At 48.0% G+C, this 461,930-nt stretch overlaps 166 protein-coding genes across 166 annotated transcripts; 98 read left to right on the top strand and 68 right to left on the bottom strand.

Moving 5' to 3' along the window:
* Nucleotides 1-2,526: 2,526 nt before the first annotated feature.
* N7518_000228 (Zn(II)2Cys6 transcription factor) lies at nucleotides 2,527-5,538 on the top strand (the record flags this gene model as incomplete). Its single annotated transcript, XM_057181156.1, has 3 exons — nucleotides 2,527-3,445; nucleotides 3,487-4,442; nucleotides 4,501-5,538. 3 exons carry the CDS (start codon nucleotides 2,527-2,529, stop codon nucleotides 5,536-5,538), a joined length of 2,913 nt encoding a protein of 970 aa, XP_057046506.1.
* Nucleotides 5,539-6,719: 1,181 nt separating this feature from the next.
* N7518_000227 (J domain-containing protein) lies at nucleotides 6,720-9,218 on the top strand (the record flags this gene model as incomplete). The annotated part of the gene is made up of 4 exons (XM_057181155.1): nucleotides 6,720-7,223; nucleotides 7,302-7,628; nucleotides 7,680-8,999; nucleotides 9,069-9,218. 4 exons carry the CDS (start codon nucleotides 6,720-6,722, stop codon nucleotides 9,216-9,218), a joined length of 2,301 nt encoding a protein of 766 aa, XP_057046505.1.
* A 405-nt stretch (nucleotides 9,219-9,623) lies between these two features.
* N7518_000226 (SKIP/SNW domain-containing protein) lies at nucleotides 9,624-11,480 on the top strand (the record flags this gene model as incomplete). The annotated part of the gene is made up of 3 exons (XM_057181154.1): nucleotides 9,624-9,773; nucleotides 9,835-11,265; nucleotides 11,322-11,480. The coding sequence occupies 3 exons, from the start codon at nucleotides 9,624-9,626 to the stop codon at nucleotides 11,478-11,480; spliced, it is 1,740 nt and encodes a 579-aa protein (XP_057046504.1).
* Nucleotides 11,481-12,390: 910 nt separating this feature from the next.
* On the bottom strand, nucleotides 12,391-13,868 carry ayg1 (heptaketide hydrolyase ayg1; the record flags this gene model as incomplete). Its single annotated transcript, XM_057181153.1, has 5 exons — nucleotides 12,391-12,570; nucleotides 12,627-12,759; nucleotides 12,814-13,586; nucleotides 13,642-13,716; nucleotides 13,776-13,868. The coding sequence occupies 5 exons, from the start codon at nucleotides 13,866-13,868 to the stop codon at nucleotides 12,391-12,393; spliced, it is 1,254 nt and encodes a 417-aa protein (XP_057046503.1).
* A 601-nt stretch (nucleotides 13,869-14,469) lies between these two features.
* Nucleotides 14,470-15,329, bottom strand: arp2 (hydroxynaphthalene reductase arp2; the record flags this gene model as incomplete). The annotated part of the gene is made up of 2 exons (XM_057181152.1): nucleotides 14,470-14,507; nucleotides 14,561-15,329. The coding sequence occupies 2 exons, from the start codon at nucleotides 15,327-15,329 to the stop codon at nucleotides 14,470-14,472; spliced, it is 807 nt and encodes a 268-aa protein (XP_057046502.1).
* A 480-nt stretch (nucleotides 15,330-15,809) lies between these two features.
* arp1 (scytalone dehydratase arp1) lies at nucleotides 15,810-16,429 on the top strand (the record flags this gene model as incomplete). Its single annotated transcript, XM_057181151.1, has 3 exons — nucleotides 15,810-15,867; nucleotides 15,916-15,971; nucleotides 16,028-16,429. The coding sequence occupies 3 exons, from the start codon at nucleotides 15,810-15,812 to the stop codon at nucleotides 16,427-16,429; spliced, it is 516 nt and encodes a 171-aa protein (XP_057046501.1).
* A 227-nt stretch (nucleotides 16,430-16,656) lies between these two features.
* Nucleotides 16,657-17,786, bottom strand: N7518_000222 (uncharacterized protein; the record flags this gene model as incomplete). The annotated part of the gene is given in 2 exon segments (XM_057181150.1): nucleotides 16,657-17,359; nucleotides 17,377-17,786. 2 exon segments carry the CDS (start codon nucleotides 17,784-17,786, stop codon nucleotides 16,657-16,659), a joined length of 1,113 nt encoding a protein of 370 aa, XP_057046500.1.
* Nucleotides 17,787-20,400: 2,614 nt separating this feature from the next.
* N7518_000221 (uncharacterized protein) lies at nucleotides 20,401-20,829 on the top strand (the record flags this gene model as incomplete). The annotated part of the gene is made up of 1 exon (XM_057181149.1): nucleotides 20,401-20,829. The coding sequence occupies one exon, from the start codon at nucleotides 20,401-20,403 to the stop codon at nucleotides 20,827-20,829; it is 429 nt and encodes a 142-aa protein (XP_057046499.1).
* Nucleotides 20,830-21,284: 455 nt separating this feature from the next.
* Nucleotides 21,285-22,274, bottom strand: N7518_000220 (uncharacterized protein; the record flags this gene model as incomplete). The annotated part of the gene is made up of 2 exons (XM_057181148.1): nucleotides 21,285-21,915; nucleotides 21,988-22,274. The coding sequence occupies 2 exons, from the start codon at nucleotides 22,272-22,274 to the stop codon at nucleotides 21,285-21,287; spliced, it is 918 nt and encodes a 305-aa protein (XP_057046498.1).
* Nucleotides 22,275-22,658: 384 nt separating this feature from the next.
* abr1 (multicopper oxidase abr1) lies at nucleotides 22,659-24,712 on the bottom strand (the record flags this gene model as incomplete). Its single annotated transcript, XM_057181147.1, has 3 exons — nucleotides 22,659-22,698; nucleotides 22,749-24,331; nucleotides 24,380-24,712. 3 exons carry the CDS (start codon nucleotides 24,710-24,712, stop codon nucleotides 22,659-22,661), a joined length of 1,956 nt encoding a protein of 651 aa, XP_057046497.1.
* A 1-nt stretch (nucleotide 24,713) lies between these two features.
* Nucleotides 24,714-24,920, top strand: N7518_000218 (uncharacterized protein; the record flags this gene model as incomplete). Its single annotated transcript, XM_057181146.1, has 1 exon — nucleotides 24,714-24,920. One exon carries the CDS (start codon nucleotides 24,714-24,716, stop codon nucleotides 24,918-24,920), a length of 207 nt encoding a protein of 68 aa, XP_057046496.1.
* Nucleotides 24,921-26,376: 1,456 nt separating this feature from the next.
* Nucleotides 26,377-27,881, top strand: N7518_000217 (ACT domain-containing protein; the record flags this gene model as incomplete). Its single annotated transcript, XM_057181145.1, has 3 exons — nucleotides 26,377-26,421; nucleotides 26,469-26,863; nucleotides 26,924-27,881. The coding sequence occupies 3 exons, from the start codon at nucleotides 26,377-26,379 to the stop codon at nucleotides 27,879-27,881; spliced, it is 1,398 nt and encodes a 465-aa protein (XP_057046495.1).
* Nucleotides 27,882-28,595: 714 nt separating this feature from the next.
* N7518_000216 (WD40 repeat domain-containing protein) lies at nucleotides 28,596-29,804 on the bottom strand (the record flags this gene model as incomplete). Its single annotated transcript, XM_057181144.1, has 4 exons — nucleotides 28,596-28,618; nucleotides 28,677-29,258; nucleotides 29,337-29,678; nucleotides 29,750-29,804. 4 exons carry the CDS (start codon nucleotides 29,802-29,804, stop codon nucleotides 28,596-28,598), a joined length of 1,002 nt encoding a protein of 333 aa, XP_057046494.1.
* A 371-nt stretch (nucleotides 29,805-30,175) lies between these two features.
* Nucleotides 30,176-31,687, bottom strand: aspC (septin CDC12; the record flags this gene model as incomplete). Its single annotated transcript, XM_057181143.1, has 7 exons — nucleotides 30,176-30,245; nucleotides 30,295-30,803; nucleotides 30,855-31,165; nucleotides 31,240-31,402; nucleotides 31,461-31,503; nucleotides 31,564-31,577; nucleotides 31,646-31,687. 7 exons carry the CDS (start codon nucleotides 31,685-31,687, stop codon nucleotides 30,176-30,178), a joined length of 1,152 nt encoding a protein of 383 aa, XP_057046493.1.
* Nucleotides 31,688-32,048: 361 nt separating this feature from the next.
* Nucleotides 32,049-35,000, top strand: N7518_000214 (snoRNA-binding rRNA-processing protein PWP2; the record flags this gene model as incomplete). Its single annotated transcript, XM_057181142.1, has 5 exons — nucleotides 32,049-32,066; nucleotides 32,153-32,265; nucleotides 32,333-32,828; nucleotides 32,877-33,124; nucleotides 33,179-35,000. The coding sequence occupies 5 exons, from the start codon at nucleotides 32,049-32,051 to the stop codon at nucleotides 34,998-35,000; spliced, it is 2,697 nt and encodes an 898-aa protein (XP_057046492.1).
* Nucleotides 35,001-35,407: 407 nt separating this feature from the next.
* Nucleotides 35,408-37,329, top strand: N7518_000213 (cytochrome P450; the record flags this gene model as incomplete). The annotated part of the gene is made up of 5 exons (XM_057181141.1): nucleotides 35,408-35,596; nucleotides 35,657-35,782; nucleotides 35,846-35,930; nucleotides 35,996-36,742; nucleotides 36,833-37,329. The coding sequence occupies 5 exons, from the start codon at nucleotides 35,408-35,410 to the stop codon at nucleotides 37,327-37,329; spliced, it is 1,644 nt and encodes a 547-aa protein (XP_057046491.1).
* Nucleotides 37,330-37,614: 285 nt separating this feature from the next.
* Nucleotides 37,615-41,862, bottom strand: N7518_000212 (chromatin-binding exonuclease XRN1; the record flags this gene model as incomplete). Its single annotated transcript, XM_057181140.1, has 2 exons — nucleotides 37,615-40,112; nucleotides 40,176-41,862. The coding sequence occupies 2 exons, from the start codon at nucleotides 41,860-41,862 to the stop codon at nucleotides 37,615-37,617; spliced, it is 4,185 nt and encodes a 1,394-aa protein (XP_057046490.1).
* A 512-nt stretch (nucleotides 41,863-42,374) lies between these two features.
* On the top strand, nucleotides 42,375-44,018 carry N7518_000211 (WD repeat RBAP46/RBAP48/MSI1 family protein; the record flags this gene model as incomplete). The annotated part of the gene is made up of 6 exons (XM_057181139.1): nucleotides 42,375-42,399; nucleotides 42,456-42,533; nucleotides 42,598-42,703; nucleotides 42,768-43,229; nucleotides 43,293-43,778; nucleotides 43,844-44,018. 6 exons carry the CDS (start codon nucleotides 42,375-42,377, stop codon nucleotides 44,016-44,018), a joined length of 1,332 nt encoding a protein of 443 aa, XP_057046489.1.
* Nucleotides 44,019-45,677: 1,659 nt separating this feature from the next.
* On the top strand, nucleotides 45,678-46,861 carry N7518_000210 (uncharacterized protein; the record flags this gene model as incomplete). Its single annotated transcript, XM_057181138.1, has 5 exons — nucleotides 45,678-45,942; nucleotides 46,000-46,301; nucleotides 46,353-46,515; nucleotides 46,567-46,749; nucleotides 46,800-46,861. 5 exons carry the CDS (start codon nucleotides 45,678-45,680, stop codon nucleotides 46,859-46,861), a joined length of 975 nt encoding a protein of 324 aa, XP_057046488.1.
* Nucleotides 46,862-49,355: 2,494 nt separating this feature from the next.
* On the top strand, nucleotides 49,356-49,928 carry N7518_000209 (uncharacterized protein; the record flags this gene model as incomplete). Its single annotated transcript, XM_057181137.1, has 3 exons — nucleotides 49,356-49,413; nucleotides 49,476-49,844; nucleotides 49,888-49,928. The coding sequence occupies 3 exons, from the start codon at nucleotides 49,356-49,358 to the stop codon at nucleotides 49,926-49,928; spliced, it is 468 nt and encodes a 155-aa protein (XP_057046487.1).
* Nucleotides 49,929-50,657: 729 nt separating this feature from the next.
* Nucleotides 50,658-51,007, top strand: N7518_000208 (uncharacterized protein; the record flags this gene model as incomplete). Its single annotated transcript, XM_057181136.1, has 2 exons — nucleotides 50,658-50,756; nucleotides 50,855-51,007. The coding sequence occupies 2 exons, from the start codon at nucleotides 50,658-50,660 to the stop codon at nucleotides 51,005-51,007; spliced, it is 252 nt and encodes an 83-aa protein (XP_057046486.1).
* A 1,626-nt stretch (nucleotides 51,008-52,633) lies between these two features.
* N7518_000207 (GTP cyclohydrolase I) lies at nucleotides 52,634-53,857 on the top strand (the record flags this gene model as incomplete). The annotated part of the gene is made up of 4 exons (XM_057181135.1): nucleotides 52,634-52,926; nucleotides 52,994-53,127; nucleotides 53,196-53,500; nucleotides 53,555-53,857. 4 exons carry the CDS (start codon nucleotides 52,634-52,636, stop codon nucleotides 53,855-53,857), a joined length of 1,035 nt encoding a protein of 344 aa, XP_057046485.1.
* A 209-nt stretch (nucleotides 53,858-54,066) lies between these two features.
* N7518_000206 (uncharacterized protein) lies at nucleotides 54,067-54,332 on the top strand (the record flags this gene model as incomplete). The annotated part of the gene is made up of 2 exons (XM_057181134.1): nucleotides 54,067-54,127; nucleotides 54,208-54,332. Coding segments are annotated over 2 exons (186 nt in total), but the record flags the coding sequence as incomplete, so codon positions are not given.
* A 1,099-nt stretch (nucleotides 54,333-55,431) lies between these two features.
* N7518_000205 (uncharacterized protein) lies at nucleotides 55,432-58,065 on the top strand (the record flags this gene model as incomplete). Its single annotated transcript, XM_057181133.1, has 1 exon — nucleotides 55,432-58,065. The coding sequence occupies one exon, from the start codon at nucleotides 55,432-55,434 to the stop codon at nucleotides 58,063-58,065; it is 2,634 nt and encodes an 877-aa protein (XP_057046483.1).
* Nucleotides 58,066-60,326: 2,261 nt separating this feature from the next.
* Nucleotides 60,327-63,872, top strand: N7518_000204 (putative protein kinase; the record flags this gene model as incomplete). Its single annotated transcript, XM_057181132.1, has 3 exons — nucleotides 60,327-61,654; nucleotides 61,720-63,630; nucleotides 63,686-63,872. Coding segments are annotated over 3 exons (3,426 nt in total), but the record flags the coding sequence as incomplete, so codon positions are not given.
* A 1,114-nt stretch (nucleotides 63,873-64,986) lies between these two features.
* Nucleotides 64,987-66,167, top strand: N7518_000203 (eukaryotic translation initiation factor 4E; the record flags this gene model as incomplete). Its single annotated transcript, XM_057181131.1, has 3 exons — nucleotides 64,987-65,091; nucleotides 65,161-65,910; nucleotides 65,972-66,167. The coding sequence occupies exons 1-3, from the start codon at nucleotides 65,057-65,059 to the stop codon at nucleotides 66,165-66,167; spliced, it is 981 nt and encodes a 326-aa protein (XP_057046481.1). The 5' UTR covers nucleotides 64,987-65,056.
* Nucleotides 66,168-66,950: 783 nt separating this feature from the next.
* Nucleotides 66,951-70,933, top strand: N7518_000202 (uncharacterized protein; the record flags this gene model as incomplete). The annotated part of the gene is made up of 5 exons (XM_057181130.1): nucleotides 66,951-67,181; nucleotides 67,355-67,629; nucleotides 67,700-67,763; nucleotides 67,818-68,923; nucleotides 68,980-70,933. The coding sequence occupies 5 exons, from the start codon at nucleotides 66,951-66,953 to the stop codon at nucleotides 70,931-70,933; spliced, it is 3,630 nt and encodes a 1,209-aa protein (XP_057046480.1).
* Nucleotides 70,934-71,208: 275 nt separating this feature from the next.
* N7518_000201 (gamma-glutamylcyclotransferase family protein) lies at nucleotides 71,209-71,842 on the bottom strand (the record flags this gene model as incomplete). The annotated part of the gene is made up of 2 exons (XM_057181129.1): nucleotides 71,209-71,768; nucleotides 71,815-71,842. 2 exons carry the CDS (start codon nucleotides 71,840-71,842, stop codon nucleotides 71,209-71,211), a joined length of 588 nt encoding a protein of 195 aa, XP_057046479.1.
* A 279-nt stretch (nucleotides 71,843-72,121) lies between these two features.
* N7518_000200 (signal peptidase complex subunit SPC3) lies at nucleotides 72,122-73,036 on the top strand (the record flags this gene model as incomplete). Its single annotated transcript, XM_057181128.1, has 2 exons — nucleotides 72,122-72,267; nucleotides 72,349-73,036. The coding sequence occupies 2 exons, from the start codon at nucleotides 72,122-72,124 to the stop codon at nucleotides 73,034-73,036; spliced, it is 834 nt and encodes a 277-aa protein (XP_057046478.1).
* Nucleotides 73,037-73,354: 318 nt separating this feature from the next.
* On the bottom strand, nucleotides 73,355-73,846 carry N7518_000199 (YqaE/Pmp3 family membrane protein; the record flags this gene model as incomplete). The annotated part of the gene is made up of 3 exons (XM_057181127.1): nucleotides 73,355-73,532; nucleotides 73,594-73,669; nucleotides 73,798-73,846. The coding sequence occupies 3 exons, from the start codon at nucleotides 73,844-73,846 to the stop codon at nucleotides 73,355-73,357; spliced, it is 303 nt and encodes a 100-aa protein (XP_057046477.1).
* Nucleotides 73,847-73,872: 26 nt separating this feature from the next.
* Nucleotides 73,873-74,091, bottom strand: N7518_000198 (Branched-chain alpha-ketoacid dehydrogenase kinase/Pyruvate dehydrogenase kinase N-terminal; the record flags this gene model as incomplete). The annotated part of the gene is made up of 1 exon (XM_057181126.1): nucleotides 73,873-74,091. The coding sequence occupies one exon, from the start codon at nucleotides 74,089-74,091 to the stop codon at nucleotides 73,873-73,875; it is 219 nt and encodes a 72-aa protein (XP_057046476.1).
* A 174-nt stretch (nucleotides 74,092-74,265) lies between these two features.
* On the bottom strand, nucleotides 74,266-75,748 carry N7518_000197 (protein kinase PKP2; the record flags this gene model as incomplete). The annotated part of the gene is made up of 4 exons (XM_057181125.1): nucleotides 74,266-75,057; nucleotides 75,113-75,395; nucleotides 75,455-75,574; nucleotides 75,636-75,748. The coding sequence occupies 4 exons, from the start codon at nucleotides 75,746-75,748 to the stop codon at nucleotides 74,266-74,268; spliced, it is 1,308 nt and encodes a 435-aa protein (XP_057046475.1).
* Nucleotides 75,749-76,550: 802 nt separating this feature from the next.
* N7518_000196 (ubiquitin-specific protease UBP15) lies at nucleotides 76,551-80,516 on the top strand (the record flags this gene model as incomplete). Its single annotated transcript, XM_057181124.1, has 12 exons — nucleotides 76,551-76,559; nucleotides 76,624-76,744; nucleotides 76,809-76,845; nucleotides 76,892-77,053; nucleotides 77,128-77,285; nucleotides 77,342-77,531; nucleotides 77,585-77,693; nucleotides 77,752-78,090; nucleotides 78,126-78,678; nucleotides 78,737-79,863; nucleotides 79,920-80,355; nucleotides 80,407-80,516. 12 exons carry the CDS (start codon nucleotides 76,551-76,553, stop codon nucleotides 80,514-80,516), a joined length of 3,351 nt encoding a protein of 1,116 aa, XP_057046474.1.
* Nucleotides 80,517-80,882: 366 nt separating this feature from the next.
* On the top strand, nucleotides 80,883-81,876 carry N7518_000195 (p24 family protein; the record flags this gene model as incomplete). The annotated part of the gene is made up of 4 exons (XM_057181123.1): nucleotides 80,883-81,029; nucleotides 81,141-81,329; nucleotides 81,397-81,676; nucleotides 81,799-81,876. The coding sequence occupies 4 exons, from the start codon at nucleotides 80,883-80,885 to the stop codon at nucleotides 81,807-81,809; spliced, it is 627 nt and encodes a 208-aa protein (XP_057046473.1). The 3' UTR covers nucleotides 81,810-81,876.
* A 4,181-nt stretch (nucleotides 81,877-86,057) lies between these two features.
* N7518_000194 (uncharacterized protein) lies at nucleotides 86,058-86,435 on the top strand (the record flags this gene model as incomplete). Its single annotated transcript, XM_057181122.1, has 1 exon — nucleotides 86,058-86,435. One exon carries the CDS (start codon nucleotides 86,058-86,060, stop codon nucleotides 86,433-86,435), a length of 378 nt encoding a protein of 125 aa, XP_057046472.1.
* A 2,078-nt stretch (nucleotides 86,436-88,513) lies between these two features.
* N7518_000193 (uncharacterized protein) lies at nucleotides 88,514-89,291 on the top strand (the record flags this gene model as incomplete). Its single annotated transcript, XM_057181121.1, has 4 exons — nucleotides 88,514-88,530; nucleotides 88,820-88,977; nucleotides 89,035-89,102; nucleotides 89,166-89,291. 4 exons carry the CDS (start codon nucleotides 88,514-88,516, stop codon nucleotides 89,289-89,291), a joined length of 369 nt encoding a protein of 122 aa, XP_057046471.1.
* Nucleotides 89,292-93,328: 4,037 nt separating this feature from the next.
* Nucleotides 93,329-93,981, top strand: N7518_000192 (uncharacterized protein; the record flags this gene model as incomplete). Its single annotated transcript, XM_057181120.1, has 3 exons — nucleotides 93,329-93,635; nucleotides 93,709-93,791; nucleotides 93,865-93,981. The coding sequence occupies 3 exons, from the start codon at nucleotides 93,329-93,331 to the stop codon at nucleotides 93,979-93,981; spliced, it is 507 nt and encodes a 168-aa protein (XP_057046470.1).
* Nucleotides 93,982-94,599: 618 nt separating this feature from the next.
* Nucleotides 94,600-96,247, top strand: N7518_000191 (RNA polymerase II-binding domain-containing protein; the record flags this gene model as incomplete). The annotated part of the gene is made up of 2 exons (XM_057181119.1): nucleotides 94,600-94,749; nucleotides 94,808-96,247. 2 exons carry the CDS (start codon nucleotides 94,600-94,602, stop codon nucleotides 96,245-96,247), a joined length of 1,590 nt encoding a protein of 529 aa, XP_057046469.1.
* Nucleotides 96,248-96,905: 658 nt separating this feature from the next.
* N7518_000190 (uncharacterized protein) lies at nucleotides 96,906-97,205 on the top strand (the record flags this gene model as incomplete). Its single annotated transcript, XM_057181118.1, has 2 exons — nucleotides 96,906-97,099; nucleotides 97,175-97,205. The coding sequence occupies 2 exons, from the start codon at nucleotides 96,906-96,908 to the stop codon at nucleotides 97,203-97,205; spliced, it is 225 nt and encodes a 74-aa protein (XP_057046468.1).
* Nucleotides 97,206-97,657: 452 nt separating this feature from the next.
* N7518_000189 (uncharacterized protein) lies at nucleotides 97,658-98,278 on the bottom strand (the record flags this gene model as incomplete). The annotated part of the gene is made up of 4 exons (XM_057181117.1): nucleotides 97,658-98,013; nucleotides 98,099-98,124; nucleotides 98,204-98,217; nucleotides 98,270-98,278. The coding sequence occupies 4 exons, from the start codon at nucleotides 98,276-98,278 to the stop codon at nucleotides 97,658-97,660; spliced, it is 405 nt and encodes a 134-aa protein (XP_057046467.1).
* A 458-nt stretch (nucleotides 98,279-98,736) lies between these two features.
* Nucleotides 98,737-101,304, top strand: N7518_000188 (TFIIH/NER complex ATPase/helicase subunit SSL2; the record flags this gene model as incomplete). Its single annotated transcript, XM_057181116.1, has 3 exons — nucleotides 98,737-98,764; nucleotides 98,814-98,921; nucleotides 98,981-101,304. 3 exons carry the CDS (start codon nucleotides 98,737-98,739, stop codon nucleotides 101,302-101,304), a joined length of 2,460 nt encoding a protein of 819 aa, XP_057046466.1.
* Nucleotides 101,305-101,753: 449 nt separating this feature from the next.
* N7518_000187 (questin oxidase family protein) lies at nucleotides 101,754-103,568 on the top strand (the record flags this gene model as incomplete). The annotated part of the gene is made up of 5 exons (XM_057181115.1): nucleotides 101,754-102,150; nucleotides 102,206-102,508; nucleotides 102,576-102,935; nucleotides 103,016-103,420; nucleotides 103,474-103,568. The coding sequence occupies 5 exons, from the start codon at nucleotides 101,754-101,756 to the stop codon at nucleotides 103,566-103,568; spliced, it is 1,560 nt and encodes a 519-aa protein (XP_057046465.1).
* A 468-nt stretch (nucleotides 103,569-104,036) lies between these two features.
* On the top strand, nucleotides 104,037-105,479 carry N7518_000186 (uncharacterized protein; the record flags this gene model as incomplete). The annotated part of the gene is made up of 1 exon (XM_057181114.1): nucleotides 104,037-105,479. One exon carries the CDS (start codon nucleotides 104,037-104,039, stop codon nucleotides 105,477-105,479), a length of 1,443 nt encoding a protein of 480 aa, XP_057046464.1.
* A 294-nt stretch (nucleotides 105,480-105,773) lies between these two features.
* Nucleotides 105,774-108,545, bottom strand: N7518_000185 (glutamine-dependent NAD(+) synthetase; the record flags this gene model as incomplete). The annotated part of the gene is made up of 12 exons (XM_057181113.1): nucleotides 105,774-105,883; nucleotides 105,936-106,353; nucleotides 106,416-106,458; nucleotides 106,514-106,517; nucleotides 106,577-106,911; nucleotides 106,984-107,561; nucleotides 107,614-107,705; nucleotides 107,752-107,777; nucleotides 107,828-108,017; nucleotides 108,078-108,136; nucleotides 108,189-108,458; nucleotides 108,517-108,545. The coding sequence occupies 12 exons, from the start codon at nucleotides 108,543-108,545 to the stop codon at nucleotides 105,774-105,776; spliced, it is 2,154 nt and encodes a 717-aa protein (XP_057046463.1).
* Nucleotides 108,546-108,917: 372 nt separating this feature from the next.
* Nucleotides 108,918-110,281, top strand: N7518_000184 (NAD(+) diphosphatase; the record flags this gene model as incomplete). Its single annotated transcript, XM_057181112.1, has 3 exons — nucleotides 108,918-109,014; nucleotides 109,071-109,517; nucleotides 109,578-110,281. The coding sequence occupies 3 exons, from the start codon at nucleotides 108,918-108,920 to the stop codon at nucleotides 110,279-110,281; spliced, it is 1,248 nt and encodes a 415-aa protein (XP_057046462.1).
* Nucleotides 110,282-111,731: 1,450 nt separating this feature from the next.
* On the bottom strand, nucleotides 111,732-112,202 carry N7518_000183 (uncharacterized protein; the record flags this gene model as incomplete). Its single annotated transcript, XM_057181111.1, has 1 exon — nucleotides 111,732-112,202. The coding sequence occupies one exon, from the start codon at nucleotides 112,200-112,202 to the stop codon at nucleotides 111,732-111,734; it is 471 nt and encodes a 156-aa protein (XP_057046461.1).
* Nucleotides 112,203-113,024: 822 nt separating this feature from the next.
* On the bottom strand, nucleotides 113,025-117,179 carry N7518_000182 (uncharacterized protein; the record flags this gene model as incomplete). The annotated part of the gene is made up of 2 exons (XM_057181110.1): nucleotides 113,025-116,732; nucleotides 116,790-117,179. The coding sequence occupies 2 exons, from the start codon at nucleotides 117,177-117,179 to the stop codon at nucleotides 113,025-113,027; spliced, it is 4,098 nt and encodes a 1,365-aa protein (XP_057046460.1).
* A 541-nt stretch (nucleotides 117,180-117,720) lies between these two features.
* On the top strand, nucleotides 117,721-119,229 carry N7518_000181 (putative flavin dependent monooxygenase; the record flags this gene model as incomplete). Its single annotated transcript, XM_057181109.1, has 2 exons — nucleotides 117,721-117,791; nucleotides 117,843-119,229. The coding sequence occupies 2 exons, from the start codon at nucleotides 117,721-117,723 to the stop codon at nucleotides 119,227-119,229; spliced, it is 1,458 nt and encodes a 485-aa protein (XP_057046459.1).
* Nucleotides 119,230-119,634: 405 nt separating this feature from the next.
* On the top strand, nucleotides 119,635-123,281 carry N7518_000180 (uncharacterized protein; the record flags this gene model as incomplete). The annotated part of the gene is made up of 5 exons (XM_057181108.1): nucleotides 119,635-119,847; nucleotides 119,936-120,653; nucleotides 120,715-121,442; nucleotides 121,496-122,287; nucleotides 122,340-123,281. 5 exons carry the CDS (start codon nucleotides 119,635-119,637, stop codon nucleotides 123,279-123,281), a joined length of 3,393 nt encoding a protein of 1,130 aa, XP_057046458.1.
* Nucleotides 123,282-124,006: 725 nt separating this feature from the next.
* On the bottom strand, nucleotides 124,007-130,654 carry pksP (polyketide synthase alb1; the record flags this gene model as incomplete). The annotated part of the gene is made up of 5 exons (XM_057181107.1): nucleotides 124,007-125,662; nucleotides 125,721-126,476; nucleotides 126,529-129,948; nucleotides 130,009-130,300; nucleotides 130,368-130,654. The coding sequence occupies 5 exons, from the start codon at nucleotides 130,652-130,654 to the stop codon at nucleotides 124,007-124,009; spliced, it is 6,411 nt and encodes a 2,136-aa protein (XP_057046457.1).
* A 1,616-nt stretch (nucleotides 130,655-132,270) lies between these two features.
* N7518_000178 (Multicopper oxidase type 2) lies at nucleotides 132,271-132,612 on the bottom strand (the record flags this gene model as incomplete). The annotated part of the gene is made up of 1 exon (XM_057181106.1): nucleotides 132,271-132,612. The coding sequence occupies one exon, from the start codon at nucleotides 132,610-132,612 to the stop codon at nucleotides 132,271-132,273; it is 342 nt and encodes a 113-aa protein (XP_057046456.1).
* A 2,222-nt stretch (nucleotides 132,613-134,834) lies between these two features.
* Nucleotides 134,835-139,289, top strand: N7518_000177 (putative SH3 domain protein (Cyk3); the record flags this gene model as incomplete). Its single annotated transcript, XM_057181105.1, has 1 exon — nucleotides 134,835-139,289. One exon carries the CDS (start codon nucleotides 134,835-134,837, stop codon nucleotides 139,287-139,289), a length of 4,455 nt encoding a protein of 1,484 aa, XP_057046455.1.
* Nucleotides 139,290-139,665: 376 nt separating this feature from the next.
* On the bottom strand, nucleotides 139,666-141,072 carry N7518_000176 (putative exopolyphosphatase; the record flags this gene model as incomplete). The annotated part of the gene is made up of 1 exon (XM_057181104.1): nucleotides 139,666-141,072. The coding sequence occupies one exon, from the start codon at nucleotides 141,070-141,072 to the stop codon at nucleotides 139,666-139,668; it is 1,407 nt and encodes a 468-aa protein (XP_057046454.1).
* Nucleotides 141,073-141,246: 174 nt separating this feature from the next.
* Nucleotides 141,247-142,425, top strand: N7518_000175 (1-aminocyclopropane-1-carboxylate deaminase/D-cysteine desulfhydrase; the record flags this gene model as incomplete). The annotated part of the gene is made up of 1 exon (XM_057181103.1): nucleotides 141,247-142,425. One exon carries the CDS (start codon nucleotides 141,247-141,249, stop codon nucleotides 142,423-142,425), a length of 1,179 nt encoding a protein of 392 aa, XP_057046453.1.
* Nucleotides 142,426-142,792: 367 nt separating this feature from the next.
* On the bottom strand, nucleotides 142,793-148,218 carry N7518_000174 (uncharacterized protein; the record flags this gene model as incomplete). Its single annotated transcript, XM_057181102.1, has 6 exons — nucleotides 142,793-143,909; nucleotides 143,958-146,623; nucleotides 146,675-146,766; nucleotides 146,821-147,672; nucleotides 147,749-147,797; nucleotides 147,865-148,218. The coding sequence occupies 6 exons, from the start codon at nucleotides 148,216-148,218 to the stop codon at nucleotides 142,793-142,795; spliced, it is 5,130 nt and encodes a 1,709-aa protein (XP_057046452.1).
* A 1,139-nt stretch (nucleotides 148,219-149,357) lies between these two features.
* N7518_000173 (structure-specific endonuclease subunit SLX1) lies at nucleotides 149,358-150,617 on the top strand (the record flags this gene model as incomplete). The annotated part of the gene is made up of 2 exons (XM_057181101.1): nucleotides 149,358-149,599; nucleotides 149,657-150,617. The coding sequence occupies 2 exons, from the start codon at nucleotides 149,358-149,360 to the stop codon at nucleotides 150,615-150,617; spliced, it is 1,203 nt and encodes a 400-aa protein (XP_057046451.1).
* Nucleotides 150,618-150,648: 31 nt separating this feature from the next.
* On the bottom strand, nucleotides 150,649-151,371 carry N7518_000172 (bifunctional thymidylate/uridylate kinase; the record flags this gene model as incomplete). Its single annotated transcript, XM_057181100.1, has 2 exons — nucleotides 150,649-151,172; nucleotides 151,224-151,371. 2 exons carry the CDS (start codon nucleotides 151,369-151,371, stop codon nucleotides 150,649-150,651), a joined length of 672 nt encoding a protein of 223 aa, XP_057046450.1.
* Nucleotides 151,372-151,568: 197 nt separating this feature from the next.
* N7518_000171 (tRNA-ribosyltransferase family protein) lies at nucleotides 151,569-153,111 on the top strand (the record flags this gene model as incomplete). The annotated part of the gene is made up of 3 exons (XM_057181099.1): nucleotides 151,569-151,794; nucleotides 151,874-152,876; nucleotides 152,937-153,111. The coding sequence occupies 3 exons, from the start codon at nucleotides 151,569-151,571 to the stop codon at nucleotides 153,109-153,111; spliced, it is 1,404 nt and encodes a 467-aa protein (XP_057046449.1).
* A 508-nt stretch (nucleotides 153,112-153,619) lies between these two features.
* On the bottom strand, nucleotides 153,620-155,754 carry N7518_000170 (methylenetetrahydrofolate reductase (NAD(P)H) MET12; the record flags this gene model as incomplete). The annotated part of the gene is made up of 3 exons (XM_057181098.1): nucleotides 153,620-155,388; nucleotides 155,439-155,604; nucleotides 155,665-155,754. The coding sequence occupies 3 exons, from the start codon at nucleotides 155,752-155,754 to the stop codon at nucleotides 153,620-153,622; spliced, it is 2,025 nt and encodes a 674-aa protein (XP_057046448.1).
* Nucleotides 155,755-156,193: 439 nt separating this feature from the next.
* Nucleotides 156,194-156,826, top strand: N7518_000169 (uncharacterized protein; the record flags this gene model as incomplete). The annotated part of the gene is made up of 1 exon (XM_057181097.1): nucleotides 156,194-156,826. The coding sequence occupies one exon, from the start codon at nucleotides 156,194-156,196 to the stop codon at nucleotides 156,824-156,826; it is 633 nt and encodes a 210-aa protein (XP_057046447.1).
* A 174-nt stretch (nucleotides 156,827-157,000) lies between these two features.
* N7518_000168 (uncharacterized protein) lies at nucleotides 157,001-157,753 on the bottom strand (the record flags this gene model as incomplete). The annotated part of the gene is made up of 5 exons (XM_057181096.1): nucleotides 157,001-157,129; nucleotides 157,186-157,316; nucleotides 157,373-157,520; nucleotides 157,609-157,639; nucleotides 157,731-157,753. 5 exons carry the CDS (start codon nucleotides 157,751-157,753, stop codon nucleotides 157,001-157,003), a joined length of 462 nt encoding a protein of 153 aa, XP_057046446.1.
* Nucleotides 157,754-158,847: 1,094 nt separating this feature from the next.
* N7518_000167 (uncharacterized protein) lies at nucleotides 158,848-159,120 on the bottom strand (the record flags this gene model as incomplete). Its single annotated transcript, XM_057181095.1, has 1 exon — nucleotides 158,848-159,120. One exon carries the CDS (start codon nucleotides 159,118-159,120, stop codon nucleotides 158,848-158,850), a length of 273 nt encoding a protein of 90 aa, XP_057046445.1.
* A 1,497-nt stretch (nucleotides 159,121-160,617) lies between these two features.
* On the bottom strand, nucleotides 160,618-162,423 carry N7518_000166 (uncharacterized protein; the record flags this gene model as incomplete). The annotated part of the gene is made up of 5 exons (XM_057181094.1): nucleotides 160,618-161,502; nucleotides 161,557-161,773; nucleotides 161,848-161,919; nucleotides 162,074-162,220; nucleotides 162,296-162,423. 5 exons carry the CDS (start codon nucleotides 162,421-162,423, stop codon nucleotides 160,618-160,620), a joined length of 1,449 nt encoding a protein of 482 aa, XP_057046444.1.
* A 1,528-nt stretch (nucleotides 162,424-163,951) lies between these two features.
* Nucleotides 163,952-164,493, bottom strand: N7518_000165 (uncharacterized protein; the record flags this gene model as incomplete). Its single annotated transcript, XM_057181093.1, has 2 exons — nucleotides 163,952-164,145; nucleotides 164,406-164,493. The coding sequence occupies 2 exons, from the start codon at nucleotides 164,491-164,493 to the stop codon at nucleotides 163,952-163,954; spliced, it is 282 nt and encodes a 93-aa protein (XP_057046443.1).
* Nucleotides 164,494-165,386: 893 nt separating this feature from the next.
* Nucleotides 165,387-168,327, top strand: N7518_000164 (glucan 1,3-alpha-glucosidase ROT2; the record flags this gene model as incomplete). Its single annotated transcript, XM_057181092.1, has 2 exons — nucleotides 165,387-165,468; nucleotides 165,530-168,327. 2 exons carry the CDS (start codon nucleotides 165,387-165,389, stop codon nucleotides 168,325-168,327), a joined length of 2,880 nt encoding a protein of 959 aa, XP_057046442.1.
* A 606-nt stretch (nucleotides 168,328-168,933) lies between these two features.
* On the top strand, nucleotides 168,934-169,278 carry N7518_000163 (uncharacterized protein; the record flags this gene model as incomplete). Its single annotated transcript, XM_057181091.1, has 1 exon — nucleotides 168,934-169,278. One exon carries the CDS (start codon nucleotides 168,934-168,936, stop codon nucleotides 169,276-169,278), a length of 345 nt encoding a protein of 114 aa, XP_057046441.1.
* Nucleotides 169,279-169,743: 465 nt separating this feature from the next.
* Nucleotides 169,744-171,201, top strand: N7518_000162 (uncharacterized protein; the record flags this gene model as incomplete). The annotated part of the gene is made up of 4 exons (XM_057181090.1): nucleotides 169,744-169,804; nucleotides 169,865-170,042; nucleotides 170,095-170,531; nucleotides 170,588-171,201. 4 exons carry the CDS (start codon nucleotides 169,744-169,746, stop codon nucleotides 171,199-171,201), a joined length of 1,290 nt encoding a protein of 429 aa, XP_057046440.1.
* Nucleotides 171,202-171,471: 270 nt separating this feature from the next.
* On the top strand, nucleotides 171,472-172,013 carry N7518_000161 (uncharacterized protein; the record flags this gene model as incomplete). The annotated part of the gene is made up of 4 exons (XM_057181089.1): nucleotides 171,472-171,599; nucleotides 171,652-171,724; nucleotides 171,783-171,878; nucleotides 171,942-172,013. The coding sequence occupies 4 exons, from the start codon at nucleotides 171,472-171,474 to the stop codon at nucleotides 172,011-172,013; spliced, it is 369 nt and encodes a 122-aa protein (XP_057046439.1).
* A 545-nt stretch (nucleotides 172,014-172,558) lies between these two features.
* Nucleotides 172,559-173,833, bottom strand: N7518_000160 (uncharacterized protein; the record flags this gene model as incomplete). Its single annotated transcript, XM_057181088.1, has 1 exon — nucleotides 172,559-173,833. One exon carries the CDS (start codon nucleotides 173,831-173,833, stop codon nucleotides 172,559-172,561), a length of 1,275 nt encoding a protein of 424 aa, XP_057046438.1.
* Nucleotides 173,834-174,346: 513 nt separating this feature from the next.
* N7518_000159 (PQ-loop repeat-containing protein) lies at nucleotides 174,347-175,437 on the top strand (the record flags this gene model as incomplete). The annotated part of the gene is made up of 4 exons (XM_057181087.1): nucleotides 174,347-174,390; nucleotides 174,450-174,569; nucleotides 174,632-174,847; nucleotides 174,903-175,437. 4 exons carry the CDS (start codon nucleotides 174,347-174,349, stop codon nucleotides 175,435-175,437), a joined length of 915 nt encoding a protein of 304 aa, XP_057046437.1.
* Nucleotides 175,438-175,720: 283 nt separating this feature from the next.
* N7518_000158 (uncharacterized protein) lies at nucleotides 175,721-176,914 on the top strand (the record flags this gene model as incomplete). The annotated part of the gene is made up of 3 exons (XM_057181086.1): nucleotides 175,721-175,760; nucleotides 175,906-176,254; nucleotides 176,317-176,914. 3 exons carry the CDS (start codon nucleotides 175,721-175,723, stop codon nucleotides 176,912-176,914), a joined length of 987 nt encoding a protein of 328 aa, XP_057046436.1.
* Nucleotides 176,915-178,988: 2,074 nt separating this feature from the next.
* Nucleotides 178,989-180,811, top strand: N7518_000157 (glycoside hydrolase family 18 protein; the record flags this gene model as incomplete). Its single annotated transcript, XM_057181085.1, has 5 exons — nucleotides 178,989-179,097; nucleotides 179,153-179,215; nucleotides 179,270-179,283; nucleotides 179,341-179,468; nucleotides 179,521-180,811. 5 exons carry the CDS (start codon nucleotides 178,989-178,991, stop codon nucleotides 180,809-180,811), a joined length of 1,605 nt encoding a protein of 534 aa, XP_057046435.1.
* Nucleotides 180,812-181,482: 671 nt separating this feature from the next.
* Nucleotides 181,483-184,689, bottom strand: N7518_000156 (putative plasma membrane H(+)ATPase; the record flags this gene model as incomplete). Its single annotated transcript, XM_057181084.1, has 4 exons — nucleotides 181,483-183,189; nucleotides 183,237-183,953; nucleotides 184,014-184,237; nucleotides 184,287-184,689. The coding sequence occupies 4 exons, from the start codon at nucleotides 184,687-184,689 to the stop codon at nucleotides 181,483-181,485; spliced, it is 3,051 nt and encodes a 1,016-aa protein (XP_057046434.1).
* A 1,395-nt stretch (nucleotides 184,690-186,084) lies between these two features.
* Nucleotides 186,085-188,419, bottom strand: N7518_000155 (glutamate--tRNA ligase GUS1; the record flags this gene model as incomplete). The annotated part of the gene is made up of 4 exons (XM_057181083.1): nucleotides 186,085-187,492; nucleotides 187,549-187,635; nucleotides 187,698-188,083; nucleotides 188,159-188,419. 4 exons carry the CDS (start codon nucleotides 188,417-188,419, stop codon nucleotides 186,085-186,087), a joined length of 2,142 nt encoding a protein of 713 aa, XP_057046433.1.
* Nucleotides 188,420-188,576: 157 nt separating this feature from the next.
* Nucleotides 188,577-189,589, top strand: N7518_000154 (mitochondrial 54S ribosomal protein uL1m; the record flags this gene model as incomplete). Its single annotated transcript, XM_057181082.1, has 3 exons — nucleotides 188,577-188,815; nucleotides 188,880-189,444; nucleotides 189,497-189,589. 3 exons carry the CDS (start codon nucleotides 188,577-188,579, stop codon nucleotides 189,587-189,589), a joined length of 897 nt encoding a protein of 298 aa, XP_057046432.1.
* Nucleotides 189,590-189,760: 171 nt separating this feature from the next.
* N7518_000153 (COG2 family protein) lies at nucleotides 189,761-190,695 on the bottom strand (the record flags this gene model as incomplete). Its single annotated transcript, XM_057181081.1, has 2 exons — nucleotides 189,761-190,630; nucleotides 190,681-190,695. The coding sequence occupies 2 exons, from the start codon at nucleotides 190,693-190,695 to the stop codon at nucleotides 189,761-189,763; spliced, it is 885 nt and encodes a 294-aa protein (XP_057046431.1).
* Nucleotides 190,696-191,180: 485 nt separating this feature from the next.
* On the top strand, nucleotides 191,181-192,380 carry N7518_000152 (uncharacterized protein; the record flags this gene model as incomplete). Its single annotated transcript, XM_057181080.1, has 1 exon — nucleotides 191,181-192,380. The coding sequence occupies one exon, from the start codon at nucleotides 191,181-191,183 to the stop codon at nucleotides 192,378-192,380; it is 1,200 nt and encodes a 399-aa protein (XP_057046430.1).
* A 460-nt stretch (nucleotides 192,381-192,840) lies between these two features.
* N7518_000151 (NMT1/THI5 family protein) lies at nucleotides 192,841-194,071 on the bottom strand (the record flags this gene model as incomplete). The annotated part of the gene is made up of 4 exons (XM_057181079.1): nucleotides 192,841-193,512; nucleotides 193,569-193,718; nucleotides 193,775-193,946; nucleotides 194,037-194,071. The coding sequence occupies 4 exons, from the start codon at nucleotides 194,069-194,071 to the stop codon at nucleotides 192,841-192,843; spliced, it is 1,029 nt and encodes a 342-aa protein (XP_057046429.1).
* A 927-nt stretch (nucleotides 194,072-194,998) lies between these two features.
* N7518_000150 (glycogen [starch] synthase) lies at nucleotides 194,999-197,478 on the bottom strand (the record flags this gene model as incomplete). Its single annotated transcript, XM_057181078.1, has 4 exons — nucleotides 194,999-195,134; nucleotides 195,185-195,380; nucleotides 195,438-196,800; nucleotides 196,870-197,478. Coding segments are annotated over 4 exons (2,304 nt in total), but the record flags the coding sequence as incomplete, so codon positions are not given.
* A 1,343-nt stretch (nucleotides 197,479-198,821) lies between these two features.
* N7518_000149 (uncharacterized protein) lies at nucleotides 198,822-200,600 on the top strand (the record flags this gene model as incomplete). Its single annotated transcript, XM_057181077.1, has 1 exon — nucleotides 198,822-200,600. One exon carries the CDS (start codon nucleotides 198,822-198,824, stop codon nucleotides 200,598-200,600), a length of 1,779 nt encoding a protein of 592 aa, XP_057046427.1.
* A 632-nt stretch (nucleotides 200,601-201,232) lies between these two features.
* Nucleotides 201,233-201,537, top strand: N7518_000148 (uncharacterized protein; the record flags this gene model as incomplete). The annotated part of the gene is made up of 2 exons (XM_057181076.1): nucleotides 201,233-201,325; nucleotides 201,376-201,537. 2 exons carry the CDS (start codon nucleotides 201,233-201,235, stop codon nucleotides 201,535-201,537), a joined length of 255 nt encoding a protein of 84 aa, XP_057046426.1.
* Nucleotides 201,538-205,037: 3,500 nt separating this feature from the next.
* N7518_000147 (uncharacterized protein) lies at nucleotides 205,038-206,045 on the bottom strand (the record flags this gene model as incomplete). The annotated part of the gene is made up of 1 exon (XM_057181075.1): nucleotides 205,038-206,045. The coding sequence occupies one exon, from the start codon at nucleotides 206,043-206,045 to the stop codon at nucleotides 205,038-205,040; it is 1,008 nt and encodes a 335-aa protein (XP_057046425.1).
* A 5,016-nt stretch (nucleotides 206,046-211,061) lies between these two features.
* On the top strand, nucleotides 211,062-211,696 carry N7518_000146 (uncharacterized protein; the record flags this gene model as incomplete). The annotated part of the gene is made up of 2 exons (XM_057181074.1): nucleotides 211,062-211,431; nucleotides 211,635-211,696. The coding sequence occupies 2 exons, from the start codon at nucleotides 211,062-211,064 to the stop codon at nucleotides 211,694-211,696; spliced, it is 432 nt and encodes a 143-aa protein (XP_057046424.1).
* A 3,404-nt stretch (nucleotides 211,697-215,100) lies between these two features.
* Nucleotides 215,101-215,607, bottom strand: N7518_000145 (DUF1993 domain-containing protein; the record flags this gene model as incomplete). Its single annotated transcript, XM_057181073.1, has 1 exon — nucleotides 215,101-215,607. One exon carries the CDS (start codon nucleotides 215,605-215,607, stop codon nucleotides 215,101-215,103), a length of 507 nt encoding a protein of 168 aa, XP_057046423.1.
* Nucleotides 215,608-216,336: 729 nt separating this feature from the next.
* Nucleotides 216,337-219,724, bottom strand: N7518_000144 (vacuolar protein sorting-associated protein 54; the record flags this gene model as incomplete). The annotated part of the gene is made up of 3 exons (XM_057181072.1): nucleotides 216,337-216,526; nucleotides 216,578-219,437; nucleotides 219,496-219,724. 3 exons carry the CDS (start codon nucleotides 219,722-219,724, stop codon nucleotides 216,337-216,339), a joined length of 3,279 nt encoding a protein of 1,092 aa, XP_057046422.1.
* A 428-nt stretch (nucleotides 219,725-220,152) lies between these two features.
* N7518_000143 (MCM DNA helicase complex subunit MCM5) lies at nucleotides 220,153-222,471 on the top strand (the record flags this gene model as incomplete). Its single annotated transcript, XM_057181071.1, has 4 exons — nucleotides 220,153-220,289; nucleotides 220,344-220,470; nucleotides 220,518-221,913; nucleotides 222,011-222,471. The coding sequence occupies 4 exons, from the start codon at nucleotides 220,153-220,155 to the stop codon at nucleotides 222,469-222,471; spliced, it is 2,121 nt and encodes a 706-aa protein (XP_057046421.1).
* Nucleotides 222,472-222,971: 500 nt separating this feature from the next.
* N7518_000142 (uncharacterized protein) lies at nucleotides 222,972-224,780 on the top strand (the record flags this gene model as incomplete). The annotated part of the gene is made up of 2 exons (XM_057181070.1): nucleotides 222,972-224,422; nucleotides 224,669-224,780. 2 exons carry the CDS (start codon nucleotides 222,972-222,974, stop codon nucleotides 224,778-224,780), a joined length of 1,563 nt encoding a protein of 520 aa, XP_057046420.1.
* Nucleotides 224,781-226,877: 2,097 nt separating this feature from the next.
* N7518_000141 (CVNH domain-containing protein) lies at nucleotides 226,878-227,274 on the top strand (the record flags this gene model as incomplete). The annotated part of the gene is made up of 2 exons (XM_057181069.1): nucleotides 226,878-227,010; nucleotides 227,087-227,274. 2 exons carry the CDS (start codon nucleotides 226,878-226,880, stop codon nucleotides 227,272-227,274), a joined length of 321 nt encoding a protein of 106 aa, XP_057046419.1.
* A 2,532-nt stretch (nucleotides 227,275-229,806) lies between these two features.
* Nucleotides 229,807-230,686, top strand: N7518_000140 (uncharacterized protein; the record flags this gene model as incomplete). The annotated part of the gene is made up of 3 exons (XM_057181068.1): nucleotides 229,807-230,342; nucleotides 230,397-230,467; nucleotides 230,523-230,686. The coding sequence occupies 3 exons, from the start codon at nucleotides 229,807-229,809 to the stop codon at nucleotides 230,684-230,686; spliced, it is 771 nt and encodes a 256-aa protein (XP_057046418.1).
* Nucleotides 230,687-233,366: 2,680 nt separating this feature from the next.
* N7518_000139 (uncharacterized protein) lies at nucleotides 233,367-233,642 on the top strand (the record flags this gene model as incomplete). The annotated part of the gene is made up of 1 exon (XM_057181067.1): nucleotides 233,367-233,642. The coding sequence occupies one exon, from the start codon at nucleotides 233,367-233,369 to the stop codon at nucleotides 233,640-233,642; it is 276 nt and encodes a 91-aa protein (XP_057046417.1).
* Nucleotides 233,643-234,131: 489 nt separating this feature from the next.
* Nucleotides 234,132-235,274, top strand: N7518_000138 (ribokinase; the record flags this gene model as incomplete). Its single annotated transcript, XM_057181066.1, has 1 exon — nucleotides 234,132-235,274. One exon carries the CDS (start codon nucleotides 234,132-234,134, stop codon nucleotides 235,272-235,274), a length of 1,143 nt encoding a protein of 380 aa, XP_057046416.1.
* A 1,537-nt stretch (nucleotides 235,275-236,811) lies between these two features.
* On the top strand, nucleotides 236,812-237,869 carry N7518_000137 (uncharacterized protein; the record flags this gene model as incomplete). The annotated part of the gene is made up of 2 exons (XM_057181065.1): nucleotides 236,812-236,911; nucleotides 236,971-237,869. 2 exons carry the CDS (start codon nucleotides 236,812-236,814, stop codon nucleotides 237,867-237,869), a joined length of 999 nt encoding a protein of 332 aa, XP_057046415.1.
* Nucleotides 237,870-238,154: 285 nt separating this feature from the next.
* On the top strand, nucleotides 238,155-238,717 carry N7518_000136 (uncharacterized protein; the record flags this gene model as incomplete). Its single annotated transcript, XM_057181064.1, has 3 exons — nucleotides 238,155-238,280; nucleotides 238,348-238,461; nucleotides 238,505-238,717. The coding sequence occupies 3 exons, from the start codon at nucleotides 238,155-238,157 to the stop codon at nucleotides 238,715-238,717; spliced, it is 453 nt and encodes a 150-aa protein (XP_057046414.1).
* Nucleotides 238,718-239,822: 1,105 nt separating this feature from the next.
* On the top strand, nucleotides 239,823-241,159 carry cdpNPT (putative dimethylallyl tryptophan synthase; the record flags this gene model as incomplete). Its single annotated transcript, XM_057181063.1, has 2 exons — nucleotides 239,823-241,000; nucleotides 241,060-241,159. The coding sequence occupies 2 exons, from the start codon at nucleotides 239,823-239,825 to the stop codon at nucleotides 241,157-241,159; spliced, it is 1,278 nt and encodes a 425-aa protein (XP_057046413.1).
* A 1,108-nt stretch (nucleotides 241,160-242,267) lies between these two features.
* On the bottom strand, nucleotides 242,268-243,787 carry N7518_000134 (cytochrome P450; the record flags this gene model as incomplete). The annotated part of the gene is made up of 3 exons (XM_057181062.1): nucleotides 242,268-243,498; nucleotides 243,548-243,732; nucleotides 243,782-243,787. 3 exons carry the CDS (start codon nucleotides 243,785-243,787, stop codon nucleotides 242,268-242,270), a joined length of 1,422 nt encoding a protein of 473 aa, XP_057046412.1.
* Nucleotides 243,788-244,433: 646 nt separating this feature from the next.
* Nucleotides 244,434-251,636, top strand: N7518_000133 (non-ribosomal peptide synthetase; the record flags this gene model as incomplete). Its single annotated transcript, XM_057181061.1, has 3 exons — nucleotides 244,434-244,793; nucleotides 244,846-251,400; nucleotides 251,457-251,636. The coding sequence occupies 3 exons, from the start codon at nucleotides 244,434-244,436 to the stop codon at nucleotides 251,634-251,636; spliced, it is 7,095 nt and encodes a 2,364-aa protein (XP_057046411.1).
* A 599-nt stretch (nucleotides 251,637-252,235) lies between these two features.
* Nucleotides 252,236-254,904, bottom strand: N7518_000132 (protein phosphatase 2A regulatory subunit RTS1; the record flags this gene model as incomplete). Its single annotated transcript, XM_057181060.1, has 8 exons — nucleotides 252,236-252,541; nucleotides 252,585-252,726; nucleotides 252,786-252,920; nucleotides 252,972-253,270; nucleotides 253,326-253,679; nucleotides 253,734-254,333; nucleotides 254,393-254,743; nucleotides 254,881-254,904. 8 exons carry the CDS (start codon nucleotides 254,902-254,904, stop codon nucleotides 252,236-252,238), a joined length of 2,211 nt encoding a protein of 736 aa, XP_057046410.1.
* A 1,541-nt stretch (nucleotides 254,905-256,445) lies between these two features.
* Nucleotides 256,446-257,276, top strand: N7518_000131 (uncharacterized protein; the record flags this gene model as incomplete). The annotated part of the gene is made up of 3 exons (XM_057181059.1): nucleotides 256,446-256,692; nucleotides 256,768-256,997; nucleotides 257,250-257,276. 3 exons carry the CDS (start codon nucleotides 256,446-256,448, stop codon nucleotides 257,274-257,276), a joined length of 504 nt encoding a protein of 167 aa, XP_057046409.1.
* Nucleotides 257,277-257,582: 306 nt separating this feature from the next.
* Nucleotides 257,583-258,192, bottom strand: N7518_000130 (uncharacterized protein; the record flags this gene model as incomplete). The annotated part of the gene is made up of 2 exons (XM_057181058.1): nucleotides 257,583-257,899; nucleotides 257,973-258,192. Coding segments are annotated over 2 exons (537 nt in total), but the record flags the coding sequence as incomplete, so codon positions are not given.
* Nucleotides 258,193-259,119: 927 nt separating this feature from the next.
* Nucleotides 259,120-262,340, bottom strand: N7518_000129 (glycosyltransferase; the record flags this gene model as incomplete). The annotated part of the gene is made up of 7 exons (XM_057181057.1): nucleotides 259,120-259,376; nucleotides 259,439-259,577; nucleotides 259,634-260,315; nucleotides 260,376-261,137; nucleotides 261,187-261,423; nucleotides 261,492-262,122; nucleotides 262,184-262,340. 7 exons carry the CDS (start codon nucleotides 262,338-262,340, stop codon nucleotides 259,120-259,122), a joined length of 2,865 nt encoding a protein of 954 aa, XP_057046407.1.
* Nucleotides 262,341-263,613: 1,273 nt separating this feature from the next.
* Nucleotides 263,614-265,152, top strand: N7518_000128 (uncharacterized protein; the record flags this gene model as incomplete). The annotated part of the gene is made up of 1 exon (XM_057181056.1): nucleotides 263,614-265,152. The coding sequence occupies one exon, from the start codon at nucleotides 263,614-263,616 to the stop codon at nucleotides 265,150-265,152; it is 1,539 nt and encodes a 512-aa protein (XP_057046406.1).
* A 1,068-nt stretch (nucleotides 265,153-266,220) lies between these two features.
* Nucleotides 266,221-266,928, top strand: xanA (isonitrile hydratase-like protein xanA; the record flags this gene model as incomplete). Its single annotated transcript, XM_057181055.1, has 1 exon — nucleotides 266,221-266,928. The coding sequence occupies one exon, from the start codon at nucleotides 266,221-266,223 to the stop codon at nucleotides 266,926-266,928; it is 708 nt and encodes a 235-aa protein (XP_057046405.1).
* A 713-nt stretch (nucleotides 266,929-267,641) lies between these two features.
* xanB (isocyanide synthase xanB) lies at nucleotides 267,642-269,779 on the top strand (the record flags this gene model as incomplete). The annotated part of the gene is made up of 2 exons (XM_057181054.1): nucleotides 267,642-268,200; nucleotides 268,254-269,779. 2 exons carry the CDS (start codon nucleotides 267,642-267,644, stop codon nucleotides 269,777-269,779), a joined length of 2,085 nt encoding a protein of 694 aa, XP_057046404.1.
* Nucleotides 269,780-270,346: 567 nt separating this feature from the next.
* On the bottom strand, nucleotides 270,347-271,409 carry xanC (transcription factor xanC; the record flags this gene model as incomplete). The annotated part of the gene is made up of 3 exons (XM_057181053.1): nucleotides 270,347-270,699; nucleotides 270,763-271,248; nucleotides 271,301-271,409. 3 exons carry the CDS (start codon nucleotides 271,407-271,409, stop codon nucleotides 270,347-270,349), a joined length of 948 nt encoding a protein of 315 aa, XP_057046403.1.
* Nucleotides 271,410-273,203: 1,794 nt separating this feature from the next.
* Nucleotides 273,204-273,838, top strand: N7518_000124 (DUF4149 domain-containing protein; the record flags this gene model as incomplete). Its single annotated transcript, XM_057181052.1, has 3 exons — nucleotides 273,204-273,290; nucleotides 273,345-273,615; nucleotides 273,675-273,838. The coding sequence occupies 3 exons, from the start codon at nucleotides 273,204-273,206 to the stop codon at nucleotides 273,836-273,838; spliced, it is 522 nt and encodes a 173-aa protein (XP_057046402.1).
* Nucleotides 273,839-274,511: 673 nt separating this feature from the next.
* Nucleotides 274,512-276,188, top strand: xanG (cytochrome P450 monooxygenase xanG; the record flags this gene model as incomplete). The annotated part of the gene is made up of 3 exons (XM_057181051.1): nucleotides 274,512-275,120; nucleotides 275,211-276,080; nucleotides 276,129-276,188. 3 exons carry the CDS (start codon nucleotides 274,512-274,514, stop codon nucleotides 276,186-276,188), a joined length of 1,539 nt encoding a protein of 512 aa, XP_057046401.1.
* Nucleotides 276,189-276,951: 763 nt separating this feature from the next.
* On the bottom strand, nucleotides 276,952-278,410 carry N7518_000122 (uncharacterized protein; the record flags this gene model as incomplete). Its single annotated transcript, XM_057181050.1, has 2 exons — nucleotides 276,952-277,394; nucleotides 277,459-278,410. The coding sequence occupies 2 exons, from the start codon at nucleotides 278,408-278,410 to the stop codon at nucleotides 276,952-276,954; spliced, it is 1,395 nt and encodes a 464-aa protein (XP_057046400.1).
* A 790-nt stretch (nucleotides 278,411-279,200) lies between these two features.
* Nucleotides 279,201-281,550, bottom strand: N7518_000121 (anaphase promoting complex subunit CDC16; the record flags this gene model as incomplete). Its single annotated transcript, XM_057181049.1, has 2 exons — nucleotides 279,201-281,401; nucleotides 281,454-281,550. The coding sequence occupies 2 exons, from the start codon at nucleotides 281,548-281,550 to the stop codon at nucleotides 279,201-279,203; spliced, it is 2,298 nt and encodes a 765-aa protein (XP_057046399.1).
* Nucleotides 281,551-282,328: 778 nt separating this feature from the next.
* Nucleotides 282,329-283,209, top strand: N7518_000120 (Saf4/Yju2 family protein; the record flags this gene model as incomplete). Its single annotated transcript, XM_057181048.1, has 2 exons — nucleotides 282,329-282,626; nucleotides 282,686-283,209. 2 exons carry the CDS (start codon nucleotides 282,329-282,331, stop codon nucleotides 283,207-283,209), a joined length of 822 nt encoding a protein of 273 aa, XP_057046398.1.
* A 1,511-nt stretch (nucleotides 283,210-284,720) lies between these two features.
* Nucleotides 284,721-296,461, bottom strand: N7518_000119 (histone acetyltransferase TRA1; the record flags this gene model as incomplete). The annotated part of the gene is made up of 4 exons (XM_057181047.1): nucleotides 284,721-285,404; nucleotides 285,453-296,105; nucleotides 296,180-296,337; nucleotides 296,410-296,461. 4 exons carry the CDS (start codon nucleotides 296,459-296,461, stop codon nucleotides 284,721-284,723), a joined length of 11,547 nt encoding a protein of 3,848 aa, XP_057046397.1.
* A 1,563-nt stretch (nucleotides 296,462-298,024) lies between these two features.
* Nucleotides 298,025-298,858, bottom strand: N7518_000118 (uncharacterized protein; the record flags this gene model as incomplete). Its single annotated transcript, XM_057181046.1, has 2 exons — nucleotides 298,025-298,672; nucleotides 298,727-298,858. The coding sequence occupies 2 exons, from the start codon at nucleotides 298,856-298,858 to the stop codon at nucleotides 298,025-298,027; spliced, it is 780 nt and encodes a 259-aa protein (XP_057046396.1).
* Nucleotides 298,859-299,695: 837 nt separating this feature from the next.
* Nucleotides 299,696-301,771, bottom strand: N7518_000117 (transcription factor TFIIIC subunit TFC1; the record flags this gene model as incomplete). The annotated part of the gene is made up of 4 exons (XM_057181045.1): nucleotides 299,696-300,911; nucleotides 300,975-301,083; nucleotides 301,135-301,212; nucleotides 301,267-301,771. The coding sequence occupies 4 exons, from the start codon at nucleotides 301,769-301,771 to the stop codon at nucleotides 299,696-299,698; spliced, it is 1,908 nt and encodes a 635-aa protein (XP_057046395.1).
* Nucleotides 301,772-303,689: 1,918 nt separating this feature from the next.
* N7518_000116 (VIT1/CCC1 transporter family protein) lies at nucleotides 303,690-304,596 on the bottom strand (the record flags this gene model as incomplete). Its single annotated transcript, XM_057181044.1, has 3 exons — nucleotides 303,690-303,931; nucleotides 304,014-304,104; nucleotides 304,162-304,596. 3 exons carry the CDS (start codon nucleotides 304,594-304,596, stop codon nucleotides 303,690-303,692), a joined length of 768 nt encoding a protein of 255 aa, XP_057046394.1.
* Nucleotides 304,597-306,001: 1,405 nt separating this feature from the next.
* N7518_000115 (glycosyltransferase family 2 protein) lies at nucleotides 306,002-307,893 on the bottom strand (the record flags this gene model as incomplete). The annotated part of the gene is made up of 3 exons (XM_057181043.1): nucleotides 306,002-306,990; nucleotides 307,053-307,287; nucleotides 307,357-307,893. The coding sequence occupies 3 exons, from the start codon at nucleotides 307,891-307,893 to the stop codon at nucleotides 306,002-306,004; spliced, it is 1,761 nt and encodes a 586-aa protein (XP_057046393.1).
* A 3,317-nt stretch (nucleotides 307,894-311,210) lies between these two features.
* On the top strand, nucleotides 311,211-312,400 carry N7518_000114 (phosphatase PAP2 family protein; the record flags this gene model as incomplete). The annotated part of the gene is made up of 2 exons (XM_057181042.1): nucleotides 311,211-311,311; nucleotides 311,368-312,400. The coding sequence occupies 2 exons, from the start codon at nucleotides 311,211-311,213 to the stop codon at nucleotides 312,398-312,400; spliced, it is 1,134 nt and encodes a 377-aa protein (XP_057046392.1).
* Nucleotides 312,401-315,543: 3,143 nt separating this feature from the next.
* Nucleotides 315,544-318,144, bottom strand: N7518_000113 (putative C6 transcription factor; the record flags this gene model as incomplete). The annotated part of the gene is made up of 4 exons (XM_057181041.1): nucleotides 315,544-316,627; nucleotides 316,681-316,906; nucleotides 316,962-317,221; nucleotides 317,288-318,144. 4 exons carry the CDS (start codon nucleotides 318,142-318,144, stop codon nucleotides 315,544-315,546), a joined length of 2,427 nt encoding a protein of 808 aa, XP_057046391.1.
* Nucleotides 318,145-319,946: 1,802 nt separating this feature from the next.
* N7518_000112 (uncharacterized protein) lies at nucleotides 319,947-320,174 on the bottom strand (the record flags this gene model as incomplete). Its single annotated transcript, XM_057181040.1, has 1 exon — nucleotides 319,947-320,174. The coding sequence occupies one exon, from the start codon at nucleotides 320,172-320,174 to the stop codon at nucleotides 319,947-319,949; it is 228 nt and encodes a 75-aa protein (XP_057046390.1).
* A 1,860-nt stretch (nucleotides 320,175-322,034) lies between these two features.
* On the top strand, nucleotides 322,035-323,358 carry N7518_000111 (protein phosphatase regulator SHP1; the record flags this gene model as incomplete). The annotated part of the gene is made up of 3 exons (XM_057181039.1): nucleotides 322,035-322,109; nucleotides 322,172-322,575; nucleotides 322,635-323,358. 3 exons carry the CDS (start codon nucleotides 322,035-322,037, stop codon nucleotides 323,356-323,358), a joined length of 1,203 nt encoding a protein of 400 aa, XP_057046389.1.
* A 353-nt stretch (nucleotides 323,359-323,711) lies between these two features.
* On the top strand, nucleotides 323,712-324,845 carry N7518_000110 (Mrp/NBP35 family ATP-binding protein; the record flags this gene model as incomplete). The annotated part of the gene is made up of 2 exons (XM_057181038.1): nucleotides 323,712-323,744; nucleotides 323,904-324,845. The coding sequence occupies 2 exons, from the start codon at nucleotides 323,712-323,714 to the stop codon at nucleotides 324,843-324,845; spliced, it is 975 nt and encodes a 324-aa protein (XP_057046388.1).
* A 1,043-nt stretch (nucleotides 324,846-325,888) lies between these two features.
* Nucleotides 325,889-327,610, top strand: N7518_000109 (inorganic phosphate transporter; the record flags this gene model as incomplete). The annotated part of the gene is made up of 1 exon (XM_057181037.1): nucleotides 325,889-327,610. One exon carries the CDS (start codon nucleotides 325,889-325,891, stop codon nucleotides 327,608-327,610), a length of 1,722 nt encoding a protein of 573 aa, XP_057046387.1.
* A 234-nt stretch (nucleotides 327,611-327,844) lies between these two features.
* erg20 (bifunctional (2E,6E)-farnesyl diphosphate synthase/dimethylallyltranstransferase) lies at nucleotides 327,845-328,960 on the bottom strand (the record flags this gene model as incomplete). The annotated part of the gene is made up of 2 exons (XM_057181036.1): nucleotides 327,845-328,768; nucleotides 328,841-328,960. 2 exons carry the CDS (start codon nucleotides 328,958-328,960, stop codon nucleotides 327,845-327,847), a joined length of 1,044 nt encoding a protein of 347 aa, XP_057046386.1.
* A 532-nt stretch (nucleotides 328,961-329,492) lies between these two features.
* Nucleotides 329,493-331,773, top strand: N7518_000107 (anaphase promoting complex subunit CDC23; the record flags this gene model as incomplete). The annotated part of the gene is made up of 4 exons (XM_057181035.1): nucleotides 329,493-329,593; nucleotides 329,654-330,374; nucleotides 330,424-330,607; nucleotides 330,662-331,773. 4 exons carry the CDS (start codon nucleotides 329,493-329,495, stop codon nucleotides 331,771-331,773), a joined length of 2,118 nt encoding a protein of 705 aa, XP_057046385.1.
* A 157-nt stretch (nucleotides 331,774-331,930) lies between these two features.
* On the bottom strand, nucleotides 331,931-335,151 carry N7518_000106 (ATP dependent DNA ligase domain protein; the record flags this gene model as incomplete). The annotated part of the gene is made up of 2 exons (XM_057181034.1): nucleotides 331,931-333,950; nucleotides 334,001-335,151. 2 exons carry the CDS (start codon nucleotides 335,149-335,151, stop codon nucleotides 331,931-331,933), a joined length of 3,171 nt encoding a protein of 1,056 aa, XP_057046384.1.
* A 293-nt stretch (nucleotides 335,152-335,444) lies between these two features.
* Nucleotides 335,445-336,023, bottom strand: N7518_000105 (Aminoglycoside phosphotransferase; the record flags this gene model as incomplete). Its single annotated transcript, XM_057181033.1, is given in 4 exon segments — nucleotides 335,445-335,830; nucleotides 335,851-335,879; nucleotides 335,891-336,003; nucleotides 336,015-336,023. 4 exon segments carry the CDS (start codon nucleotides 336,021-336,023, stop codon nucleotides 335,445-335,447), a joined length of 537 nt encoding a protein of 178 aa, XP_057046383.1.
* Nucleotides 336,024-337,024: 1,001 nt separating this feature from the next.
* Nucleotides 337,025-337,490, top strand: N7518_000104 (uncharacterized protein; the record flags this gene model as incomplete). Its single annotated transcript, XM_057181032.1, is given in 2 exon segments — nucleotides 337,025-337,386; nucleotides 337,406-337,490. The coding sequence occupies 2 exon segments, from the start codon at nucleotides 337,025-337,027 to the stop codon at nucleotides 337,488-337,490; spliced, it is 447 nt and encodes a 148-aa protein (XP_057046382.1).
* A 544-nt stretch (nucleotides 337,491-338,034) lies between these two features.
* N7518_000103 (uncharacterized protein) lies at nucleotides 338,035-339,048 on the top strand (the record flags this gene model as incomplete). The annotated part of the gene is made up of 1 exon (XM_057181031.1): nucleotides 338,035-339,048. One exon carries the CDS (start codon nucleotides 338,035-338,037, stop codon nucleotides 339,046-339,048), a length of 1,014 nt encoding a protein of 337 aa, XP_057046381.1.
* Nucleotides 339,049-339,635: 587 nt separating this feature from the next.
* On the bottom strand, nucleotides 339,636-341,202 carry N7518_000102 (SF3a splicing factor complex subunit PRP9; the record flags this gene model as incomplete). Its single annotated transcript, XM_057181030.1, has 2 exons — nucleotides 339,636-341,057; nucleotides 341,113-341,202. The coding sequence occupies 2 exons, from the start codon at nucleotides 341,200-341,202 to the stop codon at nucleotides 339,636-339,638; spliced, it is 1,512 nt and encodes a 503-aa protein (XP_057046380.1).
* Nucleotides 341,203-341,444: 242 nt separating this feature from the next.
* N7518_000101 (ATP-dependent RNA helicase eIF4A) lies at nucleotides 341,445-342,809 on the top strand (the record flags this gene model as incomplete). The annotated part of the gene is made up of 4 exons (XM_057181029.1): nucleotides 341,445-341,475; nucleotides 341,526-341,780; nucleotides 341,843-342,736; nucleotides 342,790-342,809. The coding sequence occupies 4 exons, from the start codon at nucleotides 341,445-341,447 to the stop codon at nucleotides 342,807-342,809; spliced, it is 1,200 nt and encodes a 399-aa protein (XP_057046379.1).
* A 1,067-nt stretch (nucleotides 342,810-343,876) lies between these two features.
* On the bottom strand, nucleotides 343,877-345,947 carry N7518_000100 (WD40 repeat domain-containing protein; the record flags this gene model as incomplete). Its single annotated transcript, XM_057181028.1, has 6 exons — nucleotides 343,877-343,960; nucleotides 344,028-344,167; nucleotides 344,217-344,697; nucleotides 344,764-345,167; nucleotides 345,228-345,322; nucleotides 345,382-345,947. 6 exons carry the CDS (start codon nucleotides 345,945-345,947, stop codon nucleotides 343,877-343,879), a joined length of 1,770 nt encoding a protein of 589 aa, XP_057046378.1.
* A 2,152-nt stretch (nucleotides 345,948-348,099) lies between these two features.
* On the bottom strand, nucleotides 348,100-349,424 carry N7518_000099 (Auxin Efflux Carrier superfamily; the record flags this gene model as incomplete). The annotated part of the gene is made up of 3 exons (XM_057181027.1): nucleotides 348,100-348,186; nucleotides 348,234-349,192; nucleotides 349,262-349,424. 3 exons carry the CDS (start codon nucleotides 349,422-349,424, stop codon nucleotides 348,100-348,102), a joined length of 1,209 nt encoding a protein of 402 aa, XP_057046377.1.
* Nucleotides 349,425-350,044: 620 nt separating this feature from the next.
* Nucleotides 350,045-351,238, top strand: N7518_000098 (HpcH/HpaI aldolase family protein; the record flags this gene model as incomplete). The annotated part of the gene is made up of 6 exons (XM_057181026.1): nucleotides 350,045-350,109; nucleotides 350,228-350,351; nucleotides 350,407-350,535; nucleotides 350,630-350,852; nucleotides 350,911-351,027; nucleotides 351,084-351,238. 6 exons carry the CDS (start codon nucleotides 350,045-350,047, stop codon nucleotides 351,236-351,238), a joined length of 813 nt encoding a protein of 270 aa, XP_057046376.1.
* A 136-nt stretch (nucleotides 351,239-351,374) lies between these two features.
* N7518_000097 (serine hydrolase domain-containing protein) lies at nucleotides 351,375-353,180 on the bottom strand (the record flags this gene model as incomplete). Its single annotated transcript, XM_057181025.1, has 1 exon — nucleotides 351,375-353,180. The coding sequence occupies one exon, from the start codon at nucleotides 353,178-353,180 to the stop codon at nucleotides 351,375-351,377; it is 1,806 nt and encodes a 601-aa protein (XP_057046375.1).
* A 2,247-nt stretch (nucleotides 353,181-355,427) lies between these two features.
* N7518_000096 (uncharacterized protein) lies at nucleotides 355,428-355,931 on the top strand (the record flags this gene model as incomplete). The annotated part of the gene is made up of 1 exon (XM_057181024.1): nucleotides 355,428-355,931. One exon carries the CDS (start codon nucleotides 355,428-355,430, stop codon nucleotides 355,929-355,931), a length of 504 nt encoding a protein of 167 aa, XP_057046374.1.
* Nucleotides 355,932-356,372: 441 nt separating this feature from the next.
* N7518_000095 (H(+)-transporting V1 sector ATPase subunit A) lies at nucleotides 356,373-358,545 on the top strand (the record flags this gene model as incomplete). The annotated part of the gene is made up of 4 exons (XM_057181023.1): nucleotides 356,373-356,651; nucleotides 356,705-356,789; nucleotides 356,865-357,532; nucleotides 357,592-358,545. 4 exons carry the CDS (start codon nucleotides 356,373-356,375, stop codon nucleotides 358,543-358,545), a joined length of 1,986 nt encoding a protein of 661 aa, XP_057046373.1.
* A 468-nt stretch (nucleotides 358,546-359,013) lies between these two features.
* On the top strand, nucleotides 359,014-361,504 carry N7518_000094 (dynamin-like GTPase vpsA; the record flags this gene model as incomplete). Its single annotated transcript, XM_057181022.1, has 7 exons — nucleotides 359,014-359,039; nucleotides 359,091-359,160; nucleotides 359,241-359,335; nucleotides 359,439-360,174; nucleotides 360,234-361,137; nucleotides 361,193-361,277; nucleotides 361,336-361,504. 7 exons carry the CDS (start codon nucleotides 359,014-359,016, stop codon nucleotides 361,502-361,504), a joined length of 2,085 nt encoding a protein of 694 aa, XP_057046372.1.
* A 2,107-nt stretch (nucleotides 361,505-363,611) lies between these two features.
* On the top strand, nucleotides 363,612-363,845 carry N7518_000093 (uncharacterized protein; the record flags this gene model as incomplete). Its single annotated transcript, XM_057181021.1, has 1 exon — nucleotides 363,612-363,845. One exon carries the CDS (start codon nucleotides 363,612-363,614, stop codon nucleotides 363,843-363,845), a length of 234 nt encoding a protein of 77 aa, XP_057046371.1.
* A 2,686-nt stretch (nucleotides 363,846-366,531) lies between these two features.
* Nucleotides 366,532-367,625, bottom strand: N7518_000092 (carbon-nitrogen hydrolase family protein; the record flags this gene model as incomplete). Its single annotated transcript, XM_057181020.1, has 3 exons — nucleotides 366,532-366,863; nucleotides 366,919-367,322; nucleotides 367,408-367,625. 3 exons carry the CDS (start codon nucleotides 367,623-367,625, stop codon nucleotides 366,532-366,534), a joined length of 954 nt encoding a protein of 317 aa, XP_057046370.1.
* A 2,197-nt stretch (nucleotides 367,626-369,822) lies between these two features.
* Nucleotides 369,823-372,725, top strand: N7518_000091 (potassium ion transporter; the record flags this gene model as incomplete). Its single annotated transcript, XM_057181019.1, has 3 exons — nucleotides 369,823-370,034; nucleotides 370,087-371,842; nucleotides 371,898-372,725. 3 exons carry the CDS (start codon nucleotides 369,823-369,825, stop codon nucleotides 372,723-372,725), a joined length of 2,796 nt encoding a protein of 931 aa, XP_057046369.1.
* Nucleotides 372,726-373,218: 493 nt separating this feature from the next.
* Nucleotides 373,219-374,334, top strand: N7518_000090 (glycoside hydrolase family 16 protein; the record flags this gene model as incomplete). Its single annotated transcript, XM_057181018.1, has 1 exon — nucleotides 373,219-374,334. The coding sequence occupies one exon, from the start codon at nucleotides 373,219-373,221 to the stop codon at nucleotides 374,332-374,334; it is 1,116 nt and encodes a 371-aa protein (XP_057046368.1).
* A 391-nt stretch (nucleotides 374,335-374,725) lies between these two features.
* Nucleotides 374,726-375,139, bottom strand: N7518_000089 (uncharacterized protein; the record flags this gene model as incomplete). Its single annotated transcript, XM_057181017.1, has 1 exon — nucleotides 374,726-375,139. The coding sequence occupies one exon, from the start codon at nucleotides 375,137-375,139 to the stop codon at nucleotides 374,726-374,728; it is 414 nt and encodes a 137-aa protein (XP_057046367.1).
* Nucleotides 375,140-375,659: 520 nt separating this feature from the next.
* N7518_000088 (uncharacterized protein) lies at nucleotides 375,660-377,926 on the bottom strand (the record flags this gene model as incomplete). The annotated part of the gene is made up of 2 exons (XM_057181016.1): nucleotides 375,660-376,985; nucleotides 377,030-377,926. 2 exons carry the CDS (start codon nucleotides 377,924-377,926, stop codon nucleotides 375,660-375,662), a joined length of 2,223 nt encoding a protein of 740 aa, XP_057046366.1.
* Nucleotides 377,927-378,794: 868 nt separating this feature from the next.
* On the bottom strand, nucleotides 378,795-379,913 carry N7518_000087 (dTDP-4-dehydrorhamnose reductase family protein; the record flags this gene model as incomplete). Its single annotated transcript, XM_057181015.1, has 4 exons — nucleotides 378,795-378,825; nucleotides 378,886-379,597; nucleotides 379,652-379,671; nucleotides 379,732-379,913. The coding sequence occupies 4 exons, from the start codon at nucleotides 379,911-379,913 to the stop codon at nucleotides 378,795-378,797; spliced, it is 945 nt and encodes a 314-aa protein (XP_057046365.1).
* Nucleotides 379,914-382,432: 2,519 nt separating this feature from the next.
* On the top strand, nucleotides 382,433-383,596 carry N7518_000086 (uncharacterized protein; the record flags this gene model as incomplete). Its single annotated transcript, XM_057181014.1, has 1 exon — nucleotides 382,433-383,596. The coding sequence occupies one exon, from the start codon at nucleotides 382,433-382,435 to the stop codon at nucleotides 383,594-383,596; it is 1,164 nt and encodes a 387-aa protein (XP_057046364.1).
* An 876-nt stretch (nucleotides 383,597-384,472) lies between these two features.
* N7518_000085 (FAD-binding oxidoreductase) lies at nucleotides 384,473-386,150 on the top strand (the record flags this gene model as incomplete). The annotated part of the gene is made up of 2 exons (XM_057181013.1): nucleotides 384,473-386,065; nucleotides 386,118-386,150. The coding sequence occupies 2 exons, from the start codon at nucleotides 384,473-384,475 to the stop codon at nucleotides 386,148-386,150; spliced, it is 1,626 nt and encodes a 541-aa protein (XP_057046363.1).
* A 409-nt stretch (nucleotides 386,151-386,559) lies between these two features.
* N7518_000084 (STE20 family serine/threonine-protein kinase) lies at nucleotides 386,560-388,521 on the top strand (the record flags this gene model as incomplete). Its single annotated transcript, XM_057181012.1, has 4 exons — nucleotides 386,560-386,605; nucleotides 386,672-386,739; nucleotides 386,814-386,981; nucleotides 387,034-388,521. 4 exons carry the CDS (start codon nucleotides 386,560-386,562, stop codon nucleotides 388,519-388,521), a joined length of 1,770 nt encoding a protein of 589 aa, XP_057046362.1.
* Nucleotides 388,522-389,951: 1,430 nt separating this feature from the next.
* On the top strand, nucleotides 389,952-391,052 carry N7518_000083 (asparaginase ahrA; the record flags this gene model as incomplete). Its single annotated transcript, XM_057181011.1, has 1 exon — nucleotides 389,952-391,052. The coding sequence occupies one exon, from the start codon at nucleotides 389,952-389,954 to the stop codon at nucleotides 391,050-391,052; it is 1,101 nt and encodes a 366-aa protein (XP_057046361.1).
* Nucleotides 391,053-392,217: 1,165 nt separating this feature from the next.
* Nucleotides 392,218-393,073, bottom strand: N7518_000082 (uncharacterized protein; the record flags this gene model as incomplete). Its single annotated transcript, XM_057181010.1, has 2 exons — nucleotides 392,218-392,817; nucleotides 392,885-393,073. The coding sequence occupies 2 exons, from the start codon at nucleotides 393,071-393,073 to the stop codon at nucleotides 392,218-392,220; spliced, it is 789 nt and encodes a 262-aa protein (XP_057046360.1).
* A 631-nt stretch (nucleotides 393,074-393,704) lies between these two features.
* N7518_000081 (uncharacterized protein) lies at nucleotides 393,705-395,249 on the top strand (the record flags this gene model as incomplete). Its single annotated transcript, XM_057181009.1, has 1 exon — nucleotides 393,705-395,249. The coding sequence occupies one exon, from the start codon at nucleotides 393,705-393,707 to the stop codon at nucleotides 395,247-395,249; it is 1,545 nt and encodes a 514-aa protein (XP_057046359.1).
* A 3,232-nt stretch (nucleotides 395,250-398,481) lies between these two features.
* On the bottom strand, nucleotides 398,482-399,271 carry N7518_000080 (uncharacterized protein; the record flags this gene model as incomplete). The annotated part of the gene is made up of 2 exons (XM_057181008.1): nucleotides 398,482-398,982; nucleotides 399,050-399,271. The coding sequence occupies 2 exons, from the start codon at nucleotides 399,269-399,271 to the stop codon at nucleotides 398,482-398,484; spliced, it is 723 nt and encodes a 240-aa protein (XP_057046358.1).
* A 948-nt stretch (nucleotides 399,272-400,219) lies between these two features.
* Nucleotides 400,220-401,668, bottom strand: N7518_000079 (uncharacterized protein; the record flags this gene model as incomplete). Its single annotated transcript, XM_057181007.1, has 4 exons — nucleotides 400,220-400,618; nucleotides 400,670-400,902; nucleotides 400,954-401,252; nucleotides 401,307-401,668. 4 exons carry the CDS (start codon nucleotides 401,666-401,668, stop codon nucleotides 400,220-400,222), a joined length of 1,293 nt encoding a protein of 430 aa, XP_057046357.1.
* A 1,374-nt stretch (nucleotides 401,669-403,042) lies between these two features.
* Nucleotides 403,043-404,849, top strand: N7518_000078 (DUF4048 domain-containing protein; the record flags this gene model as incomplete). Its single annotated transcript, XM_057181006.1, is given in 3 exon segments — nucleotides 403,043-404,217; nucleotides 404,234-404,584; nucleotides 404,648-404,849. 3 exon segments carry the CDS (start codon nucleotides 403,043-403,045, stop codon nucleotides 404,847-404,849), a joined length of 1,728 nt encoding a protein of 575 aa, XP_057046356.1.
* Nucleotides 404,850-405,436: 587 nt separating this feature from the next.
* N7518_000077 (translocation channel protein TIM22) lies at nucleotides 405,437-406,086 on the top strand (the record flags this gene model as incomplete). The annotated part of the gene is made up of 3 exons (XM_057181005.1): nucleotides 405,437-405,541; nucleotides 405,597-405,692; nucleotides 405,751-406,086. The coding sequence occupies 3 exons, from the start codon at nucleotides 405,437-405,439 to the stop codon at nucleotides 406,084-406,086; spliced, it is 537 nt and encodes a 178-aa protein (XP_057046355.1).
* Nucleotides 406,087-406,690: 604 nt separating this feature from the next.
* On the bottom strand, nucleotides 406,691-407,865 carry N7518_000076 (cysteine synthase A; the record flags this gene model as incomplete). The annotated part of the gene is made up of 2 exons (XM_057181004.1): nucleotides 406,691-407,688; nucleotides 407,745-407,865. 2 exons carry the CDS (start codon nucleotides 407,863-407,865, stop codon nucleotides 406,691-406,693), a joined length of 1,119 nt encoding a protein of 372 aa, XP_057046354.1.
* Nucleotides 407,866-408,098: 233 nt separating this feature from the next.
* N7518_000075 (condensin subunit YCG1) lies at nucleotides 408,099-411,567 on the top strand (the record flags this gene model as incomplete). The annotated part of the gene is made up of 2 exons (XM_057181003.1): nucleotides 408,099-410,141; nucleotides 410,197-411,567. 2 exons carry the CDS (start codon nucleotides 408,099-408,101, stop codon nucleotides 411,565-411,567), a joined length of 3,414 nt encoding a protein of 1,137 aa, XP_057046353.1.
* A 769-nt stretch (nucleotides 411,568-412,336) lies between these two features.
* Nucleotides 412,337-414,594, top strand: N7518_000074 (putative RNA binding protein (Arp); the record flags this gene model as incomplete). Its single annotated transcript, XM_057181002.1, has 4 exons — nucleotides 412,337-412,633; nucleotides 412,721-412,778; nucleotides 412,858-413,564; nucleotides 413,656-414,594. The coding sequence occupies exons 1-4, from the start codon at nucleotides 412,478-412,480 to the stop codon at nucleotides 414,592-414,594; spliced, it is 1,860 nt and encodes a 619-aa protein (XP_057046352.1). The 5' UTR covers nucleotides 412,337-412,477.
* Nucleotides 414,595-414,612: 18 nt separating this feature from the next.
* Nucleotides 414,613-415,623, bottom strand: N7518_000073 (uncharacterized protein; the record flags this gene model as incomplete). Its single annotated transcript, XM_057181001.1, has 3 exons — nucleotides 414,613-414,827; nucleotides 415,044-415,271; nucleotides 415,524-415,623. 3 exons carry the CDS (start codon nucleotides 415,621-415,623, stop codon nucleotides 414,613-414,615), a joined length of 543 nt encoding a protein of 180 aa, XP_057046351.1.
* Nucleotides 415,624-415,749: 126 nt separating this feature from the next.
* pre6 (proteasome core particle subunit alpha 4) lies at nucleotides 415,750-416,855 on the top strand (the record flags this gene model as incomplete). The annotated part of the gene is made up of 5 exons (XM_057181000.1): nucleotides 415,750-415,777; nucleotides 415,853-415,859; nucleotides 415,918-415,970; nucleotides 416,081-416,468; nucleotides 416,531-416,855. The coding sequence occupies 5 exons, from the start codon at nucleotides 415,750-415,752 to the stop codon at nucleotides 416,853-416,855; spliced, it is 801 nt and encodes a 266-aa protein (XP_057046350.1).
* A 301-nt stretch (nucleotides 416,856-417,156) lies between these two features.
* N7518_000071 (CHY zinc finger protein) lies at nucleotides 417,157-417,731 on the bottom strand (the record flags this gene model as incomplete). Its single annotated transcript, XM_057180999.1, has 5 exons — nucleotides 417,157-417,238; nucleotides 417,287-417,388; nucleotides 417,442-417,503; nucleotides 417,560-417,633; nucleotides 417,689-417,731. Coding segments are annotated over 5 exons (363 nt in total), but the record flags the coding sequence as incomplete, so codon positions are not given.
* Nucleotides 417,732-418,226: 495 nt separating this feature from the next.
* N7518_000070 (putative inositol polyphosphate phosphatase) lies at nucleotides 418,227-422,038 on the top strand (the record flags this gene model as incomplete). Its single annotated transcript, XM_057180998.1, has 5 exons — nucleotides 418,227-418,286; nucleotides 418,339-420,676; nucleotides 420,729-420,938; nucleotides 420,990-421,249; nucleotides 421,298-422,038. 5 exons carry the CDS (start codon nucleotides 418,227-418,229, stop codon nucleotides 422,036-422,038), a joined length of 3,609 nt encoding a protein of 1,202 aa, XP_057046348.1.
* A 729-nt stretch (nucleotides 422,039-422,767) lies between these two features.
* Nucleotides 422,768-424,401, top strand: N7518_000069 (glycoside hydrolase family 27 protein; the record flags this gene model as incomplete). Its single annotated transcript, XM_057180997.1, has 7 exons — nucleotides 422,768-423,029; nucleotides 423,080-423,220; nucleotides 423,276-423,365; nucleotides 423,422-423,594; nucleotides 423,654-423,717; nucleotides 423,775-423,959; nucleotides 424,018-424,401. The coding sequence occupies 7 exons, from the start codon at nucleotides 422,768-422,770 to the stop codon at nucleotides 424,399-424,401; spliced, it is 1,299 nt and encodes a 432-aa protein (XP_057046347.1).
* Nucleotides 424,402-424,977: 576 nt separating this feature from the next.
* Nucleotides 424,978-426,945, top strand: N7518_000068 (uncharacterized protein; the record flags this gene model as incomplete). The annotated part of the gene is made up of 2 exons (XM_057180996.1): nucleotides 424,978-425,084; nucleotides 425,136-426,945. The coding sequence occupies 2 exons, from the start codon at nucleotides 424,978-424,980 to the stop codon at nucleotides 426,943-426,945; spliced, it is 1,917 nt and encodes a 638-aa protein (XP_057046346.1).
* A 1,262-nt stretch (nucleotides 426,946-428,207) lies between these two features.
* Nucleotides 428,208-429,326, top strand: N7518_000067 (DUF3431 domain-containing protein; the record flags this gene model as incomplete). Its single annotated transcript, XM_057180995.1, has 3 exons — nucleotides 428,208-428,596; nucleotides 428,651-429,105; nucleotides 429,163-429,326. 3 exons carry the CDS (start codon nucleotides 428,208-428,210, stop codon nucleotides 429,324-429,326), a joined length of 1,008 nt encoding a protein of 335 aa, XP_057046345.1.
* Nucleotides 429,327-429,501: 175 nt separating this feature from the next.
* On the bottom strand, nucleotides 429,502-431,180 carry N7518_000066 (F-box domain protein; the record flags this gene model as incomplete). Its single annotated transcript, XM_057180994.1, has 2 exons — nucleotides 429,502-430,828; nucleotides 430,885-431,180. 2 exons carry the CDS (start codon nucleotides 431,178-431,180, stop codon nucleotides 429,502-429,504), a joined length of 1,623 nt encoding a protein of 540 aa, XP_057046344.1.
* Nucleotides 431,181-431,599: 419 nt separating this feature from the next.
* On the top strand, nucleotides 431,600-432,281 carry N7518_000065 (GFA family protein; the record flags this gene model as incomplete). The annotated part of the gene is made up of 2 exons (XM_057180993.1): nucleotides 431,600-432,099; nucleotides 432,149-432,281. 2 exons carry the CDS (start codon nucleotides 431,600-431,602, stop codon nucleotides 432,279-432,281), a joined length of 633 nt encoding a protein of 210 aa, XP_057046343.1.
* A 73-nt stretch (nucleotides 432,282-432,354) lies between these two features.
* Nucleotides 432,355-433,340, bottom strand: N7518_000064 (uncharacterized protein; the record flags this gene model as incomplete). Its single annotated transcript, XM_057180992.1, has 3 exons — nucleotides 432,355-432,465; nucleotides 432,514-432,841; nucleotides 432,895-433,340. The coding sequence occupies 3 exons, from the start codon at nucleotides 433,338-433,340 to the stop codon at nucleotides 432,355-432,357; spliced, it is 885 nt and encodes a 294-aa protein (XP_057046342.1).
* A 667-nt stretch (nucleotides 433,341-434,007) lies between these two features.
* Nucleotides 434,008-434,505, top strand: N7518_000063 (uncharacterized protein; the record flags this gene model as incomplete). Its single annotated transcript, XM_057180991.1, has 1 exon — nucleotides 434,008-434,505. The coding sequence occupies one exon, from the start codon at nucleotides 434,008-434,010 to the stop codon at nucleotides 434,503-434,505; it is 498 nt and encodes a 165-aa protein (XP_057046341.1).
* Between the last annotated feature and the right edge of the window lie 27,425 nt (nucleotides 434,506-461,930).

Raw genomic sequence — 461,930 nt, 5'->3', positions numbered from 1 at the left:
TTTCCTATAAAACACTACATAATCTGCTCGTAAGAAAAAAATCTGCATAGATACCCATCCTAGGTAGTTCGCTCCGAAGAATTAGAATCCTAAGCCACAAAATAACCTCTTTAACTATAGAGTACTCCGTATATTAGTTCCAATTTGGAAACTTCGGGTGCACGACAGCCACTCCACTTGCGGACCTGCTTGCGGACCAAGTCGATTCTCACCATATCCAAACGTAAGATAAGCCCTGCGGCCCCGACACTGGGAGGAGATTTTCCCGTCTAGGCATCGAATCGGCCAAGCCACCATCCGACCGAAGCCCAAGGGACCCACTGTGAGGGTATTCGCGGTATTATCCGAGTCCAAGCTTACTGCGCTTTTTCCCCTTATAATTTAGTCCCTGCTCTGCAAATTCTAGGTTTAGGCGTATATAAATCTTACCGAGTATACATACATAGTACAGGGTACACCTATGTGCTTCTTTGTCTACCTGGGTGGATGCCCGTATCCATACCCTTGTGCATGTATCTTGCACATGCTGATTCCAAACCCCGAAATTCTCCCTTGTGCGCGTCTCATTTAAATGTTTACTAGGGCATGAAATTGGTCATGCTTAGAAGTACTCGCAGAGTGGGTATTCAAGACCTTGACGCCTAAAAGGCTAGAATGTATGGAGTACGAATATGTAATGTAGCATCCTTGATCCCTGTGGAGGATTCGCCATTAATATAAGGATGCGGCAGTAAAGCGGATGATATTCGGGGAGATTTCCACATTTCCCCTATGTTTTTCCTATAATTTCCCAGATATGGAGTATCTAGTACTACTCTTCCCCCACTTGAGAGAATCAATGGTCTATAATTGTCGTTCACGATCCCGCCGCTTCTATGTGATATGCCAAGTTTGAACACCCAATGCCGATGTCATATACCCACTTTCAATAATGATCCTTTAGAAATCTCTCCAATTATCTTCATTGGGCTTTCTAGACTAACCTTCTAAGAGACATTGTAGCGCCCTATTCCTAATGTGGCGTCTTTGGAGCCGCCTAAACCGAAAGGGCTCTGACTGTCTCATTTCAATTTCGTTTTGACGTGGAGAAGGCTGTAGATTGAGTTATATTCCGAGCAGCTAAATCTAATTTATATTAAGTAAAGGTCACCGTTAGTACTTTTGGTAATTTTGATGTACTCGGAATACTTGCAATACTTAGAATACTCTCTCTTCTTTGGCTCTTTTTCGAGTTCCATACCTGAATTCCCCTCCTTTCTCATCTTTGTCCATTTTGACACTTTCGTTCTGTTCGAGTCTCGATTTCTTTAGGCCATTTCGTTCCTTTTTCTGGGATCCTTGCTATAATCCTCTGAAGAAAAGATTGCTTGATCCTGCAGGAGGGGAAGGCTGAGGCTCGACGTCGGGAAAGGTTGACTTGCAGAGAACGTCAAATCCATTACCACTCTTAGTGGAAACTACGAGGCGCTACTCCTAGTGGTCTTTTCCCCTGTCAGGGTGCCACTAACTAGTGGGAGACGCTTCGAGGCTATTTTGTCCCATAAGCTGTGTGCCACCATCGGCCTACATCGATCGTTCCGGTTATCGCCTTTGCTATCGTGTCATATTGCTTCCTTTTTTGTCTTTCGCACATCTATTCGGGATTTGGGTATCGAAATCGCTTTCGGCGGTATTCTCTCCAATATCCTTGGTGGTATACCCACCCATTGCCGCCACTAATCCTTAGCTCTTCGAGGATCCGTAACCGAGATCTCGCTGCCATCTGATCTCCCCCGCTCCACCACATCCCAGCATTCAGGAGTGATCTACTGGGTTTCAAGCGGGCTTCCATTGTTGCCAATCTCCCGGCCCGGTTCTCCGTGATCCTGTAACTTTATAGACCCTCTTGTCAAGCCTGGCAAATCCCTGGACGTTGGCACAAACTACCGGGATACTGCAGACACCCTGGCACGAAAACCATGCACCTGAGACCGTGACTGCTCGGGACTAATGCGAGATGGTGGCCTTTTAAGCTAGCTTCAATTTCCTTCCCCGTCGCAGATTGGTGTGAGTGGACTATTTTCGAGCGCCAATATTTCCATCAAAACCCGCTGGAATCCTTTGTACAAATTCCTCTCCCTCATCTTCGCTTCGAGCTTGGAACGTACACGATCAATCCATCTCGCTTTGCTGCCGCCTGATCCACATTTGTCCGACCCTCTACTCAATTCTATCACTGTACCTTGAATATCGAAAATTAAATTGGTATGTGAAAAGCGCCTACGTCCCGATAGAAAGGAAGCTATTGCTAAGTCGCCTGGATCCTTTCAATAGATACCCCTTTCTGGGACCTTAACAATCCAACAGAAAGCCGAGATTCAGCCGAAGACGATCTCGTCGACTCGTTCCAGACCAAGTCATTTCCTTGAAACCATCCGCATTTAAGGACACAAAGCCACCGAGCACATCATCACACTGGTTGTTGTCTGGGTCTGTTATGTAGATGGTCAATTGTGTAAAACACTCTGACCCCACATATCATCCGCCATGCCAACCTCCCAAGCATCAAGAGGATCTGGCTCCGGTTCTGCCATAGGCCCACGTTGCTACGTTGGACCCTTCGGTCGTATGTTACCCATAGATGGCCCATCCTCGGAGCAGCAACCCGAGCTTCCAGCTAATTTACAAGAACCCGGGGAACACCTATACCAGCTTCCACCCCCGCGGGTACCGACTAGTTTACAATTTGGATCTGATCCCTTTCCACGGCAGAAAAACAGTCCCGAGCGCAAAGACAGTGGATCAGAGCCCCAGAAGCCGGAGCAACTTCCCTCCGTGAGGCAGATACTCACTCCAACACCGGGGACAAATGCATTGCAATACTCTCAACCATTTGCAAGTTCGACACCCAACACAGGGCGTCGTGGATCTGCATACCCTCACTATCACGATCCGACTTTCCAGGTTCCAGCATCTGCACCTGATAGAGGCCGTGCTGAATCTCTTCCGCAACTGCATGGTCTGCCTTCATTGTCACAAGTGGGTCTGCAGGGCCATAGAGGTATAAGAAGCCAGACACCGACAAGAAGTGATCCACCCGCTGCATCTTTTATACAGCTACCCTTTCACACATCCTCGCATGGTCAAGTACCAAGTGGGGAACTGTCATCACCGGAAAGTTTAAAGCGGTCAAATAACCAGCCCCTTCGCCCCCATGTGGTAGATGAGCGAGTCATTGACGGGGAACTCTGCTTCGTATATGCAGACGGATCGTCCTGTCCAAAATTCATTGACGGTACACCCGTCAACGCAAATTGGGGGATAACGAAGGCCGGCAGGCCGAGAAAACGCCTCGGACTTGCCTGCTTGACTTGCCGCGAGAAGAAGATCAAGTGTAACCCAAACCCAACTGCCGAGGCCGTATGTGATCAATGCCGGAAATCCGGACGGGAATGCAGGTTCGAAAGTGCGTAAGTGCGATCGTAATCTCCGAGAATATGCGTCCAGGGACTTTCCTCGTTGAACCATTGCTGATCCCTCAAAGCCCGCGGGGTAGCCGTCCTCCCATGAGAGGGCCAGCAGGGCCATCTGGCAGACCCGACTCTTACGCCCCCACCAACCACGGGGCTTTGGACGTTTCTCCGTCACTTTACGACATCACTCGAGCCTCGGACAGTGCGACCTCCCTTCCTGGAACTACCGGCCACTCACCGATGCCAGAGAGCTCGATGCTCACGCCGTCATCCCAAGAAGCCACTTATGAAACGATGACCGAGGCAGACAGAGGTTTGAGATCCCGATCCTACCAATTCCCATCGCCCTTATCCGGTACAGATGAAACTCTTGGACGACCATCGCCACATATCGAGTCTGTTCGTTCTCCCGAATACTCTGACATTCTGGGGAAACTCAAGGGCAGCAATTCGGACGACCCAATCGCGGCGTCCTGGAACCTGGACCCGTACGAAAGCGACCCAGAGTCTGTGGCTCACTACACCGAGTGTTATTTCTCGCACGTGAATGACGGTATGTGCCACATGTTCCCGCGTGGACGATTCAGCTCGTGGTTGAAGACCTGCCCCATCAAGTCTGCACACGACAAGATGCTCCTTTATTCTATGATGGCTCTTGGATCTGTGTTCTCCGACAGGCCAGAAAAAATGGCAGCTATGACGCTATATTCTCGTATAGCACGATTTGCTATCAACAGAAGCCAGCATACCCTCTCTTTGCAACTCGCTCAGAGCCATATCATAATGAGTCTGTGGTACTACGCTACGGGGTCGCTGGTCGGATCTTGGGACTCGATAGGCGCAGCGGGAAGAGCGGTCTTTGGGCTTCGCTACAATGTGGAATCTGGCGGCGTTGTTGTGGATCAAAGCCAAGTGTGTGAATACGGGTTACATCCACAGGCCTTGATTGAGTGCCGACGACGAACTTTCTGGATTGCCTTTGTACTTGATGTAAGAAATCGCGCATCCCCCGATCAGAAACTCAATCCTAGTTACTGACAACTACCAGCGCTTCTCGAGCCTCTATTCCGCTTCTTCGACTTTCATCTCGTCGGATGCAGCCATGCTGAGGCTCCCGTGCCGAGAAGAAATATACGAGACTCAGCAGTACGCGACAGTCCCCTATTTCCAATCATTTCTCAACCACACCCCAGCCTCCACAGGCGATGATCGCTCTACCCTAAGCCCAATGGCCTTTTTAATCGAGATCATGGCTATTTGGGGGGACATCTCGCTCCATATAACCCGGCTACCACACATCCCACTTGAAGCGTACAACCGACTTGCCGAAGAATTCAACACCACCATCGTCCAAAAATCCAACCAATGGATGACCCGACTTCCCGAATACCTGTCATTCTCGCCCACAAACCTAGAACGAAGCATTCATCAAAAAAATACAGACACCTTCATTTCAACCCATTTGTTCTACCACGCCAGTTTGATGAAACTGTACAGACACGCCCGCTACCAGAGCCTCCAACCCGAAACCCTAGGCCAATACATCCACCGCGCTCGATATCACGCCGTTGAAATCCTCCGCATCTCTCTTACCTTCGACCAGTGCGCCAAAAAACTCACACTTTCTCGACACAACACAGAGACATCCACATCCAAATTAACGCCCTTGAACCCCTTCCTCGGCTACGTGATCTTATCAGCCGTGGAAGTCCTCAGCTCCGCTGGTCTGGCGTCTCAGTTGCACGAGTGCATCTATTATATTAGAGGTGCGCTAGATGCCGTCCACGAACTCGGCCGTTACTGGGATAGCTCGTTGCAACTAGTCACCGTTCTCCACAGACGCCTGAGTCTGATGATGACCTGCCTGAATGAGCGCAGCGTCTTCGCTGAGAAACAGGGCTTTGCTCTTGATGGCCCGCCGCTCGAGACGAAGGTCCATGCTGGCGCTTTGCATTCCCATCCGCCTTCGACAACGGATGATGATCTTTTCACTGGTTCTATGCCTAGAGAGATGCTTTTGAATGCTCTGCGGCTTGATGAGACATTCATATCGGAGAGTGGTATTGCTTGGATTAGAGATCCATGAGAGGACTTTTTTCCTCTCGGCTCTATTTCCCTCCTCCTGTTGGTCCTCCTCTTTGGTCGAGTTCCGGAATTGGCGTGACGGCGTAATTGATCACCTCGATGGTTTTTCCAGTGGTAAGAAATCTTGTTCTCTCTTATCTTGTTACGAGGTGATGGATGCATTTCAATAATGATGGTGACTTCGCTGATTGATTTGAAAGTATCGTTGCTATGTATAGATGGGACTGTGACCTACATGACCTGACTTTGCCTCTTATCTGTATATTATAGTATGTCATTTAATTTCTGCTTTTTTCATGCCTTTGAGCGAGCGCTCTGCTACTCCTCATGTACTTATATCCTTTGGGAGACAAGAGAAGCTTAATTGAAGCCAATGGGATAAATAAAATAGTGATTTACTAAGGTTTCACCATTTTATTACAAAATCATCTAGAATCCTATGCTGCTATGATACTTTAGCTGGGAACTGCCCCGAATAAATAAACCTGTCTTCAACAGTATCCATCAGCACCGCGTAATGAGTATCTTCATTAACAATTGGGTTCGAGCAAACCCACCCAAGCACGAGTAACCGACAATTCAGACTCAGGATCGTCCTTCATATTCCGTTTCCACTTCAGATGAATTGACGGGGAAGAGTAGCATCCTTTAGACCTTGCTAGCAGATATCTTCAATGTACCAATCATTTTCGCAATTATCTATTAAAACAGACATTTCCACCCATCTATCTACGTAATATGAACCGCGAGACCCATGAGATCTATATCTATATGCAATACTCATAGTACTAATACTAATTAATGTCCGCGGGTGGTCACATCACTCCAATTGCCCTAAGCCAATAGGAATGGAGTCTCGGGTTGGCACCCGAGAACAAAGCCATTGTATTCAAATGGTCACCGGGTCAATGTTTCATATTCTATAGACTCGACATTTGAAACCAATATGGGATTATCTACTTGATAATAAGCTAAAATAGATCTGCAGTATATCATTTCCCCCAGTCAATGCTCCACCATAACACCTCCGAGCGGGGATTCCAACGGAGATGCGGAAGGTTTCTCCGGAATTTCGATTTCCCTCCTCACCTTGTTTCATTGCCCAATCGCATTTCATCCAACCACCCCAAAATGGGGATATAAATATAGATATCAAAAAAACCGAGTGCGTGAAAAGCTCTCATGTCCTCTTTCAAGCAGCCCGGGACGCACGAGTTCCCCGGCGCGGAGTTCCGCACGACGGTGGAAGATGACGGACTCGACGCCGACTATAGCATGATCGGCGACTACCCAGAGGAACCCGACTATTATGTCCAGCTGGGCCTTGCGCGCGATCCGCCCCCAACAGACGCCGAGATCCGTTCCGCCTACCGCAACTTAACCCTCAGCTTCCACCCCGACAAGCAGCCGCCGCATCTCCGCCATGCGGCCGAGAGTCAGTTCAGACATATCCAGGAGGCGTATGAGACCCTCATCGATCCAAATAAGCGCATTGTGTATGATATATCGGGTGCAGCGGGCGTGCGGCAGGAATGGGGTCAGCGCGGAGTCATGGGGATTGGTGGGGAGGCACAACGGCTGGATGTTGGTGTTAAGGCGATGTCGCCGGATCAGTTCCGGCGCTGGTTTTTGAAGACGATGAGAAAACGGGAGCGGAAAGCTGTCGAGAGTTTAGTTTCCAGCAAGGTATGCAATTTCTGTATTGATCTTCCTTGGGAAGTTGCGCGAATGAGCTGTTGCTAACATTTATTGGGTTTGGTTTAGGGCGGTATTACCCTGGGAATCAACGCGGCATCTATGGTTTCCGTCGACGAGGACGACGATGTGCAGTTCCATATACCTTCACCGAAAGTGACATCATATGGTGTTTCGTATAGTTTCAAGACGCCGGTGTCATTACCACAGCTTTGGGGCACGGCAGAGAATGAGGAAGACACCTCGGGTGTGGAACCGGATTCAGGGGAAGATGTGCCAGACGAGGAACAAGAGCACATGCATGTGATTTGGAATGCGGGTGTAACTGGAGGTTTGGCTCGCCCGATCAAGAAAGTCGCTGTTGAGTACCAGGATGGGACAGAAGGGGAAGAAAGGGTATGATGTGCTGCATGTTCGCATCTCGAAATTTCGCTAAACATTTTTCAGATCGAAATGCCACCGCTCCTGGCAAGTCAGAATTTCCAATTTGGGGCCACTGTGACTCCCAATTTCCAAAACCTGGTAGGCACCAAGGGAATCTGGGCCAAACATCCTTTCTCTCTCCTCAAGGATTCCCAAATCAGCTTCAATGCTCTTCTTCTCCCTGCCCCAACCTTGAAAGCAAACATCGCCCGGGCCTTCCAGCCAATCCCCGGCACCAAGCCGTTCCAGGTCAGCGTGACCAGTATACATACGCGCTCTTTGGGGGAAACGGCGCCTTCTTTTGAGATTCAAGTTTCCAGAGAAATTGCCAAGCAGAAGATCGGTACCATGACATGGAACAGTGGTGTCGTTCAGTGGCCCGAATTTCTTCTCAGCCAGTTCCCATCAATCGGAATGGGAGCTCAGAGTGCCATTGCATCTGCTAATGAGGTCAGTAACCTGCAGTTCGGTCTAATCTCGCTCCCCAAGCAGGGCCAAGCTGCAATCGATTTCGATGACGACGACGAGGAGAGTGGAGAAATGGACGAGGATGTCCGTCATCTGCTCAAGAAAAAACGCCAAATCGACCAATCTGCCGAGGCATGGCAGACCTATCTTCAGGTCACTCCCGGCGGAGGCGCTTTTGTCTTGAGTTATTCTCGAAACCTCTTCTCCGGGAAACCCGCTGATGATCCGGTCAAGACTGAATGGAGCTCTGAAGGATACTTCCCGATGCCGAGCATGGACCAGGCCCGTGCTGTGCGACTCGAGATCTCGAGTGTTCTTGGGTTAGACATGACTCTTAATTGGACCATTAAGGGTGTTCGTCGGGTTGGCGAGTACACGCGTGTTGGGCTCGGTATTGGCATCGCAGACAAGGGTATCATGATGACAGTTTCATGGCATCGACTCGGTCAGAATATTAATATTCCGATTATTGTTTGCCCGGCTAGTGAGGCAACAAGCGGAGCCGCAGCGCTGACCGCTATATTCCCTTGGCTGGCCTACTGCGCGATTGAGTTTGGCTATATTCGCCCACGCGATAGAAAACTCCGCCGGCAGGCAGCTGCTAAACGCCACCGTGAGCTCAAGAAGTTGATCCCTAAGAAACGTGAAGAGAGTCTCCAGGCCATCGAGCTCATGACCGATCAAGTGCAAAGGCGCCAAGCGCGAGAGGAAGCACAAGACGGTCTGGTCATTCAGAAGGCAGAGTATGGTTATATACCGCCAGTAAACAAGAAACCCAAAAATGGGTTCGCGGAGCCTCGGGTGATTGATGTCACGATCCCTGTGGCTGCGCTAGTTAACCGGGGTCAACTGGTGATTCCCGGAAAAACCATCAAGGTAAGTCAGGCCATAGACTTGAATTAGTCAATCTTCGCTAGAGCAGGATACTAATTTAGATGTGTCTAGTTTCAAATTTTGGGATTCCACGACCCTGCGCCATTGCTGCCCAAACGGTTGAAGATCTGGTATAGATTCCAGGGGCGCGATCATTTTGTCGAGGCAGGTGATAAAGAGGACATCGCATGCCCCATGCGTACGCACTTTATATCCGAATGAGTATAATTAGACTCATCAGAAGGTCGAAGAACCTCTACCATGTAATTTATAACATCCAGTCGTTCATTAGCGACTTATTATTTCAACCTCCATTCTGATGCTTTTACTCCCCTTTATGTTTGTACTAAATAGTTGCTCAGCTGCTCAGCTGCTATAAATGCAGGATTGTCATAATTTGAAGCCTTTCTCCCTGTAATTATTCTAATAATATCATTATCTTGTACAAATAAGCCAGCCCAGTGACCTCGAATTGTTGCTTAACGTCGGAAAGTCTTGGCATAATTCGATACGGCACTCCATAAAGGCCAGCCGTGCAGTTCGTCCCGAAAAGCTAAATGGAGCGTCACCCCGTGATATCTTCTCATCAACCACGAGTGCACAGCTCTTGAGTTGCTTACTCTTGAAATGTCGACCTCTATCGCTGCAGGGCTTTTCAAGTCCCTCCCCAAACCGAAATACTCTGGCGAGGAGGAGGAGTTGCCACAGCATGCGCAACCTCGTGGCCCGCGCGTGGTGGGCGCCGACCAGATTGATGAAACACAGGTGGTCCTACGGGTGAGTTTTGGATCATTATATTGACATACCAGTACAATAACTAATTGATTCTATCTTTCAGAGGACCGGACCCCCGCCCTACGGAAACCGTGCAGGATGGCGACCTCGCGCCCCCGAAGATTTCGGGGACGGCGGCGCGTTCCCCGAGATCCTAGTCGCCCAGTACCCCCTCGACATGGGCCGAAAGGGAAAGTCGTCCAAGTCAAATGCGCTTGCTCTTCAGGTCGATGCCGAAGGTAAGGTCAAGTACGACGCGATCGCCCGCCGCGGACACGCCGACAACCGCACCGTTCATGCCTCATTCAAGGATTTGATCCCGCTCCGACAGCGGGTGGATATGGGGGAGATTTCCCTGGAAAAGCCATCTGAGGAGGAGATCCAGGCTCAAATGGAGAGGACAAAGGCCGCGCTTACAACCTTGGTCGAAGGAGCTTCGTCGGCGCAGAAGCCGAAGAACGTCAAGGGCGGACAACGAGCTGAGCCGACTTTTGTTCGATACACCCCGGCCAACCAGATGGGCAACACCGGCCGCCAGAATGACCGCATTATGAAGATTGTCGAGAGGCAGCTGGATCCTATGGAACCGCCCAAGTTTAAGCACAAGAAGATTCCCCGTGGCCCGCCCTCCCCGCCGCCTCCCGTTATGCACTCGCCGCCTCGGAAGCTTACTGCGGAGGACCAAGAAGCTTGGAAGATCCCCCCACCTGTGTCGAACTGGAAGAACCCCAAGGGTTACACCGTGCCCTTGGACAAGCGTTTGGCTGCAGATGGTCGCGGGCTGCAGGATGTCTCCATCAACGACAAATTCGCACAGTTCGCAGAGGCTTTGTTCACGGCGGATCGACATGCGCGTGAAGAGGTGCAGCTCCGAGCTCAGATGCAGCAGAAGTTGGCAGAGAAGGAGAAGGCACAGAAGGAGGAGCATCTTCGGATGTTAGCACAAAAGGCTCGTGAGGACCGCGCTGGTCCCAGTGCTCGCGTGTCACGGGCTCGTTCCCGCTCTCGAAGTGCTAGCCGCAGCGTATCTGTATACTCCTCCAGGTCTGCTACCCCAAGCGAAGATGACGAAGCCGCCCGAGACCGCGCGGAGCAGCGCCGTGAGCGACGACGCGAAGATGAACGACAGCTGCGCCAGTCTCGCATGGGCACGGAGCGCCGCATTCAAACCATGGCCCGAGAACAAAACCGTGATATCTCCGAAAAGGTCGCGCTTGGTCTGGCCAAGCCTACACAGAGCTCTGAGTCCATGTGGGATTCGCGTTTGTTCAACCGGACCAGTGGCATGCAATCTGGTTTCAATGAAGATAACCCTTACGACAAGCCGCTGTTCGCCGCGCAGGACGCCATCAACAGCATTTATCGTCCCCGTGCACAAGCTGATGCCGATGACGAAGATGCAGGCGAAGGCGAGATGAGCAAGCTTGAGAAGACCAAGCGATTCGAGGTCCTGGGTCGCGCCAAGGAGGGATTCTGTGGCGCTGCTGAAGCCGAGGTAAGCTTCCGTCCAATATACATTTTTCTTTTCGTCGCTAATAAGTTATTCTATAGGAGCGCCAAGGTCCCGTTCAATTCGAGAAGGACACTGCCGATCCATTTGGTATTGACAATATGATTGCCGATGTGACTTCGGGTCAGAAGCGTTATGGGATTCAGGAAGCTGAAGATGACGACCGCAAGTCGAAACGCCCGAGGGTCGACGACGAATGAATCCCCTTTTGTTAATCTTTCTTCCATGTGTCTCTATGTTCTCTCCTTGTCTCTATGCAGGCATCGGAAAAATATCCCCAATGCATTGCGGGCGTTTCTGGCAGTGTGATCCTTACCATTATCTTGTTCACAAAGGGAAATCGTATCAAGCGAGCCACTTGGGCTCGCTTGCATTATATGGGATATGCCGTCTCATTTACAGCTACAATAAAAACATGTTGATCTACGTCTTCAAATCACTAGTAGTATGTTGTATTTCTAGTGAATGTGTACAACAGCTTTCGCACAGGTACGATGAAAGATGTGGGTTGAGGGAATGTATTTGGGTAACTAGCTACATGCACATAGGCAAAGGAGACCTCACAGCAAATGAGGGTTGTATTCCGTGGGACCGTCAATGGCTATGGAGTCCGGATACTCAGCCATGACTTTCTCAGAGAGCTCGCACGAGAACTGGACTTTGATCTGGTAAAACCTGCATAGACCTCAACAACTTGGTAATGTTGATATCCTTGTAGGTAAGGTACCCTGTCCTCTGCCTGCGCTGTCTCATGGGGCTACGGAGAGATGGCGGTCGAGAGGGATGAGGAGAAGAGAAGAAGAAGAGAAGAAGAAGAGAAGAAGAGGAAAGGTGGGAGGAGCCCTTTTATACCCCAAACCCACGTGCCTTCCCAAACTGTGCGGCCATTGTGTTTGCCTGGCTGCCCCCGCCTCCTCAATAGATAGCACTATGTCTTCTACAGGTACACAATACAGATATGTGTATGATTCTTGACTTAATGACATCTGTTTCGTCGCATTGATAACGGACGAGATTATCAATGCAAGTAGGATTAACATGCAGTTTCAATGACTGATGGTCTAAAGCAGCCCTGGAGGCAGCATAACATATTGACACCTCAGCACCCACTCAGTTCTTCACCTCCTTCTTATTGGGAGATAACACACTCTCCAACCACTTGTAAGCCACAGGCAGACTATCAGGGTATCCCATGTGCACTCGGTTCTCGAAGAACCTAGCTTCCTTAGGACCGCCATGCTTGAGAGGCTCCATACAGTCTTCAATCGGGACAACGCCGTCATCCACGCCCTAGAAACATATCAGCTTTGTTTTCTTTCTCGACACGGCTGAACAGGAATACATACGTTGAGCATAAGCAACCGGCAATTATCCTGGTCAAGAATGCCGGTCTCCACGAGCGAGAACTTCTTCTGAGCGTTCTTCACAAACTCCTCCTCATTGTCATAGCCATACTTCTCCGCCATAGCGGAAGTAAGCCTACATCATGGTTAGTATTCCACCACATAAAACCAAAACCCAGTCAGAACTCACACAAACGGATATTCATGATCATTCGCCTTAGCCAACCACTCAGGACTAAAAACAAAGTGCGATCCAGGTCCATGAGCAACAGCCCCGGCAAGACGCGCACGGTGTGTACAAGCCGCGCGGATAGCATAGAAGCCACCCGCACTAAGCCCCCAAGCCGCGACACGCGACATGTCAAACTCCGGCCGCCGATCCATGTAATCCAGAACGCTGGACCAGAGTCTATCGGGCGACTCGGGGTCGGCGGGATCCGCAGGCGAGTCCGCCGTCCCGGGAATCTCAACAATAACCGTCGCCCAGCCGCGATTGATGATCTCGTGGGAGCGCTGGCTGTTGTCAGGCCTATACCCATCAAGCCCGGTCATGAGCAGCACGACAGGGACGCGGTTGGTAGGGCTGGCTTCCTCCGGCAGCCGGATGTACAGCGGGATTGAGGCGCCGTCGCGGCCTGCGCGGTGCGTGTGCGAAATCACTTCCTCCGTGATGATAGGTTTCCATAGTGAGGCGGCTTTCAGGTACACTTGCTTCTGACGGTCGAAGGCGGCACGCTTGATAGATGTCTCGGGGCGTGTTGATGGGCTTACGTAGGGGAAGCGCGAGATGCGGAGGATGACTGCTGCGCGGCGGTACAGGTCTGCGGCGCGGTCGAGGTGGCCGTTGTTGAGGGCTGTGTCGGCTTCTTTCTTGAGGGCTGTGTCGGCTTCTTTCTCGAGGGCTGTTGCTGTTGGGAGGAAGGCTTCGGTGTAGGCATCTGTGTTTGCGTCGTTGATGTTATCCTGTTGTTGTCAGCCATGGGTTTGGGTTGTATTCAATATGTTTGGCGATGCTCACAGCGATCAGCTTTTGGAAAATGGGCTCGAAGTCTCCCACGGATCCATCGTGGAACGGGTAGACGGATTTAGTAGCCTGGTCAATTATCCGTGTTAGTTTCCTGTGTGTTTTCTGATTGTTGCGAAGAGACATACGCAGAATTTCCACTTTGACTCCCATAGGACCTTCATCGATCCCTGATGAGGGTAGACAGTGTCGAACTTGTCTCCGAGAATCCAATTCACCATTTTGAGCGGGATATAGACAAGGTAGATTGATGGGTTTCGTACTGCCTATGGCTTTTCTTTGATGAACTGCAAATTTGAGGCATCTTGTGCTTTTTTCATTGACTTGCCACCAACTGTATTCGCCGGTAGCAGCCATTACCAAGCAAGCCAAGGCAGAATGATGTCTATCGAGATGCAAACAGTAGGTGTATTTGCCGCAAGCCGTAGATGAGACCGGATCGGCAGAGATCTGATGAGGTTGCTTCGAAGACTTCCGGATGCGGGGAGGTGACAGCCAAGATGAGGTAAGGAATGCAGATCAGATCGTATCCTCAGATGTCTCATTACTCAAAATCCCGCTGTCAATTTCTCTTCGCGGCTTCTCGTGGCATTTCTGTCCGCTTTGTCATTATCTAGCCTTAGGTAAAGTGAAATGAACTTGTGTACTCAAATGGTAGAATAATTTCATTCTGATTCTATGGAAAACAACATAGAAACATATATCTAAACAAGGGCAACGTATGATTCAGATGGTAATCGGCCCTGATCCTATACATGGCCTCAAATACAAAACATATATCCGACATCTCCAATTCAATATGGCAATCCCACGAGACATCGATTAGATGTTTGCTCCACCGTTACAAGGCAAAATTTGACCTGCAAATAATTAGCAATATTCCCAGGGGTGAATTCAACATTCCAGTACTCACCGTTGATCCATTCTCCAGCAGGACTGGCCAAGAATGCCACGATGCGGCCAATATCCGCAGGCACACCACAGCGTCCAAGGGGACTACCATTAGCAAGCGCCGTCTCGATATCCTCGATAGAGGAGTTCTGATCACAGCCAGGCGCATAGCGCCACGCGTTGGTCAACCACATATCACTCTTGACACCAGCAGGAGCAATCGCATTAACCGTAGCCCTCTTCTTGCCAAAGTCAGCAGCAAAGCAGCGAGTAAAGCCCTCCACGGCACTCTTGCTGCCCGCATACAGCGAGTGGCCGGGCACACCCAGGCCCGCGGCAATGGACGACATCAGCACGACACGTCCGCCGGGCTGGATGTAGTCGTAGGCATTCTTCGCGACGAAGAACTGTGCCCGAGTGTTGAGGTCGAACACTGCGTTGAAGTCCTCCAGCGTAGTCTCGGACAACGGCACGAACTTCTCCGTTCCGGCGTTCGACACAACAATGTCCAGCTGTCCGAAGTGGGACACTACCTGGCGGAAGAGGTTGGCGATAGAGTCGACGTTTGTCAGGTCGGCTTGGAATGCGGCACCGTGGACACCTTGCGCTTGGATCTCCTGTACCACTGCGTCGGCGGTCTTTGAGCTGCTGGCGTAGTTGATCGCTACGCTTGCTCCCTTCTTGGCTAGCTCTAGCGCGATGCCGGCTCCGATGCCTCGACCACCGCCAGTCACTAAGGCGACTTTGCCGGCGAGCTCGGGCTGGGCAGCGTTGGGGTTTGCGACGACCATTTTGGTGGTTATTTTGATGTTGGAGGGTGTGGAGGATTGTAGATTACTGGGTGTGGAATCGTGTTGAGAGAGGGAACCGTAGTCTAATATTGAACCTGTTAGTAACACCAGGATCTTGGCAGGAATCAGCTGGATGGCTTGGTTCCATCATTCATACCTATTGCAGAGCTGGGCTTTGTTTCCGAATTTGTCGGTGACCTATTACAGTGCCAGTCATTGGGGCCCACAGCCAACATCAGGTCCTAAAACAGAGTAGCTGTTTGCGAACAAGGACCTTGTACCGCATGCGGAAGTCCATGAGGGGCTGTCTCCACCATCTGTCACATTATAATCCCTCGGTTGCATTGTTGTGTTTCCGTGCATGGGAAATATGCTGGCCAGATCCGGGGAATTTGTGGCAAGTGAATAATCACACGGCGCGCCTCGCAGCTATAACCACATCGCGAACTATCTGCAGAAATCAAAGATCGCCGAACAACCATGTCTCCTGCCGTAAAGAACATCACCGCTGAGCCCAACTTGGACATCAGCTTCCAGGGTTTGTTTCAATCCACCCTCATTCACCTGCTTGTGCTAACAGCAACAGACTACCTCATCCTCTCAAAGCTCGTCTTCGACTGGGCAGACAGCTACGATGCCAAGGTACACTTCCAATCGCATTAAAAGTCAATTCAACATTAATCCTGACACTATTCCAGGACTGGGACCGCCTGCGCAGCATCATTGCTCCAACTCTGACGGTGGACTACACCAAGATCGGTCTGAGAAGATGGGACAACATGTCCGCTGACGAATACATGGCCATGATCACCCATCCCGGCTTCCTCGGTGACAAAACCATCAAGACCCAGCATCTGCTTGGTCAGACATGGTGGGAGAAGATCTCCGACACCGAGGTTATTGGTCACCACCAGCTTCGCGCGGCGCACCAGGTCTACGAAACCGAAGAGTTGGAGACTGTCAAGCTTCGTGGTCACTCTCATGCTACGAATGAGCACTACTATCTCAAGATCAATGGTATCTGGAAATTTGCTGGGTTGAAGCCGAATGTGCGCTTTGATGAGTTACGCTTCGACGAGGTTTTCAAGGGTCTTGACTAGGGGTCAATGGGCTTTTGTGAAGGGAAACTGGTACAATTCTATATAGTATAAGAATTTATTTTACTTGGTTTCCATTTTCTGTGAAATTGTTGTGTGTTATGGTAGAGAAATGGGCGGGATCTGGCTTCATGCCTGAAAACCAAGGCCACTATTTGAGGATTCTGGGTTTCCCCACTGCAATATGCTATATTTAGCCACGAGGTACAGCAACATCATCTCTCCAAATCTCAGTCCGAAATAGACAAATCACAGTGATCATAGCCATCATCGCTCACTGATAGATACACCTTCTTCTCTGCCAGTCTAGCCTTCTCTTCTGTTTCAATATACCCCCGCACTTCTTTGAGGGCACAATTCACCAGTGAAGTCAAATTTTCATCATTCGGATGTTGCCGACGAATCTCTTCGAAAACTTCGATACCGTCAGGAGGGTTGCAATCTTGGGGTCCACGATGATTAAAGGCGAGGACTTGCACCGCATTAACCGCGATTGCAGTGGCTTTGAGTATCTTCGCTCTGTCATTTTCGGTATAGACGTTGGAAGGGCCGCAGCTCATCAAGAGCTTAGCAATTGGATATGATGTGGTCAATAGCATCCAAATGGATATATTCTGATCGACAGACTCTGTCAACTTGCGTAGATCATGGAGCAAATGCGTTTTGAGAATATCGGCTTCAGTGGCAAGGGAGACCTTGTTGAGTGGCATCGTATTTCTCGCCCGGTCAATCAAGTCAAGGACAAACTGGCCAGCAGGCATATTCGCCAATGAAGCGATATTCTCCATGCCATACTTAGCATCCGTACCAACTGGGCTTTGTGTGTGGTTTGTTTCTGCAGATGGCTTTGCGTTTGGTTCTCCCGCGACGTTGGTCGGTTCATTCATTGCTGTCGACGAGGAAGCGTCACCACGGCCATACTGATCGTGAAACCTAGTATTGGAGCTCACGCATGCTTGTGGAGATTGGGTTGGCGATTCGACACTTCTTTCAGATAATTTAACCCGAAAGGCCGCGCAATGAGCCCTGCACTGGTAATATGACGGTCTTTGAGGATAATCAGCCTTGAACTCGTAACACATTCTTCAGGGACATACTCATGTGATACCCATGGTGCCCCGAGCAATTCCCGATCGATCTCAGCAAATTCACCCCAGCTGGTCGGTACAAAGAGCCGGGTTAACCTAGGATACCTTTGAGTTACTTGGACGCAAAACGGGACATTGAGTCCTAGGTTGTCGTCTTTGGTTTGCAGTCTCTTTCCTGATTTTGCCCAGTAGATGAAGATTCCGAGTCGGTAATCTCCATCTTCGAAATCCCTAGGTCTGATATTATCGCAACAGAATGCATGTGAAGCCATTGTTTTGGGCGGAGGAGATGAGAGTGGACCCGACGATCTGGAGAGATGTGCAGATCGATACTGGCAGTTTAGGTACCGTTGATCTGTTGAGTTGATCATAATGTGTTCATTCCTTGCTGTATACTTTTAGAAGACCCAATATACAAGTTTGGTTTAGGGGAGAAGGATCCAGGGTACACTTAACCTTTTGTATATCAATCTCTAGTCACTGTATAGACTTCGGGAGTCAAAATCAGCGATACAATTCAGATGTGTCCTCGCACGTGTAGAGGTAAAACAGGCAAGAGCCCACGTTGGGGGTGCCTTCCTGATCAGGTGCCTTCCCTTTTGGTCAAAAATCGTCACCAACCCAATTCCCCCATTTACCTTAAGCCATTGGGGAGGTATAAATACCCCCTCCCCCCCCATTTTCTCTCTTCTTCTTTCTTTCTTCTTCAACACTCCGGGTCCGCACTGCAAATCGCGGGTCCCGTGACATGGGTTCTGTCTCCCGTTGATCTTGATGGCCTCAACATCCACATTCATTCATCATCCATCATGACCTTGCATCGTCCTTCATGATCATCGTCCTTCATGGTCTCAACATCCACAGTCATCATCATCCATCATGACCTTGGCCATTGTCTATCATGACCATCGTCCTTCATGGTCTCAACATCCACAGTCATCATCATCCATCATGACCTTGGCCATTGTCTATCATGATCATCGTCCACAGTCATCATCATCAACCATGACCTTGACCATCCATTATGTCCACCATTCATCATGAGCTTCGACTAGGATGACCCTCCGCCGTGCCCACCGTACCCACCATCACCACCAAGACAACAATATTGACCCAACCATCCACATTCAATCAACCATCCACATTCGACAATCCACAATGCTTCGACCTGAAAGAGGAGGAATGAAAAGAAACGGTCTTGATCGACTGAGTCTCCGCAGGAGTGTCTCTGAAGGAGACTTCTCGTCGGGAAGAGGTTACAGCGTGTACCCATTTAAAGGAGACTCTCGAGACCGTTTGCTGTGGTGGTAAAAAAAAGGTCGCATCGACAAGCAAGCATCGACATTCAAGTATCGACACCCAAGCATCCACTTTAATAACCTTCAAACAACCATCTACATTCGACCACCCACGATACTTCGACCTTGACACAATGCTTTGACCCAAAAGAGGAGGAATGAAAAGAAACGGTCTTGATCGACTGAGTCTCCGCAGGAGTGTCTCTGAAGGAGACTTCTCGTCGGGAAGAGGTTACAGCGTGTACCCAATTAAAGGAGACTCTCAAGACCGTTTGCTGTGGTGGTAAAAAAAAGGGTCGCCTCGACAAGCAAGCATCGACATCCAAGCTCCACTTCAACCTAAGCCACTTCAACTTCCATATTCAAGAACCACTCCGATCAATCTTCACTCAACTATCTACATTCAAGAAACCATCCACATTCGACCACCCACGATACTTCGACCTTGACATAATGCTTTGACCCAAAAGAGGAGGAATGAAAAGAAACGGTCTTGATCGACTGAGTCTCCGCAGGAGTGTCTCTGAAGGAGACTTCTCGTCGGGAAGAGGTTACAGCGTGTACCCAATTAAAGGAGACTCTCAAGACCGTTTGCTGTGGTGGTAAAAAAAAGGTCGCCTCGATAAGCAAGCATCAACATTCATACCATCTCAACCACTTTGACAACAACCTTGACAACCATCCACTTTGACAACCCATCTTGCCCACTTTGATAACAACCTTAACCATCCACTTTGACAACCATCTTGACCACTTTGACAATAACCTTGACAACCACTTTGACAACCATCTTGACCACTTTGACAATAACCTTGACAACCACTTTGACAACCAATCTTACCCACTTTGACAACAACCTTGACAACCATCCACTTTGACAACCCATCTTGCCCACTTTGATAACAACCTTAACCATCCACTTTGACTACCATCTTGACCACTTTGACAACAACCTTGACAACCACTTTGACAACCTATCTTGCCCACTTTGATAACAACCTTAACCATCCACTTTGACTACCATCTTGACCACTTTGACAACAACCTTGACAACCACTTTGACAACCTATCTTACCCACTTTGATAACAACCTTGACAACCATCCACTTTGACAACCCATCTTGCCCACTTTGATAACAACCTTAACCATCCACTTTGACTACCATCTTGACCACTTTGACAACAACCTTGACAACCACTTTGACAACCTATCTTGCCCACTTTGATAACAACCTTAACCATCCACTTTGACTACCATCTTGACCACTTTGACAACAACCTTGACAACCACTTTGACAACCTATCTTACCCACTTTGATAACAACCCTGACAACCATCCACTTTGACTATCGTCTTGATAACAATCTTGCCCACTTTGACAACCACTTTGACAACCTATCTTACCCACTTTGACAACAACCTTGACAACCATCCACTTTGACAACCCATCTTGCCCACTTTGATAACAACCTTAACCATCCACTTTGACAATAACCTTGACCTTTGACTACCATCTGACAATCATCCACTTTGACAACCAATTCATCTCGAGACTTTCGATCTACTATGACAGCTGTGACCACCCACCATGAGACATTCCACTTTGGCTATCCACCATGACCATCATCCACTACGGCCGCCATCCACTACGGCCACCATCCACTACGGCCACCATCCACTACGGCCACCATCCACTACGGCCGCCATCCACTACGGCCACCATCCACCATGGGTCTCCTATCTTGACTACTCCTATCTTGACTACCCACTACAACCACCACCAACCATGAGACTCTCCTACAAGAACCGCGACCATCATTTTGTCATATCACAGAGACACAAAGGTTTCCACGGCTTTCCAATCAACTCTTCTCTCTTTCTTGTCAGCATCAAGTCCCACGGCCAACCTGCAAAGAAGGCCTGCCTTGAGGAACTTCAACTTCTCGGTCAAACCAATATCCACTACAGACCAACCCATACAAGCCAGCAACTCGTGCAAAGCTTCCGGATCAGGTAGTCTCCACTGACTAAGTCACCTTCACCAACAAACACGGGTTGACATCCACAAATCAGAGCTTTCTGATGTCTCATATCATTGTCCAAAGTGGTTCTGTCTGTACGAACCAACGTTTTTATGTCATTGGAAATTAGTTAGAAGAAGAATCAATTTTTGCTATTTCATTTTATTCTTTCTGTAGATTAATATTCACTTTGTCCTAAACCAAATACAAAAGGCAAGATAAAAAGGCTAAGCCTCCAGGGATGTTGATACAAGGGTTTGTCTATTGTCTTCTATGCCTATTATTTACGTTTTCTACAGGAACGATACTCTGTGTGACCATCTTTTGAATATTCATTCCATGACAAGTTTATCCTTCTCTGTCTCCAACAGATAACACAGATTCCCATATAGCAAAAACATCAACTGAGACCAGACATTCAATAGTCACAACCTCCACAATCTCCACAATCTTAGTCAAACAACAAGTAATCGTACCCTCCATCGCAGTCATAGTTGCCATAGTCATAAGAAGACAGTCCCGAATAATAACACCCATGGTCCTCAATATGCAAGTAGCTCTGACTCCCACTGTCTTCATCATGGGAAGTATTTTGAGTCTCAAGTCGAAGCGAAGATGACACAGGCTGGTCTTTGTCGCTATTTTGGTTGGTATCTTCAGTCCCATCATCAGGAGCCACTTCAGGATCTTGGTCTTGGTCTTCTCCATCACAATCACAATCAGAATCCATAGACCCAGTCTCAACAATAATCGAAGACGGCACATGCTTGTCGGAACCCTCAGATCCCCAACTATGTCCACAGCCATATCCTAACTCAAATCCCCACTCAGAGTCGTATCCATGACCCGAGCTAGCTTTTTGTTCGAAACCAGATCCCAGCACAGGCTTTGGTCTTGATGCCGACCCCGGCCTCGTTCCAGATCCAGATGCAGATCCAGGCATTCTCTGCTTGACTGCATTCTCAAGCTGCTTGAGCGGTTTCGCTACACTTTCTCTCCAACGACGCGAGCTCCCCGTGCTCGGTTCGTATATATTAAGATCATAGACTCGACGATGCTCGTGGCATCGGAGGATCTTGCGTCTGTTTCATAATTAATATAAGGATATGATATGATAAAGGGGACGCTAATGGTTCAAGGATTAGTCAACTCACTCGTGAATCTTTTCGAAATTCGCATCCGCAATGTCGTATATGGATACTTCTTCGAAATTCCCGTCTGTATCACTTGGGACGAAGTACTGGATGGACTCTACCGGTCCTCTTTTGGCACGTTGTATGAGCTGCATGCAGACGCTTGATTCGGAGGGATCGATGGATCCTATTGAAGTTTCGGGTGTGCTCAGGGCCCATTTTGTGAATTCTGTGAAGGTTTGTTCGTGCTCTGGGTTTGGGAGCTTTTTTGGTTGGATGGCGCTGCAGCAGAATAGATGGTTTGACATTTTGACGGTTTGGTTTGAATGAGTTCTTATATAGATGATGGTTGGTAGGAGAGAGGATTTATTTCGTGGGGGACTCTGACTATAGGCTGTGTGAAGTCGTCAGGATGTGCTAATTCCCTAGTATTACTGGATTAGGAAACGGAGCTGTTATTCCCATGTCTAGACTTGCGGGTATTATCGGGATGGGAGGTACTATGCCACTTTCATATTTTAGTTTTGGATATCCATGGTAAAAAGTAGGAAGTAGGAAGTTGGAGAGGCATGTGAAGGTCATTCGTATACCGACCAAAAGGCTGGCATTAGATTAATTAGTAGAAAAAAAAGCTGATATACAAGCATTTATAACCTCTAAAAAGACGCAATATCATATCACAGGTGCTGGTATCACTCCCAATCCTTGATCTCAGCCAGGATATCATCATCACTGAAAAGAGTTAGTTGATGAGCACATTTGGGCCTTTAGAATTTACTCACTCAGAGTCTTTTATGGGAGAGCTGTGACCGTTATTAACAACATAGCCGCTATATGTATTCTGGTTCGGCCACGGGCCCTTGGTCGACTCCTCGTGGATAGTGATGTGGTGGTCGTGCGGTTTGTCGGGGCGCTCGACGTAGAAATCGGTGTGAGGGACTTTCCAGTAACCATCTGTGTTGGAGCTAGGAGACGGCTTCGGCACCGCTGCTTGAGACGATCCCTGAGGCTGATTCGCCTCAGCGGGAGCATTGGTGCCCTTGGTGGCAGTATACAGAGCGCCGTGATCGATGATGGGAGGCGTGGTGTCAAGCCCAGTCAGATCAAGGCCATTTTTACCAGCAGCATTTCCACTGACGCCTTGAGGGTAGGCAGCGCAGGTGTCGTAATGGCTCTGCGGGGGAGCGTGCAAGCTGTGCTGGAAGGTCTCGGGGGCCTCGATGATAGTGGCCATGAGACCAGTCTCGACGTGCCACTCGACGTGGCAGTGGAGCATCCAGACACCTGGGTTATCGGCGCGGAAGCGGATGACGGTGTGACCGTTGTTCTGGACCATGATGGTGTCGCGTCTGATCGGGGTGTGGGAGACGTTACTCGATAGACCCGTGTAGAAGCCGCCATCAACTGGGGTACGCTGCAGAACCTGGAATTGGTGACCGTGCAAGTGCCATGGGTGCAGGTTGTTGTGGTGGTTGTTGATGATGATTTCGACGACCTCGTTGTACTTCACGACGAAGGGGTTTACTTGGCCGTATACATCGGGGTTGGAGGAAAACTCGGGACCGACGGTGTTGGCAGTGTAGAGCGATGGCACCTTCGGGGCGATGTACGTCTTGCCGTTGACAGTGAAGCGCGGAACACCGTCTACCAGACCGGCGGCGGTATCCAGAATGATCTGGTGGTCCACGGGCTGCAGGATAGGCTCATGGTCTGCAGGTACCAATGTGACATCATCCACAAAGTCCGTTGCGGCGTCAATGTTATTGAAGACAGGAGGCGGAGGTAGGGGCTTGGCATCGTCGTACACCAACCAGGCGGTAGCATTGGGGTTGTAGTTCTCCGGGATGGTACGATTTTCGAAGATAAACATCATGTTGACATCCATGGTATCCCAAATAGCAAAGTTCTGACTGGCATCAGGTTTGGTTTTAATCAAAACACTCATACGCTGGCCAGTTGCAACGCGCAGGAACTTGTCTCCAGCAGGGTAGGGCTCGGTATAGACGCCGTCGACCTCTACGACAGTCATCTCATGGCCATCGAACACCCAGAAGTGGCCGGGCCAATTTCCAACGCAGATGATGTGAACCAGATACGTCTTGTTGGGCAGAACCTTGATCTTGGTGTTGGTTGAGTCGTTGATCAATGCCGCGTCAGGGAGGGGCTCTTGGCCATGGGAGGCCGCAGTGTTCGTACCGAGCAGCTCCGGCATCTCCTTGTGGTACCAGTCGCTCAGAGTGAGTGTGAATTCATCGTCATAGTGGAAAGGAGGGCTAGGGTCGTGGACAATCAGAGCACCACGGAATCCATCGGGGTACTGGCCCGCGTTGTGTGAGTGGTACCAGTATGTTCCAGTTTGGTTGACCTATCCTGCAGTTAGCATATGTTCATCTTTTCCACCGGGATTACCCACATCAAAGTGATATTGCATGTGTGCGCCGGGGGCAATTGGGCACTGAGTGACTCCAACAGCGCCATCCATAACTCCACTGCCATGCTGGCGCATGCCGTGCCAGTGGATAGCCGTGGACTCGTTTCCGAGACGGTTGTAGACATCGACGATCAGTTGGTCACCCACGTTCACGTCGATCTGCGGGCAGGGCCATTGGCCATTGACACCAATGACCGGGCGCTCAAACCCATCCGGGGCAGCATTCACCCAAGTAATGTCCCATTTCAGGTAAACGTCCTTGGCGGCGGCTAGACCAGCCCAGGTGGCCAGTGCAAACAAACTAAACTTGGCCATTATGGCAGTATTGAACGAGCGAAAGACGATTGGCCTGATTCAGGAGGATAGTAAAACCCGCCAAAAGAGTGCGGTCGAGGCCGAATCAAGAAAGCAAAAACGAATGTCGAAGAACGCGGTTGTCGAATGGGCGCAGGTCGGCCGCTGTGCTGGATGTCGAACGGAAGAAACTGGAAATGGGGCCTCTTTAATCATGGCGATAGAATAACAAAGTGGTCCTGTCGATCTGCAGGGGCCTGAGTATGCTGCTGAAGTCGGATCTCATTTCGACGTTCGCGGGGGTGTCATGTCATTGGCCGTGCCTTCATTCACGACTTGAAGGCTGGGATAATAAACACGCAGTAGAGCAGTATCAGGCTGGACCCTGGGTTTCCATTTTTTTCCTGTTGAAGAATGCCCTTAGGGGGCTGGAAGGGTGGAATGTAGATAGTTCACCGAACCGGAAGACGGTTTCTAACCGCCACGCAAGGGGGCATACTCGAGTCGCACTCGTACTCGACTCGAAGGCTTAGTTTAGAGTAAGCATGGCACGAACTTCCCGTTCTAATAATGTATAGAACTTACACAGCATGGATTGACACCTTTGTGACTTGACAGGTTTAATATTGTGGAGTATCATGATGAAGAAGAATAGTTGCCGCAAACGGATTATCTATCTAGTTGTAGTCTCTTAGTAGTCTCTTATATGTTTTCTCTGTAGAAATCTTCTCCTTGTTAAGTTGTAAGTTCTTTCTCTAAGGAAACTGCGGCAGAAGGCGGAATATGCTTCATACGGCCTTTCTATGTACAACCTTTGACGAATCGACGATATAAGTTTTAGCGAGTCATATAAACCCCGGGAATAAAGATAACTGGGGGTTTCTGATTAAATTATAATATACCTAACATATAGACTTTAGCTGGTTGATTTAAGTTGAAAATAACCTTAAGTCCAACATTATCCTCAGCGCAACTTAGGCAAATCGAATATAAAGCATCTAAAGTAGACATCAAGCGGAAGTTGTATGAACTCCTGACGCGATAAGGCGGAGGTTCCCAATCGGGCTGTGTGACGTTGCAGTGAAATCTCTTTCTTCTGTTAGAGCGGCAAAGAAAAAAAAAAAGGTCTATGGCTTCAGCGCATTTGCTATCGTGTATCCCCGGAAAAGCGGGAGATTGACTGGAGATGTTACCCTAGACAAATCAGATCCCTGTCTGGAGTCCTGGTTCCCATATATGATCCCAGGAGATCTACATCGTACTGTCTGATAGGAGAACAGCCGGGAAACATCGGCGTAGAAGGCCAAGGCCCACAAAAAACGCCCAGGCACGAGAGCGGCTCCCTAATTGAGAACAGTCTGATAAGCTGTGGAGTAAAAATGAAGAGAATTAGTGTTAGTCAAGCGCTGGCGATAACGTGGGAAAAAGTGGGAGGGGGAGAAGTTGAAGAGGAGGAGGGGTTGCCACTATCTTCACTTCTTTTTTCTTCAGAGTCTGAGTCAAAGTCTCTCAAAGAGACCGTCGGCCGATCTACAGTCCCAAATCTTATTCTCAATCTTGACTGCCACTGACGACATATCTGGATGGCGCTTGCTCACCCCAGATAGCATCATCGAGCCTCAATGGCGTAATAGCTGGTTCTTTATTCAAACATCTCTCTTTGCTTCACGACTTGACCTCTTGATATGGATCAATCAATCACCCTCATCGATGCACAAGTGCACTTCCTAGTGAGTCATTCATATTCTGCATACAACATCTACTAACCTAATGCTAGGAAGAATGTGTGGTGCTGGTGCACATCCCATTGGAGCTGTATCCTTACTTCTTAAAGTCTGTTCTAGGACTCATTTTCGATGAAGTCCCTCCACTGGAAGACGAGACAGACCATGCATTTGATTATGAAAATGCTTCTGAGGATGGCTCGTACAAACCACCTGCATTCATGAACGTGTCCATCACGCCAGTGGAAGTCTCCGTCATGTGTCCAAGACGCCTGCTCGACAAATATTTTGTCCCCGTCATGGACCAACTCGACCAGTTGGATGGGTCGCTCCGGTCCTGTCTGATCGTGAGCGAGAATGACTATATCCCCATGCAAGTCCTCGGCGAAGGCCTCGAGGCCGGAAAGCGAGTCTTGGAACTGACCAGTCCACTTGCCCTGGCCGGCATGTATGTGAAGCCTAATATATTCACACCCTATATAAAAAACACCCATACTAACCTCCCCAGATCCATCTTCTTCATCTCAACCTACTTCTCCGACTACATCGTAGTCCCCCAGCAAAGCAAAGCAAGCGTGATGTCCGCCCTGGAAAAAAGAGGCTTCCAATTCAACGACGCCTCAGCAGCCTTCATCACCAACCCGCTCAGTCCCACCATCGAAAGAAGACTCAGCGACCTCATCCCACCGGGCACACCCCCACCCTCAACTCTAGGCGAGCTCCAAACCCGCACCTTCAGCAACCTCCGCAAACACCAAATCACCCCATCCGTAGACAACTCCCTGCGCCTAGTCCAGTGCGCCGCCCACCACGAATACCACAGCCAAGAATCCTCCATGTCCATCCTGCGCGACGCCCTGACAACCGTCCTCCTCGTCGACGAACCCCGCTTCCTCTCCCTAACCCTCGCAGCCCTTGATCCCGCCGCCTCCCTCCTTCTCGAAAAGCGCCTCCTCCCCCGCTTCGCCCGCCACTCCACCTCCGAAACTGGATTCCGCGACTACGAAGACGGCTCCGGCCTCCTCCTCGGCTCCAAGGAAGACCACCTCATCCCCATCACCCTGGACCTACGCGACCTGCCGCTCGAAGCCTCAGGTATCGTTTGCGGCGTGGCGGGTCGTCTCGCAGACGCAGCTACCGTGAATCCAAGCGCCGTCGGCGGCCTCGGCTCCGCGAGAACGTTCGATTCGGTCGGTACTCGGCTCGCGAACGTCTCGCTCGATAAATCATCTCATGCGCTCCAGCCCTTGCCACCCTCGACGCACCATCTCCAGCCTGATGTGGATGTCGCCGATGCGGTCGAGATTAGTTTCTTGAGTACCGCGCGCGCTGGTACCATTATTGTTGGCGAGGATGAGCTGAGGAGGGCGATTGATGCGCTCGAGGAGGAGAAGATGCAGTCGCCTAGGCTTGATGGTCTTTGCTTGGAGTCTGAGACTCCGCCCGATAGTCCGCAGCAGGGTTGAGAGGCGGGTTTACTTGCGGTTTGTGGATGGCAGAGGATATGACTTATGTGTTCATGTGTTGATGTGGTGTATGGGTAGTAAAAGTTCGCTTGTTTTAATATTTGTATGAATAGTTCTTCTTGGTCATGGATTGCTTGAGTTTATTGGTCTGATGTTTACTTACGTCGGTTTGAGATGAAATTGTTGTAAAATGGTAGTCACGTCTGGCGATATATATCTCCAGAGTAGCACCATCATATGTTCAACCCAACAGCACAGCTTAAGATAAAAAGATCTCAAATAACAGAAATAGCAGAAATTGAGATTATTATCTTATTAATTTCATATCTCATTATTAATATAATAGTGCTGGACATACATACAGGTCAAATTTCTCCAACATCTCTCTACTATCCTCGCTGCAGGCGAAGACTTAGACCAACGTAGTAAATGTCTGGTGGTCTGCAGATGTACTTCTACCGATCTTCGCTCTGGCCTTGCTCAAAATAGCCGCATCGCCTGGATTGCAATTGAGAGGTGCTCATCACCAAGCCCATTGAAGCCTCAAATTGAACGAAAATGGTAGAGGGTATGGTAGTAAGACCGACACAGACCTGCTAGTCCATATCAGATTCCACCCTATCCTCGTTTCGGCAGTGGCATAATGCGGCGCGTACGCGGTTCGTGATATTAACGTCAACACGAGGATGACCCCGAGACCTGTCTGAGACAAGTTCATCCGTAGACCCTGACAGTACCTAAACAAACAGTCAGCACAAGTATCCCAACCCACCAAACACCAGTCAGTATCCTCACCATCAGAACACCCAGCAGCCCAATCCCCCACACCCTCATTCCACGCCACACAACTAACAGCTTTAACCTTCTCCCCAACCGGCACAGCAGCAATAACCTCCCCCTTAACAACATCCCAAGCAAACGCCGCCGCCCCCGCAACCCCCTCCTCACTCCCACTCAGCACGACCGCATCCCCCATCGCGAAAACCGAGCGCACGCGCAGCTCCGCATTCCGATACGAATACCGCGGCTTCCCAATCCCACCGACCACCGCCTTCTCGCCCCCAAACGCATTGAGCAACTTCCCATCCATGCGGTCCAGCAAGCGGATATACCCGTCCAGCGTCGACGCCAGCAGCGCGTTCCCGTCGCTCGAGCAGCGCACGCTCGTCACCGGGTGCGCGAGGACGTCGACGGTTGTCTTGCCCGTGCGGACGTCGTAGACCCGCGCGTGTCCGTCGTAGCTGCCGCTTGCTATCGAGTAGCTCGGCATGTGTACGTGTAGTGTGGAGACTGTGTCGCTGGCTTCCGTGAGCGTTTGGATGGGTTTGTAGCTTGTGGACCGGGTATCCCAGAGGTTGATTGTTGTGTCTGCGCTACCTGGAGGGAGGGAGGATGTTAGGTTAGGATGCTAGGTGGGATGGGAAGGGAAGAGTGTGGGGGTGAGGGGACTCTTACCGGTCACTACGACGGAGTCCCCATCGCCGCCAAATTGCACGGCTTCGACTCGGCTGTTGTGGCCGCTCCAGCGTTTCGTCGTGATGCCTTGCTCTACATCCCAGAGGAAGACTTGGCGATCGCCTCCTACGCTGGCGAAGCGCGCGTTATCGGCTGTGACGGCGATGTCGAGGACAGAGTAGCCATGTGCTTCGTATTTTTGGATCGGAGTCGTCGTCTCGACTACGGTCGGGCTATTGGTATTGTTTGGAACGGCGCGCGAAAGGTGTACTGCTCGGTCTGAGGAGCCTGTGAGGACATAAGTGCCGCCGGAGCTTGAGAAGGTTACCGCGTTGACGGGGCCTAGATGAATGTCAGTGCTTGTGCTTTGGAGGTGATTTGGTTGCAACAGCCCCTAGATAATAAGAGCTTACCATTGTGTGTTTTAAGAGTGTGGATATGCCTGGTTGGGAATATTGTCCGGGGCATGGCCGTTGAGTTGTTGGTGGAGAGAAGGAATCGGAGTTTAAAGATGCGGGAGCTCGGAGCTTCAACTTTCAAGTCTACTTAAAGAGTCCTATCGGAGGGGAAAAAATACTACTTTACTTCGAACGAGCTCACGAGTATTAATTCTGTCATACGGAATACAGAAGAAGTTATTATCAAAGTTGTAGACACACCATCGCTAGCTACCAGCGGTAAATGGATATAACAAACGAAACGAACCAAGCCAAAGAAAGGTGCTTCCAAGCGCGAACGGAAAGACATAGGGTACTCAAAAGAGAAGAAAAAACAAGAGCATGGTTCGACTACTCCCCTTTTGAACGATCCGGGTGGAATCCCGGTAAAATTGCAACATCTTAACGACGTCCGTGGCTGCGGGTGCCGGAACCCTGCAAACCCTCGATCTCCTGCTCCAGGGATTTGATACTGCGATAAGTCAGCAATGAATTCGACCAACCAACGCTCCGGAACATACGCTGCATGAGTAGCCTCGAGATCCTTGTTGAGGCGGTCGCGCTCTGAGATGAGCTTCTGCTCCCACTGGCGGAAACGCTGCTCCTCGACCTTGACCTGCTCGGTGAAGCGCTTGCGCAGAGTCTCCTCCTCCTCCTTGAACTTGGGGTTGTCGAGCTTGCGTGGCCGGGCCTCGCCAAACTTGCGGGTCTCCATCTGCTGGGCGCGGTATGCCTCGTAGTGCGATTCTTCCGTTGTGTGAATAAGGTCGAGCATGTGGGTGCGGATCAAGATCGAGCGGAGCTTCTTGAAATCGCAGTGCTCCTCGTTCTCCACCTCGGCAACACCCCAAGCGTACTGACGACCTTTGACGACACGACCATCGTTGGCCTTGACGTCCTTCTCGGAACCGATGACGGCGAAAGGCATGGCAGCCATGAGGCTGCGGGCGTGGGAAGCGGCGTGCTCGTCGTCCTCCTCCACGGGCGGGGTGTAAATCTTGATGCCCTGGGCCTCAATCACAGCGCGAATCTAATCAATGGTTAGTCCGGATTCTCCTCCTCGTGCACTCGTTCCACTCACTCTATCCTTGTAGCGCACCAGATCCGCGTGGCTCAGGGTATCGGCCTTGGCAACGACGGGGATCAGGTTGACGCGGGAGCTCAGACGTTTCATCACCTCGATATCGAGAGGCTTCAAGGTGTGTCCGGTGGGGCGGATGAAGTACAAGCAGGCGTGAACACGCATGTCAATCTTGTCGGTTCGGCGGGGCTGCTGCTCCTGGAGCATGTACGACTCGTGCTGGTCATCCAGGAACTCGATAATGGGTTGCCATGAATCACGGTTGTTCACGTAGTCTCCGAATCCAGGGGTATCAATGACGGTGAGGCGGACTAGAAAAGGACACCTCGTCAGCTATCGAAACGCGGAAGTCGTAGCCGCTCCAACACGAAGATCTGGGTCGCACCTTTGAAGAACTTCTCCTCAAGCTCAGCCTTGGTAATCTCAATCTCCACGGTTCGGTCGACCTGCTTCTGGTGGCGGCGCTTGTGATCGGCATAGTTCTTAATGGTGGTGGAGAAGAGGGTGTTGATGAAGGTTGTCTTTCCCAATCCTGACTCTCCGGCAACCTGATCGAAGCTTAGCATCAACACGGGCGGATCATTTCCCTCCGACGGTGGGACACACCATAATAGTGAAGGCTGCACCCCGCTTCGCGACAATCTTGTGACTATACAAGCTTGATTAGAACCTTTCCTCGTATCCACTGTAATCACTCTCAGGTACACACCGCTGGTTGGGGAGCTATATCAAAGAGGGCAAGTTAGCTTCAGCATATCACAAGGGAGACGCGGGCGTTCTGAATAGCTTACGTTGGCAATGCCAATCGGCGTGGCGGTCTCTGAGGTCGACATGGTGGGTTATAGGGGGATTAAAAACAATTCGGAATCAACACAAAGGAAGATGAAGAAGAAGGCCCTGGTGTAGAGTAAGACCCAAATTGAGAAGAGAAAATAAGTCGACTCCTGAGGAGAAAAAAAGGGAGAAGGAGGAACGAATGTGAAATCGGATCTCTCTCGAACTGCCCGTCGCTGCTTCCCCCTGAATCTCCTTTCGTTTTCTGGAGTATACCTCACCTTGCCTATCTGGGTTTAGCGTGATGGACTAGTACCGATTGGGTCCGGGTCCGGGTCATAGATGATCCGCTGGCCCTTATCACGGTAGCTGGTTGAATTATCTCTAATTTTTTGATCTGTGAGATCGCCGACAGCCAAAATGAAGACAGACTTCAAGGTAGGTACTACGCTTGGATTCTTGATCGCATGCAATTGCCAGCAAGCCTGGATTATTAAATCTCATACTAACATCCTCAATTCTAGTTCTCCAACCTTTTGGGGACGGTATATCGCAAAGGAAATCTTCTCTTTACTCCCGATGGCACATGCTTGCTTTCGCCAGTAGGCAATCGAGTCTCGGTCTTCGATCTGGTACAGTATGTGTCGCCCGACAGCCCTTCATTCGGTGATTTGGAACCAGGCCGCTCACAATTGCTTCTATAGAAATACTTCCTATACCTTGCCTTTTTCGCACCGTACCAACATCGACCGTCTCGATCTTACGCCCAAGGGTAATCTTCTGTTGACCGTGGATGAAAATGGTCGCGCAATTTTGACCAATTTCCACCGGCGCATCGCCATTCACCACTTTTCCTTCAAAGGACGAGTGTCCGCACTGAAGTTCTCCCCGTCCGGTCGACATTTCGCCGTTGGCGTAGGCAGACGCCTGCAGATCTGGCAGACGCCCTCCACCCCCGGTACCGAAACCAATGGCGAGATTGAATTTGCCCCGTTCGTTTTACACCGGGATCTTGCTGCCCACTTTGACAACATCGAAAGTGTCGAATGGTCCAGCGATTCGCGCTTCTTGCTCACTGCTGCCAAGGATTTGACAGCGCGAGTATGGAGCATGGATCCGGAGGAAGGTTTCGAGCCGACCACTTTGGCGGGACACAGACAGGGTGTAGTGGCTGCCTATTTCAATGCGACACAAGAAGTGGTAGGTGCTTACTGGGAATTGGTCTGGAATACACACTGACTTTTATAGATCTACACTGTCAGCCAAGATGGCGCACTCTTCCGCTGGGAGTATGTTTCAAAAAAAGACGAGGAAACGAATGAAGACATTTCCGACGCCCGATGGAGGATCGTCAAAAAAGATTTCTTCATGCAGAACGACGCCAAGGTCAACTGTGCTGCGTTCCATGCGCCGACCAACCTTCTGGTGGTAGGGTTCTCCAATGGTCTATTCGGGCTCTACGACCTTCCAGAGTTCAGCATGATCCATCAATTGAGGTACATCAGTCTGTGACACCCTCCCTTTCACAGTGGCTAATATATCCCCTCTAGTGTCTCCCAGAGCAATATCGATGTTGTGACAATTAACAAATCAGGCGAATGGCTAGCATTCGGATCGTCTAAGCACGGTCAATTGCTGGTGTGGGAATGGCAGTCGGAATCATATATCCTCAAACAACAAGGGCACCTCGATTCTATGAACGCCCTCGCATATTCACCGGACGGTCAGAGGATTGTCACGGCTGCCGATGACGGTAAAATCAAAGTTTGGGATGTCAAGTCAGGCTTCTGCATTGTCACCTTTACAGAACATACCAGTGGAGTGACCGCATGTCAGTTTGCGAAGAAGGGAAGTGTGTTGTTCACAGCGTCTTTGGACGGTTCTATCCGTGCATGGGATCTTATTCGATACCGTAACTTCCGAACCTTCACAGCACCATCCCGACTGTCGTTCTCCTCGTTGGCCGTGGACCCTAGTGGAGAGGTGATCTGTGCCGGTTCACCAGACTCCTTCGACATTCACGTATGGTCCGTGCAGACCGGTCAATTACTTGACCAGCTCTCCGGTCACGAGGGTCCGGTTTCCAGTCTTGCCTTCGCTGCCGATGGTAACCACCTTGTCAGTGGAAGTTGGGACCATACAGTTCGCATTTGGAGCATCTTCGGCCGGTCACAGACCAGTGAACCTCTGCAGCTCATGTCAGACATTCTCAGTGTGGCTTTCCGCCCAGATGGGCAACAAGTCGCCGCATCTACCCTAGACGGTCAGCTTTCATTCTGGTCTGTTGAAGATGCTGTGCAGCAAGGAGGAGTTGACGGTCGCCATGACGTCTCTGGAGGACGCCGAGTGGCCGACCGCCGTACTGCTGCCAATGCCGCAGGCACCAAATCCTTCAACCGAATCACATATAGCGCAGACGGTAGCTGCATTCTGGCCGGTGGCAACAGCAAGTATATCTGCTTGTATGATGTCGGAACAGGGTCCTTGATCAAGAAGTTCACCGTCTCCGTCAACACCTCTATCGATGGCACCCAGGAGTTCCTGAGCAGCCGTGACATGACCGAAGCTGGTCCCCGTGCGCTTATTGACGAAACCGGCGAAGCGTCTGATCACGACGATCGTGTTGATACCACTCTTCCTGGCGCGAAACGCGGTGATGCTGGTGCGCGCACCACACGCCCAGAAGTCCGCGTGACGTCTGTGGATTTCGCACCGACTGGACGAGCATTCTGCGCCGCCTCTACCGAAGGACTCCTTGTTTACAGCTTGGATACTGACTTCATCTTTGATCCGTATGATCTGGACATCACAATCACACCGTCAAGCATCCTTGCCACACTAGATGCTGCCAAGGAAGCCGCCATATCCAACACCGTGGATGAGGACAACACCTTCCTCAAAGCTCTTATCATGGCCTTCCGATTGAATGAACAAAAGCTACTCCGTGTCGTATATGAAGCGATCCCTCCGTCAGATATTCCCCATGTGGTTCGCTCCGTGCCCTCCGTCTATTTACCTCGCCTTCTCCGATTTGTTGCACATGCCGCCGAAGAAACTCCTCATCTTGAGTTCAACCTCATGTGGATTGAGTCTTTGTTCAGCAGCCATGGTCGCTATTTCAAGGATAACACAGGCACATTCGCAACCGAGCTTCGTGCCGTCCAGCGTGCTGTCGATGACATTCGCGAGAATCTAAAACGGTTGACGGAAAAGAACCTTTACGATCTCAACTACCTGCTCTCGAAGCCTGTTCTGGGAAACAAGAAAACTAGCAGTGCTTTGTTGGCCATGGAGACCGAGGATGCTGAGATTCCTGATGATCAGATGGTCGATGCTGACGAGGGAGAAGGTGACTGGGTTGGCTTTGAATGATTTCTATGGGGTTTTCTTCGTGTATGTCTACTTGCATCTGAGCCAGGCGTTTTGTATATTGGTTGCAAAGACCAAAAAAGGAAATAGACAGAGGTCTTTGCGGCCTTGTGTGAATAATATACTCCAAGTTCTGCTCTCTGAGACCTCAAACGGACCCTTTGTCCATCTGTTCGCCTTGAGCAAACGCCTTCCCGTTTTAAAATAAAAAGTCTTACCTTCTAATACTATCCGAATGTGTCCTGTGCCACCCTGTCTTTACCTTTCTTACTCTTCTTACCGCCGAACACCTTCCTTAATCTCTCCGCTTCCAATATTCCGGACAATCCAAGTCTCCGGAGAATCATTTATCTAGTACCTTTCCCCTTTCTGCTGTCAAGAGCAAGATCTCATCGTCAGCCAACCTCGATATGGCCGGCCTACCCTTCTGGCCCCTCATTGGGGTGTTGGTTGTAGTGCTCTATCTCCTTCGACGACCACCACCTTCCAGTTTGAGACATATCCCAACGGTCAAGTACAATGCCTGTCTACCAGATTTCATCAATCGACTCATGTACTACCCCAAAGCTGCCTCGATGATCAGTGAAGGATATGAAAAGGTACGCAGCATACTTGGAGTCACGCGTTCACCTCTATTGACATATGTCTGCAATCTCTAGTACAAGGATAGTCCATTTCGCCTGCTCACTGGCGATGGAGAAGTCATCGTCCTGCCAGTGAAATACCAGGATGAACTGAGACATCTTCCTCCTTCACGACTCAGTTCTCTACATGCCCAATATGAAGTACCATGAGCTTATTCGTACCACGTTACGTTGAGATACTGAAGCTAATATAATTTTTCACAGAACGCGTTGGGCCAGTACACCAACATCATCATCGACACCCTTCTACCTTCTATGACCGTGCGGAAAAAGTTGACGCCCAGTCTTGGTACCAACATCATTTAGCTCTCTTATCTTCAGCCTCGTGCCAGAGACCTAATATATATCGAATAGGCCGCGTCGTTCCCGGGATCATCGACGAGCTGCGAACAGCATTCGAAACTGCTCTCCCAGGATGCGAAGGTGGGACCAACCATGCTGATCAACACTCGGATACTGACAGAGAGGTACTAAAAACAGACACCTGGATTCAAATCAACCCAAACGAGATGTTCACCCGGCTAATCGCCCTCGCGACATCCCGCATGATGGCCGGCGACGCCCTCCGCGAAAACGAAGAATGGCTCAACGTCGCAAGCAACTACGCCGTGAACGTGGGAATCACCATTCTCCTGCTCCGCCCTGTCCCCAAATACCTCCGTCCCATCGTAGCGCACTTCCTCCCCAGCGTCCGTAAGATGAAGAAGCAGTTGCGCTTCGCGAAAGACCTCTTTATTCCGATGATCCACGAGCGCAGACTGGCACAACAGGCTAAAGACCCCAATTACACCAAGCCGGATGACTTCTTGCAGTGGATGATGGATCTGAGCGAGGAAAAGAAGGAGGACCTCAAACCGGATACACTGGCGCATCACATGCTGCTCTTGGTGACACTAGCTGTTACTCACACCAGCACGATGGCCTTGTGCCACTGTCTCTTCGATTTGGTTACCAGACCCGAATACATTGAGCCACTGCGGGAAGAAATCACACGGACTCTGCCTGATGGCTGGTATCGGGCGACTCAGGCTGCGCTTAAGGAGCAGTCCCGTCTGGACAGCTTCTTGCGCGAATCTCAACGCTTCGCTCCGCCTGGTGAATGTGAGTATCGAATCTTTTCTTATGGCTGCGCCGTATACCCAGTCAGGGTTAGTGTGTTAGTATCATGCTCTAATCACCTGCGTTGTCTAGTGAACTTCCACCGCATCGTCAAAGAACCAATCACGCTCCATGATGGCCTCGTTCTTCCAGTAGAGACACACGTCTGTTTCGCTGCCGGTCCGATTAGCAAAGACGCTGCCTTCGTCAAAGACCCAATCACCTTCGACGGCTTTCGCTGGTGTCATAACCCTCGGGATCGCTTTGTCCTGACCCCTGAGCTCGCAAAACTCGACGCTATGCTGAACGGTGCTGGTGAGATGCAGGCTGAAAAGTCCGCATCTTCCGCCTATTTCGTTTCGATCACTAACACCAACATGCATTTCGGCTTCGGGCTCCAGGCATGTCCCGGTCGGTTCTTCGCATCGAATACTTTGAAGGCAATCCTGAGTCGCCTCATCCTTGACTATGAATTCAAATTCGTTGAAGACCTGCAGGGGAAGAGACCCAGTAATCTTGTGGTTGGGGAGCATATTCTTCCGAGTATGACTACGGAGATGCTGTTCCGGAAAAGACCTATTGGGCTTTGAGTAGAAGGGGAGATGTTACTTTTCAGGGCTACCAGAGGTCGATGCCCGATGCCATACTTATTCTATCAAGATGTTGCGGTTCTTGCTTTACATCTAAAGATCTCGGACTAGGAAATAAGAATATTGAGTTTGATTTCAGTTCCATCGTACAGTCATCTGCAATAGATATAAGCACTGCCTCGACATACATGTCGAGACGGGGTGCAGATATCTAAAGCGTCCACATACATAGAGGGTTCGAATCCAATCGTTTCATCATATCTTCTCTCTCGAATATCACGTCGATCATTCACTAGGCAGTGGGCTGGGGGCACCTCCTCGCCCACGACCTCCTCTGCCGCGGAACCCATTACCACGACCGCGGCCACGGCCACGTCCTCGGTCCAATCCTTGCGGCGGCGGAACGCGAGAGTAGTTCTGCGGACGGAAGTTGGGGTTGTTTTGGATAATACCCTCGCTGGGATCGCTGTTGTCCATTGCGACATATCCCCCTCGCGCACCTCCCCGACCGGCACGGGGGCCACGGGGAATACCGCCACCATTGGGACGGAAAGGAAGAGTGGTCTGTTGGCCGTTGTTGAGACCCCCGCGACCTCCACGTCCAGCTCCATTGCCTTGTCCATTGCCTTGTCCGGCGACAGCTCCTCGGAAAGAGCCTCTCAGGGGCGGAGGGGCAGTTGCGTTCCTCAGTTGTCCCAGTCCGTGAGGACCGATGGGGGCGCCGTATCCGGCAACTGTCAAAGGAGTCTGGGTTTGCTGGGTTTGCTGGCTAGCTGTGGCACGGGAACTAGTGATAAGTTGTCGGTTGGAGATGTTGAGGAGGGAAGATGCCAAAACAGTTTGACCACGGAATGGTGAGCATCGACCACCTAGCGTAGTGCCGCTCATGAACGACACATCAAAGACAATATCAAGCAGAAGTGCTCGTGGGGTTCTGGTTAAACCGACAACAGTGCCACGAGTAGCGATTGGCACCTTACCAGAATCTTGGGCATACACAACCCGATCACCAAGCTGGAAGGTTTGGTTTCCGAGGCGGTGCTCGACATCGGCAGGCCGAAGGAGTGCACTACGGGGCACACCCCGAACCTTCTTCGGTTGCATATCTGGCTGGGACGCATTGAGATTATCGGCATCCTGCTCAATCAACATCACAATATCCGAGTCAAGTTGCTCAGCATCGAGGGGCACTCTCTCGAAGTTCTTAGCTTCAATAGATTTGAGCCAATCCTTAATCTCTTTCATCTTAAGGGCGGCGATTTCCTCTGGATAGAAATCAGTTGGAGAATAACGGTCGCTTTGAGGGTTGCGCTGGATTCCAGCGATGAATTCGGGGAATTTAATCATGTACTGTTGAAGCAGTTCCACTGCCTTTTGGCTAAATTCCCAGCCAGATTGTCCTCGACGGGAGTATCCAAGAACCTTCTGTTGCTTTGCCTGGAACTTCAGGTTAAGACCGAGGTTCGCACGTTGGCCTTCGATATCAACAGTAAAGGAAGATGTGATCTTGGCTAGGACCAAAGGATTGAGGCGAAGACTGCGCGCAACAGCGTACGAAGGCATGTAGGGGCAAAGTTGCTCAGATGCCCTCACACGCTCTCGACCGAATTCTGGCTCCCGACCCTTCACAGCCGCGACCAATCCATTCACCTTTCCGTCTTCGTGTCCCCCAACATAAACAGGTCTTCCGTAGTTGAAATCACCCAAGAAGAAGGCACGAGAACCCTCTGGGAATTCTTCTTGGATAGAGAGAGCTTCACGCTCAATAAAACGTTGATCAGGATTGATCACATCATCAACAACAACCTGTAGAGCATAATCCGTCTCTTGGCCGGGAATATCAGCGAATTCCTTGATTGTGGCTCCATCGTCTGTCTTGCTCATGCCCTTCAGAAGTTGAATGTGGACCAGAGATTCGACATCGCCAATGATAATTGCTAGACGCTTGCTGTAGGTGCCCTCAATCTTGTTGGCCTTCCTCTTCCACTGCTCAATTTGCTGAGGGGTATGAGGAATAGATAAAGGGTGTTGTTCGCCAGGAGGTAGAACATAATCAAATAATTCATCCGAAACGCGGACCACAAGAGCTTCTTGCAAGAATGGATAACCCACGTGAACACGCTTCCCAAGCTTCGTCTTAGCCAGTTCAATGCTCGACCGGCTTCCCGGATCAAGGAGTGTAATAACCTGGCTCTCGTTGCGGCTATCTTGATTGAACACGCAAACGCCATGGAAACCTAATTGACCATGGTGCGGGAGTGTCTTGATGCTAGGGAAGCCAGCAAGCGCTGCCTTGCCTAAGTGGACGCCGTCCATTAAGCCAGCGTAGGGCACCAATCCATCCATGACGGGGAGGTCAAAGAGGTTCTCAATGCAACGGCAGCTAGGAAGATCCGGGAATACGCCAGGCATTGAGGAGGGGTAAATGAAGTTCACTTCTGGGGAATAGGTGAATTTGAGACAGACCCCAAAGTCGTTCCTTGCTTTTTCATCCGCGGAAAGTAGGTTTTCTTTCGTTTTGAGGGCGTCCAAAAGCCGTTTTTCGTCGATGAATGGAATCTTGACAACGGCTTCCCATTCCATCTTTTTTCCGTTCATATCCAGATCGAAATCACGGGGGTAGAAATCGTAGATGGGGGAATCAGCCGAGGTCATCAGGTCCCAATACGCAGTAGGCACGATCTTCTTGCTGCGATCGGGCAAGACACCCATAAGCTGGTCGAACGGCCGGAAAGGCTGTCCCAATTTGAAGTTCATGTCTGCACCAAGACCATCATTCACATCTGTTCAACCGTTAGCAACCTAAATAATCCAAGAAAAAGAAAGGGGGATTTGGTACTACTAACCAGAAATCATAGGGGCATAGTGGTACTGGAAGAACCAAGGCCACGAAGCAATGCCACGGTAATAGTAGAACAAGACCCACTGCAATCCTTGCACGTAGTTTTGCGCCAACTTCTTCATCTCTTCTTTGTTATCGAGGCCCCAGCCGAACTTGGTCCGATAATAATTATCCTTCCACTCTAAAAACTTGGCATCATATTTCTCCTGCGCGGACTTCTGCGCTTCCTCGGGAGTCATCTCTTGAACTTTGGCCTTCTCGTACTTCCGAATAATACGCTGAACAGCCACCGATGCCTCCTCGTCCTCTTCGTCATCACTGTCACACTGGGTTGGAGGCAATGTGAGTCTCATGAATCGATCACCGTTCTCGTTGTCGATGGAGGACCAAGGCAACCGGAGCTCATCCGCAAGCTGTTCGACGAAAGTGCGGTCACGAGCTGGAAGTGTAGGAGGGAGGTCAAGGGGTTCACAAGTCTTATCAGACCGGTTCAGAACGTACTTCTTGACCGTCTTAAGTATCTCCTTCTGAGCAGGAGTGAGCGTAAGCTCTTTCTTCTGTTGCGAGGTCGAATAATCAATGCTTGGGTCTTTCTTCGATTTGATCCATTGGGCATCGGAGTTCTCAGCCTCAAAAAACCGGTATTCCACGGCACTAAGCGCAGTCACAAGCATGCCCAACCGTTTCACGTTGATAACACCCTGCTCGTTGATGTAGCCGCCCATTTTTGGCAGCACCTCCTTGTAGAGCTTGAACATAAGGGCAAGGGCACCCTCGTTGATATGTAAGTTTGGCAGGTTGGGCAAGAAATCGTTGCCAACGAAAAAGGCCATAAGAATGAAATCATCAATGACACGCTCCATATCGAATGGGAAATCCAGAACACCATCTTGTTCTAGCTCTTGGAATTCTAGTTCCAAATACTCCCGCACCACGCTCAGATGCAGGAGGTAAAAGTTTTGGTGTTCCAATTCTTTGGGCTTCTTGGATACTTGACGACCAAAGGTCACTTCCTCTCGAAGAAGACAGAAGTGAGGGTCATGGCTGAGAAGACCCAGCATGATCAGATCGGCATCCAGACCGTAAAGACAATGGCGAACGTTGGATTCATAGTCGGGCTGCGCTTTCGAGCAGCGAATGTATTCCATAATCTTGTGCTCGCCTTCTCCGGGAACCTCATGGCCAGAAAGCACAATTTCCACACCTTGCCAATCTGTGTCCTCCGAGATTTTCTTGTTGATGAAGTATTTGAGTTGTTTCGTCAATTTCTGCATGAACTCCGTACCCGGGGTGATGCAGTTGCTGTCAAAGGCATCTTCCTTTGGCATCTCCAGGCCCTGCTGGATAGCCTTCTCCTTCGCGTTCTCTGCATCCAGGGCCGTCCGGAATCGACGCGCACGTTGTTGATTCATCTTAGCGCGAGGCGCAACACCGTCTACCGCCATGTAGAACAGTTTCTTGGGCTTGATTTTGCCAAATAGATGTTCAATGTAATTGAAGATGGCAATGAACATTTGATCCTCCGTCATGCGAAACGTCGGGGAGTCGCTGTCACTATGTGTACAGTTGTGAATAATACCGTTCATGTCGAGGTATAGGCTATCGAATTCGGGTATCCGGCTCTCTGCGATCAGCATCGAGATTGACGGATACCGCTCACTCAGCCAACGGAAGAATTTCGGGACACCCATGGTGAAGATTGGGTCCGATTGAAGCGAAGGTCGCCAATAAAGAAATCGACAGGTGATGTATCGTAATAGTTTAAAGATCGTATGAGGGGTACTTGTAAAGGACTGAAGTAGAGTTACTTGCGACGAAAGGTGAAATCATCCAATGAACAGATCTTGGATGAGGTACTGCGTCAACGAAGTGGTGTCCAAAGAAGAATATAAAAGGACAAACGTAAACAAGCAAGAGAAAAAATATATAACGCCGGACTGACGCTTTTCGGTTGTCTATGATGCGATGCGAGACGTAGTCCCCGCGGCGATGCGATGTGAACATTGAAGAGTCAACCCCAAGCTCATTCACCGCCTACCAATCAGGTTTAGTGCCATTACGGGTCTCTCAGCACTCATTAACGCGCGAATGCGCGTAGCTTTCCTCCGCCTACCTATCTGCTTCACACACTCTTTCTAAGTGGCTGGAGTTCTGTTATCTCGTGATCTTACTATATTGCTTGATCCTATACCACCCCAAAGCCATGGATCCCTATGAAGACGATGCTGGTGAGCATCCATGACCTTGCGCACTACTTAAAAATCTCATTCTAATGAAGACCTAGGTGCTGGTGACGAGCACGAGAAAGACCAGGATCAGGACCAGGACCATGAACACAATGATGAGAAGGCGATCAATGAAGGTAGCTTTGCTCAATCTCTCCAGTTCTGCCAACCACGGTATCTAATTATATTCATTGGTCACAGAGTACAAAACATGGAAGAAGAATGCGCCCTTCCTCTATGATATGATCCTGAGCACAGCATTAGAATGGCCAACTCTTACAACCCAGTGGCTTCCAGATAAGCAAGAGTATGCCCCGAAACCCTACTAGTCCCACTGGTCCAATCATCAACCTAACCACGGCTATCTTCAGAGTCCCGGACAAGCCCTACTCAACCCACCGTCTCATCATTGGCACACATACCACTGGTGAAGCGCAGAATTACCTTCAGATCGCTCAAGTGCAACTCCCAAATCCTAATGCGCCAAACCCCGAAGACTATGATGAAGAAAAGGGAGAGATTGGAGGTTATGGTGGGGGCTCAAAGAAGGCACAGATGGAGATCAAGTTCAATATTGTGCAAAAGATCGACCACAAGGGCGAGGTCAACAAGGCCCGGTATCAGCCACAGAACCCAAACATCATTGCGACAATGTGCACGGATGGTCGGGTGATGATCTGGGATCGTTCTAAGCACCCTAGCTTGCCAACTGGCACAGTGAACCCTCAAATGGAGCTCCTAGGCCATGAAGCTGAAGGCTTCGGGCTTAGCTGGAACCCTCATGTAGCCGGTCACCTCGCGACAGGCAGTGAGGATAAGACTGTTCGACTTTGGTAGGGCACAGCATGAAAACCCAAGAATTTGGTGTGACTCGCAGCTAATGAAGGTCACCACAGGGATATTACTACGTACACCAAGGGCAACAAGGCAGTTCGGCCCAGCCGGACTTTCACACACCACTCCTCGATCGTCAACGACGTTCAATACCATCCTCTCCACTCCTCTCTCATCGGAACCGTCTCCGATGACATCACGCTTCAAATCCTTGATACCCGCCAAGAAGATTCCACTCGCGCGGCTGCTTCAGCGGAAGGCCAGCACCGCGATGCCATCAACTCAATTTCCTTCAACCCAGCTTCCGAGACGATTCTGGCCACGGGTTCCGCCGACAAGACTATCGGTATTTGGGATCTCCGTAACCTGAAATCAAAGCTCCACTCGCTTGAAGGCCACACCGATTCGGTGCAATCTATCTCGTGGCATCCATTTGAGGAGTCGGTCCTGGCAAGTTCCAGTTATGACCGCAAGATTATGTTCTGGGACCTCAGCCGGGCAGGTGAGGAGCAAACCCCTGAGGATGCTCAAGATGGGCCGCCAGAGCTGTAAGTGAACACGATTTGTTTTCTTCATGCAATGGTTTGTATTGTTCGCTGACCTTGCTCCTTAGTTTGTTTATGCACGGTGGACACACGAACCGAATCTCAGACTTCAGCTGGAACCTAAGTGACCCTTGGGTTCTCTGTTCCGCTGCCGAGGACAATCTACTACAGGTATGGAAGGTAGCAGATGCAATTGTGGGCAAAGACCTGGAGGATGTCCCAACAGAAGAAATTGAGGCGTAGATGTCATTTCTACCGGACTTGCAGTTGTCTCATCATTTTCCATATGGCTGCTTCTTTGGTATAGTTGAATCAAGACCATAGTGAGTAATCTTAAAAAACACTATTGCCTTTGAAATCTATATATATCCTTGTGCCTATAAGGGCATATTGTTACCCATGGTCACCACCAACCATGATAGTCTAAGTTACATGGCATTTATTATTCTTGTGGACTCGAGGACCGCTTAGTGATATCAGCATTCATTTCCAACATTAGTCATTAATTGCTATATTGAATAGTTATCTACATATAGAATAACGAAGGACCTTTAGAACAGCCGAAAATCGATCCCTAAAACATCCAAGCAGTCTTCCGTCGAACACATTGATTAACACACGTCTGATCAAGCTCCTTATCCTTCGAACGAGTCATATATATACGTTGGTGTACCCCTGAGCTAACCTAGGCTTCGTCAGTCCATAGGACTCGCTTCTAATCGTTAACCTTCTAGTAAGCATGCTCGAGCGCAAAGGCTATTCGTTTAGTACGGTTTCTTTCCGATAGCACGGGTTTTTGTGTAGTAATGTACCGGCGGATACCATGGTATTCCAGGAAGCGGCGTAGTGTTCGTGGAGAACAAGGCAGGTTCATTACAATGGTTACCTCTGCTATTGTCATCCTGCGGGCTGTGGTATCTTGTCGGATAAAGGCCGTGATTTTGTTCCATAACTACTGGCTTAGCTAGCCTAGTCGTACCAGTACGGCGGGGCCTTCCATTCAGATAAATAATACGCCAGACGGTATGCTTTTCGACATTAACCTGCCTCATAAGCTGCTGGTATGTTGAACCCATATTCCGAAGTACAGCTATGCTAGCTAGCACCATGCATGCCAACGGAAATCGAAGTAGGATGATACAGAGTATGTTTCTCACAGCCTCATTTTGGTAGAGAAGTGCATTCTCGCACGTTCCACTACATAAAGCTAACCCGAGAGTATGATCATAGAGCAAATAATATTCTCTATTACAACATAGCCAGGGATTCATATAGTAGTACAATATATCTACTTCCTCTATCGGTTCTTGGTTTTCCCTTTCCGTTTTAGTGCTCAGACCTTGCCGCTTTTTGATCTCTGAGTAAAATTGTGCACCCTTAAACACTAGTTAGTTAACTAACTAGATCATTACATAAGCTGGTTAGGCATCACCTGGATCATCTGACTTGTGGATCCCGAGCCCACATCCATCCATGGATGAGCAATCTGACCCACTCTTTGCTTACAGAGTACGATCACAGTGGAGGATCAAACGCATTTCAGCTCTAAACATCAACTATGTTTCGTCTAGGAGGCTTGAGAGGCCAGTTTCTTGCACGCTCTTTCTTCAAGCGTCCTTTCTTCCAGCGACCCCCTTCGCCCGTGCGGCAATTGACTCAATCGAATTTCCAACTGACTCATATTTTGTCAATATTGGTGAGATCTTTCAATCTAGATACCAAGTCATTGGAAAACTAGGGTTTGGGGCATCCTCGACGGTATGGCTTTGCAAAGATCTCATGTATGTTTGTTCTTTCCGATGCTATGGCACAATCGGTGCAAACACTAATCCCAATATTAGACAGCACAAATATGTCACATTGAAAGTGTTCAGACGAGGCTCGCCTGAAGCCAAAATAGAAATGGCAATCTATGATCGCATGAATGCGGTCAAAACCTCCCATGCTGGCGCCATGCTTGTTCGCACAGCGCTTGATTCCTTTCAAATCGACGATGCGAAAGGAAGTTATCAGGCTATTGTGCACCAGCCTCTCGGCATAAGGCTATCTGACATCAGACATCGATTCCCAGATAAAATACTACCCGAAGAATCAGTGAAATTGGTTTTAGTACATCTTCTATTTGCTCTTGACTACCTCCATACAAAGGCTGGCATCATCTATACCGGTATATAGCACCTACGTATCTCTTGCAACTGACTTCTCCTTCCTAACACGCTCTTAGACATACAGGAAAACAATATCCTGGTCGGGATTGAGGACGAATCAGTGTTGACTGAGTTTGAGGAAGGAGAGAAATATAATCCTAGTCCTCAGAAAGTCGTTGGAAATAGGGTGATTTATGCATCTCGCGAACTCAAGACGACAGATAACTATGGCCGACCTATTTTATGTGACTTTGGTCAAGCTCGTTTCGGTTCTACCCGTTACTATGGTGACATTCAACCTTATATATACCGAGCTCCAGAAGTTTTGCTACGTACGACTTGGGATGAAAAGGTTGATATTTGGAATCTCGCGGTTCTCGTAAGTTGGCCCCTCAAATCCATTTCTCGGCAATGCAACTAACTCATCCAGACATGGACCATTTTCCAACGGAAGCAACTATTTTATGCCAGAGATTCAAACAAGAAACAGGCAAACGCTTATCGTCTCTCTGAGATGATTGCGATTCTTGGACCGCCACCCAAAGAAATCTTACAGAACAACGACTATGCTGCAGAATTCTTTGATTCAGATGGTACGCTATCTCTAACATATACACGTCCTGGCACTAATCAAACAATTCAAGGCAATTGGAAGGGAGCGGCTCCCATTCCATCAACCACCTTGGAGCAGCGGGAGGAAATTTTGCAAGGTAAACAGCAACAACTCTTTCTTGCCTTCATGCGCAAAATGCTTCAGTGGCGGCCAGAGGAAAGAAGTTCTGCTAGTGAATTATTGGCGGACAAGTGGCTAGGCTTTTCGCCATTGTGTAACTAGTGCAATAGATACAAGATTGTTATTCTCGATCAACATAGTTAGTGACCGTCGACTCATACCAAGGAGAAGAGAACGACATCATCATCCTCTCGCTTGTTCGATGAATATGACCCTGAAATATCTTGTTCGTGGTGTATTGGTTGGCGTCATGTATCTTGAATTTGAAACATAAATACATAGATAGTCGAAGGAATATAATAAGGGTGTTGATATAGGAAGGCGGTATTGAAAATCCAGGGGGTGTGAGTAGACTTCTGCACGGACCCAGTAGGGCCCAAGCCCAGTTTATGCATAAATTACGGTCTTGGCGGTCATAAACCCATAGAATCAGCAGAATTATACACATAATTAGCGTGTTTGCATGGTTTGTAACCCAATTTGGGGTGGTGTTGGGTCCGGGTTCTAGCCCGGGTGCGAGCAACAATTTCCTAAAAATATAGTTCTCTCTACAAAAGGGGAGAGAGAGAAGTATAGCGAAAAACCAGCTTGGTTGTTAATTGAAAGCCGGGAAAAAACTAGCTAAAGGGCAGGGTTTGCAGGCCCAGATTCTTGAGGCATCTCTTAACAACCGACATGCCTTTGCTTAACGGCTATTGTGTTGTGCGTGCCATCTTCATGGAGGTGGGATTTATACAATACATTTCCAGCTTTATCCATGAAAGCGATTGAAATCACATCCTCTGTATCTGCCGGGTCGGTTTGTGACTTATGCGGCTTACTTCCACTATGTTCGACTATTAGCTTGACAGCGAAATGGAATGGAAGGTTTCTAAAACGAAAAAGTTGATATTGTTTGACTTTGTCATCCTGGTTCCATATATGTCAACGCCAGCAATTATGTAGTAGAAAGGGGCTTTTCACTCACGTCCTTTTCTTTGGTTTCAACTAATTTCTGCAAAGGTCCTGCCCAGGTTCCAGGAATATCATCAAGTGCGACTCTTCCTACCAGCATGGCAAGCCGTGCAGCTGTTGCAGTGAACATTGTTGCAAAATTTATGCAAAGATAGATAAATAAGGTAAAAGATAATTGCCCAAGATGAATGAAAATAACAGATCTGATGATGTTCTTGAACTGAACGTGGGAAATGGAGTGGTTTTATACACAGATTGATTCTTATAATCAAACTGTATGTCTCCGGCATCTGCACCGGGATCCTGGCCCTTGCAAGGGGTAGTATATTTGATATTAATACGGAAGTTATCATTTTCAACTTCCTAAATAGGAAACATTCACTACGAGCAGGTTCGATGTGGTTGCGAAGGTCCGCCTAGTACAAGAAGCGAAAAGTGTAATAATTCAGCCCCTTGTCGTAGTCCGTGCGGCCGATACGAGCGCTGGTCGATACCCTGTCTGTGGCTTTTACGAGACCAATCGATAAAGCACAATCGCCCAAAGGGAATCAGATGATTGGGCACGAATGCTGTAACCGGAACGGAAAGTATCGTCAGAAGTTGGATTCCCTAGGATCTATCATTATAATACCAAATGTGCATGCTGCATTGCACGTGGCGTGCCTGATTCCAGTCCCCCACCTGATTCCAATCTCCCGTCTGATTCCAGTCTCCCATCTGATTCTAATCACCCATCTGAATCCAATCACCCCTCCAACCTTCCACCTGAGTCTTTTGTCTTTTTCTCTCTGAGATGAGTACCCCAGACATCCCGATCAGGTTATATCTATACGGCAAGCCATTTGACTGGTCGGAAGATGGGCTATCTCTGAACCAGCTGATTGTGACCGAAAATTATTTGCGATTTGCACTTAAGTTTTTTGAGCAAAAGCGTTGGGACAGAAACAATGCTGAGAATCACAAAATCAACCTAAGATCTGGAGGCAGAGAAAAAAGCAATGCCGACGAGAAGGAGAAAAAAGGAAGAAGGAAGAAGAAGCCTATTGGAAAAACACTCGAAGATACCACTACTGGAATTAGGGAAAGTGGTCTGGACTTGTCTAGTTGGCTTCAGTCGGATTCTGGAAAACATCGCAGATTAAAAGCAAAGAGCGCTTTGCAAAAATCCTTCGAAGAAAACGTCCGAAACGGTACTTCCAACCTGAAACCGTTAACTCCAGCGAAAGGGGGAGAAGGGACTCGCAGCAGAAACGAAACCATGCTCTGATTGGTCTGGAGACAGGTCTCCTTAGCACATGCACTTCTTGTGTTTTACACCTTCTCTACAAATGACCTTGACGAATATACATTCGAGGAAATTATATACATTGTTGAGTACGTGTCACACAATCAGAAGTCGCTCTGCTGTGGAGCTCTTGAAGCAGAAGCCATTAGACTGATATCGTCCGGTGAGAACCAACCCCTTCTCGTCATCTCTATAAGACTCTGTTGCCACACCATGGCTGATGAGCTGACCAATCCCGATAGAAGCTCACCCGGATGATTTAATTGTTCAGCACGTGGTACAAAATCGAAGCAAGCTATTTTGCGAGCCGCTTGAAAATCAATTTCGCGACCTTTCGTCTGGTAAGGCCAACAATTGTTGCATCCAGTAAATATACTAAGTATGGCAGAGCTTGATCGATGCCAAAAAAAGCGAAAAAGTGCCGACTCCAACGTAGGTTAGATGTGCAAAAAAAGCACCCCATGCCCACATTAGTGCTCGCTAATACTGCCATTGAGAAGCTTTGCAGCGAATTCGATGGTAAGCACAATAGACTCGTAGGTGACTTAATTTCCTTGGCGCTGAACCGTGTCAAACTCCAGCAGCAGTGCCATATAAACAGCATATCACCAGCTCTCTTGAACAGGGACGAAATTTCCCCCCAAGTAATACGGAAACTGAAATGCATGAGAGCACTATGGAAGAGGACGAGAATGGCTTGGAAGAAAACAATAATTTGCGTCTGACCTACTTTCAACAGTCGAGGAATATCCATCAGGCGTTCGAACCTCAGGAGGGCATGGTGGTTGTTACAGAATATGATACGACACCCGCCACGCTGCAGCCCAACACCCTCCCAATGGACGAAGACAACCACCAGCTCCACGAGTTGCATGACCAACCGCAGCCAAACCCTTCATCGTTCTATATATCGGAATCAATTAGATCCCCACTTTTCACTTTCCCATGTGGTAAGTGCACCATCATCACTTTACATGAAGCATATTTGACAAGGTCAGATCCAGCAGCCGCCTTCTATACAGGTATCTCGATAGAGGACACGTTTAACCGAAATCCCACGTTGATTTACGAGAGGCCACATGAACCAGCAATATTTGGCGTAGTATAAGACGGAGATACACCAGCACTTACGGCTATCCCGAAAAGTGGGAACGCATCGATTCATGATGTAGACCTCTATGGTCTCAGGCTGCTCTACGTAAGACCTTTTCATTCCTTACATTTCAATCATCAATCTTTTGCTAATAAATTTGTCAGTATGCGTTATATATACTACGGCTGGAAAGCCCACAGTGCTAGCAGAGCTATTGATATGCACCGCCATGACAGGTGGTTCCGCGCTAGAATTTGGCAGCTTGTATGAGGAGATTGGGGTCTTTTTACATAATTTGACCCTTGGCGAATTTGGGACACAGTATTGAAATCCCCGGGGGTTTACAGAACCTCACCAAGTTCTACTACAGGACTATCTTCGCTTATTAAGACGAGATGATCTCGATACCCTCATTAATTGCACCATATGGGCAGTTTGGCTGGTGTAGTATGCAGATCCTATTAAATTATGGTGCCGATCCCTATCGAGCCACTGGGATGATCGTCATGTGAATATCAAGGTCACGGAATCAACTAACTTGAATAGGTTAGTGGCATTTATAGAAATCCAGACCAATCAGAAAGCTGTTTTGAGTAGTCTCGCGGCCTGGCCTGTTCATCTCGTTATCCTCACCTCACTTTGCCATCAAGTGGCACCAAAAACTATCATCATGATTACAGAGACAGCCCTGCTACCTGATACTTCCGCTTTGCAGCGCAATCAGGACCTTATGAGGGAATTTGAGAAGGCACTCGAGATAAATCCAGCAGTCAATTTGACCACTCTCATCCCTGATTCCTATTTTCAAAAATATATAGAAAACATATAGACACACAACCACAAAGTCTAGAAACAAAAACAGCCAAGCTCAATCAAAAAACCGTCAAGGAGCTCCAGGACGCCCTTAGCAATGATCCAGAGGTGGACTTGCTTTCGATTTTCCCCCTAAACTATGCTCGTCGTCGGCGATTCGTAAGCCAAACCAGCGAGAAAATAGTAAAGCCTGATATAATGGAATAACCGAAAGCTCCAGATTTTCGGACATACCTTGATAGTGTGGAGACAGCTGAGATCATTTTCCCACTTTCGAAAGATGTGACTACTATGCTGGTGCCCTTCTCGGATTTTTCTGATGGAAATATGAGTAAAGAGCAGCCGCTGCTCTTAGTACTGCGACGAATGCTTTGGAATTCCAAAAAGTTATGGGAAAATCCGATACGGGGCATTGTCGTTCAATATAATCGTAATATCATTGCAAAAGTTATCACGACAAACGGCGACTATATAGAGTATACGGCTTTGCGATACCTTGAAGAATATGTTCCGGAAATTCCTGCTCCTAGACCCCATAGATTTATCAAATTTAGACCTTTTTATATGATTTTCATGTCTTATATTCCGTCTATGACGTTAAGTGAGGCATGGCCGTATCTCGCACAAAGAGAAGATTTCTTAAAGTATCAGCTAGATGTCATCTTTAGGAAGTTGAGAACTGTTCGTAAGGGAGATAGTCACTGTCTAGGGGGGTTCGGTAGCGAAGGAGTAAAGGGACACGAAATCAATAGAATCGTCAGCACGGCTGCTGGGTTTGAGGACTCCGCCCCCCATCACAGCAGCACTATATACGCCACTTTCCTTCGTTCTTTTCTCACAGATTCTGCTAAAGGGTTGGTCTTGACTAATGGTGATATCAGACAAGATAATATCATGGTAAAGCTGAATGAAGACAATATCTGGGTTGTTACTGGGATCATTGACTGGGAAGACAGCGGATTCTATCCGGAGTACCATGAATGTACTCAACTGACGAGGACATTGAGTATAACGGAGGAAGATGACTGGTATCTCTACTTGCCGGCGAGTGTCTCGCCGCTGCAATTTCCGATACGTTGGCTTGTTGATCGACTTTGGGATATCCATATCAAAACCACCTAGTTAAGTCTCCGTATTGCACTTTGTTTATATGTGTGATCTCCCTCCTCTACATTATGGATAGACATTTGGAGTGGCATGTAGTATGAGATATATCTGCAGTCGGACCCATTGTTATAGGAATACATAAAAGATTAAACTAAGATTGATTTCCTCTCCGCGATCGCCTCACGTCACATCACGTGATATCGTGTTCGTACACTTAAGAAGGACAGTTACAGTTCGCTATATCGAACTTTGAGCACAATAATACGACTAAGCCCTTGTCTAATAGTGTTCGGTCCTGATAGTAGTGTTGTAGACATATAATGACTAGTATAATGACTATCCGCGTAGGGCTGGATCTGTCCTACTGTCTAGATAGTCAGCTGGCTAATGGCATATCGTCTAGCACTCAAGATCCGCGCGATTTGACTTCTTTTCAAGATTTTGACTCTTTGTATGCATAATGTATGTACAACATACTACTCGGCCCCGTAGTCCGATATCTGCCCGCGGGGAGCATGTCATCATCCTGGTCGATTTTGATTGGTGCTGATTGGTGGGGGGCGATGAGGGGACAAAAGAAAGTTAGTGTCGTTTGCTGAAAAAAAAAAAGTAAGTCTGATTTCAGATGCTCACCTCGTTTATTATTAATATCATCTTGCAAATCTGAGAAGGTGACATATTTCACCTTCTATCAACATCCAACTTCATCCTTGAAACGTCTCCATCATGGGTTCCGATTCTCCTACAAGCCCCAGGGCCTCAGCCATTCCGTCCCACATGTTGAACGGCAGCTCCCCGCTGCATCCAACGGGCAGCCGTCATTCTCGTGAGCGCGAGAGTCTCAATACATCCATTCGTTCCTCTTTTGAGCCCCGAATCCCCCTTGAATTTGAATCTCCTCAGACCAAGACCGATACCAAGACCGAGACCGAGGCCGAGGCCGGAACTGAGACTGGAGCCGCCCCCGCCCAGTCCGTCTCCAGTGCCTCCGTGCCAATTCGCAGCGTCGCGCCAGTGCGGTATGTATACAGCGATATAACCATTGATGATAATGGTGCTTTCGTTCCATTGCTAATCTCTGCCTAGTCCTACCTTGAATGACCCTCCCCGCGATCCCCGGGATGAGGCCGCCCCATTGACACCTGTAGCCACTGTCAGCCGGCCACAGAGCCCCTACACATTGACCCCGCCTATCGACTTTGACGGTCTCAGCTGGCCTTGTTAGTGATACCACCCCTCTCGGTGGACACCACTGTATTGGTATATTTCTCTAACCACTGTCACCTAGGCCCCGGAACAAGACAGCGGAAGGAGTCGACACCGGAGGAGACCGCGGAACGGCTTGAAAAGATGTCAGGAGCTGTCCGAACAATCCTGGAATGTATTGGCGAGGATCCGGAAAGAGAAGGACTTCGTGAGACCCCCATGCGATATGCCAAGGCCATGCTTTATTTCACCAAGGGCTACGAGGAGAATGTTCGCGATTTGGTCAACAACGCTGTTTTCCATGAGGATCACGATGAGTTGGTCATTGTCAAGGACATCGACGTCTTCTCGATGTGCGAACATCACATGGTACCATTCACCGGAAAGGTAAATTGCCGCATATATCGATACTGTGATTATATTCATTCTAACAACTTACAGATGCATATCGGATACATTCCTGACCGCCGTGTCCTTGGCCTGTCAAAGCTGGCTCGTCTGGCAGAGATGTTCTCTCGCAGACTGCAGGTTCAGGAGCGTCTCACCAAGCAAGTTGCGTTGGCGATTTCGGAGGTCCTCCAGCCCCGCGGCGTTGGTGTCGTTATGGAATCTTCCCACCTCTGCATGGTCATGCGCGGTGTGCAGAAGGTTAGCAGCACCACTACTACTAGCTGTATGCTGGGATGTATGCGGTCCAGCGCCAAGACTCGCGAAGAGTTCTTGACTCTGTTGAACCGGAGGTAATGCCCCATCTCGCCAACCAACCTAAATACAGGTTGTTGATTTTTGAATTTCTGGAGTTGGTGGTTACCTTTCAACAGGTTTTGGGTGGTTTGCTTTTTTACTTTACATCTTAAGCGTGGATTGGTGTTTCTCTTGTCTTCCCTTCTCTCGGTTCTTCTGCACATACTCAGGCAAATATTTGCCCTGGTATCTTGTCATGTTCCTCGTCCATGAAGCTCACAGCCTTCTTCTACGGGAAATGGCAAACACCCACTTTCTCGACCCATGATGGTCCGAGGAAGAAAATCAACCCCCCCTCATTCCCTATCCCATATGCCCTTTCCCCTACCATACTAAAACAATACCTCAAGAGGCCTTTGCTGTACAGTCTATTGAGATCTCACTCGATAGTACTAGCAAGGCTGTTTCAACACTTGATCTCATGCCGCTTACGAGCATCCCAGTAGGAATTCTGGGAGCTATCCACTTAGATACAATGTATGTATTAGAACCAATGTACGTATTAGAACCAATGTACAATCTCTTTCTAATTAATCTCTCTCTCGTTTCCTCGTTGAGAACAGAAAAGCAAAGCTCTGGTAATGGTGTGTTGATGTCCAGCATTGAAAAGTGTCGAGTTGGAAGGCCTACAACTGATTTTTATAGAGCTATCTGGTCTCTCTTAGGGCTTTTATAAGACTACTCAAGTTCTCTAATGCTTCATCAAGGACGAGGAGTAATGTCTACTACCTGCCTAGGTCTTGATGAGCTGATAGGTAGCTCTGGTCCCTGAGTGACCTCGTCCATTTGAAGATAGGTACTGCCAGAGGCCCCTTCAAACTACACTCCCCAGCGAGGACATAGTTGGCGGTGAATGACAACCAGTTGCACGTGCAAAGGCCTCTCACACGTGCACCCCAGGCTCGCTTGTTGTTTATATCTAGTCCTCTCGCACACACACTCTTCTTTTCCTTCCCATCCCTCTCGTCTCTACTATACCATCTCTCCATCCATCCATTGAAGTCTCCATCATTCCCAATCTTGCTCTATTCATCTTCATTTCGTCCTACGAACTATTGATTACTTCTACTTGCGCTTCTTGCGCCTTTTCTGCTACTTTTTCTACTTGACGCACTTGTGCATCATCTTTCCAATCCTACCTCTCAAGGTCTCTTACCACAACACACGACGCGTCTCCCACGGTCACTAAGGTGATATCAGTATCATCTATCTCTGTAAGTTGTCTGAGTCAATCCTGGTTCCTTGATGTGTGCTGTACACAACACTGGGTTCCTATGCATACCACAAGGTTTCTGAATGAAAGTGTGATGTGGCATTTGCTTGTCTATTGTTTACTATCATGATATTCTTCCTGCTATGATCTATGAATGATTATTTGGATGTATGAGGCGCGTCACTAATCAGTTTACTAAAAAAAGGTTCTCGCGTTCAAACCTATCGAACACCCTACACTGTACCTGAAGTGTTTGCCCTAACAACACTGAGCACTACAGGTATATGAAACGCGTCTGATTGAATCAAGCATGGGACTTACTAACATGGAAGTAAAGGGTCAAATAATTCATTTGAACACAATGGAGAACCACGCTCAGCGCTCGGCCAGTGATGACTCTTCGAGTTCCGGTCTCTCTTCCCAGGATGATGACCACGACCTCGCCCAACCCACTACCACCAATACTACTACCGACACTAGATCCTATTTGCCCTCTAATGTATCCCTTGAAATTCTCCAGGCGCACCTAGACGCTGACGGCTCTGACTCTTCCGATGCTTCTGGACCGCGGGTACACCCCGACTTCTTCGTCCATCTTGAAAATCTACGAAGGGTCAACGAAGCCAATCGAGTCAATGCACGTAGGGATGCTGAAGCCTGGTATGAAGCTGCGATGGGGCACCCGCCTCAGCATCAAGATCCTTTGATGTTCAACGGGTCCCAGCATGAAGCCCCTCAGATGCACGATCAGCCCCAGCATGATGCTCCTTTCATGTTCAACGAGTCCCAGCATCGATCTTCTCAGACGTACAGTCAGCCCCAGGATGGAACTCCTTTTATGTTCAACGGGTCCCAGCATGAAGCTTCTCAGACGTACAGTCAGCCCCAGGATGGAACTCCTTTTATGTTCAACGGGTCCCAGCATGAAGCCTCTCAGATGCACAATCAGCCTCGGCATGATACTCCTTCTATGTTCAACGGGCCCCAGCATCGATCTTCTCGGATGCACGATCAGCCTCAGCATGATGCTCCTTTCATGTTCAACGAGTCCCAGCATCGATCTTCTCAGACGTACAGTCAGCCTCAGCATGATGCTCCTTTCATGTTCAATGGATCTCAGCATCAAGCTTCTCAGACGTACAGCCAGCCCCAGGATGGAACTCCTTTTATGTTCAACGGGTCCCAGCATGAAGCCTCTCAGATGCACAATCAGCCTCGGCATGATACTCCTTCTATGTTCAACGGATCTCAGCATCAGGCTTCTCAGACTTACAGACAGCCCCGGAATGAAATTTCTTTCACGTTCAACGGGTCTCAGTATCAAGTTTCTCGGGCGTCCAACCAGCCCCAGAATGGAGCTTCTTCTTCAGTGCTTAACCAACCCCAGAACGGAAGTTTCCAATTTGCCAACGAAACAAACCAACCTTCGTACCACGCCGGTACCGGAAATGGATTGCAGCCATCGGCGATGGGCATGCGTGAGCGATATGAAACCCAAGATTCCACTGCAGCCGGGCCATCCGAGCCGTCGCTACATGTTCGTTTTGCGACACCTACTCACATTGGTCCTTCTCACCCTAGGGACAATCCTCATCAGCGTCGGCCTCCTTCTCCCTACCCTGTGGGGTTCCGTCGCCCATATGCTTCTGGTCCAAATTACATGTCAAATCCTCCCTTGCCACCGTATCCTTTGCCATCACCTCCTTTGCCAGCACCTCCTGTACCGGCACCTCCTGTGACAGCACCACTGCACCCGGATTATACCGAACACGGGAACCCTTACAGACTCGCATCTGAGCCAGAATTGCTTCCTGAGGATGCCATCACTCATGGTGAAGAACGCATTGTTCAATCATGGCTCATTCGGCAGCAGCTTATTGCCGGAATTCCTCCTCAGGAAATTCAGCCCATGGCACAAGCACGCGAAAGACAGCACCGAACCCCTCCTTACATCATGCTCAATGAGAGCGGTGCCCATATCATAAGAATTGAACCTGCCCGATTCGAGGGTGCCATGCTTCCTCTCACAGGTCTTCCTTGGCTGCCACAGCACGCAAATTCTAGCGCGCCTGCCTCATCGGATGCACCCGATGCTTCGGGTCTGCCCACTGGTCAAGAAATCGCGACTGGTTCAAGCTTATCTAGTACTCTGAACTCGCCGCTTGACCCAAACTTGTCGACTGCGCCAAACTCCCCGCGCGCCCCAGCTGCCGCCAACCCGCTGGCTGGCCTAAACTTGGCGACTGCACCAAACTCCCCGCGCGGCCTAGCTGCCGCCAACTCGCCGGTTGCTTCGCACCTTCCAGCTCCTGCAACCCCGCCAACTGTCCCAACTCTCCCGGTTAATTCACGCTTGGCTGCAACTCCAAACTCGCCAGTCACCCCGGACTTTCCGGCTAGTCGAAATGCACTAGCTACTACAACTCTGCTGGCTACTCTAACTCTGCGGCCTGACTCTACTGTTTCGGACCCAACTTCTGTGCCAGAACAAAGTTCGGCGGATCCAAATGAGCATGTCGCGGGAAGTCTGAACCCGGATCCGCGGATGGTGGCATTCTTCCAGCCTCTTAGGCTGCATGAACCGACCCATTCCGTCTTGGCTCCCGCCGATATGCGCGTAGAAGCACCAGGCACAACCCAGGTCGGCGCCAACGAGAACCGTCAAACTTCCGTGGCTACCCTGCAGTCGCCGTCGCAGGGCGGCATGCCCCTGACTGTGCAGAACTACACCGATGCTGACTCCATCGGTTCCCCGGGGGCTCCTGGGATGGTCGTGTCTCCCGCCCGCTCTCAGGGCCAAGGGTCCTCTACGGGGACCGACACCGACAACATGCCTTCCCCCGGGGCCCCCAGCTTGCGCTGGAGAACCGCGACGAGCCCCCCACTCGTCGTGTGCATCGGTTCGCAATCGATGGGGTGGATGAATCGGCCGAGGTGGGCCGATTCTCTGCGGAAGCAAAGGCTTCCGGTGATCAATCCTCCGGGGGAGGGTTGATCTAAATTTTCAACGTTTGTATGAGTGAGGCCTCTCTGAGGCGAATGGTGCTTACTTCGTGAGCACGAAGTGAACGGCGTGTGAGGGGGGTTGTCAATCTCTGAAAAATGAGATGGAGTATATGTAGAGTATTATTGAATAAACTTGTATGATTACAATTGTTTCCCATAGTAAAGCTACTACCAATGCACGTAGAAGCAATTTGTATGTCGTCGCTTGATCAATGTACCACGGCAGGTCACAGCTGCCTATACCAATAAGCCTGATACAGAAGATCAGACAAGTTTCCACGCGCGTCGCAGGCGTTTCCTTACCAATAGAGCGCTAGGCAGAAAATAATACTTTGCACTACTGTTACAGGGGCTAATCCCAAGTCCTGCAATAATAGTACTCTCCATCACATCGACCCTTATGCAGATGTGAACCGTCCTATACAGCTTACCTTGAAGGACTTTGACCCCCTCATACCGCTCCAGCTCGCCTGCCTCGACTTCTGTATCGAGCTCCTGAACCAAGATCGATGCGAGCGAATAGGAGTGCCCACTACTTACTGCTCTAGCTGTACAGGGCCTCGGACTGGGCCCAAATTGGGATTAGCCCCTGTAACAGTAGTGAAATCGCTGTGACAATAGTACTGACACAGATATTGTTGCGAAGTGCGGTCTATTTATGTACATATAGGGTCACGTGACCTACATGTGACCCCACGCCCAGTTCCGGCACAACTTCAACATGCCCATGACATCAACCTACCTCTTTGCCTTCTCGGTTCCTCGCTAAGCTGATTCGGCGTTGCGGGCATCCCTTTGTGCATACTCCGATAATATATTTTGTTGAAACTAATTCCCTAGTTTTTCTGGGGAATGTTCCTTTTTTCGGGTATGAATGGCCGGATGAGAATGGCCGGGGGTTTGTGTTCCAGCCCATCCCGCTCTATCTCGGGCTGACTTTTAGGCCACGCCCTTGAGTTCCCTGCAACCACATCCATATCATGAGATGTTGCTTTCTCTTAGATTACAAACTGTCGATTTTTGGTCCTGCAATTAATCTTGCTATTTAATATCGGAGGCGGGGTGGGCTGCGCGCAGGGCCTACCAACAGGCCGCACCTTTGGGGGCTTGCGCATTCTACTGCATTGTACTGAATTGGGGTGGAGGAACCATTGTTTTTAGGCTTTTTCTGCCTTGATCTTTCGTACATTGACCTCATTCGGTATGCTTCCCACATTGTCGCCGGCATTCTGTTTGGTCAACCGACTTGGAGACCTGGACATCACCAACATGAATTCGCACCCTTGTGTGGCAGGACCATGAAGATGCAGGGCTTGCAAATGTTGGCTTGAAACAACATGGCGAACAGATTTCCGCCCGTGTTCCATCTCTGTTCCGGTGGTATTTGTCCCCTGATAGTCAACCACAAGTCTATCTGTTGTAAATCACGACAAAGCTTCATTCCAACGCGCACTTTTTTCCTGGTTCATGATGACCCGGACTTCGACAACTGACCAATCTACACCTTACAAGACATCGAAGAACTGACTGGCTGGGTGTCATACAGAGCATCAAAGATGTTTGCGACAAAGAATCACAGCGTGTCAATTCGGTCCTTGAAATTGACAACAGCTCTATGGTCTTGGGAAAGAATGATAAGAGACTCCAGCCATTTATTTGATGGTGTGACCTGATAATCCAACGGGGATTGTCCTGGTGCCCCGGGAATGTTGGCCCATCTGGCCTTGTGCAATACGTAGATAGTTTCATTCGTGGGACAAGCCAACGCAGTCTCAGTTTGGCTTTGTCGAAAACAGGCTGCTGTACAAAAGGGCATGGCGAGCACAAAGCAGACAATATGCTAGCAAGCCTGGCTAGCATGTCTGTTTTATCCGACACCTGGGCACCACCTGATCAGATCATCACGTGCTGAGCAGACACAGACTGGACACATTCGGTATCCAAAAAGAAACTCGGAGAGAGCAAAGGAGAAGTACACGTTGCACTTATCTTCGACAACGGCACGCCATCCCCCAGCATCCAAGCGTCGAATCAAGTTGTAGAGCCGCAACACTGATCAGTCATCAATCCCGAGGTCCATGGGTTTCTGACCTTGAAAAGCCCACCCTCCACGGCCAAGTAGTGTTATTTCTTTACCTGAGAGGTTGAGACAGGTGTATATGATAAATCTGAACTGGTGCGTATGCCCCATTCAACCCTCCCCTTGCTTATGTTCTCGTTGTTCACCAGCGCTTGATAGTGTACACAGTTCGGATCTGGAAGAACTGTCGTTCCGAGTCCCCCAAACCCGAAAGACTTCCGCCTGCGATCGCAGACACGCTCGAACGCCATCGCTCGCTGCGCTTTCTCATCATTATCTCTACTTCAACGCCTCTTCCAACCACTGGCCGTGCTCACATTATCTATTTCGCCCTGATTGAACCAGATGCCGTTTGCGACGTCTACATGGCTGGGTCCCGTACGAGTCCGGTGTTAAGAGACCAGTGGAGCGCTGACCCAGACCGTGATCCCCGCGACATGGATAGACGGAGGGGTCGAGGGTCAGGCCGCGATCGAGGGAGAAACAGAGGTCGTGACCGAGGCCGCCCATATCGGCCCAATAACCGCAATTTCGATCGCCTGGGGCGGTCGCCACCACGCGCGTCCCGCTTTGGCCCTGACTCTTCTCACGACATGGGTGATTTCGCTCCAGATCGATCTCCTCCTCGAGGTTCTCCTCCACCTCGTAATTTTCACAACAACCGTCGACTAGATCCAACCCAACCAGTGACACCAGCCGGTGACTGGAATGCCCATACTTCTGGACCTTTCGACAGAGAAGACCCCGGTCTTCGAAGAGACGAGTCAGCAACCGGACCTCCACAGAAACGGCAAAGGACCCGAAGCCCATCACCGCGTGGCGGTCGTGGCCCTCTCCCTCCACCGCGTCCAAATTACTCCGATAATTGGGATATCCGGGATCGAAGCCCCTCATTCAAGAAACGAGGTGGCCGCAACCAAGGTCGTGGTGCTCCAAGGAGAAGATCACCACGCCGGGGCCGGGACCGTCGTGGAAAAGACCGTCGCCGTCCAGACATCCCACGCCCAGGAAGGTCTAGATCACCGGTTCATGAACGAGGGTTCCATCCTTCGCTTGATCGACGGTCTCGCACCCCTGGTGGTGACAATCACAGCGACCACGGATCTCACTATCGGTCGAACTCACGGCACTCAGTACGGTCTGCAACCTCGAGATACTCTGAATCTTCTCGCAGGTCGAGGCGTAACTCGGCGATGAACACAAACCGACCGACCCAATCTGTTGTGGACGATACTGCTCGGCCTGCATCTCCACCGCGCCCGATTCCAAGTTTTGACTCTGATAACCTCGGTCATCTCGGAGAACACCGAGATGAGTTGCCAATACATGCGATGCGCTCTGATGGGAATAATCAGTCTCGCCATCGGCCGTCTCGACCACATCTTGATAGCCGGCCCTATGCAGACGCTCAAAACGGAACAACAGGCTCGTACCCCGGTTCGCCTCAACCACCTTCACCTTACTCCTCAGGAAGAGGAGGATGGTCGGGCCCGCCTCCGTGAGTTTTTGGAATCGCTTTCACTTCCATGTTACATTCTGAATTATACTAATCCTCTCTTCAAGTCATGCCTCCCCTTACAGGAACGATGACTATTCATCGCAAAATGGAAACTATTATCACAACCAAGGTCAATTTAACGGCCCTGGCAATAATCGCCCGCAATCTCCCTATGGCGGGCCTCCCCACCGAGGTGGCCACTCTGGTGGCGGTCATCGAGGAAACTTTTCAAACCAGGGTCCCGATCGGCGATTTTCTGGCTCTGGCCCTCATCCATATCATAATGGACCCTCACAACGCGGCGCGAGAAGTCATTTCAACAACTTACAATGGACTGCTTCGGGATCACGAGGCCGTGGGGGACAACATAGTCCTCACCCGGCGCACATGGATGGGTCACAAACTCCCAGTCGACCGCAGTCTCACAATGAACCGCAATCACCCCGAGCCGGCGAAAGTGAACATCATTCCCGGCCCCCCACTAGGGATGAAGAGATGAACCAGGCACAACCTCAATCCGCCGGCGGGAATCCCCCATCCATGCCACCCCAAACTCACGAATCCAACGAAACAACGCCGGCAAACAAGGGCGGCAAATTTAGCTTTGCTTTCAAGTCAAAGGCTGCACCTTCTCCCGCCCCAAAGCCAGTACCTGACCTTGCCCAGAGGATGTTGCAGGTCCGCGAACCGGCCCCTCGTGCACCGGAACCACCCCAACAACCTCGCAATCGATTCACCAATGAGCCATTGCCCAGATTTAAACCAGATCCAAGGGCTGATCGCCGTGACCGAGATCGTGGACGAAATCGGGATCGAGACCGCAGAGATTTCCGAGAGCCACGAGAATTCCGTGATCCACGGGACCGCAGAGATGATCGCCGGTTCGATCAACGTCGTGATCGGCGGCAAGGCGAACGGCCACCGGACAGGCCCTCAGACTGGCCAGATCGTCGCCGTGACCCTTCTCCGGAACCGCCAAGAGAACCATCACCACCCAAGCAGAAGCGGATTCTTACCCGTCCTAAACCACGTCCCACAATTCCCGCTGAGTTCGCTAATGCCGAATCTGTGTACTACCGAAAGCCAGGAAATGAGTCTGTGATCGGCGCTGGGACATATGGAAAAGTGTTCAAAGGAATCCACGTCTATACCCAACGTAAAGTTGCACTGAAGAAGATCCGAATGGAAGGTGAGAAGGATGGCTTCCCTGTCACGGCTGTCAGAGAGATCAAGCTGCTTCAGCATCTTCGAAACCATAATGTCGTCAGCCTCCTGGAGGTCATGGTTGAGAAAAACGAATGTTTCATGGTCTTTGAATACCTCTCTCACGATTTGACCGGTCTGATCAATCATCCCACTTTCTCTCTAACTCTGTCACATAAGAAGGATCTGGCGAAGCAAATGTTCGAAGGTCTCAATTACCTTCACCATCGAGGGGTTCTACATCGCGACATTAAAGCAGCCAATATATTGATCAGCAACCGTGGATTGTTGAAGTTTGCCGACTTTGGCCTGGCCCGGTTCTTCTCCAAAAGTCGTCAACTTGACTACACCAACCGTGTCATCACCATCTGGTACCGGCCGCCGGAACTCCTCCTGGGTGAAACCCGATATGGCCCCGCTGTCGACGTGTGGAGCGCCGCTTGCGTTTGCATGGAGATGTTCACCAAAAAGGCTGTTTTCCCCGGTGAAGGTGGCGAATTGAGCCAGATAGACAAGATATACAATGCTTTGGGTACCCCTACCAAGACTGAGTGGCCGGACCTTGTGGAGATGCCCTGGTTCCACCTGATGCGACCCACAGAACGAAGGAAGCGTGTTTTTGAGGACGTATACTGCGATGTGCTGACAACCGGTGCGATGGATCTTATATCCTCGATCTTTCGCTACGACCCTTCAAAGCGGCCGAGTGCGGAGGATGTCCTTAAACATCCATACTTTGTATCGGAGGAACCAACCCCTCATCCGCCGATTGAGTACGTTTTCCCATGCCCCCGTTTGTATATGGCCCCTATTAACCTTTGTCTACAGATTGGAGCACGTTGAAGGCGACTGGCACGAGTTTGAATCTAAGGCGCTCCGTAAGGAAGCTCGGCGCGTCGAGTATCAGAACCAAAAGGATCGCGACAAGCGCAAGGCCGACACATCGGTGCCCAGCAGCGATCGGGATTCCAAACGAACCAAGCAGGATTCAAGTGATCGTGTCTCTGCGCAGTGATGACTCTTGCTTCGCAAATTATTTTATTATTTATTTTTTTGCTGTTTTAATGCATCGGACATGGTTGACATGGTTGGTAGACTGGGGATTTACTTTTCACGAGATTCACTACCCAAGGTTATTCGGGGTTCTTTCGGGCTTGTTTTTGTCACATATTGCCCATTGATCAATAAAATTTAGATCAAAGTTATTTGTATGGTCAACTATGGATATCGAGACTGTAGATTTCAACAGGTGGATATCATCTAGGTAAGCTAATGCATGTCGGTTCCAGTCCATCGGGCACTAAAAGAGACACTAAAGAGACACTAAGAGAGACACCGATATAGCATATCCCAAAATATATTTCAAGGCTCAGACTTTGCCTGTTGACCGCATGCTCGACCAGCCCGTGAGCCCGGAGGCCAAAGTAGTAGGGCGGTTGAGTCCTCGGATTACCAGAGAGCTCAAAAGAGTTTCTTCATTGCGTTGAAATATAGAAATGGAAATAGAGATCGAAATGGATTGCTATTGAATACACGTACCCTATAACTACATAGACAAAGAGACAAAGAAAAGGATGTGCCGTCAATCAGGTCATCAACGTTTCATGGGTGGCTCGTAAGCCCTCGTGATGATGGTTTTAGATGCGATCATTTTAATCTCGACACACACATCGGAAACGCCAGTGCTGTAAAAAGAATGAGTCGCCAGCGTTGATTTGAGTTGGTGGTCTTGATATAAAAAGAAAAGAAGAAGAAGAAGAAGACAAAAGCGAAAAACGAAAGAAAAAGGGAAAACTGGAAAAAAGACGGTGCGGGCTGCAGGCGAAAATGGGGCTGGCCGGGCGCTGATTGGCCAGGACAGCTGCTCCTCCAAACTGCAGTCGAGTCTCCGATTCATATCGACACTTTTCCCCTTCACCTGATTCCCCCTCTATACCTTTGTTTCTCTGTTTCTCTATTGCTTCTTTTTACTCAAGCCTCATTACCCCTATAGTTCGATTCTTCCCGCTTTCTTTGTTTTCTTCTTTACCTGCATTACTCCCGAATTTCTTCTTCTTCGGAATTTCCCATCGGCCACTATACTACGTCACTGACACAATAGCGCCGACGTCTCATTTCGCTGTGTAACGCTTCTTACGGATCCCTTTCTTTCCCCCCTGATGACCGCTCGTGTCTCGGGCAGTCTTCTCACCCGCCGCGATGGATAATGCAAACCTGTGGACCCGCCGGACAAAGTTAGTCGTGTGCCCCTCCTCACCCAGGTGACCATTGTAACTTATATGGCGGTTGTTTCTTTTCATTAGCTCGTCCAAGTTGTCCCTGTCAACGTCCGGAGCGGACGCGAAAGACGGTGCCCGTGTCGAACTGCCCCGCCTATCGAAGCGCTTCGGACCCGACAGCTCGCATGGCCGCTCGAATCCATTCAACGCAATATCCCCATTGTCCGGCGGAGTTTCTTCGCCATCCACCAACGCATCCTCCGCTTTTGGCCTGGGGTCCGGCGCATTCGCCTCATTCGGTGCGCCGAAGACTCCCGGTGGCTCCGAGTTGAAAACACCCGGACGGGAGTCGCACTTGGAACACGACGAGGCCACTCGCAAGGCCTTTGAGAACCACTCCGTTGCTGCTCCTGGTGAGCACCCGTTGAAGTCTACGTGGATCGTCTGGTACCGCCCTCCGACACCCAAATACTCCGACTACGAAAAGTCCACCGTGCCACTCGCTTCGATATCTTCCGTAGAGAGCTTCTGGGCGGTATACTCTCATCTTAAACGCCCTTCGCTTCTTCCCACGGTTTCCGACTACCACATCTTCAAGAAGGGGATTCGCCCCGTCTGGGAAGATGAGGCGAACAAACGGGGAGGTAAGTGGATCGTACGTTTCAAGAAGGGGGTTTCCGATCGTTACTGGGAGGATCTCCTCCTGGCGATGGTTGGGGACCAGTTTGCGGAGGCTGGGGATGAAGTCTGCGGCGCTGTGCTGAGCGTCCGAGGCGGCGAAGATGTTTTGAGTGTTTGGACGAGGATTGACGGGGGGCGCAACATCAAGATCAGGTATGTAAAAAAAAGTCTGTTTTAACTCATCATCCTACCGGTATATCTAACTTGGTTGCAGAGAAACGATCAAGCGCCTGCTTTCTTTCCCGGCAGACACTAACATCATCTGGAAGAGCCACGACGATAGCATTGCACAGCGCTCTGCCATTGATCAGGCTCGCCACGACAAGACTGCCACTGGCACGGGTCATCAAGAACGGCGGCGTACAGGTCAAGATGACTCGGATAAGGTCAAAGTGCCTGTGGCCCTATAAGAGGATCCAAGATTCCAGCTGGCCTTGGCCCCTGTATAGTAAACCCGAAAAAAAAACCTTCAATCACGAATCATTGGGACGCGTTTGGGTCTTAGGGCGGTGGGGCATCGAGGCGAACTAAGCGGTTTGGTTTGATTATTTATGTTCTGTGCTATGTGTTTTTCTTTTTTTTGTGTCTGCCGAGCTCATGCGTGATGTTTTCCTTTATGTACGCAACATGAATGCAGCACTGGCTGCTATTGGTTTTCTCGCCTGGTTTGTGTGGTGACTTGGTTCGTTTGATGTGAAGTAGAGCCCTTTTCACTTGGACTTGGCCGGCTCAGCGTCAGGGCTCTGACAGATACTCCGACTAGAACTATGTATGCACAAGTCAAACAAAGGTAATAGTGCATGGTCCGGGGATATGGTACAAGAACCAATGTGCAAGCCAGAAGCCCTGATAAGTACGTATTGGGTTGTATTCACGCTATTGGGTATTAGGGCATTGTGCTATTGTGTTGAATAGTATCAAGCCAAAAGGTATGAACAAAGTGAATCATTCAACAATACAACTGACTTATCTATTCATCTATTGATTGATCTATTGATCTATTCCAAGATATCAAGAATGAAACCTGCATGCCTAAAGCCTCAGGCGCCAATCAATGCTCACCGCCCTAGGACCAGATGACGATGCGGCGTGCTTGCTCCGATGAATGAGAAGAAAAAAAAAAGACAATAGACAAACAATCAATTGAATAGGATCTATGCAATGCATATTGTCATGACACTGTGGCTGCCTTCATGCCTGTGTTTAAAAACTTAGTCGAACTCTTCTCTAGCTTGTCACCACGACGCAAACGTGAGACCGAAGATCAACGATCTGCTCTTCAACGGGGACAACCACCGCTCTCGACCCCTCCTCGTTCTCGACCAGCTGGGTCTGGTCGTAATCCTTTTATCCTGGCACCTGACGAACCCGATCTGACCGAAGCCACATCTCCCCAGAACGCTGCGATCGCTCCTCTTTCAACGGTGTGTATCTCCCGCTATCTCGATTCTCCATGCGTCTTAGCCGTCTATGCTCCTTTCTGATAACTCGACCCTGCTCAATTTCCTCGCATTGGGCACTTATTTCTCGGCTCCGCATGTTTTCTTACTGCAGACTACCTTCGGATATTTGACTTGGGACTAATCTCTCTTATCAGGTTGTTCATAGTTATGTCGATTCTTTTTCGTCTCCAACTGGATCTACAACCGCAGACGAACCATTGCGCACACGTTTCTCCCACCCTTCTCTGAGTCCTATTACCCGGTTAGACATGTCCCGACGGAACCCACAGCATTCCCCTGCCGGCAGGCTAGAGCTGATGTCCTCACCCATTCCCAGGCCGGGTGATTCGTCGCAAATGTTGAACAAGGACCAGCAAAAGGATTCCCAGAATCGGAAAGATGAGGCTCGGTTGCTTGGAGGCAGATACCAGTATGTTCTAAGTGTATGTGTTGAGTTGTTCGAGATGTTGTTGCTAACCAGCTGGCTTTTTGCTTGGTAGTGACTCTAACGCTGTCAAGATAAAGCTCGGAGCATCCCTCAATGCTCGGAAAAAGATTCCAGGGGTAAGTGTCCGCCTTTATATGAATGGATATGACATGTCTAATTCTCGGTCATAGTCTACCTTCGCGTTCTCCCCCCGGGACAAAATTTCACAGAATCAAAATACCCGAAGCAGCGGGCCAGTCCGTTCTTACGGAGAACCAAATCAACAAACTTCCCGGAGAAAGTCGCCCCAATTCGAGGATGAGTTCGAAGAGTCGAATCGGCCTACCAAGATGCGGCGCCAGAGTGAAACCAACGAAACCGTCGACCTTACGGCCCCAACGAAATCAGCCAGAAATCGGTTGGAACAGGGACTCTACTGCCACCCAAATGCAATTCGTCGCAACCGACGTGAAGGTTTCAGGGACGCGGAGGATAGCGTCAAAGGAGCTGCGCAAAGCTCTAATCGTCCTCGACATGACCAATTATCTTCCGTTGACTCTCGGGATGAAATGTTTACCGAAACAGCAGCACAGCAGCGACGAAATCAGGCGGATTCCAGGTTGCCTAACGTAAATGGCAAATCAAACCAGGCTGCAGAGGCCGTTGTTATTGGGAGCATTGAGGTTGGACCAAAGAGAGCTGATCGGAACCGCACTGCAGTTCCTACGAACATACATCGTCCTGTCAACGGCAGAGAAAGTCCAGACGAGCTTCAGGGGGATATCACCACACATCCAGTACCGAGATCCTTATCGGGAACACAACTCCAAGCCACTCGCCCATCCAAATCCGGAATTAACACAGAAACACCGACTCGAAAACGCTCTCCATCCGATACCCGAAGTCCAGACTTTTCGCCGCCAACACCGGTCACGAAAAAGGCCAAGATCTTCCAAAAGAGTTCCGATAAGATACACCTAGTACGATATTTCCGAATCGGCACCTTCGGTAAATCTTGCGATTCGAGGCAATTCGTCCCAATTTATCTAACCAAGGATGGCTTTGAGCTTCGTGAGAATGCCCTCGGCCAGGGTAATACGATATCAATACCTTTTCACGAAATCCGTCAAATTGTCGTCGGCGAGACGCCCAGCCGGAAAGTGAGAATCAAAATGTTGCAGAGTGCCGTCAAAGAAGACGATCAGCTTGACGTTGAGTTCTGGACCACCGACGAAAAGAGAAATTTCCTGGAAGCGTTGAAACAGGCGAAACAGGCCCAGCGTCCCACCAAAGATATGTAAGTTTTGTGGGCTATCTCTTGGGTGAGTTCGCGATTCACTAACATTGCAATAGGAAATGGATGGACAAGGCGTTTTTGAAGTATGAAAAACAATTCCCACGGGAGAACAAGCGGCCTAAGAAGCGGCTACTTGATGACTTGGTGGACAATCCCGATCCAGCGCACTCTCCTCCTCCTTCGCGACGGCCCAAACTTTCAAAGTCCTTGAGAGATGACCATGGTGAAGTCAACAATGTCAGTTCACTTGAGATCAAATGCGCCGCTCAGGAAAAAGTAAAACACGGAAACGGCAATGTTGATTCTCGAACGTCTGCCAAAGAGCAACAGAATTCTCGACCTCTTGATACCGATACTGGAGCTGATAGTCGATCTACCGCTAACCCACTTGAACGCGAGACCCGGTCTTCTACCCGCCGTGGCGCTAAAAAGCTCGCAAATGGAGACAGTACATCTGAAGCAAAGTCGAACTCATTTCCCAGGGATGATTCTTTCAGGCAAAAGTGGAAGAAACCGTTGGTGTATCCGCGAAATGGAAAGAAGAAGGCTGAGGTGACACTTGTTGATCGAGAACGGCTATTGAGGGACGACTTCCTGAACGATAACCTCATTGCTCTCTACATGCGCTTCCTCCAGGATCATCTTGAACGCACCAACAAAGAGGCTGCCAAGAGGATCTACTTCTTCAATACCTACTTCTTTGCGACTCTCACGAATACCCCACGGGGGGGCCGTGGGATCAACTACAGTGGTGTGGAGAAGTGGACTCGGAACGTCGATCTCTTCAGTTATGATTATATCGTCGTTCCTATCAACGAGAATGCCCATTGGTACGTTGCAATCATTTGCAACTTGCCAAGCTTGTCCCTTGGTTCTGCCGACGCCGTAGAGTCGGTTCGAAGACCGGCTCTCCAAAAAGAATCATCCAATGCGTCTGAGAGTGAGATCCAGGAAATTGAGGAGACACCTGAGCCGGAACTAAGGTCAAAGTCAGAGCTCAACGGTTCTAGTGAGGCCAATCAGCCTCGTGAGATTCGAGAGGAATCTGAGACCAGGGGGCAGACTGAGGGAGATGAGCATGCGATGAAGCCAGAGGAGCAGTCCGCATCCGACAACCCACTTCCACCCCCAAATCTCTCCAAATTTGCAGGCCAAAAGCTCGCCCAGGACCAGGCCGCGGCGTCACAACCGACAACCAAATCCAAGAAGAAAAGAAGTGGGTTAAAGTTAGATCCGAACCAAACTACGATCGTCACATTCGATTCCCTTGATATGCCTCGCTCCCCCACTATCAAAATTCTCCGCGAATACATCTGCCGCGAAGCGGAGTCTAAACGCGGCGTCGAACTTGACCCGAACGACGTCAAGGGCATGCGAGCTCGTGATATCCCCCTTCAGCCTAATTTCTGGGACTGCGGTCTTTATCTCTTGGCATATCTGGAGAAGTTTGTTCAAAGCCCGGATTGGTTCATCACGAAGGTACTACAGCGGAGCATGAATTCTGTCGATGACTGGCCTCCACTAGGTTCTGGTCTCCTGCGATACCGCTTTGGCAAGTTTCTAGATGAGCTATACGAGGAACAGCGGCAAGCCGGTGAGCCTGTCATGGCAGTCAGACGGCCCATTTCATTCCTGCTTGGCCCGCCTCTTCCTTGTCAGGATGAAATTGCGGATGTTGATGTGGTACCTGAGTCTCAGCATGAGACAGATTCTTCAAAGGACATTGCGAAACCTGCCAATTCGAAGACCGAAGACTCGAGCGAAGATTCAACCGCGGAGCAAATGCATCTCTTACCTACCGGAAACCTCCCGAAACCAAAAGACCCGAAACCGAAAACATCACCCTCCAACCCACCTGCAGATGCGAAGTCGCAAAATGACTATGTTGCTCCAGCAAAGGGGAAACCCATCATCCAAGTACCCGGTAGCCAGGAAGAGCCCGAAGTGCCAGGCACACCGTCCCCTAAGAAAAAAGAACGAAGGAAACACGGCCATTCGCGAAAGAGATGAATCTGTTCATGCAAGTGATACAGTTATTGTCAAGACGATATCAACACAGTACCGGCTGGACCGGGACTGAGCATCATGAATCCAAATATGTTCACTATTGATTTAGCGTTTTAACCAATGTACGCGGCATGGCAAGCCCTGCGTCAGCGTTCGATGAAAGAAGGATGGTGTTTTTTTTCCTTCGTGTCTTTAACAGTCATAGCATAAGATACCATCACCTACATCGAAATGCAAATTTAATGTCTTTTCCGAGAAAATACCAATAATATATGTAACTACCACTCACTCTCATCCGCCTGAACCCACCACGCCATCTTATCCCTCTTAAACGACTCAAAGTCCCACTCCGAATCCTCAAGCATATCCTCCCCAGCAGTATAAACGTAAGTCATAGCCGAAACTTCCTCCCCCTCAGCCGCAACCTCAGCGCCAGTCGTCGCATTGAGCATTTCGCGCAGCTGGTTCTCAGCAGCACCCTCGCTAGCATTACCATGATCACCACCCACCACCGCCGCCAGCGTGCGCACAGTAACCCGTTTCTTCTCATACTCCGAGCCCTCGAATCTGTCCAGTCGGTGGATGTCGCCGTCTGTTAGTCCCGACACGAGTGTTCCTACGACAGACGTCTCAGCGCTGGTTTTCGGTGCAGATAAATCGGACTCGGTTTCTGTTTCTGGCACCGCCACGATCCCTGGGTAATCGGCGTTCTGCACGCGATGCCGTCGGTACCCTTGTAGAATGGCGGGTTGGAAGCGGAGCATGGCTTTTTGCCAGGGCTCTGGGTTCGCCTGGCCGTGGATTACTCTGTGGAGGATTTGGGGCGCCATTAGGGTTCCTGGGTAGTTTAGTTTTCGGTTTCTCTTGATTCAAAAAGGACTTACCGTAGAAGAAGAGGACGTGGTCGCCCATTGTGTATGGTGTGGGGTCGGGTTGGTTATTGCGTGAGGGTCGAGGGAGGTTCCAAGATAAGAAATTCTATAGAACGTGAGGTAAGATAATATGTATATTCGCAAATTCAGTAGAAGCTTAGAGCATAAAGAGAATCAAAAGACAAGAGAAGAGAGGAACGAAGCCATGAGAGTTGTGTTTATTGCGGAGATGACGAGTTTATAGATGCGCTTATCGATAAGACCCCAAGATCCAAAGGCCCAGCTGGCTTCATCTTCCCAATTCGTCCCCCAACACACCATGCATTCCTCCCTGAACCGCACCCAGGCCGTATTCGGCTTCTTCACTACAGTCGCGCTGGTAGTCAGCGCACTGGCAGCCGTCTCGGTCCTCTTCTTCCCAGCAGACGAGACCAATGCCTCCGTGCAGCTGAAGAACGTGCAGGTGTAAGTGGAAGTCGCGATTTGCAACCCTAAGCCTTCGCAAAAGCCCCCCATTTACTAAGATCCGATTTCGCGGTATAACAGCGTCAAAGGCCGACCACACTACTACTCCACCAAACGCGAAGAATACGCCCAGTTCCGCTTCGACCTTGACGCAGACCTCAGCCCGCTCTTCAACTGGAACACGAAACAGCTCTTCGTCTACGTCTACGCTACCTACTCCTCCTCCGAGAACCCCGACTCGCAGGTCCGCCTCTCGGAGTCTATCATCTGGGACACTATCATCCCTGCGGCCCCGTCGCCGTATTCATGGGAAATCCTCAAGGACAAGGTCATTGCGCTTCTCCCCGCGGCTGTTTTGTCGGATTCTGTCGCCGCTGCACAGAGGAACGCTAAGCGCCATGCTAAGCCGCCTAAGAAGGCGAAGAATAAGAAGGCGACCGGTGTCCTGAGGCTGCGTGGCCAGAAGGGTAAATACCAGGTCAGTGATATTACCGGTCGGCTGGCGGAGCGTCAGAATGTCACCCTTCATGTTGGGTGGAATGTTCAGCCGTGGGTTGGTGCTTTGTTCTGGGCGCCTGGTACGGGTGCTGTGCCCAGGACTGCTGGCACGATTGTCAGCAGTGAGCCTTTTGCTTTCCCTGAGGAGAAGACTGCTGCTGAGAAGAGGGCTAAGGAGGCGGCCGAGGAGGCGGAGAAGGTGAAGGTGGAGAGGGCGAAGGCAGAACAGGTGAAGGCAGAAGAGGTAAAGGCAGAGCAGGCCAGTGTATAGGCTTTGATTGGGTCTGTTGATATAGGGAGTTAGGATCTACCTTTTTTTGTTTACTTTTGGGAGCTTTGGCTCGCCTTATACGGTTGCATTTTGGGAATGATACATATGAAACGCATCATCATTGGATAGTGCAAACACAGCTTTCTCATTTCATTTTTTGTTTTAGGTGTCCGGTTACACTATGAAGAACAATGATCGACGCCATGGATACAGCAGAGGTAGAGACTCGATTAGGTTTAACGTCATAGAGAATGCCGACCGTGGACAGACTGAGACAAGCATCTCGAACAAGATAGTCCGGAGTTCGTCCAAAGAAAATCAAATGGTACCGTAATTAACGCCTGCGGGTGGTGCATGATGATGGCCTCCGTTCTGGATTCGATCGGAGTAGACGCCGGGTGCGGGTTGTTGAGAGGCACGAGTCAACGGATCCCGATTGCGACGATCATAATAAACGTATTCCAAATAGAAGGCATGGATGTGTCCGGGAAAGTAACTGGGAGATATCGCTGGTTAGTTGTGGAATGTAACGGGAAGTCTGGATGTATAGCACTCACCCGAGAAGTGTGAGCAGGAGGTTGATCCAGAAGTCAACTCCGCAGCCTGAAATCATAAAGACACCAAGAGGGGGAACTGTTTGGTTTGTTAGCAGATCATTCTGGTGGATAGGCTGGTAGACTGAGGGGCTGTGGATCACTGTGTGGGGGTGGGTTTTGTGGTGGTCTTTTGATGTTGTTCCAACAGCAGAGGTGTTTACTTACTGAATATGGTGATGATGATCAAACAAAGCATGGAGCAAGTGCCGGCCATGATTGCGGTGATGTTTGATGTAGGTGTTACTGTTCAGGTTTGGTAGATCGAGGCTTGAAATCGGTGGTGGCCAAAAAACTAAGAAGGAGAATTGCAAAGAGGAGGATGAAGATATAAATAGGGGTGTTGTCCTCGGCGGGAGAGTTGTTGCGTTTCATCTTGATCTTGGCCACGACGTCACAAGGTCTGAGAGGGAACTCGTAGGGCTGAGGCAGCCGTGAAGCTGATTTGCTGGCTGAGCACATCATGACGTCATCTATAGCTGGCACCTGGACACCGCCACATGCCACGAGTCAATACGTGGCTGGTGGCTGTACAGAGACGGCAAGTACAATTGACGGGCACGTACATTGAACGGACTTGGAGAAGATGTAGAGGTACTGGGAATATATTTCCTGTGATATCCCCAGTATCAGGTCCTACACCGCGTCAATCGCCGCCCGAGTTGTAACCTGCTCGTTCTTGTTGCCGAGCTTCGAGAACTGCAAAAATGCGTCCACTCCATACCCTTCCAGACTGTGCAGCTCTAAACTGCCTGCCCAATATTCAGCATAGACTCGGCTCATAGGGAGACCCATCCCTAGACGGAGATTGGGCGGTCGGGATGTCAATGTGTCCAGGGATCCCTCATGGTATGATTCTCGGTCGGTGTGTTTACGGTCGTGTGACACTTGCAGTTCTTGCATCGTCGCCGCCATTGCGGGCACCTGTCCGAGATTTTCCAGCCGTGTTTGCGTGCGAGGACCTTTGCTAAAAGACCACAGATACGGCAGAATCTCTCGAGGGATTCCTCCTCCTTGATCAGATATGCGCATGATCACATGCTGCGGGGTCTCGCACACGAGCACTTCGATAGGTGGTGGGGGTTCGGTTGAATTCTGATACCGCTCCATCACTGCCTGCACTGAGTTTCGGAGAAGTTCTCCGATGATATATTCCAAGTGGCTCAAGATATATGGGAAGGTCGCGTCGGCATGGCCCTTCACGACGATCGCGGGGATCTGGGTCGACCCCGATATCTTCTTCATCAGATCTTGTGCGACCTTTCCACAATCCTCGATTACCTCCTTCGCCTTGCACTTTAGGAACACTTCGCCGACAAATTCTGCATTGATGTCGGTTCGGTCGTGGGAATCGGGGAAATGCCATGGTGAGTTGAAAGTTTCGGTCAGAGCTAGGTGCTGCTCTGCGATGACTCGGCGAGAGATTCGCTACCGATGAGATACTTGTCAGCTAGGAGGCAGGCCAAAGGTCGGCCTTACATACCGCTCGCAGAAGTGTGTTCATTAACCGGTCCATTTCGTCCGCTGGGGCGAGATTTCGGCATTCCAGCACGCCTATGGCCAGGTTGGGAATTGCAACTAGATGTTCTCGTAGCATTTCCTTCAGGATGTCACAGAAACGGTCATTATCGTCAAGCGTCTTAATCTCAGGAACCACCCGAGCCCTCTCGAATGCTTTGTAGTACAGTTCGTATACAAGGGTGAGATGGGGGTTGGCAACTACCACATATGGCAGCTGCTGGATGTCTCGCAGACGATGCGCAAGGCTGTCGATGACCCTGATCAGCCTTTTATTTTCTAATTCTGCAATTGACTCTCAACTTACCGAGTAGGAAGCTCGGTCCGCACGTAGTTTGCGGAGCTGATAAGTCGTGGTTCGGTCAAAGTACGACCAAAGAAGGTCAACTGACGAAGACTGATAGGTCGAATAGCTCGCTCCACCCATCTGCCAGTATATCCCAATTAGTATCCCCAGTTCAAGCATCGGAAATGTGAGTCATCCATACTCATCTACTGCAGAAACTGGCCGCCATGGCGGCGGGCTGTGAGCTCCAGAATAGAAGCGTTTCGAGGGGGATTGGAGGAGCTGCCAGCGTCTAGCTGGATAAGACAATCTCATTGTGCTCCATGGACTTATTCAATAAGTAACAGACCATAGAAGTGCTCACTATCTTGTGCGTGCGCGTAGTTGGGACTCCAAGAGTTTGGGGGTGCCGGGCGGTGAGCCAAGCATGTGACACCGACACAAGGCTTGTTATGGCAAGATCTGTTTTTTGTTGTCTAGATGATATATCTCGATATATGGAACGTTCTAAGACTGCAAACCCAATGTCATACGATCTGGATTCTCGTCCGAAGATGCCTCGGGTATAAGGCACTCGCACGGACTGGGGCTAAGCTCGTGGGCCCTTTCCAAGGTTGGATCATCTGAGGGCCACGGCATATTTAGTGATTGAGAGCATATTTAAAGAAGTATATAGAGCTTGCAGAACTTAAACGTATTTAGGTCGCTATCTATATCACCGCTAAATCGGCCCGGTATAAAAATAGGGCTTTTCTTCACCGTATACTTCGCATCTAGTCACTCCCGCATACATTATTGCACACTGCCAACTAAGCAAACTCCTTTTAGTTCCAATTCAAGTGAGCGACAAGTTAGAGCTCAGTAAAAAAGCTGTCAACTGCAGAAATCAAGCATATCAAAGACTGTTTTCACAGACATCATCCACCAATATCACTGCCGAGCCCTCGAGGCTCCGCCACCGCTAGCTCCCGGCCCTTATTATTTTGCGGGTTCAGACAAATTTCCTCCACCACCAGCTCTACAGTGTATTTCTTGCCAACATTCCGTCTTCTTATTCACAAAACTTTCCTCAAATACAACCTCTGACGCCTTCCGGGACGGGAAGGCGCTTTCCGCGATGGAAAACGTAAGAGATTCCCCGACCGTGCCCCTCGCTAGTGTCGTCATTGGATCTAACCCTGTTCTAACAGCTCGCGGAGAACGACATGCTTGTCGATGAGTACGATCAATACCCTGCCGAAAAGACCGATGTCGTCGTCGTATCCCGCTCGGGGTCCGACGAGCCTGAGTCCGCGCCGACCGCAGATGACCGTATGTTCTTTGTTGCTTCTCCTTCCTTACCACAAGCAAGAGGGCTGTTTGACGGGTTAGCTAGGCAAAGCATGGCACCCGAATGAGATCGCCCTCAAGCTGTGCACTGCCTCTTTGCTTATTTGTGCTAAGCGGTCGCTAACCAAGAGCCCCGGTGGATATAGATGCGGCGATGATGGCAAAGGTCCTCCCCCACAACACGGACCTCGAAACTCTAGACGAGGTCTATAACACATGGCGCTTGTCAGACTGGCGCAAGATGGAGCGCAAGTCGCACGGACCTGTCTTCCGATGTGGTGGTTCACCTTGGTGAGTGCTTGAAAACTCTTTGCCTGGATTGGCTCCATGGCTCTATGCCGGCATTGAATCTGACTCGGAAATAGGCGCATCCTCTTCTTCCCCTACGGCAATCAGACCGAATTCGCCTCGTTTTACCTCGAGCATGCGTGGGAGAACGGACCCCCGGAGAACTGGTACGCTTGTGTGCAGTTTGCGCTGGTGTTGTCGAACGTGAACGATCCTTCCATTTATACACACCATAGTAAGATATTCAATTCCGGAGGAATCGCTTGATCAAAACGCTAAGTCGAATTCTAGTTGCAACACACCGTTTCACCGCCGAGGAAGGGGACTGGGGTTTCACTCGATTCTCCGACCTCAAGGGCCTGTTCAGCCATCCGTGGGAGGGAAAATCCGTCCCGTTGGTGCAGGATGACGAGGCAATTGTCACGGCCTACGTTCGTGTAGTGAAAGATCCCACGGGGGTCTTGTGGCACAGTTTCCAAAAGTGTGTTTTTTCCGCGAGGTTTGACCCGAGTGAAGCTAATTTTCTCTTTTTAGTTATGACTCGAAGAAGGAGACTGGAATGGTGGGATTGAGGAATCAGGGAGCCACATGCTACCTGAACTCACTGTTGCAGTCGCTCTATTTCACAAATGCTTTCCGCAAGGTATGAAAGGGAAAAGTTCGATTGCTCCCGAATTATGGAGACTAATGAAACTCGTTAGGCTGTGTATCAAATACCGACTGACCAGGAAGCTTCGCGTGAAAACAGCGCGTGGGCGCTCCAGAGACTATTTTACAACCTCCAGACCAATGATGTTGCTGTTTCCACAACCGAGCTAACCGCATCTTTCGGATGGCAATCGAGTCAGATCTTTGAGCAGCAAGATGTACAGGAGCTCTCGCGAAAACTCATGGAAAGATTGGAGCACAAGATGAAAGGTACGATTGCCGAAAAAGTTCTGCCGGATCTGTTTGTCGGGAAAACAAAAACGTACATTTCTTGCATCAATGTCGATTACGAGTCTTCTCGTGTGGAAGACTTCTGGGATATTCAACTCAACGTTCGAGGCAACAAGACCTTGGATGACAGCTTCAGGGATTACATTCAGGTCGAGACCCTGGAGGGGAGAACAAGTACGAAGCTGGGCAGCCATACGGTCTGCAAGACGCTAAGAAGGGCGTCATTTTCGAGAGCTTCCCTCCCGTTCTGCATCTTCATCTCAAACGTTTTGAGTACGACCTCAACCTCGACATGATGGCCAAGGTCAATGATTATCACACATTCCCTATGGAGTTCGATGCAGCTCCTTATCTTTCTGAGAGCGCCGACAAGTCGGAATCTTGGGTTTACCAATTGCACGGTGTTCTCGTCCACAGCGGTAACCTCGATGCCGGGCATTACTATGCCTTCCTCAAACCCACCAAGGATGGACACTGGTACCGCTTTGATGATGACCGAGTCAACCGAGCTACTGACAAAGAAGTCCTGGATGAGAACTACGGAGACTCCCAGCAGCGCACGAACGGAGCGACTGGAGGACGGTCCGCTATCCGCACAAACAACGCCTACATGTTGGTCTACATCCGGAAGACAAGACAGGATCAAGTATTATTACCGGTCACAAAAGATGATGTGCCCTCCCACATTGGTATGTTAAGAGATTTCCGTTCTTAGGGGAATTGGACGGCTGGCTAACTATGGAATAGAGAAGCGTATGTCAGAGGACCGGGCGGAGATGTTGCGTCGCAAGAAAGAGAGAGAAGAAGCCCACCTTTACATGAATGTCGGCGTCCTTGACGGGGATTCATTCCGAAACCATCACGGCTTCGATCTGACTAGCAATGACCTACCCGCGGAAGATCCGGCGCTTCCCACGCAATACAAGATTCTTCGGACAAAGAAAGTCAGCGAATTTGCACAGGAAATCGCCGAAGAACGAAAACTCAAACCGGAAGCCATTCGATTCTGGGTCATGGTCAACCGTCAGAACAAAACAACCCGACCCGATCAGGTGATCCGCGACCAGGAAATGACTGTTGAGGAGGCGTACAACAAATTCGGCACTAAAGGTCAGATCTTCCGCTTGTGGATGGAGGTGTCGCCGACCGGCGCAGACGGACAACCTACTCCATGGCCCGATAATGACTCGATTCTCATTTTCCTCAAAAACTTCGACATTACGACCCAGACCTTGACTGGTGTTTGCTCTGTCTACGTCCACAAGAGCCAGAAGGTGAGCGAACTGGCCCCGACAATCCTTTCCAAGATGGATTGGCCTGCCGGTACAGAGTTCATGCTCTTTGAAGAGATCAAACATACCATGATCGACCTTATGAAACCAAAGCAGACTTTCCAGCAATCTGAAATCCAGGACGGCGATATTATTACCTTCCAGCGCTCAATCAAGGAATCCAATCTGCCACCCTCGGTACTTTACACAGACGCTCGGCAATTTTACGATTACCTTTTGAACCGCATGGAAGTACAATTCGCCCCGGTCAAGACCAATGAGGGGGAAACTTTCTACTTGACTCTCAGCCGCAAAATGACCTATGACCAGTTCGCCAAGAAGGTTGGTGAGCATCTCAGGGTGGACGAGACTCATCTTCGATTTGCACCCGTTATGGCTAGTACTGGCAAGGCCAAACCTTTCCTGAAACGAAACGTCAATCAGAACCTCTCACAGATCCTTAACGGTCAATATGGTGCCTACGGCTACACCATGCACCGGGCAGATGCTTTGTACTACGAGATACTGGACATGAGTTTGACGGACTACGAGAGTAAGAAGTGCTTCAAAGTGACATGGCTCCCCGATGGCGTCACCAAAGAGGTTAGTGTTAAGCATTCCATATCCATGCCGCAGGGCTTTGGCTAATATTCATTTAGGAGATTGTTGAGATCTTGGTTTCCCGTAGCGGTACCGTCGCAGATCTTCTGGCTGCGTTGCAGCAGAAGTTGGAACTGGGCGATGAGCCGATCCGGATTGCCGAAACACACAGTGGAAAAGTCTACAAAGAACTTCGGAGCGACCAAAGCGTGGCTGCCATTAACGAGTACGCCACACTGTACGCCGAAAAGATCCCATCGGAAGAATTGAATATGAACGCCGACGAGCGCGTCATTAGCGTGTTCAGCTTCGATCGCGAACCCAGCCGGACTCACGGAATCCCCTTCAAATTTGTTGTGAAGCCTGGAGAACTTTTCGCAGAGACAAAGAAACGCCTTTCCGCCCGCACACAGATCAAGGGCAAGAACTTTGAGAAGATCAAGTTTGCCGTGGTCCCCCGTGCATCCTTCTCTAACGCCAAGTATCTTGAAGATGGTGAGTGCCTTTGCTTTGATTCCATTGGTCGGACTGACTAACTCCTCTCAGGTGACATCTTGTCAGATATAGCGGCTAGCGCCGATGACTTCCTAGGTCTTGATCATCCCAACAAGAGCCGGAGCTTCTGGGGCAAGAGTGATGGATTCTCCATTCGTTAAACAAGTGTTAAAGTCATGGCGCTGGGGGGTTACGAGTCGAGGGCTGTATGCTGCAATCCGGTACATGAGCAGCGACACCCTGATGCGATGATCATGCCTTTCTCTTTTTATTTGCGTATTTTTTTCATGTAACCAGTCGAAGTAGAAGACAATACCGTCTGCATGATGAGTGCAAATTGTTTATTTCCCATGTGTGTGGTGTATCCCTACAAAATAGACTCGTGAAGTAGTCAGAAGTCGACATATGCGGAAGTTTGTTTGGATGCAAACAAGTCAAACAGCCGAAGACAAAGTTGGTCCGAACGGACTCCTGACGCGGATATCATCCCCCAGTTCAACGGTCCCTCTCGGTATATCTGTCTCACAATGCGGTTCGCTCTTTTCGCCGGTCTGGCCTCCCTGGTCTCATCCGTCACCGCAACTGCCCTGACCTACAGGCTCGAGGCGAACGAGAAAGCATGCTTCTTCACAAACGTTGAGCAGAGCAACGCCAAGGTGGCCTTCTACTTCGCGGTACGTCCAATTGGTTATCCATCAAACACATTCATTCAGTGATATTTTGTTATGGTCGCGGAGCTTTGGATACACTTGGCGGGCGCCAAATGCTGATATTGTACAATGTAGGTCCAATCTGGCGGTTCCTTCGATGTCGACTACTCCGTTACCGCACCGGGCGGCAAGGTCGTTTTAGACGGTGCAAAAGAGCGACAGGGCGACTTTGTCTTCACTGCGCAGAGCATTGGCGAGTACACCTTCTGCTTCAACAATGAGATGTCCACCTTCGCCGAGAAGATGGTTGACTTCGAGATTGCGGTACGTTCCATATCCATCGACTTGACGAACCGGTCAACAAATGCTAATTGGGCCATTGAACCTACAGGTCGAGAATGAACAGCGCGCCCAATTGCCCTCCCGCCAGGGCGCTAGCCCCGAGCAAACCACCAGTCTGGAGGAGTCCATCTACAAGCTGTCCGCGCAACTCTCTACCGTCTCCCGCAACCAGAAGTACTTCCGCACTCGCGAGAACCGTAACTTCAGCACCGTGCGGAGTACCGAGCGCCGTATTTTCAACTTCAGTGTGATTGAGTCTTTGATGATGGTTTCCATGGCTGCGTTGCAGGTCTTTGTTGTGCGCTTCTTCTTCCAGGGCGCCCGGAAAGGTATGTTCACATGTTCCCCGTATTTGAGATTGGATATAGGCGCAAGTCATGGTCGTGTTTGGACTGTTGTCGCTGCTGTCTGTCCTACTTGGATGATTCGTAATAACGATTTTTTGAAACAGGTTACGTGTGATATGAGCATGAGCATGAACAATAATATGATGCATTTTACTACCTCTATGTCCGGCGTGTTGGCCTAGTTATTTCTGTTGCAAAATCTATGTTCTTGTCTGTCTAGATCAAAAATATACTAGTATGGTACGAAGTAGTTGGCTTCGAGTCATGGTGGTCCGTTGATCGTATGTCACACCAAAGGAAAGCCATTGAGGTGAATATTTGGTTTCCAAAAGAAACATGAGAAAGATGAATTCAAAGCTGATGGTCTACGATGTTTCATTAGGTAGGGGGACTTACAACTCACTAAGAGAAGATCGGTTGACATGTCAGTATGATCAAAGGACACTGTGATAGCGTATGCCCGGCACGCTCGAGATGCCCGATGTTATACGTCGTAAGCCCCAAGTCTCCAAACCATTCTTGCAGAGATATGAACGGTGTCCGTCGAAGAGATTGTCCAAAGAGGAGGTCGGGTGGTCTGCGAACGACATCGATGAGCACCGAATCATAGCGCAGTCGGGAAGGTGGGGGTGATCGTTGCTTCATGTTGGTATATGTTGGTATATGCTCGCAGGGATAGAAACTGTTTATGTTAGATGGTCTTTTGCTGACTCGAGGCCGATGAAAAAGTGTGTCGATGTTGTGCTGGACCCGTTCTCCATTCTCGCACCTCTCTCGGTGAACGCAGCCGGGGAATCAGGCACTCAATGCTCGCTGCTAGCAGGGACAGAGCCTGTTTCTAGACGAAGGAAATTTCGGTTAGAATGTGGAATTCAGTACGTGGAATGACTTACAACAAAACAACATGCGACCAGGGTCCAGACCGCAGAGCAAAGGCGTTTGGAAGCTCACATACTAATGAGTTTCTAACCGGTTTCATACGTCAGTCATACATTGGATGTCCTCCCCATATATCATGCCAAGTCCAATGCATTGATAAACCTTGGAACACTAGCGTGCTGAGTGTTGTCCCAGGTACGGGGCAATGTTGTACAAAGTACCATCGAGATCGATATCTGATCCAAAACAGGTTTTTGACTTTCAATATACGAGTGGCATGCAGCAAAGAGGATCGATAATAAATGTGTGGATATGGGGTTGTGTCTTGCCCAGGGGCATCCGGGGAAGGAGCTATGACGTGAGGCACTTCCGGTAGAATCAGCTAATAAGAATCGACTAGTGATATCATATGCTTGCTACGGTGTACAAGATACGCTGTACGCTAAGCTTTCGTCCTCTTTGGCCTACAATGCATCATAGCGATCGCCGTCAAGAGGCTGTGGTGAACCACATATGAACCCACAAGACCATTATGACGAGGCTCAGATCAGACTTTCCCGATTCGGAAAACAATACATACAACATACATTGTTGCTGTGCGCCGATCAATGTAAACGGTACTTGAGTCAGATACCGGGGTTTGACAATCCCCAGCGTATCTCAAATGATATCACAGGTCTTCAGACCAGGCACGAGATGGATCAGGATAATGAAGAAAGTGGATCGTGAAAAGTCATTAATTGGCATTCGATAAGCAGAGGAAGACCCGCAAGTGCACAATGCATAATCGCGCACGCTTGTTTTTGACACGCTCCGCTGTTGATACAATCCACGTACATTATCCGATGCCGTCATATCTATGATCAGCCCCTTGTGGTGGAGGAGCGGTATTATGGATCAAACTCTATTAGACTATATTGTGAAACTTACATTGTACTCCGCAAGTTTCTTTCGACTTGCGACATCGCATAGAATTTGAGTCAATCCTTATACACATTAGTATCATAGTTTCTCCACCAATTGTAACAATATCTCTCTGGATCTGCATATTGTAGCATGATAAGCTCAGTATATTACTTGCATTGGTCTAGACCGGTGCTAGCTGGATTAGACTGCTTCCTCAGAACAGGTCTAGTTTGAAAAGTCAGATGGCCGATCATGACTGTAACGGACAACATAGGTTGTGTGTCAAACGCTCGTCTGACGTTGCTGTATCTCTCGTACATGAAACATATCTCGGGGAAAGGAGATCTGATATGCTGGGTATAGGCCTCCGCTTGCCCTAATATGTCAGATATGTCAGTCTAGGTTTGTAGTAGTAGGTACTGTATAGTACGGCACCATCAAGCTGGGCAAAATGTACAACATGATGTTGAGGCAAATTATCGTATATCCGGTATCCGGTGTCAAGCTGATCTTGCAATAATTTGCCTCCCCCCTCCCGGCTGGCATCAACTTCCGTCCAGGGTTCATGGATGGCAAATCCGTACCCTCCTCCATCGTTCTTCGGTTACAGATGATCCTACCACTGGCTCCCACGTGTCGTACCGATCATTCATGCCAATATCCTATCCTTCTAGAACAATTTCAGACTCCAACAAGGTGGAACGACCCTGGTTTCCATATCGGAACACAGTCGGTCGCGAGTTTCGGCTCCGACTCTATTGATAATAGAATCTTTTGGTTCCAGTACCGTGCTTGAGATTCATCTGCCGGAAGTCAGACATATTTGCGATTACACACAATATAGAGTAGAGTTGTGGTCAATATACAAACATAATATCATTTGAAGATGAGGGCTCCCTGACGTCAGGTGCTATTCTGCCTCAGGCATCAACGCTAAAATTCTCAGATCACTAGCTCCTCTCCACACGCCCCCATTTCTCCCTGCTATTTTGTCCATTTCTGATGCTACCGCAGCGAATAAGACAGTCTGAGAACTAATTAAACCTTCATCTGCTGCAAACTATGTCTCCACTGTGGCTGACAGCCTCCATGCCTTTGATACGATGTACCAGACCGTTCCGGGTTCAAGCTCAGTTCCGCTTTTGATAATCGAAAACCAGCCTCGGGTCCTTTCGTTTGCCAATTCTACGACCGGCGAATCTCCGCCGGCCGAAATACAAACCTAAATCGATTGCTCGGGTCGCCCCGATGCCTGGGGGGTATGACGGCATAGCTCCGTTCGACCTGAGCCTTAGCTACGCAACGGCACGCCCCTTTTTCTCCTGCGGCCACCCGGGATTACTTGATCTATCGGTTTATTTTGAATCAATCGATGGTTCCAGGGCTCTCGCTACTCCGTACTAGAACTACACCCTGAATTGCGGCTTTTCAACCGCGTATTGACCACTTTACCACTCCTGCGCCGGGTCTCCACCAACGATGTCCACATTTTCCTTCACAAGAACACCCTATCCCGTAGCGAGACAGAATGCAAGATGGGCCTCGCCCCTCAAAAGCCCATGGGAATTCAATTATGATTCGTCCTGCGGACGTCAGGCAAAGATCTGCAGGGGACCGGACTGTAATTGTGCCGATCTCAAACCGCCTTCGCCTCTCACTGGTCATCCACATTCCCCAGTGACCTCATCGGAGAACGGTGACCAATCCATGGGTGGAACAGCTGATGATATCGCTCCCAAAGTGCACCAGTCTCTGTGCACATGTGGATATTAGTTAGTTCATAACGTCCTCTGATGATGATTCGACCCCACACCGTGCTCCTGGACGTACCCAATAATCGGTCGACGCGGTCACTTACCTCCAAAAAATAAGGGCTGGGGTTTATGGATGCTCGGTTTATGATGCTTCTTACGATGATGCGTGTGATGATGCTTCTTACATATGATGTCGCCTAGGAGAAATTATCCTCCCCCCTTTCACCCCCTCCCCCTTTTGGCCAATTATGTCACTGTACTCCGCTTGGTGTAATCGGTAGAGATCTCGTGCTTACCATGGATGAAGCAGAAATTAGGCACCCTATTGGCCTATCAGAGGCAAACATAGGTGCGTTTGCATCAACAATCCACCGATGTGATTTCATATATATAAACCTTGCTCGCAGATTGGATCCAATTGTTCTTCGTATATGCCCTAACTCCTGAATCTGCCCCATAGCACTTTCCCCTACTATTTTATGCGCTGGCCCGGACAACGTACCGTCGGACTTTCAATTTACCATCGCATTATCTTTCCTATTCGCAATCTTTAGGACCATTACTATTCAACTCAACTGCCAAAATTGGTTAGATCTTGAAATATTCCACAGGTGAGTGACCTTGAATTGACTGGTAAATACCATCCGGCTTCCCCACGGCACCCCTCCACGGGGATCGTCCCATACATCAGCCTTATCCCCATGCCGTCCTATATTATAGCACACAGACCGTCATGATGCCACTGATCAGCACTGTTAGCGCTGCCCTGATACTTTGTCTCAAAAACATAAGCTGACCCGTTCACTACTAGCGATTCTTCCACCATGACTCACTCCGCTCAAACGCAACAAGCAACCGAAGACATCCACTCCATGTTCCCAACTGCTGGCGTGGACAACATGGCCAGTGAGACTCTTGTCGAATCTTACCGGTCGCTTGATCCCTCTGCCGCCTCGCTGGAGGACTACAACCGCTCCATGCTGGAATACACCCAGCGCCAAATGTCTTCCTTCGTCGACACGGATAACTCTCGCCGTGATAGCCGGAGCAGCGGCAAGAGTGGCCGTAGCCTCGCCTCTAGCGGCAGCAACATGTCCCGACAGGCCAATGGGCCTCTCACGCCCATCAGCAATGCCGCCCCCTCCGCCGAGAACAAGATCGGTAGCCGTGACATGGCCGACGCTAAGTCTGTTGGATATTAGGGCTTTCCTCTATCAAGGTATGCATTTGCCCTCATCTTAATATCTTTGATTCGCAGGAATGCTAACGAATGTCTTTTCAGTGTCCTATTCCACCAAGACCGTGATCTAGGATCATAACGATACATGGCATTGGCGAGCTGTTGATGGCCTTATTGGGCCATCAGCGGCCACGTCTAATTTCCGTCAGTGCCTACCCAAATGCAGAATTTTCTGCGGAGTTTTATGAGATTCGCGCGGGAGAGCGTGCCTGCTTTTAAGCGATATATTGAATTGTTTTTTTTCTAGTTTGATTTCTATTTGGCCTCGGCTTGTCTGGGTCAACTATGAAAGCGCTTTTCATTCCCCCAACCCCTTTTTACCAACTTTTTACCAACTTTTTATTTCTGCTCGGCATTTTCAGGATATCCGTTGACTCTCAGCGTCGAAGATGTCTTGAATCCCTACCGTGACTTTTACCTTCTCATTCTTGTCACCTGTGACCGCTTTGGAGTTGCTCCTTGAACTGAAAAGCAGTTTACAAACGATATTTCATCCCCATTTCGAAAATTTCTCGAACGCTATCCATTCTCCTGGGGTCTGGGTATGTGATCAATGCTTGATATTCCTTCTGGAAAGGAATATTGGCCTGTACATTACTTGTACTTCATCCGAGCGATTCCGTGCTTTTCTTTCTTTTTGATTCGATGTGATGAACCAACTTTCAACTATACCCTGTTACGATACCACCTAGCCATGTTGGCCATTGATGACCTGTACAATTATGCGCAATCGAACCGGAGCAATCTTGTTTTTTTGCCATTTGGTGGTGTTTTATTTCCTTTCTCCTTTCTTCTTTTCATTGGCTGGATATAGCTCGTAATGTTGTAGCCCCGCGTAGTACGAATGGTTCGATTGGTATCAAAGAATACTGGCTCTAGTTCATTTACGTTATTTATCAAGTTATCGAATGGTGGCTGAACCAAGGCTTATGATCTGAGACAATTTGACGTCACCGCAACAATCCTATTGTGGCTTGAACGAAGGATGCGTTTATCGCGCCTGCTTTGTAATCTTCAATCTATTTTTGCACCTTTTTTCCGGGTTTGTTCGGTATCTTTTCTAGTTTTTTGTTGCAATACATATGTAAGCGGCAAGTCACCGGAATAGAATGCGAAGCAAGCAGAAGAAGGAGAATATATTTTGAAGGAGGTTTTGGACGAGATTGGTGTCGATCTGAATCAGGCAGTTCGTTACCCCAAACATTGCAAAGTGGATTTCATCCACAGTTTGGGGAAACACCCCAACAACCCTCATACTCCAGGGAATGCTTGACGGGTTAACATTTGCGGCTTGCAGGAAGCGTCTTGAGCGAGAAGCATTGTGGAATTGGTGGTACGCTTCGACCAGAGTAAAGAGCTTTGTAAGTTCTCGTTGACATCCACGAAGTACTACACCCAGCATCAATGAGAATATCATAACAAATGCACGTTGTGGTCAGAAACACAGGAACTGGGAATCCTTCTTCGCTCTGCTACTGAATATTTGTTCTTCATTTCCAAATCGACCTTGAACACAGGCTATTTTGCTCAGACTCGATAATCGCGGGGTGTGCTCTGACCCCACTTGGTCTGTTACCGAAATCACTGATGGGATGAAAGATGTCACTCGTCTTTATAACAGCAGCCTGGTACTATCAGATTTTCTAGGAAAGAATCGGCCCTTACTGACAATGAGAAGCTTTGTAGTGAATGCTTTATCAAAATTTGGCGCCAGCGTCTGATGTCACCCCTACTACCGGACGGTGCACATACTCAGTATCTCCTGGACCAGTATCATAATATTCAACGGAATTGCTCAACAACCTTGCCAGTCACTACCTATAGTACAACTCTTTTTGTTACAGCTACTACCACTGTGACTGCATCCACACCCGCGGGGACGGTCACCGCAACAGCGACTTCGACTACATGTATGGGTCAACTAGTGCAGCCGTTTGACACTTATCGACCCTGTTTCAACATATCTGACACTTACAATGTCAGCACCGGGGCTGTCGTCCGTGCGACTAATAACGAGTTCTGTGAATATGATTCTCCTATATGTCTGCCTCCCCCCTGTGAGATTGATACTGTGTGGTATAATCCTACTTGGTTAGTATGATTCTTACCCCCAAAAGAAAAAGACACTTGACGTGCATTTGCTGACGAAGGAGTCAGTGAGGAACTTGCGCAAAAATACTCAACGGCCAGCAATAATATCACCTTGACTCAGTTCCTTACTTGGAATGCCAACATTTTGGGATCCTGTGGATTCTTGAATGACGCGCAGAGAATTTGCAAAAGGTCTGGATTAAAGCAGATACCACCTTTCTTGCTTGGTTATGCTGACTGATAGATATGGTTTAGTCCGCCAGGAGGACACTTCTCTCCCACTGGAGCCACATCTGATTACTGCAGTGCAGGTAACTGTATTTCCGGTGCCTGTGAGACCACTGTCGCAACCACGAACGGTACCTGTGGTCCTTCTTGGGGGGTACTACTTGCACAAATCCAAGCTTTGGGTCGTAAGTCGCCCGCTATCCTAATTTCAAAATGCACCTCCCAGACTAACATATCTATAGCTGCTGCTCAATCTATGGCTATTGTGGAAGTGGGTCGGATTACTGCGGTCCAGGAAAATGCTACTCTGGTAAGTGCGATGGTGCAGACGGTGGATTGAGTATCAATGGAGAATGTGGCCCTAGCTTTGTAGGTAACAAGACCTGTGTTGGCACGCAATTTGGCGATTGCTGCTCTACTGCTGGTTATTGTGGAAGCACAGAGGATTACTGTGGTATCGGAAATTGCTATGCCGGTGCCTGTCTTTGAACCTTGTTAGTATTCATAGATCAATAAAGATTGATCTAAGAATGTAACAGCCTTCAGTAGGGGTCCTGAACCAGTTTTATTGCCATGGTAATTAATACTTAGAGCAAAAACTCGATTTATGTGCACTTGAAATACTCTAGATCTTCCATGCTCTTAAGCATTTCAGAATGGGCCCCCGTTGGTTGTTGTGTGATTGTTCGGACCCCTCCCTGTCCGATAGTACAGGCATCGACTGACCGTCTACTATAAAGGTTCACCGCTTTCCTAGCCGCTTTTCCTACGATTTGCATACTTGCTTGCTTATTGCTGTTTTGTAACTGTTTGCTAGATTGCTAAGTGAGAAGGTTCGATGTTTGCAATGTTTGCAAATGGTCAGCTATATCAACAGGCTGCTTCCCACTTTACAACTTGCTTCTTTCTTCATCCTCGTTATTTTGTATTGAATGTACTCTTCTATCATTGCAAGAAATCGCATGCCAAGCTGAGAGTATCTACCACGGGTGCAGTGAAATTCCAATTCCACACTTGGTGAAACATACCAATCAACAAGCTCCACGTTGGACCCTGCAATAAAACTCTACTTCCTGATACAGCTTAGCGTTATCCTTAGTCCAGGCCCCTTAAGACAGTCTTCGCTAGTTTGCAAAATCCCTCATTTCGGTGTCCGGGGTATTCTATCCTACTGCTAGCTGCACTAATGCCGGAGTCCCAATTTGACCCGGCACTTTCTGCCGAGTTTCACAACAAAATTTTGGAACATGCATGGACAGGGGCCGGAAATGACTTGGTTACATTGCCTTCCACTACTTGGTGGCAAAGTTCCGCTCCCGTAGAAATTGATTCCCGTCTGGTTCCGAATCTGGCATCGTTCCTACGCCTGGCGAAGGTAGTTAATTCTACCCCGCCGGGACCAGGCTCCGGTCTCTACTTCTTTTATTTTTTGCGCGGTTTACAGGAACAAACGCGTTTTTTTGATTCCTCAACCCTCAAAACATGGGGTGATCGTTTTGTTTGGTTATATCCGGCTACCGGGGCGGTCGATATTGAGGAAGTTGGTATCATGTTTGTGATTGACTTATCCTATTAATATTTTACTATTTTATTCTAACTATAAGTTAGCTTCGATCAGAGTACAGAGCTTGCAGCTTTTTTTCCCGACTGGGAAAGTCTGATTTGCGATTGCGAGAAATCATGGCAATGGAGACCTCTACAGGATATCCTTGCAGTATACCTTCAGATAATCGAAGATAGAAAGGTATATACGTCTTCAATACCTTCGAAATTCTTCCCATGGAATCTTCAAAATTTCACAAAGTGTGATATCGAAAAAGCAGTGGCCGCTTTTATTCGACATATCGACACTATTGAGCAAAAACTTCCTACATCGTCATCGCCCCAGACCCAGATAGATCTTTTATATCCTACCATAGTCCTCGATAAGGCTTATATAAAAGAGGATACTTTTCTCCGATCATTTCTTCTCGCTCTTCCGCGTCGATATCTTTCGTTCCGATATATCGCTCCTGGGATTCAACTCCAATCGCTGTCAGATATTATAGATCAGCCTTTTCCTAAGCTTTTCTCTGATTTAAGTGATAGGATCGACTATAACGAGAAGGATACAATTCCTCTACTTCTATTCAGGGGTGAGGGAGAGAGTATATCCCCTTGGGTTGGACCCTGGTTCCCTGACGGGGAACCAAGGTCTATCCCTACTGGCCTTTATATAGAAGATATTCATAAGGATATAGCGCAAGACTATGGCAATCAGTGTAAGCTACTTTTACCTTTTGGTATCGGTGCGAATGGCTATGCACGAAGTAGTAACGGCCTACTACTTGGTTATTCTTCGAATCCTCCTCTACTTACCGATGAAGCCGATCAGCTATATCAAATTATCTACTACTCTGGGCTTCTCCCTGGATGGAGTCATGGCCAGTTCTTGGATAAGATATTGACGAGCTGGGCAGAGCGTGTTGAGTTGGGTGATTGGGTAGTCACGGAGGATGGCGTTTCTGGAGGGATGGAAAAGTTTAAGGAGGCTGATACGTCTCTTCATTGGGAGAAGTACTATACTGCGATGTGTTGGTGATGGCATGTTGAAATGCAGGTTGGCTTTCCAACCGTTTTGGGCTCACTTTCTGCACTCTGTGACGATCTGCCGACTTGTGCCTGCCGACTTGCGTACCTGCCGCCACAACCTGGAACCTCGGCCCTCGCACCTGCCAAGTTCGCACCTTATGGTCGTTCTTTCCCGAATCGGAAGCGAGGTCGTGTTTTGCATGGTTTGCAACGAGGGACCGCACAAAACCGAGTCGAAGGGATCTGTAGATTGTTTTCCTTTCTCTTTCTTCCTTGTACTTAGAATCTTGAATGAATTGCACTTTTTTCGAACTGGCATGTAACACACTCAACTTATTGTTGTATACGGTCCAATATTATTGGAACCCTCACAACATAAGCGAGTTTCCCCTTTATGTATTTAAGGCCTGCGACCATTAACTTGTAGACCTTGAGACTTTTATACATTCCAATTGCATACCATACACTTGGCAAGTTGGATCATTCCCTTCTTATAATACTCTGGTTACATGCAGTATTCCCCTTTGACTAATGCGACCCCCCGGGCTGCCTGATTTTCATCTCACCTCACCGCCCTCCATACAATTTGTATAGGGGATTGGTAATATAACCCCCCCCTCCCTTGAAATAACCCTCCCTGCCTGAATTATCGGGCATTATTTATCACCGCCTTCCCAATCGGGTACCACATTTCCTACGCTCAGGTCTACCACTCTCTACACCGCCTTCTAATTTTGTACACCGCCTTCTTAGGAAACCCAGGTACCTGCACTTTGTATGTAAGCCCCTAACAAAATTAAGTCGCTCTAGATCAAAGAGATTAATTGTTATGTGCCAATTCAAATCAGAAGAAAGAGTGCATTTTGAATAAGATTCTAAACGTAGAGAAAGAAAGGAAAAGAGAATAAAATGCATGTTATTTTACTGTATACTACTCCATAAAGTTTAACCATATGGTAGTCTATTTTTTCTGCCGGTTGGATTATTCTGCCAAAGTTAGCCGATGACATTTCACCGCATTATTTCTATGATTTTGGAGCCCATAGGATAAAACCCCCTGGTCAGATATGCACTCACGAGGTTATGATTTAATTGCTTCGCTTCGCTCCGCAATCAAGGGATTAAAACATGTAGGTGTGAGATAAAATACACGTTTTTTTCGATCAAAATGTAGGGTTTTTAAAAGTGTAGAATTAAGTTTAGCAGAATTGAATTGATGAACGCACCCCCTTGCATACCTCCGAAGGAGAATCTGATACACTCACAAGAAGCTGTCCTCCCAACGAGTTGTGCCATTGAATGTAGAATGGGTTAGTTAAAGATGCTATCAATCATTGCCATGACTATGTTGTTGTATGTTCCAATTGACTCTGTGATATCGCAGCCAAAATAGATATATTTCCCATAATCAACAGAGTACCAGGACCCAAGCCCACATACCACAGCACGAACTCTCAGAAAGACCAATAGGAGGAATTGCCGAGCGTTCACATTCCACATGGTTCAGCTCGGCAGCGAATCAAGGCCATATCGTGCCTTTCTGAACAGAGGGATGAAACCCCTAGAATCTCGGATAGATTGTGAGCCAACCAAAACCGCCCAAGGGAGGAAGGCAGAAGAAACTGCAATGAGCCTATTGAGGCTGGCAGGACCGCCCAGAAGACCGAGCACTGCATATATTGAAGTTCAACATCGTGTTTTCCTGTTTCTTCCCCTCCGACACGCCTATCCGACAACATCTGCGACAACCAACCGGTCCAGCTCCAGCCATTCATTTTGGTCTTAATTTTGGAGACCAGTACACACTCTTTTAATCCACTGTCTCTAAAATCGACGTTCATTTCGGATATTCAAGTCTCATAACCCTACGCGACGTGGCCAGTCGTTCTACAGTACTATTCATCAACTCTATATTTTCCATACCTACACGGCACAACATATACGAAGAGCAAAAAAGCAGCAACAATGCGCCTCACAACTCTCCTCACGGGCCTTGTATCCCTTCTGTCCGTCACCACTGCCATCCCAATGGCAAGCGAGGCACCAACTTATACAACCTCCGTGGAAAAGTCTCTCATCTCGCCCTCGAGCTCTGCTTCGGCTTCACCCACCCCCTCGCCCAACCCTTACGAGGCTTACACATGTCCTCCGGGTAAGTTCAAGTCTTGCTGCATGTCTGTGCAGCAGACGGGCAAGGACATTGTCAAGTCGCTTGGCGAGTTAGTGCCAGTTCTCGGTGGGGTGCAAGTTAGCTCGGCTATAGCTTTCCAGTGTATGTTCCTCCCTGTCTCTTTAAATAGCCCGAAAGCTTGATCAATTTATACTAATCCAATGTGCCTTCGCAGGCAAGAACATGACTGAAAGAGAGGTTCCTGATACCTGCACCGGGAAAGGTTATAACCCCATGTGCTGCAATACCCAGAATGATGTATGTATCTCATCTTCCGTTTAATTTTTTTTTGTTCTATAAGAGAATGTATCTGACTATCCTTTTCTTTTAGGGTACCTCCTTCAACACCTGCAAGCCTTTCGAGGATGTGAAGAGGGCTTATTATTCGAACCAGATGAAGGATGTTCCAGAGTCACAGGCTGATATGATCATGGACATTCTCACTTAATGTCAACCATCTGGTTGGCCCGGAACTCTGTGGCATGGACTGAGTGCCGGATAAACTGTTGGGGTTGTATACTGCTAATCGAGGAGAGAGAATAATTGTGTCTGTTTGTTTCTTTTTACTTCTACTCGATATTATATGGTCACTTTCCTTTTGATAGTTTGGTTCATGGAGATTACAGTGTGTACTGTAGGCTGTTATTTTCTACGTTCTATTCATCCCCGCAGGCTCTGTATACATAACTTTAGATTGCTTCATCTAATAAGAGCCCGAATCTCACCAGGTTGGATTCCATAGCTGTTTATATATATTATCCTATCTCTACACAAAATCAGACATAGCCGAGATATCAAGTTTTCTCCTGGAGGTTTCTTCGTCTGACACATCTGACATATATGGTCGGCCCTCATCGCCATGGTATATCGTCCTGATATGTAGTTGTGTCAATTAAAATATGTATACATGTACTCTGTGGTACTCTGTGGTAGGTACTCTGCTTGGTACCTGGAGGAATAGCAAAAGTCACGTGCGATAAAGCTTCGATAAGCTCCTAACATGAAATTGGAGATCTGCCCACCTGGTTCTCTCCTCAACAGATCCATCGTGAGATCGCTGACCACGATGGCGACTCATGGTGCTGTTATCCTCAAGGCTGCATTTGCAGCTTGTCTCTTACGCCCGGATCCTACTTCGGTTCCTCGAGATGAGATAACCGCGTTCCACATCTCCCTTGAGCGCGCGTTGTCGCATTGCTCCCCAGCCAATATTCAGGTCTGAGCCGTTGTCACCGTTGTTAACTGTCAAGTCCCAGCTTACTAAATACCTACAGACCTGTAAAGCCTGGTTGCTTCGATTTGTCGCATTTTCATCTAATAGGGTCGGGGGTCTAGTCAATTACCTGGAAGCTCTTGCTGCGTCTTTCTCACCATCCCAGCCCACTGGATCCAAACTTTCACCCAAGCGCCAACGCCTCCACCTACTGTATTTGATCAATGATCTGTTACATCATTGCAAGTACCACCTGGACAGCCCTTCAACCTTCTCCACAGTGAGCGGGTCCCTGCAGCTACATCTCGTGAAATTGGTCGGCTACGCAGCGAGCTGTGATCGCCAAAAGAACCCACGGCACCATCGACGGCTAGATGAGCTGCTAGATATCTGGTCTGAGCAGGAATATTTTCATGCCGAGTTAGTCGACAAGCTTCGGGAAGTTGTGATTATGGGGTTGCCGATAAGTTCCAACGATGCGGCCAACGAACTAAACCCAGCCAAGAAGCCCGGCAAGAATGTGCCCTTTGTCATGCCATCTACACACGGAGATCCATCGACGCGCTGGCACGAAGTTCGTGCAGGCAACATTTATGCCCACATTATTCCCGACTCGATTATACCCATCCGACCTGATGACACGAAACCGATACAGTTACTAGCCGGTCCTGCCGATGCAAATTCGGTGGGAGCCCTCAAAGCCTTTCTCGGTGATGTGAACCAGCTCTTCGATCCGGAAACCTCTGGGGATGATAGACATGCAGACATCGACCAGCTGGGCCAGACAGTGATCCGGGGTGAGAACACAGGCGACATTCTCGACGGCGAACACTACCACGGATGGTCCCTGGAATTCTGTCAACCCGCAGATACAGACACCGAGCACTCGCGCGGCCGGAGTCGCAGCCATAGTGGATCACGAACTAATAACAAGCGCCGGCGCTACAGCTCCAGCTCTATCAGCCAGTCCGAGTCACAATCTCCGAGTGGATCACGACCATACAAACATGGTTTCCGTCGCCACGAGGCACGATCAAGAAGCCGTTCTCCACAGCGCTCACGAAGCCGCGAAAGCTCATACACACCTCGGGAGCCGTCCACTTCACACTTCCCGCCACCTCACCATCCTCAACATCCCCCACCCACCAACTTCTTTCCCTCTACCCATATCCCTGGACAGTATGCCCATCCCATGGGTCCCAACACCGGTTATCCCCAAGTACCTGCACCCAACTACGGTTCTTGGCCTCCGCCTCCTCCGCATATGCCGACCATGCCCTTCCCCCCACCTGGACCCGGGCCCTCTTCGTCAGCCTTCCCTCCTCCGTACTATCCTCCACCTTCTATGCCGCAGGGACAGAACCAAGGACAGAACCAGGGACAACAGCAGGGGTACGGGATATCTCCGGGTCAGTATCACTTCCCTCCTCCTTATTCTGGGGGTCAGCAGGGTGGACCCTGGGGAGGAGCTCCTCCCCAGGGCGGCCGTGGCTGGCAATAAACATGTGCACCCCTGAACATGCTCGAAATGCAATCGATTCCAATGAATTGAGTCGGTGGAAAGGCGACAGCCTTCCATGCTGTGGTTGTCACAATTACGGCCACACCGCAGTGGGTGTACTTATTAAAAACTAGATAATTGCTGCTGCATTTCGAGTATATAAGACCATATTTTACTGTTGAATATTAGCTAGGCTTAACAGTTGTCTATCAGTTTACCAGATTTCCGATCTTCAGAGTAGAGTCTCGGAAGTGAATTCCCGTCTATAGCCATTTTTCCGCAGTTAACGCGTGAAGTCTATTACGGCGACCTGCATGCCACACTAAAAAAGATTCCCCACACATTTTGCGACTTGAAACCCCGCGATGGCGTATTGCAATCCGATATGAGACGGCCATTCTATTCGGAGGTGCCGATCAGCCGTTGCCTAAAGCATCTGATCACGGATGAGGAATCCCATCGAGGATCAGGCCATAGTCCTGCCCCGCAGTGTCCGGATCATTTGCGCGGTTGTATGGCCTGACTGCTATGCTAATCTTCAGCGTTACTTTACATAAAGTCTCTTCTATCTTTAAACCTATTTTCTTTTCTTCATATCCTGTCTACATCCTGTCTACTCTCAAACCAAACCAAATCAAACCAAACTGAACCAACCACCATGTCTTCTATACTCGCCGCCCAAATTGTCCGCCCCTCCATCCGCCACTTCTCAGCCCACCGCCCTCGTCCCGATTCGCGCGCTGCCCGCGCTGTCGCCATGGGTTGCATTATCTCCGGCGTGGTACTTCCATTTGTGCCCCCTGCTTTGGAAAGTTCGCGTCAACGGAGCTTGGGCATGTCTACGAGCGCCAAGTAAGTCTCGAAATTCTGCCACGTACTTTTGCAGTCAATGCGAGTTTGGTGTGGAGAAACTAACCTGACATCCAGGAACCCCCCACTTTGCTTCCACGCGCGCTAGTCGCTGCACTTCTGACTCGCAACTTTGACGGGGACTGTCGGTGCAGGCGCTGATACAGGACACTGCCTCCGAGATTGCGAAAGTGATGCATTATGCCCCAGGAGTTTGGAATTGGCGTTTTGAATTTGCTTTTTGACTAGCACAAGGGATGGTGCTATTATTATACATTATCACTATTGAAGAGAGAGGGAGTGGAGATGGCTTGATTTCTCTCTATCGCTGCGACTAGCAAGGATCATTGCATAGCTAACTTTGCGCGAATGGATCCATTACTGAATTGACTCGAGCTCGAGTACGTAGTACGAGAAACGAACCAAATGTAGCCCAAAGTAGATCGAGTCCGAGGAACCCCCTCACCTCCTTATTATCTATCCACTTTGTTCCACACTCCTCTATTTTCAGTTGGCGACGGAGTGATCCGTGTCAAAATAGTATACAAGGCGGCCAGCCGATCAGCTAAACCGGTTCCCACTCGGAGGCCGATACGGCTGCTCCGTTTCGTATTTCCCCTTCTCCATGACGCGGTCGATCGCGGTCATGGGTTCATGCCGGGTAGGCGCTGGATCGTGAGAAGCTTCAGTACTTGGAGAGGCGGCATCGTCGGCGTCATCGGAATTCTTGAATCGTCCCTTACTCGCTCGCTTCGAGCTAGTGTCGTTGACCGGGGGCGGTGTCGACGCTTGTGCTTTGCGCTTATGCTCGTTCTCCATTTGCTTCATTTGGGCCTTGCGCTTGATTTCGGCTTCGAATCGGGATTGTCGGTCGGCGTTGATCGATTGCTTGGCGAAATAGTAGGCTCCGCCGCCGGCTACGGGGGATGGTTAGTTTTTTACATGTGAATCACTGGGATTGTCACTGGTTCTTGGCCAGAGATGGATCGATATGTCACATACCAAGGCAGAGGGTGCCCCAGCCCATCCTGTTTAAGTGAGATCATCAGTAATTACGTTCCGGTTTGTTTGGATTTTCTTCTTTCAGATAGTGAAATATTCGCTCACCAGGTAGATCGAACCTAGAGATGACAGATTAGTAAGGTTAAAGAAGCATTGGGCAGAGGTACTCACCGTATTCATGGCGAATAATTTGGTGGTGATATGTGAAGCAGCAGAAAAGGATCTCTACGTCAGGCCCGAGGTCGGGCGGCTACCCGTGGACGCCCGGACGAGCTCACCGCCCGGCCCGATGACTGTAACCGGTGCCTCAGGCCAAGGGTTATCAACCATCGCATCGTCTTTGGAGAACGCGATTAAAGACGACCTTTGTCTTGATCTTCTTCTCCGTCGTATATATACTGTCACTCTAGTTGATATCCCACTGTTTTTTACCCACTCCTTTCACCAACCCTATCCCGTTATTTTACAATAAACCGGAGAACCTCACTTCGCCGCCTGTTCATCCGGCGCAGTATCGTTCCATGCTGGCGTGAAATACCTTTTAACAGGGGCGTCGCTCCGCCTCACTGGTGACTCACTCCCTGAGCTACTATTGATCAGAATTTTCACGTTGTTTGTTTGCTGAACAAAGTCCAAACATGCCTCCCAAACGCAAAGCAGCCGACAGTAAGTCCTGGTACACATCTCCGAAGTATTGATGGCTGATTATATCCAGCTGGTCGGTCTAGCGGTGCTTCAAAGCGGGCTACGCCAGTCCCCGATATTTCCAGCGACGATGACTACTCGGACCAGGAAGAGTTGCCGGATGAAACCAACTTGAAAGGTACAGTGTGGCAGTCTGCTCACCTAAAGTGAACCAGAGACTAAAATTTGACCATAAAGCGGTTGTCAACAAGTTCTCTCTCGAGGCGTTCAGCAAGAAGAATCATGCGGAGAAGACGGACCCCCGATTTGGATACAAGGATCTTTCTTCGCTCCCACTGAAACGCGACCACTACAACCGGCCGTTATGGATCGAGCCTTTGAAAGGCACAATCACACTCGAGAGTTTCTCCCCGCTGGCACCCCAGGCTCAAGATTTCCTGACCACCATTGCGGAACCGCTTTCCCGTCCGACCCATCTCCACGAATATCGGTTGACCGGACACAGTTTGTATGCCGCGGTCTCGGTCGGTCTCAAACCGCAGGATATTGTTGAGTTCTTGGACCGTCTGTCGAAAACACCGCTGCCCGAAAGCATTCGGACGTTCATCATCGAGTTCACAAAGTCCTACGGAAAGATCAAGATGGTGTTGAGGCATAATCGATACTATGTGGAAACGACAGATCCTGAAATGCTTCAGCGGTTGCTGAAAGATGAAGTGATCGGTCCCCAGAGAATGGATAATACCGAAGGAATTATCGAACGGGCTGCTCCGAAAATGGGTGGTCTTGTCATTCCTGGAACGAAAGATGCAGCTGGTGTACGAGAGACCACTCAACAGGAGGCTGCCGCTGCCGTAGCTAGAGATGGGACCGAAGAAGGAGGGGCCGTGAACTATGGCATTGACGACATTGGCGAGGATGATACAGAAGAAGCAACTACATACAGTTTCGAAATTCCCGCTGCTGGTGTCGAAGTGGTCAAGGCTCGCTGCCAATCGATCGGATGTCCTGCCCTGGAAGAGTACGACTTCCAAGGAGACACAGTCAACCCAAATCTGGATATGGATTTGAAACCCGCGGCGCGGATTCGGTCCTACCAGGAGAAGAGTTTAAGTAAAATGTTCGGTAACGGACGAGCCAAGAGTGGTATCATTGTGCTTCCTTGTGGTGCCGGTAAAACCCTTGTGGGTATCACTGCTGCGGCGACCATCAAGAAAGGCACTATCGTCCTCTGCACCAGTTCCATGTCCGTGGTTCAGTGGCGAAACGAGTTCTTGCGGTGGACAACCATCGACCCGGGTGATATTGCCATTTTCACGTCAGACCATAAAGAAAAATTCAAGCGATCAACTGGTATTATTGTGTCCACATACTCAATGGTGTCGCAGACTCGTGCCCGGTCCTATGATGCCCAGAAGATGATGGACTGGCTTCAATCGAGAGAATGGGGTATGATGATTCTTGACGAGGTGCACGTCGTGCCGGCATCGATGTTCCGAAAGGTCACATCTGCAATCGCCGCACAGAGTAAGCTTGGTCTCACTGCAACATTGCTACGTGAGGACGACAAGATCAAGGATTTGAACTTCTTGATCGGACCGAAGCTCTACGAAGCAAACTGGATGGAACTGGCTGCACAGGGCCACATCGCCAAGGTCCAATGTGCCGAGGTGTGGTGCCCGATGACAACTGAGTTCTATTCTGAGTATCTGCGGGAAAGCTCCAGGAAACAAGCTCTTCTATACATCATGAATCCTCGCAAGTTCCAAGCGTGTCAGTTCCTGATCGATTTCCACGAGAAGCGCGGTGATAAGATCATCGTATTCTCTGACAATGTCTACGCTCTCGAGCGATATGCACTCAAGCTGAACAAGGCTTATATCTATGGCGGAACTCCTCAAAATGAGCGCATGCGTATTCTAGAGAACTTCCAACACAATGAGCAGGTCAACACCATCTTCTTGTCGAAGATTGGTGATACCTCCCTCGATCTACCCGAGGCCACTTGTCTGATCCAAATTTCGTCTCATTACGGTTCGCGTCGTCAGGAGGCACAGCGCCTGGGACGAATCCTGCGAGCCAAGCGCCGAAACGACGAGGGCTTCAATGCGTTCTTCTACTCGCTCGTGTCCAAGGACACTAATGAGATGGTCTACTCGGCCAAACGCCAGGCATTCCTGATCGATCAGGGTTATGCTTTCAAGGTCATCACCCATCTCCAAGGCATAGACAGTTATGAAGGACTCTCGTATTCGACGCCAGCGGAACGCCGCGAGCTCCTGCAAGAAGTCATGCTGCAGAACGAGTCATCCGCCGATGTCGAACAGGTCAATGATGATCTGTTCTCGATGCGCTCAGGCAAGCGAGTGACATCCAAGAAAGGCGGTGCTAAACGCAGCGCTGCCACTCTCAGTGGTCTGGCTGGTGGTGATGATATGGCCTATATCGAGTATAACAAGAGCAGGAACAAGCAGCTCAAGGATAAGGGACATCACCCGCTGTTCAAGAAGATGGAACGAGACCGACAACGCCGCAAGAAGGAGAGGGAGAACGAAGAATAAAAGCTGAAATGCGCTGCTGTTTTTGCTTTTTTTTTTCGGGCGCGTAGTCTTTGACCTTTCTTCTTGTATGCACCCAGAATGACAGATACCCCAAATAATCACCATCACCATATGTTAAAAAAATGAACAGTAAGTTAAAGGATTATTTGTGTTGTAGAACAACCTCGACCAGAAACTGTTGTAATCCTGAAATAAATGTCAGCACGACCGGTCTAGAAATCACCGCCAGGCCTGCTGACCGATTCCCATGACGTTGGTCGTCGCAACGGAAACCCCGAAACCGGGCAATTTCTCCGATTCTTGTGTTTGGAGTTAATAATTGTACGACCCTGATAGGCTCCATTGGTGACTTGGATTTTCTATAGCACTGTCTAGATCACCCTGACAGTTGTACAGCTCCAATCATCACTAGTATACACGGACCGGATGGTTTGAGCTATATAAATGACATGCTTCCCCGCGTTCTTCGGTGTCACAGACGTCATTTCTCCAAATCAAGACTTATAACTACAAACAAGTCTCGTCTTCTCTTGCGGAATAGTGTTCGTTGCTATTCCAGTCTGCGTCCACCGTTTCAAACAGCCTGCTCGACTTCGACATCTTCACCTACTCTACCCCTTCCGCGACTAGGCGCGCAGTACAGCTCGTATAGTCCCAACACCGGAAACTTTCCCCGCGTTACTCAATCCAGAATGGCCACTGCTACTAAGATCCATCTGTCGCCGGCGACAGACTCGGGAATCTACAGCTTTAATGTGAGGGAAGACACCGCGCGGACAGTGAGCGAGCTCTTGCAGGAAGACCTGGCCATCCACCATGTCTTCTTCAATAACGAACGGTTCCATAGTATGTATTTTCCAGGCAGAGTCCTCACCAAGAACCCTATCTAATGTAAGAACAGATCACATACCCCACGAGCTCCTTACTATCTATGCTCTTGGCGCCTCACCGGAGGAGGTCAAGACTTGCTATGACCGGAATAAGCGTTATCAGAGACCCGCCCTTCCGGCAAACCAAGATATCGTCCAGTCTATGCATGATGTCGCTAAATTCAAGGAGTGCTCTGGAAAGGAAGAAAATTACCCTCATTACCTAGCTTTCTTCCAGCAGGAGATTGACGCAAAGGGTGTCCCGGAGGTTCTGAATGAGTATTTATTCGCTGAGGATGAGCAAGCGGAGAGTATGATGTGTCGTGTGTTTGCCGGTAAGTATATCTTCCAGTTATACTAGGTTATGTTGATATTGTATGTTCCTCGGGCTAATTCATTCAGGCCTCATCCACCCGTTTATCCAACTCGGTTTCGGGATTGAGTTCAACCAACCTGCTATTGTAGCCCAAGGTCTTGCTCAGATAGCAGTGCACGATGACTGGCTGGGTCGTGCGTACTTCTTACCCGCAGAGAAGATGGCTGGCGGTATCGGAAAGCCGGGAAAAAAGTCGCTGTTCCAGCTCATAAATGAGATTCGGGCAGACAAGACTCTTGTTGAGAGTGTTCGATGGTCTGACAGTAATAAGATCAAAGATGGAGTGCTCCACAGAGCGCCTGAGCAGATGTTGAAGTATGCTTCTCAATTTACTGTGTCCAAGGATCAGGTGCATGAGCGGTTAGCGGATATGACCAATACAGTTGGTAAGTCCAGTCTTGGAAGCGCTTGCTTGTGTTATTTGAATGATGCGAGCGAGGAGCTATTGCTGAATTCATCTCGTCAGTCTACTATACCAGTGCCGCCCAGCGTCCGACCAAAGAGATGTGGCTTGATTTCTTCTTGATCCATTGTGTCAACTCCTCTATCTTCTTTTCTAAGATTATCGAGCTCCCTTTCATGACCCAGCGATCCAAACTGCGCATGCTGGAATGGAAGGGACGAATCGAGCTGCTGATGTATACTTCACGTGGAACGCCGGATCTCCTCCTTGATGAGGTGGCCAATTATCCTCCGAATGACAACTGGTCACGGCTATTCGCGCGCAGCATCGCCCATCCCGATGACGACGGACATCTAGCCAAGCTGGTGCGGGCTTTGGCGCACGGCCAGAAAGTCTGCCAGGTATATGAGAGAACACATCCCGAGATGCAGATCAAAGGAAATATGTGGCTTAGCGTTGGGAATATAGGTGAGTATTAAGATCTCCATTACATATTTGTCACCTTACTAACTGCTCGACAGCCGTTGACTCTACTGTCGAGGAGGGAGGTAGACCAATGTGGGTCCGTTCTACTGGATTCGATGAAGCATGGGAGTCTCAACGGGCGCATATCTGAGATGGGCAACACGCCTTCTTCATGAGGATATTTATTTCATTGTACTTTCCACCATGCCCCAGAATGTTAACATTTAACGCTAAATTGATATAGAACTTCCCCATACTTTAGAGGTTGAACTATGGTTCCCGGCTCTAGCTGCAGTGGGGCTCTAATCTTGGAATGACGCCAGCGGCTCAACGTGATTGTGCTTGTATAGGGTGCATATGTAGTATGTTTGAGCCGTTTTCAAGCTGAATTGAATCGGAATGGAAGAAGAACGGAGAGTATCATATATTGCAAAGGCCAGACACACAGGAATAGGGAGAATCGTGTGTAGAAAACGAAAGAACCAAGGCAAAAACATTGGGGATCACGTGGTGTCAAGTGGGGCTCCCCAACATGTATTCGATTCTGCATCTCCTCACTTTTCCCCCCATCAGTCTACCGAGGTAGAATCTATTGTTATTCTCCGATCTTAACATAATCATGGGCAACGAAGACAGCGAGGACGCATCAACCCAGAAGAACTGGACTGATGATGAGACCAACCCGTTCGTTGCCTTCCGGCGCTACGCTGATGAGCAGGTCTCCACCATGCTGCAATCTATCACGGGCCTCCCTTCGATGGTGACACAGCCTCATCACGGCCACTGGGATATATTTGAGGATAATCACGACTATAAGAGTCGGATGGCTCGTCAACGAAACAGTGATAATACGGGCAGCAACAACTATCCAACAGACCGAGACAGCGGAAGTGGTTATCCGGATGGAGATGATCCACGCAACTATGGAAAGAATGCACGACCACGCCAACCAGAGAACGATGATCTGTGGAAGAAATGGTCTAATGGACCATCCGAGCTGTTTGGCCTCGATTCTTTCTTCGACCGGTTCTTCGAGGACCGGTTCTTCCCTTTCGCGTCGCAACTCCTACACTCCGGCCAGAGCCTTCTCCTCCGGGATATGTTTGAGGACACCGAATCTCCAACCTGGCCGATTGGGTATATCCTGTTCAGCCCATACTCGCCTCTCCATCTAGAACGTCAAGCACAGTACCAAGCAAACCGCGAGAAGGGCGTTTTCTCTTCTATCATGTCGTCTTTGCATCTCAACTCCGACCGTGACCCCTCCGAACCACAGTGGCGAGAAGCCTTCGAGGATTTAATCCGACTCGAGAACGACAAATCGGTGCTCGATCGTAATGCCGTCACCGCACCAGAGTCTGGAAAGGATTGGCTACAAGGGCTTATTAAACGAGGCAGCTTGGGAGATAAGTGGAAGTATGTTCATGGCAGAGATGGCCAGCCTTGGTCGGGCATTACGTTCTCTAGCCGTGCAGGCCCAGAACAGGACCAGTCTCGGTCTCGGTCTCTACCGGAGAAAGAGAAAGAAGCCGTCGATACGAAGGAGGCTGACAGTGAGCTGGAGCTGTATGAGCGCTTCTTGCACGATATTGAAAATCGCGAACGCGAGTTCTTCCGCGGGGTTTCCGAAAGCCCTCTTCTGCGTCTCCTGCTCGAGGACCGACGGCGACAACAGGAGGAACTTGAGAAATACAGACGCAGCGCTCCAAAGGTCGAAGATGAGCACAGCAGTGACGATAATGAGAATTGGATCGATCTTGTGTCTGGCGGAAACAAGAAATCAGTTCCTGAAACACCCGAGGATTTGCCGACCGAGATCCAGACTAAGCCAACACCAACCGAAGCTGTCTCGGAACCAGCGCAGCCTCGTATCATCTCTACTATAACTCGAACGGAACGTGTACAGCTTGCTGATGGCTCGGTTCAGAGCAAGATCGTTAATACCAGGCGTTTTGCAGATGGCCGAGAGGAAAGTGACGAGTCTGTTGAGGTGTCTCATCCCCAGAAAGGTTCCAAGTCTGACTCTGACACACCGAAGAACGGTTGGTTCTGGAAAGACTAGGACTCTGTTTGGACAATATCTACGATTTTAAAATGACCTTCTCTCATGTCTTAACTCTTCAGCGTTCGTTCTCTCAATCTATTCTTTTTTATCTCTTTCAATTTGCTTCCCAACCTGCTTCTCGGCTATACATGGAAAAGTCAATCCCATCTAGTTTGATATCTCTTAGGAAATAATTCAGGCATGGCGGCTACCGTCGGTCGTAATTCAATTTCTCTATGAGACTAATATCAAGCAAATCTAAGCCAAGTACACTAAGCATCTTCAGAATTTTAAAACCCACTCGATCTACGTCTAATCAGCCTTGACACTCTTCTTTCCTCCCTTGCCAGTAGTCCACCCCCTAGATTCCCAGAGTTTGACGTTATCTTCCATCTTCTTGTACGCCCAAGTAAACGGCGGGTCTACACAACCAAAGTTAGCACCAGCCACAAAGCCAATAATGAGAAAACATACAAAGGAACTGTCTCAGATCATGACGATTATCCTCGGGGGAGTACTGCTCAGCGTGGTAGCTAGGCGTGAGAACAGTCATCTTATGTCTGTTGATGGAGTAGTAGTAGAAGAAGTGGCGGGTCTTCTCGTAGATCTCGCGCGGGCTGTACTCGTTGCCCCACATGCGAAGCAGCTTCTCGTACATAGAGTACGGGCCTAGCTTGGAGACCTTCCTCAAGTACCCGAAAACGCCCAGCTGCACGTACGTAACGCCCATGTCGGCTTCGTCGGATTGCACGTAGTCGTGCGAGATGGGTTCCAGCTCGGCTGTGGGCGTTGCGTGGATGAATTCTTCGAGGATCGGGAGGTCGAAGCTTTGGCCGGACCAGGCAATGAATTTCTTAAGGTCGACTTTGCTTATGGAGCCGATCGGGTTGAGCTGTTGTTTTGGTTAGTCTGGGATAAAGTGGTGCTGCTGGACTTGCGGAAATTGATGCTTACATCGGCGGAGCTGGCATCGTACTTGGTGAGATAGCCTCGCAAACTATATGGGTTGAGTCAGTCACCAGAAAGGAAATTAGTGTATTTATGTGGCGTACCATTCTGTAATAGCAGTTAGTGAAGATGATCAACAAGGTGCGATATTCGGGTGAGAGACTTACCATCAACGTTAGAGGATGCAAGAACGAGCAAGCCGCCACCTCCAGGGCGTTGACGCACAGTCGGCAATAACGAGGCAAACAGATATGAGAGAACCATTCTCATCCGAGCCTGCACATTCTGAAGCGCGGCATTCTCTGCGAAAGATCCACCGTGCATTTTGAAACGAGGCTGGAATTTAGTGATCACAGTAAAGAGATTCATGATAGAGGTGACCACAGTATCGAAATTGAAGTCAATGTGGTAAGACCCAATATCGGAGGCCAGCCGAGCCGCTCTGTCTCGTGTCTCCTTGCCTGAGTTTTGTGTGCCCATGTAGCTGGTATGGAAGATAGACCTAGAGAGATTGGTTAATGTTGCCCCAGGCTAGATAATTTTGGCCTAAAGACTGATCACTTGGAAAACTTACTTGCAAATTTCTTGGCTGGTGGTAGGAAGCCAATCTGAGTCTTCTGGCTTCGCACACAACCGGCGGACATCTTTGATGACCTGCTGGTTCCCTTGGCGCACTGCTTTGAGCACTTCGCGAGTCATGGAGTGCACAATGATTGCCGTGGCACAGCTGTCAATACCACCGCTCAGAGGGAGGAAGAAACCGGCGGCTCCAGATCTCCGAAGGTAATCCCATAGCCAGCAGGCAGGCCCCAGAGCAATCTCCTCCTCGGCAGGATGGTACCGCGGCTGGATAGGCAGAGCAGGCGCGAGGTTAGGTTCGGCATCTTCATCCCGGTGAGACAGTCTGATATCAAGATCAAGGCGGACAAAGGGAGATTGCTTGCTCGCTTGCATTCCACGGCTTGCGCTGCACCGGTAGGTGCGGACTTCTTCGATGTCGACCGTTGCAGTGACAACTTCCACATCGTTCAGAGAGAACTGTGAACCTTGGGCCACGATGTCACCGTTGACGACAATCATAGCACACCCGTCATAGTACAGACGATCGCCATCGCAGCCTTGCTGATTGGCGTAAAGATAGATTCCACCACTCTGTGAGCTGTAAGAAAAGTGTTATGCTATTAAAACGTTGTTTTTCACTCACCAGTTTGGTAGCCTGGGTGATCAGATTGAGCCGAGTGTTAAGCTTCTTCAGTTCGTGGTGGCTGCCCGAAGAATTCGAGATGATCTCAACACCTAATTTGGATTAGACATGAGCGCGGCCATGGATATTGATACTCACCAGCTAGGCCATACGGGATGTGAGGGCTAAAATCGATTGTTAGCATCCACAGCCACTTAGAGAGTTCAACACCTACCCATTAGGGGTAAACAGCTCCTCGCACGTCTCAAGACCCAGACACGTATCTCTTGTGCTGATAACGGCATCACCAAATGGAACCTTGTACTGGCCTGTGATATCTCCAACAATTGATTCTAAATAGTAGTCATCCACCTCCTGTGGACGCTGCCATGGCGTAAAGTGTCGGTGCTCGCGATAGTTGCCATCTAGATTAAGAATTGATATTAGAAACTATTTTCCTGAGCATAAAGAGTAATTGAACGAACCATTGGCAAGCCACATCTTCGGCCTAATCAGGATAATCTTCCGGTTGTGGAAAATGACACTTGAGAAAATATATCAGCTAATGCTATATCGGTCACATCGGGAATACTTACCGACAGTTGTAGCGCACATTGCGATGGCGAACCGGCAATCCCACATCAACCACAATATCCTGGCAATCGGGATGGTCGATGATGCGGGCGAACATTTCCCATGCGTGCATGAAGGTGTCGCCCTCAAGGAAACCATCCAGAACTCCATATCCGGTAATCTCGAGCTCTGGTCCAACACGCAAGGTAGCACCGGCAGCCTTGGCTTGCCTGATGCTCTCAATGATACGCTCCGCGTTGCCCTCGAAGTCGAGAGCCCACTGGTTAAGAGAGCTAGAACGGGTTAGCGCGGGACTTCCTAGTATCGAAATAGTAAATGTGTCAGCCTTACCATGTTGCTAGAGTGACTAGATGCCCCATGATTCCTAATATGACTGAGACGTCTGTGTCTTGTGCTTTGCACAGAGGCTCACCGGCGATAAGAGCCGAAAGAATGAGGTCACGTGTGGGGGGAGCTCAGATTCCCCCGCTTCTGTGGTAATGACATGACTATACATTACTGTAATCTATTCTTCCCTCGGCACTGTCGGCTTAACTCCGACCAAAAAAACATGTAATCAGTTTGTAAGCATCCCGAGGTCGGCTGCTGATTAATGCGATTTCTCCGCCTGTCGGTGCTGGATTCCACGTCTTGATATTTTAGATATAGACTCGTTATTGAGTGAGATTCTTCTTCTTGTTCATATACTTACCATTTTAGACATTCCTTGCTGGCGACTTGGCTCTTACAGAATGAGCACGACTGCCCTGATCCCCGCCCCGGCTCATACGCTCGCGGATTCAATGTTGTCCCGACACTTTGGCAAAGAGACGGTTAATTACTTCTCCAGTAAGGATGTCTTGAACTCTTGTATATGGGGCACAGTAGGGCTAAAGAATATTCAGGTTCTCCAATCAATCGTCTATCTTTCTTGCGCTCCGACCACCCGTTCCTGTCCAGTGCTCTAAAGCACCCTTCGACCCGATTTGTACTGTTGAACAACCTAGCGCCCTTGACTCCGTCACCGTCGCAGCTATACTATGCCAAGTATGACGATGTACGCAAGCTTGTTCCCCAGGATATCTTCGATAAATCCGAGGAAGACATGATCAAGAACTATGACTCGCGCAAGACACACCCGACCCTTATATTCCTCGGACTGGACGAGAGTCACAAAGAAGGGGGCCTGACGTACAAGATCTACTCTGGCACGCCATATTTTGCAGTCGATGTGACCCCCAAGGGACCTGAAGAGCAGCAGACTGCAGCGAAGGATATAATCGCTGCCATGGAGGCGAAGGGACTGTCATTCTTCCAAACACGAGTTGTCATGTCCTTCTCCGCAGATGAAGGTATGAAGATGCGATCGTGATGTCTGCATCGATAAGAGGAAACTAATCAACTCGGGATAGCTGCTATCTATGCACAGGCACGTGCGCTGATGGACTGGAACGCTCGCAACACCTTCTGTGGCACATGCGGCCACCGTACTTTGGCCGTGAATGCAGGAACCAAGCGTGCCTGCCCGCCGACGGATGTTGCACTAGGAATTGAGGGCAAGGTGGAAGAGCGGCCGGAGTGCAATACCCGTACTACGCTGTCAAACCTTTCCTTCCCCCGTACCGATCCGACTATCATTGTTGCGGTGGTCTCCGCCGATGGCAAGCGGGTCCTCCTCGGGCGCTCCAAGCGCTTCCCGCCAGGGTGGTATTCCACTTTGGCTGGATTTATCGAGCCAGCCGAGTCAATCGAGGATGCCGTGCGGAGAGAAGTGTGGGAGGAATCGGGCGTCACATTGTCCCGCGTTGTTATCCACTCCTCGCAGCCTTGGCCGTATCCGGCCAATTTGATGATTGGTGCTATTGCTCAGGTCAGTGACCCCGCTCACGAGACGATCTCCTTACTGCATGACCCTGAGTTGGAGGATGCGCGATGGTTTGAAATTGAGGAGGTGCAGGAGGCGCTGCGCATTGGTACAAGTGACTTGAGCGGTCCGGCTGGTCCAGAATACAAGGGCGGTTTGCGATTGCCCCCTCCTACGGCTATTGCCAATCAGTTGATCCAGGCTGCTGTCAGCGCAGAGTATTTTGCGGCAGAGAAGCAGTCTAAGATGTAAACTCATTGCGGAGCGAAGCGAAGCAATTATACATTATGACCGCCATATATAATAACATTGATGAATTTAGATCTTCACTATGTATGGACTGTTAGCGCACTTACTATGGCATCTTTGAATTCCATGACAATTGCTTCCTCCTCCTTGATAAGGTCTTCTTCTCGCGCGGTAATTTGATCTTTGTTGTATGTTTCCGCTCGATCAAAATCCAGCCAAACAACTCTCTCTGAACTATCCTTGACGATCATCATGTTCCGTGGTTTTGGATCTCGATGCCGCACTAGCGCTTTATGTATTTGGCGAATACCCTCTAGGAGATTGTTCACCCGCTGCGGCGTATAATTTTCCAAGGTGATCATCTCCAGGCCGGCGATGTACTCAAGAAAGATAGCGCTGGGTGGGTATTCGTCCTCTAGAAACTTGTTCAGGTGAGGCTGGCATAGAGTGGGGTCAAACTTCCTCATGGAACCTAAGAAGTCTGGCACAATTCCACGATCGCACAGTCCGTGTTCTTTCAGCCGAGTATAGGCAGTGGTTTCAAGTACGTGAATATCCAATTCACGACCTTCCTGTTCGTAGTAGCGCCGTGGCCCCCTCCCATGGTGCTACTTGTATTAGCAAGACTGTCTAGATACATAGTACTTGTTATTCGACTTACCACCTTCATGATGCATGTTTGTTGGCGGATCTCAACGAGAAATATGATCGAAAACTTAGAGGCAAAAAGCTTTTCTTTGAAAAGTAATTTCTGCTGGCTTGACATCATCGAGTTCCGGCATCGTCTCGGGTGAAAGAGGACGTGGTTTATGAGGCGGTGGTTTTTTTTTTTAGAAAGGGAGCGTCATAGGGAATTGTGAATGTTTTGAGTGAGCCGGGGTCCAAACTAATCAGAGGTTTGCAATGGCGCACGGATGGTGAATGACTACAACATAGTTAGGTAACTCGGTGGCTGGCAAGTTGTGATGACTAATCAGGTTAATTTCTTGGAAAGTTCCACTCTGAGAGAGTTAAGGTGTGCTCCACTAAATGTCTATATTGTGGATTCTCTACGGAGTAGGTACGCTCCGAGGATGATCATATTTAACTACGGAGTAGTATATGTCTCTTAGTTACAAATCCATTTACTCCAGCCAATCATGCAAGTTGTTACTCGACTGTGATTTTCGGAGTTTTTGGGATGATCCTAGTTATCAAAGGAAGGACACGGGGTTGGGCAGAGTTTCAAGGGAACCTTGGGAAGAGAGCACGTGAATCGTTGATCCCGCTACCCCACCAACAGTGGACCTTCCTAATTTATATTACATACAACATAGACAGTAGGTATGTCTCTTTGAAGTTTAGGCATCTGAACTGGTCTGGCGGGGAGGAGTCCTTAAAGATCATGCATCATGCATCTTGCACTGCTGTGATTACTCGACTCCACGTATGCAGAAACTGCCGTAATTTTGCTTCATGGGCCCGAGTTTCTGAGACTGCGTGGATTTGGATACACAGGCGGGCTCTCCAAGGTGTGATCTTCAATAAACGGCGGAGTACCCCCGAAGCCATTTGCATCATGGAAAAATGCCACATCTTTATTGATCCTTTCGCGTGTTCCCGGATGAGGTTTGTAAGCAACTTGCTTGCGGCTGAGATGGGCCACGATGACTGGCAGTTTGTTCTTTTCGGCAAGATGGCCCAGTGTGGGATCATAATCATTGTTGGAGATATCGAATATGAAAAGTGTGCGGACTCGCCATTTCTGTATCGCTAACAGCCTTGTATCTGGTGTATCATCTTCTTGCACATCGTATAATTTACTATCCTTGATGACTTGAATAGCAATTGGAATAAGGCCTTCTGGCGAGTCGCAGGCCTGTATCCAAAACGGACTCTGGTTTGAGACAATGACAAGCACACGGAGAGCGTTCTCTTGCCCCATTGTAACCTGCGTATTTTCGCTGCTTTTCTAGTGAGGATATAATGAAATAGAATGCAGAGGAAGTTTGAGAAATATATACCGACCGCTTTCGCTTCTCACACCGCTTTGGTAGTGGACGCATACATTTGACGACGCGGTGTAACAAACTTCCAAGAGCACATACAGTTGCCTGAAGGTTTCGAGTAGCCTACCAGGGTAGGTGTTCCGACTCTGCTGATTCTTGCAAAGTCTGAAGCAGGCCCCACTGTTCAGCCGCATTTCAACCCTCCCAGTTGAGCCTCATCCCGTACCAGCAAATGAACCTGTAGTGTCCGACACAGCAGATCAAGAAAACAAACTAAACAACAAGAAAACTATCTATATAGAAGTTTATCGTTTATCTAGGAGGTACTAGCCATGGCCTTTTGCGGGCTTCTAGTCGCGATCACAACAATAATGTCGCTGCTGCAATGTCAATGGCTATTCAGGATATGGCGTCATCTTCAGACCTCGCTACTACGACTGGCCAGGCAAGAACGAACAGAACACACGTTTCCATCTATTGGCAGTAAGTCATGATTATTCCGGTACTGGTAAGGCTATTGGGACTTGTCACATTATTAGAACCACTTGGAAAACCCACAAAGCTATGATTCCCCCTTTAAAGAATGAGATTTTGCCACATGATGATCAGAACGAGAAAGTCAAGAGATAGAGAACGGGAATGGAAGATTGCGAATCCCTTGATCACTCGTTCATATGTATTCTTTTGTTTTACTCGGTAGGTACAGGTGAATTGTAACAGAGACACCACACAAGAATCAAGATTTTAAGACGACCATTTCAAATATTGGCATACAACGTGCCATCCCGTAATTCGTGAACACTGCTGTTCCGACTGTTTGGGGACCCGACCTCCGTATAACGAGTGCCATCACGCAGCTCATGGATCGTGATTCTTCGAGTGCTCTTGCGCTTGCGCTGCGAGCCTCGCTTAGAATCTGGGGTCCCTGACTCACTTGGCACTTGGCTGCCTGGTGTCATATCGCGCTCCTCTCTGTCTCTCTCGATAGCTGCCTGGAGCAGATGGTCCGCGACCCTAGCCGAGCCAATTTCATCGTACCATCGACGTAAGCCAGAGGCGTACGCACGTTCCTGCGAGTCATATTCGACAGGAGGTCCGTTCGTCTCGGCATCGGGACCCGACCCGTCGAATACTGCCCACGCGCTAGTATCGGCACTGACAAGCATCATGGCGTGATCGAAACTCTGGACCTTGAAGTCGCGTAAGAGTATGGCGTTCCCTTCTGCCAATGTCGGCATCGAGGCCTTGTGGCGCCGGAAAATTTGAGCATGAAGAGTCATGCCAGCCATAGATGGATCGGTAAGTTCAATAGTCACGAACCAGTCTTTCGAACCAGATTTGGCCCGGGTTATCGGCGAAGCTTCATGCACGATTGAGATGGTATCGACTAGAGCATTGTAATGATCAATGAGTGTAGCAAGCGGTGCAAAGTAGGAAAGCTTGCTCCGCAGTCCAGAAGCATTACGGTCGGGAACTGAGGGCTGTGAAATGGGAACTGCCAATGTGTTCGGAGATTCAATCACAACATCCACAGAGCGGCCAGGTTCGGGCGTTGCTGGGGGTTCTGCGGCTTCAACGGATTCCGAAGGAGCTACGGCATCATCATGTCCGTCAACGTGGATCTTATGTGAGTTTTTTATGAGTTCTGCCCCGATACCATCGTCTTGGTCTGACTCTGGGGAGCCAGCCAGCTGCAAATTGTTATCAAGACCAGTAGGGGCTTCGGTTTCTTCGATCGTGGATGAAGCTTGAGGTTCAAAATCATGAACCAGTTCAAGCGCGGATGCATTTTCCTGGGTGGGGTCTGATGTTGAGGGTTGTCGCTTCAATGGAGACCCAGTGGACGGCGAGACTCGATCGCCAAGTGGCTCAGGTCCTTCGACAGTTGGCTCATGCTTCAACGGGAAATCGGCTATGGTATTTCTAGCAGACGAAGGAATATGCAAATCAAATTGTCCGTCCCCAGTGAGATACTGCCCAGCATGATTTTTGCCTTCCAAGGATGGGCCTTGATGATGAGATTCAGGCACATCAAGCAAGTTTGGATCAGCATTGCCTGATTGCCCCTCGTTAGAGTCTCGATCGACTGGCACTCCTATCTGTGCGTGAGGGTTGGCCACAGCATAATATCCGTCGTTGTCAGTTTCTTCGATGAGCTCCGCATGTTTAATTTGTTTATCTTCATCTTCCGCAAGGTTGGGTGATGCCACTTCAGATGGACGGTCCGTTTCATAGTGGTCTTGGGACGACTCGTCATCATCCATATCACTTTCGTAAACTCGGTCATATTGTTGATTGTATTCGTCTTCCCCCTCTTCCTCGTCTTCCCTGTCTTCCCTGTCTTCCCTCGCTTCCCTGTCTTCGCTTTCTCCACCGTATTCACTCCTTTCAATGTCTTCGCTCTCTTCACTGTCTTCACTTTGGCATTCATCAGTATCGGAATCGTCTTCCACTACTCCGTGATAGTCTTTTCCGTCGAGATACCACGGCTCTGGATATTCCTGTACACCACTTGCAAATTCGGCTGCAGCTGGAGGGACAGTGAGATGTTCGGATTCAGAGCGGTATGAGTGATCGTTTCGTTCTGCTGACTGCGAAGCTGAGGCTACCGGATGATTGGAGGCAAACTCATCATCACTGTCACTGTCCAGCACGATTACTTCATGGCTTCCCGCCTGCGAGGGCAGCTTTTGTTCCTGCTCAAGCTTTTCACCACTAGATTCAACGACACCGAAGTCATCTTCGTCCAATCGTGATTCCAAACGAGGATCACCATATAAATCCTCCTCGTCCTCTTCAGATTCACATTGAGAATCGTAATTTTCCACTGACTCCGCATAGTACACTTCTTCATCCTTTTCTTCACTGTATTCTTGACTGGGTGGACGATCGACATCCTTTTCGCTTTCTTTTTCCTCTTCTGTATCTTTCATCTTTTGGTGTTCCTCATCTCGAGCGGCTATCATTTTTCCGAGGGCATCGATCGCATCCTGATCAGACGTGAACCCTAGTTGTGGATAGTTGACTAACTGAGTCTCTGGCTCAGGATGTTCCTCATCACGAGATTCACCCGGATATTGAGGAGATCCCAAATTGTCGCTGGCAGTTTCGATGCCAAGATCATGTTGAGCAATATCTGATCCATCGATCTCTTCTGAGGATTCGAGTGATTCATCTTGCCCAGCCTCCTCCGAAGGTGAGGATGATCCTGAGTCATCGCGCCATAGGTGACTGGAATCAACGAGACGTTCTTGATCTGTTTCATCTGACGCCTGAGCTTCGTCGCCGGCATTTTCGGTAACAGCATCAGCTTGAGCGGCAGGTGATTCATCGTTGGTATTGGGGGAGTCATCCAATTTATCTTCCGAGTCCGAAAGTCGTGCTGGATGGTCGTGGGATAGGTTAGGATCATCAAAAGCAGGATACTGCTCTAGTTCATTTGACTTTTGAGCTTTGTCGCCAGTAGTATCAATGGTCATGTCAGCTTCAACGACATCTGACCTATCAATAGCTATGGAGTCGATTATCTCAACTCCCTGCTTCTCCGGTAAATCTTCTGAGCCTGGATATGATGCCGAATCATCGCGGACAAACCCAGCATCGAAGACATGTTCCTGCTGGATGGATTCAACATCCGGATCAACTGTTTCCACTAGATCTGCGTGGATGGAATCGATGGTGTCGGTATCATGGGTTTCGATGGAGGATGCTGCGGGCGTTGCTATGGTATCTATTCCCGCCTGAGCATATCCAATCTCTTGGGATTGTGTGGGCGCGGTCCATGGCAGGAAATAGCTAGTTGAGCCAGCATGATTTGATACGAGTGGCGAAGGAATCGGGAGCCCCGGAGAAGGGATAGGTCGAATCTGCGGCGTATCCGTTGGCAGATAGAAAGGTGTTTCATGATCATCAACTTGTCCATGAGACACAACATTTGACTCGGCGGCATGTCTTTCGAGGATACTCCCGGTCAATTCAAGAGAAGGCTTCGCAAACACTGGAAGTGGCTCTTGTGGTGCATCCTCTGCGTATGTTGGAGCTTGGACATCATCCGTCATTGAAGTCTCACTCGCCGAGTCTGCCTCGAGTTCTTGATCGATAGATTGATTCAAAGCCTGTTCCCAATCCACAGGAGCTTCTTGCTCGTGAGGGCTTTCGGGTTCATTGATAACACGCCAATCTTCCCTGTGCAAGCTGTACCTCGGCTTTTTTCTTCCTTTCCCTGGCACAAATCCATCTTCTTCCGTAAAAGGATCGAAAACGGAACGGATTGTTCCCCCAAGTGGGGTTCGAGTAGAATTGAGGAACATAGGTGATCCCCAGGGCCGTGCACTAGAAGGCAGGTCGAATTCGGGATTGATTGATTTGCCACTAGGGGTGGTAGGCGGTGCTGGTTCGGTTTCATGCGGTGCTGTCACTTGCGGCTCAACCGATATTATCAACGGAGGTTGGGAAGATCGGTAGATCTAGATAGGCAGCAGTTAGTCACCATAAGACACATATCGAGTTTGGGAGCAACATACCTCGAGAGATACGCCATTCTCAAAGTGCGCATCCCATGCGACAGACCTTCCCGGGGTTTTCTGGGCGTCTTCATTGCTGACAAACTTGATGTCTTTCAAGGCCAGACTAACGGTATCCCCAATTCCGACATGCGATTCCGCGACCCTTTCTGCGACGCGTCCGTGGAACGTGACCTTGATTTGTCCTCTGGCGCCCCTCAGGCGGAAATCCGGCTCCGCTAATAGAAGGCTCACAGTCTTGATCGAAGAGGAGTATGGCCACACAAGTGCTACAGCCGCAAGAAAAGACTTCTCGGCCAATTTCTCAAGGTCTGGGGAAAGCTGAGCTATCGGGACCCTGGTCAACTGCGCCAGCGCATTCGACGCGGGAGACTGCTCAATCGCGTTCATTGCACCGGTTTGCCCACGCCCGACTGACTGTTGTTTTATCAAGCTGGCCTCATATCAAACAGGAGTAATAGTCGATATAAAATAAGAAGGGTAAAAATGCGAGTATATAAAACTGGGCTGAAGGAAATGAAGATGAATATTTCGTGCAACAAAGAGGACCTTCGGCAGCTGCAGCTCTGTTGGGTAATGTTACAGTAAAAACAGCAGGAAAAGGGCGTAATTTCGGTATTGCGAGAACAAAAGTTACCCTCTTCGGTTGGATTGTCCATGTCCAATGAGACTTGCTGATTGGTCGATCTTATTATATAGTCACATACGGAGGATTATGCACTGCTTTTGAACATGAATATAGTGAAAACATTCTTGTAGTGTATTCTTCATATCGTTATGGGCCTACGCTATAAGACACCGGATATATAAAGCAGCTCCACTATGGCGAAAGCGCTTGGCATCCTCCAAGGTCACTTCTTTTATCTCGCAACTCACCTTCGCATTTCTGACTACATAGGTCACCAGGAATTCCCAAGAGCTCGTTGAAAGCATGTCAATCACAAATACTATTCGGCGAGTGGCTGTCATCGGCGCGGGGCCCTCCGGCCTTGCTGCAGTCAAGTAAGCGGGGTTGTTACACATCCGCCAACATGACAATGCTGACCGACTCAGATACCTGCTCGCCGAGAAATATTTCGACCAAATCGAAGTCTTCGAGCAGAGAAGCTCCGTAGGAGGAGTTTGGAACTACAGTCCGAGCTCCTCTAAAGAAGGGAGATCAACAGCTGTCCCACATTTAACCCCCCATGAGCCAGTCGAGAAGCCAGTGTGGATCGATCACAATGGGGGGCGTGAGGCAACATTCGTGTCTCCAGTATACGATCGACTGGAAACCAACATCCCTAAGGAGTTAATGCGCTACTCGGATATGGCCTTCCCATTGGAATCCCAGCTCTTCCCCAAGCATCGGACGGTGAAACAATACCTCGAAGAATATGGCGAAGACGTCAAAGGCCTCATTCACTTTGAGACACAAGTCTTAGAAGTGAAACTCAAGGATGAAAGTCTGAGCACCTGGAGTCTAACATCAAAGAGTCTTCAGACTGGCATAGACACAACCCACACATATGATGCTGTGGTGGTTGCAAGCGGTCATTTCACGGTCCCTTACATACCTGACATCCTAGGAATACAAGCCTGGGATGCATCATACCCAGGTGCTATCTCTCATTCCAAGTTTTACAACTCCCCAGAACCTTTCCAAGGACAGAAAGTTGTGGTGGTCGGAAGTTCTGCTTCGGGCCTGGACATTGGTTCCCAGATCAATGAAGTAAGCCAAGGCAAGCTGTTGGTCTCCCAACGATCTGAATCATACTTGGCTGCATCCGCAAATGACGATAAAATCATCTGCCCGGAGATAGTCGAGTTTCTTCCTCCGACAACCTATGACAGAGGTATAAAATTTGCGGATGGTCGCATCGAGGAACATGTTGACGCTGTTGTCTTCTGCACCGGCTATTTCTATTCATATCCTTTCCTATCTTCACTCAACCCACCGGTTGTGACCCACGGATGGCGAACAATGAATGTCTACCAGCAGTTGTTCTATATAGAGCACCCCACTCTCGTCTTCCCCGTGCTTTCGCAGCGGGTGATTCCATTCCCTATGGCTGAGAACCACGCTGCTGTCTTCTCTCGTGTATGGTCTGCGCGGCTTACGCTTCCACCAAAAGATGAGATGAAGGCATGGGAAGCTTCCGAAATTGAAGCCAAAGGAGATGGAAAGGATTTCCATTTGCTTCCATTTCCCATGGATGCTGACTACCTCAATTTTCTCTACGACTGGGCGAAGAAGGCCAACCCACGACCTGGCCTCTCTAGCAACGGACAAGGCAAACTTGGTACTCGGTGGGGTGAGCGGGAAAGATGGATGCGGGCCCATTTCCCAGAAATCAGACGTGCTTTCGTACAACGGGGTGACGCACGGAGCGAGATCAAGGATCTAGCGGAGCTCGGTTTCGACTTTGAAGAGTGGAAGAGGCAACAAGATGATCAGTGATGATTATGGTACAATGTCACATCTCAACCAGTACCTACAGCATTAACGGTGATCTAAATCAATTAGAAATCCAATATTTTTGCATCTTTTGAATTATTAAATAGATATATGAGCCTATAACCCTTGATCAGCATGTCACTATTCCCAAATATTGTAGATCTACCGATAAGCGTTATCACGTGAAGCGGGCTCACTATCCGTCCGCCCGTCGCGCCATGCGTTTACCCTCTTTCATATACCGTCACAGTGCTTTGGGGAAGTGGCAGATGTTGCCCAGAATTAAAAATTGTATGTGTCTCGGATCAATGCAGCTCATATGAGCTTATATTGAGTATTGAACCTACGCTCTCATTTCACCCCCGTCATGTTATCCAACATCTCCCCGACACCAATCGCCCGCACATGATGCTTCGGGAGCAGCTTCGCTCGCCGAAACTCCAAAGTCACCACAGAAAGAATACTGACCGGCCTTCAGCTACAATTGTGGTTATTAGCGACAGCAGTGAGAGCAGCGACGGTAGTGACTTGGACGACGAGGAGTGGCCTATCAAGTGTATCCTCCGTGAAACAGACACCGAGTATCTCATTGATTGGGAGGGTCCATACGATCCGACTTGGGTGAGTTCCGTGGCAATATTGGACATAAAAGGCATCAAAGAAATGATTGCCGAGCTTGAACTAACAAATGCGCGCTTTGCTTGTTTAGGAACCCAAAGAGAACGCAAGTGAGCTTGCTATACGGGTCTGGAACAAGCAAAAAGCTCGGCGATCAAGTGCGCTAGATCGGAAGTCGATAAGTGGGAGGATTACGCAATCGCCCAGCATCGTCGAAGTCTCTTCCTCATCATCAGAAGAAAATACAGGACAAGGGGACAGCTACCGTACTACCTTTGACGAGACTGAGGACACTGATTCTGATAATCATTCAAGAGCTTCCTCGTCGCTCTTTGTGCAACAAGACAACATCTCAGAGATAGTAGACTCTCTTCAATCTCAGTACATTGAAGTCTCGAGCTGCTTTTACGGGACCGCCTCTCTATCTCAACCTCCATCTACAAACCCTCGCCTGCAAGCCGACGAATACATCCCTGAGTCACCTAGTCCACCTGAATACCTGCAACGAGGTGAGTGGGACGACATCAACACGCAGCAGCCTGGTCCGGTTTGTGATCTAAAGGCCGATTTGATTAATAGATGCTCATCGCATCGACAGTACTCTGCGGAAATCAACAACGTTTCTGAATTATTATCACACCCGAACACGCCGGGTGTTGGACTGAGCTCCAACGTCTCCGAAATAGCCGAGACGCCTGTTCAGCCATCAAGTTCAGGAACTGACTTCTCGTGCCCCAGCTCCTATCCTTTTTATAATACCCCATCTCACAACAATTTGACTTTTTGCTTGTGTGGCCCCATCCTCAGAGGTAGTTTCACATGCAACATCAAGTTTTACATTTTGCTCACATTTTGCTCACATTCTCACAGACTGCGTGTTCGTCCGGTCAACTTATCTGAGCTCAATTCCGGAAACAGTCTGTCAAAACCTGTCACAGCACCCAGAAGAGCTCAGTGCTGAAGGTTTCACTCGACCAATGCCATCATTTTCTAATCTCGTACAAGAAGAACCATTTGGCGAAATCATGGAAAACAAAGAGCCCAAGCCATCGGATCCTTCTCTCTCCGCTGCCACTTTGGACCGATACGGACAATTGCCAGGGTCCACTCCCACAGAAATGATACGGAACGCCTGGGCCAAACTCGGCGAAGCGAATCAATCAGAGCTATCGCAACCAGCTAACGCTGTCCAAACTCCGTCTTCCGTGGGGGATATTGAGGCTTCGATGCCTGTGTCTATCCCCGAAACAACTGCTCTGCTTAGTGTCAGACCTGACACAGAGTCTTTTTCCAATTCCCATGCTGCAGTCCACCATGGTCATTCTGAACATTTACTACCACCCTCGGAACTAGCGCACGAAGCTCATATGAGCCAACCTTCACTTCAAACTATTCATCCCAGTGCGTTGACCGTCACCGACATGGATGAGGTGGTTGCGCCCGGTTCTGTCCACCTTGGGCCATCTGAATTTGCTGTCCCTCTTCCGATGAATGCACGTGTGAAGGATCACTACGAGCGAGTACTATCAGATGCAGCTACATGCATGCGCAAATTTTTTGATAGCTTTCAGTCGAATACTCAAGTTTCGGAGCCTGAGGTAAGTAGGATGTTTCTTGGATATGATTCGCATTGCTTACATTGTTTTCACAGCGAGAGATTCTGCATTTACATATGCGGGAGGTCATCGCCCGGCTGAGCAATGTTGCAACCTATCCAGACTTGAATTTCGCTAATCATTTGAAAAATACCGACCCTGACTTTGCGGAAGAGGCATCCTGGGCGGAAATGTCCAGTGCAAAGTTTTTCCTACTTGGTCATTTCATGAAGATTGTAGGTACGCACGAGCTCCATCTGATTCTCGCTGTTCAAGACGAGAAGAAACAGGGAGTTCTCGAGCGTTATCTCCAAGGGAAGGGTTTTACATACACCCGACCCCGTGCAGAGATGGGCAGCACCTTGGAGGTTTCCCTAGCCAAGGGGTCACTCAGCTTTGGAATTCATTCGAGTGAGACCGCCCGTGAACTCTACAAGCCGCCGTCTGCTATTTTTGCGCTGGATTCGTATTTCAAACCCAAAAGCCCGTTCATGCAGCATCTCCGAACGACTTATGCCCGAAACGGGAGCTTGCTCCCCGTCATTTGGTTTCTTGTCGCCAACACAAGTGAACATATTGAGCGTTGTTTGCCCGAGTCGCCGGATCCTGATCGATTGCGTTTACTTGTGCACTACATTGCCCGTTTCCATGACGAGGCCGGTGAACTCCAGGATGATGCTCTCGGCGCGTCTGAAGATGCCGAAGAGATTCTTGGATATCTCTTGGATAGTGTTGCTGGTTGGCCATTGCCTACCATTAAACCTTTGAACCTTGTATCCCTGGAGGAGTTAGAGTGCGACAGCTCTTCATCTGACGAGGCGATACCGCCGGCCCATAAACGCACACTGGTAATTATACCACATGTTGATGTTTCTGAATTCAGCTAACGCTTCGGAGCAGGATGAGGAACCCGATGAACACTCGTCGAAGCGCGCACGGATTGGTACCCAAGAGGACAGCCAGTTGACCGAGTCAACTAAGCCTCCCACTCAAACATTGGACCGTGATTTGATCTCACTGGAGAAGAATATTATCCAGATGAAACACATTCATGCAAGTGAAAAAGCCCAGCTGCAGGCTGAGCTTGCTCGGGCAAATTCTCGATTCCGAGAAATGGAGAGAGCTCTGGGTGTTCTACAACACCGTTACGAGAGTCGGACGAAGGAACTCCATGTAACTCGCCAAGAGCGTGATCGTGTGGTTGAGCACAAGCCGTCTCTAGAACAGCGCGTCGAGAAACAAAAAGAGACTATCTCTAGTTTGAAACAAGAACGGGCAGAGCTGAAGCGCGAGCTCGACGAAGCTAGACAAGCACTCAAAAATGGCGGTGGCAGTACTGCTGAACTGGAGATGGCACGGGAGGAAATCCGTCGTCTGACCAAAGAAAATTCGAACCTTGAGCGCAAAGCTGAGTTTGAGAAAAACCAATCCGAGTACACCCGAGAGCAATATCAAACTGCGTCTACCGCGGCCGCTCAGTCCGGCACAGAAAACCGCCATTTGGCCACCGAGAACGAGAGACTAAAGCGCAAGGCCGAAAGCAATGCCGTGCAACTTCGTGAGTTGCACATGAAGGATGAGTCGGTTCGCCATCTAGCTCGGATTGAAGAGCTAGAATTAACTCTGGCTTCGCGTGACGAATTCCTACGCAGGAAGGAAGAAGAGCTTCGTGAAATCCGGAAGAATCGTCCATCAACTCGCTCGACTAGCACTCAACCACGAAGCCCCAAGTGGGCGGGCAGCCGTCCGACTAGCCCCGGGGTTGGTCATAATGGTAACGGTAATGGCGGTCATGGGGGCAGGGGTAGTGCGCTACGATACAGCTCAGAGGTGCCTTTCTGAGGGTATTACACAATATCCCATAAAATTCCATGCCCCCTGCCATTGATCATGTTCTTGCCACTCATTTTTCCTACCCCAATCTATGACGTCTATACATGATACATAGACGGGGCATTTGCTCTTTGCGAAGCATTTCACCATCACATTAGCTAGATATTTATTCCTTTCATCCGCTCGTTACGACATTGCATCTTCCTGGCGTTTCATCCATTGCGACTCCACATTTACCCATGAGCGATTTTCGTTTCGCGAGAGAAAACCGGGTCTTGGATGCAACATTATCTGAGTCTGGTCATCTCCAAGCAAGTCCTACTGTTTCATTCGATTTTCATGGTAGCTCTTTTCGCCACAGATCCAATGACAGACATCTTAGTGCTTTAGTTTTTTTGAGGGAGCACCTCTTCCCGGCCTTCCAGGGCTGTTGGGTGTATTCAGTGTTGGGACTTTCTCTAGCCATTCAATTGATGCCTTTGAAAATAAAGACGATTCTTCGAAATGTAAAACATCAATCTGGATTTCGTATTCGTTAATTAAAATATAACCAAAAAGTAGCAAAGGGCCGCAAAATTATGGATTATGTATACACTGAGATAATAAGATAGGGGAGGAAAGAAATACTTGTCCTGGACAGCAGCATACAAAATGGACAGATAAGTAGAAGAGAAAAGAGCCCATGTCTAAATCTCCTGGAAATAGACCTGTCACAGTCCCCGAATGCAATGCGTTTACGCCGAAGCCATAGAGTTAGCAATGAATGTAGCCAGCTCCTTGGCCTTCTCGCCACGAGTCATAGTGAAATGATTGGCATCCTCCATAACGGTAATGCCGCCGACATGATTCGGGCCGACGAGGGTATCCCAACCATTTGGACCGAGATCAGTGCGGTTGTTCAACAACCAGAGCATCTCACGAGGGTCTGGGCTACCATCTGCAGCTGGCGCAGGGCGGGCATCACCTGGCTTGGAGCAGACACCATCCTTGGCCCAGACCATGAAGGTCTTGGGGAGCTTATCGGCTAGCTTGGGGTCTGTGTGAGGGAAGGGAACCGCCTTGTAAGCGTCCAGGGAATCGATGAAGGCCAGGAAGTGAGGGAGGAGCCATTTAGGTGGAGGTGCCTTGCCCTCTCCAAACAGTCCGATCGTATCAAAGAAGCTGTACAGACGGCGAGGCAGCTTCTCCAGTCCAACGGGGAAGGGCGAATCAAGAAGCAGCAGGCGCTCGACTCGCTCGCCTTCCTCGAAGATCAATTGGCGCGCGGCGTCGTAGGCACAAATACCACCGGCGGACCAGCCACCGAAGTTGTAAGGGCCAGTGGGCTGGCGGCGCCGAATCTCAGCAATGTAAGGAGCTGTGAGCTCGTCCAGTCTGGCCTTGAGGTTCTCGGGGGTGCGCATGTATGGGCAGTTCAGTCCATAGACACACACATCGGGAGAAATTCCAGGGATGGAAGCATAGGAGGTAGCAGAGCCAGAGCCATCAGGGAACAAAAACAAACTCTGAGTCGCTGTCTTTGGGTTTCCTTGCAGGAGGATTGAAGTGGCCGGCGGGTGCTGGGGGGCAGTGCTGGGAGCGACCACCGGGGCTCGAACAGGGATTTGTTCGGGGAATCTGATTGGCTCCGCGGGGGCGGGCTTAGGCTTTAGACCCAAGGTAGTCTCGATATCATCGAGTGTTTGATTCTCAATGAAGAACTCTCCCGAGAGATCAAGATCGAGATCTTCACGGATTTTACCGAGAACGGTGAGCGACATCAATGAGTCTAGGCCCATCTCAGCAAGGTTCGCATCCCCATTGAGCTCCTCGGGTTCCACACCGATCTCCTCAGCCAAGATTGAGGCAATCTGCCTCATGCTGTCATTTTGCTCCTGCGATCCGTGTGCCATCGGCTTCTCATTTGAAGGACTTGGCAGACCACTGCTGTTTGGAGACGACAAGTCGGTCGAAGATGTGGCCGACGACATGTCACCTTCACTGCTTGATCCGTCACTACTTTCACTAGGGCTCATTTGAGCTAGAAGATTTTTGAAGTCTTTGACAGTTGGATTATCCACGAAGATAGTGGAGTCAAGATCGAGCCCCATGTCCTCGCGGTATCGCCCAGTGACAGTCAGCGAGAGAAGGGAGTCAACTCCGTAATCAGCGAAGTTGAGGTCATCAGTCAGCTCAGATGCCGAAAGTCCGACCTCTTCAGCAAGGATTGCAAGAGCACGCATAGTCAGACTTGGCATTCCCGATCTTGGTGAAGGGGCAGCCTTTTTGGCAGAGCCAGTCTTTGCCTTCTCGATATTGACGGGAGCAGGAACACGCTTGGCGGCCGGCTTGGTTGCCGCTCCAGCGGGAGGAAGAGCCATGTCGAGAATTTTCCGTGCCAGAGCTTGGAACTATATCGCATTCTGTTAGTGTTTCATTCGAGAATACTAGGACGATTTTTCAACGTACCTTAACACCACCAAACACAGCAACGATGTCATCCCCATCAAACATATAGACATCTCCAGCCCAAATAGACTCTTTCCAGGGTTGCATCCTCACGTAAGTGCGGTAAGTGACGCTGGGATCGAATTTCTTCAAGCACCTCATCGAGTCCCATCCATGATTGACGAACACTTGGTTCTTCGAATCGGTGTTATCACTAGCGTTCATAATGAAGCCAGACAAGTGACCGATGCTGTCAATCCAGAATGGATTGCGATGGAAGTTGCCCGGAGGAGCCTCAAATTTGACCAGAGCGGTAGCTTCGTGTTGGTCACTGTCGAGAATGACTTCTCGAATGGATTTGTAGTTCTCGTCATAATCAACCAGAGAAGCAAAGAGCTTGTAGACCATTCCTCGTTTCATGCGGTGAGCCTGGCCGGATACCGTGCTCTCTTGGAGATGTTCAATACTTCGCTTGATGAGGTAAGAGCTGCGCTTCCACTCGACCTCGTAAGTACTGGGATCAAAGAACTTGATGTAGCAAGTGGCGTGGTCAAGGATCTTCTTCCCCTCTGGAGTCACAGACCACACCTGCATCTTGGCATTTTCTTCGGCCCAGTTTGCGGTCGCTGAAACGCGGAAGAGCTGCTTGCCTCCCTTTGCAATAAGCGGCTTAGGGACCACCATGTTGCAGACATCAAATCCGCGATCTTTCCATTCTGGCTTGTAGTTCTGAACTAGATATTCACCGAGCGTTTGTGCAATATCGGCGTACAGGGACTAAAAATCAATTAGCAAGCAAGACTGTTAAGTGAGAAAAGAATATGCATACCGATGGAGTAAGGCAGGCACCGTTCACCTTGTGACCTGCAATGACACGATTGAGGTCGGGATCAGCAATGTCATTCTCGATGACGATAGACGCCGACAAATTGTCACCACTCGTCTCCAAAACCTTTTGTGCTGCCGATGACAAGAAAACAGAAACTGGCGCAGCATCAGCCACTGATACCGGAGGTGCACCCTTGAGCAGACAGAAGTTATTAGTGTAAGGAATCCAGTAGTTCTTGAGATCCCACTTGTAGGAAGGAAGTGGGAGAACTTTGTGTCCAGTGAAGTCCTGGTGATATTCCTTCCATCGAATGTCAATTCCAGCCATATAAAGAGCTGAAACACTGGTTGAGAGAACCTTCCACGTGTCTTCCTGGCGACGGAGAGATGCCACAGTAGTTGCCTGAGGACCGAAAGTTGCCTTGACCATTCCGGAGCAGACCGGGTGAGACCCAATCTCAACCCAAATAGTCTTGTCATTTATTAAGTTGGAGTGCCGGGTAGCTTCCAGAGCACCCAGGAAGTTGACAGTCTCCCGGCAGTGACGGGTGAGGTAGTTGGTACCAAGCAACTCACTGTTGGTCTCATTGATGACGTCTCCAAGAAGGGCAGATACGAATGGAATAGTGGGCGCGTTGAAATTGACGCCCTTTCCAATTTCAGCCAGACTCTCAAGTATAGGTTCAACCTGAGCTGAATGGAAAGCAAAAGGTACATTTAACTTGGTAGCCTTGAACCCTTCGTTGGTAAGAGTTTGTGCAAGCTCGTCAATTTTCTCGCTTGCGCCACTGATAACAGTCTCGCTAGGCGCATTGATACAAGCCACCTCGGTAGCCTCATCAAGGAACTGCTTGACCTGTGCCACTGAAGACTTGACTGCAAGCATAGCGTGCGTTCCAACCTCGATTTGCTCAGTGAGAAGCTGGGCTCGTCGCCCGGCGAGGTAGATTGTGTCGCTAGTTGTCAAGACACCGGAAGCATTCAGCGCGGCAAACTCGCCGAGGCTATGGCCAATGACAAAGGTAGGTACAATACCCAGAGACATCCAGTACTTTGTCAATGCCATTTGCACACAGGTTGTTCCGAGCTGGGTAACGATCGGGCTATGCTCTTCAATTGGCACACTCCCGTCGACCAGAGACAGAATAGATGGGAAGCCCTGGCCCTCACAGAGACAATTCAAGTGCTCAATGTGAGCACGGAATTGGGAGCAACTATCAAACAATTGGCGTCCCATGCCTGTGTACTGAGCACCCTGTCCGGTGAAGATAAATCCGATGCCAGGTGCATTGGCAGGAGCCGGGCTGATGCTGTCTCGGTTGACGATAGGAGCCAATGCACTCCTGACTTCATCTAGAGTGGATCCAGTGACAGCGACTCTGAAGGGATGATGAATCCGTCTCGCTGTAGTCGTGTAAGACAGGTTGGCAAGGAGGCTTGCATCGTTGGAATTGAACGAGTTCTTGTTTGTGTCGATGTACTGCACGAGAGCAGAGATATTATTCTTCAGTGCAGACTGGGACCGAGCCGAAACAAGCACAGGATGCGCAGACCGGATATCTTCCACATTCTCCTCATTGAGCGGACCATCCTCGACCATCAAAGCAGTATTGCCTCCGGCGGCCGAGAAATTGTTGATGAAAGTCTTTCGCTTGCCACCATTTGGCCTGTTCCAGGGGACAGCTTCAGATGCAATGTGCACATTGCGCTGCGGGAAGTCTGTCGGGAAGTTGTGGTTGATCTTGGTCTTGATGCCACAGTGAGGGGGAATCATGTTCTTTCGCATCATCATCAAGACCTTGATCAGAGCTGTGACACCAGAGGCAGACTCTCCATGGCCAACGTTTGACTTTGCTGAACCGAGGTGAAGAGATTGAGTTGGCCCACGACGGTAGTCAGGAGCGAAGACATCGAGAACCGACTGCATCTCCACTGCATCACCTGCCTGGGTGCCGGTTCCGTGCATTTCGATATAACTAATCTCTTTTGGATCGCTGTTGGACTCGTTGAGAAGCTTGTCAAAGATGAAGGACTGTGCTCCCACATGAGGCCGAGTAATTGACACAGCCTCTGCTGAGTGGTTGGTATAAGCTCCTCCAATAATACCGTAGATTGGATCGTTGTCTGCCTGAGCATCCTCAAGTCTCTTAATGACAATGGAACCAACTCCATCTGCTCTGCAATAGCCATCAGCCCCATCATCAAAGGTGGTACAGTTTCCGGTCCTTGAGAGGAAGTGTCCACGATCAAGACCAGCATGATTGTCGGGATTTGCCAGGATGTTGACACCGCCCGTCACGGCAGAATCACATTCATTCCTCCACAAGGAATTGCAGGCGACATGAATTGCCGCAAGACTTGAGGAGCAAGCGGTATCCACGCTAACACTGGGGCCGCTGAACTTGAAATAGTAGTTGATGCGGCCGGGAGTAAAAGCACGGTTACCACCCGGGATAAAGTAGGTGTCAATATCCTGACCACTGTTGGTCTCACGGTAGTCATCACTGGTCATTCCATAGAAGACACCCACTCGGTTCTTCTGCGTAGAGGGCGTGCTGTCGGGGATGAAGCCTGCCATTTCCAAAGCCTCATAAGCAGTCAAGAGTGCCAGACGTTGAGCAGGATCTGCTTGAAGTGCTTCACGGGGAGACATATTGAAAAATCGAGGGTCAAACATGCCCGCGTCGTCATACCAGCATCCATATTGGACTTGGCTGGTATTTCTTTTCTTTCCTTCCATGTCAACGTGAGCCTTGACATCCCATCGCTCTGGGGGAACCTCGCGGTGAACGTCCAGTCCCTTTTTCAAAAGATCCCAGAAAGCTTCGGTGTCAGGCGAATCTGGAAATCTTCCTGAAAGACCAATAATTGCAATTTTGGACTGCTCAGCACGGCCGGTACGATTATCTCCACCAGCATCCTTCCGGACATCACCAAGTGTGCTGTCAACCTCGAGATTGGAGACTCCAGCCTTTTTCAATGAGTTAAATAGGCTCTGGGTTGCAGTGCTGGAAATTGGGAACAGAGTGCATGTTGTGGTGGATTCCAAGATTGACTGGCAAGATTGGATGACCTTGCCCCAGCATAGCTGTCTTTGTAGAATCTCCTGAAGAGAGAATCTCAAGAGCTGCTCAAGGCTCTCAGCTTGGAGCTCCTTGCCTGTCTCACTTGACAGCACAGGGATCTGAGGCACATACATCATGAAATTCTCTGTAGGCCACGATTCCAAAATTCGGTTAATGTCCCTGTCATCATATAGATGCGAGGCATGATAAGGGCCGTGAATTGGAACCATTATGGGCTTGTGCTCCTTTGAGAGACTGGACTCAATGAAACGGCCCAGGAAAGTCGGAGGACCACTGATCGTGAGTCCGTTGGGGCTAACTGCGCTGATATAAGGTCGAGAAACGCGGGGCAAGGCCTTGAAAATATTAACAATGATCCTCTTTTATTTTAAGCCGTTTTGGAGGAAAAGACTTACATTCTTCTTCGTGTACTGTTGAATCAAATCCTGAGCCTCGGGCTCGTGCATACCAGAAATTAGTACAGACCAGCTTGATGTTGCCGATTTGCTTGGTTCTATGAGCTCTTGTACTTTCAAAACGCACATTCCGAGTCTCAAGGAAACAAGGACGGTCTCAATGCCAGCTGCAATAAGCTCCCCGATGGTTTTCGAAGAGCTTACAGCTGCAGATGCGAGTTGACCGGTGCAAAGACCTATGATGCAGCTGTCATCACCCGACGGATAGGCATGGCCCAAATCACCATAGTAGCTTAAGGCATTGTCAGTAAGTTTGATTCCAAAATCTCATCTCGATATCAAGGCGGCAATATGCTTACTGGATGAAGCATCCTAGTTGGTAAATTGTTGTCAATGCACTCTCCAGAGCTGGGTTCGGCCCTGACTCTTTGAACCTCGCGAGAAGGTCAACGATGCTAGTAAAGCGAGGGAAGCCCTGACGTTCGGATGGCGGAAGCGATGTGATTTCCTTGCGCAACGCATAGTAGCACTTTTGGAAGAATGCTGCTACAAGCGAGTCATTCTTAGCATGCAACAGCCGACGAAGCCCCGAGTCAAAATCCGCAGTCTGATCTCCAAAGAGATACAAATGACTGGGGCCCTCCATAATCTTCCTTATGTCAGATTAATGGTTTCAAAGATATATGGAAAAAGAAGAAAGGTTCAGGTCCGGCGAAAACTTAAGGATATCATACTTTATAGAGTATTTTCCATTAGTGGGTCGTCAGTGGAAGATTGTAATAGACTGCCTTTCAATTTTCTTAGTAGTATCGAAATGGGAAACATAAGGTTTGGCACCCATACTTTTCCTCCTGAATCAGGATATAGCAGGATATACGGTATGGTAACTCGGCTGAACCCATTGGGAAATGTATGATCTTAGCCGCATATTCTCTAGTATTAGCGAGAATTCTTATTTTTGGTATTTTTGGTATTGCGATGTATACATCCTCAAAGAGACCAATGGTACCGTTACTGCAGTCGATTCCATAACGCCTTCAAATTTTCGGTATGTTTGTCTGAGCAGAGCCTATGTGGAGATGGGCTAGACCGAACTAGAATCTTGTTTCCTTGGATAATCCGATTGGATCCTGAATCATAAGTTTGAATTACTAAAGCAACCGGCAAACCGATGATAGTCTACGGATACCCGAGTGCTGTTTGCGGATAAAACGAGCAATGACCCCAGAGCAGAGATCAGGATTTTGGACGGGTATGTGAGCCGGGATGTCCGTGACAAATCTATCATATGATAGTAGAATCATAGACTATAGACCCGTGCTGGAGAAAAGTTACTATGAAGTTGCAATTAAGGAGATAATCTCGCTGCATTCGGAAGGTTACAGCCGCTGCTTCCACGTATCACGTGATTTTATTTGCCCTAGGATCTCCCAGTTTCTTAGACTAGAAATTTCAAATAATAAAATAATACATCAACGTTCAATTAAGATCTTAAAGAGGCTTGTTTGCCTAAAGTTCTCAAAACAACAGGGGATCACATAAGTATAAAAGACCCTTCTTCAGCATGAAATCATCAATATCTAGAATAGTGCATGGGATGTCTTAAATAAGTAAGAAAATGTAGATCATCTGCAGGCATCATCTGTAATGTTTTTTCATACGTCACGACTCCAGCTTCAAAACTTATCTTCTGAGACATTGAGTCTTGTTTCAGATGGTCGCGGCCTGGAAGTTTTCACTCTCATTCTTACGGTGCCATCTAGGCCATGAATAAGATATTCAAATAAAAAATGTTCAGCACCTTCGATATCAGATACTACTCAATTGGCATTCTAGAATAAACCATAGATTACACACGTGGCTCGTCGGACGATCCCCATGGCGATCCAGATGTTCTCAAGCAATCAAATCATTGATTGACGACGGACTAAGATCTGCCGATAAATGAACGCAAACGGACTGTCTTCTACAACAAACGGAGGAGAACGATATAAACAAATATAGTAAAACAAAAATGTATGGTATCCTAGCTAGTATTATATAACAAGATAAATGAAAATCAAAAAAGTATTAGTACAGTTAACCCAACGCTTGTCATCTTTAGCAGGAATGGGAGAAAAAGCATAGCCACGCCCTCGCGATGGAGCTCGTGCTACTGAGGCCGAACCGATCTGAGAAACATTCCCTCTGCAGCTAGTGTGGGGCACTCGTTGCCTAAGCAACGCGTCTACCACCAAGCCTATAGTTTGAGGTTGGAGGGATCTAGTCCTCACCCTCGGGGACCTGAGGCCACACATCAATACCGTCGAGTAGAGCAACAGCCATTCCATTGGCCATATGAGTCTGGATATGGCAGTGGAAGATGAAGGGTCCAGGGTTAACAACCTGGTACCGCACTATCATCCATGTTGGTCCGTTAGGTCCATTAGTAACGAAAGTATCTCTCATTTGGGGGTTCTCGAGTTGGAAGAGTTCAGGGCATTCAGCATAAGCTTCTTCGGTGCTGGACCAATTGAATATGCCAGGACTAACACTAAGAATGAAACCCTTGTTAGAGTGCTTGTGCATTACATGCGGGGCTTGGATGGCAGGACTGTTGGGCATTTCACCCAACTAGAGCAACAGATCGACCCAGGTCCCATTTTTGGTTTGAATGGTAACCTGCGGCTCTAGGTTGTTCTTCGCGTTGATACTTATAGAGAATCGGGTCGTCCCAGTTAGCCATCATGTCGTACAAACCACTACCTGAAGTAGTCCATGTGTAAGACGAGCCCAAACGGCCAATGGTGAGGTTCAAGTTGATTGGTGGCTTTAGGGATAGTGACAGCAGGGTAATTCTTGATAGCCTTGTTTTCCAGAGCAACGACAAAAGCGGGGGTGTTTCTTCCGCCGTAATCCACGTAAGGTTGAGACGCGGTTGTGTCCTGGGAACCCTTGTATTTCATTGTAGCAAACCCAGAAAATACCTGATCGGCTTGGGTATCTGGAATGGTGTATTCCTTCTAAGGCTTGTCAAGCTTGATCATCGCGGTGTAGCGCTCACCGCTGAAGATGTTAACACTCTCAGCAAACTGAGGTTAGATGTAGCTACCATTAGACGCGGCACTGATGAACTTAAGACTGACCCAGCATTAGGATCAACTTCAATAGTCTCGTGCAAACCGATGATGGTAGTACAGCCAGAATTTAGGCCAGCTGGAATCTTGTCTTGATACTAGCCGCAGATATGTTTGCATTTTTGACAAATTATTGTTTGTCGAATTTGCATAGTTTGGCAAAGATAGGCAGCCTGGGTGTTCACTAGGGAATGTTCAGGTGGCTGGGGAAGCTTTGACCTCAAACAACTTCCCCTTTTAACCCAGACTAGAAGGCCGAGGGATGCAAGCTCATTCCTAGTCAGGATCCAAGATAATTCAAGGGGTGTCTGGGTGATCCGAAACAGTAGACTGTTTGTGCGTGGCTAGAGATTCCGTGGCCGCGGTGAGAATGTGGCAATTCCCGATCCGGCAGCCTATTGTAGAATGACATGGGCTATCCAATTTCCCGATTTTTGGAGTTATGATGCATAATGTAAAGACTTCAATAGCTCAAATTGCTTGCTTGCAATTTTCGTTTTGTCTTTGATTTAGTTGCCTCAAGTGGGTAAGTGTGCGGACGGATTAAAGCGTCTATGCGTAGCCCCTTGGAGGATTAAAGCATAGCTATTCAACTCAAGACATAATACTGTGTGGGATTTTGTGTAATTCCGCGGCCGAAAGGAAGCTTGGAAGGAAGGAAAGAGGGGCAATCCAAAAGTACTAGTACTGAGCTTATATATATCGTCAGTTGTCTGAGATTCTGCACAATCAACAAGTCAACAAGTCATCGATCTTTCTGTTCTACCTGGATACTAAGAACATGCCTCCGCTGAGTATGGAGTAGTAAACTAGATTTCTTAGTTTCAGACTCGAACTAGGTGCAAATATCTATAAATAAAAATAAGAGTTAGTCCTCGACAGTTCTGTTCCGAGGTTCTCCTAGAGATCTAGATCTAACAATCCCCGAGTATCTCACCTTTCTAAGGCAGTCCTCAGGATTATTCATTCTAATACAGACCCAGCAAGTGAAAATAAAGATCCGCCAGGGATCCTCTGTTGTCGAGTGTACCAGGGTTGTTCAACACCGAACCATGGATCGGGTACGGCTCCGGCCTTTTCATAGAAGTCGCAACATCTGGGGGTATATATATATTGAGGTGCTCGAGTAATATGCCACTGCAGGGCTTGATTTAGAGAAATCCACACACATACATATAGGGAGATAACCTCCAGGAAGAGGAATGACCTTTGAACGATCGGGAAATAGGAGATATTACATAATCTGCATTAAGCTTATCGATAAGCCAGCCCTCCGCCGCTAGTCTCGATCGGGCCACAAACAAACAACCCCAGTCCCGGTTTACGCCCCAATTGTCGTCTTAGGCCTCACCGATTTGAATCGCTCTACCTTCTCACGTCTTAGCAACCGGTTCCTTGGCTCCATTTGGTGCAGTTCAATCTTTATTCGCTAATCCTTTTTATTTTGAATACCCAATTAAACTCCTTATTCCGACAATGCTGATTGATTGAGCGATCATTGCTATCCCTGCGGCCGTGCGGACCTTGTCACCTATCCGACCAAGCTGTGTTGTATCAGGTTCGAATCAACAACACAACCTCATCGATTGATACATCATTTTCCTACCTTCACTTGGACGTGGACTTGTCACAAGTGCGCCAGGTGTTGAAACAGCCTATTAGGTCGATCCCGTGGGTTGCGCTCGACGGAACCGTGTTCAAGTGATCATCATGGCTCAGCTGCCAATGCGGTTTCCATGCTGGTGCCGAGCAGTATATTCATGGGGTGGAGAGACTACACGAGATCTGGGATTTGTGGAGGGTGACTTGATCGAATGCTTGAACGCAGGCGATGGACAATGGTGGATGGGGCGGTTGCGCCGTGACAGGCGGGCGGTTGGACTGTTCCCGTCAAATTTTGTCGAGCTCCTGGGTGAAGACTTTGTGCCCGTAAGCCGCGATACTACTAGTCCAATGGTGCTAGCGGGATCTTCTCCGATCAATAATCCCACATCAGCTCCCAAGAAACAGAAGACCGTTTGGCGGAAACCCTTCCAGGCGCATAAGGAGGCCGTATCACCAGCATCTGTCGCTCGGCGCGCAACCGCAACCAGCCCGGCCGCACCTGCGATTCCTCAAACACCACCTCGGGCTGGCGGTATTTCACGAAGTACTAGGCCATTGCGCACGCATGCGACAGCAGTCAGGAACCAAGGCTCGCTAGCTCGACCCACATCATCCACATCGCGGCCCTCGTCACATAACGTCTCCCCTCGTTCGTCCGCAGAGCCTGAACGGTCACCATCAATGCTGCCGAGGGGAAGCGTCTCATCCTCTCGGCCTTCATCCCGCGACCAACCTCCATTACAATCGCAGGAACGTTCATATGCAAACACCTCAAATGGCAGCCTCTCATCTACCCGTCGCAGCCCATCCCCTTTGCCAATACGCGAATATTCGTCTGGAATCATCACACAAGGCAGTACTCCCCTTTATCGGGCTTCATCTCGTGAGCCGTCTCCGTTGCAAATGCAGGATTATGCGTCCCAGGCCATGCCACAGGGCATTACTTCATCTTACCGGGGCTCATCGCGTGAGCCATCTCCGTTGCAAATGCAAGAATATCCTCCTCCCACGATCCCCCCTGGGGGTATCTCATCCTATCAGGCACAGTCGCGTGAGCCAACGCCAATGTATATGGAGGATCATTCACCTGCGAGGATGCCATATGGTAGTATGCCATCTTATCGGGCTGCATCGCCATTACAAATTCAAGATAATTCGTCTGCAATGGTCCCATACGGGCGTTACACATCTTACCGGGCCCCATCGCGCGGGCCGTCCCCGCCGCCAATGCACGAGCATTCTACAATGAGTTCACATGGTGGTATGTACCGGGCTCCATCGCGTAGCCAATCGCCACTGTACATGGAGGATCATCCACCTGCACCAGTGCCGCATGGAAGTATGTCCTCCTACCGGGCTCCATCGCCATTACCAGCACGAGAACATCCATCTGCACTCGTCTCTGGCGGGGGTATGTCATCTTATCGGGTTCCGTCTCGTGAGCCGTCTCCGGTGCAAATGCACGAAGAGCGGGAAGACTCTCCCCCTCCCCCTCCGCCGCCGCCACACCGAGTCGTTGTCGGTCGTTCGGGCTCACACTCTCCTCAGCCTCCAATACATTCTCAAACACGAAGTCATTCGCCGCTCCCACCTATGCACTCATCTCAAGATCGCGCACACTCTCCTAACCCGCCATCACACTATCCAAACCCGTCACGATCCCCCACGCCACTAGTTATGAATGACCGTTACACGACACTCAATCGAACCCCATCTCCATCTGCGGCCTCAATGCACTCTGCTCTTTCTGCAACCTCGGGACAATCCGATATGCATGGAAATACGCCATCTCCGCTCCGAGATGCCATGGAAGATGTTATGACTTCACTGGAAGACATGGGTCTCCCACGCCAAGACCAGTCGCCCTCTCCGTCCCCGGTTTTCAACGAGCCCTGGTCCCCAGAAGAGTTTGATACCTCTCACGAAAGGACCCCCCAGGGGAACAGACGCCGGGATTTAACCTCAATGGGCTTCGAAGGAGACAAAGAGCAACCGCAGGGCGGACTCGTCCATCGCAACAGCGTTTATAGCCATGACCACATGGATGGTCCACCTCAACTGAACAATTATGTTCAAAGGATGGAGAGCCGCCTACGTCAGCTGGAAGATCAAAATCGATCGTCTGAGGATCGAACAGGCGGTCAGGATGACAACGGACCTCCTCCCCCTCCCCCAAAACATGCCACCTACCACCCGCGAAATAATTCTATACCAGGACAATACGCTCCCCTCAAGACCCGGCGTTCCGGCCATGATCTCCGCGGTGATATTCTCAACCGGACATTTACCAATAAGTCTAGTACCACCAATTCGTCCAGTGGAATGCAAAGCAATGGCACATCCATGACGACGAGCACAGACAAGACTGGTCAAAGTGTGATGAGTGGTTTCTCCGCAGGGGGATTCAGTGCGACGAGTGCGGGGAGCTTTGCTAGGCGAGGCGGGAGTGAGAGGCCGAATACAGCTATGGACACCGTCCGCTCCCGAGGATACAGTGATGCTCGCCCGGAAACGCCATTCACTGGTGTTTCCTATCATTCCAGTCATAACTCCTCTCGCCAAGGTGCATCATCGGCTATTCCGTGGACTTCCACCGGCCTGGACTCGACGGATCATAGCGGAGTTTTTGGCGGTCTTTCAACGCCAAAAAGCAAAAAGCAAGGCTTTTTCAAAAAGATATTTGAAACCGCCAAGACTGGTGCAGCCAGCGCAAGGAGTAGCATTTCGGTCGGGTCAAATTCTCCAACCAAGAGTAACAGAGGGATAGACGCCGTGTCACCGGCTCCGTCTCACTCGCATCGTAATAGTGGTCGTGACATGGGACTCGGAACTAACGCCATTGACTGGGTGCAGGTGCGCCGTGATGTTAACCGAGCATCGTCTCCTAGTCGAAATGAAAGGATTGATAGGGCAGAACGATGCCAGATGATGGACCACCCTGTTATCTACTCCGTGGAAGAGCTGTATGACACCGCAGAGGGCGATGAAAGCATTGATGGGCAGCCGATCACTGAGCCAACGAATTTCCACGCTGCCAATCTTACCCTCGTTGATAAGAGTGCACGCTTTATCAGCAGTCTACCTCCAATGACGAACCCTATGAGCCTCGCCCAAGCCTATATTTGTCGACCATACAAGAGTGATGTTCAGCGTCTCCGGGCCATCTTTACCTGGGTCAGCGAGAAAATATCGTGGGAGGAACCTCTCGACGGCGTCGAGGTTGACATGAAGAGACTTCTGCAGGCCAAACGAGGTACCCCAGAGGAAATCTCAGTATTGGTGCATGAGATGTGCACAGCCGTTGGCCTGCATACAGAAGTCATCCGAGGATTCCTTAAAAGCCCCGGCGACGCCCTTGACCTGGAAAGTCTCTCCCGCCCCAATCACTGGTGGAACTCTGTTCTGGTAGACGGCGAATGGCGCTTTATGGATTGCGCACTTGCAAATCCCACAAACCCTCAGCGCAGTAAATTCATTTCCAACAACTCCTCCATATCGGAGAGCTGGTACTTCCTCACACGCCCGCTTGATCTCTGCTACACTCATGTCCCACTCTATCCGGAAGAACAGCACATCTGCCCGCCAATTTCACCAGATGTTCTGCTCTCCCTGCCCACCGTGTGCCCGCCATTCTTCAAACTTAATATCCAGATGCCGGATTATGACACGAGTTTCCTCCGCATCGACGGATTGGAAGTCATGCAACTGCGCATGATAGTACCTCCGGATGTTGAATGTGCCGCCGAAGTCGAAGCCCCGGGATTCGCCCGCGACGTAGATGGCGACGTGTTCGAAAGCGGAGACATTGTGCGCAAGCGCGCCTTGGTCCAGCCGGATTGGATCCGCGGCCAAAAGCGCATCACAATCAAGGCTGTGCTGCCAGGCGACGAAGGCCAGGGTGTACTGAAAATTTATGCCGGCAAGAAAGGGCTAATGCACTCAAGCCGGGACATCCCTCATCCCCTGGCTTTAGCCCTACCAATGACCCACACGGGAGAGAATCCACCTTACGACTTTGTGCTGCGCCATCCCACACCCCACGCCCAACGACACGACTTGTACATCATGCAGCCACAGTGCTCTCGCCTGGCAGTTAACAATACGTTTGTGTTTGCTGTCCGCCAACACGCTTCCGCTCCAGCATCCGCCATGGACGAGAGCACCTCCATTGGTCGCGCCTCACCGTCCATCTTTAATCGTCCGGCCAGTGCGTTGAGCATGGTGTCCAGCACCACAGCGGGTGGCTCAACGGTATCGGGCGCCTCTAACGAGTTCTCGGCGTCAACTTCGGTCATTTCCTCGGGCAGATCCACTTCGGGGAGGGACAAGGCTGCGAAATTAGCGATCCAATCCCCGTCCGGCAAAATCCTTCGTCTCACCCGTAAAGCTGAACACATGATCAGCAGTGATAACGGCAACCAATCTATTAGCGATGCTGTCGCCGAGGGCAGTGTTTGGGAGACTGTCATCAAGATCGGTGAGCGTGGTATGTGGCGCGGTCTCGTGCTAGCTGACCGAGCTGCGCGCTGGTGTGTATTTTGCGAGTGGGAATGTGTTTGATTTTTTACTGTTACATATTATGGGCGTTTATCTTGAAGCCTTCTGATACACCGGATTCAGAAGCAGGTGGCTTTCTGTGTTTTTTTTTTTTTGCTTTTTTGCGTGGTCATATTGCGGGTTGCATATTTTTGGCATATTGTCCTCCTGGCATACTAGCATTTGCATGAGGTTAGCTTGGGGCATTGCATATTGCATCCTATCTCTCCAGAATCTATTTCAAAGATCTGGATTTCGGTGTTAGAGTCAGAATTAATAATACTTTGAGAAACCCAAGTCCGCATAAGTAATCTATAGTATAATTCAAAATGATATGGGAACTGGCTAACAGGCTAAATAGACATCTGGCATCTAGTCACAATTCTTCGACATATTTCATTTATAATTTAGCTACCGCCGCGCGCAGCAATGGAGCAACCTGCTTCCTACTGCCAGCCGCGTTGGTTTGCACCCACAGCTGCCTCCAGTGGAGTGAATCCTCGTCCACGTTCAATGTAGAAAGACAATCGCCCGTCAGTTCGGGGATATCCTCCCCATCGAGCGGAGACCATTCTACAAGCCCAAGGTGGTGAGAAGATTGCTCAATAAACCTCTCTACCCCCTTAACAGCCGCTTCATTGCCGCCCGTCACGATGACGAATAGCTCGCGACAAAACTTGTCTTCAGTGCCCGTGAACGCCGCCATAATAACAAGCACATCCAAGTCTTTCTCAGCAGAAGCGGCGAACGAGAGCGCAGCATCGAGGAATTTCTCCGGGCCACCTGCCTTCTGAACAAGCCATCGTATGGGCTTGACGGCAGAACAGAAGCCCATTTTCACAGTCTCCCCCGAGGACTGTGACGTCTCAATCCAGTCTTTATAATCGCGGTTCAATATTTCCTCCATCGTAAGAAGATCGAGACTATTCAGCTTTGCATGAAGAATGCTCTTGTAGAACGTTTCCAGCTCCCAATTGCCTTCTGAATTCGCTGCAGCTTGTGATTCTCCCTCGATTTGAGATCGCAGGAATTCGACCGCCTCACGATCTACATCGGTTACTTTGCCTTCCGCGGTGAGATTTAAAGTATCAATCAGCACCGCGGAAAGAGCAAGCTTCGCAACCTGTGTCATTTCCGGAGTCGTGTCCCAGAGTTTCCGTTGTCGCAACTCTCGCGTGACGAGCGATGCACATGACCCAGGTCCCGGTTGGATAATCATCGGCTGCCCTTCTGGTAAGCCGTCAATGCTTGGCATGTTGTGCTCGTCGATGTGGTGATCGATACATCCAACAGTCCGGAAGGAGACACCTGGCAACCCGGTTAGGAATCCAGAGCCCTTATCGGTCTTTGATGGCCGCGGGAACGCGTTCCAGTCCACCAGCGTTGCATCGGCGAGTATCTGGTGCCACACATGCTGGTCTTCGAGAGACTGCGCGAAGTCCGCGACGGTCATAACATACTCGGGTAGGAAATTGCCCGCAGACTGAAGGGTGTTCTCGAATTGCTCTTCACTCTTCAGAGCGGGGAAATTGGTTGATGACCATAATGCAGCCGAAAATTCCGGTCTTAGTCGATACAGCTCTGTCCCAGCGGGGAAATTGGACAAGTTTAGTAGTGGGATATGGGGTCGTGGGCTCTGGATCGGGAGCCGGTTGTTCGCGCAGTAAGAGTAGACGATCGCCGAGACGATAGAGTCAAGGTCGGCAGAGGGATTGCCGATCACATAGATTGGAGGCTCGGTTAGAGCACCCAAGAGGAAGTGAAGGTGCACTTGGCGGGCTTGGCGTAAGAACTGGAGGAGAGTCATGGTTGTTGAATCAATTGATCGTAGCCGATATCCCCGCGAACAGATATCCGACGTCATTCATTCAATTGCTGACACATCGGATATCGGATTGTTGCCTTAAACACAAGGCCAAACAATATCAATTGGAAATCGCGACATCCTAACTTGACAACACCAAAAACCATGCTTAGAACAATGTCTCTCCCGATACAGCTGCCAGAGGCGTTCGCCAATATCCCACGCTGTAACATCCTATATTCTACTCCCTCTCCCATCCACCCCTTATCCTCAATTGCACCCCCAAGACTCTCCCCGCACCACCCCCTCATCACCATCCACGCCAAACGAGAAGACCACTCCTCCCCACTAGCCTGCGCAGGCAACAAATATCGCAAACTAGAATACATAGTCCCAGACATCCTATCTCAAACACCCCTCCATCACAGCCATGAGAACAACCCAACACCCCCAGGCCCACGGCAAGACGGCGCAGCAACAACCCTCGTAACAGAGGGCGCAATCCAAAGCAACCACACTGTACAAGTCGTCGCTCTCGCACGGAAACTCGGCCTGAAGGCTGTAATTCTTCTGCACCGCGGCACAGGCGGCGGGCTTGCAGCAGCCAGCGACAAGGAAGCCTTCCAACGCAGCGGGAACGTGCAAATCAATCACCTTCTCGGTGCCGACGTTCGCGTCTGCGAAGAAGGGGATCCGCTAGCGCATGATGCGACGCCTCTTCTCGATGAGTTGAGGGCGTCCGGACAGAATCCGTATTGGATCCCTGGTGGCGCGAGCTTGCATCCGCTTGGTGGGCTGGGGTATGCGCGCGCGGCTTTTGAGATTGCTGCACAGGAGGAGGAGATGGGGCTTGGAGGTTCGGGGAGGTTTGATTACATCTTTGTTGCGTGTGGAAGTGGGAGTACGGTTGGTGGGTTGGTGGCTGGGTTTAAGCTGCTGGACAAGATTAGGGGATTAGATGTGTCGAGGAAGGTTGTCGGGATTCTTAATTCGCCAACTAAGCCGCGCGCATATCATGAAAAGCGCGTGCTTACTTTTGCGCGGAGGGCGGGAGAGTTGATTGGGCTTGATGGGGAGCGGGATATTGGGATTGAGGATGTGCGGCTTGATGATCGCTTTGTTGGGACTGCATACGGCGTGCTCGATGACAAGAGTAAAGAGGCTCTAGAGAATATGGCACGGATGGAGGGTATGGTGCTCGATCCTGTTTATACAGCCAAGGTTGCGAGAGGCATGATGCATTGGGTGAACGAGGGAGAAGTTGTGGATTCTGCTAAACCCTTAGAGCAGGTCAATATATTGTTCATTCATACAGGTGGACAGGCTGCTCTAGGGGCTTATGTGGATGTTAAATAATACATACCAATAAGATGTATAGTCCAGTCGGAAACGTGAATAAGAATGGCTGAATTCAACTAGTATTACACGGTGTCGGTAGCAGCAAAGAAAAGCAGTCATGACAGACATAGTCTTGTGGTATGGAAAAGCAGAAAAGCGTGAAATCGCTGGAAACACCCCCGGACTCGCCAGTCCCTTCTCTTGTACACCCTTTTTTGAAGATTGATCCGAGCAGAACGATAGAAGTATAGGAGAGGCAGGTAAACAAAGGACTAAAAGCGACGCAGTAAAGCAATCAGAATATAGTTAAAAAAGACCGAACAAGACGTGGTCAAGTTTTGAATAAGAACAAAAGATTCATTGGGAAAAAAGCAAGAAGAATCAGTCAAAGTTCCTCGTCCTCAAGGCCACCATTAGTGCCGTCGAGTTTGGGCCCACCCTGCGGACCACCGTTTTCGCCATTTTGAATCGATTCCTCTTGAACAGAGGCAGCACGACTACTGTCATTACTGACCACGAGGGCCTCCAGGGCCTCATTAGCATGAGTATTCTCCATGGGCTGGGTCTCAGCTTCAGGGTCAATCTCTTGGTTGGTCAGGTCTGCAAATACATCATCTAGGTTCTGACGAGGGCTGCTGCTCGCGAACTGGGGATCATGACCGAAGCGTGGAGGGCTGAATAGGGAGGGTTCCAGGTCAGGCTGAGGAGGAGGAGAGCGTGGTAGGAATGAGGGGGATTGAGAAGCGGCTGCATGGGGGAGGAAAGCCGAGGAGGAGGTAGGTGCAAAAGCAGGTGTGGAATCGCTCGCGGGTAAAGAATAGTTTGCGGAGAATGGGTATGGTGCAGCATTTGGATCTGCCATCTGAGCCAACGTTGGACCTGTGCCAGGAGGTTGTCCGCTACTAGAAGTCGGTGGTGGTGGTTGCATGGGTGCGGATTGACCAGGAGCTGCCTGTGATTGAGCATCAACAGATTTCCTTTTGGTAACGCCAATGTGCTTGGGGCGAAGATGCTCCGGGAGATCCTCTGGACGATTGACCCCAAGCTGAGCCATGATTTTCTGTTGCTTGGTCGGTCGCGGCTTTCGTGTTGAGAGAGATTGTTCCAGAATTGGAGGGGGCTCTGGTGCGACGGGTGCCCACTTGTGTATCTCCTGCCGGAAGAAATTCGTCTCAAAGGTGAGAAGAACCTCAGCGCCCTCGATTTTGCGGAGGTAGAATATTAGAGTGGGCACTTCCTCAGTCGTTGTGCAGGCAGCATTCGTGAAGCCATGCAGGAAATCACGAAAGGCTGTCGCTTGATTAATGATACTCTCAAGAACTTCTTCTTCCTCGGGCTGGAAAGGCAAAGTTGCGATCTCCGCGTGCCAATCTTGCAGATCTTCAAGCTTGGGACGAGCAGCATCACGCGGGATCTTTTGACGCCAGTCGCAGATTGGGCAAGTGTACTTGTCGAATTCCTTCACTTTACCCCTAGCAATCTTCAAACATTTCCCATGGTACCTACACAGGTCAGTAAATAAACCACAAGCTGGAAGTTTGTTGGCTTACCATTCGTGGCAGACTTCACATTCAATCATCATTCCTGCCTCGGAGTGCCTGCAAATACAGAACACATCTCGCTTTCGTGACTTTGGGCCCCACATGTTGTTGGGATTGCTCGGATTCTCAAGCAAACCTTCGGGAGAATTGTCTCGAGACGAAGGCTCCACAGGCGGTCGGTAACTGTCCTCTAGGTCGAAACAGTACGAGTTCCGCTTCGCGACGTATTCCATATGGGATCTTAGAATATGGAGAGGCGCGTTCGCCTTACCGAACAGCTTTTTCCCTTTTCTCATCCAGTCTTCATGGCGCTTTTGTTCACGTTCCAAGTCGATCGCCCCGATGGGTCGACTCGTCATGTGCTCAAGAGATTCCATGAGGTCGCGGATGTCCTTGTACTTGGGCCGATTCTTCATCTCCGGGTCCTTGCTCTTTTCATACAGAGTCTGTATCCGTTTTTGCGCCTCACGCTGCTTGGTCAATATAGCATCGACGGCCGCGAGGGTATCAGGTGAAACCGGAAAACGAGACGCCTGCGCAGAAAGAGCTTCTAATTGCTGATAGTGAACGGCCTCGACGGACATTAATTCCCTGGCCTTCATTTCCCACGCATCCCCGTGACGAGCAAGTTCCTTGAAATGAATTAAGTGTTCGTTGGTATCGGAGAGGCCGACCTGCTCAGCACCGCCGACAAGTTCCCGGCAATCGGTAAGGGTCATGTAGTGGTCTCGTTTGCGCACGGCTTGTTCAATCCATTTGATTTGGCGGGAGACTTGCTCTAGGTGTTCCAGTTCCGGGACTTCCACGTTGAAGTTTTTGCCGCGTTCGATGAGTCCTTCAATCTCCTGGAGGGGCCGGGTGTGCGGGTGCATGAGGGCATTATTAATATCCTGTTGGAATTTCTCGATTTCGCGGGTTTTCTCTTCCAACACCGCCATCTGTGGACAGTCGAACGAAAGTTTATCAGCCTCTGCCTGAAGGGCGTAGATATGTTCAATTCTGCGGACTTCGCGATCGCGATCGTCCAGCTGCGACGCCTTGGTACTGCCCCTGCGCCAAGCTTTCTCGTTTTTTTTCCGGTTCTGCTGCTTCCGGGTAATGTAGTTGTTGGCTTCTTCAACCCATTTATCGCAACGCTGGACGAAGGCCGCAAGATCTTGAAGGCCTGGCAAGTGGTATGGGATTTTCTCACCTTCATTTAGCAAGTTATGAAGGGCCTTAAGCTGGGGCTTCGGTTCATCCTCCAGGGTTTTGTCGAGCTTTTCGGACCATGCTTCGGGAATTCTGGCCCGTTCTTGGACTTTCTGCACGAGAGACTGCAATTCTTCATCACTCATGCGATATCGGACGGTGTGTCCTGAGCCACACAGCTTCTGAGCAAGAGTTTCGCCACAGCAGTCATAGGTGTCAACGTGCGATAAACAGACAGTCTTGCCTGATTTGTGACAACGGAACTGAGTGAGGTAAGCGTAGGCCTTGCAATGTTGGCACTGGTAATCATCCTCGGGAAGGTCTTCATTCTCAACTACAAATCTCGGCTGCACATCATCTGCCATGGAGTCAGGACCAAAGCCTGGCGTGCGAGCAGAAATTTCTTTTTGCCGGTATAAGAAAGCAGCCCGATCCCTCAGTTCACGGGCGCAGGTTCTTGCTAGTGCAGGCGCAAGCCACTTAGCAGTAGCAATAGTGGTATCACGTGCAGCAGCGGTGAGAAGTAATTCATCGTGGGAGAAACACGGGTGCCTGCGGAAGTTCTGAAGACGATCAACACCTGCTGCACCGTATGGTTCCCAGTCCGCAGGCGCGAAATTGACTGCTTCATTGAAATTAAAGCCGTGATTAAAGCCGGCATGGTATGCTTGAGGGAACGTGAGCACAAATTGACCAGCTCGCTGATCCAACGCATAAACGTTGACTCCGGCCTTGCGGAGCTTGTCTGGCGGCATCAGGGTGACGAGCTGGAAAAGAAGATCAGGCTGGCCTTCGAAAAGCTCCGGAACTGCATCCCGCATGGCCGCCTCAAAGGCCTCTGCATCGGCGCCTGGGATTCCGTACCAGGTCTTGGTAGCACCGAAGTGTTGGTAGTTGGCCGAATACGCGTAGTGATCCTCATTATGCCAGCAGAAAGTAGAGAAACACATCCCCACATAAACCCACGGAACGGTCATGCCAGAGATATCGGACTTGATGTAACGGAAGAGCGAGTCTCCATAGAATGGAAGGACATTTAGGTTCCAAGGATCTGACGAAAATGGATCAAGGGGGTTCCGCTCGATAGTTGGGAATCCACTACCATGCGTGGTCGAATGGATGTCGGCGCCGTACTCGACTTCGACGGTCTCATGTAGGTCAACGACAAGCTTCCAGAATTCGGCCTCCACGTCGTCCTCGGTTTCGCGGCGATGAGTGTTGAGAACTGGGTCGAAGGGCATTTTCGATGCGAAGTACTTCTTCTTGAACTCGTTTGCCTTCTCTTGGAACTGTTTGAGTGAGTAAACACCGCCGTCTTCAAATCCGAATTCTCCTGTGCCGACTAAACACTTGGGACAGTGCCAGTCATGTTCCGATGGTGTGGTAGTAGAGGGATCGAGACACGCTTTGTGGTATCCAAGCTCGCAGCCGTCGCATACTAGAATAATCCCTTGATCATCGGATTTGCCACATGTCTCGCATTTCTGTTCATGGATCAGTATATCATCAGAACCCTGACACGAACCCCCGCCTACCTCTCCAGCTGGCTGGGAGCCATCCTTGCGCGATTTAACCGGTGCTGGGCGAAGGAGCGACATATGAGAACCAGCAACGGTTGGAAGGGAATCTAGAAGGGTTAGACAAGGTTTGCTTCGAATATTAAAAGAGCAAAAAAGCGTACCTTTCTTGAGGCGCTTGCTGCGTCGACCGCTTCCATCATCGTCGTCGCCATTTTCACACTGAGAACTGGCCTCGCGGCTGATACCACGCTTCAGAGACTCCTCATCTTGACCATTTACAGGCGTTGAGACGAAACCATGCTCGGAAACGACTTTGGGTGTTAATGTGCCGTTCTCTCCCTCCCGCTTGATTGGCGGGCCGTTGTTCACGGGCGTGAAAGGAGAGTGATTGACGGCGGTAAAGCCACCGAGGCCGGAGTTGACGGGAGTGAAGCTCGTGGGTGCTGAGCGTGAAGCAGGGGGAGGAGTAGGTTCGGTAGGGGGTGTTGGCTTCTCTGGGGACTTTTCCATTGGAGTGTGTGCCATTGGAGAATGTGCCACTGGAGTAAATGCCATTGGGGTATGCGAAGCAGCCATTCGAGGCAAGCTAGGAGTGTCATCGCGAATTTTAGAAGGCGTGCCATTTTCATCCAACATTGGCTTGTGAGTCATGGGGGATTGTAGAGGCGAAGGGGTGTATGGACCACCATGTTCAAGCTCGAGCTGTTGTTGCACACCGGGCTTGGCCCGCGCCAGGTATTCCTCGTACGGCTGTAAGTACCGCTGGTATGAGTTCTTGAGCGAAGTGGACAAAGAAGACATTATCTTGCCGCTGTATCCAAGATCACGACCAATTTCGGCCCATTTTTTGGTCTTGCACACTGATTCAAACCCACCACGACTCTCTACTGCTTTTTTAAGTTTGTAGAGATCTAATGGTCGCTTGTCGACGCTGGGTAGCCGGCTATAGTTAGTCCCATGCTGTTTGTGAAACATGGCAAGTCCATCGACATAATTCATGTTCGCGCGGTTTCCTATGTTCGAATAAGGGTTAAAACCGCACTGCGGTGTGATCCTACCAGCTGGGGCAAGCTGGATGTGGGGCCTTACCTCCTTCGACCGAATTCAGCTCTTGTCGACGTGTCTTGAAGTGGAATCGCTATATCCATTGTCAGACGTGATCATGCGCGGAAAGCGACGGTGGGTCGGTGAAGGAGGGATCCTACCTCTGTATCGATTGCGAAAGTCGGTTGCCAGCCCTCTGGTGGAACCACTCGGCAAATTCCATACTTCTTCCCCTCCGGAGCGATCTTCTGAATATAGGCCACCGGGTCTTTGAATTCCTCCTCTGTCGGACGGAAGGTCGGGGCTTCTGGGATACCATGAGGACGAATGCGCTTGGATGGTTCTCTAGGGTTGTTGGGCTGTCCGCGCCGTTCCACAGTGGACAAATCGAGAGGTGTGGACCTGCGAGCGCTCAGGGGCACGTTGTGGGAGTGCGACGGATGGGTACTCGAGGACCGAGTCGGCTGGCTTGCCGCGGCCGTCGAGGTCGCCCCGGCAGAGGCCGGAGCTCCCATTGTTCGAAATGGGGCAGGCGATTATGGGATATGTTGGATTGAGCGCGTCTGTTTGAAGAAATTCGATTAACAATGACCGTAATGCGTCAACGGCAGGGCGTGATGATAGATATCAGGAAAGGCGGCTGCCGGCGTTCCTGTCAATATGACCGAAGGGTGAAGGATCGGTAACGAACCAAAGGATATGAGAGAATGGATATTGAGGACAAACGAAAGGAAAAGTTGACTCGGGGCGAAAGCAATAGAACAAGAAAAGAGAGGCCCAAGTCGCAGAGAGGAAAGAAGGATAGATGGGATAGAAACCTTAAGAGTGGAGGAATGAGATTATGTGCAGTAAAGATCGACTGGGGGTCGTACTCCGGAAGTACTGCCAGGTTCTTTTTGTGTGGCCAGCCAGTACGAAAGGAACCAATGAGTGACTCCGGGGGGACCTGCCACCCAGCCGCGATGGTACCGATCAGTACGGTAAAGGAGTTACTGTAAGAATGAGCTAATCCGAGCTCAGGAACCGCCTGTACCCTGAGTTTCACGTGAAATTTTAGTAATTATACTGTAATGCTGCAAACGGGGATCATACGGTGTCCCCTAAATAATTTCGTGTACGGGACCGCAGTATTTGGGAGCCCAATATTACGCCGTAGACCTATATGGTGTATGGTGGATATCCAAATATAGTGTCTTGTGACATATTAACTTGATAGAGGGATGTGCCTCGGATACTGGCGAAATATTACCTGCGTATAGACTTTGTTTCTATAATTGCGATGTTTCAATAATGGCTTAATATGTATTTTATTCCGGCTTATTGTCTTTTTGATATCTTCAAATGTTTATCAAATGGAGTTGTGACATAGTTATTTGTGAGACTTTCAGTAGGCATTCTTTGCATATCCCTTCAATACACATAACTATAGGTAAGAACTCCATTACATATTTAAGTCCCTATCATCCCTAGACAGCAATTCCATTTCCCCTTAGAGGGGAAAAAATACTTTATCATGTGATCTGTATATCACGGTACCGTTTGGACCCGCACGTATTCGATAGGCAGAGCTAATTTCAAGGACTCGACAAGCCAACAACATTGAATTGAACATTTCAATGTCAAAAACTTTAAAAATTTCTCCAAATCAAACAGCATGGAGGAGTCTGAAACCCCTAAACCAATCCCGGCATATTACTCCTGTTATCTCCTCCGGTCAACCGTTCGACACGCCTCACTATACATTGGCTCGACGCCAAACCCGATCAGACGACTCTCTCAGCACAACGGTGTCGCCAAAGGTGGGGCCAAGCGAACGGCCAGAGATAAATTACGCCCCTGGGAAATGACCCTGGTCGTAGAGGGTTTCACGAGCAGAGTCGGCGCTTTGCAATTCGAGTAAGTCGCATGTGAATTGTTTGTATATATCGCGTCTCAATTTCTCATTGCGCGTAGATGGGCTTGGCAACACCCGGAAAGGTCGCGGCACCTTGATTCCGAAGATGATCTAGACTCCAAGCCTCGGGCTAAGGCCAATACCGATGCGAAGACGGGCAAACCGAAACCGAAACCTAGAGCGCGGACTAGGAGATCCCTAACGGCGCATTTGGAGGATTTGCATTCCTTACTTCGGTCGACTTATTTCTCCTCTTGGCCGTTACGAGTCCGTTTCTTTTGTGTCGATGTCTATCGTGTATGGCGAGCTTGGAATGACCGTGTGGATGGTCGCTTACCCGACAACATCAAGGTTATTCTAGATGGAGACAATCTTACAAAACCGCCGGTTCCGAAGCAAGGCGACGAGTTCGCACCCGTTGGAAGCATTAACAACTTATCAATTGACTACACCAGGATAGAAGATTATCTCGAAAAGTCAACGTTCATGCTGGAAGACCCGGATGATCTGCAGTGCACGGTCTGTAAAGAGTCGATCTCTCCGGACGAACAACAAATAGTAGTGTGTCCACACCCGAATTGCCGCGGCACAAGTCATTTATTATGTCTATCTACCACATTCCTTGATGAGGCCAACGGACCAGACCTCCTAGTGCCTACTCATGGAACCTGCCCGGCGTGTAAAAACACCGTCCAGTGGGTGGCAATGATGCGCGAGCTAAGCTTTCGCAACAGAGCAGAGAAGGAAACGCGCGCAATTATCAGAAAGAAGGAGAAACGTGTTCGCAAAGAATCTGCCGCCATGGAGGTATCTTCAGGATCCCGGTCTGCTATTGAACCAAGGTCATTGCCGGACGAACCGACCCAAGACGACCTAGGGCCAAATTGGTTCGAGGAAGTCGATATAGAATCTGACTCAGATTTCGAGGGTCGACAAAAGCACCGCCCGACCCAACCTCCATCAAAGCTTGAGATCGTGATCGAAGACAGCGACTGGGATGACGCAGAAATCATTGAATGACCAAACCAAACCCAATTTTATTTCTAATTCCTTAATTCGCAAGAGGCTCTAATTTCCTCAACGCGCCCGTCTCGTCCAGACGTGCAATGCAACCTGCCACAGCACGCTGTATCTCCCATGACACCTCATCAATGGATTTCCCCGCATCGATAATAGACACATCCTGCTGCTTCTCGAAGATCGTCCGGAAAAGCTCCCGCACGCGGGTTTGCATTGCCTCATTTTCATATCGCTCGGCACCGAACCCACCGCGTTTTGCTGCTTCCTCGGGTGAAATGCTAAGGAATAAACATATATCCGGGCGCGGTAGACCGATTTCTGGCTGCCATGCCCAGTCCAGTGATAGTGTGAGGTTCGCTTTCGCGGCAGAGTAAACAACCCCGGAATATGAGTAGCGGTCTACAATGACGGTTGTTCCGTTTGTGATATCTTCTTCAATGCTCTTTGCAATTTCCCACCGGTTCGCTGAGAAAAGGAGGTGAATGGAATGGTCGTCTTGGTGGGATGTGCCGCGTAGATAGCTATCAATCAACTTCCCGATGGGCGTCGTTCTGTCTAGAGGAGATTATTAGACCAATGCACCCATAGTGAACGATTAATTAATACCTGGGAATCGAATGTATTTAACCACATGCCCCTGCTGCGAGAGATATTCCTGTAGCATCTCACACTGACTCGATTTGCCAGCGCGGTCGAGTCCTTCGACAACAATGAGCGCTCCGCGTCGCGTCGGCGGTGCTGATGGGCCTGTCATGATTGACTGGAGTACAGGGGTGTGATTAGATGTAAATATCTGAGAGTTGTAGGTCAAGATCCTCAATTCCTAGTGAAATGTGCGAAATAGCCCAAATGTTTCCGAAGGATAGCGAGTTCGATGTTTATCGGGAAATCCGATTTCTTCGATAAGAACACGATCCGCCCAAATATGGTCTCTCAATAACCACGAACGCCATGGACCAAGCGACGTCCGCGTCCCCAGCGATGACCTTCAGCATCCTGGCATCTACTGCTCCAATCCTTGCCCCGCGAGTAGGAAAATTAGCCATTCCAGGGCGCAAGACCCTCGCAACGCCGCACCATATCCCGCTCACTTCGCGGGGCACAGTCCCACATGTTGCGCACGATGTGATGCGCGACCACACTGAAATCAACAGCTTATATGCTGGATTAGAAGATTGTAAGAGGAGTACTCCGAGATGGCTACAAGTTTGTTCTCATCAATAGCTGACAGCGCATGCCCCTGGGGCATATAAAAGTCATCGCGAAAAAGGAACCCCCAGTTTACAGGACACCCGTCGCTGATCACGAGTCGCCCTTGAAGAAATTCATCTGTGTAGCTGAAGATATGCCTCTGATCCTAGGCCCGCGTCGATTCCCTCCGATCCCATGCCCGCCCGCGAACACAAACACTTCCATCGCGCTGCTAACATCGGTCGGGTTCACCCAGTTATCTGCGCATGATTATGTGAAGGCGATTCAAAAACTGAGACCAGACATTGCGGTCGGGATGGTGGACCTGGCTAATAAGCAGCCTGGGTCTAAGAGGCGAGGGAAGATGGTTGACCGGACGCATGCTTGGACACGCGATGCATTGGAGCAGCTCTACGGGGACGCTGTGGCAGAGAAAGACAAGTCAAAGAGCGCATACTTCGCACCGGTGCTGCCTCTTGATAATGCGCAGCAGTCTCTCTATCTGGATGATTTGGAGAGCGAGTTCCGCTGGGATATATCCGGCCTGGCGCTATATGAGTCTGCGTCACTGGGATTCGTCCCAGAGTCGCTGGCGGGCCTGCCTCGGTTGCTCTTCAGCGAGCCCGAGACTCCCCACACTATCCTGCGTGACATATCCCTTGGAGCAGATCTCCTGACTACACCTTTGCTGGGCGCGTCGTCAGACGGCGGTATCGCGATGGAATTCGTCTTCCCCGCTCCAGCTGCCCTGCAAGAGGGCAAGTCTAAGCCTCGGCCTTTGGGAATCGATATGTGGACCGCTGATCACGCTACCGATACATCTCCGCTGGGCGAGGGATGTGAATGCTATACCTGCAAGAATTACCATCGTGCTTATATTCACCATCTCCTCCTTGCTAAGGAGATGACCGCTTGGGCGCTCCTTCAAGTCCATAATTTCCACGTCATGGATACCTTCTTCGCAGGAGTGCGGGAGAGTATCCAACGTGGGTCCTTCGAGCAGGACGTGCAGACGTTTGCTCGTGTTTATGCCTCTTCGATGCCGGAGAGTAGTGGAGAAGGTCCTAGGTATGTCAATTGCCAATTGTCAATGTGTTTTTTATTTCAAATCACTAACGATCTTGCCAGATTACGCGGTTATCAACTCCCAGCCAACGGGCCTAACCAGCCCCGACGCATGCCCAAGATATATGGCGCTCTTGACGATGCTATACAGAAATTCGCCGATGCCCAGTCTGAAATCGCTACCCCGGACACCGACGCGAGCGGGCTCGAGGAACACGGATTTGCCGAGAAGTTGTGATGGCAGCAGGGAGGATCGCCTCCGGCAAACGCTTGCATGAGAAACGGTACGTATTTATGGAAGCATTTGCTTAGCAATTAGCGTATGATATCTATAGATCAACACAAAATATATATACTGGATTGTTACAGGGCCCCTCTTTGGCTAATTCGACCCCTCTGTCTTACACATAAGGCATCAATTTCAATTTGCCAGACTTAATTCTACACTTTTGAATTCTACTTTACATACGGGGTAGTCAAAAATCCCTTAATGATAGTTATGGCGGTAAGCTGAATCCTGAAAAACCAGACAGAGGGGGGGGGGTAACAATGCCCTATAAAAGCAGGAGTGCACGCATATTCATAATATTCATCTCAATAGGATGGGGTCAAGACTAGTGTACAGAAATCCAGATTTTGTGCCATTCTTAGTCTATATGTCCAGGCTTGCCCCCATTAAACCGCCAACCGTCAACCGTAAGAACACTAGGGTATATCTTTATCCTGATTTGTAGAAAGACGCATTCTTAAACCTCCTCGCCCGCCAAGACCCGCCACATCCACTTGACCTCGTCTTCCTCCTCCTTGGAGCCCTGCTTGGTACCGGCACCGAACTGCTGACCGACAACACACACAAGCCAAGCGTCGTTCTTGGTGGTGTCCAGGTAGGTTTCGGTGGGCGATCCGCGGGGATAGATGCGACGCCATTCGTCCCAGATTCGGAACGCCTCCTCACCCCACGCACGGAAACTCACCTCCTCGATGATGGTTGGGGTGACGATCTCCTTACCGCGGAATACACCCCAGGTAACAGCGTTGACACTCTCGGGGTTGGAGGCAAGGTCATCGAGTTCCATATCGGCAGGCTGGGTTGGGAGCGAGGACTCGAAATCGCCCTCGATGTTTGTGGCGAACCAGGTGAGCTTGTCGCGACCGTGCTTAGCGAACATTGGCTTCAGGATATTGGTGTAGTCGTCGTTCGAGCAGAAGAACTCCACGAATGGCTTCTGGAAGACGAAGCCTTCTCGTTGGGGACCCCAGCCGAAGATGGGGTGGTCATTGTGTACACCGTTCACAGCGGGCTGCGAGGCCAGTGTCCACCAGCCGCGGCCATCAATGAGCTTCAACAACTCCGGTCGAATCAGCTCAGTCTCTGCGTTCAAACCCTCACCATCTTCTTCGGCACCACCCTCTGACCACGGGACCATGTGTAGCTCTCCCGAGACGTGGCGACGGAAAAGGGTGCTCATGTCCTTGTTGTCCACCGGGTGGCCCCATAGCCTACGTGCGGAGTTGGCAGTGACATGGAGCGAGGGACCATAGCCGTCGATCTCACCAAAGGCAGGTGAGCGAGCATCGCCCCATCGTCCGTTGGGGAAGTCATCCCATGTTGCTTCTCTGCCAAGGGCACCGAGACCCTCGGAGATGAGAAGAGTAGTACTGCGGTTTGGCGGGGGTGCAGGCACGCCTGCGCTATCTGCGCGGGCCTCGTGGACGGAGTCCTGCGATGACCCGTGGACCGATAGCTTGTCGACAATGACGCGGTTGTGGGGTTGCGAGTTCATAGAGGACGCACGGCGTCTGCGCGAGGCACGTTCGGGGAAATCGAGCGGAATGGATGCAGGGCCATCCTCGATAGCATTGTCTCCAGCATCCGAGTACGACGGAATCAAATCGCATTGTTCTAGGATAAATGATACTGTCTTCTCCAAGTTCAAGGTGTAGAAATGGAATCCTCGCGGTCCCGGGGAGGGAAGCTGGCTCATACCACCCACAATCTCGCTAACGATATCCACACCCGCGCGCTTGACCGCGTCGTCGTCGTGCTTCAATTCTTCCATGCGTTTGGCAATGGGAGGTGGGATCGTGACATGGCTGAGCTTAGTCACACGGGTCAGAATCTTATAGCTGTGGATGGGCATCAAACCCGGAATGATGGGGATAGTCTTGAAAGCACCAGACTCATGGTTGCGAAGCATGTGTTCAAACTTCTGGTAAGCGTCGAGGTCGTAGGTCAGTTGGGTCATGATGAAATCCGCTCCAGCCAGTGTCTTCTCGACCAGGTAAGGTATATCTCTGGCCGGATCCTGGACGTCCTGGAACGTGTCGGCGGGATGGCCCTCCGGGTATGCGGCAACACCAATACAGAAGTAGTCGCCATGTCTCTGGCGAATGTATCGTACCAGATCAATGGCAAAAGTGAAATCCTTGTTGCTATCGTCCTCTCCGTGCATGTTATATTCCTCGCTGCGGGGGGATCTCCTCGTAGGGCCAGGATGTTGCGAATTCCGAGAACCTTGGCCTCATCGAGAGCCATATCCACCAATTTTCGGCTCATGTTCGTACATGTCAGATGCAGGACGGTGGTCAACTGCAGTTGGCGCTGGCATACTTCCGCCAGCTCGAGCGATCGTGCGGCAGTGCTACCACCGGCACCCCAGGTAACTGTGACGAAGAGAGGACGGAGTGCTTGTGCCATCCGCTCCAGACGCGCGGACAGGTTGGCGAAGCCCTATAGTAGGCCATATTAGCAAAATATCCACGACTGTTCAGCAGGCGGGGTAACCCCCACCATTCGGGTCTTTGGAGGGAAGAACTCCAAGGAAAAGTAGTTGGCATCTGGCGGCAGAGCCGCGATCTTCTCAGTGATCTTCTTCTCCATTGCGTCCTATAGGTGTATGGGTCGGCAATGGGAGGGGTTGAATGAAGAAGAGAGGATTCGGGGCAAAAGTGGACCATGTCACCATCTGCTCCAGTCGCATCGGGAACTATGATGTCTACAGCTGCCGACTGGCCATCGCGCATGAAAGGTCTACTGCAAATACACTACATGGATTTAAAGGCTTAAATACTGTTCCTATGCAAGGAGTAACTTTATCTTGATCCCGAAGAGCTAGAGAAAAAAAGTGACAGTGCAAGAGATGACTCAGCGAGACAATCGTCATTTTTCCCCGGGGCCCGAGGTCTCATCGGGATCGGCGAGCTTAACGCGAGCACTTGTTTTGCACTCATGTATTTTGGCGTCGGAGAAGGATTATCTTTTGAACATATGTAGTCTCTCTTTTTGAACTCCACAAGTTTGCCAATTCATTCACGAAAACATGGCCTCCCAACCACCCAACTTTCTCCGCTATCTCCGTCTCCAAACAGCTCGACACGCTAGATCGCATGCGTCGCGACGAACCATTTCCACTCCATCCCCTCCACAGCCACCGAAACCATCACAGCCGAGCCCTAATGACTCTCGCTCTCGCCTACGTCGGCTCAACGACTGCCTCCCTCGCTTTCTCCGCACATACACTACGCCCTTATTAGGGGCGCCGGTCACCCATATCACTTCATTCCTAATACTTCACGAAATAACCGCTATTCTTCCAATATTTGGATTGGTTGGTGCATTTCACTATGGTGTCTGGATGCCGGATCTTGCATCGCAAACAGGCGAGACCAATGCCTTCGACGAAGGAGCTGCGCGTTTCGGCCGCTGGCTGAAAAAGAAAGGTTGGGTGAATGAGTCCGACGTGAATACTGTTGCCGATCATGAAACCACTGCGGAGAAGACCGTGGATCGAGCAGGTGTTCGATTGGTACTGGAATTTGCTACAGCCTATGCGGTCACGAAAGCTTTGTTGCCAGTCCGGTTGGCAGTGAGTGTTTGGGCGACACCGTGGTTTGCAAGGTCGGTATTTACACCGATAGCAAAGCTAGCCGGGCGTCTCTTCGGCAGAGGATGAGCTAGTCGAGCACTACTATGATACCAGAGAGAAGTATATTCATAGGTCTATGAATTTGTATATTGTGTATTTTGTCAAGCCATTGGACTTCTTCCTCAGAACTGCTGCTTTATTCTATGCTACAAGTATCCGAACAAGAAGTCCGCCCGACTAGTCCACTTAAAGGCGAAGAATTTACTCGTAAACCCAAGCGGCCTGGGCGGAGGTGTACTTGAGGACCTCGGAGGCACCGAACCAGAGAGCAATCTCCTTCTTGGCGTTCTCGACGGAGTCGGAACCGTGGCAGACGTTGCGGCCGACATCCTAGTCAAATTGTTAGTATGAAATGACGCGATCTCAGAACATAGGGGGTTCCTTACGATGGCGAAGTCACCACGGATGGTACCGGGGGCGGAAGCCAAGGGGTTGGTGGCACCGAGGAGGACACGGCCAGTCTTGACGGCGTCCTTACCCTCCCAGACCATAGCGCAGATGGGGCCGCTCAGCATGTCTAGAGCTTTGTTAGTGTATCTGGATTTGCGGAACCGTTCGGACGAGGAAACTAACAGGCGACGAGACCCTTGAAGAAGGGCTTGGTGGCGAGATCAGCGTAGTGCTTCTCGAGGTGCTCCTGGCTAGGGGAGGTGAGCTTCATGGCAACGAGCTTGAAGCCACGGTTCTCGAAGCGAGAGATGATGGGTCCAATGAGGCCACGCTGGTTGATGCTGTCAGTAAATGTCGTTCAATTGCGAAGCTCTTCCGGGTCCGTTATGGATTCAAGTCGAAGGGGGGTGTGTCCGTACCTGGACACCATCGGGCTTGATGGCGATGAAACTAGAGCAATTGATTAGCTTTACCGGCAGCGAGGGGTAATAGCAATCGAAAAAGAAGGGGGATTAGGGAAGACCGGTTTTGAAGCACATACGTCTGTTCTTCGTTGGCGGACATTTTGAATGTATGAGGATGATAATCAAAGGGTATGGAGTAGGAAAAGAGAGCGGAAGAGGGAAAGATTAAATAGAGGCTTTTAAAAAACTCGGGCCTTCCCACTTGGGCCGTTGATTGGTGGCCGGAAAGGAGGGGTGTTGATTCGCGATGCCTGAATTGTAAGGCATGAAGTGGACTTTTGTAACTAACTATACTTTTTTCACTCTTTTGCTTCATAAACCCGACTACGAAGATAAAAACATCTATCAACTCGAAAATAACAGTTCAATCCAAGTAAAAGCATCTAAATTCAAGCCATGGTTCCTTCAAATAACAACTCGCGTCTAGCCCCGTCCCCAGCCGTTTCCCCTGGCAACTTCCCCTGAACTTCAGCAACGTGCAATCTCCCAACTGGCTCCCAATTTCTACTTTCGAGACCCTCTATTCTTCGATGCAGTAGAATAATCTCTTGCAAGCCTCTAAGTAAATGAACAGCGGCTGCTAGGGGGAGTCGCCGTTTTCGACCTCTGTATACTTTGCAAATAGCTAGTCGTCAGGGCAAAAGCTGAGGGGAGATCCAGCTCGACTTAGCTGGTATTACAAATAAAGGCCCTCCATCCACCTGAAAACCAAAATAGACTTAGAACTATGTACTCGAAGTATATATGTACGGGTTCACCATGTCAAATAGGGAGAACTCAGGCTTTATAACAACTACCCATGCACTGAATGAAGGGATGTTTTATAGAATGCTGCTTCACTAGGATAAAAGGATAGTTACTAAAGTCTGTATGATTTCCCATGCTTGCTAGCTAACCTACTGAGAAGGTTGGTGTTGTTTTGTCACTCTCATCTTGTCTGCCTTGCCAGACTGCCCATTGTGCCTTTCCCTCTCCAATATATATGAAACAGGTACGAGCCTGAACGATACAATTGTCGTATGGTGCTGTTGCAGTTTACATTCCTTTTGGCCTATCATATCTCATTCATATTCTTTAGGCGAATTTAGTTCGTCCCAGACCCTGTCCAAACCGAGACTATCATTCTCGAATTCCGCGGCGCACCTTTGGGCATATGGCCCGCTTGTCCGGGAGCGGGTGTCCCTTAAAGGCACACTAATCAAATTCGATGATCGCTAGGGCATCAATATCTCGGTCTGCAAACATAACATTCTCTTGATAAAGATTGTTGTGGACAAGATTCAAGGCATGAAGATGATCAATGCCTGCCCTGACCTGCTCGAGGCAGCTTTCCTTGTCGACCGAGCGGCCGTCCCTCGGGCGGTCTCCGAGCGTCTCCGCGTGTTTTTGGAAGCAGAGCCCGGTAACCCGGTCGTCTTTTACCACGCAGCCAAGATAGCGGGTGACGTTTTCATATGGGTGTTCCATTAAGAACTGGCAGATATGCGCTTCCTGGAGCAGGTATTTGCTGAGTGCCTCTGATTGTCGTAGCGGGTGAGCTGGGCTGCTTGATATTGACGTCCGGGCTGTGAGGGTTTTGTATATTGTGAGGTTATAAAATTAAGTCACTCTTATTATATCTTACTTTATCAAACTGCTTTATCATCAAATGTTTTATCGTCACTTCATCTTCAAGGGGTCAAATCCAGTAGGAATCAGGTAGAATACACAATTTTTTTCTGATCAAAATGAATGTTCTTTTACTATATATACCAGAAGTAGGCAGAATATATGGCAGAAAAAATAAGGTATGGGAGAAATAAGGCAGAAATACGGCAGAATTCTGAGTGGTACTCCTCTAGAAGGCGGTACTGAAATTTCAGGCCGGGGGGTGTCAGATTAGGCAAAAGGGGTGTCGGATTAGCCAAAGGGGTGTCGGATTAGCCACAGGGGGTGTTGATATATCAATCCCCATAAAATATTGTATCGCGGATCATTTATCTACCTACGCGCATGTAACCAAAAAGATGAGTGACAAGCTACTGGATCTAATAACTAATCCTGACAAGCATTCTCCAATGGACCAAGGCTTTTCTATAGATTCTTGAAAACTTACTGGGTGGTGGTCAAGATCAAAACCATGCTCCGAACGATAAGGCTCTTTGTCGGCCCAAGATATTGAGTTCATGACTTTGTCGTTGAATCATACTTATCTCCCCGTCTCCCCCTTCTATGTAGATAATGGTCAATGTTCTTTTCCTTTTTCTTTTAGAGTGCACCATCGTAACAGGCTTGAAATTCGTTTAGTCATTTCGATACGTGTACTAGAACTTCTAGGATTTGGGATAACTTTTGCCGGAACTCAGTGAGTCTCTGCCTATTTTGCTAATCAGTCTCGTCCAATTTGTCGGGCAAAATGCCTGCGAGGCGCTGATGCGATACTCGCCCTTCAGACTACGAGGTCTGGTCTCATCTACCATGCCCTCTACAACCCGCAGTGGGTCCGGGGCCCCACTTCGGGTTAGTCTAAATTCTAGGACAGCATACGGAGTACGGAGTACTACATACTAGTTTATGCAGATACTGGCTGTAATATAGAACATTGAGCTTGCAATATCACAATAGTATGAGCGAGAAAAGAGACGAGTACATTTTCTATTTAAAAACCACATAATAAGTACATAGTACAAAAAACAAATAAAACCTAGTATAAAAGACACCCAGTTAGCATAATACAGTCCATTGTATTGCTCGCTCTTCTCCCAGCCTCACACCAAGTTTGTTGCAGGTAGCTCCATATTCATACCTCATAGACTGCCTAGGTGCACTTTTTGTATGGCCTTTATAATACCTTTGGCTGTTGTGTTAGAAAAAGGAAAGAAGAAATTCCATATAGCTGAGTGATCTCGAGACATTCATTAACCTCACAAAACGGTAAAACAGAACGGTAAAATCACAGTGTCCATATCCACATGTATGTCTCTCTCAATAGAACCCAGCAGCCTTCAAAGATTTCCATTGGGCTGCGACGTCCAACGGTCCCCGGGCGATAGAGTCACCAATCAAATGGACAAGAACATACTGTTTGCCGGAGAAAAACCACGCCTCATGTTTGTTCGTTCTCGGCTGAAACACAACAGCATCGACTGTCTTGAACTTGGCTGCTGCCAAAGCATTGAAGCGCAACGCGATATTACCCGATTCCAAGAGTATATTCCGGATGACATCAATTAGAGCGTACCTTTCCTTGCGGAAGAAACATACGACATGTTGATACTCGCTTCCTTTGAAACTGAAAGGCAATGATGCGTCCACCAGGTCAAAGCCCACATCTTTCAGGGCAGGCCATTTCTCCTGGAACCTGAATGGATTGCCGTTGGGAACTCCGGTCCCACCATGCATTCTCAAGCAACGAGATCCACAGAAAAAGTATGCTTCCTTTTCGTTGTCTGTTGCAGTGAATATGGAATTTATCGGGGAAAATCCGAATTTCTTAAGCCCGGGCCACATTGACAAAATGTCGCTACCACGTTGGTCGTCGTGCTCTTTATTGGGATCGATGCGAGCATACTGGTTATCATTGAAGAAGTAAATCTCACCCTCTGCCCATTCAACTGGGAAAGCTGCCTTGGTCGAGCCGGAGAATCCTAGAAGCCCCTTGACACGGTCTAGAGGGTCGACTCCTGCTGGAATAGTCGAGTACAGGACCTCTCCGCTCTTCGTGAAGCTCCTGATGACCTGCTGGCCACCGTCATCCCGAACCATCCAGTCGGCAAAGTCGTTTGCCGTTGCTTTGTTTTTGGCATTCTTACCGACCAGAATGTGAGCATGGTTAAGTAGAAGATCGTTTTCGTCGTCGTTTCCTTCGGCCTAGATTGGATGTTAGCATGTAATTCTCGATAATACATTTCCGGAAATAATTACAAAGATTGTAAGCTGTTTTCTCGTCTCATCTTCGATCGCCAGCCAAGTCTCCTTGTCTGTCACGGTGTATTCGCCTTTACAGGCCGCCTCACGTATAGCTTGAAAGGACAAACCAGGGAACATGTGATACCACGAGGTTGGAGGATCGGCCCATGGAACCTGGCCAATCGTGGCCCAGAGCAGAGACTCTACGATGTTTCCATCGGATCTGTCATAACTGAGTGAAAGCACATGGTTAGTGGATGCCAAATATCCGATGATCGGGAATGAAGGACCAGCCCGAATACCTACCGCGACAGGAACTTGATGGGCTTCGCTGAATTCTTGCTCTCTTCCATTCGGTTGAACAACTTGGTAAACAGACTAGATATTCTGGTCTGTCTATCCTCTGGGAGGTTCGCAGGGTTGTTTTTTGGGCCTGCAGTATTCAATACATAAGATTAACCGAGACTTGAAATGTTTATTGGAGAGGATGAAAACCATACCGACAAGCATCCAATGGTCCCGCCACGCGTACACGACTCGGTCAATGACCTTGTCATTTAGCGCATGAGACGTGATAGCGATATCCACGACCTCTTTGAGCAGATTCTCAATCATAAGAGTAGTATCAGTCTTGTACCATTCAATAAGGAAAGGCTCAGCTTTCTTGTGATCGACACAACTATTGGCCTGTAGGTGAGAATTTTGAAGCTTCAAAGCATTCCCGCACACATTTTTTGTCTTGGACAAAACTTACTATTGGACGAAACTTTTTGCCAAAGCCTCCAGCAGACCAGACTGACCAGCTCCGCCAGTTGCAATGCGGAGAAGAACCTTCTCCTTGTGGGTGCTATACACGGCAGTGGGAGCAGTTGGTTCAGCCATCATCAGAGGTTAGTGAAGGAATAGTCAACGAATTCAAATGATATTGTACTTGTTCTTTTCTAAAACCTGGAGATATAGATCACAAAGGTATATATACTCTGTGCCGGTCATTGGTAAGATAATTCCCTCGTCGACCACAGTGGCTGGCTGATGTTCTACAAATAGACCACGTTGACTAGCTGGTTTCTACAAGCCGACCACGTTGGCTAGCTGATGCATTGATGACATGTCCACGCAGTAGGATAGTGGATGATCTATTTCGACTGGCAGGGGGTAGTTCACCCAACCGGGGGCCCACTTAAATCACGTGAAATCTTCTTAATACTCCGTAGAAATTGATCCATCAAGCAGACTAGCTTCACCTATGGTCAGAGATTAGTGATCATGTGCAGTTGTATTCGCGAATATCTCATAACATATGTGTAAATATCAGCCGTGCAGCAAATGCGCATATATTGGCGTGAAGACATCATAACTGTATAGACAAAATGCGGTAAATATTTGATAAACGTCGCTTTGAGGGGGTGATACTTTAGTGCGATATCCATTACATTGGGCGCGGGGCTTTGGTTTGTTGATGGCGTCGTTCATAGCTGCTGAAAACGCGTATTCGGTAAGCGAGCTGCGCGCGCAACCGAGCTGCGCACCCCAAAACATATAGTAAAGGCAATATATTACAACTTCATATCTCAACAACGGTGGTCCGTAGGGACTTGTATTTATGACATAGTACTATATATATGATATCTAGCATATCTAGGGAGGTTTAGGAAAATTTATGGCTTTATGACTGCGATATATATTCCTAGCTTTTAGGGATGTAATTTTCGGTAATATTTGAAATGATAGTAAGAAAGTATTCCACTCTCTTTGAAATTGATATATAGTATTAAGAAGTCTTATCAATAACTATCGACAAACGGAGAGATAGGAGGAACATATGGTTGTTGAGATATATATGTGGAATACATCGCATTTACTATGTGTCTTGGGGTACGCAGCTCGCTTACCGAATACGTTATGTTATGATGAGGAGAATAACTCACTCTCGTGTCTAGCTAGCTGAAGACTTGCACACCGCTTCTTAGACGAGACGGTTTGTTGGAACGGTGAGTGCAATACTGTGATTGGGCGACCATCGACTTTCAACTAGATTGAGTAGGCGAGCAGATTTTCAGTTGCTATCTCTGCTCGTATCTTATTTTTGTGTTTTGAGATGTATGACACGTCATCCTATAATTTTGATATCACAGGTAGGCCGAACTGTAGAATAGTTTTTCCTCACATCTTCCCGTATATCTCACATTGAGAATTAGTAAAGGAGAGTACAAGTACAAAGGGAGCTACTGGCATGGCAGGCATCTCTAAATACGTTCCGACATCGGGCTCTCCTATGGAGACTACTGAAGTATTGGCGCCGGTTGCATAGATTTGCATAGACTCGAAACAAACGTTTAGTCGTCAACATGTAAGGAATGGAAAATGAATCACGACAGAAATGGGACTAAATCATTCCAGGTGTTTGCTCCTACTCAACTTCTGGGTCCGAATAGAATGCCTTAATCTTCCTCTCAGCATAAGAATAGTCCGCTTTGACGTCCTCGAGCGCCTCCACAATCCGTCTCAAGCATAGCTCAGAATCAGGTTCTGTTGAGCCGTCTAAATCTTCGTTCATTCCGTAGTGCTGAATTTTTTCGCAGCCTTTCTGCACTTTGACAAGCCCTATAGTTGCTGAAGAATTTTTTAAAAAATGGGCAAGTTCGTATATTTGTCGGAGTTCCCCCTCCGTTCTATATTGATTTAAAGATCCGTCAGCAATCCATCATAATTAATTATTATTACTCAAAAGCCCCCGTGCATAAAAGCATCATTTCGTACAAAGGTTCAATTTTGCACATTTATTTCTAGCAAGGTTTCACGCAAAGTTCCAGTGAGACCGAAATAGTCTCGAGAAACAGAAGGGTGAACTTACATTGCCAAACCTATTCGTTCAAAAGTCTCTTCAGCCTGCTCGAAGAAGCCATAGCAGATACTGTTGCTGAACTCTCTATCGTCGGGGTTATCGTCCATTTCCAGAATCTGAATCCACTGCGTCACCGAAGCTGTCCTCCAAGTCCTGGTAACATGGTTAACAACTAAATCCGAGGGCCCCAAAAAAGACGATTGACATTGAACACTAACTTTTCCTGTATTGGTTGACATAGTGTTTACTTGTCTGTTCGTGGGTATTGTGTGTTGTCTGGAGATGACTGAAGATTGTAGGCGAGAGACGAGTTTATGTAGACAGCAAAAGGATCGACCAGTCTGTCCGAGTGTTCAGCTTCAACGTCATCGAGTCGACATATGTATTGCTTTTTCGGGTACGGAGGAGCGAGATACCGCACAAACCCACAATTCGACTTCGTTCTCGCTTCATGGTGACAGGCGATGATGTGATCTCTGAATAGCTTCATACTTTCATAATATGGGGCTGATCGTAGAAGTATTACATATGTGGCTGGTGTTAACTAGTCAAAGGCTGTGCTTTTTATACTAGTGTGATACCGTAAGTGCCAAGAGGTACTCGGCCTAATTAGGTTAGAGGACTGTGGCAGTAGTGATTCGGGCTGTGCCAACAGTGTTTACCTTCTATGCATGTGACTGAACTAAGCAAGATCTGCTAACATCTAACTACCAGCCTGAGCACGGCAGATCAATAGAAAAGCGGTATAGTCACATACATATGTAGGTATGTGGTCATATCGCGAACGCCGATTGGTTCAAACGCAAAGCAAGTTGATTGGCTGTTCAGAAGCTGTAGTGGCTGCCTTGTTGCCTTAGGGATCTTACCCCAGCTCAGGCCAGCTCAGCTTGTAGCTTCTGTTGACGGCATCTCCACCTCTAAATGCAGGTCAATCATTGATAAACAACGCCACTCTGTCGGAGATTGAGGGTCTCTGATTGATCGTACTATTTATTTCACCATGGCCAGGAGTTTACCTGCGCCCCGTTGGGCAATGTTGCTCTCCCTGGTTATCCTTCTCGTCTGCATTGTGGTCCCCGGCTGTAAGGTTGCCTTTTGCCAAATTGCAAAATTACAGAAAGCTAACTCTTATGCTACGAATAGTTGCGGTCAAACACAAGGATTTCAAGACTTGCGATCAGTCCGGGTTCTGCAAACGAAATCGTGCCTACGCCGATAACGCCTCTTCTCAAGGCACTTCATGGAGCTCACCTTACGAGCTAGACCCCGCCACTATACATTTCAATGATGGAATGCTTACTGGAGTCATTTTGAAAACCACGACTGCCAATGAAAAGGTCCGGCTACCTCTCACGGTGTCTTTCTTGGAATCGGGAGCAGCCCGCATTGTGGTGGATGAAGAGAAGCGGATGAAGGGCGACATTGAAATGCGACATGGCAGTCAAGCAAACAAGAAGCGATATGATGAAGCCGAAAAATGGGCTATCGTGGGTGGTTTAGAAGTCAGCAAGTCGGCCACGTTGAATGCCCAGAGCGAAACTGGATTCACGAACGTCTTGTACGGACCGGACGACAAATTCCAAGCGATCGTTCGCCATGCGCCATTTGGAGTCGAATTCCAGCGGGATGGACAGACCCATGTTCAATTGAACCACCAGGGCTTCCTGAACATGGAGCACTGGCGACCGAAGGTAGATGCCGAAGACGGCGAATCCGGCGAAGATGAGAGCACCTGGTGGGAGGAGACGTTTGGGGGAAATACCGACTCGAAGCCGCGTGGTCCCGAGAGTATTGCTCTTGATATTACCTTCCCCGGTTATAGTCATGTATTTGGTATCCCAGAGCACGCAGATTCGCTCTCGCTCAAGGAGACTAGGGGTGGATCTGGCAACCATGAGAACCCTTATCGTCTATACAACTCCGATGTTTTCGAGTATGAACTCGAAAGCCCGATGACCTTGTACGGAGCCATCCCGCTGATGCAAGCCCACCGCAAGAGCTCCACTGTCGGGGTCTTCTGGCTCAATGCAGCGGAAACGTGGATCGATATTGTCAAGTCCACTGCCTCCTCCAACCCCCTGGCCTTGGGCGCCCGCTCCAAGACTGACACCCAGACTCATTGGATGTCTGAATCCGGTCAGATTGACCTGTTCGTCTTCCTCGGGCCGTCACCGAATGATATTAGTAAAACATATGGTGAACTCACAGGATATACACAATTGCCCCAGCAGTTTGCCATTGGATATCACCAATGCCGTTGGAACTATGTTACGGACGAGGATGTCAAGGAAGTCAACGCCAAATTTGACAAGTACCAGATTCCGTACGATGTGATCTGGCTTGATCTTGAGTATACCGATGACCGGAAATACTTCACCTGGGACCCTCTCACCTTCCCTGATCCTACGGGTATGCAGCAAAAGCTCGATGAAAGTGAGCGAAAGCTCGTGGTTTTGATCGATCCTCACATCAAGAACGCGGACAAGTACTTCGTTTCAGAAGAGCTTAGAAGCAAAAACCTCGCTGTGCTGAACAAGGATGGCGAGATCTATGATGGATGGTGCTGGCCAGGTTCCTCAAACTGGGTCGACTGCTTTAACCCCGCTGCACGTGCCTGGTGGGCCACGCTACACAAGTTTGACAAATTCAAGGGATCGCTTCAGAATCTTTTCATCTGGAATGATATGAATGAACCCTCTGTTTTCAACGGGCCTGACATGACCATGCCCAAGGACAACTTGCACCATGGAAACTGGGAACATCGCGATATTCACAACCTTAATGGTCTCACCCTTGTGAACGCCACCTACAAAGCAATGCTGGAGCGCAAGAAGGGGGAGATGCGCCGGCCATTCATCTTGACGCGCTCGTACTACTCTGGGGCCCAGCGGGTGTCTGCTATGTGGACTGGAGACAACCAGGCCACCTGGGACCACCTAGGGGCTTCTCTCCCCATGGTCCTGACCAACGGTATCGCAGGCTTCCCCTTCGCTGGCGCAGATGTCGGAGGATTCTTCCATAATCCTGATAAGGACCTTTTGACTCGATGGTATCAGACAGGTATATGGTATCCCTTCTTCCGCGCGCATGCTCACATCGATACTCGTCGTCGTGAGCCGTATCTGATCAGCGAGCCCCACCGGTCCTACATCGCTCAGGCAATCCGTCTGAGGTACCAACTGATGCCTGCTTGGTATACCGCCTTCCACGAAGCCTCCGTTAACGGCACGCCAATCGTTCGCCCTCAGTATTACATGTTCCCAGAGGACGAGCAAGGCTTTGCCATCGATGATCAGCTGTACCTTGCTTCCACGGGTCTTCTCGTCAAGCCTGTTGTGCAGGAGAACACGCGTAGTGCAGAAGTATATATCTCCGACGACGAGAAGTACTATGACTACTTTGATTTCACCGTCTACCAGGGTGCGGGCAAGAAACACACCGTCCCTGCGCCAGAGGACAAGGTTCCTGTGTTGATCCAGGGTGGTCACATCATTCCCCGCAAGGACCGTCCTCGTCGCAGTACCGGTCTGATGCGATGGGACCCATACACACTACTCATTACCCTAGACAAGAATGGCGAGGCGGAAGGCAGTCTGTACGTGGACGATGGCGAGACGTTCGACTACGAGCGTGGCGCCTACATTCACCGCCGCTTCAACTACCGCGACTCGGTGTTGTCGTCGGAGGACATTGGTACCAATGGACCCAAGACTGCCGAGTACCTCAAGACCATGACTGGTGTGACAGTCGAGCGGGTGGTGATCGTTGACCCTCCCGCCGAATGGAAGGCTAAGAACATCGTGAGTGTCATTGAAGATGGAGCCAAGTCAGGCTCTACGGCCTCCTTGGAGTTCTACGAGCAGGAGGCCGGGAAGGCATCCTATGTTGTGGTGAAGAAGCCGAATGTTGGTATTGGAAAGGCATGGCGGATTGAGTTCTGATTGATATCTTTCATTTCTTGCACAATACATGTATGCAATATTCACGTCATTGGAAGTTGATAAGCCTGCATATGGTTCTTTATATAAAATTGTCCGATAGGGAAAAACTACCCCTTCACAAAATCTAACGCCATCATATCGAGGATTACTTCTGATCCACAGATTCTCACGCAGTTTGTTCATCAAGAAACCTCCCAGCTTTGAAATTGAGATATGCAACCTCAATGCTAAAAGTATGTCTTCGCGCCGGGCTGTGGTGCCAACCGCTGCCGAGTTTGTTTAGAGTTTCTTTGATGCTTTCGATCTTCCCATCGCCTTTTCCGAAGTGGGCCAGGCGAGTCAAGCTATCGAATGACCAGCCCAAGCCATGTGCGGAATTCTGGTGGTCTTGATTATACTACGGCTCGTGCACAACCATATTTCCCACCAATAGGAAGATATGAAATTCTAGCGGATTCATGTGCATCTCTCTTGTTGCAACTTGAGACAGGATTATTGAGCAGACACGACATTGAGCACTATATCATGCCAAGTTAACACAGGGCTTCTTGGTGGAAACATCCAATCAAGCTCGAATGCCCTCCTTTCCGGCCAGAAATGTGAAATATGTCGCAGTTTACCATATGTCCAAAGGAGATTGGAGCAGATGTACCGGATAAAGGTCCGGAGAAAGGCCTGGAGAAGACCTGGAGAAGGCCCAGAGCAAAGGCCGGAGAAAGGCTCATCATTGCACACCCCGCATGCCAACCCACAGTGGTTGTCCGTGCTTTCCGCAGCAGGTCAGGCTCTGACTGGATGCCTATCAACAAGCTCACCTTGGCAAAGACCACTATTGGTCGCCCCCACATACTTCTGGGAGTCACTGGATCACGCCCTTCAACGCCAAGCTTCCCCGCATTTCTTGGCTATTGGAACGTAGACGCCAAGACTGGGGTAAACAATGGCATCTGAAATCATTCCGTCATTCTATTTAGGATAACCGACATGATATAACTAGCTATATCCCTCGTTTGGTTGATGTGCTTGTGCCGCTCCTCTGAGACTCCATAACTACAGGAATATCCCTCGAGCGTGATAGCCAACGGTTGTATACTACCAATTCACAGCTATGAACCGCGGCTCTATCGGAAAAGACGATGTCGAGATTGTTGATCAAACTGCTCATGTCGAACACATTCTCAAGCCTTCTCTGGTCACTCAGATTGGAGACTTTCGTGTCATCGGTTTAACCCCCGAGGATGCAGATTTCTATAACAACTATCCGGAGGAGAAACGAAAAAGAGTCTTCCATAAGGTGAAAATACGAGCTATTCTCATGAATATCCGCCTAACTCTGTATACAGGTCGATAAGCGTTTGATTCCCATGCTCGCAGTGTTATACCTGATTTGCCACATTGATCGTGCGAATATCGGCAATGCCAAAATCGAAGGCATGGTCCAAGATCTCATTGCAGTATAATACTGTTCTGTCTATATGTAAGTTCATTTCCTACTGCCGACTCTTTTGTAACTGATGTGTAATGGCTCTCAATTTAGTCTTCATTCCCTACGTCGTGCTGGAAGTCCCCAGTAACATCCTTCTCAAAAGGTTCAAGCGTCCTTCGGTGTACCTTGGACTTCTTGTCTCGGCCTGGGGTATTGTCATGACATGCACGGGTCTGGTCCAAAACTTTGCTGGTCTTATGACCACTCGAGTCCTACTTGGTGCTCTTGAGTCAGTGACAATGATGAACCCCTTTCTGCTTCGCATTCTAAAATCCTTATAGGGCTGGTTTCTTCCCTGGTGCTATTTATCTTTGCTCCTACTGGTACATGCCTAGGGAATTGGCGCTTCGTATTTCATATTTCTACTGTGCCAGTGCGCTCTCCGGTGCGTTCTCCGGCCTGTTGGCTGCCGCTATTGCCAAGATGGACGGTATTGCTGGACTTAAGGGGTGGCGGTGGATCTTCATTCTGGAAGGTCTTGCTAGTGTGGTACTAGGTGTTGCCTGTTTCTTTCTTCTCATCGACACCCCGGCTCTAGCCAAGCGCTGGCTGTCCCCTGAAGAAATTCGCTACCTGGAGCTTTCAATGTTCGTCAAGCAAGGAGGAACTAGTACCGGGGAGTCGGGTTTCAAGTGGAGAGACCTCAAGGTGGTCCTGATGAACTGGAGGATATACGTGCAAGCCTACCTTTTATTCTGCCAATCGGCCTTGTCTTACGGTAACAGTCGTTCAAATCCGATACGAGACATTGGGCTAATTGAAATTTCCACCCAGGTACCAAGTTCACCCTCCCGACTATCACCAGAGCCATGGGATTCAGCTCCACAAATGCCCAGCTCACTTCTGCCCCTCCATACATTGCCGGCGCGATATCTGCCATCGTGTTTGCACGGTTGTCCGATCGCTTCTATTGGCGAATGCCATTTGTCTGCATCCCCATGATATTTATCGTGGTAGCCTATTCTATTATCCTCTCCCTGAATGGGGCGCTGGAAGCAAAGAAAGGAGTGGCCTACTTTGCAGTCGTCTTGTCTGTCATAGGTATTTATCCTATTCAGCCAGGAGCTGCGTCTTGGAATGCAAACAACATCGCTCCAGCGTCTCGACGGGCTATGGGCATCGCGCTAGTGAACTGTGTCGGCAATGTCGGTGGCATACTGGGTAGCTTCATGTATATCGAGAAAGAGAGCCCCAAGTACACCACTGGATTTGGTCTCAGTTTGGCACTCGGTGGGGTTGGATTCTTGGTGGCTTTGTTCCTCGAATGGACATACAAGATGGGCAATGCAAAGAAGGCAAGGATTGCAGATGATGCGAGAGTTAACTACACGGAGGAAGAATTGTTTGATATGGGAGACAAGTCGCCCCTATTCAAGTATGTTTTGTAAATATTTTGTGGGCGGGAATGAATTTATGATGATGTTTTTTTGATATTACGATATGTCCGATAAAATGCTCCTGATGTCTTCAATCTAAGCCAGCCCAAGCCTCTTGGGCAGGTGCCATCCTATATCAAACGGTTTCGTGCTGATTTCAGTTTGCTATCTTGGTTCCTTCCGTTCTCTTTTTACTTTCCTGTCTCCCACATCTCAAACTTTTTCAATTTGCCCCTTTTCGTTGGTATTAACTCACTTAAAGAGAAGCACACCACCGCCACCATGACCATTGATGCGTTAACAACCCCATCTGAGTCGCAGCCGACCGAACCTGCCCCTACGAGTCCTTACTACGGGATGTATGGTCATTACTGGAAATCAAACAGGAATGTGCCGCCCACCAAATGGCTGTAAGAATCAGTTTGGATTGAACCGTTGAATATAACTAACCGATTCTATCAGTCAGGAGAGCAAGAAGCTCTGCGCTTGTGATACCCATCAGGCAAGCCAATGGCCGATGGAACACGCATTAATTGTGAGTGGAAACGCCCAAATAGTCCATTCCAGGCTGATGCCAATCTTCTTGGCCTTAGACGATTCCTCGCTGCGCCTACAAGTGTCCCTACTGCCCAAAGTTCGATACCCTCGATAGTACCGAGCCTCAGGTGGTGAAGCTCCGTGCTCATATCGTACGTGACCATTTGGTGAGACTATCATTCGTGAACGACTTGCGGCATACTGATGTCGATTAGAAGAGAAAACCGTATGAATTCCTTGGGCTCGCTGTCACCCCGGCCAGAGTCACAAAAGCCCGCGTGCCGTGAGTTAGCCTTGTTCAACTTCAACTACCTACTTCTAATCCCATTGATTCTTCTAGTAAGCCATGACGCTGGTAGGGTTCGGCGGTTCGTATTGCACGCATTTACGCGGCTATGGGTTCATTCCCTATTCCAAGAAGAGGTTTTGTACACCAAACAGAACTTCAATCAGAACGAATTTACGTATCTTTGCGCTTTCCCTCTTCCCTGATTAAAAACCTAGACCATTTCGGCCGAAACATGAATTCTATATGTAACCCCATCCTCGGGTTCCTTTGTTTTCATTATCAACTTCTATGATATCGCAAATAATAACCATACAGAGATACTTATCATTGCTTGGCCCTCTATATAGTGAAATAGCTACTCGGTACACCGCATTATCTAGTGCTCAAGGCAATGAAAGTGTAGTAAAATAAAGAAAGTTGTCCTTTCGAAACTAGCAAGTTCAAGATTCATCATTATTCTCAGCCATCCATAAATTTTAGCAAATAAGCCTCCTAATACCACCAAAAAAACTAGCCACATAACTAAAGCACCCGGATTGGAAATTACCAATCCGTTTCTGTCATCGTCGAATCGTTTTCGTCCTGGTTTGGCCATTCGGAACGACCTTCAAGCTGCCATGGAGCATAGATCGTTTCTTCGTCGATCAAGTCAAACGGGTTCTCGAAGTTACCATCTACCAATCCCCAGATTGAAGCCAGAGAGATCCGACGATAGTGCGGATCCTCTTTCTCTTCCGGAGGACGCTCATCGTCACTCTCATCGGTGAATTCGGCTTCATCGTCGGTGAGAGAGTCTTCATTTACGCAGCGTTTGTATTCGGCAACTATGCCGTCAGAAAGCTCTTTTCCCATCACAGTATCTTTCATCGCTTCTTCAGAAAACTGCTGTTGAAGGTGTTGGTTTTGCATTTCGAGGGTCTTCAATCGGATGTCCGTGAAGTCGTGGCTCTTCTTCCCATCCTGAGAGACCGCGTATCGGATTGAAAATTCATTCTTTTTGTCCTCCGAAATCTCAAAGCTGCCGGCCTTCTGACAACACCCACATTCGACAGTGCAGTGGCCATTTGCATGCTTGCGACGATCACCAATAAATTTGCGATCAAGGCAACATCCACACTCACGTCCACAGCAGCCTCCTCTCCTAGCGCAGTCCTCTCGAAGAACGCGATGCATGTACCATTTGGGATTTCCCCGCCAGAGCTCAAAAGCTCGGGTCAAAGGCCCATCGGAGAAAGAGTCCCGGATCGCCCACCACTCGCGCTCAACTCGTTTATATTCTTTGTTTGATTCGCTGAGCTCTTGCTCGACTCTCGCTCCACTTAGCTGATAATATTCCCAGCGCATTTCCCGTTGAGCGATCTCTCGGAGCTTAGTCTCCACGTCGAGGAACTCCGCCAAGCGATCTTCTTTGCCGTCGAGGTCTTGTTCATAGATGTACAGTTCATATCGACATCGCTGAAGGGCATTTATGTCTCCAGTCTGTCTGATCTCGTGTTCCAAACTGCCTTCCATACCACGCGTGAACTTCTTGGCTATCTCCAGCCTGATTATATTGGGTCCGGTTTCAATTTCTTGGAGACCTTTTATCTTTTTCTTGAGTTTCATTTCCTCCTTCTCGAGCTCAGCTCTGTCGTGCTTGATTCTAAGCTCCTGATTTTGGAGTTCGATTCTGAGCTCATGGTTCTCAAGCTTGGTTTTGCTGTGTGCCAATGTAATTTCATGCTTTTCGACATCAAATTCCAATTGACGCCTTTTAAGCTGACGCTCAAGCTCTTGGAGCTCGATTTCCTTTGCGGCTTCCGCCCTGGGATTGCTCATTTTGGATGTTCGTGCGAGACCAACGCTTAGTGAAATCAGATGGGAAAGGTAGAGAAAGTGGTAAGAGAATGTCAAGTCGGGGTTTTGGTTAGAATTCATACATCGACGATTCATCATGATGTAGTTCCGTATCCAATTTGGGTAACAGCTTTGACTATGTTGTATGTTTCCACGGTCATATGCGTCCGAGATAGGCAAATGATGATTAATAAGATCCCTTTATTCTGATTGGTTCCCGTAACAACAGGTGACCCACAATAGCCCCACGTCCCTGCCGCGGGTGGAGATCGGCACGCTGACATAATCCAGGGCACCCGCCGGCCGCCCGGCAAAAAGGCCAAGCCGCATGCAGTCGTGTGTCTCGAAGCTTGTGCCTTTTTTTCCCTCTTTGACTTCAGTTCTTGGTTGTCAACAGCTTTTTCTTTGTCGCGAATATTTACAACACGCGGCTCCGCACGCAATCGCCGACCCGACTGCTTTTTTATTTTATAGCGACCGCGCATACCCCCCGCCATGTCTCTTTTCCAGGCCGCCTTTGACTATGCCGCACCTGTCTTGTACGTGGTCGTAAATGACTGACCCACGGGTTCCCAGTGCTAATCAAGCTCGTGTGCAGCCTTATAAGCTCTCCGGTCACATCCTATGCCGACCAAATCTTCAGCATTCATCGCTCAAGAAGCTCGGCGGGCTTCTCCTTAGACATTCCTTTGATTATGCTGATCTCGTCGATTCTGAAGTAAGATTCCGATCGGCAGCGGGTTGAAATTCGAGGCGGCAGTTCCATGTTAACATTATTAGGATTTTCTTTTGGTTCGGCGAGTACTACTCAAGGACTTTGTTAACGCAAGCAATTGTCATGATCGTGGTGCAGATCACGATGCTCAAGGTTGCACTCGATAATCGGCCCTCTGCCGGGGTGAGAAATGGAATTGAGCACACACCCTTCAGCGGTGGTAACTCCGATGGTTCATCCTCAAGACCTTATGAGTTCTGGCAGTGGAAGGCTACCAAGCCGTAAGTTTCGGCACCTCCAACCACTGCGATCAAAGCTAATTACCTATTTTCGAAGATATTGGATGTGTCTGGCTTACTTCGTCGGAATGTTAACCACCATCCACCTTACCCCGGTCGCTCAATCGCGATTCTATATCAGCCTCCTTGGCTACATCGGACTCGCCGTCGAAGCTATCCTCCCTATCCCTCAAATCCTCGCCAACCACCGATCCGGCTCGTGCAAGGGCTTCCGATTCTCCGTTATTGCGGCATGGATTCTTGGTGACACTATGAAAATGAGTTACTTCTTCAACAGCACAGAGACCATCCCCTGGGCGTTCAAGCTCTGTGGCATCTTCCAGTGTGTGTGCGACTTCTACCTGGGCTTCCAGTTCTACTTCTTCACTCGCAACACCCCATCTAAAACACCGTCCCACTCGCTCTCCAACTCGCTCTCCAACTCGTTTGCTATCCCACACTCACACTCCAACTCACTCTCGCACAATTTCCCTGTCTCCGATTCTCACTCCCGCTCCAACTCCCAGGCTGCAAGCGAGTCTATGGAAAATGACCGCTGGGGTCATCACGAGAAGGACATCCGCATGGACTGAAACACTCGCATGATGAACTTGGACTAGACTTAATATTTATGTAGATAGGTAGCATTGGCAAACAGCACTATAGATCTGTAATTTGAATGAGATAATGTCAATACTATGATGGTTTCAAAAAAAATTCATTTCCCGGTGATTCTCCGATTGCGCGCCTGGTGAGGGGCTTGCCCCGCGTCATTTTGACTGCTCTGCTCGAACTTCTGCGCCAACGTCTTCCCCCGTAACCTCAGATCTACCGCTTGTTCTTCTCCAAATCAATAGTGCAGCTGTGTCTTACACAATGGCCGACTTGCCTACAGTCCGCATTGGCTACGTGCCCGGTACGTCAGCCTTCCCACAGCTTCCGCATCAGATGCAAAACAGTACTCCCGTGTCTATGCTACAGCCTTTGTCTCAACGAAGCCTGCCAGTCACTTCTATAGCTCTTGGACATAATATAGCTAACACTAAGCCTTTGTCTACTAGAGCACTACCTAACCCCACTCCATCTCGCACTCCGTTCCCCGGCTGTTTCTTCCCTCCCATTCAAAATCGTCGCAACTCCTTTCCCATCCGGGACAGGCCATATGATCACATCGCTCCGCGGCAATGAAATTGACATCGCCATTGGTTTGACAGAGGGATGGGTCGCAGGCTTAGCCGGGAAGCAGCAAGCGAGTCAGACATCCCCGGATGCAGATGGAGGATACAAAGTTGTCGGCCACTGGGTAGACAACCCCCTGCGCTGGGCTATAGTCACCGGCCGCAATCGGGATGAGATTACGGGAGTGTCGGATCTGAAGGACAAGAGGGTTGGAGTCAGCCGGTTGGGGAGGTAAGCTATCAACATGAGCCATGAGCATAGTATAGCTTGGAGACTGACATGTTGGCCTACAGTGGCTCGCATATCATGTCCTTCGTTCTTGCGCAGCAGCAAGGCTGGAAAGCTGACTCTTTGACCACCATCCCTCTGGGACCCTTCGGGCCGCTACGGGATGGTGTATCCGGCCTCGACGCCTCAAAGCCCGACCAGGCTGCGAACCCATCGGCTGAGTTCTTCATGTGGGAGGAATTTACCACGAAGCCATACTTCCATCCTACAGCTGAGAAACCAAACCCGCCGCTTAAGAAGATTGGCGAGATCTTCACCCCCTGGCCTTCCTGGATGATTGTCGCTTCTACGGCGCTGTTCCCCAACCCCGAGAAAGATCAGCGATTGGAGAGTCTCTTCCAGGCCCTGGATCAGGGAATTAAGGATTTCGAGGCTGATACTGCACAGGTTGTGAAGCTTTTGGGTACTGGGGAGCTCGGTTGCAATTATGTCAAGGAGGATGCAACGGAGTGGCTCAAGGATGTTAAATTCACTAATGCCACCCGCGGTGTCGATGATAAGATTATTGGAGGTGTTGTCGATGTGCTCAAGGTGGCTGGTGTTATTGACTCGGCTATGACCAATGATGAAGCTATCCAGCGAGTCATTGGGATCAAGAGGTAGCTTCCTTGGCCCTCGAAGACGGAGAAGTCACTATATAAACAGTATGCAGAGAGATCTGCTCATAATACCATTCAAAGCTAGATTCCATATATGCCACATTAACGTGCACCCCGTTATGGTCCTTGATAGCGGGGTCCTGTATGCATATTCGTAATATTCGTCTCAATAGGATGGGGTGAAGCCCCCGCCGCTACTCTATTGTAGGTCATCTCTCATATCCGAGCTTGATTGTTTCAAAAGGAAACCTCACTCGGTCAGCTCAGGATACCGTTGCAGCCATTCGTCCTTGGTGTAGCGCTGCCCCTTATCGGTCAGGAAAGCAGTGATCTTTTTGTTGAGTTCTTTGTTTAATCGTTAGCAAGAACTTCACTTTGATATCAGAGGTCTATTACATTTTACTGTCATTTCCTCCCGTGCTTGCACCTTTCGGCGTATCAGAGTATTTGTAGACGCGCATGGATTGTCACATGGCAATGAAACCGTAACCGGCGTCCATCGACATGAAGAGTCTCGTATGTTGCACTGAGATACTGGGGTAATTAGGTCGGATCACCAAAGGCAGATCAAAAGCAGGAAATGAGGAAGATTAAACGGTAAATTGAGGATGATAAAGGGAGCTCAGATATGTGAGAGGTGAGGTAAATGTAGAGGATAGGGAGGTGGAAGGTAAAAGAGAGAGGAGAAGGAGAAGATGCAGGTGCGTTTGACTTGTTACCTTTTTGAGACGAGAATCTTGAGAATATAGATCTCATCGTCAACTACTACTTCAACTACTACTTCAACTGAAGACCGAGTCGGGGCAATGAACAGTCCCTAGGTAGACTTTCCCCTTTTGTTCAAACAACGTCTTCCACTCAAAATTGTCATCGACCGAGAAATTCGAAATGGTCTGGCTTGGACAGCGATACAATGCATCGCGAGCGACGAGCTGGCGAAGAATTTCACCAAATGGTAGGACAGGTAAGAATAATCTCGATTCCTCTGGGATTTTCGGCTATACTTCCATGAATCGGGCTTTCGGTAAGTGATCCGATGCATTCCTGCAGAAATTGGGTGTTCGAAATGAACTGGGAATGCCCTCGTGTAGCATTTGACGCTAACCCAATGGGGTAACTGTTCTAGATGTGATATGTACAACATAGTAGTTGCATTCTGCAGGGGAATAGCATCGAATTCATGACAAATAGAGGTTCGGATAGTATCGGATAAGCCGAACCCTGAATGTTTATGTATCTTCGTTCTCAAGTTTGTCAATTATGTAGGTTGTGGTATTGGGTTTGCTGATATATATTGCAATAAGAGCACCGGCTAGTTGAATCTTCTATACAACGGTACTCTACATTTAAAATTGTTATTTTTTTTAATAAATCTAGTCTAAAATTTCGCAAGAACTTGATTCTTTGACAGAAACAGCAAGCTAAAGAATTTATAGCACAATGGTGAACAGTTCGTCTTGTAAGGGCCAATGGAGTATAGTTCGACCAACTACCTACAACATAATGACGACCACCGAGATGACCACCCAGATGACAAGGGATATGACGTGATTACCGGGCATAGGTATGGTCTCTATAGCAGCATAGTCAAATGATAATGGCCTAGAACTAAACTTTACATCCACACACGCTCATCCCTCGGTGCATTCTTAGATCTGCCCTCAGTCCCCCGACAACAACACTGGAATGCACACCAGGGCGCGTGAAATACCCCACAATCCAATCAAAATATTCACCTGGCTAAATCACCTACACAAACCATCTATTCGGGACCAAGGAATGACCCCAAACCTCCTTTTCAATTGTTAGCGTGGACATTTGGATCATACCATGCGCTGCGGGCACCGGGTAAGCAAGCCACTTGAATGAGGAACGCGGACATTTCCTTTTAGAGAATAACAAGGACAGTAGTCCACTATATAGTATTTAACAATGCGCCATGCTCATTCACGATGAGGTTCGGTGTTCTGACTCTCCTTTGTCGTTTCCGTCCCTATACATCCTCTAATCCCATATATTAATTCCTTCCTAATACCTAATTATCTAACGCGCACAGATACTGTACTGCGCTTGTCACTATGCGCCGGTATCTGTGTCTTCTTGCTTGGTCTATTTTGCTGGCTTCACTCGGAGGAGCAGAGGCGAAGCTGGACTTAAACTCGACTAGCAACATCGTTGTTTACTGGGGTATGTGCTTGTTGATGGTTTGGAATAATTCTTACTTACATGAGATATACTGAAGGCCAAAATTCATTCAATGGAAAGGGGGATAAGGCACAGCAGCCTCTTGCACACTATTGCGATAGTGAGTGAATGATATATTTTCAATGTGGTCGTTCAAACTAACACGAGACTCTAGATGAGGACATTGATGTAGGAACTAGGTCATCAGGAAAGCTTTCAAAATAATGGGCTAACAAAATGGCATAGGTGATACCAATGGCCTTCAATATGATGGTCAACGGCCCAGGAGGCGCCCCAGAGATTGATTTCTCTGTTACCAGCAAGGACTGCGATGTCTTCGAAGGCACAGAATTAAAGAACTGTCCTTCAATTGCGTAAGAACATATCCCGTCCGCTGACCGTTTCTAGACGGCTGACAGTATCTAGCAAGGACATCCAAACGTGCCAAAAGAAGAACAAGACGATTCTTCTTTCAATCGGTGGAGCGACCTACAGCGAGGGCGGCTTCAAGTCCGACGAAGATGCCAAGGACGGTGCGAAGCTGATGTGGGAGACCTTTGGCCCCAAGAAGGAGAATTCAACCGCTCTTCGTCCCTTCAGTGACGCCGCCTTGGATGGGTTCGACTTGGACTTTGAGGCCAATGTCCAACACATGGCCCCCTTCGCCAACGAGCTGCGCTCACTGATGAAGGCGGATAAGAGCAAGCAGGATTTCTACTTGACATCGGCACCGCAATGCCCCTACCCCGACGAGGCAGACAAAGAGATCCTCAACGGTCCTGTCTACATTGACGCTGTCTGGGTACAGTTCTATAATAACTATTGCGGCGTCAACAATTTCAACACCGACAGCTCAAGCAACAAATACAACTTCGAGGAGTGGGACAACTGGGCTAAGACCGTGTCACAGAACAAAGATGTAAAGGTCATCGTCGGCGTCCCAGCCTTCACTTCTGCAGCTAGCACGGGGTATATCCCGGCGTCCGAGTTGGCTAAGGTGATTGAATACACGAAGAAGTTCGACAGTTTCGGAGGTGTTATGATGTGGGATGCCACACAGGCATACGAAAACGATGGATTTATCGAGGACGTGCGAGAAAGCTTAGGCTCTGCGAATGATTCCGGTTCGTCGTCGCCCGACCCGGTGTCAACCTCGGCATCTGCCTCTACGTCCACTGACCCAACGAAGACAACCACCACAACCACCACAACCACCACAACCACAACTACGAGAACGACGACGACGACGACGACAACAACGACGACGACGACTTCGCCATCTTCCAATGCACCCGTCTCTTCACACTCATCCTCCTCCTCCTCATCTGCTTCTGCTTCGCACAAGGGAGCTGAAGAAACCACCACCACCACCACCACCACCACCACCACCAAAGAACATAAGCCTACCGTTACGACCACCACGCAAAAGCCTGTCGCTTCCACTACCCAACCCAAACCGACTACTATCGTCACTACAACCGCAAAGCCCAAGGCTTCCTCAACTACATCTGCGGAGACGACTGCGGCTCCCACCTCGAATGGTGGCCCTAACTCGCCGAGCGACGACGATAATTCAGACGATGGACCAAACGATGAGTCGGGTAGTAATCTCCTCGGCTCTATCCTCGGTAACGATCTTCTTGGTCTGCTGGGTGGCCTCCGTAAGGCGAATAAGGCTGCTAGCGGTATCACCCATGGTCTAGCCAACAATCTCTGACATGCTCAGCGCAACTGTACCTAAGCGCTTGAGGTTGTGGCCAGAATCGACATCACCACGGACAAGTTTCATTCCCCTTGGGGAGCTGTTTTTCTGTGACAATGAATGCAAATGATTGGGCTGTTGAGCGCATATAAGGAATTTTTACGATGAACTTGAGGTCAATTTAGACCCGATTCACTCCCATTTTGTCCTTTGAATCTTTTGCCTTCTTTATACCTTTCGACTTTATTACTTTCAACTCATCTAATGTCTTGTTTACCCTTTATTCGATACCCCATTTAATCCTTGAAGCTTGGAAAATTACACCATCTTTGTTGCTATGTATCTTCTCCAAATACGATCATACAATGAATACACTATTGGACTCAAAATATATCTACAAGCTGACAGGTATCATATGGTTTCCATCTATAATAACTGATTGAATTCAAAAGACATAACTAGAGGTATTTGAGCGCCATTAGGGTACTTGTAAGCAGATTCAACACATTAGAGATTAACATAGACACCCTCGTGCTCTTGTACGTTCCCCCCCGAGAACACGCCATAATAATAACGTTCACCATCGACAATATCTAATTAGGCCAAGAACAGAACAAAAGACAACTTTCAACATCCAATGATAGTTAGATCCGGACATCATACCTTCCACTTGATATCCCACCTCTTTACTCAGCCTCCCCCTCCTCCTTGGTTGTAGCCAAGGAGAACCGGCCCTTCGTGGCGCCCGATTCCTCGTACTCAACCGTAACACGAGACAAGTGAGCAAGCAGGCTCTCAATTCTGATCTCACCCTTGTCACGCTTGGAACGACCCAGATTATCGAGCCACTCAATCTTGTTCAAGATGAAGTATACTAGAGCGATAACAATCGAAACACCAAGCGAATAACCCCAGATTCGAATAACAGTGACGATATCGGTCCAGCCATTCGTGGTCTCGACAAAATGACCTGCGGGTTTGGTTGGCATGGTTTGGTTGGTAAACCAACCGAACAGACAGTAGATCGTAGCCAAAGCGTCGACGCCGAGGATAGCGACCACCAGGTGGATTGATGGCCATGTATCGATGCCGCGAGTGACGAAAATTAGCCAATTCTCTGTGAGTGCCACTTCCAAAAAGAGAACTTCTTGAATAGATCCCCAGTTTTGGATAATGCCTCCATTTTTCAGGAACATACTTCCTCGGATAACCCACGTACCCATGGCGAGAAGCACACCAAGAAGGCAGGAAATGACCCAGATTTTGGGAAGTTGCCATTCCACAGGTCGCAGCTCGAATGATGCATGGTCATAGGCAACTGCAACGGTCGCAAGATCGGCGAACAATGCCAGGAAGACAATAAGCTCCACACGGATGCTTTCATTGAGGATGATCATCGAAGTCACGAGGTAGATCTCAAGGTGCAAGCAGAGTGCAATGCGGTATTGAATATATGACTTCATGCGGTGGAAGATTTGACGTGCGACCTTAATAGAGTCAATGATAGTTGAAAGACCAGGCTCGAGGAACACGATGTCTGCTGCGGACTGAGCGGCTTCCGAGGCACCTTCGACAGCGATGCCACAATCGGCTTTTTTGAGAGATGGTGCGTCATTTACACCATCACCGGTCATAGCGGTCAAGTGTCCTCGTTCTTGTAGCATTTGTACGACTTGGTATTTGTGTTCTGGGAACACTTCGGCAAAGCCGTCTGCTTTTTCAACAAGATCACTAGCCATGGCACCACTCAAACCGCCGTGGATTAGCTTGTCTGAGTTATATACCTTAGTACCCAAAGCCAACATCTTGCAGGTTTCTTTCGCAATAGCAATAGCATCACCAGTAAGCATCTTGACGCTGATACCGAGATTCTGCGCTTCGCTAATAGTTTGAGCGGTATCTTCTCGGGGCGGATCAAACATAGGTAGCATTCCAAGCAGAGCCCAATCTTCGCCTTCTTTCTGAACAGCAATACCGAGAGAGCGAAAGCCTCGATGCGCAAATTCTTGGGCTTTGGCCTTGTATAAGTCAGCTGTCTCCTTGGAGCAGCTTGTCAATTGAAGCACGGCTTTCGGAGCGCCTTTGGTACAGGTATACCGAATACCGTCACAGGTGGCAACAGTGACAATGCGTTTTGAAACTGGATCAAAGGGCGTGAAAGTTTCGGTTGACCAACCCCGTCGCAGGATTTCTCGTGCTCTTGGATACTGTCTAAGCGCCAAGATTGTCACTTTATCAATCGGATCGAGAGATTCAATATTGTGCGATGACGCGAGAGCAGCAACGGCAAACATCCATTCCACGTCGACGCCTTCAGCTACATAAGGATCACGAATACTCAGTTTGTTTGCCGTGAGTGTACCCGTCTTATCTGAACACAGAATATCGACACCCTATTTCGCTGTCAGTATCTCAGCAGTCCAATTTGACGCAGACTTACGGCCAGGGATTCAATTGCAGTTAGCTTTTGCACAATAGCTTTCTTCTTTGCTAGATAGGCAGCACCGACAGCCATGGTGGTAGTGGTCACAACAGGTAAACCGACAGGTACACCAATGATCAGCAAAGACAGAGTATAGTGAAGCAAAGTCTGCTGACCGGGTGAGGCGATAGGAATATGCCGGAAGAATCCACCGATCCAAGCAGCAAGGATCCAGGCCATAACGAGAATCAAGAGAGATGTTCCAATATTGTCCATGACAAGTTCGAAGTGACCAGCGCCTTTAGCAGATTGCACCATAGTTGCAGTGCGGCCAACGAAGGAAGTGGTAGCAGGCGTTTGAACGACAGCATAGGCCTTGCCACGCTTACAGCCAGTTGTATAGAAGATCATATCTCCCATGTAACGATCCACAGCTAGCGACTCGCCCGTGATAGCAGAGTGATCACAAGCTAAAATAGGATAGCCACGTCTGCGAGCCTTCTTCGCCTGGTGTTCGTCTTTTTCCTTGGCCTTGCTCTCGCCTTCTCCGTCTTCTCCGCCTTCGCCCTTACCCTTATCGGTATTGGTTGGGTCTTCCTCTTCATCAGACTCGGACCCTCCACCGAGCATACCCTGCTCTTGAAGCTGGTTGAACTCTTCCCAGCCATGTTCATCCTTGACATCACAGATGACTCTGGAGTCCGCAGGCACGACTTGACCTTCACCAACGATGACCTAAATGATTGATAAGAAGTCTGCGTATGCCAATGTTCCGGCCCATCCAAATAAACTTACTACATCGCCTGGAACCAACTCCCGAGCAAGACATTCTTGTTGAGTGCTGTCACGAATGACCTGCGCACGCAGGGCAATATCACCTTTGAGACTTGCAACAATATCCGCAGCCTGCTTCTCCTGATACCAGCCCACTGCCGCGTTCAGACACAGGATACCAATGATCACACCAAAATCAATCCAGTCCTCTAGACCAGCAGCAAGCAGAACAGCCAATTCCATGACTATGCTCCAGTCAGCGCGGTAATCAAGGAAGTAGTTATATGCACTCACCGTAGAGAATTGGTCCTTGGAAGTAAGAAAGAATCTTAGCAATAGGATTCTCCTTCTCGGATGTCATCTCGTTCCAACCGGCCCGACGCCGACGGATTGGAACTTCATGGCTAGAAAGCCCCTCTCGGACATCCGTCATGGTCCAATCATCGGGAAACTTGCCAACCTCCCCCTCGACCTTTTTGACGCGGACCTTATGCTTCTTCCACGGGGCATACCAGACTCGTTTCTCGACCAATTCGCCCTGTTGTTGATCCGCCGCAGCATCCCGGAACGTCGAAACGTACTTGACAAGCTTGCCATACTCGTCCAGACTGTTGTAGTCCCCGCTCAGAGATGCCCGGGAGATACGTGAGCTCCGGCGGCGAGTCTCGGCACGCTTGGCTTGGCCATCGCCGGACATGTTTGGCTTTATAAGTCAGATCATAGTCCTTCCGGTACAAACAAACCAGATAGACACATACCTTTCAGGAGACAAGATTTGATAACAAAAATGAATGCACGAAGCAAAAGGGGAATATGAAAATGAAGCAACAATGATAATAAAGAAAAAAAATGAGCTTTTCCAATGTTATATTCGCAGTTCGGCACCTGCGGGATGTCAAGTATTGAAGATGAGTGTAATTTTATCTGGAGTAGAAAAGAAGAGAAGTAGCTAGGTAGCGTAGCGAAATGATCCAAAGGAAATCATGCTGACGTCGAGCCAGGAAGCCTTCGGGAGAGACATCTCGCATGTATGCTCATTGTTTTGGTCTTTGTACTCGGTATTTGAAGGATGATGAAATCAGGGACCAAAAGCCGGGGAACCAGGTCTCCAAAGGGACGAGCCGCGGATAACCCGAAGAACTCCCGCTGGGTCTTGATGCATAGAACATTGGTTCGACCAATCCAGATGAAGCCCAGAACATTATAGTTGACTCTAAGATCGAAAGAAGCTAGTGGTCCAAGCAGGTACCCGAATTGACATCGAGACAAGGGCATTCACCCACGGATCGTGGAAGATGTTTCCTCGGCGAGGGACAGAACGAAATTGAGAAAGGGGTCCAGGTCGTGTGTCTGCGGCTGTTGGACCTTGTCCTGCTTTACTGATATTCCTACAGGTATCAAAGGTACCATGCGGAGATGATCCTCGATCAGTGCATCCAGCTATGGCGGGACACGCATTGGGCGTTGAATATCGTAGCTATAATACCATTCGAAACCATGAATAAGAAAGATCCGGGGAATCGAATCAAGCATAGGCGAACGAATGAGCTAGGCCCGTTTCTGCTGCATAGGGCGAGCGGCTGTCCGGATGTCAACTGAAGCTGCAGGTAATCTGCCACGTCATGCGCGCCCATTCCGCTGACAGCCGGCCGGCGGAGTTTACATCCATTCCATGCCAATGTTTCTGATTCGTCAGAAGCAATCATATGGTCGGAAATCGAACCGAAAGTATTAGATGGTTATGAGCAACTTATCAGCGAGATCGTTGCAGTGGACCTCGGCCACACGTGACCCTGTTCAGCCCTACACGCGCCATTACAACGATTTTCAGAAACCCCCGAGCTGCCCTCCCAGAGCGGCCATGGTATCGTCCGATGGCCCTTACCTGCATTCAAATCTCACCCGAATGCCCTAGCAAAAAAAGCCCCTGGATAATGCCACCAGGTGCCCTTTCGCCCAAGGTAGTCCTTCGTAGATGCACAGAGGATTCAGATTCATTTTACTGAACGCAAGTGGAAGCATATAAACAATCTTTCATTCTTCTCTCATGGATCACTCATAAAACATGATTCAAGCATAACTGACACAGTATCTATTTGGTCTTGCCGGAAGGAATGTTGAAGAAGACTGCAGGCTTACCAGGGAAGTAAGCACGATCCACGCGGTAGTAGCCCTTGCGGTCGAACTGAATGATATCGCTCTCCTTGAGATCAGCGACGTTGCAGTCGGCCAGACCAGCCTCACGGAACTCGGTGTGCAGGTTGAGGAAGTCCTCCAGGACGTCATCCTCACCGAGAGAATCCTTGGTCAACAGGTGGTCAAAGTCGACCAACTCGACAGGAACTAGGTCCTGTCCCTCGGTGGCAAGCCAAGTCACCTTCTTCTCGGTCTTCTTGACATCGCCAGCCATGTGCAGCTCGAGTTCAAGATCGGTAATGATGCCGGTCTCGGGGTTCGTGGTGATCTTGCGCACGATGGCATTGCCCCAGTTCATAAGAGTGATCTCCTCGTCCGGCTTGAAGAGCTTGACATCCTCCTGCTCGAGAATGATCGAGCTGCTGTAGACAACCTTCTTCATGCCGACGGCGGCGTTCTTGATGTGCTTAGGCTTTTGCTCGCTGTAAGGGGTAGCAGGGCCACCAATCACAGTGGTCTTCACAACGTTCTTGGTGAAGATCGCGGTGTGGCGTGGGGCAATAGGATCAATGTATTTCTTGTTGGTAGCCCAGATAAGACCCCAGTCGAAGTTGGTCACAGCCTTAGAGGGGCCCTGCTTAAGGATGAATTCCCGGAGAGCAGGAATGGTCATACCGCGGCGACGGATACCACGAATGGTGGGGAAGCGGGGATCATCCCAGCCCCAAACGAGACCAGTCTCGACCAGCTTGGTGAGCTTACGCTTAGAGAGGAGGGTGCGGACGAAGTTCATGCGGGCGAAATCCCACACCTGTACGTTGCGCAGCTTCATAGTATCCAGCATCCACTGGTACTGGGGGTTACGATCGCGGTACTCGATAGTACGCAGAGCGTGAGTGACACCCTCCATCGAATCAACAATAGGGCAGGCAAAGTCGTACGTCGGGTAGATCTTCCATTTGCTACCGGTGCGGTGGTGAGGTGTTGGGTTGCATCGGTAGATAACTGGGTCACGCATGGCCTTATTGGGGCAGTCGTAGGAGATCTTAGCACGGATGCACCAACGAAGACCCTCTGGGGTGCTGTTCTTCATATCCTCAAGATGCGCCAAGCTTTCCTCGGGGGAAAGATCCCGACGCTTGCTAGGCAATCCGTCCCATCTCTGGGCAGCCATGGTTTCTTTATCGGTATCATCTGCGTAGGCGTCGCCCTGTTTGATGATCTGGATACAGTAGGCGTACAACTCGTCGAAGTAGTCACTAGTGTAAGTCAACTTGTTAGGCTTGATGCCCATGAGCGCAAGGTCCTCCACGATGGCATCCTCGAACTCTTGCTTTTCGTTCGAGGGGTTGGTGTCGTCGAATCTAGTACAAGTCAGTTCAGGGTCCTTGGTTTTGTTTGCTATTTGTCTTCAACCAACCTCAGAAGCATAGTACCGTTGTACTTCTCATGCGCAAAGTAGTCGTTGAGAAGAGCGGCCTTGGCGTGACCAATGTGGAGGTATCCACTACATTAGAGCGAACCATATTAGTCTCAGACAGACCAAACAGGAATTGGGTCCCAACTCACGAAGGCTCGGGAGGGAATCGGGTAACGACACCGTTCTCGGTGTTCTTGAGCGCAATGTCGTAACTGGCGCCCTCCTTAGACTTGGCCACCTTCTTCTCCTTAGCAACTGCGTTCATGGATTCCACAGCGGCGGGAGCCCAGGGGCAAAGCTCCTCAATGAACCTAAACCAGCGGGTAAGGTTCACAAGGGATCCCTTCTTCACGGCCGCAGTGGCGACACGATTGCCTCGGATAGCACCCCAAAGGGCAATGTCGGGGGTCGACAGAGAGTATCCGACCACGAACGAGCGCATGAGGAGGTGAGTATCAAGGCGCTGAAGCACGGGATCGAGGGCCTTGAAATCCAGGATGGTCAGGGAATCCAATTGAGAGATCCACTCAGTCTCCTATTGCGAGGAATAGTGTTAGGGACATTTCGGTTCCAAAAAAAGACTCGACCGCGGGGTAGTGACTCAACTCACCACCTTGGAATCCTTGCCAGTCAGGAAAGGGAAGTGCTTAGTAAGTTCCTGGATGACATTGGCAGTACCAAAGACAGAGTTGGAACCACTAGTGAGCTGCACGATGGCCTTGTCGCCATCTTGGAGAAGAGGAGTGTCCTCATAGGTGATGTTGATCACGGGGGTGGGACGGGCCTCATTGATGGAGGTGACGATGAGAACAGCAGGCAGAGTTGCCGCCTGGTTGCCACGAGTGGCCACTTTCAACTCGTATTCAGACATGGCGCAGAAGTATAGTGTTAGGAGCAATGTGAATTTCTGGCGGGGGAGTCATTATCTACAGTCCCCGTCCGGAGCCACGTTTCTCCGACCCCGACTGCTTTCCGGCAGAAAACAATTGCTTCATCCAGCCGATCAGCTCAAATCAACGCTTGCCAACATGTCGTCCTCCGGCTCGATACTGCCCAGTGTGGCACGCGGAATCCTATCATCATGCCGGAATCCGCTGCGAAATTCATCAATCGCTCCCGTTCTCTCGACTTTCCAGCAGGTCCGAGGTCTCAAGCACAAACCGAAGAAGGGGAAAGAGCAGCCTACCAAGAGCCGCAAAGCACCCCAGGAGTTCCGGCAAGCCAACTTGCAGGATATGCCGCAGTATTCCCTGTGTGATGCTATGCGGTATGTACTGGACACAGATGCCAGCCGATAGCCGGGCCATCAATTGACACCTTCCTTTCTGCAGGTATATCCGGGCCATCGAAGTCGGTCGCGAACCCACCGTTCAAAAATACGAGCTGCACATCCGACTGCGGACAAAGCGCGATGGTCCCGTCATCCGTAACATGCTCCGATTCCCGCACGCCGTCCAGACCGAATCCCGCATCTGTGTCATCTGTCCTCCCGGTTCGAAAGCAGCCAAGGAAGCGCTTGCCGCGGGCGCCGTTCTTGTCGGTGAACAAGAAGTGTTCGACGCCGTCAAGGCAGGCACTATTGAGTTCGATCGCTGTCTCGCCCACCCGGACAGTTTGCCGGCATTGAACAAGGCCGCGCTGGGTCGTATCCTCGGTCCTCGCGGTTTGATGCCCAGTGCGAAGACTGGTACCGTTGTGGAAGATGTGGCTGCGCGAGTGGAGATGCTCCGTGGTGGTACTGTGTACAGAGAGCGTGATGCTGTTATCCGTCTGCCCATCGGGCAATTGGGCTTCTCTCCAGAACAATTGCGCGACAACATGCGCGTGACCCTTGACCAGATTAAGAAGGATGCTTCCGCACTGACCGACCGTGTCAACAAGGAGGTCTACGAGGTGGTGAGTATTTAATTGATCCTTCTTGTGGAAAATCCTCTAACAACACCATCAGGTACTGAGCTCGACAAACGGACCCGGATTCTCACTCAGCGGCGAGTTCCGCTCTGACGCCTCTCCCCCAACATCTGCCTTGGCCGGCATGTAACATACTCAATTTTCTTATATCCTTTGGCGTGTACAAATTTATTGTTTTATTAGGGAAGGATATGGTGTATCATGGTATCATTGTTGAACTAGAACTTTATAAGACGAAACGCCGACGCTATGTATGCAAGCCAGTGCCGATTGCCAATTTCCAGGAACATGCACGTTGTTTTTACAGCTTGAGGTTCTTCAGCGCGGCAACGGCACTGACATCCTCACCCATAAGCTCGTAGAGGCGCAGAACTGCCATTGTTCTAGCGTCACGTTTGCCCTGTTTACTACCTGCCGTGGCCTGCTCCAAGGCAGTTTTGAGATCCAGAAGCACTGTGGACTTGATCTTTGCGACTCGTGGTTGCTGCGCAAGCAGGAAGGGATGCTTCTCGCCGACCCGGGCAGCTATCGAGGTCAAATAGACAAATTTCTGCGCATGGCGTTCCATCCTCTTTAATGAAATTGCGGGTGTGCCATCCGCTAGCTCATAATCCTCGCTGTCTTCACTCTCCCCGCCGTACAAATCGGACTCTGTATCTGATTCGTCCGATGTGGCATGTTCTTGCGATGACTTGTCCTCAATCATCAAACGGTGTTCCAACTCCTCCACCCGATCTGCATAGTCCAGCAGGTCTTTGCCAATGTCGGCGTTCTTTCGTAGTCGCCGCTTTTCGTTCAACAGCTCTTCCACTTCCTGGCGTCGGGCCTCGACCTTGTCCCGTATAGCCTTGACGTCGCGCTGGAAAGAAAGTACGCCGACTTTTACACCTTCGACTTTCTCCTCTCCCCCGCGGAGCGCGCTGCCCAACGAGAGAAAGTCCTGGTAGTTCTCATTGACGAGATCCAACAGCTCCTTGTTCAAGAACTGCTCTAGTCCCCGCAATTCCTGTCGCAGATCCTCGAGGCTCTGATGTCGGTTTGTCAATGATGAGAGGAAATTGGCCGGATCGAAGTCAGGGGCGAGGAATGAGGTGCGAGATAGCGGTTCCGGGAAGGGGAGACCTGATGGGTCTTCATCGAAGTCGGAGGAGGACCCGTCGGAGTCGCCGAACTATAGGTCGGTTAGACGAGGTACCAATTCGAGTCACATGGGGTTCATACTTGGAACCGATTCATGGTGCGTTCCGGGCAGAGCGTGGGCAATGATAAGGGAACACTTGGAAACGTGGTGGTGTCTATGTCTCGATATAGCTTGCATGCCTGCTGAGGCTAACATCTTCATGTTTGGAAAATCCATTATCAGTTTGGCTTTGTGGCCCAGTGGTTAAGGCATCCCGCTCGTATCATTATGGTGCAAACGGGGGGTCCCGCGTTCGACTCGCGGCAGAGCCATCCTATTTTTGGCTTTTTTTGCAAGTGTACCTGAGGTGCCTGAACCACATTGACAGCTTTGGTGGTCATCAGGGAAGCTGTCCACCCCTCGGATGATTTACATCAGACAAAACACTCAACGCATGTCGGTGAATATGCATTGCGCATCCGACGTGGATACATGCGAAACCTAACCCTCTCAAAGCCCTGTCCCCTCCCAGAGCGGGGTCAGTGTCTGCGCTGTCTCCTGCATTACACGTAGCTGTGCGCTACCGCAACTGGTACAGAAGATGGAGTCGGAGACATTGCCCGCTACAAGGCCTTCGTCTTCCCTACCTCGACAAGGATGGCCCCGACTACGATCCCTATCCCATGCTTCTCAAGTCGTGCCCGCCACCGACCCCTCACACCAGACAAACCAACGATACCAGTCCATCGCGGAAGACCCCACCGCTGCATATCGTGCTACGGCTTTGCGCCAACTGAACGGTTCCCCAAGGCCTGCATCCCGTCCTATCCGAGTCGATAATCCCTCTGCCCGGCGCTTGTCGACACCTGATAGAGGTCCGGTGCTAGTCAGGGCGTATTCGGGCGATGCGCAGAATAGATCTACACGACGGTCTACTATGCCCTCGCGTCGGTTCCTCTCATTTTCCAGCTCGAGGAGCTCGCCTCCCACGCGCCCGTCCCACTCTGATGTCATATTCCCGACGGATAAGGACTTCAGTATTGAGAGTATACTGCAGGCCATCGAGCCTGATATCCGCGGCACTCTGGACTCCATTGCTGAGATCTGTGGGCGAAGCAAGCTGAGTCTTTCTAATGAGTACGGGAGTCATATCGCGCCTTTGGGTGAGATTTGTGCTCCGTCGAGTGCGCTGGGACCGGTCGAGGAGGCCGGGCCGAGTGAGGAACGACGTGCCGATGACAGCAATGCGGTCATTGTTGATGAGGATGCTAGTCCGGTTGATTCAGCTCAGGAAATGCATCCATTCTCCTTTCATCGGTATCTAGAAAACCTGCGGCATACTGCGTCTATGCAGGAACAGAGTACACTTGACCAAATAACCCAGCAGCCCCATTCTCCATTTTCTCCGGGCATGGACTCCGCGGCGGAAACTGTTGTGCCTATCGCCCCGGTCATACAATCGACCCCTTTCACGCGCGAATTTGCATCAAGACCCAAGCATAACGGACGTGATCTACTCGCAAAGAATGCTGCTGCTGGCAGTGGCGAACAGCAGTCATATCAGATGGCGACACCGGCTGTCGTCTCAGAGATTCATCTAGAGGCGATTGCAAATGATGGATCCTCCGAATCCAATATTCTCCCACAGCCCGCTTTCGGCGGGGAAAGCTCGGGTCCGGAAATCATCCAATCCCTCATTGGGTGGCTGAAGTGGGCTGCCACTATTGGGCCGGAATCCAGTCCTGCTTTGCAGTCCGCGGAGAGCCGGCTGCGAGCTATGCTTGATCGATCAGGCAATTAGGGTCTCCACTGTGCCTTGATCACGACTCATGTTATGAGACATGATAATGACTTTGATGTTAACGATCTTGCAAACAAGATTCACGATACTATAGACGCATCTCAATATGATTTTGTTTCCAACAGGTTATATTCGAAATGTCGTTTTGTAGACTTTTGGTAGCATACTACTGGGTATTTCGTTCTGAAATTTGCCTAGAAATCATGCTTGGGAAGATCAAAAGAAATATATCCAAATTATTAACCTCCTACGTCATCAAGAGATGTCCGCAGCAGGATGCCAATTATTGTTCCCAGGTGTACTCTACGTCCGCAGAATGACTAGATTTTCGCCACATCATTTACAGCAAAAGTGATACCAATATAGCGAGTTTCAATTTGACTCAAGTAATGGAGGCTAAAGAGTGAAGCCTAGGACAAACATCTCCAAGGAGTGCCATCATTAAAAGCCCAAGGCAAAGCTAAGCGGAAGCCTTAACCTCAAGACGCTTGAAACCACCATCAGCAGCAACCTCCTGCTGAAGGGCAGCCATGCGCTTCTGATCACCAATAGGATCAGTAGAGTCAGCATCCAGACTCCAAGAAAGGAACTTATTGGTATAGTTCGCGACGAAGTCCGCGTCCAAAATCCCAAGTCTCTTTCCATAGTTCGTAACCTTAGTCCAGTCCCGCTGAACATTCTTCAGATCACGCGAGAAGTAAGCAAACGACCGCTCAAAGATCTTGCGGTTGACATCCGTGCCCATGATCGGCTTGACGTCAATGTACTCGGCGTACGCCGCCGCAGGATCAGCGAGGACGTCGTCCGTGGCGCGCTTGACGGCGCGCATGAACGCAGCCACCTTCTCCGGGTTTGCGGCGATGAAGGCGTCGTTCGCGATGTACAGGATCGAGCAGAAGCAGCAGCAGCCCAGCTCGGCGAGCTGGTCGATGCGCAGCATCTGGACGTCGCTGCGGGGTCGGTTCTGGCCGGCGAGCCATTCTTCCAGCTCGACCATCTGCACGTTCTCGAGACCGATGCCGGCGTCGATGGTGCCTTGGATGATGGCTTTAGTTATGTTCATTCCGCACCGCACGGCTGTGTAGTCGTCGGCGGTCATGCCGTAGTACTTGGTGAGTTCGTCGATTTGGATCTGGGGTTGGTTGTTAGGGCATGTTTGGGATTGAGTGTGATGGAGGGAATTCATACCTTGCCGAACTCGCCGACGTATCCGATTCGCTTGCCTTTCAGCGAGCGGAAGTCCTCGGTGATCCCGCTGGACTTCAGGTACACGACTCCGGTGAAGGGCTCGTCGAGGAGGGAGCCGATGGAGGTCACGGGGAAGTTGCGGGCCTTGGCCTGGAGGGGTATTAGTATGGTTGGAGTGATTGTCATGTCGGGGAAAGTATACGAACCGCCAGGGTGTGAATCATGGCCTTGAAGCCCATGTCGACCTTGCCGCTTCCGACGATCTCGGTGACGTCGGAGGGGTCATTAGGCTCGAGCAGAGCGACCTTGAGACCTTCATCCTTGAAGTAGCCTCTGGCCTGGGCGAGGTAGAGGGGGGCGTGGTACGGGGTCGCGTGCCTTTAAGAAAAAAACAATTTAGCCAAGTAGAACTACAAGATCGAGCACGGGAAGCCCGGAAGCTCGGATTCTGGAACAATGTCAGCGTACCAGTTGGTCAAGAAAGTGATCTTGTCGGTAGACATGATGGCAGAAAAATCAAGCTATTGAAATACTTCAATTGGGTCAGCATGCCACGAGAGAACGCATCCAGCTCTACTCTACCCATGCTATTCTCCATTCAATCTATGTATTCAATTGAACGGAAAACAGCAGTGTGAGCAGAGCCAGACACAAAACACAAAACAGGGGAACAATCAAAGTCACGCATGTCCTTTCGCTAGTATTGTCTAGATCAAGTTTTGACAGTATAATCTCAGAACAGCCAGCCAGTCGATATGGGAAAAAGAAACCTAACACACTCCAGGAGACTAGAGTAGGTTTATAGTTCTCCCCAATCGACCGGCTGGACCGAACACCTGTCATGCGAGGGCAACGACTGTTATACGAACAAATACCTTGATCCATCTCTTCATCGTAGCGAGGACAAAGTCCTGCGACCCAACGGGGTCCTGGACGTGCGCGGCTCCATTGGAGAGTCGTACCGATGGTAGACGTGAGTCGAGTTGGATTGAAGTTGGATTGGAGTTGAGTGTAGGAATGAGGGAAGAAGATGGAGGGGCAGGAGGGGTAGAAATACCACGCAGAAATACGATGAATCATACGAAGTACTTCGCTAAAGGCTGGGGCCAGAATAATCGACTGTGATTGATCAAGTTCCTAACTCTATACTCCGTACGGAGTATTCACGCCGGGTTAGGATGCAATAGGATGCAAGTGTCAAGTGGATAGAGTCGGAGTTCATCCCTCCGGATTACAACGGATATCCTCGCAACGTATAACTTCCATGTGATTCAGTTTAATTAAAGAACAAACATAGGCTTCAGATGCACTGCTAGGAAAAGATCATATAAAGCAGAGTGATTAAACAAGTACAGATGACGTCACGAGCAGAGTGTCCACTCGAAGGGCCAATTGTGAGGTTGACAGCTAAGCGACAGGGTTCCAACACCCTAGTCTGTCCGATATCCGGCGTCGGACCCTTCGCGGCCGTTGACCGATATACTGTCTAGTGGGGATGATGAGCGTTCGGCCATCTTGCGGGTTCGCAGTGTGAGGGGGAAGTGCTCTTCGGGCTCTTCCTCTTCACTATGGAATGTATTAGTATTTGACAACATCAATCATACGATGGAACTTACGGCAATTTCCAAGCAATATAATCCTCAGTGCTCAATCCCTCGTGGCCTTCCTGCAGAGAGGCAAAGTCACCGGGAGTCATCATTCCGGAGCGATCCCGGGGAGATCCAGGAACCGAAAGCGGGCGGGAGAGCTTCTGCTCCGTTCCTCCAATGATATCGAAGTAGTCCTCTTGGCCCTCGAAGGAGGAGGGATAAGCTATAAAAAAAGAATTAATCATCGTCGCAGGGAAAATACAATAGGACTGTAACATACCTCTTCGCAATGCCAGCTGACGAGCCTTGACATATTCCAAGCCCATTCTTTTCCAGTCGAGCAGATCGCTCAGGCGCTCCGTACGGTTACGCTGGTTAATGCGCTGGCGACGACTCTTCTCCGTGAAGTTGAACATAAACTCGGTCAGTTGGTTGACCGAGTCGTCAACGCCCTTGGAGCGACGGTCGACAATGTAAATTCCGTAATCGGACGAGTTTTCAATCAATTCCTCCATATAGCAACCGAATCCAGACAGGTTGGTGGTGATGCTAGGCACACCCATCACGGTACATTCGGCCGGTGTGTATCCCCACGGCTCGTAGTAGGATGGGAAGACACCCAGATGGGTTCCGCGAACGAAGTCGTCGTAATCAAGCGGCAATACGGGGTTGGCAGAGTTGAGGAATTCGGGGTGGAAAACGACCTTCACACGGTCGGAGGAGTGGTTGAACAGCTGAACGCGACGCAGCTGGTTCAGGATTGGGTCCTCGTGGTCATTGACCATGTTGTGGGTGACGATAGGGGGCAGACCGGTGCGCTTCATGCCGAACAGGCGACGGCGGAGCATCACACGATCTTGACTGGTGATGAGATCTTTCTCGTCGGGCATGTTGTCGCCCTCCTTCCAGGAAAGGCAGCGCTCATACATGCGCTTGCCGATCCCCTTCTCGATGTTCTCGACGGTGTCGCGCAGAGACTTGACGACGGCCTGTCCCTTGAGCGCTTCCACTGTCAACGAAGAGGTCTGCGCGGGCATAATAATGAACGCGACGACAGTCATCGTTGACCCAGCGGCCTTCAGTCGATGATTGAGGCGGGCCAGCCCCTCAATGAACATATCGACACCCTTGTTGCGGTATTCGTAACGACCGGCAGTGAAGAGATATAGAGTATTATCCAGGTCGAAGTCGTTGTGGCCGTAGAAATGGCCACGGACGAAATCGTTGATCTTCTCCTTGGCCTGGGAGTGCAAGTTCTGGAACTCGTGCATGGCAGAGAATTTCTTGACATTCAGACCATTAGGCAGCACACCATCGGGTTTGCGCTTCAGCAGGTGCTCACTCTCAAATGCAGTGATGTGCGACACAGTGGTGAAGACATCACAGGCATGAGTAGCAGCGCGCTCAATGCAGTAGCGGTGGTAGATTCCTCGCTTCCCGGCCTCCGCATCCACATCGAAGTACTGGAGGTTATTATAGAAATCAACCGAGCCAGCACAGAGGTAACGACCCAATAATGTCGCGTGGGTGGTGAAGACGGTTGTGAGGTCCATGTGCCGCTTCTTGGTCAGTGGCAGAGCGACACCAGCCAACCATTCATGGAAATGGGCGATGACTGCCCGGCGACGGTCATGAGCAATGTACTACAGCGAGAGCATGGTCAGTCATGCACTTTTGCCATCTCCAACGTGGACAAGATTGCTGGTACGTACCTCTCCCAAGAACCAAGCGACCAAGTATCCAAAAACGATGGCCTCATTGGTCTCATTATCACCAGCGGGAGACGGGATGGCCGAGGTGTTCCAAAGATCACCCTTCCACTCGTCCAGCCACCTATAGCCAGTCCCCGTATCAATGAGGAGAACTCGGGGAGCACCCTCGATGAGCCAGCGACCGTAGACGATGTCAATGCCGCGCTCCTTCATGGACTGAATCGTGTCCCGCATGGCCGGGTTGGACGGCGAGAGCTCTTCCACCTCCACAGCAGCCGAAGCCCTGTTGAGAGGGCCGATCATGGTGTACCGCTCGCCATACTCAGCGGTGGTCACAGGCGCTTTGGACTTGAGGACCGAGTAGATCCCGCCTACTCGGTTCGCCACTTCAGTAGCCACCTCGAAGAGCATGTGATTGCGCACATCACGCTTGATGGGTTCACCATTTTCCTCCATTGTGCTCAAGGCCACAGAAATCACAGAAACACAGAAAAGCGAAAGAAAAATGAGACGCGAGGATGGGGGAGGGTTGGACGCAACAACCTTGGAAGAGCTCTCGGTCTGTGCGGGGAGAAGTGGACCTTTTGCCTTGGGCTCTTCTGGGGGAGGCTGGGGAGGAGTAGGGGGGCAATGTCGATCGAACTGAAGATGATGAGGCGAAAGAGATATATTTTAGAGCAGACACAGCAGCACACGGAGTACAACAATTCCCGTTCCTCGTTCCGGTCAAGAGTTTTTCTCCGGACTGGCTGACGGGTGTGACCACAGGACTTTTTGCCGCGAAGAAGTCTCTGTTTAGGGGAAATCCCACCCGAGACTGAGGAAAAGGGCGTATGATGTGCTCAGGAGATTTTATATTAATCTAATGTCTATCCATGGATACAGGTCTCTCTGCTTGGTATGTAACAGTCGTAGCAGTACCCAAGTGGCATCGCCATCGCCCCACGCCGTGTACTCGCCTCTCTCTCCGTTCTATCCCCGATATTCCCCTTTCTCCTAGGTTTCGCCCGGTTTTTCCGATTATTGGGCACCTGACCTGCATTTATTCGCCTTCAATCCCCGTCTCCAAAGCTCAGGGCCAATCCAATTGCAGTTTCTCGTCGGGTCTGGGGAAAGCTGGAGCCATGATGTCATCTCACATTCTACTCCACTGAACGGCGTCGGAGGGACCCGCCGGAGCTTGATCTTCTACAAATCGCCGACCAAGACGGCCACGAATGGCTTGAAATGGCTTCAACCATCTGCAGTTATTGGAGGGGATGACGCGCGGACCATGTTGGAGGGGATGATCGTCTTGGCAGTTATCCAATTCCCTCATTGGCGTTGAGATATGCCTATACCGTACGACATGGCAGATGCAAACTACTTTTTTTGTACAACACTGTGTTCCTTGTCTCTACCTAGGTTGCCCCCTGCCTGGTCGGAGGGGAATATCTCCGAGATCCTGCAATGTTTGACCTACCTCAAGTATACTTCCACCGGGGCAGTACCAGACAACCATGTCCAAGATGTCTACGGATAGATTCTGCAAAAGGACCCCGAGATGATGAAGCCGCTTTCTTTTACCCTGCTAGCTGCCTACATAGGTAGGTAGTACAGCAGTTGACTCATCAAAGTAGAGACACTTGGGAACAAAGAGCCCATCGTTGACAGAATCATCAACAAAGAACCTCAAAAGTCGCAGACCTCTGTTTGTTCCCATCCTCATTGTAACTGAGATAGAGTCCAGTCCTCATACCTGTAGACAATGTTGTGTTACTTGCTCGAAATGCATCAACTGAAAGGCCTATTGATGTCGATCTCGGAGATACCAGTATACCAGTCCAGAGAAATATAAAAAGCTGAGCTAGATGAGACCTGAAGAAAGACAGCTTCTGCATCCTCCCGTCCTTCAGCATCTCTCTCTTCTGATCAACCCGAATTGCGATCTTCGATCACCGGTCTCATTAGGCATGTCTGAGAAGAAGGCGCGCAAGCGGGCCAAGATCAAGCGTTGGTTGAGAAGTTGGGTATTCACTCCGCTGGGTAAGGTGAGGATCAAGTTGATCAACAAGACTGAGCGGAAGCGCTGTCGAAGTATCCCGGACCGTGAGCTCAATTGGATCGTTACTGGGTCTCACGCTGATCGATATCCGTCTCGCTTTTATCGGGGCCGCAATGGTCGCCAGTTATCGAACCCAGCGAGGAAGAGGTTCCTGCTTGAGACTGAGGATAACCTATCTCTGGTAGAGCTGGTATTTCCTATGTCCACACGGTCAGAGAGTTCACAATACCAGCCTTCTAGACCTGACTTTTGTGTGGCCAACGGCCCTGTGGTTGACAGAGTCGAACTTGCTGTGACTACCGTCCAATCTGATTATCTTCATGATCCCCGTGGAAGCTGGCGAGGGGGTGAACATTCTGTGCTGGGAATCATGAATCCGGACTTGGCTGAATTGAGTAGTGATGGTGAAAGGTCTGAGTCGGGCCCCGTTTGTGTATTTGAGGTTGGTAGAAATGTGTACGAGCTTTCCGCAGTTAAGGTAATGAGCCCAAACTTACCTGCAGAGTTAAGTGGTGGAAATCAATCTGGGCAGTCACCTTCCCTTTATGCCGAGTCTGACGGTGAGATGGCCAATTTCTCTGTGGTTGAAGAGCTGCCTCCTCAGCTTCCCGATTTGTATTTCATCCATCAACCCAACCCACCATTATGCTGTCTCATCAGCTCAGCTCTTCAGAACTTGCTCTCACCAGTCCTTTTGGAGAACGGTATCTGCTCCTGTGCAAAATTCTCACACAGTATTGAGCCATCGATTCAACATTTGTCCTCAGATATGTCACGGTCATCCATCAAGAGGGCCAAGCCCCGGATGACCACCGCAGAAGTCCTCATTCGCTATGCAAAGAGAAGACGAGATGCCATCATAAACAATAGGTACATCTCACCATATGCTCCTTTACAACCACGACCACTCCGAATTCGGAAAGATAATAATGTCACCAGCGAACCGCAGCATGATGTCCTGCCCGCCATTCCCGTGGAGACATCTCATGAGGTGACAGCACCAGTGCATCGTCCACGATACAGTCTCCGCCGTAAGATTTTTCACGGCGCATTACCTCCTCTACCTCCTTCGGCACCTACCTCCCTTCCATTCAGTGGTCCATCCATTCCATCTTCTTCGTCTGAACCAGCAAGACTTAGCTCTCAGGCCCTCGGCATCTCATCCACTCCTGCATCTTCATCTCGACCAGCAACCAATGGTCTTCCACAGTACCCTGACCGGCGAACATCGATGTGCGGTGGCTGCCTAGAGGGACGACACCGTCCTCTCCACAGCCATCCATATCATCGGCATGGCGACAACAACCCGCAATCTGGAAATCCCCCGCTGCCATACCCACTTAGCCCGCGGGAACTACTAAACCGTCTCCCACCTGGAATTGATTATGTTCCACCTTCGCTCATGGCTGGCCCGCAGTGCCGGCACTGCACGACCCGTCGATCTGGGATCGGTTCTCCCCCAGGGTTGGTTGGTCCTCGGGCGTTGAATCGTGTCTCCGTCTCTCTCTCAGACACCGCACCTGACTCGCCTTGGCTTGGCCCTGTAGGCGCCATGGCGTTCTATTCTGACTCTGAGGAGGACTTGCCTTTGCCCGTCGAGTCTGATCACATCGAGAGTGTTGGTCCATCTGGCTTTGAAATGTGTCTAATTGCGGGATCGGCTGCTCAAAGTCGTAGATACCGTTGAGGGACAAGTTGGTGCCGACATTCAATGAGGGTCGATCTGGAATACCCGCTTCCTCTTGTTATGTTTCCCTAAGTTGGTCTTCATTTATTTCTCATGGCTGTGTCAATCTCTTGTCGGACTCTTGGTTATGTGAGAATCAATCTTTCGGGCATAAGAACCATCAAAAATCATAAAATAAATGATAATTCCATATCGAATGTATCCTTTTACTTATTCTTTTTGGATGTTGCTGCCAGACAACGAAAAAGGAACGTATACAACGTAGCCCTAGTATGAAAACGGTCGCATATATATTCCACGCAACGAACAAAACTTGAAATTTACCTCACCACAATTCTTTAATAATATCATTAACTAATCGTTCTCTCGGTCTATTACCTTCCATTGAATATCCAGACCCAGTTCCAAGGCAGTTGAGCTAAGATCTTGGTACTCCAACTGCCATGAAGTCATACTCCCCACTATGAGTTCAGAATGTTGTCACGGCCGAACACATCGAAAACCAAGTAACTATAAGTAGAACTATTAAAGACTCTTCTTTCAATAACTACACAACCAAAAAGAAAAAAGAAACCAAATCTACACAAAATTACATTTCACATTTTCTTCCTCTCCCCCCAAAATCAACCAAAATGGTCCGCGGCGCAGAATACGACAACGGTGTCCCCCAGAGCGACAACCCTATTGAGAACGGTCCCAACAAGGCCCACGGAATCGGCAGTGAGGTGAGTTGCGCTACAAGTAACTCCAATTGAATTTTACTAACATTCCACAGCCCGCAGACCTGAGCCGCTCCCACAAGGCTGCCCCTTTGCCAGAGCAGACTGGCTCCGGCCGTGAAGTTCACCCTGGATTGCCTACCGCTGGATCGGCGCATCCCCAAGGTGGTGCTGCGAAGCCTGTTTCCCTTGATGAGAAGAACACTGCTGGGAAATAAGTGCGGTGATGTTATAATATGCGGATGGCGATGACCCTGTATGAGTATGATATTCTTTGGTGTTTTTGATGTTTTGCATACAACATACATACCGGATAATACCTGGCACTCGAGACCTTTCCCTTTCCGTTTTAGCGCTCACCTCTTGCCGCTTTTTGATCACTGAGTAAAAATGAGCACGTCCCTGAGTACCCTGACTTGATCACGGGCAATTATATAATCAACGTAATCTGCTCACTGAGCATCACCTGATCATCCCCCGAGCACCCTGATCCACTCACTGATCATCATCTGAGCATCCTGATTTGCTCACTGAGTGCTCACTGAGTGTACGGCTGAGCGGCCTGAGTAAGCTACATCACTAAAATGCGACACGCTAATCCCATCACGTGCAACCCTTTCCATTTAGATCGCCCATCAAAAAAGGACTGGCGCAGTCAACGTGACCGTTCATCCTAGCGGTCTCGACCCTATCCAAGTAAAAACCTCGCAGCGGGGCTATTCAATTGTCCCATCATTTTCCCATTTCAGCCTATGCTCCTGGGAATACCCTCGGAATACTTCGCTTACCAGCCCGGCGATCCCCTAATCGGGCTTTGGACTACTACCAGGGCGAGGGCGAGTGGACGGATTTCCTTGATTAGAGCCCTTCCCTGTATCAAGACAACTAGAGTAATCAGTGTTTAGCAGGTATGACGATGAACTACTTCTCTCGCTAATGAGCGTGTAAGTCGAAGGCGTTTCTGAGCGTATAACGTCATGTCTTTCGCGCTATTTCTAAGTAGGTCGTAAACCGAAGACAAACCATCAACAGTAACGCAGGCTCCCAGGAGCTCATCGGTATTATTAGGGTTCTAAAGGTCCATAGCTATTCCGTTCTAATCCTAGGAATTCTAAGCCTCGCCCGTTTGGCCTAGCATTTCTGCCTAAAGTGATGCCATTTCAAAGGGGAATACATATGCCTAGTCACTTACTCCGAAAACAATGGTCTTCATCATTCCTCTGCATCCGAGTTACTTAACCAAAATAAAAAGACTGCTTTTGAATATATCACAGTCAGTTCAGCCTTCATTCACTCGTTGTTCTGCATCAACTGACCAGTACTCTGGATTGGCATTTCTTTTGCTTACGATAGTCGAATCGATCAACATTATCAGCCTCCACGCCCACGCAAAATCTGGAAGCTACCAAAAGTACAACCGAGGCTTTAACAACAGGACTGTGCCATCGGTTGAACCTTCGCTGACATTGCTTCAGGGAGACTGTCATCAGCATTGGATCAATCGGAAGCTAGCAAGCTCGGTCATGGATCTCAACATCATCTTTGGTTGGCAATCTGGAGCAACGGGGATGCAGTGTTAGATTTCGGGACACTTTCAGAGAATGGACTGAACACTCGGCCAGCGATACTATGCACGAACCGGACTGAGATCGTCTTGATTTCTTTTGGGACATAGAAGTGCGACTATTGACAGAGCGACTGCACACGTTTGAAAATACCACATATACGACGATAGAACTCTCTGCGTCGTATGTAAAGTTCGGAGCTCTCAACGTTACAATACTCGGCTAACTGAATCACTATACTAGACATGCTATTTTTCTCACCTCTAAGAGCATCTTCGATAAAGAGGGAAACGCAGAATTGACCACGGAATTGAAATATTGTTAGCAGTTGTTGAAACAAACAAGTGGCGATATATAATTCAGGACAGGCGGCTGGCACTCCAGCGCATCACTCATGAGGCCGAAGGTCAGGCCATAGGGGTACAACAATCCCGAGATGTTTTGCAAGGACAAAAGTCCTTCCTTGAGACCTTGGGAGGGGCCATATCCGTACTTGAGGTCCCCCCGCCCCAAAAATATTTTACTTGCCTATATTCATCTCTTCTTCTTCCCAGACACAGGGGCATTTTAGGTCTTGTGATCTTCAGTCGAGTGAGACCTACGGACGCTTGCCCCTCCCACATTATAGGTTGACCAACGGATTCAATAGTATGGTTCTAGAGGCTCAGGAGCTTGGCAGCTTAATAGCGGGCTTTTACAGTATGAGCCCCGGTTCCCAAAAGGACCCAGACTTGCAGCGTCACTTTCCCAAAGGGGGAGTGGGAATTTGGTGCGAATGCGTATGAAGATGGAAAAGAGCCGTTCTTCCCTCGCCATTGAGCAGATACATGATATGCCTGGCGTTGCATCTTCTCATTATGGATCTTTTCATGCTGACTTGCAGGCACCCGCTCTAAACTATCAGACGGGCCCAGCTTTCCCCAGTCTTGGGAATAGTGCTGGTCCCCCAGTAAAACGCTTGGGTGAAGTACCGAAGACGCCTCCAATGGGACGAACGCACGGTATCTGGGTCCTTTATCGATTTAGTTTTCAGACAGTAGAAGGGCCCCTCCCCATGCTCCTCAGCCTACCAGCTCCGTTGTAGAACCCCAAACACGAGGCTGGCGGATCCCCAGGCATTTTGTCGCCGATAACATGCCCTGTCTGGATGGTATCCAGAATATTGGGAATATTGCTTAGCTGTCTGTGCTTTGCGATGGGATGACGATTGGTCCCTTTGGATTGACAGTATCCTTTCGCCCTTTGTCTCCGAGGCTTCATGGTTCCAGTCACTGCGCTTAGAATTATGGTCGTAGAGGTTGAAATGACATGAATCTTCATACATAACACCCGTAATCATTTTAGTATCGAAGTGACGGTGCATTCTTCATGACAAGAAAGGCCGTTCAAAACGAATATCAACGGCCTCAAGGCGCCCTGCAAGCGCAATCTCCATTTCTCAATTATTGCTTTCTGGGGGTGTGCATTTGATCTGGTAGATTTCTTTCCAGCGTCAAGCATTCCATGAGTCTATCATTAGAGAGAATACAGTATAAGCATCCGACAAGTTGAAACGAGGGGCCGTGCAAGGAATTCACTTAGCTTGCTTTTTCTTGTTTTTCTTTTTCTAATTCTTCATTTGGGTGACTTTTAGTCTCGATGCAAATTGAAAATCCTATGTTGAAGCCACGACGCCAGCTCCATTGTAGCGGTGTTTACGCCTTCCTAGCACCTTGAAAGCACGTGCTCCTGGAATATGGAATAACTGGAAATGCTGTTAGATGACTGCGCTATTGTATGGCCAAACTATACGCAATGGCTTTTGGCGAGGCAGACAAGTTCCATAGGCTCGACCTTACCGATGGCCGCGGATCTGGGGAATGGACTACTGTAGCGCGGAGGCTAATCTGGTTGGAATACTTATTTGGAACTGTGGACTTGGACCACCAACATTCAACGAGGTTGTTGAATTCACAGTCCTCAGTTTATTTACGTTGTGGTTTGTGGTGCAAGAGAAACTGAGGGAATGGTCTAAGTATCGATTAGAGTGGCATTTCCTACGTGGTATCCGCCAAAGATCGCCGCTGTTTTTTGAGTGTCGTGCTCCAGTACACCTGTAGAGACCCTTTGCTCCTTCCGGGGAATTTCCGTGAAAACCGTCTCGCCACCTCTGGCTAAGCAAGATTCTGTTCTTCCCTGAGCTTCACTAATAGAGCTGTTTCTTCCACGGAATATGATAAACCTTTTCTCGTACAAGGGGTGTGTTGCGCATCAACTAGTTCGGTAATTGGGCTTGGCTGGTCACAGTCGTATGTGATGTCTGAATCTTGGTTTGCGGTGCATCTTGATACAGTGGCATCTGTGCTTAAAGGCGTAGAAATACAATGAGATAAAGTACCCTCAAACAACCAGGACAGGAACTCTAGCCGGTCTTCGACGGGAAGGGCCGAGAATTGAGCACGAACGGTAGTAAACGAAACGCTGCTGCGACGAGGGGGGCCTTTATTAGACTGGCCGGCACCCCTTTTTGAATATCTCTTCCTAGCACTCGAACGCTTATTTATTTTGGACTGGTGACCGGGAAGCGCCGTTCCCTTTGCATTTTGTTGTCTGGATTGAAGAGGCGGACCTTGGTTCGAAGAGTGGGAGCACTCCAAGAGACATCTGTCTGGACATGTTGCGATGCCGGCGATATTTTCCGTTGATTGCATCTGCTCACCACCTGGAAAGGCATGATCGTCCAGGATTGCGGGATCGATTGTTTCGGTGTTTGGAAGCTCTCCAGTCTGGGTAGGGTTTCTAGATTCGACAGCTTGCGGGTGCTGACCAGTAATAACGGCAGGCTTTAAGTCGCACGATCCGAGACCGGGCGATCGATGCTTAGCATCCAGGCAAACATTATCGGGCATTGTGACAGAATCAACATCTTCGGTGCCTTGTATGCCTTGCAAGTGCAAAATGTTGTCAGAGTCGAAGGTCTCACCGTGAGGACTGGAGGTAGTGCGGCCCAAATCCTCTGGGTCGTGTCGAGTTGTTTGAGCGTCCGTATGTAGACCGCTATCCAAGCAAACCTCTAACGGGGGGCGGGCAGGAAGGGGATGCTGGCCAGGTCTGTAAGAATGACCTTTCTGACTCTTTAGGACGGGGCCAACAGGATTAGAGAAAGGCGGGCTGGCGGTCATCGAGATAGGGCTTGGGTAGCGGTAAATATCGAGAGTCTCGTAGAGGCTGGTCTTTGTCCTGGAAAGGATTCTATGGCCGAAAGGATTCCAGATGAAAACTTGCGTTTGACATTATGTGGAAGAGACGGCTGAAGCTTTCGGGATATGGTGGTTGTGGGATTTCCTAAAACAGGGAAACTGGCAGAGAACACGGAACTGGGAATGAGGGATAGGATAGGGGATAGGAGATAGGGTGGGAGAGGGGAGAGGAGAATTTGAAGGGGATCTGAATTCTGGTTTTGCCATTTGGGTGGATTTGTAGTCTCTTTTATAGACGACGGTCGCCCATAAGGCGGAATCCGCCTTCTACCCAGCGCAAAAAATCTCGGCCAGCTCCTACAATCCAGGCCACTGCATCTAAGACGCGAGACCACACCAGTTTCACAACCATAGGCTGTAGTTCGCCGGCAACAATTTCCGCTACCCTCGCTGATGACCTTTGCGATATATGCCCATACTAGTCGTCAGCCCGTTCTCCATTCGGTAGGTGACGGTACGATCGTGGTATGGTTCTCGCGCAGTCCAGCATTGGCCGCATGATATAGCATCGACCGGGGTCAGGCGAGTGTGCGGTATTTTCGCTATTGGCTCGCATTACCGTGGTATGCTTTCGAGATCCATCGATTGGGTGCGAAGAGACCGGAGAGGCCGACGATAACGATAGATGCGAGATCGAGGCATTTGCGAACAAGCGGCCGAGAGGAGATCTGCGACGCCAAGGGCTGTGTAATGTAACCTCAGATAGGGGCTGGGATGGGGCGGAAGCGGAGCATGCAGCATCGAGGAGGGCAATTGGGGAGACCTCGTAACAAGCGAGGTCAGTGGAATACCAGATACTCAACGGGAAGGCTTCACCAGCAGAAAGGGACCTAGATGGCTCTGTAGACTCCTGTGGAGAATGGAGTATTGACACATTCCGTGGATAGTTGGTTTACCCAGTGTTCCTGCTCCTGGGCGACTGGGTTGCATTGCAGCCCACGCTGGTCAGAAAGACCACGGCGTCGGATCGAGCGGCATCTCTGGTAAATGAAAGGGGCAGTGCGTCGGGCTGAACGCCAGTGAACAGGCGACGGTGGGGGCGAGAAAGAAAGGGGGAAAATAGGGGCAGTAGGAGGGAAAGAGAAGAGAAAGTGCGTCGACAAGAGGAGGAGAGGGCGAGCGGTCTTTTATAGATGGACGGCAGGTGGGCAGAAACAGTAAAAGCGGCCAGGGACGGCACTAAACCCGAACGGGGGCTGGAGGGAGGGCGCCACACCGGAAGGGGCAGGGGGACGGCGGAGGTGGGCAGGCGGTCGGGGGCGGCAGGACGGCGGTGCAATGGGAGCCGTTTCTGGCGGTCCGCTCACCGTGTCAACTAACTAACTAATACTATAGGTATTAGTAATAGTAAAAGCTTAAAGTATAAAGAGGAGAAACTAAGGAATCTACTAACGTATTTCACCACCGAGCCGGCCACCCACCAAAATGTATTGATTTCAAATGTGAATTTCTCAACTAAAACTCCATTAAATTAATTCAACTAACTGACTGGTCTATCTGGACATGTTTCTCTTCTATAGCCTGGCAACCTGTATATTCCGCAACCCCGGGGGGCCGCGTACGTGGCCGAATAGCTGATTCTCCAGGTATACCGGGGCCGGGGGGAGGTGCTTCAGTTGCTTCCTGTTGCTATATAATTAATGCAGAGGCTTCTTAAACTGAAAGGCCTTCTTCAGCAGGTATAAGCCTTCGGGATCGAGTACGCTTTTGCTTCTGCTTCTCGTTGGCGGCGCGTAATTCCTTATTTTCTTTGGCAAGTAAGATAGCACCTTGCATTGTAAGACGGAAGCCTTTCACAAGCTGGTTTAATGCACGATCTGACGGGCTAGGCGGGCTTCGAGATCTTATACGAAGTAAAGCTTTGATTAATAAAGCCTGACGACGTAGTTCTTTCTCCGTAAAGGGGGTTTTTGGAGTAAAACTCCGGCTTAATTCACTACCCCGGCTCGGAGGGGGGGTAGGCGTTCGAATTTGGATATTTAGCTTTGAAAGTACCCGATTGGGTGAAAAAGGTACTAAACCGGCTGCTAAGAAGCTATTTTTAATTATCTCCGATTTAAAAGCTTTAATTTATACGAGGGGGTATGCTTCGAGGAAGTCAAGTTTATCAATATGATTAATCCTATTCTGTATCTTGATTTCAACCATTCGACTATATACACGTTTTAATACCGCAAAACAACCAATATCCAGAGGTTGTAAAAGATAAGATAAATGTACTAGTATATAAATTGGTATAATACGATTTTACTCGCAAATTTCGTTAAACTTTAGCGTTAAATGATTTCTATAGCTGTCGAGTATTAAAAGCCGATATACTCCTTTTGTATATAAAGAAGTACTAGGAATAAAGAGCTTCTTAAGCTAACGAAGTCCAATTTCATCAGAGGTCCAGCTATTAGGGCTAACTTTAAAGCGCCAATCTTCCGGAAGGCCGTCGAACTAAGATTTAACGAAGACTTTACCTTTAAAAATTATAGATAGAGGAAGTGCCTACCCCGCCGCGTTCGTATATTCGACTACTGTTACCTATTCACGATTTCTAGGTTGTAAAACCGGCCTCTGACTATAGTATTCACTCCTTATAATAACCCTTATAGTTACAGTTAACCCTATGGTAAAACCGGTCTTATCAAAGTTATAAACGTTATTAGGATCGATCCTAAATTGAAGGATAGTTCTTTAAACTAAATTGAACCACTCTTAAATGATTTTAGGGTCTTCACATTTCGCACACTCGTAGTTATACCGTTTTGAGAATCGGGAGGAGAGGAGAGGATATCGTTTTATAAATTTCGTAACCCAATTTTGGCCGACCGAAAGAACTGGGGTAGTTCCACGCTTTTTGGAGGAGAAGGTCCGCCATTTCTCGTACCATAGAGGGCCGGGGGGCTGCTCCACATAGATCCATAGAGAGAATCCATTTTTCAAGAGATTCCTCTTCAATTTCAGTCAATTTAGATGAATTGGCGCAAGAATTCGCGCATTGCTGATGGCCACGTAGTCGATCTTGAAGTGTTGAACGAGGTATATTGAAACGGCGCGCCACTTCGCGTATTGAAGAGATTTCTTGGTTTTGAAAAGCTTGAATAGCTAGTATGATTCTACCCTCTTGCTCAACTAAATTTCTAGAGGATTGGGTGCGAATTGGTGGCATGGTGGGTGGTTGAAGAAGTAGGGGGTAAATTAATTGACGCGTTTTAGGTGGGGTGGCCGGCTCGGTGGTGTGGCCGGCTCGGTGGTGTGGCCGGCTCGGTGGTGAAATACGTTACTCGGCATGAACCATCCGGTTGCTTTATTCTGATTCTGAAACATTGCGGGAATGGGAAACGGAACGGCTTAAATATGAATGCCTAGATGAGCTATCTACTTCAGTAATTAGAGGTTCATATACAGAGCAATTTCCGCTTTATATTTCAACTTCCCAAAAAGATTTCTCCCATCCAATATTGACTTGGTACATACTACTCGTAAGTGATTGACCTTACGAGTTTGGTGAACCTCGTTGCCAAGATATTGAGGTCAAGTAGAAATTCAGGGGCATGCGAGATGCCAGTATTTTTGACAGGAGTATTATAAGTAATTTACAGAAAATACAGTCACGTGATAATATCTTTTCCAGTACGATTCAATACTTGAAGCTGAGACAGTTTCTGAGGTATCTGCATGCTTATTAAGCCCAAAGAAGGGTTGAATAAACTCAGTATGAGGTTGCTTGAAAAAAAAAACAGCACACTCTCACAATATGCTATGAACCTAATATTGGTCCTTTCGTATACTGGTGCGTACCGCATTACCTTGGAATTAATATGCGCAAGCATTGTGCAAATGTTATGAGTTAGAGTGGAGCTAAAAAGGTACGGGTATTGATGAGCGCACTACTATATTTTACTAGCGCATATACACAGGATTTCAGGCTGCGCGGCATAGCCTTTCCTTTTCGCACTCCTTGCCGCATTTTGCTCACCGAGCAAAATTGAGAATCTCTCGGCAGGATATGCATACATGTAGTCACGTTCGGGCCGGCCCCCTGGTCCCTTGGCCCCGGCCCACCTGGACTCATGAACTGATCATTTTATCAATCTCTTGGTAAATATTGAGTCGGCCTGGAGGTCATTGGCCACGGAGCACCTTTGACGCCGGGGGTTCTCTCCGTACGTACCTTTGTGATAAGGCTCCTGTCCTTCATTTGAATTCGACTGTTGCTCGTCATTGGAAAAAGTTTTAAAACTGTCTTTCTTAATTAGTGATTGTACCATCCTATGACCCTCCAGGATGAGAACTGTTTCCCAGAGTAACTCTAGCAATCCTCAAATCAACCACTTTAGACGATTTGACTGAATATGTCCTTCCTATAGTCGTATACATTCAGAACGGCGGCATCTCCCACCGGTCAAAGTTTATTCATGTTGGATATTTGACCAGCGAATATACATTTATTGTATGCCTGTCTCGGAAATTCTCACAGGATCCACCACGAAAGCCACAAAGGCAGCAACGATCCATTGAACACCCTGTCCCCGAAAGACCCTGGCATGTCTCAGATCCTTCCAATCCTCTGGCCTCGTGATACCGGGCGAAACCTTTCATAGATGGATGTCGCCCCTCCGTCCTGGGACGATAGCTGCATGAATCCTTGATTAGACTGAAAAATGGGCACACTTGCAAACAGTATTTACGTAATATGATTGCTTAACTATCATTGACTGTATAGTCATTTTCAGGGAGGGCAGTTGACCGACCTAGTCACATCCAAGTGCTATAAAGAAGGCATATATTTCCATCTCTATCATAGTCTCATACTTCCTTTCAATCAATCATAAGGTAATTTCAAGGGCCACCTATGCCTCAAGATTTCAAGGTACACCTGTGGACCAGTAATAGAGATGACTAAGACACATACTTGTTACAGGAACCTTCAAGTGCCCCTCAATCGATATGAAACTCACTTTCGCCTCCATTGTGCACTTCCTCTGCCTTTTTCTCGCCATGGTTGAAGCCCTCACCCGCTACGAGGCCACGCCTCCAAGTGACGCTATCGTCCTCATCGACAGACAGTCCCTCAACGACATGGCCAAAGATCACCCTTACGGCTCTCTATTCCCCGAAAATGGGGGGTACTACTTGAAGGACAAGGATGACGGAGTTGTTGGTATCGCCAGCGATGAGCTTTGCACGGAGCTGGACGCTGCCTTTGCTAGCGCCGAAGCCAAATATGCCCAGGAAGAGGCTGCTGAATCCCTGGCTCCAACTTCCAGTGCAATGGATGCTGCGAAGAGGGGCACCGAGCTCGCTTGCTATCCCAACTGTTTGCACAATTTCTGCAGCCACCCTCGTTGTTTCAATCTAGCTACTTGTCTCACTTACACAAACTGTCATGTGTGCGGTTCGAGAAAGTATTGTATATAAGTTTGGAGGCTTTAAGGGGCTTTATAAGGCATTGAACGGCTCTGAGAGTGGCGAAAATATGTGGATAATCTGTGCGGATTCTACTTTGGCTTTGTGATCTAGATGTGTCCGATTATGCTATTTATGTATATCTTTATCAGTCAGGAAAAGGCGAAATTTGGTAAGGCTGAGTTGAAGACCTTGGGTCTCTCTTGCTTCTGTTAGGAGTACACTTACGAATTTGAACTGACCGATTGCCACAACAGAAAGTGTAACATCCAGTTTAACTACATTGCTACATGTCAAACTCTTCGTTTATTATCGTAACTGAAATTGGTATTATTAGCTTGTAACAAGTTAATCTTCTCCACCGTATCAGGCCAATTGGGGTATTCTGGTCATGCTCGTTAGTGCATCGGGGTTATCCGCACCAAGCCTTTTCTTGCCAGTCTCTCACCTAGAGGGGTAAATCAAATGGGGGCTGACTGGATTTAGGGCTTGTTTGTTAACTATAGGGGAAAAAGTGGGGCGGGGGCTCACTGGATTTAGATTTCCAACCCACATTGGATGTAGAAAAATAGGGTCGTAGAAATTCCTAGATTTTACTAAGTATAAATTGCAATCCAGAGTTCTATACAATTCCTGATTGGCTACTAGATCGCTGTAGTTGACAATCTATGTCAACTACAGCTAGCAGGTGGCCAATCAGGATGTGTCCAGAACTCCCCGATACTATCGATAAAGACCTAAAAGAAAGCTTAACAAAATATTTTATTCCTCGTTAGAATGGATCTCCTAGTAGCCTTAAAGATTATTGTTGCAAGTCAGCCTAGTGAGTGAGGGCTTTGTCCTAGAATTCTGGTCTAGATGGAAATTAACCCTAACCAGATCTGGCGACCCAGAGTCTGGGTCGCCAGATCTGGTTAGGGCTGATAGGACCAGTAGTAAGTCCTACCAAGGATAGAGCGAGAAGTCAGAGCGGCAGTATGTTGTCCAGGTAGCCATATTGGTGCGTTCGCTCCCACTTATTGATTCCGAATTCCAGATCAATACTGTCCTGTTTATGTTTTGTTGCATAGAGCAAAGCAAGTTGGGATATCATAATCGCGGATGGGAGAAAAGCGAGAGCTGAAAAGGGACTTGTGGGTACGGCAGCGGAAGAGAGAGGAGAGCGAAATGAAAGTCTTGTCGATGGAAAGATGCGGGATCAGCTTTTGAAATGTGATGAATGTGCAGCTCAGGGCATGCATGCCCCAGCGCCAGAGGCGCGTCGCACGGGCCCTTCTTGTTCTGCCCTTCCTCCCCGTCCCAGATGTTGAATGCTGCCATCGGTTTTTAACTCTCACTTCTCGGTCCTCCTACTTTTATGGGCTTGCCTGACTACTTAGCCATGGATTGCAATCGCCTATTTCAATGCCAGGGCGATAATCTCGCCTATATTGAGCACTTAGAATTACGCATCATCGAGCTTGAGAGTGCCTACTCGTCCCGTTATCCCGAGTCCCTAGGAAGTCAGCAGCAGATAAGTGGACAGCGCAGACCTTGCGAGGTCTGCCGGAACCTCAATCTTTACCAAGATATCGGTTCTTCTCAACGACCGACCTCTGAAAGTCGTTATGACAATCAATCAAATCAAAACAACAGATCTCCGGAGAGTACATTCGCCGTCATCCCATACAACCCATCAGTGACAACGGCATCCCCAGTGATACCAGACTCTTTCACGCCGACCAAACCTATGCAAAAGAAACGGAATCGTTTATCCTTATTTACATCCTCAGTTGGTAATCTACCTGAATCTTCCCATTGGAAAAATTGGGCCTCTATCAGTGAGATTCAACGAAAGAACATTGTTTTCAGCTTGATATCTGGATTAGCCTTCCCAAATGATGATAACCCGATCACGTCCAAGCAGCCTACCCCTATATCCATCCTGCTAGAATACGGCACATCCATGGAACCGGCGGAAATGAAGCATACCTCGGCGGAATCAGTAGCAAAACGTCCGTTTGCTTGCTTCCAGGAGCTTATCTTCTGTTCACTATGTGCGGTCGCCTTAGAAGTCACTCCAAAAGAGAATGTGTTTCAAGCTATGCAGTCGGTTTTCTACTGTGATGCCAAATCAAAGTCTCTCAGAGGACGGATTCGTGGTGCAAAATGGGCAAGCAAACCGGGCCATTTATCTTTTATCATATACTAACTGGGGCTCTCGTAGCTGGGACATCATCTATATTGGTATGAAACATATTTCAAGTTTTCTTGGATATGCTAACTTCTGGTGTCGGCAGCTAGTAATCAAGTCAACTTTTATAACGAGTTCAACGACTATTCGATTAAACCCGATGAGTTGATAAAGGGGCTGAAGCCAGAGTTCTACCCAAAGGACCCACTAGAGATATCAGTACCCCTCGCAATTCCTTCCATCATACGAAGGATATACAAAGATCTAGTGCCGTATGTCACCCACCTAAAGCGCCTTATACATTTTGTTTAACGTTTCTTATTATAGGCTTGAAAAGATTTGCAAATGCCTAGGATATGAGCTTTGTGATTATAACAAACTTGACCTTTCTGGTCTTGAAGAACTTCTTGCCGAGAAACCAACATCGAGCCTAGCAAGAAACGGAAAACCTGCCCATCCATCACTCCGTCAAAAAAGCGCCGTCGGAATCCGTCATCTAGCTCACCAGGAGGTAAGGCGCCATAGATAAATTTTCTTTTTTTCGTTATTCAAACCCCGGGACTGATATTTGTAGTCGTTGAAACTTTGAATGGATCATATTCGCCAATCCATGCCACATCTGCTCCAGATTCTGCAATTGATGAAATTTTCGACCACCCACCTAATACACCGAGCCCGACGGAAGGGTCACTGGAATCGTCCGGAAACTGCGAAGTAAATGGCCTCTTAGAGGAGTACCCAAACAGTACATCGACTCCAATGGAAAGTCCACTTAGCGACGGTACAACCGGTTCAAATGATGACAGGATGGATGCGATTAACAGCGATATTCACCTCCCAATCAGCAAACCGTCCGCACTACGAAGCATATCAAGTCAGCCGCCTTTTTCATTTTCTCTTGACCCGCCATCACCAATTGGATCGCTGTGCGATTGGGGGACAGGCGATGTATCTCTACTGCAACAATCCTGGAATATTGCTCTGCCTACCGACATTAACTTGTCGCCACCAATTCACCTCGCCCAGGGCGTGGTCGTCACCTGACCATCAGCCCGGTGCGGCAGGCACCAACCCCCATAACTAGATAGTCGGGCATTCTGCCCTTTAGGAATTGACAACTCTCTCCCTCTTTCATCGCATCACTACACTGTAGTCACATCAGAAAATGAGGGCGCGATGCTTGGGGCCGGTCTGAGTAATCAGAGAGCATCCAATGAGCATCTACATAGAATCAGTGTTCATACACGTAACTGGTCTGAGCTCATCTCATTAAAGCGGCAGCCCAAATAGGAAAGCCCCACACATACCGCCGTGAATCTACGATGTTATTCGGAGGATCAACGGCAATATGCGCATTTTATAAACGCGTAGGAAGTGGTGGTTAAACCCTTTGATTAACGCTCCGCCTTAGGAAGTGATAAAAGGTAAAATATAATCCACCTTGCCTAGAGGCACGCCTTCCTTGCGCAAGATGCCATAGGCAGTAGTTACATGAAAGAAGATATTAGCCTGCATAATGCACGCGAATGCAATCCCAGACAAGAGTTGTGTATTACCTCCCAGAGGCGTGGGACTGACGGTCTCGCAATGTTCGAGGATGAAGTCTTTGTCAACCGTGTCGAGGGCCTGGAGCGCCTTGTCGATGCGAGCGTACATTTCCGCATATGTGTAGACAACGTCCTGACTCGTGTCATCCGTTGGGAATGGTTCGGCTGACAGCTTAGCCAGAGCTAGCCGTGTTTGCATGGTTGCCGCGAACACTTGGTAGCTAAGTGATTTCATGTCATTATGGAGTCGACAGGACGGAAGATTGGAAGCGTTGGGCGCTTCCTCGGCTTTGTGAAGAATATGCGAAAGTGCGGTTAAAGCTCGCTTGGTCTGGAGAACAAAGCCCTCGTAAAGTGTGTACACCATTTTGGCTATCGGACCTGGGGGAGTGAATATGAAGTTTGTGTGTAGAAATATTTTTCACCTGAGACCTGGGGAGGTAGGTTGGTTATGTAGCTTACGATCGTCCCTAAGAACGTGAGATGCACAGTGCCTTGGGTAGCACTATGTGATACGTACCACGTAAGCACTAGTGCGTGAGGTAGCATTAATCTAGGTTCACGGGGGGCCTCGATTGAGTCCAGTGATCGAGATCGAGCGCCGTCCCTACGCCTAGGCAAGGATGAAACATGAAAAGGATCTATATAGGAACCGAAAATGATACTGATTTCCTGGAAGTCTGTATCCCGTTGCCCTTGAATCTTGAGTAGTGAATGTGAATACTCTTTTGTCGAAGTACTGAGAGCCCGTAGGTCCGTGCATGTCATAATACCCTCGTATCCCCAGGTCTCGGATAAGAAATTATTTCATAGCCCTCGGACGAGACCGCATGAATGTATTATCCTCCTTCTCTCCTTATTAGCAAGGAGAGTGGAGTAAGGCACACGTCTAATGCGTAATACTACATATACTAGAATGAGAATCACGGCTCTTATTCATATTTACAAACGCTGGGATAGCTCTATAAATGTGGTGGACAGATATGTGGTAGCGGCAAATGACAAGTGTACGGCTCGGTAATGCGTGCGCAGGGAATAAAGGAACATGCAGAAAAAAATTATATGTGTAAGAGTAAATATGGAATGAGAATGGAAATTAGGACTTCGTAGAATCAGAGCGATCGTCCCGATCTTGGAGCTTCTCACTCGCCTTCTCGGACTTATTGGCTTCGTTGGTAATGGTAATGGTCTTGGCTCGCACAACCTCGAGGAGCTTGTCGCCAACCTCGCTGGCGCCCTCGATTTTGCTCAGTTTGGTTCGGAAATGCTCGACATCGGCTTGCATTCTGTGTGTTGTTAGTATCAACCATGAGCCGAATTCGAGTACTGAAACTAACCTCTTTTTTCCTGTCTCCGTATGCACGTCGGCCTCCTGGAAGGCCTTCGTCCATTGATCACGGTAGCTGTTGAATACGGGTACCATGATCATGCTAACTGTCATGTCTGGAAGATGCTTGCTCAAGACGCGGTGTAGAGTGCCCGTCTCCTTGGCCAATGTTTCCATGTAAGGATTGACAGCAGGAGCTGATCCCTTGGAATTCCAGTCGATCTTCTTCATCGCGTTCACGTGGACCGAAGACCGAGAGCTCATAATATCCACCAGCTTCTCGTGGATACCGCTCTGATGCTCCTGGCATAGTCGTTTGACTTTGTCAAACTCGGCCATTAATGGATTTGTCTGTCCATGCCGACGGACAAATTCCCGTACATACGGGATTAAAGCAATAACAAAGCTCAACGCTTGTGATGACAACGCGAGATGCTTAGTTGTGATGTTCTTCAGGCCTGCACTACGCGTAGCACCGGCTCCAAGAATCAACTGCGATGACCGCGAATTGAACAGTTTCAAGATATCTAGTAGATGCGGCGCAATATCCTGGATCATGCTGGGAATATTAGACATGAGGAACTCGAACTCCTCAATGCTACCCATCATGGCAACAGCGGAGTCAGGTAGAATGTATTTCTGCTCGTCGATGACGGCACTGCGAACCTTGGACTTGTCTGTCCCATTCTCAGCGGCAGTATCAACAGTTTTGCCTTGCTCATTTGTAGGATGGGGAATCCAGATTTTGGAGACTTCGACCCAGGCCTCGATGTCTTTGGTGCTGGCATCGAGAATCCTAGTAAGAATGACGTTCTCGGCATCTCCAAAATCGCGTGCATCCCATCGATCGGCATCCATGACATTGACAATTTGATGGCGCTGACCATCACCGAAGCGGGTAATGAAATCGCGGATTTGATTTCCGACAATGGTCTTTAGAGCAGTACCACTGCGTCCCGAGATGGCCTCACATTCATCGGCGAACAAGCGGTTGAGAGTGAAGTACCTGAGGAATTGCTCCTTGGAAAGCTGGGCGGTCTGTTCAGATCGTACCTTCAATACCTTTATTATCTGGGATTGGGCGATGTCAACGGCCTGACCAAGCAGACTCGACATATCCAAAACCTGTAGAATCTCATCCTGGGCCATGTCCGAGGCTGTCGGTCCCATGTGTGGTGATTTTATAGCTTGATCGATACTCTGCGGGATGGGGCTTCGTGGTGGTGACTTGACGCCGGAAGTGGGCGAGTTCCCCAAGCCGCTAGCGATATCTAGAAGGACTTTGACTTGGACGCTGAGTCGCCTAAGCGATTCGCTAATCCCGGTGTAGATATTAATCAACATTGTATAAGCATCATCCGAGTCGAGAGCACGCAGATTACGAGCAAGAATTGATGATTTCTCCTGCTGGCTTAGCTGATGACCGCCATGTGTTGATAGCGATACCATAGATTCATTATCATCATCACTAGAACTGGGCAGGTGTTTGCGAATAAGGCCCTTCATTTCTCGTAAAACAGCGGTTTTGAAAGAAGTTGCTGCTGGCATCGTATAGCGGGCACGTGCGAGTCCGTTGAGCTGGGTGTTCAAATGTGATCGCAACTCGCTATTGAAATCCATATAGGCAGGCGATACCGATACTCCAGACCGTTGACCACCTCGCTGCCGTTGAAATAAGTTTCCCCAGCGCTGCAATGTCACATTCGATGGCACTGTTTGAACATGCTGTCGTAAATCTCCCAAAAGGTCATTCAAGAACCGGGTCTCATAGCCCATGCCAATACGTTGGCGGAGCTGTGCCAGGTCGTCAGATGCTCCCTCAAGGGCCTTGATACCTCGCAGATCGATAAGGCGCCTGGGGGCACCCTCCTTGTCTTCTAAAGTGGCGCGGTCGGAGAGCTTTTCACCGGCCATCAGCTTTTCGACTTCCTCGAGTCCATCGGCAGCTTCCTCAATGTCACCCTGCTCTACCAATCCTTCGCACCGAGAGACAGATTCAACCACGTCCCGAAGCTGAGCCACAGCAGCTGCCAACATTCGCACATTTTCTCTTCGCCGTCTCAAATTGACAATTTTGAGACCGCCAAGAGCCATTTCTTTATCGATTTTCTGCAGGTCTCTTCTGAGTACTTGGATCCGGTTGACCGAGTCGGCGGCTTCCGCGTGCAATTCTCGGAGAGATCCTAGGGCAGTGAAGAAGGATTTCGAGGCCGTTGAGATAGACGAAATAAGATGGATCTCCACGGTGTCCATATACCATGAAAGCTTTTCTTGTAGAATAGCATTCGTTGCCAGTGCTTTTCTTCCGGTTTGTACTGGCTCCGCAACCAATCCATTGGCCTGTTCGTCGTCTTTGGTTGGCGGTCTCGGCGGCCGAACCACATCTGATTTCTCTGATATCACATCGAACGTACGAGGATTCTCCAGATGGAAGTCCTCTTCGAAATAAACAGGAGGAATAGTGGAGAGAGGGGTCACAGCGGGGGCGCGTCCACGGCCAGTGGAGGGGCGTCGGCCGCGAGTATCATAAGGCGATGATGATCTTGAAGTAGTCGAGATGACTGAAGACCTCCGCTCGAGGGACCATGGCATTAATGAATCGCGATCAGAATCTGGCCTGGGAGATTTAGCAGCCTGCGCCGGTAGTGTATCCTCTCCCGCGCCTTCTTTCGGTCGTTGAAATACATCGTACAAAGTGCCCACTTGCGATAGATATGGCTGGAAGACCTTTGGATCCACGTGCTTAATGTTGGTCAGAGTCACAGGCGGGATATCACGAGAGGAGGGAGGCCTGAAGCTGGCGGAGGATGTGGCGCTACCGGTCGTCAGACCGGTGCGGATGATCGGGGGCTGGAGGAGTGTCGAAATGGCTACATGGGCGTTAACACGTCAATCATCGAGCAATTGAGGATTTCCAAGGTCACAAACCATTCTGCCCAGACTCTGCGACAGACTCTGAGATTGAGCCGTGGTAGTGAGAAGAGTCCAGGACACCTCCTATGCTCACGATCGAGCTCGCGGTTGATCCCCTCCTCAGGGGGAATCGCTGAGGGGCCACACGTGGTGATCCCAGCTGACTTGTTGAATAAGAAATCGAAGGCGACGAGACCCCAGAAGCCAAGCTATCAATTGATTTTCGTGGACTGGTTGACGACATGGCTGTCACAGCCGGATCGGACAGCCGATCGTTGAGATGTTCTGTGTTATCTGATCATGACAGTGGATAAACTCCTGACTATAGAGCGCTGGCAGGCTCAGGTACAAGGTTCAATATTGATCAAGTCAGCTTCTGCGATTCGCGATTTTGGTGCGAGATCACTTGGGTCCTGTGTGCAGAATGACTGATGTGGCTTTGTTTCCATCAAGCTGGTAATCTCCCCAATCGGTCAATGCGCTAACGCCGGGCCCGCGGTTCCCCGTGCTGACTCAGATAGCTCCAACCTCAGGCACCAGCTGACTCAGAAACCACTTAACGCGTGAACCCTCGACGCGTCGCGTTGGTTCCACACTAACCAAAAGTTCTTGAAGCCTCCCTTCCGCCAAATCATCAACCCCCAACTTGCAATATTTGCGGTCCTCTACACCATGGATAGACGCACACCCTATACTTTGAGCGTCCTTGCTCCCAGCACAAATGGTGCTGATGAAGATCGCACCACTATTCAAAACCGCCTTCGGGATTTCGTGCTAGAATTTCAACTGGATAATGCATTCGTCTACCGGTACGCATCCCACTTCCTTGAGGTTCCAATGTAAGCTAATTTATCATACAACAGTGATCAATTACGGCAAAATGCACTTGTCAAACAATTTTACTGTGATATTGACATTGCCCATCTGATTTCCTACAACGAAGAATTGGCCCACAAACTCACCACCGAGCCCGGCGATATCATTCCTCTTGTAAGTTTCTTATCCCGCCGACCTTGGCCCTCGCTGACTCGAAGTAGTTCGAGCTAGCTCTAAAGCAATGTACTGCACGGATTGTCTACCCTGGGCAGCGAGATATCATACTACCCTCCCACCAACTGCTCTTACACTCCTCGGCATCGCACATCTCAATCCGTGATCTCAATGCCACCAACATCTCCCACCTCGTTCGCATCCCCGGAATTGTCATTGGAGCTTCAACAATATCTTCCAAATCAACTATCATTCACGTTCGTTGCAAAGGCTGCGACTACAGCGAGAACATCCAGGTCGATGGTGGCTTCTCTGGCCTCACGCTGCCGCGCCGCTGCGGTCGACCCAGGGACGACAACGATCAGCCCAACGAGCAATGTCCCTTGGACCCTTACGTCGTTCAACACGAAAAATGTCAATTCGTGGACCAGCAAGTCCTCAAGCTTCAAGAAGCCCCCGACCAGGTGCCAGTGGGTGAGATGCCGCGACACGTTCTTATTTCGGCCGATCGCTACCTTGCCAACCGAGTGGTTCCTGGCTCCCGTTGCACAGTAATGGGTATCTTCTCTATCTACCAAGCGAAGGGTGTTAAGAAGGAGGCTGCCGTGGCTATCCGCAACCCCTATCTCCGTGCAGTGGGAATTACCTCGGACTTCGACCAGACAGCAAAGGGAAACTCAGTCTTCTCTGAGGAGGAAGAACAAGAATTTTTGGAACTCAGCCGGAGACCTGACTTGTACGATGCACTTGCTCGAAGCATTGCCCCGTCTATCTATGGAAACGTGGATATGAAGAAGGCTATCGTGTGTCTGCTCATGGGTGGCTCAAAGAAGATTCTTCCTGATGGAATGAAGCTTCGCGGTGATATTAACGTGCTTATGCTGGGTGATCCAGGTACTGCCAAGTCTCAGCTTCTGAAGTTCGTTGAAAAGGCTGCTCCTATCGCCATCTATACCTCTGGAAAAGGTTCATCTGCCGCCGGTTTGACAGCCTCCGTGCAGCGAGATCATAACACTCGCGAGTTCTACCTTGAAGGTGGTGCCATGGTGCTTGCTGATGGTGGTGTTGTGTGTATTGATGAGTTTGATAAGATGCGTGACGAAGACCGAGTCGCCATTCACGAAGCTATGGAACAACAGACCATCTCTATCGCCAAGGCCGGAATTACCACAATCCTTAACTCCAGAACGTCCGTACTAGCCGCTGCTAACCCTGTCTTCGGTCGATACGATGATCTCAAGACCCCTGGCGAGAACATCGATTTCCAAACCACTATTTTGTCCCGTTTCGATATGATCTTCATCGTCCGTGACGAACACGAGCGTGGCCGGGATGAGAAGATTGCTCGCCACGTCATGGGTGTGCACATGGGTGGTCGTGGTCTAGAGGAGCAGGTGGAAGCCGAGGTTCCCGTCGAGCAGATGAAGCGCTACATCAGCTACTGTCGCAGGCAAGTTGACACTCATTACTGATTCCAACTGCTATATTCATACTAACATCCCATCTAGTCGTTGTGCGCCCCGTCTCTCCCCGGAAGCAGCCGAAAAGCTCTCGTCCCACTTCGTCTCTATCCGAAAGCAAGTCCACCGCGCCGAGATTGAATCCAACACTCGATCATCGATCCCCATCACCATCCGTCAACTTGAGGCCATTGTGCGTATTTCCGAGTCCCTGGCCAAACTTTCTCTCTCTCCCATCGCCACGGAAGCCCACGTGGACGAGGCTATCCGTCTGTTCCTGGCATCCACTATGGACGCCATTACCCAGGGTGAGGGCCAAGGTAGCAAGGAACTCATGGAGCAGAGCAGCAAGATTGAGGACGAGCTGAAGCGTCGCCTCCCCATTGGTTGGAGCACAAGCTTGGCTACCTTGCGCCGTGACTTTGTTGATGGCAAGAACTATACCGAACAGGCACTTAATCGTGCACTGGTGGTCTTGCAGCGACGTGACACCATCCAGATCCGTTCTGGTGGATCTCAAATCTACCGTAACGGAGTTTAATCTGTGACTTATTATGATTCTAATGTGTTCTGTTGATACACCTGATATGTGTTATGGGATGGGTTGTCGATTCTGCGCATCTGTCGATCTTGTAAGGCATGGGAGCTTGCCAGTGGTGTTGGGCGTGTTTTATATTGGGATTTGACGGGATTCTCAAGAACAATTGCATATTTATTTCTAATTCTTCCAAGAATGCCGTATAAAACGTGGTACCTTCCCTATCGTGTGTCTCAGCTTCCCTTTTAGTCAAAACCCGTCACTAACGCCAGTTCCCTCATCGCCTTGAACCACTGGGAGGGGATGAACATCGTATGAAGCATTGTTCTCGATATAAGCACAGGACCAAGGAGAGTACTTTTGTGATTGTTATCATGTGATCATGTCACTTGGCATCGGTACGGTTTCCCCTATCAATCACCAACAACAATTCATTGAATTCAAAAAATCACTAGGCATATCTGCGGTTTTCCCTAATTATCTCTTCATCCAGTCTTTCTGAAATGAGTGCATGTAAGCCCTACGACGATTATGCCTGGGCAATAAGCTCCCAGATCTGGGAGGACTGGCCAAAACTTCTTCGCACTGATGGGGACTTCTACAATGACATTGGAGCCATTCTTTGTGAAGAATTTAGCGATCTTGAATGTGCCCTGTTCGATTTCCTCAACACAGGCGGTTTCAACACCTGCTTCAAGATGGATTTCACCAATGATTCCGGCGCTATTATACGATTCCCACTGCCCGGCGCTATCATGTTTCCTGAAGAAAAAGTCCGGAATGAAGTCTCCATCATGCAATTTCTCTCAGAAAAAACTTCAGACAAAATCCCAATCCCGGTGCCTTCTATCTTTCGCTGGACAAAGACAAAGGAGAGTCCCTCAGAACTGGGTCCTTTTATCATCATGAACTATATCCCCCACGAGGGAAGTATGGGTGATCTTCTTGAGACGCCAGGACGCCAACCAGGACAACGTCCAGTACTTAATCCGGAGCTCAATCCGATGAGACTAGAAGCGCTATATGGAAAACTAGCCAACATCATTCTCTCGCTGTCTACACTTTCTTTTGGCCGGATAGGATCCCTTTACAAGAATGCCGATTCTACGTGGGAAGTGTTACATCGGCCTCTGTCTTACTCTATGAACGAAATTGTGCAATTGGGGACGTTACCCCGATCGAAGCTACCGATCACCACGTACGATAAGGCGTCGTCGTACTTTGAAGCCCTCGCTGAGCTCCACATTTCACACCTCAGAAGCCAAAGGAATGAAGCGGATATCGAAGAGGACGTCACGACGGATGTCTTGGCGGATGAATTTCGGCGCAAATTCGTGGCTAGGTTTCTCTTCCGCAAAATTGCTCGAGATCAGGAGCAGAGAAAGCAATGGATATTACATGATGATGGCCCATTTCCTGTTTGGTGTGACGACTTTCGACCAGAAAATGTTCTAGTTGATGAACCTGAAAGCATCGTCGGAGTGGTGGATTGGGAGTTTACGTATACCGCCCCAGCCGAATTTACTCATGCGCCACCTTGGTGGCTTCTTCTCAAAAAGCCAGAAGATTGGCCTGAAGGCCTTGATGAGTGGTCCATGGAATATGAGAAACCGCTTCAGACCTTTCTTGAGGCAATGCGGAAAGCCGAAGACGAGGCAATCCAAAACAAACGGCTACTAGAAGGCCAGCGGCTATCTAGTCGTATGCGTGACAGTTGGCAGAGCGGAGACTTTTGGATCATGTACGCCGCAAGGAATAATTTTGCTTTCGACACGATATATTGGCAAAAGATCGATCAGCGATTCTTCGGAAGCACATGTGAATACGAGAATATCTGCGATGTATGGCGGAAGAGACTCCATCTCTTAGAACCAGAAGAGATAGAGCTCATGGAAGAATATGTGGATCTGAAGGTCAAAGAGAGGGACATAATTTTCGCTTGGGACCCGGATGAGTACACCGTGGAATGGATCAAGAGGATGAGGGCGATGAGAAAGACGAAGGATATGAAGGAGAAGATGGAGAGAGTGGTGAAGGAGTGGGGGGAGGAGCTAGAGAGGATGACAAAGATGGAGAGCAAGGGGGAGATAAAGAGGATGGAGGTGATAAAGAGGATGAAGGAGATGAAGGGGGAGATAGAGAGAATGGAGATGGAGTGGAAGGAGGTGATAAAAGACATGAAGGAGATGGAGTGGAAGAGGGAGATACAAGACATGAAGGAGATGAAGAGGAGGAAGGCCGCGGAGTGGGAAGAGGAGATCGAGAGGATGATGAAGATGGAGAAGAAGGAGGAAATCGAATCGCTTCTTTAGACCTGTCGGAAACCTCCTTCACATCCTCTTCTTCTTCTTCCATGTAGTGAATTTAGTTCCCTTAAAAATCATATTTTCTTCCAGGTGAATGCAGGAAAGAGATTAGAATACTGCTATGGTGAACCGAGGTGATTTATGTCCGGACTGCATTCATTCCAAAGTTACTATCCGATCTAGACGTGCTGCTTGTCTGTATTCGAGAGGGACCGAGGTCTTAGCAGGATATCATATAGGGTAGATGGACATACACATCCCAATAGCGTAGGAACAGTCCTGAATAGTTGCCAGCTATTTGAGCCTTAATGCCATCTGTGTGATAACTCCGCCTTCTCGTCCCGTCAACATATCGGTTCCATTTCTTGACTAGACCGCGCTAGCCTAGAACCTGGCCACTCTTCATAGGGTAAGAATCGAAATCAAATGGAGCGAGCTCCATCGGCCCTTCGAGAGCTATGCAATCTGATCTGATGAAGCGGATACAATGAATGGACGTGGTGTAGCCACGTCGGTAAGTCTGTTTCGGCACTCGAACTACAACCAGTGGGACAAATGATTCAATCCACAATACGGAGTATGTTTCACACTGATATTGCCTACACACCTGGTGAATACTTATATAAAAGCTCATTCATACCCGAGACAAAGAAGGTCCACATGAATATATCCAACTTGAAGGATCTCAAAGGACTTGGAGAGTCATCAACTCATTTGGACCGCTGCAGCTACATCAAACATCAATGCCATTACCACCGCTGATTTGGTACAATGTCTTATCGAACGGAAGTTTGAGCTGTTTGACATCGACGGTAGCCCAGCCGACTATTGGATCTCGATCAGGGCCGGGTCCAAAACCTCGAGGGCCTGGTTGTTAATCGCTTCACCCACAACATACCTTACCTCCTCTTTTTTAACAACCTCATCGACACCAAGAATAACTTCTGCGTCAAGCCAGGTTACTCTGGATGCGATTTGCCGAACTGTCCATACTGTCCAACACTAGTGGTCAAAAATATGCCGCGCACGTGATGTTGGGATGACTAATATTCAGTAAAAGGGGCTTCAACCAAATGTTAGGCATTTCAGCAGCCGATTTACCCCTCAACTAGCGAGTGTACTCCGTATGTACGGAATAGCACGGTGAATCTCTATTTTTTGACTTTTCTCTCCCAGAATAGGAGACAAAAATTTGGGATGATGCGTTGTCAATCTTGACATGATCCACCTCAGCCCCTCCAAACCCTCCAAACCCTCCCAAGTCACAGGGCTAGCCTTATCCAGCCACAGGTCCCCTATACGCCACTTGTGAATAACCCCTTCGCAATGTCGACTGCCAAGAACTGACAACATGAGGCTGCATCCCCAAATTGACTTGGCTCTGTTCAGCTCCACATTGTCCCTATTAGGCACCAGCGTTTCTCCTCGGTCTATTCGACCTTCATTGGCCATGTGTGGCCCACGTACTGTGGCTGTCATTAAGGCTGTCACGGGATCTTGCATCCTTGGCGCGCATGCACAGTGCAACATCAGGACATGTCGCTCGAATCCTGTGGCTGGGGACCGTCGGAGGTGTCGCCATGCGCCACGATAACTGCACATCAAGCTGATTTGCTCTGTCCTCTTTTGAACCGGAGACCCCGCCAAGATGACAGCTTGGAATGTTTACAGTGCTGATCCACCCACTGACGTGGACGGGCGGTGTAGATGGTCCCGTTCTGTCCTATCCACAGCTGTCCACCCTGGAAACACTAACTCGCTAGGTTTCTTTGTCCTAAAAAGCCTCCCCGCTTACTCCGTATACGGAGTAGAATCTCCCCGCTTTGCCAATGCCGGTCGTCCCAATGAATGCCCCACTCGGGCCAGCTGCCATGGCGCAATTGAGGCAGTGCGACGAATGAGTCCAGGACAAGTGTCGGACAGGAACTGGGGGCTGCTGCATGATTCCTTGTGTAAGCCCGTATCGCAATTCGGGGTGTATTGGCCTCGCCGTATGGGGTATATAAGGACAGTCCCCTTCCCTGACCACTTCTGCCATCCAGAAGTTTATGATACATAGTCTCTTACACTCTACTCTACATTATTCTCTCCCAAATCGACACTATGAGCTTCCACGAATCTGCTTCCCACATCGAGCTTGTGGATGGCCACATCCTCAGGGCTCTTCTTCGCACTGAGAATGGTGATGAGGAGGAGTCCACTATTGATCTCGATCACCACATTGGAAACGACAATGGTATGTTGATCTGTCTTTGTCTTGCAGTGCCCCTCTACACGACCATAGCATCAGTTAGTCTGACTCGTTTATTTAGGACACTTCCACTGGGATGGCGGTGACTTCCACGCCAGTGCCGAAAATGTCAGATTCGACCGCGAAGGAGAATATGGCGTCCCTGTCCTCCGGGCTGTCTTGCGCGACGTCGATGGCGAGGGACACGATGCGGATATCAACCTGTCCGAGCGCATTGGGAATGATAATGGACGCTTGGTCTTCAACTAGTGGGCTTAGACAGCTCTGAGCTCTAGGGACTAGCCTCGTCATTATTGCTATTGTCTGGTACAATTAGATACAATACACATGGCAGATCTCTAATAACTTCCTACTGTTGTTGCTGGCATCATGATTTATGTTAAATTCTTTGCTTTATTCCATTATGTCTCTTCGCGTACAATCTGTCATATATATCAACGATTTAGTCTAATAATCTGGTTCATTTACTTATGTGGTTAGTTAAAGCCGATCAATGTCTTTTGAGTCGTTTCGGATGGCTTTTACATGGCTTGTCCAATATCTATTAAAAGGAAATTGTTATGCTTCTAAGTTTCTTTCTTTATTCCAGATATTTTCCTCCATATAGCAATTCACTCGCTCCTTCCCTTTTGCCCACCTTCCTTCACTGCCTCATACTGACTGCTCATCTTCCTCTCCCATTATGTATCTGATGAAAATGCCATTTTCAACGTTTGTCCCCTGCTTGATGATTGACTTGCGATTCTAACTTCAGCTCCTGACCAACCCATCTCTGACTTTTGATATGATTCTCTTCCAGTTATATTGCCTGCAAACCGTCAGACATTGCACTCTTCTTTATCGCACCATCGTCCATAACCCATCGAGTGAGACAATTATTCCCTGGATTATCGAAGCCTCGTCTTGCCTCCCCTGGAATCGTAACGCTATCTCGCCCTCCTCAATTCAGCCAGCCCATCCGTATACAAGGTCAACAGACAGGGGACCAGCTCTGTGATTTGGAAGGCGAAGATATAGAAATTACCAGGATGTTCGAACCAAGCCGACATCCCCTCTCAATGTGGTTGTGAAAGCCAAAAGGCTAGGACTATACCCCAGTCGGCCTGCCATGTCCGCAGCCATATAGGTAAGTACCTGATGGTATAATTGTTATGGTGTAGTAGCAAGCTAACCCATTAAAAGGCTCAGCGAGGATGGCTGTACTGTCTATGGGCTTCCGGAAGACGTTTGAAATCCTTTAGGTTCCCAAAGGCCACCCACAACCACATAACCGTGTCCAGATGAGCTTATTGAACCTCGTTCTAACATTTTGGTCTCCCTTCTCTAGACTCCTACACAGAAGCTGCTCAGACCGAGATGAAGAGAAAAGACTTGGCGGCCAAGTTCAAGCACAGCAATAAGATAAACCTTGTCGACTACAGTTGGCAATATTATTATTATTGTCGAGACAGGCGTGTCAGATTCGCTAAGTTGACTACGGCAAGATGCAGAAAAGTGATTTGCAGACTATTGCGGCCATGCTAGGATTGCCATAATATTGATTATGAAGGGCCTACGTACACGAAGGACCTAGCAGTTATGGACGCTAGTGCTGGCATGAAAGTCATCGGAGAGGCAAATACACCGTCGTCCCGGGACGGGATCACTTCCAGAGGCTAACAATGGGAGTGACGCTTTTTGAGGCTGAACATGAGGGCAGAATTGGCTGGATCCTGGGTGTTGGCCAGGTCATTCGCGTTGGGAAACTGCGATGAAGTCTATCCATTCTAAATACCAAGAACCAACCCGGTGCCGTGCACGAAATTGTACTCCACAATAAGAGCATCCCCGGAAATATACGAAGAAATCTTGGCTAGTTGCGTTCATCGGTGCGTAAGGCCGTTGCATGTAAAATGCCGAGCTAGCTCGGATGTGGGGTGGACTACCTCCACCATACAATGCTCACCACCGAGTCAATAGAAATACGGCTTTCGAATAAATGTTGAAATAATTCGTTGAAATCTAACCGTAAGTTGACAATTGGAATGCTGAATCCAATCACCGGAAAGCGGAAGAGGCTGTTTCCCGTGATGCAGACAAATGGGAAACCACTCGCTAACGTATAAGCATTGCCATCCGCCAATAAGAGATAGTGAATGAAGGAGATTCATAAACTCGGAGAGAAAATGGGGTCTCTCTGCTAGCCATATAGGGCGTTGTTGTGGAGTTGATAAAATAAGCTATAAGAAGCCAAAAGAAAAAAAAAATGAATCCCCCTAGACAACTTCACTACTCCTGGGATCGAACCAAGGCATTTAACCCATCCAACTGACCTCCCAATCACGACATGATCAACCATTTATCGTAGCAGCTAATTCCAAGGAATTAACCACTAACCTATAAGGGGTCTTCATTGGAAAATATTACCTTTTGGTTAAACTTAACAAACACCTAACTAATCTTGTGGAGTCTTTACTCCTACCAACTTCCATAAAAACTTTTGAAATAAGAGTGAGAATTAAGGTTTAACTGTAATCAAATAAAGCTATTGCAAGGGTAAGTGTCAAAATAAGGTCCATAAAGTATGTCGGTAGAGTGCAGATCCACGTGCGTCCCGCATTTGTGGGTCCACGGTACGGAAGTAAACCTTCGAAGGAACCGCTTGGAATACCGTCTTAATTACATCATATCTTTCACCCTTCATCCTTCATCCATCATCCATCATCCATCATCCGTCGCAAAATCAATATCTATTGTATGTTTCGCCTCCCTTCTCCATCACTTTCGACCTAGGCACTTAATATGGAGGACATTGGGTTTTTCGACGACTTCTCTGGCACTGTGGTCACCTTTCCGGCGAATCAAAACACCCCTTGGACCCAAACATGGGTCATCGGAGAACAAATATCAGAGCGTTTTCACCGTGTTGACGAAGTGGATGTGGCCCGCAAACTCGGGCCATCGAGAGCCACGATAGAGTTCGAATGCCACCGCGAGAATGACCTCAAGAAAGGCGTCATGCGTATCTACCTTCAAGTCCCAAACTTAAAAACGGAGTTCCGAACCCCTCATCGCCGCGCAGAACAGGCGATTGCATCACCTACGCATTTAGGGATTGAGTCACTCAAAAAACTTCAGCTTATGGGCTCTACCGTAGCACCGAAACTCCTCGCCGTGCACCAAGATAAACAAAGTGACACCGGTGCTGTGCCAGGGGGATATATCAATTACCTTGTGTGGGAGAAGGTGCCCGGGGAGAGCTTCGACATCAACTGGTTCTGGGGGCTCTCAGATAAGTCGCGTGCTGATATTCGTTTGAAATTCAAGGCGCTCTACAGGTAAATATCCATGCTTCCACATTGATGAAACATTTAGCTAACCCATGACGGAAGTGAGGTTTTAGCGCTTGGCATTCAGATTTTCCCCCCAGTGCCATCGAAAATCATCTACGACTTTGAGACTGGTACCATGTATTTTTACCTTTTCATATTTTTCTATGTTATATGATTTATACTTAGCAACACATTCTAACCTGATTCTATTTCGGCACCTTGGAGGTCTTGTAATGGCCACAGAGAAGGGAGATCCGCTGCAATGGGATGACATATTATATGACCAGTTTCATCTGTTAAATGCTCCCAATCTGAAAAGTTACCAGGGCGGTCCCGACTGGGTCTGGTAGAAGAGGATGTTTCATTGCTGTGACTACTGAGCCATCAATCTAACTGATGTGTTCATAAACAAAGAAAACATATTTCTATTGACTTCCTTTCTGCCGACTACTAGTAGCAATACGATTTCCTAAATAGTCACAACCCAGTTATCATCAGGGGTGTCGTTGATAGGCTCATCAGGTCCTGACTCAGACGCACAACATGCCATGTGAAAAAAAATATTGTTTGACACTAGCACTGGTGCCTGGGTTGAATTCTATTTTGGCCTCCTTGATTTGCGAATATTCAGGCATCCATACACCATCGACCAGTCGTTGACGCAAAAAGATTGTCTGCCAGTAATTGGCCATAAAGCCGTAGTTACAACTGAGGTCGTGCATGTACATCAAAGGTTGTGCCAGTAAACACCTTAGGCTGTTGCCGGTGGCGTCGGAGAGGTAGGGCCTGAAGTCATGAGTAGGTACCCATGGTACCTTTAGCTGCCCCACCATCCTCACAGCTGTCTGATTGTCCAAGGCAATGACATCAGGGGTATGGCTGTACATAATTCTAGCACATTGAAAATCGGCGAAAGTCATTTCAATGCCTTGGGCCTGAAGCACTGCTCCAACGGCATGTCCAACTGATTGGAAAAACCGGCCTCGAACTCCATCTTCATTTCCAGTGAGTACAATTTCTGGGACGGGATCTGTGATACCCTTCCGGGTGTAGCCCATAGCTGCAGAACTCCATTGTTGAGTGGAATATGTGGCTACAACATCCGTTTCGAAGTTATCCCATTCCTGTAAAAATGGGAATTAGGAAATCGAAATTATACAACTAATTTTGGGGACCTTAGCCGGGCGTTTGTTAAGTTTAGCTGAAACGTGGTATTTTCTAATGAAGACCCCTTATAGGTTAGTGGTTAATTCCTTGGAATTAGCTGCTACGAGCTATGGTTGATCATGTCGTGATTGGGAGGTCAGTTGGGTGGGTTAACTGCCTTGGTTTGATCCCAGGAGTAGTGGACTTGTCTAGGGGGGATTCATTTTTTTTTTCACTTCTTACATCTATCTTATAATATTCCACCAGTATCTTAATTTAATCTTACTTTTGTTTAATTAGAGTATAGCTCAACGGCATATGCTTTGAGGATCAAGCTTAAGATAAAATATTGAAGAATTACCTATTCAGTCATTATAGGGAAATAGGCAGGTGGGGGAACTACCTTGGTTCGAACCTAGGAGGACTCAAACCACGGGGGTTTCCACTTCCAGTCTTTTTTTAGTTCTTGACTATTTTTATGCTTATGTTATTTCTCCTCAATATTTGAACGACATGCGAGTATCCAGTGAGTCACAGTTGAGAGTCAACTTGAGAAGACTAGCACTTATTGGCGATAGTACAGTTGACAAAGGCTTGACACAGGCCGAGTGCACCATATAATGCAGTCACACTCTCACCTTCCTCTCTGTTGCTTCCCATGTCTACCATCAGAAGGCTTGGGATATTGCAACCAAGGCCCTCGACTTCGCTATTTCAAAAGCTGTATGCCAGCGACTTGTCTCTACGTACGTTTGCGATGCGTCTATCATCAGGGTTGTCCATCCAGAAAGCTTCACTCTTACAATTCAGGAAAGGTATCTACTGTCCGGTGAGGATGGACAGCGGCACCCACCACCATTGAAATGTTTGATTAGTACCACTCTCAAGGCAGCTGTTCAAAAAGTCTCCCATATCAGTCGGATACCTTGATGCTACGATAGATCGCTCTCATGTGCTATAGGTTGTTTGCTAGATAGCTAGGCGGGGAGGTTCGACGTTTGCAACGTTTGCAAAGGGTCAGCTATGTAAAACCGGCTGCTTCCCACTTTGCACTTGCTTCTTCTCTCTTTCTTCATCTTCGTTATTGAGGTAATGTACTCTTTCTTGTTTAAGATCGATTTGGCGCCTCACAGTAAGTACATATTTGAATGATCCCTTTGAGGCAGACACTGAAGGTTAACCAATAAGTGGCAGCAGTCACTCAAAGCCCCGTCCGAAATTGATGCACCCTCGACGAGAATTTCCAGAGTTCCAACATACAACGACGGTTGAAAATTTAAACAAATTGATTCGCCGGTAACAACGAAGTTGGTCAGATCCACCGTGGAACTCCCCAGTGAAGTTCATGGGATTCATCTACCGAGATCCAATGAATATGGCATGCAACATCTACAGATTTCCAGTGCCCGCAAATGTTTGCACACGGCTTTTACCTTGAATTGGTGGCTCGATATGAACAAAGTGTGGGGCAGCGACCGTGGTATGCAAGAGAATAAGGGATATTTCAAGCACCACCACAAAATGGGTTAAACAAGGAACTTCTTAATCGTGGAACGGTTAAATTTTCGCTATTTCCTGTGCCTCACAGACAGCTATTGAAGCGATCGACAAGGAACATGCCAATGTTCCAGGGAATGGCCTGGTGGATGATGCTCGGTCGGCAACCATGCCAGCGCCACTCAATATACAAAGTGTCTCACCGCAGGTACCATCATCCAACTTGATTACATCTCTACGTCCATACCAATACTGCATCTTTTGGTCGAGCCCGTTTTTTCCAGCCTAGCTCATCTATGCTCCTAGTCATAAACGAAATCGTCCTTCAACAGGCTATGAGCGAATGTCACGCAAGGTCTCCCACGTACTAGTTCCCAGCCACACACAATGACGAAGGAGGTGTTTGTCTTTTCTGATAACGCTGATGCGCTTAATCGCATTCGAGGTGATCTTGCATATGAACCGGAAAGCGATGTGGCAATTCAATTGGAGACAATTGCTCGGCACTCGGAGAAATTGCATAGGCTGGGTGTCTCTATCGAGCTGCACTTGAACCCAGGCCATTCTGGTGTGCCAGGCAATGAAGCGGCCGATAAAATAGCAAAAAAAGCCATGTACGAGCTTCGCATGAGAACGGAGACCTCTTGTCTTGGCCGACCATAGAATCTGTGACGGGTATGCCTACGCAGCCCGTCCCGTTTATTCCTCGTCGAGTCCCTCCCTCTTCTTCGCTTTTTACTCGCAATACAAGTAATAAGTCATCACCAATTATTTGGAACTGGGCAATTAATATGTTGAATAGTAGGAGACAATTCTTCATTTAGATTTGTATGTTGTCAAGATAGACGTGGGTATACATCGTAGATCGGATCCACGGGACTGTGCCTGTCGGCCCCACATATTCCACATCCGATGTGCCCCGCTCGGACGTCACTCCAATTCTTTTTCCACTCCAGGCCTTGTCTCTCTCAATTACCTGACCGAAAAGTTCTCAATTGTCGCTCCTCGCCTGCGTTGCGCATCTGAAATCCTGACATCTACAAAATTTCCATCACCCTCAGTTACTCCCGTCCACCGCTTTTCGCATCTTCCCAGCCCAACCCAAAGACACAACCAGCCTCCGACATACAATCCAAGAACCCCTTCTCCGCCATGGCACCCCTGATCCGAGTCATTGGATCACTCAATGTGGATATGGTCTCTGTCACACCCCGGTTCCCAAACCCAGGCGAGACAATCACTTCCTCATCCTACTTCACCAGCGCGGGCGGCAAGGGTGCAAACCAAGCAGTGGCATGCGGGCGCATGTCCAGAGCTAAGCCAACAGGCACCGCCAACTCCACCAGCGATGTCAAAGTTGAAATGATTGGTGCAGTCGGCGCGCTGGATGCCCACTTCTCCGCCCTGCTCAAGCCGACTCTCGAGAGATCCGGAGTCGACCCGTCCCGAGTGAAAGTCATCGAGAACGCATACACGGGTGTGGCGGTGATCATTGTGGACTCGTCAGCTGGCGGAGAGAACCGCATTCTCTTCTCGCCTGGTGCAAATTACGATGGCATGCAGCCTACCCCGGAAGTGCTGGGCATGGCGCTAGCGGCGCCCGTACCCGATGTTATCGTTATGCAGGGCGAGATCCCGGTCGAAACGGTTATTGGGATACTACGCGAGATCGCAGCTTACAAGGCCAAGGCTCGCGCTGCTGGGAAACGCGGCATTGAGTCCGGTCCGGATGTTATGCTTAACCCGGCACCTGCGCCGCCTGGTGGCTTGCCGGAGGATGTATATGCTGCTGTCGACCATTTGATCCTGAACGAGACGGAGGCTGAGCTGATGACTCCCCCTGCGGAACAACTGCTTCGCACGGTTCCAGACGCAGATGGCTTGGATGGCAAGGAGAAGGTCGCTCGATATTTCCACAAATTGGGTGTCACTTACATACTTATCACGTTCGGCGAGAAGGGCCTTTGGTACAGTTCGGCTGATGCCGGCTCCTCTGGACTTAGTGATGGAGTGAAACGCTTCACTAATGATATTCCAGCCGCCCCTGTCTCTCATGTCTTGAATACTACTGGAGCGGGTGATACATTTGTTGGGGCCTACGCGGTCAGGGTGGCGCGGTGGCGTGAGCAGCGTCGCGCGGATGGCAAGGCTGGGCAGGATCTTACCGATGACGAGAAGGCATACCGGTACAAGACTGTCATGGACGAAGCGATGCATATGGCTGCGCGCGCCTCGGCTCGGGCTGTGGAACGTCAGGGTGCCATGGATAGCATTCCTTTTGAGGATGAGGTCTAAGCTAATTGGTACGGCAAGTCTGTGGTAATGTGCATTAATATATCACGAGAGACTACAGACTATGTATATAGACTATTCCGGTCGGCATTTACTGCCTGTAGTAGAATGCCGACGCCATTGTACGTCGATCGAACAAAGAATAGGCTCTTGGTTTTCGCGAGTAATGCAACGAGTAATGCAACAAGGATCAGTACGCCGAGGAAATAATCCGAGCCCATGAGAGACAGGGGGCGCATGTGCCATCAGACCTTGACAACCCTGTCCCTGTCTATGTAATATCCCTCTTAATAATAACCCTCCATCATTCTACGCCTTGGACAGCCTTCAAGGGCAAATTCCTACTTTGAACCACCTGGATAGCCAGTCCAGAGAACATTCCCCAGCCTTGAGTGCACACCCAGACACCTCCAACCCTCACTCTGAGACGGAACTCCGTAAAATGTTTCACACCGTGGAAGTTCACCTCCAACATCCGGCAGCCCCCGATCGGCCTATGCATGCATGATTTCATCCGGTAATCTGAGTCCGAATGGGAGATAGATAACCAATGGAAACAGGATGCGTTGGCAGTTTCATTAGACATTTCATGCAACTTACTATTAGCGGAATTGTAGACTCTAGTTATCACGAATGAGCGGACAATACGCAAGGAAGAGACTTGAACGCGAAGTCGCGCGCGAATGAACGTGCAAGACGTGGAGAACGTGAGGGACGTGAAGGTATTTGGTACTTACGCGATGTATGCGCTAGTGCCGGGATGACCGAGTACCGGGTACTTCGGCCGCATGACCGACGCGTCCAAGGGATACGCGACTATGCAGTGCTCAGCGGGGGGGAATTGACCTTTTGGTCTTTGCTCCGATGATTTCGGTAATGATTTACGGAGGACTTGTACAGGCAATTATAGGGGAATGAGGAATTCATTGACAATGGCACGGTGATATGAATACTAGATAGATCATACGAACAGCGCGTAGTGATCTGCATAGTACCATTGTTCCCACACGAGACACGAGACAAGACATCCAAGAATGAAGTCAATTGGATTGTGCTGGGAGCTGGGAATTGGCATAAACGCCACTTTTTCGAATTGGCAGCCTCCACAACGTGAACGCGACGCGCTTTGCCGGCGTATGCAGGCCTTGAAATAGTTCCCTTCGCCCTCCATTTGTGACTCCTCATGTTCTTTATTATTGCTCCTTGCCTCTAACCCTCTGATTTCAAGCTCTTAACGCCCTTAACGTCTGAAACTATTATATCTATCTCATCGCTGCACGTCTTTTACCCCGAATCATCCCTCGTTCTCTCTCTCTCAACGGTGTAGTCGACCTTATCCTACCCATTTCCTCATTATCCGACCTATATCCGACCAATTCCGATCATTGAATCATTCTATTTCTTTTAAATCTCTTGTCTTACCCAATTGCCCTCTTTCTCTTCGGATCGTGCGATCGGCCTGCCTAGTGCCTATTTTAGACCGCCAATCCTCCCCCACTTGGCGCTGACCAAAACAAAACATCCCCCTTCTTCCTTCACCATGGCCACTCTCACTATGACTCCTACTCGTCAGCCTTTGGGCTGTTTGGACACGATGCCGTTGATGCGATCGAAACTGAATCGTCAGAACCAGCAAAATGGTACGTGACGACCCATGTTTTGATGTTCCGAAGACGGCTTAGCTCACAATCCCAACCAGGTGTCATGTCTATGAAGTCAACCCCAATGAAGGGCTCGATCTTCATCGACGCCGATTCCGAGAATATCAATCCAGCAAGCTTCTCCGCCAAACGGAAGCGTACTTCTGAGGACGACGAGGAGAACAGCGCGTCCAAGCCCATCAAAACATCCCGCATGGCTCTTTCCACCCGCATAAACATCTCCCCCCGTCTCTCAACCCCCTCGAAGATCTCTATTACAACTCCCAAATCAGCTCCTATTCTCAAGCCGGCTGGTCGCTCTCCACCACCCAAGTCGAGCAAGTCCGCCACTCGCCGTTCGCTCATCGCCAAACCCCGCTCAGAGCAATATAGCAAGCGCGGCGTGGCTCGTCCCTTCTCTCTTGCTTCTGTCCTCGCTCAATCCAAAACTTCCAGGCCTGCGCCTGCCCCCAAGGCCCCGGCCTCGTGGTGCTTCGATATCCACGTCGACACCGAGCAGGAAGAAATGACCAACCTGATGCATCACTCGACCACTGTCCTTGATATCAGCGACGACGAGGGCAAGTCCGACACTTGCCCCCGTGGAAAAGAGAATATTCCTCCTCACGAGCTCGGTATTGAAGTCCCTGTCGCTCGTCAGTCCACTGCCACTATTCCTGCCGTCGCTCGCAAGTCGAAGATAGATGAACCGCGTGCTGCGCTCGGTGAGCTTGATGCTGCCGAATACTATGCCGAGGGCTGCAATGCTTTGTCTTATACGATTGTCTATGATGATGAAGAGCACGCGCCTGAGTTCAAGAAGCCCTCGTTGCCTCTTTCCCGGAGCCAAAAGACCGTTATCACTACCTCTATTGCTTCTGTTTTGGACGTTGTCGCTGCCGAAACCGAGCACCGAAGTCTTAAGGACTCAACTGATAGCACCAAGTCTGCTCTTTAATCTAACTTCTCGTCATTCCTTGCGTCTGCATCTGCATCTGCATCTCATGGCGCTGTTCTTTGGCCTGGGTTTGGCCCCAATACCTATTTGCTTATTCTTTGGCGTTTGTCTTTCCGGAGCATGGTGTTTGTCGATTTTTGGACACTGGTGTTCAGTCTATCGGGTGTTTTGGTATATCGCTTGAATTATGTATCTGTTTTGCTTATTATCGCGACCACTCGGGTTGACTTTCTTTATCCTGTCTAATTGATGAGTTACTCTCTGTGTTATGTCTTATGCTTTACGATGTACTCCGAGTCTGCCTATGACCTTAGCAACGATAAAATGATTATTTTGATGACTATCTTGATCACAAAGTACCATTTCCTAGACGTAGCCAATAATTTAGTAATCTCGAAGCGTCTGAGTCAGGTGACATCTTGATATTTTGTGCAGGACGCCGCAATTCCTACACCGATCAGTTTGATTCACTCGACAGTTCCTATCTCCTTATGAACTGTGCCACGACCCTCGCCTTTGGCAAATTTTACGCATTCTACTACACAAATTGAGTATATCGTTGTCGGTCGTCACAGCTATTGCCCCTGAATCAGTCAAAAGACGCTCATAACTACGCAAACAGCTCAACGAGCTAGATCCGATCCGATCGGCTTTTCCTACCTACCATCGGCCTTCTTCTGGCCCTCCAGTGGAGTGGCACTGAATACTCTTGGAATAACCCTTGGATCATCGTTCTTTTCGTACTCATTGGTGTTCTCCTGCGCACCTTTGTGGCTGTTCAGATCTGCCAGAATGAGAAGGCCACACCTCCTCCGCGTATCGTCCGAAATCGACACATCTTGTCGTGAACCTGGTTTGCTATCACGCTTAATGGTGCTTAATTTGTCTTTATTTACTACCTAGGCTCAGTCCATGGCGGCTCGGTGTTCGCCAAAGCTCAATTCCTAGCTCCCTTTTTGGTTACAGGCAATCAAAACGGCCTCGGCTACTAAATCATGTTTAATGAACCTGCCGAGTATCGTTGCAGTCGTTGCCGTGTCTATTCTATCCGGTTTCCTCGTTATCATGCCCGACTACAATCCAATCACAAACCGTCTTCGGTCACATTAGCGATTTGGGGCCAGCCTACTCAGTACCTTGAAGACAGACTCGGGGAGTGGCGAATGGATTGGCTACCAGATTCTAGTTAGAATCGGTGCCGTTCTTGGAATGCAACAGCCGAGCCTTTTATGTGGGTGTGGGTTTAGCATCGCTTTCCTTCGTTGGAACGATCGCGTTGGAACGAAAGTCCGCCAATAAGCCGAGGAACACTATACCCAACGATGACACTGCAATTTGAGTCTGGATGTGTTTGGGGGATTTAGGTGTATATAGCAGAGCTAAACGATGGCATGACGTCATCTCCGGGTCCCATCGACACCTCGTCTCCGCCTCTAGGTATCTTGTTAGAGCTAAGCAACCAGGCCATCGCTGGGGCGGGCTGGATTGAAGTGTCAGCGAGGCAAGTTGCCTTTTTCCTCCTCTTCTCTTCTCTTTTCTCACCACAAAACCTTGAGGGCGCATGGATCCTACTTGGCATAACTTGGGTTTTGACTCAGCTTCCTTAAAGAGTAAAAGGGCAACCTGCATTGGCATTTTCCCAAATCATGTGGAAATAGTACACGAAGAAGTCCCTTGCATAATGTGACCCATCTGATCGGTGCATACCAACGTCGTACTCCGTACGTAGCACGAGGCAATGGAAATTATTCAGCTGTAACACATACCAAGCGGGATTTTTACCGCCACTGCATGAGACACGTCCTCTACATAGTCCGGGAGGAAAATGGAAGCATGAGCTATTGCCATTGTCGTAGAATATAGGGCCCACACTTTCATTTGGATGATCTTTAGACAACACCACATCTCTAAGCCACTTCCTTTCTGGACAAACACTCGTATCAGTATACCACAATGACAGTCTCTTCCACTGTTCAGCCTCTCAAGGCCTCTGTGCCAGCGGTCGCACAAACGGCAGATATGCCTCATCGTACACTCAGCAAGTCGATGACCTTTGCCAATCTAGACCAATACCAATATTGGCATGCCGTCGGTCCTATGCTGGGGAGGATGCTTTCCAACGGCAACTACAGCATCCATCAGCAGTATGAATATCTGTGTCTCTTCGCACATATCATAATCCCAAAGCTGGGACCATTCCCAGGCGGGAGAGACATATACAAATGTCTGCTCGGAGGCACCGGCTCCGTGGAGCTCAGTCAAAATGTCCAGAAATCAGGCCTGACTGCACGCATTGCTTTCGAGCCCACAGGCTACATTGCTAGCACCGGAGTCGACCCGCTTAACCGGCACACGGTGCATGCTACCCTGGCCGAATTGAGGGCTATCGGGTCTGCCACCATTGACATGGAGCTGCATCAAATGCTCGTCACCGAGCTGACTTTGACGGACCGCGAGGAAAGGCTTATGTCCCCGGAACAGATCTCGGGAACTGCGTGGAAGACGCAAATTCTGCTTGCTTTAGATTTGGGACAGTCCGGCGGCATCACGGTCAAGGAGTATTTCTACCCGGCACTCAAAGCCTCCGTGACCGGGCAAAGCGTGGCCCAGTTGTGCTTTTCTGCTATTCGGAAAGTGGACAAGCAAGGAGTTTTTGAATCTCCGAGTAAGGTAATTGAGACCTATATGCAATCTCAAACCCAGACAGATCTCTACTTTTTGTCCTGTGATCTAGTCGATCCAGCGCAAACTAGGATCAAGCTTTACCTCATGGAGCTAGACATGAGGCTGGCAAAGGTTGAGGAGCACTGGACAATTGGCGGCAAGCTCAACGACGAAGAGACTTTACTTGGGCTGCAAATGCTGCGAGAGTTGTGGATAGAATTTGGGATTATTGAGGGCATGCGCAATGAGCCGGAGCGGCCATCGCTGCCCGGGGATCCCGACACTATTGTTCCATTCATCATGAACTACGAGATGAATCCCGGCGAGGTATTGCCCAAACCCAAATTCTACTTCCCCTTGGTCGGCATTTCCGAGATGAAAATTGCCAACGTGCTCACTGCATTCTTCGAACGCTACGATATGCCTGAGCAGGCCGCAGTCTATCGCGATAATTTGCAGACATACTAGTAAGTTTATTCTGCTGCCACACATCCCAATGTTTCTTGCTAACCTCGTGTTTTATCAGCCCCAGCAAGGACTTGGCAGTCGCAACGGATCATCAGGCTTGGCTGTCCTTTTCATACACTAAGAAGAAAGGACCGTACCTGACTATGTACTATCACTAGTAGATTTTCATGTTGATAGTCAAGGTACGTTTGAAGCAGACGAAATAGCGCGGCTTAGATTGAGTTGGGGTGGAATAAATGCGTGAAGGATGTCTGTTGTGTGTAATTTAGAACATACTAAATACTACCTGGCAGTTGTGGGCTCGATGAAAAGCGTACCCTGCATTTCTGTACCTGCACTTGTCGGAAAGATATTGTGCTTATGCATCAACCATTATGTTCCGATCACACCGTGTGGTGTGTCGATGCCTGTTCGTTCCAGGAATTAGTGAATCTAGCACATGGCACACCTACACCGCTGCATAATGAGGTATTCGAATACTCCCTACAAACTGTCACCTGCAGGCTGTAATGTACAACTGACTCACAAGCAAGGGGGTATTAAAAATGCTGTAACGCATGGCAGTTTTCAGCTGTGATTCAACTACTAAGCCTATTTAGAAAAAACGCTCAAAGCCAAGAGTGGCTCGGGACTAGGGACTTGCAGGATAGTGACATGCAATATACAATGTCATTGGGGGTAAGAATGTGAGATTCTATACTAGTTCCAACGTAGTCAGACACGTGGACAGCCCGAGACAGACCGAGAGCACCACGGGCAGTCACGGATCGGGCAGGATGCAAGGGGGATTTGCCACGGCCACGGCCCTTCTGGATGCAATAAAAAAATGACCGCTGAGAATCAGATGCTACCTATATTTGGTGTTTGCCTCCTGGCAGTGCATTCCATAGACTATCGATTGCCTATCGATCTCCGTCGATCCGGGTTGCGAGTGGGACCGAGAGAAGGCCTACCTCGAGATCACGCGACGATTATGTGTGGCTGCATGAAAGTCTCATGGATCAAGTACGGCCTGGTCACGGCTGCTAGATGGTAGCGTGCCGAAATTTTGAGAGAGTCAAACCTTACTTCGTACAAGATACCTGAGCATTCAACTGGTGTTGTGAAATCTGACTTGTCAAAAGCCAGGTGGATACCCCGTTGTCTGAAAACGGATATGATCAGCGAACAATAGTCCCAGTAGGGATGCAGAAGCTTCAATAAAACGAGTTTAAACGATCAATATAATCTCAATCTGGCTTATTCAAGTAGAAAAAAGCACGTATACTATATCGCTTCCAGGATAATCTCCTGCTCGGCAACCTTGAACCACGCTTCGCCTCGTTTCCGGGCGTCCTCCTCATTCACAGCTGACTTTCCAGCTGACTTTAACTCATAATTTTCGACGGTGTACGCAACCAACACCTTGAGGATCGTATCTGCCAAGGCTTGCGCAATACACTGGCGGGGCCCGAAGCCAAAACGCCAAAAGCGATACCGAAAGCTGGCCCTAGATTCCTCCAGGAACCGCCGGGGCCGGAAGGTCATTTTATCGGAGCCCCACGCGTCATCCCAGATATTCAGCGCATTGGTGTCAACCACCATGAAGGTCCCACGAGGAATGCGGTATCCACCCACATCCCGGTCAGTGGGCATCGATTGCGCATAGGTGTAGTTGGTGACTGGCTTCAGCCTCGCAGATTCATTGATACAACTTGCCAGCAGAGTCGTATTGCTTGCAATGTATTTGACCCAAGACTCTGGAGTTGTGCCGGATCTGGTCTGTGAGATCTCTGCTCTAAGCTCGGTCTGTAACCCGGGGTCCTCGGCCAGGAATTGTGGGATCCAAGAGAAGCTGCCAATCGTCACATCGATGTTGGCAAATAGTGCTTCGTCCAATGTATGCATCAGCTCGGTTGGCGTAATCTGACCTTGTTCCACGGCCCTATACAAGCCAACAATAGCACAAGCAGAGGCATCGTCACGGTTCATTGCATATTGATACGCCTTCCGATTGAAGTTAGCCCAGCGAGTGTGGAAGACGTGAAGCTTGTTCCTTATAGCCGGGTAAAATATCTTGCTGATGGAAAAGAGTGACAGACCACCTTTGAAGGCATATTGAAACACATCGGTGCGCAAATCGGTAATGTGCAACAGCTCCTCTGTCATCTCCGGGGACAAGTTTCCATATAAGAGGTCGCTAATGACCCAGAAGGGCAGAAGCTTGAGATCCTGGGCGGGCTTGATTCGCAGCGTTTTCCCGCCTTCATACTGCTTGTATAACTCGGAAAAATGGCGAGAAATACGGGATTGGACAAATGGAACGTATGTTGTGGGCTTCTGGGTAAAGGGTGGTGAAACTACAGCATGGACTCGTTTCCAGTGTCCTTGACTGATCAGACCGACACCATCGCCGACTAGATCTCCCATTACCCATCCACCATTCAGGTTTGAAGCCTTGTGGTGGTTACCAGAGTCTTTAAAGACCGTCTTGATCTCATCCGCGCGGGTCAAAATGCTAGACTTCGTTTAGCCTGAGCAGTTCATCTTGAAGAGAGCGAACTTACATTTCTGGCGTGAGTCCAACCCAGATGCGATAAACCGGGCCATATCTCTCGGCCCACTGGCGAGAGACATTCTCTCCTTCTAGGAACTTGATACTCCCCCCGCCATCTGGAAATCGGTAGGGACAGGTTGGAATGGACGTTGAGCCATCTGTTGAATATATTGGATACCACCAGAGTAAAAATTTCTACATTGGCAGTTAGCAGAGTTCTGTTGATGTATTTTCGGGGTATTACCGACATTGATTATGCAGGACACTACTCGATTTGACCAAGTATTCGGTTGAAAGGAGTGCCACAAAATGACTAGGAGTAATACAACTGCCAGTTGCAGTGTAAGAAGAATGTAACCTGACATCATGTGGAGCTGACGTTGGAAAGAAGGAGAAGTAACAAACGGAGGATATAAATGACGATTTTGAATTCGATTTGTAATCGATAGCATGGGTGTAACTTCCCAAATAGGTACGTGCAATGATAGAAAGGAACTTGTTACAGTTCCCACAAGTGCGGCTGACAATCCAAAACGACATCATCGAGTGGCCAGAATCTTACATGTACAAAGTACATGTGGGCCCAACGTTGATGCACAAGGACGAACATGCATGGTCGCCTCGCGTTGACCCCAGCGAGCGCATGGTGTGATATATGCAAGGGCTAGTGGATCGTTGCAGGTGTAGCCACGCACTGAGGACCATTGGTGGTCAGCCTCAGCGTGGCAACTATAACGACATTCTTTCGGCTGACAGCCCATTCTTGGCTATTTTTAAAGATATATCGGGAGAGGTCATTTGAACCGAAGTACAAATGTACCATGTACTTGTCACCGTAAAAGAACCCTCATATGTCGGAGGAAGTTTGATTTCTTAGAATATTGTCCACCATCACCATGGATTCTTATCATGGTCGTCATAATATTTCCATTCCTTTGGGCAAGGAATTGGAAGCGAAATGGACTGATAATGGTGGACCTCATCTTCTCAAGGCATCATGGGCCTTGTTGCTTGCCAGGCTCTCAGAAACGCAAACGACAACATTTGCAGTATTGGAACAACCGGTAGTCCCTCGGGATGCATGTTCGAAATTGGTGGCTTCATCTTCACATTTAGAGACATGGGAAATATCAGAAAATCCGGATATCCTTTTGGTGAATGCAGCGAAGGAAAAGCACAGAGAACCTCTTTCAGGCACACAGACCTTGACGGGTGTGGTCATCAGGTGGCATGATGCACCGAACAGTCCAACCTTGGTAAGAAGGAGTCGATACATGTATTCTTCGCAATTTGCTAAAAGAGTTCCAGTTGCCGTGTGCATTCAATACAATAATTGTTTTGGACTGCAGTATATCACCCGGTCAAGTATCCTTGGAATACCCAAGAACATCTCTCACAGTGAACCAAGCCTGGTCACAATTGACGGCTACACTTCACATTCTGGAGCAAATGGTTATGAACCCAGGGTTATCACTCCGGGAAGTGGATTTCCTGGGCTCATATAGCACCAGGTTGATCCAGCAATGGAACAACCCGTATACACTCGCACGACCACAAATATGCATTCATACCTTGATCCTAGAGCATTGTCGGAGCCAACCAGATGCCGAGGCACTGTGTGCTTGGAATGGTTCCATCACGTATGCGGAGCTTGACCAATTTTCACTCGCAGTCGCGCTCCAGCTGCTGTCAATTGGTGTTGGCCCAGAGTCAGTGGTGCCGCTCTACTTCGAAAAATCGCGCTGGATGGCAGTCGCCATTCTGGGAGTGCTGAGAGCGGGAAGCGCTTTTGTTCTCCTCGATCCCTCTCATCCTATGGCCCGTCTGGTCGATATTTGCTCAGAGGTGCAGGCAAAAGTTGCCATAGTCTCGGATTCATTGCAGGAGCTGGGTCGACAGCTGGGTCCTCGGGTTATCACTCTCCTCGACACAATCAAAAGCCACGTCGATACAAGGAGAAAATCCTTCAACACATATGTCAAGCCTTCAAATGCCGCATACATCGCTTTTACTTCCGGCTCCACCGGCAAGCCCAAAGGGATCGTGATTGAACACCAATGCTTCGTTGCAAATACGCTGGCTCAGAACGCAGTCCAGAATATTAATAACCAAACCCGGGCGTTTCAGTTTGCCTCATATGGGTTCGATAGTAGCATTCTTGAAACACTCATGACCCTGGTGGCAGGTGGTTGTGTTTGTATACCCTCCGAGGAGCAGCGGCTCAACGGCCTGGCAGATGCCATCCGTGGGATGCGAGCCAACTGGCTCGAACTGACTCCATCTGTGGCACGATTCATCAACCCCGAAGAGGTACCGCACGTAAAATCTGTCTTGCTTGTCGGAGAGCCGATGTCTCAAGACCATATCACACAATGGTCAGGGTCGGGGAAGATCCAACTCCTGAACGCATACGGCCCCGCCGAGTGCAGTGTGGTAGCCACTATCCAGCCCCATGTGCAAGTGGAAGATCCTCAAAATATCGGTCGCTCATACAGCAGTCACTGCTGGATCGTCAATCCTCACGATCATGATCAGCTAGAGCCCCTGGGTGCGGTGGGAGAGTTACTCATCAGCGGACCAATCGTAGCCCGAGGTTATCTCAACCAGCCCCACCAGAAGTCTTTCATCTCCAACCCTCGTTGGGCGACGCGATTCGGCATTCCTCCAGGCGAACGCGTTTATAAGACTGGAGATCTTGTGAGATATAATGTCGACGATGGCGCGCTGCGATATGTGGGGCGCAAAGACCGGGAGGTCAAGATTCACGGGCAACGTGTTGACCTGCAGGAAATTGAGCATCATGCCTCCCAGTTTCAGAAGGGAATACTTGCAGTGGCCGATGTGATCCAAGTCAACGGTAGTAGCGCGGGGAAGCTCCTTGCCTTGTTTATTGCCGCTGATAATGATGATACTCGCCCGACGAAGCAAAGTTTCGTTGTCCCCATGAATGACACCCTCCTCGATTTGGTGACCGACTTGAAACACTGGCTTCGTGACTGTCTACCACCATACATGATCCCAACCCAATATATGTTCGTCAATCGCTTTCCTTTAACGAGAACTGGCAAACTCGATCGACGAGCCTTGATCGATCTTGCATCATCCAGTCACCGGCCGTCAGGAGAGCATCCGTCAAAGCAGCGTGATAGAGAAGATGTCGAGCTGGACCCTGAGCTTTTTGCCAAGGAAACTACCTTGTGCTCCGTATTTTCTGAGGCATTGGGGTGCCTAGAACGGAACATCGGTGCAGAGGACGGTTTCTACGACATGGGAGGGAATTCATTGGCTGCTATCGAGCTAGTAGCCCGTGCACGCAAGCGTGGTCTGGAAATCACGGTGGCGGATGTCATCCGTCTTCAGAGTCCACGAGATATTGCGCGATGTACCGTGGAAAGCAAAGGGGTTCACGAGATCTCGCCATTCTCTCTTCTCGTAGACCCCGAACAGAGTATATCCGCCGCGACCGCCCAGTGTGGCGTGGAGAGAGCAATGATTGGAGACATCTACCCTTGCACCCCTCTGCAGGAAGGTCTCATGCATCTATCCATCATTACCCCGGGAGCTTTCATGGGCACATACCGATTCTCCTTGGCTCCTTCTACGAACCTTCATCGGATCTGGGCTGCATGGGAACAGCTTTGGCTTGTACATCCCATCCTCCGAACACGCATTATTCAACTTCAGGATGGTCAAAAGCTTCAAGTAGTCATCATGCAAAAGCTTCCACGGAAAGACATTTCAGTCGTGGATGATTGCGAGCCGATGAGCTTGGGGACCCCCCTTGCACGTTTAACATTCCATCCTGGACGGGCTTGCGGCGGATCTGACTCTGGAATATTCATTTTGACCATGCACCACGCCCTTTTTGATGGGTGGTCATATCTGCAGCTGCTCGAGGATCTCCAGGTGATTTACAATGGGGACAGATTGCCACCACGCCCTGCCTTCAATCATGTCATTAACTACATCTCCAATTTGAAGATTGAGGAAGGTCACTCTTTTTGGCGTCAACAGTTCAACGATTTACAAGCAACAATGTTCCCTATCTCTTCCCGGCGGTCAATCTCGTCGCCACATTGGCAAGTCAAACGCCAGCAAATTATCCTGGCGAAGTCGGATATGAACTGGACCCTCGCCAATAAAATAAAATTGGCCTGGGCTCTTGTGATCTCTTCCCAAACTCACTCGAATGATGTAGTATACGGATTAACAGTCTCGGGCCGGAATGCCCCAGTACCAGAAATCGATCGTATTGCTGGGCCAACTTTTGCAACATTCCCCTTCCGCACGCAGCTTGATGACCAGATATCAGTGGAAGATATGTTGATTCAAATGCGACATCACGACGTCTCCATCATGCCATTTGAACATATTGGTCTCAGGCGTATCGCGGAGTCAAGCCCAGACGCAGCCCTGGCTTGTGGATTCCAGAATCTTCTCACCATCAGGTTGCAATCTCTTCAGATTGCTCCTGGCGCCTTGGTTGATTTACCCGAGAACGAAGATCATGACCTGAAATTTGCGTCGTATCCCCTGTCAATTGTGGCCCAGCAGGAAGGCAAATCGCTAGAGGTCAAGGCCATCTTTAATACCGATATTCTAGGACCTGACAGGGTTGAGTCACTGCTAGAGCAGTTTGATACGTTGTTGCAACGAATCCTCCGGGAGCCCGGGGCGACAGTGAGCGACCTGAGAAGTCAGCTAGCTCCCGAGTGGCAGCAATTAGCGGCGATTAACAAAAAGAGTTCGCCCGAACTGCATTGCCTACATGATATTATCCAGGGCTTCAGCGTCATCCAACCAAACTCAGAGGCCGTCTGCGCATGGGATGGCTCGCTCACATATAAAGAATTAGTCTCGTTGGCGTGGAGATTGGCAAGCCATATCCAGTCTTTCCGGTCCCGGTCGGAACCCGGTGCTGTCATCGGAATTTGTGTGGAAAGATCGAAATGGTTCCCCGTTGCCATCCTGGGCGTCATGATGTCTGGAGCCGCCATGGTTTTGTTAGAACCCAATTTCCCCGTGCCACGTTTGCAGCATATCTTGCGAGACGCCGGGGCACGGATGATGATATGCTCTCTGGTATTCCAAGAGAAGTGCACGGGCTTGGTCGATGATATGTTGATTCTGACTCCCGATATCGCGACCCGAGCGGACTACGATACTTGGACTCTACCATCGGTGTCTCATCAAGATCCAATGTATGTTGCTTTTACATCCGGGTCAACCGGTGCCCCGAAGGGTGTTGTGATCGAGCATGGCATGGTATATTCGATGCTCGAGGCACATAAGGGCGTAATTGGCGCATCAAATGGGTCCCGAGGCTTGCTTTTCGCCTCGCCCGCGTTTGATATATGCCTTGCCGAGATTGTACTTATACTCGGTGCCGGAGGCTGCGTATGTGTGCCTTCTGAAGCTCAACGCATGAACAGCTTGGCGAAAACGATGACAACCATGCAGGTCAACATGGCTATGCTGACTCCTTCTGTGGCACGCACCCTCTCGCCAGCTGCGGTCCCTTGTCTCCAAATTCTGATTCTTGGAGGAGAGCCGCCATCAGCCTCCGATTTGGCGACATGGGCTTCACGGGTCCAGCTGCATCAATCCTATGGGCCAGCCGAGTGCACTATGTACACGACCACTACACCGCCATTGACTCCCAGCTCAGACTTGGGCAACGTCGGATTTTCTCCAAACGCGTCATGTTGGATCGTTGACCCGGACAACCATGATGAGCTTCAACCGGTTGGCTCCGTGGGAGAACTATTGATCGGTGGGCCGATTGTTGGAAGAGGCTATATCAACCGAACCCAGGAGTCTGCAGCGGCCTTCATTCGTGATCCTGTCTGGAGCGAGAACTTCCCCTTCTTACGAGGAGACCGACTGTACAAGACAGGAGATCTCGCTTCCTTGAATGCAGACGGGTCCTTAACTTTGGTCGGCCGAAAGGATACACAGGTCAAGCTCAATGGGCAACGGATTGAGGTGCACGAGATTGAGCATTGTGCTGAAAAGTACCAACATGGTACCGCGGTCATTGCGGAATTGATCAACCCTGCCGGCATCCTAAGACCTAGACTTGTCATGTTCCTCTATGATCCAGCGACGGTAGAAACAACGGTGGGCATCAACTCTGCTTGTCTTGAACATCGGGAACTATTGCTCCCACCGTCAACACAAAATCAAGCTTACCTTAAAGGTGTAAGACATCATCTCAATCAACATCTTCCACCGTATATGATACCATCCCTTTTCCTTTCGCTGTTCCGTCTACCGCTTAGCCCAAGCGGCAAGGCCGACCGCAAGACACTACGCCAGATTGTTTCGAAAATGGATAGAGAGACATTGGAGATGTATATGGACAATCCGGTGGCAGAGAAAAGGGAACCATTGACAGAGCAAGAGCGATTCGTCCGTGCAAGTTTCGCCACAGCCCTGTCATTGAATGAGGAGGCTATTGGCATGGACGATAACTTCTTCGCTCTCGGAGGTGATTCTATTACTGCCATGCGCGTTCTCACTTTGTGTCGGAGAAGGAACATGGCCATCTCGATGCAGGATTTTCTCTCAAAGAACACTGTATCCTTGTTTTGCGCAAATGCCATTGTGATTCAGGGCCAAACTGCTGTTGATTCCAAGCGCCAGAAGGTCCTGAATTCCGAAGACTCTGTTCGAGGGAAAAATCATCTCGTCCAGTTTGAGCACATCGAATACCAGCTGGACATGGTTCGATCTCGGTTGAATTTGTTGAAATCGGATTCCATCGAGGAAATCTACCCCTGCTCTGACGCCCACAGTGGGGTGTTGGAGCTCTATACGTCCAACTACACAAGCACTGCAATTTTCGAAATTTGTTCCACCGAATCAGTAACTCCGATACAGGTGAGCAACGCTTGGGATCAACTAGTACATCGTCATGTCGCCTTGCGTACGGTTATCATGAAAGAACCAAAGGTTCATGCAGATTACCTTCATGTAGTCCTTGGCAAGGGACCAGCTCAAATTCTTGCTCTTCCTTGCAGCAAAAATGCCCTTACAGAACTCAAAAATCTCGAACCAGTCCAATCCTGGGGCCTGTCACCACCACACCGGTTAATAATCGGCCAGGACCATTCCAGGGCGGTCTTCATAAAGCTGGAAACGGGCTATGCCTTGATCGACGCCTTTTCTATGACCATTCTACTAGAAGAGCTTTCTCTCCTCCTCCAGGGTCAGCCCTTGCCAGAGAATGGAGTCTCGTACCGTCAATATCTGTCCCATTTGCACAGCCAGTCATCTGCAGGAACGCTGCAATACTGGACACAGACGCTTTATGGAGTATACCCTTCCCACCTACCCAAACTCCCTGCTAAACGGTCCCCTCTGCCTGAACCGCGCTCGCAGAGCCGCTGCCTGCCATTCGCGCAATCAAAGCGTTTAGATTCCTTCTGGCGTTCCAATCATCTCACCATCACCAATGTTTTCCAGCTGGCATGGGCCTTGACTCTCACCCACTACACCAATTCCCGCGATGTGTGCTTCGGAACCATCACCTCGGGGCGTGATACCCCTCACCTTGAAGTATGGAATATTGTTGGGTCATTTTTCAACATTCTTCCGTGTCGAATTGCAATTGATCCCACGCGCACGGTATTGGATACTCTCCGACGGAACCAGGAGGATATTCAGCGTCGAAACGACCATCAGTACTGTTCCATGCCAGATATAATCCGGAAATCTGCAATAGTGAACTTGGACAAGGACCACCAGCTGTTCAATACAGTTTTGACAGTGCAGAACCCATTCTCGACACGATCATCTACTACAAAGGATGAGAGCAACGAGATCGATATCAAACTCATCGATTTGGACGATGCAACTGAGGTGAGGGCCTGTGGAACTAGGACCACGATCAGACCGACAACTGCTGACTCTTTTAGTATGACCTTTGCGTGGCTATTATTCCCTCCCATTCCCACTTCAAGGTGGAACTACGCTACTGGACGACGACTGCATCTGAGGAATATGCTTCGGATATTCTCGATTGCCTTTTCAACCAGCTGGAACAGATTGTGCATCATGCGACCAAGCCATTGAGCGTCATCACCAGTATTGGATGACAACCATATCTCCCAGGACTTCCATAATTTCTCCTTTTGTTATCTAATTTTCGGCATTGTTCTTTTGATATTTCCACATTTTGGATTCGCAGATATTCCCGAGTCCCGGTCTACATTATTCTCTTAGCACAATCAACAAAACAATATGAGCATGAAATACTGGATAAAGTTGGTTAGGACTTGTCGTCCATGCAAGTCTACGAGTGCTCAAGCATCCGATTCCAAGGCAATATCATATCCTAGAACTGGTCTAAATAATAGAAGAGAAACAACAAAAAGACAACACATAGACAGCCACCAATATCGTGGTCAATGGATGAAACGCCATTCACACCCTTTTCCATACCCGAACACGGTTCTAAGACTGGTTCCAACTCAAATTTTGAGGGAGCCGGTCGCGGAAGGGAAAATATCGAAAAGAAAAATCCATGTACACAAAAGAAAAGGGGAAAAAATGGGAAAAAGACAAATAAAAGGCAGGGGGCACAGGTTGAGGGCATCGGTCCGGACGAGTACCGCCGAAAATCTCAAACAAAAATATCGTTGCCCCATAGTCGCTATGTCATCGCAGGAGAAAATAAACGGAAATCACATGTCCATCAGCAGTCCATCTCCTCCGAGACATTATTTGGTGGAATTGCTTCGATGCAAGATCTGTACATTGGTTGCACTGGTACCACTGCCGACCGATCGTCGTCGCGGGCGAATCTCACTGCCGCTTCCGCTCCTTCGCCGTCGGCCGGTGCTTCGAATCGAGCCTCGGCGTCGTGTCTGGAGCAAACGGACGTTTTCACGTTAGAATTACGCTGGCTGTACATGGGCGGACGCGGTCTCTTAGCAAAAGACAAGTACGAGGGCGATAGGGCCAGACAAAAGGGAAGTAGTTCGCATAGGAATGCACGTATCTGGGCAGCAAAGCAGCACGGATCAGAGATGCACTGGACTTACCGAATTAGGGGTGCCTTCCCGGCTGGGCCGATCCTTGGAAATATCGGGATCATCTTGCAACTTTAGGGAGTTCAACCGCTTTTGGCTCTCGTGAGTCATGGCCTCTACCTCATCGATTGCCTCCGGCACGTCAAGAGGGGGGCTGGTGGTGGGGGAATGCCGTTCTTCCGATCTTTGGCCTGTTGCTCAATCACGTCCCACCGTTCCGAACGAATCTTTTCACGTTGGTCTGCGTTGTTCTGGTGCTCCGTGTAATCGTGAGAGCATTCATCGAAAAGTTGCGGGTTGATCTCCATGAACATCTTCATGGCATTGTAAACCATGCTGTGGATTGTTCTGGGAAAAGAGTCAGTTCATATTTAAGCAGCACATGCAGATCAAACTCACCGGTTCCAGTGTCCTTTCGAGTTCTCGTAAAGCGGCGCAAACATAAGCGGGAGAATTGTCTCCACATTGTCGCTCACAAGATTACAGAAATACTCGTTATTCCAGAAGTACAAAGCACGTTCAGCAACCTGGAAATGAGGACTGGCAACAGACTTGGCCAACTGATTGAACAGAGGCTCCTGTACTTTAGCGAACTCGCCCGGATCCATCACCTCGAAGATATCTTCCACCTCATTCAGGTACATAACCTCCTTAGTGCTATTGGTCTTAGGCCAGAAGCGCAGTAGGCCGAGAACAACCTAGACATAGTGGTTAGTACCCGAAGTAGATTGGAGATGATAATTTAGGGCTTACATCTTCGGTCAATGAGGAGTCTTTCTCCAAAAATTGCACTATGCAGTAGGCCAATTGCGGGTGGTACATGCTGAGACTCTTCACCTTGTGCATGGGTAGGAGCACTCTAGTCAAGAAGAGCTTGTGTTCCTCCTTTAGCGGTAAAGCGAACCCGTTGATGATGGAGCCCAGAATCTCAAGCAATTCGGCGATTCCGTTATGGCGTTCTGTCTCGTACATGAACTGGAAAAAGACGTTGTTGATGGATCGGCGGATATATGACCGCAAATTCAAGAACTTTCCATAGATGCGATGCAGAGTTGTCTTGAGGAAGTCACGTTCCCGGGGATCTTCCGAGTCAAAGAGGTCCAACAACTAGATGTAGTATTAGCTTGTATTAAACATGGAACCGAGCAGCAGGAGACATACCGAAAGCACAAACTGATGGTCGATATAACCCTTTGCGATGTTCGTGTTGAAATCCTGGCTTTCGATGAATCTCAAAAAGAATTCATATACCACCTGGATATGAGGCCAAGCGACTTCCAAGACCGGCTCATCCTCCTCTGGGTCAAATGCCTCACCTTGGGGCGTCATAGGCGGGGGAATAGGACGGAACAGGTTCTTGGCGAACATCTCTACCACGCGGGGGTACATAGGCTCTGTAATGACCGATCGATTGTTGGCAACATAATCTAAGAGTTCGTGCAACGCCAGCCTCTTGATCTCCTTGGACTTCATATCAGCCGTAGGGTCGTTGAAATCGAATATGATATTGCACTGGTCGATCTTTTGCATGAACAAATCTTGGCGCCGGTTGGGAGGCACTTCGTGGAATCCCGGCAACTTCTCCAATTCTCTCTGACGCTGGTCGGAGATGTCGAATCGCGACGAATGTTGGCGTTTTGGGGTCCGGATACCTTCCGAGATGTCCTTAGGAGTTGTCTGTAGGCGATCGAAGACATGGGACTTCCTAGGAGGTGCAAGATCTCCGGGCATTGTTTCGGCGGCACCAGGAGGGGGAACATGCTATGTAATCCAATCCATTAGAAAATTCAAATAGTGAAAGGTGAGCCAACTGGACTTACCGGTGGGCTTGGGCTAATGATGACGTTGGGGGCCGCTGGTTGGCCTTGCCTATTCGGAGTTCCTGGTCCATTGCTTACAGGCTGTCCGGCAGTGCCCGGTTGGGGTATATAGTGTTGAACCGGGGTGCCGGGGTGAGGTGCGCCCGCAGAAGGGGTTCCGGCGGGGGAAGCGTTGTCTGGAGATTTGTTTCGCGAGTCATTGAGAGAGGTTGTAGAGGATGTGGGTGTCCCTTGACTAGGGGAAGTAGGCTGTTGTGCGCTGGAAATTCCGAGGGATTGGTTCTGTGGAGTGGAGTTGGAGTCTTTCTTTTTCGAGGACTTGTTGTCTTTCGCCCGCGACAACTGGTCGTGCTAAAAGCAAGACACAAAATGTTAGCTTATTTGCGAGGTAAATGAGGTAGCACCAGCTGCAAGGTGGAGAAGAGGATAGATTGCCAGAAGTGATAGTGCGGTGAGGTGCACTTGGACAGTATACGCGGGTAACTCACGACTCTCTGTCTGAAACCCTTCATTTTGATGATTATGTAGATGGCCACATGTACTCGGCTATGTTTCTTGGTGCCAGTGCAGCCAGGCGGCGCACTCTAGCCGGAATATATCGAAGGAGCCAACTGAAATAGCCGCCCAAGATAGCCACGAGGGGGGGGGGACAAGTGTTTGAATTGACCTAATAGGAGAATCTCATAAGCGGTCCGAGTCACACAGCATGTAAGACGGTTATTGTGAAGGGAGATAGTTCTGAAATTCTGATATAAAGCCCTGGGAATGCGTGGAGGAGAAGCTGGGGTTCAATGGCAACATCATCAGGCGCTCCAAACAATGTGCAGTCGCAGCACGCGCACGGAGCAAGACGATGATAGGAAGAAAGGGTCAATGCAGGCAGTGGGAGACGAGAGTCCGATCAAACGTACCTCTGTAGATCTGAGTTGGACAATTGACGGATCGAGTGGCAAATTTCTCGGCGAGAGCAGTTGTTATAGGACAAGCTTGGTCGGCGCTGGAGGATCTCCGTGTCGCTTAGTGGCAGGCTGGGAGCGGGGGGTTTGGTAGCACCAGAGGACGGGCACTCAGGTCGCAGCCCACTGCGAAAGCACGAAAATCACGGTCTGACTAGGAAGAGACAAAGTGGACGATGTACAAGAGACCAAGTAAAGATGATGTCGTTGGGTTGTGGAGAGGGGAGAGGGAAGTGGATTGTTGTTGAGGTGTAGGGAAAGGCGGGCTAGTTCTCCTGGCTGCGATGGTGATGGGGGGGACCACGCCCAAGTACTATGTGGTGGACTTTACGTTCTGGCTAAGTGGCCTGGATCTATTCGCCCTTTAATTTGAGACAATGAATTTACTCGACAGCTATATTATTCCCCCCTTCTCTTCTCCTAACATCACTTTGGTATGCTTTTTCCCGCTTGTTTCAAATTATGCTTATGTCATGGCTCACGTGACCTATAAAGGGACTCGAATTTCAGGCAAAGACAGCAACGTCACCAACACCGGACACCCAGGTAACTGACTGACTACCTATTTACGGAGTAGCTAACTGACTAGTTAGTTAGTCAATTAGTGATTGAATGTGTTTGCCTACTATTTAAGTCTGAAGAAGTCAGATGTAGTTCACATGTGATATATCCTTTCGAGTCAAGCAAAGCAGGTCTGTGCTCTACGACAACAATACAACAATAGCTGTGTGAGGCATAACCTTAGGCTGCAGAGGAAATTTCTACTTGAAAGGTCTCGATATTTCCGAAAATCAATCTTATGGCATATCATAAGGTATAGCACTGCTGAATGTTGTCGCGCAAAATAATTCGGAGAAGTGGACATATATATCTTTCCAAAGGACTACATTAGTATTTCTCTCCTTCACATCACCACAACCAACGCGGATAAACACCTATCAGCCATCCTTGCAATCCTCGCCATACTTCCCGATCTCTGTTTCTTTACCAACTAAACCCTTACTTGAATACTGACCGTTACTTGATCACTGGCTCTTACTTTCCTTCTTCATGCTCAACGGTCTTTGACATTACCTCCAATAGTCTTAGCTTCCACCATGGCGGACTTCATCATGCCTCGGATCGCATGTCAGGATATAGACGCGCTATCTTCGGACAAAGAGACCAAGCCCCTACGCGAGTCATGCCACGAAACCATTTATCTGGATACTCTTTGGTGTCTGCAATGTTTTCGCTTCCAAGTCAGCAATTGGAATGATGATAGATACCCCTTTTATGTGATGTGGGGAATTGAAGCCGGCTCGCCACAAAAGTGTTGCGATTGCAAAGAAGCCGGCTACAAATGTGACTGGAGAAGCTTTGACTCTTGCTAAACCTGTGCTTGAAATAGATGCTTACATCGATTGGGATCTTCTACAGATCCCGCAGGGTATTCGGGCCATGTCTTTGAACTGATGGCCTTGATCGAATTCGCGAAAAGATACTGGACCGACAACGGCGGTATCGGCGGTGTACCCATGCATGTACGGGCCCGGTGTGAAGATGTCCCCGAGGAACATTTCCCCGCGTTATTTGAGCTCTTTACTGCCTTTGATGACCTAGTCGAGACCCATATGAAGGCCCATATGCTGACAGGCAATGTCTCTAACGTGAGTTTTGTTCAACGTGTTCTACATTCGTGAGGATATTAATCCTTTACGGTGGGCTTTCGTGATTGTATCACCGGGGTTATATTCACGATTTGGTTTTTTTTTCCGCCAGCGTTTTCATTGTGAGGTTTCCTGTTAATAGCATGGTGAGGCGGCTATTGACCAGGACCTATTTGATGTTTTCCTGCCTGGTTCTGTGGTTGTTTCAGTGCCCTTACATAGCATCTTTTTCCAGCTTTCTGCATCATTTAGATTCTAGACTCTACCAAGCGCAAATGATCCTCATATTTACTAGGCGAAGACATAAGGTTTACCAAACAAGGTCGACAGGATAGGAGATAGCAACATCGGAGGTCAAAATGCACCTCGTAACTAACAGCGTCTACATTAGTACCGCAAAGTTACGAGAAAATATAGAACGCAAAGAGGAGAGACACTAGACTTGGAGCCAAAAATGTCCCAAAAGTTTCTGATCCGTTTATCATTGACCACTCCCTAGAAGTATAGTTACCAGAAAGACAGAAATTGCTCGAACCAACTAATTACATTTGATATTCACCGAGTTTCGTTCAAATCCATACAACCTCATTGAGTCAGCATTAGAACCAGCGATAGTACGGCCATGAGGGCTCTACCCAAGCTCAGGCGTGTGCTTGACACAGTACTATTTTTCTCACTTGTGCTACTAACACCGGCAGCTGTATTTTCCTCAGCATATGTGTAGTAAAGACTAGCAGCTGTCTGCGTGCCTAGACTATCAGCAGCAGTGGTAGTGGGCAAACTGGCCGCCGAGCCCGACGACCATTCTTTTGCGAAAGGGTAGAATCCTGTCGTTTGAGGGTTGGCACTACAGTAGGCGCTCGAGACCCCCATCACGTAACTCTGCGGGAACCAGTGGTAGCCTGTGTAAATGTTAGTTTTTCAATCAAACCAGAGAAAAGCATAGCGCCAATATATTCTGTGGAAAAGACCCACCCTCAATGCCTCCATGTTTTCTGAAACACTCCTCACAACCGGCCGCTGAGTCAAAGAAGGGATATACGTCACAATAGCATTGCTGCTGGACATCCCAATGGTCCGAATACGGCACAAGGCCTGAAAATGTGCCGTTCGTGTTCCAGAAATAGCAATTAGAATTAATTCCCGCTTGTCGTTGACATGGAGCCTCGTCGATCAGATATGTGGGCTTGGGACCCTAGGTCGCGATAGTAGAGTTAGGTAAGTACTCTACGAAATAGTTACCTATTTTACCATCCTCCTTATAATGACCGTCGCTATATTACTTTCCCTAATTAACATTAGTTCGGATACCACTATAGAGGATATAGTATCTATAGTAGTTTCGGGCATATACCCCTCTTACTTAATAGTTTCTATTTTCCTTTTTTTACCACCGCGTCCGTGGTGATATCTCCCGATATAACGATAGTTAACGAGGATGATATTATTAACGTGCCCGGTAGAAAGCTTATCTAGGGATCTTTCCACTACCTCGGTATCATTAGTACCATGATTAACAGGTATACGATCATCTATATTAGCATTGTCATCTTTTTCAGCTTCTGGCCAAGTATAATAGACCCAATAGTAGAGAGCATTGTGGCAATCGGGGGCAGCGTCTTCCTTGCCATTATATACTACGTTGTGCGCGCCCGGCACGTCTACAAGGGTCCTATTGTGGAAGTCTCCTTATAGAGAGTTGTCGCATAGACTTTGAGGGAGAGGCTAATAGTTCATTTTTAGCTTTTCATAACGGGTAATTAAAGTCAAGGTGGTAAACATAAGATATTAGTAACTTTGCACTCCAATTGAGCTATTCTCAAAGACACCAACAACCCTTGCCCGTCGCCTTTGTGTGGAACGGGTGATACGCCTGTAAGTTCAGACTTCGATTCATGGTTTTCAGTACGAAGTGACGCAGGTATCCTTGCTTAAGGCCAATTGGGTCGGTCTACTCTCCATGTTCTTCTATATACAGCCGGATACAATGTTGGACCTGGACTCAACGCACAAGGTCAAACAATAAAAAAAGACGCGTTCAGGACGCTGGTAACTGATCAATACAAAGTAATATACAGACTGTTAACCCCTTCCGGTGAAGTTAACAAGAGCACCTCAAACCTCACTCAAATAATACCACAGCATGAGTGGAGTCCGACATATGCAAATGGCGGTGCGTTTTCAACTTTTTCAAGTCGTTTTCAATCGTAATCCATCCCCTGGATACTTCTTCCCTTTCCTGGGCCGTGGATTCTCGCATCTCTTCGAGTCCTTGCGAAATTCGACCCATTACAATCATGCATTTTTGATGTCTGCCTAGCGAGTCATTGATCTCTCTGACTATCCCGCTTAAGGGATATCCTGCTAGACCCCATAACCCTGATTAAGATTAGCTTGTAAACAATAAGATCACAGAAACATTGCCTGCATGTTCCACATACCTGCTGTCGGCTTGAGAAACAACCCACCGAGTCCTTTCCCGACACCTTTGAGAAGCCCCTTAGCACCTCCGTGCTTAAGACCACGGTGCGGCTGTGTTCCTAGGCCCTTGATACCGAAGTAAAATCCATCTCGGAACTCCTGTACATATGTTAGAATATCTGGCCCTAGACTGGCGCTGGTATGGCTGTTACTACCTTTCCTGCCGCCCTGAGCCCGCTTCGAAGATTGACCACCTGGGGGATGTCGGTTACTGTCGTGTCGTGATATAATTTGGGTGCGTTGTGGAAACCTCTGGCCATGCTCAGTGACAAATCGGTTGGTACCACTATGATTATCTTCAATATTTTCTTGGACATTTGACTTCCGTGTAACGCAGCTTCGTGTAAAATAGTGAATTTAGGTGGATTTGTCGGTGTCATCGAGCTGCTCATTGTCTTGGCCTTCTCGAGCTGGATATTCCTTTTGCGTTCTGTGCTCCGAATACGATCAATGCTGTTGACATCGGTTTCATTGTCCGCATCGGTAGTATCTTCCTGGGCACTCTCCCCTTCTAGGATTTCACCATCTCGCTGTTCCTCATTCTCAATCTGCAATTGCTCGTTCTCATTTTGAATCTGTGTTTCCTCAGTCCCATCACTATTCTCTGGAGATAAATGATCCGGTGAAGAAAGTACTGCCCGACATGCTGCGTGGCGATCAAAATGTTCATGGGGTTGGCGTATTGAGCGAGCAGCAGAAACAATATCATGCACAATCTCTCTGGGAGCATCGACAAGCCCAGTCACGAAGCTCGTAATGACTCCAAAGAGCACCTGAGCACTAGCAGTAAGTGGGTCGGCAGGGTCCAGCAATGTATCATACTCGACTGGACGGTAACTGGAGGCGAATCAGCAAGAAACTCTCACAGCTGTGGTGACTTTGTGGAACAAGACTTACAGCACGAGCATATCTGGGCTGATCTTCCCTGATCTCACTAGAACCGTTGCTGCAAAGGCACTGAGGTTGATTTTGGTATGTTTGAGATGCCAAGCCGCCGGCTGATTCGGGACTATAGAGCATCTGTATGACTGGGGGTCAAGATTTCGATGAAAGCTATTCACCCCATGGCGCACGCCAGACTCTTCCTGCATTTTCAACGCGATCGTCTGTGCTCTCTCTAGAGTACTTGGCTCTAGCGCTTTCGCGATTGCGTTTGAGAGATTCTGCACGTTCAAATTTTTATGTGGTATTGGTGCTGGCCCAGCTCCAGCCCGCGCAACGATGTTTCCCCAGAATTGCTGGTCTCCAAAGAAAGGGACAATTATCGTCGGTCGACCTAGCGCGAGCCCTGCCGCTGTGGTGCCAGCACCACCATGGTGGATAACACATGAAACCTGCCGAAACAGCCAATCGTGAGGGCAGTTTCCAATCATCAGAATATTGTCCGGCACTTCGTCTGCCCCCAGGTTTCCCCAGCCTTTTGAGATAAGAGCCCGCTGTCCGGAATTTTTGACTGCTTCAAATATGGTTTTTGTCAGTTTGGTAGCATTATCAACTACGATCGAGCCAAATCCAATGTATATTGGTTTTGGCCCTGCGTCGAGAAATGCAGCTATTTCCGTTGGTGGTGTGTAGTTGGTCTCTGATAGGAGGAAGCCAAAGCCGCATACATCGATGTTATCAGCCCAATCAGGGGGCTTAGGTAGTAATGAAGGGGACCTGTTTCAAATATTAGAATACTTTTGCCAACCAGGAATATGTTACTAACCACATATACGTATGTGGCACATGTAGTCGGTGTAGTATGCTTGGGGCAGTCATTGTATCCAGGGGTTGGAGTGCCAAGGTATTTTTGCGAAGTGTGTTCAGAATATCTCCTAATCCTTCCCATACCATCATATCGACGATATTGTAGGACACGAAATTTGCGAAAGTTGGCTTGCAGTTCCGGCGGTGAACATTCGCTAACGGGTGAGGAAAAGACTGGGTTGGTGACCAGGGCATCCTATTATTGATTAGGTGTTCAGTATACGAAAGGCGCATAGAGATTACTATATAAGAGGGTCAACTCACGTGAATATAATATGGAGAGGGATGCCCAGTCGTTGGGCGCAATGAATATGGGCAAGGCTAGGAGGGTTTGCTATAATAGCATCCGCCACAAAGGGCCGCTGTCGGTAATCCACTGTCTTACTGAATGGGTCTTCCTTAATCTGGTGAAGGTAAGTCCCATCACCCTTTTCAAAGCAAGATTTCCAACATCCATTGAAGATTTCCTTCATCTCACGGCGACGCCTCTGGATATCTCCGCTGCGTATTGCCTTGAACCCCGGTAAAAGGCCCGGATTTTTGACCATATAAGCCATCAGCTCCTCTGGGTCTCCTCCGATATTGAAGAACTCTAGACCGCTATCGAGAACAAACTGCCGAAAAGCTAAATGTGTGGCCAATCTGACTCGATGACCGTGTGCTTTCAGTTCTCTCCCTAGTGCCACAAATGGTTGAATATCGCCTCGAGAACCAATCACTTGGATGACGAGGTTTAAATGCAGTGGGAAATGCTCATCATTCGTGTAGGGCCGTTCCGCGCTGACAGCGCATTCGGAATCTCGCTCAGAATGTATATCCGCGCGTTGGATGTGCTTCAATAGCCCTCCGAGGTGCGGTTTATGCTGATCGATATGGATATCCACTCGGCCGTCACCTACAACAAAATGTGATCCCGTTAGTGCAAAGTCAGTGATTCTCGCCGGAACATTTTTTACCTAGAATACGGGCGTTCAACCCATCCTCGAAAAATTGCACTCCATCGGGGTCATCTGATGCTCGCTTAGTATCTTCACTCGACCAACCACCCGAGCGATTGATGTCCATTCTCTCGAATGATATTTCTGCAGGATTTGGTGCTAGTACAGTTGCCATGATCGACAGGGGTATGGCGCGTGGGATGGTTAGAGGAATAATTGTGAGATTGACGATCAGGAAAAGCGATGGTCAAGACGAGGCAAGACAAAAAGTCCAACACGTGGCGAGGTCTCCTTGGACTCTCGCACTCTCGCCTTCTCGTAACTCTGACAAACCTAAGTTCAAAATGCCATTCATGTTATGTTTTGGTGGTTAATGACGTCTGTAGACTTCTTACGCCCAAGGTATGTGAAACTTTAGCTTTATGTGAACGATCGCTGGGTCTAGACCACCCGCCTTGCTCGTCACTCAATGCCTAGGTCATTCTCGGTCGGATTATATTTACTGGTAACAAGTAGACCGCGGCACGGTTTACGGCAGTCTGCAGCCGCCAGTGCGCCAGTAGATATTTTGCCCGCAATACTATTTAGGATTTGCGTACATCATACAATTCAAACAGTGGGGGGGGATAAACGTATGGTATTCTTTCTACAGAGACTAATTCTTGCTAAGTCCAGGTTGCCTGGGGAGGCACTTCTGTACCTCTTCGTCCCTGAATCGTGCCCGTCACGGTAATGTGCTCAGCTAGCTTCCGAGCCCTCTTTTAGACACTTGCAGTTGTCAGGATGATCACATGGTCGATCCTTGGCAACCTTCAAAGAAACCGGAGACAAAGAAGTTAAATGTACATCAAGATTCTGGTCCCGCTCCTAGAGTCGACTAGTTTATATCGAGATCTATAAACATTTGAAACTTAGATTCCCTAACGACTTAAGGTAATACGGAACTTAAGAGTAAGGTTTGTATATAGGTATACGTAGCGATCGAAATAATATAATAGAATTTAAGTTGAACTTATACAAACTTGTAAAATTTGCTCTATTAATGAATATAATAAGGAATATTTGTAAAGCCCTAAGGCCCTTCCGGGACTCGAGTATGTCGAGTACTATGTCGTGTCGGTATGTTGCTGCTTAGTGGATTACTGAGCTCTCGCGGCGGGAGCGACATCGACCGCGTCGCTGTTGGGGCTGACTCTGGTTTCCCTCGGATAGGGGAATGTTTAATCCCGCACTACCCTGGTCTCCCACAGTCGGGAACCCAACTGAATTATTAGTCATCACAACCAGGTGCTGATTACTAATATAATCCGAGCGGGGCTCCCGAGGTCTCCTTCCCACTCTTCACCCCAATAACTTCTACTTTCTTCCATCTTTCTATCACCGCGATTAATCTGGTTTCTTCCATCTTTCTATCACCGCGATTAATCTGATACTGATGAAATATCACCATGGCGAGCACATCAACTTTGACCATAAAACGGAGCCGGCGAAAGCGACCATCATTCAGCCCAGTCAAGGCTAGGCAGTCATCCCTCCCACCTCGCGCCAGGTCCGAGTCCCCCCCACCTGTGAAAACTGGGGAACCTGCAATCAACTCAGCGTATTGTCGTGACTCATCCGCCCTCGACTTTAACGAGTTTTCACTGCTCGATGATGATGGATCGACACCATCGTTAGGGGAGAAATGTCATGACTTGCTTTTTGAATACTTACGAGAGCATTTCGGGGTGGAAGACATGTGGGTTATGCAGCCATTCATATTCCTTCGTTGCTCTGAGCGGCCGGATCCCGCCCAACGCCCTTTTACCATATCGGGCTGCTTAGCCTTCTGGCTGGGAATGGATGACCCGCTGCCCACTCTCACTCCTGGTACTTCTGGAGGGGAGACGGAAATAGACAAGTTCGTTCACGTGGACCAAAATCTGGTTCAGGACTTGAAACCGTATAGGATGCCAAAACCAGAAACGCTCCTTATGGTTCTTGTACAACATTTCCCGGAAGCCGCAGCCATCTCCTTCATCTTCAATACCATTATCGTTGAATTCGACGAGGTCGACGAGGATGCGTGGAGAGAGAGAGTCGGGTCCCTACCGTGTTCCTTCGCGAATCTCGCGTTAGAACTGACCTACTCGAATGGATTGCTCGCTAATTCCGAGTGGAAACGGCTTATATCCCCTAAGCCAGCAGATCTGAATACCCTTGTTTCAGACGACTCCGACTATATTGCTGCTACGGGGTTCTTCAATCCTGGAGCGATGATTTCTTCTGATCAAGAGGATGCCGTCTCGGCTGGGGTCTTGGTGGAGAAGGGTTCTGAGCAGAGGCTCACCGTTGCGTGTCACTGCTGGGATCGGGAGTTCGACGAAAAGTTGGATCACCTGGGAGATCCGAATCATTTCCGAGTGCTACAAGCAAACTCGAGGGTCGGTTATGTGACTGAACGTATCGACGAAACCGACATCGGACTTGCCAAGCTGGACGATACTGTTGCGTTTAGCAATAGATTCCTGGATATCGAAACAGCAGCTAAAGTCCTTATCCCATTCACCGGGGTTAAGACAGGAGACAAATTCTTCATTGACAGTTTCGTTACCGGCCGGCAGCGCCTTTTATGTGCCGGAGTACGGGTGCTGGGATGTCCGAGAGGACAGGATTTCCTCCGTGATAGACGAGAGAACCCGCCCGACGGGAAATATGTCATCATGCACCAAGGCATTTATGCCACCAACGACACCATGATTACGACTGCTCCACAACTACGTGCAGGTATCTGTGGCTCAGTTCTTGTACGGCTACAGCGTGCAGGGGAGGAATCGATTTGCCTGGAGGATGGAGAAGTCTGTGGGATTATGCATTGGGCCGATTTGGCTATGAAGTACTCTACGAGCCTCAAATTCTTTTGTTTCGCGGACCCTATGGACCCTTTGATTTCGAACGGATGGGCATGCGTTCCTGTCCCAGAGAAGCGCCCCCGTTCCTCTTCCTAGTTCTGTTAACCACGACTTATCTTTTGCTTCGCGGACCCTATGGGCCCTTTGATTTCGAACGGATGGGTATGCGTTCCTGTCCCAAAGAAGCGGCCCCGTTCCTCTTCCAAGTTCTGTTAACCACAACTTATCTTTTGCTTCGCGGACCCTATGGGCCCTTTTATTTCGAACGGATGGGCATGCGTTCCTGTCCCAAAGAAGCGCCCCCGTTCCTCTTCCTAGTTCTGTTAACCACAACTTATCTTTTGCTTCGCGGACCCTATGGGCCCTTTGATTTCGAACGGATGGGCATGCGTTCCTGTCCCAGAGAAGCGCCCCCGTTCCTCTTCCTAGTTCTGTTAACCACGACTTATCTTTTGCTTCGCGGACCCTATGGGCCCTTTGATTTCGAACGGATGGGCATGCGTTCCTGTCCCAAAGAAGCGCCCCCGTTCCTCTTCCTAGTTCTGTTAACCACGACTTATTAGCTAGCGACTACAAAATTACGGGCAACTACAACCCGCTCGCTGTATCATTAAATATCGTTGATTACAATATGATTTTCTATTATTACACTGATTTTCTATTATTACACAGTAATAAGTAGAGGAAATAAGAAACGTGTACTGTCTGTCAGCTTTATAAAGGTCAGAGTTCTATGCTAGAGGTGCTGGCACACTGGCACTCCGGGATGTAGGCACATACCAAGACTGGTTGAAGATGTGGCTAGAAGACTAGGATCCATCTACGAGCACTTGAACCAATAGCTGCTGACATCAAGAAGACTACTGGCTATGAGACAGCCTCGTTTCCAAGCGCATAGACATCTTGCAAGAATCTCCAACCGTCGAATCGGTGAATGTGGAGACCGGGGTTGGACAAAGTCGAGCAGTTATTTTCGGAGTCAGCAGAGTCAGAAACGCTCCGAGGTAAAATGCACCTCAGCCTTTCTAATCTCTTTCAAGCGAAATCCCAGAATCAGCTCTGAGGATCTCACTATTGCTATTATTTATCCTTCCCACGCTTCCGCCAAAAGACGTCTACATCGGTACGTCTTGCAAGACCAAATTGCAATTCATCGTGGCAATTATGTCTCTTAAACCTTCCAACAGGTACTACAAAGTCGGGGTCCTCCTGTTTCCTGGCGCAGACATCCTCGACTTTGCAGGCCCGATCGAAGTCCTATCCCATGTCTCGCACAACCGAAACCCAGAAAGCCCCGACAGAATGTTCGAAATCACAACTGTGGCTTGCAGCCCCACGATTCGTGCTGCAAATTCGCTTACGGTTCATGCAGACCTGCTTTTGCCAGACGCGGTCGATCGGATTTCAGACTTTCATATCCTAGTCATCCCAGGTGGTCCCCCGTCAGTTTTGCAGCCATTGCTAGAAAACATCACACCAGAGCCTGATTTGATTCGCAAGTTTGCAGCGCTACCTGTTGCTTTGTTATCAGGCACCAGGATTTTGCTGTCGATTTGCACGGGCGCCTTTCTGCTCGGGGCTGCGGGTATACTCGGCGGAATGACTGTTACAACCCACCGTCATGCTCTTGATAGACTTCGAGATATTTGTGCCCAGTTCAATGCTCCGGGGGATCATACTACTACTGTACTGCACAGGCGATACATTGATGGGGGTCTGTTGAAGGGAGACGGTATTCGACTCATCACGGCCGGAGGGGTCAGCTCAGGCTTAGACGCCACATGCTACCTTGTTAGTCAATTGACAACACATGACATGGCTGCACTTGTTACTCGGGTTATGGAGTATGATTGGCGTGAGCTCAAAGAGTGAGCTGCAGGCTTCGCGAACGCTATCTTGTGAATCAAGTAGCAGCGTGGAATCGGAACACAGCAGAGGTGTCACAACACGTGTGCTTAGCTCTGTCCAATAAATCTGAAACTTGGATGCATTGCGAGTCATTGGACACCATGAATAATTGAGGCTTTTCTCATTTACGCTGGGAATATCCTTCCAGCCACCTCATTCTTTGGTTCTACGTGATCTTTGCGAACACCACTGAACGGTTGAGTGAAGCTTTCTGGATTTAAGCTTCTCAGACTCAACATTCAATCTAACGAATCTAACTTCAAACCTTTTACCAAATTGGCCAAGGCTTTTTAGCGAATTCCCTCCATAATTACCTCATTCATAGGATGAAGTAGAGAAGTAAAGGCCCCAAGTTGTACAGGGTGATGGCCATTCCTGTCTGGGATGCCCTAGGTTGAACATAAGACTTGATCTGTTAGTCCGCATTAGGAGTTACAGTCATCGGAACGGTCCTGTCTCGAGGTCAGTGTTCTAGCTGATGCTGTTTTAGCCGATGCAGGTTATATAGCACCATCTGGTTCTAGGTAAAACAACACATCTTATCTATTTCCTCAGGACTCAAGTGAGACCAATACAGTTACCTTCTAATCAAGCTTTTGCCTCATAATTTTTCTGGGTAGATCAGTGCCTGGCTCAGAGTATCTCCCTTGGATTCATACATTCCACATCGAGTCACAATGGTCGCCTTGGCACCGGGTGCGGAAATGGTTCCCACGACATACCACCCTAAGCTCGCTGAGAATGGAATCCCATTCTTCGGCAATGGAATGTCCAATCAGAAATTCAATATGCAGACTGTGGAGATGACGCCTCAATATGACAGTGCCGATCCGGTGACCATTGCCTCAAACGGCAATGGTACTCAACAAAATGTCAACGGATTCACCTCTGAAATCTCGAATACTTTATCGGAACATAAAATGATGGCTATGGAGGTATTGAAGATCATCGAAAGCTATGGTGTCGACTTTGAGAAGGCCGGTATCTCCTGGAAGGGCTTTGAGTCGTTTGTTCCAATTGTCCTGGAGCAAATCGCTAGACAAGAGCCCATCCGCATGATATTGCCCGCGTTTCCTTTCAAGTCGCCTAATGCGCGCAGTAAGGTGCTGGGTACTATGCCCGACCTTGGGGAAGAATTGGCATTGGCCCATTTGAATGGGCTTTGCCAAAATATCGGTGCAGTATACGCCCCTGGTGCCGATATCTACATCAGTTCGGATGGGCTGGTATACAATGGTAAAGAGCATAATCGAAATAGTCTTCCCAGCTGAAATACTGACATATGTTAGATCTCCTGGGCGTCCCCGATGAAACCGTTTGGGATTATGGGGAGGCCCTGCGAAAAATGGCCGTCGAGAAAGAGCTCCATCATGTCAAATTCATTCGCCTTTTCGAACTTCTCGAGCATCCATGGTTCCCATCCTCAACTCCGGAGTCCGCAAAGGCATTTTATCTGGCCCACGCTAGTTGTCTCCGCCGAGAACTGATGTACACCTTTGCTGACCCGAGCTTCGATGCGACGGAGGCGATCAAAACCGACAATGATACATGCCTAACATACCGGGGCTACATTAAATTTCTAACCAAGGATCTGGCTCATCTAGAGGAGAAGGATAAATCCATGTCAAAACGCGCTCGGCAGGCGCATATTGCCGAGACCGCACGGCAAATGATCATTCGGGGCAAGATGTTTGCGGCGGCCATCAAAGCCAACCGCAAAGATTACGTACGACTGTCTATCCACGAGTCTGCAGGCGAGAAAAAGCTTTCTATCTCGCTTGTTCCACAGATGCGAGGAACACTGGGTCATACGCCTTGGCACTCTGTTGTGGCTGTCGGACTGGATGGTTTATACCGCATGGTTCACGCTGAAGATGTACGCGACACGCACGACCTTATCTATAAGAACGGACAACCATATTTCTTCCGTGAAAGGTCGAGTCTCTTTGACTGGACCGAGGACGGCTTATCTGTCAAGTTCGAGCATCTCTATCCCTGCGGGCTCATCATCCGCCCCGCCGATATCGACAATGTCAATCCTCCACCGTCAATCCGCTCCATCCCCATGAGAAAGGTCCGCCAGCTGTCGAATGGCATGTCCCCAATTGTCCTACGTGGATTTTCCGAGACTCTAGAAGAAGATCTCTACGTCCAGAAGGGAGAAGAGCTGGGCACTATTCTCCCGTGGAGCTTTGGTATAATCCAAAAGGTACGGGACAACGGCCGCTCTGACAAAATGGGCAACAATGTGACCTCGAACGAGGCTATGCCGATGCATTTTGATGGGATGTTCAAGTTCGACGAGATCACCGACCCAGAAACAGGCGAGATGAAGAAAGTCCAACACCCACCGGGCTATCAGTTCTTCACTTGTCCTGCTACTGCGCCAAAGGGCAATGGGTATACCTTGTTTGCGAGCTCCCGGTTGTTTTTCCGGTACCTACCTCTCCCATGGTCTGCCGAACGTCTCGAAAAGATTACCTGGGCTATGGACAACGATGGGTTCTGGAATGCAAAACTCAAGAATCTGCCGTTGATCGTCAAGCATCCTATCTCTGGTCTTCCGTGTCTGCGTTGGCATCAGCCGTGGGACTCAACCAAGACCAAATTCTCGACCTGTGAGGTTTCAATTGAGAATGACGATAATGATCTAGCTCAGGTTGTGGATCGCATCACATATGACTATAGAGTTTGTCTTCGCTTTGGTTGGGAGAAGGGTGATCTGCTGATTAGTGATAATACTGCCATGCTGCATACTCGCACTGGATATATCAGTAACTGTGATCGGGAGCTGTGGCGAATTCACTGTGACTGAGAATTTCTTATGTGTCTTTGCTTTCAATATTGTGTGCTCTGTTATTCTTTTCTGTCCATGGTCACTCGTTTTCTTGCTCTCATGTTTGGCTTATGTTTGGTGCAAAGATATCGAGTATTCTGAAGCAATTACACAAGTCTTCAATACAATATCCAATAGATTTCGAGTCTGTGTCTGTGGAATTCCGTACTTGGTCGGTTAACCTTTAATTCTTCTCTTTTGCCATTTGATCTGGCCAGTTGCGTGGAACTATGAAGATAAAGACCGTTTTTATTAACTCTACTATTACCTCATTATGTTCATTGGAAGTGTCTTCCATATTCAATCCAGTTAGGGTGGTAAGTCTACCTCGAAGTATCCTCATTTATATAGTCAACTTATCTATTCCGGACCACTATTATCCGGGATACACTCCATAAGCTTTCACTGTCGGTAAATCTAGAAGAATTGTTCTCTAGATAGTAGACATCAAGATATATTCACAATTTATCCATGCCCATTCTTTGTGTATATCCCACTATCGGCCCCTGCTCTACCACTTCTATCTTTATACACCGCCACACAGACTCACATCATCGTAACAGGAAACGCTCCCCCTGGGGAAACTGAATTTGCCATCTTGTGTAAAGGACAAGCTTGCAAATATGACCCCCCGCCCATCCATGGTTTTGAAGCGGAGTACGCAGGAGGCCCAGGGTGTATATTTTGAGGATAACACAGACAACCCAGGCTCTGGGAGTCAGACTGCTGTGCTGCAGGACCATTATTTGGCCCGGTATGACCAGAACCATATTGATAATTTGGAGAAGGGAATACAGCCATAGACGCCGATGCTGGAGACTCTGGGGGAACCAAAACAATCACTTTGTATTGGGGAGACATGGTGTTGATGACCTGGATAATTTGTGGTAATGCCTGTTCTACTTTTTGTCAGTTTCTTGGCTCAGATAATAACTCATATACCATGCAGTTGGAGTACTGACCAGTTGCAACGTAGTACAGCGGCTGATTGGGCGCTGCTGTAGACAAAGAGTCTGGTACTAACGTCTCCGGTGTACCTATCATTCCCCGGTACGTCTCCCCACTGACACCAGAGCTGGGTGGTGATGTGCTATGGTCCGGCTGTACTGGAGCCCTTGTTATGGGACATATTGGACTTGCTTCACTGACTCCAGTAAATTGGGATAGGTCGCCAAGATACGCCTGTTGTGGGAACGTGTTGAAGTCGTTTGGCCATGATTGCGAGAACGGTGGATTTGACGGCATGAATGAGGTACATTGGTCTGGGATTAAAGAGGAGACACCACGCGAGGTAAAGACGGGCTCAGTCTCCGAGTAAGAGGAATGAGACCTCGGGAACAGCGAAGGGTTATATACCTGATCCCATCCGTTTAGAGCAGCTGCAGCTCTCAGTTCGTTGGCGATGACGCGATCTTGAAGCTTTGCAATGCGTTCCCTAATCTTGCGACCTAGGCTCTGTCAGTTTCCAACCCGTCGTCTCTATTTGGGGCAATATCCTACGGTGGTTTCTTTGGGAAAGGCGGTTTTGCAGTCTCCTTCTCTCCAGTGGATCTTGTGTTTGGCTGAGAATATCATCCTTGGGACTCATAGACTGATCTTCCATCTTCATCTTGTAGAGTATTGTTTTGTTACGGTCTTATGGTCTTGAGGGATATTTTCGGGCTCGGGGACGTTGCATATCTCATATAAATCTCGTCAGCAGAGGCTCCGAGTTGATATCCAGCGCAGGAACTCAGAGGGAAAAGGCCCCTCGCCGTCAGCCTCCCTTGGCTTTATACAGGCCGTGCGCCCACGAGGGAAAGTCACGCCTGATCTCACTGTGTGACGCAACTTGTACAACGGATCTTCGGTAATCAGTGATTCGGTCTGAAAGCCACTGGTTCAACCTCCGCCTTTTCAGCCTCGTGATGCTGTTTTACCTGACTATGTCAAAATACCTGCCTTTCTCAGCTTGCCAACCCTTTGCAGAAAAACCTCCTGTGCCGACTCGCGCATTCTTGGAGAAGGTTTCATGATGGTCGCACGAGGGGGTGTAATAAGAGGTTATCCTCGGCATGGGCATGTGCATGGACATGGCGCTGCCCTGAATTCTCTCATTCCTTGGTTCCAGTGGTTTGGGATTCGCCACACCCCATGAAACTCTCAGCTCTGATCCATCTCACTGGCTCGAAAACTCGCTTGTCAGAGCCCACAGACTAGTTTTAGACTCCTTGACGTGGCAAAACCGTCTTACCATTCCCTCAGTGGTAACTTACTTGCCCCCGGTACTTTGGATAATTATCCCGCCTACTTATACTTCAAATTACACGTTGTCGTCAAAGTATCTTCTTGTAGATTCGGACATCTCCGAATTCAGCTTCTATATACTACCCGATTACATGGCCCACATGGCAATGGTAATTGTCATTATCTGATGTTCAAGTTGGTATTTAATCAGAGAGACGATTTCCTATTGGGATTTATCTGTCTTCAGGCCGACAGCGGCCAACAGTTCACAGAAGACAGGGAGGCCAGGCTATGGTGACAGGCTACCAGTTGCGAGGGAAGTACAGCTAGTGCAACGTTCAATCTGAAGTCTAAAAATAAGACACGTCGTGTATTGGCCCCCTCAATCCTGCAAGAACAACGAGCTCACGCTGGATATACTCCGGGTTTGATCCAAACTGCCAGTTATCTTATATATTTTCTTACTCTGGGGTTTGGAGAGGTCACATTACCTTCTTGGGTAATTTCAATTGGTTTGAAAGTCCGAGGATATGGCAACGAACACCTCCCTAAGGAGTCATTCATGTAGTAGCGTCATAGACGGGCTGATTTCCCATTCTCGGTCTAACAGCTCAGAGTGTCAATGACTTCTTTCGTGAACATGGGGCACTGCTGTGTGGTGCCACTGTGATCGCTCATTCATGCTTCACGCTCCCTGGATATATGCATGTGAGATCTAGCCGTAGGGACTGGCGGAAGATCCGGTTCGATTTATTGTTGGATTGGATTCTGGAAAGCAAATCTCTCTGTGTAACTGCGTGATGCAGAGAATTGTTATCCCGCAAGTGGTTTGTATGCTCTGTCTGTATTATGAGTCTAGGATATAAATAAATCTGTGCAGCCCTCCATATGTGTAATATAAAGCAATACAGCATAGCATTCACATCATAGTAGAATATATACAAAATAAGGCAATATTTGCATAATGCGACTACAACTAAGGGCGACTATCCAAGCATAGACAACTAAAACCATTGTTCATCAATTCATCAGCCTTGACTTTGTTGGTCATCTCAGCCAGTACGCCAAGGATTCTGTAGGCAGCTGGGCCAGCCAAATAGTACTACCACTCTCTCCGACTCTGCTATCTTCCCTCCTCCAGTCACCACAAGCCTTTCTATCAGAGTAGCCTGATAGAATGGACTCTTTTCTCAAGACAGTGGGCAGCCTTCTCCCATACCATCTTCTCTCTTATGGCGCTCTCCTTGGGACAGAGCTCTATCAGGTACGTCTCTTGTCCCTTGAAGAAACAAGAAATCTCGTGACTCACCATGTCTAGAGCTTTATCAATACAAAAATTTGCTACCAAGTTTTACCAATGAAGGAGTTCATTATCCTCCAAAAGCGCCTTTTCCCCATCTACTTCGGAACCCAGGTCGGACTCACAGCGTTGACGGCAGCAACATACCCACCATACAGCATTTTGTCATTGGTCAAAGATCCATGGGGTGTAGCTTCTCTTTGTTTAATTGCTTTGACGGGATGTCTGAATTGGTTCGTCTATGGACCTCGGACGACCACTGCGATATTGGTCAGGAGGGCGCTACAAGGTAGGTTCTTCGTGAAGCGCCAAACTTGATTATACGGCTAACATAAATTCACCATGCAGGAAGCGAGAGCACCGATGCTGACTCCGATGGGTCGAAGGTGCTTCGGGCTAACCGTACCTTCGCGCGAAATCACGCAATGGCTATCCATTTGAATGCTATTGCTATGATAGCCACCGTATTTTATGGATTCTCGCTGTCTGCTACACTTTTAGCAGGAGCTTAGGCAAATCCTATCTCAGATCTTGGACAAGAACTTTGGTACATGTGTGGCTGTCTACATATTCCTCTTCAACCCAATAGATACAATACCAGCTAGCTAGTCTATAGCAATCTTCTGTAACAATTCAACTAGGCTGAGTCTCTTCCTAAGCATCACATAGTCTGCATTTAATAAGAGAATATAATTGAATGCCGTCATGAGTTATGGAACAAAACTCGCGCGAAGGTGAACCTGCAGAGATCAAGCGTCACCCCGACGGAAACCTGACGGTCATGAGGAAATGAGTCGAGGAATGGCCCAGTCAAAGCGACCACTAGGCCACATTACTGTATCCACAAGTTGCCTCCAAGCTAGACATCCTGTAACCTCCGTTTGTGAGTACCATTTATGGGACTATATTCCTCACCACACAGAAACGTCGAGTGCACAATCACCAAAATGCAAATTGAACACACCAAAGCCACCTAACAGTAGAATCCAGCAGAAAGATGGCCAAAAAAAGGTTACGGTGGACAGTACGACCTCAGCACAGGCGTGTTGACTTCTGCTGACACCTAATGCATTAGGGTGCGGCGCACCAAGTAGACACCTAACTCGCTATATAGTACCAGCAAGAGAGTAGCAGACCCCCGTTTCAATCTCTTTGGCTCTCGTTTCTACCAAATCTATCAAGCCTATGCCCAACATGGCCTTAGCCTTATCCTCCATACTTCTCTCCATACTCCTAATCATCCTCCTCCCACCTCTCCTCTTCCTAACCTGGTACCTCCATGTCCCTCGAACACTGCCAAATCTGCCCAGAATTCCAATCTACGTCTCAATTTTGGGGTTATGGTCCTCAATGGGCCAAGACGAGATCTACGAAAGATGGTTCAGGGCTCCACTGGAGAAACACGGTGCCGTATTAGTCTGGTTCGCTGGACGATGGAGTGTGCTCGTTTCACGACCGGATTGGTTGACTGATATGTTCCGCAATGAACACATATATGCGAAAGCTGGGAGCCAGATTAAGATTCCGAATGCTGTTATTGCGACACTTGTTGGTGATAACATCATCAATGCCCATGGCGAGAATTGGAAGGTTTATACCGGTATTATGAAGGTCGGGTTGCAGAAGAAGGTTTTTGAGACAACGTCCTTGCTGAAGCAGTCGAGGAAGCTGGTGGATGTTCTAATCGATCTGCAGAAGGAGGTTGGAGCGAATAGAGGAATCTTAATTATGGCAGACGTACAGAAATGGGCTGTGGATGTGATGGGCGAGAACTTCCTGGACTTGGATTTGAAGGTATCAAGTCAACCTTGTCATGGCCTCCCTGCAACGAGCATTCAATCTCTAATAGCTGAAAACTGAAGACTGAAGACTAACCCACACCAGAGCCTAGGCCAACCAAACGGCGCCGTTCGAATCGAAGCCCTCCAATCTATTATCAAAGCAACCCTCTTCAAACCAATGTACTTCAGCTTCCCGGACCTCGATCAATTCCCCTGGCTATTACCGTCACGCAAACGTGCCTACAATACAATGCGTGAATTCGACAACCGCCTCTACACAATGATAATGACAATGCTTCAAAGGCGCACGGAAACTAATCCCACCGAATCCGAAGACATGGTCTCACACATGCTGGGCGAAGCATACACATCAGGCCGCATAACCGAGAAACAGTTCCGCGACAACCTAAAGATAACATTCCTAACCGCACACGAAAACGCCCAGCAACTGGTAACCTCGATGTTCTGGCAGCTGGGCACTCGAGTCGATATCCAGGATCGGCTACGGGAGGAGATCCTCGATACGGCCAAGACTCACCCGAATCCATCCCAGGAAATTATAAACAACCTGCCGTACCTAACGGCCGTAGTGCTGGAGCTACTTCGTCTCTTCCCGCCTGTCTGTCAGCTCATTAATCGCGTCGCGTTGCGGCCGGCGCTGCTGGGTGGGGAACTTCCCATTGCGAAGGGTACATTTGTGGGGTGGAATGCGTGGGCGGTGCATAGTAACCCGGATGTATGGGGTGAGGATGCGCGCGATTTTCGGGCGGAGAGGTGGGGGGAGAGTGTTGAGGAGATGCAGGGGCGGTTTCGGAGGGAGACAGTTCGAGGAACGTATATTCCGTTTAATGCGCATAAGCGGAAGTGCCTTGGGCAGGGGTTTGCATTGTTGCAGGTGAAGATTTTGTTGTTTGTTTTGCTGGGAAGGGTTAGCTGGGTTGTTGATCCTGCGTATCGGTTGAAGATGACGCCAGTAAGTGGTTTTCTGCTAGGTCTTGATGATGTATGCTGATTTGTACAGGGTGGGATTCTAGCACCACTGGGTTGTCGGGTTATTTTGACCAAGTTGGGGTCTTCGTGAACAAACAGAAGTAGACTGGACTGCTTGATGAGTGCTCGGTGGGGTGATCGACGTGGAATGAAGCGCGATAATGAGTGGCAATCGACTAGAATGACGCAATGAAGCACTCTATAAAATCAAAGAAGCACGAATCGACGTCCAAGTACGAACAAATCTTGAAATGTAAGAGTTCAACGTACTGACACAGCTGTCGTTGAAACAATGCGAAGCTCGGGGAAACGAGTGGGGCTGTTCTCGGCCCCGGACTATGTCTTTAATTTTGACCGCCTAGCTTACCGCCTGTGTTTACTTACTTACTAATCAACAAATTACAGTCACCGTACAAAACTAAAATATATACAGTGACACAGCAAAAGTATTTGGAACACCCCTGGACCCACTTCACTGACCGCCTATACTAGATTTTACCGCCTACCATAAACGCGTAGTAAGAAAACACGCTAAGATGCGTGCGACGCGAGTTTTGGCGGAGGTTTTGGACTGGCAGAATCTTATGTAATTAAGGGGGTGTGGGGCTGGTGTTCCAAATACTTTTGCTGTGTCACTGTAATCGTGAAGTTGCTGTGATGTCGACGTATTCGGATGTAAAATTACTTATATTCCAAACTATACTGCCGGCAAAATCAAATATGGTGCTGGTCAAGTGAGCGGGGACCCCTAAATCAAAGACTATATTGTAGACAATATCTATTCTGGCTCGCAATTAGGTATTAACGTATTATTGTGGGTTGTATGTAGTCTCCCGTATTCTGTTTGCCTATCCTTACAAAATAGCCTGCCATTGTTCAGTGATAGCAGCTTCGAATTCGTACATCTTCACGCTCTCTAGAAGCACAAATGATTCGTATCGAAGCCCTCGTTCGCGGTCCTTACGATCGGACCACTGCTCGACAGTCCCGTTCCACACCCCGGCGTAGCCATCGAACAGTGATCGCCAGTAGCAAGCCTCAGCTGCCGGGGTCAGATATCGCTCACGGAAGGTCGTCACACTGTTATTGGCGATGCGCTTGGCGGCTTCGGTGTCGTTGACCAGGGGTTCCATCTTTTCGGCTAAGTCGCTGAAATCGCGCTCGACCTCGACATAGTTTTGGTTGGGACCATCTGCTACCAACAAATAGTGGTGATGTTGGATGAACTGGAGTTTGTGTGCGACAATGACCGAATTGCAGGCCTGTCGGTATTTTAATGAAGCCGAGTACGACCGACCTGAATAGTGCACGTCGTCAGCTGGCGTCCTCGAGTCGCGGGAGAGAAGAAAAATTAGACTCACCTTCGACATGCGCAATAAACATATAATGGCAATGATCTTCCATCCTAAGGACATTGGAACCCGTGTTCCAATCAACCTGCTTGACATCGCCCCACGATTTGTTCCTAGCGGCCTCCATCAACGCGCGTCGCAATTTTGGCGCAAAACTGGGCTTGCCCCGCCAAACCAATTGAGGCGTTTTCTCTGACCAAGGAATATCCCTTCGTTTGATTCGTTCCACCACTTGGTCATACGGCCCCATGTAGTTGTCTCGGTTATCCCAGGCCCAGAAGCTAAAATCCGGCATGAGCCAAACCCCTTCCTCAGTCGGAGTGCGCGAAAAGACCCAAACCGGCCATTCCGAGTTAGTCACATCGTCGACCTTATCTTCCACCGAGAAAACAAATTCAAAGTCGCGTCTAGAAGCTCTTTCTGGGTCGGCGGCCAGCGCACGATGGATTGAGCTCAATGTCCCCAGAATTTTCCGTCGGTGATCCTCCCCCTTGGACCGCGCCGTGACCACGTATAATTGGCCATTAGAGATAAATGCACGCGCCATACCATGTTCGATCTTGATGGCGCCTAGTTCTACCGACGACAAGCGACCATGCGAAGACCAGAATTTGCCACCGCGCGCAACATCCTCGAATAACCCGGGGAAGGCAGCTTTGCACTGGCTCTTGTTGAGAGTCTCATTATGACCGTCGCGGGCGTATTCAAAGGACCAAACGGGGGACCGGTCTGTTTGTAGACCGGGTTCTGGGCAGGTGAGGCATGTCGAGCACTGGAAGGTAGTAGAGGATTCGCAGGCGCAGTGTCCGGCGGGGATTAGCTGGGTGAGAACAGGGTGAATGTATTCTCGGTCGGAGTTCATGCCAAACCAAATGACGATGATGGCGCTGAAGCTAAAAGCGGTTATGACGCACAGAAGGGACAAGCCGCGTCGCGGGCGAATAGGAAATGAGGCTGTCATGGTAAAGATCCAGACTGGCACGGCATGATCTGGAAGTGTCTTGAAGTTTGTCTGGAGGGATCTGGAGGGATCTGGAGGGATCTGGAGGTGTCAGAAGGTATGCAGAGGAATTGTCTAAAGAGTGTTCAAGGCAAGAAACAAGAGAAGGGGGCCGATCAAGGCAAACCCTGAAACATGCCCCCAGAAATGGCAGTGATGCGCAACTACGGACGATCGCCGCTAAAACGCCCCCCGTTCGGGCGGATTGGCGAGCCTCAGCCCGACACCCAGTGGGGGCAGCGGCGTCATCACCTGTTTTTGGGTTTTTAACTGCGTTATTGGGGATAATCGTCCGATATGCATAGAAGAGACAGACAGTTAAAGAGAAGAAAGAGAAGAGAAATTGCCAAGACACCAAGTCACCCGTCTCACCGTGAGCCTTTTCCTTGTTGATTTTATTTGGGGGCGATAGTCTCCGTATAGTACAGCATAACAACATACTCTGTTCTGTTGATCTATACTAGTACTTGCCTCTAGTGGATAATAGCCGGGACGCTACGCCGTATAAAATATAGCTTCAAAGGCTAAAGTGTGAAGAGGGCTCTGTTTGAACTACCGTTTCTAGTTCCTCCATCAAACTAGATACAAGTATAAGGAATGTCCCTAACAATATCTGTTTGATCATCTAGTATGAGATCCATAAAAAAAAGCAATTGCCCCAACCCCTAGCCAACTTTCCCTGGCAGAAACGCCCGCTGCAATGCATGGAACATAACGCAAAATTTCACCCGAGGAGGATTCAAAAGCCCCGTCATTGTCTAGAGTGACTCCGGCCATGTCGTGTCCCCCGACTGCGGCCACTGGATGGAGCAGCCGGCTCATTGGCATCCATATCCGGGGTAGCAGGTACTGCTGGTCGACGTTGTCGGCTGTGTCGTACACGGTCAAGAGCTCGGCGCAAAAGGCCGTCAGCTTCGTCGTCGAGATCCATCTCAACATTTTCATCTTCGGCCGGGGCTGTGGCGACATGGGCCACCTCCTCCGTCCATCCTTCCACAAAGGGCTCCTGACGCCCACGCCGTCGAGACATCTCTTCCGGGGCAACTCGCTCTTTCCCTTTATGTTCACGGGACCGGGTAGATCCCCGGCGCTTGGAGGAGGCTGCGCTGGCTTCTCGCATACTCTCCTCAAAAGCCGTGTGGTCCCTTTGTCGCCCCTCCAATGCCCAGAGCTCAAGTGCACGTGAAAGTAATGTACCAGCCACGCCTGCACCCCCGGCTGCATCGCCGCCACCACTCGCTCCAAGTACACGTACAGCCTCATGCAAGGCAGTCACCGCGTCCGTGGTTCGTCCCAACTCCAGTAATACAAGGCCACGAGACGTATGAAGAGAACCGGTCAGCCCGCGATCTTCGTAGCCCCCAACCCCAGATGCGGTAGCGATCGCCGCTGAGCCACCACCCAAAAAAGGCGAGTAGCCCATGCTGCTGCCTCCTGCGCCCACGCGAAGACATTCATCGAATTCACGAAGGGACTCGGACAGACGGCCCATGCGACGAAGGGCATGACCTAAATTCGCACGTGTAGCTACCCAGGCACTGGGTTCGCAGTGGAGAGAAGTAGCTAGCGCCAGTGCTTGCCCAAATAATTCGACCGCGCCGCTAAGATGATTCTGATGGTAAAAGACCACTCCAAGCTCGTTGAGAACCAGTGGGTCCCCACCAACCGCGGATACAATCCCCGAGGGATTAGGCGTGAGGGAAGGCACAGAGCCGGGAGCAGCTCCAGTCGACATAGCGTGAGCAGCACATAGATACTCGTGCGCCAGAGACATATTATTGAGAGCGAGATGCTGCATTCCTAGGAACAGTTGGGGGAGGTGGCTGCCCTGGAAAAGTCGAGCAGCAGTGCTATATGCTGCGATAGCTTGGTCGTGTTCACCCTCTGCGGCAAAGGTGTGCGCGAATCCAATCCAAGCCGGCGCCGAATGCGGATCTAGCAGTGACGCCTTCGAGAAGAAGCGCCGCGCCTCAGCCACCTTTGAGACTGAAAGGTAGTACACTCCGATTGCCAAGTATGTGTAAGGCTCCTCGGGCGAATGATCCGCGAGCATGTGAGAGAGCAAGAATAGGGCATTCGTGGCACCGGTCTCGTAAAGGCAAGCTAAGTGAAGCGGATAAATAGCTGGAGCATGGCCAAGGTTGTTCTGTGTCGGAATGCTGGGATTTGTGGACAGGTCGGTTGACTGAGATGTGGAGAGGATAGAAGATGTCAGTTCTAGAGCTTCTGCAAACCGACATTGCGTATACAGAGCTTCGGCCCGGGACAAAAGAATGTCGGGATTCTCTGCAAGATTATAATGTGTGGATAGGGTTTCGGTGGCATCGGATAATATGGTGGGGGAGGAGTATTTTGATAGCCGGGTTGTGTAGAGCATCTTCGTGAAATGGGCGGCTTCTTGTGCCATCATCGGATCGGGGGATGAGACGGAATCAAAGTCCAATGATTCAAGGAATTCCAATTCTTCCGTGGGAGACATGAGCGAGTTCTTCATGAGCTGATCAAATGCTTCAAAACACTGCACGTCAATCCGCACGGCATCCTTGTAGCAATCTCGGGCACGATCAAATGCATTCTGCTTAGCGAAGCAGAGCCCCCGTAAATAACACATGGCGGCTTCAAACCGTACATTGTTGGCATCTTCGCGTTCTCTCTCCTCGGCTCGATCACTGCGCGGTGTCGCACTCTTCCCATTGCGCAGTGTAACATGGCTTTGGTGTTGGATTTTGCGCCGGGTGTGGTTATTGCGGATCAGGTCTGTGGGGTTGTGTTCACCGAGAATGGAGAGGGCTTGTTCGAATTGATTCTGTTTTATGTAGCAGTGCGCAGCAAGGTAGCGGCAGGCAGTGCTTCGAGAAACGAGATCTTTGCGGGAGAGGAGGGCTAGGGCGCGTGTGAAGTTGTTATTGGAAAAGTGTACCTGGGCTAGCCAAAACGCGTCGGAGTCACTGTCTTCACAAGCAAGTCAGTATATCAGTATATTCGTAGTGCTTATAGCCCTTACTAGTAAGTGCCAGGACTTTGTCCCCAATGTAGATTGCGGAATCATGCTGGCCACGGTTCAACGCGTCCTGTCGCCAGGAGCGCAGGAACCTTTCCATATTGACAGAGAAGATGTGTTAAAGAATGGATTCAAAGAGAGAACAGACATGGATATTTCTGTTAGAACCCGGAGATATGCCCAAGCAATGCGAGTCGCAGGCAACTTTCACATGAGCGGGTCCTTGCCCTATTTTGAACCAAACAGTGGTCCGTGCGTGCCTGTGATGGCGGAAGGTTAACTATACATGTATGTACAATAATGTAGGTAGAGTGTTCGCCTAGAGAATATGTATTGGGTTAAGAAAGGGGCTGAATTACTATTAAAGCCTCAAAATGATGGTAACTGGAAGACCTCGCCAGACATTTCCAGTATCATAGCAGTTTTTGTCTTCTATTATGTAGAGGTCATGTGATGCTTCTACTATGGGTGAAATCATACCAAGCGTGAATATGCTTCTCATAGGTACTTCTATACCAATTGTATAGAATCAATCATACTTATTTTTACATATTAGAACTGTTAGTCATGTTTTAGCTGGTGAGGGTTGGGGAAATGAACGTGATACGTTATGTCTTTGTACCTTTTGTATAGTATACTCATATAAAAAGTACCTAAGTTCAAAATCTTGTTGGCGCGCGTAGCTCCACTTCGGGGATTTCTGTTATCGTCATCCACACGTGACTTTCACCCTTATCGCCATCTGAAGCATCGGACTTAAGCGGCGATAACCGAGCTGATTGATCACGTGGCGATAACGATGCCCCCCGATAATGCCAGAGCTTCTCTTGCGAAGGTTTGTTTCTTTCCCATACTTCCCATCGCCATCAAAATCCATCATGGCTGAGCGAAAGGTTCTTTCAAAGTATTACCCCCCAGATTTTGACCCTTCGGCCATCGAAGGCTCCTCCAAGCGCTCTCGCAAGGATGGCAAATCATCCAAGCTGTCCCCTGTCCGCCTGATGACACCCTACTCGATGAAATGCACTCACTGCGGCGAGTACATTCCCAAGGGTCGCAAGTTCAATGCGCGCAAGGAGACTCTCGACGAAAGATACTTGTCGATTCCAATCTTCCGGTTCTACATCCGTTGCACTCGCTGCAGCGGTGAGATCACTTTCCGTACCGACCCCAAGAGTAAGTTTGAGACCATCCTGCTACCACTTCGCTATATACAAACTAACATTTATTATTAGACAACGACTACAAGTGCGAACGCGGCGCAAAGCGCAACTTCGCAGTTTGGCGTGACGATGAGGACGAGAAGTACAACGACGAGACCGAGGCGCAGACCCTCAACCGACTCGAGAAGGAACACGGCGCCAAGGAGGAGCAACTGGAACGTGACAAGATGGCTGCACTCGAAGACAAGATGCTTGACTCCAAGCGCGAGATGCAAATTGCCGACGCACTCGACGAAATCCGAACCCGCAATGCCCGCATCGAGCGCACCGAGGCCCGTGGCGACGAGGCTGCCGTCGCTACTGTTCAGGAGAAGATCGACGAGGAGGCTCTTCGAGCGGCGAGAGAGGAAGCCGAGGACAGAGAGAACCTGCGTCAGGAGTTCAGACGCAAGAAGGCTGCCGCGATGGCTGCTAAAGCGGAGCAGGAATTCCGTGAAGCTGAGGCGGCTATGGGGCGTAAAAGTGAGCTTGGAGGGTACTGGGCGAAGTTTGCCCGCCCTAAGAAGGACAAGGACGCGTCCTTGGCTAAGAAATGATCTTCTAGCTTCGACGAACAACCCGGAGATAGCGACCGTGTCGTGGGGACCCACGTTGCACAAAGGTCTCTTCTCCAATCAATGAAATGAATTATGATAATGTCTTAATTGTCTCCTTTGTAGCTACAATTAGTCCCGATTGGACTAGTCAACTTAGGGGCACACGTACGGAGTAGTCATGATTCATCACTCTCACAGCTCTCCTCCCGGGGAACTGTTTGCTATTGCATTTTCCCTTGGACTCGCATGTCCTACTGCCGTGGCCCGTCACCTTGCTCGGATCTAGTCCGCGACCCTGAGTTTATAGGTCGGGCAATCTGTCGGTGGATACCCCTTCTGTTGTCGGTGAGACCTCAGCTCGTAAGACCTGTATCCTCGGCAATCTACCACGTTTCTTTGGTATTAGCACAGCAATGTGAGCATCAGATCTCACCTCCACTCAATTGGAAGCAATCAGTGGACACTTCACCCTCCAGAGGCCTGATGTGCATGTCGAGCTACACCTGAGCCTCAAGTGTTCTGGCGGATATCATAACCAAAAAGGACAGCAGCGAATACCATGGGGAAAATACATCATGAGCGAATGACTAAATCGGTTATACAAGGCCTCAGACACGCTCAACGAGAGAACGTCCTGCCGAATGGAGTCACTATCTACGGCGCAAAGCAACGGCAAACGAGTTGGCTGATTGTCAATGCATTCGATATCAGGAGATCTCGAATAAGAATTTTGCACTGGTTAATATACCTGAAAACCGATCGATGGATGGAGATAGCCATTGTTGTTGTTGTTGTTGTTGTTGTTGTTGTTCTATTTAACGTCCGGCGGAACATGGGCGAAGCCCGTGTTCCTATGACCTCCCATGGGGTATAGGGACGTGCTAAGCTATGGAATTATGTACATATAGTGCGTCCATAGAAAGCAACTCATTCATAGTGATTCAGTGAGTTCACCGGTTGGCTGCCCGTAATAGAGATAGCCATGGTGGACGGCTGGGAGAAGCTGTTACCCCTGACCGCAAAATCGTCGACGACATGTTCAACAGACTGCACAGAGAAGACAAGATCAACCAACAAAGCCTATCCGGGCCCGAATTTGCTTACTTATGAATCATATACTTGCCTCCATAACTACTTCAAACGTGAGTGTGGATCGCCGAACTTCTGCTTGGTAATATTGACCAGTGAGGATTAAGTCCCGGATACCGTATGCGTTGGTTGCAGATTACAGGTTACAGGATGAAATTGGCAGATAACAGTCAAATCGAATCAAATCGATCCATTAATAACTATCAGAGCTAACATTCCGAAGTATCAAGACATCGTAGAAGGTATTAGAACAAAAAATAAATCGGTATCACAATCATAGTAACGTGAAGTAAAGCTGCGCACCTAGCGCCCACGCTCAGAAAAAAACAAACCCAGACAAAACCACCTCTTCAGAAAGTACAATAGCCATAGTTCCCCGCGCCAATTGACAGGACAGAAACACGCAAACCGACAAGCATCGCTCACAGATACGGCATCCACAATGCATCGCATGACGCTAGATGCTGGGGGTTAACTGCCTTCGAGATCAGATCGATGGTGGTCTGATTGGCAGGCAAGTTACCCTCCGGTGGGCTGGCAAGACTGACAGCGCGGTTGACGATGATTTCACTGTTGTTGTAGACCAGATCTCGGAGTTGTCCAGGGGGCAAGACACCTCGGTGATGAGCCGTAGCCCAGAACATCATCTCGTCGCGCACAAAGACGCTGAGCTGTTGCTCCAGCTCGTGTCTTGGCTCCGTCAGGCAGCGGGCGATTGCCATCATCGCACAAGCGAACACACCCTCCGTTGCAATTGGGCCCAGTAGGGTCTGAATGTTGGGTGTGAACCGGAAGGGGACTTGCTCGGGGTTGTAGAAGAACGCCTTGGCCGGGTTGATGGTCGGGATCAACTCTGCACCCCAGATATCGCCTGTTGAACGAGAAATCAAGATTTTGTTCGGGTATCTGTTGCCGATGTGCATGACGTAGGTCATGAAAGCAATCGCCGCGTACTGGTAGGCAAATTGACGACGGAAGAGCCAGAAGTCTGCGAAGTTGGGGTATGTCTGCTGGCAGTATTCCAACACGACAGTACTCGGGACCCATTTGTCTTGAATCGCGGTCAGGATTTCTGTCCGAAGAACCTGTTGCTGATCGGGCGTGCGCTGGGAGTTGTTAGCTTTTGATATGAGAAGGGTGTACGGCACACTTACGTTCTGCTTGGTCTCTGCCAACGATCGCATCTTGTCCATTGTGAAAAGCACCGGGTCATCCTTGTTAATGCCCTTGCGGCGGCAGTAATCCTCATAAATTCCCTGCATGGAGATATACGAGGAATCGTCACGCACCAGCCGAATGTGTGGTGCTAGAGGAACCATTAACGGCAGGTGGAAGTACAAATTGCGGCGACGACTCTCCTTGCGTTTTGCAAGAAGACCATTGAAAATTCGGAATAATTGAAGAATGCGTTCTTCACGCCTGCAGTGACGGGCAGCCGGATGCTGGACGGCAAATGCTTGCATGCTGCCATCGTGTCCGCGAATCTTCAAGCGGCGATGACAGACACCAATGCCTCGGATGAGGTCCACATCTGGAAGCAAGCGGTCGATGCGGACAAAGTCTTGGTTCTTATCCTTGTGGAGTAGATATTGGCCAGGAACCTCGACCTCATCAAACTTGAGGAAGCGGAACTCACTCAGATGAGGTGAAGAGTTTTCGAGGAATGTGTGCTGTGATCTCCGGTCGAGCTTTTCCTCGAACTTGTCACGCCAGCGCCGCAGCTTGTGGATGTACTCGTTCATGGTTGGCTTCTTGGTCACAAAGTCCGCCTCGAAGGACTTGCGAATGTGAGCTGGGAGAATTGTCTCCGCGAATCGGGTGATGTTGGCTTCGGTTGCGGCAGGCAGCTTAAAGTCTTGGGCATAAGATCCAGGCATGCGACCCACGTAGGCCAGTCCGTCGTTCAACAGAGCAACTATGAGTCGGTATGCATCTTCGTCTGGGGGACACTTGAAGTTCTTGTGGATCTGGTCAACCATTGTCTCCATAGACAGAGCAAGCAAGGGGAAGGCCGTCTTGAGTCCAGACATGATTTCGTCCGAGTACTCCCAGGGTTTCTTCAGAGGTTCCTTCTCGCCGTCTGCAAGTGCAACCTGATTCTGCTGCGGTGTTCCAGTCTGACCTGGCACTTGTAGATGAGTTTGGTGCGCTTGGCCCGGAGGTTGGCTAGCATGTGGGGATGCCTGTATAGGGTTTTGTGGCTGCGCAGGAGACTGGATTTGTGCTTGGGCTAAATTCTGCGTAGCAGGTGAATTCGCAGGCGGAACTGACGGGGAGGGATTGGTCGATGCAGCTGCAGCCTGGGCTTTTTGAGCAGGAGAACTATCGGCACCAGCAACAGGATTTGGCTTGGTACTTGGCGAAGATCCTTGCTGCTGCTGTCTGGCCCGGTTCAACTTCTCTTGTTTCTGATCATGCTGTTTCTTGATGCTCAGCATGTCCTCTCTGTTCGTGCGAAGCAAGAAGAAGAGGGCCTGTGGGTACAACTTGGCAATTTTGACCAGGACAGCCTTGCAGAGGCGCGCCTCCCGATGGGACAAGCTAGTGAGGAGTTGAGGAATGAAAGTGATCCAGTACCACACCGGGGTATCTCCCTTGAAGTTTTCGAAAGCACTTGCGATCTTTCCTTCGTCGTTGTCCAAACTAAGAAGCCAGAGGATTCTGCTAAGCAGTTTCCGGGATTTCGCGCTCTTGTAAAGGCCAGCCGCCTCCAGGTAGCAACTAACAGCATTGCTAGCCAGCTCGTAGTCAGTCGGGTCAGCCTTGAACCGCTGGTCACTATATTGTCCCCATTCAGACCAGGCCTTAGCGAGGCGGAGATCATAGTAGAGAGCAACTCCAAACGCCTCATTGGCCTCATTGACATGATCAAGCTTGGCGAGGAACATGCCCTTGAGTGTGTAGAATTCAGCCTTCTGCTGTGGCCCGAAGTAGTTCAGATTAGTGTTATTGATCACATCTAACCCGCTGTTGAGCTCCTTCGGATTCTGGTAGTGACACTTCGCTTGCTCCCGAAGCTTGAGGAAGGCCTCTTGGATTTCGATGTTCGGAAGGGTATAGATACGGCTGAGTTGGTTGATGCAGACCTCTGGCATCTGGTGCTTTCGAGCTACGTGAGCGAATCTGTTGATGATCCAGGCTGTTTCATGGTATCCACGGTAGGCGTAAGAGTTACTGGCCACATTATTCGTCTGTGGGGGCAAAAGACTGAGGTAGGTGCCGTTGATGAGCTGGAAGATGTGTTGACGCCAGGTGACGAGATCTTGCCATGTGTTGATGTCATCCCAGAGATTGGGCAAGCGGTCTCTCCAGGTTCCAAGAAGAAGCTTAAGCTCGGCAGACTTGGTATCCAAGTTTCTTTCATTTGTCTGAGCCAAGCTGCTACAGATGTGGCTGGCATCGTGCAGCTCAACAAGGAGTTGGAAATGCTGCAAGATGGGAATATGGGCGTTGGTGATGCGCTTCGGCAATTGCAGCCACTTGCGAATGGAGAGCTGGATAGACTCGTCGCAAACGCTGTTGAAGTCCTGGATATTGTCCTTCTTGGTGTGGTATTGGAGAAGGGCCATGAAGGCCTGGAAGAAGGTGCGCCTAGGAGTTGGAGCATCGGACACAGACTTGATCAATGACTCAAGCTGCTCCCGGTTACCCTCGCTCTGCCAATTTTCAATGTTCCTCCAAGCAGCCTCCAACAAAAGATCGTTCAGGTTCTCATGCTTGGCGAAGTCGCTGAGAATCTCCCACTGCTGGAGCTTCTGGGCGCAGATCAACCAATGATCCTCCCAGACAAAGTATTCGCCCTGGGAGAATGGCATGGCACCAGAGCGGGCCTTGATTTGGGCATTCTCATAGAGTTGTTGAGCCTTGTCCCACATTCCTTGTTGTTCATACGAAAGCGCAGCATTGGTTTCAACAAACTTGCAACGACGGCGCCAGGTTCCGTAAAAGAAGTCATCCTCTTGGAGGCCTGCGTACACCTCAACGAGCGCATCCAGGTTGCTTTCGCGCACAGTAGGTGTGTCAATGATGGGATTAATGGCGCTTTGTTCAAGGTAGATCGCAGCAGTGTACCATGCGTCGTACGTTCGGCTGAGATATTTGATAACATGGGGGGGGATTTTGAACCGGGGATTACTAGCACGCACGGTACCCTCCAGGAGGGCTTGCACAACATTGGGCCGCTTGTCCAGTTGTCTGTGGTGGTACTCACGAGTGAGCAATGTCACCATATCCTTCTCCAAGTCAATGCAGTCTTTATTAGACAGGGTAGACCAGAAGAGAGGGAATATGATAGTCCACAGCTGGTAGGCAACATTGGAATCGGTGTGTTGAAGCTGACATAAAGGCTCGACCAGATCGCGAACTCTGACATCGCCAATGTCCGACATGAATCGTCTCCGGTCTGCGACGAAGGTCTCCAGCTGGCTATCGACCGTGATATCGGCTTTCCTCGGGTCTTTATCGCCGCTGCCAAAGAGGAATGATACGGGGAACAGGGTGAAGTCCTCAGGGTGCAAGCGGGCAGTCGTTGTCATGTCCACACAACCAAGCAATAAATGTGACGCTTGCGCTAGCCAGAAAGAGTCAGCAAGAGTATCCCAGTTCTGACATGTGAGGACATAGCTGAGACGCGAGCTGGCAAGGCGAGTCAAACTCCGATCGAAGATTTGCATGAAGCGGTTCCGCATTTCCACGTCTTGGGCTCTTGTGCCAATCAGGAAAGCATGCTCCAAACGGACTGTCAACTCAGTCCGAGTGATTTTTGAATCTTCGTAAATTCGAATGACAAGATCAAGGAACTTTTTCAGCATTGTCTGATCAGGTCGAGATTCGAAAAGCAGCATCTTATGCAAGACAGCTGTCTTCTCCTTCAGGGTGGGCCAGGACTCGGTTGAATGGAAGATCCACGACTCTGCCATGCCCAAAATCTTGCTACACAGCTCGATATTTTGTGACCGCTCCACAATCTGTGCTAGAACGCTCAAGAATGGACGACGTTGGTCACCAAGATGAGACATTCTAACAGATATGAGCTCAATAGTCTTGAGGATGAGATCAACTCCAATCTCAAACTCTTGTTGATCTATGGTTGGAGCTCCTTCTGTGGGCTTGGTTCCGTTTGTCAGCTGGGCTCCATTCTGAGTTGAAGCAGCAACATGTTCCTTCGCGAGCTTTGTAGAGAAAGCCTTCATCACCGCGGGAATGTGGGCATCGATTTCGGCGGGCTTGACCTTGGAGAGCGTCCACAAGATGTTCAGACTTGACACGTAGTTGCTGGCAGAAAGTGTTTCAGTGGCGATGGCAGACAAGTATGAACCGAACTCCGAAGGCGTTCCCTCCGTATCCATCGCATCCTCGTCATCAGGCTGTTCATCTGGAATAGCCTCCAGAACACGACGGACAGGAGGCGGCAGCTTGTGCGAGACATCCATGTCATCTTCTAGTCCATGTAGACAATCCTGAATCTCTGGGTTGTCCGACTTCAAGGGCTTTTCGAGAAGCTTCTGGATAGTAAGAAGACGAGCAGCAATCCACTCATTGGGTTTAGCTGCTATGAGCACCCTAATAACCTGCAGCGTATTGACAGTGTAGGTGATTTTGTCCTCGGCTTTGTCCCCTTTGTCACCCACTAGGATTGGTTCAGTCGCCTTTTGGTAAAGATCAATGTCTAGATCTCCCCAGTACTCAGGAGAGAGGAGGCTGCGAAGTAAGTTTATAGCTTTGTTGATCATTCCACCAGTGGGCACAGGGTTTTGCTGTTTTGCTGTGGGCATTAGGCGAATCTGGGCAGCTGGAACCAGGAAGCGTTCGGGTATGGTGGTGATGAATGTGATGAGGTACTTGATCAATGACGCACGCAAATCGGTGGGTACTGTGTAGTCCGATCGTTCACGGCTACTGGGAGGACCAAGAGCGGGGGACGGCGATGGCTCTTGAGGTTCGTCCAGCTTGCGTTTCCTGGCAACTGGAGACTCGGATGTCCCATTGGCCAAGTGGCTAGCCTCGGCATTCTGGGTCCGTTTCTCTTCCCAGTGCCAAATCAAGCTGATCAAGTTCAATGCGAGTTTCTTGCTGTCGTTCGAGGTGTTTGGTGGACCTGTAATCTTGACTAGGGATGGGACAATGAGAGGCACAAAGTGCTCCCTTGACTCGTAGAAAAGATCAGGTTGCCGAACCAAGAATTGGAAGATACTCATAACCTGTTGGAGATTGGCAGTTTCCTCGGCTAGAATACGACGTGGCCATTTAGCCCACAGGGGGTACCGTGCCTCTGCTCCAGAGCTGTTGGCTGTTCGCGTGGGGAGGACAGGAGCCAAGACATCAAGAGCCTGCGTAACAAGGGCTCTGCCTTCATTCTGATGAGCCCTGAGCAATGCGACATAGACTTGGATTACAATCTTGAATGGAGTCTCGTAGTGCGCAATGAAGTAACTGATCAAAACATAGGCACCGTACTTATTGATGATATCCTCGAGTCGGATGTAGTTCCAGGCAAACTTGATGATATCTTTGCGAGAATCTTGCACCGTCTGTGAATGATATTTGATCAACAAAGCAGACAGCTGGAGCAACTCCATGCGTGAGTGGTCCACGCCAGCTTGATTGGACTCCTCGCTCAGATCAGCCAGCTGGGGCTTCCACAAACGACTCTGGATAGACTCGGTCATGCTCTTATCCATCAACTTAGGTGTGTTCGGAGGGCTATTCCAAGTAATCTGGACATCCATGGCAAAGATCGGGTTGACCAGGTGGCGAAAGGCATAAGTCTTGGTCTTCTGAGGGCAGCTCTTCTGGCCGTAGAGGTCGAGACAGCGCATAATAACAGAACGCCGGTAATCGATGGACTCATTGGTGATGATGCTCTTATAGATGAACTTAGGAAGCGCAAGCGTGCGTTTCAACTCATCGGCGGAGAGCCCGTCAATCACTTCAAACAGGAAGTCCAAATCGTGGGTGGCCTCTGCCAAGTACATGGTAAAGATATCCATCAATTGGTCTTCGGCTTGCTCCACTCGGAGTCGCTCATCAGCCGGCAGACTATCACCACGAAGCTTCCTCTCCAGATCTCTACCGGAAGTCAGGAGCTTGTTTCTCATCTCTGCATGTGAGACCAACCAGCGCTTGGTTGAACTGTAGGAACAAAGAGAATGTGCGACATAGACTCCGTTGATAGCAGCAGTGTTCTTGCCATCACCAGTATCCTGACCAAAGGCAGCAGCGGAGAAGCCATCCGTGTCAGCGACGATCGCGTTTCGCAGTCCTTCACTCTCAGGATCCGCCAAGATTTGTCCGAAGAATCGTCCAAACCGCTCATCCTTGAAGCGCGCAAAGAAGAATGCGAGACTCTCTTTGGGGTAGCGATTGAGATACTTCACAAGCGGCTTGCGGAATGGACTGTGTGACGTTCTTCTAAGCTTCAGTTCGAGATCTAAGACCTTGTTGACAAGATGTTCCATGAAGGAAGTGGCGGCCGGTGGAAGGAGATGGAAAATATTGAAGATGGCAGCCACTATCTTCATCGCTGGGTTTTGCTCAACTAGGCTGAAAGACACCTTCTGCAATACGGCGTCATCCGCGATGACTTTCATGTGGTCAAGCAGACGCGCGCCGATTTCGACTTTGAAGTAGTTAGTCAGGAGTGTCAAAAGACGAGCAAGACCATCCAAACCAGCAACACTGAGGCGCTTGGGATCCTGGAGGTTCATGAGGATAGGGCGCAGTCCATTCTGCAACAGATCCTTAGGAAGCTTGTTGGTCTGGGTGAGAACATCACGGAGACCCGCGTTTGCGGCTTCAATCACCTCTTGTGACTTTGAGTAGAGTGACTTGAAGAAGACAGAAATTATCCGAGCCCTGCTCGTGTTCTGTGGGGTATTGGCAAACTCGGAGAAGCTCATTGCCATAGATAGAAGGCGAAGACAAGCAACACGCAGGTTCACAATCATATCTGCAGTCTTGAATTCGTTTGGCTTAGATGCTAGAGATTCATCATCGGCATCAGCGAGGGCGAGAGATTCCAGCATCAAGCGGTTCAGCGGTTCATTGAAGCTGACGATGTCGTTGTGAAGGCCGAGGCAGTACGTGATGGCATCAATGAAACCGATCTGTGTTGGGAAAGGCAGAGCACGCAAAGGTTTGTTGAAGATCGACTGTAAGAGACGATCTCTAACGGGGAAAATAAGCTCATGCACCTCACATCCAAGGACCTCCTTCAATGTGGTGAAGCAACGACGAGCAGTCTCCCGGACATGTTTATTCATGTGTGCAAGTTCAAACACGAACAAGCCACACAGAGCATACAAGCGGCTCTTCTCGTTCCTCAAATCTTCTTTGGGGATGAGTTTGCCGCATCTTCGCAGCATCAAAGTCATTGTTTCTTGTGACTGAAGCCTCGTAGCAGCAGGGAGATCCGCAGGTGTGTCCTTGACAACATACATCAAAGCACGACAAAACTCGACATGTCGCTCATAAAGCCATGTATCTCCCAAGTCCAGCTTGGTTGAGAGCAGGCTGATTCCCAGACTGCCACCGGCCTTGGTGAACCACTCTTCACTGTAGCAGCTGTGGCAGAAGACGCGGCCCAGATGCACGAAGAATGGGAGCTTGGCTGCTTTCTCGGGCGATCCGAAGATGACGCCTGCGGCATCCTTCACAACCACCATTGCCTGCTCAGCTGCTTCTCGGACGTGGACCTCATCGGATGATAAACACTCAACTAAAGCTTCGGCCAGAATCCTAGAGTCGAGGTACACAGGGCCTTCCCCGTTTGCGACGTCAAAGGCTTTGCGACTGTGTCGGATTTGAGCCAGGGCACGGCCGACCTCCACAAGAGCGAAGTGCTTGCACACATCCGCCACAAAGGCTGTAGCGGCTGGTTCGAGCTCGGGGATAGTGGTGGCAAAGATGCAAGCCTTGATCAGTTTCTTTACTGTTGCTTCCTGCGCAATCTTCTTTGGAATAGAGGCCGATCTTTCCGACTTGTCAAGAATATCTGCCATAGCACCTGTCTTATTTTCGAACAGATCATTGGCATGGAGTCTGATCAAGATTGTCAAGTCTTCGGGGATGTTGTCGTAACCGATTTGGAGCTTGAGATGAGAGCTGAGCATGCGGTAGGCCTGCTGCTTGTAGTAAATGTCTGAAGCTTTCCCGGAGTCTGTCTTAGGAACCTCCATGAGTTTCCCCGCAGCGAGATCAATACCGATATCTACAGGGAAAGGCCGCTTCTCGTTGGGACCGATCAGCCTGATATCGAAGCTTGGGTTATCATCAGAATACTGCTGGAACGACAATTCTGGTGGGTGGTTGAGGAACTTCCGATTCCGCCCGCCAAGTTTTCCCAGGATGCGCATAGTGGTGTGTGCGTGGAAGTGGTTGTAAGGAGATGGGCGCAGGTGATCCCAGAGTGCAGTCATCAGCTCGTCCATTATTGGGCCCATGATCGGATCAAGGTAGTCTGCCGTGAGGTTGTCCACGCAGAGTTCAAGAGTGCGCAAACCCTGACCAACAAGATCAGAGTCGGCACGCAAGGCGACCACGATTGGGCGCATTAAATAGCTGAGATGAGGGAGGAGGTGGCTGAGTCGCGCAGGAACGGTGAGGGTGAGTTCCACGTACAGATCCCGTTCTTGAGGCTTCCGGGCAGCAAGTAATAGGTTGTTGAACGTTTCAAGAAGCATTTCTAGAAGTGGGAGGATCTCTTTGTACAGGAGCTCAAATCGTCCTCCACCAATGCTTCGAAAGAGAGACCTCAGAAGAAGGAAGTAGTTCATAGGTTCCTCGGCTGTGACTGAAAGCTCAATGCACTTGGTTACGATTTTCGTCACATGCGGGTGGAGGACCTGCTCATTTTGCACGGAGAACAAGGTCACGGCCATGAAGGAAAGCTTAAACATCCTCAGAAGTATCTTTGCCTTCGTCATGTCTGAAGTTCCAACCTCATCAATGCGTTCCATGAGATACTGCAGCACCATGCCAGAGAATGCGGGAGAAGTGGCCTCGCTAGCCAGGAAGAACTGGGGCAGGTGAAGGAGAGCCCCATGTTCAAACATAAGCTCGTGTAGGTACGGGATCTCGGAATGGAAGACTTCGTGGAAGGTCGCGGTGTCAATGCAGTGAAAAACAGTACCGAAACTTTCAAGAAGCTCCTTTTCTTCGCGCGACATTGGGGCAGTGTACTGGCTAGCAAGGAAGTCAAACGGAGATGCGTAGTTCATCTCAGGGGGAGACTGATCCACCCCATAGTAGCGGAACACACGAGCTCCTTCGTGGAAAAGCTTCTTGATCACACTAACTTCCTCTGCATTGTAACCGTACGAAACTTCTGACCAGTTAATGGGAACGCTGTTCGGGTCAATTTGAACATCGTCTGGGTTGCAATTTTTCAATTGCCGGAAGATATTCTTTAACCCATTGATCAGGTTTCGGAAGAGGAAGATGTTGTCCGAAACCGGGTCACCTCCACGATCGCGTGGACTAGATGTCTTGATAGGAGAAGCCGAGAAAATATCAATCTCATCCCAGTCCGGTGGCTGGTCCTTCTCAGCAAGGTAGTTCTCGGCGCATGGCTCGGTCTCTTGTCGGAAAACTTTGTACGCCCTTGAAACCTTGACAGCGTTTTTGAACTGGTGGTTCATCGATGCGAACTTGTCACCAATAGCATCTAAAATCATAATTAGGAAATACCGCGCCTCACGCTTGTCCTCTAGTTTAGAGATGTTCTCTGCCATGTTCAAAAGAAGCTTTGCACTCATCGTTTGGAAGCTGGTGCCAGGGAAATCGTCGTGGAGGTTTTTAGTGTAGACTTCAACCGTTCGCCGTATCTGGTCGCGACTCAGATGCTCACGAACATGGTGTATTAAATCGGCCAACATGCTGTAAGCCAATGGTCTCATGGTCTCATAGACAGTAAGGCCATCTCCGATAAGAGTGCGCTCGTCTAAAAGCTCATCAATCTTCTCAAGGAAGATCTTACGATAGTTAAAGTTGATGATGTGACGAATAGCTACCAACAACTCCTTCCTCGCACCGGACTTCTCTCGCGGGCAATCTTGAAGGAGACGGACGACAACAGAAGGAAGCGTTGGAAGGAAGTCCTGTAACTGATGGGCATAAAGACGCAAGAGATATGCCAAGAAGCTCATCGTTTTCACCTGAGCCGTGATGAACTCCCCAAATGCAGCGCGATTTTTGATTTCCTTGCACACACCCGTAAATATTGTGCCTTGGGCTGCTGCTTCGGCGTGGGCCTTTTCCTGTGGCTTCGCCTGAAGCAGCAAAATCGTTTTGATAAGCGGCACAAACAGCTTGACGTTGGCCGGCACCGATGCGCGGTGTGTCTGGAAGATCGAAACGACAATAATCGGGCACTCTGCGAGGACCTTGAAAGATTGCATGCCCTTGAGGAGAACATTGCTCGACTGCTGATCGGGTCCCAGATCTGATACTGAGGTGGCAGGCGAGCTGGGTCGCGGAGACTGGAAGTTCTGTGCTGTTGCATTGGGCGTCGATGGCATTCCCGACGGTGTGGCCTGGTTAGGAGTGTCGAAAGTATCCCGAACCACTTGCTCCATGGTCTGAAACATTTCCTGGATAAGCTCCAAGAAAGCCTGCACCCGGTGTGCGGTGGCTTTGGCTTGATTCCTCTCCAAATCCATGATTGTCTTCATGCATAGCACGGCATTGTCTTCGTTTTCGATCCGCGCAAGTTCCATCAATAGATCGACCATATCGACAGCGTACGGCTCCACGTCCGGGGATCCCATCGGTAATCGGTGTAATGTTTCGAGGATACAATTTCGTAATTTCTAATAGATGACCAAAGTTGTTAGCTCGTTATGCGCAACATTCACTGGGGGCAAGCGTGTGCCAATAATCTCACCTGGTCGTAAGACATGCTGAAGAAGACCGGGTCCCCCTTCAAAATAGTTTTGAATACCGGCCATAGCTTCGCTAAGAATATGGGATAGCTTGCGCCCGAGCATAGGGGCTCAATGCTGTCTCGTAATTCGGTAGCAACATTGGCTCGGACTTTGACGTCTATTGAGATGACGGGTTAGTTAGCACAGGAAGGGGACAACAGTTCTAGTCGTGTAGATTTCATCAACATACCCAGCTTTTCGTCGCCGAGCTTGCTGGCGTAGATATCTATGTTTCGCTCCATCGCTTTGATCTGACCCTTCTCACGGGCTGGCGACTAAATGGAAAGAAACAGCAATGACGGCCGGGCCAAGAGGCCGGCTGAGGAAAGCGGAGTGTGCGCAGTCTTCCCGGGGGGGAATTGAGCTCTCATATGTTGTGTTGTGGTGTCACGGAAGCTCTGTGGACTCGGTCGATATGCGAAAAGATCGGAGACTGTAGAACTTAAAACGAAAGAAACCATCAAGTCATTTACTCTTTCGGGAAAACAAAACTGCCTAATCCATTGAAATGAATTAAGTCCGGACAGCGAATGAGTGAATGGAATTACCCCGCAGGGGAGGAGAGGCTGAGGGAGATGGGGAGAAAGTTGGGGATTGTATGCGGCGCGATATTCACGAGAGCAGAACAGAGGACGCGGGCTATCGCAGAGACCCCGAAAGAAAGACTAGTCCGCATTTGGCAGTCATATCGGTGGTGGTTGTTCCGCTCCGAGTTTCTTCAAGGTACAGCCCTGCAGAACTATGGCTTCAAGTTTTTACTTAGTTTCTTTTGTTCTCGTTAGCATGAGGTCTTTATGAATTTCTTGGCCTTGATCTGTCAGGTTTTCATGTCTACTCTCAGAGAATTGTAATAAAATATAGGCATCGCTCCACCGGTACTTTTGGGGTCAGTAAGCATGGATCGGAATTTTGCGTACATTGGGTGTATAATCTGTCTTCATACATCCTAGGAATCCAATATGGACCTCATCTGCCAGTATATAGATCGTATGTTTAGTATAATGGGTCATGACAAGCTTACTCCTCTTGGGCGTGCTCAAGACAGAAGGGGAGGAAATACACAATTGCAGCGGTTGATGGCCCATCTCAAGGGCAAAGATCCACTCTGACTGAGAAATATTTTGAGATGAAACCACCTATTCTCGGCCTGAGAGCCTCTGACTTGGTTTCCAGTTAACGTAGCTGCTGCAGGCGCAATGATAAATATGCACGTGAGCACGAACGAAGGGGGACTGGCGGCTACATACTGGCTGCCATTGGCCATAGAACGGACCAAGCAGCCACTTACGAATTTAGAACCGTTGTTTTTTGTGTCGTCGGCCGCTCGTGTGATTGTGAATAAGTAGAGAAGAATTGATATCTACTAATTTACCGATGAAGTGGACCAATATATCAAGGCCGGTTGGTTTGATGTTTCTATATATTCCACACGATGTACACTCAGATCTTAACAGTCATTCACTCTGCTTTGATTTGATTAGCATACACTTAATCAATTTAATGTGCCTGGTACGCCGGAACTCGAATTTAGACATATCGAAGAGTTGAGAGCTGCATTGGAAGATCTACTGAAAAATTGGCCGGAAATGCGACAGGCTCTAGAGCAAAAGATCAAATGCCTAGCGATCTTCGGCAACTGGTACCCCCATTGTCGTTCTTGTCAGTTTATACACGCTATCAACTTTACCTACATACATTGCATAAATTATACATCACGCACTCGAGAATTACTTAACGCTCTATTCTCCTCATTCATTTATCTGGATTTTACAACTCATCGCTGGCCTCCTCAAGCAGTAGAAGTATCAGAGAATAGGATTTCCCCTCATGTTCACTGGCAATTCTTTTCCAGAACCAAGGCGTTTTGAAACCCGGAGGCCCCATGCACCATATTTCTCTTCGCGAATCCGACCAAAGTGCTTGCTGAACCATTCTACCGCCCGCTCATCCGCACAGTCATCAAGGATATCATTGCTGACTTCGAGATAGCCTCGCATCATTGATATCCAGGCTTTTAGTAGCAACTGCCACTGCGAAAATCCAAGCTCGTCGATGTCATCAATGACTCCTTTAACGAAGCTCTCAACCAATGTTGCTTCAAGCGGGTAGAATAAGTTGCCATACACTTTATATTGCGTTGGTTGAGCCTTCTGGTTTGACTGATTTGAAGCCATGTCGATATTGTCCAGTGGTAAATGCGCGAAGGAGTTGGGCATCAAGAATATTTGATCCCCGCTGAATGGAAGGTGAGGTGGGAACTGGAATGACGTGCAATAACGGTCTAGGCGTTCGTAGCCCTTGTTAATCTGATCAAGGACGGCTTGCGGATCTGGGAGAGACTCCATAATTTCTGGGGCGGCCCGGCGATCAGGAGGGGCTTGAGAGAATCCAGAGTCTTTGAGCTTCTGAATCGCCGTCTGATGATGTTCGTCTCGGACAACAAACATGTGATGCTGCCATGATAGTCAGTAAGAATAAGACCAAATAGTAAGAAAGAAAATACTGACACCTGCTCCAATTGGGACACCCAAATAATGCATTGCAAGCTGTCCCCACGATATGACCGGTAGAGGCTTGAGTATTTGACTGAATGCTGAAGATACGTCGTCAGGTGCGACCCCTTGGGGATGCCTGAACATCTCGGCTGCAAATCTTCTTTTTCATATTATCTTGTGGGGTCTTGATATGTTTGCTTGCGATATTGACGTCAAAATTTGACGTAGGTAAGAAGGTGTGAGTTGAGTGAAAAGAGGTAAGGGAAACCGCTGTGGTTGCGGGTTCGAGTAAAAATGCTTATGTAATTGGCTTGATTTTCCAACCAGGTGACGGCACCTCAGTTGATTTTATATTTTTTTTCCTTATATGACTGATCAGGTCTTACCATCATGTTTTTCTAACGGAAGTCAGGCAAAGGAACATAATGTGCTTGTCAACCGCACTTGCCTTATCTGTGTTTGTACCTTCTACTCGCCGAGGAAGTCGCACCTTCCTCGAACGTAAGCTTTGCATAGTTTGCAGGGAAGGAAGGAAGAGCACGTAGATAGGTTTCCTTTTCTCTTCTCTCTTTACTCAGTATTTGGGTTGGAATGCACTCTTTTCTTTCGAATCGATCTGGCAGGTAACATAATACTAAGTACCATTCCGAAAACTTCAAACTCTCGAGCCGTATAACTATACGAAGGGTCATGGTGTTCGTCGCTTTTTGGACACTGGTGTTCAGTCTATCGGGTGATTTGGTACCTATAGCGCTTGAATTATGTATCTGTTTTGCTTCACTATTACGACCACTCGGGTTGGCTTTCTTTATCCTGTCTAATTGATGGGTTACCTCTATGTTGTGTCTGATGCTTCACGATATACTCCGAGTCTGTCTATGGCTTTAGCAACGAATAAAGTGATTATTTTGATTACTATCTTGAGCATAAAGTACCATTTGTTCTAGACGTAGCCAATCATCTAGTAATTTAATAGCCACTTTACTCGTCGTCGTCTTCATCCATATCATCACTATCGTCCCCATCACCGTCCCCGTCCGCCTCATCGTCATAATCAGCTTCATCGGCATCTCTCGCCGCAGCAGCATCCGCAACCTGAGCAGCCAGCATCTCCCTCCTCTGAATTTCTTCCTCTTCACCTTCACTCTCCTCATCGACCTTCTCAGGCTCCGGCTCCGGTTCCGGGTCAGCACTCTTCCCCTTCACAGCCTGCTTCCCCTTGACCTTCCCCCTCCCCTCCCCGATCTCCCTCCTAACCAACCCAGCATTAGCCGACAAATTCCTCCAAACCGGCGAACCCCGGATAACCGCCCGAACCTCCGTAGCAAGACTAATCTCCTTCTGCGTCGCAACCTCGGGATCAAGCGTGAACAACGGGAAATCAGCCTCAGACCGCGCATGCGCAGGGAGCTGCATAATCTTCGTATAATCTTCATCAACCGGCTCCCGCCCCTCCATCAACGCCTGGATCTTATGTCGCATAACTGTCTTCACCTTCGCAAGCGTGCCATTCCCAAACCACCCATCGGTCACAATATCGCACTCGCTGCGCAGGAACCCAGGCCCCGCATCAGAAGGGTACAGCTCAGCCTGCAGCTGCGCGTCCTTGATCTCGCCCACCATCCAGATCCGTCCGTCTTGCGCAAACGGCTGCTTGCCGGTAAAGATATGGCCCGTCGATGGCCCGCTGGCGGCTTCGTCCTCGCCCATGCGCTGGTCGCTCGGTCGTGGCACATTGTGGCGTCGCCCGCCGCCTCCGTCTCGTGCGACCTCCGCTTCCCGTGCTAGAAGTCGGAACATAAAGGTTTGGTAATGTCGGTACTTTGGTGAAGTGCGTGGATCGAGACCAAGCTTGATGATCGCGTCGCGCCATGGCCCGGATCGGAAGATGTAGCCCACGTATGGAATTGCATGGCGGAGGTTCAGACGGTCTTCGTCGGTTGTTAGGTTGTTGCGTAGTCCGCGACGTGTCCAGGCGGGCTGTTTTTCGTATAGGGCGTTTAGTGTCGCGATTGTCCGGAGCATGCCTGCGTCTAGTGCGCTTATTGGAAGCATGTCCGCGCGCGGCTCGGATGGCACTTTGGGTATGTCGTAGGGGACTAGGTGGGTTAGGATTTTATTGGCGGTTTGCGTGTTCACTGTTTCTAGTTTGCCGGAGCTGCCAATTGCTTGTTTTACTGTCGGGTTTTGCCGATAGCTGGGAGGGAGAGTTAGTGGACTGGTGGTCTTAGCTCGGTGCTTTCGATGGGGTGGCTCTTACATGTAGTGGAAGGGGACGTCTCCGTGGCTGAATGATGGTGGCGGGATCAGATCTGCATTCTCGGCGGCGCCTTTGGCCATGTCGATGTCAAATTGCTTCATCTTGTCGACTGTGGGTTGTTAGTCACATATCGAGTGGGTTTCATGGCAAGCAGACTCACAGTCAAAAGGGAGAATTTGGTCTCGGAACCGGTTCGTAAATGAACTTGCCGTAGTCGAGTAAACGAAATCAGGTATTCCTGATATCAGATATTAGCATACTCGCCATGATTAAATCAGAGCAGTGAAATTACCCCGAAACACATGTGTTCGTTCAACCCTCCCGACCGGCTCAATCTGGTACTTAGAGGGGTTATCACTCAGACTGCGCAGGAGATCCTTAGCGGTCCGTCGCCGGGGTGCGTCAGTTGCTTCTGACTCCGGTGCGTCTGCGAAAGGCTCATTCGAGCCTCTCTTGCGCTTCCGTCCTGTCCGCTTGGGGACTGTGATTTTGAGCAGGACATTGTTTGATTGGATGCTCGTTGACTGCACCGATCGAGCCATGGCATCTTCTGGCCGCAACACCAGATTAACTAGTGTGCCGTCTGTGGCCGGGTTGAGAATCTGTATAATATCAGTGTGTGTTCTATATTCTGCCAGAAGGAGAAGCTTCCTCACTGTTTTTATTCCGGCATCGCCTTGTAAGGTCTCGATCGCCTTGTCGACATTGCGGATCACGGCAGGGTGCTCGACGCTGACGAGGCGACAGGATGGCACTGCGTAGAAGGGGGCAGTTCTGGACCCCCGCTGATCATCCATACTCATTGGTTTTGTATCAGACTTGTGAATATTGTGGTCGTAATTTCATTCGCGCCAGCTTTGAGTCCAATTGATGTTGCTGGCAGTTGGTTTCGGTTTCCTCTCGGGTGGGCTGGGACAAATGCGATCAAAGGCAACGCTGCCACTTTTTCTCCAGTGCGCTCAGCTCAATAAATCTGTTAGGATGAAATTCTGTGTTTTTCTTCGCCTTCGCCACAATTAAATGGTCCCAGCTATATCTCTCAGGCTTGGGGAAAGAATTGAGGCTACATTCCACAAGCGGTTAGTGCGCCCGGCGGGAGGGAATTTTGCTGACTCATTACCTCGAACATCCACCATCCATGGATGGAGGGAGCGAGGAGTATAACTGACAACAAGATAGCAAGCTTTAGGGAAACATCTCAACCGAATTGGTTAAATCGACATTTGAGTTAGATATCCATCTTTTCCGAGGCTGAAAAGATGATCAATGGCAGGTGTATGCTACTCTATCAGCTCCATGTCTCCCATGTACATATCCATACAGTTACCATATCTCAATACAAAGCCTGATGTAGGTCTAGCATTTTTTTTTTGCTTTTTGACTTCCCTCCCTGGAACCCTTGCTTCCTCTAGCTCTGCCATATCATACTCCCTTCCTCTAACTTTTCTAGTCTTAGATTCTCCCACCTGCACTATTCGCCCTTCACGTCATGGATTATATTGTTCAAGAAGTGCATCCTTCTCAGGTGAGATCCGATTTCTAGACATTAATGCAAGACTTTACCAAGCTCACTCAGCAGTAGACGGTCTATCTAGATGACAGGCCCATAACTGTGATTTCGGTTACGGTGCTGAAAAACTGTCGTCCAACTTTATGCCGCTTGTAACTTGACCAGCCTGGTCTTGGTCTTCTAAAATCAGTCATTGTCAAGTAAAGGAAGGATGGATGGGATGACGAGTTCCGGAATGAGATACATGCATACGATAGATTGAAAATGCTTCGAGGGACCTTAATTCCAACTCTTTTTGGGCAAGGTTCTTTCAATGTGTGTCCGGCGCTTATCCTCTCGGAAATTGATGGAATCACTCTTCGTCAACGCTCTAAATCTGATGTCCACGAGAAGACGTTGGAGACTCAACTTGAAAAGGCCCTTAAGACTCTATATGAGCACGGAGCTGAGTTTTGGGACCAGAACCTGGGAAATTTCCTGTTCTGCAGTAATGGGGAAGTCAAAACTTGGTATTGTTCATAGGACATTGGACATATCATCGAATTCTTTGCAATTCTGAAATGGCGATATCAGGCTCACTTGGTAATATGCATCGTGATCTGTGGTGATCAACAATTCTATCGCTGTGGTGATCACGGTGTAGGTCTTATTGCGGTGCTGTTCAGGGCGAATTGGAATACGGAAGAAAAACCACGAGTCTTTATCAGTGCTTTCATCAATTTCAGTTGATCTCATGCAGATTTCAGGCCCATCATGTCTGACTGGCTCAGCGGAGACCACTACAATATACTGGTGGTTTCTGAGCGTCTTCGAAGATTTACCGGTGTGAGGGCGTTCGGTTATTGGGTGCAAATCTTGCTCACTATGAGAAGAGTCATTATATGAGATCAGCATATAGCGTTTGAACGTAAATTGAAAGGCATGGTATGTGATCTTAGCGATTGTGTAAGAATGCAAGAACCGGGCTTTGCAAAAATCATGAAATATTTTATTTGAGATGGTGATAGATCGAAGAGCCTTAGTGGCTTTGAGAAATGTTCATGCTGTCTTTCGTCACATAGGATTTCCAAATTTTCAAAAATGTCTAAATCTTCCAGTCGGGCTATAACTATGCGTTTTTTCAGTAGCCCCCTCATTTATAAAGTTCCATATGCAATTTCCCCCATAGATAACAGACTGTGTTTGACTCGGGGAAGCGCAACACGCTATGTATAAAGGTTGCTATGATCGATGCCATACACAATCCCGTAACTGGTTCCAGCGGCGATGGTGCCAACTAACAGGGCCTGTGCCGCTCCGTACAGTCCTGCTTGTTTCGTCTTGATCACAACATAATTTTTGATGAAGCCGAAGCCGACCAGAATCACAATTGTGATCCCGATGGATACGAACAATGCGTCGACAACCTTGTGCATAACGAAGTAGGGTATCATGGGAAGGAGGCCGCCTAGAAACAAGTACTCGCGTGTTAGTCAGGTCCTCAGATAAGTCGTGGATGGAGGAAAGAATAGCAGAGCAGATATCCATACCGATGAAATAAGAGATCCCCATCGTTGCTGCCGAAATCCACGCTCTGGATACGTTCGGCTCCTCCATTTTCAGCTCAAAGTCCATCATGAACTAGGTCCCGACGTTAGCCAATATCACCATTGATTCTTATCTAGCATGCTGACATACCCGGATCCAGTTTTCATGGTTCTCAGACAGGCAATCCACAACATTCTGGCTTGCCTCTCGAGAAATCCCGTAATTGGAGAGAATCTCATGGATTTCCTCCTTTTCTGCATTTGGCTTGGAGACAACCTCTTCACGCTCTCGTTTTTCCTCGCTCGCATAATGGTCTCGATCAGTTACAGCAGCAAGATAGGCCCCTAAGCCCATTGAGATCGACCCACTGAAGAGTTCAGCAAGACCACCGAGGATGACCAGCTTGGAAGAGCCTAGGGTAGATAGACCAGCCGTCAGAGCAAACGGCACAGTCATTCCATCAGCCAGACCAATAATCATGTCTCGCATGACCTCCCCTGAATCGAAATGCTTTTCGTTGGCGGCATGGGTTTGATTTAGTTGTTCGACCACATGCTCACTTGCCATGTTGATAGTGCTAGCCATGACGAGTGATTATTTCTTTGTGAAGATCAAGAGAATTTGTCGCATCTCGCAAGGCAATAGCACAAAATATGCGTATATATACATATTTTTGCACACTCTCTTTGCTTGCTGGATATTCCTAATACATTGTTTTCTGCCTGAGTTAGGGCTAACTTCCAGCCAATCATGGCCGGGGTATTTCCAAGCACAATCCCCTTTGAACTAGGCCCCTGACCTAGTCTATTGCCTATTCAGGTAGGTGTATGGAGACAGACAATTGCTCCCCTGCCTATAAAGGAAAACAGAAAAAAAGAATTCTGGATTTCCAAGCAATGGCGATTCAGAAAATCCAATCCTGCCACGCGGCCAAGTCCATTGTGCCTTTTTTCTCTTACGTTGCCATAGCAAAGTGCTGGTTGCAGCAATCTAGGCATTTCCTCTCGTTTGTCTTCTTGGCGTAGTCTCACTGGGTGTTTGAACAAGAAGAGACTGGTATCACTGTTACCGGCTGCGGTTAACTCACTCAGCCCATGTCATCGGCCGGGGAACAGGTAAAACGCCTCCTTCGGGGTCGGCATATAGTCTAGCCTACAAGGGTATTAATTAATCTTGAACATAATTGTTTACATCTATCCATGGCGTACTAATGGGTTCATATTTTGCAACTCGCAAGCGGCAAATTTATTTCAATTCACAAACGCATTCCGAAAGTGCTGGTCCACACATGAGAATATCTAATTCGAGGCTGAACGCCCTAATCCGTATGTCCCCACAAATTCATGAGTCATATGAGTGCAGTTGTGGAAGGTGATCTTGCTCCATTCGTAGACAGTATCCTCTCCATACACAGCATAAGGCTTCAAGGGGGTATCAAAGCTGTCCAATCCGTCATAGTGGCCAGGGGCGGCGCTAGTAATATACCAAGGGGATTTGGGATTATTCAAACCTGCAGGATCAATGACTTCATTGTCCAAGGGCCCGTTGCGCTCGTAGAAGTGAGTGTGGGCTTGAATGACGAGGTCGATTTCGTATTGAAAACAAGACCTGCTCATTGGAAGGTTAGATGAATCAGTTCAATCAGCGCCAAAGACCCAGGGGAGCAATCACGGGCATGAAAAAGTGCACATGTCTAGATCTACAGAATTTAGATGCAAAGAGAAACTGTGGGTGATATTCTGTACGATGATCGCGGACAGATAGGAGAAGAAGAGAGGAAGAGACGAGGCTATCTACTGACTTGAGCAGCAACCCAAGAAATTGTATTCAATCAGTAGAGATACAGAAAGAAAATCTATAAAATTCCTGTGCACACTATCTTAAAATGAGTGTAATACCAGACCAAAAGCCAGAACTGGAGTGAACTGAAGACCATTTCTCATCGCCACATGGAAACCCAAGTCTCAGCCTGCAAGAGAAGATATATCTTTTAGACAGAGCTTGGACCGAAGCTTGGCTTTTGGCTTACTTTATATACCAATCTATCAGTCCAGAAATGAGAAAAGACAGCTTGGATGGCCGGGACAGGCCCGAACAATGTTCCCGCCACGGGAAAAAGGATACGCTCGAGAAGAGTACCGCCATTCCACTCATTTCGGAATGAAAAGCCCGCATCAGGGACACCGGCATCCATCATGTCCGTAAGACGGGTATTGACGCAGAAATTATGCCAATGCCCATAGACTATCATGCAGATGTTCATCATAATGAAGGAACAAACCCGCAGAACGCCGGTGAATTGAAATGCCCACTCCAAATCCGGATGCATAGACTCCGGAGAAATGAAAGCGGAATAAATAGATGATATAGCCAACGTAATTATCAAATGACATGGAAGGAAGTGCGCTTCGAAGAGAAGATGTGCAAGGGCCCATTGCGTCCCGCTGAAAAGGATTCGCCAGCTGGGACGCGACAGGTTGGCAGCACTCTGCCGAATGAAAAATCCCGTATCCAGTGCACCCCACATATGGCGCAAAGCTTGACGATAGCGAGCTGCCAAAATATCCATGTTCCGGCGCCAGCCACGATGCTCATTGCTGGATATATTACATTGGCTCGCGGGGCTTGCGACAACACGTGTGGTGATGTTGCCATCCATGGCAAAGTAGCACTTGAGAAGCATATGCATGTCTTCACCAATTGCCCCAGCATCACTGTCCCATCCCCCAACTCGTTCTGCCATGCTGAGAGGAAGGGTATATACGGAGGTGGGAATGGAGATCGGGGATCCAGGGTACATGGCTGAGACACCTGCGAATGCCCACATCATATCTGCACAGCGGACTAGAATCGGTGTTTCGGATGAGTTTCGATCGAAGATGATGGGACAGGTATAGAAGGATAGTTCGGGGCTGGCAAGATCGTCGAAGTGAAGTCGTTGGATCTCATTGAAGTAATCCTGCAATAGATGGGTATCGGCTACCCGTAAGGGTTATCAGCATGGTGAAGTCTTAATAGGAGATGGATATATCTCGACACACCATCAATAACAGTGATTAATTTACTGGTCAAATCCTCCCTGTCGTCTCTTCTGTGTGAATTGATGATACGTTGAGCGGCGTATGCGACGTTGGAACTCTTCCCGGCTATCTCGCCTGGTACTCCAGACGGATGGAACGTGGCTTCAATGTGAGAAAATCTGGTTTCAAAAGTTGAAACTAGACTGACCGCTTTTGCAGGGGCCTCGAGCTCCTTTTGTTCCATTGCAAGGTAGATCTAGTTTGGAACAATCATCGGTCAATATAGCTCCTTCATGAAGAAATGAACGACTAGAACGGAACTCACCTCATACTGACTGGCAGCTCTAGGGTGACTGGCTAGAACATGGAGCGTGGTCCATAAGGTATCAAAATTTTCTTCATAATTGGGTAAGATGATTGCGTGAACGACCTCCTGGTTGTTGACAAGATAGTCCGGCTCTGCCTCAAACTGAGTCCCCCCAAGAACACTCAACGGAACATTGCCTGCCAACTCTGCTTCGAAAGCATCTTCCGTATCGACTGACTTTGGCGTAGTGGAGTGGCGGCGCTGCAACGCCTTTTTTGACTCTCTCAGTGTTTTGAGTAGAGCGAAGAATAGGCGGATAGCGAAGTAGAAGGCATTCAGGTGTACAAACAACGACATGCCAATAAAAATCTTCTGAGTCAATGGCAGTGTGGTTGGTCTGCCATCCGAAGCATGTTCACCTGGGAGCTGGCCATGATCACGAACGAGATCTTGGTACAGCACAGAGTAATAAAGATCAATGAACGTCGCGAATGAGACTCCAAGTAACGTTAGGATGCTTAAACCTGGCACACAACGTGTGATCCATTGAAACATTTTGAATAGAGCTCTTGAGCTTGAGAAGTCGGGGCACATTTGGCAACGCAAAGCCTAATGAGGGAAAGGACTGATAACCAGAAAATAGCGCTAGAAAAAGATCCTTGCTCCCACCAACAGGGGCAGATTCTCAAGTACCGCTGAGAGATAGGAAAATAAGTACCACATAATGAAAATTCACTGCAACAATAGATCTATGGGAACCGAAGTCCGGCTTCACCTGGCCGCGATCCACACAAGGGAGAGTTAATCCGTCCAGAGGCCGTGTTGCCGAGTCCTCGCCGAACTCCATTGCTGGTAGATGAAGAGCTTACGACGCCCGAATTGATTGTGGACTATCAGAACACTCGAAAAGTGGGAAGCAGGATGAAAAGCTACCGCGAAGATTATTAGCTGATTGGCTACTAGGCCAAGCTTTTTTAGTCGCTGCTTGTTCTTCTTTTGGGTCTGTGTCCCTGCATCACCCACCCAGGCGGTGCTAGGCACCTAAATTTCCCGTACGAAACTTTGCTATCGATGGAGTATCGATGGTTTCTCGGATAAGGTGCGGATTTATTCCGTGCTTGGGAAAGAAGTACTCCGTAGTGTCTGGGAATTTTGGAAACGGCTGATACTGTACTGGTCTAGCTCCGTCCAGTCTACTCAGTACATGCAGATCGTTGATCTACACTTGGAATACAGAAAGGGGCTAGGAAGAACTTTCAGAGAACACCCAGACGCATAATCTACCGTATTTCACATGCGAGCGGCAGAGTCCGAAACACTAAATGAGATAAATCACAACTTGATATTTCAACAACGGTAGGCTATACAGAGTTTTCCTGCTAGCTTACTGCTTTTCAGTTTATATTGCATTTCCTACGTGTTTCGGACTGCGCCGCTCGCCTGTGCAATATATAACGTTTCATTGACCCCGAAGCAAGCGGGATCAAACCGAAAAATCGGCCGCAGTATGGAATATGACTGGAACAAGCAACGAAAAACAAAAAGCTAGCCTGCTTCGCTAGCCCATGCGCCAGTGCTCTGATCCCAAGATAAGACGTTCAACAGACTGGGATACCTCGCCTACTGCCTCAGGAGTCTGATCTAGACAAGTACGCGTCTCCCCATTTTCACGGCCCCCTCAGACTCTCTAAATCTTCATTGAGATCGTGTCGCTTCTCCCTCGCTGATGTTCCACGCTCACCCCTTGTCGCAAAGCCAGCGTGCGATACGGTTCTCACCTCCGTCTGGCGGGTTACGTATCAGCTGCAGGCTTCTTCTTAACAAACAATACCAGCTCGTGCCACCAGAAGCATATCCATGATAGAAATCCGATCCGTGTTTCAAAGCAAGTTGGTAATAGATAAAAAAGATAAACCAAACAATTGGGCCGTGCTCACTTGCAATGTGCCGTTTCTGGCAATCCAAATGCGCCCTCTTCTAACCAATACAGATCTCCCACGGCACTTGGTTAGGCAGCAGAATTATTTGACTCCATACCGGCGCCATAGAAACCAGGTTGTCAAGAATCACGATTGGTACCTTACTTTACCTGTCTTTTTACAGACCGCTTGTGACTTGTATGTTGTAGTTATCTGCATTTTGCTTACTAATCGTGTCGTACCACCTGGGCAGATTGTCAATTTCGGACCCTGTTGATTTTAGTTAGAGATTTTACTGCCATTGAATGTGACCAATACACTCGCCGTACCACGATTTTCTGTCAAAGGGTTTATCGGCTACTAGGTGGAGATTCTGGGTTTGCCTAGGCTGAACCCTGACGGGGCGAGAGTTGCCGAGAGCGCCAGGCAGATGGATATTATTACCTGTGACGAATAGCGTGGCGCGAGTGACATTCTTCTGTTCTATTTGGGGTTACCTGCAGGGTCATCAATTAAAATTAACCCCCTTAACCCATTTGGGCCAGTGCGGTGTGGAGACATGGTCCATGCACTATGTTCTTCTCTTATTCTTTTTGTTTACCGCTAAGCCTCATAGTGGGATCTCTCGACAATATGGTCATGTGTACTCCGTACACGGAGTACTTTGCAGGGAATGATAGCGATGATAAGGTTATTCCCAAAGAAACTGCCACGCCTATTCCCTCGTCTATAGATCGACAGTCAGTATCACGTGCCTTCATTTAACCCTCCCATTGGCCCTATGGGATTTGATTAGAGGTTTGTTATTGTTGTATATTCGCTGCAAGATTAAATCCGATATCTTTTATGTCTACCTGCTTTTGTGGAATTGCTTGACCGGTGATGGAACACATACAATGTACGGTACAAACCAAGCTTTCGTGCCAAGAATGAATTGTTGTAAATTTGGATTGGAAGTCGGAAGTTGGCAACATTGAGTTATCTGGATACAGAGCCCTGGTATTGTCTGGATTCTGATTGGGCAACACCACCACCATATATCGTTCGTTTTTATCTGTCGACATATTTATCAATGAAAGTGTACCCGAAAGCCTTCACATCACCAACCGCTTCTATCATGACCATGAACTATAGAATCCGCATTGCCATGGTTATCGTATTACTAATTGTATTTCCGCGCTATCTATTGAAAGTACATATCCACGACCTGGAAGAAGAGTACCGTGCGCACAGACAAGTGAATGGCTGGCTGGATTGACAGCGGCCTTTCAACCCGGTATCCAGAAACTCAATTCAAAGTGGCAGCAGGATTGCCATTTTGATGCCTTCGGAGGCAACTCAGAATGGAGGGTTGCAAAGCCATTCAGAGTGATTAATTCGTCCCCAGTGGCGGGTACGGAAGCTATGAACCAGGCTTATTTGGTTATTTTCTTGTTAGCATCATCGGGTACGCTACTAACTAGTGGCCTAGCTCCCCTCAAGAAGAATTCGGTTGCATTATAACTCATTGCATGCCGTTTGAAAGGCAACTCCGTGGAATGGAAAGTAACAAAAACAGACTTGGATCAACGCACAGAGCATGATGCATGTAAATAGTAACAATCCTGTCGTCCAAGTCAGTCCAGTTACCAACTTTTATGGACCGGAAACTGCGCACGTGCTTCTACAGTATCTACGATATATGGTAATGTTCCCGGTATTAGAAGGTCCATCGCAAATGGACCTGTATGCCCTAAGTGGGGCCTGGGCTGTACGCTCCCAAAGGAATGCCCTCGGCTTTCTTTATTTCCGCAAACCGCGGCCTAGATTGGATCTGAAACTAGCAGGTCTATTTGTAAATGTCAAAGGCGCCAGTAATCCAGCCAATAGTTCTTCAAGCTAATTCATATCGTGTTCTTTTCCTACCTCGCCTTTTGCTCTCGTGACTTTTACTACCCGCTCAAATCTCTACCCATGGCATATAATCCAGGAAATCTGGATAGTAGGCTCCTTTCAGGAGAGAGATCCTCTATTCAGTTGATATTTTCTTACGTGCTCGATTGGGCCATCATCATGTTCGTTCGATTATTCCCATAGGACTCCTCCGTCCCTTACTAATCGAAATATGAAGCCTTGTTGCCGCTGTAGGTGGTGTGTTGTACAAGATCACGGGTTATCGCCATGCGTTCTCTCTCGAAGATCCCCAAATATCATATCCCCTCCTTTCCGATACTGTCAGCATCACCGTCGTTGCAATCGTCGCTTGCGGTGCGCCTGCCATCACAATCCTAGCACTATCTCTCCTGATCCCTTCATCGGCCATCACAACATCGAGCCATGGTGACGGAGGGAGCGTGTGGAGACGTCGACTATGGGAATGGCATGCAGGATGGCTAGGCCTTGGCCTTAGTTTAGCAGGTGCCTTCTTCGTGACATCTGGCCTAAAGGATGTCGTAGGGAAGCCCCGACCGGACTTCCTTGCCCGCTGCGACCCTGATCTCTCAAACGTTGCCGCCTACATTGTTGGGGGCCTTGGTCTCAAGCAGGCATCAGCCCCTATTATGGTCACCAGCAGCATATGTCAAAACACCGATGCTAGTATTGTGAAGGATGGGTTCGCCGCCTTTCCATCCGGCCACTCATCGTTCTCGTGGGCCGGGCTTCTCTACCTCACCCTCTGGCTCAGCATCAAGTTTGCCGTTCGCTTTCCTATGCCAATTCGTCTCACTCCCCAAATAGGACAGCGGGATCGAAATAACAGCCTCGCGCAGACTACACACGACCCCATCCCCACTCGCTCGTCCGCAACCGCTCCGCCCCTATACCTTCTTCTACTCGTTCTATCTCCTATAGGCGTAGCCCTCTACATCTGCGCGACTAGGTATGCAGATTATATGCACGCTGGCTGGGACATTATGGGCGGAAGTCTTATTGGGATTTTCTTCGCCTGGTTTGGGATTCGATGGTATCACGTTCCGTCTCATGCTGGGGAATTCCTAGACCACAGCGGATGGGCTTGGGCACCGCGCTGTTCATGGGCGGCATTTGGGGTACCCTTTGGGACATCATATGTTGTCGCTAGGGAGCCACGGAGGAACACTAGCGGTTATGAAGATTTGGAGCTTGGGCCTGTACCCCAGTCGACTGGGATTGGAGCTGAGTGAGTCGTATAATTGTGGCCGCCCCGCATGAACCCACTTATACTACTTGGTCGTGCATTCTTGCAGCTAAAAAGAGAGCGGTTGGTCCTCAATCCTATTCATTATTAAATCACATAATAGTTTAGAGTACTCCGTAATCGTGGACCCCACCTGCTTAAATTTCTTCTCGCCAATTCCCTAAATTGATTTCATTCTATAATGATATCTAACACGTGACTGACCTAACACATACGACCATAGGGTGTGGAAAATAGGGCTTCCCGTCCGCTCAGCCGTACTCAAGCCACACACATTTAGTCAATCAATCATTCAATATGCCTTTCCCCTTGAAGCAGCGATGAAACCTTATTAGCCTGGATGTGAAAAATTGGTGAAAGATTACCAAGCGGTTTTGGCTCACGGAATGCACTTTGATTCTTCCCTACGAAGAATAACTTAAGATACCGGGAGTCAAATAATCTAGTAATTCCGTCTGGCAGCTTCGCAGCTTGGATGAATCACTAAAGACCGCCAATAGTGGCGGGCAGGGCACACTCTTAAGACTTTCCACATCTCCTAGTCGGATCTAGGCTTCGAGAAAGGACATCGCAATCTCTATATAAATAAAGACGTCTTACACTAAAGTACTCGCCGCTCCGCGTCGGAACTCGATTATTTTATAGGGATTGTTTAGCAGATAGAGAAAGTTCTAACTAAACATCTTGTTATAATTAGGGTTCAAGAGTAGTACTAGCTCCCTTATAGTCGAAACTCGCCTAATAACAGTAATGCTCTACTTTCGGGATAAATTTTGGTGTACAAAATTCTATTAGCTAGCCAATTGCTTCGTCCGTATTCATTACCGAGTCTTCCCTCTAGAAAAATGGCTTTAAAAGCCGGCTCGAAGTATATTAAGCTTTAACAAATCTTCTTAAGGTCGTTCAATAAGTAACCTCCTACCCGTGATAGATGTATATAGGTGCCACAACTTATATTAGAATCGATATAGAAATCCGTAATTAGAAATCTCTATATAAATTTAATATGCTAACGCCACCTAGAATAAGTAAGCTCACCCAGGATGAGTGGGACTCACACCCTCGGTGCATAGGATGCTCACCTAGGGTGTGAAGTTACCGCCACTATCACCCCGTACAGGCTGAACAAGTTAAATTGGAAGAAGGAAGAAGACAAGAGAAAAAACATTGCATGGTCAAGATTTTGCAGGAGCCTTTTTGGAGCTGATTAGGTCTTATGGCATCAATATCCCGATTTATTTCTCTGCAAGTCGAAATATTGGCACTTACTGTCTTACCTGTTTTTCATACGTTCTTCTTGATTGATCATTGAGTTTGCTTTTTGTTACTTCTGAGGCCCTTTCCAGAGTTTAACGGGATGGGTACATAATTGACATTGTCCTTTAACGATGTCATATTGAAGTTTTAGGTATTTGGACTATCTTCCAATCTATGATTTACAGCATCAAAGCAGCCTTTTGTGTTCTATGTAAGACGGGCGTATACGAAGCTTGCGGAAGAAGAGGAGGGGAACATTGTTTTACACACTAAACCTTCATAGGCAGTTGATGGTAGTGTCTTCATCCCAGCCGGAGGAAGAATCGCTACATCCCCAGTCATACAACGGGCAACGTTCAACTGTTTCCGAGGTTCTGGCGCGAGCGGCAGATGCCCTTGGCCGAAGACTTTGAATATAGTTCCGTCCTCGTTCGCTGTAAATTCAAGAGAAAGCCCTGGTTGGATGATTCGGGCTTCATCCCTAGATCCCAGTCAAATTGCACGAGTCATCCAACGCCTCCTCAGTCTCCTTCTATCGCCGTTCAAGAGTTTCTGCAATCTCACCTCCTGGCTCTATGCAATCGCATATAGTGGAAGATACTCGGCGGAAACAAAATCAGCCGTCATATTGAGCCTAGGCTGCGGCATATAGTACGATAACGATAATGTTTCATTATCGTATTATTAGGAGGAAGGAACATTCATAAAAAAGGGAAGCATCCATTTTCGTGCATCAGCAACCTAGTAATTTCCATCAGATTCTAGTGGTGTTTCTATCAGATTCCATCTCCACTAAATCGAGTAAACGTTTCTAGGATACCTCTGGGTCAGACTCCGGTCTGACAATCGTCATCGGCAAATTGCGGTTTGCGGATACTCAGGTCTTATCGTCATCGTCACTGCGGATATCCGCAAATTATCCGCACCCTGCGCGACGCAACGACTTCAGGGAGAGTTCATCGCCATCATTGAACTTTCCTGGACTTATAACTACTATTGGAGTAAACAAAAAGTGAACAGAAATAATATAAAACCCAATTGATTCAGAAGTCATAACCATAACTATTGTTGTAGGGGATTGATACATTTGGACAGAAATATCACACTCTCCTGCCTGTATTTCCAGTACCGCCTTCCTAATTAGGTACGATCAAGAATACTGCCTTGTTAACCCGGAGAATTCTCGATGCGCATTGGAGAATATGCGAAATTTTCAATGCATCTGCTATGGGGGAGACCATTGAACGATATTCTCGGCACAAAGGTCTCTTCTCGACGAATTCAATGAAATAATGACAATATTTTCATAGTCTCCTCTGTAGTTACGAATAGTCCCGATTTAACTAATCAACTTAGGAGTGAAATTAGCCATGATTAATTACCCTGGGGATGTGGGCTCACTCTACTCCGTACAGCTCCTCGCTAAATGGAGAATGGTGGAGTGAAATGTAAATCTGGAGTAGAGAAGAGAAGAAAAAGAGGGCCTTTTATTACAAGCTCATTCTTGAATATCGCTGTAGCGATTGACTACTTTTCGCTGACGGAAACTAACCAGAGAAGGAAGCAATTCTACTCCGAGCCTTATGGAAAGGGAAAGACTCTGTCTTTGCATAATCCTCGGTCTACAGAAAGCGTATTAGATCCGAAGTATCGCGATTTAAGATTCTGTAAGAGAGATTATACACATACTATATGTTCAACGACGGATATCACACTGCAGAAACCCTCAACTCGTAAGAACAGCCTCCCCTGCAACAAATTGAATGAAACAAGTTTGCAAAAAAACGACAATCATGAGTTGAACCGAAAAGAGACTCCGGCGCCGCGCTGAAGAAAAACAATTGAAAACTAAACGCTTTTCGCCTCCAATCACTAGCCCCACAGGGGTGGATGAATATACTCCGCTGCGCGATCCAGTATGTTGGGCATTGTCCATTCACCGCTAGCAGAGCTTTCTGGCGTAGGGGGCGGAAGGGAACCAACGCTGGGAGTCATGTTCGCCTGCCCAGGACCATATGCCCCCATGGAAGCGGAAGTCGGGTTGGGGTTAGGATTATTGGAGTAAACGGGCGTACCATTGCGTCCCATTGAACGCGTAGATGGATTCCCAAGTGCGGCAAGGAGTTTTTGCAAAGCACGATGTGTTTTCGCTAGCGACTTGGCCCATTGCGTTTGTGGATCGGGGGGTATCCCAACCGGAGAATTTGGATCCACCGGGATGGGACCTGTGAGGTTCCTGACGCCCGTGATTGGGTCGTAAGTCCCGAGTGCTTGGGGCGGCGATGTCATACTGGCCACAGTTTGGGCCTCGTTGGAATCATAGGCACGTTCCGTGCTTGCTCTTTGGGCGATGATGCCCTCGAGTGAGTAGAGAAGATTCCACACATTCGGGTCCGCTTTCGCCTCATCGATGACAGCAAGCAGGAATGCGGAACTAATCGCCCGCTGCAATAAGATCCAGGAACGAGCTGCGTGGGAGCTGATGTTGTGCATTTCGATGTAAGCTTCAACGGTCGTCATCAGATTCATAATGCACTTTTCGCGCATGCTGGCTGCGTTGGCGTGACTCAAGTCAGCCATGGGTTTGAGCGCTGGCCGGCAGAGCTCAGAGGCGAAATAAGAAGCATGCAATTTTAACACAACGCGCTCCAGGTGCTGCGTAGGCGTGGAACAGTCCATTGCCTCTCGCAGGTATGGCTTTGCCTCTACCATGATCTTCTGGATGCGGTCCTTATATGTTTGTATGCTTTCCAAGCTTATCTGCGAGTGCGGGCTCAACATGCGAATGCGGACAACCTCTAGTGCAAGAGAAATGACACGAGAGAGACTTTCGAAATAGGATAAATCGCCAGGTTTGGAGCCATCCCTATAAGCAATATCTGGCTGGCTCACTGCAGTGGTGGAAGGCCGGTCGTAGGAGAGCGAAAAATGGCTGTCTTGCCATGCCATGGACCACCTATTTATGTCAGGGCCACATACTTTCGGGCTACGAACGAAAAATTATCTTACCAAACATGTCGTCGGCGGTATCGTTCAGCTGACGAGAAGCGACTCGACTCCACATGGAGACCGAGCGCCAAGCCCATGCGAAGTGTCATGCCGAGCAAGACATAAGAAATTCCAGGATTCATGTTGTATGACAAAACGTTTCCTATCACTAGGAGAGTTTGAATTGCCTGAATGGTGGGTTGGGAGAGGAAATTTGTCATGCGGAGGCACTGGTAAGAGCAGCACACTATTTAAAGTGTTAGCCAACGACTCCAATAAGAATTTCGGTGTAGGTCGCATACCATAAACCTGAGAGGTTAATTCCCTTTCCTTGCTCCCATAGTCAGATGACTGGCACCCAGAGGCAAGGATAGCGAACAGTAGTCCCAGGTACGCAATGCTTACCCCGAAAGGCTTCTGTGCTTGGTCTGCATCGGCTAGGTACTCGCCGCCCATGGAAGCTCTTGTTCCCAGCAGGAGCTCGAGTGTGTTCTCAAACTCAAAGATGTCCTCTAAAACAGGATATATGGCTCCTGAAATATCTTTGTAGTAGTAGAATAACCTACAAGAAAGCAAAGTTAGCCCAACCAATCTCAATCAAGGGGTTCGATTTAAGAAGGCTACTCACTCTCTGCACTGTTGATCAGTGGGAAGGGCGCTGCAGACGGCGGTAATATCGAATGTTGACATATCGGAGGACCATAGATCAACAAATGGATATGTCGCAGATTCATTGTCCAAACCAAGCTTGGGCAGTATTCCTCCTTCCAAAAGTGCCTGAAGTTGATCAGACCCAGACTGATTGTTCAAGATATAAGCCATAACAGAGCGAGATCCCAAATGAACAGTGCCTTTGCCAAGAGTATTGGCAGCATGGATGCCCTCGCGTTCCGGTGAGGCACACTTGGAACGGGAACTCGCATCGCCACTATGCACGCTTCCGGTTTCCATGGAGGCTGGGAGGCCGTCTTCCGCCCTCTCTAACCCGACTCGAAGGGAGGAAATAGTAGACTCCATTTCCTGCAACCTATTGCGCACATTATCCCATTCCTCGCGGGCGATTGATATACGGCCACCACCTGTGGCAGGGACACTCGGTCGGCTTAAGGTTGGCTCGTGTTTCACTTCCGCTGGGGTTTCATCGAACGCATATGATGCTGAATATTCATGCACGGGTGCCGTTGACCCACTAGGGACAGCGCTATCATGAAAGGCTTGCGATCGCTTCTTGGAAGGGCGTTCGTAGGAGCAAAGGTCTGCATGGTCGCGCTTAACGCACCCGTCACACGGCAGATTGCGATCGCATTTAACCTTGCGCGCATGGCAGGGGTAGCAGGCTTTAGGCTCGCGAGCCTTGCGCTTCGTGCGGATGATAGCGTCTACCTGAGACTGCGGCAAATCGGAGACCCCTCGGTTGGACGCAGCAGCCATGTCGGACGCAACGGAGGGCGAGAATGAATTTGATGTTGGGTAAGGAGACGTCATTCTGGCTCAAAAAAAAAAGACTTCGGTACAATATATCAGTCGATCTTGTGAAGTTGTCGTTGTCGTTGTCGGCCTTTACAGCGGTGTTTCATCCGGTCATTGGCAGCATGGGGGTGGAGGATCAGAAGCGGTTTGCGAGTTGGAAAGTGAGTTCAATACATTAGGCAGGTACAGTTCCATAAGTTCATCAGTTAGACCAGAGCAGCATGTTAGGCAATGAGGGCTCGATTTGAAATTGCACACGATTTGTTCAAGGGACCTGGGATTAAGCGCCGGGACCATGCTACAACGGCACGTGATGTGGGGCGTCCAAATGGGGAATCAAGCCCTACGTCAGTATGGTATGCCCTTGAAACCTTCCCAGCAGTCTCGTTATAATTTGTAAAGGGCGTAGGAAGTTGGCAGTGGATATCTATTGTTTATTGCTTCTAGAACTTGCTTAAGAAGAATGATTGCTTTTGATGGCTATGTCGTCTTGTAACTCGCATCGATGCTTGAGACTGTTCCATTTCATGGTCTCGATCGACACAGACTAGGAAATCCCAGGCCATTTATTGTGAAAAGAACAATTCGATGTGTAATATTATGACTTGAAGTGCTTATTGGATAATTATGTCGTTACAATGCCCTCGAAAACCACGTAGACGGGCAATTTTCCACTGGGAAAAAGTTAAAAAAGCCCCAAAGTGGTGGCTATGCACTCCAGTCTGATGCAGTCCAAACCTTAGAATGCCATGTTTTTTTAACTATGGCGATACGAAACTAAATCGCATTCATATTAAGGAGTGCCAAGGGAGACTTCCCCTAAATGGATTAGACCACTGCGCCAACAGGGTTTGCCCTAACCAAGAGTATGGATTCGACTACGGAGTATGCTGTAGTGTACATGTCGGGATGTATCCTAGAAAACAATGACAGTATCAGCGGGTATAGACTGCATATGTAGTTAGCATGACACCATGACTTCAATATTAGCACGTTTGGTAAAGCGTACTTGTCCTAGGTACAGTCTCTAGTGCCGATTTAGATGATTTAGATGATTTAGATAGTATTTCGAAAAGTGCTTGCACCAGTATCTCAATATTTAAACGTTACTTGCTGTTCAACGTACTCTGCAGTTTGCTGCTGATTATTTGCTTCGAAAAAGCACAGAAAGAGACAGCATTTTTCTACTGTGGGAAACGAACGGCACATTGTCCCGTCTAATAAACTATATTGAACTCGTCTTTAATGCGATCGGCAGACTATACTTTATTATGGGTCCTGTATATACGCGGGGAGACTTCCTCCATATATGATTGGTCTGTTGTGAATATCCTGTGAGATGACTCCTTAACGGTGCGAGGATATCGATTTATTATACGGGGTACCCCATACTATGTAGCCCTTCCCAGAGGATTTGCAGGCTCTTTAGTAAAACCATCACTTAAGGAGAACCCCCTAGGCGATCTGAAGTATTTCGACCATACCACACGCTTATTCTCCAATGTATTATTGGTCTGTTAGGGTGTTCTAGAATGCTTGGCTAATCGTGCCAAGCGTCCAACCCACCTTTAGTTCTGCTGTGTTGACGATCTTCGAGGATGCAAAAGCGGGTTATCCCGACGATTATAAAAGTGAATAATAACACGCCATTCTCCTTCTTGGATCTAGTTGAAATTTTTAAAAAATAACAAATGAGTATGAGAGTATGAGAGAACGCTGAAATAACAAGAACCTTTTGTCCTATAGTGCCGCCCGGGGCATCTTTCGATGTAAGACGAGTCGAGGTTCTGTATCAGCTCCAGGATTTCCAAGAGATATCATAGAGGCCCGCCCAGCTGGCTCCCGGCGGATTGTTCCAATAGCCAGAGCCAGAAGCCTTCGAGAATACCCTGTGTCAGGTACGGCGTTGATGATTTCAGGGTAGGTATTTGCAATCCACATCGTGTCATTGTCGCGCGGAGCTGACGCTGTATATAGCATGTGCCGTAGCCATGGGCCATCCGATCTGTGATCTCCTTTGCCACACCAACCTCGATATACCTCATATTGCTCTCTGACCAATCTTGTCATCCGCATTCGCATATTATCCAGTATAGTAACTTCAATTTCAACCACTAGAACAGTCATAATGCTACCGTCGGCCGTACTTGACAAATGTAGCCCCATGACTGTGGGTTCTACGGTCGATGTTCTCATCATATTTAGAGGATCACCCCATATCCTGACATCATGCTTGCCCCAGTGTCATATAGGAAGTCTCATACCACCTGCTATCAGGGATACGAATAGCAATCTTATACTAAGAACAAATCAGGATTGATCAAACGAGAATCGTTGGGGATATACAGTGCGAATAAAGTATCCATCGGGTGGGGGTATTCCATCCAGACCAATGGCCGCTGATGAATGCGTAGGTCCGGGTCCAACCAGCTATTTGTGAACCTCTCGTATCATTACAAGTCTATAAAACGTACTTCAAGGGAAAGTCACTCCTGCCATCTATAAGTGTCTTGCTTATAGCTCAAATATTTTCGGGTCTTCGCGTCAGGGGTCGAGGGACTATACAAAGAGAAATAGATGTACATAGTAGCATTGAAACAGTTGTTGCTGTCATTTCCACTTGGTCAATTGGGGCATATCAAAGAAAGCGTTCAGAGTTCGAGGTAGCCCAAGAAGTATGCCTTCGCAGCATGCAAGACACTTACTTTGGCAGACCTATGCCTCGGGTTCTTTATATTGAATCTTCGTGAAAGCGTTGGCGAGTGAGTACAAGGAAATGGAACTTGTTTTAACGATCTGACCCCTTTGATACATACCATTTTGGTTCCTCTTGGTATGTAGTTTGCTGATCGATCTTCCTTTGTCTTTAGTCAATACTCATTTCTTGTTTTTGCTTGTGCAAATTGTGATATTTTGCCAAAAGAAAACTTGCAAATTGTAAGTAGTCTGTGTATGATATTAGAAATGCAGTAGATGGTCATAAGAGCAAGCTTGAAAATTGATGACAGCAGCCATTGTCTGATGTTCACTAGGGTGAGAAAACCATCTATAACATCATGATGATCGATCCCTTGAAGCTAGTTCAGGCCCTATCATCTCCAAGGAGACCAGGCCGGTACAAGGTCAACGAATGATTTTTCACACTAAATGAGTGGAAATTGCACGACAAGTCGAACGGTTTAAGATGCGTCCAAGTTCCTTCGCTTTCATTTTATTAATATCGCTAGTTCATGTGTCGACATCCGACAAAAGATGTGGCGGCCTGAGGCGCCATAGACGGGACGGAATATCTATATCCCGGCTGACCAATTGAGAGAAGTGACGTACCGGCCAGCTGCCAGCGTTGCGACCGACAGCTGGTCGAATGTTAGAATGGGACCGCTAATTTTTAGCGCCTCTTGGCCCAGAGGAACATGTATTAATCCGAGTTCCGAGAGCTCAGTGAACGTTAGACATCAGCGAATGTCGGGATTTTTTTAGGGGTTATAATACCCTAGTACAGAAGAAGATAGGATTTAGTGGTAAAGATTATACTGTAAATAATGATCACGGGGTCTTTATGAACGTCTATTATAAGCTATGAAGACATCCTAGTGTAAAGAGAGATCTCGACATTCGCTAAGACCCCTCTGAGCAGATAGATGGCCGAAACGCGGATTAACACGGATTAATATATTTTCCTTCACGCTAAATTAGCGGTCCCATTCTAACATTCGATCAGCTGTAAGCCCGCCAGCGTTGTTTGGGTCTGTCACCTAACTCAGCTCCATTGACACTGACATTGTTTTTTTCCTTCCGTCCACCTGAGACGAAGCACCTATTGTCGCTATCAGAACTGCTCTTGATTACTCTCCCAATCTCCTCTTTCAGCTTCGATCACCGTAACCCGCTAACGAAGCTCAACCATGGAGGGCAATCCCGCGGAGCACGATGAGGCTGTGTCTCAATTCTGTGCTATGACTGGAACTGAGGCTTCAGAGGTAAGCTTCTTGCTGTGTCTATACATAACTTAGTCGCTGATTTTGAGTGCGTGATTGTCTAGGCTCAGGAATATCTTGTTGCCAATGGTTGGGACATCGAAGCTGCTGTTACGGAATTCTTCGCGGAGCAGGACGAAGCTTCGCAAGATACCGGTGCTGGTGGTGCGCGACCACTAGGCACAGAGGGTAGCTCTGGAGCTTCCGCGGGGGGTAGAACTCTCAGCGGAAGTGCCGTACCAGCTTCATCCTCTGCCGCAGCTGGGTCCTCATCATCCGCCCGAAGCGCTGCGCCCAAGAAGTTTGCTACATTGGGAGACTTTGCTTCGGGGGGAGGTGGCGGCGGTGGTGATTCTTCCGATGACAATGACACCGACGAACATGATTTCTTTGCGGGTGGTGAAAAGTCCGGACTAGCTGTGCAGAACCCCGATGATTTGAAAAAGAAGATCCTCGAAAAGGCCCGCAGGTACGTTCTCCTAGAGTTGCTACGAATATTGAACTCAACTAACATTCGAATGTCAACAGGGCGCAGCCTCCTCCTTCAGACACCCCTGCGCCAAGGGAATCACATTTCACCGGCACTGCCCGCACACTCGGTGGTGACGATGCACCAAGTCAGGTGATTGAAAACCCATCGGCGCCTAGTCAACAGCGTGCCCAGCGTGTTCAACGGACTCTTCATTTCTGGGCCGATGGATTTTCGGTTGATGACGGTGAACTGTTTCGATCAGACGACCCCCGCAATGCAGAGATCCTGGACGGTATCCGCCAAGGCCGCGCTCCTCTTTCCATCATGAATGTTCAACCTGGGCAGGAGGTTGACGTGGAACTCAAGCAGCATGAGGAGAAGTACACCAAGCCCAAGCCCAAGTACAAGCCTTTTTCGGGCTCTGGACAGCGCCTCGGAAGCCCAACGCCCGGCGTACGGAGCCAGGCGCCAACACCCTCCTCTTCTACGGCTAGACCATCTACTCGGGAGCCAACGAAGCCCAGCGTGGACGAGTCACAACCTACAGTTACCCTACAAATCCGCCTAGGCGACGGGACTCGCTTAACGTCTCGATTCAACACGACCGCTACCATTGGCGAAGTCTATGCGTTCGTTGCTTCTGCGACCCCGGATGGTCCAAACCGCGCATGGGTCTTGATGACGACTTTCCCCAGCACGGAGCTCAATGACTGGGCTGCCGTTCTCGGCGACATTCCTGATTTCAAACGTGGAGGCGTCGTGATCCAGAAGTGGCTGTAAATGCACTACTAATATTCTCTTTCGTCTTCAGAGTGGTTCAAAAAGCGAATACCAGCTGGGCAGTGGGGTTTGTATGGATGAACGTTACATGACATATCTGATACCGAAGAGGGACCTTCAGATTTACTACGTAGATCAATGGAATATCACTTAATGACCTCCAAATTCAAAATAAGTGGCTAAATCAGACCTTTCATATTCCATACTAGCGCGTCCATGTTGTAGACCGAAGGTTAGTCAGAAGGCGATTGATAAGCGCCCGAATATCGGCCTCCCCGCCCTTGAAATCCGTCATTGAGCTTTCAGTTGCTGCAACATTTCTTTTCTCCAAATTAAGCATACAATATACAACTATGCCTCTCACTGGGGTGAAGAATGTCGTGCTGGTACGTGCGCCTTCAATCCCTTGCCAGTCCTGCCGGCGCGAAAAAAAGAAAGCCCATGCCCCTCATAGCTTATCGATAACGAGAGCTGCTCGAAGCCATGAGCTAGACACCCAAGCGCAATTTCTTAGACAAAACTAACAAGATATTATTGGATATTAGATCCTTTCCGGCAAAGGAGGTGTGGGCAAATCCTCCGTCACGCTTCAACTCGCCCTCGCGCTCTCGCTACAAGGCAAATCTGTCGGCATCCTTGACATCGACCTGACAGGACCCTCAATGCCACGCCTAGTCGGACTCGAAGATGCAAAGATCACACAAGCGCCAGGCGGATGGATACCAGTACCAGTTCACGGAGCTGAATCTGCAGCTGAGCCCGACGCCTCAGCACCCTCAACACAACCCCCACGTGGTTCCCTCCGCTGCATGTCCCTAGGCTTCCTCCTCCGCGATCGCGGCGACGCCGTAATCTGGCGCGGACCAAAGAAAACAGCTATGATTCGCCAATTCCTCTCCGATGTCTTTTGGGGCCCGACTGATTACCTACTCATCGATACGCCTCCCGGGACGAGTGACGAGCACATTGCGCTAGCAGAGCAGCTGCTCACACTCTCCACCACAGACGCGGCGGCGGCTACGCAAACAGGCTTGCCTAGACTTGCTGGTGCGGTCCTTGTTACGACGCCACAGGCTGTGGCGACCTCGGACGTGCGCAAAGAAGCGAACTTCTGCGTTAAGACTAATATCCCTGTGCTTGGGGTTATAGAGAATATGTCTGGATATGCTTGCCCCTGCTGTGGGGAGGTTAGTAATCTGTTCTCGAGTGGGGGAGGACAGGTGATGGCCCAGGAACTAAGCCTTCCATTTATGGGCAGCGTGCCTATTGATGTGAAATTCGGAGAATTGGTTGAAGGAAAGATGGAGGCCGGGGATAGTGATGAAGAGGAGGAGGAGGAGAGTTCAAAGACTCAACCACAAGATAGTCCCGCCGAGCCTGATGATCGACCGCTCGTTGAACGTTACCGGGATACCTGGTCTTATCCTCGATTTGAGGGATTTGCGCAGACTCTTATAAGGGATATTGAGGGCCCGACTGCCGTGTAGCAGGTTCGTCGTGAAAAAATTGTGTTTGATTGGTTGTTTTCTAGCGACATATCTTCCTGCTCTTATTTGCATTGCGTCATAGAAGGTGCTGGCAATTTCTGAATGTCAAATCATTCAATTATGAAGTCTACACCCGGAGCTTGAGTAGGTAGTGTATGTAATCTTCTTGCAAGATATGGTATTTTCCCTGATACCTAAGTCCCAAATCGCCAAGCTTCTTAAACCCATTCACTTCCTGTCAAGAAGCGAGACCGCCCTTAATGCCGGTTTATTTGCGTGCGCCTCTGCCGAAAGTACGTATAGGCCCACTGAGCCAAGGTGAAAATGGCTTTTAACTAGCAAAAGATAGAATGTAAAGGAGCGTATTCAAATATATATAAACTCCCACATGGTACCCACATGGTACTCTAGCACATCGGATTCACCCTTTCCTTTGGACTTGTTCAAGATCCTAACTCACGGTGCCGTAGTGAAAAGTCTTTCCGGAAACTATATGGCCGCACGCTGCCCAGAAATTAGCAACACATGCCAAGGGTCGTATGCGTCCTCCGCCGAAAAACCCAGACTTCCAAGTCCTCGGCGCCCAGGCTGAACTCACGTCAAGCTCTATTAAACGTGCAATCACAGCTCAGCACCCAGGAACGTGCAAATTTACCCAATATGACTGGCCAAAGTGATCTGTAGAGAGTATATCATCGCCGGAAGACGTCCTTCGTCCGCTCTTGGCGTCCGCTCCCAAGGCTTGGCGCCAACTGCCGCTCTTATTCGGCCATCGGACAAAGTCGCCTTGTACTTAGCCAATAACTGTCAGTGATCTCTTTATGATGGGTTAATACTGACATCAGAATGGAGCTCCATACGGTTTAGGCCAAGTTCAGGAAAATTTTATCACAGGACGCACGCACTTGGCAATGGTCGTGGCGAGTTTGCAGCTCTTATAAGGGCACCATGAAAGCAGGGCAGTAGAAGACTGCTGAAATCAATTCCTTTTCTAGTTCTTCAAATTTCTCTTCTTCTGTGGTCCACCGCAGCCCCTTGTCGCTATGGTATCGGTAATAACCGCGAAGTATGACTGGATCCTAGCCCTTACCACCATCGCTTTCGTTTTCAGTGCCTTCGGCAATGGTGCCAACGATGTCGCCAACGCCTATGCCACTTCAATCGCAGCCCAGACGCTCAGCATGGCCACGGCCGGTGTCCTGGCTATATTCACCGAGTTTATTGGCGCAGTAGCCATGGGCAAACGAGTCACCGATACAATCAAGAACGGCATCATCGATATCAAGCGCTTTGACGACAAGCCTGGTGCGCTCATGTTGGCCATGGGCTGTGCCGAGGTTGGCAGCGCTTCGTGGTTGATGTTCGCCACTCGGATGGGCTGGCCTGTCTCGACCACGCAGACTATCGTCGGTGCCCTGATTGGTGTTGGTTTTGCGAGCGAGGCTTCTATCAACTGGGGCTGGACAAAGGGCAGTGTCTCCCAGGTTGCTGCATCTTGGGGTATTGCCCCTCTCGTGTCAGGTGCCTTCTCGGCTATAATCTTCGGTACTCTGAAGTACAGCGTCCTTGAACGTCAAGATTCCTTCAAATGCGGCATGCGTATGATTCCAGTCTACCTTGCCTTGACAGGAGCCATCCTCGCCCTCTTCATCGTCATCGAAGCCCCCACGGCACCCTCATTGGAAGAGTTTGGTGCTGGCAAGGCAGCCGGCATCATTGTGGGTGTGTTTTTCGGCTGTCTCATCATTGCATATGTCTTCTTCAGGCCATACTTCATCCGCCGTCTCGTCCGAAACGATCCCCGCATCAGGTTCTATCACATCCCTCTCGGCCCGCTTCTGCTGAGGGAAAACCCACCGCTATACTTTCCAGGAAAGGGCGATGAGGCCGTGATTAGCTACTATAAAGATGCTTACGGGCAAGTGCGAGCCGGTCAGAAAGACGCAGACAAAGAAAACGTCACATTGAATGCAGACTCTGTCATGCCCACGCCGGAGATTACAGCAATGTCCAGTCCGGCCCACATAGGGGATGATGAGGAGAAGGTTACACCGGAACCTAAGCCACAGAAAAAGCACCTCGAACCAACGGAGCGGTTCATCGACCCTGTCCGACACCTATCCTGGACAAATCCCAAGAAGGCTCTCGGTTATATCAAATGGCTTTTCCTTCAGGGCGTGACGCGTGATGTGATTACACACGACTCCCCTGAGCTACGAGCGATCCACGCACGTGCTCACCGGTATGACGACCGCGTTGAACATCTCTGGACATACTGCCAGGTGGTGTCGGCGATGATGATGTCAATTGCACACGGCTCGAATGATGTGGCCAATGCCGTTGGGCCATGGGCTGCTGTGTATGGCACGTTCCATGCCGGATATGTCGAGACCAAGGCACCCACCCCTATCTGGTTCTTGGTTATTGCTGGTCTGCTGCTCGGTCTTGGATTCTGGTTTTACGGGTACCATATAGTTCGTGCCCTGGGAAACAAGATCACGCAGATGTCGCCGACGCGTGGATTCAGTGTTGAGCTTGGAGCAGCCATCACCGTGATGTTGGCTTCAAGGCTTGCCTTGCCTGTTTCCACGACACAGTGCTTGACCGGGTCCGCCATGGGCGTCGCTCTCATGAACTATGATCTTGGTGCTGTCAATTGGAAGCAGCTTGTCTTTATTTTTGGTGGCTGGGTCTTGACTTTGCCTTGTGCAGGATTGGTTTCGGGACTGATTTGTTTGATGGCATTGAATGCTCCTCATTTGTAGTAGTAGACAGATAGCTACCTGACATTGTTAGCTTTCTATCCCATTCTAACTTATTATTAAGCTGATAAACTGAATCCAAAAATAAAATTAAAATAAATGCAAGTATATCCGAGAAAGAAAAGACGATTCATCGCCGGGCATATTCAGGTTTGTGCATAGGCTTTATGTAATTAAATCGTCACGATCCAGTCGAACGGCGGGTATCCTTCTAAACACACAACGGAGGATGACCCTCTATTTGGTCCGCTTGTAAATCTTGCCAAGGAAGGCCTCGAAGACTTCCTTCTTCAGACCCTTAGACTCATCGACGGCCGCAATCTTCTCGTGCAGCTCGCCAACAACCTTCTCCTCGTACTCTTTGTATACCTTCTCCAATTGAAGCTCGTTGAAAAGGGCCTTGACCTTGGCCTCTTCGGCAGCGTCCTTGCGGCCGTAGGAAGCATCCAGGAGCTGACGCTGCTCGGGAGTGCAGCGCTGGATGGCCTGGTTAACGAGCCAAGAGCACTTGTTGTCCTGGATATCGGTACCGATCTTGCCAATGACAGATGGGTCACCGAAGTTGTCGAGGTAGTCATCCTGGATCTGGAAGTATTGCCCCAGAGGAATGAGGATGTCGTGGGCCTGCTTGAGGTTTTCCTCGGAAGCCAGCTGCAGGTACATAAGAGCCAAAGCGACAGGTAGGTAGAAGCTGTAGTAAGCTGTCTTGTAGGTGACGATGAACATGTACTTCTCTATGGAGAAGTTGTCGAGGTTGACGTTGTCCTCGGGGGCGGTGATGAGGTCACAAAGCTGACCCAGTTCAGTCTGCCACGTGGTCTCGTGGAAGAGCTCGACGATGTCAATGTAGGCGGGATGCGAGCGGAAGCGCTGCTTAAGGATGAGGTAGATACCCGCCTCCAGCATGAAGGAGTCGTTGATAGCGATCAAGCCGACACCCTCGTGGCGGTACCAGCAGGGCTGGCCACGGCGGGTAATAGAGGAGTCCATCATGTCGTCACTGACCAAGAAGAAAGCCTGGAGGAACTCAGTCATCCAACCCAGGATGCTGAGGTGCTCGAATTGCTCCTCGGTCAGGGGCTGCTTCAGGAGAGCAAGACCGGTATCAGGGACCGAGAGGCCACGATTGAGCTTACCGCCGGGAACATTGACATTAAGAGACTAGAGCGCATAAGATGGTGTCAGTCATGATCTTTCTTTCCTCAAGAATAGGCATCACGAGGTTTTACTTGCCTTCTCGAACCACTCGAGCGCATTGTCAGGGAGGTTGTAGCGCTTTGCGTGGGCAAGGATATCCTGGGCCAGCGAAGGGAAAATAGCCTCGAAGTCGGCGCGCTTGGTAGTAGAGCCCATGATGACAAAGTGTGTGGTAAAAAATGTCAATGATCTAACAAGAAGGACGAAAACATTCCCAACAAGGCCACTTCCCCGCGGAGGAACTGTTTGTTTGGTTTGTTTGGTTTGTTTGGTTTGTTTGGTTTGTTTGGTTTGTCCGGTTTGCTCTCATGTTGCTGTTTCTCCAGGCGCAACCCGAGGACGACGTGGATTCTTCAAGGCCATTGAACGATCTTCGCGTTGTTTTAGAATCTACAAGCATTCATAGCTTTTCCAGGACTCTTGATACTCTTATTCGCGTTCTTTCCGGTTACGCGAGTTGCTGTCTCACCTGTATCAAGAACGCGACGAGGGCCAAGACCATTTATTTACACCGGACATTTGAAAGTAAGGATTGAACCGCTACGTGGTGGGCTTTCTTCCAAAATAAGGATGAGATTGAATTGTCGCAAAACGGTTTGATAAACTGAAAGCTCCATCGGCGCTACAAGACTGTCTTTGAACGTTTCCCCCGGAACACCTCCGCCTACCTGCGACGAAGACGCCCGTCATGGAAGAACCTACGGATGATGGAATCCGAGAGCTCATGTACCAGCTGGAAAATGCTGCAATCAAGTGCTCTGAGCGATGCCTTTATCAATCATCAAAATGGTAACACTAATAAGCTTCATTCGAACAGGCCTGACGTGCTAATGATGTTCATGGACTCAGGGCCGCTGAAATGCTTGATTCCCTCCGGCCTTTAGATCACGAAGACACTGACCTCGAGTCACCGATGGATATTTCAGACCCTTCGCCAGCAACAAACCCTTATCTCAAAGTGCGCGACCCAGTAGAAGCTGCCCTTGAAACGCAAGAGTCCTACAAATACCTGCTGGCCAAATCTTATTTCGATACTCGTGAATATGACCGATGTGCGGCCGTATTCCTCCCTCCGACCACACCACCAGTTCCTTTGTCAATTACCTCCCCCAACTCCAAGCCGAGGCCATCGCGGACTTCACACAAGGGCAAGGACAAAGCTTCGCCGTTTCAAAGCTCAAAGACCCAAAAGACCCAAATACAGCAAAATCCATATCCAGAACTCAGTCAGAAATCGCTCTTCCTCGCCCTATACGCGAAGTATTTAGCAGGAGAGAAGCGCAAGGAAGAGGAAACTGAGATGGTATTAGGTCCAGCAGATGGTGGGATGGCGGTCAATAGAGAGTTGTCAGGTCTCGCTAGGGGCTTAGATGGGTGGTTATCGGAACGAACCGCACAGGGTTTGGATGACCGGGGGCAGGGATGGTTGGAGTATCTCTATGCTGTTGTCTTGTCAAAAGGACGCAATGAGGAGCTGGCGAAGAAATGGCTGATCCGCTGTGTGCATCAAAACCCATACCATTGGGGTGCTTGGCAGGAACTGAACGACCTCTTGGGCAGCACGGAAGACGTAAGTTATTCCCATTGAGATTTCCTTCCGTCTGTACTAATTTCAACAGTTGAAACAAATCCTCGAACTTCTGCCGCAAAACGTCATGAGCTTAATATTCTACGTCTACTGCAGCCAAGAGCTGTACCAGGCCACAGAAGATACATATCGGTCGCTCTCCGAGCTACAGTCAATGTTCCCAGAAAGCGCATTCCTCAAAACACAGCACGCATTGTTGCTATATCACTCGAAAGGTAACTACCCCGGCTCTGCAACACGCGATTACTCCGTGATCTAATATCATTCAGACTTCGAAGAAGCATCTCATATCTTTGAAGGCATTCTTGCCACATCACCTCACCGCTTAGACAGTCTAGATCACTATTCGAACATCCTTTACGTGATGGACCAGCGACCTCAACTTGCGTTCGTCGCTCAGGTTGCAACGGCCACCGACAAATTCCGCCCAGAAACCTGCTGTGTCGTGGGTAACTACTATTCCTTGAAATCCGAGCATGAGAAGGCAGTAATGTACTTCCGGCGTGCACTCACCCTTGACCGGAACTTCTTATCTGCCTGGACCCTCATGGGACATGAATACATCGAGATGAAGAATACTCACACCGCCATTGAGTCATACCGTCGAGCCGTCGATGTCAATCGCAAGGATTACCGCGCCTGGTACGGTCTAGGACAGGCCTATGAAGTCTTAGATATGTCTTTCTACGCCCTGTTTTACTACCAGCGCGCTGCAGCATTACGTCCGTACGATCCAAAGATGTGGCAAGCAGTCGGATCGTGCTACGCAAAGATGGGCCGAGTGGAACAGAGTATTCAAGCTCTGAAGCGTGCATTAGTGGCTGGATCATTACAGCCAGATGATGGCGGGCAATCGGCCACTAGCGCAAGCCCTGGCTCTGGGAGTCGCAAGATCCTTGACCCAGAAACCCTGCACCAAATCGCGACACTGTACGAGCGTCTCGGTGACGAAGAGGAGGCCGCTGCATACATGGAACTCACTCTTCAGCAGGAGTCCGGCGCTCCTGTCAATGAAAACGCAGACGATGACGACACCTCTGTCTCGGAGCATGGCATTCAAAGCGATGCCGAGATTGAGCATTCAGGAGACGAAGACACTGATCAGTCGCAACGACATCGCCGTAATTGGAAGCCTCGCGCGAAGGCTGAATCACTCGCTATGCAGAACGATGACTCCATTGTCAGTGATACCTGGAACGGCACCGGCGTTACAACAACTACGTCCAAGGCACGGTTGTGGTTGGCACAATATGCGTCACGGAACGGTGATCTTGACCGTGCAGACCAGCTAGCGAGCGAGTTGTGCCAGGATGGAATTGAAGTGGAGGAGGCCAAGGCGTTGATGAGGGACGTACGGGCGAGAAGGGAGGATGCGACCTAATCACATTGATTGAATGAGATATGTATGGATTATCATGACAGCGAACCAGCCATGGATTTGACAGGTCTTTATGAATAATAGCTAGAAGCAAAGTCTGTCTCTGTATGAATAGCCTTCAAGTGTGGTATAATTGTCATTCGTAGAAAGAAAAGGGGTATTAATTATATAAGATATGAGCTAGAGGTTCAATTGAGATATACTCGCCCAACACAGCAATAGCTGTTTCATCGAAGCTCATCTCAATCCATGGCGTCCTTGGTCCAGAGACCGCCGAGACCGGAGGCTCTGTTGTCTCTGTCATATCATAACAATAGCGATCCGATTCAGAGCGGAAGTCCCCTCTTCCGGTGGATATATCTTCAGAACGCTTGCTGAGACTCCATGAGAGACAGCCGTAGAAATAATCGCGTCCAATATCTGTCCACGTATCACGCAGGCAGAAACGAAGGTCATCTGGGCGTAGATCACATTCCAACATGTTCGAGCCCAGAAAGAATATGCTTCCCATGGAGGGCAGTGGACATACTCCAGTATCAACGAAAATGGAAAGAGTCTTGGCAAGACGGTGCATCTCTTTCCCCAGTTGAGTTGCTATGGGATCAAACAGGACTATGCCAAACCTGGACCCCTGCGATGCGGTATAAGGGTTGGACTTTTGAAGGGAAGAAGCAGATTCATCAGAGCAGAGACACCGAACAAATTCATCCAAATCGCGATCATTGCTGGGCTTTTCATACATCTGCGGGAGTGTAAAACTTCCCAGTGATGTTCCCGGCGTCCATATGGGGATAGTTGTTAAAGGAGATTGGGGTGGCATCTTGCGTTTCTGCTTGGGCGATGTAGGCACCAAAATCTTGCCCGAAAGGGGTTCCTGCGCCCCGTATAATTTTTGAGAGTGTTCTTTGCGTGCAGAAATGAATTTGGTTGCCCATATGGGACGTGAAAAGCTCGAAGATTCCTGCCATGCGATCTTTCCATCCTTCTGGCTACGATGTTGACGAGATGATAGATTTTCATTGTCCACGAGTATAATGCTCTCAAGAACAGAGTTCTCCTCTTCCGTGGGAAGTGTCGTCTCATCGATATAGACTAGAGGGGACAGTGGATGATCATGGCTGTCTTTTATCATTGAATCTTCAACCAGCCCTTCTATCAATGGACTCGCGTCCATAAGGCTTTCTCCAGAAGTAGTGACGGCTTGGTGAGCCTGGGATGACGGGGGATTTGTCTCATCGTCGGTGTCTGAACAAGTCGCTTCTGGGCTTCGAGATCGCACAATATATTGATCAGGTTGACCCCCAACCTTAAGGCGTTTGGACCATCTTTCACGTTCCTCCAGTTCATCTGCAGGCACAGCCCGGGCATGTTCTGCTGACAGCTGCAGTTCATAGAAAGAAGTACAGTCCGCCAGCGTTCGGTCCGAGTGTATCTTCAAAATCCGAGGAAATCGAAGTGTGGAGTATCTCGCACCAGACGGTTTTTCAAACCCACTGCCCAGCATCTCGACGATGAACGGGTACTTGAACAATTTGGTTGCAGTGGGGAGAGCTTCGTGCCCGTAATCAATATGAAAGCCTTCGAACGTTTCAGGTTCACGTGCATAAAACTCGCCGATTTGATTAAGAGTTTGCATGGTCTGAATGCTCATGCTATGTCGGTTAATCACATCGACGATTTGAAAATGCGGCAAAGCATCGCCCTCTTTGACCCGATCTGGATTCAGAAGACAGCCAACAAAAAAGTGTGTCCATTTCAGCCCTTTGATTTGTCGCAGATCAGAAGCATCTCGCGCGTTGTAGCTAGCTCCGATCAACGCAAGGTCTAATGTGTCTCCAAGACCAGGTATATAATCTTTCTTGAGTTTGATCCATCGGCCAAACATATGGTCTACACCAGTAGAGTATATCGGAAAATAAGGCTCGTCGGAAGCCTTCAAGACATACCCTTCCCAACGTTTAGCGATTGCTTTCTCAAAACTCTTTTCGAGCCGATGGTAGCTATCAGCTCGGTTGAAGTCCAGAACTTCCTGATAGGCGAGATCCGCTCGGCCCGGGATGGTCTTCACCACTTTCTGTAAGAGCAGTCGTCTTTCCCGATGGGGCTTGGCAAGGCATACGTCGTCATCGAGGAGAAGAATGTCAAAGAACATGATCATCAAGTGCTCGTACGGTTGTGGCCTGTATCAATCAGCAAAAAGACCTATCATTTTATAGAAATGGTGATTTACGGAGAATCATTATCAACGCCAATCATGGTGCCAGATCTTGGAATAAACCTCCGAATTTTGTTGAAATCCATCACTTGACCACTCTGGTCATTCCACACAAGCAGTTCTCCCTCAACAATACAGCGAGACGTAAATTCGCAGCCAGGCAATCCAGTGCGGAGCGATTCTTCTATCACAGGTATGATCTTATCTTTATCTGCGGTCGAATCCTTGCCACTTTTCGAGAAAATCTGAATGGGCGTATATTTGTTAGAGAGTTCGACGTGGATCTGACAGTATTCACCATCGTATTTCCGTTCGATGCTCATTCGACGACCGTTGACCATTTGGTGACAATGTTTGATACTCCGAGCTTTGTAATAATCAGGTCGTCCAACCTTGATACCAGGACGAGGGCGCATATGCTGTAGGGCAATTTCGTTCAGACTTCTGGCTGTTTGGGGATCCGGGTTTGGAGGGAAATTGTTTATTGGGTCCGAGGCAAGTATCTCCAACGCCCCTTCGAAAGAGTTCTGAAGCTGGAGTAATTGCGGAAGAAGAAAGTGGAATTTCTTCAGAGTATAATTTTGTGGAAAAACGACCGGGGAGTAGCTTTTGAGAATCATGCGAGTGAGCCATTTCGCGTCCCGGCTACTCAATCGACGATACAGTTTTGATAGAGTTTCTTCAACGTCCACAGCTGTACGGGTCCGGCGAACTTGAGGGCCAGAGAAGCGGCAACGCGATGCAATTCTCACCATGGCGCGATCGATTTCTTCTACCGATAACTCCTGGCCCGCCGGGATGTAATTCTCGGCTTGCCGCATGACAGTTTCAACACATGCTCCGAGATCAAAACCACCAGGACTTTGCCATCGATTCAGTTCAGAAAGTCTCGACGATCCCAAGCCTAAGCAGCGCCCGATGACTCTTGATAGCTGCATTGCTTGCAACCAGTATACCCGGTCCGTTCGTTTTTCGGGGAACATGCAGGAAAGCAACGCCACCCTGTCTGTTTTGGCATCATGGATGGTCCGTTCGTGTCGAGCGAACCACTGGGCGACTGTTTTAGTGTCAGGATTCTGGTTCCTGGCCGCCGTGGATGCCTTGGCCGTTTTGCTATTGTCTAGGTTGGACAGCAGATCACACAAGAGGGTGAATTTGAAGCCCATGACCCATATCCACGCGAGTTACCTAATAACTCTGCATAAAACCGTGGAATAATTTGAGGTACAGTCAAGGAGGTCAAAACTCGCGACTCCCGAGGTCGAGACTTTGGCCGCGCCGTCCGAACGCGAAAAGAGGAAAGAAGATGACACGTGAGCACGTGACCACATTAGCCCCATTATATGGAGAAAATGGAGAAATAGGTGAGTCCTTGTGATTTTGAGGGTATTTAGAGTATCCAAGTGCGTGATCTTCCCGAAATAGAAGGCCAAAATATTTGATATCAACTAGCGAACAGTTAAAAAAGCCTCGAATCGATCCATTGTCCCGTAGTCAAAGCAAATGCGATGAGGAGCATTTGGTGCGATAGCTCTTCACATCTAGGGATCATTTCAGAGAGCATCTCAGTTAACTCTGAAGACTCATCTCTCCGTGTATTCAGTGCCGCAAACTCAAGCCCTTCTGGATATATCCCAGCATCTCCCCAGTCAATCAGCCAGACTTTGCCCTCGGAATCCAGGATCAAGTTGCGGGGTGCTATATCATAGTGGGTGAGAGTTAACTTGTTGAAAACAAACGGTGTAGCATCAGGTGGTGCGCGATGAAGTTGTTGGGTGATCTCAAGTCGCCGATTGAACCAGGCCTGTAGTTGCTCTGTCGAGCTGAATGGGCCAGCACCCGCGTCTGGAAAATGGCAACCACACACGAAACAGGTTGGGCAGCCTTACTGGGCCTGGTAGTTACTCTTGTTCTTTGGGTAGGGGGATAAGGTGTAGATTGTTGATGATTGCAGCAACTTTAGAGACGACGTCCTTGCGTTCAATTTGAGTTAGGTCTTCCAGCAATCCTCGACTGTTCTACCGCTCACAAAGTCCATGACTATCAGGCATCTAGCCCCGAAGAAGACAACCTTCGTTGAATATTCAACACTCGATGGACTTTGGGCACTGGGATTGATGGTATTTCTCCCCTCTCCCCAGCCTTGGCAATGAGGTCAAGGATATTGGCCTCACCTGGTCGTGAGTTTATCCCTCCTTTAATAATCAATGTTCGTGACAAGCGCACAATCCGTGTCCCTTGGTAGTTATGAAGAATCGGTGCTGTGTTGAAGAGTTGGGTCAGGGTTTCATCTGAAACAAGGGAAACGTCAACGCCATCGAGGGGGTATTTTTCAGGTTCTGGGCCTTTTCCGCCGACAGGCTAAGAGAAACATTTTGTTAGCTTAGAATAAGCGTGTAGGGAGACAGATTCTCCCACTTCATATATGTCAGGGGGTAACAAGTCCATTTTATCACCAAGCGGGGTAGACGCCTAGAACAAACACGAGATCGGCATAGGGGATATTGGGCTACTTGTAGAAGAAAACAGAACCACAAGATATATAACAACGAGGTTAGAACATATTGATAAATGAGAAATATGACCTGAAGATGTGAAGATGTGAAGAGTGGGAAGCTGCATGGGCTCCGTACCCACGTGAGCACATCCTAGTGAATAACTATACAAACATCGTCGTGTTAGGTATGTAGAATCTATTCAAGAATTTAGATGAATCCACATTTTAGTCCCTACTATCTTGCTCCCTTTGCTCTACTATTTACCGCTCACTTTCTCCGCTTGCTATCGTGTATAGACCAATAACCTTGTTATCTTATTAGATGAGCAATATGCTTGGGTACCTACATGGATGTACGTATAATAGGCAGCTAGCACTAGTACCCAGCCATGAATCAGTCCAGAGAGCACAGCTTTCCTCTTTCCCCTCAACTCGCCCTACAAACTTGTGCCCACTCTCTATCTCCTGTGAGAATAAGTCCTTAGTCTGGTCAGATCGAAGCTAATCACAGATGATATTGTAGCGAACCTCCTTTCTCTAGAATGTATAACCAAGTGCCCTCTTTCCAACCTGTGCGATTTATCCCCTCGGCTGAAAAGGAAGACATGCTGAATAGCACTGTGCTATTTCTCTACGCTGTTGGCCATCAGCCACTTTCCGAGGGAGGCAACCACTGGTGCCTGTACCTAGGTGTTGGCGATGGTAGGTCAGTGTGTATTGATGCTACGCCATCTTATAACGTTCCTGCCATCAAGATGCCGGGTGGATTGAAGGCCTTTATGCTTATTAGCCTTTTATCATACATCTACTCGGAACTTGCAGAAAAGGCTGTGAAAATTCAAGTTCGGACTGGTACCAAAGTGAAGGATTTCATCGACTTGCTCCTACAGCACAATCGCCATCGGTATGAGTTCGATTCCCAGGGCCGGGGCTGCAGGTATTGGACGGACGATCAAATTACCCTCTTTCGAAGATCGGGCCTCGTCGTGGATCTCTCTCAAATTATAGAGGCTAGAGAAGCGATCCTCACGAAGTATCCCAGTCAAGTCAGATATCCTCTCGTGACCGGAAGCTATTATTAGCTAAAGGCCTTATATCAACCTCTGTGGTTGTTTTTGATTTTCCCTCTCTCCAAGCTATCGCTTGATACACACCAGACCCCTACGATAAAAGGCTTACTATCCTCTGTGGGAGAACAATCTTTATTGGGATTTCGGCTGGTCGGAGGAGACGAGATGGCAAAGGTTCCCCGAGAAAGGGATCTAGACAGGTTATTGGAGCACGACGATCAAGAAACAGCTTCCTGTAGTAAATTGTGACCTGGCTCACCCTTGGGTTTGTAGTCTTTTTAGATGTCCCTTCAGATGTGGGAAATAGTTATATTACAACACATACTGCAGGTAAACTCTGCAGTTAGACTGGGACCCTTGTAATTTGTGAGATAAATCGTCAGATGACAAATTATTCTGGCCAGTCTCAACTTGAAACCTATTTCCCTCTTCCGATGCGGGCAATATGCCTCCCTTAAACCACAATTATACACGCTCTTACAATGGACGATTACCAGAGTCTCGTCGTGGCACAATTCTTCGAGCCACTACCAAACCTCTCCCAGATATCGTGTGATCAATTTGTCTTACACCATATTGCCCCGATATTTCTTCCCAACACTACCGGCAAGGTAGACGTTCAACCCAGCGCTTTCCAGGGAAGCATGAGCTATACTACTATATTACATACTCACTCCACACACGCCAACCAGCACAAGGCCGTCCAGTTTCGAAGCGAAAAGCAAGACCTCTTCGGAGTCACCGAAGCCAGCCGCATTCATGGACCTATTGTACCCTTGGTAACATACCAGGGCATGTACGAAGAGCTGTTTGTATATATATCGCCTCTTGCAGAAGGGATACCGTATATCAATGTCTTGTTATCTTCTCGGGACTTTGATATACCGCTCCAGCAGAAGATGGTGACTGTTATGGACCTCGCAGACCTGGTTACTCGGGGAGCCAGAGCGAACACTACTATATCCGACACTACCGTATCAGACCTTACCTCTACTCTTGATGAAATCCGTCATACGGTCAATAACCACGTTTTCCAAAATACAAGTCTTAGAAACAGGATTTCTACTTGTATCAGCGAACTCCTACCACAGCTACAGGATCTCGCCGTCCTCCCTATCGCCCTTACCCACCAGGATCTCGCTCCATTCAATTACCTCATCGAAGAGTCCACGGGTCGGGTTCGAGCTGTACTCGACTGGGATGGTGCTTTATACCTCCCAGTTGGGTCAAATTTCCATTTTATGGATAATCTCTTTGGGTTCATGACGCCAAGTGGCTGGCATGACACGGAGGATCGCCAGGAACTCGAGACGGCGTTTTACGATCGGGCTCTGGCTAGTCTTGCTACCCAGGGACTTGGGGGAATGACAAAAGAGCAACTGGAGTCACAGAAGGCGATCGGGATGTTACGGTACGGCGTGGAGCGGCTTCTCAGGTTGAAAGACGAACAATCCGAGCGCTATCTAGATGGTTACCTTCGGGGGCTATCGTATTAGCTTGGTATCTGGATGGAAGCTTGACGATACAGTTAGTAAAGCAATATGCAGTGGCATGTCATTAACGTGTAGAGCCGAGAGTTGATGATATGGTATGTATGGCTTTCCCATCATTTGTGAACACAAGGGCTTTAGACCCCAGTTTCTGGATATCAAATTCAAGGATTGTAACTGGGAGATTGGATCATCTCACGCTTGATCTTGAAAGTTGCTTACTAGGTGTAGCATGGAAGGTAAATCGAGGAACTAAAGAGGCCTTACCTACGGCCGGTTGCCATCTGCTATTTTAATCGAGTGAAAGGTACGGAGGATGTAAAGGTTAGATCTTCAAGAGCCAATTCAAAGGCACAGCTGGCAGTCTAAATTCACTATAGCACTAGCGGCTGGAGAATGCAGTTGTAATAAAAAATTGGATGTTTTATTCATAACAGTAAGTTTGTGGTAGAATGAGATAACAGGAGCCCGTGAGCTAATTCAAACCTGAAAATGGGGTTGAAGACTATGCATTCGCCGAACACCGAGCCATTTGTATGAAATCAAGGACGCCATTGTGGAACAAAAAAGGAGGAACATGAAGCCCTCTCCCTTTAGAGAATACCCTGCTTTTGCAAATCCAAGTAGATCCTTTCGGGCATAACGTTACCCTCTGCATCCTCCATCTGAACGACATTATCCCGTGAATCTCTATCCTTCTTCCGATCCTTTTCGAGCTGATCCCAAAGCGCCATAGCCTCATTGATACTGGTGATCTCACGGAAGAGATTGGTGTTGGAGGTAATGCCGAGACACTTCAATCCGTGGACGTGGAGGTTTTCAGAGAAGTGTTTGTCGAATGCTCGTCGACCCATGTAGGTGTAGTTTCCGCAAATCTCGCACTGATATTCGACACCGAGGCCATGGAGCTTGTAGAGCCAGAACGGAATAGGTTTTCCATCCCATGCCAGTGGCAATTTCAATGGGTTGTAGATAACCTCCTCGTCCTCTTCATCTGATTCTTCGCCGGCACGAGGCTCGGGACCTGTGTGATCGAGCCCAGCCTGCACAGCTTCCCATTCCATTTGGCGTTCACGTTCAGTCATACCCTGTCGGCGCTCAACATTGATTCGTGTCGCTTGTCGCTGCTCGCGCAGAACATTCGCCAAGGATCGAACTTGGTGTTCGCGTCGTGCAACTTCGCGCTCCTTGAGGCTATGGGCCGAAGATGTGCCTTGAGATGCTGATGGTTTCTCGTTGGATGCGCCTGCTGCTTTGCGGGCTTCTGCCGCCCGAATATGTTTCTTGCCGGTCAAGTGGCTCCGGAGGACGTTCTCATTCTTAAATTCCTTCTCGCAATCTGCGCACCAAATACCCTCACCGGTCCCTTCGGTAGCTGGGCCAGACGCACCATTCGCAGACTTTTCATCTGTCCAGCCGGGAACCTCCTTCGCAGCCCATTGTTTTTCGAATTCCTGGTCGAAGCTGGCGAAAAGCTCGTTCAAGGGTTGCAGTGGCTGAACTCTCTTGATGAAACTTTCCAGATAGCTAGCAAGCTCGCCAACATAGTTGAAATAACGATCAGAGAGCTTGTCTTTCCGCTTAATTGGCAAAACGGGGGATGTGAAGCAGTCGAAGATATCGAGGTATTGGACGTATGACAAGCGCTTAACCCCGGGAAGATTCAGGTAATCTTCGTGAATAGTTGTGAGATCCAGATACTGTCCAAAGCCTTCTTCGCCAGTGAACATATTATCGATTGCGGTGCGGGGAGCCTCTCCTTCGCCGGTCTGACGGCGATTATATGCTTGCTCGAGGTTCTCGGTTGGTTCGTTCGGGTAGCGCTTGTGGTGTTCTTTAATTTCCCCCAGCTGCTTGTAAAACTCCTCGAATTGATCGCCTGTCGAGATAGACTGCACTTCCTTCTGCCGCAATCCATCGGCGTCCCGGTAGATCTCTAAGAGTCGCTGGGACTGACTCTCAATTCTGTCTAGGAACTGGGAGACTTCATGGTCGCGAGCCAAGTGGCCTCGAGCCTGATTAATCGGTATATGAGAAAGTGTGACTGACAATTTTGGGCGGTATACTCACATTTCGGGGCTCTTCCGCCACGCGATCAGCGATAGCCTGTTCTAGCCGCTCTAGATCCTCGTGGATGAACCTTTGATCTTCGAGCAACATATTTTCAATATGACTGCTGCGTAAGAAAAGCTTTTTATCGGCGCGCAAAGTGTGTTGACAAAGTTGCGTGGCGATCGCAAAAGACGTTGACATTTGGCAGCTCCAACTTGCGGGAAGGTCATGTGACTCGAACCTTTCCACCGCGAAAAGTTAGGCCAGTTGACCTCACTCACGTAAGGCTTCACTCTTCGTGAATTCCGATATCATTTATTATCTGCCGTTGAAATACTCACACTTACATCATGGCGGACGGAATCGACAGACGCGCCGAGGGTATGTGGTTCTAACATTGGGACAACATGAAGCATGCTAACAGCAACTAGAGCGCATGGAATTCAACACCTCCAAGGAAGTGACGGTCGCGCCGACCTTCGAGGACATGCATTTGAAGGAAAGCCTGCTTCGTGGAGTGTACGCTTATGGATACGAATCGCCTTCGGCTGTGCAATCCCGTGCGATTGTTCAAATCTGCAAAGGTCGCGACACGATTGCCCAGGCCCAGTCCGGTACTGGTAAAACTGCCACATTCGCGATCAGTACCCTGCAGATCATTGATACTGTTGTGCGCGAGACCCAAGGTATGTACCACTCTGTCCAATATGATCAGAACCAGTCCTAACCACGATCCGGTTTGTAACAGCTCTGGTCCTGTCCCCGACTCGTGAACTCGCAACCCAAATTCAATCCGTCATTATGGCCCTTGGTGATTACATGAACGTTCAGTGTCACGCTTGTATCGGAGGAACCAATGTTGGCGAAGATATCCGCAAACTCGAGTACGGCCAACACGTTGTCTCAGGAACTCCTGGTCGTGTAGCCGATATGATTCGTCGCCGAAACCTGCGCACACGTCATATCAAGATGCTCGTTCTCGATGAGGCCGACGAGCTCCTTAATCGCGGTTTCCGTGAGCAGATTTACGATGTTTACCGTTACCTGCCCCCCGCGACGCAGGTCGTCGTGGTCTCAGCCACCCTCCCATACGATGTCTTGGACATGACCACCAAGTTCATGACTGACCCCGTCCGTGTCCTGGTCAAGCGTGACGAGTTGACACTAGAGGGCATCAAGCAATACTTCATCGCCGTCGAGAAAGAGGAATGGAAGTTCGACACACTTTGCGATCTGTACGACACCTTGACTATCACCCAGGCCGTTATCTTCTGCAACACTCGCCGAAAGGTCGACTGGCTTGCCGACAAGATGCGTGAGGCCAATTTCACCGTCTCTAGTATGCACGGCGAGATGCCTCAGAAAGAGCGTGATAGTATTATGCAAGACTTCCGTCAGGGTAATTCCCGTGTCCTCATTTCTACTGATGTCTGGGCCCGTGGTATCGATGTCCAACAAGTCTCTCTTGTTATCAACTACGATCTGCCTACCAACCGTGAGAACTACATTCACCGTATCGGTCGATCTGGACGATTCGGCCGCAAGGGTGTGGCCATCAACTTTGTCACCACCGATGATGTCCGCATTCTTCGCGACATCGAGTTGTACTACTCGACTCAAATTGATGAGATGCCAATGAATGGTAAGCCACGCAGCTATAATATTTCTATTGCTATGCTAACAATGTTATTGCAGTTGCGGACTTGCTTTCATAATCCCCACTGTCTGATATTGTGATTGTAACATCTTTTCCTACGCCAAAAAGCGACTTGGCTTCATTCCTTCTGGGGTCTTCTGCAAATAGAGTGCGCTTGTATCGTTGATTGAATATGACTCGGAATCCGGCACAAATGGTTTGAGGAAAATACAAGGCCAGCTCTAGCGTGGAGGAAAGGGATAATAACATATTTCAGTAAGTCGAATTTGGAACTTGCTACCATTCACTCAACAAAACTAACAATCCGAGGTAGTTTTCAAGAATGCCAACCGATTCGCACACCCCAGGAGGTGTTTACGATTTTGCTTATTTCTAAAATTTCGGGCCTCGGCCTAAGTAGCAGGGACTTTTTTTGACTTCGGAGTTTCTTCTTTTATTACTTTTTGACATAGGAATCATGAATGATGGATTTGTTTTACTTTCGTACAATGTGCCTCTACTTCTTGGCCCCAAGTCTCTCGTCTGGCGACTTAAATTCACCAGTGAGATACCTACCACGCGTCAACTTCTGTTGCTCCATGTTTACGCTAGTTAATTCCTACTAGAGCGAACCTCTACTAGAAAATAGTGTGAATGGTAGATTTGATTTAAAGATTTGGAGCAAAACATGCCAAGCCCCCCCAAAGAAAAACCCAACTCAGAACTGGACCAAAAAAAGGACACAACATATATACTTCTCAGAACCCAGAACCCAGAACCCAGAAAGAAGATACGGACCAACGCCAGCTTCCTGTATTAAAGAAATAGATGCTAGCTGCAGAGCGTAAACAGCATAAGGAGTGAAAGGGGAATTCAAACGATGTATATGCGCAAGACAGAATGAGGATATGACGGGCAGTTGATGAGGGGAGAGGGAAGAACACAGAAGAGAATTCATGAAGAACAAGAAAACATTGCGAAACAGCAGGTTTATCATCTTTCAATCCAAAGCTCCGGGTATGTTCCCTCAATCAGGTACGGTATCGCGGAAACTAAATAAAGACAGGCAACGAGCGTGAACAGAACTGGTTTCGTGGTAGTCATTGTCGATGTGGATATCAGAAAGTGGATGTCGTCCTCAATGCGCTAGTCCGCGTGAAGCCATTTGAGGGTAACCCGCTGCGTTGCACTGGTCCTGTTGGACGGGATCGATTGCTCTCTCGAGACCAGCTGGAAGTTCGAGTTAGCGGTGCTCTTCAATGTGAGACGAGGATGAGAGGGATTCTTACATCCTTACTGCATTGTCGTCGCCTGCCGATGCGAACATTCCCGGGTCTGCTGGGTTCCATGATATTGAGTTCACGCATCCGGAGATATGTCCCTCCAGAGTCTCTACGATGTTGCCATTTTCCTTGTGCCAGATGTAGACTTTCGAGTCTGGAGATAGTTAGAAGCGATACCAGAAATGACATATTGAGGTACTCACCTTCACTTCCGCTGACGACAAAATTCTCGGCTGCTCCTCCGAACGTGCTGCGAATCACGAACTCACCTTGCTTCTGTCCCTTGAACTGTCGGACAAGTGCAGTGGTTTCCATGTCAACTAGTTGGATCTCGCCCTCAGCCAGATTAATAAGCACATGCCGCGAGTCTTTACTGATAGCAACCGAGGTCGGTTTGCTCGGCAGTGGGAGACAGTAGTCTTCTTCGTATGTAAGCATGTTGTACACATGAATCTTCGCTTCTGTGTCGGCAGCGACAAGGCGTCGTCCATCAGGGCTAATGGCACAGTCCTGTACACGGAATCCGCCTTTCCACGTGTATAGAGACTGACCCCGCATGCTCCAGTGACGGAGCTGTGATTCGGCATCGAGAGAGGCTGTCACGAAAGATTCACCATCTGGTGCCCAGGCAGCTGCAGTCACCGGTTGACGGTGGTGGTTGATGGTGAGCAGACAACGACCGCTCTAAACCATGCACAACCCGAGTTAGTATATCATTATGGATTTACATGAGATTTTAGGAATCATTACCTCAACGCTCCATACGCGTGCCTTCTTATCTTGCGAGCAAGTAATTAGTTTTGAGTCATCTGGACTCCAACTGGCAAACGCAACTCCGTCCTCGTGTTCCGTAAGTCTGTGAAGAACACTGAAGTCGGCTGTGTTGTAGATCAGCACGTTATGGTCCTTGCCCGCAGTAACCAGCTTAGATCCATCGTGAGAAAACTCGCAATACCATACTTCATCTGAGTGCTGAGTCAAGTCCACAATGACATCTAAAGGGAAGTCATTTCGGTCGCACATATGGTCAGAGTAGAGCGACGGAGGCTCGGCGGTATTGTGATAAAAGCAGTTGTTGATTTGAGTCCGCTTGACGTGATCTAGTAAGATAGCCAGGCGGTGTTGCGGGATCATTACAGAAGGAGAAATGGATTCTGCGGCTAAAATTAGCACCCCGGTTACACCACAGACATTGGGCATTAGATTAGACTCACTTGACAACTCGCCAAGCAGTCGTTCACGAGACGAGGTAACAGAGCCATCCCATCCAGTTTGAGTATGTAAGACTTCGGTTGAGCACATAAGAAGACTAACCAAAATAACTGGTAAGCAAATCGGGTTCTAGAAATATCTATAGATCGGCAATACCTTGATAGGGCGTGTAGACGTTCAACATCAAAATTCAAGGGCGTCAGTTCTTGGCGAAGGACGTTGAGAGCTGCAGCTAGATCACGCGCTTCTAGCATCTCGAGGAATTTCTGTTGCCGGAGATAGAATAGCATCTCGTTCTTATCGGCCTCCTCTGCTAATACCAAGGTCTCCTCTTGTGAAGATTTCCTGTCGACCTGTTGTGACCCGGCATTTCGAAACGACTGAATCAAGATTCTCTCGGCCTCCGGCCATCTTCCGCCCAACACCGCACTTCGGAACGTTGCGACCCCCGACGTCTCCAGTTCATAGCCGCTCTCCGAGCTTAACAGGGATGCCGACTCATTATAACCCAGCTCATATAGACTCTGTATCAAAATCCGCGTCACCTCCTCCCGGTTATGGCCGTAGTAAGTCGAAGACTGGGATGGCCTTTTAGGGCCATTTGCGTGAGAGCTCCCGTTGGTTGCCGCTTGTCCGTTCAAACCAGCCTTCCTCGATGATGCAAGTGATTCGTTCGAGGCGTCTACGAAGCCATTTTCTGTTGATGTTCCGTCGGGACGCATGATTACCAGGCGCCTGCGCTTGGGGGAAGGAGATCGGTCGTCCGGTCGGCCAAGACGATGACTGGGGTGATTCTGAGATACAGTATCACGTGCTATTTGTGGAAGGTTTCCGGTCCCCGCCGATGAGGGACCAACGTTATCCGGGCTGCTCGAAAGACGGCGGCGACGGTTAGGCCGAGGGGTAGATGAGCTGGGTGGTTGAGATGCGGCGGACAGGAACTCTGACGTTTGGGAACCGGTATTGCCTACCGAGGCGGGAGCTGTATTGACGGGTAAAGGAGGATCAGGGTGGTCGGAGGTGATATAGGGATGATGCGGTGATGAATTGTGAGCCAGTTCGACAGTATCTTTAGATCTGCCCAATCTCCTGGCTCTTTGAAAGAACCAGGTGAGCAGACCTCAAGCGGTGGCGGGTTGTCCGATAAGTAATCGCCGGGAGCTCCGTTGAGGAGGGGCGATGCAGCTGTCACAAGGTCAAATGGACGGTCACTAGCTCGGGCTAATAGTCATAGATGTAGCAAATGATCAAAGAGCTGTAGATCTTGCGAAATCACGCGGTTGTGATGTTCTCCGCTTTGATTGGGAACTGGTTGGGGCTTATCGGTGGAAGAGAGAACTGCCAGTCTGAGAAAGCAAAGTCTGAATATTGATGTGAAATGTCAAGTTATCAGATGTCAAATGTCGGATGTTAAATTTCGAATGGTTGAAAGTGCAGAAAATAAAAAAGAGGATTGGGTGGTTGGGTAGGCCAGGTACGCGCGGAAAAGGTCCACGATCTACTCCGTACATAGAGCGTAACACCTTATGTGCTCCCTTACTATATGAGTACAGGTATAGATATATTTGTACGACAGTAAAACATATAAACTACTTGAATATTCGTTGAAGTACTCATATATATCATACATCTAATCTATACCTCTGTCTCTACCTTCCTCGCCTATTAGCTGTCATGTTTCCCATGTTTACCCCAAGAGGCTGGAGTCACTATCCTTAAAGAAAACCTTAGATGGAAGATGGGGAATGGAGGAAGGTTATATAGGTAGGATGTTTATCGTTGAGGAAGGTGCCCTGCCTATTTGGGAAGGGACACTCCCCCATTGTTGATCGTCATGTGGACATATATGACGCCTCATACAGTCAATAGCTTGATCGAGCAACTACTGTCAACAAGAAAATCGATCTATACGCTTGAGTATCTTCGAATGAAAACAAGATTGCTTGCTCATAGCGAGCTCCCCGATCTAGCGCCGTTTTTTCCCTAGAAAGAGCGTTACGAGCAATATACCAACGTGAGATAGCTATGAAAGCTCCTCTACCAATCTACCTCGGGAGCTATACAGGCTTAATAAGCAATACAAAGCACTTGGACTAGTTAACTTTGGAATCGCCGAAGTATACTCCGTACGGGTGTGGTCTCTAGTAGAATTCTACATCCATATTCTATCAAAATGTTCCGCAAACAACCAATCTCTTCTCATTCGTCTATTCTTTCTTATTTTCCGCTCTCTTGCCGTACATTATATATCGTGTTACTGTTCCGCAACGACGTTCTTCCGATCATTGATACACAGATGTCAATGATACTTACATTCTGCTATATATATTGCCGGATGTAGGGTAGTTATCCATATGGACAGATTACTACTCCATTACATAATTCCTGTAGTAAAAGCTGCCTTGGTTTCTCCACTGACGCCATGATGATGATGCCAGTTATACGGATATATAGTCCTCTTATTTTGCACTCTTCAATCTCCAAGGTCCTCTTCATTTTCACCACTATTCCTATACTTCTACATTCCTACAAATACTATTACCACTACCTTCCAACTTATTCCACATCTTTTCATCATGGGTTGTGGTTGCGGATCTAACTGCAACTGTACGGGCGGTGCCCAGAGCTGCTCCTGTGGCGACAACTGTAACTGCAAGGGATGCGGAGTACGTGATATCCTCATAACCTTGGAATGTTTCACGTTCAAAAACTAATTCAGCTGTCTAATCTTAGAAGTAAATTATTTCTCCACGTCTCCGACTCCAAAGATGAATATGGTGATGATTTGACGCAAGAAATCAAAGTCCATAGAGATTAAATTCGATCTCTCAAATCAAAAATTTACTCCCGAGTCTTTTCCGTGACATGTAGATCTCATCGTTTCTCTTTCAACACTGCCTCGGAAGCTTTAAGCGCTCCCGTAATACTAAAACATATAAATGGCGACAACGCATACATGATCTATAGATATAGTCAGCGAAATGTCTTTTTTCCGTAAAGCCACGTACCGTCAACGTTTTCGCAATAACCATCTTTTCCATCTCAGACGCCTGCGCCAATTCCACCAACCCCGAAATCACCAGCGCCGGTGGACCAGCAGGCATCAGCATCATACTAAACCAGAGCATTGGATCATCACCAAGGAGACGAGTCCTCTTAGCCAGTCCATAAATCAGTGAAATACTTAGTGCCGGCCAGATCACCAAACGAACAACAAAGATAGTGGTGATAGCCTTGATGGGGATACGGGCCGAATTCCCTTCTGCAACCGTCCGCTCGAACGTGACCCCAAGCCTACACCCAACCATGAACATTTGCAGCGTTGTAAACAGCCCGCCGATGTTGCTCACACTTGCAGTCAGCCACGCGGTGAATATCCCGCCATCATCTTCATCATTGAAGAATGCCCGGTGCAACACGGGGACTAGACCCAGCACCGTACCGACAATCATGCAGATTATTGCCACGTCTGCTAATGGATATTCGAAGGGTGCGAGTAGTTCTTGCTTGACTCGGTGCGGGAATAATGAGCCCAGCCAGTGCGTCGACCTCCGAATCAGGTTCCCAGCTGATGTTCGGGCTTGTTGGGCGCGCTGCGGGAGCAGTGAGGTTTCTTCGGTGAGTTGCTCGTCCTGTGCTAGGATATGGTGTCGCTCCTCTGAGCTACTAAGACCGTCTCCACGATCTTGTAACATCCTCGGTCCGACGACATAGGCGATGGTCTTGCTGATCACCCCGCAAACAAGGAAGTAACTCTGAGCACGGGAGATTGCCGATGATGTGGTTTCACCATGTCGTAGGATCAGTTTTAAACTTCCTACGCTCCCAAGGGAGTGAAGAAGTAACAAGGGTAGAGACGTAGTGTTGTTGAACGAGCAAGCCGGTGTAACCCATTGAGGTAGGCCAAGCAGATATGACGATAAATGGCCGAGGCCAATGGATGCAGATGTGTAGAGAACTGACCAGACTAGTAATAGATGGATGCGATAGGTTAGTGTTCGTTATGCTGGGTTCAACAAGGGTCGCCATGATATACTTATAACTGGGATATAGTTCATCGCTGTCTGGAGATGAAGCTGCTCGCCAAGATTCACGATGAGTAGTGCCGGTAGGAGGAGTTTCATGCCTAATCCCAACATGTCATTGATTGTAGTCTCCTGGAGCAAATGGAGCCGACGAGCAGCAAAACCATAGCCCATTGTTAACAGCACGGAAACACAGGCTTGTAGTGCACCCAGGAAGGGTGTTACTAAGCCTTCGCTGGACATATTGCTTTTTAAATCACTGGCGCTATCAGCTAACTATGTTTTCGTCTTCAAAAACTTATAATTCTAATGGCCGTGGCGTCATGGTGACCGAGTTAACTACAAATTTACCAAAACCGCTCGACATTGTATGAGCATCCGACTATCCCAAGGACATACTTCCGTTATATATATCATATATATCATCCACACTAGAATATATTCGGGCCTTCGGGGGAGTCCATCACCGAGCACGGGGATTCCCCGTAGGGTGCTTGCTATAGTTAAGAGACGATAGCCCTAATTGGGCTGCATCTTCCCTCCCTAAAAGCCTCAATCACTTCAAGTAGACTTTAATCACGCGATACTTTGTACCATAGATACTAACCCAATAAATATAATACAAATAACACTTCTCCAAATTGGCCCTTTCAAACGTGTGGGGGGCCTCGGGTAATCGGTCGGAGGAAGGCCGAGTTGTCCTCTCAGCGCAAGAACATAAAGAACATCGTTAGAAAGAAAAGACAGTCTTTCTACTCTTCATCTATCACACAGATTCTTCTCTGTCTTAAACAATGTCTTCCATCATACTCCGCTCAGCTTTGGAAACCACGCCAGTGGCATACGGCTTCTGGTTGACGTATGTTTACACCCCGCATTTGGAGAGGGGCATCACTATCCCCCCGCTGCTCTTCTCAACCACAAAGCTGTATCTAACAAGGGAAAAAGAAACCGAGCTAACTGGCCTCCTACCACAGCCTCCCCAGTGCCGCCGTCGCAAAGACAATTCTCCGCCGCAGCCCCGAGTTCTCGGAAGGTGGATTCAGCTGGGTTCTAGTTGACGCCGAACATGGATTGATTAACGACACCCACTATTACGAGGTTTGTCATTCGAGTGAATTGAACTCGAGAATTCATTATTGACAATCACATCTAGCTCACTAATGCCGTCGGCCACGAGGGTGCTAGTCCTATTATCCGTGTGCCCTGGCCCGAAGAGTGGATGATCAAGCGTGCTCTTGATGCCGGTGCCCACGGAGTCATGACTCCTATGTGTCACTCTGCAGTATGTGCAACCCGGACCGCTGCGTTCGCACTTTTCTCTTTATCCGTCGTATCTGTACCTAAAATGCTAACACCCGCTTTTCTGCTTCTAATAGGAGGACGCTGCCAAGGTCGTTAGCTACTGCAAGTACCCGCCTGTCGGAGTCCGTGGATACGGGCCTATGTTTACGCCGCATTCATTCCCCGGCGTGAAGCCCGCCGACTATGACGACAAGACGCACGGTGAAGTCCTCGTTATTGTGCAGATTGAGTCGCGGCCGGGTGTTGAGAATGTAGAGGAGATTGCTAAAGTCGAGGGACTTGATGTTTTGTTTATTGGTGAGATTGGACCTTTCTGTTTATGGTTTGTGGAATTGGCTAAGGTGTTCTTTTCTAGGACCCTTCGACCTTGCTAAGCAGATGCGTGTCACCCGCGGTGGCGAGGAGCACGAGGCTGCTATCCAACGTGTCTTGAATGCTGCTAGAGCTGCAGGAAAGAAGGCTGCTATCTTCTGTATGTGTTGTCATTTCCGGTGTTCCATGGCTCATGTCTAATATTGCGTTTTTTAGGCTCCGATGGTGATGACGCTCTTCGCCGCACACAGCAGGGCTTTGATATGGTTTCCATCACCACCGATGTTGCTGTCTTCGGTGACGGGATGCTCAACGAATTAGAGAAGGCTAAGGGCACTTCTAAGGTCCAAGGAAAGCGGGACGGGTATTGAACTGTTTCGGAATTATATTGATTATGTGTACATATAATCCACGCAATAAATTCAACTATATTATCATTCTACACTGTAAAACGATTGCTCTCCTCTATATCCTATTATACAAACCTCCAATTAAGCTTTGGCTTGGTCACTTCTTCGCCATCTTCACTCTGTAGGCACCTGGTGTCACCGACTTGACAGTTCCATTTTGCTCGACATCAAAAACGAAAAGCGAGGTAGCAATACCACCCCAGGTCAACTGGTCCAGCATAGTCCAGTCGTTGAGATCGTAGAACGAAGAGAAAAGACTTGAAGAGTAACCAACTCCGGGATTCCGACCCTGAGTAGCAGTGTATCCCCGGAGAGCGATTTCCCCACTGGCCTGTTCGGAGATAATAGACGGCACAAGTCGTGACCCGACACCACCAAGGAGTGTAGACACTAGAGCCGTGATATCTGTTCCATTGCTAATCCACGAAGTGATATTCAAACCAGGCGCGGGCTGGGTAGGTGGTACAACAGCGAGTGTCAATGACGAATTCATGTCTTTGGCTTTGTATGTGCCGGCGAACTTCTGCACTGCCTCTGCTGCGGCTTGTTCCATAAGCGCCGGGAGTATAGCATCGACAATAAGGTCGATCGCCAAGAGCGCCTCGCTGCTGCGGCTGGATTGCGTGCTGGCTGAGAGGAGAGTGAAGCCGGCGTCGAAGTCCGGTATCACGACCACGATGCCACCGTAGTATCCTGAGTCTCCGAGTTTTGTGTATAGATCAGTGACTACGCCTGATCCCGCGTGGACGTATCGATGGATCTCCCATGGTGAGCCGACCGAGTAGCGTAGACTTGAGGTGTGAGTGACTGGCTTCATCCATTCCCGTGTCTTTTCGGAGGGAAGGAGGGTGGAATTCAAGAGGGCTACACCAAGCTTGGAAAGATCGTTGATTGTAGAGAACAATCCACCAGAGGGGGTTGTAGCGCCTCCATCAGGGATGAACTGCTCATCAAGAGCCTCCGATGTGACGGAATGAGGGCGGGTGGAGTTGCCAGGGGTTGACGAGTAAGTGGACTTCAATCCCAGAGGTTCGAAGATCGATTCACTATACCATTCGTCCATGGTCTTTCCCGTGAGATTTGAAATCGCGAGACCGAGGAAGATATAGCCGCCATTTGCATACTCGGGGCTCGTCCAGGGAAGGTAAACTGGGGGCCTTGGGGCGTATGCCACATCCCAGGAGACTGGATTACAGCCCTGGGTCTGTTCACCCAAGCAAGATGGCCATAAAGATACGTCACTCTCGTTCAGCGGTGGGAGACCGTAGAAGTTTGGATCAGTCAACGCGGGATTGTGAGAGTGTTCGAGATACTTGTATAGAAGAAAGGTTTGTAGGAATTCTTCTGTAGCACCATGGGGTATGCCGCTCATCTGACCCGCAAGGGATTTGAGGGTGACTTTGTTCCATTGGACATCATAGACAAGCCGGAACTTATCATGTTGCTTCCGAACACGCTCGGCCAAGAATGGGAAGATGTCGGTAAGTGGACGGTCCCAGTCCCGAGGTTTCAGCTCTATAAGTCCAGCAAGGACTGTGAAGAGTTTCGACACACTGGCGACCTTGTAGATGCTGTTTCCATCCACCTTATTCACTCCAACCGGGGAGTTTGCTACTTCACTGGCGGTGTGGTGGAATTGAAGATCTTTGGCTTTCGGGTCAAGCGTGGAAAATAACCCAGCAGAGAATGTGAGGTTCTTCAGCGCAAAGACTCCACTGCTTTTGTTGGCCTGGTTATCGGCGAGGACGGTGTTGAGTTGAGAAGTTAGGCTCTTCCAACTGGCGGCGACTCGACTGTGATTGCTAGACAAGTCCCTAGGAGGTGGGTATGACGGTCCTAGAAGGTTGGCAAAAGCCGCTGCCGGGAGGCAAAGCAAGCCGGTGAGCACATAATTCGGTTGCATGGTGCTTATGAGAAAGAATTGCTGAACTATTCCAAAAAGTAGGTTGATGAATTAGACTGAAATTTCAACGAATGCTGCATGTCGGCCTGGTCTTATACCTCCTTCAAACTGCCATCGAATAAAGCCCTACGTTTATTCTCCATACAAGGCGATGTCATAGTTAGCTCCGTGATATACTACCTGGGGGCCATCAACCAGGATCTCAATCTATTGGTGCATCCATGTCGTGGGGTACCTCGATTTGGTCCGTTGTACCGCTCTGCTGGGGCAGTGACACGATGAGCCGCTCTAGTTCGCTGCGTTGAACCATTTCTGGAAGTCTTGATTGATGATCCTTGGGGCGGTGTCATTGTCAATTTTATCGATATATGGGTGTTCTTCAGCAATACGAACCTTCATGCTCAGCCAAAGCCACTGACATCGCGATGCATAGGGACACTAAACCTGATCGGGTGGCATGCAGCGCTCTATGTCTTGGCATTTATGCTTCGATGACCACGCGGAAACCGACCTGTTGCAACGTGCCGACGCATGTCTTGCCCACCAAAAAGATCACGGTCATCGCAATAACCATCCAGATAGGCTTGGCTGAGTCGTCATGTACGTCCCCGACCCAACTGCCCATGTGGTGCTTGCGTTTTTCAGCGCCATTGTTGGTTGAGAAGAAACAGTCAAAGGACCAAAATCGAGGGGTCCGGTAGAATTATCAGGCGATTTCCTCTGGTAGGAGGTTAAGATGGTGTGAAAAGGTTGAAAAAGCAAGAGAATGGATGTGGCCTGGATAGCTGTCCTATTTAGGCAGTCACGAGCTGTGCACATACTTACGGCAAGTACCGGCTCTTTGAAAGTTCTCTGCGTATCCATTATGCTAAGAGAATTTTTGGTGTCTTCTTTCTTATCTTATTGCTGGTAGCTTAAAGGGCGATTTGAATTATAACACGGGACCGCTCTCACGCGCTTGCGTTTGCCCCTAGTTTTCGTGGTGGCAAAGAGGCCGGATTATCCATAGAGCACATTTCAGTGTCACTCTCATCAACGATACCTTCACCGGTCGGGTCGTCATAGCTAGTTAAAGGAATGGACTTGACGAGGCATGGGCGTTTTGGATGCACGTTAGAAGATTTGGTGTAGCGTGATTTCAGTCAGACTAGTTATTCCTTTGCTATGATACTGTCAGGGCCAGTTGAGCGAGTAGCTATGTGGGACTTGGAGGGACCAATCATTCAATAAAGAAGAAGGGAGAGATCTCTAAGATTGGAACATACTTTGGGGTGTTGGAGGTCGGCTCTGCAGTCTCACAATAGCTCCTTTGTTGATTGCATCACATAATTGTAGAAGATATCGGAGAACTTCCTTGTTCTCATCTTTCTCCTAGACCTAGAACGGATCGAGAACAGCCAACATCTATTGATTAGTATCAACTCTCTGACCGGCGACATCACATGAGAGCAGAATGCAGGCTTTGAAGTGATGGTGTTTTGGCTTAATACGACGAAAGTAGCACGAGTGAGAGTGGGCGTTCCTAGAGAGGACATGTGAAGCCACTATCATTATCGTCCCCGGATTTGTATGATGTCTGTCAAGTGTTGATTGGACGATATTTATTAACTGCTCACATGTTGACCGTCTCTTTGACACTTTGAGCCATGTCACATTATATGACCCAGTGGTCCCATGCAGGCCCTACTACTTACTCTTTTGCCTAGGCTCTGGTTTCAAGTTATCATATATGACCTTAATATCTAGTAACACCTAAGTGACACTGTCTTCTAAGCTTTGAATCCAAGCTTTGCTAAGCCTTTGTTGGCTAAGACCTTGTATGCTACCTTTGACCGCCCCTCTATACGCCCAACACCCTTTGATCCTTTCAGGTTTCATCGGTGCTCCCCAAAAACACGGTTTGAATAATGGCCATTTAGAGGAGTTGCTGTTCAGACTATAAAGGCTGCTGTTTTCGTCCGTAGACAACGATTTCCACACAACCTTCAAACCCTTTCGCCACAGGTCACCACAAGCCATGGAACCAAGACCAACCATCAAATTCAAGCTGAATGGAGTATTGAGATCTGGGGCTGAAATCGATGACTTGGAACTCCAAGCTTGCTATCGCGCTCTCGACAACCTGCGGAGCTTATTGTTTCAAGCACCGATGCTGGACCTTCTGAGAGACCAAATCAAGGAAGGAAACCGCTATTTCGAATCGCTGATTCGAGCCTCTCGGGGGAATTCAGAGAATGCAGAACATTTATGAAAGTGGCCGGTGTCTCGGCGACAGAGTTGAGAACACTCTGCAACCGCTGGCAACTCTCCAAACCCCTCGAAGACATGGCACGAAGGATTGTATTCCCAACGCACCCAGAGAACTATGCGGTTATGCATTCCCCAGGAGCTCCCGTCAGAAGTGGGCCAGACTGTGGGGTGGAGGTCATCGGGGACCACATGGCCAAGGTTCGATCTGTGGATCTCATGGTCAGCGGAGAGATTCCCAGGTGGATGTCGGCGCAGCGAGATGACAATTATGAAATGGCGGAGTACTTCGTCGCGAAACTTGAGAGTGGGAGCAAGTTTTTCTATATTATGAACGAATTCATGGATACCGAGGGTGGTTGCAGGATCAAGCTGCGGGCCTTTTTCCCCTCTGCTTCGCCATGGTCATTGATCAATCAACACGCCGAGCATCTTGCGGTCGAGTTTCGAAATCTTCTCCGAATCGTCCATGAGGCCATTGAGGAACTTGAAGACAGCTATTGACCCTTTCCCGACCGAGACAGACATCATCATCGCCGGACATTAGTACGAGATATCATGGATTATTCCAAGTCGTCAGTTTTCTTTCTTATATAGTTTTCTGCAATGTAAGCATTATTGGATTGATTTCCATGGTTGTTCCAGGTCATTATGGGGGAGACGCAGTAGCTCATCGAACTCGTAAGACGAACCAGATCCCTGTTCAGTGATTCAAGTAGTTCTCAAAAAAAGCAGGGTAACAGCCAAGCAGAGATACTTCTAACATTGTAAGACCGGTAAAAAAAAGCCACCAGAAGTACAGCCAAGCTGAAGGATCGGCTTTGCATGGCCACAATTCGGTCCGCGGGGAAGAGACCGAGGATCGGACGATTAGATCAGGGGAACTCCACGACCTCTGAGAATCAGACTCAGTTTTCAACACCTGTAACTTGCAGTCCAAAGCGAATGCTAGGCTTGGGACGTCCTCTATTGAAAGCGCGGGCATCATTGTTGGATCTGATAACCGCAAAGAATACGTTGACACAGCCATCACCGCCCGCCGAGCTGCCACCGCTTCCAGACTCGCCCTCCTCAACTACCTTCACCCACTCTGTGTCTACCCATTCCACACAGGCTTCTTCCATTATGACTTCAGACGATTCTGAGAACCATGGCTCGATCTTTTCGGTCTCCGGCCCTGTCGTCGTGGCCGAGAATATGATCGGTTGTGCCATGTACGAGTTGGTAGGCAGCCCCAGCTCCGAGATGGTGGAGAACCCCAGATACTGACCGCATAGTGTCGTGTCGGTCATGACCTGCTTGTTGGTGAGGTTATTCGCATTGAGCAAGACAAGGCCACAATTCAGGTCTACGAGGAAACAGGTAGAGCTCCGCAGCCCCCGTTTGATCATACCCCCTCAAAGAGCTATGCTGACCGATGTCATATTTGAATAACAGCCGGTTTGACTGTTGGAGACCCGGTTCAAAGGACAGGAAAGCCCCTTTCAGTCGAGCTTGGCCCCGGTCTGATGGAGACGATCTACGACGGTATTCAGCGACCCCTCAAAGCCATCGCGGACCAATCGAAGAGTATCTACATTCCCCGTGGTATTTCGGTCAATGCCCTGGACCGGGAGCGCAAGTGGGAATTCAAGCCTACTACCTTCAAGGTCGGCGACCACATCACTGGTGGTGACATCTGGGGTAGCGTGTTCGAGAACAGTCTGGTGAACGACCACAAGATCCTGCTGCCTCCTCGTGCACGGGGTACCATTACCCGGATTGCTCCTGCTGGCAGCTACACCGTCGAAGAGAAGCTGCTCGAGGTGGAGTTTGATGGTAAAAAGTCCGAGTTCGGTATGATGCAGACCTGGCCCGTCCGTGTTCCCCGCCCGGTTAGCGACAGGCTGTCCGCCGATGCGCCCTTCATTGTCGGCCAGAGAGTGTTGGATGCTCTCTTCCCCAGTGTTCAGGGTGGTACTGTCTGCATTCCTGGTGCCTTCGGTTGTGGAAAGACTGTCATTTCCCAGAGTGTGTCCAAGTTCTCGAACAGTGATATCATCGTCTACGTTGGCTGTGGTGAGCGTGGTAACGAGATGGCTGAAGTCTTGATGGATTTCCCCGAAGTACATGCCCTTCCCAAACTTACTGCGATAACGTGTTACTGACTGCATCTCTTTCCCAGCTTTCTATTACCGTTGAAGGCCGCAAGGAGCCTATCATGAAGCGTACCTGTCTGATCGCCAACACCTCCAACATGCCCGTCGCCGCCCGTGAAGCCTCTATCTATACCGGTATCACTATCGCCGAATACTTCCGTGATCAGGGCAAGGACGTGGCTATGATGGCCGATTCCAGTTCCCGTTGGGCTGAGGCTCTGCGTGAGATCTCGGGTCGTCTGGGTGAGATGCCTGCTGATCAGGGTTTCCCCGCGTACCTGGGAGCCAAGCTCGCCTCTTTCTACGAGCGTGCTGGCAAGAGCAGTGCTCTTGGCAGTCCCGAGCGTGTAGGCAGTGTCAGCATCGTCGGTGCTGTCAGCCCGCCCGGTGGTGATTTCTCCGATCCCGTCACCAGCAGTACCCTGGGTATTGTCCAGGTGTTCTGGGGTCTCGACAAGAAGCTGGCGCAGCGCAAGCATTTCCCTTCGGTCAATACCTCCATCTCCTACAGCAAGTACAACGCAGTTTTGGATAAGTACTACGAGAAGGACCACCCGGAATTCCCCCGTCTGCGCGATCAGATTCGTGAGCTTTTGGCCAAGTCCGAGGAACTGGACCAGGTTGTCCAGCTGGTCGGTAAAGCGGCACTGGGTGATTCGGATAAGATCACGCTGGACGTGGCCAGCTTGCTCAAGGATGATTTCCTCCAGCAGAACGGATACAGTGACTACGATCAGTTCTGCCCCTTGTGGAAGACCGAGTACATGATGAAGGCGTTTATGGGCTACCACAACGAGGCCCAAAAGGCCATTGCTCAGGGTCAGAATTGGAACAAGGTCCGTGAGGCTACTGCTGATATCCAAAGTGCTCTGCGCGGCATGAAGTTCGAGGTTCCGGAGGACGAGGCAGAGGTTTCGGCCAAGTACGAGAAGATCCTCCAGTCCATGACTGAGCGATTCGCCTCGGTCTCGGACGAGTGAAAGTGACATCTTAACTTAGCACGTATTTCCTTTTAGATGTTTGTTCGAGCACATTCCCCTGTAGTTATTGTGTCCAACTCGAGTTACTTTTTTTCCATTTTGGTTGCTTAACGGTATATCTTCTAGATGTACATGTGGCCCGTACGCGTCAGGCAGCACAAGATATGCGCACATGACCCAATATCGGATCTATTAGGTTATTTGGCATGTTGAAATAGTCTCTTTCTTTAGGATATCCGGCTTATAACACTATATACACTATTCTTCACTCGTCAGTACTTTGATTGTAGCCTGGGCCGACAGACCGGGACGCCACTACATCACCGCCTTCGTGAGCCAAACAATCCCTCCACTTATACCGTGCACCTCCCCGGTTCTACTTCATTCGACTTCTCTGTTGCCTCGTTTTTCTTGCTTTTTCCATATTCCTTGCCTAGAAGCAGTTTTTCGTATCCCAAATCGCCAGCCATGGCAAGCCCCACGACCGGCCACTCGTGCGCAAACCCCTGTCCCTTTCCTATGCGGTCTGGCTAATCTCCGTGCAGCATAAACGTCAATGACCCCAGCTTGATTTCGCTGGTTAACAAGCTTCAAGATGTCTTTTCCACAGTCGGTGTATGTATACTTGATCAGAGGTCACAGATCAATTGTGATTACAGGGGCACCATGTGCGCTAACACCGCTCCTCGCTTTAGGTGCACAACCCAATCGATCTGCCCCAAATTGCCGTTGTCGGGTCGCAATCCAGTGGAAAGAGTTCGGTGCTAGAGAATATCGTCGGCCGGGATTTGTATGTTGCTTGTTTTTGGGAGCTTGCGCGGCCCCGTGCACGCCCTCGGTGGCGGGGCATGCGCCATATGTGAATAATTGCTAACCAAGTTTTCGCCTTGCAGCTTGCCTCGTGGCTCTGGAATCGTCACTCGGAGACCCCTTATCTTGCAACTGATTAACAAAACCCCCACCACGAACGGGGAGACCAAGTTGGAGACAACGGACAGCGAGTCCAACGTGAACGAATACGGTGAATTCCTACACCTCCCCGGGGAGAAGTTCTTCGATTTCAACAAGATTCGAGATGAAATCGTCCGCGAAACGGAAACCAAGGTCGGAAAGAATGCCGGAATCTCGCCCTCCCCGATCAACCTGCGCATCTACTCCCCCAACGTCTTGACCTTGACCCTCGTCGATCTGCCTGGTTTGACTAAGGTGCCCGTCGGAGACCAACCGAAGGATATTGAGAAGCAAATCCGTGATATGGTCCTCAAGTATATTAGCAAGCCCAACGCAATCATCCTAGCAGTCACCTCGGCCAACCAAGATCTTGCCAACTCGGATGGTCTGAAGTTAGCACGTGAGGTGGACCCGGAGGGTCAACGCACCATCGGTGTGTTGAGTAAGGTCGATCTGATGGATGATGGTACGGATGTAGTAGATATTCTCGCTGGACGAATTATCCCCTTGCGCCTGGGTTATGTGCCAGTGGTCAACCGTGGCCAGCGTGACATTGAGAACAAGAAACTCATTGCTTATGCCTTGGAGAACGAGAAAAACTTCTTCGAGAACCACAAGGCATACCGGAATAAGGCTTCCTACTGCGGTACGCCTTATTTGGCACGGAAACTGAACTTGGTACGGGTTGCCCCCAATCGTCTTTGAAACCTTTGGACTAACGGACTTCCTCTTTTTAGATCCTTATGATGCACATCAAGCAAACCCTGCCCGATATCAAGGCCCGCATTTCCGCCTCCCTCCAGAAATACACCGCAGAGCTAGGGCAACTAGGTGACTCTATGCTCGGCAACAGCGCCAACATCATCCTGAACATCATCACTGAGTTCAGCAACGAGTACCGTACAGTCTTGGAGGGAAATAACCAGGAGTTGTCCAGCATCGAGCTGTCCGGTGGTGCTCGTATTTCCTTTGTGTTCCATGAACTCTACGCGAACGGTGTCAAGGCGGTCGATCCCTTCGACTTCGTGAAGGACATTGATATCCGAACTATCCTTTACAACTCGTCCGGTTCCTCACCCGCACTATTTGTCGGCACCACCGCCTTTGAGTTGATTGTGAAGCAACAGATCAGGCGACTGGAAGAGCCCAGCTTGAAATGTATCTCCCTCGTTTACGACGAGTTGGTGCGCATCCTGAGCCAGCTCTTGACCAAGCAGCTGTTCCGCCGCTACCCCATGCTGAAGGAGAAGTTCCATGCTGTCGTCATCCAATTCTTCAAGAAGTGCCTTGAGCCTACCAACAAGCTGGTCAAGGACTTGATCAACATGGAATCCACCTACGTGAACACCGGCCACCCTGATTTCCTGAACGGACACCGCGCCATGACTCTCGTCAACGAGCGTCAGGCAGCCGCCAAGCCTACACAGGTCGACCCCAAGACTGGCAAGCCTCTCCTCCCAGCCCGTGCCCAGAGCCCCTCGCTCGACACCAGCGGCGAGGCCAATAACAACAGTGGGTTCTTCGGCAGCTTCTGGGCTTCCAAGAACAAGAAGAAGATGGCCCTGATGGAGGCCCCTCCCGCAACTCTTAAGGCTTCAGCTAGCTTGTCTGAGCGTGAAGCTACCGAAGTCGAGGTTATCAGTAAGTGAACTAGCTCATGCAGAACGCGTGTGACATTTGACTAACACTCACGCAGAACTCCTGATTACCTCCTACTTCAACATTGTCAAGCGCACAATGATCGACATGGTCCCCAAGGCGGTCATGTACACCCTGGTCCAGTATGTATCATCCTTACAAATCCCTTTCGTCGAGTATACTAACAAATGATTTTCCTAGATTCTCCAAGGATGAGATGCAACGCGAACTCCTAGAGCAAATGTACCGCACCAACGAGCTCGACGAACTCCTCAAGGAGAGCGATTACACGACCCGCCGACGAAAGGAATGCCAACAGATGGTCGAGAGCCTGGGTCGCGCCAGCGAAATCGTCAGCCAAGTCCAGTGACGAAAGAGTGGACCTGGTCACCAGACGATTTATCCCTAGAGGAAAAAATCATCCCATTGACCGCTACGTTGGCGGAGTTGGGCTCCTCGCATCTCTTTGTGATTTTTGCAACACGCTCCGAATATCTTGACTATACTCCGTACTTGCTTTGCTGTTCCTACCATCCCTTGGTTAGCGACTTGTTCCGTTGGTCCTTGTTTAGATGTTGATCCGGGTGGTTCGGGTTCGGATTTCGGATTTTCGTCCTTGGTGATTGTCGTCGTCTTTGGTTTCGATAAGAGGGAGTTCTTTGCTTCGCCCTACTACATGTTTTCTTTTCTTTTTTTCCCAATTTGAGAGCTCTATACCGTTTCCTTTCTCATTGCTTGGTCTGTTGTCTGCGTTTGCGGACTTCCTGCCACGGACGCCCGGATGATTGTATCAATTAATGATTCTGTCTCTGCTTTATGACTTAGCTTAGAATTCAAATGTTGACTTTTCAATGTTCTCATCATTTACGTTGTAAATCATATCAGTACATGTAGGGACGGTAACTTTTGAGACGTGAGAAAGTTACAGTCAACAAGAATAGTGCCAATACGATTTGGATATCCAATAATATCCGCGTGAGCAAATGCTAGACAACACTGGTTTTTTATGTGTGGGACATGAGAAGGTGATTATGAAGATGATGATGTCCTTCATTCTTTACTTCCGCAGTTTGATGTCGCAGAAGTGCTCTAAATACATAAAACTGGAAATTCTTTCCAGTAGATACAAAACAAGTTGAGCAAGCCTCCCTAGCGAACGGCGACCGTGACATGGACGTTGATGATGTCCATGGAAGCAATGTTTGAGCTGAGATTTGAAGACTCAGCAGAGTCGGTGCAAGGCGAAAGGGTTGGATAATGCAAACAAAGTCCCGAATCCTCCCAAAGATATCAAAACAAAGTTCCGTCGTACATTCCCATGACCATCTCCTCCCATGTTCTTTCTCCATATCCTCCTTCCCAGCCCGGTGTGGTGCTGTGAGATGCGAATCTTGTGAATTCAGTCCATGCTGGACCAGTTTGTCTTTCGAGATGACGAGCTTCCATTCAATGATTCCATGACCGCCTGCCAATGGTTTCTTCGGGGTGTGGATGATGCTTGGACATGTTTCCTTGGTGCCTTTTGCTTTTTTGTTTTGTTTTGTTTTGTTTTGTTTTGTTTTGTTTGTTTTTTGTTTTTTTTTTTTTTTGTGGGTTATGGTTGTCCTGCAAGTCCACGGTGGTGAGGAGTGTTGTGGGCAGAGTTTGGTGTGGATATTTTTCTTGTTTTGATCTGTGCCTTGGGCTTAGAATTGTCAGCATTATTGTCTTGAACGGGGGAACTGTTGTGAACCAAGGCTTACCATACTCATGATTCTTTTCTTCGTGACGCCCGTTGCGTGAGCATGAAGGAGGGTTGAAAATGACAGAGACAATGCCTTCGATGTATTTGTGAAGCCTCGAAGTTGTCAGAGAGTTTGTGGTTGGTCATGAGTAGTTTCAGAAGAGCTTGATAGTTGGCGCCCCTTGTTTCAGTGTGCCAACCCAGTCCAGTGGGAAGTGATCCAGTCAAGTGTAAAAGTCGATGTTAATTGATGCCGTGCGATGAACAGTTGTTGAGGCTTTGTGTCTCGGAGGCGGGCTCTTTAGTACCGTTTCGTGGAGAATTAATGTGGTCTTCGGTATTGGGATTTGATGTGACCCAAAGGTGGAGGTATTGAGAGACTGGTGGTTGTCGAGTGCTGAGAATTGACTGGATGATATGCACTGACATCTCCATACTGCAACCTTGCGAGACCACTCTTGTCAGCTTTCACTACCCGATGTCAACTCACAGTGGGCAGCATTGATATACCAGAATCAACTCGCAGTGGGTAGCATTGATATACCAGAATCAACTCGCAGTGGACAGACTGATATACCAGAATCAACTCTAAGTCCCAGGTAAATTAGGAACAGTGCACCCCCTGAGCATACAACCCAACACGCCGCCTATTGGTGCTGGGAAGTATGGTGTCAGAGGATGATGTTCCTAATTCACTCGTGAGCGTCGATGATAATGGTTCTTCAGTGCTGCCACGGTCCCAAGTACCAGGAACATGGATCCCTTGATCATACAACCCAACACGCCGCCTATTGGTGCTGAGAAGTATGGTGTCAAGAGGATGTATTCCGGGCTCACTTGGTGGCCGTCGAGGATAATGGTTCTTCATGCTGACACAGTCCCAGGTACCAGAAACATGGATCCTCTGATCATAAAACCCAACACACCGCCTGTTGGTGCTGAGAAGTATGGTGTCAGGAGGATGTCATTCCTGGCTGTCTCGTGGTGACTGTCGAGGATAATGATTCTTCATGCTGCCACAGTACCAAGTACCAGAAACATGGATCGCTTGATCATACAACCCAGCACACCGCCTGTTGGTGCTGAGAAGTATGGTGTCAAGAGGATGTATTTCTGGCTCACTTGGTGACTGTTGAGGAAGGTAGTGAGGGACCGGCAGGAGGTGGTCTGCAACATTGTAGCAAGTTGGTGGGTTTCCGCATTGGACTAGGTGGTGGGATGACCGTATGAGATGGGACTGAGTTAAGCAGGAAGTTGTTCAAATCCTCGAGGATCTCGTGGGTTGGTGGTGACTGGTGACTAGAAGTGTTAGCACTGGCAAAAGCGAATCACAAATTGGGAGACAAACAGTCATGTCATTGCATCCCTCTTCATTCAGGTGGAATCATGAGCTCTGCTGGCTGGGCCATAGTAGAATTGGAAGTGTCGAAAGACTCCAGTGGAACCATCAGGGAACTGTGATTTTGGAAGTCAGCCTTGCATCTCAAGAGACGATATTTCTGATCTCACCAAATCCGTTTCTCTTGCGAAGATCAAAAGCAACCAATTTCCCATCCCTTCTCCTTGTTCCTTCTTGTTCCTTCATGTTGTCCCGTCTGATGCAAATCCGTTTCCTCCCTTCTTTTCCCTTCTTTTGTGGTTTGTTTCTTTTCCTCTTTTTTTTTTTTTTTTTTTGTAGCTGTTGTTGTCTGGGGATGATGATGATGATGATGATGATGATGATGTTGTTGTTGTTGTTGTTGTTGTTGCTGTTGTTGTTGTTGTTGTTGTTGTTGTTTATGATAAGGTTGATGATGTTGGTTGTTTCTTTTTCTTTTCTTTCTTTTTCGAGCTGAGCATCGGGCAATTGCCATGGGGGTTCCATTCGGATGCAAAGGAGGTTTCTTTGCGCAGAGGTATGTGGTCAATGATGAAGATATGGATGTTGCGGTGGCAGTCATGAGGCATTTGCCGGTGGAGAAGTGGAGGCAGCCCTGTTCGGTGGTTGGCATGTTGTTGTGGCTGTTCAGAAGTGCAGAAATGTGTGGATTTTATGTAAGATGTGGTGGTCATGCACAGTAAATCAATGGAGTGGCAGGCACATGCAACAAGTTGCGAGGAAGGCAGATTGAAAATGAGAAATGCTGTTCCTGTGGCAGAAGGCACCAATGTGCACTTGCGTCAGCCAATGGATCGGCTGGTGAGATCTTCCACTCATCATCGTAGAGCAGAAGGAACAGAGAGGTGAGGAGGGTTCGGATGCTCAAGTTCTTACCTGGATATCTGCAAACTGCAATCCAGGTTGCTGTTCGTGATGGGTGGTAGGCTAAAAGCAGCAACATGTAAATGATATAGCGTTTGAGGCAAAGGCTGTTTCAAGCTGCAAGGATTTTTTTTGATTCCACATCTATCACAGTTAGTACCGAGCAAGGATGGAAGCATAGTGATATAGTGATGGAACAATGTTGATGAAAGGTCAAGGGGTGACATGGTCAAGTCAAGATGGGTTAGGGGAGAGGAAGAAGATACTCACAATGCACAGCAGAGATGCAAGATCAAAAGCCAAAGTGATGAAGCCCATGTGGTGTTAGGTCTATGAGACAAGTAAGTGCATGTCAGTGACTGAAGGATGGTGACAGGTGGTAGGCAGACTTACCATAGTGGACATGATGGGCCACGTGAGTGTGGGTGTTGACGTGACAGATGTGACAGTCGCAACAATGCGTTGCTGGCAGTCAGATATGGTGACAGACTCCATTTCCAATGAACCTTGATGCAAGATATGATGGAAGATGTGATGTGGAGTGGACAAGATATTTTTTGAGACCCAAGCTGATGATGGAATGTACTTGGGGGTGATGAAACCCCAGATGGAAGAAGGGGGATTGATGGATTGATGGAATGAAAGATGAGGAGGATGGGGAGTTGAAGAAGAGAGAAAAAGTAAAGGAGGGACTGTAGAGCGGCGGGGGGTATATAAGTAGGAAATGTGACTCGCTTAGAAAGGTACTTTCCCTATTTGGGAAGGGACAATGGGAGACAATAGAACCCGTGGGGGCCTTCCCAATTGCCTATTGTCATATCAGGTGATACCCACCAGCTGCTAGCTGCTTCTCCATGTGGTATTCACGACCTGGTCAGGTACATGAAACCGTCTTCTAGTGGGCATCCTTGTAGAAGGTATGAAGAAGTGTAGCTTTCAAACTAGCATTCGTGATAAGCCAATGCCGATATATAGCCCAGAATTGAAGCTGTAATCATAATCTTACAGTGCAAAGTAGATTTATTCCGGGATAAGAGTAGTCGACCGCTTATGCGGCCTTGTCATGACATTATGGTAGTCTTCTTAGATCTTAGATAGTCTCTTTAGATGGTTTTTTTCTATATATATCTTCCCCCCATTCTTAAATTTTTCTAATTAAACGGCAGTACAAAGAAGGGAAAGCTCAATCCATGTAGACAACTTTCTAGACCTTTGATCTATGAAGCCTCGGGGATTGGAGATAAGCTTTTTGACGCCAGACGGGCGGATCCGCTATTCCGAACACAGTCATGCGGGTACCTGGGCAACATCCATGGAATCATCTAATATTCTTGGTGTTACGTCTTTTTTGGTTGGCTTTCTGGCTTATTACTAGAAGTCGCATGGTTACAATGGTCGGGAAAAGTAAGAAAGAATCAGAATTGACCAAGCTCTACTTTCGCCCGGTATGCCGATAACTATAGTGCCAATCCTCTTTCTTCAGGTCTTGTCGCACCTTGTAATTCCTCTCTGCAGCCTCAATAGGCCCCATATCCAAATCGGCAACGATGAATCCCTCCTCAGTCCCCATCTTAGCAATCGAACCCACAAGAGGGACCGTAATCTGCGACAAGCCCAAGAAATCCTCCGACGGCCCGGCGGCGTTGACGAAGACAATACCACAGGTATTTTCAAAGCAGCGGGATGTAATGGTCGACTCGAGGAAGAGGGCTTCGGAATCCGGGTTATACGCGCGAGCTTCGGGAGAGGCGTCGTGGGGGGTCCCTGGTAGAAGTTTGGTTAGATCAGTTGAGTACAGGCTAGGAGAAATTCAACATACAGTATGTAGGCACAATCACAATTTCCGCCCCGTCGACGATCAGTTCCCGGAATGCTTCGGGGAATGCCAGATCCCAGCAGATCATCATTCCTACGCGGCCGATCGGGGTGTCGATTGCCACATGGGGCTCTGAGCTTGAGGAGGTGAGGTAGGGTCGTTCCGGGTGCCAGATATTCTTCTTGCGGTAGGAGCCGAGCACAGTGCCATCGTCTGAGATGAAGTATGCTGTGTTGTAGAGCAGGGTTGATTGATCGGGCCCCGTGTGCTTTTCGATGATTGTACCCGGTACAATGCAGATTTGCAATTTCTTGGCCAGGCGTTGATAGTTCGCTAGGTACTCGGCGGACTTGCCGGCTTGGACTGCCCAAAGGGGATCTGTGGGGACCATGCCGCTGAGATGGTATCTGGTTGACTCGAATCAGCAAGTGTTCATTTGTTTTAAGGCTATCTAGTGTCGTCAGACAGGAAGTCTAGTAACACATCTCTTACTCCGGAAGGACGGCTAGCTCGGCGCCTTGAGCAGCAGCCTCACTGATGTAGTTGCATGCTGTCGCATGATTATACTCAGGGTCAAGCTCCTGCGATACTGTTAGCAAATCCGATCGCAATTGCATGTCTTCAATGGTTCGAAGCTCGGGTACAGCCCAAGTCGATGCACCAACCTTGATATGCCATTGGATTACGGCAATGCGATGCGTAGAGGCCATTTTATGTCAATTCTACAGGTACAGGAAGCGATTATAATGGAGAGAAGAAAAAAAAAACAAACTATCCATGGTCATCCACTGGCTACCCCAACGAGAAATTGGGGTCAATGACCTCAACAATCCCACCCCACTGCGATCAAATCGTCTATCCAAAAATCGACATATCCAGTATAAGAATAGTCGGTCGCGTATGTGGCCTCCGTCCTTGACCTAGCTCAATACATTGATCTATTTGACTTAAGATGAGATCGGGGACTTCGTTTGCCACGGCCTTCGGCTCCGAACTTGGCCTGGTGGTCCCATTAACCACTCTCCCTCAGCCACATCCCCATCCAATATCGGAACTAAAACCTCCCCGCTTCGTTCATCGACAGCAGCACAAAGATTCCACTCCGTTCACTACCTCTGCATCCAGAGGGATAACCAGCGCTTCGCCTTCTAGTTCCCCCTTCCTTGATCATGCCACAGCCCGACGCGGCGCCATCTTCCCAGTGGCAAGAAAGCAATTCCGAATTACTAGGCCATCCTCCCTGACCGCCGAAACACTCGCACCCACCCACAACCTACGACTCGTTCTAATAGAAAAATACGATTCCTGCGTAGGAAGCCTTATGTACTCCCGATTCGGCGCGCCGGCCGTGGCGAAAGAAGAGTCGCGATCTTCACGCAGCAGCTGGGCGCTTCGAACGCTCACCATATTTACGCTAGACGAAGTGCCCTAGATCTACCTTGTTCTCTAAGTTTTCCGGGTTCACTGGGGCAACAGAGACGGAAGAAGAAACAGCGGCCTCTCCCACACTGTGAAATTCCCACATACAATATAGCTAGAAGGATGATCATTGGAAATGGTAGGAAGACATGCCGGACACACTTTACGGCAATGTACGAAGGAGGTAAAAAGCAATATTCTCTGTACGACCAAGGGAAATAATCCTTGTCCAGCGAGACAATATCGGCGAGTAAAGGAGGTACATATACGGAGTATAGTGGAGTACCCGAGAGACATCCCTGAAAAGTAAACACCTTGAGAATTGACATTTTCAGAACAAAATAAGTCTGTCATACCCCTGAAGTGAAGCCGAGATGAGTCAAACAGCTGCAGTCCCAAGGTAAACAAACGTCAAAGTCCAATTCGAAATCCGACTAGATCTTGCATACTGCTTATCCGCACTTCTGATCTGTCATACTTCGTACTAGGGCTTAGATCTTCACGGAATTTTAGAATAGCCTGGCAAAAATGCTAGCCCTAGGAGATTAGAAGTCCGAATCTTTGTGAAATAGATGTTATGCTGCTATCTTGGCAGCTAAATCGGCTATCTTCCACTACGGGTTTAGGAATGACCTAAATATACTCGGCCTCGGGGGACATGCTTCAGTACCTGCAAAAGACCACCCCTTCAAATAAGGAATGTCGGGCCGCCGGTGCCGCCTAATTTCTCTCGTTTCAAGGGTATATATGGGCCCCTCGCATTTCTTTGTATTCTTGTATCTCCTATCAGCAGGTTTCGGTAAGAATGCAAGTAAGAAGGCGTGAGACACGTCGATGAATGATTGGAGATAACACCTTCCACTGCCAAGTATAGGGCGGCTGTCCTACGGGAGATGGAGAATGCAGGTACCAATTAGAAGGGGGAAATGGACTATTGATATCTCGGCAGCCCTAACAGCATAGGGGGAATCCTGCTAGGAACGGCCCACGGCATAGCCGGAATGAAAAGCGGGCCGATCTAGAACATCCCTTTCATATTAGGCGATGGTGGACAATCGAATTGATGACGATGGCCGAGTTTCAGGTTTTTCCAAGGTTGGGATGTATGCGATGCCAAGAAAAAGCATGTCCATGATCACATGTTAATGCGCCGAGACTTGCATCTATTCAGGGATATGTCTATATCGCATATCGTACATGCAGCAAGGCAGTGAATCCCGATTTTTGAATCCTTCCGAGTAAAAGCTTATCGTGAAATGGGAGGTGGGAAGAACCTTGGAATCCACTGGAGCTCTTTGTTTATTTTGATATATATTCTATTGTGATATCATCCGTATACTATTCCCAAAACACTCCCAGGTGTCTACATCACCAAATCTAGAAATACACTTTGCTTCGCCACAAACCGACAAAGACGGACAAAAGGGATCGACAGACCACGTTTTCTGTGGCAGATGACAATACCATACCGTACTGTAATATTCCCGCATGCGTGATTTTTCCATCGCAGCTATTACCATTTCCTTTTTCTCAATTCGACCAGTTCTCTTGCTCCCATTCATCTCCTTCCTACCTTCCCTCCGCTATGCCCGCGATTACCTCTACGCAAAATCGTGGCTCAATGCCACGCGGCTAAGAGCGGCCTCCCCCCGTCTCTTGCACGAAACCTCTCCGCTCGGTAGCGCTCGACGGGACCACATGTATGTATCGCGAAAAGCCAAAGTCGAGATGTAAAAGCTAATGATGCAATAGGTTGGAAAAATTCCCCTCCTTTCGAGAGCACCCCGTCTCGACATCTCCCCCTTTGCGGCTGCCAGTGCTCCCCTCTCGGCAACGGTCTGGCCGCAGTCCGTTCAATATGTTCTCGGATTCTCTACACCGAGTGATATCCTACAAGAAAAAGATCCCGATTCTAAACGAACTGCACCTCAATTTCATCTTCCTCCACTATATCTACATCATATCCTGGGTTATCATCGGCTCGGTCATCGTTTACCCCGGTGGCAACATCGACTACATCGATGCCCTTTTCCAGTCCGCTGGCGCTGCCACCCAGAGCGGGTTGAACACGGTCAATCTGAATGACCTCCGGCTATATCAACAGATCGTCTTATACCTCATGACATGTCTGTGCACGCCGATATTCATCCATAGCGCCGTGGTATTTGTTCGGTTATACTGGTTTGAGAAGCGCTTCCAACATGTGGTCAGTGACGCTCGGGCGATGCGACGGAGCCGATCCCGCATGGGAACCGTGACCGATGATGGGCGCACCCAGGAGAACAAAATCAACCGTGCGGAGCTGGGAGTCAGCGGTCGACCCATCGTGGTGGTACGGGACCATTTAGGGGATGCCCGGGACACTCGAGTAACGGACCCGGCTAGCAAGAACATCAATTCGGGCATGAACACACCGGAACTCCGGGGAAGCAGTGTCGAATCCAACTCCGAAGAAACGGACACAAGCAGCGAACCTCGTTTTGGCCTCGGTAGCTTGAAGGTGCCAACCCATTTGAATCCCGAACACCACATCGCCTTCTTGGAAAAGCAGCGGAAGGATAAAGGAGCGTTGCGCATCCCGAGTCCCCGGGAGTATGACCGCGGTGGTGCGCCTGAGGCTTTGGAAGAAGATGTGGACCATGATGAGCACCCTCAACACTTCAGTGACCATGACAGCCAACATAGCCCCGGTTCAAGCTCCGAGCGGCTCGATCGCCTGGGCCCACTTGAAGAACAACACATCACCATCAACGAACCAGATATTTCACGATCCCGTGGTCGCGGTAGTACGTTCCCTCGTCTGGATACTCGCCCTACTTTGCGGGAGACTAAAGATGGGAATGAGGTTACCGCTCTTGGCGGTGCTAACACGAGGAATACCTTCAGGCAGGTGTTCCGGTCTCTGACACAAGAGCGTGACCATTCCACCCAACCGTATCTCAGTTGGAATGCGACAGTGGCTCGTAACTCCAATTTCGTCGATTTGACGGAGGAACAGCGTGATGAGTTGGGCGGTATCGAATACCGTGCGCTTAAGACGCTGGCCGTCCTTCTTATCACCTACTACGTCGGCTTTCATCTCATCGGCATGGTTAGCATGATCGGTTGGATCATGACAAACACCCATTGGGGGGATATTGTCCGGGCTGATGGAGTTGGGCGGCCGTGGTGGGGAATCTTTACCGCTGCGTCGGCCTTCAACGATTTAGGTTTCACCTTGACACCTGACTCGATGTACTCCTTCCAAAGGGCCATTTTCCCTCTGCTCATGCTAGGGTTTCTAATCATCATCGGCAATACTGCCTTCCCATGCATGCTTCGTTTGATGATCTGGGTTCTTTCCAAATTCACCCGCCAGGGCACTGCGCTATGGGAAGAGTTGAAGTTCCTTCTAGATCATCCCCGTCGATGCTTCACTCTATTGTTCCCCCGCAATGCCACTTGGTGGCTGTTTGGCATTCTCGTGGCCTTGAACGGCATTGATCTGATTTTCTTTGTCATCCTGGATGTGAGTTTCTTGTCTCCCTCTCTCTTGTGCGACTTCCACTGACCATGCTTTGTAGCTCAACGATTCTGCCGTCACTATGCTGCCACCCGGAATTCGAGTTGTGGACGGCTTTTTCCAGGCTGCTGCGACACGAACAGCCGGTTTTGGAATCATCAGTCTTCCAGACCTTCACCCCGCCATCCAGGTTTCCTATTTGATCATGATGTATATCTCAGTCTTTCCCATCGCCATCTCTATGCGTCGAACCAACGTCTACGAAGAGAAGAGTTTGGGAATTTACGATGCCGCAGAGGATGATGATGACGAAGAGACAAATGCCCCCACATACATCGGAGCTCACTTGCGACGCCAACTGAGTTTCGATTTGTGGTATGTCTTTTTGGGCCTGTTTATCATTTCTATTGCGGAAGGTGGAAAATTGCAGAACCAGAACGACCACGCTTTCCAGCTGTTCACTGTTTTGTTTGAAGTTGTCTCGGCATATGGTACTGTGGGTTTGTCGTTTGGATACACCGGCGTCAATACCTCCTTCTCGGCGCAGTTCAATGTAGTCTCCAAGTTGGTGATCATTGCTATGCAACTCCGCGGTCGCCACCGTGGCCTACCTTATGCGCTCGACCGCGCCGTCCTTCTCCCCTCTGACGCCCTCAATCGACGTGAGGCCGCAGACGGAGAGCGCCGCATGCGCCGCCGCGCATCCAACTTCAGTGGAGTTGGGTCTTTCGCCCAATCGCAATCGCAATCCCAGTCGAGGAACGATCTTGGTCATTCTTCGGGTATGGACAGCCACGATTGGCATACCCAGCCTACTCCCAATGCAGACTCTGTGATACATCGTCCCTCGGCTGTCCATCGTTCCTCAACTGTCCAATCCGATCGATAGAAACGGGCGAAACCTTCATATTCTTTTGTTAACACCTATTAGAGGCTTGGCGTTCTACATACATATGCCCTGGCGGTTCAATCTTAATTTCAATGTACACATAATTATAGAAATATTACTTCCTTCGCTGATGGGATAAAACTTAGCCTTGTGACCAATATAACACTCTGGGTAATTGTGATGTAATATAGAATGTATTCCGTCCGAGCAGCACATTGGTTTATATGTCCTTGAACCTTGCATGGCCGTCCGTACTAATCGATATAAGGCGACGACCAAGCAGACTAGGCTATTTATAGCGAGGTGATCCATGGATGCGCAAGCGGGAAAGATCGGCGCTTTTCCATTTTAGGAACAGAGTAAATATCCATGACGACAAACTCGATAGCTTTTCGAGGATCACCAGGGTGTAATCTAGGTAGTAGAACATAGAACCCAACTCATCTCCAAATCCAATTGTACCAAATCCTATATCCAAACTATATCAATCAACATGGACAACCAACAACTACCATTTCTAAACGGCGACAGCGGGGCCAACCCGAGCGACCCCACTCTCGAGCTCAAATCCCCGGCCAACTCTCGCCCCTGGTATAACCCACTCGGCTGGTCCCTGCTCGTGAAACTCCTCGTCAGCACAGCAGCCATAGTAATCATCCTCCTGGTTGCAATCCTGGTCCCCTACCAAATAGTCTCAAACCGCTACCCAAACTACACACCCTTGAACTACACCCTCGTCGACACCTACTCCGGCCCAAACTTCTTCGAGCAATTCACCTATTTCACAGACGAAGACCCGACAAAGGGCTTCGTCGTATACGTCAACAAAACAACCGCCAGACACCTGAACCTCACCTATGCATCCGAGACATCGGCCATCCTGCGCGCCGACGCATCAACCCCGAACACCCGTTCTGGTCGGAACTCCGTCCGCATCGAGTCGAGGAATACATACGGCTCTGGCTTGTTCATCTTCGATATTATCCATACGCCCTTCGGCTGTGCGACCTGGCCTGCGTTGTGGTTGACCGATGGCTATAGCTGGCCGACGAATGGCGAGATCGATGTTCTTGAAACTACCAATATCGGCAGTCATGGGAATGAAATTTCGATCCATACTACGAAAGGGTGCAATATGGATGTCAAGCGCAAACACACCGGCCAGGCAATCTTCAAGAATTGCGATAATTCCACGAATGGGAATTCCGGCTGCGCGGTCATCGGTGATGAGTATACTTACGGAGAGGCGATGAACAACCGTGGTGGAGGTGTTTATGCCCTTGAACTCCGCGATGCTGGGATCCGCGCTTGGCTCTTCCCGCGTGGAGCTGTCCCTGCTGATGTCGCTGCTGGGAATCCGGATCCGAGTAGCTGGGGCGTTGCGCTGGCGGATTTCCCGAGTACGAATTGCGATATTGCGACGCATTTCAAGAACTTGAGTATCATTGTTAATATTGATCTCTGTGGTGAACTTGCTGCTCAGAAGCAGTTTTATGAGACTATGTATCATTGTCCCGCGACTTGTTCAAGCTTTGTTGCGAATAATCCTGGCGAGTTTGTTGATGCTTATTGGGAGTTTAATAGTTTCAAGGTTTATCGTGCTTATTGAGATTAGAGGATGGTTGAAGGCAAGTTTTGTCCTTATTTTGCTATTTGCTGGGTGACATGATTGGTTTGATCAGAGCAAAAGGAATGTTTCTTGTGGCAGTGTGTGTCTTTTTTGGTTGTTTGATGGGCTTTTGCTGAAGGAGTCTGGTGTTAGGATGTACCGTACGAGCAGATAAATGACGACCTTTTCTTTTGTGCTATTTGTATTTTCAGTCTGAATAACGAAGCGCTACTGCATAGGAGATCGACGCAAAGTCAGAGATAGTCGAGTCCCGCTGACTATCAGACACATATCCGTTTGAATGTCGAATGCAAATAGCAGTCAATATGGCCAGATAATTGAGTGGGTAGCATGTCATTTCTGATTAAACGAAATCCTAGAAATTTGAAGCTCATGCTCTCGGGTCGTCGCTCTCATCACTGTAACACTCCTCGCCATTCTCCTCATACTCATTATTGTCAATATCGCCCCACCATCCTTCTCCAGATACTTCGACCGTCTCATCGATGCAGTACAGTAATTTCCCAGAGAGGTGTATAGCCCCCCCTTGCCACCAGAAGTTAGCGTGAAGCGGACCAATCAGTGCCTTGAACTCTTGGCAGTATGGCTTGTCCTCGGCGAGATCGAAGTACTCCACGTCTGCATTGTTGACGACGAGATGTAGATCGGTGCTGATAGTGCCGGAAAAGGAGTGTCGCTCTCCATCCCGGGTCTGGATCAAAGCATGTATCCTTCCTTCGTTGCAGGTGAGACTTCCTGGAGATCTATGCTCCTCGCGTGGTTGGCTAGCGGATTCTTGATTCATCTTGGGAATTGTTTGGTAATGAGCAAGGTTGGGATAGAATTTGGTGTTGATCAGTCCAGTGGTCTTGTGCGTTGGACGACGAAGCGGGTGGAGGGATAGTTCTCGGCGCGATGTGACAACAAGTCAGATGGTGTGATGACTCTTCTCAGAGGCTTCGCTGGAAAATGAAAGAGATGTCAGAATAATCTTGGATTGAAGTGAGAAATGATGAGAAATGACTTCGGAATTAGTGTCAAATAAATGCGAAAGATAGATATTCAGTTTCACTTCATTGCTAAATCAACATAAAATGGGTATCTCTAACAAAGATGAATCGTCTGTCAACCACAACCGGCTATCAATAATTCATCTCTAGATCAAAAGACACGGAATGCATCAATGCCAACGAAATTGTACTCAACAGCCAGTGGCCCAAGTAAAGAGACCCTAGGTATACCAAAACAGAATCCCGCGAAAAACTCAATCATGATCATCGTAACAGTACATAAGAAAGGAAAAGAAAACAAGATGAATGAAACCACTACAGCTGCCGTAGCAGACTGCCATCTGCAAAGGGATTCTCTGGAGACATATCCAGCAATGGCCGTGTGGCATTGCGATCACCCGTTGCGACACCATGTCCGGTGCGTGGATTCCAATGACTAGTAGTGCTGGCTGAATGTGCCAGCAAACTGTTTGCAGTGAACTGGGCTTCCGGGCTTCCTTCAGAAGAAATCGGGGCCGCGTATTTGTTTGAGTGATGACGGACGCTGCGGGCAGTGTTTCGCCGCTGAGGTGTGGTGTCCGCGGCCGGCCGTCTCCAAGAAGTCGCGGGTGGGATGGCGATTCCTCCCGGGGGCTGATCCGGACCAGTGGCAGCGTCGATCAGTTGCATGCCTGGTTGGACTTTCACGCCGCGACCCTTGCCCTTGCGGCTATGCTGCGGTGGCTCGACAAAGACTGGGGTTAGGTCAACCAGAGGCTTTTGCTTAAGAGATGGGGTTCGAGTGAAATTGGATGAATCGGGAGCACGAGTCATTGTGTTGGTCCGGCTGTTGGGGTTTGAGTCGTGGCCGGGGGTGTGTGTGGATCCTCCGCTCATAAAGCCAACGCCTGAAAAGGCTTCTTGCTTGGCTCTTTTATCGCGATCCTCCCGTTCCCGCATAGCATTTTGTCGCTGGGTGTAGGTTCGGCCTAGGAGTCCGGATGGTGCAAAAGCAGATTCTCCTTCCTCGGGCGAAGAAATACCTGAAATCAATGCCTGCTTGTCGCCGAAAGGCCCGTCCATTTCGGCGTCGAGCATCATAGTCTGGGAATATGAAGGTGGAGGGGGCACATATCCACGAAGAGTCTTCTTCCGAGCAAAGTACTCTTTGGAGCTTGTCGGCCTCCGTTGATCAGAGCTTTCGCGCCTCGAAGATTCAGCCGAAGTCTCTCGTTCTAGGAGTGGGACTTCGTTGTACACATTTCTCGGCTCATGCGTCGATTTCTTCGTCCCGGCGCGCTGCACAAGTTTCTCGGTCTCTGCTTTCTGGGCTGCTCCTTTCTTGTTGACAAGATACCAACTTCTCCACTTCTGTACTGCCCGGTACCATGTATCTGCGATAGACTTGTCGCTGGTCGAGAAAAAGTGCAAGAAGTTTTCGGTCGACAGAAACATGGATGATTTTTGCTGGCTCTTGATTGCGAAACACAGCTTCTTGGGTGGCTTGATATCCTTGTTCAGCGCCCGAGCGCTAGGAAAGTAGATGTCATAGTCGGATATATGGCAGATATTGGTTCGGTCCTCGGTGTCCTCCTTTTTTGAGATTGTCACTTGTCCATCAGCACGCAGAGTAACATATCGCTTATCCCACTTGCGACGACGCTGGGAATGGTAAATATGGACAGTCACTGGGGATGGTGGCCCACTGGAGGCATTCCCAGCATCGAGCTGAGCGAGGGCTTCCACGCTGGAGGGGGAATAACGATGAACTGGTTCTCTGCATCGTGTGACCAGGAATTCATGACTTCCCGGACATGCTCGTAGCGGCGGAGGGGACGCTCTAGGCCAACTTGCGAGAAAGACTCCATGAGAATGAATCTGTCCGCATCAATGTCCTGAGATAAGTGCTTAGTGGCATCTAACAATAAATCCCGGACTTGAGTTGACGGGGTGACAGTGAGATCCGCGACGGCATCTCCATATCTGACAAGGGCATGTCGCTCTCCGGCGTTGACAGCGCTGACAGGAGCATCAACTCCTGGAACAATTCCGGTTCCGCCCACCCCGATGTATCTTGGGGGGGACTCGGTTCTCTTGAGGTGGACCTTGGATCGGGAAAGTTTGACCTTCTGGAAGAAAGACTTGCGATGCTCATCGTTCGATGAGTGGGAACTGTGCGGGGGGCGCGCCGGGACAGGTTCCGATCGGGGTTGTTGCGCCGAGATCTCCCCTCCAGTCAATTGTTCCATCGCACCTTGTCGGTGCACCTCACGTGCTTCCTCTTCCTCCTCATCTTGCTCCGCCAAAGGGCGACTAGTTGCGGCCCGTTCATTTTGTCGTAGCTCACCTCGCTGCTCCAGCTGAGTCCGAGCGTAGCCCGGGATTGCAGGAGGAGGTGCGACATTTCCACTTGACTGTGGCCGATTTCGATGATATCGAGAACGGCTCCTCGCGATCGAGGGGTTCTGCTCTCCGATGCTATGCACAGGCGCTGGTGGTGCGGCCATTTCGACGTCGCCAGTTGTCGCACCTGGCATTCCACGATACCGAGAGAACATTTGAGGTAGGGATTGCGCCGTGCCTGTCACACTATTCTCACTCATGTTTTGGAAATTTCTCACTTGAAATTCGCCCCCGGGGGCCGAGGCGCAAGAGTTTCGTTATGTGTTTCACGTTCTATCGCCAGGATAAGGTTAGCGTCGCCTTAAACCAAATGGCAATTTCCGGTAATTTCCTTCGGGTCGAAGATCGAACGGCCAGTGCTGCGAGTGCGATTCGGGTTCCTGGAAGTGTACAGAAGGTGGAAAACACAATTGAGACAAATGTGGGAAAAGTCCGCAGGATTTGACTCAACACAATCCCAGTGCTCGCGATCAAACCGGCCTGTTCTCAATCGACCATTCGCGTTTCGTTAGGGGGAAAAGCGACCCGCACCGATCATCAATTGGGCCGGCCTAGGCTGGTGCATGGGGTTCGCTGGCTCGTAGGAATCGATCGTTGGATCGATCATTGGATAGATCGTATATTGATTGGACTCACCGAAGTCACTTGGCATGCAGTAGTTGATCATCGAGGAGTTGGAGAAAGGAGAAACATGATTGTCCAGAAGTTCAGGTGGGCAGGTGGGCAGGTGTCAGGTCCCTGCCCAGTTGGCTTGGCCAAACATTTCCGGATCCGACGCGCCGCGTGCGGTTTCACGCGCTGTCGGAGTACAATGTGCAATATACGTTGGCCTGATGGAGTATATATCTATGATCGACAGGTACGGAGGACTATTGGCATTATTGGCACTATTAGATTGTTCAATGGATAATGTGAGATTATTATTGGATGATATCTACGGGTCCACAGGACGATCAGATCTAAGTGTCTCACTCCAGACATGCTTGCTATTCTCCTTTCTGATTTTCAACGGGGCTTGGCTTTTCTATATTTGATCATTCCTTACAGGCGAATGAAATTCGGTCGATCTTATTTCCTATAAGCACCCATTTCCCGGCGCCTGTGGGTTGTTAGCATAGACCTACAAACAAGGTATAGGTACACCCCGGGGAGAACTTACCACCACGCAATGAAGTCCACTGTTCGCACATCAATCCCAAGCTCAGTCAATGCCTTGGTAGACAGATGTGTATCATAAGGCCGTACGACACTCGAATTGGGATCATTGCCCTGCTTATTGGGGATCATTCCAGGAATGGCCACACCCATCACCTTGGCCAACTTCTGACAAATCTCATACTTGGTCATACGGTCCTCGGACGTAAATTGCAGGATGTGAGGGAAGTCCTTCCGCTTCTCCTTCTCGCGCAGGTACTTGATGACAATGTCCCGACACACGCGCGCCACGTCCTCGGTGTTGGTTGGGTACCGTATGCCCCAGTCGTCCATTTTTACGCCGGCGTTTTCATCCGTAGCCTTTGTTACTGCGTCGATGAGGGTGTTGATCGCGCTCTCCGAGTTATTCTTGGCGGTGCCGTACAGCACCGGCACGCGCAGCACCACGCCCATGCCTGAGGCACTGGTTTCTTCTAATACGGCCACCTCGCCATCACGCTTCAATTGCCCGTACAGATTCGGTGGCTTGGTCTCGGCATTGGCCTCGTATGGTGCCTCGCCTTCGGTGCCGGGGAAGACGTAGTCGGTCGAGATGTAGATGAGGAAGGCGCCGCGAGCTTGGCATTCCTTAGCCAGTGCTCGAGTGGCATCGACATTGACCTTGCGGGCTTGATCTGGGTGCTGGTCACATAGGTCCGGGGACCTGTTTGCGGCGCCTGTGAGCTGTCAGTCTATGATGGGGTATCAAGTCAGCCAATTAACTAGCTTACAATGGATGACAATCTGAGGCCTAGGCATAGTTCAAAGGTGATTAATGTCTATAACCAAGATCTAAATGGAATACACATACTTGACTTCATCGAACAGCATTCGGATATCCTCCTCCTTCTCCAGGTCGGCCTTCAAGATAGTAGGCGGGGCAGGGCGGGTGAATCCCTGGCCAACAACCAACACGCCCGAGTGCTGGAAGGTGTTGAAAACAGAACGGCCGAGCAAGCCACTGGCTCCAGTAACAAGAACGTTAGATGTCATTTTTGTTGTAGATATGGGTTAAGGGAGGAAGATGGGGAGGATTTCCTTTCTGAAACCGCGGGACCAACTGTGACGTAACTAACTTCTCCCAGTGGATATAACAGTGAGGACATAATTAAGCCACCTATGTAGACAGGCAACACATGTGGATTCACTGAATTCGATCAATTGAATCAATTCCAGTCGGTTCTGTGCTTTATACATGTTTAGATATGCCATATGATACTAGGGGTGTGTATATGATTTCCTATTTGGGCTGCCGCCGCTTTAATGAGGGCGCTCAGACTCAGGCTCTCAGAGTAACCGGCCCCTTGAAATTTTTTTACCAAAAATACGGACCCTCGCAAGCGAGGGTCTGCCACCCATGTGGTGGGGCCCACCTAGTAGGCGGTTTTTTTTACACTTTCACTTCAATTACCATTTACACCACCACCATGTAGTAAATTCAATAATTTAATGAAAGAACTATATGCATTGACCAATTTACTACTAGAATACAAAAAAAAATCACTTCCCCAGCCGTTTTTGTACCCTTCTATACTTCCTAACCTCGATCAAGACCTTCTTCCACTTCCGCTTCGTTTTTTCTTGATCGGCTTTCTCAGTCAATTTATATTCTTTCCGCTTCATTTCTTTAACCTGGGATGAATTAATGATACCAGTAATTCGAACATTCTAGCGAGAAGCATCATACCGGGTATGGCACGCCCCCATAATCGCTTCTATACAATCGAATTCCCACTATAGCTAAAGTGCTAAAGTAGCCTAAGCCTCAGCTCCCTTTACAAGCTTTACAAGCCCTTCTTTAAACCGCTGAGTAATAGGATCGGTTTAATTAAGACGAACACTGATTCTTCGAATTCTTTCAGTGGTTTTTAGAGTACTAAACTCAGTATGTTGTAAGATAGTTGATAGTATATCCGGCCGAGGTAAATTATCATCATATAGATCGTATGAATCTAATTCATCGGTAATAAGCTTAGAATTAATAGGCTAGAGGCCAGTTAATTTAAACCCAAGCTTAATTGTATGCAGCCGGAAGGTTTTTTGTCAAATTTCAGCAATTGAGAATAGGAATTCATCCTTTAAAAATCTGCGGTATCTGCTTATTATAGCCGCCTCAACCGCCTTACTATACCAATGTTTATAAATACTAAACATACCGACATCGAGGGGTTAAAGTATATAACTAGTATATAAGAGTAAGAAGAATAAAATGATATTATTCTTCTTATAAAATTCAACAAATTAACGTATTAAATGGGATCTAAAACGGTCGCAAAGAATAAGCCTCTTTAAACCAATTATTCGACCAATTATCCACTTATAGAATAGCTGAATCCATTGAAATACTAATAGATCATTAATATAGCTAGTATCAGATATAGCTATATACTTATCTTCTTTAATAGAATCAAACTAACGAAGTAAAACCTATTTTATACTTAGGATAATAAGTAGTAGACAGGTAAAACCATTAGCAGAAACTGCTTCTAAAACAGTAACAGATTCGCGATTAGTAATTAATCTATTAAAGAGCTTCTTTTATAGATACCTAGTAACAATAAATTAATCGCGACCGATACCAATTTAGAAGCCAGTCTCGTCAAAATTGTAGATATCTTATTAGTATATACCATACTCAAGCACCACGCGTTAATAGTCTTAAAACCACCTTTCTACCATAGTTTTATCGAGTACGTTAACTCTTTCAATATCAAGAGCTCGCCATTGTCGTATATAGTACTGAGGATTACATTTAAGAAAACGTTTTAGCCAATAGTTGCCAACGTAGGGTAGAGGAGTATTCGGGTCGGAATGGTCATCCTCAAGAATTGAATCGGCAGTAACCACAATTTGTCGACGGTTTATTGAAGATCCAACCGCATCAAAGTAATCAATATATTCACATAAAGCTTTCTCTTATACTGGACTAAGCTTCCGACCATTGGGTAGTCGTTAAAATAACGATTTTCCACCTTTCCACCGGCGACGAAGGGTGGTTTCAGCTACCGCGAATTCTCGCGCAGTTTTCGCGATATTCGGTTTAGATTACTCAGAGAGAGAATCCAGAGCTTGAAGAATCTGAACCTCTAAAATTTTTTTAGATTTAGGCATTTTTGGTGGTATGGTTGGTGATCAAGGTAAAAGTGCAAAAATTGAAAAAAAACCGCCTACTAGGTGGGCCCCACCACATGGGTGGCAGACCCTCGCTTGCGAGGGTCCGTATTTTTGGTAAAAAAATTTCAAGGGGCCGGTTAGATATCAGCACGAACTCACAGAACAGTCACGTGCATGATGACTTATACTATGTAAGACGGGTGCTCATTGGATGCTCGCTGATTACTCAGTGACACTCTGTGTCCAATCAGTGAGCAACTCTGATCACTTAGCTTTAATGGAACAGCCCCACAAGGTCGTTTATACTGTGATGTTTAGTTCGTAGGTCAAATTATTTCAAGAATTTTGCGTATTTTCCTTCTAGCAACAAAAGAGCCCACTTTGTGCAATTGATCGCAATGCCCGAAAAGACGCCTCCCTTATACAGGTTGGACTTCAAGTCGTTTCAAGACTGGAACGGTGACCGTCCATCACAGACCCTGATATTCCACAACAATGACTCTTCATGGTGGATCAAAGTTACCGTGGATTGGTCACTGCCAGAACAAGTACTAAGTCTGGGTTATTTGAAACGCCGGTCCGTCTTTCGAGAATTCCTTGAAGCGATTGATTTTGTCCAATTGCAGCTTTTGGACGATACTGTGACAAACATTACTCTAAACTTGACCGAGCAGAGTCAAAACTCGATCATTATACGGGATGGGTATCAAAATCCAGTGAACTTCTTCATTACCGTTGCCCATCGAATGTACTGCAAGATTGCAGAAGATCCAAAGAGGGTCACATACTCGGCTCTAGAGTGGGAACGATGTTTACCAACATTTGAGGCTCGCTGTTTGCATACTGTTGAGGTTATAGCTCCAACAGTCTCCATAGTTGTGTTCGAGCAACGCCTGTTTGCTTATAAAACGATTGACCGCCCTATCTATGAGCCTGAAGACACGAACCATGTGTTAAACGAAATTGATGTCCTTGCACAACTTCGCGGACTTCCGAGCATCGCGCAGCTAGTTGGTCTAGTTGTATCAGAGAACCCATATAAGACCTGCCCGTCAACCGATATGCCAACAGTAATCACAGGATTTCTTCTTGAATACTATTCCGGAGGGTCACTTGAGCAAATTTTTGAGGATGAGTTTCAATTTGATACCTTGCCAGTACAATGGGCCTTACAAATTGGGACAGCATTAAGAACATTACACAAAAGAGGGCGAACCCATCTTGACATCAAGCCGTCGAATATCGTTTTGGATGCCAATAAAAATGCCGTCCTTATCGATGTCAGCGGAACCGGTGGTTACGTGTGGGAATGGCTTTCACCAGAGATGCAGGTTCTCATTCAGCAAAACAGTGAAACAAGTCCTGCCAACACACTGTTTGAGGCACGGGTTGCCACGGATTGTTGGGCTTATGGAAGATTACTTTCGGCTCTCGCCGAAAAAAGTGGCACACCTGGGATTGGTAGAAGACTGCAGTCTATCGCTGATGGTCTGACCAAGGCGGCCCCCGGATCTCGCATCTCACTATCCGACGCTCTCGCGCAACTGGATGAGAAGGCGTAGTATTCGTCCACAAGAAGCCTGAACCCTGCGAGGGTAGAACCGTGTACATCAACTGCCATTTTTTTCCATTCAGCCACCTACTTTCCTCTATCAACTCGAAAAAGACACCTGATGACCGAAGTCTGTTTCTGTTTCTGTTCTGTTCTGTTGTGAACCTGCCATATAGGTACGACCAGCACCAATCTGACATGCCCAGGGCTTATTATTGAAATATCGCCAGAGAACTGCTGAGGTATCAGTCGCGCGGGTGTTTGGGGGTTCCAATACGGAGCTGGAGGCTGGGAAGCAGGGGAGAAGGGGGTCTTTTTGTTGTCATCTTGAACCTAAATCTATTACGAATCAGGATACTCCGTATGGAGTACTGTCTGTGCCTTCGATGCATCTTCCCCCACCCAAATTCTTAACTGGAGACCAGCAATATCCCGTGACAGGGAAAGGCTTGGTCCGATGGGTTAGAGCCAGAGGGCAAAAGGATGTACTCCGTATACAAGTCAGGATGGAATGATACAAACTTAGGACCTGCACGCGACTCTCTTCATAACCATAATGGGGCCGGGAATATACAGCCATATGATACACCTGTCCAATTTTACTCTGAGATCAAAAGGCGGCAAGAGGTGAGCACTAAAACAGAAAGGGAACGGTCTCGAGTGCTAGGCATTATCCGGTGAATATGCAACTATATTTACTGAATTTGTATAATATTATCTATGCAAACTACCAATTAAACAATATAGACTGCTCTAAAGATTCTACAAGCATTGAATATAGAAGGCCGAAAATCCCCGAGACCTGCGAGCTCTCGGAGGCAAATCGGACCATCGGAGTATCTCCACTTGACATTCTCAAAATTGTTCCTTTTTGAAAGCCTCAGCCATGTCCGGTGTCAGGAACATCACAGCTGCTTTGCGGCGGGCCCGAGTGCCTCGTCCCAGTCTTGCTATTCGCACTGTCCAATCCATCACACCTTTGACTGTGCGCACCTTCAGCGCCAGCTCCACTCGCTCCGATTCCCGCCAGATCAAGTTCACCAGCGACGCCTACCCCAACCTCAAGCGCGACCCTAAATTCGCTGAGATCTCTGCGGAAGATGTTACATACTTCAAGGAACTTCTGGGCTCCCAATCGGCCGTGATCGATGGCGTGACCACCGACGCGAAGGACGATATCGAACCCTTCAACAGCGACTGGATGCGCAAGTACCGTGGCCACACCCGGCTTGTTCTGAAGCCCAAGAATGCAGAGGAGGTTAGCAAGGTGCTGAAATACTGCAACGACCGCAAATTGGCTGTCGTGCCGCAGGGTGGAAACACCGGTCTTGTCGGTGGTTCGGTGCCGGTCTTCGATGAGATCGTCGTCAACACTTCTCGCATGAATCAGATCCACTCTTTCGATGCTGCCACCGGTGTGCTGGTCGCCGATGCCGGTGTTATCCTTGAGGCTGCTGACCAGTACCTCGCCGAGCGGGGATACCTCTTCCCTCTGGACCTGGGTGCCAAGGGATCCTGCCAGATTGGTGGAAATGTCTCCACCAATGCCGGTGGCCTGCGTCTCCTCCGCTACGGCAGTCTGCACGGTAGCGTTCTCGGCCTCCAGGCGGTCCTGCCGGACGGGACTATCGTGGATGCGCTGTCGACTCTACGCAAAAACAACACTGGCTACGATCTTAAGCAGCTGTTTATCGGCGCCGAGGGTACCATTGGCCTCGTGACTGCTGTCTCTATTCAGTGCCCCCCGCGTCCCAAGGCGGTTAATGTGGCTTACTTCGGTCTTGAGAGCTTCGACCAGGTCCAGAAGGCCTTCCTCGCTGCCAAGGGCCAGCTCTCGGAGATTCTCTCTGCGTTCGAGCTGATGGACGGTGGCAGCCAGAAAATGGTTATTGAAGCTACAGGTAACAAGCACCCTCTTGAGGGTGAGTATCCTTTCTACTGTCTGGTGGAGACTAGCGGTTCCAACGCCGAGCACGACATGGCCAAGCTGGAGTCGTTCTTGGAGAGCGTGATGGGCGACGGTATTGTCGCCGACGGTGTACTGGCCCAGGACGAGACCCAATTCCAGGCCCTGTGGCGCTGGCGTGAGGGTATCACCGAATCTCTGAGCCACTTGGGCGGCACCTACAAGTACGATGTGTCGATCCCATTGTCGGATCTGTACCTCCTTGTGGAGGACTGCAAGGCCCGTCTCACGGAAAAGGGTCTGGTCGGTGACGATGACTCTTTCCCTGTTCGTGCTGTTGTTGGTTATGGTCACATGGGTGACTCCAACCTGCACTTGAACGTTGCCGTGCGACAGTACAGCAAGGAAGTGGAGAAGGCGATCGAGCCGTGGGTGTACGAGTGGATTCAGAAGCGCCATGGAAGTATCAGTGCTGAGCATGGCCTTGGCGTTGCCAAGCGGGAGTTCATTGGTTACAGCCAGAATGAGACGATGGTGAAGCTGATGAAACAGCTGAAGAACCTCTATGACCCGGTAAGTGGAGCGGCATTGATCTGTGTGGGTAATTGCTAACATTTATTTTTAGAATGGTATCATGAACCCATACAAGTATATTTAGAGCTAAGTGCAATGTTGTATAGGATTGGAGCATAACAAAAGTCTCGGGGCCGAGAAGTAATAATTACATTATGCACGAGCATGTACGAGCATGTCCAACGCACAAACTCAAGTCAAATAAGTAAATGATAATCCTTCCAAGGCCATAGTGGCAATGTTAGAGGTAAATCCGATCAGCTGAGTGGACCCCTTGCATTTTTACCCCAGTTGCTGCCTGAGGCCAGCCGTTGCCATGTGATACGGAGCTTGTTTAGGGATGGACGCTCCACCCCTTGCCCGCCATTCCCGATGGCTTCTTTACTCTCGTCTTGACCTCTCGGAAGTCCCAAGCTATTCATTCATTACTTGGATGAGCCCTGTCGACATTCCCTGTCTGACCGGAGTAGCTAGCTGGGCTGAATTATTGCGCGATGGACGACATGGCAAGCCACTATCAGGTGATGGAGGAGCTGGGAAGTGAGTTGCCTAAAGCTCTTTTTTTTTTGTTGTATTTCCGTCGCTAACCGTAATCTCCGTTTGCAGGTGGTAGTTTCGGGGTTGTTTACAAGGCCATTGACAAGACCGACGGCGAGATCGTTGCCATTAAACACGTACGCGCTTTCATGATCTTCGATATTCGAGTTTCAATTTCTCACATCTCGTTCAATTGTTGACCCCTTTTCAGATCGATCTCGAGTCTAGCGAAGACGATATTCAGGAGATCCAACAGGAGATTTCCGTTCTGGCTACCTGTGCTAGCCCCTACGTTACACAATACAAAGCCAGTTTCCTTAAGGGGCACAAGCTATGGATTGTTATGGAATACCTCGGGGGTGGCTCTTGCTTGGATTTGGTACGTTCCTTGCTGCTATTTTTATCAGGGGTTTATTGCTAACCCGCCCCAGTTAAAACCTGGATGTTTTAACGAAGCCCATGTGGCCATCGTCTGCAGAGAACTCCTCCTGGGCTTGGATTACCTGCACAACGAAGGAAAAATCCACCGTGATGTCAAGGCTGCCAATGTTCTCCTTTCCCAGACCGGAAAGGTGAAGCTGGCAGACTTTGGTGTCGCCGCACAGCTAGTCAATATCAAGTCGCAGCGCAATACATTCGTCGGAACTCCATTCTGGATGGCACCGGAGGTCATCCAGCAGGCTGGATACGACTTCAAGGCGGATATCTGGTCCTTAGGTATCACGGCAATCGAGATGATCAACGGAGAACCCCCGCATGCCAGCACACACCCCATGAAAGTGCTGTTCCTGATTCCGAAGAATCCCGCCCCTCGCCTCGAAGGAAACGACTACAGCAACACATTCAAGGACTTCATTGCACAATGTCTGACAAAGGACCCGGATTTGCGGCCGAGCGCGAAGGAGCTCCTGAGACACAAGTTCATCCGGAATGCGGGCAAGGTTGAGTCACTTCAAGAACTGATTCATCGCAAGCAGGACTGGGATGCTGGCCGTGGTGAGTCGAGAGACGTGAAATACTATGCCGAGTCTCTCAACAACATGACCAGGCCGGATGATCTCGATGAGGACGATTGGGTCTTTGATACAATCAAGGCTCCTCCAATGTGGAAGCCTAAGGGCACGGATTGGATGACATTCGACGAGGAGGAGGAGGCAATGCCTGATCCAGCCCAGATGCTCGAGGACTTGCATATAAGCGCACCGCCGCCGCCACCTAGGCACCAGGCTAACTCTACCGTTCGCCGAGTTCCTACCGACCGGTCTCCGTCTGTCAAACGGGCTAACACCAAGCGTCGCTCAAGTGGTGTCAAACAACCTCTTGGTCTAGACTTAACCTACGGCAACAGCCCGTCTACGGTCAGACAGTTCCGCCGGGTGTCAGACAAAGTCCCCACTGATCTGAACACAGCCAAGCAGGGCTATGATGAGAATCAAAGCCCGAAAACGGTGTCTACCGATACTTCAAGCAAGGAGGCTCAGATTGGACGACGTGCCTATAGCAAGGCAGTGGGAATGTCCTGCCAAGAAGTCCTGTCAACAACAGGAGATGGTGACAAACGTGAGGCAATCTCCAGACTCGCAGAGGCCTGGAGCGACCTGGAAATGGTCGACCCCGAAGGCCTCTACCACATCGTCAGGATCATGAACGAGAAGATCCAAGCAGACCCCCGCCTCTCCACTCTTCTCCCACCCACACAGCCCGATTCCCCCTCGCGGCCACGTCTCCTGTTGGCCCAAAACAACCCACACCTCAAAAACCACCGTCGTCGCCAATCCTACGTCCCCGAACCCCAATCCCAGTCGCCCCCATCCATGCCCGCTCAAGCTGCACCCGGTATGGAACACACTAAACAACTCTCCGACGTCCTCTACCAGCGATGGTCAGAAGGTCTCCGCAACCGCTGGGGCGGCATCTAATCTCACCCTGAATCATCCTCACACAACATCAACCTCAGCGCATCCTCTTACTCTTTCTTCCATTCGCTGTATAGTCCCGATTTGGCGTTCTGACGCATGTACAACTCTTTGCCATTGGCTGCATCCTTGGTGTCCGTTCGTTCATTCTGTTTACCGTCGCTTACTCTGGTGGGACTGGTCCCGGAGTTTCTAATGATCTGGTGTAATATTTTTGCGCTTTCTTGTGTACTTTCTTTGCCCCGATAGAATGCTGCTTGTGCTTCTGTCTTTGTTTATTGGCCCTTGGTCTTTTGTGAATTTTTTTCCTAGGTATTCTCCTGGATTACTAGAACATACATGTCTGAAATGTGACATTGATTTTTTCATCGCTTCGCATTCCTTCGATGTATCTGAAGCTGTAACTAAGATCAAGCAAACGCCATTCATACTTTATCCAGATTTATCCGGTGTAAACTCATCCATACGTTTACGGTATAGCGTATGCAGAGCATGCGAATGTGGCTCTCCTGGTATCTATGGCGGTCAGCCGGCTGACCCGGGAGTTGTGGAGAGATACATGCGGCTGTCAACTGGAACTGCGCAGAAGATTGAAGATGAATCCAGCGGAATCTACAACCGTAGCGCGGATACTGGCTACTTGTATGTTGAAGATGATGATCCGGATAACGAACTTTGGCTGAAGCTCTCTACCACATGGACACTTCCATCTTTCTTGTATATCAAAGCTGTCAGTACATTCCCTTTGGTTCGTAGCATAGAATCCGCCATTACTCACGCTAGCACCAGGAATAGAAACGAATGCCAACTGGGCGATCCATGAAGGGGAATAAATAACACAGCATGGGATGTCTACAAAACAACTCATATTCATTCGTAAATCCCCAACTTGACCTAATTCCACCACCACATTCCGAACTTGATTTTTTATTGGAAATAAGCCCAAGATAAGACCTAAGATACTTGGATTCATACGTAGCTCATAAAATTTCCAACTTGATATCGCAATAGTCTATAAAAACAGTCATTTATTCGATGATTCAGCAACTTCATGAACGCCAAGACCTGTATTTTATGCATGAGACCCATATACTGAAGAAGACCAGACAATTTAACCGAAGGAACAAATCGGCTTCACTTTAGAATCTATGGAGTCATTTTCCATTTGAGTCAAGGTCCCGCTGGTGACCCCAAACCCGCGGGATCACTCCAACGCCAATGGGTCGCGATAACTGACGACCCCAACGGCAAACTCTCCGACCATAACTGCTTATGCTGTTATCGCAAAGTTACTATTGCCAAGCAGTGACTATAAACGGATCTGAAATGGAGTCAACTATAAAAAGTACGGCGAATCCCAAATTCCCCGGAAGAGCAGCCAGTCCCTCACCCTACACCTTGTCATATACCTTATCATACACACCTCTCCCAAGATGCGTCCTTCTTTAAGCACGTGGACTCTTTTCCTATCCTACCTAGGATGCAGTGTAGCTGCTCCGGTACTACCTATTCTCCCTCATCACCTGGTTGCGCGCGACACCCCCTTCAACAGCAGCCTTCCGAACATCACCATTTTCGCTACTGGAGGCACTATTGCCGGCTCTGCTTCCTCGAACACCGCGACCACGGGATACACCGCCGGTGCACTGGGCGTTGACATCCTTATCCAAGCCGTGCCTGAGCTCTGGAACCTCTCAAATGTCAAAGGTGTCCAGGTCGCTAACGTTGATTCGGGGTCCATCACCCCCGAGATTCTCCTGAACTTGTCATCGCTGATCCAAGAGGCTCTGGACGACCCATATTGCCAGGGAGCCGTCGTCACTCATGGAACAGATACTTTGGAGGAATCGGCCATCTTCCTGGACCTGACGATCAAGACGGAGAAGCCTGTCGTCGTGGTGGGCGCTATGCGGCCCGCAACAGCTATCAGCGCCGATGGACCCATGAACTTGCTGGAAGCCGTCACTCTAGCGGGTAGCCCCGGTGCACGGGGCCGTGGGACCATGGTTGTGCTGAACGACCGTATCGGGAGCGCCTTCTACATGACCAAAACGCATTCAAATTCCCTAGACACCTTCAAGGCAGTTGAACAAGGCTACCTGGGCTTCTTCCTGGATACCAAGCCGCTGTTCTACTATCCTCCCGCCTTGCCCAATGGCCGTGTGTACTTCAACGTCTCGGGGGCCACGGAATTGCCGGAAGTGGACATCCTTTTCGGGCACCAAGTACTCAACCCGAAGCTGGCTCGCTCTGCAGTAGAGAGTGGAGCAAAGGGTTTAGTCTTGGCTGGCATGGGGGCTGGGGGCTGGACAAAGGCGGGAACAAGTGAGATTGAGAACTTGGTGAAGAAATACGGTACGCAAGTCGTGGTCTCCAGCAGGACGATGGGGGGCTTTGTCCAGACAGACGGCACTGGAAATATGTACAGTGGACAGGACTTGAACCCCCAGAAGGCTCGTATCATGCTGCAACTTGCTCTTTACGCAGGATACGGCTCTAAGCAGCTTGCCACATTGTTCGGGTTTGCATCTTGAGAGCATGTTCAGATCTTAGCAATAGTGGGAGGCTACATAGCAATTCCTAGTCATTGGAGCTTAGATATATAGTATATAAGGATGAATTCATGTATAACCTGACCTCTCACCGAAATTGGAGCCATATATTCGTAGTCGCTGGCTCATCCTTCTCACGGTGGCACTGTCAAGAGTGATTTGCCTAAGAACTGAGCTGTAACACGGATTGGTTCGTGCCCTGCTCAGTGAGTAGATTTAGCCCGACAGCAGAGAACCCAACGGCAAAAGATCGTTCCAATATTGGGTGTAGGCCCAAATCTGGTAATGATTGGCCAATGTGGATTATCTCCAACTGAGCTTATCGAGACCAGCACCTCCAAGGCTGGGCAGGGCTGGGCATTGTCAGCAGAAGATTGTCTTATCTGATGATACCCAGTGGGGCCGTGAAACAATTCGCGTTATCTACTCCGTATGTTGTACATCTTTTACGTCACAATTTCACCTAATCATGATCCAATTCAATGAGCCAATGATGCACCAGGTATGATAGAGAGTATCGATTAAAAATCGCAGGTATACTAACTAGAGGGCATAGGAGCATGATGTAAACGTTCTTAGGTATTTGCTTGAGATATTCGTCTGGTCTATCCTTTTAGATGTATATGAAGGCAATCATACGCATAAACTGTATACATACTACTCCGTCGAGTCCTTTTCTATGTCTAGCCGGGCAATTGAAAGAGGCCGAAATAAGAAGGTGGGTCCTTCCCGAGACCAGTCTCCACTTCAAACCTTGTAATATCACGGACGGGTTGCTCTTCTGGGCCACGACTGTACCGCAGAGGAACAGGGAATTGACAGCGAAGGACAGACCGGTACGGATTCTTCGTTATGGTGGAAAAGGAGGCCTTACCATCTGTCTTGAACTCGGATCTGAATGGTTTGTTTGTCTAGTTTATGGGAAATAGGAGCTAGAGGACGAATATTATAGAGCTCACGGATAATCGCAAGCTCCTAGAAGATGTACAGAGCAGGATGTTGCTACGCATGTCAATGTTATCATAATTTTAAATTAAAGGTCCATGCGAACTAAGCTAAGTAGTGAAGCTGATGGACTGGTTATCATTTGGGTGGTTCATCGCCAACCGTATGATCAAGATGTCATCTCGATTCATGCATTAATCATTCAAACTGTTTTCTCATCCTTGTCGTTTGGTTTGGCCACATCATTGCATTTTGCGTCTCGCTTTTGCTTTTTATGGGAGTGCGGTCGTCGGCTCGATTCATGCGCCACGCTCTGAGCTTTGGAGGCTATTGCTTTATCCCTTTCATCCAGACGAGCACGAAGTTCAGTAAACATCCGCTCTACCCCATCTAACTGCTCCGTTTCTTGCGCCTTCCACTCGGCGGATTGAATTCGATCTGGTATCGAGCAGAAGTTCGTTTCCGCCCACCCACCCAAGAATAGTAGCCAACCGCCCGACAATTTCCTAAGAGGAAATAACCAGTCCGGCTTGACTTTATATTCAATACCTTTGGCGTATAACAATCGGACATAGTCGACTAATTCGCGCTTCATCTGAAGCAGTGAATCGAGGTCAAGCTTCGCCTCGTAGATACGGAGCCGAAGTGGCGTCCAGATAACCTTCGGCGAGGCCTGCACAAGGATACCAGACTTGAGATCGGCACGTATAATACGTGGGTGGCCGATCGGGGAGCGAATCTGAGAAATAATGGATAGGACAGAGTATTCACGATGTAACCCAGTAAAGCAGTCGGGATGGAACTAGAGGAAGATCATCAGGGGTTAATAAGGATCATCCATCGATAGAACGAGCCGAAAGATGACTAACCTCGCAAACAGTCCACTTTTCGTTTTTCGTGCCTAGACCTCTAGATCTCTTGACAGTTCGTCCCTCAGCAGAGGTCTCGAGGACCTCCCAATCTTTCGTGTTATGGATGAGTTGAGATATGGATTGATGGGGTAGACGATCCGATCGCTTTCGTTTTGGCCGTGATGGAATTTGCTGTGGTTGGGCCATGCTTAGCGGCTGCTGAGCCTCTGTGGGTGTCGTTTGCATCGCAATGGTGACAATGAAAAAAAGTGTAGGGCGATAGACGAGAGATGGTGGCGAGCGAAGGGGGATTGGGATTGGCGAGACGCGGGTAGGTACAACGTAGGTCACGAGGGGACGCGGGTAAATCACTGGGTCGCGCTAGTCCTAGATAGGAATGTGAACTCCGCCTTTTCCCAAGTACTTCGACTTCGTATGTTGTAGGCTTTTAAACGCCCCCTTATTCTGCTTGATACTTATGTAGGTGATCTAGTAGGTGATCCAGGAGGCAATTCAAGTGGCACTTTAGCCGATTAAGTAGTGGGCAGTTGAGTAGATAGGATAGCATAGGCTAGGCTATCAAATCAGACAGACAAGTGCCATGAACTACGCTACCTCTCTTTTGGGTTGTTTACCTGGCACGCCATCACAATACCCCTCATCTTCCACCATGTATCTTTTCCCCCTCCAAAGTTCACTATGTTGTATTAAACTATTCATATACCTGCTTACCCGATACGTGCTTCTCCAGTATACTAGATTCGAAGGCTCCCCCGCTTTTCTATATTGGCGCTCTATGATTCATAATCTACCCGTTCTCTAGGCCACAGAGACCCTCATGGCTTTGAGACTTGAAGATTTCCTAGAGCCATGGCAGGGAGCGAATGCTGACGAGCTAAGGCACAAGCTTGCGGACTCGGTGCGACCAACTTCGATTAGACGACAATACAAGCTCCTTGGCCAGCCTGAACGCTGGGATGAATTCAACTCAGCCAACATCTCCCTAATCCCTGACGTACGCACCTCGCTAGACTCAGTATTCACGCCTCGATGGGTGGCCTGGTTACCAGACCTAGCCCGTGTTATATACAATGAGAGGATGCTAGAAGCCCTTTACGCGAGTACCTTGGTGACTCGTGTCAATGTCGCCCTCCAACACGCACTTCCAGGAGATCGCTGCGTTACCATTATCACGTGTCCAGGTTCTTTTGACAGTTTTGATCCTCTTGTAACCACTCGAGACTGGACTACCATTTTGCCTGATTGGATTGTCTTGGAAGGCACATATACACCAGACGATGTTACATTCCCAAAATTGCAATATCTTGCACGGGAAGGAAAGGTTGTTGCGGTTGGTGATACAAAAGTGGTCCGGCGGCGATTCAATGCTAGTGGGGCGAATGACGGAAAGCCTGAAGGAACGATTGATGGCACGCATTCATGCCATTTCACCTTTCTATCCCAGGTAGAGCACTACGCCCGAATGCTTTATACACGGTTTGGATTTGTCCTCACCAATAAAGAGCTCGTGTTAGCGCAGTTCTTAGGAGAAGAAGAGGCGGAACCACGGCTCGTTCATGAGCGTGGACTACGGTCATCAAAGAACCCTCAACCTCTTCAAGAGCTTTCATCAGATTTTATTTCAGATCTCGGGAGTTTTCAGTCGAGAGAAGCAGGAGATAGCGCTGTCGCTGCAGAACCCGTGCATACCTCTGATTCAAGGCAAAAGAGAGCATACGCGAGAAGTGAGAACTCGACTCCACCACGACCTTACCCTGTCTCTGTCACCGACTCAATGGCCCAGGACGATATCAGACTACCCTCAACTCCATCCGCTTCATCACCCGTCGCAGATGATTTGCCGTCGAGTCCTCCTAGGTTCGCCGGGGAGGAGGTTATAGGAGACGCAACTCAGACGATGCCATTCACTCGGGCCACTCGATCTTCACACAATGATACTAGTCCCAGTCTGCATCGGCCAAGTCAGGTCTTATCTCCTTCAGCCAATGAAATAGTTTCATCTGAATTGGAAAAATCTCAATCGAGCGGTACAGCATTCATAAGTTCAGACCGCGATAACGAAGTTGGAAGGATTCTAGTTCATAGTGTGAGGATTCCGAACACATGCGATAGGGATGCGTTGGTCGGACAAGATAGAGAAGCAGGACAAGGGATGCATCCAGCTAAGGCTTTGTTCGGGATGTTAATGCTAGCTTCATCGGTCGGCGCGCAAGGAAGACGGTTAGGAAATGAGGAAATACAATTTGGGGCCATAGATAGTGGAGGCAGTGATGGAGACAGTGATGGAGACAGTGATGGAGACAGTGATGGAGACAGTGATGGAGACAGTGATGGAGACAGTGATGGAGACAGTGAGAACTGATGGGAGGAAATTCTGCAGGCAATAATGGGAACTTGAAGTATGGAGGAAGAAACCTATTCTTAGAGGAATGAAGCCACCCTTGAGATAGTTGTCTTCGATCGCCTTGTAGACGTTTTCCATCTTATTCATATTAATTCCTCGCATGAAGGCTGTAGCTGTCATTTCCCGGTCCTTTGGACGACACCAGGAGTCAGATCGAGGATTTGGGCATCCAAGCTGGGTGGCTCAATATTCTGTCTGCGACAAGTGCAATGATAAAAGCGATTTGGCCTATAGATTAAGTTCATTCCTTATATTATCAGCACTGTCAGAACTATAATTTGAAGTGACGTTATTAACACTTTTTCTACCTCACAAGTCCTCATGATAAACTCTGTTTATGCTACTTTACATACATTCAGTTCATATCAAGGATATTAACCATCCAGGGTATCCATTCTATCAATTTCTATCAGTATACGGAGTACTCCGTACTTTGTACATCTCTTTTGACCAACCCAAACTTCTCACGTTTACAAAGCACAATAGAATGAGCTAGTTAAGTATCCTACAGATGATAAACATAAACCACTTCCCGAAGTGGTTAGCAGCTATATAACAAGGCCGCTTCCTACTCTTGCACTTGCTTCTTCTTTCTTCCTTTCTTACTATCTTGGTTATTCTTAATAGAATGCACTCTTTCTTTATTGAATAGACCTGGCACGTCGCAGACTACGGTCATCAAAGAGCTCTCGAACCCGTGCCGCATACCTTTGATTCAAGACAAAAGAGGACATACGCGAGAAGTGACAACTCGACTCCACCACGACCTTACCCTCTCTCTATCTCTGTCAAGGACTCAACGGCCCAGGACGATATCAAGAGCTTCCATCAGATCTCAGGAGTTCTCAGTTGAGAAAAGCAGGAGATAGCGCTGTCGATACAGAACCTGTGCCGCAAACCTCTGATATTTTATCACTAGACTATGACAAAAAACCCCGGTATCTATTTATGGCCTAGACATACCACAGTCTGACGGCATCCTTAATGATATATATGTTATATGGTTGAAGATGATTAAAAGTAAAATTTCTAGGGCATGACCAAAAAATATTAAGAGCATGATAACTCATACATGGCTACGACAATTTGAGAATAATAAGGACAGTGCACAGAGCATATTCATTGGACGAAACCGTTTGGTGACGTTACAAGGTTTGCTTGTGGAGGGAATCATAGGTGAAGCTACGGGTTCCATGCTCTAGGCAGTCTGTACTGCAAGTCACCGTACCTACAAATCTAAGACAGACCCTGTGGACCTGTCCTATATACTTCACCTGCAGCGATCTGTTCGAGCCCAACGTTTCATAGCTATTGCAGTGGAAGTTTCCAGAGCAGGATGACTAAGCGGCTACGTGACAAAAGCACTCCCGAGGCATAGATAGCAACGCAGACACCTTTCCATCTTCACTTCTCAGTAGTCACCCCATGGTGTTCTCCTCTCTAGCACCCTAATACTCCCAGTGACGACTCTGCTCTCACACCTGTTTCGCAGGCAGGGCTGTCGGTGCCCCTATCCTAGGGACCCCTCTTCACTATGTATCCTTGTCATCGGCTCAATAGCCCCTTTCTATCATCATAGACTATACAAAATGCCTAGATATCCTTTATCGGGCTAAAGAGGAGATATAACTTCACAGAATCACCGAGTCCGCGTGGATAGAAACACTTTCTGCTTAGGTCAACGTTACTTCTAGGGCAAGCATCTTACCACTTCGATCGACGATAGGTTTATGAACGGTTCCTATAACCTCTGCCAGAAATTTTTCTCTAATGATGTAATAGTATACATATCTGCTTCGTTTTCCCCGCCTTAGTAGTATTTCTTCTGATTACGCCGATGAGAAAGTGGCCATGGAAACAGGCCAAGTTCAAGCGGATTAGACTCGGCAAGACCCCGGGCCATAGACTTCTGGAACTGGTACAGTGGTCTTCTTTCGGATCAAATCAATAGCCTCCACTTATCTTGATAGAATTCATCGAGGGTGTTTCTCTCAGACAGCGAACTTGCGGCACGAAAAATCGGTACTAAAGGAGGAAATTCCGGACCCCGATGTCGAATCTATCTACATACTCCAACTCTTCACGATCGACATCCCACACATCGGAAGTCTACCTACGCCAGTGACTGGGGTTTGTGCTCCTATACGCCCGCCCACGATGACAGTGCACGACCGGAGGAGGGAATATCTTTGGTTGGTTTATCTATCCTTGGTGGTTACACGCCTACTAATTTAACGTAGGGGACCGAACTCAGGGGTTCTCGACGACGAGTGAGTATTTGCACCATACCATCCACCAAGACCAACAACAGCTTTGAGATCAGCCTAATTCTGTCGTTCTACCGGAGGGTGAACGGAGAACAAAGACTACGATCACGGCCCATTCAAAATTATCGGCAATGACCTTAGCCCGGCAAACGTGGTTATCAGGGGTCAGGATGATCTCAAAATTGTGGGAGTGGTGGATCTGGAATGGGTTTACCAGTTATTCGCATTAGCACCTTGGTGGCTTCTTTTTGACCGACTGAGTATTGAAGATTGGGATTTGGTGAACTGAGAGCTGCCTGATAATAACCAGCCATTATTTCAAGCATCGAGAAATGCTCAATTATATCTTAGATGAAGAGGAGGGAAAGCTTTCAGGATCTCATAAGAAATAAGTATTACCGTCTGCATGATTGTCTCTTCTATAACTCTGCGGATCGGCGACTATCTGCTGTTTGCATGTTTGCTAGAAAGATTGTTTCTTAAAAAGCTAAGCGAGATGATCGAGGTTTGCATTGTTTGCAAAGTGGCAGCTATATCAATAGGCTGCTTCCCACTTTGCAACTTGCTTCTTCTTTCTCTCCACCTTAGTTATTTTGAATTGAATGCACTCTGCTTCCTTTGCAAGATCTGGCACGTCACAAAGGTGGATGCTGGTAAATGGAAAGAACAATATGGATGAGATTGTGGGCTAGGGAGAGTCGAGAGAACTCCTGGCAAAGAAGCTGGGCGAGCTGGAGGTATATGGCAAGAAACTGGAGAATATTCAACAATACAAAGCATAACAAGGGAAGGATTTTATTCCTAGAGTCAGGGATTTGTTAACAAAGGGGTTTCATCATCCTTGTCGTTTGGTTTGGCCATATCGTTGCATTTTGCGGCTCGCTTTGGTTCCGATCCATGCACCGCGCTCTGAGCTTTGGAGGCTATTGCTTTAACCTTTCATCCAGCCGAGTACAAAGTTCAGTGAACATCTGCTCTACCCCGTTCAACTGCTCCGTTTCTTGCGCCTTCCACTCGGCTGATTGGATTTGTGCGTTCCACACGGCTGATTGGATTCGATCTGGTGTCGAACATAACTTCGTCTCCCCCCAACCACCCAAATATAGTAGCCAACCGCCCTCCGATTTTCTGAGAGGAAATAGCTTATTCGGGTTGACTTTATATCCAACACCTTTAGCGTATACCAATCGGATATATTCGAGCAATTCACGCTTCATCTGAAGCAGTGAATCGAGATCAAGGACCGGCTCTTTGATACGGAGCCAAAGTGGTCTCCAGAAAACCTTCGGCGAGGTCTGTACAATGATACCAGACTTGAAATCGGCGCGTATGATACGTGGGTAACCGATCGGGGTACGAATCTGAGAAATAATGGATAGGACAGTATATTCACGGTGTAACCCAACAAAGCAGTCAGGATGGTACTAGAGGAAGATTATCCGGGGTTAATTATGATCATCCATAGATAGAATGAGCCGAAAGATAACTTACCTCGCAAACAATCCATTTTTCGTATTTTGTGCCTAGACCACCTTCCTTGACAGTTCGTCCGCCGGCAGAGATCTCGATGATATTCCATCCTTTCACATTACGGATAAGCTGAGACATGGATTCATGGGATGGGCGATCCGATCGCTTTCGCTTTGGTCGTACTGGAATTTGCTGTGGTTGGGCCATGCTCAGCGGCTGCTCTTCTGTGGGTATCGCTTGCATCGCGGTATTGACAATAGGGCGATAGATGGATGGTGGTGAGCGAAGGTGGTTCGTTTGGGATTGGGATCGGGACTGGATTATTGCGAGACGCGGGTCGCGTCACGACTTTTGTGTGTTTCGTAGGCCTCAACGCGCCTGATATTCGAATGCCAATTTAGTAGGCAATTCAGTGCCACTTTAGCCGATTAACTACCGGGAAGCTGAGCTGAGACTCGAGCTGAGTAGAAAGGATAGCAGGGAGTGTAGTAGGTAAAAAGCTTGGGGCTTCCCCAATGGAGTGACATCTACGGAGTACAATATCACCATCTCCCGCATCCGAACATCTATGGATATAATTTCTACGTAGGAGGTTCAAAAGCTATTATCCATCCAATCACTCCCCAATCCAGGGCTAGATTGAATAACAAAAAAACAAGTGCATCATCCGTGAATCGAACACGGGCCTCGTCGATGGCAACGACGAATTCTACCACTAGACCAATGATGCTGAGGCACCAGGCGGATCTGAAAGCTGATTGGCTGGTTATACTATAATGAGCAGAAATGGGACCAAGACCCCAAAACCACATATCTATCATGACGGTCGAATTCAGCCAAAATCCACGGTTACTAGTAACTACAGAAGCAAAATTCTCAGAATCAATCCATTGATGGATAGATTATCTCTGGCTACTACTTTCCGAGGTATTGACCTCCAGGGCTGCTTCGTGGCTTTTGAAAAGATAAAGAAAGAATATATAATAGAATACTAGGGCATATATACTGGTATAGGATTCAAATTCGATGACCTTAGCACGGCAAAGGTGATTTCTAATGTTGACTATGGCATCTATGCCCTTTCAACTTGTAGTCCAACAGGCCTTTTATTGAGTGGAGTTTGACTGAGTGAAGCTATAAGCTATGTGAATGTACTTATACAGAGCTAAACATGGCATACAAATAGAAAGACTAGACTTGGGTGTTGTCGTCGAACACATCTATACCCTCTTTCTCCACAGGCTTCGTCTTCCGGGACATCCACTCATGACGCAAGAGCCCCAGAGCCGTTGGCCGATCTTCTGGATCCCATTGTAGTGCTTTTCGCATCCACTGCACGAAGCCTTCCACATCCTCGCCGTCGAAATTGCCAGCTACCAGGCTCTCCAAGCTTCGGTCTGGTATGGGAGCTTGGCCCGTCCAAGTCCCTTCTTCATCCCAGAACATGGAGCCTAGTCGTGTCTTCTCGCGGAACTCTGGTGCAGGAGGGCCAAGTAGAGCAACTAGCTCTGCAATGTGGACCCGGTCGTCAAAGGCTCCATCTGAGTTTCGTCCGTCAATGAGCCCTTGGGAACTGATGTAGTTCCATGCCTGAATAAACTATGTAAGCGTATTTCTTTTGCCTCAAAATAAAGTACTCACAACGACAGCAGTACCCCAAATTTCTGCCCTGTGATCCGATTTCGATTTCAGGACCTGTTCGGGAGGCCTGCAATGCTTCTCCTCGATACCTGACATATCATCGCCTGGGAAATCCAGACGCAGGGGAACACCGTCGCCCGGAAGTATCATTGGGGTGAGAAGCTCGTCATTGCTGGGTCCAGCAACTCGTCTGTTGTTGGAATCAACGTTAAATGTTGCGTTTGGCATTATGCCTACTCTGAGGATCAGTCAGTCATCCCAGAAACGATGGCGAGTGAAGATACGGGCAGTAAGATAACAGTCTGTGTGCAGGAAGTCCAGCATGACCAGTAATTGTTTTATAGTAGACTTCGTCGACTCGAGATCCAGCTTGTCTCCCGCGTGCATCTGTCCTGGGTCTAGCGAGGGTGCCTCGTGGACAACACAAATATGAGGGCCGCGAGGACCCTTGATGGAAAAGCGATCGCTAACTTCGTGAAGAGGGCACTCGCTTTGCTGGTATGCTTTCGGTGGATTGAGCCGCCCATAAGACTTGAGCATATGGTCCACCACATAGATCTTTAAAACAACCATTCTTGGCTCCCTGTTGTTAAGTGAGAATTAGAGCAGTATCGTTCGGGCTAAATGAGACACTCACGTCAGATCAACAGCATACCAAACCGTTGCCGTGGGCCCATAGCCGATTTTGTGTAGAATTCGGTATCTGTCGTTCAAGGTCTCTCCATCCTCGACGGGATATGTGTATGTCTCATTGGGCTCATATCCCGTTGCAAGCTCTTCCTCAATTTTGACAGACGAATCCAGTAGCCCAAGATCAAAGACTGGAAAGACTCTCGGGTTGGATGTCCACTGTGATGAGCATCGACGCGACCAGGCTGTTTTTCGATCAAATGGAGAGATCAGTCGGTACGTGGAAATGGGAAATGGGGAGGAAATCCCATATCTTTGAATAAGCCTTGTGTTAGACCAAACACGCATACTACTCACTCTCCAGTTCATGACGAAGATGCGGTGCTTAACGAATGCGCGCTTGGCTACGGAGTAGGTGCGGTTGAACGACGGAGGACGTGTCACCCCTGCATATTCCCGAGGTCTATTTATATCTCGACCGGTGTTTTCTTGATCATATAAAGAGGGCCATCATCGCCGCAATCATCGAAAATTTTTTTTTAGTATGTCACTACGGAGAATAAGCTTAAAAACCATTGTCGATCAGACCCCACAAAATTTGAAGTAGCGACGTGCCCCATAGGTTGAATTCGGCTCAATCTGGCACATGAAGCTAGCAGGTGTACACTAGTCTAGACATAACTCAAACCTACACGTTATCGGCCACGGAGATTTACACCCCTCATGTATTCCGTGGGACTCGTCAAATGGCAATGAGAGCCACGACTTCAGGAACGTCCACGAGAAAGCCCGGTTTGATATTTGTTGCTGACCTACATGGACTTCCACAACATGGTAATGTTGATGTCCCTGTGGTAGGTTAGGCAGCAGGTGCTACAGGACCCTCTGCCTACGCTGTCTCATGTGGGCTACGGAGAGATGGTGGTCAGAGGGATGGGGAGAGGAAGAAGAGAAGAAGAAGAGAAGAGAGCTGGGGGGGAGAGGTACCCTTTTATACCCCAATCACATGGGTTCGTGGGCTTTCTCAACAAACTATGCAAATGAGGATATTACTCGCTTACCTCGCTTGCCTTGCTTACCCAGTATGGAAAAGGAATGTCCTTCCCATTCCCATCTGGGCAAGTACGATCACCGGTCCATCGTCCCTTCCTAGTTCGTCACTGTTGGGATTCTCGCCTGGCTTCTCTTTCTTTCCTTCTCTGTATTTAGGCGAACAACGCACCTTCCCGGAATGGACACCTTCCTACTTTCCTGATCTGTGAGTCGCTTGTACCTTCCATTGAAGTACAACAAAGCACATTGTTCTTTCCTAATTAGGTTATAGACACGGTCAACTTTGTATAGGGGACTCGTCTTGTAGATGAAGACACAACAAGCAAACCCTAGGTAAACACCGCTATGCTTCGGTCTTCCAGGTTCCAAGGTTAGCCTTGACTGTTGATATACTCCTGAACCATGACTACCTACAACAGCTTTCCGTAGTAGATCTAGACCTCGGCATACGCCAAGACTCCACGAAACGGCTTAATAAGACGCTAAATTAATGCCTTTAATTCCCCCCTGAAACACCGCCTCGTGCGGGACCCGCTGTAGGCTAGACTCAGGAGACTCGGAGCTATTATTTTCTCCCTTCTCAACTCCCCTGTTCTTCTTGTTGTTCTTGCTATTGTTGTTCTTTTTTCTTTGGTTTATTCTCTTATGACTTTTTGAAATATCTTGATCTCTCCTACTGGCTGGCCCACAATGGAGAGCATTCCAGGAGCGGAGAGCCTCCTTGACGGTCCATTTCCGGATAACCAGAATTCAAATCCGCCACAACCGGACTCTGCTTCCGAGCAGTTCTCCCATTCCAGTCTCTCACGGTCATCATCTGTCGCCCAGAAAAGAATATCATCACTACCTTGTGCCAAGACGGCCCGCCATGCCAAACGCCTCACCTTGAACTTCCCTATCAATCCGAACGAACCTGAGACATCCGATCTTATCACCTCACCCGGCTCTATAACCCCAGTTACACAGTCTTCGACTCGTCCCTCCCCTGCTCAGCCCCCGGGAACTCCTATGGCATTTGAGGTCCCGGACGATGGCTATGACTTCCTGCGGGCCATCGCCTCGCAGGAACGGAAGGTCATGGAGCTACGCGAGGAGCTCACCCGAGCCGAAGCAGACCTAGTGACAATTAAGAAGCAATGGGCAATGTCGGAAAAGTCTAGGAAACGGGCCGAGATCAACCACGCGGAGCCACTCATGCCCCTGCGGGCGCCTGATTTCTCAACATCCGAGGCTTCAAGTTCACATGCCCGGGAACAGAGCATGAGCTCAGTTACAAGCTCCACAGTGTCACAGGAACGGATGAGCCGGGATCTAGATCGTCGGTCTAGCGTGCGTGCTGCTGTCGCCGCCGCACCAGGAACCAAGATCGGGAGTAATGGTCGGCGCGTGTTTCACGGCACACATACACGGACGTTGTCTCTTTTGTCGCCAGTCTCCGGTCCCAGCATGTCTTCCCGGGGAGAACTAGGTCTCTCAGATGAACGCGTGGGTCGTACTCCGCGATCTGCAACATTACCATCTGTCGAGCGCAACAATCCAGCTTTGATGAATGCACAACTAGACGAGAGCCAGGTACCGGAACATCTACTCGCACAGTGGCACAAGACCCTTCCTCCCCCTTCACGCGAGGCCTTGGTACGCACAGGCAAGCAAATGGCATCCGATCTCCGCGAGGGTCTGTGGACATTCTTGGAAGATATCCGACAAGCTACGGTGGGCGAAGAAGGAATCAGCGGCACGCAAACACGAAGCTCACCATCCAGCTCATTGGCACCGCCACATGGTCGCAAGCGGGATTCGTTGGCGTCACGGAGTAGAGAACGGTTGATGGCGGACGGCAAGCTATCACGATCATCATCGTCATCGTCTTCGCGGGGGGAGGGGGCCAGCGGCCGAGACAAAAACTGGTAAAGACACCAAGCCGGCGGAAATTTCCACATCTTTCTGGAATGAATTCGGCATTGATACACCCGCTCAGAAGTCTCCGAGCGCTCCGCGCACCCCCTCCGACAACAAAGCCGCCAACCGAAACGAGGCGACCGACGAACAGCGCGATCACCGCTCGAGTAATTCGATTGACGCACAGGATGAAGATCTCGACAACTGGGAAAGCTGGGACACGCCCCTATCCGGGCAGAAGACGCACACGCCCTCATCGAGCCGATCCACAGTTGCATCCAAACACGACCAGTCACCTATTACACAGGGTAGCAGCCCTCGAACCAGCGCTAGGTACCGTTCGACCTTTTCTGATTTCATTTATGACAACCTCGTCATGCGCTGACACGCTCCTAGCTTTGGCGATTTGAACCCGACTTCTGCACTTAATCCTAGTGTCTCCGAAAGTATTCCCTGGCCTGCAATTACCAAGCTGGCTCCTTCCAAGCTTCAACGTACTGCATCCAATCTGATGGCGGAATGGGAGCGCTCGCTGTCGCCTTCTCCGGATCGAGCTTCCTCTTCTTCGCTCAGTCGTAAGGACAGCAAGAAGGACTAACAAAGTTCCTGCTTTCCTTTCATTGTTTATACTTGCTACCTCTTCTTCGGCCCTATCTACGGAATCACGTAGGGCTACGACCTTCGAATTATACCATGAGAGCGTTGCTTCTTCTGTTGTCGATACATTTCCTTTCCTTTGCTACCTTTTTGAAGAACTCTACAGGCATCGACTGCTTTCAAGATTGTTGAAATACGTTGGTTTGATTACAAATGCTATTTTTGCTTCTCTAGCTTCACGAATACAACGAGTTTTCATATGTCTTCTTTTTGCGTCTTTCAACGTCAAATAATGTTTTCTGTTCCTCTATCTATACGTATACTCCGTACCGATAACGGCGATGATTTTGCGGGCCGGAACATCACGTGCCGAACTGCGCTTTAGACTTTTCTAGTTCCCCGTAAAATAAATTTGCGGTTCAGTTACTCGCCTCCGCAAGATCTCCGCGTTCTGTATATTACTTGCTCACGCGGTTTCTTCTCTCGCCGAAGTTCAGTGGATTGATCATTCAGGCCAGCTTGGATCCAATCCAACAAGTGCGATATAGGACTATATTCAATCCAAACCTACCCGCGTCAACCTTCAATATGGCCTTTCCAGGCACCACAGGCACGGCGATCCCGATGACCTCCCTGGGAGGTAACTCGGGCACCGAGGGAATGAATGATCAAGAACAGGCTATGATCAAGATGGTTCGTCCTCGATCCTGACCTGTATTCCGTCTAATTCTAACAATCCTCGGTATAGATGCAACGTGGTATGGAGTCCTGCCCGATCAAAACAGTCATCTCGGGTACCATGGGTTTCGGTCTTGGTGGTGCTTTCGGTCTCTTCATGGCCAGTGTAAGTCGGCAATTGAATACTCGAGCAATATTTCATATCTAACATCCACCCGCGATAGATGTCCTACGACTCGACCTTCACGCCCCAGGGCCGCGCCATCGCCGACCTCCCCTGGCGCGAACAAGTCCGCCGCGGTTTCAAGGACATGGGCGCCCGCTCCTGGTCCTCGGCTAAGAACTTCGGTATCGTCGGTGCGCTTTACTCCGGCACCGAGTGCTGCATCGAAGGCCTCCGCGCAAAGAACGATCTTACCAACAGTGTTGCCGCTGGTTGTGTCACCGGTGGTATTCTCGGCGCAAAGGCTGGTCCCCAGGCTGCGGCCTTCGGTTGCGCTGGCTTTGCGGCGTTCAGTGCGGCTATTGATGCCTACATGAGAATGCCCGGTGATGAGTAAACGCTCGATTCGGATCCGACGCGAAAGCACGGCCTTGTTTCGTCGCTTGGCGCTTTTGTTGCCAGTCTGCTTTACCTGGTTGCGATTTTCCACCTGTACATTTCTACGGCATCTGGCGTTCTGGAATAGAACGGAAGCATTGCGGGCGTTTTCGGTTGTTCTTGTCTATTTTGTTGGGAGGATGGTTCTTTGGCCTGTCTCCCTTGCGTTGCATGTCTTGTTTGAGCCTGCTTTGCATGGCCTTGGCATGGCGGTTCACTTATATTAGATCCCTGGGGGTCTGACTCTTTACTCTTTTGTACAATACTAAGCGTGGACATACATGCACCACTGGCCTTTGAGACTCACCTCTCACAATTGATACCAAATTATTTATGCTCATATTATTAACTAAATTATGAAGAGCCTCCATGAAATTCCTCGGCTTATTCAAATATCCGATTTGGGTCAAATCACACCGTCCCTTTTCTAGCAGACCGCATACTATGCCCGTGCCAAATGGAAAGTTAAGGAGATCCATTCAATCACTATACCAGTCCCAATTTACTGCTTTAAAAGTTGCAAGACCTGACAAAAATACAGTTTGTTCAATTTATACACACTCCTAAGGCAACACAATATACTTCTCCAGGTGCTTAGGAATGGAACCACGCAGGTTCTTGCTCTCGAGCCAGGTGCTAGAGAACAAGCGATCCGCATACCGGTAAGCACCGTCACAGAGAATGGTCACAACGGTGTTACCCTTGCCCAACTTCTCAGCGATCTCCTTGGCGGCCACCACGTTCATCGCTGAACTGGCACCAAGGTACAGACCCTCCTCATCCAGACAGCGGTAAACCATCTCGATGGTCTTCTCGTCACTGATGCTCACAGATCCATCCAGCAAACCGATATCGGGCTGCAGGTTATCTGTCACACGGCCTTGGCCGATACCCTCAGTGATACTGCTACCAGACCGGTCGATCAGGGTACCACCGCTTTGAATGTAGCTGTGGAGCACACTGCCCGGAGGATCGGCGAGGAAGCTCTTGACGCGTCCGTCACTGATGGTCTTCAGATAGCGCGTGGTACCAGCCAGGGTACCTCCGGTTCCGGTAGCACAGGTAAAGGCGTCGATCTTGCCCTCGGTCTGTGCCCAGATCTCGGGCCCGGTAGTGTCGATGTGTGCTTGGCGGTTGGCAATATTGTCGAACTGGTTGGTCCAGACTGCGTTGTCCAATGACTCGGCGTGCCGGCGCGCCTGGTGGTTGTAGTTTTGGGGGTTGTCGAAGGCTACTGCGGGGACTGGGTATACCTCCGCTCCCAGCAGGCGGAGCAAGTCAATCTTGCCTTGCGACTGGGTGTTAGGCATGTAGATCACGAGCTTGTAGCCTTTGGACCGGCACACATGCGCCAGTCCAATGCCAGTATTTCCGGCCGTTCCCTCGACCACGGTGCCACCGGGTTGCAGAAGTCCCTTCTCCTCGGCATCTCTGACCACGAAAAGCGCTGCTCGGTCCTTCACGCTACCTCCGGGGTTTTGGAATTCGGCCTTTCCAAGAACATTGCAGCCGGTCTGCTCGGAGAGCTTCTTCAATCGGATAAGCGGGGTGTTTCCAATCGCTGTAGTATAAGTCAGCTAAAAGTATATGCAAGTGTGCGCTCGGAGCTAGACATACCCTCGGTCAATCCATTGACAACGCCCTGGGCGGTTGACACCCGGGTGCAGTAGGCAGTGGATCCCTCACCAGCAGCACGAGCCGCCGTGGTGGCAAACCGCCGGACACTTTGACGAAACATCCTGAATTAATGCAATGCAGGAATAAATGGTCCCATCGACCCTCGGGGAATGACGAGCTCCCGCACCTCCGATGGTCGGCATTAGTCAGCTCACGTGCGCCTGCTACCCTTATCGGGCTATCGGCCTCCCGTTTTGGGCTGTTTGTTTACCGCCAAGGCCTCCACTCCTTTGATCGGTCCCGCAGTGCGGTGCTTTTCGCTTTCGAATAATCAACGTCAACAACAACACCATAATGCCTGGCAGAGTCGCCGCCCGTTCGACATCTGCGACAACACGCAGATCGTCAGCACAGCCCTCTGCGTCTGGGCGTGCTGGCTCCGTTACGCCATCGTTTGCGATCCCCGAAGAACCAACAGAGCCAACATCATCCCCCACTTTGCGTCGCGATGTGTGCTTGATCTTTGCGGATGCTCAGCGCTCAACTACTGGACATCGAAAGCTTGTTGTGCGCCTGCGCAAGCTTCAGGAGTTTTGCTGTGGTATCTCACAAAAGAAAAATAAGGGAAAGGACGAAGAGCCCGAGGAGGCATTGATTGCTGGTGAGGAAACGGAGGCTGAGAAAGAATTCAATGTGGAAGTTGGCCGCTGTATGCTTCGGATTCTCACGATTAAGAAAAGTGAGCCTGTTGGAGACCGAATTGTACGCTTTTTGGGTACTTTCCTCGGCCATGCCGCGGAGAAAGATAATGAGATCTTTGCTGCGGGTGAAGACGAGGAGCACAATCCCGACACACCGACTTCCCGCCTCACATCTAGTCTTATTGCGCTGATGAAACCTGTTATGGGCGCCAAGGATAAGATGGTGCGCTTCCGCGCAACCCAAATTACCGCCCACATTGTGAACTCTCTAGAATCGATCGACGACGAGCTATACCATGCTATAAGACAGGGCCTTCTGAGACGCCTCCGTGATAAAGAGGCCTCTGTCAGGGTACAGGCGGTCCTAGGCTTAGGACGTTTAGCGGGTGATGATGGAGAGGGCGACGACGACAACTCTGCTCTTCTTGAAAAGCTGATCGAAATTATGCAAAATGATACAAGCGCCGACGTTCGCAAAACCCTCCTCACAAATCTCCCTCTCGCTCCAGTGACGCTTCCTTATCTTCTTGAGCGCGCCCGTGATCTGGATGCCCCTACCAGACGCGCATTGTACTCACGTCTTCTGCCTACCTTGGGTGACTTCCGCCATTTGTCCCTCTCAATGAGAGAAAAGCTCCTCCGATGGGGTCTACGTGATCGTGATGAAAGTGTGCGCAAGGCTACGGCCAAATTGTTCTACGACAGATGGGTCGAGGATTGCGCTGGTACGAACAATGACCCGAATCAGGGACCGACTGGCCAGCGCTCTGCACCCGATATCACCGCGCTTCTTGAACTTTTGGAGAGAATTGACGTTGTTAACTCTGGAATGGAAAGCGGCATTGCACATGAGGCAATGCGCGGGTTCTGGGAGGGCCGTGCGGACTATCGCGAAGCTGTTGTCTTTGACGAGCCTTTCTGGGAGAATCTAACCGGTGAATCTGCCTTCTTGCTCCGGTCCTTCAATGACTTCTGTCGCGTGGAGAACGAAGGCAAGTACGAGAGCCTAGCAGAAGACAAGATGCCAGAGGTCACCGCGATGGCCTATTTCCTAGGCAAATACATCACTAATCTCTTGGAGCGGAAGAAGATCTCCAAAGAGTCTGGTGAAGCAAACGATGATGACGCAGTCGAGCACGAATTTGTTGTGGAACAATTGCTTCATATCGCCATCACTCTAGATTACAGCGACGAGGTCGGTCGACGAAAGATGTTTTCGCTCCTGCGAGAAACTTTGGCCGTGCCAGAACTTCCGGAAGAGAGCACGAAACTCGTCGTTGAAACACTTCGCTGTGTCTGCGGACCTGATGCTGCGGCTGAGGCCGAATTTTGCAGTGTTGTTTTGGAAGCTATTGCTGAAGTTCACGACACCATCACCACTGAAGATAGCTTTGTTTCTGCCAGGTCTGAGATCAGCGATGACGCTAGCAGACGCTCCGAAACTCCGGGGGTTGAAGAGATTGCTCCCTTTAATAAGGAAGAAGCCAAGGCCAAGATCGTCCGCGAGATTGTTGTTAATATGAAGTGTCTATATATTGCCCAGTGCATGTTGCAGAATGTCCAGGGCCACCTGCAGCAGAACATGAACCTGGTTACTATGCTCAATAACCTTGTGGTGCCCGCTGTCCGCAGCCACGAAGCCCCAATCAGAGAGCGTGGTCTCTTGTGTTTGGGCCTTTGCTGTCTGCTTGACAAGGTTAGTAACTTCTCTTTTTATGGAAGACGAGGTTCGCTAATATTGACTTCCATAGAATTTGGCCGAAGAAAACATGACCCTCTTCATTCACTGCTATAGCAAGGGTCATGAGGCATTGCAGGTCACGGCGTTACAAATCCTCTGTGATATGATCACGACTCACCCATCTCTCCTCGCTCCCGTTACACAGGCTGACGGCGAGACCGTCACGCCGCCCCCCATGCAAAAGCCTTTGCTCAAGGTTTTCGCCCGAGCTCTGCGTGCCAACTCTCCTAGCAGCGTGCAGTCTGGAGCAGCCGCCGCTCTCTGCAAGCTGCTACTGACCAACACTTTCACTCCCTCTGGACCGAATATCCCACCCGCAATCCAGGAACACAATCAGAATGCTGTTGAATCCCTTTTGCTATCCCTCGTGGTCTCATTCTACCACCCACGAACTCGTGAAAACCCAGCTCTAAGACAGTCATTGGCTTATTTCTTCCCTGTATACTGCCATTCTCGTGTGGAAAACACGCAACACATGCGCCGGGTGGCCGTACCAGTTATCCGTGCCGTGATGAATGCCGCGGAGGAGCACTACTCACTCGAGGCCGAGGAAGACAGTGATGGGGAAATCGATCCAAGCGTCGGGGAGCGCGAGGTCAAGGCTCTCATGACTGGTGTCGTTGGTATGCTTTCTGAGTGGACTGACGAGCGCCGGGTCGTTGGCCTTGGTGGTGAACGAGTTCTGGCTGGCGGTGCTGCAAGCTCCAGTGTCTGTGGATGGGTTCACCTTGCCCTAGTTAAGGAGATTCTCGAGCGTGTTCTAGGTGTGAGCGCTGCCGCGAATCGCTGCTCACGCGAGGAACGGAAGCTCCTCTTCTCCCTCCTCAGCAAGCTTTACTTTGCCGCTCCAACGGTGCCCGCACGAGCTAGCTCTCGCGTTCCCGAGGGCGATGATCAATTCCGAACTAGCGTTCGCAGTGCGACAGGGGTCGAAATCGATCCTGAAAACATTGCCCTCGCGACCGAGGTCAAGGAGCTATTAGACCAAACCATTGAAGATGGTCTGGCCGCTGAAGCCTCTAGCCGAAATGCTTTAGTCAAGGCCAAGAATGCCATCCTCAAAATCCTTGCCGTTGCACAAGATGGTCGCGCTGCTAGTGCTCGTCCTCGCGAAGGCACTGAAGATCCCGATAATGATGGAGCTAGTGTACGCTCTAGTAGTGTTCGTCGCTCTGTGGACCCTACTGGTGGCTACAGCCGTCGTCATTTCTCTGTTGAGCCAAGCATCATGGAGGAAGACGAGGAGGGTGATAGCCGTCTTACTTCTGCTACAGCCAATCGGCCCATTGTTTCCATTGAACCTAGTATTATGGAAGAAGATGAAGAGGACCATGATACTAGTCGGGGGACAATAATCAAGGAAGAGACGGGTGATGAGTGATGATTTTTCTGAGATTTTTGGTTGGCGTTGGAAGTTAGGGATTTGGGGTTAGGTTTCTGTACATACTTTCAGTTTCTGATTTTTCTTCGAATACCTTTGCATACGATTATATGAGCGATATGAGTTCCTCATGCTTTGTACATGTTGATGTATATATCCACGTGATGTGCCACGTGATTATATTTTGACAGCGGCTGAGAGACTTGACATTTGGAATGTCCATCTTGTCCACCTTATCCTTCCAAGGTTGTCTATATTTGTCTCGGTTCTCGCTATGTTTCACTGTATATCTGTCTATACCTAGGTATGGCGTACATCTGTCCTACCTGGTAATCGCTTTTGCCCTTTGTGTATTCCTTATATTCGATACATATCCTACCTAATAGTTCAGGAAGTGTCCAATCACTCACCGTATTAGCCATTCCCTAGCTCGAGACATTAATAGACATGCATCTATATACTAGTCCTACTTGACTCGTCTAAATCTGACAAGGCGTACTAAGACAGGGATCTGGGCCCAGTTGGGTTGCACGGTCAAAACCAGTCCGAACACACAATTTCCAGGGGAATTTGAAGGATAGAAGATTCGATGAAAGTGAGAGAGAGAATAAAGAACATTAATTTCTGAATTCCTCAAGAAAAACATCAATACAATTCGTTTTGTAATTGTATAATCTCCGTCTCCCCCCGTGAGCCCCGAAACTTTTCATTTTCTCCTCAAAACTCCACCGAGTTGGCTCTTTTCTTCTTCTCCCCCCCTTTCCCTTCTCTCCTCCCCCGGGCTTTCTCTTCTATTCTTACCACCCTCTTCTCCGGCCTTGTCTTTGTCTTCTGCTTTTCCCGCAGAGACATCTTCCCCATCTTCCCCCGGGATTCCCTTGCCGCTCCGTTGGCACCGGACAAGTCAGCGATGGCGGCCGTTTCAGCACCAACCCCCAAGCTGGATCGATACATCGTCATCCACGTTGCAACCACCTGCGACGAACATGGCGTATATGTGACTAAGGACTCGGCTGAGGTCATTGAGTTAGGCTGGATCTTGTTGGACACCAAGACCTGCGAGGAAGTCCGTTCCCCCCAGTGTCTTCTACCCAACATACAACTTACTCCCGAGGCCATGGAAGCTGACATATTTTTTTCCCCAATTGTTTAGTTGCACCGCGAAAGTGTTCTCGTCAAGCCCGTCAATACTCCAATCACCCCGCTTTGCAGTAAGATCGCCTTGAAAACAACCTTGGATTGCATTGGGTTTTGCTAGGAATCCAATTTGTGGCTGACAATTCTCTGAAGCGAGCTTGACCACTTTGACATGGGAACACGTTCGCTCCGCAGGCACTTTCCGGGACGCCATCTCTCGATTCGACGCCTTCGCCCAGGAACACCTCATTAGCAAACACCTCGAGTTTGCTTTTGTGACGTTGGACTCGTGGGATCTGCGGGTGCAGCTGCCCCGCGAGGCCCGCGACAAGGCCGTCGTGCTGCCCGCATACCTGCAGCACTCCCGTACTTTCGACTTGCGAACAGAATATCAGCGCTGGCAGACGCACCACCCCGAGTCGCTTCCTTTCGGTCCCAGCTCGCTCTCCAACATCTGCGCTGCCCTCGAGGTCGAGCCCGTTCAGTCGTCCGCCCCGATTAAGCACAACCTTCCTTTCCATTTGCAAGCTTTGGCCCCCGCTTCGCCCCGCCGTGCCATGGAGGAATCTGTTACTCTCGCCCGTGTGCTTCGTGGTTTGATTCGCAAGTCGCAGCCGCCCCAGGAACACCCTGAGATCCTCACTCGTCCTATGGATGCTCATGCCGACGTTCGGGCCTTTTTGGCGGAACGGAGCAAGGTCCTGCACCTTAGTGGTCTGCCCCACGATACCACTCAGTCTGAGTTGGAGAGCTGGTTCACTCAGTTCGGCGGTCGTCCCATCGCATTCTGGACTCTGCGGACGCCAGACCAGCACAAGCCCACTGGAACTGGCTTTGCCGTCTTCTCTTCACACGAGGAGGTGAGTTTGCATCTTGGTATTGATTTGGCGGTTCTACGATACAGAACTTCCTGTGTTTTATCCTTAGTTTTGCCTACTAACTACTTACTAGGCTGCTGAAAGCCTGTGCATGAACGGCCGTGCGCTCAATGAAAAGGCGATTGAGGTCTCTCCCTCTTCCAGCCGGGTTCTAGACCGGGCCGCCGAGATACTCACTCCTTTCCCGCCCTCCAAGAACCGCCCCCGTCCTGGTGACTGGACTTGCCCGTCTTGCGGCTTCTCTAACTTCCAGCGCCGCACAGCTTGCTTCCGCTGCTCGTTCCCCGCCATGGCGGCCGCACCCGACCCAATGAGCTACGGAAACTACGGCTACGGCCCGCCATCAATGATGCCTCCTCACATGGGCCACGGCGGTCACGGTATGGGTGGTGGTCACTCGCGTGGTATGGGTGGCAACGGCGGCGTTGTCCCCTTCCGCGCAGGCGACTGGAAATGTGGTTCTGAGGGCTGTGGCTATCACAACTTTGCGAAGAACATCAACTGCCTACGCTGCGGTGCCCCTCGCTCGGGCGCTGCCGTCGTGGCAGACTCGGCATTCCCGTCCCCGATGGATCCACCGTCGCAATTTAATATGGGGCCCAACTCGATGACGAGCACCCCTGCACCAGCTCCGTTCGCCTCGACCGCCGGTGGATTCGGTGGGTTCGGTCAACAGTTCGGTGGCCCGCCTAACAACTACGCTCTGCCCTCCGGTGGTCTGGGCAACAATACCCCCGGTGCGTACCCTCCCATGGGTCAGATGACCTCGGGCTACGGCTCTTCCGGCACCTCGCACTCGGCCGCCTCGTTCGCCAACCCGGCCACTCAGGCTGCTTTCACTGGTGCGGACCACGGTGTTCCATCCACCAGTGCTTCGAACGGTGCCTTCTACGGTACCGATGGTGCTAGTGACCCCTTCGCCTTCTTGTCCAGTGGCCTCGGTGGTCTGACAGTGTCTGACGACCCCCACTCTCGTCGCAACGGCTCCGGTGCCAACAAGTCGCCCGCTTAAATATGGGTCTAGTTGTACCTATTTCATGCCCCACTCACGAACTGGGCGCTCACGCTTATGTTGTCCATATTGCAACCCTGCATTGTGGCGGGTTTCTGCGTTGGTTGATATTGGTTGATACGCATTTGTATAAGGGATTCTGCGGTTTTGGTGCATCGGGTTGGAAGGAGCAGGCGGGTTAGCGTTGTCGAAGATTTTCGGATTTCTTTCTCTCTCGCCTTCGCCGCCCAGTGCTTTTTTTGCGTGATGCCTTGTTTATCGTTGGGTTTTGGTCTGTTTTTTGTTTTTTTTGTTTTCCTTTTTCTTCTTCTTTTCCCCCCATATTTGTGATTTCCATCTTGCGCTATATGGTTGTTTTTTTTTATCGAGGGCCCTTATAGGGGTGTGTGGTGCATTGTATTTTTCGAATGTTCCGGCCCATCTCTGGTTTATTGTCTGCAGGCATGGACACATTTGCGTTGGGTTTGCCCTGCTTTTGGCATTGCATTTTAGATATTTTGTGGCTCCCTTTCTGCACTCTTTGGTCATGGGAAGCGTCGGAGAATTCACGGTCTTGATCTGGGTGGGGATATACTGGGACTCCGTTTGGGGTGTTGGGGATTTATTTTGAAGCTTGGGCATCGAATCGAGGATCTCTTCGGGGTCGAAGCACTGTGAATGCAAAAAAATCATTGTGTCTATATTTTCATGTGTATTTTCATGTGTATTCTGTTTATTTAGGTCTTTCTTTAGGATTATATAAAATTCTAACAGATCGGGCGATATGTATTGACTAGTACAGAGTACGGAGTACATTATAACGTCTTACAAGTGTACTTCGACAGATTTTAGTGAATTCAAGGCTGATCTGAGACTTTTTCTTTCATGACAACACTGTTTAATATAAGGATGCATTCTCGTTACAAGATTGTTGGTCAACTGCTAGGTACATGGAATTACTATGGTGCGTCCATATCGAACGAAAGTACCGCGAGTGTTGGCGCTGGAGGCAGCCGTAGGCTTTCGCGTCCACCGCCCGGAACCCGTCATTGCTCCAACCCAATTGACCTCAGCTACTTGACACTCCGCGTTGCCCTTATTCTACCTCATTGCTTCCTTTGAACTTGTTATTTACAGACCTTTAATCACCTCTAATCCAGTCCTCCTTGATTCACAATGTCCGGATACGACCGAGCTCTTTCAGGTAAGCTAGCTCCCCACGTCCAGCTCCCTTTGCTCCTGTTCAGGACGAGAGCTGTATCATGCTAACTTATCGCAGTATTCAGGTATGAAGCCTTCAAGCTACACTTCAGCTCCAGAGTTTGTTTTCTAACCCTCTCCCAGTCCTGATGGACACGTCTTCCAGGTTGAATATGCCATGGAGGCTGTGAAGCGAGGTAAGATCGCCGTGATTTGCTTCCCTAGCAGCTTCCTTTGCCCCATTTTCTGCTGTCGCTCCCATTCTTTCCATCAATAGACATAATTTGCTGATGGTAGATGATTCTAGGAACTTGCGCTGTGGGTGTCAAAGGCAAGGACATTGTCGTTCTCGGTTGCGAAAAGCGTTCCGCCCTCAAGCTCCAAGATACCCGCATTACTCCCTCCAAGATCGCCCTGGTGGACAACCACGCCTGTCTTGCCTTTGCTGGACTGAACGCCGATGCCCGCATCCTTATCGACAAGGCCCGCTTAGAAGCTCAGTCCCACCGTCTGACTGTCGAGGACCCCGCCAGCATCGAGTATATTACGAAATATATTGCTGGTGTTCAGCAGAGATACACACAGAGTGGTGGTGTGCGTCCATTTGGTATCAGTACGCTGGTGGTTGGATTCGACAAGAACGACACCATCCCGCGGCTGTACCAGACTGAGCCGTCTGGAATCTACTCAGCCTGGTAGGTGTTTTTCCAGCCTACGTCTCGTAATGGATGAACGCTAATCTCTTTTCTCGTTACAGGAAAGCCAACGCCATCGGTCGTTCCAGCAAGACCGTCCGCGAATTCCTCGAGCGCAACCACCAGGATGATATGGACCGTGAGCAGACAATCCAGCTGACCATCAAGTCTCTGCTTGAGGTTGTGCAGACGGGTGCCAAGAACATCGAGGTCGCTATCATGGCGCCCGGTAAGACTATTGAGATGCTGCCAGATGACCAGATCGAGTCGTACGTGAAGAACATCGAGACTGAGAAGCAGGAGGAAGCAGCCAAGAAGAAGACCCGGACAGGGACCACCACGGCGGCTATCCTCACCCGGCCGGGTGGCGCCGAGTCGACCGATTAAGTGCGAAAGGATTCAGAGCCTGAGAGGTGACTGGATCGTTGATTTGTTCCAATTTACAGTAGCGTTGGGTCTTTTCTTTGACGAGAATCCAAAATCATGAAGTCTAAAACACATCTCCACATGTGCAGGTTTATTTCGTATTGTATATTGTACACCAAGGCAGAAAAGGGTATTGGTGCCAAGGAAGTTTTCATCTGTCTTGAACTATTGCAAGAGACAGTACCATCAAATCGTCAACATCATGAAATTGCGCCGTCCCCGCTAATTGTCTTCCCACCTCCCCACCCCCAATATGCGCAGTTTAGCCCATACGGTCGGATACGTCTTTGATAGTGAAGAGAGAGCGCTCCTTGTCGCGCGCAACACGTTCGTCCTTGAGCATACTTGATCTGGTCAGCATCCTGCCAATTAGAAGATTGTGCTCGACATACCGGTTGTCCATACGAGCATCCTCACCCTCAACATGTAGTCGCGCCTCGGGCTCGCGTGCCTCAATGACAAAGTGATTATCACAGTAAGGGCAGTACTCATCACTAAAAGCAAATTAGCCCGCTGCCACTTGGACATTGAACCCTTCCTTGCATACGTCTCATCGAACTCAGCAGCGTTTTTGCGGAAACACTTCTTGCACTTCTTGCATGCAAAGATCTACCCCATGAATGTCAGCCTTATAGACATGCGCTAGCCGGAGAATAGGGGCGTACCATCTCGTCGCTCTTCTCGAGCGGGTGTGACTCGCTCTCTCGGTGGCATTCGGCGCAGTCGAACCATTTTCGGCCTAGATATCCTCGGTCAATCCTGTGTCATCAAATACGAGGTCGATTCAAGCGTACAGCAGTGCGAGCGGATGGATACTTGAGCGTTCAGAATGTGTTTACTGCGGAGCGGGGTGTATTAGCAATCGGATTTTGGACCAGGGAAAGGAATCACGAGCATGAGCATGCTCCAGGACATCACGAGAAGCAGACTTACCACATGGCTATGAAATGCGAAAGAAAAATGACAGCAAAGTGCGAGATGTCGATGCTCAAGTCCAAAGAGACGCGGACAGAAAGTGATCGCCAACTCCCGTGATTCCCTCCACTTTCCTCCCCGCCACCCATCTCATCAAGTTTTGCCTTTCACCCCCTTTTAAACCCCTGGATATCCCTCGGAATTCCTCGAAATATTGACGGTCAAGCTTCATCTTCTGTTCCTGGGCCTTTTGCGCCGCTTACGTCGTCTCCTTTCTCCATACTCCGAGCCCCACGACATCCCTGTAGCCGTGCCCACGAACATTTACTCTACTGCCTCCGCGCCACTATTTGACACCCAATATCTCCAAGTCTATGATCCATTCTTTCAGCTGGTCTCGGCGACGGATCCGTGATAATGGCCATGGCCGGCACAGGGAAACAGCCGGACAACAATGATGACGCCGCTCCTCCCACTGTATGCATACGTAACTGTTTTGTTGCACACAATAAACTAACATGAAATACAGCCACAGAGACCGGTGTCCTCCTTGCTGTCTCACTTCGAGAATCTTTCTCACCGCAGAGCTCCGTCTGCTGTAGCTGCCAGCCCGCGCACTTCCACAAACCTTTTACTGGCAACTCCGGAGTCTGGCGATGACCCCCGATCCTCCACCCGTGCTTCGCTCGATTTGCCCCGAGACCATTCCCCATGGACCCCTGCTGAAGATAGACCCACCCCGCTTCAGCAGTCGAATGGCGAGAGACTCCGGGATCGTGGGTTCTCCGGCAGACGATATGGCCGGCCCATGTCTATGAACTTCCACCGTTCATCGCCACAGCTACCGCCGACCTTGACAGTACATTCGCCTAAATCGCCGCCACGCGTACAAGATCGCGATGAAGTTTGGACACCGCATGGTGACAGCCGAAAGACTCGGAGTCCAGGCCATCGCCCGCGAGAATCGATGTCCGTCTCGCCAGCACCACCTCGCCCGATTTCCCCGATACCGAAGTTCGGTCCGTCAGTTAATGCAGGGGATAAAATGCCTAGGGTGTCGCCTGGGTCTCTCCGCGCCAACCTCACTGGGAGCCCGGCAGACCGGAAATTAAAAAGTGCCTCGTTGCCGCCCCCAGCCAACCGCGCATCAAAGCCCAAAATCCCGGCCAAACCAGCCATGCTTTCTCACCAAGAGACCAGCTTGCTGGCTCCTCGACCAGGACGAGCATCACCCGATCGAAGTGTTTCACCTTTTAGCACCCCTCCTGGTAGCCCAGAGAAGCATGTGGCTGAGCCGAAATCGTCTGGGAAGAGCAGTGCTAGGCCAGCACCAGCATTAGCTCGACCAAGGACGGAGCCACCGATTCGACGCTCATTCGATGAGCGATTACCTGCTGCGTCTCCGAGCGCCAGGCATGACGCTAGAGAGATGGGATTCTCAAGGATCCCTCCTGGTCCAGAGCCCTCACGTAACTCCAAGCCCTTGATGGTGCAAGTTCCATCTGCCCCAGTAGACGCTCCGACTGCCACTGCTACCCCTCTTTCCGCGCAGAGAGCCCGAGCCAGTGATATTCCCTCCGATCGCCCAGGGCTTCCTCCTCGACCTTCTGGGGCTCCCCGCCGAAGTGGAGTCTCTCCTGTGCGAGAGTCTTCCAGACATCAAAGCAACCATTCGCAGCTGGCACCGGTTGTTGGTTCTGTGCCTTCTTTCCCACGTGCTAGCCAATCCTCCGAGCCAAAACCAATCCAGCGGCAACCATCTGTACCCCGTGAGACTAAACTGTCCTCTTCTCTTCCCGAGCGGCGTGTGGTGCGTACAGACACAGAGGAAGAAGAGCAAATCGAAGAGCCAGCTATCTTACGGACCGACTACCCCGATGCCTCAAAAGCTAACCGTCGACCTCCCCGCTTTAAATCTGGACCGAGAGATATCCTGACAAAGTATGATACTCGTTTGCTGGCTGTGTGCGGCAAGTATGTGTGCACAACTGGGTATCTGACTAGGGTGTGGGATCTTACAACTGGTGATCTAGTGATGAGTCTCAGCCATGGCGAGACTGTGAAAAGTTTATCTCTTGCTTTTAAGCCAGGGAAAGATCTTGAAAGCGAGGGCGAGCGTATCTGGCTCGGTACCAGTGCTGGAGATATCCACGAAGTCGATATCCCGAGCCAATCCATCGTGGCCACCCGCGCATACCCCTCCCGCCGAGAAGTCATCCAAATCTTGCGACACAAGAAAGAAATGTGGACGCTTGATGACGAAGGCCGACTGCTTGTTTGGTCACCAGACGAGACCGGCACGCCTAACTTGCAATACAGCTACCACACCCCTTCCGAACGTGTAGCCCGCGGTCACACGTTCTCTATGGTAGTTGATGACAAGCTGTGGCTGGCAGCAGGGAAAGACGTCCATATATACCGCCCCAATGCACGGGATGATGTCCCATTCAAGGTCTTCAAACGACCTCTCGGTCTTCAGCACTCGGGCGATGTGACTTCCGGTTCCTATACCACGCGAGATGGAGGTCGGGTGTATTTGGGACACGCAGACGGCAAGGTTACCGTGTATTCCTCAACCGATTTTGTTTGTTTGGCAGTGGCCAACGTCAGTGTGTATAAAATCAACTGCCTTGGATTTGTCGGAGACTATCTTTGGGCTGCGTATAAAACTGGCATGATTTACGTCTATGATGTGTCCACCAACCCTTGGACCGTGAAGAAAGACTGGCGTGCCCACGAAAGTCCCGTATCCAGCTTCGTGTTAGACATGAGCAGCGTATGGACCATGAACCGCCTGCAGGTGACCTCTCTCGGCACTGATAATTGCATTCGCATCTGGGACGGAATGCTTGAGGACGATTGGTTGGGTAAGTAAAATATTGTTCTCATCCGTTGATGGCTTCCACTAACACATAGTAGATGCGCGGATGGACGCCAGAGACGTGGAATACTGCAACTTCCGAGAAATCAAGGCTGTTGTCTTAACTTGGAATGCGGGAGCTTCTACCCCTGGCAGTGTGCGAACGTCGGATTTCATTCGAGATGTGGTTACCCCCGAAGACCCACCTGATATCGTGGTATTTGGGTTCCAGGAGTTGGTTGATCTTGAGAATAAGAAGATCACAGCTAGTAAGTGTAACAATTTTTCTTTGACAGGAAAGCCCGCTGACATCGCCACAGAGAGCTTGCTGCTTGGTAGTAAAAAGAAAGAAAACGGCGAGAAAGAGCATATGAGTCGTCAGTATCGAGTGTGGATCGATCATCTTACTCGGACCCTTCACGAATGCATGCCTCTTGAGGAATCCTACGTTCTCTTGCATACTGCGAACATGGTGGGACTGTTTACTTGCGTTTTCATTAAACACAAGGAACGCCATAATATCAGAAACATCCATGCCTCCGAGATTAAGCGCGGAATGGGCGGTTTACATGGAAACAAGGTTTGTGATATTCCGCTCTTTGCTATGGCCTTTATCTAATTGCATTAGGGTGCCCTTGTCTTTCGCTTCATCTTGGATGACACCTCGATGTGCTTTGTGAACTGCCATTTGGCGGCCGGTCAAACCCAGACCGCCAACCGAAACAACGATATTGCTGCGATCCTAGAAGCCGAGTCTTTGCCTGCGGAAAATAGCATGACCCTACGGGCAGACCAGTTCGCCAGCGGTGGTGATGGCACCATGATCATGGATCATGAAGTGTGCATTCTGAACGGAGATCTGAACTACCGAATCGACTCAATTCCTCGAAATGTGATCATCGACGCAGTTCGCCAGAACAACTTACCAAAACTTCTGGATCGAGATCAGCTACTTGCTTCTCGGCGGAAGAACCCCGGTTTCCGCCTGCGCGCCTTCACCGAGTCACGTATTACCTTCGCCCCGACCTACAAGTACGACGTGGGTACGGACGAGTATGACTCTAGTGACAAGAAACGCTCTCCTGCCTGGTGCGACCGCATCCTTTACCGTGGCCTGGGCCACGTCAAGCAGCTTGATTATCGGCGCCACGAAGTCCGCGCCTCCGACCACCGGCCGGTCAGTGCAACGTTTAAAATCCGCGCTAAGACCGTTCTAAGTAAAGAACGGAACGCGTCGTGGGAAATCTGCAATGATGAGTTCCAAGATGAGAAACGCCGCTTGGCTTCTGAAGTTAGCATCGAGTATCTCATCACTGTCCTCGGCACCGATCCCCGCCAGGCCCGTGAATTGATCCTGGGAAAGCATTAGCCGCTCGCATGATTGTCTCTCCTTATCTTTCTTTTTCGAAGTGAAGAGAACTTCTTTTTAATAAGCATTTGGGTGGAAGCATGGTGTATATTGTACGACTAATGATTTTACGATAGATATGTATCATGACGGTTGTTAGAGCTAAAAAGGTTTCTTTATATGAGTGTAGTATTGTACCAGGACATACTCCGTACTCTTTCTAGCATTGATCTGCATTGAAGAAGCCACTCTAGAGACCTGATGTGACATACAATAATCGGAGTATTTTGCGAATGCGCGTTTCCTGTTATTTTGATTCTTTTCCTGTCGATCTTTATGCCTTTCCCCGTCCCCTGTCCGCCCCCTGTACTGTTCCCAATTAGGAACATTGCAAGATACTGAATGAAATCTTAGGAGGATGTCTCAAGGTACGTTTAACCACAGGGCTACTCCGCTCGCAGTGCGTATAACAATGCCCTTGTCAAATCCTATAGTTTAGGGCTTAGCTTCTGAACTCTTCAATCTCATCTTGACGTCTTCATAGTCCCCTCTCCATACCCCTCTATTTACCAATTGATGCGGATGCGTATAAGCGATACTACTGTGATGATCGACACTGTTATTCCCAGGGAAATTAATTAAAGTGACATGACATTGACCCTTCCCCGCACGAGACCGGGGTCTATAAAGATCCCCGGATTTACAAGATCTAGTTAATTAGCAAAGACAAACGAAATACAATCTACAGTCATGCTAGCGCCATTCACTCTCGCTGTTGCATTGCCTTTGCTACCAGTAGCAAATGCCCTGGTTAGGGAAAGTGGTGTTGTATGTTTTCTTCTGTTATGGACTAATCACAAAGATATTGACTCAAATAAGGGTAGATTGCCTGTTCTAGGATGGAATTCCTGGAATGCATTCGGATGTGATATCAATTCTACCAAGGTTCTGACCGCTGCCAATGAGGTTGTTAATCTTGGACTGAAGGATCTGGGTTATGAATACATCAACAGTATGAACTGAGCTTTGCATAAAATGGTTCGAATCGCTGATACTTTCTAGTCGATGACTGCTGGAGCATCCAGAACACCCGCGATAATAGCACAAATCGCATCATTCCAGATCCATCCAAGTTCCCCGATGGTATCTCTGGTGTTGCAGAGCAAGTCCATGATTTGGGACTGAAAATCGGGATTTACAGCAGTTAGTATCCCCTCCGTCTGTATACTGATCAGAAATCAAGACTGATATACGCCAGGTGCTGGTGATGAGACTTGTGCTCATTATCCCGCTAGTCTGGGATACGAGACAGTCGATGCGCAGTCTTTTGCTGACTGGGGTATTGACTGTAAGTTCTATTGTATTCCCGTGAATCTGCTTTCACCTAAATGCTAAAACTCGCAGACCTCAAATATGACAACTGCGGTGTCCCCAGTAATTGGACGGATTCATACCATTACTGTGTTCCTGAGGGCTCTGGAAGCCACCCTAATGGCACCTGTCCTGATCTTAGCGATCCCGCCCAGAAGGATATGACTGGAAAACATCGAACACATATGCCCGGTATACTGCAATGCGTGACGCGTTACTCAGCCTTGACCGAACAATATTGTATTCGCTTTGTGACTGGGGCCAGGCTGACGTCAATACCTGGGGTAATGAAACCGGAAACTCATGGCGCATGTCTGACGATATCAACGGTAAGTTGTTTGACTGATACGCAGTGGGAGATTTAGAAGCTGACTCTGTTTGTTCAGCAAATTGGGCTCGTATTGCAGAAATTGCCAATGAGAACAGCTTCCTGATGAAATACGTCGATTTCTGGGGTCATCCCGACCCGGACATGTTGGAGGTTGGTAATGGAGCTCTTACTATCGAGGAAAATAGGGCACACTTTGCCCTTTGGGCCATCATGAAGTCCCCTTTGATCATTGGCACGGCGGTATGTGGTATCTTTGGATGTCTTATGCTTATGGCAAGATATACTGACAATCCTAAAGCTTGATTCTATCAGCGATGACCACGTGGCCATTCTGAAGAACAAGTATCTTATTGACTTCAACCAAGACCCTGTTATTGGCAGTCCTGCCCATCCTTATAAGTGGGGTTACAATCCCGACTGGACTTTCGACGCCGTCCATCCAGCAGAGTATTGGTCTGGTACATCCTCCACTTTACAGGGCACTTTTGTGCTAATGCTGAATTCCGAGAATGTGACTTCTACTCGCACTGCGACATGGAGCGAGGTTCCCCAGCTCAAGAGCCATGATTATCATGTCATTGATGCTTGGACTGGCAAGGATCTGGGCTGCGTGAAGACTGAGTATAGCACCTCCTTGGAGAGTCATGATGTGGCTGTGCTGGTGGTCAAGAGACGATGCTAGACAGAGATTACCAAAGAACAATGGCTTTGTTCAGAGTGGTCGGTATTCAGTATCGCAGTTATTGCGGTAGACATGCACAAATTTTGAAATTCATTACCCGTGACATATCTCTAAGCATGGAATGCTGAGATTAGAGAGCATAAAGAGCATAAAGAGTATTTTTCATGGTTGTTCAGGCGAGGCTCAAAGAGCTTAAGGGGATATTGGCCACAATGAACATAGAAACACAATGGCCATCTTTAGGAAATCTATAACAACAATATGGATATTATCCAGTCAATCAGAACTCATTGCAGGATCCGAGGCTAAGGGTCGAAGAACAAAGAATTTTGACGTTCGATATTCCGCCGAGTATTTATAGTCTCTTTATTGGCTTTCATGATTATATTGGCATTGTTCAAATAGAATCAATATATTTGAAAAAGAAAAGCCCCCTTGAGTATTTAAGTGCTTCGATGTCCCGGCACAATCCTCATTTCTCATCACACTTCACATCTACAATCACATTCTCAGTATTTACTACCAAACTCATTAGACTAACTAACACATTGTATTCAGGAATATCTTGCAGCAACCATGCCTGCCCACTACCACTGCAACTCTCATGCCGGCCTGCCCCGTGTTTGGCTGGGTTGGGGTGAGCTGGGTAACCGCAAGGCTCAACTCCAAGCTGAACAGAACGAGTAAGTGACAAAAGACACACATAAAAAGGATATATACTAACATTTTATTAGATATTTTGAAGCCTATGCCCCTGACTTCAAGCTGCTACACCCAGACCAGCCCCGACGCGGCTGGAATGTGCACTTGAATATCATTCGCAAGTCGACCCGTTGGATTGACTGGCGAATCCACAAGACTGGAGATAAGCAGAAGCTTGTTCTTCCTGATTTGGTACGTCCTGAGCAGGTCGACAGTCTTCTTAATTTCTTTTATACTGGTGACTATTCGGTTGACGAAGCCGACTTGAAATATTACTCAGTTAGGCCCTGCCCTGGTGGCTGCGTGACTTGTCCTCAGATCTGTCAGCTCTTGCGCATTCATTTGTCAATGTTTCAGACTGCTCTTCTTCTAAGAATTACTGACCTCCAGGCTATTGCCTTTTGCAGATTCCGTGATCTTATGGATACTGCTCCTGCTTTCGTTTTGCAGTATGCTGTTCACTCAGTGTATAGTAGGGAGCCCATCCCTGACGGGAGTAATAACTTTCAGATTACTGGCTTAAAGTCTGTCAAAGACTATCGCCCCGAGTTGGTACTTCCTGCAGTCCTTAGGTACTGCGGGTATTATCGACTGAATCCCCAGCAGCTTACAAGACACGGGAAGAGAGTGAGGATTTTTGGTGAGTCGGAGTTCGCTGAGCTACGCCGAAAAAGCCCTAAGTTTGATGGAGACCTGGCTCGGGGCTTATGGCTCGACACTATTGATATCACAGTCCCGAAGATTCAGTTCCCGGGTAACTCAGAGCCCATCAGGTCTCTGCATCCCTATATGCACACTCTGCTCCCGCCACAGGCGGTAGACCCCAAACGGTCAAACTATCAGTATGTTACTTACTTGCAGCCATTGCCCTTTAAGAATTTTAATGACCAGCGACCTTCTAACACACCTACATGGACCCCGTCACCCGAGAATAGTTCCACTTGGTCTTTTGCTACCGCAAGGACCTCCTTTCAAAGCACGCAGACACGCCCTTCGTTCAATCAGAGCAGTCAGGCTTCAGTACAACAGACCCCTGATCCTCAATTGACTCTAGAGCAGACAGAGGACCTGAGTTCCCTTGACGAAGCTCTAATCGATACTACTATGGAACAACTCACCGCACAACTACCACAGGAATATGCCACGAGCCCAGCCGATTTGAATAATATTGACTGGACACACACGATGGACTGGAGTGCAGCGGATGTACCAGATATTGATTTCAGCACGCTTTTGAATGATGATGCTGTGGATGAGCCGGATGTGAATGCATTGGACTTGACACAGGTGATGGACTGGACCGAAGAGGACCTGGCTAATGTGGAATTCACACAGTTTTTGAATGATGACACTTTGGATCTACAGTCTTTCGACCCACCCTGCCTGGACCTGCCTATGGATATGGATTTAGATCTATCAGACCCGAGTTTCTTTGATCTCCTAGACCCGAAATCCTTCGATATGACAGCGCTACCTGATATCGACTTTTCCGGGCTGACTCCACAGGATTCCATCGACACTGCTTTCTGGACTCAATCCCAGTATATGGACTCAATCTTCCCCGTGGGAATGGATAAATATGTCACTTTGCCTCAACAGATTACTTTGCTGCCAGAGCCATTGAACTCAGGGATGAACCCGGACTTTACTGCTTCGAACCTGAAGGCCGGGCAGTCGATCCAGTCCGCATTCTTTTCTGTAAGAGCCAACCCTCGTGCATCGGTCTCACATCAGAGCCAAGGCTCCCGTACGTCAGTTTCACGCCAGAGTCAAGACTCTACTCAATCTCGGTACAATTTGAGGAACCGCCCGAGCATGGTTGATTTAGCTGAGGAGCTATAGATTTAAATGATGAACTCAGGTGAGTCATTCACTAACTTTGCTATTGAGCAGTATTAATTCTTCTTCTTTTGTCTGTATTTCTACGCATATAGAACTGTCTTTTCACGTGTTCTTTGAAGATTGAGATCATCTATAAGAATCAATAAGATATATAAATCAGCATCATAATCTAGTACATCCATAGTAATAATAATATAGAAAAGAAAAGAGTATTAGTTGGATGATAGGTGACGAAGTATGTGACTTAATTCTCATTGGGCACCTCACTTTTGAGTATATACTCCGTAGATAGGTATAGGAATAGTCGACTGCTTATTCATCTCTTTTGGTATGTCTTTTTGGTTTGCAAACCTATTCGGACCTTGCTCTCCAGATAATTGCTCTCGATCACTTTGAAATGTCAATGAGCCATCATATGCATGAATGCACGTGCTACGGCACGCTAATACAGACTAGGCTAGGCTGCCTTACTTAATCCACACTCCCACCCGCGGACCCACCTTCACGTGCCCCTCGACCAAAAAGCGGCACGAGGTGAGCACTAAAATGGAAGGAAGTACCAGGCACTAAGCGATAATAATACATGCAACTGCATATTTACCATGTGTCACTGCTGTGTTGCCATTAGTTACACCAACCATGCTAATTCTATATTTAATTAAGCTGAATGTACGGATCTTGATTATGTTGATGTCAAGGGGAACCCCTGGAGTATACTTGGGATGACTAATATCGGTACCTGGGGTACCTGAAGGGCTTAAACCGGAAGGTGCCATTTTCGGCGATTTACCATCAACCTTGGAATTAGCCCTAGAGATCACCTAGGAGGTAGTAGTTTATCCAATCGAGCTGGCATTGCTTGCCTAGAAGAAAATCAATTAGCATGGTGTAGTATAGTGTCGTACTCATTGTACTCATATACATGGACTTGGTGGTATACATCGAGTCCTGAAACCAGGATGTCCGCTTGCAGCCTGAGTCTCCCCAGCCCTAGGTTGCAGATCTTTTAATAACTGTGGATACAGAAAAGAACCAACATTGAACCATTGCTGTTCTATAGATCGTGCACTTTCGTATGTAGTAACTGTTGTATGTTGATATCTCATGTAACCATGGAAATCCACCCAGTCCACTACGTCAGAGCGTCTGCCCTGTTATCTTCTTTTTTCCATTTGACCTGAACATTGCCTACTTCCTACCGTCCCCTGTCTTTTGTCCATTCCCTTCTGTATTTCCTTGCCCCTCTATATAAATACAATGCAATGAGGCGGCTGTATTCCCCGCTTCGGGATTGCGTTTCCCCCCGCGATGCCAGTGTCTCACCACGGTCGCGGGTCTTCATCTACCTCGGTATAGCAGTGACATTACTGCTTCTATCATATCAGCTGATTCTCGACCGAGCACCGAATATAGGCACAAGCTGGACAGCAATTCAGGATATCGTGGCTGGCGATGACGAACGCTTCGTTCTGGATGATATACCCGCTGATAAAGAGTTGGTTCTCGCCGCTATGGAGGCTAGCAATATGTCCTGGGTTGAAGAGCATCTGTCACACTGGAAGGCGAATATCTATCGTGCGGATGCGAAACACGAAGACGGTGGCTTGACCGTCCCGGTAAATAAGGGCAATGAAGCTATGGTATATCTGACGTACGTTTTTCATACCTCGAGTCTTGTTGTCATACTAATTGCCCTCGGAATCAGCTATATTATCGATCGTTACTGGTCCCTTCCTGAAGTATCAGTCTTCCTCCACGGCGGCCGCTACCAATGGCATGTCGATAACCCGCTCTACGACTCCGTCATCTCCATCTCCCATCTCAACCTCGCCTTCGTCCAAGAGGCTGGCTATGTGAATTTGCGCTGCGCCTGGACCGTCGGCTGTCCCACCGAACTAGAGCCCGCTCGCTATCTCCGAGAGAGACCAGAAGACCACGGACATCCCACCGCGGTCGAGTATCCCGATCGGTTTATGGAGTTGTTTCCGCGCGCAGAAGTCCCAGAGATGGTTGGGACACCGTGTTGTAGTCAGTTTGCTTTGTCCAAGAAGAAGATTCACGAGCAGAGTCTGGAGCACTATGTTCGTTTGCAGCGGTGGTTGATGGAGACCGATTTGGACGCCGGCATCAGTGGGCGTATTCTGGAGTATTCATGGCATAGTGGGTTTCTCATTCGCGCTGATCTCTTGATCTCTTGCTAACATTGACTGTTTACAGTGATCTTCGGAAAACCGGCTCAGTATTGTCTCGACCAACGCAAATGTTATTGCCAGACATACGGTTATTGTAATATGACAGACAGCGAAATCCAGAAGCAGTGGGTATGGCGCGGTTTACAGCTGCCAAAAGGATGGCCAGAACAGAACCAAACCGCGGAATAGCCACGCATGTATATCGCCCGATTATGCTTGAATGAACTGAACATTTCCATTAGAGACTTGACCTATGTACCCAATCATCATTTCATGAAGTGCGTTCATCGTCCGCTAGACGACCTCGGACCAAATGTCTCAAGATACTGACCCTCCTATTCAGTGGAATCCATATATAATAATCTCACCGCCATATATCCTGCTTACTCGACCGCTTGTGGTATCCCTGACTACTCATGGGTCGTTCTTCCTCAGCTGGAACAGCCAGGAACCCACCGAACCCGTTCCCGACGAGCACGCTCTTGCGAGCATCGCCGCCCCAAGACCGGTTTAGCTGGGCCTCGTGGAAACTTACGGGGCGCGTCCTTGAGTCACGGCGCCCGAACTCCGGGCTGGGGTCGTAAGGTGTGAAATTCCACTCAAACTCATCCAGGCCCTTGCTGTACACATTCAGGGGCTGTGAAAGACCGCCCCGCATCTGCGGCCCACCTTCACCACCGCCGAAGAGTCGTGGTGGCGGCATGAGCAACAGAGTATCGGGGAAGGAGGAATCACGGACATATAAATCTCGAAGAGCTGGTAAGGTTCGCGACACCAACGACGAAATAAGATAGGTATAGTATGAGGATACCACTGGTGGCATTCCGTGATTATCCGTTTTGGATGTGAGTTCATAATGCAGGAGATGCAGCGACTTCGACGCCATGGGAGGAATCTGCTCCATTGGGAATGAGCGAGAGACCTCCTGGATGATAGAAAGGCTGTGGAGTCGCGGAGCGGCAGAAAGAATATAATGTAGTCGGGATGGAGCAACGCCAGTAGAAGATAATATCAAAGACCCCAAATTCGCGCGGTTCGCTGGCATGGAAAGAAATGCGACAAGCCCGCTTGCCGTGACATTGGGGGTATCGCGAAGCGTAAGAGACTGAACTGCCGGGAATGGTGGAAGAGGTACGTTCACTGCAAATGCAGAATCGTCAAGCCAACCGAGGTCTTCGAGCGTGAGATCACGAAGATGGGGGAATGAAGCGATTCCGCCGCGCAGGGTACTAGCTTCCATTTGAACACCAGATAGCTCGAGCACCTCCAAATTCATCCATAGTTGAGAACCCGGGAGACGTGAAAAACTGCCCTCCGCACCTTGGCGATAGGCCATGCGGCGCAGCTCGGGGCATCGAGCCATCAGCTCCTGTTTCAAGGGTAGGCAGGATGGCTCGTCGCTGTACAAACCCACCGGCAGATCAACAAAGCGGAGATTAGGAAGAACGGAGATAGTGCGGGCCACGTTGGCTTTGTTGGCCTCGCGGGTCATGTATGGCATTCGGAGTGACAGCACCATATTTCCCAGCCCCTGTGACTCTCGCACTGTTCGCATAAACAATTCCAGACGGACTTGCGGGGCATCGATAGGATCGCCATTGCGGTCAAAGAAAGAGCGGCGTTTTCGCTTGGCGGCTAATTCGATTTCGAGTTCGCAGTAATGGACGGGGTCGATTCGGACGTTGGTGTAACTGGCAGCAGACTGGTGTTAGTCTCTCGCTTGGCAAAAGGCCCGGGGATCTCCTACAGAAGCGCCCGCGCATTCATAAACCACTGCTTGTTGACGAGGGTGCAGTGTGCCAGGTCGCGCATGTCGCATAGCATACAGCCATCGCTGGCAGATTCCTCGGATGTGCCATATGTGTTATCGACGGCGTGCGGACAAACAAAGGAGAAAATAAGCGCCAATACTGGTCGAGGTAGCTGTTTGGTGTAATCTCGACCGGGCACATTAACGCGGGGCGATGGTGGGTCGGGTGTTTCTCGGTCACTTCGCCGTGAGCTCCGTCGCGAGCTTCGTCGCAGCTTATCAAAAAGGCCCATTCTGGCTGGGAGGGTGTGGGAGAATGTGAAAGGTAAAGAGAGGAGATGATTGGGACAAAGCGCGTTAATGCAGGGTCCGTCAACCATCACCCCCCTTCAGCCCCCAGCCACTAACATGAAACACGGGTTTCATCACGTCTAATATAGCTGAAGATCTTTGAAGATCTTTCGGATGAGTTGACACGCGGCAAAAATTATTTCTCATAGGTCGAATATTATGGAGACGATTTGAGGCCGCGAATTTCATGACATCACGGAGTCAACAGCGTCATTTTTAGGAAATGCCTAAGATTCAACGGACACACAATCCATCCGAGATCTATACATGGTTGGCCATTGACTAACATCATCGTTATTATGGTCTGGGAGAACATACGCTTCAACCCTCACACTCCTCACACCCCTCAAATCACATCACCATGCCTGAAATAAGTCGCAACTTCGTCGATCCTCTTCCCTGCCCAGCACGTACCAACACAATCCCAGAATCCACCCCTGTAGAACACTGGAAACACCTGCCACCATACAAGGTGCAATCCGAGGAGCAATTCGGTCCCATCAAGTGGCGTGGAAAGTGTTTCTGTGGAAATATCACCTATCTCTTGAAGCGAGAGAAACCACTCAATGCTAAATACTGTCATTGCCCTGTGTGCCGAGTTACCCACGGAGCTCCTCTTCAGTGGGCGGCGATCTTCCACAAGTATGATATGTCATTCACCAATGGTGCAAGCGGTCTGGCGTTTTATTCTTCTACACATCGAAGTCAGAAACATATCTTGCCTACCAAGGTGTCTTGTGCCAATTGCCGGACACCTATCATGGATGAAGGTCGGAATATGTGTTTGATTTTCCCTCAATTGATTCAGCTCGAGGGATCTAGCCAGGAGCAAAGAAAGAAGAGGGAGGTTTTCAAGCCGACGTATGTGCATTTGCTACTACTCCAGGAGTGCATACTAATGTCCGGCTAGATGTCACATCTTTTATGAGTCACGCATGCTAGATCTTCCCGATGGTCTTCCCAAATGGAGTGGAATGGCGAATGTCAGTGACCGGATGGACGACCACGGTAACCGGATCGAAGTCGGAGGGATGATTGTATAAACAGGCGACAACCGGATATGGACATAGAAGTTGAAGATATGTACGATGTTCCCAACCAAGCTTGCAGTCACCACTATGAAGCCGCGCACACACCAGCCTGCACCGACACCGGGTCACTGCTTGCGCTACCCCAATCAGCGGCCCCAATTACCTTACCAGCCTCCGTACTATCATCGGCTCGGATCTATCGAAACATCAGCATTGGCTCCACATTGCAAATCAAGAAACTTACATAGTACTGTGGATTGACAGAGTACCACCAATCATCACTCCGGAATGCAGTATCCAGTGACTGACTCGCCGGATCGTTCCAGCCGGTATTGCGGGTATCGAAGTGAGCATGCTTCGACCACGACACATACACCTTGGGGTGATCATTCCCCTTTACACCGTTCGGGGTTTTGGCATCTCCGGCATTGATCTCGTCGGTCGTGAGGGTGTTTTGGATATCGCCCCAGGCCAGGTTGTGGTACCCGCTATGCGCAGAGAGCAGGGCGCGCGATGGTGCCCACATGTTGTTGCTATCCCGAGAGTGGATGATCACCACTCGTTCCCAGTCACTGGAACGATGTTAGAGTTGGGCTGAACCACAAGGCCAGAAAGGGTCACCTACTAGTCATGCCCAGTGTTGATGCCGGCAAAATTTGCGCCGTCTTTCTCATAAAAGAGATTGTACACGACGCGAATCTCGGACTCGTTGCATTGTCGGTATGTATAGTAAACGGGAAATGCAGGTCCCTCATTTCGGATACCAACGCCAGGGTTGCGACAATTGCACCCGACATCTGGGTAATCACACTGGGCCGCGGCCGGTGTCTTGTGGGCAGCATCGTAGACATCCGATGTATCCGGTGAGCCGCTATACGCCCAGGTTGGATAGCAGGGTGGCTGGTTCTGAGCTTGCCCAAAGAACCAGATGGGCGCGTAGCGGTCTGCTAGATCTACACCACCGGCATCGAGGAGGGAGCTCATCTCATCATTTGTTATCTGTGTGAGAGCTGCCACTGCCACATGGCTGGCGGCCAGGGCTGCCAAGCTAGCTCCTAGCTTGAACTGCATGGTTGGACTTGGGGGAATGTTATGGGATACAGGGGTCGCGATTTGAATTGTCCAGTATACCTCTCTCTTAAATACATACTCTTGGAGACAGCATAGCCAAGAATATCCAAGACCATTCAAGAGACCATTTTCCAAATGGGGTGATGAGCTGCTAAGGGTTACATCGCGACATGCGGGTCTGCATTTATATTAGCCCCGGAGGTACCCCGAGATATCCCGCACGTGTGGGCAGTAGATTATCTCAGTCGCTAATTATTAGTTATCCGGCTTGGATTACGGAGTATAACTATAATATCTTAGAAGATACATAATTAAAGCAATCTATATACAGTCTATGTGTGTGGAATTCACTCCAAACGGCGGTGAAGATGGCTACGGATTGGTACGAGTGAAAGCAGGGTAAAATATATACACCCCAGTCTGATCTTATCCTAAGAAAAGGGAAAGCTCAGGTGATGAGTTCGTATTGTAGGCTTATGACCCTCTTCAGGAGATATTCCCGACCTTTGATACGCACTTCAGGACTCATCGTTTATACAGGTACATGCAGATCATGTGATCGATCTCTGGTAGATCAGTCCTGATAAGCTTCCCTAGTTGTCGGAGAATACACTCGGACAGCACCCCTGCCACTAGACCTTGCACCAAATCAGGCTCTATTCACACTATGTGGAGGCAGCCACCGTCTCGAGGTCTGTTTCGACTGATATCTAGACCCTCGCCCGTCAAGTTTCCATCTTGCACTGGTCTAGCTACCATTTGTTATGGCCCTTCGAACGCAGCTTTTCTGAACACAAAGCAAAACTCGCACCGAACGATGCAGACGAAACAGCTAAATGCAGTAAAATCAGACGATCTCTTCCGATATACCTCTGGCCGGTGGCTTATTGACGAAAAGGCCCAACAGCAGCTGCGTTTCGTGAAGTTTGATCTCGATGGTCTCTGTCGCCTAGCGGCATCATATTTCGGTGATGCGACGAAGTGTGTTCGTGTTGTCAAGCTGGAAGGAAACTTCAATAAAGCTCTACTTCTTGCAATGGACGATGGCAACGAGGTCATAGCGAAAATCCCTTGTTCGAATGCGGGTCCACCCTCGTTGACCACGGCTTCTGAAGTGGCCACTCTAAAATTTCGTATGTACAGTATTGTTCGATTTCGCAGTTAACTAGGACTCCCAGTCAACTGCCCCTTTCTGATTACAGAAAATGAATGTCAAGCACACGCCGAACAAGTACAATATGAAGATATGCTTTATTTGTGGGATCTCGTGAAGAGCCAGCTTTTCACCGACATTTCTGGCTGGGTTCCAAACGACCGATGGGAGGCAACGAAAAATGCGAACATGGAACTCACAACATGTTCATCGAGACAATGAGCGAAGAGATCACGCCTGAAGTAGCCTCGAGAAAATGGCCTTTTCCACCGCAGCCGGTCTAACCTGGGCTGTTTCAGATCTTTTTCTTTCCCTTTTCAATCAATTCCAACACTAGGGGCTTGCCGTCTTTGTCTTTATCTTCATCTGCAACGTTGCGATTGAGTTGTGCGGTTGCAAGTTTTCCCGTGCGGGTTCTTCTTTAGCCACTTTTTGAGGCCTGGGGAAAAGAGAACTCTTCCCAGGACCCCCGCCGACGTCTTCGCGTTCAGCTACGTTGCCGTGGAGAATCCACATCTAGGTGCCGGAATGTTAGCCGGTTTCCCTTTCGGCAAACGGCGCACGAGGGCGCCTTTAAAACGGAACTTCCCTATGCCTTAGGATCGACTAACCCATGTCCAACTGCTGTTCACATGGAACCTTTCCCCACTTCAGTCCTCAAAGTTCTCATTTGAGTATTTGCTACTACCACCGAGATCTGCACTAGGGGCCGTTCCACCCGGGATCACTCCCAAGGCTTCGTCACGGACCCCCACGCCTGCCTACTCGTCAGGGCATCGTTTCTACCCTGACAGCGAGGTATGGGTCTAGAATTTTGACAAAGTTCGGCGACAAAGTCATCGTTGACCCGAAGCAATTGGCAAGGCTTTTTAAAAGTAACACCAGGCGGCCGACTTCTACCCACGCGAACACACAAGAATGATAAAGAATATCAATGTCGGATTGACGTGGGCGAAGAAGTCAAGGACAAGCCCCGTCACTATAACGTCTACCTCCAAGTCAATACCCAGGCAGAATGACACACTGGTAGCTCAGGGGAATGATGATGATGTATTAGCTAGCTACAGCAGCGGGGTACTAGTTACATTATGGTCACGTGTACCCCTCTGTGGGTAACATCTGCCCCTGCTTAAAATCCGACCGCCCCGGTCGGCGTGTCAGTGCGATAAAAAGAAAGTGATAATAGCAAAAAAGGAAAAAAAAGGGGGATCTATCAGCGCTCCTGGCTTCTGGGAGGCTGAAGAGGGTATGGGCGTTCCTGGCTTCCGGGAACGTCATTGACCTGGAAGAATAGTAGCAGTACCCTGGGTGCCGGGGTATTGCTACCGCTTAAGGGGCTCTGGGTTCCTAAGTACCCTTGGGCGAGTTTGTAATAATATTAGGATTTCCTATCTCCTAGTTATGGCTAAGTTAACGGAAGAGTTAGGTCGTAGGCCCTTCAGAGCTATCGATTGCGTTTACGAATGCGTTCTATCCTACGATAAAGTGGAGCGCGTCTCTAACTACTACTCTCTCTTTAGGGTTATAAGCGTTAGCTAGCGCAGCTTATATATATATTAGTAATATAGGTAGATATATAAGTATAAATAATGTGTCTGCGTCTATGTTAGAAAGCCTATATTAGCGGATGTTTTATAGGAGTGCTAAGGTATTTAGGCTTACTATATATACTATAGCTAGTGCTTCTAATCGGTATACTACTTTTATAATTTTAGGGTATATTATACTTGTATCTATCCTTACTAGCTTATATATTACCTATACTATAGTAATATCCTCGTTAAGCTTAAGTATATTTATTTCTAGTAGAGAGATCTCGTTAAGGCTGATAGTTCTAATACCTTATATTTAGGTTTAATCTATTTGAGTTTAGTCTAGAAGACTTATAGTAGTAGATAGTTACTAGTATACCCTCTTTAATCTATTAGTACTTAGTGCAAGGATTGTACGTTTCACTTAGATATAAGTATCGGCAGAGGATTCCTATATAATCGGGGTTCCTATATAGGTATTAGTAGAAGCTTCTCTAGGCTATATCCTATCTATATTATATCGCTTACCCTTTAAGTTATTAGGGTCTTATAGGTTAGCTATAGTTTAGCTAGGATTAGACGGGTCTATATTATGGTATATCTTTAGGTAGAACTGTGCTTAGTCCTAGAGGGATATTATAAATACTTCGTTTAAATGTATAGATAGTATTATAATAGGTAAATTGTATTACTATATACCTTCGAAGAATATATAGCTATATAGCGCTATATATTCCTATATATGATATAGCGTAGCTTCTTTATTTAGCTCTATTAGACTATAGTACTTAAGAATAATATTAAGGGAATATTATAGGTCTTCCTTTAGTAATATAAGCCCTCTAGTAAAGCTTAGGTCTACTCTAGGGCTATGGTATAGTAACTAACTAGATATATTATATCTCCCTATAAAGATATACTATCCTCTCTAGACTAGGAGTATTAATAGGCTGTTCTAGGAAATTATGATCGTTAGCCTAAGTAGTACTCTTATCTTATATACTTCTTCCCTAGAGTTAAAGTCCTAGGTAAGGTTTATTATATAGTATATCTTATTATAGATATAGAGCGATATAATAGTTGTATTATTAATAAGGTATATATTATAGGGTAGCTAGATAATCTTACTAGTAGTTAGGTTAATAACGTCCTCTTTATATTCTAGGAGTATTCTAATCTTCTAGTAAGGATCGCTGTCTTATTAGCCTTTCTAAGTTATATAGTAATTCCTATCGCTATCTCGTAGGGTCTAGATATTAGATTACTTAAGGAATCCTTTACTATCTTACTTTTAAAGTTCTATAATATACTATTCCTATAGTAGTTTTAAATAATAGATAAGCTTTTCCTATCCTAGACTACGCGGTAGCGCTATCTTAGTAATAATATTATTAAGAATATAGAGGTAATAGGTACTAATGGTAGGTAGGTAGAAGTTTATAAGTAAGAGTTAAGAATACTTATAATTAAGGAGGGGTATTGTAAAGCTCGATAGAGGTATAAGGTGACTTATAAGTAAGAGCAGTAGGTAAAATGTTTGCGATAGTAGTAGGTACCCCTTTCTTTAAGCTATATAGAATATAGATAAATAATAAGAGGCTTTAGCCTAATACTATAGTTACCTCTCTTTGAATTCCCTAATTATATCCTCTACTCCTATAGTATCCTATTCCTTAACCTACTCTACTTTCTCTAGGTTCTCTCTATACTATTAAATAAGATAATCTATTCGCGGTATTCTATACTGATCTACTTAGCGTATATATATATTAAGGACCTATACTACCTTATATCTATCGGTATCTATTAGAAACCGTTTATTATAAGTTACTATAAGGTTAGGTAGTTCTTATTTAAATAGGTCTAGTAATAGTATAGGCTCTAGGTATTTAATACTAATAATTAGATAGATTTTCTAGCTCTATAGTAGGTTGAGCTTATAGGCTAAGCGGCTAATTTACTTAAGGATAGTGAAATATCTAGTATATTACTACCCTAGCTTTTTTATAAGGGTATTGTTTAAGGGTATATTATACCCTTTCTATAGTTATAAGAGGACTTTATCTCCTACTGCGAAGTATTTTAGTTTATAGGTATTATTATAGTACTCTTTTATCTTTATTACTATATACTTTAGGTATTCTAATATATCTTACTGCGCTGTATCTATAGAGTTTCTGCTATTATAGCTATAGAGAGCTGTCTATAGGAGGTTCTAGGGTATATATATATTGAACCTAAATATAAGTTTATATAGTATCTATTTAGTTACTATAGAGACCGCGCTATTTATTATTATAACTAGTAGTAGGATTCTATTTAGCTAGTTATCTACTAGGTATAAGATATAGTAGTAGTAGAGCTAAATTTCTACTATCTAATTAATCCTTTTACTCTAGCTATCTATCTAGGTATAGACTAAATAGTATACTATAGTATAGAATAGGGATACTTATAATACTATGAATATTATATACTAGAAGCCTTTAGTAAACTTAGGATCGCGATTACTAATCTATACTATCGGTAGGCCCTAATCTATAATCTATAGGTATACTAGTATAGCTAAGGCCTAGTCTTTACTTAACTAGGTAGTTTTACTTAGTATTGCCCTTAGTTACTTCGTGAATTTATATATTATAAATATAACTATATTAAAATTATAGCTAGAAACTAGTAGACTAGTAATAAAGTCGATATATACTATATGTCACGATTGGCACTGGAAGAACTCGTACCTTCCCGTTTAGGATCGTACCGTTGGTCGTTCCTTCTCGTTTGCAAAAGCAATCGTACCTTCCTTCTGGGATAAGCAAGGATAGGGTTATGCCCCCGAAGGGGTATAAAGACCTGTTTATTATTTTACGTTTTGTTTTCTTTTCTTTTCCTCTTCATACTTGATATTTCGTTAGCAATACACTTCTTCTACTAAAGAGAACCTGGTATATAATATAATATCAAGTATCACCCTAAACCCAAACTTTCGAAGCCGTACGACTATATAGATAATCATTACAATTGGTCCTAGTCTGGTTTCACCCTACCTATCCCGAAACTAACTAGAATAGGACCAGCTATGGTTCTACTACGATAGATTACCGCGATTAGTAAGGGAAAATAACCTATAGTGCCGGATTACCTTATAGAAGAAGCTGTAAACCTTAAAACCCCGACTCCTACTAGAATATAGGACCTAATTAAAAGTATTAAATATAATAGCCCTAAGGAGGGTCCTTCGACTCCTTCTATCCGAGAGATTATATATATAACTCCTAGTAAGGAATAATTTATTAAACTAGTAAATCAATTCTAAATAGTTGAAGATAATAACTGGATAATATAAGATAAAATCTAAATCTTAATTATAGAGAATAGAAAGTCTAAGGAAGCTATTAAACAAATTACAGAGGAATATAATCGATTCTATATAGAAAGGGATTATCTTATAATAGAATGTAACTAAGCTATAGAAGAATATAATAAGGCTACTACTTATAGAGATATTACTATATATAAGCGCGATAACCTTACCTATCGCCTTATTCTTACTTAGAGCGAAATAAACTAGGCCTAAAGTAATATACCGATTATAGGAGTTACCGGCTAGAAATCTACGAAGATACCTAATATACTAATACTAAAGAATAGAAAGGAAGTCCGTTTCGAAATATAGGAAATGGTTATTAGATAGAAACTCGAAGTAAATACTAACTACTACCTACTATCAGTTTACTAGAAGCTATATATATAAAGCCGATATAAAGGTAAAGTGTAGCTATATATTACCCTACGAATAAGCGTAACCTTAAATAACCTATATATCGATATAGAAGATATTATTATCTACCTCTATACTATCTTTATAAACCTAAATTGTTATATAGAAGTATATACAGCCTACTATAAACTTAAGATAAAACCTAAGGAAGATTTTACCGACTTCTTAGCTAAATTTATATAACTTATAGAGGAAGCCGCGGTTATTAAAGAAAACTATAAGTATAACCTATATTCAAAACTTCTATATCTATTATAGAGCTAAGTTATATAGGCCGTTAATTAGGAAACAGTTCCTTTTAATACCTTTACCTAGAGTTATTAGAGTATATCCTATAAGATTAGTCTCTAATAGGAAGTAAAGGGTACTATATATATTTATATAATAACTATATTCGGAAGTAGAGCTAGAACTACTACTAACTAGTCTAGTTTTACCCTATATATAAAGTGAGAAGGGGCTATATTATCGTCTAACCTATTAGCTATAGAGTAAGAGACTCTTATAAAGGAAGGTTAATACTTCTACTATAAGGAGAAGGGATATATAACATTTAAATGCCTAAAGAAAAAGGTAAATACAGCTATAAGTACCGTTACTATAACTAACTAGACCTATAGCTAATTATATATAACTAAACTCAAAGAATTAGAGGATAATATAGACCTAGGAAAAGTAATAGCCTAAGAGAAATCTTAATCCTAGGTAGGAAATAAGTATTACTATATATACTAGATCTATATAAGCTTTTAGGAGGTCTATAAGATAGTTTAGTATTTAATATAAGATTAACTTATAATAGACGTTCCTTTACAATCTTAGCGCTAGTAGATACTAGAGTAGACAGCTTAATATTTATTAATATAGAACTAGTTATACTATTTAGTAAGAAATTCGGATTATATACCTATAAGCTAGACCGCGAGTATCTAGTTAGAGGATTTAATAGTAAATTATCCTAACCGATTATATATACTATTATCCTTATACTAAGTATAGATAACCAGATCTAACAGTAGATTCCTATACTAGTAGTAGATCTAGGTAGATATAATATGATTATCGGATATATATAGTTTACTAAGAACGATATCCTCCTTAACTACTAATAGTATTATATGATCTAGCTAAATAAGAATACCCTTTTTAATAAGATAGTAGGCTAGTTAACCGCACTAGTACCTATAATAATCCTTAAACAGCCTATATAAATTAAGCTAGATTACTAGAAGGATATAGAATGATATAATTATCTCTTTAAGAAATAAGCCTTAAGTAATCTATAATAGGACCTAAAGACTTAGAAGCTATACCCTATTATAAGGGAATATTAATATAGATATTAGTAAGTTAAAGAGTATTATAAGATAGTATAAAACCTAAATAATAAAATTAAACTAGTACCTCTCTAAATAGAGGTACTAGAGAAGGAAATAAAGGAAGTTCTCTTACTAATAGATATTAGTATTATCGGCTAGGTAGGATTTAATTATTTATAAATATAAATAGTTATTAATAAAGATATCGAAGTCTTCTAGACCTTATTCTATAAAATCGATCGGATTATTGATATTAAATCTATAATTATAAAGGATATAGAACTTAATAAGATTAAACGAACCCTTCTAAGGGAGTACTATAATCTTATAGAAATATTCTCTAAGAAGAAGTCTAACGAACTGCTACTATATTACTTAGGGGTAGACTATAAAATTATCCTTAAAGTAGAGGTATAGCTAGGATATTACCTACTCTATAAATTATTATTAGATAAACTAAAGGCTGCGAAATAGTATATCCTTAATAACCTTAAAAAAGGATTTATTATACCTAATTTAGCCCTATATACCTTACCGATCTTAATAGCTAAGAAGCTAGGCAGTAGTCTACATTTCTATATAGACTTCCGAAGATTAAATATAATTATAAGGAAAGATTATTACCTATTACCCCTTATTAATAAAGTACTCTAATAAACAAGTAAAGCGAAGTTCTTTATAAAGCTCGATATCTATTAAGGTTTCTACTATATTAGATTAATACTGGTTATAAAAGATCTTATAATATTCTATACCTAATATAGATTATTTAAGTATAAAGTGACTCCGTTTAGTCTTATAAATAGTCTAGTAATATTCTAGCGATTCATAAATATAGTACTTAGAGACTATATAGATAACTACGTAGTTATATTTATAGATAATATTATAATCTATAGTAAGATACTCGAAGAATATAAGAAGTATATTAGGGAAGTCCTTAAATGGTTATAAAAGGTAGGATTATAGGTTATACTATCTAAGTATAAATTCTCTATATAGAAAACTAAGTTCTTAGGATTTATTATAAGTACTAAGGGTATTATAGTAGATCTAGAGAAGATTATAGTTATTAAGAACTAGAAGATACTATTAATAATTAAGGGAATACAGTCCTTCTTAGGATTCTATAACTTCTATTAACAATTTATTAAGGATTATAGTTTCCTTTCGAAACTATTATACTATCTTATATAGTATAATATAGTATATAAATAGTTACTAGACTATAAGTAAGTATTTATATAACTAAAGTATAAGTTAATAACTATACCTATCCTATAGTATTATAATCTAGACCTCTAGACCTATATAGAAACGGATGCCTTAAATAGAGTTATTAGTACTATCCTATTATAATACTATAAGGCTGACGATTTTTAGTATCCTATTACCTTCTTCTTAAAGACTATATAACCTATAGAGCTTAATTACAAAATTAGGGATAAGGAACTCCTTACAATTATTTATATACTCTAGGAATAGCGCCTAGAACTTAAAGGACTCTCTTATATAGAACGTTTCGAGATCTTTATAGATTATCAATCTCTTAAATACTTTATAATAGTATAATAGATAAATTAATAATAAGTATAGTAGAGTGAGTTCCTCTTATAGTTCTACTTTATAATTAAATACTATCCTAAGAAACGGAATATTATTATAGATATCCTTTTAAGAAAGGAAAGTCCCTATATAGATATTAGTTAATACCTTATATTACTCCCTAAGGAATATTTTAGAGAAGAAATAGAACTAGTACTAGAAATCGAGGTATCTCCCTTATAGATAGAACCTATATAAGATACTAAGGTTCCCCCTCTACTAGTTAAGACTATATAGGACCTAGATATAACTAAACGAGTCTAGTTAGTAAACTACTAGAACCTAGAGCTAGAAGTATTCTAATAGATTATAAGAGATTAAACAGATCCCTATTAGGTAGTAAGAGACGAATTACTACTATTTAAAGATTATCTAGAAGTACCTAATAAAGGAGATCTTTAAGTATAGTTACTTAACGAGATATACTAATAACCACTAACTATATACCCTAGTATTAAGAAACTTAAGAAGCTTATTATAACTAGATACTATTAGCTAGGATAGGTTATAGATATAAAGTGATATATAGATAACTATCTAGTATATAAATATATAAAGACCTAGAGAGATTATATACCTAGTCTCCTATACCTACTACTAATTCCTAAATAACTATAGTAATACCTATTAATAGATTTCCGTTCCTTCCTAAAGGATAGATATAGCTATAATATAGTATTTATTATTATTAACTAACTAAGTAAAAGACTAATATCAATTCCCTATTATAAAGATACTAATATAAAGTAGATAGTATATCTATTTATAGATAATATTATATAGATTATAGGAATCCCTAAAACCATTATATTAGACTAAGGAGGATAGTTTATCTCTAAGTTCTAGATAGAGTTCTATAGAATCCTAGGGATTAAGCGAAAACTGTCTACTATATACTACCTATAGATAGATAGTTAGAGTAAAATTATAAATCAGTTTATAGCGTAGCGATTAAGACTATATATTAAATATAACTAGGATAATTAGTTAGAATACCTACTGATAGTAGATTTTGCAGTATTAATTCTTCTATAGGATATAATAAAGAGGTTCCCTTTCTTCGTTAAATAGGGTTATAAACTAGTAATATCTTTTAACTAGAATTATATAGGACTAATATATAATAAATAAGAAGTAGCTAATCGACTCTTAAAGTTATAATAAATCTAGGAAGATATATATAAATAAATTATAAAGTTATAGGAACTATAAATATAATAGGCTAACCGTTATTATCGCGAAGAGGACTTCGATATTAGTAACCTAGTCTTTATTACTATAAAGGATTAGTTATAGGACCGTCTAAGTCAAAAACTCTCCTATATAACTAGTAGACCCTATAAGATCATCGAAAAGGTTAGGAATATATATAAGTTAGAACTACTATAGTTAATTAACGTCTACCTAGTATTTAACCTAAGTAAGCTATAGAAGGCAGCGAGTATAGAACTATTTATAGGATAATATATAGATCCGCTACCTCCGATATAGGTAGGATAGACTAATAAGTAGGAAGTTAAAAAGATCCTAGATATAAGAAAGTATTATAGGAAGCTATAGTACTATATATAGTGGTTAGGATATAACCTAGATCCTATATAATACCCGGCCGGTAACTTTAAGAATACTCTAGAAATAATTAAGGAATTCTACGATACCTATCCAGTAAAGCCTAGACCGCTAATATATCTATAAGAATAGATTGAGGCCACGCGGGATAATTGAATATTAGACGACCACGTAGATAACGAAAAGCTAGTATTTAGGGACTAAATGTATTCTTGCCTAGGGGTTATATCACAATTAGCACTAGAAGAACTTGTACCTTCCCGTTTGGGATCGTACTGTTGGTCATTCCTTCTCGTTTACAAAAGTAATCGTACCTTCCTTCTAGGATAAGCGAGGATAGGGTTATGCCCCTGAAGGGGTATAAAGACCTGTTTGTTATTTTACGTTTTGTTTTCTTTTCTTTTCCTCTTCATACTTGATATTTCGTTAGCAATGTACTTCTTCTGCTAAAGAGAACCTGGCACATAACACTATATAGAAGGGGATTAGTATGGCTAGGATAGGTTAGAGTAAGCTATAAAGACGGTAATGTTAGGTATTATTCCTTAGGTACTCTAGGTAGTACTTAATATAGGTTTTTAGCTTATATATTCCTTAGTAGATAACTATACCTACTATTTTTGCTCTATACTAGTTAAATCCTTAGTATCCTTATATATTATAGATAAGTTAAAAGATTTCCTTTTATAGAGATTTTAGGATATAAAGCTTAGGTGGCTCTAATCCTCTTATACTAAGTAGAGTAACCTATCTTCTATAATATAAGGGAGCTTAACTATAATAGGATCTAGGTCTAATACTACTACCTTAAGTTACTATAGTACTACCTTCTATCTAGTATCGGTTTCGTAACCTTACTTAATATAAGCCTTAAACTTATCGCTAAGCTATATTATAGATATCTAAAGGGTATATATAACTACTAGAATATCTCTTTTAGCGATTATCTACTAGGTACTGTATAGTAGATATCTAATATCTATAATCGCGAGGGCCTTAAGATTATTATTATCCTTTAGGAAGCTTAGCAATAAGCTTAGTAGTCTTAAGAGTATATCTATAATCCTATTTATCTTCCTAGGATAATAGTATACCTTAATGCTAAACTACTATATATATATTAATATATATACTAGATAGAGGTTAAGCCGCTCTATAGATAAAGTTTTTAGTAAAGTTGCTATAGCTATAGTTACTATATAGTTAGTATAAAAGATAACTAGTTACTTAGCTACCTCGATTAGGTACTAAACCTTATAGATAGTCTAGGTAATACAGCTAACCTCTAGTTTAGTTACCTAGTAGTTCTTCTCGGCTAGTATAAGTAGTCTACTTAGGAATATAATTAGTTTAGTAACTATAGTAGGTAGTAGTTTCGTGAGGTCCTTATAGCTATATAATTCCTTTATATAATATATGATAACGCTGAAACCGACTTATTATAAAGTATTAATGTTAATATAGGCTTACTAGGTACTATCCTAGTAAACTAATTTATTCTCTATCGATCCTTTAAAGTTATCTTAGAGGATATAGAATAACTCCTTTTCCTTATCTATAGGTTTACTATATTAAGTCTTTTAGGCCTATTCCTAATAAGGTTGGCTAGTAATAGGGCTATTATATAGGAGTACTATCTTACGAAGTTAGAGAGGCTGCGCTTTCTATATATACTAGGGAATAATATAGTAGAGATTGCCTATTATCCTAATATATATTTTAAGTTTCTATAAAGTATCTAGGAACTAGAGTTCTATAATTACTCGAAGCTTTTCCTTAGGGGTAGATATACCTAACCTATCGATATATTAGCCTAATAGTAATACCTAGGGGAAGCCTATATATACTTTTTTTAGTTTAAGATATATTCTATATTCTTATAGTCTCCCTAGTAGTAGGTAGAGGTATTAAATATATTCCTAGAGGCTATTAGATACTGCGATAATATTGTCTATATATACTTTATACTATTCGATAAATTCCTTTAGTATTAGGTCTATTTACTATTATATATACGCTACTAAGTTATAGAAACCTATAATAGTAATATAGAAAATCTCCTACCTATAATAGCTAATAACTACTATATAGGGCTGGTATTTAGGCTTTATCCTCTATTAATAAAAAAAGCTCTTAGTATCGAGGATAGTAATATATCGTTTACCGCTATATATATAGATAACCTCTTTCTAGCTATAGACTAGGTATATATCTGGTATAACGATCTTATTTAGCCCTTATATATCGACGATAGGCCTGCCTTTATAGATTGTAACGCTATCTTTCTATATAGTGCGGTATATAATAAAGACTAGGAATCCTATCGGTATATATTAAGTTACCTAGGATATTTTCCCTTTAGTATAGAGTTTATTAAACTACTCGTTAACGATTGTATAGTCTACTGGTCCTAGTAGGTATATATATAGCTTCAGTAGCTTATACTACTAACTATCCTCTAGTAGGATATCTATCTATTACTCCGGCGGTATATCGACTAGGCCTAAGGCTATATTAGACCCCTAAATATTATACTAATTATAGACCTCTATTAGCGCTACTACTATTTATAGATCTCTATATATAGTAATACCGTTTAGTAGCTAGTTTTCTAACTATATATAGCTTATACTATCTTATAGAGTGTCTAATAATAGGGCTAACTAGGTGAGTTCTACGGTATCCTATATTACTAGGAAGCTATCTATTATATCGTTTTCGACTAGATTGCCTATCTATACTATCCTAGGTAGTTTATACTATTAATTAGAGTGATTGATACCTTCGATCTAAGGGAGTTCTATATCAATCAAGTATATATATAGGCTGAGCTTAGGATAGCTACCTTAGAATATATAGTCCTAGTCTATTAGGAGCTTTTATTTAGTGGTTACTAGTATTTAGAATTAGCTATAGGGCGGGATATATATTATAGTAGTATTATATACACTTCTATAGGCCCTGTGGTTCAGTTTTATATGAACTAAGACTAGGAACTTGATACCTATATAAGATCTGATCCTAACTTCCTTAGTGTCTAGGTCGATATAGAAGCTTTTGTATATAGTGATATCGATCCTGATCAGTAGGCCTACCTTAAGATCGTCCACAAGGTATACTTCGATGTCTAGCTATACTATATTATCCTCTCCTTTAAAGAATATAGGTAATTTGATATAAGTATTTATCAGAATCTAGGATGAATACTGTTATTTTTCATTCCTGATACAGTTGGGTCATATGACTGACCAGGCTGGTATTTCTACAGAAAAACCAACTTAGGTGGTTTTTTGCCCGAAAAACCAGTCCTACAGTTTTTTGCCCAAAAAACATCCTTTCATTTTATTTTATTTGTTTTGATTACTAAGTTATCTATAAGATTGTCATGTTTTAGGACTATTATCATTTTTAGAGAGTTAGAGAATTTATTGAGATTTTTCTGCCATATATATAATCGCCTTACCACCGTTTTTCCGTTAGTTATAAGCCCGGAATCGCTTTAAACTTGACTCTTATAATTTTTCAACCTTTTATCCTATTTTAGATATACTATTTAGTTAATATTAAGATACCTAGCTATATACCGGGATACCCCTAAAAATAAGACTCGACCCTAAAAGTAATAATAACTAATTATAATTAGAATTTCGTTTAGGACTATGATTTAGATATTATAGTAGATTATTATCCTCTTTCCGCGATACCTTCTTATATAATTTTAAAGGATTCGACTAATTGGGTACTATAGCTTATAACCATTTAGGCTATTACCTAAATATATAATATTTAGGATTATTATAACCCTAAACTTAAAAAGGAACTAGATCGACCGGTTATACTAATTGTATTAAAATAGGAAGATATTAAGAAGGAGTATAGAAATAACTAGTATAATATCTTTAATATTCTAAATAGTAAATACTAAGAAAAGAAGACTACCTATAATAAGGGTCTCTAAGGATTTAATATAGTAGTAAATACTATTAAATTAAACGTTCTCCTATCTTATTAGGTATTCCTAACTTAGGATTCTCCCTAGGTACTACTTCGAAATCTACGATAGTACTATACTCCTAAGTATAACCCTATATACCGATTGAATCTAAGAGTAGAATAGAATAATCTAGACTAAGGTCTAGACTAGAATATAAATATCGAAAAATGGTTACTAAAATAGGAAATTCTATATACTTATTATATTATAGCTAAAGTTAGTAAAGTAAAAGATATAGTAATATAGTTCCTATAAGTAATTATAATAATTTTACTAGAATTCTTTACTATAAGACTTAGAGATATATAGTAAAGTCTATCCTAAGAAAAGATATAATAAGAAAGAACTATTAAGTTTAGTAAGCTATTATCTTACTATAAGACTTAATAGGATAGTACTATTAGTAGATAAGCTATATAAAAAGGTATATTAAAAGCTATTTTCTTAATCTAGTAAGGATATTAAGAAGCCTAGCTAGTATCTACTAATAAGAATAGTAGAACTAGAAATAGTAAATAAGCTAAATCTATAAATAATATACTATTCTTTAGAAGAAAATGTCCCTATAGATATAGTAGTAAATATAACTACCTAGTGTAGAAATACTAAGGAGCCTACCTAGATCTTATTCTAGAAGGGTATACCTAAGACCTAGAATATAAGAAAGCCTAAGATAAAGTAATAAAAGAGGATCCTATATAGAAAGCATTTATTAATAAAAGATATAAAGAACTAGGAATAGTACCTAAAAAGAATAGAAGTTAGTAAGTAAATACTATAATATAAAGCGAAGAACTAGGATTTTTTATAATAGAAGAAGAAACTCTAGACACTGTCTTCTAAACCTATAAAACTATACTAATAAATAAAAGATAGCTAGTTAATATAGGTATATAAGTTTATATTTATAATAATTATAACCTCTTTATTACCTTCGAAGAAACTAAGAGTATAATTAAGGTCGGTAATATAGTATTAATAGTTACTAGAATTAGAAAAGTTGAAATTAATAGTATTAATCTAGTTACTAATTAGATAAAGAAAATGACTTTATATAATACTAAGTACTCTCTAAATTTCTATATAAACCTTATTACTTATAACCTTATATTTAAGAAAATAGGTACTTTCCTAAATTTTAAAAAGAACTAGATTAAAAAGAACAGAATCCTACTATATAAAATATATAAGGAATAGAATCTCTTATAGTTATCTTAACCTCTAGGTTTAGGTTTTTAGTTAGGGTTTAAAATCCCTAAAATATAAAATAGTTTATTAGTACTTACTATATTAAAAAGATTAGAAAAAGAACTAAAATCCGAAGCCTTACTTAAGATATAGTATAGACAACTAGGCTATATTAGAAAAAAGAGAATTAAAAAACTCTCTAAGATAATAGAAGGTATAATAATTACTAGAAGTAACCCTAAGAATCAGGTATATAAAGCTTACTAGCTAGTAGATATACTAAAATAGATATCTTAGAGAAGAATTAGTATAACCTATAGTATACTAGGATATATATATTTCGATCTAGTATAGAATTAGCTAGTATAGAATAGATATATTTAGTTAATATATTTTTACCTTAATAGAATTAAGTACTACTTTATATTTATATATATTAAGAAAAATAACTATTAAATAGTAGTTAGGAAATTTATTACTCTAGTTAAAAACTAGCTAAATATTAGGATCAGAGTTTTCTACTATAATAATAAATAGAGTATAGGTAATAAGGTAGAAAATATAATTAAAGCTAAAGGGTATATTATTAAATACTTACTACTAGACCTACTAGAAATAAATAGCCTTACAGAGAGATTAGGAGGGGTAATTGTTAAAATAATAAGAACCTTTATTAATAATACTAATCTTCTAAAAACTATATAGACAGAAGCGGTATATATAGTAGTATATATTATAAATAGGGTACTAATAAAGATTAAAAACCAATAGGTTATACTATGGTTAGAACTTATAAAACTTACTATACCTAATAGGATCAAGTACTAAAGGATTAACCTATTAAACCTTAGGGTATATAGATACCTGGTATACTCACAAATTATTGATTCTAAATATATCTAGTCTAAAAAAATGGTACCTTATATAGAAATTAGCTATCTAGTAGGATATATATCGAAGAACCTATATAGAATTTAGTTCCTATATAAAGGTAGTAAGAATAGAAGAGTTAATATTATAAGGGATACTATATTCGATGAATCTCGGTAATATAAATTGTTAGAGAAGCTAGAATTTAAAGATATAATTAGTATAATCACCGATAGTATAAAGGAAATATACTAGCCTATAGTACTAATAATAGACTAAGCTTAAGCTAAGCTAAGAAGTCAGATATAAATACCACTATTAGTTGCTAGAATAGCCCTCTATAATAATACTAAGCATACCCAGTAAGGCATTAATCTATATAGAGATAACTAATAGGTTAATAATAAGGATAATCATTAAGATAATAATGATAGTAATTAATAGAGAGAATTGTAAGAAGAAAATAGGAGACAGTAAATACCTATTACTATATAAAAGGAATCATCTGATCTACTACTAACCCTAATATTAAATAAACTAAGGGATTAGGTAAGAGAGTATATACCAGGATCCTTCCTAGTAGATATCCCTTTACTAATATCACTACCTTTATAAGCTTTATCACTAAATTCATTAAGATCATTAAACCAACCTTTATTTCTATTAATATCACTATTACTAAGACTAATTCCATTATTATTATCAGAAATATAGAGATAGGTAAGAAATGCCATCTTAATAACACTAGATCCTATCTTAGTTATACTATCGATCGAATCTAGGGGGGAGGTATAAATAGGAGATAAGAATGATTATAATAATCCTATCTTAGAAAGTGAGCTTTAACTATAATATAAGCTTAAATAGACCCCAATACCATAGAATAAAGAGATATTATTATCTCAATCCTTATTAGCCTAGCTAGATTATAGGAGACCGAGATTAGATAGAATCGACCCTACTAATATTATTACTAGGACTAGATCTAGAAGGATTAGGGAATATTATAAGATATATATAATACTAGAAGAAGAAGAGCTGCCTAAATTAATTTATATATTCTTAACTAGGATAAACGAGAGGTTTAAAAGAAAAGAAAGACCTTATAAAGATCAACTTCCTCTACTACCATAAAATTAGGTAGAATTAAAAAACTATACTTATATAAAAGAATTTAAAGTAGTAGCAGAATTTAAGATTAAAACCCTATAAAGAAAAGAAACCTTCTCTTAGGTCCTAATACCGAATATAAAAGGTATATAGATACTATCCCTAAAGTAGGTTTTTATATATAAATTTAATATAGATAGTATACTTAAAAAGTTTAAAGCGTAGATCTATATATAAGGAGATCTTTAATAGATAATAATAGATAAGAAAAGAGCTACTATACTAGTAGTTAAAACCGCGAGAGCTATCTTTATACTTATAGTAGTATTTAACCTTAATATAAAATAAAGAGATATAGTTAATATATTTTTAAACTTAATCCTATAAAGTAAGGTATATATATATTACCTACTAGGATTTAAAATTTTGAATAAGTGCTAGATACTATATAAGGTATTATATAGTCTAAGAATAGTACTAAGGCTATGGTAGTAAGAAGTAATATATATTCTTATTAAGCTAGGATTAATTCTAATACTAGAAGATCCCTATATTTTTATAATAATTAGTATTATTATTTTCTTCTATATAGATAATATTATTATTATTAACTACCCAAAGTATACTAACTAAGTAATATATTTAGATTAATAGATAAAAAAGTACTAGGAACTATATAAGCTAGATACTAGCTAGTTTCTTAATATCTATATTTTATAAGATAGAGACTAGAAGAAGCTTTAGCTATACTAAGATAGCTATATTAAAAGTATAGTATTAAAATATAATCTAATTACTAGCTGGAAAGTTGATTCTCTAATAAGTATTAAGCCATTAGAACCATTTAATAGAGTTACTATACTAAGCTAGATTTATAGATATTAAGCTAAAGTTAGATCTATATAGTATATAACTACTATCTTAAGACTAGATACTGTAAAAGTGACTAGAAAAGTAGCCGAATTCTTACTAAACCCTGGTCCTAAATATATTAATACTATTAACTATATTATCTAATACCTATATTAGACTAGGTTTTAGGCTATTAAATATAGGATTAGAAGAAATAACCTAATAAGCGAGATATTAATAATATAACTAGTAGCTAAATTAGTGGTTTTTACTAGCGATATATCGTTTAGTAATAATAAAGACTAGAAAAGTTTAGAAGGATATATCTATAAACTTTATAAAGGTCTGATCGACTAGAAAGTATCTAAATAAAAGACAGTTACTACTTTAACTACTAAAGCTAAGCTTCTAGTACTTACTAAAGCTAGAAAAATAGTCTAATAGTGGTACCGAGTCCTCTATATACTTAGATTTAAACTATTATATATACTCTCAATTATATATAATAACTAATAGACTATTAATCTATTAATAAAGGAAGGAGCGTTAATATATATAAAGCTTCGCTATATAGATATTAATAGATACTAGTTAAAATAGGAAATTAATACTAGACAGGTTAATATAGATTAGATTCTAACTATAGAAATACCTACTAATAGTCTGACGAAAGCTTTACCCTACTAGAAATAAGAATGGTTTAGGGAATTACTTAGAATATCTGAGATTGGTTATCTGATTAGTTATAAAAATAGATATTAATTAATTAAGACAGCTCTTAAAGCTCTAAATTATAATCGCTTTAAAAGCTGGGGGGTATATTAGAATCTAGGATAAATACTATTATTTTTCATTCCTAATATAGTTAGGTTATATGACTGACTAGGCTAGTGAGATCCGACGGCCACTGCTCCGCACGGTTACCCATTAGACCAAAAGGTCATAGCAAAGTCAGTTCATAGGAACTGACTTCACTGCAGTGGTATATATATATAGGTGCCCCACCATATGGGATCACATCCTCCCCTACTAAATGCAAATCACACCTGGGATTTTTTTGCCCGATTTTTAAGGTTAATCTTATTAATCCTCGGGCCGGAATCGGTCAACCAAGCCGGAAGATCACTATCTCCGGTTTCTTAGTAAGAGAGGCCATGTGTATATATATATCGCCCTCCAAGGGACCCACGTAAGAGCGAGGCAGAACTCAAAGCAGCTTACTTAATATGGGCCTTGTCCAGGTTAAGTATTAGAGGCTATTATATAATCAATCCAAAGGTATGATTATAATAATAGGTGGATAAATTCCGCACACGCCGGAATCGAACCACAACCCTCTAAGACCCGGTTATGAACTGACTTTATGAGATCCGACGGCCACTGCTCCGCACGGTTACCCATTAGACCAAAAGGTCATAGCAAAGTCAGTTCATAGGAACTGACTTCACTGCAGTGGTATATATATATAGGTGCCCCACCATATGGGATCACACTAGTATTTCTGTAGAAAAACTAACTTAGGTGGTTTTTCGCCCGAAAAACTAGTCCCACAGTTTTTCGCCCAAAAAACATCCTTTTATTTTATTTTATTTGTTTTAATTACTAAGTTGTCTATAAGATTGTCATATTTTAGGACTATTGTCATTTTTAGAGAGTTAGAGAATTTATTGAGATTTTTCTGCCATATATACAATCGCCTTACCACCGTTTTTCCGTTAGTATTAGATATATGTTTCGATCCTAGGCTGCTAATGGATATCGGTACGTTTATATATATTTCTAGTTTAAACGTTTCGGCTAGCTGGCGGTCTATTAGTGTGATACTGTAGCTGGTATCGATATATATTGGTAGTTTATAGGATGGCTCGCTGATCCTAGCTATTATAGATATATATTACTATGGCTTAAATATAGTCCTAGGAGGGCCCTAACTTTTTGTCTCTAATCGAACTATTGGTTTTTTTAGATTCTAGTTATATTATATTTATACTAGGTTACTGCCCTTACTGATAATAGCCTGGTTTACAGCTAGCTTAGCTGTTATACTGTAATATATTAGGTACTAGAATAGCTTATTCCTAGAGGCGAATTTGGCCTAGTACTGTGAGTATATAATAGGTGATTTAGAGGGTATAGTAGCCTACTTATTTATTAGATAAGTGGCCGCCCTCTAAAAAGGAGGCTAGGCGAAGTATACTTCTATATTAGGGTTATTATCGAAGTCTTGCCTATTACTTATACTATAGAGATTATAACCTTAGGTCCCTATATTGTATTTATTATATACTAGCCCTATATTATTATAATATACCGTAGTATTATATATATTCAGCCTATATTAATTATAGCTAGAATAGCCTAGGTTAGGGAAGCTATTCCTAGCTTAGTTAGGGGGATTAGGGTAAGATATATCTATAGTAGGATCCTTAAAGTATACTATCCCTCTTTATATTCTATTAGGTTAATTCTATAGTTAGTAGTTATCCTATAGTATACTATAGAGAGTAGACTTCTCCAAAGCCCGTTTTGACCTGACCCGACCCGGCCTGGCCTATGGCTGGGTCGGGCTATAGGCCTGACTTCTCAGCCTATGGTTGGGTCGTAGGCCCAGCCTATAGGCCCGCGTGGGCTTTCGGGCCCCTATTTGGGCCTAAATCTAAGGTAAATAAGATAAATAGGCCCCTACTGTATAGATATATAAGTAATATATCCTTACCTATAATAATACGTATTATAATTATTATAGGACTCGGCAAAATTTTCAGTAAAATTTTTAGGAGAAAGTAAACTCAATACATTTTCCTAGTATAGCTAGAAATTATTATCTACCCTACTCTTATACTTTCTCTAAGAGGCCCGGAATAGTATATCTATATCTAGTAATACTAGCTTATCTATCTCTATACTACTAATTCTATCTCTATCCTAGCCCCTATCCCCCCTACTGCTGCTATTACTATCGCTACTACTACTATCACTATCACTATTACTACTACTACTACTATTACTACTATTACTATTACTATTACTACCACTATTATTACTATTACTATCACTACTATTACTATTACTATTACTACTACTATTACTATTACTATCACTATTACTACTACCCCTACGAATTTCACCCTCTTTATTATTACTAATTAGATTAAGCTTAGTAGTATTATTAATAGGGCTATCGGCCTCCTCCCTTATAGCCTTAATCTCTATAGAATTAAAGTACTACTAGAGATCCTATATCTTAGCTTCCTAAATACTAAATCTAGTTATATAGTGATATAGTATAAGGTCCTTAATGGTTTTAGACTTTATATAACTATAGCGATAATAGTAAATATCTTATATAGTATTAAAGAGCCGCTTAATACTAGTACCAGTTACTAGAATTAAGAGAATATTATAGGTAAGTAATATAATTATAGGGAAATGAGATTCGTTCTCCTACTAAAACTATAAAGGCTTAATATTAACTATATCTAATAGTAGGGGGTTAGTATAATAATAGATATAACCAGGTTATATATATACTGCTATTAAGGTACTAGGTTAGCTTATTACTAGCTAGCTTTACCGATTTCTAGTCTCCTTTTAGGAGATTAGTTAGCTAAGAGGTACTTAGCCTAGTAACTAGTATTTTAGCTAATCTCCTATTTACTATTAGATATTCTTAGTAAGGGGCCAGTATTTCTTAGAAGGCCTTCCTATACTTACAGTACTAGTAGGCCTCCTATTATTATATCTAGAAGAATTAAGATTAACTATTAGGGGCTAGTATTATCCTAACTATATAAATATTTCCCTAAAGGCCGGTTATCTATATATAGTATTCTTTAAGCTTTTTACAACCGGCCTTAAGTACCTTAAGTATCTCTAACTTCTATAAAATATACTTCCGCTAAAGTAGGGTAGCTACCTAGTTAAAGTAGTTAAAGAGGGTATTATAAAGCTTAAAGATAAGATAGGTAGTCATATCCTTTATCTTTAAGAGTTCTATTATAAAGTTATAGAAAGGCTAAGTGATTTATAGAAAGTAGTTAATTTAATACTACTCCTTATTACTAAGTTATATCTCGGTATAGTAAAACTTAGAATAGAACTTATAAAAGAAGTGGTATAATCTCTTTACCTACTAAAGTATTAAGAATATTGAGTTCTACTAGGTTAATATATCCTAAATTAGAATAAGTTTCTACCCCTCTTCCTAGTCCCTAAGAAAGGTATCCTAGTACTAGGGACTAGTATAGATATAGATAGCTAGGAAGTAGACCTTATTTAGTATATATAAGATCTTCTATATCCTATACCTACTATTTTTCCTTACTAACTATGATTTCTCTTAGTCCTACTTTATCTTAAGGAACTAATTTTTAGGTATTACCTTTAAGCGACTAAGGAACTAGCCTAAAGAAAGTTAGATAATATAGGTAAGGTAGGGTACTTAGAATATCTATATACTACTAGGGAATACTATCTAAGTAGCCTTAACTAGGGTTATATTATTAGATATATTATTAGTTATAATTCTAAATACCTAGTCTTTAATCTAGTACTTATCTAGTATTTTAAGAAGGATAGTACTTAGATATTTCCCTATATATAGCCTATAAAGTAGCTTAAACCTAAGCAAAACCTCCTAGTATACCTAGCTACTATCGATAAAGTAGCTAGTAATTGCTATAAATACCTAGTTATATAGAGAAGTCTAGTAATCTAAGGTAACTAAGATTTTTATATCCTTTAGTAGTATATAGAGTACTATAGATAGGCCTTATCTAATAGCCTTTTATAGGTAGTAGCGAATAGTATTAGTAGAGGGTACCTTTAGGAGGGATAGTATAGAGTAGGCGACCTAAAAGAGCTTCTAAAATACTAGGCTTTCGACTATATAAAATAGAACTTAGTATCCTATAATAAATTAGAAAAGACTTTCCTACTAGAGGTCTTATAAAAAGGGAGTATCTTAGGCCTAGAAATCTAGGTCTAGGTATATAAGTAAGTTTTTAAGATAGGAATATAGGCCCTAGTAATATACTATACTTTAAAGAAATTAGGCTATTACTCCCTTTCCTCTCCTCCCTTCCTCTTAGGCCTTCCGGTAGGCCTATATTTTAGAGTACCTTATTATTATTAATATACTATTATAGCTACCCTTAGTAGAAGATAGGGAATTTAGGTATTCTAAAAGGCTATAGTAGGCCTTATACTAGACCTTTAGTATCCTATCCCTAGAGTAGGCTACCTAGCTAAACTTATACTAGATAGGAGTATTATAAGTTAAATCCTAGTATATCTAGTCCTTAAACCTCTACCTATAGTTAGTTTATAGCTACTACTTAACCTACTCTATATATACTATCTTTTTATAGAGGATAAAGGCCTTTCTCTAATTAGGCCTAATATAGGTAAGGTAAGGTAGGGGTTCTTAGTAGCTTAGGGGATATAGGAAGTTAGTATTAGAGGGTATAGCCTAGCTATTAGATAGTAGAAGAAAAGAGGATAGAATTTAAGTAGATTCTACCTAGGAAGCCTAAGGGGAGAAGGGAATATAGCCTAGGCTATAGGCTAGATCTATATCCCTATTAGAATAAGTACTTCTAGGTATTATACCTAGTACTATATATAATAGGGGTAGTAGTATAGAGTATAGAAATAGGGGTAGGATATATATAAAGTAGGATATATATAAATAGGAAGTATAGTCTTCTATAATAGGAGCTTAGCCTATTCTCTACTAGGTAGGTAGGCGCTAAGGAGGGTTAAAGATTATCTAATTAGATAATAGCCTAAATTAAATGTAGCTATACAGCTATATAGCCTAAGAAAAAACCTTGCCTAGATAGATCCTATAAACAATAGGTCTACTATACCATAAATATATAGTTAGTAGAAATTATAAGAATATATACTACTTTTAGGGCCAAGAGTTTTTCGCCCAAAAAACCAGTAACTAGTTTTTTAGGCAAAAAAACTATAAGTAGTAGTAGCAAAGTAGAAGTATAAAAGTAAACTACTTCTTAGGCTAAGAGTTTTTCGCCTAAAAAACCAGTAACTAGTTTTTTACCTAAAAAACTTTGAGTGGTAGTAGCGAAGTAGGAGTATAAAAGTAAACTACTTCTTAGACTAAGGGTTTTTCGCCCAAAAAACTAGTAACTAGTTTTTCGCCCAAAAAACTATAAGTAGTAGTAGTGAAGTAGAAGTATAAAAGTAAACTACTTCTTAGACTAAGGGTTTTTCGCCCAAAAAACCAGTAACTAGTTTTTTGCCTAAAAAACTTTAAGTGGTAGTAGCGAAGTAGGAGTATGAAAGTAAACTACTTCTTAGACTAAGGGTTTTTTGCCTAAAAAACTAGTAACTAGTTTTTTGCCCGAAAAACTTTGAGTAGTAGTAGTAAAGTACTTCTTAGACTAAGAGTTTTTTTTGCCTAAAAAACTGGTAACTAGTTTTTTAGGCGAAAAAACTATAAGTAGTAGTAGTAAGGTAGAAGTATTATTATAAAAGAAATTGTTATAGTTACATTTATCTATAAAAAAAAAGATATATCTAGTAATATATCTAGTACCTATTGAAATTTACTAATATAGCCTTAATTATTAACCTCCTTAAATTCTCTATTAGCCTTACTACCCTCCTCCTCTCCCTTACCTATCTTAATATTAATACTAATATTGTTATTAGGCTAATTATCACTACTATTATTATCGTTATCGTTACTATTACTGCTATCAGTATTACTACTATTAGTATTACTACTATTAGTATTACTGCTATTAGTATTACTACTATTAGTATTACTACTACTAGTATCGCTATTATCGAGAAGGCCCCTCTTATATCTCTAAAAGAATAAGTTCTTCCTATAGGTATCCTTTTTAGCCTTAATAGTTAGCTTAAATAGGTAAGTATACTCTAGCTATACCTCTTGCCTCTAATTCTAAATATATATTACTATAGCGGCCTTATTAGGCCTAAAGAGTATATTAAGGTCCTTTATAGTAGCTAGTATTATCTACTTAGACTACCCTACTAGGTATTCTAAAATAGTAGAGGTAGTATAGAAGTAGGTAGTAGTAGGGAAGGTATATAAGATATATATATATTACCGGCTTATTAGTCTAGAGGGTATCCTAGTGGTATTAAGGAGGTCTCTATATATAGCCGATACCTCTTCCTAGGAACTAGACTTAGGTATATTAAGTATTAAGTAGTTACCTCTAATACCTATAAACTATAGTAAGATAGTCCTTCTCTATCTAGTTACTAGTCCTATTAAGCTATAGGGAAGGGTAGGAAGGGATAGGTAGATATCGCCTACCTTATAGACTTACTTTTTCTAGTTTATTTAGTATTAAGCTATATCCTCTAGTCGCTATATCTTTAGGGTAATCCTATAGATAAAGCTATTAGGGACCTTAAATAGCTTTTAGCTAGATAGGTTTTCTAGGTCTTCTACGCGAATTTATAGGTTATTCTACTAAGAAGTAATATAGTATTATATCCCTAGTAGAATAATGGTATAATTACTATTATCTTTATTATTAAGGGAGACTAATCCCTATAGGATATTATAACCCCTACTAGTAGCTATAAACTCCCTAATATTAATATTAATATATTAGAACAATATTCTCTTACTAGGTAGTATACTCTTTATATAGTATAGAAATATAATTAATTTCTATTAGTAGTCTAGCTAAAAGAAGATATAATAGGTATAGTATACTAGGTCTTATTAGATTAGTTACTATATTAGGCTATACTATATACTCTATAGCTAGCTAAGGTAGTACCTATAATACTTACTAAAATAGTACTTATATATATCGAATTCTTAATAGATTAGTAATAGAATTCTACTAAGGTAGGTACTATTAAAGTCTTCCTTTAGCTACCTAAGTAGCTATAGTAGTACTATACTACTATCTATAGTTATTTAGATATAGATAATATTAGGCCGAAATTAGTATCTAGGTATAACCCTTTTACAAATACTCTTAAATAAAAGCTAGTATATGGTATTAAATAATGCGATTACTAGGAGTATAGGTTTTAGATTAAATTTATAGATACTATATATTTCCTTTAGGTTTCTAGGATCTAGGCCTAGTATAAACTAGCTAGAGAACTTCCTCTAAAACTTATCCTATTAGCTAAGATAGTAGTAACTGAATTAGATTTATTCTACTAACTCCTAAGGGCTCTTACCACTGCCTTATATACCTAGTATATTAATAATCCCTTTAGTATATTTAAAATAGATATAACTAGTACTAAACTCTCTATCGACTAGTTTCGCAATTTTCCTAAAGGTAATTAGGGCCTCCCTCTCCTTCTATATACTATCTTTTGTAATTATTATATATTTATCTATTATTATCTCTACTATATAGTAGCTATATATCCTATTAGTAGACTAGCTTATTATTATTACTACTATAGTATTATTACTTAGTAGGATAGCTATAGTATTATTACTTAGTAGAATGGCTATAGTATTATTACTTAGTAGAATAGCTAAGGGCCTATCCTACCTACTCCCTCCCCCTTCCTATTAAACCTTACTTATATTAAATCCTAGGGTACTTAGTAGTAGTACTAGCTACCTAGGCTACTAGCTACTATACCTACCGATTAATATATTACTAACCTCTTTAAGATCCCTTCTACTCCTAGCTATATAATAGAACCTATTAGTATTAATCTAAAGACTATAATCTTAGAGATCCTTTATATAGAATAGGGTTATTAACTTACTATATAGCCTAAAGTAGGCCTACTATATATCGATTAGCTTAATATACTTACGATTCTTTTAGACCCTACTCCTAGAGGAAGAAATATATTAGGTAACCTTATTATTAATAGTAAGCCTTATATCCTAGTAGTTTATTTTTACTATAATTAATTTATTAGTTAGCTTAGCTATCGACTTTAATATAATATATTTAAAGAAGGCCTTAGTATCTTATATACCCTATAGCGCGGTCGCCTTTTAGTATACTTTATCGATATACTACTAATTCTTTTAAATATACTACTAGACCTTAATTATACTAATCTACTATTATTAAAAATTAGTATAGTCTTCCTATCCCTTCTATAGTTCCTACTTAGTAATATAATCTAGAAGTATATAAATCTAATACTTAGTTAACTCTTTCCTCTTAATTAGGCTCTTAAGAGCCTCGACTATTAGCCTATAGGCCTTAGCCCCTTCCCTCTACTATAGTACCTAGAGTACCTCCTCTATTAATAATAGAGTCTATATACTAGTCTTAGTATTAGTCTATATATTAGTCTCTATATTAGTCTATATACTAGTCTCTGTATTAGTCTATATACTAGTCTCTATATTAGTTTATATTCTCTAGAATTAATTGTAAGTAGGCTGTAGCCTAAAGAATTTTAAATATAATTTATAATCTCTATAGTAGCGCCTATATACCCTTTTATCCTAAGATAACTATATATAGTATATAGATTAGGCTATATACTATAGCTAACTATAGAATAGGATATATAAAGAAATATATATTAGCCCTTTATATAAGGAAATATATATTAGCCCTTTAAAATTAGTAGGTAGCTATATAGAGTAAAGAATATACTCTTAATCTAAA

The sequence above is a fragment of the Penicillium psychrosexuale genome, assembly GCF_028828465.1.
Source record: "Penicillium psychrosexuale strain IBT 29551 chromosome Unknown utg000001l, whole genome shotgun sequence".
Taxonomy (NCBI): Eukaryota; Fungi; Ascomycota; class Eurotiomycetes; order Eurotiales; family Aspergillaceae; genus Penicillium; species Penicillium psychrosexuale.
Note: the sequence above shows the minus strand (reverse complement) of the source record. Positions and strands in the feature narration are given on the sequence as shown.